The sequence below is a fragment of the Paroedura picta genome, chromosome 3, assembly GCF_049243985.1.
Source record: "Paroedura picta isolate Pp20150507F chromosome 3, Ppicta_v3.0, whole genome shotgun sequence".
Classification (NCBI taxonomy): Eukaryota; Metazoa; Chordata; class Lepidosauria; order Squamata; family Gekkonidae; genus Paroedura; species Paroedura picta.
Genome location: NC_135371.1, coordinates 104,923,249 through 105,499,964, shown reverse-complemented (window position 1 = coordinate 105,499,964; position 576,716 = coordinate 104,923,249). Strand labels below are relative to the sequence as shown.

General features: G+C 45.4%; 6 protein-coding genes and 1 long non-coding RNA gene across 32 annotated transcripts; 2 read left to right on the top strand and 5 right to left on the bottom strand.

Moving 5' to 3' along the window:
* Positions 1–37,975: 37,975 nt before the first annotated feature.
* LOC143832534 (uncharacterized) lies at positions 37,976–71,041 on the bottom strand. 3 transcript variants are annotated; one of them, XR_013229304.1, is made up of 4 exons: positions 70,825–71,041; positions 50,750–50,955; positions 48,043–48,187; positions 37,976–38,937 (listed from the first exon to the last, which is right to left on the bottom strand). It is a non-coding gene; the product is annotated as an uncharacterized LOC143832534 (long non-coding RNA). The 3 variants fall into 3 exon arrangements; XR_013229303.1 differs by lacking the exon at positions 37,976–38,937 and adding an exon at positions 41,343–44,281; XR_013229305.1 differs by lacking the exon at positions 48,043–48,187 and having other exon boundaries at positions 37,978–38,937.
* A 58,540-nt stretch (positions 71,042–129,581) lies between these two features.
* On the top strand, positions 129,582–136,004 carry IL17B (interleukin 17B). Of its 3 annotated transcripts, none has more exons than XM_077327087.1 (4): positions 129,582–129,650; positions 131,408–131,733; positions 134,134–134,236; positions 135,442–136,004. In XM_077327087.1, exons 1-4 carry the CDS (start codon positions 129,630–129,632, stop codon positions 135,547–135,549), a joined length of 558 nt encoding a protein of 185 aa, XP_077183202.1. In that variant the 5' UTR covers positions 129,582–129,629; the 3' UTR covers positions 135,550–136,004. The 3 variants fall into 3 exon arrangements, with proteins under 3 accessions (XP_077183202.1, XP_077183200.1, XP_077183201.1); XM_077327085.1 differs by having other exon boundaries at positions 134,134–134,338; positions 135,442–136,001; XM_077327086.1 differs by having other exon boundaries at positions 134,134–135,998.
* Positions 136,005–138,236: 2,232 nt separating this feature from the next.
* On the bottom strand, positions 138,237–146,438 carry PCYOX1L (prenylcysteine oxidase 1 like). Of its 2 annotated transcripts, XR_013229302.1 has the most exons (7): positions 146,214–146,438; positions 143,842–144,048; positions 142,257–142,431; positions 141,871–142,082; positions 141,553–141,693; positions 139,479–140,194; positions 138,237–139,391 (listed from the first exon to the last, which is right to left on the bottom strand). XR_013229302.1 is itself a non-coding variant. In XM_077327083.1 (6 exons), exons 1-6 carry the CDS (start codon positions 146,341–146,343, stop codon positions 139,536–139,538), a joined length of 1,524 nt encoding a protein of 507 aa, XP_077183198.1. In that variant the 5' UTR covers positions 146,344–146,438; the 3' UTR covers positions 138,237–139,535. The 2 variants fall into 2 exon arrangements, 1 of the variants encoding a protein (XP_077183198.1); XM_077327083.1 differs by having other exon boundaries at positions 138,237–140,194.
* Positions 146,439–153,287: 6,849 nt separating this feature from the next.
* GRPEL2 (GrpE like 2, mitochondrial) lies at positions 153,288–169,382 on the bottom strand. 2 transcript variants are annotated; one of them, XM_077327082.1, is made up of 4 exons: positions 169,152–169,382; positions 157,080–157,215; positions 156,181–156,262; positions 153,288–155,715 (listed from the first exon to the last, which is right to left on the bottom strand). In XM_077327082.1, the coding sequence occupies exons 1-4, from the start codon at positions 169,214–169,216 to the stop codon at positions 155,363–155,365; spliced, it is 636 nt and encodes a 211-aa protein (XP_077183197.1). In that variant the 5' UTR covers positions 169,217–169,382; the 3' UTR covers positions 153,288–155,362. The 2 variants fall into 2 exon arrangements, with proteins under 2 accessions (XP_077183197.1, XP_077183196.1); XM_077327081.1 differs by having other exon boundaries at positions 157,080–157,236; positions 169,152–169,369.
* A 7,467-nt stretch (positions 169,383–176,849) lies between these two features.
* Positions 176,850–264,498, bottom strand: AFAP1L1 (actin filament associated protein 1 like 1). Of its 2 annotated transcripts, none has more exons than XM_077327080.1 (19): positions 264,249–264,498; positions 212,301–212,429; positions 208,346–208,429; positions 206,879–206,976; positions 204,613–204,724; positions 203,433–203,531; positions 202,018–202,229; positions 200,226–200,405; positions 197,196–197,291; positions 196,644–196,737; positions 195,979–196,131; positions 194,576–194,787; positions 191,973–192,118; positions 189,116–189,194; positions 188,773–188,884; positions 187,325–187,489; positions 185,583–185,761; positions 180,654–180,782; positions 176,850–178,230 (listed from the first exon to the last, which is right to left on the bottom strand). In XM_077327080.1, the coding sequence occupies exons 1-19, from the start codon at positions 264,274–264,276 to the stop codon at positions 178,207–178,209; spliced, it is 2,331 nt and encodes a 776-aa protein (XP_077183195.1). In that variant the 5' UTR covers positions 264,277–264,498; the 3' UTR covers positions 176,850–178,206. The 2 variants fall into 2 exon arrangements, with proteins under 2 accessions (XP_077183195.1, XP_077183194.1); XM_077327079.1 differs by lacking the exon at positions 264,249–264,498 and adding an exon at positions 244,785–244,830.
* Positions 264,499–276,569: 12,071 nt separating this feature from the next.
* On the bottom strand, positions 276,570–486,497 carry ABLIM3 (actin binding LIM protein family member 3). 10 transcript variants are annotated; one of them, XR_013229293.1, is made up of 23 exons: positions 485,604–486,497; positions 368,041–368,181; positions 353,585–353,768; positions 347,232–347,344; positions 337,649–337,775; positions 333,281–333,374; positions 313,475–313,562; positions 311,520–311,578; positions 309,596–309,667; positions 308,930–309,085; positions 306,128–306,157; positions 305,667–305,796; positions 304,363–304,461; positions 302,430–302,480; positions 297,034–297,168; positions 296,434–296,498; positions 295,879–296,026; positions 292,224–292,253; positions 291,785–291,843; positions 289,203–289,263; positions 286,879–287,901; positions 284,647–284,745; positions 276,570–279,675 (listed from the first exon to the last, which is right to left on the bottom strand). XR_013229293.1 is itself a non-coding variant. In XM_077327078.1 (23 exons), the coding sequence occupies exons 1-23, from the start codon at positions 485,614–485,616 to the stop codon at positions 284,632–284,634; spliced, it is 2,058 nt and encodes a 685-aa protein (XP_077183193.1). In that variant the 5' UTR covers positions 485,617–486,497; the 3' UTR covers positions 279,683–284,631. The 10 variants fall into 10 exon arrangements, 1 of the variants encoding a protein (XP_077183193.1); XM_077327078.1 differs by lacking the exon at positions 276,570–279,675 and having other exon boundaries at positions 279,683–284,745; positions 286,879–286,959; positions 287,894–287,901; XR_013229296.1 differs by lacking the exon at positions 276,570–279,675 and having other exon boundaries at positions 279,683–284,745; positions 297,034–297,153.
* A 45,095-nt stretch (positions 486,498–531,592) lies between these two features.
* Positions 531,593–575,987, top strand: SH3TC2 (SH3 domain and tetratricopeptide repeats 2). Of its 10 annotated transcripts, none has more exons than XM_077327073.1 (19): positions 531,593–531,976; positions 532,560–532,670; positions 536,519–536,611; positions 542,966–543,085; positions 547,374–547,501; positions 548,388–548,493; positions 549,098–549,241; positions 550,994–551,189; positions 552,297–552,370; positions 553,879–554,074; positions 557,010–557,146; positions 557,942–557,983; positions 558,079–559,788; positions 559,887–560,067; positions 565,176–565,326; positions 565,822–565,944; positions 569,067–569,217; positions 571,211–571,407; positions 572,260–575,987. In XM_077327073.1, the coding sequence occupies exons 4-19, from the start codon at positions 543,001–543,003 to the stop codon at positions 572,449–572,451; spliced, it is 3,813 nt and encodes a 1,270-aa protein (XP_077183188.1). In that variant the 5' UTR covers positions 531,593–531,976; positions 532,560–532,670; positions 536,519–536,611; positions 542,966–543,000; the 3' UTR covers positions 572,452–575,987. The 10 variants fall into 10 exon arrangements, with proteins under 10 accessions (XP_077183188.1, XP_077183187.1, XP_077183185.1 ...); XM_077327072.1 differs by having other exon boundaries at positions 536,519–536,656; XM_077327070.1 differs by lacking the exon at positions 536,519–536,611.
* Positions 575,988–576,716: the final 729 nt, after the last annotated feature.

Genomic DNA, 576,716 nt, shown 5'->3' with positions numbered 1-576,716 from the left:
AGGGCAATCAAAAAGCTGTGATACTCTTAATAAAGAAGGTATTGACATTACTTGGTTGGAATACCATCAAGTTGTAGCTAGGTATATCTGAGTTCCATACCCAATCTGAGCTAGCTCTTACTGATTTTGAAAATATATTATTTTAAGCGAAACCTCACTTACAAGGGCAAATATATAAACTGTTAAAGTATGACACAGAGTCTGAACAAATTAAAAATTGTATGTGAAATGGATGTTGAATTTGAATCATACTATTTTATTAGAAAGAGCCTCTTGTGGCGCAGAGTGGTAAGGCAGCAGTCATGCAATCTGAAAGCTCTTGCCCATGAGGCTGGGAGTTCAATCCCAGCAGCCAGCTCAGGGTTGACTCAGCCTTCCATCCTTCTGAGGTCAGTAAAATGAGTACCCAGCTTGCTGGGGGGTAAATGGTAATGACTGAGGAAGGCACTGGCAAACCATCCCCTATTGAGTCTGCCATGAAAACGCTGGAGGGCATCATCTCAAGGGTCAGACATGATTCGGTGCTTGCACAGGGGGTACCTATTTTATTAGAGGAATGGGACTTGCTGTGGAATAAAATGGTAAAACATACAAAATGTCAGAGAAAATTAGTATAAAATGTTTTATAAATTATATCTTACTCCTAAATTGTTGGGTAAAATATCTGGTAATGTGAATTGAAAATGTTGGAAATGTAAGGTGAAAGTTGGTTCTTTTTATCATATGTGGTGGACATGTAAAAAATTCCAAAATTCTGGATAAAAATTCATGGTGTTTTAGAAGCAATGATGAAGATTAAATTTCCACTCTGCCCTGAATTTATGCTATTGAGTGCATTGCCAGATAATGCTCCTCGAAAAGCTGGTGACTTTTTTTCATGCAATGACAGTGGCACAGATAGTGGCTACAAGACTCCGGAAACATCAAGTTATCCTCACATTTTCTAACTAATTTGAAAAAACGGGGGAGCTGGCTAGAATGGCAAAGCTTACAATGAATGGTCAGCCGAAAGATGAATGTCAAGGACTCTTGATTATTTAGTTAACAAATGTATTAGTGGAACATCAAGGCATATTGTAATATATGTCAATTTATGTTATTTGTATTCTTTTTCTTTCTTAAATCTTTTATACAAATTTTAATAAACGCTGGTTCTCCACCATTAAAAAAACATCATCATCATCAGTCTACCTTTTTTGCTGAAACTCAAAGCAAATCAGGTAGTGTTGACTGTCGTGCTGATTATAATGTGGTTATGGATCTAACATTGTCCCTTGTATATTTTTAAACATTTAGATTTGTTGCTGAACTCAAGCTTTTATGCAAGGTGATTCCTAAATAATAATAATAATAATAATAATAATAATAATAATAATAATAATAATAATAATAATAATAATAGGAGAACTGTGGGAGACAGCCAGCAGCTTCTGCACATCAGCTGTTCCCTTGGGTTCTCTTGGCTGTCTGTGGCACCTCCCCCCTCATTTTTGACATTGTGCAGCCAGGGGCATCTTCTGCAACATCTGCCAAATTCTGTGAAAACTGCTGTGAATGCAGAACTGTAGAATCCACCTAGTCCTGCCTCAAGCTTAACCATACCAGCCGGCAGGATGGGGGTGGGGTAAGTCCTTGTGCAATTTCCATTGTGTGGCAATATATTACAGCATAACCTGAAGCATACTTACTCAGTGCGTCAGAATGTTCCGTCAAACTTATTCCATGGGAAGTGCGTCTAGTCTAGTATTGCAGCCTTTGTCTTTGCAAAGGACCTGGCTGATAGGAGGAGGTAATACATGCTACAAAATGTCTCCTGCTCAAAAAGCTCACTGTTACACGAAAAATGGACGATTCCAAATTAGTGACAAAGAGAGATCAAGAGCTCACAGCCTTGAATCTCCAGGATACAGAAGCGTTTATCTAAAAACATTAACAAGGACGGACTCACTGCCACTGATGAAAGACTGAAAACGGAAAACAATCTAGAGACCGTTCTGGCAGAGTCGAAGTGAATAAATAATATAAGAGACTTAAGCCACAAAAAGCTCACTGTGGCTTGTTTTGTTTAAGCTGGGCATGGACTGCAATATCTAAATAGCCCAGGAACCAGCAGGACTACTAAGCTATCATTTGTGGCATTGGTAACATAGCCAAAAGAGCTGCTTTGCTCAGACCTAAGTGTCCCCACAGGAGAAGCTGACAAACAAGTGAATCAACAACATGATCGTTGCTGTTGGGGTGGGGGGTCAAGGCCCTTTGCCCCTGACTGCCAGTGGTCCCTACAGAACTTTACTTGGTATGCTAAGGGGCCAGTCTGTCCCATATTAACAGTGATAGAGAGAAAGGAAGACATCCAATATTTCTATCGGAGAAAAGTGCCTCTATGTACCTCCCCTTTGTTTTGCTTTGCTAAACAATTATTGAAAGTCTAGTTGACTGTACCAGGCATGCATGGGCAATAGCTTGTTCTCTAAGGTGCAGCTTTTTAATCTTCTTCCTTTCTTCCCATGCCATCGTAGCTGGCATAGGCATGCCCTGCTGACAGAAAGGGTAGAAATCAGGGCTACACCCTGTACTTTATTCCTTCTGCTGTAAAGTAGAACCAAGTTCAGAGGTTTGCAAAGCTTTATGCATAGCTTTATGCTGAAGAAGAGCTGCCAGTTGTTGGTACATTTCAAAGTTGGTATTCACCGTTTTATGGACTTGTGGAAACCTAAAATCACATTCCACACAATACAAAATTAAAATCCTGGGGCTCCATTAATTTTTTTTAAATTCCCATAGTTGCAGAAACAAAGATTAAAAGCAGGATTAACATCAAGTGACCTAAATGTTTAGAATGCAAAACACAATTAAACAAAACAAAACAAAATCCTGCACCTATTTTCTTTCTAAAGGTTTTCTGATTTTTTTAAAGCCACAAATATATATACATCATCAGGAGCATGTTAGCCCATGGTGCACAGAACTGCCCAAATTACTCCTGTGCCTTGCTCCAGACAGGTGTTTCTTCACCTGATAATCATGGGTTTGTGTATTTTTGCATTCTCTCCAAGGGGTTGCTGACACATGCCTCTATTCAGGGCAGCCCATAAAAAGCTACCTGGAAATTGGGCCAGGACATCGATGTGACCAGGCCTCATACACAAGGATCTTGGCAAGGACTAGTTAAGAAAACAGTTTAGCCAATTGCAGCTGCTTTCCATTGTGGACATTGTAGGACACACAACTAATTTATTAATTTAGATTTCATCATCAGCCTTCATTAATTTGGTGATTTAGAAGACTTCTAATTGCATTTCTATCCCACACTTTCCACCGTCTGTCCAGGCAGCTAACAATATAAAATCAAACAATAAATAATACCATTTAAAGGTGATAATATACAAACTAAAGCAATAGCAACACAATCCATGATCAGTACTTTAAAACAAGCAATCAGTAAAATATGTAGAAGGATGTACAATCAAGCAATATTATAAGAGAAGAAAACCCAGCATGGAGATAAAATCTGATTCAAAAGCCTAGCTGAACAGCAAGATTTTGGCTGAGGTTGTCAGGCCTAGTGTGTTACGCAAGATCTTTCTACCTATGATCTTTCTACCTTTCCCTGGGGAGAAACCCTTCTTAAATAATTATGACAATTTAGCTTACACTCAAGGAGATACTCTTGGGGGGGAATACTGGGGTCCAATCTAAACTCACACAGAAGAAGAAAAAAACAGGTTCCTAAGAAATAAAATGGAAAGATGAGGGAATTCAGAATATTCACCTGTTCAGAAGCAAAAGGAGAGTGTCCAGCAGCAGCCTGACCTGCTTGCTGGGTTTCGCATAAATTACATTCAGAGTACTATGGGCGGAAGGGAGGAAGGTGATCAAGGGTGCAGAATGGTGGGATTGAGGGGCGCAATGAAAACAAAGGTGCAAGCATGTAGCATTTTGCAAAAAAAATTTTTTTTTTGAAAAGGAGAAGGGAGTCAAACGTAATGGGAGACTGTCTCTGTCAAACTCAATGCAGAAAGCATATCACAAATTTCAGCTAGGGAAATGAGGAGAGGAAAGCCCAAATGCAGAAAGGCTAGAGTCAACTTGTAGCATCCAGAGGAAATCCAAAGTGAGGCTAAAACAAAGTATGTCTCCTAATGCAGAAATGGCCCCAGCTCTGACAATGAAATGATGATGGGCTTGCTGGGGAAACCTCCTGAGTTGGAATGTTTCAGGTGGTCTGAAGACATTGGCCAGAATTGCATACTGACCAGAGGTGGTGCTAATTGATGTACCAGCTATTCCATAGCATAAAGGTAAAAACAGTATATGGTCATTAAGGGGATTAGCCACCAGGCCACATGTCATTGCAGTACTTTGTCTTGGATGGGGAGGAAAGGAGACAGTGAATTAGTTGCATAACTCTGATGACAGCCAGGAATTCTCTTGCTGGAAACCTGGCTCCATACATAGAGCCTGCTTGTTGGCTTATTTCTGACATGTAAAGTATTCTGGATAGACAATCTTTCCTTAGCCATAATTTGCTTATAGTGCAACAGAAATAAGATGGAGGCATGTAGCTGCACTTTCCCTTTGCACAATGAGCGGCTACCTGGGCTTGTATCAACTGGTCCAGGCAGGGAAACGCTGCTTTCTGGATGTAGTTCACCCCTGAAATCATCTAATCACAGAAGAACATTGTGATGTGCTACAGTCATCCAGAAGTGACATTGGCTTGCTGGAGTCATGGGGGGAGAGGGAGGGAGCACTTCATTTCCTTGAGTGGGAACACTAAGGGCTTTTCCGCATGTGAGGAATGCAGCCATAAAGGCTCCGAAGGAAGGTGGCAAATTCCAGCCCCTCCACATGATGCCACTGACCTCCGGAGGCTGGCTCGTGATATCTTCCATTTTAACCTGTGACTTCGGGAATCGCAAAATGTGGATTCACCACCCTGAAATGCACCTTCCATCAAAGAACAACCAGCAGGCAACCAGCCAAAAGAACGTTTGAAGGGTCAAACATGCTATAGTCTGGCCAGCTGGGTCCCGCCTTTGCGCCCGCCTCCCTCTCCTGTGCTCCCAGAGCAACAATGGAGATGGTCACCCTGAATCCCTTCCAACTCCCACCGGGGGATGAAGCCATTCTCCACTGCCCTACTCCCCTTGCCCCAGGTAAGCAGGGAGCACCGGAGTTGTAGTTTGTGGAGGCTGAACCCTTGACATTTGGCAGGCGGTCATATGCGTCCTTTTTGCTCTGCGTGGCCATCTCAGAGATGCCTGTGTCTTGGCTACTCTGCAGTCCCCCTTCATACAGGCAGTTTGTGTTGTCCTCAAAATGCTTACCCCTGGCACACCCATCCCCCATGTGTCCATAGGGCAGCTCAGGAAACAGTCCCGGGCCACTAGACATGCATGTTTTTTGTTTTAACAGAGACTCCAATGCCAGAGCTGTCTACACTAGTACTTCCAGAGATGTCTACTCATGGAGAGGAAGACCAGGGCAGTGACTCTGATGCAGGCGGGCCCCAGTTGTCAGGAGGGGTGGTGTTTGTTTGCCTGTGAGCTCCACAGGGGTGTTTCTTGTGTCAGGAAATGCCTAATGTCACAGCAGGAGGTGCCCTTTAAAAAGAAATGGGTATGTGTTGTGACTGTGATATCCAAAACCCTCTCCATCCCTCATGGTATGATGCCATGGGGGTCTGATGTAACTGTTCTCCACAGACTGCATCCTACTAACACCTATTGAGTTGTCAACAGCTGTGCTTCAGCTACTGCACGCCTCAAGACCTTGTGCTGCACCTGGAGATAAGCATGACCTGGTACCCCTCCACAGGAATGTGCAACTGCTCCAAGAAGGAGTGTTCATTTCTGCTGTTGCCTACCCTTCCATTAGGAGGCCACTCTCTACAATGGGAAGAGGACAAAGAATGTGCTGTGTCTGATGCCACATAGAAGCAGTGACAGGTGCTGTGTGGAGTGGTGCCCCATCCCCTCCCACTGGACACCTGGTTTGTTGTGATATCTGGAGAGGAGGAGGAAGAACCGTGTACAGAGAGGCCTGTAGAGTTCGTAGAGTTTCCCAGGGGAGGCCTCTCTGCTGAGGAGTGATTACTGTGGGAGAGGAGGTGGCAGAATCATGTCCCCCTGCTCACATATCTTGGCCAAATGTTCTTCAATCAGGGAGAAGAGGACATGTGCCAGTGCAGGGCTGTCGCAGAGGCCTTGGTGTAGTTGGAAAGGGAGTGGATGGACAGGACTGATATAGTCACCTCAAGGGAAGGTGATAGCAAGCATGGCCTGTGGGGAGGCCTTCATGGCCAGGGAGGTGTTCACTGTCAGCATGCAGGAGAGCAATGCCATCCTGTGTGGTACTGCCCAGTCAATGGGCAGGATAGGAGACCTGGTGGAGAGGGTCATGGCCCTCATGGAGGCCATGGCAAGGACAACCATGACCAGGCCACTCCACTGCCTCCCAGGGCCCCCTGAACCCCCAGCACCGCCTGTACCTACTGCCCCGAATGAGCCAGGTAATGAGGACCAGATACCCAGCCAAACAGAAAAGACTGATAAAGCCCAGGAAACCATATTTCCCATGAGACCAGGTGGTGTATCCAGCCACCCATTGTCCTGTTGTGAAATAAAAGTTGTTTGTTGCTCTGGCAGAGATTATGGTGGGAATCATTGGATGTGGAAGTACCAGCTGTGGTCTCTGGCAGCAGCCTGGAGAGCCAGGAGTGCATGTGATCACCCTGTAGCAAATGGGGTCATGAACGTAGGTGAGGATGGTTTGTAAATGGTTCCTTCATAAGACAGGAATGGGACCATGGTAAAAGTTCAACAATATTTATTTAGCAAAGTAACAGCCAACAGAACAGTAGACATCCAAACAACCCTCCCATGTCCCTCCCATGCCCCCTCCCCCGCCCAAGCAGACCATTCACATCCCCTCTCCCACCTCCTTCCCCCTCCTCAGTTGTCCTTCCAGCTCCTCCACCTTCTCCCTCAGTTACCCCAGCTGTCTTTCCAGCCTTCGGATCACCCACCCCACTCTCCTCCTCCAGCGCCTTATGGCACTCAGCCCTCTCACTGTGGAAAAAGGGGAAAGCATGAGTGCACTGAGCGTGTCATAGGGGTGTCTCAGTGAGATCGACGTGACATCTGGGAGCAACATTGACCTGCACAGATTTTTGGGATGGTTTTACAAAACACTATGCCTCTGTGATTCCGTGCATAGGCATTACAACAATTAAGTGGTGATTTTAAAATAAATAAACAGCCATCATGGGCCCTTTAAATGCCTATCAAATATGCTGGGAGGGGATTGGGTGCCTACAGTTATTGACAGGCCGATGTGAGGCACGCCTCAGTCGCATTGCTCTCTTGTCTGCCTTTTCCAACCATTACTGAGAAGCATTCAATGTGAAAAAAGTATCTGGAAAAGGCAAGAGAGCTTGATGGTAGGGAGGGCCAGTGAGGCATGATATACTCTCTCGCTTTTGCATTCAGTATAAGGTAAAGGTAAAGGTATCCCCTGTGCAAGCACCGAGTCATGTCTGACCCTTGGGGTGACGCCCTCTAGCGTTTTCATGGCAGACTCAATACGGGGTGGTTTGCCAGTGCCTTCCCCAGTCATTACCGTTTATCCCCCAGCAAGCTGGGTACTCATTTTACCGACCTCAGAAGGATGGAAGGCTGAGTCAACCTTGAGCCGGCTGCTGGGATTGAACTCCCAACCTCATGGGCAAAGCTTTCAGGCGGCTGCCTTACCACTCTGCGCCACAAGAGGCTCTGCGCCACAAGAGCCTCGCATTCAGTATATGTGCTGCTATTTGGGTGCATTGGACAGAAGACTAGAGAGGACAGTTATATCTCTATGTCCTAGTAATAAGTAGCCGAGAAATAAATTACACATAAGCAAATGAAGAAGAGATTCATTAATGTAATTATTCACTGTGGTGTCCAGGACACACCCCTCTTGGCCCCACTCCTTCAGCTGTCGTGCCAACTTTTCCTCTCCTCCCTCTGGAATGATAGGCTTCAACTCATTGGCTGATTCATGCAGTATTCTTTATTCTCCCACCTAAAGCACATACAGTCTCCGCTTCTAACCATCAGTTCCCAGTACTACCCAACACCATGTGTTCTTCCTCTTCCCCTTTTATCCTCCCCCATGTCTCCACCCCCTGTACTTAACTCACCATGCCCGCTTCCTGGTCCCTCCCCTTCCCTCTCTGTTTCCGCCTTCTGTGTTCCGAGTAAGTATGTCTCTCCTCATAGTTCATCTGCTGCATGGGGTGGGGCATCCAGCTGCTGCTTCCCCCTCTCTCCTCGCCTCTCATGGGCTGGTAGGGACTTCTCCTTGGCTGTGGGGCTGTGCACCTACTCTATTCCTGTCTTCCTTCCCTCTTCCTGGTCCCTTCCCTGATCCTTCCCCTGATTTGGGCTGGCGGCTGTACACTGCCTTCCTCTTTCCTTCCCCGCATCAGCCTGCCATCTGGCCCCTTCCAATCTCCCCCTTCCGGCCCCTGAAGACTGGGCAGGTGATTGGTGGGGCTGGCAGCTCTGTTGGCAGAGGCAGCGGGGTTGCAGTGGTGGCAGCGGCAGCTGCATCGGTGGCAGCGCCTTCTGGACAGGTGGGCTTAGTGGCATTCAGGGCCGGCTCTTTGCTTGTAGCCTCTGCCACATCTTTGGGGGCTGCTGTGGGGGTGGATTCAGGCTCTTCGGGTTGGCTTGCCCTGCCACATCGTTGCCCTCCCCCCTCTGCTTCCCGTGAGTGGAGCACTGCTCTCACTGCCTCTTCGTCCACGCCCAGACACTCCTCCCCACTTGGAGCACCCTGTTCCTGGTTCGATTGTTCAAAGAGATAGAAGAAGAAGTCTGTGTTAGCATTTAGGCATCCTGGCCAGTGGACAACCTGAAACAAGAAAGAGGACAGGGACATATACCTTCACATAATCCCGGAGTTACTGTCTTTGGCTTTGGCCACCTCATGTAGAGGTTCATGGTCTGTTACACGTACAAAAGGATTGTCTGCAAGATAGAACCTTAGGGATCCTATTGCCTAAGTTTTCTACTCAGAAACCTTATGGGTTGTTCGTTTCCCTTGCTCTCCTGAGCCAAACACCACTCCTTAGCCAGATCCAGAAGTGTCGGTTTGTACAATGAAGGGCTTGTTGAAATCAGGGTTCTGTGACACCACTCCTTGGGACAGGCAGGTACGGCGGTGATCTCACACGGCCTCCCTTTCCGAGTTCCACTGTTGTGCTGGGCTTCGGCCAAAGTATCCATGAGATGCACAGCCCTGCTGGCAAAGCGGGGCATGAAGCATTGGTAATATCCCACAAAGCCTAGAAACTGCCTCATTTGGCACTTCGTCTGGGGCTTGGAGTACATATCTAGTTTTACCACCTTCTCTGGGAGGGGTCGGAGCTGGCTGTTCCTGACCACGAAGCCTAGGTACCTGAGACCTTTGTAACCGATCAGGCTCTTCTTGGGATTTTATACCAGACCCACTTTCTTCAGTGCTTGGAAGACTGCCGTCAAATGTGCTAAGTAGGTGTTCCAGTCTGGACTACATATTATAATTTAATCATTGTAGGCAAAGGCGAATGAGGCATTATCTTGCAGCGCCCAGTCTGCTAATTGCTGGAAAGTTACGGCTGCCCCATGTAGCCTGAAGAGCATAATCGTGAACTGAGACAACTCTCAGGCCTTTGCAAAGGCTGTGTTTTCTTTGTCCTCTTTCCTCAGAGGAACCTGCCAATATCCTTTGGTTAAGTTGAGGGCTGAAATAAACTGTGCTCCCCCCAGCTGATTCACCAAATGTTCGGCTCACAGCATTTAGTATGTGTCAAACTTAGCCTTCTGGTTTACTGCCCTGAAGTCCACAAAGAACCGGACTGACCTGTCCAGCTTGGGTACTATTATGATCGGATTTCTTTTGAATTAATTTCATCCCATTGGTTTTAGTCCGTCCCTCCGGGGCAAGAGAGATCAACTTTGCTCCATCCTTGATATGGCAGTCTTTCAAATACTTGAAGATGGTTATCAAATCCCCTCTCAGTCATCTCCTCTCCAAGCTAAACAGACCAAGCTCTCCCAACCTTTCTTCATACGTCTTGGTCTCCAAACCTCTCACCATCTTTGTTGCCCTTCTCTGGACATGCTACAGTTTGTCTACATCCTTCTTCAATTGTGGTGCCCAAAACTGAACACAGTTTTCTATGTGCTGTCTAACCAGAGCAGAGTAAAGTGGTACCATCACATCCCATGATCTGGACATGCTACTCCGTTTGATACAGCCCAAAATCCCATTTGCCTTTTTAGCCACCGAGTTACACTGTTGACTCATGTTCAATGTATGGTCTACTAAGACTTCTAGATCCTTTTTGCACATGCTATTGCCAAGATAAGTCTCCCCCATCCTATACTGGTGTATTTGGTTTTTCCTACCCAAATGCAGAACTTTACATTTGTCCCTATTGAACTTCATTTTATTCAGTTTAGCCCTCTTCTCGAGCCTATCATCCTGTATCCTGATTCTGTCTTCTGTTTGCTACCCCTCCCAGTTTAGTATCATCTGCAAATTCAATAAGTATCCACTCTAAATCCTCATCAAAATCATTTGTAAATATGTTGAACAACACAGGCCCCATGACAGATCCCAGGAGAACTCCACTTGTCACTCTTCTCCAAGAGAACCATTAACAAGCACCCTTTGGATACGATCTGTCAATCAGTTATCAATCCACCTGACAGAATTAGGATCCATACTGCGTTTTACCAACTTGTCAACAAGAATATCATGTGGAACCTTAGCAAAAGCTTTACTGAAATCCAGATAAACTCTGATCCAGCATGCTTGTCACTTTCTCAAAAAAAGAAAAAGATAAAAAAGATAAAAAGATGTTAAAGGGAGCGATCTGCAAACATTTGGAGGACAATTTGGTGATCCAAGAAAGTCAGCATGGATTTGTCTCCAACAGGTCCTGTCAGACCAACCTGGTTTCCTTTTTTGACCAAGTAAGAGGTTTGGTGGATCGTGGAAATTCGGTTGATGTCATTTACTTGGATTTTAGTAAAGCTTTTGACAAGGTTCCCCATGATCTTCTGATGGATAAATTGAAGGAGTGCAATCTGGATTCTCAGATAGGTGGATAGGGAATTGGTTAGAGAACCGCACTCAAAGAGTTGTTGTCAATGGTGCTTCATCAGACTGGAGGGAGGTGAGTAGCGGGGTACCTCAGGGCTCGGGGCTCAGTCTGGTACTTTTTAACATATTTATTAATGATGTAGATGAGGGGGTGGAGGGACTACTCATCAAGTTTGCAAATGACACCAAATTGGGAGGACTGGCAAATACTCCGGAAGATAGAGACAGAGTTCAACGAGATCTGAACACAATGAAAAAATGGGCAAATGGTCCCTTGGATCTGGGGCCAATGGAAGATAGGTTGAGTGACTTGGGAATGTTCAGCTTGGAGAAAAGGAGGTTGAGAGGGGACATGATAGCCCTGTTTAAGTATTTGAAAGGTTGTTACTTGGAGGAGGGCAGGATGCTGTTTCCGTTGGCTTCAGAGGAAAGGACACATAGTAATGGGTTTAAACTACAAGTACAACGATATAGGCTAGATACCAGGAAAAAAATGTTCACAGTCAGAGTAGTTCAGCAGTGGAATAGGCTGCCTAAGGAGGTGGTGAGCTCCCCTCATTGGCAGTCTACAAGCAAAGGTTGGATATACACTTTTCTTGAATGCTTTAGGATGCTTTCGGCTGATCCTGCATTGAGCAGGGGGTTGGACTAGATGGCCTATATGGCCCCTTCCAACTCTATGATTCTGTGATTCAGTGATAAGGTTAGTCTGACATGATTTGTTATTGCAAAACCTTTGCTGAGTCTTAGAAGTCACAGCTCTCTGTTCCAGCTGCTCAAGGACTGACAGTTTGATGATGCTTTATGATGGCACCTTTTTCCTTATGACACCGGAACCACAGCCCCCCATCCTTACCTGTGGTCACTGGAGACTGCGACAGTGTCTCTCACTTCGCCTCCCTCTATGGCCACGTGCTGTCATAGGTCTTTCAGGGAGTCATCATTTTCTTCCAGGGCCAACAGCTCATGGTCATTCTGCAGATTCTTGTGCAGTTCTGTTCTGGGTTCAGGAACCCCTACTTCACCTTCTGCATTTTTGGGTTCTTCTGCTAGACAGTTAATCGTAGCTGGAGGTTCCATTACACACTGCAAGGCCCTCTTGAACCAGGGGTCATCTGACCCCAACAATAGAGCATACAGGAGGTTGGGTACCCGGGTGACCTCCAAGTAACAGCAGCTTCCAAGGTAGCTGATATTCACAGAAACCAATGGCAACTTTTCAACACGATCGTGGCAACAAGTTATTGTGACCCACCAGGAGGTTAACAGTTGTCTTGGAAGGTGCTCATCCAGGGCCATGGACATGGAGCTGCTGCTGTCCACTAATGCTTGGCGTCCCTCCCTTCAATGCAGATGGGTAACCATCAGGGTTTCCGGTGATCTGTTCATACAGAGCCTTGCGTGGCCGCATCCCAGCCCATGTCACACTCCATGAGAGGACACTCCCATTTGAAAAGTCCCCACTGTCCACAAGCATAGCATGGACCTTTCTCTCCTCCTTCATGGGGTCTTCCTTCTGGGTGTACCCCTCCCAGGGTTTCTGTTGAGGGTCCTGGAGTAAGTTTGGCTTTCCCTCCCTGCCCCTTAGACCACAAAGGCCTCAGTGAGGGGTGGAGAGGTACTCTGGCTCTCCCTGCCTTTGGCCCGGTTGCACTGATTCCTTTGGAGGCTGAGGAGCGACTCTTCCCAGGTCATTTGGTGTAGTTCTAAGTCCCTCTTTACCAGTTTCTCAATGCTCTGCTGCCATAAAGGTTTCTAACAATTTGGCAGCCTGAGCCAGTGAACTGGCTATCTGGCAGGCTATCCAATGACGGGTGTCGCCCAGTAATACCTGAAAGAGCTGCTTCAGCACCACCTTCTCCGTAATCATCTTCTCCCCGTCATTGATTGGGAGCAGCCACCATTTAGTGGCATCCTGCAGTCTGTTGACTACGACTCGAGGGTGTGTCCCTGGGTGAAAGGTTATGGCCCAGAATTTCTGGTGGTTTGTCACAGGAGTCTTCAAACCTATCCAGAATGTCTTTCTTCAGGACCTCATAATCCACTGACTCTTCTTTAGCCAGGTCCTTCAGGGCTACCTGTGCTTCCCCTGTGAGGTAGGACCCAATGATGAACGATCATTGTGCTGCCTTGGCCATCTGCTCAAATGCATGCAAATAGGCTTTCATATCATCATCTGGTCCCAGGGGGCCAATGAGGGCCACGGAACCCTACCAAGGGGCACTGTAGGCGATATTTTGATCCTAGCTCCCATGCTGCTGGGACTGGTATTCCATCATCTGTCACATCTCCTGCATCATCTGCTCCTGTGCTACTGTTAGTCAATCCAGCACCTTCTGCCACACCCGTGACTGGTGCTCATCCAGCCATTTCACAAACTGGGCAAAGTCCATGGGGGCCTACATTCTTTTGATCACAAAGCTAGTGGAAGACACTTCAGAGCTGTCTTCTTCAGAACTGCATAGCATCGCAAGGGGTGGTGAGATACTGGACAAGTTGCGTAATGGTGGGGTTTGATTGTAATTCCTGGGGGGCAGGAATGGATGAGAGGGGTTTCCTAGCAGAGGTCAGTGCCTGCATTCACCACCACTGTGGCATCTGAAGGTGTACCCCTCTTGGCCCCACCCTCTTCAGCCATCATGCTAACTTTTCCTCTCCTCCTCTGGAATGATAGGCTTCAACTCGTTGGCTGACTCACACAGTATTCTTTATTCTTCCACCTAAAGCACATACATTCTCCAATCTGCTTCTAACTGTCAACTCCCAATACTACCCAGTATGACATGTTCTTCCTCTTTCCCCTTTATCCTCTCCTGTGTCTCCACCCCCCTGTATTTAACCCGCTGTGCCCTCTTCCTGGTCCCACCCCTTCCCTCTCTGGGCGTCATCTGTTTCCGCCTTCTGTGCTCTGGGTAAGTATGCCTCTCTCCTCCTCAAAGTTCATCTGCTGTGCTCTCTCTGCCAGGCCATTGCTGGGGGAGTGTGGGGTGGGGCATCCAGCTGCTGCTTCCCCTTCCCTCCTCCCTCCTCACAGGCTGATAGGGACCTACTCAGCTGCAGGGCTGTGCACCCACTCTGTTCCTGTCTTCAGGTAAGTCTTCCTTACCTCTTCCTGATCCTCTCCCTGCTCCTTCCCTTGCTTTGGGCTGGCGGCTTTGTGCTGCCTTCCTCTCTCTTTCCCCCCTCAACCTACCATATGGCCCCTTCCAATCCTGCCTTCTGGCCCCTGAAGTCCAGGCTTATGACCAGTAGGGCCAGCAGCCACATTGGAGGCAGCAGGGGTTGAGGTGGGGTTGGTGGCAGTGGCAGCTGCATTGGTGGCAGCGCCTTCTGGGCAGGCAGACTTAATGGCTTTCAGGGCCCGCTCTTTGCTCAAAGCCTCTGCTGCATCTTCGGGTGATTTACATGGACCTTCTGGGACAGACTCCTTCCTGTTGGGAGCTGCTGTGGGGGTGGATGTGGGCTCTTCAGGGTGGCTGTGCCCTGCCACATTGCCGTCCCCTCCCTCTGCTCCCCATGGATGGTGCTCCCATCTGCCACTCTTGCTGCCTTGTCGCCCACGCCTGGACATTCACTTCAGTAGTTTCTTTTCCAAACACACCTTTCACAGGAAATAGGAGGGCTCTGTGGTCTGAAACACCCACATCTCTTTCTGTAATGTGTAGTTTGAGCCCCACGTGAGCTTATATCTTGGCTAGGCCACATAGGAGAGGAGACTCAAAGCAGAATACTTTTTGTTTAGCTGACAGAATCTGGTAGGGCATGACTTCCCTTGTTTATTCCCAGATTTTGACATACCCATAAAATTACAAAATCCTGGAGGCACTCAGACGTCATCATAATCATTCATCTGTGACTCTCGACAAATATAACAAAGGCAAACAAAAAGTAGCCTAATGTTAATTCTAGCTGTAACCCAAGCAGCATGTAAATCTGTGGGAAGAAGAACCAGGGCCATGTTGGCTGTTGATGTGATTGAAGAGGAATTCAAAGGCTTTATGAAATTTGCAAAAGACAAGGAAATCCTTTTATTGTCCCCAATAGTAGTCACCCCCTCCCCACGGTGGCCAGGTGAACCCGGCAATCCTCATCTGTCAACACCATAGTTGTGTTAACTGATTGGAAGCTTGGGGTGTCAGGGTAGAGTATGTAGGTGGTCTAGTCACTCCCTTTATTGCCTTAAAGAGGGATGTTTCCTTTCTCACACATCATTTCAGCAGTAGGGGTGTGTTGCGCCCTAAAGATTTCTGCCAGCATCAACATATAATGGCAGATAAACCACTCATTGTTATGTCAGAAAGTGTTGCCACCTATTGTCTTGGTACAGCAACTGTATTGCTAGTAGTTACATGACAGATAGATGGAGTTTTAACAGCTTTTAAAATATTGCTCATTACTTGCTAAGAAAAGTTACATTGGCTTTCACACAGGTGTTATAGGCACAAAAGGTGTGTGTTGGGGGAAACGAGGTTAACACCATCAAATCTATAGTATTGTTACCCAAATTAGACTGAGTTAGGGAAGTTAGCAAATGAGAGCGGTAACAATGGGATCTCCAACAGTCTATACCAGAGTTATTTACCCTCAATGAACCAGACTGATATAAGCCAAAGTGATATGTATTGTGGGAACAATGATTTGAAGTTAACTACCAAACTTACACACACACACACACACACACACACACACACACAGAATTAAGAGGAGATGATAAAGACATATAAGGGGGAAATAATAAAATACAGCTACCATCTTGATGTGAAGAAGTCCATGGTATAAATGACCAGCATCTTTGAAATAGCCTACAAATGTGTAGGGATGTACATATCAGTACCAGGAAACACTCACTCAGAGGGATTCTGATGTGTGGCCTAAATAGCAAGATTTGTATCTTGAGGCTAAGCCCAGATACTGTAGCTCCTAAAACAATATATTTGAATTGTTTGTGTGTATAGTAAAGAGGCTAGAAGACATGTGATAGTCTTGTCTGGTTTAAAACCTTTGGGAGGGCTTCTGGAGGTTTCCCAAAATTAGAATATTATATGTGAAAGAAATAAAGTTATGATATCATTACCTGTGTGAAACTAAAAGAGTAAGTGGTTGCTTAGTGACCCCTAGATTGTGGGACAGGGTGCTGACTAGATGAGGCAGGCATGTTTGTGATTTCCCAAACTGATTTCTGCCAAGTGAAGGGAAGGAAAAAGCTTTTAGCATTGATGAGTTTAGTAGCACCATTAGGAGTCCTATTGTCTTGCAAATATGTATAGCTATTTTGAATGGAGATAAAGTGTCAGCAGTAAACAGCTCCCTGCAGGCTTACAGTGATCTCATCTAAAGAGTCCAGGCAGCTCCTGGAAGCAAGGCAATGGACTGGCGTGTACAGTTTATTCCTGCTTGGGAGCAGGTAACATAACTGTGTGATTAGTGTAGACACAACTGGCTTCCATTTACACATTTCAGTCAGGCAATATGATCTCAGAGTGGGGTGAAGATGATGGGTTGGTGATCTTGGTGAAGGGGGTTTGCCAGCAAACATCCTCTCAAAGTGAGGAGGGGCCTGGCCACTAACAGTACTGCTGAACTATTGCCTCCATCGGTCTTGGTACTTTGAGATACCTCGGAGTGACCAAATGCTTCCCCTGCTAGTATATAGGAGTGACGATTCCAGAGAAACATGGCTGTCTGCTCAGTGCTCCTAGAACAGAGTTATTGCTCCTTGTGTTCGATGCCAAACAGAAAGGCAAAGAGCTTCTAACCTAGCAAGGCTTGAGGGCTATAATGGTTAGGGCTGTAATGGTTAGCATGTCACCTGGAGACTCAGTTTTAGCCAACAAAGTTTGAGTCCAATAGCACCTTTAAAACCAAGGAGCGGCCGCGGCTAGACGGAGGCCGCTGTTGACTGGGCTGATGGGCGGGCCCAGGAAGACGCGACGACGCTCGGCTCGGTGAGCGTCGTCGCAGAAGGGATGACGTCGGCGGCAAGGAGGGGCCAGGCGCTTTATAAGCGCCACCCGGCCGGCAATCGCCCTCTTTGCCGCCGAGGGAGCTGGAGGATGGACCTGTCTCTCGCCGGTCGTCTGCTGCTGAGTGTGCTGCGTCATCGGGGCCCAGGCGGCCTGGGCGGCGGCTGTCGGCAGAGCGGCGGAGCGGCGGCAGAGAGGCGGCGGCTTCGAGACGGCGGTCTGCTTCGTGCCGAAGGGGATCGGCGTTCCCAGCGTCATGTCGGCGAGGCGGTCGAAGTCACGGCGCAGTGCGGCCGGCTCGGGGGAGGCTGCGGGTCAGGGGGGGGCCGCAGTGGGGGACAGCGGGTGGGGCCGCGGCCGGGCGAGCGCCCTCCGGGCCCGGGAGGCTTGGGCCGCGGCAGTGCCCCGCGGAAGATCCCGTTCGGTGGGCGGAGGCCTGGCTCCGGCGGGGGGGCCAGCGGGGGAGTCCGCTGGGGAGACCGACCCTCCGGCTGGGGCCCGCTCGTCTGGGCGGGCCGGGGGCAGGAGGCTCAGCACGCCTCCCTCCTTGCGCAGCCCACGGAGAGGGAAAAGGGAAGCAGGCCGTGCTGGCAGGCCGGCGGGGGAGCCCGCTGGAGAGCCCGCCACTTCAGCTGGGGCCCGCTCATCGGGGCGGGCCAGGGGCAGGAGGCACGGCATGCCTCCTGCAGTGAGCAGCCCAAGGAGGAGGGGCAGGGAGGCACGCGGTCCGGAGAGGCGGCCCCCTGGGGACCAGGCCGCTTCTTTGCCACTGAGCCCTGCCTGCATACGCGGGGGGCAGGGCACGGCCGGGAGAGGGCCTAGGTCGGGCGGTGCTGGACGGCAGGCCACGGGGGGAACGGGGGGCTCCCGGGCCCCCAGGTCAGCCCAAGGGCGTCTGCCTGCTATGGCCGCTAGGGGTAGTAGGCGCCGCCGTATGGCCTCCACACCGGTTCCCCCTGCCACTGGGGCAAAGCGGCCCCGGGGCCGGTCAGGGAGGCCCCCTGCCTTGCCTATGGAGGATGCGGCTTATTGGCGGGGGTACTCGGATGCTCTCGCACAGATGGCAGGGGGGAGCCGCAGTGCGGCCTCGGGGTCCAGCCATGGTTCCTTAGGGTCGGGGTCCGGGGAACTAACGGCTTCCAGTCAATCTCCAGGTGATAGAGCTGAGAGTGCTGAGCGGTGCCGGAAGGACCGTTCGTCTGTGAAGGACCGCAAGCGTAGGCGTGCCCGGAGTCCCTCGTCTGGTGAGTCTACATCCTGGGACGGTGACGAGGACCTTCGCGAAGGCTGGTACTGGCTTGAAGGGGCCTATGTGCCAGGCCTGCCACGTTGGCTGTTGAAACGGAGGGAGAATTCACTGAGGCTTTTGGACGACGAGGGGATACACGAAGAGGATCGTTGGCCCCCGGTCTGGTATACGGCTACGGATGCCCCCCCGGGTATCCACCTGACCCCCAAGACTCGCGAGCAAGCCCTGGAAGGTTTCTTTGTGGACGTATTCGCTATGCTTCGGGGGCAGGGGAAAGGGGGGGACACGGGAAAACGTGCTGAGCCTCGCAGGAAGGCGAAGCCAGCCGAAAGGACTTTTGATAACTGGTTGAGTGGCCTTTTGGAATATATGGCGCTGGTTATGGCTGCCTACCCGGAGAGGGGGTGGCATACATGGAAATATTTGTCCCATGTCTTGGAGGCAAGGAGGATGGCGGGTGACGAGGCCGCCCTTGAGTACGATAGGGTGTTCCGGGAGTTGGCCTCCCATAACCCCCTTGCCCGATGGGACATTAAACACCACGATACATGGCTTGTCCAAGTGGGCCCTAGTGTTCGACCCCAGAAGGACCAGGCGAAGCCCCCAGCACCTAGTAGAAAGCTTGCCGGTTTTGTATGCTGGGATTACAACCGAACCGGTTGTAAGCGGCGCCGGTGCCGCTTTGAACATAAGTGCGAGGGGGTGGGCATGCCTTGTCTGCTTGTTCGCAGGGTGGAGGGGGCCCGCCCTTTCGTGGGACCCGGCTCGCCGGTAAGAAGGACGGCGGGTCGGGTGCAGCAGGTCCCTCTTCAACCGGGAAGGTGTCTTGAGGTGCCTCCAGTCCTGCGGAGGCTTGCACCCACTCCGATCAAGCTTGGGCCCCTTATGGACTGGTTGGAGCACTACCCGAAGAGGCGGGAGGCCCTTTATTTGGCTAAAGGTTTTACGGAGGGCTTCCGGATCCCCTACACGGGGGAGCGGAAGGTCACCTCTTGTGAGAATCTGAGATCTGCCAGGGATTTTCCGGAATTGGTGGCTGAAAAATTGAAGAAGGAATGCGAGGCTGGGCGGATGGCGGGACCCTTTGATAGCCCCCCAATGGAGGCCCTCAGGGTGTCCCCCTTGGGGGTGGTTCCCAAGAAGGCCGCCGGGCAGTTTCGGCTGATTCACCATCTGTCGTACCCTCACGGTGGTTCGGTCAACGACGCCATCCCCCCGGCTTTATGCTCTGTGCAATACACCTCATTTGATGCAGCGGTGGCCATGGTGCGCGCCTGCGGAACTGGAGCGCTTTTGGCAAAGAGCGACATCCAGTCGGCCTTCCGGTTGCTGCCCATCCACCCGGAGGATTTTGATTTGCTGGGAATCAAGTTCGGAGATTGCTGGTATGTGGATAAGTCCATGCCAATGGGGTGTTCAATAGCCTGTGCGGCTTTTGAGGCTTTTAGTTCCTTCCTCGACTGGGCGGCCAGGCGTAAGGGCCTTTTCAAGGAAATGGTCCATTATTTGGATGATTTTCTTTTTGCGGGCTATGGGGGGATGGAAAAATGTGCGGAGCGTTTGGGTTGCTTCCAGTCACTGGCGGCCGAACTGGGGGTCCCCCTGGCCCATGATAAGACGGAGGGTCCACGTACTAGGCTCATGTTTCTGGGCATTCAGCTGGATACTGTTGCTGGTACTTCCAGCTTGCCCGGGGACAAGCTGGATGCCCTGCGGAGCCTAGTGCGCGGCATGCTGGGGAGGAGGAAGTGCACGCTACGGGAGATGCAGGTCCTGATTGGCCACTTGAACTTTGCGTGCAAGGTGGTGGCTCCGGGACGGGCCTTTTGCGCGCGCTTGTCACACGCCACTCGGGGGGTGACCAAGCCACACCATCACCTGCGCGTTTCCCGCGGGATCCGGGAAGACCTGCTTATTTGGGAGGAATTCCTGGCAACGTTTAATGGGGTGGCCATATGGCAAACCAAACTGCATTTGGGCCAGGAGCTGCAGGTTTGTTCTGATGCAGCAGGGGGAAAAGGTTTTGGGGTCATTCTCAGGGACCGCTGGTGTGCTCGTGCCTGGCCGCCGCACTGGTCTCAGGAGGTGATCTGACCTTCTTGGAATTTTTCCCGATACTGGTGGCTGTGGTGATCTGGCGGGAGGAATTCCGGGACAAAAGGGTCCTGTTCTGGTGCGATAATCAGGCAGCCGTTCGCATCCTGAACAGTCAGACGGCCAAGTCGCCCAGGGTAATGCACCTGGTGCGCCGATTGGTGCTGGTCTGCTTGGATAGTAATATAACTTTCCGTGCACGCCATATCCCGGGGGTAATGAATGTAATTGCTGACAGTTTGTCTCGATTGCAGGTCGAGAAATTTCGGTTGCTCGCCCCACAGGCCCGCCAAGAGCAGGACGACTTTCCGGAGGACCTCTGGGCCCTTGGAGCCGTGTGATATGGGACGGCGTACTCGGGTCGGTGGCTCCTTCGACGAGGCGGAGCTATGAAGGGGCTGCCCGGGATTTCTTGACTTTTGCTCGGGGCAACGGATGGTGCGGCCCATGGCCGATGTGCGAGCAAGCCTTGCTGAGCTACTTGGCCCAGTTGAAAGGCCGGGGGCTATCGAACAAAACTCTCCGGGTTATGGTGTCCGGGCTGACTTTTTTCAGCAAAGCTTTTGGGTCCTGGGACCCTAGTTCTTCATTTTTAGCCAAGAGGGCGCTGCAAGGATGGGGGAGGTTGGCTTCCCCGGTATTGGACGGGAGGCGACCCATCACCAGGGAGGTGCTCTTGCTGCTTTTGGAACAAGTGGGGAGGGTTTGCACATCCTCATATGAGGGGGCCCTCTTCCGAGCAGCATTCTTAGTTACCTATCATGGAGCATTTCGCTGTGGGGAGGTGGTGGCGGCATCAAAGGCCGTCTCCAGTTCTCCAGCCCTTCGGGCTGTGGACGTTCAATTCTCAGATCGGGGCCTGTTTATATGGATCCGGAGGTCTAAGACCGACCAGAAGGGTAGAGGTGCGTCAGTTTTTCTGCAAAGCGATAGCCAGTCTCGGATTTGCCCGGTGTGGAACTTACGCCGGTACTTGGCTCTTCGGCCAGCTACCCTGGGGTTGTTGTTCATCCACAAGGATGGGACGAACCTCTCCCGCTATCAGTTCGCAGCGGTGCTAAAACTTTGCTTGAAGGGCGCTGGGTTTCACCCCGGGTGGTTTGGGACCCATTCTTTTAGGATTGGGGCGGCCACGCAGGCGTTCCAGGATGGAATGGGCGTGGGGGACATAATGCGGATGGGGAGATGGCGCTCGCCAGTCGTGCGGTCATATGTACGGCCGGGGATGGGGTTTTAACCTATGCCTCGTTGCAGGTTTGGGCCCTGGGCTGCCCACGGCGTTAGTCGTGGGACACAGCATTGTCTTTTGGTCTGGACGCCATGCGGTGACCTCGGGATGGGAGAAGCGACAGAATTTGGACGGTGTGTTGCGGATCCTGTGGTCTGGTCATCGTGGATTGCGGTGGCAGGCGTTACTGGACGTGGTTGCCAGAGAAGTTTTCCTGCATGGGGCCCCGGCGATCTTGGTGATACAACTTGGAGAAAACGATCTGCCGGCGGTTTCCGGTCTGGAACTTCGGAAGATGATATTCCAGGATTTACGCCTGCTGAGGCAGAGGCTTCCTCATACTTACCTGGTTTGGTCTGAGATGTTGGACCGTAAGATTTGGAGGTCGGCTTCTCGGCCGGAGAAGGTTCACCTCGCCAAGGAGAAGGTCAACAGAGCAGTTCGGAAGCTGATGGCGGAGGTGGGGGGAGCGGTCATTAGGCACCCCGGGATTACGTACAGCGCAGTTTCTGTGTTCCGTGGTGATGGGGTTCACCTCTCGGACAAAGGGGTGGGGTTATGGTTGGACAGTTTGGGCTCCACCCTTAAGTTATGGTGTCAGTGCTATGGGGGGTTGGCGGGAACGAGAATTTGTAATTCTCGTCCTGTGGCGGAATAGGGGCACGAGGTAGAGTATATGGCACAGGGACCAGTTTGCGCACTGGAACCTGTGGTGGGGGTCTCCTTAAGAGATCGGCGGATACCGAGCGCGGCCTTACCCGGCTGGGGAGGACAGGGGCTCGGTGCCAAGAGGTGAGAAGGGTTGCATGCGGTGGACGCCCAGCAGCCATGGCTCACCTCTTCCCTGGGGAGGGCTTCAGGGGGCAAGGGATCCTTCCTCCCAGCCGGGGACCCAGGGCGCCCCTTGAGCCCATGTCAGCAGTTGGACGACTGCGCGGGAATACTTCATACCTCGTGCCAGGCCAACCCCTAAGGTTTGTTGTGTTAATAAAGCTGTGACCCGTTCATGCCAAAGAGCTGTCTTGAGTCTTCATTGGACAGATACATCATGCCAGTCAAGGAGCGGCCGCGGCTAGACGGAGGCCGCTGCTGACTGGGCTGATGGGCGGGCCCAGGAAGACGCGACGACGCTCGGCTCGGCGAGCGTCGTCGCAGAAGGGATGACGTCGGCGGCAAGGAGGGGCCAGGCGCTTTATATGCGCCACGCGGCCGGCAATCGCCCTCTTTGCCGCCGAGGGAGCTGGAGGACGGACCCCTCCCTCCCCCCCTTTTTTCTTGGTTCCTTTTGGATTTGGTCACAGCGGCGGAATAGGGGCACGAGGTAGAGTATATGGCACAGGGACCAGTTTGCGCACTGGAACCTGTGGTGGGGGTCTCCTTAAGAGATCGGCGGATACCGAGCGCGGCCTTACCCGGCTGGGGAGGACAGGGGCTCGGTGCCAAGAGGTGAGAAGGGTTGCATGCGGTGGACGCCCAGCAGCCATGGCTCACCTCTTCCCTGGGGAGGGCTTCAAGGGGCAAGGGATCCTTCCTCCCTGCTGGGAGGAAGGGGGACCCAGGGCGCCCCTTGAGCCCATGTCAGCAGTCGGACGACTGCGCGGGAATACTTCATACCTCGTGCCAGGCCAACCCCTAAGGTTTGTTGTGTTAATAAAGCTGTGGCCCGTTCATGCCAAAGAGCTGTCTTGAGTCTTCATTGGACAGATAATCATGCCAGTCAACAAAGATCTATTCAAGGCGTGAGGTTTGCCATTGGACTCAAATTTCATTGTGCTACTTCAGACCAAGATGGCTACCCACTTGAATTAGTGTTAGCCAGTCACTCTCTGTTAGTCCAACCTACACCACCAGGTGATGATGATGGGGAAATGTACACTGTTCTGAGCTTCTTGGAGGATACTTATGTACAAATTCCAGTTTTGAACTAAGCATGAATCTTGGTAAACCATCACTTTATGGAACCATATGCTGAGAGCCTGCTACTTACATGGCAGGCTAAAACATATTTACCCAAGCATTTAAAGTTTTATCTTACCCACTGTATCTGTTTCATGGATAGTTTTATATTGCTTGTATCTCATGGCTTGCTTTTTAAATCCTGTGATTTTTCATTATAGGCCATCTCAAGCAGGAATCCAAATATAAATAAACTAGAATCAAAGCCACTTTGAGACTCCTTCGGGTAGAGAAAAGCAGCATATAAGAACCAACTTCTAATCTGAAACAAAACTGGAAGGCATTGCTAATAAATAAGGAAAATAAACCCTTACTTCAGGGCAAAGATATCATTTCATGTAGTTCTGTGAGATCTTTTTATAATTGCCACTGAATTTAGTACTTGAATAGGGAGGTCAGTTTTTTAACCTTTCCACTTTGGGCTGTTTTCTCACTGAAAATGAGTTCCCTAAGCTACCTTTACATCCATTTCACAAAATGTATGGGTACCTGCAGTTCACCCTCCTCACAAATCATCAGACCAGCTGCAAATAGGCTAACTTACATTAGGGTGATGTAGAGTGCCATATCATTTGGGGGCCAACCAAGGCCTGTTGCCTGTGTGTAATTTCTGCCAGTAGTTTGCTGTGCTCTATGATGCTGAGTGAACCTCTGTTAAATTCTTGCAAACATTAGTCAGGCTGGGGAGAGAAAGAGTGAGTGAGACTGCGTGTGTGTGTGTGTCTGTATAGTTCTAATTAGAAGTTCATAATGCTGTCCAGGCAAGCAATTCAAAAGGAGGGTTTGGCAATGTACCCTTTTCCTGGCACTGACTCATCTGTAGAGCCCCTCTGGCAGCTGAGGAAGGCTTGACTCATCAGCACAACTGGCTTTCTTAGGCTAGCTGTGACTTGCCCTTCCCTTTCCCTTTTCCCTTGACCTCAGTGGGTACTGGCCTCGGCCTGCATTCTGGTGCCCCTTCTTAGCCCCATCATATGTACGGCTTTTGCTTGCTACCTTGAACAGCCTCTCTCAGGACCTAGAGGCCAAAGGGGGACAAGCAGAGATTAATGGTAAGCTGATTTCTGCAGCCAGATCGGGAAACACTGAGGAGATTCTCTTACATCATCAGTCCCAGCTGCCAGGCTCCCACATGATGCCAGGCCAACTGAAGAGCGGAGGTGGGATTAGAATGTTAATGTCAGGATCAGGGATGGGGGGAACTGCGGAGAGCCCTGGATAGCAGGGCCTCTGCCTGGGCTCCTCTGCCTAGGCTTTCCCGACAATGAGTCTTGTGACCTCACCCAATACATCACATCAATCCCTGGTCACAAGCTGGGACAGGTTCAGAGCCAGATCAGAGAGAATTAAAATACAGAGATCATCAGAAACAGTATGAAGCCCTGCCCTGTTGTGCTGCTTGGCAATGGGGAAGGAGGGGGAAATCCGTGGAAGATAAGATTCCCTGTGTGCTCAGACCTGGTCGGGAACCACTGGCAGGAGAAATTCCAAACCTGTTGACTGGATACTGCTACCCTTGCTTTATATGCATTGCTCTGCAATGAAATGTGTGGACTGGAATTATTGTGTAGGCATGCTCTGTTAAATTTACATTCTTACTACTTTGCCCCTTTCCTTTTTTAAAATTCAAGGTTCATTAGAACAATTTATCATTATTTAAAAATGACATAAGAGCCCTGCTGGATCAGACCAGTGGTCTATCCGTTCCAGTATCCTACCTTACATAGTTCATTTGGAGACACAGTGATAGAGCTTAGGGGCTGAGGCCTTCCCCTGATGCTCTTTTTGCCACTGGAAGTCACAGGGTCATTGCTTCTGAATGTGGAGTTTTCCCTTTGTCACCATGGCTAGTAGCTAGCTTGGTGTTGTGGTTGATTAGCAGCCTGTAATCTGGAGAACCAGGTCTGATTGCCCATTTCTCAACAGCATCTGGATGACTTTGGACTAGTCGCAGAGCTGTTCTTGCAGATCAGTTCTGTCAGAGCTCTCTTAGCCCCACCTCCTTCACTGGGTGTCTGTTGTAGGGAGAGGAAGGGAAGGTGATTGTAAGCCTCTTTGAGACTCCTTTGGGTGGTTAAAAGTGAGGTATAAAACCAGCTCCTCTTCTTCTAGCCACTTATCCTCTATGAATGTCTAATTCCCTTTTAAAGTTGTCTATGCCTGTGGCTATCACTACATCCTCTGGCAGTTAATTTCACATTTGAGTCACTCTCTAAACAGAGAAGTACTTCTTTCCACAGAATTTCCTGTAGTCCATCCTGAATCTACTGCCCATCAATTTCTAGTGTTGTGGGAGAAGGAGGAATATGTCCTTCCCTGGTGGTACATTTCAGTGGGGTCATGGTGCTATTTCTGGAGTATCACAATCAATTAAGAGTCCAACAACATTGTGAAGACTAACAAATGCACAGGTCTAGAAAAGGTCTTTACATGTTGTCTATTCTCTAAGGTGCCTCTGGATTTTTGGTTGATATTTTCAGTCCTGCCTTGATGCTTTACCTCTGGGAGACTGGAAAGCAGGCTGTCGTTAAATAAATGCAGGTTCCATGAGCAATACAGGCACTTGACATTTTGTGGGACTAGGGCAGCATGTATATTTTACAGCTTTGCCAGGCACGGTTGGAAGCCAAAGTTTCTGAGGGAGGCTCTACCTGCATCAAAGCTGAAAAATCTGGGCTTGTGCCCTGTACACACAAAAGCTCAGGAGGACTGTGTGCACACCACCATTACATGAGGTTGGAGCCCCAAAGTCATCATGATGGACATGGCTCTAGTTCAACTTAAACTGGTCAAAACAGTACCCAGAGTCCTGCCCACTGGGTCCCTAGAACTGGAAATAATGGTCAGACTCTGTTCTCTTGATCTGTTTTCTCTGTGGATGTGCTGCTAGTAATGAAGAGGCAACAGCTGCATTTCATTTTAATCACCTATTGCAAGACCAGCCTCTGTCTGTTAGTTTAACCATTCAGGGTGACTCACTGGCAGTACCTGGTAAAGGTCTTACTTAGGAATGCCAGACACCAGTTCCCCTGGAGAAAATGGGTGTTTTGGAGGGTGGACACCATAGAATTATACTCCACTATTATACCCCCTGCCCCAAATTCTGCCTACTCCTGACTCCACCCAAAAAATCTCCAGGTATTTTCCAACCCAGAATTAGTCTTACCACCTGTTCCTGCGCCCCCCCCCCCAAAATTTCACTTCTCTGAGAGCTCCAGAAGACTTCTCCTACTTCCACCCCAGATGATGACAAATGTCTTCCTTAAGCCAACTCTGTCTCAACCCAAAGCCCCTTGCCAAACAAATGCAGCCTTCAGTTCCTCCTGCTGTGGCAGACCTGCTATTGGCCTGTTCTGTGGGATGAGTCATGACCAAAAAGGCCACAGCTGCCAAATCTGAACCTACCTTGATGGCTTTTTGGTGATAGGAGGACTGCTGCCTCAAACATTATCATTTTGAGATGGGAAACAGTGGAGGAAGCCAACTTTTAAGCTTCCACTTTAGGTTACTATGAATTCCCTTCCAGGGGAGGGGGGGGGACTTGCATTTTCTTGGGATTAACAAAACACATGACAAACAGAGAGCATATTCAGCACTGTGCCTTAATCAGGACATTTCAGTGTGAAAGTAATGAAATTCTGCAGTTATGAAGTTTTAAGTCACTGCGGAAAAGCCCCAGGTGACAGAGATCAGTTCCCCTGGAGAAAATGGCTGCTGTGGACGGTGGGCTCAATAGCATTATATTCTCATGAGGTTCCCTCCCTGCCCCAAATCCCACCCACCCCCGGCTCCACCCCCAAAGTCTCCAGGTATTCCCCAGCCCAGAGCAGGCAATCCTACTGTGTAGCAGCCCAGGCTTCCTTGGTGGGCTGCCATTCAAGGACTGGCCAGGGCTGACCTGAGACTGCTTTGTTTCATTAACGGGTCCTTTTTTAATTTAAGTAGCTGTTTTACATAAGTAAGATTTTTTTAAAGTTGGTTTTTAATGCCCTTTTCAACTGTTTAATTGCCTTTTTTAACTATTTGGGTGGAAAGGCGGGATAAAAAGGTAAAGGTAAAGGTATCCCCTGTGCAAGCACCGAGTCATGTCTGACCCTTGGGGTGACGCCCTCCAGCGTTTTCATGGCAGACTCAATACGGGGTGGTTTGCCAGTGCCTTCCCCAGTCATTACCGTTTACCCCCCAGCAAGCTGGGTACTCATTTTACCGACCTCGGAAGGATGGAAGGCTGAGTCAACCTTGAGCCGGCTGCTGGGATCGAACTCCCAGCCTCATGGGCAAAGCTTTCAGACGGCTGCCTTACCACTCTGCGCCACAAGAGGCTCTGGAAAGGCGGGATACCAATGTTGAAATGAATAAAACAGATGGCAGTGAAGCAGGTTGGGGTGGAGATCTGTTGAGTGTGGCCAGTTTCAGAGCAAACCCAGCCCTATGAATATGCATGGCTCTGGAAATTCCTGTCTGCCTGGTTCACGTGTCTTCCCACTCCCTTTCCCCACCCACACACTGGCTGACAAGGTTTCTGCTGACACCTGCTCTAGTCAGAAAAGCTCCTGCCCCTCCCCCAGGGCTGCTTCTCACGCCTCAGAACAGGGATTTGGGTCAAAATGAGGCAGTGTGAGAGGGGAGGCTGAGTTTTAAAAGGCCTTCTGGGATATCACATGCACTGTAGACAGTTCCAGAACAAAACAATACAAAAAAGCCCCATTCTGGACTGAAAAACCAGGTCACATCTCCTTTTCACTAGCCCATCTGTAAAGCTTTTACCTAGCGTGTAAATGGGGGCAGGTCCAGGCTTCCCAGTTTCCCCAGAGGAGAACTGCTGTCAGTTGGAGCATGTCAGCCTGGGCAGTATTCAAATGTTCCCAAACAGACTGCCAGTTCCCACTTCTGTCAAATCAAGAGATTTGGGTTCTGAATGTGACAGGTGACACCTGTGCTTGTGGTCTGCAGTGGTTCCCAGAATGTCCTCTCTTTGTTGTCACTTGGGTGAAACTCTCCACACAGAATGCAGATGATCACAGAATGTGGTTACATGGTCCCAGCATGTATGTCAAAGACCCTCCCGGTTTAGGACTTGCCATAATGCATATCAAGTACCATTCACAGAAAAGACACGGGGAGACAAAAAGAAAATTCCTGCCCACCCCATGATGCGTGTATATAAGACCAAGGAGTTAGCTTCACAGAGGGAAGAGATGCCCCACCAGAACTAGGGCTCATGCAGCTATGGAGAGTTCCATGAGAATAACACGGGGACACTGACAGAGCTACCTCCAGGAAGGAAAGCAATCGTTTGTAAGTGTGTCTTTAAGCTGAAACAGGACTCAGAAGGTGAGATCCTGCTCTACAAAGTCAGACTGGTCACGCAGGGATACTCACAAATATATGGTGTGGACTTTGACTGAAATGTTTGATCCAGTTGTCAGACACACCACAGTGAGAACATTGCTAAGTGTTGCATCCTTCAAGAATATGCAGGTTGGCCATCTGGATGTCAAAACTGCTTTCTTGCATGGTGACCTGAGAGAAGAGATCTACATGCTGCAACCAGCAGGGTTTCTACAGGAAGACAAAACAGCACTTGCCTTTAACTTGCAGAAGAGCATCTACAGCCTCTACAGAAGGCTAACGTCAAAAGAAGTGAAGCTGACTATGTCTGTACACCAAGTACAAGAATGGGAAATGGACTTACATTTTGGTTTACGTTAATGACTTACTTTTGGCTTAGGAAAATTCAGATGACAGCAAGCAGAATGTGCATCACCTGAGCAAAGAAGTGGAAATGAAGCATCTTGGACCAATAGGCCACTACTTGGGAATTCAAGTACATAGAGATGAAAATGAGAGTTTTCTCATCCACCAAGAGCAGAAAATTAAAGACTTGGTGACACTTCTGAATCTTGAAAATTCCTGCCATGTACCCACACACATGGAAGTCACCTGTGTGAAGCAAAGAGATGTGAGTGCACTGCTGACAGACAATGTCAGATATTGTCAAGCTCTAGCTAAGCATCTATATACTCTCCAGAACAGACATTTCCACCGCAGTTGGTTGCTTGTGCAGAAAGATAGAGCAACCCACAGCTAAAGACTGGAGTGCTCTTAAGAGAGGTGCTCAATATTTAAAGGGTACTGCAGAACTTAAATTTAAATTACCAGCTAGTTGCAACCCCAGACTTAGGATTTTTACCAACGCTGATTGGGCAAGCACTCTTACAGAAAGGAAATCAACTATTGGTTACCTGGTCTTTTATGGCAATGGCATCATTAGCTGGGCCAGTGCCAAGCAAGAGATTATGGCAACATCCACATCAGATGCAGAATATGTGCCTGCAGCCCACAGCTGTTGAGAGATACAATGGACTGAACAGCTTCCAAAGGACTTGGGCATTGATGTACCCCTGCCCATGCCACCGTATGAAGACAACAAAAGCTCCATTCATATGTCTGGGTGAAAAGATGTGCAGAAACATACCAAGCACATTGATGAAAAGTACTATCTACTGTCTTCCCAGTTGCAATGTATGGCTGTGAAAGCTGGACCATAAGGAAGGCCGAGTGCCAAAGAATTGAGGCTTTTGAACTCTGGTGCTGGAGAAGACTTTTGCGAGTCCCTTGGACTGCAAGGCGAACAAACCGGTCAGTCCTAGAGGAGATCAGCCCGGATTGCTCCTTAGAAGGCCAGATCCTGAAGATGAAACTCAAATACTTTGGCCACCTCATGAGAAGGAAGGACTCCCTGGAGAAGAGCCTAATGCTGGGAGCGATTGAGGGCAAAAGAAGAAGGGGACGACAGAGAATGAGGTGGCTGGATGGAGTCACTGAAGCAGTAGGTCTAAATTTAAATGGACTCGGGGGAATGGTAGAGGACAGGAAGGTCTGGAGGATCATTGTCCATGGGGTCGCGAGGGGTCAGACACGACTTTGCAACTAACAGCAACAATAACTGTGAAACATGCAGAAAATCAGAACCATTGAAGTGGTATTACACATTGAAAGAGATGCCAGCAGATGTAATGATGAAACTGCTCCCACAACACAGATTCAGAGAACTTAGAAGTCAAATGAATCTTTTGAATTAAGTCAAGGAGTCATCGAGAGGGGGTGTTAGAAATAACTCTCTGTGTGATGCCTTCTGGTTTAGACTCTGACAGGAATTCTCTTTACCATACAGTTAATGAGATAGATTGGAACACTGACCACTCACCTTTCTTGTATCACTGACCGGTCCCTAGAGGGTTCTCTTGTTTCCTCTTTCTCTCTTTCTCTTCATCTCCATCCTTCAAGCCTGCAATATGGTGGGAGCAGAGATGCCCCCTGCATCTCTCCCCATCGAGCTATTTAGATTAGAATAGGAATCTTCTGTTTACCCTTTAATGTGTAGTATTAAGTACACTGATAAATGGTTCTAATATTAGTTAAGAAGAACCTTGGCAAATGTGTTTTTCTTTGTTGTTTCCTGACCACATGCACACAGCCGCACACTGTGCTTATCAGACAAACCAGGCACTGTGCTAACTTTCAGGATATTAAGACTTTACCACAAAGTCTACCTAGCTTCTGGCGTTCCGCAGGGCCTGCAAAACGGAGCTCTTCCACCAGGTCTATGGCTGAGGCTGAGTAGCAAGGAAGATCAGGGCCCCTCCCTCATAGAATGGCAGTAGCGAATTCTATCAGCCCTCTCTCCACCTTTCCCTTTTAGATGGTGACAATTAGAGTTTTAGTCTCAGGGGGAGTTTTTGCTGCAATTCTTGGTTTTATAGGATTTTTAGATTGTATGTATTAGTTTTATCGTTTTTAAGGGGATATATTGGGTTTTTTTATCTGAATTGTAACCCGCCTCGAGCCTTCAGAGGGAGGTGGGTCATTAACAACAACAACAACAACATCCTTCAAGAACTATGTGTCCTGAGCTTCCTGGAGGAAAATTGGTAAAAAATATAACACTAGAATATTTTGTTGGAATGTATAGTATAATTATGTATTAAATATTATTTAGTTATTGTATGGCATATGTTGTGTAGCCAAGAGATCCTACAATTGTAGGATTGCCTGGCAGCCAAGCAAGAAATATTTGGAGGTGTTTTGCCTGTGTCTGAATCATGACCCCTAGTGTTCTCCTATCCAAATACTAACCCTGCTTACCTCCTGTGATCTGGCAAGATCGGGCATGCCTAAACTATCCAGGTCAGGGCTGGAATATATGGTACTGAACCTCTTAATCATTAGAGCACCAGCACAAGGTCAACTTTCACTTGTGTGTAAAGGAGGGTACATGTTGTTTAATGTCATTTGTAAAAGGCTAAGTTACCTCTCTGTTCCTTTTAAGGTGCTCAAAACTGTGTGCAAGAATTTAAATATACTATGATTTCAACTAGGATAAGAAAACCAAAGGACAAGGGAGGGCTGGGTATTTGTAGCTCCTCAAGACCAGGGTGTAAACTGCACAGAGCTTTTATTCCAATCCCAGGTCGATTCAGTCCCTGCCGTCTACACAGAATGCGATTTCCGTTTTGATTTTCGGCCATTTAAATTTTCCTTCTGCAGCAAGAAGGATTGATCCGGAGTGACTCTACCTTTATTGTGCAATAGCTTAGAGTGCTTTTAATGCTTAATATTTCAAGATTCGGATTGGGAAAGCAGGCTGTTTTGAACCTCTGTGGTAGAGACACACTGATTGGCCAAAGGTAGCCATGTGACAAGCTTGCCTTAACTACCCTAACCACATGCAGAACACTTTCCTGTTTCAATGGGGGGGGGGAGGAAGACCCGAGTTCAAATCGATCTGAATTCAACAGGATTGATAGTGGAATAAATAAAGTAAGTGCAGACTCTACCCAGGATTAAAACAGATGGGCAAATAAAGAAGCAAAATGTCTCTAATAGCCACAGGAAGTCATAGAGGAAGTCACCAACAAAAACTTCTTGGCAGTAGGTTCCAAAATGGCAGCACCATTCATGGGGTGGGGGTGGGGGAGGTTCTGCTGCATACTTTGACAGGGTGGACTCTGAAGGATGGAGTATGTCCTTTGCCTTTGCCCTCTGAAGGGACAGGAAGAATGACTTATTGTCAAAGCTATCTTCAGAAGTCAAATGGGCAGCTACTAGGAGCTGGGTCTTCTTGGTGTTGATATCCCATCTCTAGAACTTCTCTCTGTATCATTTGATCTGGAATCTGCTTTGATAGCATTTTAGACACCAGGTTAAAGCTGTTCCTGTGGGCCAAGAATTTCATGGCATCTGACTTATGCAGTTCTTACCCTTTTTCACAGATTAGTCTTGGTCTGTCTAATACTTGTTATATTTTTACAGTTCCTGTTGTCATAATTCAATTAAATTTATTATGTCCTTGACCACTACAAAACAGTAACAATCAAAGTAACAGTAACAGTCGTAGCAGGAATCATTTACAAAATATATAAACAACGAATGGCAATCCATAGAATAGGATACAAATTCCAGATTATAACATTTCATAAATCCTAAACTTAGATGTCATGTACAGTTTTTAATCCTACAAACCTGAGCACAGAATCTAGCTACCCGATGTGTTGTTTGATGTTTCCTATCAAAAAAGATGTAATTTAACCTACTTGTATTAGATTGCCCAGGGAACCCTTCTAACAAATGACTTGTCATCATACCACATAAAAACTGCATGGTCCTTCTGATGACGTGCCACTTTGACCGGCGCTCACTGTGAGATATGGCCCCAATAAGGTGATGGCAACCCCTAACTGAGGGCCAATCAGAGGCTATTCCCTGCTCCCCTGCTCTTCCTCCTCCATGCAGCTTCCTGGCACTTGGCCTGAGGAAGAAGATCAGCCACAAAGTAGGCTGGGGGGCTGTCAGTGACCATCCATATGTGCTCCACACTGCTCTCATCGGCTTCATGGCTGCTGGGGGAGACTGTGAGATGCTGGCCGGGCATACCATTCTGGTTGGCTTCCTGGCTGCCGTGGGAGAGTGGGGAGGTTTGGCCTGGTGAGCTGCACATCATCCCCACTGCTCTCGCTGGCCTCCTGGGCATCAGGGGTGGGTGAGGAAGACTGAACTCGTTGCCACAGGCCACACTGCTCTTGCTGGCCACGTGAGTGTCAGGAGACCGTGGGGGCCATCATTTAAAAAATGATCTTATCCACTACTCCTTAAATAAATGTGATAAATTATCCAGGTTTTACATGTATTGTGCTAACTGCTTGGGGTGAAGGTAGATTGAGGTGTGAATTCTTGTGGTCTGAAGCAGCAGAACCAAGTTTGAGTCCAGTGGTATCTTTAAGAGCCACAAACATTTATTCAAGGTATAAGCATTCATGTGCATGCACACAAAAGCTTATACCTTGAATAAAACTTTGTGATTCTTATAAGTTCCTGAATTTCATTCTGATTGGGGTGAAAAATAACAAAAAGACCACTGGCACTTTAAAGGCTAATGAGATTACAGTAGGTTCCAAAGGATGCTTATTCAGAAATGCACTCAGTTACTCAGCAGGATTTGTCTCCTAGCAAGTGGATCTGGAATTTGCAGCCTTCGTTTTAAGGTACCCCAGAACTTTGTCATTCTTGCCCTGCCAGACTAGCATGGCTATGCCCTCCCTGGGGGAAAACATGCCCAACCCCCCTCCCTTTGCTTGGTGTATGAATGCTGCTATATATTACCTTCTGGATTTTCTTAATCTAAATCCTCATGAAGCTTGGCAGCAATTTGGAGGGGAAGATGGATATTTAATTCCATGAAAACAGGCTGTATTAGATCTCAGCCCTGATAATCTGTAGCTCTGGAGGCTTTGGTTATGTGCCCAGATGCTGCATTAAGTGGCAGGTTCATATCCTAGCCTAGCCCAGATCAATGCCCAGCTGGAATTCATGCTCAGGGAAAATGCCCAGAGCAGTGTGGTTCCTCCACTCCCACCCCCAGGAGTGGAAATAATTCCCTGCACAACAGGAAAACTGCTGTGCCATAGGCTATGTCATCACATAGAACGTAATTAGGGACTAGATCTTCCTGAACATGCGTCAGTTTGGGTCAGGGACCTAGGAAATATGGGGAACTCACTGGAGGCTTGGGAGGGGCTACCCATCATCCTCTGTCAGACTTACCAAAGTTTGTTCTTCTCCCTGGAGATGTGTTTACCAGCCCTGCAGAAATCTTACCTTGCTTGACGGGTACACAGCCAGGGTGTGCCACATTTAAATTGCACATTCAAGCTGCCAAAGGGAAAGGTTGGTCTCCATTAACCCCTTGACTGCTGCCTTCTGTCTTCTCTGCACTGGTCAAAACACAGGTGGAGGGTTGTCGTACGTGATGTTTGACACACAGCCCCACCCCAATGAATTTTGCTGAAGGTGGGAATAAGAATGGGTGGCCATGCAATATGAGGAAGCCATCTGGGTCTATTTACAATTAGTTTACTGTGGGGAGCTGGACCCAAACAACACACAAGGCCATCCGATGGATGTGGGTCTTACATGTGAAGTGGGATAAGGTGCAATTGGAAGCATCCTGAGGAATGCATGGGGGACCCTCCTGCCTCCCACTAGCATTTGTATGAGAGAGGGTGCAAAAAAGGAAGCAGAGAGAGAGAGAAAGAATGTCAGCAAACATGAAGAATAGAGACTTCCAGATGGGGCGGGGGAGAGGTGAGATGTAGAAATACCATTTGAAAGAGGGAGAAGGGGAATTATTTAATATTCTTTGAGGGGGAAGTGAGTTTCACATGCTCAAACATCAGGAGGGCTGCTGTAACGAGGCAGGGATGGGCAGCTGATTTAACTTGCCAGGAAAGTTGCTAGCCGGCCACTGCCCTGGAGATCTGCTGGCAGCCAGGAATGTTGAAAGACAAAGACTAGTTGAACCCATGAGAATGAAGATGAAACAAAGGTGCAATAATGAACCTGTGCAATAAAGTCTCTTTATACCCTTGTCGGCCTGATTTCTTTTTTCCACTGACCAATCCTAGCATAATTGCTTTCTCTATTGTGTTGGATCACATGATATGAGTCAGAGTTTTGTGATTTTGCCTACCATTGATATGTCTGACTTTATGCATTGTAGTATTTCTTTGTTTGTGACTTTTGCTGTCCATGGCACCCACAGAAGCCTTTTCCAACACCAGAGTTCAAATGAATCAATTCTTCTCTTGTCCAATTTTTTCATTGTCCAACTTTCACAACCATAAGTGGCTATTGGAAATATGATAGATCTAACTAATTTACATTTTGTGGTCAGGCTTATGTCTTTGCTCTTCCATGTTCGGTTCAAGCTTATAATTGTTGAGTAAATTGATGTTTTATTTCCATACTGCAATCACCAGTCTCATCAATTTGTGATCCAAGAAAAAATGAATCCTTGAATGCATTCCATCTCTTCAACATCAATTGTTATTGTGACATGTCTACTTTTTTGCAGTGGTCATTATTTTTGTCTTTTTAGTGTTTAAGAAAAGGTCAAATTTCTTACTTACTTCATTGACCTTTGTAATCAACTGTTCTAGGCCTTCTTTAGTATCTGACTAGAGGGTAATGTCATCAGCATACTGAAGATTATTTATATTCCTTCCTCCAGTCTTAATTCCAGTGTTTGATTCTCTGTGTCCAATCTCTCTCATAATGATCGCAGCATGCAAGTTAAACAGGAAGGGGGAAAGAGTACAACCTTGGCACATTCCTTTCTCTATTTTGAACCACGCGGTGTCACCAAATGATGTACGTACAATGGCTTCTTGGTTTGCGAAGAGTGACTGCATAAGTTGAATCAAATGCACTGGCACCCCCAGTTTTTGCAGGGCTTCCCACAATTTGTTGTGATCCACACAATCAAAAGCTTATAGTCAATAAAGCATCCTTCTGATATTCCCATGACTCTCCCAAAATCCAGCACTGGTTTGCTATGTGATCACGAGTGCCACATCCCCATTGAAAGTCAGCCTGAACATCTGGTAATTCTCTTTCAATGGTTGTTGCTATGCATTGTTGTATGATTTTGAGCAGGTACTTGCTAGCATGAGAAATGAAGGCTACTGTATGGTAACTGGGAGAGTTTTTTGAATCACCCTTTTTTGTTAGTGGGATGAACAGATCATTTCCACTCCTCTGGCCAGCTATTAGTTTCTCAGATTTTCTGGAATGAAGCTATAATGGTTTTGATTAGTACACAACTCAGCAATTCCACAGGTATGATGGCAATGCCTGGGGCCTTGCTGTTTGGCAATTGACTCAAGGATCATTCCACTTGCTCCTCAAGAATGGCCAGTTCAAGTTCTATTTCTGTTTTCATTTTAAAGAGAGTGAACTTCCATACCGCGTGCATACAGCTCCTTTGAAATAAGGTAACAAATCTGTTTGGGATGGGATATTTAGGAAGCTTATCCAACATGAAGAGGGTGTTTCTCCTCGGGGTTTTTTTGTCAACCAGCCTAACTGGTAATGAACAGCTTTGATGAAGGTTCAGTGTTTCCTGGGGATGAGTCACAGGCAGCCAATCCCTAAAGATCCACTCTGGTTTCCAACCGCAAGCAGTGGCACATAATGCCTTTGTTAGGGGTGAGTGGATTTTCCCAAAGGACTCAGTCAGCTTCTGGGTTTCACAGAAATTTGGGTGGTTCTTGAGATAAGAAACCAGTTCATCCCAAGCATTATTTTCTTCACCGGGGAGGGACTGGGCTGATTCAGACTATAAACTGGGGTTTGAACAAATTAATCCTGCTCTCCATATTTTAAAATACAAAAACAGATATTAGGGGAAAGGATTCCAGCAGAGTCATTGCCTATTTGCAGGGGATTTGTGTGTGTGTGTGTGTGTGTGAGAGAGAGAGGCATTTCCAGTGCCAGGTTTTAAGGGGCACTGGGCAGAGAATTCCCAGGGCCCCCTTCTAGGATTGCCAGTTCTGGATTGGGAAGTACCTGGAGACTTGGGGGTGGAGCCAAAAGTGGGTGGGATGTTTTTTTTTGGGGGGGGAGGACCTCAGGGGAGTATAGTTCAATGGAGTCCACCATCCAATGCAGCCATTTTCTCCAGGGAAATGATCTCTTGAGTCTGGAATTGAGGTATAATTCTAGGGGACTGGCATCCCTGCCCCTTCTGCCTGCCACCAGGCTCATACACATGCCCTCCTTCCCCACTCCCACCCCACCAGCCTCCCACCTGCCTATCTGCCCTTCCCTTGATAGCTTGCGATTTCTCTAGGATTGTTGACCTCCAGGGAGTGGCTGGAGCCTCACCCACTATTCCAGTGGATCTCCAGGCCACAGAGCTCAGTTTCCCTGGAGAAGATGGCCTCTTTGGGAGGTGGACTCCATGGCATTGTAACCCCTCCCCAAACCACACCCTTCTCTGGCCCCATCCCACAAATCTGCAGGCATTTTCCAACTATAGGGCTCTCCCACTGCTCATTTGCCCCTGCCAGCCTTTTTCCCAGGGGCACTGGGCAGGGAGTACAACAGGAAAGAGGGTGAAGCACTAGCAAAGGAGTGAGTGAGTGAGTGGTTGGCCACAGCAGGCCCTGCCAAACGTCCCACCTCTGAGTACACTGATGCCGGTCCAGGACCTGTGAAGTGGTTCAGTTTGACTATTTCCTTGAGACCCATGCTTGGGTTTTCACAGGCAGCATGGCCATTGCATGGCCAGGGGGGAAAAATTCCCATAAGCCCTCATAAAACTTTTCTTGTCCCGTTGTACATGAAAGAGAACATAAATCAGAACACTACATTTGGGAAACAATATTTATTTGAAGTGCAGTGCAAGGAAGTCGTCTCCCCCCCCCCCCCCCACAATACCTAATTGATTCAGGAGCAGTGCTAATGTCAAATTGGAGTCCTGGGGAAAAGATCAATAGCATCATAATTGACCAGCTAATAATGGAAATGACGGTAATAGGGTAGCCATTGATCATTAAGGACCCCAGGTTGGCACTGAGACTTTCCAGAGGCTTTGCAACGTTTCTTGATGGCTGGCCAAAATCTGAAATGGTCCAGGTAGAAGTCCACAATTTGCCACCTGTCTGATGTTGAGCCTACTGTATTGTCACTTGAGTTGCCCATCTCCAGATAACACCTGGAACTCTCCTGCCATTCCAGGTAATTCCGGACGACCAACGTCAGTTCCCCAGGGAGAAAAGAGCTGCTTGGGAGGCTGGACTCTATGGCATGGCACCCTGCTGAGGGCCTTCCCCAAGCCCCACCAACAACCTCATCTTCAGGCTGTCAACCCTGTTTCAGTGTCAATATGGAACTGCACTGCGAATGAACATGTTCTCTGAACAGACTGGAGAAGAGCTCCACCTTTCTTCAGTTCGTGTGCTTGAGGCCTGGAGATCAAAGACACACCACTTGAAACCTCAGATGGGCTGCATGAGACATCCCAGGCAGTGCTGCCCTTCTAAAGAAGAGTGGGTTTTTATACCTCACTTTTCACTGGCCAAAGGAGTCTCAAAGCGGCTTGCAATCGCCTCCCCTTCCTCTCCCCGTGGCAGACACCCTGTGATGTAGTTGGGGCTGAGAGAGCTCTGAGCATATTGGGACTGGCCCAAGGCCACTCAGCCAGCTGTGTGTGGAGGAGGAGTGGGGATCAAACCCGGCTTCTCCAGATTCAAAGCCACTGCTCCTAACCCCCACAGCATGCTGGCTCTCATGGAATGTTTGAGCAATGCACAGTTGAACAGGGTGTGTGTGTGTGTGTGTGTGTGTGTGGCTGAGTAAGAAATGCCTTCCTGAATTATACGTAACAGGTGCTTGCTCCGTGACTTCACACACAGCCACAGTCCATTCCACACTCAGAAAATGGCTAAATACAGCCTCTGGGAGCTGTATCATATGAGAAATTTGGTTCCTCTTTCCTGGCCTGCAGAGATGTTTTGCCCTTGTTGGGCTGATGTTCCCATCATCACATTTACCTTGATCTAAATAGGTAGCCATGTTGGTCTGAAGTAGCACAACAAAATCATGACAATGGGAATATAAAGCAAAATATAAGTTTACTAATTTAACAGAATTAATTTTTGCTTTATATTCCCACTGTCATGACGGTAGTTCATAGTCTGAGGAAGAGTGCTTGCACTCGAAAGCTCACGCCCTGAATAAATCTTTGTTGGTCTTAAAGGTGCCACTGGACTCTGATTTTGTTTTGCCCTGATCTGTTGAACAGCCCACAGTCCTGCGTGCCTGCATCGCCACCTGCTGTTCATAAAATCCATTTGCGGAGCTACTTCTCTATCAGGTTTATCAGAGATTTATCAGAGATTTCTTTTTGTGTTAATAAATTTTATTAATAAAAGGGAAAATTATATGTACAAAAATGATAGAAGTACACAATACAAGACTCTGATATAATTAAAAAATCCTAGAATTACATCCTATTATCGTTGACAACGTTGTCAACGTTGACAAAATATTATCGTTGACATTTTTTGTATTGCTTTAGACTAGATAGAATCCAGGTTCTCTATATCTCTGTTGTTATGGTATGCAGTTAATTTAATTAAATAATCATTTCCCGTATTTTCAATAGCCAATCTTGGATTTTAGGAGTGATATTTTCCTTCCATTATCTAGCATATACTAGTCTGCCAGCTGTACTATTCACCCGAAACAGTAGGAATAGAATTGAATAACATTGTCACTGGGCTACATGGAATTTCTATCTCTAGGCCAGCTGTCATTATCTGAACTATTTGCACCCAGAAATCATAAGCATGATCACATTTCCACCACATGTGAAAGAGGTCTGCCTTCTTCTCACCACAGTGCCAACATTTGGTGTTATGATCATTATGAATTTTGGCTAATCTTAAGGGTGTCAGATCATCAGAGATTTCTAATTATGCTGCGGGTGAGTAGATTGACTACCCACGCTAAATTTTCCTGGAATAATTATAACTTTTTTTTGTTCCCATTAAGACACGTATTTGTGAATCATTCCCCTGTAGATTTTTACTCTTTGCACCAGCTCTGCATTTGGGTTACCTATCATGTTCTCCAATGTGCTGATCTATTGGAACTGTGCATTCTATGCCCTGGTTTTTATCCCTCCACCCACCCACGCTTCAGATTTCAATTCCCTGACTCTTTCCTTTGCATTTTTAAAAACTCTTTGTTCTGCCTGCTGTTTCTCCCCTCTTTCATTCATTCTGCTTCCTCCCCCCCCTTCAGAGTAAAAAAATGCATAGATGTGTGTGTGTATAGCTTTCCCCTTAAAGGAGTACAAAGGCATGCTCAATTACAGGTCATTTTGTTCCAGTCATGTGCATATGTAAGAGCATTGTGTAGGTTCTCTGGTAATGTATGGGTCCTGAAGCGGCACGGTGATATTTAGGTATATTGTCCCCCATGAGATGGGTGTAGGTTGTAATATTATTCACATGTACAGCCATTCATTCTTGTACAGCTGTCTGCAGAAGAAGGGGCTATTTGCCATTTCCTCCATTTCCTTTGCTATCTCCTGCAACACCGCCTCTTCTACCACCCCCCCCCTTCACCTGAAAATGGGTGTCAGCTTTGGTCTGAGCACAACAACATCAAGTGCTGCTAACCCCAGCTAGCCTTTTGGGGTTTGAATGTGAGAAATGGGGCCATGGAAAGCATGTGGAAGAACACAGGGCACTGCCGTATCCTGAGATAGTCCTATCAATGTTGGAATTGCCTACTGGGGCTTGTCAGTTGCTCTCCATTTTGAGCAGAGTTGTGCCTCTTCACCTATTGCCTGCTCCTTTTATTATTATTATTATTATTATTATTATTATTATTATTATTATTATTATTATTATTATTATTATTATTATTATTATTATTATTATTATTTTGATTTATAGCCTGCCACTCCCAGCCAAGCTGGCTTGTGGCAGGTTACAAATGTAAAACCCCACAAAATACCACCCTCCCCCATCCCACAACTTCCAACCCCCTGCCTCAGGTGATAGGCAGTAACAGATAGTAGTTGGGGAGTGACAGCTGTTCTAGCCAATCCAGGGGGACCCTAGGTCTAATTAATGACCCTGGCCTCACCCAAAGCCCTGGCAGAAGAGTTTTGTCTTGCAGGCCCTGTGGAACTGGGAATGTTCTGTCAGGGCACTCAGATCATCCGGGGAGCTCATTCCACCAGGTCGGGGCCAGGACCAAAAAGGCCCTGGCCTGGGTTGAGGCCAGGTGTACCTCTCATGGGCCAGGGATCACCAACAAGTTTTCACCCACAGAGTGAATTGCCCTGCAGGGGGTCATAGGAAGGTAGGCAGTTCCACAGATATGTGGCGCCCAGACCACGGATGGCCTTGAACCTGATCCAGGCAGCAACTGGCAACCAATGCAGCCCCCTCAGTACTGGCTGGATATGGACTCTCCATGGTGTACCTGTGAGGACCCCAGCAGCTGCATTTTGCACCAGCTGCAACTTCTGAGTCAAAGTCAAAGGAAGGCCAGTGTAGAGTGAGTTACAGAAGTCAGTCTGGGGGTAACTGTTGCATGGATCATTGTGGCCAAGTGAAAAGGCAGCCACCCCCAAATAAACACACTCCCCCACAAGAAAACCCTTGAAGGAAATGCCAGAGCCCTCACCCCCAATCTGGAATAGCCACTGAAGCACAAAGCTGAAGGCAGCGTGGGAATGGATGGGCTGTGGGCAGTTTGGTGCTGGTGTCAGCTGAGGCAGGAGGGCACCCTCTGAACTGCAGTGAGTATCTGGCACTTGTAAAAGGATCCCTGGGAGAGACATTAATGCTCTGGAACTGGAATTGCAGCCCTCAAAGAACATGACAGCCCCTGAGTGTACTCAAATTTTAAAAATTAGGTTGTTTTCTTTTTTGTGCTAAGGAAGTTTAGGTAAAGGTAAAGGTATCTCCTGTGCAAGCACTGGGTCATGCCTGACTCTTGGGGTTACGCCCTCTAGCGTTTTCATGGCAGACTCAATACGGGGTGGCTTGCCAGTGCCTTCCCCAGTCATTACCGTTTACCCCCCAGCAAGCTGGGTACTGTGCTCTGCTAGGGTCCCGCTGGCTCTATGGATCTCATAGTGGTGCTATGGACCTCACAAATCCTTAAACTGGGCCTGGTGGTTAAGAGCGGTGGCCTCCAATCTGGAGAACTGGCTTCGTTTCCCCACTCATCCACACAAAGCCAGCTTGGCGACCTTGGGCCAGACTCTGTTCTCTTAGGGCCTTTTCGCACAGGGATCTTTGTTGCAAATTGTTTGCGGAATGAAAAATCGCCATTTAAAATAGTGGAATTCGTCGTTATGCATACCTGCCTTTGTAGTGGAATCAGTTGCATTTTTTAGCGTTTCCCACAGGCTTCCGGTCTCGGCAGAAATCGCTAGAAAGGAAGCGCTATTGCCAAGCTCGTCCCGCCCCTGGCCGTCAAGCAGCCAATGGGCAGCCGTTAGCATGCTCCCAAACAGCCCCTTTCCCTTTAAGAAAGGTTTTTTTTAAAAAAAAACGACCCATAGCAACGAATCTAGGTAGATTCGTTGCTACGGAGAGACCCATCCAGCTGCCTAATGTGAGCTGTCGTTTGATTGTATGATCGTTTGCACGCTGCCTCGAGTGATAAAAAAAAAATCCCCCCCCCCCTTCTCACGGGCCCGGTTTTCGGCTGAATTTATTTGTAAAAAATAAAGGGACTTTATTTCAGCAAACGGGCTTTTCAGTGGTTTGTGCTTAGTGACTAAAGGTGAAGGACTGAAGCCAGGGAAGCCTCTAAACAGAAAGAGGCTCGCCGGTGCGTTTATCCCCGCTCGGTCGGAGAAAAAAAAATGGCGATCGCTTCGCCGGAAGTTTGGAGGAGAGAGCCAGGGGGAGGGACTTTGAAGAACCAGCAACAATGGTAACGCACAGGTCTTTAGCGCTACTGTTGCAGATTGGTTGCAGGAGTGTATCGCTATCCGGAGGGTGAATCCACTTTTCTGGATTCCCCTGAAAGCGCCACAACGAAGCGCTTTTTGCTGATTGGTTTCAGGATTGTTGCAGATTGTCTACGACGTCGTGGGTTATGGCAAATTAGTAGCGTTTCCAAATAGCAACCATTCTGCTACTTTGAAGCCGTGCGAAATGGCCCTTAGAGTTCTCTCAGCTCCCCTGGAAAAGGTGATTGTAAGCTACTTTGAGACCCCTTCAGGCAGAGAAGAGCGAGGTATAAGTACCAACTCTTTTTCTTTTTCTGGTGCCCTATCACCAAGCCCTTCTCTTGCTTTGGACACAAACGCTTAGCCTGTCAGGAACACTGTTCTGAGCTTTTTGAAGAAAAACTGGGTATACAAAACCACATTTATGATCTATACATCATTTGCATGGAAAGAAACAAGTCCCGGTCCTGCTGCTTCTGCTGCCTTTCCCCTGATCAGTCTTCATTCTCCTGCAGTATTTTTTTTCTCAGAGGCTCTGTGCGCCTTTCTTTCAGGGCTATAGTGTCATGTTTCCCTGGCAAACTCATCAAATATAGGCTACCTCCCCACAGTTCAGCTATATAGGAATGGGATGCATCACAGCTGGCACATAGGTCTTCAAAGGCACCCTTTTATGAACATGAACAGTAATGGAGTTCTTCATGTAATACTCTCTGCAGCCACTAAGTGTCACTGGTTTGCTAGTTGAACTATTCCAGAGGAAGATTCAAATGAGTAGCCGTGTTGGTCTGAAGTAGCACAACAAAAATTGAGTCCAATAGCACCTTTAAGACCAACAAAGATTTATTCAACATGTGAGATTTTTTGTGCAGGCACTCTTCCTCAGTCAAAAGGGAACAAGGACCATGAGAGTACAGATATATAGAAAAGGTAAATTAGTGGCAAATTAGTAAACTGTGTCATAGTATCCAAAGTATGCCATACTAGCAGAAAGCCCGCTGCAGTGTGCAATGCAGCAAGCACTCGTGGGGATGGTTGTTCAGGGAGGAGGGATTGGGGCAGGTGGCGGGTGGATGGAGGAAGAGCAATAAAAACTAAGGGCAGAGGCCCACGGCATCAAAATCAACCAGGGTGTGGCCTGCATGGGGCTTTTTACCCAATCCCAGTTTGAATGAATCACTCTCATCTACACAGAATTCGATTTCCATTTTGATTTTGGGTGCTTTAAATTTTAACTCTGCAACATGCATGAATGATCTGGAGTGACTCTACCATTCCACTGTGATATCCAGAAATGGATATAACCCTCGATATTTGAAAACCCAGCATAAGTAAGTGTGCAGATACTTGCTTTTTAAAAATTAACTCTCTTCACCGTGCCTCGTAGCAGGGCAGTCTTCCCCTGATTGGCCAGGGCATCAGTTCAAAGATCCTGGTACCCAATTGCAAGGCTTCCAAGACTGCCTTAACTTCTCTCAGCAGAGATTTGCCTCTTGGATTTATTTCCCCTCCTCTACTGTGTCCAATCCTCCCCCACCTCTTGTTGAAGAAAAGAAAGACTCCTGCATCCCTTGGCATCCCTCCCTGTTCTGAGCTTTCCCAATTGAGTGCAGAACACTTTCTGTTTCAATTTAAGGGGGGGGGATAGAGGAAGGCGGGACTTCAGATTGATCTGAATTCAGCGGGATCCACACTGCAGCCCATGCAAAGGGGACAGGAATTTCTTTTTTAAAATGGCTAACATCCTGGATCAATGAACAGGTGGATGCTAGAAATAAAAGATTCCCCCCCCCAAAGTTGTAACACAAAGCATGCCTCTCTATAGTCCCCCCCCCCGGGTTAGGAACAAGATTAATTTTTTTAAGCATCAAAACACTCATGATCCCATAAGGGGTGGCATTCAAAAAGCACTATGCATCTATGATTAAATGCATAGACAGCAACGGAGAAGTATGATTTTAAAAAATATATATTGGGCACTGTGGGACCTTTAAAACATGAAAGGAAAGGATTGGCTGCCTGGATTGATTGACAGGCAGAACAGAGTCACCTGTAAAGTGCATTGCTCTTTTCTGCCATTTCCAGCAGCACTTGTGGAGGGTAAGAAGCATGAAAAGGCAGCAGATGAAAGCAAGACAGCAAAAAGATGAGGAGAGGCTTGGAGGTGTGGTAATGTTTAGTGCTACGCCATTCAGCTGGTGAAATGCTATTTTTTCTGATGTGCAGAAATGCCCCAACTTTTCTTCATCATGCCACAATCCTCCCTTGGAGAACTAGCATGGTGTAGTGATTAAGAGCGTCTTCTAATCTGATGAATGGGTTTGATTCCTCACTCCTCGTCTACATGAAGCCAGCTGGGTGACCTCAGGCCCATCACAGTGCTCTCAGAGCTCTCTCATCCCCACATACCTCACAGGGTCTCTGTTGTGGAGAAAGACCATAGTGCTACTTTGGGCAATAAAAAGCAGGGTACAAAAAACTAGTTGTTCTCTTCTTCTTCGCTTTGGATCTGCCTGCAAAAGAAGAGGCACGCAGTGCCTGGTGAGCAATTCAGCTCTCCTTCTCTTAGGCAGGTTTGTTTTCCTGATTTGGGGGAGCCCAAATGGATTTATAACCCTACCATGAAACCACACAAACAGTTCACTCTGGTTCAGTTGCTCTTTGGGATCTGAATCACTTGTGAAACAAATCCCAATGGATGTTTCCAGACTTTGCTCTGTAGTTTCCATGTACTACAAAATGGCTGTTCCTTCCCTCATCACCATGATGGAAGGGAACACGCTGTCTCTGGTTGCTAAGCCATGACCCCAAGAACAGTATTTCCAGGAATCCCCCTCTCATCACCTAAGGGATTCCTGGGAAAACTGGACCCCGAGGACACAGTGAAGGTTGGACGGTTTACTCATTTATTCTCTCTCTCTTGCTGCTGTTGGGGTTCAAGCGCGATATGGCTGAAAGGGACAAAAGATCATGTCTATGCATGGCATTTCTCTCCTATGAGCAGAGCTCACTATTGCTGCTGGGTGGTGGTGGTGACAAGTGAGGTTGAGATTTGGAGGCATCTAGAGCCCCATCCCTAGCATGTCCTATGACATGCACTAGGCTAGAGTTCTATTTCCTTAGGCATGAATGTTCTGAGAGAACTATTCTTCTCCAGTTATGGGGTCCCAGAGGGAGATTATTTGTTATATGTATTCTCCTGCATGCAGGTATGAACATACCGTCAAGTAGGCACCTATGATCTCCGAAGGAATATTTCTTAGATCCTGTGTTATAACTACCTGACTGCTTATGCTCAGCTGCTGAGATACATGGTTTGCAACACTATGGATGCCTCTGCATTTCGTGCCTTGTAAGCCATCTTGATCTCAAGCGAGGAGACTTGTCATGAAATGTCACCAGAGTAACAAGGCAGGTTGTGTAATGGACAGACAACCTTCAAGCACACCCGTTCCAGCTTTCCCAGTAAACTGGAATGATTAAGAGATTTCTCTTTACTAATTGTATTCTCTGCATGTGTTCTGCGTGTTGTTCCATTTTGTCCCTTGCTCTTGATTTCTGGAGCCATTTCCCACAATCCAAATGATTTGTTTCAGGCCTTGGAGCTCCAATGTGGACCGTCTTGCCCAGAGTTCCCACTCTATATGGCCCAGGCCGATGCCGTCCGTTGTGTTGCTCCTCCCTTCCCGAGCTACAGTGCTTCATCTCAGACTCACAACTGACCAGAGATGCAGCACTGCACCTTGGGCTGGGAGACATTGAGGGAGTCTTTCTCAGGTCCGCCCACTGAATTGCGTCTTCTTGCAACTGCCGTAGTAAAGAATTGGGCTGTCCAGCATCAGGCAGCCCTTTTGCCATTTTCTGTGGTGATGTCCCTGCAGGTCTGCCATGGAAGTCTTGGGGTGGTCCTACAGCCACGCAGGGTACGGACCCAGGGCTTAGATCCTTTCCACCTTTCCGCATTCTTACTGTCACAAGGAAAAGCAGCTGTTCTTTTGTACCTTGTTCTTTACCACTAGAAGGAGTTTCAAGTCTGCTTATTATCACCTTCCCTTCCTCTACCCAAAACAGACACCATGGGCAGTAGGTGGGACTAAGAGAGCTCTGAGAAAACTGTGACTGGCCCAAGGTCACCCAGTTGTATGTGGAGGAGGAGTAGGGCACCAACCCTGGTTCTCCAGATTAGAGGCCACTATTCTTAGCCACTTCATCAAGCTGGCTCTCAGAGTTTCAAACAAGACTGTAGAAGAATGGCTGTGATCTAAAAAAAACATCAGATCTCTCATAGGAATGGAGGTAAAAACAGTAGAGGTGAGGGGCTCCTCCCACCCAGCAGAGACCCTTTCCAAGACAGCAGAGCAAAAGAGGTTTGAGAGAGATCACAGAAAAGATGAGTGGAAACACAAGAGGGGCACAGATGCACCATGATACTATAGGGAAGTGAGGCCAAACATGCTTCCCGACAGCATCCAGCCAAGACAAAGCCATGTGCCAGTGACACCAAACACCGCCGATGGATATTCAAAAAACTTTGGAGCAAAACCCAGGGTCATTCCACACCCGATAAATATAGTGAAATACTCACCTTATGCAGATGCTATATTTTTGGCATTTTGCACAACGTTGCCAACATCCAGTGTCCAAGCAGCAAACCGGTAGCTACATCCTCTATTTTAAAGTGCTAGCTGGGGAATCGCATAAAGTAGATTCCCCCAACTAAAAAGCACAAGCTAGAAGAGAGAAACCAGTAAGCCACAAGCCAAGGAAATGTGTGGAGCCGAAGAAGCACTATTTCTGCCTCCAACTCCCACCCTAACACCCACCTTCCTCTCCCTTCTCCTGGGGAGGGTTTTTTAAATAAATCAAACTGCCTGGAGCAACGAATAGGTGTTAAATCATGCAGTCAAAGCAAAAACAAACAAACAAAAACAACAATCCTCCCAAGTTAAAACACAAAATATGCCTTTGTAAAGTCCCCCCCCCCAAAAAAAATCAGGAACAAGATTAATTTTTAAAAGATTCAAGGCACATAATTCCATAAGGGGTAGCAGTATAAAAAGCACTATGCATCTATGATTAGATACATAAAAAGATAAAGGTATCCCCTGTGCAAGCACCGGGTCATGTCTGACCCTTGGGGTGACGCCCTCTAGCGTTTTCATGGCAGATTCAATACAGGGTGGTTTGCCAGTGGCAGACAAAAGTCAGAGAGCCAGAAAGTGAGAAATGGCTGGAGGCGCATTATTTTTTTAATGTTATGCCATTTTGCTGGCGTAAAACTATTTTTTTCAATGGGTGGAAGTGTCCCCAGCTAGCTGCCTCAGGCATTGTTTTTTTTTTTTTCCGGGGTGGGGAGGATAGGGACTTAGCTCCTTGTACCTACTTGAAGGCAGAAACCAGCCCTTGTGAAACCTTCTAGCATGGTCAAAGGACAGTGGCTTGGATCCAGCACAGCATTTTCTCAGATGGTACGATTTCAGCTCCCTGAACGCTACTTTTTTTGCAGCACCAAACCTCTCTTGAAATGTTTCTAAGGATCTGCATTTGAGACTGTAGCAGAAGAGGGGCTGTTAGAAAGTCATGTTTTCCAAGCATAAATCCTTCTGTCTCCAGAAAGGCTGTGTTGGTGTCAAGCTGTTTATGGAGCAAAAGCTCTGTACTTCCCCCTGGAGATGGCGCTGGGGGAAAGAAGTGAATGAGAAATCAAGCAATGACATTCCTGGGCGGGGGGGGGGGCAGGCGAGGGAGGACACTCAGCATCCTGTGTGATCCCAAGGAGGCATAGAGCGTGGTAAAGGGAGCGTATGTCATAACCACTTCCTCTTGCTGCAGTCCAAGAACCTTCGTCATCAGACAACCAGGAACAAGCACTTCACAACAATCTGACAAGAAGCAGATGGCAGCTCCAGGGGCTGGGACTCCATCTGGCTCTCCAGCAGCATCCATTTCCCCCCTGCTCTACATTCAGGACTCTAGAGAACAGCAACTCCCACCACCCCTTTAAAAGAAACACCCCAACAAAGTGCAGGAAGAGGTGCACATTGTAGCACAGGGAGGGATCAGGGCCACTGTGACCCTCCCAAAGAAACCAGATGCCAATTTCCTTCTGCAGTTTCCTTCCTAAAGGAAATGAACCAAAAACTGTCCAGGCTTGTGCTCAATAGGAGAAAAACAAAGGAACTGATTCCCGCAGCATTCGTGGACGCTGCAAAGCAGTGCTGTACGTAATACAGCCCATGTGCACAAAAGGCTTTGTGTCAGAGATCCCATTAAGACCACTGTTATAGATACTCTGACCTGAAGCCATCACACGAGAATATTCTCTGCTGAACACACGGACGTATCCCTTGCATTGCCAGTAACCTCATGTCCAAAACCTCAGAGTATGCCAATTCTGCATCTTTTCAAGGACTATGGCAAGGATCTGGACCATTCTGTACTTTCAGAGCTAGAAGTAGGATCAAGGCTTGAAATTGTTTTTGGGGGAAAATCCACTAAAACCCCCAATCTGTAAGATCTATCAGAAATGCTGCCAAAGACAACATTATCTCCAGACTGAGAATAGATTCAGGCAGGGAAACAAAAAAACGTGGCCAAGTTTGAGAATCGGCCGCAATAAGTCAAAGGGACAGCCAGAACAGAGGGACAAGATGTCATTACCTAAGCAGTTTCCAAAGGAGATAAATCTCTTCAAACACAGAAAAGGGAAATAAAAGGCAGACTTCCGGAGTCATATGGAGAAGGGGGCAATTAAGCGGCTAGATTTCAAAGTGTGCATCCTCATCGTAGTGTTCTGCCGAACTTTTGAGAAGGGACTTTGAGACACTTTGGCCTTCATCCAGTACTAAGCTAAGCATACTTAAAGCCATTGATTACAATAGGTTTAAGCATACTTATCTCTGTTCTGGCCTAGGGCCATGAGATGTCTCTGCACTGCAAGCTTGAACTGGTTTAATGTCCATTTTATTCCATCAGGAATTGGAGTTCTGTGCAAAGTATGCATGAATGCTAACATGGCATTCCTCAGAGCCTTGCTAATGCCTGGAGTAGTTTCTGGGGGAAGTTGTTACAGCTGAAGTTGTGTGTGTGTGTGTGTGTGTGTGTGTGTGTGTGTGTGAGAGAGAGAGAGAGAGAGAGAAAAGCGATATTTTTAGGGCTACCTGATGAATTAGTATCCTATGTACAGAACCACAAATACACTGGCGCCTGACTTCCCTTTCAATCGTTGCTCAACACCCACATCGAAGGAATAATGTAGGAAAAGGCATCTTGGACCAATATCGTATCTTTACCTATCGCTTGCTAGAATTTCCAGTAACAGCCTGACTGCAATCGTTTACAAGTCAGAAGAGGTGAGCGTGGACTCTGATGGGCGCCCAATACCGTCTCGCTATGGACTAGCAAAACTGAACTAGTCGGCCGCTGTATTTCACTGTCCTCAGCGTGGGTTGACCACTCCCCCGTCAGGATACGTTGGTTGTCATCCATGCAGTTCAACCTATAAGAACCAAGAAAGATAAATGCTATCAGCAGGTGACCAGAAAAACATTTTGCACCCCAGGAGTTGTGTGGCACGGATCAAAGGTGTATCTCATTTCATTCCATTTCTCACATCTGCTTTTGACCTTGTTGGAAAAAGCCTACTTGGTGGCCTTGGCCAGTCATTCTCTCTCAGCATGATCAACTTCACAGGGTTGTTGTTATAATAAAACAAAGGATAAAGAACTGTGTATGTTGTCCTGAACTCCTTGGAGGTGCGTCAGCTACCTCCACTTTCACAGACTATAAAATTGATCCAGACTATATTTTCCACTCATAGAAGGAGAAGGGCCATTTCTACCAATCCCCTCTTCATGCCTATTTGCCTCTCATGTGGTTCCTGATTGTGCCTCTTTCTAGCAGCATTTTGGAGGAATTGGCGAGCTCTTGGGGGAGGCAGGAAAGTTGAATTTCACTGACAGAATTCCTTGAGTGACTGGCTCTACAGATCTGTCATGTGCCTGGTTGGAAAGCATATGAAGAATATCCTCCACGGGGCATCGGGAGAGATGTGTCTTGAGCACAGTCAGACAAGAAATTCCCTGATGTTTTTCAAGGAATCTCTTCCTGTGCCCTGATTGGCTCCATTGGAGACTTCCTGTTCCTATGAGTACACTCCCTCCCCCCTTGCCTCCAGAATGAATGCAGAACAATACTTAGACAGGACTATCTGTTTCCTCTCTTCTTACCCACAGGGCAGTTCCGCACTCAGGAAAAATAGTGAAATAATAACCTTTTGCAAATGCCATATTTTTGGCGTTTTGCACGATGTCACCAGCATCCAGTGACTCAGCAGCAAACCGGCAGCTACATCCTCCATTTTAAAGTGCTAATGGGGGAATCACATAAACTGGATTCCCCCAACTATGTAGCACAAGCGGGAGGAGAGCTACCAGCAAGCCACACGCCAAGGGACAGTGTGGAATCGAAGTAGTGCTATCTCTGGCTCCAGAGCCCGCCCTTGCACCTCCCTTCCTCTCCCTTCTCTTGAGGATGGGGCTTCTTCTTCTTCTTTTTTTTGATATGCAATTTGGCTTATGCTGCACCCTCATCTCTGCCTTCTGGAGTATCCAGTTGACCAGTCTGTTCTGCATAATGTAATTCTACAAGTCAGCATACACCTGAGAAAACTTTGCCTCATTCCACTCAAGCCAAGGAAAGCAGCCCTGGGGGTGGGGGTGGGGAATAAATGAGGTGTTCTAATAAATATACAAATGCAGAGTTTGTCAATAAGGCAGCCTTGGTGATCATAGCAGGCAAATAAAAACATTGTTTTACCAGAATGGCTTCCCTGAATGCATGGGGCTATTCAGAGAAAGAGCTGGTTTTCAGGGGAAATGCTTTAATAGCAAAGAAGAATCCAGTTGCACCATTGTTGAATACCTTATTGTGCAATGTCAGCTGTACAGCAACACAATAGGTCAGGCACAGTCCCGTTGCAGCCAACAGCTCCCCATGATCAAAAGTTGCCACAGAGCATTTTTGTCTGGCCGCAACAGACCGCCCCATCCGCCAGACCAGAATTCTGCCTCTTAGAAATACCCCCCCCCCCGAAAGCAAAAGAAACCAGCCCTCTGGACTTCCCATGGGCTGCTGGTCCCTAAAAGCAGTGGGTCAAAGCACTTTTTGTGTCCCAACATCAGGTATTCCACACAGTTCTCCTGATTCCTGGCCTTGGGTGAACCCAGGGCACACTTGCATTACAAGCTTCCATTGGTTTTCAATGCAAGTTGAAGTGACATGGCTTCCTCCAAGGAATCCTAGGTGTAAACTGCACGGAGCTTTTATTCCAACCCCAGATCGATTCAGTCCCTGCCCTCTACACAGAATGCGATTTCCGTTTGGATTTGGGGCGATTTAAATTTTCCTTCTGCAGCAAGAAGGATTGATTGGGAGTGACCCTACCTTTATTGTGCAATATCTTGGAGTGCTTTTAACGCTCAATATTTCAAGATTCGGATTAGAGAAAGCAGGCTGTTTTGAATCTGGGCTCTCCTCCATGGTAAAGGACCCGTGATTGGCCACAGGTGGTCATGTGACAGACTTGCCTTAAAGGAGAAGCCCCTAATTCCTCTCAACTTGGATTTTTCCTCCCTTTTCTGCCTTTTTCGATCCTCCCCCTCCCCTCCAAGAAAAGAAAGAGGCTCCCTGCCTGGCTCCTCCCCCCCCTCTTCAAGAAAAGAAAGAAAGAGGCTTGGCTCCCCCCCCCACCTTCTGAGCCTCCCTAACCACGTGCAGAAGACTTTCCTGTTTCAATGGGGGGGGGGAGAGGAAGAGCCGAGTTCAAAGCGATCTGAATTCAACAGGATTGACAATGGAATAAAGAAAGTAAGTGCAGACTCTGCCCTAGTTTGGGGAGTGTGCTGATTTAAAAAACAAAAACAAAAAACAAGTTCTCTAATCTTCAAGCTTTACTAAGAAGAGAGAATGGCTGCTGAGCCAAGCTGAGGTATAACTATAGCCTCACACATTCTGCACTCCTTGGATAATGCATTTTCAATGCACTGTCGAAATAGATTTTTCAATTCCACACACATTGGATAATGCACTTTCAATGTGCTTTTGCAATGATGGGAAGCCATGTTTTGAAATGGCCACTGCTTTGAGGGCTAGGCCCCTTTGTGCATTCCTGTGATCTTTTTTCTACCATAAAACTCAAAGGGGTGTGCGTGCCCTTCCTCTTCAGGCCCTGAGACTGTATACAAAGCCGGCTGCCCTGGCCTGAACAACAACAGAAGTTTTCCCACTGCTGGAACGCAACCTTCCCCGAGTGGGAATCCTCTTGAGCCTATCCAACCTTGTGACCCAGACCAATTATACATGACCCAGGAGACTGTTTGGAAACACAAAAGCCAAAAGTCCTTTGAATCCTGAAACAAGTTATCTCAGCTGCTGCCCCTTGGGAAGGCCGTGGAGCGGTGGATGAGCTGTCTGGGAAGTCTCTTGGAACAGAGCATGGCTGAGCCTCCTGTGGCGCTTGGATGAGAAATCTCCTCTGGGAAAGAAGGGCTGGTGCTGAAGGGGAAAAGCCTTGAGAACCCTCCAGGCAGCCCATTTCTGGTCCCTTGCAGCCTTCCAAGGAGACGGTGGGAAAAGCAAATGCTGGCTGGAACTGGTGGAGCAACTGATCCATGATTCTGTGCACGTGAACTGGGAACGGCAGCTGGGGGGGGGGGTGTGTGTGGATTGAGATATGGGGACTGGGACTGTGCCTGGCACTGTTTTCCCACCCCCTCCCATCTTAAGGAAAATTACCTCTCAAACACAATTATTATTCTGACGATGATGACATTTATACCCTCCCCCGCTTCTGTGGAGACTCAGGGCAGCCTACATGTTATCAGCCACAGTAGAGGGAGAAAGACAGCAATAATATGGGTACTTTGAGCTCACCTGACCATGTGAAGCGTGCTAGGGGAATTTAATATGCATCCTCCCTTCACACGAGGCGTGTGCATGTTGTGCTCACATGCCCCTTCCTGAGTGCATGCCGTATGGTGTGAAGCCACTCCAGAGAAGCAGGGGGGTCTCCTCTCTTACTTACTCCAAGGGTTCCCCTTTAAAACCAAACGCTCGTGAGAAAAGAAGAAATGAGATCCTAATCTGGTCCCACAGTCGCAGGCCGATTAACCCCGAGTTCAAGCCCAGACCCTCACGCTGACTATAAATAGCTCTGCCTTTTCCTTTCTCATCCTCCCGGCAGGAGCCGAGAAATGCCTGCCCTTTTATGGTCAAAATGGCAGATTCCTAGAGCTGAGCAAGCCAGCCCATCTCCCATGCTGGGGCTCAGCCAAGGGGCCCAGGCGGGATAGGCAGCTCTGGGCCTTTCTAGCTGCTGCTGCTGGGGCTGCTGCTGCTGGGGCTGCTGCTGCTGCTGGGGCTGCTGCTGCTTGTTCTCAGTGGGCCTGGGCTCGGATAAACCATCCCGCCAAGAACAAAGGCCAGCAGGTTTTCAGGGTCTGGGAGAAGAGGCTGCTGCTGCTGCTGCTGCTGCTTTTGTGCTGGGCTCCCGATCTTTCATGCTTTAGCCCCCTGGTTGGTTTGCTTATTCCTTCAGAAACTGGATGTTCTGTTCCAATTAAAAACTGGACTTTCTGACTGGGGGCGGGGGGGGGGGACCAATCTTTTACATTTTAAATATATACACCTATGACCCAACCAATATAAATGATGTGTTGGTGCATGAGACATTAATGGGGTGTGTGTAACAAAACAGGGTACATGGAGATGATTTACCAGGAGGCTTGCAGCTATATAGGTATATTTGTCCCAAGGTCCAGCGTGGCATAGTGGTTAGAGTGGCAGTCTCTAATCTGGACAACCAGGTTTGATTCCCCTCCACACACAGCCAGCTGGGTGATCGTGGACCACTCATCATTCTCTTAGAGCTGTTCTTGCAAAGCAGTTCTCTCAGGATTCTCTCAGCTCCAACTATCTCACAGGGTGTCTGTTGTGGGGAGAGGAAAGGAATGGTGTTTGTAAGCCACTTTGGCGCTCTTTAGGGTAATGAAAAGCAGGGTGCAAATACCCAGCTCTTCTCTTCTTAATGACTGGTATGGCACATGCAGCACTTGCATGCAGATTTCTAAGCATTCATTTACATTATGTGGACTGACTGCAGACATTGCATTCACCCCCTAACCATTCATTTTGGGCACATGTGCTCTAGGTAGTGCCCCTGATGAACATGATCATGGGATTTGTAGTATGCAAACAAGGCAGAACTTGAAATGGGTGGCAAAGGCCTAACGCACATTAAGACACAGTATGTGACGTCTAATACAGAGGCACCACTGGTCCCTGCTGGGGGGGGGGGTGAGATTCATTTCAGGATGACAAACTAGGCTTCTTGCCTTCCTCGTGTCATGTGACTAACCTAAGAACAGATTCAAAGGACTGGGATGGTCTGAAGACTATCTATCCCAATCTTTGTTTTAGATGGCAGCTTCCCCCATTTGCGCATACCCCTTGCTGATTAATATCTATCCAGCATGTCATCAGCAGGGAGCATGAGAGGACCAGCTTCACCTTGCCAAAGGTGTTTGCAGGCCAAGAACAGTGCAGCAAAGTGACGGAGGGCATGGGTTTTGTCGTCTGGGTTTGTATGCTGTCAAGCAGGATGTACAAATGCTCTTCTCTCTACCCCTTAACACTGACTACGAGTGTCTTCAGCATGTCTACCACTTTAATGATGGGAAGAAAACCATATGCCCATAGACACCTCACAGACACATGCAGCCAAAACTTGCAGCCACTCCAGTGCCTGTCCATCCTCCATACACATTTCCCCTTCAAGCTTTTGCCATTCAGGACCCCTAAAATGGACTAGAGAGCCAGATTTTAGGGGGAAGCAAACAATGTTGAGTGACTTTTGCCTGTAGGTTCAGGTGGGTGGGGGTGGAGTCAGAGGGAATCTTTGCTTAGCAGGCCATAGTGGCTTTTGGCGGCTCTTTTGGCCTAAGACACAGTGGAGCCTCGGGTCTTGAGCCCATTGACCAGTTTGTTTCCGCATGAAGTTGCTTGTGATTGAAATCATAACAGTGCTCCAGCCTGGATCATAGATGCTCCTCACTGACTTGCTTTAAGAAGCCATGCACAGACAATGCTCATCCACTGCCCTAACTCCAGCGGCCACACATACACCTAACTTTCTTTACTTACTTAATTTATACTCCACTTTTCTCCTCAGTGGGGACCCAAAGTAGCTTCCAATGCTCTCTACCATTTTATCCTCACAACAACCCTGTGAGGCAGGCTCAGCTGAGAGTTTGTGACTGGCCCAAGGTCATCCAGTGAGCTTGATGATAGGAGTGGGAATTTGAACCTGGGACTCCCAGATCCTTGTGACCATCATGAAGATGCAGCTCTCATTTTAAATTCCTTAAAAATACCATGGGGTAGCACAACATTCTTATCTTTTAAAGCAGTGGTCCCCAACTTGCGGGCCGCAGCCCGGCGCCGGGCCGCGAAGGCCATGGCGCCGGGCCGCAGCTCCCTCTCCCCGCCCCCCCCCACAGTAAAAAACTTCCCAGGCCGCAAGCTTGTGGCCCGGGAAGCTACTTACTGCGGGGAGGGCGGGGAGAGGGAAGCAGGGCCAGGCTGCGCCCGTGCAGGCCGCGCCCGCGCCGCCCGATCCGCGGGCGTGGCTCGCGGGTGCGGCCCGATCCGCGGGCGTGGCTCGCGGGCGCGGCCCGATCCGCGGGCGTGGCTTCCGGGCGCGGCCAGAAGCGTGGGCGTGGCCTGCGCGGGCGCGGTCCTCGCGGTCGCGGCCCGATGCCCTGCCGGTCCCCAGCCTAATAAAGGTTGGGGACCACTGTTTTAAAGCGCTGAAATACTGGGGGAGGGGCTGGCCATTTTGGCACTCAGTGAGGCACAGGCTCCTCGCAGCCTTTTAAAATGACTGTAAAATAGATGTGGCATCTTTGTGCAGCCAGAATGACACCTTTTCGTCTGCTTTGGCCCTCAGCTATTGTTGATTAAAGTTGAGGGGGAAAAAGACATATACACTATAGCCAATGACCAGGACTGTGTGGAGATTATACAAGACAACAACATAAAGAATGAAAATCTATGTAACCTATATAACTCAAATCCATCTAACTTGACAATAAAGAGAGGAATTCTGTAATTGGAGGAGTTACAGATTTTCTACCTAGTATATCATCTAAATTCAAACTCAGTTTGTTCATATAGTGACTACCCTTCTGCTCTCAGCCTTTTAAGAGCCCCTTGGTGTCAGAAAGATTTGATCAGCTACTGGATTTTAAAAATATTGTCTGTTGGAGGTTGCCCTTCTCCATCCTTCCCAGAAGATGCCATCTAACATGGGCTTGAATTCCCTAAGATCTACCTGTGGACGGGACCTCAAGGATGAGCAACATCTTCCCTCTGTTCTCGCCTGCTAACCCAGCCCTGGAGGATAGCATATTTTCTGGAAAAAGCACAGGAACGTGTGTGTGTGTGTGTGTGTGTGTGTGAAGGCCGGGAGGTTTCCCTGTTCTCTTTTTCAGAGGTCGAAGTGTCCTTAAGCTTTTGGAACTCTGTGGCTGGGGACTGGTCACAAACTGTATCATTGCTTGAACAATTGACATCTGCCTGGCGTTCCACACAGGATGCAGACAAAGAGGCCTTAAGAAGAAGAGCTGGGGGGGGTTGCCCTCTACTTTTCACTACCTGACGGAGTCTCAGAGCAGTTTACCATCGCTTTTCCTTCTCTCCCTACAACAGACAAGCTGTGAGGCAGGGGGAGCCGAGAGAGCCCTGAGAGAACCATGACAGGCCCAAGTTCTCCCAGTTGTCTCTCAACAACAACGTCCATCATTATTATTATTGTATGGGATGTGTGTAGTGTAGATCCAAGGCTTGTCTGGCAGACAGGCAAGGGATGTTCAGAGGTGGTTTGCCATTGCCTGCCTTGGGGGAGCTACCACTCAAACCTTTGGAGGTCTCCCATCCAAACATTAGCCAGGATCAGCCCTGCTTAGCTTCTGATTATGGTTGCCTGGGCTGATTCTATACTTACTTTGTTTTTTGGGAAAAATATTTTATTTCTAGCATCACCTGCTTGCTTGTCCACCTAGTTGTTGCTCTAGGATGTTAGCAATTTTAAAAAAGAAATTCATGTCCCCTTTGCACGGGCTGCAGCCACTGCAGTGCATGGCCCAGATCTCCCCGGCTTGGCCGATAGGGCACCTGGCCCCCTCCACCCACCCATCCTCACCCACCCTGAGCAGGCAGCCTGCAGCCGGGCCACCTCCTCCTCTCCACCAGCAGTGTCGTGGTGTGTGCTTTCTGCCGCTGCTTCCTGGCCCAGCACTGTGCCACTTTCGAGCAGATGCACACGTCGCTTGACAAGTGAATGTACTGGCTCACGTTTGGGGGAAAAATTATTTCTAGCATCACCTGCACACTTGTCCACCTATTTGTTGCTCCAGGATCTTAGCCATTAAAAAAAGAAACTCCTGTCCCCGGGAACAAGGGAGAGGGAGGCAGGTCTGAGGGGGGGAGAGGCAGGTGCCTTTAGCACATTTGAGCCTCTGCTGGTTGCCTGCTGGTTGCTCTCCTGTAGCTTGCGCTAAATAGCTTGGTGTATTCACTTTATTCGATTCCCCAACAAGCACTTTAAAATGGAGAAAGTCGTTGGCTGGTTACTGCCCAGACGCTGGAAGTTGGCGATGCCATATGGAGGGGCCGGAATATAACAACTATGTAAGCATTTCACTACATTTAACAGGTGCGGAAATGCCCTTTGTTTTTATATCCCGCTTTTCACGGCCCAAAGAAGTCTCAAATGGGCTTACAATCGGCTTACAATCACCTTCACCTTCCCTTCCTCTCGCCCACAACAGACACTATGTGGGGTAGGTGAGGCTGAAAGGGCTTCTGATAGGGCAGCTCGATCAGAACAGCCCTGTCTGGGCTGTCACAAACCCAAGATCATTCAGCTGGCTGCATGTGGAGGAGCAAGGAATCAAGCATGAATCAGCAAATTAGAAGCTGCCACTCTTAACCCCCATGCTGGCTCTCATGTACAATGTACCATAGAAAACAAAAAGTATTGAAACACATATTGATCAAGCATAGATCCCCCCACCTCCCAATTCTGGAGCACACAACTGACTGCCTCTTGGAAAGGCATTCTAACCTGATCAAGCTTGCATGTCAAGCAGGTGCACGTTTGGCCTTTGAGAATCCTGGAATCGAGCGCTTCCTTGGCTTGGTGAGCTGTCTTCCAAACCCAGCTTAACTGGGTACTTCCTTACCCTGCAACCATAGTGGGTTGCAAGGCACTCTGAAAATCCCTCCTGGAATGATTGAGCACTAACTTTGTTTTTTCCAGTGTGGATCCTTCTAAATTTAGATCAATTTGAACTCGGGTCTTCCTCTATCCCACCCCCAATTGAAACAGAAAATGTTCTGCACTCAGTTGGGAAAGCTCAGAACGGGGAGGGATGCCAAGTGCAGCAGGAGTCTCTTTCTCTTCTTGAATGGGGTGGGGGGATTGGAGACAGCAGAGGAGAGGGAACAACAAGAGGGCAAATCTCTGCTGAGAGAAGTTAGGGCTTCTGGAACACAGTCACTTTAAGACAAGCCTTGCAACTGGGAACCAGGAAATCTTTGAACTGATGCCCTGGCCAATCAGGGAAGACTGTTCTGCTGTGAGGCATGGAGAAGAGAGTTAATTTGAAAAAAGCAGAAATCTGCACATTTACTGATGCTGGGTTTTCAAATATCAAGGGTTATATCCACTTCTGGATATCACGGGGAAAGGTAGGGTCACTCCGGATCAATCATGCATGTTGCAGAGGGAAAATTTAAAGCGCCCAAAATCAAAATGGAAATTGAATTTAGTGTAGATGGGAGGGATTCATTCAAACTGGAATTGAGTAAAAAGCCCCCTGTAGACTACACCTTGGTCTAGGTCAGGGCTGAACTTCCATTCACCTCTCTAGTTACTTAACTCCCTTGTTCTTCTCAAATGCTCATGGAATTAGTTGCAGCCTGTCTTTGCCCAACTCTTATCAACACTCTAGCTATAGTATCTGCTACTGAAATGAAATCTGAGTTGAAATTACCCCCCCAAAACAACAACAACAAAACCTCCACAAGATTCAAGACTGCAATTATTCATGCCACCAGTCTGTGCCTCTGGTGGCAAAATAAAAGGATAGGTGATATTCTATGCCCACGTACGTTGTACAATACCTTTTTTCAAGTAGCAGTCAGGGGCTGCCATAGGCAGCAGTAGGGTTGCGAGCTCTAGGCTGGAAAATTGAGATTCAGGGATGAAACCAGTGGAGGACATAGACCTCAGTAGTGGCCCAAAGCACCCATTTGCTCTAGGAGAACTGATCTCTGTAGTCAAGATGAGCTGTAGCTCTAGGGGATCTCCAGGTCCCACCCGGAGGCTGGCATCCCTACAGTCCTGACATGGGAAACTCCCAGAGAACATCTATCAAATATCCAATGTGGGATACATATAGGCATGTAAGGAGTGGGGGAGGTTTCTGGGGCATGTGAACTGGTAGATCTAGGAGTGACACCTCTAGCTATGGTTACAGATGGCATTCCTAGAAGAGAGGAAATGATTTGCTGATTCCATTCCCAAGGGAGACAGAGTCATGTTTGGAAGTCGTTTGAAGTCTTATTTGCCTTACTGGAGGTCTCCATCTGCTGTGGAGGGTTAGGCAATAGAGAAAGGACTGAAGAAAAGAGGGGGGGGGGCAATAGGGAAATGCCTGATGTGATATTCCAGAGGACAGAATCATGTGGATAAAATCCATGACTGGCCATTTCCTGAATCAGGTTAAATTTATTAATTTATTTAGATTTTTATACCACCCTTCCTTATGGCTCCGGGTGGTTTACATAAAATGTAGAATGGTTACATAGAATATTATAACAGTATAACCATCATAACATGACAACCAGAATAGTATTTTAACAGAACAATAACATTGCTAAATCCCTGGGTAAGTTCACTTGTTCAGTCATGGGAGGGGGTGTCTGAGGGGGGAGCACCAGCAGATGTTTTGAGTCAGTCTGCCTCAAGCAAAAGCCTGGTGGAGGAGCTCCCTTTTGCAAGCCCTGCAAAATTGTGAGAGTTCGGACAGGGCCCTAATCTCTTCTGGAGCTTGTTCCACCAGCTGGGGGCCAGAACTGAGAAGGCTCTGGCCCTTGTTGAGGTCTGATGTGCTTCTTTGGGGCCAGGGATCCTCAGCCACTTGGTGGTAGAGGGTAAGGCTCTTTTAGGAGTATAGGCAGGGAGGTGGTCTCTCACACTGGGCCCAGACCATGTATGGCCTTGAAGGTGATTACCAAAACCTTAAACTTAATCTTGAATTCAACTGGGAGTCAGACGATTAGTTGGAGTATAGGCCGGATATGGGATCTCCATGATGTTTTAGTGAGAATCCTGGCAACAGCATTTTGTACCAATTTTAGTTTCCGGATCAAGGATATACATAAGCCTGTGTCAGGGGAGAGTCATGGTAGACATCCATCAGGAGGAAGAGCTGGGTGTCATCCGCATATTGGTGGCAACACAACCCAAACCTCTGCACCAGCTGAGCCAGAGGACGCATAAAGATATTAAATAAGAGAGGAGAGAGGACTGCTCCTTGTGGGACTCCACATGTAAGCTGATAATGGTTGGATACTCTCTCTCCTATTGCTACCCTCTGTCCGTGACCCCGGATGAAGGAAATCAGCCATTTAAGGGCTGTTCCCCATATCCTGGCATCAGCTTGGTGGTGAGTTAGGATATCATGATCAACTGTGTCAAACGCTGCTGACAGATCTAGTAGTACAAGCAGCATGACACGCCTCGGTCTAGCTGGCGTTGGTCATCCGTCAGGGCAACTAGCGCTGTCTCTATTCGATATCCAGGCCGGAAACCTAACTGAAATGGCCAAGGGCTGAAGTTTCCTCCAGGAATGCTGATATTTGGTCTGCAGCAGCCCTTTCTATACAAACTTTGCTATTACTTGCTATTATTGAGGCCTTTAAAACCACCTGATCTATTGGCCTCCCTGTCAGGATCTACTGACCAACTCAACAGACCATCTTTACGAGCCCCCTCGTTCTCTTCCATGATAGGAGAGTGGACAATTGTGTAATATCTATGTTTAATATAATGTAAAGTATTTAAATTTATTATTTTGGATGAATTTTATATATTTTACCTCTATTGTAAACTGCCCTGAGTCCCATGAGATAGGGTGGTTAATAAATACAGCTATAATAAAAATAAAAATAGTTTAATCTCTCTTTAGCTTTGGAACCCCAATAAAGATGTGTTCAAACAAGTACTGTGATGCTCAAATGGGATTTTAATGAAATGTATTCCCTTTTGAAGGAAAAAGGCCTGATGCTATCTTTTCCAGAATGCAGTTTCCTTCCATAGCCCTATCTTTCTGCTCAAAATGGAAGAACAGGAGGAGAGTGGGTGTATAATTCCTATTAGTAAAACACTTCCTTTAATGGGCAGTCCATGTACCAAGATGGCTGAGATTTGCCTCTCTGCTGCAGTGACACAGTTAAATATGGGAAGAGGCAGAGGAGTCCCCCCAATGACCATACATAGAAGAAAGGCATGGAAAAAGACATCTCAGACTGCGCTGCCAGAGTATAGTTTCAGCTTTGATGTATGTTATTAGACAGGATCTCTACTGGATGAAATTCTATGGAGATTTGACGTCTCTTAGATAGGCACTCCTTTACAAGGCTTAAATGAATAACTGTTTGGAACAAAAGGATATCTGTCCATTGCAGAGGAGAAAACTGCCAAGGTACTTTTCAGCTTTTCTCTGCCTGTGGAACAGATGAGAAACAGCCATGAATTCCCCAGACCATGTTTTTATCTCTGCCTGCCTTCCCAATAAGTCTCTGAGGTGTCAGGCGTGACTAGTCATCAAAATCCACATGTGTGCAGTCCATATTCAGAGTGCCTGAGCCAACATTCATGGCAAGAGGTGTGTGTGTGGGGGGGAGGGGTTAGGACTGCAAAACAATATACTGCAGGGTTACTTTTGACACGGCCATGCCACTTCTTACGTCTCACAATCCAAAATCCATTCAGGGTGTAGTCTACACAGGGTTTTTTTATCCAGTCCCAGTTCAGATGAATCCCTCCCTACACTGAATTTGATTTGCATTTTGATTTTGGGTGCTTTAAATTTTCCCTCTGCAACAAGCACAATTAATTCGTGGTGACCCTGCCTTTCCCCCATGATATCCTGGAGTAGATATAAGCCTCGATATTTCAAAAACCGCCATCAGAAAGTATGCAGATTTCTGGTCTTTGCAAATTAACTCTGCCTCATGCCTCCAACACTGTAACAAAGAAGTCTTTCCTGATAGGCCAGGGCATCAATTCAAAATCTTTCTGGTTCCCGGTTGCAAGACTGCACTCCAGAAGCCCTAACTTCTCTCAGCACAGATTTGCCTCTTGGTCCCCCCCTGCTGTCTCCAAAACTCTCCACCCCACCCACTTATTCAAGAAAAGAAAGAAAGGGGCTCCTGCTGTGCTTGGCTCCCCCCCCCCCCTTCTGAGCTTCCACAATCCATTGCAGAACACTTTTCTGTTTCAATAGGTGGGGGGGGGGGATAAAGGAAGACTTAAGTTCAAATCGATCTGAATTCAGCAAGATCCACAACGGAATGAACACACTAAGTGCAGAATCAGCCCAGTTCAAGAAAAAGCACCCCCAACACCACCCCTTGCTGAAGTGAACTCCTCTGATATACTCTCAATGGTGCTGCTTGTGTTCTCTGAAAGATCTTTTCCAAGAATATCCCTTTATTCTTCACCCAAGAATGGAAGACTTAGATCATCTAGAGCAGCGGTCCCCAACCCCCGGTCCAGAGACCAGGACCAGTCTATGGATCTGTTGGTACCAGGCTACTGTTCCTCCTTGTTCTCCTCCCCGGCTGCTGCCTTGGGGGCTGCCCTGCCACTCTGCCACCGGCTCACCTTTGGTGCTCTCCAGCAGCCGCCATGGCTGGGGCTCCCCCTCGGTGTGGCACTGCGCAGCTGCTGCTGGCAGCGCCCCCAGCGGGTGGTAGGAAGTCAGGAGTGCTGGGGGGAAAGCAAGTGGAGCAGGCATTGGCAGCAACATCCCTTGGCAAAAGACTACCCCCCCCCCGGGCCTCAGTAAAATTGCCAGGCGTTGACCAGTCCCCGGTGATAAAAAGTTTGGGGACCACTGATCTAGAGCAGTGGTCCCCAACCTTTTTATCACCGGGGACCACTCACCGGGGACCACTCAACTCTTGACAATTTTACTGAGGCCTGGGGGGGGGGTAGTTTACACCTCTACTCTCAACCACTGCCCTAACGCTCTCTGATCGCTATGGTAATGTTTAAACATCCCTTCAAAATAAGACAGACATGCCACAACAATGAACATAAGGAACATTTTATTTTCATGGAAATTTTAACTCATGACAATGACAAATCAATGGGAACCCTGAGCTTGTTTCTCTGCAACGAGATAGTCCCATCGGGGAGTGTTGGGAGACAATGACACCCGAAGTGTGTTGTAAAGGGCCGGGGGGGGGGGGGGAGAAGGCGTCCTTCGGGGCCCACCTCCAATTAGTCGAAGGAGCACATGTGGTCCGCGGCCCACAGGTTGGGGATCGCTAATCTAGAGGACTTGCCTTCTCCTCAGCTTCCCACCAGTCCAGCCTGGAGAATTAAGACTGCTGATGTAACTCTGGACCTTTTGCAGGCTCACGGATCTCAGTATTCCACTTTGATGCATCCTCATATTTATTTTTTTCTACCGATATTACTGCTAACTCTGGGCTGGTCAGTAAACCACCAGGATCATTGACAATTTTAACTGGCAGACTAATTTCAGCCTATGAAACAGCCTTGCAGGGTAGTTGATAAGTAATGACTGTTCATTAATAAAGACTATCTAATGATATACAGCAGTGATTTTAAACTGAGTCAGTCTGGTCTGTTTGGCAATAATCTGCTCATTTTCTTCTGGGTGCATTTTCTTTGGCTGATTCTCACTGGGAAGGATTGCTCAGGTATATTTTCTTCAAGTGGAAATGCTTCATATATGTTAGAATAACATATGCTAGTTTCTGTCTTTGTCTTTATGGAAATTAAATGGTATCAGAAGGTAGGGAGGCTATTGCAGCATATTACTGGTGAGTATCAGCTAGATGCCCCCTGATTCAAATACTGAGGATATGCAGTTGAAATAGTTTGGGTTCATCTCACATGAAGCCTATTTCCTGAAATATCTTAGGCAATCTAAGTACCCATCTGCAATGTAGGATTAATAATTCTGGTCTATATTACGTTGCAGAGCCAGATTGGAGTATTGGTTAGGAGTGCGGACTTCAAATTTGGCGAGCTGGGTTCGATTCTGCGCTCCCCAACATGCAACCAGCTGGGTGATCTTGGGCTCGCCACAGCACTGATAAAACTGTTCTGACCGAGCAGTGATATCAGGGCTCTCTCAGCCTCACCCACCTCACAGGGTGTCTGTTGTGGGGAGAGGAAAGGGAAGGCGACTGTAAGCCGCTTTGAGACTCCTTCAGGGAGAAAAAAGTGGCATATAAGAACCAACTCTTCTTCTTCTACAAATGTCATAATCACCATGATCCAGTGCTACCTTAGAGACTAACATTTTATTCCAGCCTAAGCTTTTGGGGATGTTTACTAAGCAAACTGTCATAATTCCTGTCACAGGTTCTGCATGCTTGTAAGATGTTACATGCAAACAATGGCACCATTAAGTGGTCCTCTAACAGGTTAATTTAGAGGAACAGTATCACTGCAGCTGAGCCAGGAGGACATTGCTGATCTGGCCCTACCAACAGAACCGGTCCACACCTCCCCTTTGAACATGGCACATCCTCAACAAAACAGAAGCTCTGCTCTTCTGAGGAACATGGCATCCCTTTCTCAATTGGATCAGTCCAAGGGTGAGTTTCACACATAAGGTTTAAATCACTCTGGAGCTGTGCTATTCATACAAATGTGAGACCCCTCCTAATGTAGAGCAGAAAGGCAACCTGAGTCTTCTTGTCAACATGTGTATATGTGCAGAGGGGAGGGGAGGGGAGGGGAGAGAGGGAGAGAGAGAGAAAGAAAGAAAGAAAGAAAGAAAGAAAGAAAGAAAGAAAGAAAGAAAGAAAGAAAGAAAGAAAGAAAGAAAGAAAGAAAGAAAGAATCCTGGCAGCAGGGAGAAGGCAGAAGGGTACATAGCTGGGGTAGGGTCTCAGTAGTACATTGTACAGTTGTGTGTGTATATATATACATATAGCAGTTCTGAGCCCATGATGATGGCCATCACTTATGGAGTAATGGTATTGGCAGCAATCCAAAGGACCACCCCAATAGTTCTACATGCCCAATGGCCTTTGTCCTTTTTTGAACCTGACCCTTAGAAAACTGCCACTAAGTGTAAAGAAACTCTCAGAAATGATTATGACATGAAATGGATAGTCTGCTGTTCACTTTGGGTGGGGGACAATTCAACTGAGTGCACCCAAAAGGAAAATCTGCATCTGCCAGCACAGATTGCCAGACTGAAAAAGCAAGTCTGAAAACCCAGTTTGGCTCCCACCAACAAATCCCATTTTGTTGGACCATTAGCATTCAGACATCAGAACTAATTGGGGCTTGATCAAATCACAGTTTATAAACCATTGCTGAATGGTGTCTGAATGCAGCAACACTGCCTGGCCAAAATATATATGCTCAAATACACCCTGTGGCACATATGATACACCATATTTGACTCACACAAAATGAAGCACACAAGCACTCCAAATTGTACATATCACAAACTAAGTTGATCTTGGAAGCTAAGCAGGGTCTGACCTGCTTAGTATTTGGATGGGAGACCACCAAGGATGTCACAGCACAGAGGCATGCAACAGCAAACCACCTCAGAACATCTCTTTCCTTGAAAATCCATGTCATCTGTGACTTGACAGCACCTTCCCTCCCTGAGCAAAGCCCTTTTCTATCGTGGAGACAGCACTCCCTTGCAGTGAGTTTCAATGCAGTCCGAATGAATAAAGTACAGTGAAGCATCACACTGTGTACTTATACTGGGTATGATAGACGACCCATTAAGGAAAATCCTTGGGACAGTGTTGCAAATGGAAGTGATGATTATTAACACAAAAGTATGTTTACACATACTAAAGGCATCTTCCAAAAAGGTTTGCCCAGTATATTATCCTGCTTCAAATTATCCTCACCACAAGAATGCAGGATGGATTGAAGCAGTACATCTATATAATTGAAACAAATAATACATATCACTTTAGTTATACAAAAAACATACAATCCAGGGAGCCTCTAAAGATGTATTTTGAAGCAGGTTAATGTACCAGATTCTTTTCCGGGACTCCTTTTGAATATTTCTGATGGACTCTTTTAAATATATATTTAACCCATGCAAATATACTTCTATTAAGCATCATTTCCATTTGCATCACTGTCCCAAGGATTTTCTTTAATGACTTATCCTGTCCAGTAGAATTGCACAGTGTGGTGCCTCAAAGTACTTGGTTTCATGTAATGTGATCCTTTTTGTGCTGTTTTCTCCTATGGATTCAGGTGCATCTATTCACACAAGATGGCTGTCTTTCAGTGGATCCAAAAGTGCCCAGCAATGGAGGAACATGGCCCGCAGCAGAGGTTTGCAACCACAATGGACAAAGAGAGGTGCTCACAGAAATAAGGCTTAGGATCCAAATCACTTTCTCCCCCACAAATTTCAGTCATTGATGACACAAAAACTACATGCATGGAGGGGGGGGGGCTCAAGAGAGTTATTTTACTGGAGTTTGATGTGTCTAACGTAAGACAGATGCACATTTTCAGCTACAGTATTTGCTGGCGTATAAGACTACTTTTCCCCCCTGAAAAACATGCCTCCAAGTGGGGGGGGGGTCGTCTTATACGCCGGGTGCACTTCAGTTGGGATAGACATAGCTGCCCATAGTGGCCCATAGTACTGTAATGTAATGTAACAAACTCTGTATTTTGAGTGGAAATGTTGGGGGGTCGTCTTATACGCCCAGTCGTCTTATACGCTGGCAAATACGGTATTTTCTGGCTGTTTCAGCTATTATCTGCCTGCATTTTTAAACCATGGGCACAGAAAACTGATTACCAAAATGAGCCTAAAATGTTATTACAGTCAGCACATATATGAGCTTTCTAAGCCATTTTGAACTCAGTCCTTATGAGAGAGAGAAAAGGGGGAGGGTGCAGGAAAGGCACAGAATACATTTTCCTAGTTTTTCCCCAGTCTTGACACCACAAAAATATTTTGCAAGCTGTCATTTTTAAAAAGAAAAGAAAAGCAATTTAATCATCTCCAGATGACGTTTTTCATAAGTAGGGAAGGAAACGCCACTCTGTCCAGGAGCAATGCAGTGCTACAGCCCGTCTAGACACAGCCTTCCCCTAATTTCCTACTGATAATTGCTTTGGGAAATATGGCTGTGTGTGTGTGCATACTCTGGAAAGGAACTCCCTGCCTCTTAGTGAAAAGACACTGGCTCTCTCTCCATACCAGAATGCATTAGGGCTATCTTTCAGATAACTCTGATCAGATGCAAACATGTTCTCCACAGTACTGAAATGCTCTGGCAGGAAAATCAGCATTGCTTCTTGCCACCAAGTATCCATCAAATGCCAATAGCAGAAAGTGGTCAGGAAAATGGTCTCGTCTCAAGGGAGCTTACTGGGAGATGTGGCATGTGCATCTGTGAGGCTCTCTAGAACTCTGGATGTATGCATGCAAAAGGATTCTGTCCCCCTGCTTCCTTGCTATTAGAGACACGTATGTTTTAATATGCAGAAAGAGAATTCCTTGCATCCCGCAGGCTATTTCCCCTTTCAGTCTGGCTATAAGGATACCAGGGTATTTTTCTTTAAAACTGGCTATGAGATTTCTCTCAGGAACCAAGAGCCTCTGTCTGCAGTGGTAATCTGAAGGATGCCGTGGGTTACCACACGAGAAGACAGAAAAGGGTCTCTGGAAAATTTGGGCACATATTTGCTCAGGACTACCCAACAACTGTCATGCAGGCTGTAACTAATTTACGGAAGCCTATCTGACCCAGGTTGACTCTATCTTGGTGTGGTTGCCCTCGGAAGACAGATTGATCTATTACCATTTTCCATTGTTGGGTGGGAGGAGGGGAGGGCTGTCTCGGCTGGAAATTCTTCTGGTTCTTATTTTTCCATCTTGGCACATGCTCCGTGGAACAAACAAATGCCAGCGGTAGCTCTGTGAGACAGCTACGTCTTAGAGCCAGCCAACCAGACTTTTGTAATCTTTGGCAGCCCTGGGGGAAGCGACTCTTTACCCTACTCTCTGGAGTGCAAAGGGGCAGAAATGTAGTGCTGCTTATTTGTCGGTATCTCTTGCTTGAGTTTGGCACAGAAAAAGACAATTCAAGGGAAGCGGGATTGGCAATATTACTCAGGTTTCCTAAATAGGTTCTCATTATGTCCCCTCCTAAATGCTGTTGTTAGCGAAGATTGACTCTTTCCCTTCCGGGCGATCTATGAAGCTTCCCAGATGTAAACCTCTCAACATTTCCCAAACATAAACTGCATCTCAAAATGCATCCCCCAGCAGTGCATAGAATTCTGATTTAGGAAACAAAACCAAGGATGATCACAGAGTTCAAGGGAATCACAAGACAAAGGACAGCTTAGTGTGCTGTTGTCCTGATGCATTATTTATTGATCATGTGGCATTGTGTGCAGTATAGCCAGAAGAGCCAGGCAAGAGATGGTCAGGGCTGGTTTGACACTGCCTGCCTCCATGTCATGAGCTTGGTGTTCCTTGGAGGTCTCCCATCCAAATACTAGCCAGGGCTGACCCTGCTTAGCTTCCCAGATCTGACAAGATCAGGCTTGACTGGGTTCTTGTCCTCCTGCAAAGAGGCAATGAAAGAACATGGGTGTTGCACTGCAGCCCCCACCCCCCAAGTCCAGCCACTCTGTATTCTATGAATACTCAAACCTTCGAGGGGGGGGGAGGTTATATAAGGGAAGATACTCTTGGAGCAATTCTAGACAAAAAAGCCGCCCACCCCTTTGGAGTTCTCTTTCTACAGTTTGTTTCTTTTTTCCATATGGAAATCATTTTGAAGCTTGGAGTATTAAAAACTGCGGGGTAAAATCAGAGGCAAAGGCAATTTAGACTCTGGGGAGGGAACATCTGTGTTGCCCTCCGTGAGACAGATGTTACACAAAGAGGTGTGTAAGAGCCGAAGAAGAGATCCCAAGCGAGAGACACATGCACACGGAGAAGGATTAGGAACATACCTGCTTCAGTAGGAACCAGAAGGCTTTGCCCATGCCTGCCATGCCATGCACTAGGCCCCTGGTCTGGATGGAGAAGGGGGGGGGGTGTCTTCTCACCTCTTCAGGACACAGAGGGCCACTGGAACGCCAGGGCAGCCACTCCTTTTGTAAGCCGCTGGCACAAGGGGTCCTGGGTGAAAACTTTCCCTCACTGCTCAGAATCTGGAAAACCTTTTACTTTTACCTTATATGAGCTGAAAGACGATGCTGGATGGCTGACGGCCACATCTGTCAGTGATCCGGAGGGCAGCAATTGGCTCCGGTCCGGTCACGTGAGCCTGCTGCCTTGACCTGCGACAGTTCAAGTGAATGTTGGTTTTACCCCCTAAGGAAGGCGTGCTTGACAATTTTCATATTTCTTCTAAATTTGGAGATTTCAGACAATGCTCAGAATGCCAGAGGCCCATGTGGAAGTCATTAAAGACTGAGGGGGAATAAGGGGAGTGAGGGAGGGAGAGAGGGAGGGAGGAGGAGGGGGCCGGGAAGGCTTTGGGGGTGGGGAAAGGGAGGCAAGCCTGAGGCTCTTGCCAGCTACATGCCTGGGAACATAAATGAACTCGCTCACAGAAAGTTGTTTGTAATAATTTACTTCCTCTCCAGTCCTCCTGCCTCATTTGGGAAAGCTAAAAAGCTCTGAGAACCACATGCCTGGAAGGAATAAGTCCTGCTTTACCAGTGGCAAATGTGGAATCCCCCTGACATTACCACAGGGTCTAAAGAGGGGAAGGAATTACCCAGGACATACTCAGGATGAGTCGCTGCACATTAGTGGCGCCTTGCTCTGACCCGGTTTTAGACACCCAACATGGATCCGTTCCCCCTATCCTTGTCTCTTGTCTGTTCACGATTATGTTTTCTGTTAATGATTATGTCTACATAGCCAGGCAGTGGGCATTATTATTCTGGTTCAATGAATTCAGAACTTAACCCAGTTGTAGGGTATTGTTCATGGGCGACTGCAGCCCTGACTCTCTGAAGAGAGAGGTCAGGAAGAAGCCAAAAGACATTCCCTGGCTCTGTCCAGGTTATCTTGTGATTTCCATTGCCCTGAGAAGCTTCATGAGACCAAGCTGAAAGGGGCATCTGGGCATATGAAAGCCAGCAGGAAAAACTGAGGTCACTTCCCCCAGCCGCCACCACCACCACGTGTGTGTGTGTGTGTGTGTGTGTGTGTGTGTGTGTGTGTGTGTGTGTGTGTCTGTCGCAAAGAAAGAATATCATATCAGAATCTTTAGTATCTCCAAGCCCAATATCTGTTTCTGGTGGCATTCTTAGAAACATTGGATTGGGCTGGGCATGTGGATATTTCTGATTCCAAACCGCCTGAAATTTTCTGTTTAGTTTTGTTTCAGAGATACCCAAATCAAAATTAACCAAGAGATTTGGGGCACTGTTTTGGATTAGAAACAACTACTTATGCACTCCTAGTCAGGACTAAAATGTCAATCATGTTATGGTTGACTTCAGAAATCAGCCAAATCCAGGCTACGATTATGTTTTGTCTGCTGAAAATCCTTTTACACCCATTTCAATATCTGCATGCAAGCTACAGAGACCAGGGGAGGTCTTTAATGACAGTATCCAGCACCCCAGTCCTAGTCCTGACCAGGGTAGCCCTGGCAAGCCCCATCTCATCAGGCCCCAGAAGCTAGGTAGGGCTGTCTCTGGCTAGTTTTGAGCTCGGAGACCTCCAAGGATTTGGATGGTGTTCCTCCAAGGAACACGGGGGGGGGGGGGGGTCATGACATGGAGGCAGGCAAAGGCAAGCCACCTCCTAACATGTTTTGCCGGGCTGCCTGATGATCCTCGGATCTCCTGGCTTCAAGACACACACATGGAGGAGAAGGGAAGGCACACTGCATTATACACTACCCACAGGCCATATGATAAACAATAATAAATAACCCCAGCCATTATTCCAAAGAGAAACCCATACACCTGGAAGCGGGGAGAGGGAGAGAGGGAGGAGGGGAAAGGAAGGCAAGGGAAGCAAGCCTGAGGCTCTTGCCAACTACATGCCTGGGAACATAGATATCAATCCTTTCTGCCTTTACAAGTTTATTATGAAATTAAATTGTCTCAGTAGCATTCCCTTTTCTGCTCATCAGAGATCACATCATCTGGTAGGCAGGTAGTTGTTGAGTGAGTGTCCTGCATTGTGTAGGGGGTTGGGCTAGATGACCCTGGAGGTCCCTTCCAACTCTATGATTCTATGATTCTATCTGAGGCCAGATGCCAAGTTGTTCTAAAACACAGTCCTTTCCCTGACATCTTGCAAGAGGGTTGTATGCACACTTCTCTCTATTTAATGTAGTGGGAATAACTTCAAGATGGTACAAACCAAAAGAAGCTGTGGTACAAACCTTGTGGGTTTGAAGACAGTTTGGAAATTTCCTGGCCACAGCCATCGGAGGAGAAAAATGTGTTTCAGGCAAATGGGGGTGATGTGGTTGCCAACTCCTGGTTCAGAAATCCCTGGATATTTGGGGGTAACACCTGAGGAGGGGAGGTTGGGGGAATTCAGTAGAGCAAAATGCCATAGAGTCCATTCTCCAAAGTTGCAATTTTCTCCAAGAAAACTGATCTCTGTAATAAGGAAACCAATCATAGTTCCTAGAGATCTTCAGGCCCCACCTGGAGGCTGGCAACCCTGCAACTTACTGTTTTCTTTTGGGGTGAAAAACTGATAAACGTCAATCCTGACAGCTTCTGCAAGCCAAATAAGCTTTAGCCTATATAGCAGATAAACATCCTTGCAGTCTCCCATGCTATATTTGAGGAGTGAAATGTAAAACCTGAATAAGTATGCAAAACACGAGTCCATGTATGGCAGAGACTGTACTCAGAGATGGATTTAATTAGCAGCCATCTGAAAACCCAAGAAAGGCATTAAGATTAGAGGAATTCGACACCAGCAATTCCTCATGTTTTACATTACTCTTCTCTTAATAGAGGTGTCCAGACAGTTGCTAACCCTTTCTAGAAAACCCTCCCTCCCTCTTTCTATCTTTCTGTCTTTCTTTTAAATCAGAGTCCAGTAGCACCTTTAAGACCAACAAAGATTTATTCAAGGCGTGAGCTTTTGAGTGCAAGCACTCTTCCTCAGACACTGGGAATATATAGCAAAATTAATTCTGTTAAATTAGTAAACTGTGTCACACATCCAAATATAGCTATATGATCATTCTTTGCCAAAACAGCCAATCAATCCCCTGGAATTCAGTTGTGGTTCACAAAAACATCCTTATCACAGTTCCTCTATATATTTTTGAAAGGGTCATCTGGGCGGTGCTGTCCAATCTCGGGACTGCTGTCCGGGCCTGTCCGAGCCTCTGAAACCACAGGCAGTGGGCCAATCTGGGCGCATCCAGAATGGGCCGGCCTCTGGAGCGACTGCCTCCAGGAGCTGACTAAGTCACCCGGAGACCATGCAGGCCCTCCAGTGAGAAGGCCACGCACCCGGGAAAGCAGCGCTCTCCACAGGCGGCAAGGGGCCGGGGATGCCTTCCCTGATGCCTACCAACCACACCCGCCGCCTCGCAGAGGTGGCAGGTGTGCTCGGCGGGCCACAGGGAAGCCTCATGCTCACCGGGGGGGAGGGGGCCGTGGGGAAGCCGCGGCCTTGCTGCAGGGGAGGGGGCCCGGGATCGCAGGGGACGGGGCCTCAGCCCCCTGCCAACATGCTTCGCAGCCCGAGGACCTTGCCCATGCCTCCATGGCGCACCAAGGTGCCTCGCCTCCCCCCTATTCCCTTAAAGGTTAAAACCAATACTTTGAAGCAAACGTGGAATTCTACTGGAAGCCAGTATAGCTGCCACTGTTGCAGTCTTAAGCCACTCCACCACCGCCTCAAAGCAGCCAGCCAGAAGAACATGACCTTTATGTGAGGAATGAGAAAAAAGACAGTTATCCTACAGTAATAAGATTGCTTATGGCTTGCAGAGGTGTACCTATTTGGTGCTTGGGGCAAGTTGTATTATAGAGGTCCAGACAGGTGTGCAGCCAGATGGTCTTCTCAATGTACCCCCATACATCTCCTCCAGCAGCTAGCCTGCCCCTTGCTTTTCCTTTACCAGCCAGCCTGCTTGCCCCCAGGTGTCTCCTCCTCTGGCCATCCTGCCTGCTGCATGCATCTCCTCCACCTACCCACCCACCCTGTGTGTCTTTTCCATCTACCCTCCCCTTGCATCTCTTCCATCTGCCCACCCAGCCTCCTAGCTTCCACCGCCCTGCGTGTCTCCTTTGCTGGCCAGTCGTTGAGAAAGGAAGGGGCAAATTCCTCACTCTCTGGCCAACTTTGGCTAAGGAAATGATATCCAAGTCATTTTCAAGAATATAGTGAAATGTCAGAATGGGTCTTCCTGGGATCTTTGAATAATAATGGGGTAGCTCTCTCCCAGATGCCCTCTCTCCACTGATGCTGAACTTTAGCCAGCCATTGTGTATCCTGTTGGAATATGCAAGACCTATAATGTGCATGATTCAAAAGCATATGAAGAGTGTCCTACAGGGGGCATCAGAGGTGATGTGTATTTAGCATAGTTAGAATAGGAACCTCCTGATATTTTTCAGATGACCTCCTCCAGCGTCTTGATTATCTCAATGAGAGACTTCCTGCTCCTTTGAACACACTGCCCCCTGGTTGCCTCCTGAACAAACTGAATAAATGAACAGAACAATTAGGCAGTTAGTTTGGACTCTTGCCTCTCTTCCTATTGAAAGTTGTTTCTCTTCCAAATCAAACTATTTTATTCTCTTAAGCAGCTTGGTGCCAATTCTCTTGATATAGCTGTTCTCACACAGCAGTTTCTCACAGAGCTCTCTCAACCTCACATAATTCACAGGATGTCTGTTGTGGGGAGAGGAAGGGAAGGAAATCATAAGGTGCTTTGAGACTCCTATGGATAGAGAAAAGCAGGGTATTAAAGGAGCTCCATGTGGCATGTGGCTCGTGAGCCATTTTCATCTTTCTAGAGGAAAGTCAGCAGTGATGCAAGGTAATACCGCAGCACTGCTTCATGTCAGGGACCTCTTAAAGAGATCTTTGATACTGGGAAGAGTACAAGCCAGCTCTGAAAAATTTACCAGTTGCCTCTACTGATGGGATATCCAAAGGATATCTGCTATTTCAAAGGCCTGCATTTCTAAGAAAATGGCAATAATCCCCTAAATCCCTAGATTCCACTGGATGTGAAATTGGCCTGCAGCTTCAAAGGATTCTTCCCTAGCTTTAGGTAGTGATGTCACTGAACTTCAAAGATCTCTACAGGGTATCTGCATGACACACAGTAAAGGATGGCATATCTGAAATGAGTGCCTAACCCAAGTGAACTCTGTTGCATTTTATTTATTTATAATCTGCATTCTTCAGAATCTGCCCCAGGTGGCTATATATATGAATGTGTGTGTTGTGTGGAGGTTGTGGTGGCGTGGAGCCTCCCTCAAAAGGAAGGCCCTGAGGCTCCCTGTGTTGCTCTCAGAAACACTTCCCTCCCCTCAGTCAGGGGCTGTCAGAGGCTCCTTCCCAGCAGGCCTGAAGGGGGGAGATGGAGCAATCTGCAGCCTCCTGCCAGCTCTGTCAGGGTTCTGAGGCAATTTGCAGTTGGACATGACAGTTAGGACAGCCTTGGGGCGAAAAGGGCTGGCACAGCCTGTTCAAGCCTCTGTTCTCATCCCAATGGAAAAATGAGCAAATGAGAACAAGATGCAATTTAATAAAGATAAGTGTAAAGTTCTGCATCTGGGTCAGAAAAATGGAAAGCATGCCTACTGGATGGTGGATACGCTTCTAGGTAACACTGTGTGTGAATGAGACCTTGGGGTACTTGTGGATTGTAAGCTAAACATGAGCAGGCAGTGTGATGCAGCGGTAAAAAAGGCGAATGCCAATTTGGGCTGTATCAACAGAGGCATCACATCAAAATCACAAGATGTCATAGTCCCATTGTATACGGCACTGGTCAGACCACACCTGGAGTACTGTGTGCAGTTCTGGAGGCCTCACTTCAAGAAGGACGTAGATAAAATTGAAAGGGTACAGAGGAGAGCGACGAAGATGATCTGGGGCCAAGGGACCAAGCCCTATGAAGATAGGTTGAGGGACTTGAGAATGTTCAGCCTGGAGAAAAGGAGGTTGAGAGGCGACATGATAGCCCTCTTTAAGTATTTGAAAGGTTGTCACTTGGAGGAGGGCAGGATGCTGTTTCCGTTGGCTGCAGAGGAAAGGACACGCAGTAATGGGTTTAAACTACAAGTACAACGATATAGGCTAGATATCAGGAAAAAGTTTTTCACAGTCAGAGTAGTTCAGCAGTGGAATAGGCTGCCTAAGGAGGTGGTGAGCTCCCCCTCACTGGAAGTCTTCAAGGAAAGGTTGGATACACACTTTTCTTGGATGCTTTAGGATGCTTTGGGCTGATCCTGTGTTGAGCAGGGGGTTGGACTAGATGGCCTGTATGGCCCCTTCCAACTCTATGATTCTATTATTCTCTCTCTCTCTCTCTCTCTCTCTCTCTCTCTCTCTCTCTCTATCTATCTATCTATCTATCTATCTATCTATCTGTCCCTCTTAATAAAACAGTAAGGGTGGGGTGGGCTGAGTATGGGATCAAAACTCCTAGATTGGCCCCTTGGCCCCAGACTGACAAGTGGAGGGGCCAATCGGAAGGCGCAAAGTGCCTTCCAATTGGGCCCTCACCAGGACAGATCAGAGTTCCAGGGACAATCTGGAGACATGGCTGCCAGTCTGCTCCTGACCACCAAAGGGAGAGGAGGTCAGTAGTGCTGCCAAGGGGGGTGAGAACAGAGGCTTGGACAGGCTGTGCCAGCCCTTTTAGCCCCAAGGATGTCCTAACTGTCATGTCCAATTGTAAATTGCCCCAGAACCCTGACAGAGCTGGCAGGAGGCTGCAGAGTGCTCCCCCTCCCCCCCTTCAGGCCTGCTGCGAAGGAGCCTCTGACAGGCCCTGACTGAGGGGAGGGAGGCATTTCCAAGAGCAACGCAGGGGAGCCTCAGGGCCTTCCTTTTGAGGGAGGTTCCACGCCACCACAACCTCCACACAACACACGCATTCAACCCCATGCCCTTACAGACTGGACAACTCCTCCCCTTCTTCTTCCCACTGCCAAGCTCTAGCGCCTGTTGTATTCTTGGATACAACGGGCTTTGCCCCTAGTGTGTGTGTGCGTGTGTATGTATGTATGTATGTATGTATGTATGTATATATATATATATGTCAGGGTTCTGAGGCAATTTACAGTTGGACATGACAGTTAGGACAGCCTTGGGGCGAAAAGGGCTGGCATAGCCTCTGTTCTCATCCCCCTTGGCAGCCCTGCTGACCTCCTCTCCCTGCGGTGGTCAGGAGCAGACTGGCAGCCAGACTGGGCTGGGTGAAAGGAATTTTGGTCTGTCCTGGTGAGGGGCCAATAGGAAGGCACTTTGCGTGCCTCCCCATTGGCTGCTTGGCCCTGGATGGACACTTAGAGGGCCCAATCAGGAGCCGCTTTGTGGCTCCTGATTGGGCCCTCTGAGTTTTTATCCTGGACAGGGCCCGCCCTAACTCCTCCACAGGTGGCCTTACTCTTTTATTTAATAGGAGCGGTTAAAGATATAATATAATATAATATAATATAATATAATATAATATAATATAATATAATATAATATAATATAATATAATATAATATAATATAATATAATATAATATAATATAATATAATATAATATAATATAATATAATATAATATAATATAATATAATATAATATAATATAATATAATATAATATAAAGGTAAAGGTAAAGGTATCCCCTGTGCAAGCACCGAGTCATGTCTGACCCTTGGGGTGACGCCCTCTAGCGTTTTCATGGCAGACTCAATACGGGGTGGTTTGCCAGTGCCTTCCCCAGTCATGACCGTTTACCCCCCAGCAAGCTGGGTACTCATTTTACCGACCTCAGAAGGATGGAAGGCTGAGTCAACCTTGAGCCGGCTGCTGGGATTGAACTCCCAGCCTTATGGGCAAAGCTTTCAGACGGCTGCCTTACCACTCTGCGCCACAAGAGGCTCTAATATAATATAATATAATATAATATAATATAATATAATATAATATAATATAATATAATATAATATAATATAATATAATATAATATAATATAATATAATATAATATAATATAATATAATATAATATAATATAATATAATATAATTCAAATAATTGACAATTCAACAACATCAGTGGGATACAAAAATAACAACTGTTTTAACAGCTGGGGGGCAATGCAAAAGCAGGGCAGAAAAGCAAGCAGCAGAGCTAGAAGCCTGTCTGAAACCTTCACATGGGGCCTGGAGAGCTTCTGAAATTACTATTGACCTCCCCACCACCACAAACTTTCCCTGCAGAAAATGGCTCCTTTGGAGGGTGGATTTTATCTGTTCTACCCCCAAATTCCCAGGAATTTCCTAACCTAGAGTGGGCAGCCCTAGCTAGAAGACCAAATTTAACTGAATGGAGGATCAGTAGATGCTAGAAAAATACCGCCTGCAGTTGCTCACTTAAAAGGTGAGATACAAGCCACTGTGAACCAGGTGCCATTGAGAGTTTACCTCCTGTTATTTGGTTAATGCTGCTGAAGAAAGTAACGAAACCGGCCTTTTATACTGGAACCCTGTTCAGCATGCGTGCCACTAATAATAGGAAATTTCTCCTCCGGCTTCCAAGGACTGGACAATAAACACGACAGGATTTTTGATTTATATATTATTGTATTATTGTATACATCTTGTACACACAAACCATTTTTTTTTGCCGTCAAGCAGCCAATCCACAGAGTGTGTTTAGTAGCCAATTGTAATGGTGAATTAACAACCAACAGTGTGTCTAAGGTGCAGTGGCCTGAAGCAGTTGTGTAAGCAGTTGTGTGTTCAGCCATCCTCATTTTGTTAGACCTGTCGGTCGCATTTGATGTGGTCGACCATGAGTTGTTGGCCCACTGCCTTGCCAGGACTGGGATTAGGGGAACGGCATTTCAGTGGCTGGTCTCCTTCCTCCGGAATTGGGCACAGAGGGTTGCGGTGAGTAAGGAGTTATCGGACCCCTTCATGCTCCCATGTGGAGTTCCTCAAGGGGCAATACTTTCCCCTACTACACTCTTTAACATCTATATGCACCCTCTCGCCCAGCTGGTCTGGGACTTTGTGCTGGGATGTCACAAATCTGCAGATGACACCCAGCTCTACCTCCTGATGGACAGTTGGCTGGACTCCCTCTGGAAACATTTGCCAGCTGTTTGGAAGCAGAGGCTGGATGAAATTCATCCCCTCCAAGACAGAGGTCCTCTGGTTGGGTAGAAGGGGACAGGATCAGGAAGCACCACAGTTGAAGAGGGATGTAGATAAACTGAAGCATGTCCAGAGGAGGGCAACAAAGATGGTGAAAGACATATGAGGAAAGGTCGGGGGAGCCTAGTTTGTTTATTCTGGAGAGGAGACGGCTGAGGGGGATCTGATAACCATCTTCAAGTATTTAAAAGGCTGCCGTATAAAGAATGGAGCAAAGTTGTTCTCCCTTACCCCGGGGGGATAGACCAGAACCAATGGGATGAAATTAATTCAAAAGAAATTCCGTCTAAACATCCAGAAGAAGTTCCTGACAGTGAGAGCGATTTCTCAGTGGAACAAGGCTTCTTCAGGCGGTGGTGGGTTCTCCATCTTTGGAAATTTTTAAGCAAAGGCTGGATAGCCATCTGACGGAGAGGCTGATCCGGTGAAGGTTCAAGGGGGTGGCAGGTTACAGTGGATGAGCGATAGGGAAGTGAGTGTCCTGCATAGTATGAGGGGTTGGACTGGATGACCCAGGAGGCCCCTTCCAAGTCTAGTATTCTATGATTCTATGATTCTAAGCACGCCTCCCTTGCCTGGACGGGGTAGAACTTACCTGTGCCAACGGCCAGGTATCTAGGGGTGATCTTTGATGTCTCCTTATCCATGGAGGCTCAGGTCACGATGGTAGCCTGTATGGCATTTTTTTTACCTATGCCAAGTATGGCTACTAGCACTCTATCTGTCCTTGGAAGACTTGGACACAGTAATCGATGGAAGGGTCAGGTCCAGACTAGACTTCTGTAACTCTTTTTACATGGGCCTACCTTTGTCCCTGACCTGGAAATTACAACTGCAGCTGCAAGGATCCTCACTAGGTCATCATGGAAGGCCCATGTCCGGCCAATGCTGCAACAGAGAGCCAGTTTGGTGTAGAGGTTAGAAGTGCAGACTTCTAATCTGGCATGCCGTGTTCAATTCTGTACTCCCCCACAAGCAGCCAGCTGGGTGACCTTCGGCTCACCACGGCACTAATAAAGCTGTTCTGAGCAGTGACAGCAGGGCTCTCTCATCCTCATCCACCTCACAGGGTGTCTGTTGTGGGGAGAGGAAAGGGAAGGTGACTGTAAGCCGCTTTGAGCCTCCTTCAGGTAGAGAAAAGCAGCATAAAAGAACCAACTCTTCTTCTTCTTCTTCAACAGCTACATTGGTTGCTGGTTGGCTTCCCAATCAAGTTCAAGGTTTTGACCCTTAAGGCTATACGCAGCTTAGATCCTACCTATCTGAGGGACTGCTTGTTTCCTTATGCCCCCCGCAAGGCTCTTTGCTCTGCAGGCTTGAATTTGCTGGTTATCCCAGGCCCCTGGGACGTTTGCCTGGCCTCAACCAGGGCCAGGGTATTGTCTGCTCTTGCCCCAACCTGGCGGAATGAACTCCCGGAAGAGCTGAGAGCCCTGATGGAACTCTCTTAGTTCTGCAGGGCCTGTAAGTCAGAGCTCTTCCACCAGGTGTTTGGTTGAGGTCAGGTTAGAGATTCCGGTTATAAGATCTTGGGCACCGCCCTCCTTTCTTGTATTCTGCCCCCCCCCCCTCCAGGCCTAACATTGCCAGGGTCCTCTGCTGGAATAATGACTGTGAGCAGTTGAGCTGAGGGTCTGCAGAGGAATCTAGAATGTTGATTTTGCCACCTTTGATTATGTCAGGGGGGGGGTTATATATATTTTATAATTTATGGAAACTGCCATGAGCGGGCTGGGCAGAGAGTGGTGGTCTAGAAATAAATGAATGAATAGAATAGAATAGAATAGAATAGAATAGAATAGAATAGAATAGAATAGAATAGAATAGAATAGAATAGAATAGAATAGAATAGAATAGAATTGCCTGTTGTATCCAAAAATACAACAGGTGCTAGGACTCCCCTCCACCCTGGACAAGCCAGCTGCAGCCTGGAGAAGCCTCAGTGGGTGTTTCTGGGGTGGGGAGGAAACGCTGGCAGGGACTCCACTCCTTCCCCTACAGCCCTGAAAAGGTTCACCAAGGCTGCTCCAGGCCTTGATGGGCCTTTTCGGGGTGGGGGGGGGAAGTGTTGGCAGGGACTTCGTTCCTCCCCCCCCCCCCCTCCAGGCAGCCCTGCTGAGGCCTGGCAAGGTCACGGCTGGAGCTGCTTGTGGCGGAGGGCTTGCACTCTCTGGTTTGCACTCTACCCCCGGCAGCACTTCCGAGGCCTCATAAGGCTGGGGCTGCTTAAGGTGGGGGTAATCGCTGGCTGGGGCCCACTCCCTCCTTCCCCAACTCCCACCCCCAGCGGGCCCACAGTGTGAGGCCCTCTGCTCACCCAGCTCCTGCTTACCGGGCTGGCACCTCTTCCATAAGGAAGAGGTTGGAGGGGGATGTGGCCAGGGGCGGGATATCCCTCTTGGTTGGTTGTTCATTTGATGGATGGGACCAACTCTTCCCAGCACCCTCTTCCCATTCTATTTATATATTCAGATTATATTTCTAGACTACCCTTCCATGAAGGCTCAGGGCTGGTTACAGCCTCTAAAATCTGCAAATTAAGTTACTGTCAGAATGCTATGCTTTTTCTGCTTTTTCTGTTATCAGTTAAATATATAACTAATTTAATTATCATAGGATGCTACCCATTCTTGTAGGGCATACTATTTACTGTGCTAATGTCTATGAGACTCCCAGAGAGTAAGTGAGTAACACATTTCAGCCAGTCTGTAAAATCCTAAATCAAGACAAGTCTATTCTCTCCAATGCATTCACTTCTCCAGGGGCTTCTGTTTTTCTGCTTGTCCCATTTCACTCTCTCATGACCCAGCCCAGCCATCGCTTGTACTGCTGGGCTAACTCTAGTACAAAGACAAAGAAATACTCCTCTTAAATGCCTCCACGGTTAGTAAGGCCATTTCCAAAATGAAATGAAAAATGTCATGTTCCCTCTGTTTGCTCACTGGACACAAAAAAAATCTTGTTCCATGACCCGATAGGGCTGTGCCCTCTGCTGTCTGAGAAGACTTAATAAGGTAATGTTTAGGAGGTTTCTATCTTTACAACCGTTGTCTTCTTGCAACTGTGTAAAATAAAATAAACTGTCCGGGGTGAAGAAGAATTCTAAAAAGAGCCTTTATTTTTCATCCTCTGAGATGCAGTGGAACAAGACTGTCTTGCAGTCCATGTCTGCTTCTCTGCCTTCTCACCTCCAGGTCTATTAATCAGGCTGCCTTCCTTCTGAAGCCCAATGAATTGTCTAGACGGCTTTGTTTGAAATGCTGCCATTCTGTTCCATTATTCCAGTTCTTACACCACAGAACTGTCCCTGGATGAGGTCCCTCCGGTCACGATGGCTGGCTGAGAGTAGCATTGTCCATTCAGCTAATAACCCTGAACAGTTGGGGGTTTGTTGTTTCCAAAGAAAGTACCCACATTTTCTGGTTATCTGTTCCACTGCTACACTGGTAAGAAAGTGCCATCCAGATAAGACCCAAGTGGACCTTTTTCGTTCTCTACAGATCTGGCTGACTGTCAGTCATCTTCTAGTATCCTTTATAGTCCTAGGATGTGCTTTGCTGTGTTAGGGTGACGGCATAGGTCACAGCTACAAGGATCCTTCTCTGTGCGACCTGCCCTCATTAAGCATCCCTGCAATTGGGTTCCCTGTTTTTCATCTACATATTGAAAGTGTTAGGTTATTTTAACTGTATATATGAGCACATGGAACAACCTTATACTGGGTCCAGGCATACATCGAAAGCCAGCGTGATTAAGAGCAGCGGATTCTAATGTGGATAATTGGGTTTTTCACCAGTCCTCCACATGCAGTCAGCTGCCAGGCCCTTGCTGCTCCCACCTACAGAGATGAAATAGATGAAGACCCAGAGACATGGCTTTTTCAGTGCTGCCTTCCACCTTGGTGCTCACTTGGCACCGATTTTATTGTCTTTTAAGAGCCAACCCAAAAAATATCTCTTAATCTCAGCTTTTAAGTGAAGCATTCAATCTTTTTCAGCTGACATAATGATCTGCTTTTATCCTGAGAGCTTATGATTTTATGTTTTGTTTCATATTTATGATTACTATGTCTATTGTTTTTAGGATTCTAATGTATTATTCTTTACCTTGTATTCTGCCTCAAGAACATCTAAGGACTGATATTGTATACATTTTTAAATAAGTTTTTTTTAAAAAAAGAACAATACTAAGCCAATGCTATTGCAATAGTTGGACTGTCATACTGATCCATTTTCCATTGGCATGACTGGCTATTTCCTCCTCTGGCCAGATGAGGTATTGATATATTATGAAGATATAAATCAACTAGTCCCTTTCATGCAAAGAAATCTTCTTCTGGCTCCTTTAAGATCTTTGTAGCACTAAGCTTACAGTCAGTAACCTTTGTTTTCAGCCACCAATGTGCTTAAAAAAAAAAACCTTCTCTAATCATTGGAGCTGCCTTGTGCTGCCTTTTCTGATTCCTTTTAGCTCAAGATATCTCCTAAGACAGGGACAGGGACAGACAGGGACAAAGCAAGTTAGGCACCTTTCGTCAATTGGTACTCTCTACCTCTTGATCTTTCCTCTCTAGACTTTAATTTCACTTGGATACATATGTTCTGCTCTTGACTCCTCTGAGGTTCTGCTCTTTGCTCTGTTCTGTTTCGGCCTCACTTGGAGTACTCTATTTAGTTTTGAGCACCGCAGATGAAGAGGGATGTAGACAAACTGGAGCATGTCCAGAGGAGGGCAACCAAGATGGTGATGGGTTTGGAGAACAAGATGGATGAGGAAAGGTTGGGGGAGCTTTGTCTGTTTATTCTGGAGATGACTGAGAGGGGATCTGATAATCATCTTCAAGTATTTAAGAGGCTGCCATGTAGAGGATGGAGCAGAGTTGTTCTCTCTTGCCCTGGAGCGATGGACCAGATGTAGAGGATGAAGCAGAGTTGTTCTTGCTTGCCCTGCAGCGATGGACTAGATGTAGAGGATGAAGCAGAGTTGTTCTCTCTTGTCCTGGAGCGATGGACCAGAACCAATGGAATGAAATTAATCCAAAGGAAGTAAGAGCAGCTTCTCAGTGGTGGTTTCCCCATCTTTGGAGATTTTAAAACAGAGGCTGGATAGCCATCTGACAGTGAGGCTGATTTTGTAAAGGTTCAAGGGGGCGGCAGGTTACAGTGGATGAGCAATAGTGTTGTGAGTGTCCTGCATAGTGCAGGGGTTGGACTAGATGACCCAGGAGGTCATTTCCAACTCTATGATTCTATGATTCTAAATGCAAGCTGAAATGATATATTGTGCTCTTAAGAAAATTTTGTTGTAGCAAGTCCTCCATGAAACGTTGTTGAGGTTTAGAATTGTTCATAGAGCACATAACATCAGGATAATGTTGGGCCCATTGTTAAAATATTGAGTGAAGTTTTCCCTTTGTCTGAATATTAAGTGCCCACTATTTAATATGTACCCACTATGTACCCTCTACTTTTGAAATGAACTAAGTCAACACCAAGTGAAAAGTTGTGGGGTTTGATTTTTTTATACCTCCATGCCTACAGGCCTCCACTGGAGGGGATTTTAGCTGTTTATATTTCAGGTTCATTTATTCAGTTGTCTCTCTAAGAGTATTTCAGAATGCAAGTCAGTTGTGGTATTCTGCTTTTAAATGTGCCAAAAGTACAATATGTATCAGTTTATGACTTAAAAAGAACTAATGAAATCACAAATGGCTGGCATTTGTTGCCTAGTAATATTAATGGTCTGTTTACATCTGAGCAGACACCAGAAAGGTCTCCCTCTCTAGATCCCATGGTGGGATTTGTGAGAAATGGCATAGTGTGTTCACAATGTCCCACTATAAGAAAACATCCTTTAAGGTCCTCTTATTCTTTGGTTTGTAAGAGACAGTTATGGCCAGGTAAAATTATTAAGCTTAGTGAATCCAAAGTAGCTTGTCTATAACTTAGTAGTTTTTATTGTTTTAAAATAGTCCAGGTGGGAGGTATTATCCAGGGGTGAACACACCACAATTCCTTCTTTCCCCTCTCTCTGCTTTAGCCCAGTGAAGGAATGTTATCTCAAGGTCTCTATGCCTGGAGGGAGGGAAGGAAGGAAGGAAGGAAGGAAGGAAGGAAGGAGGAAGGAAGGAAGGAAGGAAGGAAGGAAGGATTACATGCATTACACATGTAATACCCGGGTATTTTGCTACCTAGTATGCCAAGTCAACAGTTATTCCAAAGAAGCAGAGTGTCTTCACATTGACAGATGGTTTCTGAAGAACTATCCAACAAGCTGTGGCATCTCCAATCAGATCAACATAAGTAACTCATTGCAGATTGGTGAGTGTGAGGATGGAGCAGAGTTGTTCTCTCTTGCCCCAAAGGGATGGACTAAAACCAATGGGATGAAATTAATTCAAAAGAAATTCCGTCTAAACATCCGGAATAAGTTCCTGACAGAGCGGTTTCTCAGTGGAACAGGCTTCCTCAGGAGGTGGTGAGTTCTCCATCTTTGGAAATTTTTAAACAGAGGCTGGATAGCCATCTGACAGAGTGGGTGATTCTGTGAAAGCTTAAGGGGGTAGCAGGTTACAGTGGATGAGCAATAGGGTTGTGAGTGTCCTGCATAGTGCAGGGGGTTGGACTAGATGACCCAGGAGGTCCCTTCCAATTCTATGATTCTATGATTCTATGAAGATTGAAATCATTTGGGCCCCTAGGAGGGGGCAAATTCAGACATTTTCCTGCATCTCAGCAACCTGAAGTTGCTGGGAAAGCCAAGGGGAGGGATTGATGGCCTAGTGGTAAAGAAAAGGATTGCAACGTTCTGATTGATCATGCAGTTATTAGGGATTGGCTATAATTCTACATCCTCTCCTGGTTCAAGTCTTTGGTTCTTACCAGGCAGAGAAAATGGCCTGTTCCTCTCTGGAATGTAGTGTTTGATAAGCTCTCTCACAGAACCAAAGTTTATTTCATAACTGAGATAGTTCTTCTGAAGGCTAGAGAAATGGAAGAAGAGTGTGTCACTGCTTATATAAACAATTGGAGGTTGGGGGGAAAGGAAGCAAGCAGCTTTTTGGATCTTTCAGCAGTTCCTGGAAGTCTGGCATAAGGGCTATAGGTTGTTCCCGGGAGGTGGAGTGGGGAGGTAGAGACCTGCGCAGATTTGAGAACTCCCCTGTGTCTATATCTCTTCTGTAGTAAAAATATAAAAAGTTTTTTTCTCAGTGTGATTCATTGGGGCTGGGCAAAAGAACCCTAATTTGGCTGTTTGGCTATCAATGTGCAAATGGCATTGAGTCCCCTGTAGTCAGTACACAACCGCAGAGACCCATCTTTCTTCTTTACAAACAACAGAGGAACACCCATGTGCAAGGTGGTGGGTCTGATAAAACCTTGGGCTAGGGTTTTGTCCAGAAACTTTCACAGTTCCTGCATTTCTTGTGGGCTCATAAAGTAGTTTCTTGCCTTTGGCAATGGCTCTCCAGGTTTCAGCTCAATAGCAGACTATCTTGAGTGGGGAGTGGGGAGTTTGTCACATTCCCGTTCCTCAAACACCTCTCCTAATTCCCAATATTCTTTTGGGAGGGTACCCCACTCCTCATGGCTCAGCCCCGTGCATCCAGTCCTGGGAAGGGCTGTGGTCTGTAACTGCCCTTGGAAGCTTCCCTGTGGAGCCACTGAGTGACAGTGGGCCCGGCATCCGGTATCATTGAAAGTCAATACACAGGATCTGCACTGCCACCACAGCCAATCTAGCCCCCCAAATAAATGGGAAGACCACTTCTGGGGCCACTACAGGCTGGATCCTCTCCCAGTGCTCCTCAATGTCTAAAATAAGGGGGGCTGCCCTTCCCTTGGAAAAGCACTGCAAATCTGGATGAAGTAGATGGGTTGTTTCAGTTCCTCCAGACCCACTCCCAGGGCCCGTACCATCTTGGGAATAAGTAAAGTCTGGGTGCACCCACAGTCCGGCACCCCTTGAACATGGATCCCCACTCCTGCTCCAGATCAGAAAGAGTCATGGGGATTAGTAGAAAAGGGATGGGATTTACCAGTCTCAAGCCCCTGCAAGGGACCTGCTGGCAGGACAGTCTCACAACAGGTCGGCCCCGTTTCCCACCAGCTTGTGAGGCTCGGTTGCCTCCTCCTCAGACTCCCCAGATGTTTCAACAGGAGTGTCAGGAGTACCCACGCTACCTTGTGTGGTGCTTTTAACCCTCCCGCCATGGTAGATGGTTTCTTCAAACCAGATGAGGAGCTAGTTGCAGTGGCCCCTGCGGGTGGCATCATCTCTTTCTTTAAGGGGCAGGCAGCAAGGAAGTGGCTGGCTCCCCTGCATCTCAAACACAGACCTTTCTCTTGGCGTTGGTTGCTCTCAGCTTCATCTGTAGGGGGAAGGCACTGGGGTTCGGTTTTCCAACCCACACTGGCGCATTTCTCTGCCTTCTCTCCCATGTGTCAAGCTCCCACCATTTCCACAATCCAGAAATGGGTCTCAGTTCCCCCTGCAAGATGTGTCCATTCCAGCAGGATGGTAGGATTTGCCTGCCCCATGCACTACTTCCCCATGCACTGCTGCATGCCTGCCCCATGCACTGCACAACCCTTTATGAAAGAATTGGACTTTGGTGACCTCATTCCAATTGTAGACCTTTGCAGCCAAATGCCAGAACTCGGTGGCATACTGGGAGTCTGTCTTGCTCCCATGCTGCACATTGCGCAACTGCTCACAAAACGTATCCATTTGCAATGGGTCTTCAAAGTGCAGGCTCAGGACTTGCATGAACTGATCGTAGTCCAGGTGCTCCAGGACATCCAAGGCATGCAGTCCCGCATACTAGTCAGCTGCCTCTTTTTCCAGGAAAACACCTATGTAGCAGACCCATGGTACCACATCAGGGAAGAGGTGGCCACAGTCATCCAAATAGGTTTGTACTTGGACCAGGGAGAATGACAACTTCTCTACCGAGCCATCAAAATAGGTACGGGGTTTCTGCAGCTCTTTGAACACCCCTGGTGCTGGGATTGGGACCTCAGCTCCTATGGTATTTCCCCCCACCTGGGGTTCTATCGAGAGGTAGCTGCTGCCTCTGCATCTATGGCCAAAGTTCCCACTTCTTCCTCATCCGCCTCGTCTGCATATTTTCTGAGAAAAAATTGGGCATAGGGCTTCTTTTCCTTTCCCAGAAATAGCATTGTCATTGCCCCACCCAAATCATCCAGATAGGATTTGAATTGCTGCGTCATCTCAAAGAATTCCTGTCACAGCGCTGTCTCCACATCAGGGTGGCTGTGTCAACCCGCTTCGGTCCAGTGCCTCGGTTCATAATCATAAACTGTAGATTTACGGCCCCGCTTGGCAGTCACATATCAACCTCCTGGCTTGTTCGGAGCATTAGGAGATTTCCTCTCAGATGTATACAGTCTTAACATATAGTGCTACTCCTCCCCCCTTCTTTGTCTGTCCATTTTAAATGAATTGTACCCCTCGATCCTAGTATTCCAGTTGTGAGAATTATCCCACGAGGTTTCTGTAATGTCTATTAGATCATAGTCACCCTTGTTTATTAGGACTTCTAGTTCTTCCTGCTTGTTTCCCATATTCCGTGCATTAGTGTAGAGACATTGTAATCCTTTATATGGGAACCCCAGGCATTTAGTTTTTGAACTTCCTTGTAAGTTAATAGTTCCCTGCATATATGCCATTCCCTTTAAATCTACAGTGTTCCCATCTACAGTTAACTATCATGGAACTAGGCTTTGAATGTACATCTCACTCCTCCATTAGTTTAAAGCCCTCCGTGCCAGTTCTGCATGACTTTTCACAAAGACATTTCCCCCCACTTTCATGAGATGCAAACCATCTCTTGATAGAAGAGCCTCATCACAGTAGCACAATCCATGGTCCAAAAACCCAGACCTTTCCCACTGACCCCAATGACACAGCCAGTCATTTATCTGCATTATTTTTCTTTCCCTTCCTAAGCCTCGGCCATTAACAGGAAGAACCGAGGGAAACACAACTTGTGCTCCCAAGTCCTTCACTCCCCCCACAAGGCCACATAGTCTTGTTTCATGTGCTCCACACTGCCCTGGGTAGTATCATTTTTTCCTACACGAATGAGCAGGAAGGGATATCTGTCCTTGGGCTTTACAAGTCTTTCCATTCTTTCTGTGACATACTTGATCCTTGCACCAGGTTGACAGCATACCTCCCAATACAATATGTCCACTTTGGCTTCTACTCCTCTCAGTAGGGAATCCTCAATTACCAGCAGGCATTCCCTAGTCCTAACGTTGGTGAGTAGTAGTCCTCTCATCCACAGGAACCTGTGGAACATCTTCTGAGCTTATTCGTTTATTTATTACATTTTTAGACCGCCCTCCCCTGAAGCTCAGGGCAATTCGCATGGAAAATAAAGAACTAGAACAGTACATCAAACTCAGTGGCTGTGTCTAATGAATAGTAACAACAATAATAGTAATAAACAGAGAGGATAACATTATAGCATAACATTCTAGCTTGGGGGAGCTGGGGAAATAGTCCATGCTCCTATGGTCCAGAGTTACTATCTACAGGCAGATCCTGGAAATGATTTCTGAGGGGCAGAACATCTCCTTATTTTTCAATTTTTCAACACCTCCGGGTAACATTGAAGAAGAAGAGAAGAAGAGTTGGTTCTTATATGCCACTTTTCCCTACCCGAAGGAGGCTCAAAGCGGCTTACAGTCGCCTTCCCTTTCCTCTCCCCACAACAGACACCCTGTGAGGTGGGTGGGGCTGAGAAAGCCCTGATATCACTGCCCGGTCAGAACAGTTTTATCAGTGCCGTGGCGAGCCCAAGGTCACCCAGCTGGTTGCATGTGGGGGAGTGCAGAATTGAACCCGGCATGCCAGATTAGAAGTCCGCACTCCTAACCACTACACCAAAATATTCTTCCATATTCTTCCATACATTTGTCTTCTTGCATTGGGTTCCCTTCTAATTGGGGAGACATCTTTCCTACTTCTCCCAATTGCCCTCCAAAATTGCTCCATGAGTTCTTTCCAAGAGCTAGCTTGGTATGGAGGGTGAATGTAAGTTGCTTTGAGACTGCTTCGGGTAGAGAAAAGTGGCATATAAGAACCAACTCTTTAAAGAATAAAGTGGGAACAGGCATTCTTCAAGATTCTGTACCTTCTCCTCCAGAAGCACTACAAACTTGCACTTGGTGCATGTGAATTTAAAGTTACTCTGAAGCAAAAATACAAACATGCCACAGACAGTGCATGTCACAGCCTCAGGTCCATCACCAGCTATACCGCGTTGATCCATTGTGGGAAGAACCAGACCCCTTCTGCAAACTCTTGAACACTTACAGCCTTTTATAGCACAAAGGCCCATTCAGCAGAGGGTGGAGCTAGCAGTTGGCTACATGCAAAACTGCCAACTAATGCAGTGTAATGCAAATCAGCTTAGGCAATTAGCTGTATTCCTCCCACCACCCAAGCAAGGGACAGACCAAAATCCCAACATTCAAACAGCCCGCACTCTCCTGCAACCTATATACAGTATTTGCTGGCATATAAGACTACTTTCCCCCCCTGAGAAACATGCCTCCAAGTGGGGGGGTCGTCCTATACGCCGGGTGCGCTTCAGTTGGGATAGATATAGCTGCCCATAGTGGCCTCCCGATGCCCGCCCACCTCATTCTACATACGAGCCAGTATCGCGCAGTATCCAGCGCGGCCGTGGCGGGTCATCAGCGTGGCTGCGGCGGGCATCAGCAGTGAGACAGGGGTGCCAGCCTTTTTGACGTGACTGGCCTGTTCTGCTCGGCAGGAAGCAGTGGTGCTCCAGCCCGCCCCTTGTCTACGCAGAGCTCGCACATGCGCACTTGCACACTAGTGCCGGTCACAGGGAGATGCAGGGGCGGGCTGGAGGCACTGCGGTTGCGCTGCGGCCATACAATGGTGACAATGACAGGTGCTGTAATGTAATGTAACAAACTTTATATTTTGAGTGGAAATGTTGTGGGGTCATCTTATACGCCCAGTCGTCTTATACGCCGGCAAATACGGTACCCTCACACACTGCAAGAAAAAAGGCAACACTTACCAGTAGCTCTTGAGGTGGATCTTTCTCCTTCTCCCTGCCTAGCTGCTTGCATATCCTGAGCAATTTGAAGAAAGAGGGGGATAAATAAGTACTGCTGGCAAAGGTATCAAAGATGGTCTCTGAAAAGGTTTCTTGTACAGCAATGCTCAAGGAATGGATTAAGATGTTCCTTCATTTCCTGCACGCATTGGTAATTTTGACCCAGTGCTTTAAATTAAGGGGCGGGGAGGAGTACTCATATATAAGGTTTAACAATTTCCACCAATTCCTCCCTCCCTCAGGACCTATTCTCTCTCTCTCTGGCTGAGTGGGGCAGAAAGGTGTTCAGAGATCAGGTTTTGGGAGGACCCTGAAAAAAGATGCTGGTACTCAGTACTGGGAGTATGGTCACAAAAATGCCCTTTTCTCTTATTGGAATGTGCAAGATCTGTAGTGTACACGATTCACCAGCATATGAAGAATATTCTACAGGAGCACCAGAGGATATGGGTAATTAGAAGGAACTTCCTGGTATTTTTCAAATAATCTCCCATGTCCCAATTGGCTCAACTGGGCTCAAGTAGGATCACTACTTCCTGCTCCTTTGAACAGGCTTCCTGCTGCTTCCTCCCCGAACATTAGTCAATTTGACAGTTAGGACGATCTCTCACTTCTCTTATTTATGAAGTTATTTTTGTTATTAACAGAACAGTTCTGTTATACAGCTGGTGCTTGCCAGCGTTGCATATTTAAACTCTGCTAATGTCTAGCATTGAACATCCTCATCCTGCAGAAATGCTCGCTTATGGAATGGCCTACGTTATATTGAGGATTCTAGGGTTGCCTCATTGGGCACTTATCAAGCATTGTCCTCTAGGGTGTTTTGGGTTTTTTAAAAAAAGCCTGGGCAGCTTGAGTACAGAGTACATCTTGGGTACAGAGCACACACTGCAAGGCTGTGTGATTTGTTTGGCCAGAGACAACTAAGAGTGGAGTTTAACCATCTATCTCAGAAATCCATGCATGACAACTTAATGGCTTGAAGTACAGGCACAGAAGTAAATGTTAGGATTTTGTGAGCTGTAAAATCTTTCTGCAGTTACAGTCTTGGTTAGCCTTGCCCAGGGTGTGGCGGCTGAGCATGTTCCACCAGGCAGACATAAGCCCAATTAGAGAATAGTTTGAAGACTTAATATATACTGGTTTCAAAACAAACCATGCTTGATGCCCATAAAGCTAGAAATGCCCCCAAGTCAGAACAGAGCTACTTGTGACCCTCAAGTATAATGCAGCCTAGCACGCATGCATGGTGACCTACAAAGGACTCAAGAAACCTTCTATTATGACTGATTTATGTGGAACTGGCATTATCAAGAACCTGGCAGACCATCAAACATGTCAGGGAAGCTGTAAGAAGCACGGTGGCCATTGATTGCATAGATCTGACCTAAAAGGTGGCATGGCATAGCAGGAAAAAAAGATGCAGAGGGCACTGTAACATCTATGGAGAGGATGTAGCTGAGTAGAGGGATTGCAACTCTTGGTGAGGAAGGCTTGCCTTTAGTGACTCTTGGTTGGTGTTGTGTATGCAGCCCTGCTAAGGACCGAGCTTGAAGTCCAAGGCAAGAGCAAGATCCACAGCCTTTGAATGGCTCAGAGGTGGCTGGCCTCCCTGCGGGAGCCAGTGCATTCAAATAGCCTAGCCATTGGCTGGCTAGCAGTAGGATCCTCCAGGATCCAATCGGTTAAAACATTCATGTGACCAGTCACCTGCAGCTGAGGGTGATCTCTTGTTCTAATGTCTATATTGGGGGGGTTTGTTGTCTTAGTGCTACTTGTATCATGTGTCTTCACCAACATAGAGCTGCGACGATTCCAGTGTCTGAATGTTCCTGAACCCAGCCAAGTGGGAGGCCTGCATCCAGATAATCAAGAATAGTGAATGCTATCACAGACCTGCCAATTCTGTGCATTCGACAACATGAAATGCTCTATGACCAGCTAGTATGCAGCCTCAGAGATGAGCGCACCCAGCACCACCTGTTTGCAATGGAGAACCCAGATGTCAAGGTGGTGCTGGCTGGGACAGCAACACAGAACATCCAGGAGGTCCGCAGCCACAGCCTTCAGTTGCACTGCCGCCCGCAGCCAGCCACCATGTATCACGAGCTCATCTCATCCACAGATTCCAGTGAGGAAGAGGACGAAGAGGTTGACTGCGCTAGCTTAGCCAGTGCCAAGCCTTGCAACTCTGCCACTCACACCACTAACTCATGCATTAGCTGTGGCAGCCTGCATATATGCTGGGCCTATGGAAAGAAGGGGCTAGGTTGTGCTGCTCCAAGTGAGCTGCTGGGAGCATCGGCCAACCGGGCAGCCCCAGCGTCTTAGATAAAAAGAACAAAAAAAAAAACAACCCTTGGGCTGCATCGTGTAGCCCTCCCTGCAGCCTCCAACGGTCTCCTCATCTGACCACAACTGTCTCATCTATCAGATGCTCAACTTCCATCACTCTCTGCAGCAGGTATTTCTGCACCAAGTCCAATATGAGGCTTATCGTCACCATCGAGGGCTCACCCTGTGAGATGGAGCCCAACACTGACTCAGCGCTCTCCATAATTTCCAGTGCCACCCTTCAGTAGCTTTGCCTGTCCAGAGGTCCACCGCTACATTTCCTGCCACGGACCATGAAGGACTTCCAGGGCACTAAGATGCTTGTTCAAGGCATTGAGGACTTCTAAGTCAGCTACAAGTCCTTTTCCAGTCTGCTTCAGCTGGCTGTGGTTGGGGGGGATCTCACTAGCTTTCCTCAGCCTAGACTGGTTCAAGCCTTTGGGGCTCAGTGTCATGGACGTCAAAGGCTCCAGGCTGCAGCCCTTGTGGACATCTGGGCGGAGTTCCCAGCCATCCTTGACCAGTTGCTGGGATGCTACATTGGTCTGCTGATCTCTCTCGCCCTCAGCCTGCAAGTTGCTTCATTCTGACTCAATGCCCAGCATGGGCCCTTCGAACTCAAGCCAAATATGGATGAGGAGCTGGACTGGCTCATCTGGCAACGCCTCCTTGAGCCAGTCTTCTAGAGAGCTTCGTATGCAGAAAGGTCCAACCTTACTTTCTACTAACAAGGAGTTTTCAAAAAGGTGGATGACAATTCTCAACAAATGCTCTTTTGATTTGATGATATTGGTTATTAAGCAGTCTAATAGAAGAGCTGAAGTTTCATCCAAGAATTCCAGGAGCTGATCCGCCACGGACCTTTCAACTACCTTACCAGGAATGCCAAATGCGCAACTGGGCAGTAGATGGCTGGGTCTTGTGGGTCCAGTAATGGTTTCTTAAGGAGAGGGCAAACCACTGCCCCCTTTAGTAGCTCAGGGAACTACAGGCCTTCAATTCATTCACTGTATCAACTGTGGCGGGAAGGTCATGGCAGAGCGACAAGACATTTTCTGCAAAAAAGTTCTCTATTGCCTCAGAGCCAAGTTCCAACTGACTAATATTCTGGTGCCTTGCCTTGAGGGCGGTAAGAGACCGAACTACCCTAAATAACTGGGCCGGACGAGAGCTTGCAGATGCAATTTCTGCGGCAAAAAATCCTCATTTTGCCACTTTCACGGCCATCTCATATGCCCTCATAAGATAAGATGTTCTTGCCGCCTCGTTGTGAATCTTCCGCCACACTCGCTCTAGTTGTCTGACTTCCCTTTTCTTCTCCCAGAGCACCCCAGTGAACCAAGGGGGCCATTGGAGTCAAGGGCAGAGAGGACGCTTGGGGGCAATCTCATCTATTGTGGCCGCCAAGTGGGACTGCCAGTCCTCCACTAGGGCTCACAACAAGACACTAGGAAGCATCGAGTCCCTCAGAGCATTCAGGAAACCAAGTGGATCCATAAGTCTCTGCCGGTGGGCAAAAATACAATGGGGGCCCAACTAGGGAGGGGGGTGGTGGTATCCTGGGCCAGGCCCGCAGGGCATAGTGGTCTGACCCTGGGATGGCTAAAGTTGCATCCAGATTCACTTCTATCCTGACTCCAAAGATTAAGTCAAGGGTGTGGCTGGCCTGATGGGTGGGCCCAGCAACATTTTGCGAGAGGCCCAGTGCTGCCATGGACAACACTAGGTCCGAGCCAAGTCTCGGGGGCATCACATTTACAGGAACATTGAAGTCCCCCAAGATTAGCAACCTGGAGAACTGCAACGGCAAGGTGGGCGCCACCTCCAACAGGTTTGGCAGGGCATCCGGCAGGACATTGGCAGGGCATTGCTAGTGCTAGAGTTTATCAGGGGAGTGTTCAGTTTAAGTCGTTTCTTGGGCTGATCCCATTAGCTCTTCTGAATTAGAACACTCTGATGGTTCTCCAAGTACCTCGGCTGATGAGTCTCAGGAGAAACCTTAACCTGACCCAGCTACAAAAAGAGGATATAAGGGATGAGGTTCTCTCTCTCTTTTTTTCTCAAAGCAAACCTCCAGGAGATGGAGAAAGTAACTAATGGAGATTTAGTAGTTAATTTGTTTAAGAGACCTTTGACTGCTCAGGAGGTTTCCCTTTTGAATTGTGGTTTAAGTTTTGTTCCGACTCCAACATACAGAAAAGTTCAAACTAGGATTGACTTATATAAACAAGTATATTCATTGAAATTTAAAGATGAAAACCCCAATTTGGATAGTAATTTGGGACTCCATTTGAAATATTCTTTTGACCCAAATATTTTTCCAGTGATTAAACTTTTCTTGTGTTGTTCTTAGAGATATTGAGAAGCAAGAATCTCTTCCTTATATGAAATTTTACAACTTGTCCAGAGAAGATAAATCCATTTTACAATACTTAGCAAATGACACTTCTATTGTAATTAAAAATGCAGATAAGGGAGGAGCAATAGTTATTCAGGATAGGGATACCTACCAAGCTGAAATTAATAAGCAGCTGATTGACACTTTTAGTTACATACACCCTGATATAACAAAATCAATTATGCTGATTATTAGGACTGTTATATTTGAAGGAGGTTAAGCCTTACAGGAAGAGCATTTCTAAGAATTCACTACATTACAGGTCTTATCATCCTGGACATTTAAAAAACCATCTTCATTTTGGGCAGATGTGGAGGTTGAAACATAATGCTTCTTGTTTGACTGCTTTCAGTCATGCGGTGAACATTTAAAGGGACAATTGCAAGACAGGGGGTATCCCAAATATATCACTGAAGATGCTGAACATAGAGTCTCAGAAAGATCTACTCTGTTTAGAACAGATGACAAAGCAAAAGTTTCTAAGAATCTCATTACCTGCTCCTTTGAATATACTTAAATGAACAAGTCTATAACTAAGATTATTTGGAAAAACTGGCATATTGTGGCTGATGTTATAAATTGCCCCAATCCCACAGGAGTAGCTTTTTGGAGGACTCATTCTCAACTGAACGGGTTGTACATGCTATCACATGCCCTTGCTCCCTGATTTATATAGGGATGACAGAGTGGGCAGTCCGGATATGTGTGCTTGAGCATCATAGATGCATTTGGAATAAGAATATTGATATGCCATTTCCAGTTCAATTTGTTCAAGCAGACATAGGAGGATCTGAGAGTCTTTGTTTTGTTTGTGTTCAAACCTCATAAATACAATTATGCAGATGCTTGTAAAATTCTCCTCCAAGAGGAGGTGAGACTAAGGGCCGTTCCGCACTCGTCCAAAATAGCACAATGGTTACAAATTGAAATCGCTACAGTTTTGCCATTATGCACAACATTGTTGACAATCTGCAACACCCTGAAACCGATCCGCAAAAAGCGCTTCGTTGTAGCGCTTTCAGGGAAATCCCAAAAAGTGGATTCACCCTCTGGAAAGCGCTACACTCCTGCAACCAATCTGCAATACTAGCGGAAAAGTTCTGTGCGTTACCATTGTTGTGGTTTCTGCAAAGTCCGCCCCCCTGGCTCTCTCCTCTGATCTTCCGGCGAAGCGATCGCCATTTTTTTTCTCCAAGCGAGCAGAGATCAACGCACCAGCAAGCCTTCGTTTACCCAGCGAGGCTTCCCCGGCTGCAGTCCCTCTGTTTAAAATCACCAAGCACAAGCAACACAGAGGCCCGTTTGCTGGTTTATTTTACCTTTATTTTTCACACTGTTTTCGGCCAAAAATCGCGCCCGTGAAGGGGGGGGGGTTTCACTCGGGGGGAGCATGGCAACGATGAAACGGCAGCTCAAACACCACCTGCTAGCTGGATGGGTCTCTCCATTGCAACGAATCAACGCAGATTCGTTGCAACGTGTGTGGTTTTTGGTTTTTTTTTTAAACCTTCCTTAAAGGGAAAGGGGCTGTTTGGGAGCATGATAATGGCCGCCCATTGGCTGCTTGACAGCCAGAGGCGGGACACAGCTCGGCAATATTGCTTCCTGGCTAGTGATTTTTGCAGAGACCGGAAACCTGTGGGAAACGATAGAAACACAACTGGATTCCACTACAAAGGCAGGTATGCATAATGATGAATTCCACTATTTACAATAGCGATTTTTCGTTCCGCAACCAATTTGCAACATGGATCCCGGTGCGGAATGGCCCTAACTATTCTTTTAAGAACTTTAAGGCCATTTGGTTTGAATAACCACCTTGAATTAAGTTGTTTTCTGTGATTCATTTACACCTTGCAATATTACAGCTGTTTGACATTTCACTTTGAGATTGCCACCATAATAAGGATGATTTGATAAGGCAACCAACACCATCTCCACCTCATGGCCAGGATGGAAGCCAGTCTGGTATGGATCAAGCACTGAAGTTTCCTCCAAGAATGCCAGGAGCTGGTCCATTGTAGCCCTTTCAACCACCTTGCACAGGAACACCAAATGTAAAACTGGGTGGTAGTTGACCTGGTCCCACAGGTCCAGTGATGGTTTCTTAAGGAGAGGGCATACCACTGCAGTTTAGGGAACTCCCCAGTAGACAGGGAGAGATTGATAATATCCCTGACCTGACCTCCTATCCACGGCTACCTCTTTTGAGGAGCCACAACGGGCAGGGATCTAGGGGGCAATGGTAGTCCTAACCAACCCCACCAGCTTGTCCAGTTCAGGCAAAGAGAGCCATCTGTAGCCATCAAGTCACCTCCAAACGTCACGGTTTACTGTATCAACAGTGGCAGGAAAGTCATGGCGGAGCGACAAGACTTTGTCCGCAAAATAACTCGCTAATGCCTCACAGCCAAGTTCCAATTGACTAATATTTTGGCACTCCTCCTCCAGGGCAGTAAGGGACCAAATTACCCTAAATAATTGGGCTGGATGATAGCTTGCAGATGCAATTTCTGCGGCAAAAAGCTCACGTTTTGCTACTTCCACTGCCATCTCATATGCCCCCATAAGCATGCAATAAGATGTTCTTGCCACCTTGTCCCGAGTTTTCCGCCACACTCATCTCAATTCCCTCTTCTTCTCCCAGTGCGCCCAGGTGACCCCGGGAGCCCATTTGAGTCGATGGTAGAGAGGAGTTTGGGGGCAATTTTGCTATGTCAATTTTATTATATTAATCATATTATTGTTATTAACTGTAAATTGACTATGGTTCACCACCCCAAGATGGTGAGTCCAGGAGTGGCAGTATATAAATTGATTTATAAATAAATAGTAGCAATCTACACATCAGAGGGATAGGATCAGAGCAGTACAAAGCAAGGATGAGAAGGGTCCTGGCCTATCTGTCTCTCTGGCTATCTATATTTCCTTTCTGAAGTCTGAGGCTAAAAGACAGCACAAAGTGCTTCATTTCCAACAAAAATGAGGTCACAATAAGGGTTTATAGAGTTCTGCAGGGGATGGAGAAAGAGGACAGAGAGAACTTTTTCTTCCCCTCCCAAAACATTAGGACTTTGTGAAACCCAATGAAGTTGATGATTCACTACAGTAAAGACAAGGCAAAATTAACCAGGAGAGACTGGCTATTTAAATTATTGGGAATGTTCCCATCGGGGTGTTTCTCTGAGCAGTTACTGGCAGCCAGGAGCAGGCCAAGTTGACCCCAGCTGTGCTGACAGCACCCAAGGGATCGCTTGCCTTGGCATTCTCTGCGGCTGTCACCCTGCTCCTGAAATTAATTTCTGGCCTTTGCTGTGGTAGGATGTCCTGAGATGGGGTGATGGCCTTAAAGCTTAGATGACTTTAAAAGGAAAGAGGAGTCCATAGAGGGAAGGGCCATAATAGCAGAGAGGAATCTCCCTGTTTGGAGGCACTGTGCACCTATGAAGGTCAGTTGCATTCAGGCAGCAGCCCCTGGAGGAAGCTTGGCCTCTGAAGCCCTGCTGGGAAAAGGGATAAGGGGAGCAGGGGAGGTGGAGGGGTGCAGGAAAGCAGAAAGGGGATGCCGGAGCATTTCTCTTTGCTTCTTAGGGGAACAGGATGCCAAACTACAGGGCTGTTTGTCTGCTCAAAAGGCAGCCAGCCTCCAGACAGCTCTTCCCTGTGTTTCAACAGTGATAAGTCGCAGGCTTGCAAGCTGTGACGCCTTTAAAAAAATCAAACAAGAGTTTCGAAAGAAGGAGGCATTGCAAACAGCAGTCTGGATGCAGCAACACCATCCTTGCATCAGGCACTGCTTACCAGCCCCCTTTGCTTTAACCTAGTGGAAGTTAGTAGAGAACGGGGTTCATCTGACAGGATGATCCCCTCCAGCCCAGCCTCTGAGTCATGCGGCAACGGAGCTTTCAAGGACTTATCCTAGCTTTCTTTGCTTTTTCTCCATTGGAGACAATGTTTAAAAGTGAATATTATCAACAGGATGTTATTATAGGATCAGGTGGGATGTTCATCTTCAAAATGGGTGGGAATCCCATCAGTTTAGGCCTGAGGAGGCCATCTCACTCTTGCCCATCCCTTACATCCTATTGGGACTCTCAGCCAGGAAAAAAAGGATGGATCTTTGGAAGTTAGGCAGGGATTGTATACTTCCAGGCTCACTCCAAGCAAATAGGCTTTTTGTTCCTGTTTCCTTTGGCAGCTGCAAGTACAGTGGGGTATTGAGAGGAGGTGCAGGAAGCAGGAAGGAAACTGCCAGAGATTTTCTATGCAAAATCATTCACACTGGCTAATTTTCCATCAGATGTTTAGCATCAAGGAGTTAGAAACAAAGACACAAAAGGGAGAACAAACTGGTTGCTAGCAGCCTCCTCCCTAAAAAAAACACCTTGTGCATCTGGAACATGTAAGGAGATGTGTTGTAAACTCTGCAACTGTGATAAATGCACTCAGGCCACAGTGGCAGGATATGAAAGGTGCCTGGACATGCTGGGCCCACTTTGCTAATGTCCTGTTTATTGGCAGCAAAGGACATTACTCTTCCAAGGGCCTCCTGTACTGGTCTTTGTGTTATTGCATGGCCAGGTGTGAGCAAGAATGGGATGTGTCAAGGTTGGGGACAGGAGGGGGGGATTCAGCAGGGGAGGGAGCTCTCCATGAATTCCTAAATGCCGGCATGGTGTCATGGGTAAGAGCAGTGGCATTTAATCTGAAGAACTAGGAGCTTTTCTGAACATCTAAAAAAATAGCGTTATGCCAGCGTAATGGCGTAACGCTAAAAATAATCGCACCTCCCACCATTCCTCACCTTCTGCCTGTCTCACTTCCGTCTGCCACCTTTTCGCACTCCTTGCACTCTGCATACCTGTTTGAAATGGCGGAAGAGAGCAACGCACTTTACATGCTACTCTCTTCCATCTGTCAATCAAGCCAAGCAACTAATCCTCTTTCTCAACCTTTTAAAGGGCCCGCGGTGCCCGCTAATTTTTTTTTTAATGCAATCCTTCTCAGTTGAAACACCTATACATCTAATCATAGATGCATAGTGCTTTTTGAATGCAATCCATTATGGACTCATGAGTCTTGATACTGAAAAAAAAAATAACCTCGTTCCTGATGAGGGTGGACTTTAGAGAAGCATGCTTTGTGTGAGAACTTGGGGGAAAAAATATGTTTTGCTTTGCCTGCAGACATGTGTACCTATTGGTTGCTCCAGGCAGTTTGCTTTTTTAAAAAAAATCCCCAGTTGAAGGGAGAGAGAGGCGGGTGCGAGGTGGAGATTGTGCTTCTTCACCTCCATACATTTCCATGTGGCCTGCTGGTTGCTCTCCTCTAGCTGGCACTTTTTAGCTTGGGGAATCCACTTTATGCGATTCCCCAGCTAGTGCTTTAAAATGGAGGATGTAGCTAGTGGTTTGCTGCTTGGACACGGGGGGCCATTCCGCATGACTTTAATGTAGCAGAAGGCTTGCAAATTGTAAACGCTACTAATTTGCAGTTCCACAAGACACTGCACACAATCTGCAACACTCCTGAAACAGTCCCACGAAAAGCAATCCATTGTAGCGCTTAAAGGGAAATCGGGAAAAATGGATTCACCCTCCGAAAAGCGCTACACTCTTGCGAACAATCTGCAACACTAGCGAAAAAGACCTGTGCGTTCCCATTGTTGCGGTTCCAACAAAGTCCCTCCCCCTGGCTCTTTCCTCTGAACTTCCAGCGAGGCGATCACCATTTTTTTTTCTTGGAGCGAGCAGAAAGCAACAAACCAGCGAGGCTTCATTCACCCAGCAAGGCTTCACCGGCTACAGTCCCTCCACAGAAGTGCTTTAAAGCTCCCCTAAGTCCCCAAGCACAACACAACCCCCTGTTTGCCAGTTCCCTTTATTTTTGGCCAGAAACCGTGCCCATGAGGGGGGGGGGATTTTTTTTTCACTCGGGGGAGCGTGGTAACAATGACTTGTCAGCTCACACGCCAGCTAGATGGGTGTCTACATTAGAAAGAATCAAGGCATATTCATTGTAACATGTGTTTTTCTTTTTTAAAAAAAACTGTTCTTAAAGGGAAAGGGGCTTTTCCGGAGTATGATAACAACCGCCCATTGGCTGTTCATTTGATTGACGACCAGGGGCGGGACCAAGCACAGAAAAATCGCTTACTTTCTAGCGATTTTTGCAAGACCGGAAACCTGTGGGAAATGATTGAAACGCTACTGGATTCCACTACAAAGGCAGGTACGCGTAACGCCGATTGCATTTTTTAAAATAGCGTTTCTGTTTTGTGGAACCAATTGGCAACATTGGTCCTTGTGCGGAAACACCCTGGATGTTGGCAATGTCATGCAAAATGCCAAAAATGTAGCCACCAGGTAAGCATTTCACTATATTTATTGCATGCGGAAAGGCCCCAGGTTTGATTCCCCACTCCTGCATATGAATCCTCCTGGGGGATGTTAGACCAGTCACAGTTCTCTCAGAACTCTGTCAGCCCCATGTACCTCACCAAGTGCCTGCTGTGGGGAGAGGAAGGCAATTGTAAGCCATTTTGAGACTCCTTAGGGTAAAGAAAAATGTGGCATAAAAAACAACTCTTCTTCTACAGAGGACACTGCAAGCTTTGGGGATTGGCCAAAGTTTCTGAAATGTGGTGAGCATGTCTGCCTTTGAAGAAAGAACAACAAGCAGAGATTCAAACTACTTCTGAGCATCTTAATGTCATATTGTCCTCATTTCCCTAAGGGCTGAGAAGTTCCTACAGGATGCTTATCTATGATAGTTTCCTTTGGTGGAGACTTATAGCATTACTGGTGATATATGTTTTAGGTTGGACCCAGCAAATCATTGGCAAAAGATGCTGATAGTCACAGTGCTTTCCTATGTTCCCGTCTCCCCAACAGTCCTTTCTGATCCTGGGGTCATGGGACCTATATGGATGAATAGCCAAGTGAATTGGGAGGCTGCAGTGGGGAGAGAGAAAGAGACAAACACTCATTCTGCTTTGTCCATTGGCACAGCTCCACTGATGGAAGACAGAGAAAAGGACAGTTACACCTGTTCCCCCTCCTCACTGCCACCTCCCAACCCACATGACCATTAGTTCATGAGAGTCTCACAGCTCTCCAGGAATAAACTTTCCCCTTGTTGGAAAGGACTGCTAGAGGGAAGGGTATGTGAGGAAGATCTGTAGTCCTTGTGTCCACAAATTGCTGACTCCAACTCACTATGTACAAACTCAGCACACAAAGAGGCACAAAGTCACTTCTACAGGGCTGCAGACTGGTTACCCTACACCAGACCCCCGATTCTCACTTCCCATCAGGCTTCACTCAACTTACAGCTCCCTGTCTCTGTGTTCTGAATTCAAAAATGCTTATTCTTCACACCCATATCATTGCCTACTCCCTTTATTTGGGGTGGGGGTTCACCTTCCCCCAAGCTCTAATAGATATTTCAACTGAACCATTGGGGAATAGTCTCCTAACCCTCTATTGAGGACCCATCCACAGTAATTAAAGGAGGTTAGAATTCAGTTGTCATAGGCCCTGGCTCTGGTTCTCTTGGGCAAAACACATTCAGAAGCCCACAGCAATGCTTGTTGTTGTTGTTGTCGTTGTTGTCAGCCATTCAGTCAAGTCAGACTCTTGGCAATCCCATGGCATAGCCACCATGATTCCCAATCCCGCACTGTCTCCTTCAGCCGTGCGATGTTCAGCAATGTTTACCATGTGGCATAGTTGTGGCACAAACTATAGTATTCAGTAGATTATCATCCATTTATTTGAGGTGCTTATTCAAGCATTCTGATGTTGTGGGGAATAAAATGTCACTATAGTTTGCAATATGGCTTTTGTCCAAAGATACTCCATGCTTATTTATTTTTACCCAATATCTCCTCTGAAAATCTCATTGTGATTTATAATCTAAACATACTTCCATCCAAGTGACCTATAAGGCAAAGCTTGCTTGGGCTCAACCTCATGTGCCTTTAGACCATTTTTGGACTCAGAAAGGACTGAGGCCATACATGAGCCCAGAAGTGGATGCACATTTGGCATGCCTTTCCAGCTTCTTCATAATAAGTTGGAAAAAATGATGACAGAAAAGTAAGGTGTTTTTCTGTGCATCTGTACATGGCCATCCATGATCATGCTGATTTATAAGAAAATGTGCCAAAGAATTCTGGAAGTTTTCCTGATGCATGTGAATGAGGCAAACAAATAATGACTATCAAATTCTTTTCTTGAATGGGCGCTCTTCCTAACACTGTGTGATAAACATTAAGTGAGATATTTGACTAGGGTCATACAGAGAGTGATAGAAATGAAAATGGAACTCGGACATCTTTAACATCATACCTTCAGGAACAAGCCATTGGGTGACACCATTTCCTACATAATAAAAAGGCAAAAACTAATGTTTAGCATTGCCCTGAAAGAATGCTTATAATTCCAGCATAATTCACATTTGAGGCATGGTGTAGAAATCCCAAATCCCAATGGATAGCACTTGGGAGTGGGAATTTGACCAACTTCCTGTCCTACTGACACTACTCCTGATTAATGTCCATAAGAAGTCATTGACCTCTGCTGGGTTCCAGCAAGAAATTCCTCAATGCCCTCTCCCAAAGGGAATCGTTTTGTTTATGCAGTAACTGAAGTCAATAGAATTAGGCACTTCTCATGTTGCCCTTTTTGAGTACTGGGAGTTTAATTCCCACCAAACAATGTTCTTTTACAGCAAGCTTAAAATAAGCTCTTTAGGCTGGAGCGCCCTTTGAGCTGCTAGCATTGTGCAAATATGGACTTGTGCAGCAAGCTATGACACAATGAGATGGTTATTTACTCTTTGTGGGAGAGGTGGGAGGAAAGGCCAGGAAGTGATGGGAGGGGCAGCAGGAAAACCTCAGATCTTTATGCCCCCATATGGCCATTCTTCAAACAGCAAGAGTTTTGTTCCAGTGCCTGCTAAGGTGAAGTGGATTTATGGGAAGAGAGTCAAGAGATATTCTGTGCGAGATGTGCACTTCTACTGTACTTTCTGTTTTGGATGATCTATCATCATAAAAAATGGCTAAATTCTTTATCCACCTCCAGGTGGTGACTGCATCTCTCATAGGATTACAATTGATCTCTGCTCCATACGTTTATACTAACTCCTCTTAAAGCTATCTTTGTTTGTAGCTACTGCCACTTCCTGCAGCAGTGAATTTCACGTGTTAATTACTCTTTGGAGCCATTTGTGTTAATTTTCTTCTTGTCCACCAGTTTGATGTGTGAGTAAACGGAGAGCAGTTTAAAAAGAGGAAAGGTGGCACAAAAACATATTATGGCCATACATGGTGCTTTGATTACTCCCATGGCTTTTGATTTTCAGTACTGTAATCCATGCAAAGAGAACAGAGCACCAAGCTAGTTTGGTGCAGTGGTTAGAAGTGCGGACTTCTAATCTGGCGATCCGGGTTTGATTTCATGCTTCCTGCGTGCAACCAGCCGGGTTTGCCACAGCACTGATAAAGCTGTTCTGACCAACCAGTGATATCAGGACTCTCTCAGCCTCACCCACCTCACAGGGTGTCTGTTGTGGGGAGAGGAAAGGGAAGGCGAATGTTTGAGACTCCTTCAGGTATAAGCACCAAAATAATTTTATTAAGAAGAGAAACAAATTTTGTGTAGAAAGAGACCTAATTGTCTGTCTGTCTTATTCATTCTGTTCTCTTTGTTCTGGAGGCAAGCAGAGAGGAAATGTGCTCAAAGGAGAAGGAAATCTCCAGTTGAGCCAATCAGAACATGGGAAAAATATCAGGAAGTTCCTGATCTACGTATGCTAACCACGCATCTCCGATGCCCCGTGAAGGGTAATCCTTGTATGTTTTTGAATCATGCACATTACAGATCTTGCACATTCCAACAGAATGGAAAGTACATGGTTATCACCAGGAGTAATTCTTACTTAAAAAGTTAGTGCCCCACAGATGATATTAAGCTATTGCTATCAATATACTACCATGATTTAAATTAGTACAATGTACCAGAAGCAACAATCATCCTAGAAATATGTGCAGTACTGATAACTCAAAATGCTAAGAGACTGCAAAGAGTCTCTGTTCATCTTTTGGTTAAAATAAAATTAAAATACACAGAAATATAATTTTCTAAGTATGTTATGATTTTCTGTGAACCTAACACATGTAAAAGATTACATACTGAGAGGCTCCCATTATATCTTATGGAGAGTTTGTCCCATAAGATGTTGGTAAAGATAAAGGTATCCCCTGTGCAAGCATCAAGTCATGTCTGACCCTTGGGGTGATGCCCTCTAGCGTTTTCATGGTGGACTCAATACGGGGTGGTTTTGCCATTCCCTTCCCCAGTCATTACCGTTTACCCCCCCCCCCCAGCAAGCTGGGTACTCATTTTACTGACCTCGGAAGGATGGAAGGCTGAGTCAACCTTGAGCCGGCTGCTGGGATTGAACTCCCAGGCTCATGGTCAGAGCTTCAGACAGCATGTTGGCTGCCTTACCACCCTGTGCCACAAGAGGCTCTTAAGATGTTGGTAATGTCATGCAAAACGCCAAAAAATATGGCGCCTGCATAAGGTAAGCCTTTCACTATATTTAATGGGTGCGGAATGGCCCTGAGTAAACCTGTGTTCAGACAATCACCCTAACCATAACTATTAAACAATACTCAAAGAAATCAAACAGGCCTCCACCAGGCCAGGGCCTTTTCAGCCCTAGCCCCAGCCTGGTGGAACACTCTACCTGAGGAGATCAGGGCCCTATGGGATCTTAAGTAGTTTTGCAGGGCCTCTACGACCCAGTCTCCCTCGGTCTATGTCTGAGCCCCAGGGGTACTTCTGGGTTTCTGCTGGCTTCCCTCCCTATCTACCTACTTGTTTGAATACATCAGCCCACTTCAACATAACGTGCCGGCATTTTCATGCACTGCCTCCTCTTTCTTGAGGTAGGCAGCCACACTGGGCATACAGTATTGCATTTCTGTATGTCTGTAATCTTGTATCTATTTTTAGAGTTGTATTTCAATGTCATTTAAAGCTGAATTTTATATTTAAGTTTTAATTACATGTTTTAACCAGTTGTAACCTGTCCTGAGCCTTCGGGGAAGGGCGGGCTAAAAACGTAATTATGAAGAAATAAATTTTTCCACTATGCCTTGGAATCAGACTGAGCCTTTATGAGGATCAGGCAGACATTTGTCAAAGGATCTGGAAATAATTTTTCTGCTGAACGATGATACCTACTCCTCCTGCCTGGATTCTCTTCTGCCACCTAGATGTGGCTTTGAATTCACACCTTGACCGGTATTTCAAGATGGCCTAATTTTTTTTAGGGGACTGTTCTATATGTCCAGTTAAATGTTTGTTTGCTGTTTTTTAAAACTTGAACCACTGCTCTGGGCTTTGCAATTTCCAGAAGGTCTTGCCAATTAGCACTAAGAACAACCAGTGGGAAAAGAGGGAGGAAGATGACTTTGTAGTTGCCTTTAGGGCAGTCAGCTTGTGCCAAAAGCAGGGTCTTCACCTCTTTGCCAGATATTGCCTTTTCCAACAAAGGAAAGTAGTCTTGTGTGTCATCATCATATTGATGACTCCCATGCCACATTCTTAGATGATTTCTGTCTTGTAGAATATGCATATGAAAGTCTAAGCATTTTTGGTCATGTTGTAGAGTGGCCACAAAATAGGTCAGGACTATGAAGAACATGGGGAGGGGGGGAATCCTTTGTCAGCTGGGTGTGATGGTTAAGAGCAGCGGCCTCTAATCTGGAAACCTGGGTTTGGGTTTCCCCAGTCCTCCTTCACATGCAGCCAGCTGGGTGACCTTGGGCCTGTTACAGTTCTCTCAGAGCTCTCTCAGCCTCGCCTATATAACAAGGTGTCTGTTGTGGGGAGAGGAAAGAAAGGTGATTGTAAGCCACTGAGATTCCTTCTGTTAGTGAAAAGCAGGGTATAAGACCCAGCTCTTCTTCTACCAAAAAACTCAGGAGAGCTTGAGAATGAAAGCATTGTTTCTGAGGAAAGAAGAGCAGAGACCTTGGCTGCAATGGAACAGGCTTGCTACATTTTTCTTTCCAAAAGAGCAAGACTCCAAGGTCCAAGTATTGCTATGTCTCCATCGTGTATAAACAGCATTTCCAAGTGTTGACACAACAAAGGCCAATGGTGCCGCAGAATGTATCCCAGGCACTCTTCTGGTGCCAGCTGGGACAGACCAGACTGACTTCTTTGAAGCTTGTCAGGCTTACTGTTTTTATTTTATTATTCTTATGGATAAATTTGGGGGTGGGGTAACCAATGCTCATTTAAGGAAAGAGGAATCATGCAGACACCCTGCCCCCCCCCTCCCTCCAAGACTGGAATGTGCTGGCTGCTTCATATTAGAGTTGCCAGTCTCTAGCTGGGATCTGGAGTTCTCATGGCAGAAATCAGTTCCCTAGAGCAGTGGTCCCCAACCTTCTTATCACCGGGGACCGGTCAATGCTTGACAATCTTACTGAGGCCCGGGGGGGGTAGTCTTTTGCCGAGGAACGTTGCCGCTGCCTGAGCCCCTGCTCCACTTGCTTTCCCGCTGGCGCCCCTGATTTCCCGCCGCCCGCTGGGGGGTGCTGCTAGCAGCAGCTGCTCAGTGCCATGCTGAGGGGGAGCCCCAGCCATGGTGGCCACTGGAGAGCACCAAAGGTGAGCTGGCAGCAGAGTGGCAGAGCAGCCCCCGAGGCAGCAGCTGGGGAGGAGGAGGAGCCGCAGCCCGGTACTGACTGGTCTACGGACTGGTAACGGTCCCCGGACCGGGGCTTGGGGACCACTGCCCTAGAGGAAAGGACATCTGTGTAGGGTGGACTCTGTGGTCTCACATCCCTGCCAAACTCCTTCCCCCTCCCCAAGCTCCAGCTCCTGCAGGTAGTACTTACAAAACCTCCGGGAGTTTCCCAAATGGGAGTTGGCAAAGCTATATCCCTAAAAAGAAGCTTGGAACAAAGAATCTTGGCTGGGAACTGACAGTCATGCACCAGTGAGTCTAGAAACAGCCACACCTGGCAACTGGCCCCCATATTCCCTCACTTTTTGACAAACATAGTCACCATGGCGAACAGAGGCCCAGGGCAAAAGCCAAGCCACAAATACCAGTGCAGAAGGAGACAGTGAAACTGTACCCATCCCAACCACTTTATAGTACAAAAGGTGTCAGCTGTTAATGGGACAGAGGTGTGGGCGTGGGGGAAGAAGTTCACCTATTACAGTGGCAGGGCCAACAGTGGTCTAGCTGACCTGTTAGCACACAACAGACAAGTGGATGTGGATCGTGCCTACTTGCACAAGGATTTGGTGCAGACCTTCAGGGCCATGCATACAAGCCATGGAATGGGGCCAGCTAACAGCAGAAAGTCTTCTTGCACATCTGCTTCAAGCAGCAGCAGATCCCAAAAGCACTTCAAGTCATCCTTTCTGGTCAGCTGCAGCTTCTTTGCCAAGTTAGCAGTGCCTCCCAAACGCTGATGTAGGGGACAGTTGAATCCACAGTATGACTGGGAGAGGAATTTTAAGCAGGAGAGGTTCTGGACCCTGTACTTTGAAAAGAAGAGCACTTTGTGTCCTTAGCAAAGCATGCTTGGGTCACTCTTGCTGCAATGTCTGGCTGGTCATTATTTAAACATAAGGGAGGAATTTGATTCTGTGGCACTTGTAGCATGAGAAATGTGAATTGTTGGGAAGAAGAGCGCAGTCACAGTAAAGAAACTGCATACTTTTACAATAGCACCACTCCATGGCAGCTCTCAGGAATTACACAAAAGGCTGATATGGTATGTTTGCTGTTTTCATTCACACACGGCAAACTAAGCCAAAGATTCCATTCACAGTGAGAATGATTTTATGCCTTTGAGCCTTTCATTCCATGAGGCAGGTGCATATATGATCATTGATAAGGCACAATACAAAACAGAGTGGAAGCCTTTTATAAAGCAAATGCATTTTTGGGGACGGTGAGTTAACACTATAAGCCAATTTAAGCCAATGATGATGATGATAATGAAGAAGGAGGAGGAGGAGGAGGAGGAGGAGGAGGAGGAGGAGGAGACTTTATAACCTACCATTTCCCAAAGGCTCAGGGAGGTAACAATGTATAAATAACCAATTATAATTCAAAATAAACATTAAGATCACCAATAGCTCAGAATTAGATTAAAATAGGTCATTCTAGGGCTGCTTCCTCTCTTTCTGATGAGCAGGGTGATTTAAACATGGAGGAGTAATAAGAGGGTTGACGGTAAGCTGATGTTATGAACAGACTGATGTTTCGGACAAGGAGGCCAGATTTCCAGTATTATCTCTGCCCTCAATGGCAGGCCTGGTGGAGCAGCTCTGTCCTTCAAGCCCTGGAGAACTGTCCTAGTTCCCACAAGGACCTGATTTCACCATGCAGAACATTCCACCAGGTTGAGGCCAGTTTAGCACTTTTTGGTGCCAGGGACTTTGAGCAAATTTTGTTCACTTGATCTTAGTTTCCTTTGGAGGACATAGGAGAGGAGGTGGTCCCACAGATACAGGTACGAAGTTCCCAGACCATTTAGGTGATCACCAAAACCTTGAACCTGATTTGGGCCTCAATCTGGAGCCAGTGCAGCTGGGAGAGCACAGGTCAAATATGTGCTCTCCTCTGGGCCCTAGTAAGCACTCATGCAGCTGCATTCTGGACCAGTTGACGTTTCGGAAGCAGCCTCAAGGGCAGCCCTGAGCAAAGTGAGTTAAAGTAGTCCAGTCTGGAGGTGACTGCTGCATGAATCACTGTAGCTAGGTTGGAAGCTAATAGGCCACATGCTAGCTGCCGCACCTGGCAGAAATTGGGTCCAGGATCACCCCCAGGTTCCTGATGGTGTTTTAAGTTGTTGGTTGAACTTTGTCCAAAGCCAGAAGTTACACTACTTTACCTGAGACACACCAACCAAGCCAGAGGACCTCCATCTTAGCTGAATTCAGCTTCAACCAACTTCACTTTACTCAATCCACTATGATCTGCAGAAAAGTGGCCAGCTAATTTGGGGATATAGAAGGGTGGCCGTCCATGAATAGATGCATCGTCCGAGTGTCCTTAGGATATATATACGTGTCTTAAGGGATGACCCTGCTGCATAAACTCTCATGTACAGCCTTCTCCCCATGACTGAGCTCAGGGTGACCTCCCCCCATATAATAAACATAGCTCTGATTCAGTATCCCTTGTTGTCAGAAATGAAGCAACCCTACCCCTTCTCAGAGACTGACTAGCTGACTCTAATTGCCTCTTCCTCAAACAGTTAAAAAAAAAACCCTACAAAATAAATCAAATGCAATACAATCTTTCGATCAGGTAAAAATGTAGGGGCTTAGAAAGTGAACAGCCTTCCTGAAGCATGCAGGGAAGGGTGACAATTACCTTTGATCCAGGGACAAGTATGCATGACATTTCAAGGACAAAAGTGCCTTTCAAGGTAAAGTCAAACCAAAAACCATGCAGCTCCTATTTCTATATACATTGTCAGCAGCACAATCATAGGCAGAATTTTTATGTAGAATTGAGTTTGATGGGCTTAGAGTAGAGCAACTCTGCACAGAGTTGCACACAGTCTCTCAAAGCCACTGATAAGAAGCTGGTGCAAAGAACAGACTCTTAACCAGGGTCACACTATGGGATAAGGAACATACAAGATACAAGAATAATTAGGTCACTTCCATATAAGACAATTCCACCGCTATAGCCACACTTGAAGCTATGAAGAGCTCTCTCATCTTTCTAAGTTGTTTCCCTCCAAATTACATACCAGCTTGCTATGTGCAAAAAGATACACCTAAAACATTTGATACAGTAGGACACCAAACCCAGAAGGATTACTCCAAAATGGTCACCTGAACCTATACAAGTTTATCTAGTGTTTTAAGTCCCATTAACTCCATTCAGAATGTTGTTGTTAGGTCCAAAGTCGTGTCTGACCCATCGCGACCCCATGGACAATGATCCTCCAGGCCTTCCTGTCCTCTACCATTCCTCGAAGTCCATTTAAGTTTGCACCTACTGCTTCAGTGACTCCATCCAGCCACCTCATTCTCTGTCGTCCCCTTCTTCTTTTGCCCTCAATCACTCCCAGCATTAGGCTCTTCTCCAGGGAGTCCTTCCTTCTCATGAGGTGGCCAAAGTATTTGAGTTTCATCTTCAGGATCTGGCCTTCTAAGGAGCAGTCAGGGCTGATCTCCTCTAGGACTGACCGGTTTGTTCGCCTTGCAGTCCAAGGGACTCGCAAGAGTCTTCTCCAGCACCAGAGTTCAAAAGCCTCAATTCTTTGACGCTTGGCCTTCCTTATGGTCCAACTTTCGCAGCCAAACATTGCAACTGGGAATACCATAGCCTTGACTAAACGCACTTTTGTTGGCAGGGTGATGTCTCTGCTCTTTAGGATGCTGTCTAGATTTGCCATAGCTTTCCTCCCCAGGAGCAAGCGTCTTTTAATTTCTTTACTGCAGTCCCCATCTGCAGTGATCTTGGAGTCCAGGAAAATAAAATCTGTCACTATCTCCATTTCTTCCCCATCTATTTGCCAGGAATTGAGAGGCCCGAATGCCATGATCCTTGTTTTAAAATAGAATAGAAGTAATTCAGAATAGAAGTCATTAATTCATATTGCCACCATAAATCAAAAGCGACAGCACTAGCTGAGGAAACACAACAAGAAGGTATAAGGCATCCAGTTCTCATACAGACCTTCATTTGGGTTAGGGGCCTCATACTTCCTCTCAAACACCTCTCTTACAATGCACATTGCTGTTTGTCATGTGCAACAGGCAAGACTTCAACAAATGAAATTCAGCCAAAGCTGTAACACTTCCTTCAGATTTGGAGTCCAACTATATGAAATCCTGTGGTTCTAAATGCAAAAGTGGGTAGGGTGGAGATGCAGTCCTTGAGGAAGGAGGCTTATCCTTGTCCCTTGCACCATTTTCCTGCACTCAAAACTTCTACTTGCTCTGTGGGGGAATTCCCTTGTAAGGCAATAGGCACTTTCTGGCTGATTCTGCACCAGCAGTTCCACTTCGGGATGCTGCCCATGGGGGACACATTTCAGCGCCAGATCAGTGTCCACCCGGAGGACAGCAGACAGGTTCTGTTGCGCAGGATGGCTGTGGAGGTTTGTTATTTTGCAAGAAGGTGGGATTGTGTGAGAATGCGATCCCATCTCCCTGCAGTTGTTTTTTTTAAGCCCCAATCCGCTTCATGGCACCACAAAGCTGACTGGGGCATTTTTGTTCCCTCCTGGCTTTTGTAGCATGGGGAGGAGCCAGGCCAGTCCTGGTTCTTCTTGTCCACATAGGTTTGCCACAGGACAGGCCCGGTTAGCCCCTGCAGAGTGAAAAGAGAACATGGAAGAATATGAGTGTCTAATTTATGCCAGGCCTGGGAGGGTGCCAGCCTGGTGGTGGCATCATGTAGACACAGGGATTAGCCCCCTCCTGGCCTTTTCTATCCATGTGGAATTGCCCTCTAAAGGCAAATTAGAAAAATGGTGCAAAATCAAAATACTCCCCTGCCTCACCTCAATGCCGCAACCCTGATCTCTACCCCTCGTCCCCTGGGCTGCCTTTAAATCTAAAACAAAAACCCGCAAGTAATCAAATCATGGATTCTCAATCATGGTGTCTCAGCATATCTTATTGTCAGATTATCCAATCAAGCCAAAACACAATGCCTCAAATTCGAGAACCAGCTATTATTATAAGCAGGAAAAGGCATTTCTCTAGTATCTCTAAACACCCACACCCACACACACACACACACACAAAGAAGCATCCTAGATGCCTTCATGCTAACATACCTGTATATTCATAATTTGGTATGACAGAAGCAAAAATATCCATGCATACTAGGAAGTCACATGACAGGAAGAAGACAAACCAATAGGCAATTTCTGCACATCAGTAAAAATAGCGTTACACCAGCTGAATGGCATAGCGCAAAATCATATCGCGCCTCCCAGCCCCTCCTCACCTTTTTGCTGTCTCACTTTTGTCTGCCTTCTTTTCACACGTCTTACCCTCCACATCTGCTGCTAGAAATGGCGGAAGACAGCAACATGCCTTATACGCAACTCGTTTCCGCATGTCAATCAATCAATCAATCCAGGCATCCAATTCCCTTTCTCCATGTTTTAAAGGTCCCGCGATGCCCACTAGTGGGAGGGAGGAGGGGGGGGAGTTGAGCTGCCATTCTTGCCATGCCGGCAATATTGGCAATGTTGTTATTGTTTTATGGGGTTTTAATGGGGATTTGTGATATTGTTACCCGCCTCGAGCCGCAAGGGAGTGGCGGGCTATAAATCTAATAATAATAATAATAGTAATAATAATAATATTTTTAAATCATACTTATCCAGTGAAACACCTGTGCATAGAATCATAGATGCATAGTGCTTTTTGAACACCACCCCTTATGGGATCACAAGTCCTTTGATATTTTTAAAAATTAATCTCATTCCTGATTTTTTTGGGGGGGGAGGGAGAAAACTCGAGAGAGACACATTTTGTGCTACAACTTTGAAAAAAAAGTATTTTATTTCTGGCATCACCTGTGCGCTTGTCCACCTATTCATTGCTCTGGGATGTTAATCATTTAAAAAAAAAGAAAATCCTGTTCCTGGGAACGAGGGAAAAAGAGGCAGGTGCGAGGGTGGAACGAGACAGGCGCCTTTAGCGCATTTGAACCTCCATACTTTCTCTCTGCTGGTTGCCTTCTGCTTGCTCTACAGTCACTAGCGCTAAATAGGTCGGGGAATCCACTTTATGCGATTCCCTAACTAGGGCTTTAAAATGGACGATGTAGTGAGCCGGTTACTGCCCAGACACTGGATGTTGGCAATGACATGTGAAGGGGCCAGAATAAGACGACTACATTAGGTAAGGATTTTACTACATTTAATGGGTGCGGAAATGCCCATAGAATTCGCTCCACGGCTGGTTGATTTTGCCTTCCTGTTTTGCTGCTACTCTCAGCATGCATCCAAAGAGAGGTAGGAGACCTGGTTCCTTCAGTTTTGGATGCATGAGCAGTAACAGCAGGTTATTCAAAGCCCGCCCCACCCCACCACAAAAAAAGCACCCTCAAATGGTGGTTATATAAGAGTCTTGGGACTCAGCAGTTCCACAATCCACCTGAGACCACTGATGTAGAGCAGTGGTCTGCAACATTTTTAAGGCTGCGGACCGGTGGCGGTGGGAAGAGCGATCGTGCGGCCACAATGTTTGTGCCATGCGCAGCCGCAAACGTGCATGCGTGAAACTGCCATGCATGTGCGTTTGCAGCAGCGCATGGCGCAAACACGCATGCGCAGCCCTGCTTCCCTCTCCCCCCCACACACAAAAAGAAGCTTGCCGGGCCGCAAGCTAATCGGACACTTTTGCGGCCGATTTGCTTGCGGCCTGGGAATCTTCTTACTGCGGGGGGGGGGGGGCAGGGAGAGGAAGCCGCGGGCCGGTGGTTGGGGACCACTGCTGTAGAGTATTTGGCCTGAAAAACTGAAATTAGCTAACTGGAGGACTGTAACTCAGTCTGTTAATAGGGACAAAAAAAAATCACAGGCTTATTCTGCACAATGGCAAAAGTAGTGTGATTAGCGCTATTTGGTTCAGCATGATATTTTGTAGTGTGTCACCATCATTTCACACTTGACAGGCCTCTCACTGTTTTCTTCATTCATCTTTCACTTCTAGCGTTCCTCACCCGCTTCCATTTAAGCCCGAGGAGTGAGCAACATGCTTCAAACTTGTACCGCTCATCCCTGCCAGTTCCTGTCAATCACTCTTGACAACTAATAACCTCACAGCATGGCTTGTGGGCTTAAAACCCCCACAGTTCACCGTGAAATTGTTTCTTTTTTAATTATGACTTATTAGTTGAAATGAGAACCCGCTTATTCATAAATGCATAGGTTGGTTGTACAATTACATTTAGTGAAATTTCATAGCACCCTGCAACTTTTTGCGAATTTTCATGCCCAAAGGACATACTCATGGAATACTGGAATAAAGTTTTCAGGAAGCACACCTTCCGTCCATTGTTCTTTGTCTCCTTCATAGGGGTGGCTTATCTCTGATCTACTATGCAATGGAGAACCTCCTTTGTGCCTTGCTCACACAGCTGTTCCTTCGCAGAGGTCGTGCCTGTGCAACACTCCAGAAGATGAGGGAGGATGCTGCTGCCATCAAGAAGATAAAGATAATAAGAAGGTATCATTGCAGACTTGCCATCACGAAGCACAACCAGACACATATTGCCTCCAGGAGGTCTCACATATCGGCTAGGAGAAGGTGGTGCGCTCTCTCCGAGCTCCAGTTCCCAAAGCAGATGTGGGTGGATAAGAAGACCACTTTGGGATAATTTTGTGCTTGCCCACTGGAGTGATGACCAATAAATCATGAACTTCAGAATGTCCAGGATGGAGCACCAGCATACATGTCTGAGGTGGCCCATCCTGGTGGAGAAGCATGTGGCCACTGCCTTTTGATACCTAGCCAGCCCTAATTACTACAGGCTAGTAGCACAGCAGTTTGGCATAAGAGTCTCCACCGTGGACGAGATCGTTCTGGAATTCTGCTTTGCAATGGAGGCAGAACTCTACAGCAAGGTGGTCTGCCTGGGTGACGGACTTGGAAAGGTAGGTTGTCCGCATGCTTCTTTAAATGTTTTCCCCCTATTTTGTACCTTGGCGTACTTGTGGATTGTAAGCTAAACATGAGCAGGCAGTGTGATGCAGCGGTAAAAAAGGCAAGTGCCATTTTGGGTTGTATCAACAGGGGCATCACATCAAAATCACAAGATGTCATAGTCCCATTGTATACGGCACTGGTCAGACCACACCTGGAGTACTGTGTGCAGTTCTGGAGGCCTCACTTCAAGATGGACGTAGATAAAATTGAAAGAGTACAGAGGAGAGCGACGAAGATGATCTGGGGCCAAGGGACCAAACCCTATGAAGATAGGCTGAGGGACTTGGGAATGTTCAGTCTGGAGAAAAGGAGGTTGAGAGGGGACATGATAGCCCTCTTTAAGTATTTGAAAGGTTGTCACTTGGAGGAGGGCAGGATGCTGTTCGCATTGGCTGCATAGGAAAGGATGCGTAGTAATGGGTTTAAACTAAAAGTACAACGATATAGGCTAGATATCAGGAAAACATTTTTCAGCAGTGGAATAGGCTGCCTAAGGAGGTGGTGATCTCCCCCTCACTGGCAATCTTCAAGCAAAGGTTAGATACACACTTCTCTTGGATGCTTTAGGATGGTTAGGGCTGATCCTGCGTTGAGCAGGGAGTTGGACTAGATGGCCTGTATGGCCCCTTCCAACTCTATGATTCTGTGATTCTGTTTTGTATCGCAGCAATGAACATCCGTTGTTCTTTGCCCACAGCTCAGCATAAAACAGGGCAGTGCCCAAAGAAGTCAGCTTTAATGTGTCTTAAAACCCACACCTCATTAAAGTTTGTCTCCACTATTGATTGTGGAGCATGGATGGCTTCAGAAGGCTCGGATTTCCACATTGCTTTGCTGTGGTGGATGGTAGCCACATTCCAATCAGAGCTCGATAGGGGAGCATTATGGAGTATGGGAATAGAAATGGGGTCGCTATGGGTCGGACACGACTTTGCACCTAACAACAACAACGATCATGAATATCCAAATTGTGAAATTCAACCTTTATTGAATAATACTAGTATCAAATCCCATTTTAAAAATGGGCTTTGCAAGTGGCGGCAGGCAGGAGGGCGTGAGAGGGTGGCCACGGCTCCCTTTGGCCCGCAGAGTGAGCTAAAGGAGGTGGAAAGCCCCCCTCCCTGATGGTGGCAACAGGGCTTTGCCCGCAGGGAGGCTGCAAACCCCCCCCCACACACCGCTACCTCCCTGCAAGAGCGTACCTGCGGACCGCAAAGTCCTGTTGCTGCCTCTCTCCTCGTGGGCAACAATGGAGTCTGCAGCCACAAGGCTTCTATCAGGCAAGAAGGGAGGGTGGGAACTGGAGGGGGAGGGCCAATCAGGTTGGACCTGGACGGACAGGGCCCCAGACAGTCTCCTCCCAGGTGGCTGTTTCCCAAATATATAAGGGAGCGAAATAGTGTTAAGGAGAGCATATATATCGGCGTTTGGCTCTTCAATATGGGAATGCTAGTAATAACAACTGCTCCCTGGATGCCAGCTAGAAGCCATGTTTCTAAGCCTTCCCTTGTTTCTTTGGATTAGCATAGAGAAATGGCTAGGGGGCTGACTCATTAATGGACTCTTCTCCCCACCCAAAGCAGAGATTCATATCCTTGGGACAATAGGACCTTTGGTAAGGTGCTACTAATCTCATCAACTCCCAATCTCTCCTTCTTTGTCACAGTCATAAAACTTCATTAGCAATCATTAAAAGCATGCCCCATCCTAGCCATTTCTCATTTTATAATCCAGGCATCATCAAGACACATTTACATATCTTGTTCTACCCTGGGAACCAGTCACAGTTATTGTTTTAGATCCTGGGAAATGTTCCACCCTTAGCTTTGTCCTCACTCCAGACACACCGAGCACCTGCCTTCCAGTTTCTTTATCACACACAGAAATCATATCGAGCACATTGTTCTAGGGGCAAGCATGCCCAAGGTAACAATTTCCCTTTAAAGCTAGAACACCTAGCCCCCATCTGTGCATCCTGAATACACTGCAGGTAGGCTTAACCCCCTTTCTTCTCAGAGGCACTGGCCGTTTTATTGGATCTCTAGACCTTCCCTTTTCACATCATGACAGTAACTACAGCTTCCCCCGCTTCCTCATGTCTATGCCCATTCAACCCTGCTTTCCTTAGCTTAATTTCTTGTGTGTCTCTGTGTTAGCAAATTAAAACAAACACACCAAAACTTTGCAATTAAGTTGTTCTTTAAGAAATATAACTTCCACGTATTTCAGACTTGTTTATCTAGAGTTTCTGAAGGGAACATCTCTGTAAACACAGGAGGAGATCTCATTGTTTTCTATTATTTGTTTTAAGAATAAAATTTAACAGTATTAGGGTTTTAATGGGAAACATTGTATGTCTCCTTTAGCTGACATTGGAAAGAATCTAATCATTTAGCCACCCACCAATCTCAGATATTAGTTTAAATATGGCTTCATTGACCCATTCCCTTCCGCAAGTTGAATGAGAAATCAGGGGGGAAAGGAGACAAAAAAAGAGTTACAGGCTATGATTGTTCATATTGATAAGCAAATTGACTTTACAAATTTAAAATCATTCCATTTAATTTAAGCTGAGGTGAGATGGTTTAAAATGGGCTAGGTTGCAGGTCTACTCAGATTTGTGAGAGAGATAGAGGAACTCTGTGTCTGTCTGCCAAAGAAAAGAGAGTGAGTGTGGGCAAATATATTTTGCTATTTTGTAAAATAAATACAACATGTGTGAAAACTTCTGGCTTGTTTTTGTTTGACTGTGTGTGTCTTATGGCTCTGGGCCTTCTGAAGAGTTTGGGATGCAGACTGTGAGGCTAGGCGATGTGGTCATCCCTGAGTCTTATTTGAGCATTTTAAAAATGTTGGTCAGTTTTTTAAGAAAGAAAAAATCTATTTTTATTCAAGGGACTTTAATTACTTAATTGGTTGATTGATTACAGATTGCAAACTCTAGTGTAAAGTGGCAATGGGTCACAAAATCCAGCATCAGCAATGGTCCCTGCAGTCAACAACGACCATCGCCACACTCTGCCACGCTGGCTCCACTCCAGTCAACAGCACGCAGTTCTACACAGAGCTGAAGATCAAGATCAAGATCAAGGTTGTGATCGAAGGATCCCCATTCGAGATGGAGCCGTCACTCTCAGTAATTTCTAGCACCAAGCTCTGGTGCCCTTGCTGGACTCAAGGTATAGTAGGAAAAGTGCCACATTGGTGTTTTGTCTGTGGAGTTTTGGGGGTTCCTGATAGATGCAGCTGGCATATACCTGACTCCCACAAAGGTCAAGGCAATCCAGAAGGCTCCTGCACCACAGTCCAAGTACGATCTATAGGCTTTCTTGACTGGTAAACTTTTACCATTCATTCCTCCCCAACAAGGCCACGATCACAGAGCTCCTTCACCAGCAGTTGGACAAAAAGATGGCTTGGGTATGGGGCCCACACAGAAGTCTGCCTTCTCCACCATCAAATGCCTCTTGATCTCCAACAGCGTCTTGGCTTACTTTGACAAGATACACCCCATTGTCCTCGCTTGCAACGCCTCGCAGCATGGCATTGGGGCTCTCCTCAATCACTGCCTCCTTGACAGACAGGAGGCATTCTATTAAAGGACAATGTCATCAGCCCAGATCAACAAAGAGGCGCTCAGTATCATGGTGGGACTTAAAAAGTTCCATGATTACCTGTGTGGCCTTAGGTTTACGATCATTACAAATCACAAACCCCTCCTCAGCCTCTTCACAATAGGCTGCCAGATGCCCCAGATTGTGTCACCATGATGCTGTGTTGGTCCATTTTCCTCCACAGATATGATTTTCACCTGGAGAACTGCCTGGGAAAGTCCATCAGTCAAGCCAATGCCCTCAGCTGCCTGCCACTGCCTGACCTCAGTGAAGATCCTGTTCCCACCACAAGTATACTTCTGATAGACTCACTCACTGCCGCAGCCGCCCTTTTGCTTCACGGACATTGCCACACATTCTGCAAAGGACCATTTCCTCTCCCATGTCCTCAGCTGGGCGTGGAGGGGATGGCCAAGTGGTACACAAGATTTGGATTTTACCCCTTTCATAGCCCAATGGACAGAGCTCATGGGCAGGAGGCTCTGTACCCTGGACCACTTGCACCATGATGATGACGTGGTCCAGGATGCCAGCCAGCATGAGAATGTTACTGCACCTCGTCACTTCATCCCAGACAACCCAGTCTACATCCAGAACTATGGAGGTGGTCCCACATGGGTTCCAGCCATTATCACGCAAGCTACCAGATCTGTCACCTACCAGGTAGAGACACCAGAAGGCCACCTACTGCAACAACATGTGGACCAGGTACCGTGCCATGTTCTGGGAGCTGCCAAATCAGCTAAACCGCCTCCAAAATCACTAACCCTACTATGCCATGCCAAAAGAAGCAGGTGTGCTCCCTCAGACACTGGTTACCGATAATGTACAGCCAGCGACTGCAGCCCCAGCAGCAGTACCCTGCATTGTGCCTTTACATCCCATCACCCCTGCTTCGCCAGCCCCAACTGCAACCCCCAAACTCCGCCAGTCTACAATGGCTTGCACGACTCCCTGGTGCCTGCAGAATTGTGTGCATCACCTGATGAGTGATTTCTTAAGGGGGGAGGAGTGTTGTGTATGCAGGCATGCAGGCCATCCTACAGAGCAGCAAGCACATGGTCCACAATAGGACTGGGTAGACTTGGACTCTAATTATTGCAGCCACCATAACAACCAATCAGTTTAAATTAATCAAGGGGTTGGGGGAACTTCCAGCTGAGCTACTAAGGAGGTAGGATGATGGGCAGCTCGGTGTCTATTTAGGATTTCAATATTAACAGCTGGGAATTTTATCTAACTCTAAATTGAGTCAGTACAGTAACATGATATGGGGGGGCTCTGTTTTCTGCTTTGGAATCAAATTTAATTACTTGTTTTGCCTAGCTGAGTATAAAAGATAAGGACTCCCTACAGAGATAATTCTTCTCACCTCTCATTCTCCACCCCACCCATATCTGCCCTAAAACCTTGCAAAACTTCTATAGTAAATATTGCTGGATGCTAAGGCTGGAACCTGCCTGTTGGGAGATATTTGTAGCAGCTGACTTGTAGCAGGATACTGTACTACAGGGGTCCTCAACCCCCGGTCTGCGGCCTGGCATCGGGCCGCAAAGGCAATGGTGCCGGGCCGCAGTGAGAGGGGGGGAAGAGGCAGGCACAGCCGCCGGCACGCCAACGATGCAAACGCGCACACGCGGAGCTGCCGCGCATGCATGTTTGTGCCCCCTGCTGGCGAAAATGCGCACGCACGCCAGCGATGCACATGCACGTTAGCGCCACCTAATGGCAAAAAGGCGCATGTGCGGCAACTGCGCGTGCGCGTTTACGTGCAGCTGCAGCGGCCGGGCCGCCGGCTCTCTCCCACCCTCGGAGGCGGTCCGCAACTACAAGAAGGTTGGGGACCGCTGCTCTACTATAATGAGCACTGCAATGGGTGGAAGTAAGAGGAGAAGAAACGTAGAGGGGGAGGGGGAGGAGGTTATAGTTTTGAAACTATTCCAAGACTGTTGATGATGCAGAAGGAAAGGCTGAAAAGGATGAGGCGGTTCCCATGTAGGGTGTTTAACAACAATTATATTATGCCCCTCTTGAGCTGTAAACAACAGCTGAAAGAAGAATCAGTTTTGATTCAAACTTCAGCAGCTTTGAATCAAAATCTAGGAGAACAGACACTGATTAATCAAATACAAAATAATGGGCAAGCCAATACAGGTGAGAGTGGGACATCTTGTCTGAAAAACTCGATAGACGAAGATCTTTTAAAGTCATTTGGGAAGTTGCCCAGAGTTGAACAGGATGCAATAACATCACAGCTGAAGGATCTTAGAGTTAAACTAGACGAAGCAGCAACCAGCATAAGCAGCGTAAACAGCATGGAAATGACCTATACAACCTCTTATGAAAATGTTAGTCCAATGATGGCATCAGCTAAGCACACTGATATGTTTTTGGATGTGCCTTTCCTACATGAGAAGCCCAATGACTGTCGGAAAATTACCCCAGACACTGGCTCAGATGGTACATAGATTAGACTTAGTTATCTTAAAGGGTGCAGCAATTGAGGACCATCCAGCTGAATTTACATTTTGGGCTGGGGACAAAATGAGTACAATTGATGATATAATTGTTTCTAAAAATCTGATACAAGTTCTGAGTCATTTGAGGTTTCAGCCTTCTATGATAGTGATAATTTTCCCTTAGTAATATTCTGTAACTTTCCATCTAATCGGCTCTGGTTAACCCAGTGCTTTGAGGGTCTTGCAGCTGATGAGAACTGTCTACCAAATTATTAAATGGAACATCAAAAAAGATAAAATAATTAATGATCTGCTTAGTTTAATATCCTTTATTAACAAAAGAATTCCTTTCTAACTCCGAAAGTACCTCAACTTTAAATATGTATGAGAGCTTGGTTGAGGTCTTTCAGGATACATTATCCAATGCTATGCAAAGTAACAATAAGCAGACAAACACCTACTTTAATACTTGGTTTGATGGAGAATGTAGGGCCATAAAACAGACCCTATGAGATAAATACATATATTATAGAACTGACCCATCTGATACTATTGGAAATGACATCAAGCAATTAAGTTAAAGCAATTAAATTATTGTTAAAAATAATAATAAGGCTGCCTGAGAAGCTTGGGAACAAATCAGGCAAGCTGTGCTTGATAAATCAGTTTGGGCTTCAACAATCCCACCCGGGAATATGGGAAATGCAGTATAAGGCGATATACTCTTCATTAGAGATGAACCTAATTCTGTCAACAGAGGTGGGAGATTTGGCCAGTTTACCTGAATGGCCACAAGTTAATCACTTAGAAGTCAGGAAGCTTATTGGTATCTTTAAAGCAGGGAAAGCTCCTGGCTATGATCTAGTACTTCCTGAACTAATCAGAAGAAAGATAGATTGGTGGGTGCCAGTATTGGCTAAGCTGTTTACTACAATTGATAGAACAGGAATTCTTCCGAAAGGGTGGAGAGTAGCAGTGGTGGTACCCATATATAAGAGAGGAAATAGGAAGAAACCTCAAAATTATAGACCAACTAGCAAGAAAGCCCTTTGCAACCAGGAATGCAATGGGCGCCAGGACCCAGGGGACACTGGCAAGCGCAGTGTCCTCTCTCTCTCTCTCTCGCTTGCTCGCTAGCAGCAGAAGCCATAGCAGGTAATCAGGGCTTGTTTGCTCGTTTGCGGTCTCTCTCTCAGGCGTCTGAGAGCAAAGTGGCTAACGTCTAGGGAAGGAGGGTGGGAGCTGTAGGGGCAAGGCCAATCAGGGTGTGGCCAGCTTTGACACACCCTGATTGGCCTTGCCTAGATACTGTATCCTGTGGCCAACTCAGACAGCCGGACGTGTTCCACCCCCCAGCTGTTTCACAAATATTAAGAGGAACAATGGATAAGGATAAGCCTACTCAGCACCATAAGTAAGCTGTATGCTAGGCACTTATGCTGGAAATATAGAGACTGGCTAGAAGAAGAGAACATCTTAGCAGAGGAACAAGGAGGCTTTAGAGAAGAATTTTCCACACTGGATCATTGTATGTTCGTAGACCATCTAATAGCTAAATGCTCCTCTAAGAAATTAACCTCCCTTTAAAGGTAAAGGTATCCCCTGTGCAAGCACCGGGTCATGTCTGACCCTTGGGGTGACGCCCTCTAGCGTTTTCATGGCACTTAATACAGGGTGGTTTGCCAGTGCCTTCCCCAGTCATTACCGTTTACCCCCCAGCAAGCTGGGCACTCATTTTACCGACCTCGGATGGAAGGCTGAGTCAAACCTTGAGCCGGCTGCTGGGATCGAACTCCCAGACTCATGGGCAGAGCTTTCAGACTGCATGTCTGCTGCCTTACCACTCTGCGCCACAAGAACCTCCCTTTATATCTCATTTATTGACTTTAAATCTGCATTTGATTGTATTTCAAGAGAACTGTTAGGGGCCAAATTGGGCAGGACTATCTATTGACAGGCAGATACTTGCTCTTATAAAAATCTTATATGAAAATAAGAGTTAAATGTAGCCATATGGCAAAACTGCCATAAGAGTTTAATGTAACCCTCAAGGACATCTTACAGATTTAATCAAGACAGGAGTTAAGCAGGGCTGCATATTGCCCCCCCCCTCCTATTTAATTTCTTTATCAATGATATTGGCAGCTATCTTAAAAATCTAAACTTCCATCCTCCAAAAATGGGTGGAAAACAGATTTCACTGCTGCTTTATGCTGATGATTTAGCCTTATTCTCTAGGACTCCCTCAGGAATGAGAAGAGCTTTGAGAGCCTTAAACTCCTGCTGCCATGCAAACTACTTTGATGTGAATCATAATAAAACCAAGGTTATGGTTTGTGGCAAGAGGCCAAAATCCCACATTTGTAGAATAAACAGGACACTGATAGAACAAGTAAAATAATACAAATATCTTGGAGTTCTGTTTCAGGCCACACATGCTAGAACTGCACATATAAACTATATTTCATCAAATGGGCAAAAAAGCTCAAGTGCAAAGAGAAATTTTTCTAGCAAAATGGTAAAATATGCATACCAGTGGCCATAAACATCTTCAAGGCTGAAGTTCTTGCACAACTGACCTATGGGGCCCCAATAAGCATCTCTGGTAATCTGTCTAGCTTAGAGAAAGTCCATTCTACATTTCTGAGAACAGTTCGCCAATTGCCAAATAGCATTTCCAATATCGCAATTAGGATAGAGACTGGAATGGTTAATGTTTGGACTAGGCTTTGGTTGGCAACCTTTAAGTTCCAGTTAAAATTGATATTTTGACAGAGGGGTCTTATTAACCTTTTACTAACAGATTCATTTATTGAGCCCTGGTTAAATGTACTGTTAGAAGAGCTAGGCTCCTATGTTTTGTCCTATCAACTTGTCTTGAGCCTGGGCCATGATAAGGTGAAAGAATTAATAAAGACCAGGGTAACAGATGTAGAAAGACAGTATGATCTTAAGAAAATCTTGGACCCACTTTTTGGAAAAGACCTCCTTAACAAGACTGTCTTGATGCCATATCTAACAATCTTATAAATTCTGAACAAAGAACTTTCACTCTTCTCCATTATGATGCTCTCCCGCTTTTCTGGAAGGAAAGTTCAAAGGGCTACCGACAGAAGCACACAAGTGTATCTGTAATGAAGGCCAAATAGAGACAACTGAACATGTCCTATTTGAGTGTAAACTCTATCATCAGCTATACACAAATTTACTAGCCTTAATGCTTACAGAATTCCCCAGAGGTCTGAGGAAACGAAGACTTAAGTTAATATTGTCAGATACAAACAAAAACCAAACAAAAATAATTGCTAAATATGCTTGGGTAGCTACAAAAATAAGGCAAAGCTGGGCCAACCCTACACACTAATACTTCTTATACTGGATCAAGGGGTTTGTGCCAATGGCTCACCTTGGACAGCCCATTGTTCTCATTGTGTATATATGTTGGTATCGTAGGGTTTTTTTTAAGAGAGTGAAGTCTTGGTGCTGTTTGTATCATGTACCTTAACAATTAAAGAGCTGCAGCGATTCCAGTATCATGTGGTTCTTGGACCCACATATTTTACACTGCCCTCCCAGCATGTCAGCTTAGGGTGGTACACATCAGTTTATCAAGAAGTGGCATCACACTTGGCTTTTATGGTGGAGAAGTTTTTAGTTTTATTGTTGATGCATTTTTAACCTTTTAATGTATTACCCTCCCATTTACAAACTGATATTGTATAGTAGTGCATATAAAATTTTGGTCTAAATGACCATAAAGAAAGAAAGAAAGACAATTGGGACATCACACTGTCACTAAAGTCCACTCCCAAGTCCCTCCCCATCTCTTGCTTGTTCTACTGTGCCTGGTGACCCTTTGTTCATTCTTTAGTGCAAGTAATGGCAGATGGCAAGATGTATCCCATTCCAAATTATATTGTCATGCTGAATGCTTGGTGTCCTGGTTTAGATACACATGTGGATGCATATCTGTGTCCAGTTTACATAGTTTGCACAGATAGTTTCCCAGTTCTAGAAATGTAGAATACTTATATCTATAGCAGTAGAGTCTACATTTTCTTAAGCTAAAATGGTAGAAGACAGCAGTTTTAATACAAAAATACAAAAATGAAATACAAATGCTATAAATATATACCAAAGATATCCCTGTACAGGAAACAGTTGCAAGGCATGAAACGTATTCTGCATCAATCACAAAGAGGAATATTTTAAAACTGTGGGAGGCTTCTTCTTTTATGACTCTCCTTCTGGAATGATTTGAGTTATATTTAATGTAAATGGTGAGGATTATGGCCAATATTCAATGCTCCCTCACCCCTCAAAAATGGCCCAGGTCTCTGCAAACTCTGTAGTATAGACCTTTTCAGAATTTGTTGTTCAATCTTTCCTTAGTCCAAAAAGCACACAATAAATAGATGACAATAAAATAGGATAATCTCTGTTGTTCTAATTTCAATGCTTTATTTATTTCTTCTGCAGCTGCAAGCAGTGAATAGGGTGAGCCATGCATGGCCATTTCCTGTTTCATTTCTCATCCGCTCAAAAGCTAGAGTCCAGTAACATCTCAGGGATCAACAAGATTTTGGGGGTATAAGCTTTCTAGAGCCAGGCTTATACCCTGAAAATCTTGTTGGTGTCTACAATGCTGCTGGATTCAAATCCAACCATTCTACTGCAGACCAATATATAGCTTCAATATATAAAGTCTCATTCATTTAAGGCTCAAACTCAAACGTAATCCCCCTAACCTTTAAAACAGAGCTTGTGATTGCAAATTCCCCTCAACCATTTAATGTGTAATAAATAAATATAATGCAAGTAACGGATATTCTTTGCTTTTGTCTACAACACCAAGATTACTGAAGGTTCTAGCATGGTGTAATAGTTAGAAAGTTGGACTGAGATCCAGGTAACTGAGGTCTGAATCCACTTTCTGCCATGGGTGTCCTGATGAACTTGTGCCTGTCACTCTCTTTCAGACCAGCTGATTTCATGGGATGGTGATTGTAAGGATGAAAAGGAGCTGTAAGCCAATTGGTTTCCTCACTGGGGCAAAGAATGGACTATAAATACCAAAATAAACAAGTGAAGTTTTCTGTTCCTGATCCTTCACATCAGCACACTTTCCATATTTCTAAACTGAACTGTATCTGTCCCATTTTCTGCCTGTCCAGAACTGGCCTCTTCATTGCCCTGAACTCCTTTCCAGAGATCTATACCTTCTGATTACTATTCAAAATCATGAACACACAGATGGCCCTGGCCCTATCATTACCCTAGAGGAATGCTCTGAGTTTTAAGATCAGCATTCTGAGTTGGTTCTTTCCAGCAACCGGCTTGGAAGTGGAAATCCCTTCTCTTATAACAGGACAATCTCTGTCTCCACTCAGCCCTAGGGAACTTTGCCTTCAGCCACCTCCATTGTAGTGGTTTCTCCTCTCCTGGCCCTCTATGCCAGGTGTTCAGATCTAATCTGGGCTGTGGACACAATGTGTGCCACGGACCCCCAAGAAAACTTGCAAGGGCAGCTGGGAAGCAGACAACACTGGCCGTTGTCCCTTCTGTCAACAACCCAGCTGGCATCCTGGAGACATTTCTTGGTGCCAGGCAGGCCCACCTCCCTGGTGATGGAAGAGATTAGGGGTTGTTGCTTTCCTTTTTAAAGCGCCCAGCCCATCTCCTTCCCTTCATTCTGCAGCAGAAGGAGGCATCCACAGAGCTCTCGCTTGCTGGCTCACCCACCAACCAAGATGGAGTGGCCTCCAAAACTGGTAGGTGCTTGGCCGGCTTTGTACCTCTTTTATTTACTTTCTGTGTATTAATGGCCTGTCAGGCTTGTTTGCTTTTCGAAGTGTAAACTTTGCTTGGATAAGCGATTGCTTTCAGTGCCTGGCAGGAGAAAGAGACAAAACAGCCTCCCAGGGAGAAAAAAAAAAAGAGACAGAGAGCCCATAAAATGAAGCACTTACCCTCCCAAGAAAGGGGACAAGCCTGATATGTCATGAGAATGGTTCACATATGTGCATAAGGCTCGGCTTGCGCCCCAAGAATCTGCAAGAAAGGAAGCAGCAAAGTCATATGGAAGAGTGCAGCTGTCTCTGGGCTGGCACATAGCAGTTATTTAAATGAAGAAAGCTGATGAAGAGGAGCAACGCAGATGAATGGGAAAGGCAGGCTATGACAGGATCATCTGGCAGGTTCTCTGATCTGACACAGAGGATGACCCTTGCCATGCATTCCACCGGACTAGGAATGGACATCTTATGTTGATGAAAATGCTAGTACTAAGGGATGCTGAGCATGTGTAAAATTCCCCCCTCCCAATAGGGTGAGATACAGCATGGTTTAGTGGAGGGAATATAAACCTTGGACTACGGACAAATTAAATTCCTGTACAGCGTGGTAGCTCACTCAGTAGCATGGACCAAATAATCTCTCAGCCCAACCAGGCTTGCCTTACTGGATACTTTGGAAGGTAAACTCTGTGGCATTGTCCCCAGAGTACTCCCCAGGCTCCAGCCCCAAATCGCTAGGATCTGGCCTGTGCCCACCATCCCCTGGTGATGGCCAGCAGGGACCTGGCAACCCTAGCTGGGACTGAGGGCCCTGGATATGGGACCAGGAAAGATCATCATGTGGCTCCTTTATTCTTGGCTGTTTTCTGCTTTTGGTTAGCTGTTGTTGTTTTTAATTTCTTTCGTTTCAGTGCTGCCTGTTTTAATCTGTAATTCATTTTGAGTTAGGTTTTAGGGACATGGTTATATTTTTGATTATCTTGTTACATGGGTGATTTTAATTGGATTATATGGTTGTGAACAACCTTGGACACTTGCAATGTGGAGGTGCTATAAAATGCTAATAATGCTAATGCTAATGCTAATAATAATAATAATAATAATAATAAAGCAGGCCTGGTTCACACACTCAGAATGAGATAGTGGTGAAGGAAGAGTAAGAGAACAAATGGCATTACTTGACAAGACAGGTAATGAATTTCAGCTTTAAATGTTCTTCATGCAATGTTCTTCCACAGAAATAGGTAACTAGCACAGATGAGAAAAAGATTATATCTCCTTGCTGTCTTTTTGCAAGGGGTTTTTAATCATAGGGAAGTTTACTGAAATGTATTCCATTATCCTTTGCCTGCAGTCTTGAAGGACATAGTCCACTCTACTGCATCATTGATTGGTCTAAGTGTATGGCTTCACTGTCCTCTTACCGTACCCCTGCTTAGGTGGTTCCATTAGTGACAGCACAGAGTTGCTGGCCTGGAGATCTCTTGGAATTACAACCAGTCTCCAGACTACGGCTGCTTTGGAGGGTAAATTCTGCAGCATTAGACCCTGCTGAGGCTCCTCCCCTCCAAAAACCCACCCTCCTCAGGTTCTACCCTCCAAGCTGGACTGAGCAACCCTAGATAGCAGCATGATATCCTTCCTCCACAGATCCATCCAAATTATCTGAGAAGGGGACCAGTAGTTGGTTGAACTGTTATGAAAGTAACCAGCTCATCTTTCATTTCTCCTAGCTTCTTTTCTGCGCACTGTGCATTTTCTTTGCATTAGATGCCACCATAGAAACTAAAGAGCGAAGCAAAAGCGCAAAAGGAAAAAAGAGAGGATCAACAAAGGTCAAGATCCAGCGCCTGAGGGCTCAGGAATCCTCACCAGACCCCGTGCTAAGGGTGATTCCAGGGGCATCAACAGATTACACCCTAGTGGAGGACTATGAGCAGAGCATCCACAATATGGTTAACCACCTGAAGAATAGCTCTGAGCCCCTGGACAGCAAGTGTCAGGTCAACCTGAGACTCTGGATGTCCAACAAGAGGAGCTTGTCTCCTTGGGCCTACAGGTGAGAGAGATCCCCTACACAGAGGGCATCTTTATGTATTTATGACATTTATACTGCACCTTTTTGCCTTCATAAGGCAGACAGGTCAGTTAACAAATTAAAAACATTCATAGCAGAATGGCGTCTTAGGGATCTTTCCACATGAGCCAAAATTTGGACCCTTGCTACATTTTCTTTTAACATGCCATGCAAACAATCCACAATCCAATCCAATAGCATAGTAAATACTCCCTCTGTAATGGGGGTAAGTCACCAACTCTGGACTGGGAATTACCTGGGGATTTTGGGGGGCATTCCACACCCTATTAATGTAGCATTATACTTACCATATGAGGATGCTACATTTTTGGTGTTTCACATGATGTCGCCAACCTCCCATTATACTGGCATAACACTATTTTTATTGATGTGCAGAAATGCCCTGGGTATAGAGCAGGGGTGGCCAGACCGTGGCTCTCCAAATGTCCAAGGACTACAATTCCCATGAGCTTCTGCCAGCATATGCTAAAAACTGCTGGAAAACATAGTTAACACCACACCCAAAGTCATTCTGTTTAAATTCTTTTTGCTTCAGTTCCCTTTGTGCTCCTCATTGTCTGGAGTTGCTGGTGTTTTAAATATACTTCTGCCTTATCCACCCTGCCATTTAGGCTTGCCAACCTTCAAGGGGGCCTGGATATCTCCTGGAATTACATATCCAGACTACAGAAATCAGTCACCTTGGAGAAAATGGTTGCTTTGGAGGATGACCTCAGTGGCATTATATCTTGTTGCTGCTGCTTCTCAAATGCCACCATGCCAGGCTCTATATTGGGGTGGCCAAACTATGGCTCTCCAGATGTCCATGGACTACAACTCCCATAAGCCCCATGAACATCTGGAGAGCCACAGTTTGGCTACCCAATATAGATTATCATTAACAAACCAGCTATAAACTCTAGTTTGAAATCCCAACTTGTCCCAACTTGATTCCGTTATTGGAACTAACTAGTTTTATCAAACCATGCTTCATTAACCACAGTCTAACATGTTTTAATATGTCTTTGGAATCACATATGTCCTTCTGTAAGTAGATGCTAGTATGTCATTTGGGCAGAGGCAGGGTGGGATCTAAACTGATAACAGAAACCTACATTGGCACACATGTTTCTGATTACTTCCAGGGAACCACCAAACAGTATTCTGTGGATTACCACAAAATTGTTCACAATAGCCTATGTAATCCGAAATTAAGTTTTGTTTGACCCACTTCCTTTCTTATGCCACCAATGGCATGTCACATCATTTCTTTCAATTTTTCTGTATAGGCCTTCTTTGGGCCATCAAGTGTCAGCTGATTTATGAGGTCTCTGTTGAGTTGTAGTTGTCAAACTATTTTGGGCTGCCACCTCCTTGCTTCCCAAACAACATCCCTAGTCCCTTCACACACACATCTCTTTCCAGGTGCTAGGTCTAGTGTAAATTCAAAGGACACTATATTGCCTACATTCATTTTTGGCTGTTATATAGCAGGCATACTTTAATCTGGAAAAAATTATAGTCAGTCAGTCAGTCAGTAACCTTTTATTGGCATAAAGAATTATATGCAAAGGTTTAGAGCAGCCTTCTTCAACTTTACTGTTGAAAACCCCCTGAAATATTCTTCAGATTTCAAGAAACCTCAGAAGTGGTGCAATTGTGCAGAATATGGTTGAGAGGCATACAGAGAACACTCACCTTCCCACCCCCTTCAGGTCCATCATTGGCCATTTGGGAGGCGGACAGGTTTACATGACCATATACGGTCATATCACCTGATAAATGTTTAACAAATTTTAAAAATATATTTAAAAATAACTTCATCATTCAGAAAATCTTTCCAGGGTCAAGAAACCCTAGGGTTTCATGAAACCCTGGTTTAGAGTATAAACTTCTGTCTACATACCATTGACTCCCTGGAAAGTTCCAGAATTTTAGAAAGTTTACTTCATATTACATTTGGAGGTACCAAAAAGGGAAAGAAATTGCAATCCCATTTTCTCAGGGTCTGAGCCTCTTGCGGCGCAGAGTGGTAAGGCAGCAGAAATGCAGTCTGAAAGCTCTGCCCATGAGGCTGGGAGTTCAATCCCAGCAGCCGGCTCAAGGTTGACTCAGCCTTCCATCCTTCCGAGGTCGGTAAAATGAGTACCCAGCTTGCTGGGGGTAAATGGTAATGACTGGGGAAGGCACTGGCAAACCATCCCGTATTGAGTCTGCCATGAAAACACTTGAGGGCGTCACCCCAAGGGTCAGACATCATCCAGTGCTTGCACAGGGGTTACCTTTACCTTTACCTTTTATGTAGAAATGTGACCTGTCTTTACCAGCCATCTAACATGAATAGGCATTTTCTTATATCAACATGTCTCTATATTCTTCTAGGATAAACCATGATGCAGCACGAATCCCAGTTGACATTCCAGAGGCACTCTGCCTCTGTGCAGGGTGTATCAATCCCTTCACCATGCAGGAAGACCGTACCCTGGTCAGTATTCCTATCTACAGCAAAATCCCAGTGCGCCGCCTGCTGTGTGAGCCAAGCAAAACTCACAAGAAGAAGAAAAAGTGCCATAAAGAGTACAAAATGGTAATGGAGACCATTGCTGTGGGTTGCACTTGCATTTTCTGAAAGCGCATGATGGACAGGTCTTCTCCCGTCCTTGTAGCAGGGCCCTCTGCTCCCGTCTACCTAACTTCTCTTGCCAGCTGGTATGCTAAGCCCTTGCTCCTTTCCTTCATGAGGCAGTGTGGATGTGCTTGCATGTGTGCATTTTCAGAAGCCAAAAGTGCTTGGGTTGTGACTCTTGCCTCCCATGCACTGAAACTGCTTCATACCTGCTGCAGGCAATCCATTAAGAACTACCCCAGCCACCATGCTTCTGGGCCCATATTAAGACAGAGCTATGCCACTGCCACTTTGAACAATAGTTCAGTATATTTTCGGAAGGCAGTCATGTAGGTCTGTTGTCAATGAGCTAGATTCAAGTTTGGTAGCCCTTTGGAGACCAGCAAGATTTAGGGGTTTAAGCTTTCAAGAGTAAAAGCTCTGACTGCAGCTAACAAAAGGAGCGTAGACTTTCAAAAGCTTATCCCCCAGAAATCTTGTTGGCCTCTTGCACTGTCACGGGGCTAGAATTTAGCTCATGTTACGAATCCATAGCCACATATTTCCCTCTGCCGGTTGTTCTGACAAGCATACCTGCATGCCCATGCATCCCGCAGGGAATAATGTCATGGCACACGAAGAGAACGGCTGCCAGAGAGGCTGGAAGAAGGGACTGTGCTGCAAGCTCCAAGGGCCAAACTGCTACCACCAAGACAATGCCGCTCAGTGGCCGGCCCTCAGAACCAACAGAGCAGAGCCCCAGGCAAAAGGGCCATCGCAGAAGTTAGCCTTTATTGAAGGCACTCACAGGAGCAAGCATCAACAGCCAGAACACAAAGAACCAAGGGATTGGCAAAGACGGGGACAAGGGGAGAAGTGGGGTTGATATAAATTCAGACTCCCGCCCCCAACACTGTGTGGGAAAGTGGTTCCCAGGGATGGAACCATCTGATCAACAAAGGTGCGAGACTAGGAGACTAGCAGTCTGCCCAGCGCTTTTAGATCACCACAGCTGCCTCTAGCAGCTAGCCTAGATGTTTACACCTCAGAGCAAGGCCATTCAGGTAACATTTTACATTTCACAGGAGCTAGCCGGAACAGCACTTGAATGGAAAAACACAGAGGAAACCAGAGGGGAGAGGTGGAGTGGAGGTACCCAGCTCCAGCCCTGGAGAAACCACAGGAAATACTGACATGACACATGACAATATGCAAGTTTGAGCCTTTCTGAAGATCATCGTTGTGGCTGCTGACCACTCTGCTTTCAAGCTGCTTTTGTATTGGATTTTGGAGGCCTTAAGTCAATTGTGATCAATTTATGCCAGAATAACATCAAGATCCCAAAAGGCATTTTATGCCATTCATCTTTCTGAATAGTGTTACTGAAACAGAAAAAAAAATTAAAAACCTTCTGTAAGAACCACTATTTATCTGCCTTGACTGCTGAAGGTCAAAAGCTAGGAGTTGGCCATTCAGGTTCTTGATTGTCCCATAAGTTACCATTCCTGTGGGAGTAGGAGAGTCTGTGCTTGCCCTGGCGGGCAACCAGGATGCTTTGCGGGCTGCCGATCACCTCACAACACAAACCTATCAAGAGAACTCCTCTTCTCAGCATCAAGCAGGCATATGAGCATGGAGCTGGCAGGATTTTGACAGCAAAATCCAGGAAGCAATGAGAGGCTTGGATAAGGGCCAAAAGGGGAAAACAGCAGGGTGGCACTTGCACCAAATACAAGTACAGCTAGGAAGTGGTCAGAGAGCCTCAGGCTGCTCAGCTAAGCCAGTCACTCCCTGAAGCCCCTGACCATGACTACATACTCCGAAGCTTTGCATCTTTAATGTCCAGGAAAGGCCCATACCAACCCCACAGGCTAGATATCACCGGGTGCGGTGGTGGATGTTACCAAAGGGCATGATGGGCAGGAGGGGGGAGGTTTATAGATTATTTGCTGCCAGCGTTGTTTTATATTATACTAGAAATTAAGCCCGCTGTAGTAAAAATACAGCAGGTGCTAGCGGGCAGTGGGTGGTTGCGGGGAGGGCCCCCCCCTTGGCCTCCCCGGGAGGGAAGGAAGGAAGGCAGGCAGGCATAGAGAACGGGAGAAAGAGAGGGAGAGAGAGAAGGGGAGAAAGGAGAGTGAGCATTGGGAGGAAGAATGTAGGAAAGGAAGGTAGAAGAAGGAAGCAGGGATGGGAGTGAGAAAGGAGGGCAAGAGTTGGGTGAAGGGATGGATAGAGGTGAGAAAGAAAGGAAGGGAGAAAGGCAGAAAGACAGAAAGGCCGAAAGAGAGCAAGTGAGAGGGAGAGAAAGAGGGAGGCAGAAAGGAGAAAGAGAGGAAGGCAGGCAGGGAGGTAGGTGGAATGGGATAGGACAGGGGGGGAAAGGAGGGGTGTGTGTGAAAGGTCCACAGAGGGGTTGGGGGGGGAGTCACGAGGGAGGTCAAACTGGGAGGGGGGTGGCGGGGGAAGCAGCGGCGGATCTGGGGGGCAGCTTGTGGAGGGGAGGGCAGTGGAAGAGTGCAGTGGGTGGGTGGGTGAATCTGCGGTGGAACTGGGAACAGCATGGGGGTGACTTGGGGGGGTGGCCGGCGGAAGCGCGTGGCGGGGGGGGGGGTGGCTTGGCACATGTGTGGGGGAAGTGGTGGCGGAGCGATGGCGGATCAGGGGGCGACTTGGGGGCAGGCAGCGGAAGAGTGCAGTGGGTGGGTGGGTGTGGGCGGGGCAGTGGCGGTGGGGCGCAGGGACACCCTCCCAAGGGGTGAATGGTGGGGTAGGCTGGCCATCGGCTTACCTGGCCTGAAGTGCTTTCTGGCTGGGGCTCCTCTGGCTCGTTGCGGGGCTGGCTCATGTTGGCAGTTTCCAGCCGGATGTCGGGCTTTGTGGGTGGCAAAGGTACAGGGCCGGTGCATCAGTGATGTGGCGGGGCTGTCCCTTTGCCGGTGCCGAAGCCTCCCGGCCCCAGGCTGCCTCCAGGCACAAGCTCCCCCCCCCAGCCGCCTCCACCAGGCTGCTCATGGCGGGCAGTTGGGTGTGGCAGCGGCGGGCAACCTTGTAATGGCGGCGGGGGGGGGGGAAGGCAGTTCCAGAGGCACTGTGCGCCTCCCGAGTTGTCATCTCGGTGGCAAGGGGTGCCTTTCGGCCAACCCCAGCCCAGGTCCCGGCCCTCTCACCCTCCAGTCCATGATGGGGCAAGTGGCCAATCAGGAGCCGTGCACAGCGTGGCTCCTGATTGGGCTCTTGGCCCCAGAGTGACACTCGGAGGGGCCAATTGGCAGCCGCTTCATGGCTCCCAATTGGCCCCTCCGAATTTTTATCATGGACTCGCCCCGCCCCTTTCTCCGCCCACAATGCCCTTACTGCTTTATTTTTACCGCTCCACAGGAGCGGTTTACAGATTGTTATGCATTTTAAATTTTTATTGTAAACCACCACGAGCCAAATAAATAATCCTGCCAGGTGCCCCTTCTCTACAACGCAAACAGTGGTTCTCCATCCCGTGAGAAATGGACACAGGTCAGTAGTAATTACTTACAGAAGCTCCAAGGTTCAACCCCTAGCATGTCCAGTCAAAGGATCACTCTGAAGGTCTGGGGTAGATTTTCTCCCCAGACTGTGCAATCAAAGCAAGCAATGGACCAATTGCCCAATTCAATATAAGGCAGCTTCACAGGGAAATAAAGGCTTGGTTAAGATGAAGAGCTGCTTCACGCTTGAGGAAGTCGGTATCAACATACCGACGGAAGCAAGCCAGAGAAGAGAGAATATTATAACAAAGCAAATGGATTGTCAGATCACAGCACTATTGAGGAGAAACTGATTGCTTCTGTTCCCAGTGTACTTCAGTTCCTCATCCCATCCCAGAATAGCAGTAAGCACTCAACACAGTTAAGGAACTTTATTAGAGGACATTTGGAGTCAAATGGCCAGTACTTCCTGCCCTGCCTTTACAGGGCACCCAGGAGAAATCCACTGGCCAGTCTTTGTGCTCAGGAAGCAACCTTGATGGCTGACAATAAAGTGAATTCCCCACCTTCTTTTACAAGTACCTGATTCTTTTCTCAAAGCCTGTATTTAAAAAAAAATCCAAACCTCTGCAGGAGGCCTAACATGCTTGCTCTGTCAACAGACTTTTTCTCCAGCCATCAGACTCTTAAGAGAAGAACCGAATGCTTTGTTTACCCCTTTGCTGCAAAAGCAGTTTCAAGTATGGCTTGATTGACGGCATATAAGGAGTGGAAAGGCTCCTGGTCTCAAGATTTATAGAATCAGCTGGACCATACAACTAGGATGCAGCTCTAGGTAATAAAAGTTTTCAATCTATTTGTGGTATTTTTCCCTAGGCAAGAAACCATAAATATCCGTTTTACTACTGACATTTGGAAGGGGAGAATGCCTGGTTTTTCTTGTAAACCCAGGGACAGCAACCACACCTTCCTCCATGATATAGAAAGGGGAGGGGGAAGCAATAGCATGAGTTGCAGGGATTGAGTGTTATCAGTTCTATATTGTTTTGTGTAGGTAGAGACAGTAGGAGGTACATTCACTTTTGCAAAGGAAGGGAATGTCAAACCTGAGCTTTAGCCAGCACCTAAATGTTTAACTCAGGGCTCTGGGTTGAGCACAATTAAAGGCAAGCTTGTGGGGAGTTGTAAAGGCGAACATTGCTTGGCATGGCAGTACAGGAAAGGAGCTGCAGGGATCTGTCATCAGACATGTGCTCCTATTCAAAAGGATCATTCCCTTCAGCACAGAAGCCTAGCCATAAGGAAGGAGATCAGCAAGACACAGCTGGGAATTGAGACTGCAGCTGTTGAGGAAACAAGAGATCCAAGACTTCAGGTCACATCTTTACAAAGGCATAGCTTGCCAAGTGATGAACAGTGGGCACAGCTGTAGCAGAGCACTGTTTGCCAGAAGAAGATACCAGTCCCTCTTCTCTACCTGGAATCAGCTTTGATGCAGTTAAAGAGTAACCAGCTTAGATGCCTTCTAAGAGTAAGTCTCTGGTAATGGATTACCATTAGCTTGCAGGCCTCTGCAAAAGAGAACGGGATGTGTGAACTGTAGATATACAGCAATGTCTATCCAGTCCTCCATCTCCCAGTGCACCTGTTCAACCCACCTTGCATCCAATAAAGGAGAAGATCCTGAAAGACTCCTCCAGCAGTGTCTACTAGATTCACAGCTCAGTCTTTACTTTGTGCATGAGGTCCTTCTGGTCTATCTTATCTAGGTCTTGATACCAAAGGTTGTAAGCTAAGAGAGCCACATTTTTGGCTGCCACAGCAGCCATTTCCATGGAGCTGGCTGCCCACTCCATGCTGCTGAGGTAGTAGAGATTGTCTTGGAGAATGATGGGTGGAAGAGTCTTGGAAGATTCATAAGAAGGATATGCTTGCCATTCCGTCACCTGGACAGAATAGTAGGAACGGAACAGCATCTTCAGCTCCTGCTTTTCCAGGGGATGGGGGGAGTGGACTCTCCAGACCGCAGCTTCTTGGGGTTGTTTCCGCCTGAAGGTACTGGATACATTGACAGGGCAGATGTTATCCATGGAATCGAAGAAGACGTCAGGAGAGTCTGTGGTGAGGACATTAGTGAAAGGGAAGAGCTTTGGATCGCCAAAGCCAAAATAAGAGGAGTTGAGATAGCCATGGACTATGGAGGTGATGGCAGTGTGAAACGTTCCTGCAAACTCCGCAATGGGCGGGTCAAAGTTCTGAAAAGTGATGTTCCTCTTCTTATCATGCAGCTCTGTGGCAATAATCACAATGTCGTAGAAGCCAGAACCCTGGCCTTGCTCATCCTCATAGTGCACTTGGTAGAAATTTTTGCCTTCTAGAACAAGAAAGGTAAGAGAAAGAGCAAAACATTAACTTGAAAAGAACAACAACCAGGTGCGGGCTTCAGGAGAGCAGTATGGGCAAACACTAGACCCTATAAACTTAATTTAAAAACTTTGGGGGGGGTCTTTAGAGAAGAGGGTCTTCAAGCTACCCGGAATGTTTGGGGTCTCTAACTCAACCCCCCACCCCCCAGGCCTCAGAGAAGACAGAAATGGGAAAATTCCCATTGACTTTAATGGCGCCATTGACTTTAATGGCCGAAGTTGCTTCAGAGATATCCGCACTGATTCGGACGACTGTGATTTGGCCATACAAATCTATGGCATTTGCTGCTTCGGACCGCATTTGGTTGATCTGTGTCCGAAGCAGCCCTGATTCAAACATTTTTCATCTAAAGCAGTCAGAAGCGCACATGCCTAGTAGCAAGTTTGCTGAATTTCCAGCCTTCATCAAAAAAGATCTCTAAGCCTCTTTGGTTGCAAATATATGACTTCTCCCTTATATCTTTGCAAGAGAGAGAGCTAGTGACTTAATTTTTAAAAATGAAATCTGAGAATTCAGAGAATTTGCTGCACCAATTGTTACATACATATAGATATAATGATATTTTAGGGCCAATTTTTTAAAACCAGAGAGAAAATGGCTGCTGTGGGAACTGGCTCAGGGAAAATGACTGACATGTTTGTCAGGAAAATCGGAATTATCCAACCCTTACAGCAGCCGTCCAGAGTTTACTAGTCTTTGGAGTAAAGTAGGTTTGAGAAAAGCCAGGGGAATCCCTAGAAGTGCACAAATGTACCAAGATGCCATGGGCAAGGAGGAAAAATGGTAGATAAACCATCCAGAAGCCAACTCAGTTAGCTTGACAAGCCACATCAACGTAATAATGTCTCTTGTGGCCCTTCCTTGCATCCCCAAGGAATTCTGATTGCCAGTGCGGGATGGAAGGTGAATTTTTTTTTTGGGGGGGGGTCACTTGAGCATGAAACTGGGGTCACTCTGGGTGGGCAGGTAGTTGTGAGTTCCTGCATTATGACCGTGGAGGTCCCTTCCAACTCTATGATTCTATGATTCTAATAAGGCACTATGTATAAGTGTGCCCTAATCAAAAGATATAAAGTTGGGGAAACTTTTCCAAGCATAGCACATGGAGAAATCTTACTTTTGATGCATGCACGTTATCACTGATTTCAATCACATCAGGAGCTCTACATTGAGGCAACCTAGCTCAGCACTGTCTACTCTGTTCAGTAATGGCTGTTCTACTTCTCAGGCAAAGGTAAAACACTCTGTTGCAATATCCTGCAGCTCTGCTTCCAGACCTAGAAAGAGACACAGTGTGTGACTCACCTGAATTGTGCAGGGAGATGGCTGTCACAGTGGCATGGATTACGTTAGCTTTGGTTAACTTCAGCAAACCGGAGCATACCAGCTTGTTGCCACCTTCCACAGCCCACATGTTGCCTTGTGCCCCTGCTAGTGACATGGCTCCTGACAAAACAAACACAGAATGGGTGATTGTCAAAAGAATAAATGTGCTGAAGCCATACTGCACTGCCTCTTCCTGCAACGTCCCCTAGCCCACCCAGGTTCAAGCCTACTAGAAAGGAGGCCTTCCTCTGGTCTTCCTTGGTAAATCTGGAGAACAATAACAAGGGTGGCACTCACCGGCAAAGGCAGGCACCAGTACGGACTGGCCATAACTGGCACGCAGAATGGCTACAATAACATCATCAATGAAGCGCTGAGTAACGCCCACCTCCAGCAGGGATTCTGCAACAGAGCGCTGAGTCATGTTGACAAAGGCGTCTCCCCCCAGCGAATGCAAGAGTTCTTCTAGGCGAGAGAATGAATAGCCATGAGCCTGGTACTTGTAGATCCTGTTAGACAAGAAAAGAAGAAAAATCTTATACAGTGGAGCTTCCTTTCAGAAGACCCCAGGAACACCCAGTGTATTCTGTAATTTTTTCAGCCTGATTAGTACATCATTTAAGCCAAAGAGGAAGCCCGTCCAGTTTTCCTTCAGCTGGAAATATGACATCCCTGTTACATACCTCATGAACTTCTCCATTACTTCCTCTACCCACATCTGTAGGCGCAGGAAGCTCATGCCGTAGTGCCACCAGAGCCGAAAGAGGTTTAAGAGGTACCAGTCTGTCTCCTCCAGGACAAATTGCTCCCCGTTGAAGACTGCACTTTTCCCTGCCACATCTCGACGATGCTTCAGTCCTGTACAAAAGGACAATGAGATACAGTAAAACTGTGTCTGAGCAGAGATTTTGATTGCTTTCATCACAGCTTGAGAAAGACTGTAAACATGAAGATCAATTGCTGAACACCCCAACTTGTGAATGAAAACCAATATCCAGTGCTTTAGGGTAAAGGTAAAGGTATCCCCTGTGCAAGCACCGGGTCATGTCTGACCCTTGGGGTGATGCCCTCCAGCGTTTTCATGGCAGACTCAATATGGGGTGGTTTGCCAGTACCTTCCCCAGTTATTACCGTTTACCCCCCAGCAAGCTGGGTACTCATTTTACCGACCTCAGAAGGATGGAAGACTGAGTCAACCTTGAGCCGGGTGCTGGGATTGAACTCCCAGCTTCATGGGCAGAGCTTTCAGACTGCATGTCTGCTACCTTACCACTCTGCACAACAAGAGGCTCATACTTTATCATAGAATCATACTGCGCCACAAGAGGCTTTAGGGTAGGACAGCTGAATATATGGGGTTTTCCCGAAACATCAAAGTCTGACACAAATTTAGATCCACAGCAGAATTTTTTGTTACCACCTTGGGTCCAGTTGCTGCTACCCAAGTGACTAGATTTGATACCCAATCATTGAAGCCTGCCCCCTTGTTTTGAGGGCAGAAGACCCTGCAAAGTGGGAACAGCCATCAGTAGGGATACTTGCAGACCTGTAAATTAGATGCTCTTCATATTAATGCCCCATCTTGGTGCTATGTGTGTATCTCCTTCTGCCATTCTGACACTATACACCAGCATGGATTCTTAGCCATTTTGTCACACGAACTTTGCTGTAGAGGATTGTCAAAGTTAAGTTTGGTTTGATACAAAAAATTCCTTCAGTGTCCACAATGTCTTTAAAAAGATAATTGGGACATAGCTTCTGGAATGCTACAGAGATTTGGTCTACCATTAACAAGCTAAAGGATAATTTTTGTTTCCATACTGTGTCTTTGGAGATCCTCAGAATCCCCAACTCTCCGAATTACATGCTAATGTGTACTATTGTCAGGTTGCAAAAAGCTCAAAATGTCATGAAATTCAACCTTCAACTCAAGCTCCCTTTAGTAAGGTAAAGGTATCCCCTGTGCAAGCACCGGGTCATGTCTGACCCTTGGGGGGACGCCCTCTAGCGTTTTCATGGCAGCCTCAATACGGGGTGGTTTGCCAGTGCCTTCCCCAGTCATTACTGTTTACCCCCCAGCAAGCTGGGTACTCATTTTACCGACCTCGGAAGGATGGAAGGCTGAGTCATAGACAACACAATTATTACAACCTTAATTGTATAGAGTGCCTGAACAAAAGAGCAAAGAGAACCAAGATCCATCACACCAAACACACTTTCAGGGCATGAAAAGGTATCAGAAACCTTATGGGCTGTGTCCATACTCACCCAGCACTTTAACAAAGTCTTGCATGTGCAAATTGAGGGAATGAATGGAGGCTCCACCACTTTCATACTGCTGTTTGTTGACTGTAACTGTAGCCAGGCGACCACCCACTGTGTCCTTTTCATACACATCCAGTTGCACCTGCAGCCCAAAATGCTGCTGCAGAAAGTGGCTCACTGATGAGCCACCAATCCCAGCTCCTATCACAGCTGCCAGGGGGAAAGAGAAGCAAATATCAGAAATCACAGAGGTAGACTCACCGTGGACCACCTACCCAACCTCCTTTGCGGACAAAAAGGCAGGTTAACAAAGCAGACATATTTGGCACAGTTATGATGTGAATAGTTTAATATTTTTGTAAGAAAATTTAAAACAAAACCCCCAAACCAAAGCAGTTCTTGTCAAGCAGGCCATATGCCATACAATTAACAAATGCTTTTCCAGCTCAGTCATTTAGCTTGGTGCTTTTCAGATTTGTTTTGCAAAAATATAAGATTTGTACAACACAAAGCACCCAGGAAAATTCTGCTGAATTCCTTCGGATGCTATGAGTACCTGAACCACAGTTGAGTGGCTCTCACATATATACACGTTGACCATGCTAACTAATTTTACAAGCTTCTGCTCTGTGACAAATCTGGTCTTGAACATGGGCTGCCATGGTGAGCAAATCTTAAAGCTTAAGTGAATTTTCATGACCCCTCCAAGATATTAAAACTGGCCAAAAATGAGGTATGGCAAATGACAAGGCATGGCAGTAAATGAACAGGAGTACTGTGGCACCTTAAGGACTAACCTGTTTTTATTTTATAAAGCCTTCTGGTCAGCAGTGTGATTACAGTCTTTAAAATGCCACTCGTTTAATTTTTGCATAACATCAAATGTCTGTCACAAATGATTTCAAGGTTTGATTGATTCAAAAACAGCAGTCCTGGCAGTCTCCTACATACAGCAGTCAACAGTCTCCTGTGGTACCTTGAAGACAATAAACTTGCTGAGGCATAAACCTTCCTGTTTGTCAAATACATTAAATGGTCACCTATGCAAGTAGGCATAAATTCCCAGATTACAGAAAAAAGAGAACATCCTTGTTTCAAAGGATTGTGTCTCTAAGGCAACAAAGGGAAGTGCAGCAACACAAGGGGCAGTGTTAGACAGTACCAAGCAAGGCAGGAGAAAGTCCAGTTGGCAAAGATGTAATCCTCTCTAGACTAGTAGCCTACTATGATGCACAATCATAGGAAGATCAGTGCTATAAATAAAGACGAACAATTCCTTTCTGTTGCGAACAAAGAGTTCCTGAAACCAAGTTCTGTGGTGTCAGTTTCCCAGGATTTTCCAAACCATCTAAAGGAAATAACCAGGCTGGCGATGGGAGAAGAAGTCATATAATATATCTTTCATTAAGCACATCCACAATTATTCTGTTTAAAAGCCTGCATTTATATTATTTTCTTTCTTAGTAATATTAGAAGACCTGTTTTTTTTGTGCCCTACTTTCTACAACCTAAAGGAGTTTCAGAGTGGCTTACAATCGCCTTCCCTTCCTATCCCCACAACAGATATTCAGCTCCTGTGAGGTGGGTGAGGCTGAGAGCTTGGAGAGAATTGTGACTACCTCAAGGTCACCCAGCTGGCTGCATGCAGAGGAGGAGAGTGGAATCAAACCTGGTTTGTCAGATCTGAGGCCACCACTTTTAACCAACACACTATGTTGGCTCTCAACGTTTCACTTTTGGATTTTTCTTTGGACCACACACCTACCTGGGGCATTTTCATCTGGAAGATTCCAGTGCAAAGCCACCAAATTGGGAGTTTATTAACACAAATGACACTGCTTGTCTGGACAAATCCTGGGAACATCTAGCTCAGCACAGAAAGTCATTGTCCCTCCTTGGCGGTTTATTTGCACTGTTGAATACACCATTCATTCCCAGTAGCCAATAGGCTGGAGCGGAAAGAAGGTGGCCGTCACCAGGCGTCTTCTACCAGCGGAGAAGGAGGAGGCCTTGGCAGCATTAGTGAGAGGCACACAAACATTTCACAGGCCCGGGAAAAGCAGCACACCCAGGCTCATCCTCGAGTCCGGTGAGTCTTGCGGACAATATGGAAGTATTGCAAAGAACATCTTGGGAGTCTGTGCAACTCCATGAACGGACGCCCGTCATTCATCGCTGTTCCAGCCCGAGTCTGCAGCATCTCACGACGGGCCAAACCCGCCTCGTCTTCAGCGCCGCGGCTAGGCTGTCCCTCCCCGCCTGCTTTGCAGATGTAGCTCTGCTCTCTCACGCTGCCTTCCTTCCCGCCATGCCCTCCCCGTCGCTCCCAGCATCGCTATCCAATCCGCCCGCGGGGGAGAAAGGAGACCGCCTACCTATTTTGCCCGGCGGCGCATCCCCTGCGGCTGCCACAGAGCACGCCGTCCGCATCAGCCCTCCCGCTACAGCTAGAAAGAGGAGGAGGAGGCGGGAGGCCCCAGGCAGCCGAGGCCAGCCGGCCGTCATGGTGGCAGCGAGGGAGGAGGAGGAGGAGGAGGAGGAGGAGGAGGCGAGGACGCACCAGGCAGGCAAGACCGGATCCGCCTGCGTGACCGGGAAACTCTTTGTGTCTTTCCACGGCTCTTTCGCGGCGCCGCGACTCACGAGGTAGCAGGGAAGGGGCTGCTCATTGGCTGAGCCTCTTTCGGGCGGGGAGAAGGGTCTTGCCTCCTTAAAGACACGCAGTCTAATTAAAGTAAAGAAGGAGAGTCCAGAGTCGAGGTATGAGCTTTGGAGTGCAGGGACGCTCCTTCCTGGAATGGAAGTAAGCACTTCATACTTATAGGCAAAGCGGGCTAAAAATTTGTTCTGCTGCTTCAGACCAACAGGGCTACCCACTTGGATCAATTAGATCAGGGGTAGTCAACCTGTGGTCCTCCAGATGTTCATGGACTACAATTCCCATGGCAGGAGCTCATGGGAATTGTAGTCCATGGACATCTGGAGGACCACAGGTTGACTACCCCTGAATTAGATCACAGGCCGCGTAGTTATAGGATGACACAACCCTTGATTGATCTTACTCGAAACCTCCGACTTAACCGGGTTTTCTATTGCGGATGCACTGTCCTCTCTCGAGTTCCTGCTGCCCCCAAAGGAAGAAGAAGGATGGAGAGACCCCAGCAAGAAGTCCTCCAGGTCCAGCATCCTGGAGGGGCTGTCCTTGGGGCATGAACCAGCCACAGGGGCAGGTGGGGGAGGAGCAGCAGACATGCTGGCTTCCTGCCCCCCCTGCCTTGGCTGCCAACCCAGCCGCTTGGGACGTCCACCAGATAAGCCTCCGAATGAGCAGTGCACACCATTCTGAGAAGCTTTTCTCCCTTTCTGTGATGCTGCACCTCATGTGTGGATCATACAAGGTCACAACCATGTACCTGACTTGCAGAGGGGCCCAAAGTGTTCCTCAAAACCTCTTTGGATCCTTCATGCAAGTGTGCGCACAGCTGGAACTGAGACTGCACATCCTAGGTCTGGGTCTATAAAGGGGACTATGGGGAAGACCAGACCCAAACTCGCCACTTCAGATGAGAGCGTTTCCATGAAGGTCTTGAAGGGCCCAGAACCTCCACAGTCTGGGCAAGGATCTCCCACTCTTGGTCAGAGGCATGACCCAGCCTCAAAAATCCTTGTCTCTTGGACCAGGGCACTGAGGGCTCTCCTGTGCTCTACCAAGCATGCAAACATAGCACAGGTAGAATTCCAGAATATGCTGACGTCTCCAATGAGGCAGTCATCTGACACACCCTCAGAACCTGCTTCTCCTGCAGTCAAAAGCAGTCAATCAAGCCGTAGTTGAAGTAAGCCACAATCTTCAGGAACTTCCTGATGATAAGCTGGAACGTGTAGGGCTTGGCAGATGAAGTGGATCCATGTTTGGAACCAATCCCAAGGGCATCCTTCACCACCAGTTGGAGAAGTGGGACACACAGGAGATGTGCCTCAGGCCCATGTCCTTGACTGCCTTATTCATATTTAGGGTGCCTTCTGTCACCAAGAATCCCCTGATGATCCCACTCCCACTGCCTACCCAGCCCTCTAACAACCTCATGATGGTGCCCCTGATGTTGTCTGCCATGTGCCGCACATCAAAGGGCTCCATGTGTAGCAAGGCGTGGCAATAGCCAGCCCAGCAGCCCTCACCCTGCATGACAGAAACTGCCCCACCCAGGACCTCCCTGATGTCCCACCAATTCACAGTCAAGCAAGATGTACATGTAAAATCAGAGTCCAGTAGCACTTTTAAGACCAACAAAGATTTATTCAAGGCGTGAGCTTTCGAGTGCAAGCACTCTTCCTCAGACTAAGAACTGACCATCATAACAGTAGGAATATATAAGCAAAAGACCAACATCTCTACTCATTTGAATCTACCAAGATGTACATGTGTGCATGACATTTCATCCATAGGTCCAACATGAAGTGCATGGTCCCAGAAGCTTGGGACAACTTTGCCTTCATGTGGCACCTGGCCGCCCTATAAAGAGAGTGTAACACTGACCTGCTAATAGTCGTACGACTAGGAGGCATGTACCAGTTGGATATGTGACAGCATCAGCCAGGCTAAAGGAGTGCCCAGACACTGTGATCAGCACAGTCAACTCGTGGTTCGTAGCCCTGAACGCTGCGGCAAACCCCCCTCTAAGCACACTGGCACCAGCCTGTACAAGCATCTCCATCATGGTCACTTGTCATCCTCGCACTACCCATTGTCAATTATTTGGGAGAGCTCCAGAGGTGGAGGCTGCAAGGGGAATCTCCCTCCTGCTGCAGGTTGGTGGTGCCCATGGAGACACCCCAGTGGCAGCCTGTCTCTTCCCCTGGAGGAGCGCCTGCTGGTACCTCTTCAGGTCGTTCTTGAGGGCACTTGTCAAGAAATGATGGGATTGTCTTCTTCGACTGACCCTCTGTCTACATATTGGGCATCCTGTGAAGTGGGTGTCCTCCACTATCTAGATGTGCTTCCGGACCTGGGAGGCTGACTAGCAGCCTCGGGAGTCCCCTGAGCCACCTTCTGTGAGGAGCTCTGGGCAGACACACCGTGTCCAGATGTGGGGGCAGAAGGAGAGAAACGAGGGGCAAGGAGATGAGATGGCAGGATAGGGGGGTTGCACCTCCATCTCTCCCTCTTGCTCCACCTCTCTCCTCTGTTCCTGCCCCCAATCCAACTCAGGCCTGCCCCCAATCCAACTCAGAAGGAGACAGTAGAATCAACTAGCAGACCAGTCTATCCCAGAACCCCTCCAGGGCTCACTGCATCCCTGAACTGAGGATCGAGGACATGCAGCTCACGCCCCTGAAGCTCACTCCTTCTACGGGTACTGTGTTTTGGTGGCAACGACAGCCACAGGAGGTGCTGTCTGATCAGCAGCCCCCCCCCAGCAGTGCCAGTACCTGCTCCTGCCTGCACCTTTGAAGGGGGCACCCCAGCAGACATTTCAATAAAGAGACTCTTGCGGGCGCTCTTTATTGCACCACTCCGACCAGAGGTGGAAGGTGGTACCAAGGCGGGCCTCTTCACAGGTGGGGGGCCATTCCCCTCCCCTCCACCCCTCTAGTCTTCTGCAAGGCCTTACCCCCAGGGCCCCTCTGACCTTCCTGCTTGCTACTCATTGCTGTAACCCTTGGCCAAACATAACATACAGGGAAATTAGAGGCCCTGAAGTAACTCCACTGACACCTGTGCCTAAAAGCAGTGGTCCCCAACCTTTTTATCACCGGGGACCGGTCAACGCTTGACAATTTTACTGAGGCCCAGGAGGGGTAGTCTTTTGCCGAGGGACATTGCCGCCGCCTGAGCCCCTGTTCCACTTGCTTTCCCAACGGCGCCCCTGACTTCCCACCGCCCGCTGGGGGGTGCTGCCAGCAGCAGCTGCGCAGTGCCATGCCAAGGGGGAGCCCGAGCCATGGCGGTTACTGGAGAACACCAAAGGTGAGCCGGTGGCAAAGTGGCAGGGCAGCCCTCAAGGCAGCATCGGTACTGGTCCCCAGACCAGGGGTTGGGGACTGATGCCTAAAAGAACCCGAAAAACATGTTAGGACACTTTTTTTTTGCTTGTTTAGAAAAGCCTAATCTGTCAAGACCTATGGAGATTTTTGTTCCTGTGTTCTTTTGGGGTTTTTAAACATGTAGAGAAAACTGACGCTAAACCTGGCTAGTTTTAAATAACCTAACCTTGAGCAGGAAACAATAAAGCTCAGCCTTTTTAGAAAGTTGGGGTAAGGTTTAAAAAAACTATGACACCTGACTAACAAGTCTAGGAGGAAGGCCATAGACATGTGCAGAAAACCTCCACCACTGCCACTAAGAACCCCAGAAACTGGTGGGCTTGAAGTCCACCACTCTCTATCAGAAAAGCTGGCCTTCAATGGAGAAGAGACACAGCCCCTGGAGGTGGTTTTTAACTATTTAACTGTAATGAAGAGGTCCTACTTGCCTTTTCTCTTATAATTCCAATCCTGAGCTGGCTAATTAGGGAAGGAACCGAAGGTCTATCCTAAAATATTAGTGAAACTTTAAAATATTTCCTGAAATACTCTTGTTTAGTGCCTATTTAGAGGGGAAAACCTAATTGGGCACCCCAAGAAGAACCAAACAGTGCCTCCTGGGCCACAACAGCAGCCTCCAGGGAGCCCAGCCATCCCTCCTCCCCTTGGGCCAGGAGAAGCCCAGGCAAAGGAAGACATTCCCTCTCTCTGTTTTCCTTTAAATTTTAAACTGCTGCCATCCAAAGCCCCGAAGTGCACCAAAGCACGCTTCAGATGGCTGCTTCGGTTCTCTCTTCCCATGGGATTTTCCGCTTCGGACCATATTCGGTCAATCTATCTCCAAAGCAGCTCTGCTTCGGAGACTATTCGCATGGAGCGGTCCGAAGCGCAGATGCCTAGTGCTAAAAGACTCCCAATTGTTTTCACTTTAAAACTGCTGTTCTGTATTTGATCACAGAGCTGCAGTTTCCAGGATAGTGTCAAGTGACTGCTTCCAGCAGCAGGGCCCTCTCGGGGACACCATTTTGCTACCTCCAGCTTTGAATCAGGTACATGCATTTTAATTTCCCCCTGCTGCTGTCAAAGTGGGACACTAACCTTTCACACAGCCCTTGTAGGCTTTTGTACTGGCTTGCAACTGTGGAAAGCATATCTGATTCCGCTTTGCACTCACACTCTCAGCTTATTACCAGGACTGCTGAAAGACTACTTATGTTAATGAAAAATTGCAGTTGATAGGCTCAAGCTGAATAAATCCTGCCTAAGAATACAAGAAAAAGCAGCCCACTTCAGTGAATAGGCCTAATTGCAAGCTGCTCCCTGCAATCAAGACTGCCAAGCAGCAGGGGTTTTGTCTTGTTCATTTGGTACTTTAGTTTCAAATTCATTACCTGATATTCAACAAAGAGCTATTTGAGGACAAGCTAGTATGAATGTGTCAAGTGTGAATCCATATGTAAACTCCATGACTTAAGTATGTGTAGCTAAAACAACACAGCAAATAATTCCTGAGCTGCAGAGAATATATTAACTATACTAGATTTAAAGCCCATTGTATGTAGGAACACAATGGGTGCTAGCATGGGCGCTGCTGGCCCCAGCGGCCTTGCAGGGCTCCTGGTGGCCCCCACGTCACACCGGCCCCCCCGCCTCCCCCCGAGGGCCCAGCTTTGCCGTGGTAGAAGGAGCAGGCCCAGCTCCTTTCACAACACTGAGGCCTTTCCCCCACACCCCTCCCTCCAGAGGTCCCGTTTTTGGCACGGCAAAAGGAGCAGGCCCGCCGCATTTCTGATGTGGCGGGCCTGCTCCTCTCACTGCGCCAAAGCCTCCCCCCCAAGGTCCCAGCTTCGGTGTGGCAAAAGAAGCAGGCCCACCGCGTCGGAAACATCAGCTCGCCGAATCCTTTCCCTTCCCCTCTGAGGTCCCAGTTTCGGCACCGGGAAAGGATCAGGCCTACCGCGTCGGAGACACGGAGGCCCTACTCCTTTCCCGGCAGCAAAGCCTCTTCCCTCGGCCCCCTCACCTCCAAGTCTGGGGCGGGCCAAGGGGCCAATCGGAAGCCGCGCATTGCGCGGCTCCCGATTGGCCTTGGCCCCGGATTGACAATCGGAGGGGCCAATCGGGAGCCGCACACCGCGCGGCTCCCGATTGGCCCATTTGAGTTTTTATCCCGGACTCACCCCACCCCTTTTTCCTCCCACAATGGCCTTACTGAATTATTCTTACTGCTTCCGCGGAGCGGTTTATGGATGGCCATGTTGGGGGGGGGGGAAGTATGGACCACCCAACACCCCTGATGTGTCTGCATCATCTAGCCAGCCACACCTTTGACAGATGACACTTGGCATAGACTTCACATATCACAGTCCTCTCACTAGCTATATGGCGCAGGCCAGTATAATTACCATCATTGCAGAGCCACATATACATATGGGCAGGGCATGCATAAGGCTACCCAGCCAGTTTGTGGTCCAGCTGAGATTTTAATATATGTTTCATCCCTATCATGCTGTAAATCACTATGCTACACTAGTTTCTCCCTTCTATTAAGACAGGAAGGTCTATACCAATAATCCAAGCCAATTTCTGCTGTTTATCTGCTTCAGATATCTTGAACAAAAAAAAGCAGCTAAGAAATACATTAAACACCACCTCTTTATCACTGTCTGAACAGTTACTGTCTAATAACCAGGTTTCACTCCAATCCTTATGACTTCCACAAGATCCAAATCCGGACAACATTCACTAGGCCAATGTCACTGCCAAGCTCACTAGAGAGAGGAAGATTTCCTAATCTGTTGTAATGAAAATGATGAATGGTTCTACTTTGAAATTTTATGGCACTATACAATATCTGTAAATTCAGAGTATGCAAAGAATGGACATGGGTCTACAGATCTTTAGTACTGAAGAAATTTAGATTTGAATAGTAGTTATTGCCATCAACACCATAAATACATATGAGAGTACAAAAGGATTCCTTTACAAGGTCAGGACAAAAGCTGATTCAACCCCCCTACTCCTAAATTATCTCCGAATTTCAAAGGAGCAAGACACAGATCTTCCAACTGGAGAATCCTATTCTAAAAGCACCATTTTTCAAAAGACAGAAAGTCTTAAAGACATACTTTATTTGCAAGAACATGGTGTTCTGAAGACTCAGCTATGCTCAGTCTAGACCACATGGGTACCATGTCAATTCCCCACCCAATAACCACTTCTGAGTTACAAATAACAACACTTACAAAGAATACAAATAGATATCATATACACAAGAGGCTAACCAACTCCTTAAATGAAAGAACTTTGGAAGACTAATTTTTCATGTACCTTGGCAAAAAGGACATCAAAACATCCTGTGCTCAATAAACAAGAAATCATGAAACGTTCCAAATAAAATATATGTGAATTAGACGTCAGAGGTGTTCTGATAGAATCTCTTTTATTGCTTTGAAGATAATTCACATCGGGTTGGATCCAGTGGAAGATTTCCACAGATGTTATTTCATCATCAGTTCCCCACTCTCACTAGGCCTCTGACTCCCCCATTATACTTATCATTTTAAGGGGCATTTTAGGCTACAATGGGAAGTAAGTAACACTGCAGGCAGAAATCCCTTTCGTCTTTAGAAATTCTCTGTAAGGTCCAAACTATCAGAACCAAAGCATTATATCCATTTTGATACTGCAGTCATTCCATGGGTATGAATTCAATTCAAATTCACATGCCTGAGAACCAAATAATAACCAAACTAATATAAGGCTCTACTGCTTTCCCGACAACCTCTGTATTAAATACTACCATGTCTGCAATGTGGTGACATGATTAAAAAGAAATGCCAGTAAGGCCAGATCTTTCACTTTTGTAGTTTCAGGTACCTATAGACATGTACAGCAAAGGGACTGCAATCTTCCATCAGGTTCTCACAAGTCTGCATAATATTGATGGACATTCATTTGAAATAACCTCTCCCCAATAAGTTGTAATTTTACATAGAATTCAGAAAAGCATGCAATGGGTCTATGTCATCTTTGAAATACAGGATTTCTTTTCAGGTCTAAACTACATAGTATTTAAGTGTCTGGAGAATGCATCAGGCTGAAATAAGATAATCACATTTTCTTTACCAATTACATACAAACTGACCAAGCCATGAACTAGCCATCTTATGGTCAAATTGATTAAGTTTGGCCTCAGTTTTGGCTAGTTACATGAATCCAGCTCTTATTCTCTGTTGACTCTCAGAACTCTAAGTAATATTTCCCTACTACTTTACTGAAATTAGCTCAAGAACATTTCAGGTATTTATTCAGAAAATTAAAAAAAATCAATGAAAAAAAAAGATGAAGTATAGATTTTCTACCTAATCAAGTGGACTCAATAAAGACTGGAAAAATTTCAGATTTACTTCAAGGCTCAAATAAAACAAAAGACATCCTATTTGCCATTCAAGGTTCCTCATTTTCTTCCAGCATTGACAAGTCAAATTGTGTTTCAAAACTGTAGTAAACTATTCACTGAGGAAGACTTTTGAGTTTGGACCTTTAATGGACACCCAGGAGGTTTTGGTCTACTGAGTAAAACTATCATTCCAGCTAGCTCAGCACAGACTACTCTGAGAGGTAATGGCTAACATCTCAGCAGTATAACCTAAAATCCCTTTCCTGAAGGTTGCCTGGAATTGAGCTCAGGGAAGTCTACTCTAAAATTTACACTCTGAGCATTGAACCCACCCTCCCAGCACCCCCAACATCTGGTCAATCAACTTTTAATTGTGCAGGTAAGGAACTTATTCACACTCCAAAATATCATAGGATGAAACAATCAAGTAAAGTGAGAAAGGCCTCCAGTCATTTGAACAATTTGTGCAATGTAGAGGAAGCCTTCTGTTGGATACCATAAATCCCATCATACTAAAAAAGCACTCAGGTTTGATTCCTCAGAACCCTTTGCAAGTGTTAGGTTGCAGCATTTCTGCAAGGTAGGTGTAAATTCCTAGTTTACATGCGGGAAAGCAGAGGTTCAAGCAGTTTCAGGGAAAGTAGAAATCATTTAAACACAGCAATTCTAAGCTTCAAGATCACATACTGGAATTCTAGGCATTTGTCTTCCCGTTCAACCCACTGCAAAACATAATAGAGCCCTGAAGGTGAGAGTGTTTTGGTTTTTAATAGGTGAATGTATTTTATATAATTGTTATTCATAAGCTGCCCAGGGAATTCTATCAAAGGGAAAGCAGCCTAGAAATGTTCCAAACAACATAAACAGTAAAGATCACCAAACTACTTACTTCTGAGAAACAACTGGAAAGTATTTATGTTACAGAAAAAATACCATTAAATAACTGTACATCTTGGGAGCAACTGCACATGTCCTGAGAAGCCCACATGGTAACATAAATGTGGCTTTAATAAATAATAAAGAGACACCATAGCAGCAATAGTTACATGGACAGAATTCAGTTCATTACAGTTGTGAGTTCTAATGGGCATGCCAACTTCATTCTTGCGTTTCTACTGCCACACCAACTTGTGCATGTCTGATAGTGCGGCCATGGAGTTTATAGCCATCCAGAGTCACCAATGCCACAGTGCCTGGCTTCATTCCCTCTGCTGGCACATGACATACAATTTTATGATCATAGGGGTCATATTTGCCACCAATAGGGTTCATTTTTTGCAGGCCATGTTTAATGAATATGCTTTGTAGCTTGGACTCTATAAGGGACAGGCCTTCACAAATCTTCTTCAGAGCTGAATCTGGGTCATTGTGTTTTCCTTCTATGGTGTTCTCAGTAGTCTTCTCCAGGATATCTGCTACCTCTACCAGATCTTTACAAAAACTCTGGATTCCTGCAGACACACAAGTAAACAAAGCTCAGGACAACAAAAACTAAGAAAGAAGAGGATTACTTTTTATAATCTATTTTATATGACCTTACAATAGAAGAACTGTTATTGTACCCTGCTTTTTACTACCTAAAGGAGTTTCAAAGTGACTCCCAATCCCCTTCCCTTCCTCTACCTACAATAGGCACCCTGTGAGGTAAGCGAGGCTATAAATTCTAAGCACAGATTATTTTATCAATAATGCTCACATATGAATAGGACACATTTTGAAAACCAAGATGTTTAAGGCTGTCCCAGAACCACAACTACTAAACTATGTAAACTTATTTGGATGAATCAAAAAGCATTTAAAAATCAATAAGAGGGAAATGGAGAAATGGGGCCTAATGATGAGAAACTTTTGCTTCAATAGTGCTTAGGCAGACAGTACTGCCAACATTTTTGCAGCAGTATCGTGACGCAACTTACCAAACAGTTTAGCATCTTCTACAAACTTCTGCGTCCTCCGTCTGACATTTTCAGAATCTGTCAGGGCTTTCTGGTATCGTACCTGCAAACACAGCAAGAGGCAAAGACATTAGGCTCAGGGTACATTTCAGGTACACCTATAATCCACTCAGGCAAGATCTCCTTTTTTTACCAGAATGCTCAGCAAACAGAAACAAGGTTACTTGAAACATCAGAACAATGAGTGCTTTTAATGCAGCACCTTCAGATAAGTAGGAGTGGAGACTGCATTCTTTAGCTGTTGCTTTGGCCAAGGCATCTCTAAACTTCATCAATTAATAGAGATATTTTAACTGCTTTCTTGTTGCTGAAGTGACTGGATAATCTAGTGTAAAGAAATCATGCTTTGGAACAGAGCAAGGAAACATTTCTGCAGAACTGTGGAAGCCACACTTCTCCCAAGCTGCTGTCATTGCCCTTCCTTATACTGCCTGACGACTACACAGAAACATAGTCAGTCTCTAGCAGCTACTGTCCGTGTGTTTAAGAGGTCCACCCCAACATAGTTTCTGGGATAACTATACCAATCTGATTAGACCAGCTCTTTTTCCTTGCCTGCCAGGCTATCCCAGCTGCAGGCATGTTCTTGTGCAGGACAAGAGGGACAGTAGCAAATGGTATTCCATAGGGCACTACTTTTCCTATGGCAGGAAGGAGCAGCTCAGGAGCACTGTAGGTCCCCCAGCCCAGCTTTAAATGGCCTGCACAGACCGCGAGAGTAACAGCATCAGCAAAAGAAAGATCAGAGATGGGGCTGGGCTCTGAAAACCAGCATGCTGACCTCAAGGATCTAAAGACAATTGGGCAGTTAAATAATGCTGTGTTTCTTGGTTGAAAGAGTGTCTGAGCAGGGCACTTACTGTTAGGTCACGGACTTGTTCTTCTAATTTGACAGTTTTGTGTTCTGAAGTGTTCTCGTCTAGGAGATGCCTAGGTTCATCTCGGGGATCTTCTGGGCCACAGTCATCTCCTGTGCTCCTCTGCTGCGCAGCAGTGCTGAAGGCAAAGAGTAAATCTCTGAAATGTCACAGAGGTGGAAAGACATAAACAGCAGTCAGAACTGTGAGACTAAGTAACAAATCTGTTTTAGAAGAAGAGCTGGTTTTTGTACCCTTTTTTTACTACTTGGAGTCTCCCCTCCGAGTGTCCATCTCGCTCCAAGCAGCCAATGGGGAGCCCCGTGAAGACACAGCCAGGCCGCTCCACCGGCCGGGAGAAGCCTCCTGAGAGCTGCCGGGGGGGGGGGGGGCTGCGCCGCCTTCTCCTGGCCGCTGGAGCGGCTCTGGACACCTGCCGGAGGAACTGGATGCAATTTTTAAAAAGCATCACTTATTACATGTGAACTTTATGCATAAAGTATATAATTGCATGTGAACTTTATTATTTAAAGTTATATAATATAACAGTACAGAGCACTACAACCAACAACTTTTTTTATTTTGACATTCAATTTGTCCTGCACTTATACTCTGATATTCTTAGGCTTGGTTTCACTAGAGCAATTAATTAATCATAATCATTGCATAGATTTCTTTAAGAAAATTTATTTGTATACTTTTAAAAATGAAAAATAAATGGAGTAGATGCATTTATTAAGTTACTTAACTTGATTAACTCCAGAGGCCGGGAGAGGGCTCCGGAGACCTGCTGGTGGGGGGGGGGGGCTGCGCCACCTTCTCCCGCCTGCCCTAGCGCCCATTTTATTCACCTTTAAAATGGGCTTTATTCCTAGTAATTAAATAAAAGACAAGAAAGAGATCCCAGGCTAGTCCTGAGTGACAAGGTTGAATTACAGATCCAGGCTGTGAGCATGTCCTAAAGCCAAAGGCTCTTTTGATCTTGCCCTTCAGTTTGTGCCCCTGCCCAAGCTTTAGATACATGTAAGAATATGAATGTATCGCATGCAATTCAACTGCTGCCAGTATAGATTTTGAAGGAATTGCAAATCCTCAGTATTAAAAAATCTTTCGGTTTGCTACCTCTTTCTCATCTGTTATAAATTTTCCCTCTTCCCTCTCTCTAACATCCAATTCCTCCTCAGAAGAGTCTGATTGATTCTTGGAGCAATGGGGTCTCTTACAATCAGCCTAGGTAGGTCATCTGGACCTTGCATGAGAGATTTTCTACGGTCTTGACTCCTCCCAGGGGCCCGAGACTCAGGGGAGGAAGAGCGGGATTGAGAACAGGAGGCTCTGGTGTCTGTGGGCATCAGTTGCTTGGAAAAATGGGCAATCTTGGCCTGAACAGTATTTTGCATAACCCCAAAAAATTCTGGAGGCAAATTAATGTTACAAGACTCCTGATGGTCTCTGGCGGGAGGTTCTGTAGGAATAGAAGCCTCCGCTCCGGATCTCCTCTTAGGAGGTGTAGGGCTGATGCTGGGATCTGGCCCCTCACCGTAGCTGCTGAGTCACCTCCTTTTCCTCTCTCTGAGCCGGTCTAGCACAAACAGGCTCTGCGCTGCATTCCTCTTCTGAGGAATGTCCCATCACTCTGCCACCATTTCAAATGCACTCTCTCTCGCTAAAAATGGCTGCTGCCGCTTAGGGGGCACGCACGCGGTCGCTGCAAGTGCTCTCTCCTGCTACCGATCCAACACACCCAAAGGGAGAGGCAAGAAAGAGGAGATAAAGAATAAAAGAGGTGGATAGGTAGACAGACGGGGCAAAAAGATGAAAATAGGTAATAAAGGCAAGAAAAAAGTTTTCTCAATTAACAGGGTTCGTGGGGGTTGTTGCTTGCTCCTTCTCCGCCACCATGTTGGGATCTGAAGACAAAGTCAGGAACGATATTTCTTAAGACAGGCAGCGTCTCAGAACAGAGTCTTGCCGAATTCCCTTCATTCGTGACTCCCGGGTTCAGAACAGTTTCCTCACTATGCTGAACCCCGCCTCCTCCCAGACGCTTACCGTCCCAATTAAATATCCCTCCTCCCACCTCCCGAGTCTTCGAGAACCTCCCCCCAGCCTTTCCGGGTTTGCTCTTCCCGCGTCGTCCACTCTGCTCTCAGGTTGAGCCAGGCTCTACCGGTCTGTCGGTGCTCCTCTTTTCCTTCCCTTTCGCCGTCTTCCTTCTCTTTTCCTGAGTATGGTCTGCGGTTTCTAATATATGGCCCCAAAAGACTGCGGCTCTGTCTGAGGTGAGGAGGTTTTTGCATGTAAGTCGCGGTGTTCCCGACATCAATAGTGCAAGATGCCTAGTCACGATACACTCCCTCTCGAGGCAGGAAGAAGACTGGCTAAAAGGGGGCATTTCCGAATGGAAGACAGGGAGTTCAGTCTAACTTGCCTCCCTCAAAGAGAGATGAGAAACACCCACCAAGCTGTCCTCCTGACCCAGAGGGAGAATGGGTCTATTTCTAAGATAACTTTCTAATACACATCAAAATTCAAAGTTCAAGAACTCTCACAAAGTTTAAGAACTCTCTCCTGTGCACATAACAAAGGTCCTATCAGATCAGTCAACAGTATCAAGAGAGGTAGGCTTGGCAAAGACTTCCTGAACTGTAGTGGTGATCTTTTTCTAGTCAGCATGAATTATATTGGCATGCCTTGCAAGACAGTAGTAAGGATAACTGAGTAATGTACAGTAAGCCCTGCAATTAAAACAGTTTATGTTAAGCTGAAATAAAGCCTCAATTCAGTAATGGAAGGCTCTTTTAAAAAGAGAAATTAACCATTCAATAACTGCAAGCTCTTTTGTGGCAGGACTCACATTCTCTGTTGAAAGGATAATACAAGATACAAAATTTGCTTTCTAATAAATTTTTACAGAAGTTGGCTTCTGCTAAATCAAGGTTTTCTACAGACTGGAAAGTTATCTGCTGAGCTCTCCATCCAAGGCCTCTTTAAGGACTCTTTCGAAATGTTCTTCTGGCTCTCTCGCTTTCGTCTGCTGCCTTCTTGCACTTCTTAGCACTCCACATGCCTGCCTGAAATGGTAGAAGAGAGCAACGTGCTTTGCATGTGACTCTCTTCTGCCTGTCAATCAAGCCAGGCAGCCAATCACCTTTCTTCATGTTTTAAAGGGCCCGCGAGGGCAGCTAATTTTTTTTAAAGTAAAACTTCTCCATTGAAATGCCTATCTATCTATTCATAGATGCATCGTGTTTTTTATACTGCCACCCCTTATGGAATCATGAGCCTTGAATTTTTTAAAAATTAATCTTGTTCCCGATTTGGGGGGGGGGGGGCTTTAGAGAGGCATGTTTTGTGTTTTAACTGGGGGGGGGGGGTTTGCTTTGCCTGCACGATTTAATGCCTATTCATTGCACCAGGCAGTTTTATAAAAAAATGTCCCCAGGAGAAGGGAGAGGGAGGCAAGTGTGAGGACAGGAGCTGGAGGCAGAGATAGCGCTACTTTGGCTCCACACACGTCCTTAGTTTGTGGCTTGCTGGTTGTTTTCCTCTAGCTTGCGATTTTTAGTTGGGGAAAGCCACTTTATGCAATTCCCCAGCGAGAGCTTTAAAATGGAGGATGTAGCTACCGGTTTGCTGCTTGGATACTGGATGTTGGCGACATTGTGCAAAATGCCAAAAAAAGAAAAGAAAAAGACATCTGCATAAGGTGATTATTCCATTATACTTATTGGGTGTGTAATGGCCCTAAAACTAGCACCAAGGCAGATTTCCTCCCAATTCTTCAATCAGCTGTCTTGTTCATACACCTTTTATAACCAAGCATTTCAGAAACCTATGAAGTGACTCTCAATATCTATAAGAATCCAAATACTCCCCCCAGTCTCAGACCACATCTTCACATCAATCTTTACATTAAATGTTTAGCACATCAGCTGTGATTGAAAAGGCAACGTCTGACACATCAGCCTGAATGTGTTTCAATCCATTTTAACAAAATAAAACTTAAAACACACTGCTTTCGGGGAGGGGGGTGTTACCCCAAATCTAGTCCCCATTAACTGAAGCACTTTGTGGAAGAATGTAATGCATCATTAAGAGATAAAACATTATTATATTGCAATTATTTTTCTAGTTTATAGCTTGCAAGCATCATGTTTTTCCAATTAACTGACTTGGTGACAGGGACAACTGAAGGCTGCAAATGAATGCATCCTCCCTAGCTTCCCTGACAGATGGGCACCTAATTTGCTTCCATCTTTCACCAGTCCTTGGACAAAGATTACCTATTCCACATATACAAAGGGGAATCTATCTCCCCTGCTCTACTAAACCGCCAAGAATGACTTGGATATGAAGAGAGGAAAGGCTTTCTTTCTGGAGAAGGAGAAAGACCTGGCCTGTGCACTCTGCACAGAAACAAATTATTTCAGACCTCCTAACAGTTATCTGCACCTATAACTTTAGCTGACTTACGGCACAGCTGAAAACTTGAATCCCTATATGGACACAGGCAAAGCTGCCTTATAATGAATCAGGCCATTGGTCCATCACAGTTTTGTCTACTCAGATTGGCAATGGCTCTCCAAGCAAAGGTCTTCCATGTCACCTGCTGCCAGATCATTAAACTGGAGATGCCATGAAGTGAACCCGGGACCTTCTGCAGATACTGAGCCACAGCCTCTCATGCCTCCAAGTGGCTGATAAATCACTCAGAAATAGCAACTGCAGATGTACTTTGCAAAAGCTCATGATGGCCTGTAAAAATAATCCACCAGGATATATTTAGTTTAATGTTCAAGTACATTAAGTTGTCATTTGTTTACACTGAGAAACAATAAAGCATTTGCAGTTCACATTTGGTACATGTCCTAATGTTGCTGTGCGCACAAGAAGGCACATGGGACTGAATGAGCTTATGTCAGAGATCTGCCTATGTGAAGCAGATTTCTTTCCAGTCAGTGCCAAAGCCTAGTTCTGAACCTGTATTATCGTAGTGGGTACACAGAAGAGATCTTTCAAGAGTTCTTGACTGATAACTCATTCTGAACAATGCAACATACAGATATTTATCTTCCCCAGCAGCCTTTCTCAACCTTTTGACCACCAAGTAACCCCTGTATAAAGAAGTAAAATCCTTAGAATATCAGCCTGTTACTACAAATATGAGGATGAAGCAATCTCAGATTCTCCCATGAGCTGAACTGATTTCAGCACTTTGGAGTTCACCATACAGAGCATACTCCCAAGACTGTGTATGACTCATAGCTTTTCAGGTCCAAAGGTTGTCAGTTTGCCCTCTAAGTACAGTAAATGCCTCCTTTTGCTCCTAAAAAGAGAGTGCTAAGAGAATCAGCTGTATAAGGTACTGATTATACCGAAATGGGGAGAGGTTCACAATATTGCCATTTTTTAATTACAAGTTATGAATGATGTGACAATTGCAAGGATGACAAACACCAGCAGGCCATCGGGCTCCTCTGCTGGGACATTCCAGGTCACCCCATGAGACTTCCTCCTGACAGAGCTATAGTGGCCTTCTTTGTCAGCCCACAGCTACTATTAAGGGCCCTAATCCTCAGCCATGAACTTAGATAGATCTATTATGCAACTGGGAGGTGGCCACACCCCCACACAGCTGGGTTTTCTCCCTTCCAGATTGGACTTCCCACATAAACAGGCTGGGATAATTTCTACTGTACGATTCCTGAAACAGTTGTGATAGTTGGTTTTACAGTATGCTTTTATTGTTGTAAGCTGGCTCGAGTGCCTTAGACAGATGAAACACACTGTGCTAAAAACTCAGTCACAATATATAGAGCAGCCCAAATTAGAAAAAAAACTATGCTCCAGTTATTTAAGTTAATTGAGATATCATATGTATCCGCTTTGACGTTTTATGAAACAATATTTTTCCTATTAAGGCAAAACTATGTAAAGGTTTTCTCTTTCCCACAATTGTGAATTACAAAACCACATGGTCACTACTACCAAGCGTGCCCACTAGTTCCACCTCACCTACCAGTTTTTTCCTATTGATGAGAATCAAGTCTAAAATACCAGACCCCCTGGTCTCTACTTTCTGGGAAATGAAGCTGCCGGCAAGACAAATCAAGCAATTAACGGAGTTTGTATTTTTAGCAGAGTTGGTCTTCCAACAGATATCTGGGTAAGTGAAGTCACCCATGTCCACTGTTTCCCCCTCTTTGAGAATTTTGTAATCTAGTCTAGGAGTATCTCATCCAAGTCCCTGACTGGCTTGGTGATCTATAGCAGACCCCCACAATAATACCATTCTCCTTTCCTACTCCTTTTATATTTACCCCAAAACACTCAACTGAACTTTCATGCTCAGGTACCTGTATTTCTTCACAAGTATAAAGATTCTTAACATATATTGCCACACCTCCCCCCTTCTTTACTTGTCTGTCCCTTTTGAATAGATTGTACCTCTCAATTCTAGTATTCCAAATGTAAGTATTATCCCACCAACTTTCCGTGGTTCCTATTAGGTCACAGTCCCCTTCCTCTATTAGTACCTCCTGCTTATTTACCATACTGTGTGCATTAGTGTAGAGTAGGGTTGTATGCAGTGGTCCCAATCTGGACCACTCTGGCTTCAGCCAAGGCCACCTCGAACTGAGTCGGCCTCGACCAAAGCTGCCTCAGTCTGCTTCACCTTGGTCGAAATGACCCCCCAGATCCACAAAGTCTTTCTTAATACATTCCATGCCTTGCTGGGCAGTATCATTTGTTCCTACATGAATGAGAAGGAAGGGGGAATGATCTTGACGAGCCTGTCCAGCCATTCTGTGACATCACTGATGCGTGCACCAGGTAGACAGCAGATCTCTTGAGACACAAGTCTGGTCTGCACACTTGGGCCTCTACGCCTCTCTACAGGGAATCCCCAATTACAAGTACCCTTTTCCTTGATCTTTTGGAAGCAGAAGACCTTGAACTCTCACCTGCGGGGGCCTGTGAATTGTTTTCTTGACTTCGTGGGGGCTTGGGAGCCGAAGACCTAGAACTCTCATCTGTGGAGGCCTGTGAATTATTTTCTGGGCTTCATGGGGGCTTGGGAGCAGAAGACAAAGAACTCTCACCTTTGGGAGCCTATGAATTGTTTTCTGGGTTTTGTGGGAATAGCTCTTGCTCCTGCGTACCTGAATCAACATCTTCAGCCAGATCCTGGAACCGATTACTAAGTCTCAAAGGGCAGATCTTCTACTTATTCTTCTACTCCTATGTGTAACAGCTTTCAATTCATTATCCTCCTGTCTTAGGTGATCCTTTGTTTGTTGTGATAGCTTTCCTCCCCTTGCACTTGCTCTCTCAAGAAGTAGTAGTAGAAGAAGAGTTGTTCTTATATGCCGCTTTTGTCTACCCAAAGGAGTCTCAAAGTGGCTTACAGTCACCTTCCCTTTCCTCTCCCCACAACAGACACCCTGTGAGGTGGGTGAGGCTGAGAGAGCCCTGATATTACTGTTCGGTCAGAATAGCTTTATCAGTGCTGTGGCAAGCGCAAGGTCACCCAGCTGGTTGCATTTGGAGGAGGAGCAGAGACTCAAACCCGGCTCGCCAGATTAGAAGTCCGCACTCCTAACCACTACACCAAGATGGCTCATGAGTTCTGTCTAAGAACTATTCATCCTCCTTTATATGTAGCAATGTACTCAAGCATTCCTCTAATCCCTGGAACTTCTTCTCCAGCAGAGCCACTAACTTACATTTGCTGCATGTGTAAAAGCCTTCACCCCGAGGTAAGAAAATCATGCTGCAGATGGAACATGTCACTGTCTCAGGTCCTTCAGTCATCATGCCACTTTGATCCATCTGAAATGCTTCTCAAACAGTCCTGCACTTCACTGTATCCTTTGGCTTGGTCCACCAGCGAAATGCCGATGGCCAAGAGCCCTTTAGCTCTTCCCCTTAAGTTCTGTACAGAGTCTTCTGGCTTGATCTACAACCCAAGAGTCCTTTAGCTTTTGCAAGCAAGAGCCTTTTATAGCAGCTCCACAGTGTGTTTCGATCAAAACTCAGTTATTGGCAAAAGTAATCTTACAGTGTTTACTACTATGACCTACATAGTATATAGTATCATTCGCAGAACTTTACCCACCACTGGTTACATTAAAAAAAACAACAATGGGACCATGGGAGAAGTATAAAGTTTAATGTGTAAATTATGAGATCATTTCCTTAAATGTGAAACAATTGATTTATAGGTTATGCCTCTTTCCTTTTTCACTATTTTTGATAATTCATCTGAAAGACTAATAGGTAGATAAAGAATTATTTTATTTTATTCCACAGAAGGTAACTTCCTACCCTCAAAGCTATCTGTCTCATGTTCTGTGGCTGATGCTAAGTTTTTCATGCTACATTGCTTCTTTATATAGTCATGAATTCTAGAGGTCCAACCGGTGGCCTGCAGTATCACATAAATCCAAAGATCCTCAAAAGCTCATATTAAAACACATACAGCTTCATTCAGAACTTTGCAGGAAAGGACTGGTCATTTCCTTACCCTACAAAGCACTTGGCCTGTGAAATAAAACACACAGATTACAGGTTATAGAGGCTATAGATGGAGGTTCAGGTCTCCTCTGTGGCTGATATGTCTCTATAACCCTTCAGTGCAAAGTGTGATCTGGTCACAGTGATACATGCTTTGATCACATCCATGTTAGATTAGTATAATGCATTCTAGATGGGAGAGCCTTTAAAAGCAACTTAGAAATTTCAGTTGGCAACCAGAACACATTATTAGCCCTGAGTTGATTGATATTGGCTGCCTCCCCTCTAATTCCAAGCACCAAGTGTTGGTGTTTAAGATCTCCTCCCACATCATCCAGCATTTCTACCGAAATCCTCTGTTCAAGCCCTACTGTCTTCTTCCCTGCCTGCAAATAATAGCAGTTGTAGACAGGGCCTTTTTAGTAGAGGAACCTTGCCTTTGGAATGCCCTTCTCCCAGATGCTTGGTTGGCACAAACTTCCCTTCCCTTTAGGAGAGAAGCCAAAATATTTACCTTCCCCCCTGCTTTTAACTAAGGTAATTTATTTTTAGAGCTTACTTCATAGCATGAGGACTGTTTTATTAATATTTTTGACTGCCCTGTTCTATGTGCTCTGTTATATGCTTGCTTTTACTGGTTCTGTCCAATTTAATTATTTTATTTTTATTGGCATGACTTGTTTTTTCTGCCCTTTGCTTTGTATTATTGTTTTAGTTGTGAGATATCTTTGGGTCTGGAGAAACAGCATAAACATTTTCAAAGTAAGGAGGCAAGAGCATCTTGTGGCGCAGAGTGGTAAGGCAGCCGTCTGAAAGCTTTGCCCATGAGGCTGGGAGTTCAATCCCAGCAGCCGGCTCACGGTTGACTCAGCCTTCCATCCTTCCGAGGTCGGTAAAATGAGTACCCAGCTTGCTGGGGGGTAAACGGTAATGACTGGGGAAGGCACTGGCAAACCACCCCGTATTGAGTCTGCCATGTAAACGCTAGAGGGCGTCACCCCAAGGGTCAGACATGGCTCAGTGCTTGCACAGGGGATACCTTTACCTTTACCTTTACCTTAAGTAAGGAGGCAAACACCAAACTGCAGAAGTATCCAAATTTGGATGTCACAGTACAATGCAGCTGGACTAGTTTTTGGTTCAATAAACTTTTAGTCTCATCCCCACATGAGGAAGGGGAAGACTATTATTTTTATTTCCCCGCCACTCCCGGAACCAGCTCGTGGTGGGTTACAACAGTCCATTAATAACCCCCCAATAAGATCCCATTAAAAACATGACATAAAAATTACAACATATGAGTAGAAAACATGGCGGTATAAATAAACTATCCATCCTCCCCATAAACATCCAATAAGGAGAGTGGTGCGAGGGAGTCATAACCTGACAACAATAGGTGACCCTAGAGTACTGCTGCCTTTAATGCTGGGGGGGCACCAAATCTTCCTCTCAGACCGTGGTCTGAACCATAAACCTGGCAGAAGAGCTCCGTCTTACAGGCCCTGCTGAACATAAACCAGGCTAGAGTTTACAGCAAACGGAAATTATTTCTACTATCTGAAGAGAATCTCAACAAGCATTATTGCTGTGAGGACTGGGATACAGGTTTCTCGAGTCCAATACTCCACTACACCATTACTGACATTTAACCAAATATTTTCCCCAATATAGAGGTCTGACAAATAAAACATAGATACCAGAGGAAATCAATGGAATATTTAAGTACTAAGGGTGGCTGAGGACCACACCAGAGATAAGGTTTATGAAATCACTTCTGAACACTTTCCCTGGAAAGTCATGATTAGCTGTGAACAGAATACAATCTGAAAGAAGGCTGCAACAGATACCAAAGGAATCAAGCAAATATTAACCCAGTGGGTGAAAGATTTCTTAACATGCTAGTTTTTAGGTTTGCACGTATGGCTGGAATATCTTGGTCTTCCTCAAAAACAAGAGGTTAACATTAATTCAGTGAAGTAGTCTAAGAAAATACTCTCATTTAAGATTTATCTAAGGCTTTCACTGTTCAAAGTTGGGCTCTGCTGGTGGATAAATGGCTTTAAAAGAGAATTATAGAAATTCCTGGAGGATAGATTTAACAGTGGTTACTAGCCATAATGACTAAAAGGAACCTGCACACTCAGAGGGAATATTGGCATAATTCATTTTTAGTGCTCTTTGCTTTATTGTTTTAATTGTAAGATTTTTTCAGGTCTGGAGAAGCAGCATATATATATATTCTAAACAAATAGACAAACCCCAAATTGCAGAAGCATCCAAATTTGGAAGTCACAGTCTCTCTGCAAATACCAGTGCCAGGAGAAACAGTGTCCTGGCCTGTATACCCTGCTCACTCTCCTGGGTGACTGATTGGCCATCATGTGAAACAGGATGCTGAACTAGATGTGCCACTGGTCTGGCCCAGTCCAGCAGGGCTCTTTGTACATTACATTCTGCTCCAAAATAATAAATGTGGATTACAAACAGCATAAGATTGCCTTCTCTGCAAAATACTGGACAGTTTGTAGTGGGAAAACTCTGAAAATAGTTGATCTTAATTTACATGTACGCCATTTGGAACTGGGCATGGTTTGCTGGGAGATAGTGGCAGGTTCAGTTGCTGGTTTGATAAAAGGAGACCAGATAGTAATCAGCTAGTGGGATAAACCATTCTGTGCCAGAGATTCTGGCAAGTCACCACCAGCTGAAGGCCAGTGGTGTGCATCTACTCTTTTATCATCATTTATATATTTATTCTCCCCTCCACCATGTTATCCACACAACAGCCCTGGGAGATAGGCTAGGCAAAATAACAACTTGTCTCAGATTACCCAGCAAGTTTCCAAAGCAGAGTAGAAATGTGAGCCCAGATTTCCCAGATCTTAATGCAACATTTTTACTATACAGGGATGTGAACTAGATGCCAGCCTACTCACAGGCACCTAGTAGCTGGAATTTTCTCAGATGCTAGAACTACAAGGTTTCTGCAGTCACTACAGCACAGGAAAGGAAGTGTGTGTGTGTGTGGGGGGGGGGAGCACACACTATAGAGAATTCTCCTACAGCCCAACCCTATCCGCAGCTTCTTCACTTCGAGGCCACTGATCAAGTGGGCTCCGGTGGGTCGCCGTGTTGGTCTGAAGCAGAAGGACAAAGTCAGAGCCCAGCGGTACCTTTGCAGACCCACAAAGTTATATTCAAAGCGCAAGCGTTCGTGTGTGCGCGCACTTCTGTCCGGTCAGAAAGGCGCCTCCGGCTGCCAGCCTCTCACCTGCCACTCCAGAGCAAAAGAAGCCACATGGGGGGAACGAGGAGGCGAGAGAAGAACTCCCGGCCAGCTCTGGGCGACCCTCCCCAGGCCAAGAGAAGCCTCCGCAGGCCAGGCTACCGCTTGGGAGAACAAACGGCACACGCAGCCCCCCCCCCCCCCCGAACCAGCGGCGCTAAGAGGCCCCACGGAAAGAACCAGGGGAGGGAAGACCCCAAAAAGGTGGGGGGGGGAGAAGGAAGCCTTCCCAGGAGGTATGGGCGAGAGGGGAAGAGAACGGCCCCCACCTGTCGCTGCGAAACCGTCGGAGCAAAGGGGGGATGCATCTCCTCGCAGACCTGCCCGCTGCCATCGCTTTGCTGTTCTCGCCGTCGGGGACCGACTGGAAGATAAGAAATAGAGACTACACCTCCCGTCAGCCACCGCGCTGTCCCGCCCTCGTCAGCCGTCGCGTCCTTCTTCTGTCACGGATTGGGCGCCTTTTGCATTTGCGACAGTCCTGGTCTGGTGGGAGTGGGACGGGCGTTAGCTGAGATTTGGCACCTTTAAGGTTTGCATTCTTCTTTTTCTTGGCGGGGCGCCTTTGGTAGAAATTGCCTTGTCATTCAGCCATCGACGGTTCAGGCGCCAACCCAGAAAAAGGGACACATCCCCAAATTCGGCCAAAGCAATCCCCGTTTCTCGATCATGCATCTCTAGCAAAGAACAAGCGGCAGGATGGGCTACAGAAGGGAATGACTGATTTAAAATTGGACTGGGTAATTCCGCCTGTTGTAATGTAAGCGCCGAGCTTCAGAATAGTGCCTTTGAAACTGGAACCTGGCGCTAAAAATGGGGACAGAAGGCCCCAATCAGGCCAGAATGGGCATTAAACAAAGCGCTGCAAATGACTGGGATCATCGAATCATAGGGCCTTTCCGCACGGGGATCTTTGTTGCAAATTGTTTGCGGAATGAAAAATCGCCATTTAAAATAGTGGAATTCGTCGTTATGCATACCTGCCTTTGTAGTGGAATCAGTTGCGTTTTTTAGCATTTCCCACAGGCTTCCAGTCTCGGCAGAAATCGCTAGAAAGGAAGCGCTATTGCCAAGCTCGTCCCGCCCCTGGCCATCAAGCAGCCAATGGGCAGCCGTTAGCATGCTCCCAAACAGCCCCTTTCCCTTTAAGAAAGGTTTAAAAAAAAAAAAACAGACCCATAGCAACGAATCTAGGTAGATTCGTTGCTACGGAGAGACCCATCCAGCTGCCTAATGTGAGCTGTCGTTTGATTGTATGATCGTTGGCACGCTGCCTCGAGTGATAAAAAAAAAATCCCCCCCCTCTCACGGGCCTGATTTTCGGCTGAATTTATGTGTAAAAAATAAAGGGACTTTATTTCAGCAAACGGGCTTTTATGTGGTTTGTGCTTATTGACTAAAGGTGAAGGACTGAAGCCAGGGAAGCCTCTAAACAGAAAGAGGCTCGCTGGTGCGTTTATCCCCGCTCGCTCGGAGAAAAAAAAATGGCGATCGCTTCGCCGGAAGTTTGGAGGAGAGAGCCAGGGAGAGGGACTTTGAAGAACCAGCAACAATGGTAACGCACAGGTCTTTAGCGCTACTGTTGCAGATTGGTTGCAGGAGTGTATCGCTATCCGGAGGGTGAATCCACTTTTCTGGATTCCCCTGAAAGCGCTACAACGAAGCGCTTTTTGCGGGTCGGTTTCAGGATTGTTGCAGATTGTCTACGACGTCGTGGGTTATGGCAAATTAGTAGCGTTTCCAATTAGCAACCATTGTGCTATTTTGAAGCCGTGCGAAATGGCCCATAGAGTTGGAAGGGGCCTTCGTGGTCAGGAAATTCACAACCACCTGCCTATCCACCATGCCCAGACAGTGCTCCCACCCAATAAAAACCCAGAATCCCAGTCAGGCTGGCCTGACCCCAAAGCTGTGATTGTTATTTTCCTGGGCATGCAAGAAAGAGCCACAAAGGCCAAGCACCAACAGTTCCTTCTGCCCACCCACTTATCAGATCGGCCGTGCCCGCGGGCCGCGCCCCCGCATCGGGCTGCGCCCGCACGGGCACAGCCCGGCCCCGGTTCCCTCTCCCCGCCCTGCCGCAGTAAGAAGCTTCCCGGGCAGCAAGCTTGCGGCCTGGGAAGTTTTTTACTGCGGGGGGGGGGCGGGGAGAGGGAGCCGCGGCCCGGCGCCATGGCCTTCGCGGCCCGGCACCGGGCCGCGGCCCGCAGGTTGGGGACCACTGCTCTATGTGACAGCCCTTCAAGTACTTGAAGATGGCTATGATATAATATTTTAGTCGTTTTTTCTCCAGGCTAAGCAGACCAAGCTCCCTCAACCTTTCCTCCTATGTCTTGGTCTCCAAACCCCTCAACATTTTCATTCCCTCCTCTGGACGTGCTCCAGTTTATCTACATCCTTCTTCAATTGTAGTGCCCAAAACTGAACACAATATTCTAAGTAAGGTCTAACCAGAGCAGAGTAAAGTGGTACAATCACCTTGTGCAATCTGGACCCTACTTTTGATATAGCCTAAAATCCCATTTGCCTTTTTAGCCATTGAGTCACACTGCTGAGTTCAGTGTATGATCCTTTTTGTGCATTCTACTGACAAGATCATCCTGTATCCTGATTCTGTCTTTGGCTATGTTTGCTACCCCTCCCAGTTTAGTTTCCTCTGCAAATTTAATAAGCACCCCCTCTATTCCTTTGTCCAAATCGTTTATGAATATGTTGAACAACACAGGCCCCAGGACAGATCCCAGGGAATCATTACAGATACTTGAGAACAATATTTTAGAAATGAAAAGGTGGAAATCTCACCTTTTCATAACACCCCGGTTCATAACACCCCGGAACTGGCAGTAAACAAATAAGAGTACTACAAAAAGCAGTTGGATATATTATAGACTCTTGAGAACAGTAAATCAGAGCTGGCACCTGGACTTCCTCAATAGTGACTGTTGGGTTTCCTGGGACCAGGAGCTTACAGCCTTGGCTCTCCATACCATGTGAGCATTTTTTGCCCTAATTATACTTCAAGAAAGATAAACAAGATGGTAAGATATGAATTTATAGGCTTTTTTCAGTTAGTAAGTTTCATTTTAACATTTGTTCTAACAGTTACTCTTAGATTACAGATAGAATACATTGAGATCACTTTGAATTTATTAATACTACTTTGTGGAGGTATGACATTCTTGTACATTTTCAATTATTATTTGTTAAATTATGTTATAATAGGGTTATTTTGTGATTTAGGACTCATTAGTACCACTGATGAAAGATATTGAATTGAAAACGGAAAAATCAACTAGACATCGTTTTGGCTGAGTCCAGGTGGAAATTATAATAAAGAGATAACAGAGATTCTTATATTTCTAATATTATTTGATTAAGCCATTTGACAGATACTTTTGTTCTCTTGTTGGGAGATGAGTCTGTAAGCAGGTTGTGTTGGCCAGATACCATATAGCCATGGTCACCGATATGGGCAGGCACATGTTGATTGCCTGGTGCTGCAGCTTCCCTCTTAGCATGGAGACTATCTCAGCGAGGGTGTCTCTGGACATCCTGAAGTTCAGGATCCATTCACTGTCACTCCAGGTGGCCAATACCAAGTTCTCTCACCAGTCGGTGGTTCTCTTGTCTTACCTACGTCTGGACCCTACATCTGCTTCACCTTGCTGCTCTCTAAGACCTTTGCAAAATTCTAATGGACTGGCAATTCACATCAAATCTGGAGATAGATCTGCGAGGGTTTCACTTGTGCCTTAGCAGGAGCATCCTCCCATAGAACAAAGCCGTGTCCTTTCTGATCTGAGCTAGGGTGGCGAAAAGTCATTGCACGATGCATACCACCTGAACCAGCATGGCAACCAGGAGATTCTCCATTTTTAATATGCTCCCGAAATGGCCACTCTCTAGAAACAAAGGAAGATGGCTGAAAGGTGTGCTGCTTGGTGGGCCTATAAAGGTAGCATGGGGAGGGGGGTGTCATGAGTGGGGATGTATGCTCAACAAAACAGTGAACAGAAAAGGGAGAAACGAAATTGTATAGTGTGGTTTAACAAAGCAATACCTCGATGTTGCCATGTTGATGCATTGCAACGCGTAAGTTCCCATTTTTTAAATAAAAAATTTGGAGCTTGAAGGGACTTTAAAGACCCCCCCAAATCTCCACTGAGAGGGGATTGGTTGCCTCAAGTGATTGACAGGCCAAGGAGCGGCAAGTAAAGAGCATGTTGTTCTCTCTTCTGCTTTTTCCAGCCATTAGTGAGGAGGGGAAAACAGGCGATGTGGAGGCTGAAAAAAGTGGGACGGCTTAACAGTGTGGAGGGGCAAAAAGGTGCAATTTACTATCCCGCAATTGTGGGCAGGAGACAACTTGCGATTTTGCCCTCTGTGTCGAAATGGCCTGTTCTGCAAGAAAGCTCTAAGAACTGTGACTGGCTCAAAGTCATGCAGCTGGTTGCATGTGGAGGAGAGGAGAATCAAACCTGGTTCTCTAGATTAGACTTTGCCACTCTTAACTACCACCCCACTCTGTCTTTCCAGCAGACTTTGTTTAATGGCCATTCCGGACCATTACAGCTTTTACCTTGAAGCCTGAAAATGTAGACATATCCATTCTTCTGTGTAAGAAAGATCATATAGAAGTGTGATTTGCTTGTAAGTGTCTTATCTCCAAGTAACTCGCTGCTTCCTTCCAAAATGCCACATCCTTCTAAGTATACTTGGCCGCTATTCTGTTGTGTAAAAAAGTGTGCGTGCACACGGAAGCTCACAACTTGAATAAATCTTTGTTGGTCTTAAAGAGGCCATTGGACTCAAAGCTTGTTGTGCTACTTCATACCAACACGGCTACCCACTTGAATCTATCAGCTCTCTATAGGGACTGGGTAAAAGCTGGAACAGCCAGGAACAGGCTGGAACAGGCATTAAACAAGCAAGAGCACTGCAAAAAACTGGGATGCATTACAGACACTTGAGAACAATATTTTAGAAATGAAAAAGCAGAACTCTCACATCTTTATTAACCTGTTCTAGGTCAAAATGCCTCGGGAACACCCTGGAATGGACATTACACAAACAAGAGTACTGGAAAAAAATGGGGATGCATTACAGACACTCAAGGACAATGTTTTAGAGAGGCAAAAGTGGAACTCTCACACTTTTATTAACACTTCCCAGGACAAAATGACTCCGGAACAGGCTGGAACAGGCATTAAACAAATAATAGTACTGCAAAAAACAGTGGAGCATGTTAAAGGCACTCCAGGAAAATATTTTGGAACTGTAAATGCAGACATATTCAATCAATTTATTTATGGTCATAGACCAGCCAGTAAAAAACATAAAATTACAAATATAAAATCAATTATAAATGGGTGAAAACTAAGAAATAAAAACAATTGTATATAGATCCAGTATAAAAAAAAAACACTAGGGAACAGGGTTGGTCCAGCTCTGCCTTATTTTTATAGCTACCCAAGCAAATCTAGCAATAATTTTTGTTAGATCTTTATTTGTGTCTGAAAGTAGAAGCTTAAGACGCTGTTTCCTCAAACCTCTGGGGCATTCTGCGAGCAATGAGGCCAGTGAATTTGTACGGAGGTGACGATAGAGCCTGCACTCAAATAGGACATGTTCAGCTGTCCCTATTTGACCTTCGCCACAGATACACTTACGTGCTTCTATCAGTAGCCCCTTGAACTTTCCTTCCAGGAAAGCGGAAGGGAGGGCATTATAGCGGAGAAGAGTAAAAGATCTTCTTTGTTCAGAATTTGGAAGATCAGTTAGATATGGCATTAAGACAGCCTTATTAAGAAGGTCTTTCCCCAAAAGTGGGTCCAATATCTTATTGATTTCAAAAACATCTTTAAGGCTAAAGCTCTTGCACAACTAAATGCAGACATAGCATACGCTTACTTGCAGTGCCTCTTCCTGGGATGCCTCCCTACGTGCCCAGCAAGTTTTGTGAAGCTTCACATTTCTTAAACCACTGTTGTATTTTTATGTTTCCTGCTATACATCCTCCTAATATATCTGTCTGATTTTACAGATACTAGCTGTTCAAAAATCTAGACTATAGAGAAATACATATCAAACTAATACATATCAGAGAGCCAGTGTAGTGGTTAGGAGTGCGGACTTCTAATCTGGCATGCCAGGTTTGATTCTGCGCTCCCCCACATGCAGCCAGCTGGGTGACCTTGGGCTCGCCACGGCACTGATAAAACTGTTCTGACCGGGCAGTGATATTAGGGCTCTCTCAGCCTCACCCACCCCACAGGGTGTCTGTTGTGGGGAGAGGAAAGGGAAGGTGACTGTAAGCCACTTTGAGCCTCCTTCAGGTAGGGAAAAGCGGCATGTAAGAACTCTTCTTCTTCTTATTATTTTTGAACAAATGTATATACTGTAGCTAAGCTATTATTAACTTTGTTTATTTTATATCCTGCAGCTCCCATAAAATGGGATAAAAATCCCTATAAAAATCTGTCCCCCAGGTAGCGAAAGATCTCACCCCCACCTCACACTGATATAACAGACCCTAGGAGAGCGCAGTGCCTCAGAGGCAATTCCAGCAGTACCCAATGACCTGGCTAGCCAGCCTAAGCTTTTCTGCTATGCAAGTAATTTTTAAGAATTACTTTGTTTAAATGCTTTTTTGTATATATGCATGACATTTAAATTTTTTGACATATTTCAGTACTAATTATTGTTTTGTATTTTTTTATTTCTAAGTTTGTAGAATCTCTTCAATTCCTATTTTGGCTATTATTCCCCTACATGTTCAGCAATTTAAATGCATCCCACTGGTTTTTAGGTACTATGGATTGTTTAATGCCAATTGCAGTCTGTTCTGGGCGGTTTTGGAGGTATTTTAGCACCAAACAGGTTAATAAGTGCACAATATTTCTGTGTTTGGATTTCCAGAGGATTGTTCTGTAGTGCCTTAAATATGTTCTATTGTGTTTTGAAGTACTATTATGTGTTTAATGTCTATTCCAACCTGTTTCATGATGTTACAGAGGCATTTTGACTAGTAAAAGTGTGGGAATTCCATTTTTTCATTTTGAAAATATTACTCTTGATTGTCTGTAAAGGATGCCCCAGTATTTTGAGGTACTCTTGTTTGTTTAATGCCTGTTCTGGCTTATACAAGAGGCATTTTGACTCGAAATGGTTAATAAATGTGTGAGAATTTCACTTTTTAATTTCTAAAATATTTTTTTCAAGTGCGTAGTATTTCCTACTGATTTTTGCAATACTGTTGTTTGTTTATTGCCTGTTTTGGCCTGTTCTGGAGGCTTTTTGGCCTGGTAAGGGTTAATAAAGTTGCAGGACTTCCACCTTCTGACAGCCAAGTTCATCAGGAGCTTCAGGGATAGCAGTCTGCCAGGCTTCAAGATGCCAATTGTTCTGTTTACACTGCAAGCCTGCCCACTTTCACAGGAGAACTTGCCCATTTCCACATAGAGGGGTAAAAGGCGAGTGGTTTCCTGCTGGCAAACGTGGGATGGTAAATCTTGCATTTACAGCCGTCCTCACTGGGAGAACCCTCCCATGATTTCCCTCTACCCCATGGACTCTGACTTTTCTGCAACAAAGGCTTCAGATAAAAGCAAACAGCCTAGTAGTGTAAAATTACAATAATTTTTTCCAGATGATTGAGCCCCCCCCCCATCTTTCAAAAAGGACTTTCATTAAGGTGTATGCATGTATGAACAAGGGCGTGCATACACATGATCTCCTCCCATAAGATGACCAAATTCAGGAGATGTATTTAAAACTGCATATAGACTCAAACGTAAAATAAAAGACACCAGAGAAAGCACAAAACTCTACACAAAGTTTCTGTTTTATTGGGGGAGCACTAGAGGGAAAAGATCGGAATCTTAAAGTGCAGACAATTCTTCAATAGCAAAATGTATGCCACAATATGAATCCAAAAAGACAAGCACCCCCCCACCCTCTCCCCCCCCCATAACAAAAAGTAGGTCACTACAGCTTCTGGTCTGCTGGAATGCAACAGCAGGAGAATAACTGCAGGCATTTATTCTAGTCTTCAATTTCGGCCCCATTTTCCAGGCCTCTCTCAGGTTTTAGCTCTCTTTAAATTCCAAGGATTCAACAAGCCTGGAACTGGCCAGAGCCAACTCAAGACTACACCACAAAAATTAGTTTCCTAATCCTCTCTTGCATCAGAGAGAATTTTTCTTTTTTCAAAAAACAAAACAAACAAAACAATGGCAGCATAATATCTTTTAGTGAGTGCACATAGTGTATTCCAGCAGTTGATTTGCAAAGGGAATAGCCTTTGGCTTTTCCAGTTGACCAGAGACAGCACTCTTTTTCAAAACAGAAGCCAGCTCTGTTGGTGTTATCAATTAATTTGTTCACCTCTTGTCTATCTCGTATTCCAGTGAGAGAGTGAGAAAATAGGCCACTACAGCGGGGAGGGGGAGGAACAACTTTATACTGTCTTTTAAAGGGGGGGGGGAGAGAAGTATTTCCTGCCCTCCAATAATATTGATCTTACCTGACACATTTATTAAAAATCTTAAAAGGCAGCTGGAGAGCAACTATGAAAGTTGACAGAATACTTCTACCACAGGTTAATACTGACAGGGCCTGAGCCTTAAAACCAGACTCAGAAAATCTTCTCTTGGCCACATCACTGTCTCTGCCCCAAGTCAACAGTCTTTCTTTGCGCTAGCTGCCCTGATCTAGTTTGTCAGGAAGCAGGACAGTGAAACAGGCTGATGGTGGGCTGTAAATAGCATCCTCTGAGAGGACTGATTGCAAGGCACTTCTGTGTCATGCCTCATTTCCTTGAGGTGAAGAAACACTCACATGGGTTAGAGTTGCAGCGAGAAAATTAAAGTCACTTGCCCAAGGTCTTTGGCTGACTTGGCTCAATGGGGACTCCGAAACTATCTCATCATCTCCCCCTGCCAGGCCAAAATAGCCACATTCCTGTTGCTTTTATCACTGAGCACAATATCCATCCATCCAGATAGCTGACATACCAGATCTATTTGAAGTGCTCCTCTTAGGCCACTTAAAGAGGAGTATTTTGAGAACATTAAAAAAAAAAACATCCTTGAAAGGATTCCCTTTCCCCACCATGCCTCCCTCCCCGTTACCCATACCAGTTCCCAAAGACTCATCTTCTTCTTAATCCCTTTTTTCACCAGAGGGTGGGTGTGCTCCCTGCTGAAGAACCGTCAGCAGTCTCCTTCAGAGATGAAAGGCTCTAGGGCTGCTCTAGCCTTTCCCAAATGTGCCCCAAGGCTTGAAAGGAGGTCTCCTTGGGGATGGATGTCCAGTGGGTCTTGCTTATGTTTTCTTCATTTCCCATTCCTAAAAAAGAGGGAGAGAGCAGAATAGGAACCATAAGTAGATTTCTTCAGTCTAGAAGAAGCTTTGTTGATGGAACTCCCCCCCCCCCCCACACACACCTTTGGATGTTGTTTTACAGTGTTTCGTATTTCACAAGGAATGTTCCAAATGCTATTCATATTTCCCCATTCTTGCAAGGATCATTTCTTCCAATGTTATACATGTTCAAATGCATTCTCTAAGGAATGCTATCATTTTGCAGTTTAGAAGATGTCACACTTACTAGGGAAATAAAGACCTATTGGGTGCTGCATTGTCTCACAACAAGAATAGCAGGAAACTACAGACAAAGCAAATCTCTAACTAGCTGTCTGCTCACAGAAATATGTGTGTCCAGAGATCATTAGGAAACTATATTAAGGGTCCTATCATCTAAATTTTACAAGATCCCAAATTATGTATTGCACCAATCTTGGTTACAAGCATAACCAAAATATCCATTAGTGACCAACAAACATTCTTTATATTGGGAAAGCATTAGTAATAAAGCTATTCATAGAATCATAGAGTTGGAAGGGGCCTGCAGGGTCATCTGTTCCAACCCCCTGCACAGTGCAGGAACTCACAACTACCTGCCCATCCACAATGACCAAGTGATCCCTCCACCAGAAACCTCTAGAATCCAGCCTGGCCTGGAGGAAATTCATCTACCATCCCACAGTGGTGATCAACAATTCCTTGGGTATACAAGGAAAGGGCCACAAGAGACAAACACCAACACATCCTTAACTGCCCACCCACTCACAATCTGCCTGAGTTCATAAAACCAGCATTTCTGTCAGATGACTATCTAGCCTCTGCTTAAAAACTTCCAAGAAGAAGAACCCACCACCTCCCAAGGAAGCCTGTTCCACTGAGGAACCGTTCTAACTGTAAGGAACGTCTTCCGGATATTTAGCTGAAAATTCTTTTGAATTAATTTCAACCCACTGGTTCTGGTCTGACCCTCTGGGGCAACAGAAAGCAACTCTGCTTCATCTTCTATATCAGTGGTCCGCAACTTTTTTTAGGCTGCGGACCGGTGGGTGAGGGAGGGCGATCCGGCGGCCACCATACGCGGCCACAAATGGCATGCGTGGCCAGTCCACGCGTGTGTGCATGTGGCCGCGCATGGCGCAAATGCGCATGCACAGCCCCGGCCACGCATGCATGTTTACACGCGCAGCCGCACTTCCCTCTCCCCCCTCCTCTGGCAAAAAGAAGCTTGCGACCTGAGGGGGGCGGGGAGAGGGAGCCGCGGCCCGGTGGTTGGGGACCACTGTTCTATATGACAGCCCTTCAAGTATTTGAAGATGGTTATTGTATCACCTCTTAGTCATCTTCTCTGCAGCTTAAACAGATCAAGCTCCCTCAACCTTTCCTCATTCGACTTGGTCTCCAAACCCCTCACCATCTTCGTAGCCCTCCTCTGGATATGTTCCAGTTTCTCTACATCTTTTTTCAGTTGTGGTGCCCAAGTGAGGTCTTACCAGAGCGGAGTAAAGCGGTAACATTACCTGACATGATCTGGACATGATACTTCTTTTAATACAGCCCAAAATCCCATTTGCCTTTTTAGCCACTGCTGACTCATGTTCAGTGTATGGTCAACTAAGACCCCCAGATCCTTTTCAGATCCTTTTCACACGTACTACTGCCGAGACAAGTCATTTCATTCATTTTAGTCCAGTTTTCTAGCCTGTCAAGATTATCCTGTATTCTGATTCTGTCTTCTGCTGCAACACTAGAAATCTATCAAAGTTGCTCTTTTCCTGTTTCCCAATTTGTTTACCTCTTCCAAGTTCAAATTGCCTCTGCCCTTCTGCTACATTAGTTATCCCTTTTGGCTACTGGGATTAGAAATTTACTCATTACACAAAAAAATGGTTATTGTCCACTAGTGGCTCAACTCTGAACTATAAATAATAGCCCCAACAGGCTGAAACAAATCCATTATTTTAAAGTAAGACTATTTCACTACCCAAAGAAGTCACGGTTTACAATCAAAGTAAGATTATTTCAAATAAAGACCAGCTGGGAGAGTTGAACTTCAGCATTTCCAGTCATTGTGGAGGAGTTGGCTTTTCATGGACACTAAGAGAAGAGCAATTGTAGAACACAGACTTTGCATATGGGAGGTCCCAAGTTCAATCCTCACCATTCTATAGCTAAAAGGATCTCTAGCAAATGTCTGGAGAGCCCTTTTTCTGATGAAGACCCTGGAATGGTGTTGCCAATTGGGAGTAGGTAACACTGAGCAACAGAACACTGAATTGATTCAGTATAAAGCAATGTCATATGTTTCTTATAGGTATCCAATGTGTAAGACACTGAATACTTTGATTTCTGCTAGAATAACCCAAGGCCACTGCAGATGTTGAGAAAGAGGCATTGCTGGTGTGTACCTTGGCCTTCTGTAGCACATTCCCCTTGTTGGCAGGGAGGAGGGAAGGGCTTCGATTTCTCATTTCTGCTGCACAGTTAACTGGCACCAAGTGATCTGGGTGGTTTCCCTGTGGCTGGGTTACAGTTTCCTGAAAGGGAAAAAAAACATAATAATTAAAAAAAACATTTTAGAAAGTTGGAAGGCTAGATTATAAACCCCTACTATGGTATTTCTTGTCATTAATGAGACTTTGTGAGAGAAAACAGGAATGGAAAACCGAGTAAGAAATGCATTTCTTGGGTGCTATTATGCATGTAAAGGTTTTCACTGAAGACAGCATGCTCTACTGTAAATCATTGTTAGTTTGTTTTTTTCAAATGGTCATGTTTTTCTGTAAGGATTATGCATTTGAAAGACGGACTTACAACTTACAATGGGGGGCATTCCTCCATTGTACTAGACTCTCATTGGCAGGCTGTGGTCAGCTGCAATGTCACATGACTGCTATTCTGGCACATGCTACTGGCAGGGACTTATGAGAATTGTAGTTCATGGATATGGAGGCCTCAACAAGAAATTTCCATGGGGGCACACAGCCTTTTGAAAACACTACTACCTTTCCCCCTCAGAGGTATGCTGTTCCTCATAGAAAGTGGATTGAAATGCTTGCAAATGCCTCTGAGGGAATGAATAAATTAATTTTTGCTGGTGTAATGTTGTCTTAGCAGAGGTGGGAAGATCTGCGCTGAACAAGGGGAACCTCAAGCTCCCATTGGTGGATGAGGGACTAGAGGTTGTCCGTTTCCCTCACTGGTGTACGGTGGCACGGGGGAGGAAATCAAAAACATGCTAGCATGCAAAAATATGACCATTGTAAAAGGAAAGTTTTAAAGCTAGTTCTAAATACTGCACTGAAAAGATGCAGTGGCTGCTATGAGGGAGGGGGGAATGCTGTACAGAATTTAAAAAACTATGGTGGCTTTTTCATGGCAAAACCAGATCCACAGATTTAAAAAAAATCTTTTGGGGCAGACTTTGCAAGGTTTCCTGACACACATAATACACCCATAAACACCCATAAACCAGAGCTTTCAGCCTCCTCCATGAACTTGCAAGCTTGACATGTCCCACACTTAAAGCAACCAGCTGGTAACCTGTTTTGTTTGGAGATAACAGGTTTTGAAATAAGCTCTTTAATGTTCCTCCCTCTCCATGCAAAAACGGGACTGGATTCACATCCTTTAAGATGAGAAATCATATACCAATGTCTTAACATGATGTTCTTGATTTTGTGTGAATAAGCTGAAAAATCAAATACACAAACCATCTTGTTAAGAGGTGAGCATTCTTTATAGGTTAACAAAGTCTGTCTACTTGTGAATTTTGCTCTATCTTTAGCTCTGGTAATAGCTGCTAAAGGGTAGTTTTGCTCCTTTAAAGAGGCACTGACTTTCTGAGCTGTATCAAAGTGATGCCAATATTTTTAGGTAAGTTGATTTGAAATTTGCTGTTACATTTAAAATTTAAAATACATTATGTAGTTTGATAACAATAGTCATTCTGATACGTTTTCACTAGACCTCTGTATAGTGGATACCTTAGAAACATTGGGAGATTGAACCACATACATATTACCATAGGATTAAGTAGGTACAATGACTTAATATATGTTTATTACATAATTGTATAAAACTGATTAATATTATATTATTTATGATTAATTTTTAAGGGTCATATCATTCTGATATATGATAAGAACTCCTTTAAAGGAGATGGGGAAGATGGCTGCTTGAGCAGTTCTCCTAAGGGGGAGCTCTTGGTCTGTATAAGGGACCGAATGTATCTATGTCCGGCAGAAGCAAGCAAGGTACGCAAACCTTGCTAAATTCTCCTTATAAAAGCTTGGGAAAGCTCCGGAGCTCTAAAAAGGCCCGTCACTGATCTGCGGAGAGAGATTATCCATATCGCTAATAGCTATACGTGACCAAGGCCAAGAAGCAGTCTGCCGTCAGAGCCTTCTCTAACAAGGATCGCCTTTTCTTTCTCATTCCTCTCTCATTTTCTGAACTGCTTTGAAGAGACTTCAGAGTTCTCTAACTTCAAACGTCTGCTATCAACAGTGGGTAACGTTTTAAAGACACTAAATTTTAAAGACACTAAGCAATCAGAAATTCTGCGGGAGGACCTCTCCTGGCTGTTTGAAATATTGCACAAGACTGGCTGGTGTTGGCTTTTAAGTGATTTTTAATATGGCTATTTTGACTCAGATGATCCATCTATTAGCAAAACAAAAAGAAGATCTGAATGCTTTCACAGAAAATTTGGTGAAAGATATTTTTAAGGAGATCCGAAATGGCAAGAACAGGAATGATGAACCAAATGATAATAATATTAACCAACTGGAACAAAAAAAATAGCAAGAGTGAAAAATAACAAGATTGGAAATGTTCAGCGGAAGAGAATTTTGGAGCATTGGAGATGGAGTCCTTTGGAAAGCAAGATCTGCGACAAGAACTTATTATCATCACTGATCAAGTTCCCCAGATGAAGTTACCTTTACTGAAAGGACATATTTCAAAGCAGAAACACAAAAGAACCAGCCAAAAGACACATTGGTTTGTCCTGAAAGTAATTATTCTAAAAGAGCTTCCCAGGGAAAAAAAACGGTCTTAACACACCCCAGATTGAAGATCAGGAGGTGCAACTGTTTCAAGAATCATTGGCAGATATTCTGTGGAAAAGAGCACAACTTCATTTCCTAAGCCTCAAACTAAGACCTCCTTAAGAAGATTGGGAGGAAGCAAGGGGGAGGGATGACATTTTTCTTTTTCTGTATACTTTTATATGGATGGCATTAATACTTAAGGTAACTGCAAAGATTTTTAAACAATTTGAATTGAAGAATTTAAGAGCTACAAATGTTCGAAATTGGGCTTCTCTTTTTTTTTCCCCTTAAAAAAAATACTGGGCTAAAGTAGCTGTAAATGTCATGATAACAGGGTTCCCCCCCCCCCCTTTTAATTTTCTTTTTATAAATACTGGGTTAAAGTTCATATTGTTTTATAAGAAATGCTTAATATTAAGTACTTAAAATATGTTGTTGTGAACAAGTCCAGGAACCAGCTGATTTTCTAGTTTAAGGATATGCCTTGGTTCAAGTCTAAGGGTAATTTTTATAACATCGGTTGACTGTAAAATGTTATGTTAAAGTGGGATTTTTTTGTGTGGCTTTGTTTTTATATTTACAGGCAACAGACATCTAGAGCAGTGGTCCCCAACCTGCGGGCCCGGTGCCGGGCCGCGAAGGCCATGACTCCGCGAAGGCCATGACTCCAGGCCGCGGTTCCCTCTCCTCGCCCCCCCTTCAGTAAAAAACTTCCTAGGCCGCAAGCTTGCGGCCCGGGAAGCTTCTTACTGCGGGAGGGGGGGGAGAGGGAATCAGGGCCGCGCCCGCGCATTGTGCATGTGCGGCCGGGCCGCGCATGCGAACATGCACCATGCGCGGCCGAAATCATGCATGCACGGCACTTTCGCGCATGCACGATTTTGGCCGCGCAGGGCGCATGTGCGGCCCGGCCGCGCATGCGCGATGCGCGGGCGGGGCAGTTGCCCTGCCGGTCCCCAGCCTAAAAAAGGTTGGGGACCACTGATCTAGAGTATTCAGCAATACAAAACTTCAAGCAAATGGGCACTTTGGGGGTAGAAGGAGGGATGATATTGGAATATTGTAATCAAAGATGTTTTTCCTTGTTCTTTTCTATATAATTTTTTAAAATTATATATATATAAAAGAAAGTATGCTGACGGTCACTGAGCTTTTAATTTGCACTGTATTGTTAATAAATACTAGTATTTTTATCATTAAAAAAGAATTCATTTAAAGAGGAGTTATTATTAAAGGTTAAAGGTATTTTTTAAAATTTACTATTACTATTCACTTACACCTAGCATGGAGACATTTGTTTACATAATATATATTTTGTATTTAGAGTATCTTACATCACTGACAAAGATATTGAAAATGAATACCTAGGAGTTCGTTGATGTTTTGGAAGTTTAAGGAATTGCTTATCCTTAACACGCCCACGGGTACCGTCACGGGTACCGCGGACTAAATAATTCGTTAAGCCCTTGGTGGGAGGGCTTTGTCCGTGATGAGGAAGGGGCCTGATTGGCCCCTTCCTCTGGACAGACCATCGGCCCGGCTGATTCCCACCAAGCTGACCAGGAAGCAACTGCGAGCCGCGAAGAGCGCGGCTCACAGTTGCTTCCTTGATGGCGGCCTCACACGGCGAGAGGCGTCAGGCCGCCCACAAAGGGAAGCACCTCTAGCCGCGTCAGGCCCCCGACAAAGGGAGCCCCGGGGCTCCCTGGTCTAGCGCCCACTGTATTTAGCTTACAGCGGGCTTGATTCCTAGTAGTGAAATAAACTGTTATTTGCCATCGCCAGCTTGAAAATAATTTCATTTGCTTGATTCTGTGAACTTAGGCAGATTGTGATTGGGCAGGCAGGTAGGATTGTGTCAGTGCTTGGCTCCTGTGGCCCCCTCTTGAATGGCCAGGGAAATGTTGATTGTCACTTTGGTGTTGGCAGACAAATTTCTTCCAGGCCAGACTGGCCAGGGATTCAGGTTGGGGGGATTATTTGGGCATGAAATTGGGGTTACTGGGGGTAGGCAGGTAACTGTGAATTCCTTGCATTCTTTGGGGGTTGGAAGAACCTTCCAACTCTATGATTCTATGAATACACTTATTTTTCATGATTCTGATCCCCAAACTCAGTGTATGCTATCACTTTAAGCACAGGAAAGCCCTCATTTACACAAATTAAAAAATGGGGAATGTATATGACTGCCCATACATCTTTTGCAATACGCTAATGCAGCAAAATGTCCCGTTTCTTTAGGCTTATGAGCAGCAGCAGCAGCAGCAGCAGCTTTTCCCTTACTTTGCTTTCAGTTTTGCTGGTCACAGTCAGCCCCAAAGCTGGCCCTCCTGCCAGCGACTGCTTCAGCCGTTCTTTCACCTCCGTCAGCTGGAGCTCCAAGTCTACCCGCCGCGCCTCATTTGCTTTGCACTGTTCCTCCAGGGTGGCAACACGAAGTTCCAGCTCGGTCAGGTCTTTCCCTGTTCCAAACATACATACATGAAGCACAGTCAACCCGTACCTTCCATATGGTTCCGAACCACGAAAATCAAGTTCTGTAGACAAATGAAGGTTTGAAACAGTAGCAGATGTGAATTTTATCCTCCTACCTTCAGGGGGAGGGGTGGGAAACTGGAGCTTGAGGCTTATGTCCAGCACCACAACTTCCATAAACTACTATAAGCTCTTGTTTATTTTTGCTTGCAATCTACAATAGAATAGAGAGCCAGCATGGTACAGGGGTTAAGAGTGATGGTCTCTAATCTGGAGAATAGGTTTGCTTCTCCACTCCTCCACATGCAGCCAGCTGAGTGACTTTGGGCTAGTCACACTTCTAGTAGAGCTGTTCTCTCAGAGCCTTCACAGCCCCATCTACCTTGTAGAGTGTCTGTTGTGAGGATAGGAATGTAGAAGTGTTTGCAAGCCACTTTTGGACTCCTTTGGGTAGTGAAAAGTAGTGTATAAAAATGAGCTCTTCTTTTTCATACCCAGCGTAGAGGTAAGAGTGCTGGAAGAAGACCTGGGAGACTCGGGTTCAGATCCCTGCATCTCCATGAAATGCATGAGGTGACCTTGCCCCAGTCAGTCTCTCTCAGCCTAGCCTACCTTCACAGAGTTGCTGTAAGAAAGAGATGGAGGAGAGAAATATCTTCAGCAGCTTGGAGGAAGAGCAGGATTAAAAATGTACTACTAATAAATACAAGTTAATAAGAATAGACCTGTTTCTTCCAGGTTTCATAAACCTATCCATGGATTTTTCATAAAACAGTTATATTTGAGTCTAGTAGCCACTTAGAGACTGACAAAATTGGGGGAGGGGGTATAAGTTCTAGAGCAGAGGTAGCCAGACTGTGGTTCTACAGTTCCCATGAGCCGCTGGCTCTCTATTCTATGGACATCTGGAGAGTCACAGTTTGGTCACCCCTAAGATTCAAGGCTTCCTACTTGAATTGAGCAATTCTTCTGCAGACCAGTCTGGCTATCCGCTGAAACTTTTTTCATAGAAGAAATTCTTACTTCAGTAGATGGTGCTATTGCGCTTCCCTTGGCCTACCTCAGAGAGGGGGGAAATGCAATTGTTTCACTGATCAATTTGAAGCTGTGCTGACTTGGCAGTACTGAGTAGAAATAAAAGAGTTTTCATAGGTAGCAGTTATAGGTAGCACCTATCCAGCACATAACAATAGATGCTGGGGCCAGGGAGTAAGATGCAAAACCAAACACATTGCTTGGAGGGTAAACATCAAGCCAAAACTGCCTCATAATTTGGGAGTTTGTCAGCAGTTTTATACTCTTTCCCCATAAATAATGGAATCCCCCTTTTGATCCTGATGACAAAGTATTCTAGGAAAAGGTTGGCGGTATCTCTTCATCAGCTAAAAACAGAGGATGCTTTGTCAGGTGTGGCTGAAGGCTTCAGGGGCAAATTGGAGTGTGTGCTCCTGCTGGTTGGAACAAAGGGATCTGTACAGAGTCATGAGGTGGTAAATAAACCCATGGGCTCGGAAGGAGGGGAGTTTCCTTCTCAGCCAGCAGAGTTATACCTGTGCTGCTCTTCATGGCCGCCCGGAGCTCTCGCTTTTCCTTGCGCAGTGTCACCAGTTCAGTCCGGATGGAAGCCTTCTCTGTCTCCAGTCTGTCCTTCTCCGTCAGGAACCGCCTGGCGTCCTCTTCAGCCCTGTTTTTGCCATACTTGTACTGATTGGCATCTTCAGACACACGCATGCACATGAGAGAGAGAAGGCACAGCCAGCATGAGGCACTTGAGGCAGGACTTCTTCAACTCCACCTCTCCAGCAGGAAAAAAAGGCTTAATGGCATGGTCAGCTATGAACAGATCAACCTCTTCCCTGGCCCCTGGCTGGGGATGGGGGGGAGGGTGTGCATGCATGTGTGCATGCCGTATCCAGGTTAAGAAACTCCAGGAGAGTGTCCTTGTTTGGAAAATGGCCTTAACTTAGGGATGCGAGTCCCCAGGTGGGACCTGGGGATCCCCAGCTTTACAGGTCATCACACAACAGAGATCAGTTCCCCTGGAGAAAATGGCTGCTTTGGAGAGTGGACGCCATAGCATTATGCTCCACTGAGGTCTCTCGCTGCCCCAAATCCCACCCACTCCCAGCTTCACTTCCAAAGTCTCCAGGTATTTCCCAACCCAGAGTTGGCAACCCTAGCCTAACTGTATAGCTCACTTGCTGCTGCAGTTTCCCCTTTTTGTTAAGGAAAGCAGGCATGAAAGTAGAACCCGGGTGACTATATGGGCTCTCTTATTCAGGGGTGTGTTGTGCAGGCAGTTTGGATGAATTATACTGCAGTCCTCCTGCCCACCCAATGTGCCTAAATCTCAGCTGGGAAGGAAAAGCCTTCAGGTTGAATGGCCAGTGTCACACTCAGGCTTTCGCTTGCCCTACTGATTGGGACTTTATTATTTATTTATATTTCTATACCGCCCCTTCCATACTGTGTGGTTTATGTTAAATGTTGTAGAATGGTTACAGAGAATATTATAACAATGCAATAAATAACAATAATAACATAACATGACAACCAGAACTTCTGTGCTGTCACAGGCTCAAGGCTCTGTCGTTGAAGAAGTGGAACACAAACAAAAAAATGAACAAAGTTTCTGTCTAGTGAAACCTTTAAGATCAATAAAGTTTTATTCAAGGTATAAACTTTTGTGTGCATACACACTTCCTGAGATACAAAGCTCATGCCTTGAATAAAAGTTTATTAGTCTTAAAGGGGTCACTGGACTCCAATTTTGTTGTGCTGCTTCAGACCAGCATAGCTACCCGCTTGAAGGGAGAAAATTTGTATGTGCTCTGTAACCGAAACCCAGGAGCAAAGAGTGACTGTGGCATGGTGTCAAGGAGTAGGTACTAGATCTTCCTTCCTATACGTCAGCTCCAAGATCCTCACCTTCTCCCACCCCAAACTGGTTGACAAGGCAGTCGCAACAGCCCAACGGTTAGACCACCCTTAAACCTACTTGATGCATGGCGCTTGACTTTGACTTGTGGATCCACACGGCGTGATTTCTCACTGCAAGAGGATCCATGGCGCTTCACCTGGGATCCTGAGGGCCTCCCTGACTTTTCCAACTGCACACAGGAAACAGAGAAGCACTCAGAGCTGTCATTTCAGAAGAGACACAGGTGAGAGAAAAGGACTCTGGTTCCTTACTGGGCTGCATGACTGTTTAGAAAAGCCTCCCCAGACCCCAGTCTCATGCAACCAAACAGTGTACAGTCCCATGCGACCAGGGTAGAGTCAGGGAAAGGAGGAAATGAAGAAAATAGAATCATGGTCTTTTATGTATTCTTTTTTAATACCTCCACCTTCTCATATGGGACTTCATCATATAACACTCGCGAAGCATCTGCTTGGCTCTCAAGGGAGGAACTAGCCCACCTAAACAAGCAGAGAGAGAAACACACACCATAAGTCCTTCCTCCTCGGGCACTTGTCTGTCAGTGATCATCCTTTTAATAATGTTCATAAACAAGTACCTGTGCTGCTCTTCATGGCCTCCCAGACTGACTGCATGTACACACTTTAAACTGTCATATAAAAGCTACTTCATACCAAGTCCGTATCGTTCATCTTACTCAGTGTCACGATTTCCTGTATGGCGAGCATAGTATATAGCCAGGAGATCTGAGAATTGTTTGGCACCCGGGCAAAGGAAGTTCAGAGGCCTGCCTCCATGTCTTAGAGCAGGGATAGTCAAACTGCGGCCCTCCAGATGTCCATGGACTACAATTCCCATGAACCCCTGCCAGCATTTGCTGGCAGGGGCTCATGGGAATAGTAGTCCATGGACATCTGGAGGGCCGCAGTTTGACTACCCCTGTCTTAGAGGAACTACCCCCCAAATATGTGGAAGTCTCCCATCCAAATACTAGCCAGCATTGGCTTTGCTTAATTTCCAAGATCAGATGGGATTGGCCTTGCCTGGGCTCGGTATCACACTGGTTCTCAGCAGTTATCCACGATTTGAGACAGAGAAATGTCTGTTACCGAGATGTCAGAGGCTGGGCCTGGGACCTTTTGCATGCAAAGCTTGTTTTCTACTGCTGAGCCACTCCTCCTATCTGCTTGGCTTACTGACAGAAACTGTTCTGTCACACAGATCTCCTGTACAAGTTCAGTGCTTTATGTAATGCAGTAGAGGATATAGTCTTTAGGGGAAATTCAGGCATAGATGTGTTAGGCTGAACAGCATGCAAAGTCAAAATCTGTGCTCTGACTCTGGGAGACCCCTCACAAATTATAGAAAAAAAAATTAACTGTGTGTTGCTAGAGGTTTGCTCATCAGGAAGATATTATAGACACTCCCTGTAGCATATCTAAATCTGCAAAAGAACATATAATTAAAAATCCATAATCTTCATTCTAAACTCACTCACTTGGATTAAACACTCCACTCCACACCTCTGAAGAAACAGTGAAAAAGGTTACCTTCACTCATGTATGCCAGAAGGTGAGCCAAAGCACAGTCTTTAAAACGTTATACCCATTGACTTGAACACATCTTAATCCTGATTAGGATTGCACAGTAATGTTAAAGAGGCAATTAGAATAATAGAATCATAGAATCATAGAGTTGGAAGGGGCCATACAGGCCATCTAGTCCAACCCCCTGCTCAATGCAGGATTAGCCCTAAGCATCCTAAAGCATCCAAGAAAAGTGTGTATCCAACCTTTGCTTGAAGACTGCTAGTGGGATAAATATCTGGGAGCCAGCCTGCCCCCTTCCGATGATAACCTGCCACTGTGCACATACACAGAGAAGCTGTATGCATGTTTACTTTGCCCCCATGACTGGATACATTTGCTCCCCTTCCTGAGGATGGAGCCTACAGGTGTAACCATGCCCCACAGGCAGGACATACAGAATCAGTTGGAAGAGGCCATACAGGCTAGCAAGTCCAAGCCTCTGCTCAAAGTAGCATCAGCCTAAAGCATCCATGATATGTATCTGTCCAGGTGCTGCTTGAAGCCTGCCACTGAGGGGGAGCTCATCACCTCCTTAGCAGCCTATTCCACTGCTGAACTACTCTATGAACCCCCCCCCCCAATATCTAGCCAGTTCCATTCTACATGTAGTTTAAACAAATTACTGCAGGTTTCAGCCTCTACTGCCAACAGGAACCACTCCATGCTCTCCTCCAAGTGACAACCTTTCAAATACTTAAAGGGAGGAATCATGTCCCCACTGAACCTTCCTTTCTCTAGGCTGAACATTCCCAAGTCCCTCAGCCTTTCCTCATAGGGCTTGGGCTCCAGGCCCTGGATCATCCCGATCAGTCTCCTCTGCACCCTCTCAATTTTGTCCACATCCTTTTTGAAGGGAGGCCTCCAGAAGGGAACACAGTACTCCAGATCTGGCCTGACCAATGCAGTATACTATGGAACTATGACATATTGTGAGTTTGATATGATCCCACTATTGATACAGCCCAAGACTGCATTTGCCTTCTTTACTGCCGCATCACACTGTCTGCTCATACTTAGCTTACAGTCCACAAGTATCCCAAGATCACGTTCACATACATTGCTACCCAGAAGTGTATCTCCCATCTGGTATGCAAGGTCCTCATTTTTGTGACCCAGATGTAGAACTCTGCACTTCTCCTTATGGAACTGCATCTTGTTTTCCTTTGCCCGCTTTTCTTGCATGTCTATAGACTCAGCCAATATGGGCTACAGGGAAAGCAGAACCAATGAGCTGGCCCTCCTTCCTCTTCTGCACTGTCCTCACACTCACAAGCCAATGCATGTAGAAGTGGGAGGGGCCACCAGACATCCCCAGTCTCTCTCTACATGTGTTGACTCTGTCCATAGAGATGTCAGGCCAGAGAATAACAACTTTTTGTCTCTGTATCCCAGACCACTTTTAAGGGAACCATAAAAGCAGCCCACCACATGTACACCCATGCAATAAATGAATGCCAGCTGGTCATGAAGGCTAGTTTGCTTGCTTCAGCCTGACACCTTCCTGCTCATCACATCACTATTTACAGCCTACTCTGTTCTACCTTTCAAGTCTAAATCTAACAGACTGTTGAATCAGAGACTTACCTAGATGGCCGTAGAAAAGCAACATGGTTATCAGGGACTCAGAGGCATGAGGAGCATCAGACAGATTTCCCCCTGTCCCCCAAGAAGACTAGGAAAGACTCTTACAGGTAGGAGTGTCTCACAGCATTGATGATATGGCTGATTTTCTCCACCTCTACATAATCATAATGCAAGGTCTCAGGGGTCGTCTGGGAACCAGTTTCCACCAGCAGCAGCCCAAGCCAGCGTCCCAGGTCTTCATAGCTGCTCGCCTGCAGAGTTAAAACAATATTGCCTTTACTCATATACTGTGGTTTTTCCAGGTAAGCCATCATATAAAAAGAGGGGGTCATGTTACATTCATATACAAGTTACAGTGTTTATATATATCACCAACAATATATAGCATAACATGTGTAGGAATGTTGGCAATGACTTTTCATTCATGGTCATACTCCTTTCAAGTAACTATGGTAGTTAAGAGTGAGAGGAAATGCCTATTTATCTGGGGAATAGGGCAGAAAACTCCCAGCCATTAAGTAAACATACTCAAGGACATATTTTTTCACTGCTGCATTGTTCCTTATCCCCAAACTTCCTGCCTCCCAAGTTTGAAGCCATGTCATTTCCCATACCAATATCCCAGTCCTCCTCTATGTAGGACTCATCTATGCAAATGAAGCATCTCTAAACAAGTGAGTAATGGGTTGTATCATGAACACAGACAGTCTATGTTGCACACAGGTCAAGGTAAGCTGAGACCCTCAGAAGGAAGAGTGTTTTGGCTAGGATTAAGGGTCATTCCACATGAACCCATGGGCTGAATGCTGATATTTAAAAAAAAATGAAACCGCCATTTTACTCATTCCCCACCTGCATTAGGTCTCATTTACACTTCTTTGAGATTGAACAATTGACAAGATCGGCTCACCAAAGGATCAAAATGGAAAGATTACTGTTACAGAAGGAAAGCTTCTACATATTTGTGCTTAATACTCTGGGGAAACATGATCTCAATACGACCTGGGACTGATGTTTTTTTTAATGACATGGCCATTTAATTAACAACAGTTTTTGTACCACCCATTTAGAGATTTTGTGGTCAGAACATACTTATTCAGTACTCGGCAAAATGCTGATGGGGACCTGTCAGAAACACTATTTAGGGAATCCTCCATTTTACCCGTTGAGCACATAATTTACCAAGGTGGGACTTGGGTATGATAGTGTAATAAGAATTGGAATAATTTGGAAATTTGTGATACTTCATTTATTTATGTAATGTGTTTAATAAATAGGTGTAAGCCACTGAGGAAAATGGATATTGTTTATCTGGAGCCCATTCTGGCGTCAGCCAATTTTGATAAAGAAGGGACATGAAAAATGGCCACAATTTTTTAAAAAGCTTTATTAATTCTAGAACAACACCTGAAGTCAATCTGTTTCTTTCCTTGTTGGGCATTCTCCTGATCGACAGACCTTCATTTTTCACAATTAGGGGCTGGCAACCCTACTGATCACACATATAAAAGCTTTTATTAATTAAGATATTTATATACCTTACTTTTCTCCCTAAAGCAGCTGACATCATCGTTCTCCCTTCCTGTTCCATGCTCAAAACAACCCTGCAAGGGAGGTGGGCTGAGTGAAAGTTATTGACCAGAAGTCATCCAGTGAGCTTGCATGGCACAGTGGGGATGTGAACCAGGGTGTCTCACCAAGTGGCTCAGTGGGCAAGTGGCAAAATAATAGGTTTCTTTTACATAACTCATATTCTGACTTGGATGGCTCAGCTAGCCTAATCTCAGCAGGGCTGGCCCTGATTAGTATTTGAATGGGAGACCGCCAAGGAAGCCCTGGGTTGTGATGCAGAGGCAGGCAATGGCAAACCAATGTCTCTTGCCTTGAAAACCCTGTGGGATCATCATAAGTCATAGAATCATAGAGTTGGAAAGGACCTCCTGGGTCATCTAGTCCAACCCCCTGCACAATGCAGGACACTCACAACCCTATAGCTCAGTGCTGCTACAGTCCATATGCTCTCAGTCTCAACATTGGTCTGCTTTCAGATCTCATTGGCTACTGACCACCTGATTTTGTGAAACCAGAAAGATTTTTGGGGGACACATAAACTACCAAAGTCCAAACATCCACTTGGATTACATTAAGAGTTCCAAGGAAACATCAGTTTGGCACAGTAGTTAGAGCACTGAACTCCACTCAGCTATGAAAGCTCACGGGGTTATGAACCATTAGCCACACCTAACCTCATCGGATTATTGCAAGGAGAAAAAGTGAATCATACAAACCACCCTGAGCTCCTGGGAGAAAGGGCTGGCTAACAATGGAATAAGTATTATATGCAAGACATGTTACACAATTCATTTTTCAATTCATGAAACAAGCAGAAGAAGTGAAATTCTGTCTGATATTCTAAGTAATGCTACAGGTTCTCAGTGAAGAAGTATCAATAGCACGGATATCTTTTGTTGCACAAACACAGTTCTTTGTATTGACTGAAAATCTTTCTTCAACGAATCCCTTGGCCAGTGACATTAACCTGCATGGGTAGGTTTGCCAATCCCCTTACACCGAGAGAAAGTGTCATCAGAGTTCTTCTAGCACCAAGGCATTGACATTTAACTCTAATTTTTGTACAATGACATCTTAATTGAGTTTGCAAAACTGTTTTCATTTTTCATAGTCCCAAGAGCAAAAGCCCTACTCACCTCAAGGGCAGAAAGTTCTTGTCCACCACGAAGGATGCGGAAAGCAAAGGGGTGCTTGGGGCCCAACCCTGGTGCCACCTCACAACCCCGTAGGACAATGGCATTCACATGGGTTCTTAAATCAGTGCGGTCCTTGTGGAAATAAAGCATGTTTCCTTTTAAGCGACACCAGCGTTCCTTCCAGCACTGGTTAACCAGAACATTCAGGTAGCCTGTCAAAGCAACAGAAGGCAGCTGAGCAACCAGTAGTCAGAGATAAAAGCCAAAGTGTAAAGATTGTCTCCTAAGAAACTAAAAATCATTTCACTTTAGCATGACAGCTCTAAAAGCAGGAGGATAGATCCTGGGACCAAGTGGCTGGCAATCACAAGATGTTTTTCTAATAACTATCCGTCAAATCATTTAACTCATCTTTTCCCCAGAAGACAGATTATGAAAAATACATCTCTACATCTCTACAGAAATTAGGTGCTTCACAGAGAGAAGTAAGGATGGCAATTCCACCTGACATCTATAATACATGGATGCTAGCAGAAGAAAATGGCCACCCATAGCATAGCTTTGCAATAATTCATGCTGGTACTAACTACGGTGAATAAAGGAAACCAGGGAATGTGCAATGATCAATTATGGATTTTAAAAGAAAGTGCTCCCCCACATATGGTTAACACAGAAGAGATACAGGTAACATAAATCAGACCCTCCTGGCATTTTAACCAGAGAGCCATCTTGGTGTAATGGTTAGGAATGTGGACTTCTAATCTGGCAAGCTGGGTTTGATTTCCCGCTCATCCTCCACATGCAGCCAGCTGTGTGACCTTGGGCTCGCCACAGCCCTGATAAAGCTGTTCTGACCAGTAATATCAGGGCTCTCTCAGCCTCACCCACATCACAGGGTGTCTGTTGTGGGGAGAAGAAAGGGAAGGCGAATGTAAGCCACTTTTAGACTCCTTCGAGTAAAGAAAAGCAGGATATAAGAACTTTTCTTCTTTAAAAGTTCACTGGTGTAAAGAGGGAATTTAATCCTTTCATGCATACATACCCTGCATGGTTCCAACTATCAAAAACACTTTTCCCACTGCTATTAGCTACAAGGGGGCGTGGGAGGGGGGAGCAGGCAAAATACAGGCTTCCCCTTCCAAGGCTAACAACAACAGAGGGAGGGGCATTTTGATAGGCAGAATCCTGTAAGGGTGGGAGGATTAAATCCCTTCTCTGATTAAAAGTTGTATGCTGTTGCTCTTCTAAAACAATGTTTGCAAGACACAATCAGGAATCTTCTAATGTCTCCTTTAGTTTAACCTTTGGCTATAGATATCAGCTTGTCATGCAAGGGAAAGGTAGGCCAAGCAAGTTCTGTGGGCTTAAAAGCAACTAAGTCTCCATAAAGTCCCAGTACAAACCACAGCATGGGATGTCCTCCTCAGTAGAGGATGTTTGGGTATCCTCAGGGGACGGCTTCTTCTTGGAAAAGCTAATTATCCTGGTGATTTTTCTCCCTGCTGCTCGACTCACAGAGCCCTTTAATTCAGCTAAACCACTCTTCTTGCCTTTCCCTAGGAGGAAAATGCAGAGAGATTAAAAACCAACATATTGATTTCTCTTCCACACATGTTAGATGCACTTTCAATGTGCTTTTGCAGCTGAATTTTTCTGTGTGAAACAGGAAAATCTACTTTTAAACAGCATTGAAAACCCAAGGTATGTGGAATGGGCCCAAGTAAAAAAAAAGAAAAAAAAAGAATCAGATGCACATTTAGGTTACCTACATAATATACAGGGCTGCAGAACAAGAATTTCAAAAGTCAAAAGAGGATTAAGGGAGCAGAGGAGATGCACTCAGTCTGGGGTGTGGCCTGCAAGATTCACTGTAATATTATGAAAGAAGAACTATTTGAAGTCAGCTGCAATCCAGAGTAGCTCCAGAAACAGGGGACCTTGGATCTTTACGGTGCAACCTTTATAACACTAGAGTGGTCACCATTTCCAGGGCAGTGTGGACATTGGTACTGCCTCATCCAAAGTCTCATCAGGCTCCTGAAACAGCAGAGAGCTGCTGGGGACTCACCTTGCTCATGGGCTTCCCTTCGAGCCACAGAACAACTGTTCTCTGTGGTTGCCACACTGTCAGAATCAGATGTTTGCTTGTCCTGCAATGATCTCTGCAGGGGAGAGAAGATCATAAGGCCAGTAGCCTACTAATATTCTTTTTCTTCCCCTGCTACTGCCTCTGCAGCGCAACAGCTTATAATATTTCACTGCCTTCTGCATTCCTAAGGTTATCACTGAGTCAATATCCAAAGCTAGAGTCCCAAGAGTGTTTATAGAAGGAATTTAATCTAAGAAAATTCTAAAAAAAATCTAAGAAAATAATAAATAAATAAACTTTAAACTGTTGCCCAGCTCCTGTGCTACATGAGGATGCTGCAGTTTGTTATTCAACACCTGCCATCCCTCCCCCTATTCAAAGCACCACATGTTGAAAAACAAGGAGTCTCCTTTAAGACCTCCTTTCCCATAATAAGTTTATAGATGGCAGTCAGAATGTGGCTCTGGCGCAAATATCATGGCCCATTGCCCACATCACCAACATCAGCTGCCATAAGACGAGTAGATTTACCTTGTCATGGTCCATCTTGCATGTGAGTACAGGAGACATAGGGATTTCTGTTCCATTCAGTCCACCTCCATTATAACTGCTGACTTCTTTTATCACCTGCAAGTGTTACAGGACAGAGACTGAGAGCAGTGGAGACACCAAAACTACTAAGCTCTAGCCAGGGCCTTCAAACCGTTCTGCAATGATTTCTTGGAAACGAATGTGTCATTAAACACTTGAGTTGTCTTCCAGAAGTGGTGAAACAGCAGATTTATTTCTCTTTTCTCTCCAAAGAGTTTGAGAGGAAGATTTTATCTCTCTCAGAATCAGGTGTGGCTAACTGGCAATTGAAGTTCCCAAAGCTATTTTATTCTAATCCATACCAAATTTTTGTCAAGAATATGGTTTAATGCTTGGCCAAAGTTTGCATCATCTAGAAAACAACACACACACACACACACACACACACACAGAGGGAGGGAGGGAGGGAGGGAGGAGAGAGAGAGAGAGAGAGAGAGAGAGAGAGAGAGAGAGAGAGAGAGAGAGAGAGAGAGAGGTTTTTGCTTCACTTTAAATGTCTCTCTGAGAATTTGTAATGCTCGCTGATGAACAAGTACATGCTCTATAACTGTGAAGACTTTCCTATTAAGTTGGTGTCAATGTTTAGGAGTTGGATTGCTCATCAGAAGATAAATCTGTACCACAGAATACCTTCCCGTCTCTGTACACAGCTGTCTAAAAAACTAAAATGCCCACCACCCTTACAAGAGTTGGCTTTCTTTGGCTTAAATAAAGTCAGTTGGATTAGCTTGTCATATTTTCACATGACTGGTCATTACAGATCACAGAGGCCCACTAGCATCTAGCGAGGCAGCTGTGTATAGCTGCAGTCTATTGCCTGGATAGCACTGCTTTTTGCCTCTCAGATGTTCAACTTCCGTAGCCTGTTTGCCAAGGCTGGCAGAGGTTTTGTGAAGCAATTCCAGTCAGGACTGTAGGGACAGAACAGCAGCCTCAATGCTATTTTTTTTAAAACACACCCCACTGCATTCAGTCTGCATTGCCTTCACACCTCAGACCTAGTTGAATTACAGGTCTCGGCTCAGATATTTCATTTCTGAACAGTTTCTCTTGGGAAAGGCTCACCATCACCCCAGCGTGTCTCCTAGATTCGTGCCAATAAGAGCAACATCCTGAGGAAGAAAGGACCTTGAGAGTCTCATTCTGGGCCAGGAGAGTGGGGGTGCTCAGAGAGAAATAGTATACACAGTAAGGACAAGGACTAAAAACAGCCAGCATAAGGAGGAAGAGTCATTTTTAAATGCCAATGTTCCTGACAGTATTCATGCCAAAGGACCTGGCTCCACTGATATAAAAACAGAAATCAGATCAAAAAGTACATCAAGTATCTTCAGCCAGAATTTCTCCCTGTTAAGCTTGACCCATGTTTCATTACACTGCTTCCAGATCGATCAAACAAATTTCACCCAAAATAAACCCGGAAAAGGAGGGCTGTTCTAGCTGGGAGTCAGGAAAGAGGCACAGAAGAAAGAGAGGCCGGGCAAAAAGAAGCAGCCCCAGGCCCAGCCTTCGTATTTGCCTCATAGGGCTGAAAGGAAGGCCTAGCATCAGTAGAGATCACAGAATACCACTGGGTGTCCATGGCATAGAGGAAGTACTGAAAGTGGGAACAAAGCGACCCCTGCACTTGTTTCAGCCACTAATGTTGGGCCAAATGACATATTCCCAAATGCAGCTGTTGAGGGTAGGGCGGACGATGTTTCAAGGAGGGGAGGAAATGGCTCAGATGAAAGAGGGGTCTTTAATCCTTGCTTTTCTCTACCATTTCCCTAGTGACCCCCCCCCCGCATAAGCTCACCCTGCTGGGGAAGGGTATTATTCTTCCAGCTGGGGTAAAATGGATAGGGAGTGCCATTTTTCAGTGTGGAAACAGCACAGGAAGACAGAGTGTTCACCTCCTCCCCCCTCTCTTCCAGTGCTTGAAATAGCAGTCCTAGCAGCTGCATCAGGAAAAGCTTGGAGCATGCATAACCATTAGCATGCATGAGCACCATGCTTCTTGAGTGGCCTGGGCAGCAGAAGTGACCACTTATCCTAAGTGCTCTTTCCAGCCCAACACAAGCTAGGGTTGCCAGCTCTGGGTTGGAAAATACCTGGAGATTTGGGGGTGGAGGGTGAGGTCTCAGGAAGGAAGAGATCTCAGTGACAGAGCCCACCCTCCAAAGCAGCCATTTTCTCCAGGGAATGGATCTTGGTTATCTGTGGGAGTGGGAGGTCTCCAGGTACCACCTGGGGCTTGGCAACCCTAACAAGCCTGCCTCACCCACCCAGTGCCTGAAATCAAGAAAATGCTGTGTTCCCACTCAAGACTGAAGATACCGAGAGAGAAAACAGTTGCTCGTGCCTGAGAGTGTTCATGTGGAAATAAAGGCATGCAAAGAGGAAATAGAAAAAGGCAGAACGGAAATCAGGGTATTTGCCCCTGCTTTATCATATTTGTTTAGGAAAGGCAGGAAGCAACCTGTTCCCTCAAGCGGGGGAGGGGACAGCATCAGCACAAAATCCTGGGTTTCCACTTTTCCCAGGCACTGCCACAGGCTGAGCTGGTGACTTCATCCAGCACAGCTTCCTACAGAATCTACTCGACTTTAGAACAAAAGCAGGAAAGGGGTGGGGGTGGGGGCAGTTAAAAAGAAAAAAAAATCCAGCTTCTCCCCTGCCATGCCAGACAATGGGAGGGGGAGCACATCGGGTGGGTTATTTTGCTCCACAGCTGGTGCTGCAATCAGATCAGGCCAATAAGAGCACAGAGGAAAGCCCTCTGCCCACTGCAGAGATAATGCTGCTCTTTCCCACAGGACCCGGCGCTCCTGCCCGTCTTTCAAAAAGCTATCAGGCATAGCAGTGCTCCATGAGGAAGGGGAATGGCTTCAAAGGAAGTGCCTGGGGAGGGATGGGCAAGAGCAGCAGGGGAGGGTTGGGGAGGGTTAGGGAGGGGAACTGAACTGGGCCAGAGGTGCTGAGTGTTACCTTCAGCCACTCCTCCGCTTGCTCCTTGCTCTGCACAGCTAACACCAGAGCCTCAGCTCCTGTCAGTGAGAAGCGCAGTTCGTGCTTTTTGCGACGTCCGTCCTTCGGCACGTAGACAACATTGCAGACACTGAGGGATACCTCAAGGTGTGGCTGTCTGTGCTTGGAGCTTTTATAGCACTAAATTGAGAGTGGGAGACAGACAGACAGACAGACAGAAAGAAATTAAGTTGCATTTCAAGCAAGTTCTATCCTGCACCATTTGCGGCTCTTTCTCAAGCTGACCACGACAAGCAGGAATGCACTCTTGGGTAGAGGAGCAAGGAGTGAAGGCCAGAAACACAAAGAGACAAACTCATTGCTTAGCTAGACTGCTATAATCCAGCCATTCTCAACCTTTTTTTGGCTAGAGCTCTTTTAGGAATTCTTCTCAGGTTCCATGGCCCCTGCAGTAGGCTGGCCGCTTGCTGAATCAGCGAGGCTAAAAAAGGCCTAAGCTAAGAATGAGCTAAATATATACTTGATATACCTTGTCTTCTATATATACACACGAGACAGATTTCTAGAACACTTGATCAAGAAAAGCATGTGTGTTCAGTTTTTTTCTTGACTGCATTAATTCATGCACACAAAAAGAAATGGATTTCATGACTTCTTTTTTCTTTCCCTTCCTTGACGAAAGTCAAACTTTCTGGCAATTAATGTCATGCATGACAAAAGGGGTATTTCACTGGTGCAGTTACCAGGGCCCCCTTTGGGCTCCCGTTCTTACATTTTTCAGTCTGTGGCCCCCTTCAAGTGTGCCAGGGCCTCCCAGGGGTCCAAACACCCCCTGTTGAGAATGGCTGCTATAACTAGACAAAAATACACAGAAGCTCAAAATGTACTGGAAAGTTTCCTACTTAACCTACAGCCAAACTTGGCAGTCTACATACTTAAGGGTATGTACTTTTACAATGGATTGCCAGCTCTGGGTTGGGAAATACCTGGAGATTTGGTGGGTGGAGCCTGAAGGGGTGGGGTTTGGGGAGGGGAGGGTCTCCAGTGGAAGAGTCCATCTTCCAGAACTTGCATTGTCAATGAGAAAGGAAGAGGCCCACCAACCAACAACCAGGGAAGAAAAAGAGAACACAATCTGATGATGACAAAGGAAGTTCAGTTTCAACAATGAGTTGTATTACTCTGGGGCTCATTTTGGCTCTGATCTGTCTGCAAATGAAATACAGAATTTATATGAAGTGCCTTTGCCATCCTCAGTGTGTGTTATCCTTCCACGAACTGATAAGTGGCACCTGGAAATCAGTTGTAATCCCAATAGATCTACAGCCACCACCTGGAGGTTGGCATCCCTGCTTTTACAGTAGAAAAATCTACCCCCAGAAGGGTGATCAAAATTACAGTAAAGCCAGCATGCTGAGCCCTCTGCCCTTTTTATTGCTCCAAAACAGCTGCCGCCGTAGGTTTCAAAAGTGAGTTTGTATCACCAGTGCTGTTCTAACGTCCCATTATTTTTTTGAGGAATGAATACCAGGTAGCTTCTACCTGAAGAATGCTTCGTGACATGTTATATGGCATGCTCACAAACTCCATCCCAAGCAGCCCTCTGTTTCTCATATTCAGCAACAGTCCCTTAACAAGCAGAGCCTGTGCCCCCAAAAGAAGGCTTTTCCTACCTAAACTTCCCAGACCCCAAGGCATTATTCAGCCATTACCAAGTTGCTCTGGCTTTCCTCCCTAAAACATTTCCTGCTCTCCTCCACATTCTCCGGCATTCCACCAGCCACCAACTCACTAGGAGTTTGTTGTCCTTGATGACAGTCAGCTGCTTGGCCCACTGCCCAAAGCGCTTCTTGCGCAACAGGAAAGCACAAATCCTGCAGTCCTTCACCAGGTTCATGGAAGCTTCCTCTGACGGCCACTGGTGCATTAGTCTCTGGCCTTTCCCGTCCTCTTCCTCTTCGTCGTAAGACTCATAGGAGCTGCTCATGGCATCAGAATCATTGTCTACAAAGGAGCAGAGACATTCTCTGTCATTGAGGATGTACCTGCCCAAATTAACCATGTTCTGAGTGAAAAACCCCATCTATACTTCCAGAGGGTAGTTCTCCTATCTAGAATCATAGAATAATAGAGTTGGAAGGGACCTCATGGGTCATCTAGTCCAACCCCCTGCACTATTCAGGACCCGTTATATATACCTGTTGTTGTTATATCATAAGCTATCTGACAGGTGATAGTAGTTTCTTAAACAAGTGCCCTTCACGGTTCCCTTTCTTTCAGAATTTGCCTACAATACTCATTGGCTAATTTCCAATTCTTGGCATAAAAAAAAAAGATTCCTGCAGTTTTTTTGACTGGATTTTGTGAATCTCAGCACTGTAGATGTTAGTGTAGAATTTGCCTAATTGGAACAAAGCAGGTAGAAGTTACAGGATGACTGTCTGCAAACAGATTATCTACAGACAAGGAATCTGGAGACATGCATTCTGCCTCAATTGGAGCCAGATTTCACTATGCCATTTAGAAATATGCTTGCTATCATGTCTTAATACACTCCAGTCTGTTTCTCCCTTATAAACTCCTGGTTTGAATTTACAAAATATTCAAAGTTTTCACTGCCTTTTCCCAGTTAGGCTTTAGTTTTTAAAAAAAACATGGCTCTAGGTAAAATATACATACCAGGTCAAACGATTTTTGTAATTCAGTTGTTATCAGTAACAACTCCTGATAACCTTCTTGTAAATTACAATGAACTCTGATGGAACTAATCTTTTTCAAGGACTTGAAAAAGATCTAGGATCCTGTGTATAGAGAGACCTAGGACAGGGATTTCAACAAGGCAGAACTTTAGTGATTTTAGAGGCTGTGGGCTTGGCTGTTGGTCTTGGTGTGGGAGCCAGAAATATATGGCCCACTGATAGCACAGAGCTCTTGATGAACTGCTTGTTTCAATCCCAACTTCCATAGCTACAAAATGTTGCAGAGTCAGGTCATTTCTGAATAGGAGTATTGAAAGACGTGCACATTCATGTGGGTCTATCTGATAGACTTTGTGGCTGAATGAAAGGCTTAATGGTGAACCACAACACATAAGCACCAGAGGAGCTGATACTCATCACTTACTATTACTCTGTAACACACATAACAGGTATGTCAGTTCCCTGCACTAAGACTTATAGACTCCCACCACACATCTTTGCTACCTACAAGAGTTCTTCTGTTCTCCATTCATCCGGGTGACAGGGTAGTTGCTATCTGCATCTTCATAATATCCATCTTCTATTGAGTTGGGGGGACTGGAGCTATCTGTAGATAAAGCGGATAGGACATTTGGACAGCTGCACAAAGAAAGATTTCCAGTCTGTAGCAGAGAGGCTTCTGTTGGAAGGTGGTGCTGAGATGTACTGCAAATTCAGAGCCTTTGCACTGGGCTAACTTTGGAGAGACTATACAGAAAAGCTTTTACTGCCGGTGACATCATAAAAAGAGACAGGTAATGCAAGGGGGGGGGGACAAAAGAGCTCTATAAAATCATCTCCTTGCACCTGCCCACATGGCTACTAGACACCACAGCAGAGAGCACCAAGTGACACAGTTCCCCAGTTCCTGTTTGGGAAAAGCCTACTGGTTCTTGATGATTCTCTGATACTTCCCATTCATGCACTGATGTGGAACCCACTCCTGCCCCTTCCTCCATTCCCTCCCCCCCCCCCCCCGCCGCTTCAGTGCACAGGACAGGCTGTCTCTCTAGAACCAAAACCTGCTCTTCCTCACTTCTCTCCACAGCCTCCCGAATTCTGGGCTTGGCTGAGGCAGGCCTTTCCTACGATCTTGGATGGCACTCCTCACTCATTCCTGAAGCTGCTCACAGGGCCTATGCCATGAGACACCCCACTTTCCAAGCAATTGTTTTAATTTCTATGTTCATACCCAGGGAGTATGGTTTAGAAAATATTTTGGAGGGCCACCAGGACTACACAGTCTTGAAAACTAGAGCAGGTGTTAGGTTCATTTCTGGGCCCTCCCCTAATCTGTCAGGCAAGCTGAGAGAAAGACAGTTCTTAGACAGGCCCTTCACATTCCTGCCACTCAGGGTTTATTAATACATTTCCTGGCTTGTCTGTGCAAACAACTGCTTGTGACATCTGACAGACCAGGGAGGGCAGGGAAGCAGGAAAAGGAGTGTGGCACTCCCCCCACCCCCCCCCACCACTCCCGTATAATGCTCTTCCTCCCTGGGGCATGCATATTATAAGCCTGTCACTTGTCAGATCCCTAGGAGGAGCCTTTGTTTTCTTAGGCTGATATGGGAGTGCTTGAAAACAAAGCTGTGCCAAGACTGAGACAGCTGGCTGTTTCTCTCCCCCCTCTCACCAGAGACACTTACTGTGGGAGGTGATGTACTCGGGGGTTTTGCCTGGGCCCAGTGGCAGAGCTTCCTCATAGTAATCTTCAGGGGGAGGGGTCGTTGGCAAAGGTGGGGGTGGCTCTCCAGAAACCTGTGGGGGGGGGGAAGGGAAGGAAGGGCAGGTGTGTTGTGCTATTTGAACATGACCACATATTTAAAAACTTTAGTGATAGGATACATTCAAACAAACATGTCTAATATTCTGGCCATGCTGATCGCTCTCTGCTTATATGTCTAATGTCTAAACTGCCATGGGCCAGCAGTGCTAGGAAAGGCAGCTAAAAGTCTAACAAACAAATAAAATAAATGTCTGTGTAAGCAGGGTTGTTGTTGTTAGGTGCAAAGTCATGTCCGACCCATTGCAACCCCATGGACCATGATCCTCCAGGCCTTCCTGTCCTCTACCAGTACCTAACGTTACTTCAGGGGGCTCATAGGAAAGAAGGGGCCCATTTTTGGCAAATCAGAAAATGAAAGGCTTATCCAAAAAGGTTCAGACCACTGAACTATTTCCCAAGACCACATGGATTTCACCAACAATTTGAGGGTAGTATAGAGAGCTTGGAGGAGTGTTCAGAGACAGCAGGCAGGCTGCCAAGGTCCTTTCAGCACAGGGAATAAAGTTACTTCATCTTGACCAGGGTCTTTTTGTCTGTGTTTGTGTGTGTCTGGCTGTGCATTACAAAATCCCCCTGGGAGCATGGGCAGTGACTTCTTAAAATGGCTAGCAGGATGGCTAGCAACAAGAACTGCTCAAACCAGGCCAAGAAACAGCCTACTCCTTCTCTACTCAAAATGTAGGTTTCTAACTATCTCCATCCTCTTTTTGAACAGACCTGGCAATCTGCCCCCAAACTCACCAGTGGGCTACAGAGAGACATAAATAAGAGTTGAAATAATATACATACATTATTTCTTTTATCCTATTATCCCCTTCAGAGTAAGCAATGCAAAAAGCCATCTAGTGGGGCAACTATGGAATGCCTGCTCAGAACAACTTTCTCTTTTAAAGCCTTCAACTTTCTATTTTAAAAGAACGATTCTGTGTCTCCTACCTCACCCAGCATACTTCTATAACTGCACCTGCCTCTCTGCATAGAGGCATAGACCGTTTATGCACTGGGAAGTTCACTGGCCCAGCTCCCATGCAGGAGCACAAATTGGGGGAGGATGAGGCGCACCAGGCCAAATGCTCCCCCATGTGGGTGCAGGAAGAGGTGGGGCAACCTGCCATGAATAAAACTCCAGCCTGCAGCCTGGCATCAAACCTCCAGATCATAAATGGTCATAGAGAGCATATGCATTTTTAAAGAAAAGGACCAGGACATGAGCAGAAGTTCACTTATAATGTAATCATAAACAGAATCAAGCCTTTCTAAGCTCATTGACTCTAAGGGACACAGTTTAACTGCTAAGGATTGATTCAGGTAAGTAGTCACGTTGGTCTGAAGCAACAGAACAAAGTTTGAGTCCTCAGTAGTTTTCTGGCTGACTGCTTTAAGACCAACCAAGTTTTATTCAGGTTCTCAAAATATAAGTTTTTGTGTGCATGTATCTGCATGCACACCAAAGATTAAACCTTGGTTGGTCTTCAAGGTGCCACAGGACTCAAACTTTGTTTAGGATTGCATGCTCATCACTGAAATGTATATGGAAGGGAATGTAGCACCAGCATGCATGCTCACAATGCTTGCCAATGTGTTCTAACCCTAGCCATGAATCTACACGCAACACATGAAAAGTGAAATGAATGCCAAAACAATATACCCTGCGGTTGATGTGGAAAGTTGTATTTTGCACCCACCCTGTAACCTGCTTCTTATTTGATGACTTGTCAAAGGCTTTCACTACCATAGTCAACTGGTTGTTGTGTGTTTTCTGGGCTGTATGGCCATACTCTTGTAGTTTAATCCCTGATGTATCACTAGTAACTGTGGCTGGAAACTTCAGAGGTAGGACATGGCAAGATAGGAATCTCTCAATGCCAAAGTCCATTTTGAAGATGCTAACCACAGTTACTGGTGAAGTGTTAAGGACTAAACTACCAGACCACGGCCGCACAGCCCAGAAAACTCACAACAATCGGTGCTTCGTATTTGTTTCTTCTTCTCTACAGACCTAACAGAACTTTTTGATGTACTATCCAGCTCCATTCTAGACACTAAGCACCCAAGAGAGGTGTACCATAAAAAGCCACAAATAGTCCAAGTTGGAGTAATATAGAGCTGAGGTTGTTGCATCTTACATTTTTAGCTGACTGATTCCTGGAAAGCTTCAAGTTGATGCCTTCTTTAGCATCCCCATCGTCCTCTTGCATATCCTGAAGGTCACGCAGGTCACAGTCTGAAGGAACATTAGAAGCCAGACACTGAACAGTGTTACAGTGGAAGTGAATGTGCTGTCTCCCGTGGGTGCCAAAGCCTCCTCATTCTTAATTCTACTTACTGCTCTCCCTCTTACTATTTTTGCTTGCAACACTTCCAGTGATGTGTGTGTTTAGATCCTTTTCAATCACTAGCAAGGATGGGGGAAAGATTTTTTTTTTAGGCCCAAGTAAGGGGCTGCTTTCCAATTTGAAGGAGATCAGCAGCCTTCTGGGATTGGCTCATACAATTGTGCTGAGGACTTTCTTGATTCTCTGCCAATCTTGATTCTCTGCCATTCTGGACATTTGGGGAAATTAGAACTTGGTAGAAGGAACCATTACCATGGTACCTATGGCCAAACTATACTAGACTTGTAAATTGCTAAAAACATTGTTGGTCCAGGAGAAATACAAATCCCAGCCATGATGTTGGTGATGTAATTCTTGTTCCTGTACTTTTTAAGGCAGGTGCCTATACTTTGCATGCCTTTTTTGCTCTAGCAAAACTTCAAATAATTTAGGATTATTTGAGCTCTCTGCATTCAGAGAAATGGTGTTGTAGTAGAACTATTAATTCTTCTTCCTCAGCATTGTGGTTCCAATTCATAGCCTCCTCTCCACTTGACTTCTTTTTGTAACCAAATTAAATTTTTGGAGATTTGCGCATGCAGAGATTATGAAGAAAATGAGGTTTCTGTTTTAGGACTATCAAATTAGCATTGCTTCAGTTTGTCTTGCACATTTCCCCTGATATATTCCAAAATACTATATAAGCCAACAGGGTTGCTTGATAGCAACAGTGTAAATCAAGTGTATATTAATCTGGTAGGCATCTGAATTTAAAAAGCAGTTCAGTGCCATGTAGAGATGGACAGTCCTCTTCTATTGCAATAGATGAACTCTTGTTCCTACATAATTCCTTATGGAATTGTCACATGAGAATTATTAGAGGGACAGAAGGAAATTTATTTCTAGACTCATGCACAGAAGAGCACTATGGTTACTGCCACAGATTTATTCTGCAGAGCATAGACCCATAACCAGTTAGGTTGCCAGCTCTGGGCTGGGAAATACCTGGAGATTTTGGGGTGCAGCCTGAAAAGATCAGGGTTTGGGGAGGACAGGGACTTCCAAGCGGAATAACGCCATAGAGTCCACATTCCAAAGTGGCCATTTTCTTCAAATCAACTGTCACCCTGAGATCAGTTGTCATTCCAGGAGATTTCCAGCCATCAACTTGAAATCCAAATAACAAGTGATCCCAGACAAATGACCATTAAAACACATGTGGGAAACAGGAAATGTCTGGGTAAGAGACATTAAACTGGGGTAGCTCACAGTACATACCAAATTCTTCAAAAAGTGACTCCACAAAGCTAGTGCCATTGTGTAACGTTGCTGAGTTTGCATACATGTAATTTACCTCCTTCCCTGTAAGGCAGAAAAAGTATTATTACCAATGATGCATGAAAGACTGCTCGAGATCTGTGAATTTTCCTACTTTGCTTCAAGCCCACTTCACTCATACATGCCAAGTCTACTGGACCTTACCCTTGGTTTGCACCACGGTAAATATACTCACCTCTTATGTACCTAAATATTTTTAATATGAGCTGTAATAGTGGAGAAACAGTCTTTCTGAAACTGGTGTTTGCCATTACTGCTCTTTTCATGAAGGTGCCTCAGTAAACTTTCACGGAACCCTTTAGACACAGTTTGACAATTGTGGTTTCTTTGGAACATGGGTTTGAAAACCTCTGTTCCAGATCTATGGGGAAATGTAGAACCACAGATTTCCCCTCTGATAGGGGAATCCCAAACCTGAATCGCAAATGTTTCACCAAGTAAACTATAGGGTAGACCCAAAGGAACCAGAAGATGCAGTCTTTCATGTCTGATTCACAAAATCCAAATGGAGTTTTGATGAACTGCATTTATCAAAGTGGTTCCCTCCCCAAAGGAGGGAGGCTCTTGGATTTCAGCCAAAATAATTAGGTAGAGCCCATGTACTAACTCCATACAAGGAAAAGCACCATTGTTTCTAATATATCCTAAGCCAACAAATAATAAGAGAAAGAGCTGAGCAAGGAATACAAAGTAAGAATAAAAAGCCACCTTCTTCTCCCAGAAGTGGTCATACTGTGGACTCATTTTCAAGTGCTGCTGCTGAAGAGTAACATCTTCTGGATAATTTGAGTTGCCAGGTCCCCCATGGTCACCAGCAGGGGATGGGTGGGGATGGTGGTTGGGAAACTCCTGGAGATTTGGGGGTGGAGCCTGGGGAGGTCAGGTAGTTCAGTGGGGTACAATGCCATAGAGTCCACCCTCCAAAGCATCCATTTTACCCAGGGAAACTGATCTCTGTAGTCTGGTGGGCAGGAATTCCAGGGGATCCCCAGATCCCACCTGGAGGCTGAAATCCCTATGGGTATTATAGTAGAGGGATGACAGAGACACTGTCTGATGAGGGAGGAGAAGCCATTCATTCTTCCCATGGAAATCTCCTCTCTCAGCGGTCAGCCAGAAAACTACCGAGAACACATATTTCCTCAGGAAACAGAGCAATTCCTGTCCAGTTACAGCAGAGCCAAATATTCTCACTGTTTGGGGACGGAGAGGAGAGTTCAAGAGCTACAGGTGCCCCCCATCTCTCTCTCTCTCTCTCTCTCTCTCTCTCTCTCTCTCTCTCACACACACACACACACACACACACACACACACACACACTATGACTATAACATTTAATGGGCAGCCTGCTCCATTTCCTATTATTATGAAATCCATCCAATAATATCCTAAGAGGTAAAAGTGCTGCTATCTTCTTAGAAAATATGGGGTACTGAACGCTGAATGGGGGATATTATCCATCTTTGAAAGCCTGCTGTTTCATCTGCCATGCACAGAAAGCTTTCATAAATATTGAGAAGAGTTTCACCTGTACCCACAGGGCACAGATAAATCAAAAAGGGTAGTGCAGGGAGCTCTTGCCAAGGACTGTTTAATGCTTGTTAATTTCTTCTCCTCAAGGTCAGATGGAGGACACCCTTTGAAGGGAATGCTCCACCAGAGGGAGTCATAATAAAGGGCTAAACTCAGCATTATGAAAAAATAACTATTAAACAAAGAATCAGGAGCAGGTGGAATACTTAGACCCCACAATATCATAGGTGCAACATCCTATTTTACTTTCTTCATAATAAAAAGCACAGCCAAAGAAGGAGACTCCCCTTTTTGCAAAGCTAAACAACACTTTACATCCTGCCCTTGTTTCTATATATACAGCAAGTGCTATCCTTTAACCTCTGAGGAGAGCCTTATTGGTGACTTGAACTAGAGCTCAGACACTTGAATTAGTAGCTTCTTCCATTCAGTGTTCAAACAGAACAAAGAACACCATCCATAAAACAGAAAGTGCTGGGTTGTGTGGACTCAGTTTATTCCTCAAGGCCAGGTAATAAAAGGAGAATATTTTAACCCTTCAACATCCACTAATTTTTTCTTTGAGAGCCAGCTTGGTATAGTGGTTAAAGAGCAGAGGCCTCTAATCTGGAGAACTGGGTTTGATTCTCCACTCCTCCTCCACATGCAGCCAGCTGGGTGACTTTGGGCCAGTTGCAATTCTCTCAGAGCTCTCTCAGTCTAGCCAGCCTCACAGGGCATCTATTGTGGGTAGAGGTAGGGTAGGTGATTGTAAGCTGCTTTGGGACTCCTTTAGTTAGTAAAAAGAGGGGGGGGGTACAAAGAACAGTTCTTCCATTCAAAACAGACTCCCTGCTTTCTACCTTACAAAACGTAAGGCAAATTATAATATTAAAAGAACAAACCCCATAAAATACAAATAATTAAAATGGCAATTTAGAACCAATAAATAGAGGAGGTTAAATTAATCAAATGCAACCCCATATAAAACCATATTTAGCTGCCTCCTAAAGATCAAAAGTGGACCAGGCACTTCTTGGGGAGTTATTCCATAACTGTGGGCTGCCACCCAAAAAAGCTTCTTTCCTGTGCACATCAGACCAGCTTCTTTCATTGTTGGGACAGTCAGGAGGGCCTCTCCCTGTGATCTCAATTCCTGGATAGACATGTACTATTATTATTGTTAACATTTTAATGCATCCTCTCAGAAACACCTCCCTTAAAATGTCAACAACAAAGCTAGAATCATAGAATTATAGAGTTGGAAGGGACCTCCTGGATCATCTAGTGCAACCCCCAGCTGGAAGCCCATTTGCAATAAGTGAAACTCAATGGCAGCTGAAAGGTTAACAACCTCTCCTTTTCCTGCACAGCCCTGAGGCATACTGAGATTGCAGGAGCCTACAATTTGCATTTTATGAATGGAACCAAACATGTGATCTTCTAATCTCTTTGAACTGATAGGGATAAGGTTTCTTATCCCCAACAGACTTAAAGTCCTCTGAACCCATGGATTTAGCCCTGACCTGGATAGCCTAGGCTAGATCTTGGAACTATGGCTCAGCCATTCATCTGACATCTGATGATAATACTCACCTACCTTACAGAGCAGTTTTAATGTTTATAACAAGAAAAAGCCCATGAAGCACCTAAACAAACACTAAGCATTATTATTATTAAGAACCACATAAGATCAGAATCTGGGTAAGCTGTGACAGAAGAAGCAGCTGCATGGGACTCAATTAAGACAGAGGTCTTGGTGTGTGTGTGTGTGTGTGTGTGTGTGGAGTGGGGGAGAGAAGCACTTTGACCCTTCTACCTATGCAGATTTTTAAATAAAAACTGACCATCACCACAACCCTTGAGCTGCTCTCACTTGGTGTCACACCGTGGATTTGGCCCTATGCCTGGAATCCATTTCCTATGGGAAGAGTGCAGATAGATGTAGCCTTTTGCCTACAGAATCCTCCAGGACCATCCTGACAGGAACCCAAAGAACTCACCCACCCATTCCTTCACAGTTACAGCTTGTACATGAGTCCTTGACAGACTGAAGCCTATATTTACACCAGGGAAAGAATGGAGAGCTTCCCTCAGGCAGAGTTGCCAGAATCTACCAAGGTACAGTGTTGATTTAGTGACACACATCTGCTTTTTTATATCTCTTCATAAAATATTGTATATATATTCTTATAAGCACTCTGTTAATATACTGTAGTTTTGATTCTGCAGGTCCATGGCAGTAAGAAATTACTGATTGGTTCGTTGATTTCCCTTGTACATTAGAGTTGATTGGCTCTTAAAAATGGCACAAATAGCAGAAGGAAAGAGATAAGGAAAGGGTTGATGAGCAGGAATAAAAATAGAAGCAAGACTTTCTGACCTGCGGGGGGCTGCAGTTTCTGTAAGATGTTTGAGACTGCTGTTTTCTTCTCCTTTGCAGTGGAGCTCAGGTATTCGTGGTCCAACAACTTGAGGAGTACATTAAGCTCTGGAAGTAGTTGATCCAACACTGTGGGCAAAAAAGGGAAGGGCACACCATCAGAGTCTAGCCACTTTACCAGTGCCGTGTAGAATTTAAGAAATGAACTAGTAGATAAAAGAATGCCAGAAGGGGAAGAAAGAGAAAAATCAATTCTGGGCTTCCCTGATTAAGGTTGTCAGGTTGTACATTAGATGCTCCCTTTCAATGCAGGGCTTTTATGCTAGCTCATACCAATGCCTTCCCTTCTAAGGTCCTGTTTGGAAGGTACCGCCATATCCCTTTGCACGAGAGGCTTTGCCCCTGTGGTATGGGCTTGCCTAATACAATACAGTATATAATTTTAGAATGCCCTTTTCATAAAGTATCCCGATGGAGATTTCTCTCAACCATCCTGCAGAACAAGAATAATGAAAAGGGACTGTGTGCCAGCTCCTTTTAAATGACAGTGACCCAGATATTACAAAGGTGGTTGCCAAATTTTTAGAGGATATTATTAAGGCTAGTTCTAAATTGTTTTCTTAAAATTGTTTATCTGTTCTTTTATACTGCATGATGATGTTGTGATTTTGTGTCCATCTTTCCATATATACTGTCTGTACATATTTTATATGCCAGCCGGCTCAAGGCTGACTCAGCCTTCCATCCTTCCGAGGTCAGTAAAATGAGTACCCAGCTTGCTGGGGGGTAAAACAGTAATGACTGGGGAAGGCACTGGCAAACCACCCCGTATTGAGTCTGCCATGAAAATGCTAGAGGGCGTCACCCCAAGAGTCAGACATGACCCGGTGCTTGCACAGGGGATACCTTTACCTTTTTTAAAGGTTTTGATTGATTGTCAGGTTGTCATCAAGAGAAGGTGCCAGTACCTGTAAATTTAGAGACAACCTGCCAACATTGTACACCCCACCCCATTTCTCCAGCATCCTCTCTTCTACTTGATGGAACCAGCAGAGTGACAGGTCCCCTGGATGAATGGAGTGGGACATGCAGCATTGGCAGCCATATGCAGTGTATTCAGGCATATGGATCTGTATTCAGCCACACATTTCAAAGGATTAAGAGGAGATTATGGTTTCCACCAATTCCTCTCTCCCACATTGCCCCGGCATTGTTCCTATGGCCTACTGAACAACAGAACGAAATTTTGGGGCATTAAACAGGCTGCGGCAGAAGGGGGGACATCAGTGGAAACTGCAGCCCATCTAAAGTGCCCTTAACTGTTTGGAATAGAGTGTTTGGAGTGGACAATGGTACCATCTCTGGTATGTGATCTGACAACTTTTTACCTTTACTTGTGACACAAGGAACTAGAAAAACTAGACCAGAGATTATTTTAATAGGATGCACAACTTTTGACAACATCTTTTAGAGTTAGGCAATAATGAAATAATATTTTCTGGGTATTGAAGAAAAGTTTTTAAATCTAAAGGCCTCCATCTCCAACAGAACAAAGGACCTCAGTACAATATTATTAATGCCAAGTCTACACATCCACCTGCTTTAAGCAACCACCAGATCATAACAATGTATGTAGTTTGGGAAGAAGCCAAGACATGTTAAAGAGGAAAAAACCAGTTGAAGCATAGTTGCTGGCTTCGTTCACTAAATGAAAAGGCCTAACTGTAAGGTCTACATAAATAAGGTAGGAATATCAGTTTATTTTGATGAGTAATGAATTATAAGGTTGTTTCCTAGAGCTGACAGTTTTTAAACAGGTCCCTCTAGCTGTCCTTTTAATATCAACTAGATCAGCAGAAATGACCAGGGTTGTTTTTTTTTTAGCTCCATGATATGAACATCTACATTTATGTTTTAAATATCACTTAAACTAAGGGCATTTCCTCCTATGCTAGTGGCCATCTTTTTGTCCCCCTCCATGGCAGGTACATAAGAAGAAGAATCTTGGGTTTTTTGGCTCCCAGAGGAATGCCCTCAAATAAGTGGAAGATTTCATAAGGACAGTAGCCTTCCCTCTGCCTGAATTTCCCTCAAGACAATTACTTTTGGAATCTTTCTACAAAGTAACTTTCCTTGCAGGACCACAGTCACATGTGCCATGCTCAGCCAGAACATTTATATAATTATATTTGTATACCGCCGCTCTATCAAAAGCAGACTCATGGTGGTTCACAACATAAGACAATAAAACGTCAACCATAAAACCATTTAAAACATCTTAACATTATCACAATGAAACAATAAACACCCCAAACTTAATAAAATCATGATGGCAGTAATTTTTTTAAAATAAGTACTGTGAAGAGAGACAGAAAGAGATCTCCCTAAAATTATTCTGGAACAGTGCCAGTTACATGCCCTCATGCATCTGGCCTCACTGCTGACAATCTGCATCCTATAATTATTCTATGTGTTTCAGAATTTACAACAGCTAAATGGAGTGGCTGACTGACAGAAAGAGGAAGATTGCTTCCCTTACAATCCACTCAGGTTGCTCGTTCCTTTGCACATCCACTAGTGACACCGTGCAGGTTACATCATAATATGGCCACCCACCATAAGATTGTACACTTTGTAAGTGTTCTGCTTTGTGTAAAAAGATTCCAGCGTGTAGCTGAGTTAGTCTGAAGAAGCAGAACAATGGTTGTGTCCAGTGACACTTTTAAGACCAGCAAAGTTTTATTCAAGGTATGAGCATTCGTGTACTGAAGAAGTGTGTTTGTACACGAAAGCTTATCTTTAAACTGCTCCTGCGGAGTGGTATAAATAAAACAGTAAGCCCTAAGGGGGAGGTGAAAGGGTGGGTCCTGTCTGTGATGAAAACTCGGAGGGCCAAATCAGGAGCTGCAAAGTGTCACTCCAGGGCCAAGCGGCCAATTAGGAGCCACGCGAAGCCCAGCTCCCCATTGGCTGCTTGGCCCGGCCTCGCTTGGGCTGGCTGGGGACTCGCCGCACATAACGAGAAGCAGCTTTCCCCGATGGTGAGTCCTCCCGCTGGCTTCCCTTTGCCCTCGGGAAAGGAGCAGGGATACCATGTCGAAGATGCAGCGTCCCAGCTCCTTTCCCGCTCGGCATCCCTTGCCACTGGGGAAAGGAGCAGGGACACTGCGTCGAAGGCATGGCATCCCTGCTCCTTTCCCACCTCCCCAACATCCGCCTTCGCTGGGCAGCGTGTGTCTGTGGCCCTTCTTTCCTGTCCAGCAGCCGCCGCCCAGGCCCGCACACCCCGAGGCCTTCCCAGGGCCTGTCGTGCCACCGAGAGAGGCTCCGCACGGCCTGCGGCTACTGGAAGGGAGATGAGCCCCGCAGCCCTGTGTGTCCCGGCGAAGGCAGCTGGTGGGGGGGAACAAAGGCTTCGCCGGGAACAGCGGCTACCGGCAAGGCCCGCCCACACCGCCCAAAGCCTACCGCAGTCCCACACAAAGGCTTCGACGGTCCCACCCTGCCACCCAAGCCTGCGCCAGACACGTGGAGCCTCCCTGCATGGCCTAACAAGCCCCTTGAAGCCTTTATTTTAAAATAAAATGGGCTTTCCCCCTCGTACCTTGAATAAAACTTTGTTGGTCTTAAAGGTGCTACTGTTCTGCTGCTCTGTGTAGGTTAGAGAAATAGTTTCAGAAGAACAAACAGAGAGAAGCTAGCAATTAATTTCTGAAACAAGCACCTTTGTTCAGCTTGTTTTAACTTGACATCTTGATAGGTGTTGCTTAGGAGGCTGCCTCACCCTCAGATTCTGGCATGCCCTCTGTGGTTTAGAAATACCTTTCTGCTTGGAAGGCAGTCTCTGTGCTTCTTCCCTGACCGGGCACCAGTTTGTTTGCTATGGCTACTGGTAGGGAAAGAAAGCACCCAGTAGTAAAAAATGATCACCATCTTATATATTTATTTCACTCCAACCTAATAAGCCACTGGCTGCTTGCCTAATGAACTCTTGATACATTATCGGCTATCCACTCCTGAATATTTCAATAACTTGGCAGTAATACAGCCATCTATTTCATTGACATGATTGGAACCATAACAGTATCCAGATGCTTAACACACCGAATGCTTCACAGATTATCTAAATAGATCTTGCGATCTCATGAAAGAGGAGTGGAAAGAAATAAAATGAAATAAAGACAAGGACAGTAGGTTACCACTTTCAGGATGATTGGTTTCATGTCCCATTGTTTTGTTGTTCTGACAGGGCTAATAAAGCATCCCACATTGGCCAGTTTTCATACTAATTTGTTTTAATGTATAATGAAACATTGGTCTGACCTGAAGGGCAAAGTCATCCAAGGATGGTTCGGTCACGCCTCTGTTCACTCAGGTAGGGCTATTCAAATTCAAATGAATTGTGTGGCCTTATCTGGGTGACCAAGGACTGGCATTTCTAGTTCGTACCAAGCTCCTTTGCCGGTAGACTGCCAGTCCTGAAACATCATGTCCGAAAGTCGTGAGGGCCATAGCTGCCTAGCTCAAACAGCTTGTCTGCTTGGCATTTCTTTGGGCGTTGAGTCTCCTATTCCACTTGTGTTTCCTTGATTTTTTGGTGGCAGAAAGTGGATGACTTCACCCCACCAAAGAGAAGAAACCTTCAGGTTTCAGTGGGGGAAGTAATCCAAGGATGATTAGCCATGCCCAAGCTATGTACTCCAGGGTGGGAAGCAAAAATCGCCCTGGTAACCCAGTCAGTTTGCCACATGATGAAGGACCCACCTGCCAAAACACACCTCTTCCAAGGTGCCCTGGTCCATCTTATAGTGCTTCACAAAAGTCGAAAAGGATAATCATGTAGCTGCTCTGCAGATCTCTTCCACTGGGGCCTTGGTGGGAAACACAGCCAAGGTGACAGCTGCACTAGTGGAGTGAGCCGTCACCCTCAGTGGAGGACGCCACCCCAAGACCTTGTAAGCCTTGTGAATAGAGTCGTAGCCAACACATGATGGAAGACTTAGAAACAGCCTTTCCCAAATTCTGTGGGCTATAGGAAACAGAGAGTCAGAAAGCCTAAAGGGTGCTGTCCTCCTCAAATCCGCAGCACCCTGCAGACATCCAGTGCACGATGCCGACGCACAATGGCCACAGAGCGCAGAAGAAGCGCAAGGTTGCTAGCTCGATGTCAGTGTAGAACAGACACAGCTGATGCAGCTTCAGAGGAGAGTGATTGATGTCCCAGCTGGAATCACTCAGCTCATTAGCAGGGCTGCTTTTAGGCAGGGATGCAGCAGCATTTTGCCGTGGTTGCAATCTGTGCAGAAACCCTCCCGTCCAGCTTAGATTCCTTTTGCTCTGCAAACTCCTGCGTGATTTACCATCAGCTTCCCTGACCATGAGATATAGCTCTCGACTTCGCTCCTGGTAACTGGACCGGCTTTGACGAATACCCTGCTTATCTGGATCCTTACTTTGGTTATCCCTCGACCACTCTTCACCTCGCCCCAACTCTGTTTGCTTTGGTACATGTAACGATCCTGACTGGGCACTGACCTTGCTCTTGTGTGGTGTCTCAGACTTGGCTCTGCAGCCAAGGCACCTCCCGCCCAGCTGCCACTGGATGTGGCCAGATAGGGCAGCACATCCAGATTGGGCCACTCTCTTTCCTTGTGGTCTTTTGGATTAGGGTAGAAGGAAGGCAAGGTGAGCCCCTGACTTCTGTGGATCACTGAATTCATCTTCAAGGGGGGGGGGTCTGCGGGGGGATCAAAGGAGGGATCTGTGAACAGAGTCACAGTGCCTTCTCGGATGGTGTAGCTTTCCTGCTGGACAGCACAGCTATCTCTGGCACCCAGCATGCTGATGTCACAGGCACCAGATAGACAACCTTCCAGGTCAAAAACTTGAGCTCCGTTCCCTGCAGGGGTTCACATGGTGTCCTTGTCAGTGCCTTTGGCACTGTGGACAGCTTCCAAGAAGGGAAATGATGTTGTGCCAGAGGGCCTTGATGAATCGTTTGATGTACTTGCTAGAACTCCTATTTCATCTGTGTCCCAGAGTCACACTGAGTGCAGCAACCTGTCATTTCAAGTTATTTGGATGCAGGCCCCTGTTCCAGGCATCAAACAGGAACCATACCACATCAGTGTCCGTCAGCTCTAAGGGATTCACCTAGTGTAGCGCTGCCCATCATCTGAATGCCAGCCAGGTATGGTTGTAGGTGCACTTAGTTGCTGGCTGGTAGAACTGCAGCATGACCTCGACAATTTTCTTAGAGAAACCCCAACTTTCTAAATCCTGCCTCTCAACCTCCAGGCCGTCAGCTGAAACCATTCTGGGTCTGGATAAGACACTGGCTCCTGGAGATGATTGGTACCAAGGATCCTCAGTTGCCATGAGGCCAGAGAATCAAGGATGGCAAGGCCAAAAGGGAGACACTAGAATGACCTGTGCCTGTTCTATCCAGATCCTGCTGACTAAGCAGCTGACTAAGCAGCTAATTAGTGAGATGGGGGGATGTATAGCAGCCCCATTGTCCAGTGGTGAGTCAGGGCATCCATCCCTACTGTCAGGGGATCAGCGAACTGGGACAGGAACCGGGGTACCTTTCAATTTCTTGCTGACATCATGCGGTTGAGACATGGCAGAGACGTCATGAGGTTGAGACATGGCAACATGGTCCACCAGGAGCAAGGACATCAGGAGCAAGAAGTGGGTGTTGAGCCCCCACTCCCCCAGATCCAGTTCCTGCCTGCTCACCCCCCTGAGGTGTTCTGCCCTGAGGCCTGCAAGGTGTACCTCTGCCCAGCGGAGCAGCCTTGTTGCTTTGTCAAAGAGCATTCTTGGCCATGTTCCCCCCCTGGCAGCTGATGTGCGCCTTGGTGGACATGCTGTCAGTTCACACGAAGACATAATGGCCCTGTAGCCTGTGGTGAAAAGCTGTCAGAGCTCTCTAGACTGCTCGTAGTTCCAGCCAGTGGATGCTGTGCCCGGACTAGGCCCAAGTCCTCTCTCGCTGGCATCCATGGTGACCACCACCAAAGATTGAAGAAGTGCTCCAAGTTGTTGGGATGCACCCACCATCTGAGCTTGGCCTTGAGTTCCTCCAGCAGCTGGACTGCTTTATGCACCTTCCATGCTATTGCAGCCTGGTGGGGGAGAAGTGTCCACTGGAATGGTCTAATGAGGAATGATCCCCATGGCAGTAAGTCGATTTTTGAGAACAGCAGGCCCTGCACTTGAGAACAGCAGGCTGCGAGATGCTTCAGGGGTGATGAGGTGGCAGCTAACAGGTTCCGGATGAGACTGATAATCTTGACCTGCTTTTTGAAAGGAAGAAAAACTGTGGCCTGGATAGTGTCCAAAGAGGCCAATGCAGAACACCTTCCTGGAGTTGCCCATTCTTTCCTCATAGCTCTCTCATAATGGCGGAGAAAGGATGAGATGCACTGGAGTTGGGGTGGATCTTTGAAGAGGCGGTCATCCAAATCCACCCCCTGAGAGAGCTCAGGTTCTTCTGAAGGTTCTGGGGAAACTGGATATTTTATAGTAGCCAACACCTTACTCAGGATATGCTGAAGTTGTTCCATGCAGAAAAGCCTGGTGGACAATTCCTGTGGGAACTGTGGGAACTGGATATTTTATAGAAGCCAAATCTTTCTCAGGATATGCTGAAAATGTTCCAGGCAGAAAAGCCTGGTGGACAACTCCTCTGGTCCAGATAACTTGCCCTCCTCCCTATCAGAGAACAAATCAGTAGACAAAGGAGGATGAGGAGGATGCTCCGCTTCGCCAAAATCAGACTAACAGAGTCCAGTTCCAAATCCTCATCATTGTGCTCCACCTCCTCCTCATCAGCCAGAGCACTGAACTGACACCATAAGAGCTGTAGTGAGACCCATCACCCTCTTGGCAGGAGGGGATGTTTGGCCACTGTCCACTGTCCACTGAGTCTTCCCAGTAAGCCCAGAACCCCTGACTGGATTGGCCTTTCTGTCAGCCTGATGTGGAACAGCCCCCAGAGCCCTGTGGTGGACCAGCTGCCTGGGATGGGGAGAGTTGGCAAATATCCCCCCCCCCATGCTGGCAAAAAGGACCAAAAATTGCCATATGGGGCTTAGTTATATCCCTGGAACCCGGGGTCTAGAGGTGGCATAGATGGTGGCATGGAACCTGGGGCTGGTGGGAAAGGTGACGGCTCTGCCAGGAGCTGTTGAGGCAGGGGAATGCAGTTTAGAAAGGGGGACATGCCAGAGATGGCTGCTGGCACAGACAGTAGTGTCCTGCTACTGCCACGGCAGCTCTGGCTGCCACCTGAAAACACTAGCCAGCTCAATTGCGGGAGGGGCAAAGGCAGACATTAAGGTAGCCCCAGCCTGGGCCTGCCTCGGAGGGGCCTCTGCCAGTGTCATTGGGAGCCAACCCGATGAGACAGCCCTGCCTGGAGCTGAAGGAGAGGCTGCGGTAGGAGCAGGAACCGCCATTACAGCGGGCATCACCATCTTGAAGGAGGGAGCCATGGAAGAGATAGGTGCCACCCTTCCTGTGGCGCCACCACTGCCGAGTCTGGTGGTACTGCCGAGCTTCCTGCCCACTTTCCCTGGCCCCTGGTCAAACCTCCCTTGGCCTTTGTGGGTGCTTTACCGGAAATGCTCCCCTTCCCTTTCTTGGGACCGTTCCCAGACCTGGGAAGGTCTCAGACTCCTGGGCCCGCATCCCAGTCCCAGGAACCATGAGGCTCTCGCCCACGGGGCACACCGGCTCTCCTGCAGTCCCATGGCATTTAGCATCTCTGAAGTCATCCAGAGGAGCACAGACCCAGAGCCTCAGGAACTATGCTCAGTGGGGCTGCCCACTGCAGCCCTGCACATGACATAGATTGCTGTTCCCACCTGGGTGTCTCGGGCAGGAGTTCAGTGCAGTCATGGGAGTCCATCTTCTTGTGAGTTCCCAGACCAGCAGCCACCAGCTGGGACTCATAAGCTTGCTTTGGGTCTTTCTTCTGCTGCTTCTTAACTTCCATGGAGGGAAAATTCTTCTAGTAAAGGTAAGATAATGATTCTTCAAAAAAATGAGAGGAGCTAGCCACAAAGCTTACTACCCAAGTGAAGGGGCTATACAAAACTGGAAGGGCCAGTCCTTGGTCACCTTGATAAGGCCACACAATTCATAGAATCATAGAATCATAGAGTTGGAAGGGGCCATACAGGCCATCTAGTCCAACCCCCTGCTCAACGCAGGATCAGCCCTAAGCATCCTAAAGCATCCAAGAAAAGTGTGTATCCAACCTTTGCTTGAAGACTGCCAGTGAGGGGGAGTTCACCACCTCCTTAGGCAGCCTATTCCACTGCTGAACTACTCTGACTGTGAAAAATTTTTTTCCTGATATCTAGCCTATATCGTTGTACTTGTAGTTGAAACCCATTACTGCGCGTCCTTTCCTCTGTAGCCAACAGAAACAGCATCCTGCCCTCCTCCAAGTGACAACCTTTCAAATACTTAAAGAGGGCTATCATGTCCCCTCTCAACCTCCTTTTCTCCAGACTGAACATTCCCAAGTCCCTCAACCTATCTTCATAGGGCTTGGTCCCTTAGCCCCAGATCATCTTCGTCGCTCTCCTCTGTACCCTTTCAATTTTATCCACGTCCTTCTTGAAGCGAGGTCTCCAGAACTGCACACAGTACTCCAGGTGTGGTCTGACCAGTGCCGTATACAATGGGACTATGACACCTTGTGATTTTGATGTGAAGCCCCTGTTGATACAGCCCAAAATGGCATTTGCCTTTTTTACCGCTGGATCACACTGCCTGCTCATGTTTAGTTTACAATCCACGTACCCCAAGGTCTCGTTCACACACAGTGTTACCTAGAAGCGTATCCCCCATCCAGTAGGCATACTTTTCATTTTTCTGACCCAGATGCAGAACTTTACATTTATCTTTATTAAATTGCATCTTGTTCTCATTTGCCCATTTTTCCATTGTGTTCAGATCGCGTTGAACTCTGTCTCTATCTTCCGGATTATTTCCAGTCCTCCCAATTTCGTGTCATCTGCAAACTTGATGAGTAGTCCCTCCACCCCCTTATCTAGATCATTAATAAATATGTTAAAAAGTACCGGGCCGAGCACCGAGCCCTGAGGTACCCCGCTACTCACCTCTCTCCAGTCTGATGCAACACCATTGACAACAACTCTCTGAGTGCGGTTCTCTAACCAATTCCCTATCCACTTAACTATCTGAAAATCCAGATTGCAGTCCTTCAACTTATGCATCAGAACATCATGGGGAACCTTGTCAAAAGCTTTACTAAAATCCAAGTAAACGACATCAACCAAATTTCCCCGATCCAGCAAACCTGTTACTTGCTCAAAAAAGGAAACCAGGTTGGTCTGGCAGGACCTGTTGGAGACAAATCCATGCTGACTTCCTTGGATCACCAAATTGTCCTCCAGATGTTTGCAGATCGCTCCCTTTAATATCTGCTCCATTATCTTCCCCACAACAGAGGTCAGACTCACTGGTCTGTAGTTTCCCGGCTCATCCTTCCTCCCTTTTTTGAAGATCGGAATAATGTTTGATCTCTTCCAGTCCTCCGGGACATCTCTAGTCCTTAAAGAGGTCCTGAAGATGATGGACAAGAGCTGTGCAAGTTCTCTGGAAAGTTCTTTGAGCACTCTCAGGTGCATTTCATCCGGACCAGGGGATTTGAACTCATCCAGTGCAGCTAAATGACTCTGAACAACCTCTCTATCCATGTCAACCTGCCACCCAGACACTATCCTTTGGCTACAGCCATCTCTAGATGTGCCTAAACACTTTTACCTGTGGGGAAAAAACAGATGTAAAATAGGCACTAAGCCTTTCTGCTTTCTCTGCATTACTTTACGTTTACTCCTCACATAACTGAAAAATCTTTTCTTGTTACAATGGGCTTCCCTGGCCAATCTTAGCTCACTCTCAGCTTTGGCCTTTCTGATAATTGATCTACAGTGCCTAGTAACCTGTAGGTACTCTTCTTTAGAGCTCTGTCCTTCCCTCCATTTCCTGAACATTTTCCTTTTCTTTCTTAGTTCCTCTTGAAGTTCTCTGTTCATCCAAATAGGCTTCTTAGAACTCCTGCAGTGTTTTCATCTTTCTGGGATAGTCATTGATTGAGCATGCAATAGCTCTTGTTTGAGTAGCGCCCACCCTTCACATGCTCCCTTCCCTTCCAGCATTCTCGTCCATGGTATGACACTCATCATGTCATAGAATCATAGAGTTGGAAGGGGCCATACAGGCCATCTAGTCCAACCCCCTGCTCAATGCAGGATTAGCCCTAAGCATCCTAAAGCATGTCTCTGAGTTTATTAAAGTTTGCCCTACGAAAGTCCTACATCCGTGTCTGGCTACAAGCTTCCTTGGCTCCCCATCTCAAAAGGAATTCGATGAGGACATGGTCACTTCCCCTAGGGTCCCCACCTCCTTCACCTCATCCACCATCTCTTGCCTGTTGGTCAGTATTAAGTCCAGTATGGCTGAACCTCTTGTGGGTTCATCTACCATTTGATAAATGAAATTGTCAGCCAGGCAGGTCAGAAACTTGCATGACTGAGGACGCTTCGCAGAGTTTGTTTCCCAGCACACATCTGGGAAATTGAAGTCACCCATGATGACACGGTCTTGCCGCTTGGATATTTTCTCAAGCTGCTCACAAAGTGCAGCATCCACATCCTCTCGTTGGTCAGGTGGTCGGTAGCAGACACCAACCACCACACTGTTTGTTTTCCCCTCGCTTATTTTCACCCAGATGCTTTCCACTGTAGATATGTTCTCCTTCACTAGAATTTCCTGACAGGTAAGCCCTTTCCTCACATACAGTGCCACTCCTCCACCTCTTTGATCTATTCTGTTTTTCTGAACAGTTCATATCCATCCACCATTACATTCCAGTCATGAGAATCATTCCACCAAGTTTCTGTGATGCCTACTAGATCATACCTTTCCATCAGCATGAGAAGTTCCAGCTCTTCCTTCTTATTGCCCATGCTTCGGGCGTTAGTATAAAGACATCTGAATCCTTTTACTTTTGGTTCGCTATGAGCTGGCCTTGCCGGTTGGGCTGCCCCCAATCGTTGTCCTTCCTTACACTCCCTATGTTGATCGTCTCCTTCCCCTTGTGGCTTTAGTTTAAAGCTCTCCTGATGAATCTCCCCAGTTTCAATAAGCGCAGTCCATCAGGAAGGCAATCATGTCACACTCACTGCAGATGATGGGATGAGTGTCCTGGAGGTCCATTGTAATGTCTAGGCAGTGCAAGTACTAGGGAAATATAATCTACTGATTCTAATTGCTCGGCCAAGAACCCCAGGCTAAGAGCCACAGGCCAAGAGCCCTTTGTCTCCCACCCTTTTTAATCCTCCCAACAATTACCCAGCAATCACCTCACCCAGTCAACACAATAGCCTCACCTGGTCAGCAGCAATTCTCCCCAGTAGCTCTCTCCATGTGCTCTCAGTTATCTAAGCAAAATTCAAATTCATACAAATTCATTTGTATTTGAATAGCCCTACCTGAGCAAGCAGAGGTGTGACCTAACCATCCTCAGATGACTTCCCCCACTGAAGGAGAACATGCACTCATCTTATCCAGTTCTTTCTAAATCCGCCCTCTTCTGCAATCTGTGCTCTTTTGAAGTTTTCTGGGTGTGGGTGGGTAGCAGACCATTTTAACACCTCCTTATATCTCCATTTACCAACCTAAAGCAAGACAATTTAACACAGCCTGCCTGTTCTCAGGCTGCTTTCTCCTACTTTTTATCTGGCTAAAAACTACCTCCATGTTTAACAAGCCAGTTGTTCACACATCCATATAATACAGCTTTTCTCAACCTTTTTACTATTAAAACCTCCCTGAAACATTCTTCTGACTTTGAGAAACCCTGGAAGAAATGTCAACAAAGCCACACCTCCCAACCATTCTCTCAGAACTAACATGCCACCAGAACTGGCATCACACAGACACTCCCACCTTCTGGGGTTGTCAAGAAACCCCAGGGTTTCATGAAACCCTTGTTGAGAAAGCCTGGTATAGAGATTAATCCCCAATAAAAGTCCCCCCCCCCCATTTTCCTTGCTTTTGTTCTTGCTATATCGATGCCTTTCACAGTTTTTGTCTCCAGATTCTGAATCTTGAATTCTTCTCTAAGGTTGTCACCCTCCAGTGGGGACCTGGAGAGTTCCTAGAATTACAACTTATCTCCGGCCCATGGAGATTAATTCCCCTAAATAAAATGGCTGATTTGGAGGATAGACTCTATAATATATCCCACTGAGGTCCCGCAAATCTTCATATCCTGCCATCCCCTGAATCCACCCCCAAATCTTCAGAAATTCCCCAGCTCATAGGTGGCAACCCTGACCTCCAAAACAAAAAGGAGAAGATATTCAGACCGAAATGGACCTTAGTCCATTCTGTGGACCAGAAGGCCAGATAAAACAAATTGAGGCCTCTAATCTTTCAAAAGCAGGCCCTTGTTAAGGTAAGCACTTTAGGGTCCTATGTTATGTAAGAGCCAACCGTCATCCAAAGTATGTTGCAAAGTATTCTGCATCCAAAGTATGCTTTTTTTGTGACCTTTTGGTCTGCAGAATTGACTGTCCATAGTGTCCAGAATATATAATATCACTTTATGTACTGGCGCTAACTCTGTATAAAACAATCTTTGTAATTCTTGCATTTTATGCATGCTGTTTTATTTCATGCCTGACCATTGATAAAGGAGGCATTAGTATGCATGTATGCACTGATTTTATTCAGGCTATGAGATAAACCCTGAGTTTTTAATTTTAATAAATATTAGCACTTAAATTTAAAATTGTATTCTACCCTACACAGGCTTGAATTCATCTCCTTTTGTTTGACTTTTTTGGTTTCTTAACCCTAATTCTCCACACACACACACATATGATGAGGCCTGGTCAACACATGTAGCAGAATGAGGTGACAGATGGCTGAGGCGGAAGAATGGACTCTCTTTCCTGATAGCATTCACACAGAATCCAAAGTTCTCTCACACATTAATAATCGCCTGCAAATAGAGAGCTAGCACAGTACATACAGAGGTAGAGATAGCCTCTTCCTCATTGATATGCTGATTTTAAATCTGCAGCAAATTTTGTACATGGAGGATCCTTAATAGGGTTGCCAAATCCTGAATTCCTGTAGATCTGGGCGGGTGGAACGTGCAGAGAGATGGGACCTTAGTAGGGTATGATGCAAACGAAGAAAAGCAGGAGCAACAATACAGCTGTACAATGAAGTTCTTTAAAGTTTTTTATATTCTTTACATGAGTTGGAGCTCAGCCAGAACGAGGTCGGCAGTACACTCTCGTTTTCACAACCAATATCTTTCATCGGTAGCTTCGCTCCTGAATACATAATTCATAGTTAGATACTGTAACAAATATTTCAAATGTCACAGATCAATATCCATCAAAGAATCCTACCTATGACCTACCTCAAATTATTCTGGACACATTCTGTCTGAGTTCCAATTCATGTAAAAAATATTAAAGACTTTTTGATGTGAAGAATGTAACTGTACAGTTGTATCGTCATTCCTGTTTTTCTTCATTTGCAGCTTTGTGGGATCAACGGGTATCCATTTTAGTACCCTTGGTGTCCTTGGGAGTCCAAGGGCACAGGGAGTTTCTTAAAAGTGAAATACTGAAGGCTCAATCACAAAAAATTCCCTTGAGAAGAAAAGATGGAAGATACCTAAGGAAGCCAAGGTGGCTCCACAAGCAGCTGTCAAATGATTTGAGGAATAAAAAACAATCATTTATTTATTTATTTATTTATTTAATTTCTAGCCTGCCGTTCCCAAAACTGACTTGTGGCAAGTTACATAAGAACCCCGGGAGCTCCTTCCACGACGTAGGGGACAGGACCGAAAAGGCCCAGGGCCTGGTTGAGGCCAGGCAAGCCTCCTAGGGCCAGGGATTGTTAATAGATTAGAATCTGACGAACACAGAGGCCTGCCAGGAACAAAGGTCACCAGGTGGTCCTTCAAGTAGGAAATGGAAGGAAGGCCCTATTACTGAGTATAAACAAATAACCAATTATTGTAGGGAGAACTTAGGGTAACGAAGTGCTCCACATAGCAAAAGAGGCTTCTTTAGTTATATTTCAAGTAAGAATAAGAGTAGGGACTCTGTAGGACCACCGCGAGGACAAGAAAGTGAAATAGAAGAAGAAGAAGAAGAAGAAGAAGAAGAAGAAGAAGAAGAAGAAGAAGAAGAAGAAGAAGAAGAAGAAGAAGAGAGGGCTGAACTGCTCAACTCCTATTTCTTCTCAGTCTTCTCTTGTGATGAAAATAGTGCTCCATGTAGCAAAAACATATCACAACAGGGGGGAAGGGAATGGTGGCCTAGGATCACTGTGAGGGCAGTCCATAAGCACCTAGTTTCTTTAAATGAAACAAATATCAACATTCCAATGGTTTTAAAGTACATGTTAAACAATTGTTTATGTTAAACAATTTATTAATTGTGAGTCCAGTAATACAGTATATATGATTATATGCAAATACAAACTTTGCTATGTAGGAATGTCATCCAGACCTCTTAAAATTTGACTATCAGAACACAGGAGCCGACTGAGAAACAAAATTAAAGATGCTCCTCTCACCCCACATTGGTTGGAACATAATCATAGCTTAGAAGATTTCATATTCTTAGGACTGGAACAACTTCAACCTTCACTATATACCAAGGACAACATTATCATCTGCCTTCAACAACGGGAAAGTTTTTTCATTCATCATTTGAATACTGTGATGCCGGGGGGTCTTAATGTCAACATTGATTACAATTGTTCTTTGTAAAAATCAGTTTTGGTTATTTACTTTAATGGATCTGGCCCCCTTAACTAATTGACTACACCTGTAACTGCCAGCTTCTCTATAAATACTAACTGAAGGTAGCCCTCATGGGCACTTTATGAAATCCCCAGACGATTATGAGCATTTTGCTAATGTGATACTACGATTACTGTTACAACAGTATATTGGAAGGTATGTAATACTACAGCTTTATAAATTTATGAAATATGTTTTTTTGAAATTTTACATGTATATATTTTCTACTTGTCTATTCACTCTGCAGAGCAACCACTGACAGAGATAGAACAGAAAGTGGGTTACTTAACCTAGGATCCCGTTTTGGTTGACTCTTTACGTTTGAACATTTAGACTTTATGTTATAACCTTTTTCACTTATAAATATAGAGAAGACTACTACATCATTGTGCCTCGTGATTTCCTTTTTCCTTCTGAGTTTTCAGGTGGGACCTGGGGATCCCCTGAAATTATTACTTATCTCCAGAATGCAGAGATTGGTTCCCTTGGAGAAAATGAAAACTTTGGAGGATGGGCTTTATGGCATTGTGCCCCACTGAGGTCCATGACCTGCCCAGGCTCCACCCCCAAGCCTCCGAATGTTTCCCGATATGGATCCGGCACCTCTAAATCCACCCACCCACCCACCCTCTACACACACCAGTGAACAGGAGGGACCTGGAAACCTCAAATAGAGGATATATTAAGTCTTCTAAAAGGAATTCTGCCAACCCTTATGCAGCAGCACAAAATGCTACCTTAAAAGACCCTTAGAAGGGCCCTTTCTCTTTTGCACTCAAGTTACACACAATAATTCCTCATCTGCAATATATATGTGGATGTTTGTTTTTACTTCACGCCACAGAGAGAACTTCATTTTTTTTAAATGGCTCACACGATGGCATGGAACAAGCAGATCTTTGCAGCATTCTTTTGGTGATGTTGTTAAGCACCAAGGTAGACCAATGAACAGAGCCTCAATCTCATTCACTCGACAGCAATCCTGTGCGCTAACTAGTCTATCTTTGCTATGATTCACATCTGACTAAAATAGGTCCCCCAGAAGCTCCAGGTTTTTAAAAGAACTCTCACTGCAGGGATAAGGGAGCAAGCGCCCAGTGCTGACCACAATGGGAATTCCAATGTGCTGACTGATGGGGTTGTCTAGTAAAGAGGAGTGTGCAGACACATTGCACATTTCTATGGTTAAATTAACAGAACAAAAGACTCCTTTCAATTTGTCTTGTGAGCAGCAAGCAAACCAACACCCCCTGGAGTCATCTGTCCATGTATCACAATGCCTTCCCATTATTCCCAAGAAGGCACACAAGCCTCTCCAAAATGGAGTCCAAGCACATCTCCCTAAAGTCTAGACCAGGCTTTCTCAACCAGGCTTTTGTGAAACCCTGAGGATTCTTGACAGCCCTTGAATGGTTTCCCAAATGGGTTTGAGTTAATTCATTTTTAATATATTTTTAACTTTTGTTAAACATTTGTTGGGTGATATGACTGTATATGGTCATGTCAACCTCCCTCCTAAAATGGCCAGTGATGGGTGTGGAGGGAGTGGGAAGAGGATGGGCCTCAGGTGGGCGTATACATAGCTATGCCTCCCAACCATATTCTGCATGATCACGCCAATTCTGGGGATTCTTGAAGCCTGAAGAACATTTTAGTAGTTTTTCAATGGTACAAAAGTTGAGAAAGGCTGGTCTAGACTATCCTGGGAACTAGAATCATAGAATCATAGAGTTGGAAGGGGCCATACAGGCCATTTAGTCCCACCCCCTGCTCAACGCAGGATCAGCCCTAACCATCCTAAAGCATCCAAGAAAAGTGTGTATCCAACCTTTGCTTGAAGAGTGCCAGTGAGGGGGAGCTCATCACCTCCTTAGGCAGCCTATTCCACTGCTGAAGTACTCTGACTGCGAAAAATGTTTTCCTGATATCTAGCCTATATCGTTGTACTTGTAGTTTAAACCCATTACTGCGTGTCCTCTCCATTACTGCGTGTCCTCTCCTCTGCAGCCAACGGAAACAGCATCCTGCCCTCCTCCAAGTGACAACCTTTCAAATACTTAAAGAGAGCTATCAACCTCCTTTTCTCCAGGCTGAACATTCCCAAGTCCCTCAACCTATCTTCATAGGGCTTGGTCCCTTGGCCCCAGATCATCCTCGTCGCTCTCCTCTGTACCCTTTCAATTTTATCTATGTCCTTCTTGAAGTGAGGCCTCCAGAACTACACACAGTACTCCAGGTGTGGTCTGACCAGTGCCGTATACAATGGGACTATGACAACTTGTGATTTTGATCAGATGCCCGTCGATACACCCCAAAATGGCATTTGCCCTTTTTACCGCTGCATCACACTGCCTGCTCATGTTTAGTTTACAGTCCACAAGTACCCCAAAGTCTCGTTCACACACAGTGTTACCTAGAAGTGTATCCCCCATCCAGTAGGCATGCTTTTCATTTTTCTGACCCAGATGCAGAACTTTACACTTATCTTTATTAAATTGCATCTTGTTCTCATTTGCCCATTTTTCCATTGTGTTCAGCTCTCGTTGAACTCTGTCTCTATCTTCTCGAGTATTTGCCAGTCCTCCCAATTTGTGTTGTCTGCAAACTTGATGAGTAGTCCTTCCACCCCCTCATCTAGATCATTAATAAATATGTTTAAAAGTACCGGACCGAGCACCGAGCCCTGAGGTACCCCACTACTCACCTCCCTCCAGTCTGATGAAACACCATTGACAACAACTCTTTGAGTGCGGTTCTCTAACCTAGCGATCCCCAACCTGTGGGCAGCGGACCACATGTGGTCCTTGGACTAATTGGAGGTGGGCCCCGAAGGACGCCTTCTCCCCTCCCCTGGCCCTTTACTTCATTCCCCCCAGCCATTTACAACACACTTCATTGTTGTGGCGTGTCTGTATCTTATTTTGAAGGGATGTTTAAACATTACCATAGCGATCAGAGAGCGTTAGTTTGTCCATCCGCACCCAACAGTGGGCCTATTGCCTCCTTTACTTTACGTTTGCTCCTCACATAACTGAAAGATCTTTTCTTGTTACAGTGGACTTCCCTGGCCAATCTTAGCTCACTTTCAGCTTTTGGCCCTTCCGATGATTAAAATAAACTGAACTAAAATAAACCTCAGAAACACTGAGATGAGCAGCCACCTGGAGCATATGTACATACCATCTTCCAGGGAAATGTGAGATGATATGGCAGGAAGGCTTTAAAGTGTGGAGGAGAGAAATAATGTTATTGAATATCATGGTATTGTAGGTAGGAGCCATCTCGCTATTTTGACCTCTGTGTAGAAATGCCCTAGAAATAACAGTTCTTCAAATATTCCTAGATTTACAAATCAAATGTTTTTGGACATGGCACCATGCTTTAGGCCCTGAACAGAGAAGGGAAAGTATTTCCAATTCCTAGATTTTAGCACTATGTTTGGAAAAAAATAGTACTGTGGGGATTTCCCCAGACCTAGCTAAAACTGTCTATTAGACCCCTTGCCAAGAGGGAGAGAGGGGGAGAGGGGGAGAGAGAGAGAGAGAGAGAGAGAGAGAGAGAGAGAGAGAGAGAGAGAGAGTGAGTGAATTGGTGCAGTGAGGGACCTTATGTACAGCCATATTGCTGAACAGCCCCTGCTTTAGCTTCTTATTGACACAGAAATAATAGAGGAGTGACTATAGCTCAATGATAGAGCTTTTGCTTGGTATACATAAGGTTCCAGGTGCAATCTGCAGCATCTCCAGTTGAATGATGTAGGATTACACTTCTAGGACTTCTGCACCATAAAATGATTAGAAGGACTTCCATATCTGCTGCTGAATGGGGTTGATGCGAGCCAGCATCCAGTCCAAAGGGAGATGATAACGCACTACCCTGTAAAATGTTCATCTACTGAAAGAAAACTGCTTTTGTCAAATGCTGTATTGTCTGTTTTCAGCCTTTGTGCTGAAGTCTATATGGATTTGTGAGCAGGAATTGTGGGCACTTTGCATTGGGCAGAAGCACAGAACATAGTGCCCAATGTGGGCTTGGAAATAACTTGCAAAGTGATTGGATGCTATGCTCATGCTTCTTCAGGTATTGTCAGTGAGGGGAAGGGGTAAATCAACTCACGGGAAGTCCACGATCACATCCACAGGAGTTTTAAACAACTTGAGTTAACTGAAGATGCTAGAAAACCATGAAGAGTTGGTTGTTACACCTTGCTTTTCACTGCTTGAAGGTGTCGCAAAGTGGCTTACAATTGTCTTCCCTTCCTCTCCCCCCAATAGATACCCTGTGAGGTAGGTGAGGCTGAGAGAGCTCTGACAGAGCTCTTAACTAATACACCAAGCTGGCTCCATGCAAGCAGGGCAGGCAGAAGTGACCTCAGGAAAGTCGATAAATCACAAAGGAAGGTGAACAAGGCTTCTACCTGGAGAGCCTTCAAACACCTAGACTTTGCTCTGCTATTCAGATGAGGTTCATCTCCAGGCATAGGCAATGGTATCTGGGAAAGTGATCAGTGCCCTGGACTGACTATTTGTTGAGATTTCTGTTGGTTTAACAATGGAATCTGGCATGATGAAGGGGTCTCCTCCAATGGTCCTTGGGTACGGATCATAACTAGGGGTAAGCAGGGGTGGGAGGTTCTTGAATAATGTCCAAGAGTGCTTATGAAGGATCGTTGAAGGCAAGAGCTATCTAGCCAGACCACAATGGACACATGGAGGGTGGGGGAGAGAACCTTGTCAGCAGGTAGCCTTACAGAAATATCTGTTGGCCCTTGACTACGCAATGCTGAAATACCCGGAAACTGTAAACAGTAAAAGTTGTGACCAGTTTTTCCAGCCACCCATGTGTCCCTTGCCCCACTGCACTTTCTCTTTCCTGCCCTGCCAGCATAAGTAAGTGCAAGCAGTTTCTCTGAGCAAAACACCATGTGCAACTTCCTATTTCCAATTTCCTGGGATGCTAAACTGGAGAGGCAGGAACTCCATTCCCTTTTCCGCCCATTACCACTGAAGCGGGGAGAGGGCAGGCCTAGTTCTCTTAAGTGAAATGCTATTCTCTTCACTCCCATCTGCTCTAACAAACTTGTTTGAACATGCAGAGCTGTTTCCTCCTCCCTAGAGTTCAGATAGTTACTGGTACATGCAGAAAGGAAGCATGCTGCCTCTCCAACATATAACTGTCTTTGAAACACAGGTAGCCCTTGCCTTTCCATTAGTCAACATGGCATGCCATCTGACCATGTAGATTCAACTTACTTTCACTGCAGCTTTTTAAAAGGACCAAAGGAGCCACAAATTGGCTCATGGCTACTGCATGGGGAAGGGAGATGGGAACAGAACACCTGCCTTCCCTTTCGTCAAAACAGCCCCATGTGCAATTCCAAAATGAAGCAAATCACCCCCTTCCTGGAATATTTGGGGTTGAAAAACCAGACATGATTGAAGCTTCTTGTGAATTTTTAAACCCAGTTTTCAGACATGGGCTATTTTTCCCACAATGAGGCTAACAATGGCTCCTGAGCACATTTTCAGGTTGGAAAAATGACATGGGGGAGGAGGATGCTTAAATCCCAATTTCTGGGTGATAGCAACCTGAAACCAGAAACTTCTTAACTTGCCAGAAATTCTATCCTACCATGGCATGAGATGACCTTCTCCCCTGCCTTTTAAAATTTCGTAATATCTGTGGAACTCAGAGATTTGCACACATATGTGCCACTGGGTTGGCCTTAATAGAAGCTATTACATGGATTACATTCTTGGCTTCTTAAATTCTAATGTCCCTCACTAGGTCTGAACTGGGTCTTCACCCAACTGAACTGTGTTTTAGAGTGGTGGTCCCCAACCACCGGGCCGCAGCTCCCTCTCCCTGCCCCTCCCCCCGCAGTAAGAAACTTCCCAGGCCGCAAGGGGAGAGGGAAGTAGGGCCGCACATGCGTACATGCGCCATGCGCGGCCGGGCAATCGCCCTCCCTGCCGCCGCCGGTCCGCAACCTGTAAAAGGTTGCGGACCACTCTTTTAGAGCTCTGGACATGGAATTCCCAGCATAAGTCTGGTTTGGCTGCTCCCAGTCTCAGCCTCTCTCTTTCATATACACAGAAGATCTGCCTTCTCAGCTAACTAGTTTCTGCTGCTGCAAATTAAGCATCATTTTCTGTTTTTGGAAAACATCCTATGTATAGAAGAAGAAGAAGAGTTGGTTCTTATATGCCGCTTTTCCCTACCCGAAGGAGGCTCAAAGCGGCTGACAGTTGCCTTCCCTTTCCTCTCCCCACAACAGACACCCTGTGGGGTGGGTGAGGCTGAGAGAGCCCTGACATTCCTGCCCGATCAGAACAGTTTTATCAGTGCCGTGGCAAGCCAAAGGTCACCCAGCTGGTTGCATGTGGGGGAGTGCAGAATCGAATCCGGCATGCCAGATTAGAAGTTCACACTCCTAACCACTACACCAAACTACAAATGCACTCATAAATTGCTCTTGTTCAGAGAATAATCTAAACAGGAATAACGTAAATAGAGCTTTATGAATAACATACTTTTACTCTGGAATATTTGTGAACTTTCAACAGAAGAAAGATGCACTTATACAGGGAAATCAAATACTTTCAGCACCTTCAGGATCAAAGGAAGTTTTTAAAATGTTCGGCAACTTGGCTATTGTACTAAAAAAGTAAACAGACTATACTCCTCTGTAAAATTTCAGAATGATGAGACAGATTGCTTTCATTTTACAACCAGAACTTCCACCTATTATAATGATAGAACGCAAATTTGCTTTAGCATACAACCATCTTATCCATTTGGTGCCTATAAATAATTGTGAAATAGCCTTGGGGGACGAATGATCCAGCCTCTCCAAGGCCAATCAGGGTGCAGCTGGCTGCACCCTGATTGGCCCTGCCCCTAGAGCTCCTGCCCTCCCTCACCGAGCCCTCACCCCTTGCCTCACAGACATGCCTGGCTGTTAGAGCTTTCCAGGCCGCACAGAAGCGCTCAGGCTGCGGGGGGCTGGGGAGGAGAGGGAGCCCCGGTGTGCTGCCGGGAAGCGCTCGGGCGACAGCGGGGGGGGGGGGGAGACGGGGTGCTTCCTGGCCCAGGGGACACTCTCCACTGGTGCGTCCAGCAGCGGAGGGGCTGCCGCGTTCTCTTGCCCCGGGAAGCCCTGTCACCGTGTCTGTGATGTGGCGCCAGGCCATCCTGCCCCGAGGGGATGCTCTCCGCCAGTGCACCTGGTGGGGGGGGGCCCTGCAGCATCCTCTTGGCCTGGGAAGGCCTTGCGCCCCTTCACAGATGCAGCACCAGGGCCTTCCAGGGCCAACGAGCCCCCTCTGGTGCCTGACTCTCCTCCTGTTTGCCCGGCAGGGGGGCATTCTCCTCCCCCCTTGCGCCCACCTGCCGCTCTCTGCCACCCCAGACCTCCTAATGTAAGCTTCGGGGGGGGGGTCCCTTTCCCTTGCCCCTTCTCCGCTTTCAAAGCCCATTTTTTATAAATGGCCTTTGCTGCTAGTTGTATTATAATATCCCTTTAAAAAACTAAAACGGAAGAACTCAGAAGCAGAGGCACTATTTTTCATGCCAGAATAGGCACAGTAGGTTGAAAATAAAGTATTTTTCTCAGGCGACTTTTGCAGTATAAAGTATAAAATAACGCTTCTCTGAGCAGAAGGGCACTCTTACATCCAACCCATAATGTATGCACAGGGCTTTCTTACAAGGGCATTATGCTTGTAGTCCTAAGGATAGTTTCCTGGGTATAAGCCAACTGAATAACAACATTTGTTTCTACATGGACCTGCTGCGATTATTCTTATTATCTATGTACATAGACCTCACTTTCGTAACAAGCAATGTCTATAAGCCTTTCTTTCCAGGACTCCCCCACCCCCTTTTTTTCCCCTTAGGATGTTAAAGATTTCGGTCAGATGCTCTCCAGGAGCCCCGAGGGAACATGGTATTAAAGGGATCACCAAATGCTCCTGATGTTTAAGGGGGAGCAGATAAAGTTCCAAGAGTCTGAACAGCTGGAGTTCTCCCTCAAGGATGCAAGAAGTCTTTATGTCAATAAACAATATTAATCTTAACAGAGTAATCAGCTATGGCTGTGAAGCAAGGGTCCTACACTGGAAAAAGTAAACTGAAACATCAAAAGACAACTTGGCTTCCCTTAAGAGGAACTGGACTCCACATCAAAGTGTCTGCTTATGTGAGGGGTAGTGATGGAAGGAGATCTGAACAGGTGTATATGGTCAAAATAAGACACTCCAAAGAACAATGTTCCACATAACATGGCCATATGGAGCTCCCTCTGCCTCACACCATGTTAAGGAACAGTTATCCTTTGTTAGGGCTGTTATGCGGGCCTTCTTTTTTTTAAAGTGCACTCACCCTATCTTTAAATAGTCTGTTACTTAGACTTGCCCTCCCCTTTTGACCTTTTGAAGACAAGAGGTGCTAGCATACCCTGTGCATTTCCCCCTTCAACTTTGCTGAAGTGAGGAGGGCAGGGAAGTAGGGGCTGCTTCAGTTACCCCTCTTGCCTACTCAGATGCCAGCCTGCACCAGCGTGCTGGTTCTTTGGGCAAGCACCAGAATTCACTCTTATCTCCTTTTAGATTTGTAAGCCGATCTTGTGTGTTTCTGCAGCAGTTTGCTATGCCCTGTTTGATTCCTGTTTCCACACCCAAGTTCAAATCCTACCCCCAAAACAAACAAATGAACAAACACACCTAAACCAGCAGGAAACACGGAGAGGCAAGGTTTTGTTCTTTTCACTTTTCAGGAAATATGGAACATATTCCTTCATGTCATGTTTAAGTGATTGAAGATGAACCTGGATGCTACCTACACAGGAACCTTTCTTATTCAAATTGTTAACTGCAACACAGGAGGGGAAATTATGGTGTAAATTCCATATTTTCTGAAATTATGAGCTACCACCTCCCTTTTGCAAATCCTGGTACAGAGTTCTGAGGAAGGATGTACAGAAGATTGGACTGGGAAAATCGCATTATGTGATCATAATGACTAACAGGCAAGAGTTGGTGGATGAGGTGAAGGAGGTGGGGACCCTAGGGGGAAGTGACCATGTCTTCATAGAATTCCTTTTGAGATGGGGAGCCAAGGAAGCTTGTAGCCAGACATGGATGTAGGATTTTCGTAGGGCAAACTTTAATAAACTCAGAGACATGATGAGTGTCATACCATGGACGAGAATGCTGGAAGGGAAGGGAGCATGTGAAGGGTGGGCGCTACTCAAACAAGAGCTATTGCATGCTCAATCAATGACTATCCCAGAAAGATGAAAACACTGCAGGAGCTCTAAGAAGCCTATTTGGATGAACAGAGAACTTCTAGAGGAACTAAGAAAGAAAAGGAAAATGTTCAGGAAATGGAGGGAAGGACAGAGCTCTAAAGAAGAGTACCTACAGGTTACTAGGCACTGTAGATCAATCATCAGAAAGGCCAAAGCGGAGAGTGAACTAAGATTGGCCAGGGAAGCCCATTGTAACAAGAAAAGATATTTCAGTTATGTGAGGAGCAAACGTAAAGTAAAGGAGGCAATAGGCCCACTATTGGGTGCGGATGGACAAACTCTAACGGAAGATGCAGAGAAAGCAGAAAGGCTTAGTGCCTATTTTACACCTGTTTTTTCCCACAGGTCAAAGTGTTTAGGCACATCTAGAGATGGCCGTAGCCAAAGGATAGTGTCTGGGTGGCAGGTTAACATGGATAGAGAGGTTGTCGAGAGGCATTTAGCTGCACTGGATGAGTTCAAATCCCGTGGGCTGGATGAAATGCACCCGAGAGTGCTCAAAGGACTTTCCAGAGAACTTGCACAACCCTTGTCCATCATCTTCCGGACCTCTTTAAGGACTGGAGATGTCCCGGAGGACTGGAAGAGAGCAAACGTTATTCCGATCTTCAAAAAAGGGAGGAAGGATGACCCGGGAAACTACAGACCAGTGAGTCTGACCTCTGTTGTGGGGAAGATAATGGAGCAGATATTAAAGGGAGCAATCTGCAAACATCTGGAGGACAATTTGGTGATCCAAGGAAGTCAGCATGGATTTGTCTCCAACAGGTCCTGCAAGACCAACCTGGTTTCCTTTTTTGACCAAGTAACAGGTTTGCTGGATCGTGGAAATTCGCTTGATGTCATTTACTTGGATTTTAGTAAAGCTTTTGACAAGGTTCCCCATGATGTTCTGATGGATAAGTTGAAGGACTGCAATCTGGATTTTCAGATAGTTAAGTGGATAGGGAGTTGGTTAGAGAACCGCACTCAAAGAGTTGTTGTCAATGGTGTTTCATCAGACTGGAGAGAGGTGAGTAGCGGGGTACCTCAGGCCTCGGTGCTCGGCCCGGTACTTTTTAACATATTTACTAATGATCTAAATGAGGGGGTGGAAGGACTATTCATCAAGTTTGCAGATGACACCAAATTGGGAGGACTGGCAAATACTCCGGAAGATAGAGACAGAGTTCAATGAGATCTGAACACAATGGAAAAATGGGCAAATGAGAACAAGATGCAATTTAATAAAGATAAGTGTAAAGTTCTGCATCTGGGTCAGAAAAATGAAAAGCATGCCTACTGGATGGGGGATATGCTTCTAGGTAACACTGTGTGTGAACGAGACCTTGGGGTACTTGTGGATTGTAAACTAAACATGAGCAGGCAGTGTGATGCAGCGGTAAAAAAGGCGAATGCCAATTTGGGCTGTATCAACAGGGGTATCACATCAAAATCACAAGATGTCATAGTGCCATTGTATATGGCACTGGTCAGACCACATCTGGAGTACTGTGTGCAGTTCTGGAGGCCTCACTTAAAGAAGGACGTGGATAAAATTGAAAGGGTACAGAGGAGAGCGACGAAGATGATCTGGGGCCAAGGGACCAAGCCTTATGAAGATAGGTTGAGGGACTTTGGAATGTTCAGCCTGGAGAAAAGGAGGCTGAGAGTGGACATGATAGCCCTCTTTAAGTATTTGAAAGGTTGTCACTTGGAGGAGGGCAGGATGCTGTTTCTGTTGGCTGCAGAGGAAAGGACGCACAGTAATGGGTTTAAACTTAAAGTACAACGATATAGGCTAGATATCAGGAAAAAATTTTTCACAGTCAGAGTACTTCAGCAGTGGAATAGACTGCCTAAGGAGGTGGTGAGCTCCCCCTCACTGGCAGTCTTCAAGCAAAGGTTGGATACACACTTTTCTTGGATGCTTTAGGATGCTTAGGGCTAATCCTGCGTTGAGCAGGGGGTTGGACTAGATGGCCTGTATGGCCCCTTCCAACTCTATGATTCTATGATCATCTCCATCCATGGATTTGCTGTGCCCGCGTCTGCTCTGCATCTGTATTCTCATAATTCTGGATAGAGAACTGTCACAACAGCCACTGCAGCTTTGCCGCCCAGTCCACTTCCTTCCTCATCACAAGAGCTTCCTTCCAGTTCCAGGTGAAGGACAAAAGGATGGGGGTTGGCAGGGAATAGCCATTGTTTGTGGTTTAATACAAAGCTCTTCCTGTGACTGTTGCTCAGGACCACAAGTCGATCAAAAGCCATGCTCTCAAAAGCCATGCTTCAGAGGAATTTTTAAGGGGAGAGGCTATTGAGAATACACATGTGCCCCCAAGCCTCTGTGTGGGTTGACTGCAGAGCAAACAAGTCAACTGCCATAAAGATAATTTCCTAGGGAAACTATTAAATAGAACCATCAGCAACATTTCAAGAAGCCAAAAGCCAAAAGGGGTAGGGGTTTTCTTTGTGTCCCTGTTGGATTTGTTGGTTCTGTTCTTGTTGAACCCGTGTGAGAATTCTCCTGTATGGAAGGACTGCCTGATTTGGGACCACAAGGATCGTCTGTCTTGTCTATTTCTGTTAAATGAACTTGAGGAACTAAAGGAATACTTTGAGTAAGGCTTTTTGGGCAGATCTTTTAATGAACTTGGGCATGTTTCTCCTTAGAGTCAGTGTGAACCCTGTCCAATGTGTCTCCAAAGAGCCGTTCTCCCTGGAAAGCCATTCTCCCTGTTCCTATGGCCTTGGAATGGAGAGTGGCCTGTGAGGCATGAAGCCATGGTGACCTGTGTGCTGCTGAAACCGAAGCAATGTTTTAAGCATTGAATATCACTGAATCAAGAGTGGCATCAGCCACAAAGGAAATCACCTACAGATGAAAGCCTGTTTGTGCTCCAAAAAAGGTTGAACTCCCTGTAGCAAGGCAGGACAGAACTGGGGCAAGAAGATATGCCCTCTACAGGAAACAGGAAGGAACAAAAGTAATCCTGCCTCCCGGAAAATAAGGGTGAAAAACACCTGAAGATGTCTTGCATCCCTGGGGGGAAACTCCAGATTATCAAGATCTGTTCCCCTGGAGAAAATGGCTGCTTTGGAGGGTATAATCTATAGCATTACACCCAGCTGAAGTCACTCCCCCTCCCCTGGGCTCCACCTCTAAAATCTCCAGGTATTTCCAAATCACAGCTAGCAATCTTACGTACCACTCAAATCTGTTAAGATTAAGGCTGCTGGCCTATCCAAGAAGTCTATTCAAGGCTTCACTCTATAATTTATGGTTAATATAAAGATAAAAACTGTTGTCTCAGCATTTATGGCCCTTGGGTACATATTATCCTAACTAACAGTTCTGAAACTGTTCCATCATCATCAAGCATTATATAATTCTCTCCCAGGCCTGATCCATTCATAACTTAGTTTTTTTTTTAACTCCCTATGAAACCTTCCAATGAAGAGAAACACCGCTCTCCCAGAATTGTTTGTGTTTCTAGTTTCTCAGATTGGAAGGAATTTACCTCCCTTCTCCACTTCCTCTAAGGGGAGTCCATTGTAATATTATTTCTATAGCACTTTCAATATATATGTGTGTGTTCTTATCTTATGCATTCACTTGTGTTGGTTGTACAGAGATAGTAGCCACAGGAAAACTAGGCTTAAAGTATAATGACAACTACTAATGATGTTTAGAGCTCCTTTTTGAAAGCTGCACAAAGTCAATATTAGATCCATTTGCTTATCCCCATTTGCCTGAATCAAATTAGCCTCCTTCAGATGCCAACCTGCTATTAAGCCTGCTTCATAACACACTTCCATCCCAGTTATTTTCAGTATTGCATACATTTAATTTATATAAAGCACTTGGAAGATTCAAAAGAATTGAAATGCAGTAGTACTTGGTAAGCAGCCAATTCTTTTACAAGAATACTTTGGAGAAGCAAATGAGGGATGGATGAGTCAGTATGACAAAAGCCCACAGGCAAGATTTGTTAGAGCACAAAACAGTCTTTTAACACCTTTTTGCTTCTAGATTGCTAGTTGTGATGGATGGACCAGCACATCTCATGAAGTCAAACATATAATAGCTTCTTGTTGCTAAAACATAAACCAATCAATATCTCATCCTGATTGTATGTTTTCAGAATGGAATATCCCTCTGCCATTTGTCCACAGTCTTTCTCCTGGTAAAAACCCATAACATGTGAATGGGATATGCACAGCTAAATACTGGAACTGCAGGCTTTAAAATCTGTAGATCAATCAACTAAAAATTAGGTGATTGAAATTGCACAAGCCACTAAGTTGTGATGAAAACAGTAATTAATAGGGCAGACTGTGCACTTTCAAAGAACATTTTATTCTGATGTCTTATTTTAACAGGAGACAAAATGGAAAAAATAGAAATAGCATCTTGTAACTATTATATCTTTTAAAAAATGTTATTGGTTTCTCAAAAAGAAAGACCACCAGTATCCATCCTGCTAACATAATAGCCATCTAGTATATTTTAAACATATCCTTTCTATAAAAATCTCAGAGAAATACACATAATTCTCCCCTACTCCATTTTATCCTCAGAAGAATACTTTTTTGCATTAAACAAAATTGTTTGTTAATGATTCAGGGGGCCATGCAAGGAGGACTAAGAAAGTCATGCTCTGTAGACAGAAAACCTTCCACTCATAAAACTGCTCAAGAGAACTGACCACAATCAATATTGGTTCAGTTGGCCTAAACTAATGTGACCAAAATTTCCCCACCGAAAGGTGGGACGCATCGCCGCAGTGGCTCCCAAGTGGAAGGATGATGAATAGGTGGTGGTCAGTGGAGGAGTTTTGGATTACTTGGATGCTTAAACAGGCAGGATGAATGAGGGCAAGCAATAGTAGGTGGAAAGAAAGGATGGATATTTAAATGAGGATCTAGGGCCTGCAAGGGATGCTGTTGAAGGGATTTTAGATAGTATGTGAAAGGAAAGCACATGGACACTAGATGAGAGAATTTCTAACATAACATCTAGTTCTATTACTATTAATTTATATTTTCCCCACTTATTTCCTGAATGGAATCCCAAAGTGTCTTACAAATTAATTTTCAATTTTCCTGTGTGCTAGAGATTAGGTTGAGAATGAATGGGAGGGATTCCTACAGGGTATTTCACCATTTTACTGGGAAGCTGGTAGTTTCAAAGCAAGGATCAATTGCTCTGTAAGCATCTCCTTGAGATACAATGACATGGTTGGTCTGAACCAAAGCACAGACAGTGTGTTTCCATGGCTGTTGCTATTTCTAACTTTTGTTTGTGTGCCCTCTGGCCTTTTTGCAGATGTGCCTAATTTGCAGTTGCAGATTCTGCACATGGGGTTGTTTATTTTGTGGACACAATAACAGGTTATTTTTAAAACAACCCAAGAGGAAGTATGAAGCTAGCATTTACCACCACTGTTCATTAAGTTTCTGAGTGGACATTCCATCAAGCAGACAATGAAGATTACACATCTTGGGAGTTTCTCAAAAGATTCACAAGGGGGGGGGGAGATGTTTCAAATTAGCACATAGAATACCTTAACGATAGCAGAGCATTTTTTATACAAACTGTCCTGATAACTAGTAACTTGAATGGATTCATTTTAATAGTTGTTATTCTGTATGGTTAATACAGCAATAAACATCTTTGTAAAATTTAACATACATTTTGATTTTTATATTTAGGAGTGATTGGGATTAATGCAATTGCTAATATACTGCAGGAAAAGTAGGAGAGCACAGAGAAGCAGAATAATGTGTTTACAATATATTTTAAAGTCCAAAAGGGAAGGAATTCGCAAAAGTAATCATTCTGTTAAAAGAAAACCCATGTGTGATTGAAAAATTTAATTTACGTATCATATTGAGAAGAAAGGGGAAATATATACAGCCTATAAAGAGTGGTCAATTAATTGACCAAGAGGTCAAATGACAACTTCCTCACAGCAGCCATTTCAATCCATGAAACTGCTTTAAAACTGAGCCAGGCCATTGGACTATTAAGATAGTCTAATTCTGACTGACAGCAGCTATCCAGGGTCACAGGAAGTGGACTTTCACATAAACATATAAGAAGAAGAGTTGGTTCTTATATGCTCCTTTTCTCTATCCGAAGGAGTCTCAAAGCAGCTTACAGTCATCTTCTTTTTCCCACAACCGACACCCTGTGAGGTGGGTGAGGCTGAGAGAACCCTGATATCACTGCTTGGTCGGAACAGCTTTATCAGTGCTGTGGTGAGTCCAAGGTCCTAACCACTACACCAACCACTATACTTATTCTCTAATTCTTTTTAACTGCAGATCCTGGGGATTGAATCTTCGCATGCAAACAAATGTTCTACCACTGAGCCACTGCCCTTCCCTCAAGGGAGTGGGCTGCATAACTCATATTTGCACAGCTTCCCACAGTAAATCTAGGCCATTCACAGTTCTATCAGAGCTCTCTCAGCCTCACCTACCTCACAGGTGTCTGTTGTAGGAAGAGGAAGGGAAGGCAATTGTAAGCCACTTTGGGACTCCTTCAGATAGTAAAGAGTGGAGTACAAAACCCGCCAGCTTATCATCATCTTCTCTTTCTGTGCTTCTCTAAAGAGGGCCATAATGCTGATTATATGGATCAAATGGGGCACACCAGCTGCAGACTGTACCCCTTTGCCCAGGGACAGGGTCCTGGGCAGATTCATTCTTCTCACTCTTTGAGGAAGTAGATTTTTCCTCCCATTGCTATTAGAGTGAAGGTCTGATTTTCTGGTGTTGTTTTGGAAACAAGTAGAGCAAGCCACGAGCCTTCTACCTGAGTGGAGGGCTATCTAATACTGGAAGGCCAGTCATTGGTCACCCAGAGAAGGCCACCCAATTAAATTGAATAGCCCTGGAGGCATGATCCAACCATCCTTGGATGACTCCCCCCCCCCGAAGTAGAATGCCAGACATAGAAATCATAAGGACTGATTAAAAGTATTAGTGGCAGACCAAGGAGGGATATGTGGATGATGTAGCATATAGTTCGATCGTCAGTTCCACAGAGAAGTGCTTTAAGGATTAGATATACCACTTTTATATTATAATCTACAAGTCCCACCAACACCATGCAACTTAAGAGGTCTATTCACATTTAAAGCACTATGGGTTGTGATTCTTAAATCAGGAAAGACTCAGCAGAAGAGAACTTCACATCGATATGATTTTGATGAGCCAGGGGAGATAGACTAGCAAGAAAGGAAGAAAAAAAAAGTACAGGGTTGTGTGGCAGCAAAGGATATAGAAATTGTCCCAGCACCCTCTTCTCTTCCCAGGTCCACTCTAGCCATCCACTATTTTAGTTGGGATGTCTTGGCAATAACTGACACGCTTGCTTCATTAGACCTTGAAAAGCATTTCCGGTGGGTCAGGCAAAAAAAGGTACTCCCTTTGATCCTTCTCCAACTTTCTGTGGTAGTTGCTAGGAGCAAGGACAAAACAAATGTCAAAGAATGCAACTATTGGCATATTTTAGTTGCATAAATTTACAATCTATTTGAATAATATGCAAGTTGGACAGCTTAGGTCTCAAGATGTGGGATAGGATAATCAAACAGTGCTCGGCCCCTGACCTTCCATCCCCTGGCCCTTCCCACATATCAGAAATGTTTGAAATAACAGTTGGCAACCCTACGGAAATACAATCTGCAGTCCATGGAAGGGCTACAGCTGGCTTGAAGTCGAATATTAACCAGTTATATGCACAAAGTATTCGCCAGAAGTACTACTGATGTCAGTGAACACTCAAGAGTCATCCAAACAGAAATCTACATGTATATTTTAGCAAACTCTTTTCTGGCACATGCCATGAAAATTTGCACAATGAAGAGAGCAGAGGTAGAAGTAGCTGGAAGAAAATGAGTGCTGACATGTCCTTTTAAAGAAACAGCCAGACCTGCTGAGCGGTGTATAAAAACAAACTTTTAAAACCAAAAGGACAGTATGTTTAATATTACTCACAACCTAGAATAAACTTGCTTTTTAAAGGAAAATCCAGTGTGGGTCTCTTCAAAACAATCGCAGTGGAGCAGAGAAGGCAGCAGGTTTGTAGGGCTTTGAAGCCAGGCCCTATCAGTTGGTATGAGATAGACACAAAGATAAGAGCCCATGGGAGCTGGAGACCTAAACCCAGATTAGCTCAAAGAGAAATCTGTGCAAAGTGATAGGCCCCAGATAGGGGAGAAATACCTTTCTCTCCTTAGTATTGTTTTCAAGCTCCCCCAACTACAACTGCTTTAAGCCTAAACGAACCACATTTCCTGGGGCACTTTTCCTATCCCGAACTGGTGTTGATTTGTGGAAATGGTACAGTGTAAATAGTTTATGAATAAAACCCACAGATTAAAAACAGGAGCTTCAAAGGCTCTCCAGGAAGCTGCAGCAAACAGATAGGACAGGGATTTATGTCAGCAAACAAAACTGGACTAGCACAAACCAGATGAAGACCTAGCCATCTGCATTGTCAAAGTCTACTTTGCGATCCTCAGTAGTGGAAAGAAAGATTTACAGGTCAGTATAAGGATTTCCAAGAACAAAGAAGAAGTTGAGGCACATTTATCTTTTCCAATATCTGTGTACACATAAACTAGCATCTATTAGATCTATGACATGGTCTTTATATGCAGAGCTAAAGATTTGATTGCTGCGATGGAGCTAAAATGCCTACTTTGAGCTTAGAGAAGCTTAATCCAAGTCTACCGGCAATACATCATCCTAGGTAAAATCAGATTCCCATCACCCTTGCTATTAACAGCAGCAACAACAATCTGGCTTCTCTTCTGTACCCAACTTGTATCCTTAGTAAGTATGCATCCATTAAGATCTGGGACAGCTAGGACTGGAACAAAAGGTATGACAACAATTGGCAAACACAGCATTCGGTGCCTCAGATGACAAACCAACACAATATGTTGCTACATTAGCATTGCTGGTCCCTACCCCCAGCCATTGTTGAGGGATGGAAGGGCAGGGTTGCCAGATCCAGCTTGGGACGTTCTTGGTGATTTTGAGGCAGAGCCTGGGGAGGACAGGAATCTCAGTGCAATACAATGCCATAGAGTCCCCCCTCCAAAGCATCCATTTTCTCCTGGGAAACTGATGTCTGTAGTCTGGAGATGAGCTGTAATTCCAGGGGATCCCCAGGTCCCACCTGGAAGCTGGCTTCTTTATGCTACCCCCAGGGACAATCACAGAAGCTACAGACAAGGCCCATCAAGTGACACCTCATCGAATCACCCTTATAGGGTTCACTGAGGACCATGCTGATCACTCATAAGAGAGGAAACATCTACAAAGGGATGTATCTTTGTACCACAGGAATTGCAAGAGCTCGGATGTAATATCTAGAAATCCTGCTTTGGCTACTCCTTTCTCAGAGCATTCAGCTGAAGAACTCTATCCTATTCATTCAGATAACTTCACCTCAGCTCCCCCCCCCTTAAAATGCTGTTGTCAGGATGGTACCTGAAAGGCTCTCCAGTGCAAATGCAAACCTGGAACTAAACAAGAACCTGCTAGTTCTACCAGACCTATCCTGTGGCTGATTGGTATCATCCCACCCAGAATGTTGCCTCCCTATCTGGGGATTATATTAAATGCAGGAAGCAAATGGCAGGTCTGTGTCAGTCCACATCTTTCTAGCCCTGAAGCAAAGGCAAAGCTAACAGTTCGACAGACCAATTCTATGGCATGTTTCTTGTTGTTGTCAACCATTCAGTTGATTCTAACTCTCAGCTGCCACCACGACACCCGATCTCATACAGTTTCCCTCAGCCATGCAATGTTCTGGCTAGTGTCCATTTTGATCACGTCCAACCACCACTCCCTCTGTCAGCCTGGTTTCCTTTTTCTACTGACCAATCCTAGCATAACGGCTTGAGTTGGATCGCATTATATGGACGAAGTCAGTGAGACGGAGTTTCATGGTTTTGCCTACTGGTGATATATCAGACTTTATGTGCAGCAGTATTTCCTTGTTTGTGACTTTTGCTGTCCATGGAACCACAGAAGCCTTCTCCAACACCAGAGTTCAAATGAATTTATTCTTCGCTTTACCTATTTTTTCATCGTCCAACTTTCACAGCCATAAGTGGCTATTGGAAATATGATAGATCTAGCGAATCTACATTTGGTAGTCCTTGCTATTGCATGTTCGGTCCAAATCCATCATTGCTGAGTGACCCAGAGCAATTTGTCGTTTTATTTCCATACTGCAGTCACCACTCACACCAATTTGTGATCCAAGAAAAATGAATTTTTGAATGCATTCAATCTCTTCACCATCAATTGTTATTGTGGCATGTCTGGTTTTTGTTTTTGTTTTTTTTTGCTGTGGCCATTATTTTTGTCTTTTTACGGTTTAAGAAAAAGCCAGATTTCTTACTTCAGTGACCTTTATAATCAGCTGTTCTAGGCTTTCCTTAGTTTCTGACATGAGGGTAACGTCATCAGAAGACCTAAGAGTATTTCTATTCCTTTCTCCAATCTTAATTCTTTGATTCTTTGACTTCAATCTCTCATAATGATCTCAGCATTACCCCCAGCATTACACTCCTTTCTCTATTTTGAACCAGTCAGTGTCACCAAATGGTGCCCGTGCAATGCTATCTTGGTTTGCATAGAGCGACTGCATCAGTTGAATCAGATGCACTGGCACCCCCAAATTTTGCAGGGATTCCCACAATTTGATGTGATCCACACAATCAAAAGCTTTCTTCTAGTCAATAAAGCAGATGTAGACAGCTTCTGATATTCTTGTGACCTGCTATGTTATCATGAGTGTCACGTCCCCATCAAAAGCCAGCTTGAATATCTGGTAATTCTCTCTCAATGATTGTTGCTATGTGTTGTTGTATGATTTTGAACAGGATCTTACTAGCATGAGAAGTGAAGGCTATTGTATACTAACTGGAACAGGTTTTTTGGTAGTGAGATAAACACAGATCATTTCCACTCCTGTGGCCAGTTTTTAGTTTCCCAGATTTTCTGGCACAAAGCTGTAATGGTTTTGATTGGTAGTTTTCAGCAGATCCACAGGTATGATATCAATGCCTTGTGAGCTTGCCGAAACCATAATTTAAACCAAAGAAACTTTAAGATAATCGTGAAAGCATGTGGCCAGCATCAGGTGAGATATCTAAAGGCAGAGAAGAGCTCGGCAGGATATCTGTTGGTCATGAGGAAGGACATCAATGTCTTATGTCACTCACTGGCCTTTCCCATTGTGAGAAGGACCGGAAGGACTTATGCAAACTAACTCAATATATGCAATTTAGCATAAAATTTTAGGTCATAAAATCCAGGTTTATTGTACCAGCCTGGTACAGTTGTTAAGAGCAGTGGCCTCTAATCTGGAGAACTGGAATGGATTCCCTACTCCCCACATGCAGCCAGTAGAGTGACCACCTGGTGTTTGAGAGGAAAGGAAAGTGATTGTGAGCCACTTTGAAATTCAAGAGGACTCCTGGGTGACTTTTGGCCAGTCAGTTCTCTCAGAGCTTTCTCAGCTCCACCTACCTTATGGGTGCCTGTTATGGGGAAAGGAAGGGAAGGTGATTGCAAGTCATTTTGAGACCTCCTCCAGGTGGTAAGAAAACCAGGGTAAAAACCGCAGCTCTTCTTCTGCACCATACCCATTGGAGGAAGATATTTGTTTCATGCTTCCAAGTCAAAATATGCCCCTTCCCAAGGGATTTATAATCCAATAAATTTAGAAGGTAAAAGTTACATGGTAACAGAAGATTCCAATTTATTTGGGGTAAAACAGGCTATCATAATTATTCCAGTGGATTTTAAAATGTAGTTAACATCCTGACCTTGAGGAATGCGTGGCTAAGCTGCAGCCCACTCATGGCAACCCCATCCAGAAAACAAATGAAAAGCGACACCCTCAACCATAAATCCCACACTCAGTTTTAAAACCTCAGAAGACAATAGTGGGCAGACCCCTGGGATAAAAGCATGACCTTCAGGGCCTGCATAGAAACAGGAAAGACCATGCAAGCTTCCTAGCGGAACTAGCCAGTGTAAGAACAAGACATAAAGGACGACCATTATCCAGGTAGTGGCTAGAGATTTCCTGGGATTATCACTGATCTCTAGATGATAGATATCTGTTCACCTAGAAAAAAATGGCTGCTCTATGGCATTATACCCCCACTGAATTCCCTTCCCTCCCCAAACCCTGATCTCTCCAGTCTCCACACACAAAATCTCCAAATTTCCCAACCCAGAGTTGGCAGCCCTAATGAAATAGGGAGAATTTGGGGGCAGCCATTTTACTTTTTAACTTAGTTTACCTTACAGGGCTAGTAGGATAAAGTGAGGGCAAAGAAAATGTCTGCCATACTCAGCTTCCTAGAGGAAAAACAGGAGAGTCAAAAGGCTACCATCAACCATCAACTACATCATGGATAACATAGTTCAGATGGTGGGTGAAGAACAAAAAGATGAGCTGTTTTTTTTTTTTTTGTATCCTGCTTTTTATTACCTGAAGGTAATCGCCATTCCCTTCCTTCTCCTCACAACAGACACCCAGAGAGCTCTGAGAGAACTGCTCAGAGAGAACTGTGATTGGGCCAGGGTCAGCCAGTGGACTGCATGTGAAGGAGGAGTGTGGAATCAAGCTCCAGATTAGAGGTCACTGCTTTTCACCACCACACCAAGCTGGCTGGAAGAGAAATAGTGCCAATGCTGGAAGAGAAAAAGAATAGCTTCAAAGCCAAGAGTTCACAAATCTGCTCTGCAGCTACTCCTCCCTCCTCTGTGGATTACTCAGGTCTCTCAGAGCTCAACCACAATCCAGAGGTGGGACCTTCTCCTTCTTCCCTGCATCTTCAGTGCCTGCAGGAACATTCAAGGCTTTCTCTGAAACCCTGCAAAGAATAACTAACTGAAGCACATGGACCACTATTGGGCCTTTCCAAGCAACCTTGTAAGTGACAACTCTTGGAGGTGTCTTGGAAGAGATTTTACCAGCTTTGACATCCCTGCCCTGGCTGCTGGTTTCCAACTCCAATTGCTTGTCATTCACAGGCTTATGCATACATTCACAGACACACACACTTGAAGAACTGTATCTTCTTGCATGTTTCATCTCCGTCCAGGATAGCCCATCCTGATGCCAAAAGCTGAACTTTCTCAGTTCCTGCTCCCCTTTTTTAAAGAGCTTCTTGACAAAGCTAAAAAAGCTCACACCTTGCTATGTGCTTGTGTATGTGTGCCTGTGTGTGCTGGATATCTGGCTGGATCTCTCTCTCGACAGATCCTGTTTTTTTGAAGTTGACCCTAAAGACTCTATGTCATTTTGCTCCCACAACAGAATTGCCATTGCAGACATTTCTAAAAGTAGTAATTTAAAATTTGTCCCCAAAAGTTATTCAATGCTATCATTCCTGAAACAAGCTCTTTCTCCTGCACTGACCTATTATTGGAAATCCACAGCCTGCTTTCTCTTTGCTCCATATATCCAGTTGCAAAGTATCCCTTAGAGACAGACGGCAAATCCCACACAGTCCCTTTGTCATAGCAACTTGGAAAATGGATGTGGGCTGCACTAGGATTACATCTTGGAGATGCTGTGTCATATGTCATGCAATCTGTTACATACAGCACAGAAATCTCTATGGCAGTGACAGCTGTATAATAAGTAATTGGAGACTTTCCCCTGTATTGCCATATGGTGCTGAGGGAGGGGGGAAGGAGCACTGGAATTTATAAGGTACTCCCTATTGGGCACTTCCCAGCTCATTCAAGAACAGGACAAGAATATTTTTCCAGCCCAGCCCAGCCCAGCCCTTCCATTTCCGCCCATTGCCAAACACTGCTGCAGAATCAGGTGCGGCATTAAGGTCACAGCTTGTGGCTGTGCTTCCTATTAACACAGCTTTTCCTTTGCTGGAGAGAGAGGGAGAGGTTTGTAGGCCCTGACAAGCACAGCACCGGAAACCTGCGGGTGGATCGGTGAATAACCTTGCAGGGCTCTTCCCTGGAAGGACACCGAGTACTTAAGAAGTGCTGTGACTGAGGTTTCGATCCTGCAGGTCTACTAGGGATCACCACAGCATTGCGGGCAGCAGAGCAGCAGCATACTCAGAGTATACTCAGGATAGCTCCTCGATCCTGGTGCTCAAACAGAGGCCACAGAGAAGCTATCTGTAAAGGATTGTCCCTGGCTAAGAAGGGAAGGTTTTCACCAGCCCCAGGGTGCTTCTGCTTCATTTATATGGACAATGGTACTTATGCAAACAAACTTACACAATCAGGCCCCAGGCCATTAAGGCAAGATGACCAGATTGTCCCACTTTTGGAGGGACATCTGGGGGCACCTGGCAAATTGTACTTATGTTGAAATTAAATATATATATATATATATATATATATATATATATATATATATATATATATATATATATATATATATATATATATATATATATATATATTACAATATTATTTTTGCGTTCTATGCCTTCTATGCAAATTTTTGTTGCTCTATATAGACTAAATTTTTAATCAAGACCTCCCCCCCCCCCCCGGTCAATGGTGTCCCGCTTTACCAATGTTAAAATCTGGTCACCTTACATTAAGGTGAGGAACACAGCACTCCAGGGCCTAGAAATGTATGTATTATTGGCACCCTGTCAGTCACCTCCATTACTTTGGGGCTTTATGTGGGCAGTTATTGACTAATACATGTGCAAATACCATTCAGTAAATATGCTTGCTTGCTTGCCTGAAGGTACTATTACATCCACTTATATGTCCTGGGCTTTATTTGCAGCCATCAGAAGCTGAACAGAAATTCTGCCTCCATGGGAGAGTCCTTCAGAGTATGCATTCAGTCTGGAAGTTGAAGTCTCAACAGCAATATGGGGAAAGAAGACACCTAGGCTTAGCTTCAGTTCCTGGGTTCACTCCAGCTGTAATACTGATGAAACAAGTCACTGTACGTTTGAGTCTTGGCAACGGGAAACACTTCACTATTCTCTAAAAGCAATACCCTAACTGCCTTAATCTCGCACCCAGTTGTATGAATCTTGACATCAGAGTCTGATTAGCATCTACACTTATTTCCTCATTTCATTTCTTTTCAATCAAGATGGGTAGTTGTGTTTGTCAGTAGCAGAAGAGGAGAGCAAGAGTCCAATAGCACCTTAAAGACTACCAAAATTTGTGGCAGCTTTTGTGAGTCGCTGCTCACTTCTTCAGAAATGCTTCCCTAGGGATGCTAGCCTCCAGGTTGGTGTAGTGGTTAGGAGTGTGGACTTCTAATCTGGCATGCTGGGTTCGATTCTGCTCTCCCCCACATGCAGCCAGCTGGGTGATCTTGGGCTCGCCACAGCACTGATAAAACTGTTCTGACCGAGCAGTAATATCAGGGTTCTCTCAGCCTCACCCACCTCACAGGGTGACTGTTGTGGGGAGAGGGAAGGGAAGGCGACTGTAAGCCACTTTGAGACTCCTTCAGGTAGAGAAAAGCTGCATATAAGAACCAACTCTTCTTCTCCACATGGTACCTGGGGATCCCCTGGAATTACAGTTTATATCCAGACTGCAGAGATGAGTTTCCCTTGAGAAAATGGATGCACTATGGTATTGTACCCCACTGAAATCCCTGTCCTCCCTTGGCTCCATCTCCAGATCTCCAGGGACTTCCCAGCCTGGGTCTGGCAACCCTAGCTTCACGCAGTGGACACAACAAAAAGCTTATATGGGCAAAACATGGCTCAGAATAACTTATGTGGTTAGGTGCGAAGTCATGTCTGACCCATCGCGATCCCATAGACAATGATTCCCCAGGCCTTCCTGTCCTCTACCATTCCCCGGAGTCCATTTAAGTTTGCACCTACTGCTTCAGTTACTCCATCCAGTCACCTCATTCTCTGTCGTCCCCTTCTTCTTTTGCCCTCAATCGCTCCCAGCGAGTCCTTCCTTCTCATGAGGTGGCCAAAGTATTTGAGTTTCATCTTCAGGATCTGGCCTTCTAAGGAGCAGTCAGGGCTGATCTCCTCTAGGACTGACCGGTTTGTTCGTCTTGCAGTCCAAGAGACTCGCAAGAGTCTTCTCCAGCACCAGAGTTCAAAAGCCTCAATTCTTTGACGCTCGGCCTTCCTTATGGTCCAACTTTCACAGCCATACATTGCAACTGGGAATAGGCTCTGGGACGGGGGGGGGGGAGGTGTGGGCGCTGGCGGCTCACATCCCGCCCCAAGGCACGACTCCATGGCGCCCCTGGGAGACGGAGAGCCGGACAGCTGCTCCCCCGAACTCACGAGCCCCTGCTAGTGCCCGCTGTATTGGGACTACAGCGGGCTTGATTACTAGTCTATATATATATATAAATTGCTTGATAAGAGTATAAGGAATCAACCACTGAAGAAAAATTGTGAAAACGGAGTATATCTAGAAACCGTTTTGGTTGGTCATTAAAAAATTATTGATATATAAAATTTATTGTACCAATTGCCTTGGAAAGGTTCTGTTTTTCTCTGTTTGTGTTTTGAACCTTTCTTCCTTTCTCGTATTGTAGGCTCTAGGCACTGTGGCATCTGAGAGCAAAGAGGCTAGAGTCCATGGATGGAGGGCGGGAGCTGCAGGGGCAGGGCCAATCAGGGTGAAGCTGGCTGCACCCTGATTGTTCCTATTCTAACTTGGACAGCCGGACATGTCCCACCCCATAGGCTGTTTTATAAATATATAGAAGAACAACAATGGATAAGGATAATGTTGAACAGATAATGTTTTAGAATTTGGAAGTGGGGGTTGATGAAATAGATTGGAATTAGCAGGCAAGTGAAGGGCTTGAAGAGAGTGTCAAGAGTTAAGGCAGAGCACATCCAAAATAATGGAAGGAAGCAAACAATCTGATTAACCTAGTTATCTGTTTAAACACTCACCTATTATTATTTATTATAACATTATCATATATTATGGTGTGAATGTAGGATAGCTAGGAGATTCTAGGGCTGTCTGGCAGCTGGACAAAGGATGTTCAGAGGTGTTTTGCCATTGCCTTCCTCTACATTATGACCCCTCATATTCCCTAGAGGAACCACCACCCAAGACCTTGGAGGTCTCCCATCCAAATATCAGCCAGCATCAGCCCTGCTTAGCTTCTGAATCTGACGGCTTGCCTGGGCTATCCAGACAGCCATTTCCCCCCACAATACTCCTGCTAGCTCCTTGATTCACATCTCCAAGCCCCCAAAGAGTTGACAAACATGGACCTAAGGGATTCTGTCCCCTTTTCTTCTTTGCAGTGTGTCAGAAAGAGCCACTTATTCCCTTTCCCTTGCAGTGGCTCAGTTTGCAGGGGGGAAAGAATTGCAGCAATTTGGGAGAGATTCTTCTGCTGTTCTCTGTAACAGCTGGGGGTGATTGGGTCCTCCTTCCCTCCCTCTTTCACAACACACCCTTCAATTTGGCTACATTTTAGAAGAGGGTGGAATTCCCACAGTGAAGTTTAGGCAGCAAATCAAGAATGATTCAGGATTGGGTGGGAGCCCAGTGCAATGTCACCCTTTTTCTGTGGCAAAACAGGGCCACACTTATGCTGGGAGGCTGCATACAGTGATCACAACAAGAGAAGTAACTTATTTATTAATTTCATTAATTTTATCTGTTGAGTTTCTAGGCCACCCCTCACCAAACAGTCTCGGGGGGGCTAAAATAATTCAACAGTTTTTTAAAAAACATACAATAAATAACCTAACTAAATTTTTTAAAATTTCATCAATTAAAAATAATTCAAGAAAAGCTTGTCCTATCCCACCCGGGAGCATATAGGTGATATTCTAGTGTCAACCAGGCAAAGAATTGCAGGAGTAGTTAGGCATTGGGGGGGGAGGGGGGTGTTCAGATGGTTAAAGTGCAGCCCTTGGCTTCAATCATATGCTTAGTGGAAGAGGGTCATTTCGCAGGCCCTTCAGAACTTTGGGAGTTCCATAAGGGCCTGGGTCTCTGGGCCTGGGTTCCTATAGGCAGCTCCTTCCACCAGGCTTTGGTCAAGGCCAAGTGCATCTCTCTGGGGCTGGGAATCACAGCAAGTTAGACTTTGCTAAGCAGAGTGCTCTTTGGGGGGTGTATTTGGAAAGGCCGTCCCTCAGATACAGAGGTCCCAGTCTGCATAAGGCTTTGCAGATTCCCCCAGTGCCCTTTGGGTATACACACAGAGAGACACACACATACATGACTGCAACTAGAAAAGGAAACCTTTATGTAACATGCTTTTAAATAATAAGCTGTACACACAAACTCTAATGCTTAGGTCCTGACAGGAAGCAGGATGTTGTTGGAAGATCCATGATGCAGCAACTTTGTTGAAGGTAATCATGTCTGGCTGTGGTCACTGGCTGGATGTAAGGCTCCATGGGTGCCCCCATTTATGCCCCTTGATAGAAGAAAAGGCAGGAGCCAAGTCACGGGTCCCTGATGTGTTGCCTGTGGGTGCCATGGTGCCAAGATCTTTCCTAGTGCCCATCAAGAATTTATGAGAAGTGGATAGAGTTTTTGCCCAGCAGGACTTCTGACTAGAGAGCTGATTCTTCACTGTCTAATTGGAAGTAAGCTGTGTATATGCAAGAAAATGCTTTTAAACAATACATTCATTTTAAAAGGATCCTGTTAAACAGAGCTTCTACCTGAATTATTGAAGAATTACTGTAACCGTTATGTATAACATTCCCCCTGACATTTTGTACTGTGACTGCCATTTTGTGGCTTCACCTACCACCTGCTGTCAGAATACCAAAGGTGCCCACAGCCTGAAAAAGTTTGGGGACTCATGATCTAGAGTAAAGGTGGTGGGAGGGGGGAGGAAGTAGTGAATACACTTATCCTTGAAACCTGTTCATCTCTTTCACCTGCATGCACAGAATGAATGCACTTATGTGGTCAATAGGTGGAAATCGATACACATGATAGCTACCAGATTTCAGAAACTTCAGGATATTTCAAAAGTGTCAGACTGCTTTGAGAAATTAGGGGAGTTGCCTAAAATTGCAAAGCTTACAAGTTTAAGGAATAATGGATCTATAAATTCCAAGTACTCTGGAGCTATTATATCGACTGTTTAGACAGTCAATAAGTGTACTAGTGGAATATCAAGGCACAATCTAATATAATATTTTATTTTATTTTATTTTCTATTCTTTTTATATTAATTCTAATAAATACTGGCTAACCAGCACTTTAAAAAAAATACAGAACTGGTCACCAAAGCTATTCTGAATCTGTGGGCTTTACCTCTTTGCATCCTTCTGAAGTGAACAAGTAGCAGGTGGCTTTTGGGGGCTGCAAAACCATAAACTGCTCAAGGGCAAAAAAAAAGTGTGAAATTTATGTAGGGACAAGACGATATGCACTGAAGAGTAAAGAAGAGCTAAGGGGATTCAAAGGAGAAGCAAAGTGCTGCTAGAAAGACTGGCAAGCAAGACCATTCCACACATGTTAGTTTATGCACTTTCAATGCACTTTAGAAGTAGGTTTCCCTGTTCTGTACAGTAAAACCCAGTTGCAAAAGCACAATGAAAGGGCATTATCCAACACATGTGGAATGGGCCCAGTGCATGCAAGATAGTGAAGTTTAGTCAGCTTAATGAAAGAATTTCAGGTGTAATTCTTGCCTATACTTTAAAATGTAGCTCATTCTGTCGTATTGACTCACTACAGAACTATGTAACTAGACACAGAGGCATGCTATGATTTTTTGGGTGCGTAGAGGAGAGCTCCAATTCAAGGGGATCCCATCTGCTTCAAGCTTGAATGCTGAACAACAGTTTTTGTGAGTTTGTAGGAAACAGGGTAAGGAATCATTCTGTTTCACTCCTGCAAATATCTGCATAGTTGTCAGACAGGATGGAACATCATGGGCAGAGAGAAGACATATAATGGATGTTAAATGGTTTGCATTTTCAGATTAGATTAGATGTCTTGACTCAAAAGCCTCAGGGTGTAAGACCAGCTGAGCAGGCAATACAGAGCTAAGATGGCCACATTACAGTTAATGTAATACAAGTCAAGCATGTTTCTAGTTCTGCAGCCACTGTTAATTGGTAATTTGAGGTAGTGTATGTGCATTTACAGAAGGTGTATGGGGAATAATGTAATTGCAGGGAAGCAGCATGACTTCCTTCCTACCTACTCCAAAGGTCAAAACCCTGTAGTTGGGAGAAGAGCTGCACTTTCCATTTGCTAGTAGCCCTTTTCAAACAGAAAGAGAGACACCCCAGAAGAGCAGAAGGGTTTCACAGTAGCCCAGAGCAGTTCATTCCAGCAGCAATTTCTTATAAACTTTCCCCCCTAGAATCATAGAATCATAGAGTTGGAAGGGGCCATACAGGCCATCTAGTCCAACCCCCTGCTCAACGCAGGACTAGCCTTCAGCATCCTAAAGCATCCAAGAAAAGTGTGTATCCAACCTTTGCTTGAAGACTGCCAGTGAGGGGGAGCTCACCACCTCCTTAGGCAGCCTATTCCACTGCTGAACTACTCTGACTGTGAAAAACTTTTTCCTGATATCTAGCCTATATCGTTGTACTTGAAGTTTAAACCCATAACTGCGTGTCCTCTCCTCTGCAGCCAGCAGAAACAGCATCCTGCCCTCCTCCAAGTGACAACCTTTCAAATACTTAAAGAGGGCTATCATGTCCCCTCTCAACCTCCTTTTCTCCAGGCTGAACATTCCCAAGTCCCTCAACCTATCTTCATAGGGCTTGGTCCCTTGGCCCCAGATCATCTTCGTCGCTCTCCTCTGTACCCTTTCAATTTTATCGATGTCCTTCTTGAAGTGAGGCCTCCAGAACTGCACACAGTACTCCAGGTGTGGTCTGACCAGTGCCGTATACAATGGGACTATGACATCTTGTGATTTTGATGTGATGCCTCTGTTGATACAGCCCAAAATGGCATTTGCCTTTTTTACCGCTGCATCACACTGCCTGCTCATGTTTAGTTTACAATCCACAAGTACCCCAAGGTCTCGTTCACACACAGTGCTACCTAGAAGCGTATCCCCCATACAGTAGGCATGCTTTTCATTTTTCTGACCCAGATGCAGAACTTTACACTTATCTTTATTAAATTGCATCTTGTTCTCATTTGCCCATTTTTCCATTGTGTTCAGATCTCGTTGAACTCTGTCTCTATCTTCCGGAGTATTTGCCAGTATTTGCCTAAATGTGCTATGGTTACCACAGAAAATGCCTAAATAGTACATTTCCAAGCGCAGGCTGTTCTACTGCATTTGAACAAGATGGCTTGTCCACTGCTGTACCATTCTAGGTGCTGGCCCATGATTTCCAATTTGGTCTCCTGTGATGTCAAACTTATTGCTCTTATTTCCAATTTTCTATTTAAGCACACAGCAAGCAGGTTTAGGATTTAAGAAGAGGAAAGGAAAACAGAATTGAATCCAGCACTGCTGATGTGGCTGAACCTATGCTCCTGTTGCATCACTGGTTCCTGTAACTTATACCTACCTGCTAATTGAGTATGGTATCATCCCATTCCTCTGGAATTTTCTTGGTAGATTACCAACTTCCCAGAGAACCTCAGGGCTTTTCTGCACATGATAAATATAGTGATACACTTGCCCAACCTCCTGCATCCGGCCAGCAAATTGCTCGCTATATCCACCATTTTAATGCATAAAGTGGATTCACCAAACTAAAAGTACTTTCCCCCAGTGGACAACCAACAGGCCACCAGCAAAAGAAAGGTATGGAGGTACTACATCCACCTCCAATGTCCCACCCTTGCACCTGCCTCCCTCTTCCTTCTTCCGAGGGATGGGAAGTGCTTTTTAAAAATGGAGAACAGCCTGGAGCAATGAATAGGCAGACCCGTGCCTTGGCTGAGATTGTCTGTGCCTCTATGAAGATTCAGATAGGCATTTAAACAAGTCTATTTAATTTTTTTAAAGCATTGATTGCCAGAAGTTCATCTATCAATCAGCCATGCCAGGAGAGGATTGGCTGGCCACAGTGATTGACACTGATAAACAGGCTGAAGCGCAACAAGACTAAAGCAGGAAAAGAGGACAGAAACATGCGAGACAGCTCGAGAAGTGTGGAGTGCTGGTGCATTGCAATTATTTATCATGCTTTGCAATATAGAATACAGAGGGTTTAATATAGGCTTCACACTACAATGCTCAATGTGCGGAAAAGCCCTTAGTAATGTTGCCGCCCCTTACAATACAAAGCATATCTGTGGTCATATATGCTTTTTTCTTGAAAGAGTTTTATGACAGTCCTTTTCAACCTTTTGACCATGGGGGAACCCCTGAAATAATCACCCCCAGCATTAACAGGCAGGCTTGAGGAAAATCCAAGGGGGGTGGGGAGAGACAGGAGGCGGTTTAAAGTGGTAGTAGACATACAGGCTCCATCCCCTCCCAGGTGCAGAAACCATGAGAGAACTCACTCACACTCAGGAGGGGAGGAAGAGAAGCAATGGAGGCAGCTGGTGCCCTAACTTATGACTGATTCCATTAAGACAGGGAAAGGCTGCAGACCCCCTCTGGCTGCTCCTGCAGATCGCTGACTGGGAATCTCTGGTTTATGACAAAGCCATATAGAACTCTTCTCCAAAATTTGGTCCTGACATTTCCATATAGAATCACAGAAACATAAAGTTAGAAGGGACCTCCAGGGTCATCTAATCCAATCCCCTGCACTATGCAAGAACTCATAACTACCTGCCCACCCACTCACAATCTGCCTGTTCATAAAAACAGAATTTCTGTCAGATGAATATCTAGCCCCTTCTTAAAAACTTCCAAAGAAAAATAACTCACTTCCTGAGGAAGCCTGTTCCACTGAGGAACCGCTTTAACTGTCAGGAACTTCTTCCGGATGTTTAGCTGAAAATTCTTTTGAATTAATTTCAACCCTCTGGGGCAACAGAAAACAACTCTGCTCCATCTTCTACATGGCAGCCCTTCAAGTATTTGAAGATGGTTATCATATCACCTCTTAGTTGTTTTTTCTCCAGGCTAAACAGACCAAGCTCCTTCAACCATTCCTCATACGACTTGATCTCCAAACCATCTTTGTAGCCCTCCTCTGGATATGCTCCAGGTTTTCTACATTTTTCTTCAGTTGTGATGCCCAAAACTGAACGCCGTATTCCAAGTGAGGTCTAACCAGAGCAAAGTGAGAGAAGTGATCAATGCAAATGTGTATGTCTGCTATTCCCACTTTAGTAAACATTTTATGAAAATGTATTTAATTGCTGATTAGTAAGCATCTACATGCTTTCCTGAAGACTGGTTTGATATGGATTATATAGATTTGTGGAACACAATTGAGTCATACACACACTTTAGCTACAGTCTGTCCATAGTTCATTCTTAGGTCAGACAGAGTGCATTTTAAGTTCATTAATGGCTGCTGTAACACCACGTGTATAAAGTTTTTTCTTTATCTCTGAAAGTAACCTTGAATTTGTCCAAAGTGGAATGTAGCAGCTATGTGCAACAAGACAGGAGATTTATAGCACCTGAATGTAGTATCTCTCTCTCTATAAAAAAGTATATGAAATAAGATATATTTGTCGGTGATAGGTTAGACTGGGAGCCCTCCGCGTAACCTGACTGGTTAGAGGGACAGATAGGGAGTGAGCTTCGGGATACATCATGATGACGTATCAAGGTCTTAAAAATGAGCTGCACTGATGTAGACTTCAGAGAATGCACCAAATGGCTTTCTCTCCATGCTTGCAAACATGTATTCTAAATAAATCCTCTTGCTGCTTAGCTGTCTTTGTTGTGGTCTTGTAAATTTTACACTGCATGGTCCATAACAGGTTAATGATATTTCAGAAGTAAATGTATTTGCTCAATAACCATTCCAATGGCAACCCAATGATCAAAATACCCAGTCTACCTATAGAGGTTTTCCCTCTCATCTGTGCTTATGAACAGACAGCAAAAACATTTCCTTTCAGGACAGGTGCAAGAATGAATATTTCAAAGTCAGCTAAGTTGGGAGATATGAGTGCTGATTAAACCCCTGGTCAGCCTTTGAATACTTACTGTCTTACAAATGGGGGGGCACCGTAAAGGGGGGGAAGTATCCCTTCAGGAAGCATCCCTTCAGGAAGCATCACTCATCCTTCCAGATCAGGCTTTTGCAATCAGGATTTTGTGAAACCCTGGGGGTTCTTGATGGCCCTGTGATCATACAGTCATGTCAACTCCACTCCCCTCCCAAAATGGCCAGTGATGGGCCTGTAGGGGGTGGGAAGAGGAGGGGCCCTGTGTGGACATGAACACAGCAACTCTCCACAACTGTATTCTGTATGATCACACAACTTCTGGGGTTTCTCAAAGCCTGAAGAATGTTTCAGGGGTTTCCCAACAGTAAAAAGGTTGAGAAAGACTCTTCCAGATGGAAGGGAAAAAAGAATTCTTGACCTATCCAAGCTTTGCAATGCAAAGAGGTTTTAGTATAGTTTTAACTGTATAGTTTCAAAGACCTTTTGTGAAGCAGAAGAGGAAAGGGACGGATCATTTTCTCCCCCCCCCCCCCTTCCATGAATCTTGATGTCCGTCAACCTTGGTACTCCCTTTCCTGTCTACAGATACTTCTCCTGGTCAAAGAAGACTTCCAATTCCACCATAAGCCAGTGGTGTACAAGTGTGCAAAGGAGTTATTTATAGCCACAAATCAAGAAAGAAACTCAATGAGGCTCCTTTAGCTGCCTAGACTGTTGCTGGAATGTATACACTGTATACAGTAGAGATATACATAGCATTTCCAGACATGAACAGTTAAGATTTCACTACATATATATCAACGTTCCACTTAGCTATGGGATAGGAGGGAAGGGAACGATAACCGGAGACAAGTTTTTGTACAAACTCTAAAAAGGGGTCTATTATAACTCAGAAGGGTCTCAGAAGTTTGAAGTTTCACTAAACCATTGAATATTTAAGAAAAGTCCATGGTGTTACACTGACTTTGGACAGCAAATGTGCCTTTTACTGCCAGAAAAACAATGCTCAAAAATGTTAGTATTTGCAAGTAAGATTCAAGTTTGTAGCCATGTTGGTTTGAAACAGTAGAACAAATTTTGAGTCCAGTGACAACTTTAAGACCAATGTATATTCAAGGTACAAGCTTTCATGTGCATGCACACTTCCTCAGAGACAATGTTATTTGCAAGTAAGTTTAAAGGTTTCCCACCAATAAGAAATTTCAGCTGCAAGTAGTCAGGCAGCTTCCTCATGTGTCTGTTCTATGACCATCACCTAACACAACAACACATGGCAAAACACCAAGTCATGCATGTAATCAATTGATCATGGGCTGGTGGACGCCATACACAGGACTCTTCAAACAAGATTCCCAGACTTCTAAAATATTCCCTAGGAATGCCCCCTCCCCTCATACACATTGGAGCAAAGGTGGCAAAGAGCCCAATCTTGCCTAATATTCGCTGTTATGCTTAATTCAAAATGCTACAACAACGTCTTAGGTTTAACTAATCCTATGTACAATTACTTGGGAGTAAATCTTATTGACATTCCAAGATTTACTTCCAAGTGGCAGACATGCATAGGACTGAGATGGGATATATTCCGATGGAGGTATAGCTCAGATGTAAGCTTCCCCTCAGGGGCATTTGCTATGGAGAGCCAAGGCAACACCTGCTGGAAACCATTCCTACAACGGGCCTGTTCTCATCTTGATGGGGCCAGTACTGGTGAAGAAATAATCAGCCCTGAGAGGGATCCAAGAAGGTTCTGATGCCATCTGGCAACCACGGGTGTCTAACTCCCCAACGCCCCTTTTACACAAAGACCCATTAAAAACAATGCGATTTCCCAACCATTCTGGGCTCATCTAACATCTCGCCTATTAAAAAGGAGGCGGAAGATGGCAGGCAAAGTGGCTGATCCCACGCGCTTCTCAATGGATGCGCACCGAGGATTACGCGGCCACGTTATCCATTTCTTTCCTAATCAACATTCCATTTGGCCACCCACGTTTGGCGTTTGAGAAACACCGCTTTAAAGGAACCATTATGGTGGGATTATTTTCGTTCAAGCGATCTATTCCCCCCCCCCATCCCCATGTCCCAGCATGTAATGGTACATCCTCACGCGGAACGTGCGGCGAATGCGAGGACACGTGGGCGTGGCACAAGCCCTTTTTCTGATCACACCAATATGATCTAACGCTCAGCACCGAGCGCCAGAGCAGCAGCTAACGCCCGCTCCAGCCATGTTAACATAGGGCATAATCCTGCGCGGCTACGGCTCGCCGCTTCCATCTGATGCTGCGGACTGGAATCGAGTCCGCGAAAGGTTGCGCTCATAAAGCGGCTCGTCTTCCAGGCGCTCGGCTTCTGTCGTCGTCTGGCTACGGCGCGCAATAGGTCGAGCGGTTTGGGGAAGGGTTCAGATAAGAGCCGCGATGACAGCAACAGCAGTGCAGTAAAGAGAAACTCTCTCTTTTTTGTCCCTCTCCTCCCCCCCCCCCCCCGAAGTTTCTCTTTCTCCCCAAGCACGAGCCAAGTCCTTCCTGCGCTGCACTTTCTCTGCTTTGCAAAAGCCAGAGCAAAGCGGTAGGTATGCCGATGAGAAACGCCACCCACCCCACCCCGGCATTTCTCCAACACGGCATCCTTCTTTGCTGTCAGGCACGTTGCTTGAGCCGGGGCAAAGCCGCCGCTCAACCGGCAGCCGTGTGCGCCTAGCCCCCGGTGCTTCGCTTACCACTGAGTCTCTCCATGGTCCCGGTCATGACTGGGGAAGACGACGCGGCGGGCGGCAGACGCGCCTCTCCCTGGTCCCGCGGCGCTCTCCACTCACCCGCGCCCTGCCTTACGCGTGAGATGCCCCCCGCTCCTCCGGCGCTCAAACGGCAGCCTTTAAACCGGCTACCGCAGCTCGCCTAGACCCTCCCTGCTGTTTCCTCCGCGCGCAAGACCGGGTCTTAGCGCCCTTCCGTCCGGACCTCCCCTCCTCTCCTCTCCTCTCGCAGAGCTGAGACAACCTCCGCTGGGACAGGCTAGCCGCTCGCCCCGCCCTTCCGGATCAGGTGCGGCTCTCAGTACACAATGACGGGACATACTAAAACCAGAGCCAGCTACTGCCCGTAGACAATGGATAACTGCCCACAGAGAATGCATACCTGCCCATAGGAAACAAGGCAAAGCCAACCTACCCATAGGGACTAAGGGACAGTACGCCTGCCTATAGGGAAGAATGGGAAGCACACTTGCCCATAGGAAACAAGGCAAAGCCAACCTACCCATAGGGACTAAGGGACAGTACACCTGCCCATAGGGAAGAATGGGAAGCACGCTTGCCCATAGGAAACAAGGCAAAGCAAACCTACTCACAGGGAATAATAGGAAACACACCTGCCCATAGGGAATAATGGGAAGCACGCCTACCCTTAGGAAACAAGGCAAAGCATGCTTGCCAATAGGAAATAATGGGAATAATAATTGTATACAGCACTGGTCAGTCCACACCTGGAGTACTGTGTGCAGTTCTGGAGGCCTCACTTCAAGAAGGACGTGGATAAAATTGAAAGGGTACAGAGGAGAGCGACGAGGATGATCTGGGGCCAAGGAACTATGAAGATAGGTTGAGGGACTTGGGAATGTTCAGCCTGGAGAAAAGGAGGTTGAGAGGGTACATGATAGCCCTCTTTAAGTATTTGAAAGGTTGTCACTTGGAGGAGGGCAGGATGCTGTTTCCGTTGGCTGCAGAGGAAAGGACACGCAGTAATGGGTTTAAACTACAAGTACAACGATATAGGCTAGATATCAGGAAAAAGTTTTCCACAGTCAGAGTAGTTCAGCCTAAGGAGGTGGTGAGCTCCCCCTCACTGGCAGTCTTCAAGCAAAGGTTGGATACACACTTTTCTTGGATGCTTTAGGATGCTTTGGGCTGATCCTGCGTTGAGCAGGGGGTTGGACTAGATGGCCTGTTTGGCCCCTTCCAACTCTATGATTGTATGATTCTAATTCAAAAGAAATTCAATCTAAACATCCGGAAGAAGTTCCTGACAGAGTGGTTTATCAGTGGAACAGGCTTCCTTGGGAGGTGGTGGGTTCTCCATCTTTGGAAATTTTTAAACAGAGGCTAGATAGCCATCTGACGGAGAGGCTGATTCTGTGAAGCCAAAGGGGTGGCAGGTTACAGTAGATGAGTGATTGGGATGTGAGTGTCCTGCATAGTGCAGGGGGTTGGACTAGATGACCCATGAGGTCCCTTCCAACAGTCTATTATTCTATGATTCTATTAAAGCACACCTGCCCATAAGGAATAATGGGAAGCACGCCTGCCCTTAGGAAATAAGGCAAAGCCCACCTGCCCATAGGGAATAATGGGAAACACGCCTACCCATAATGAAATAAGACAAAGCACACCTGCCCATAAGGAATAATGGAAAGCACGCGTGCTCTTAAGCCTGATCTGGAATTTGACCAGGAGCCAGCACAGCTTTTGGAGGATGGGCTGGATGTGGGACATCTGAGGTGTTGTTGTGAGGACCCTGCTGGCTGCGTTCTGGACCAGTTGGAGTTTCTGGATCAAGCATAAGGGCAGGCCAGCGTACAGCGAGTTGCAGAAGTCCAGTCTAGAGGTTACCATCACATGGATCACTGTGGCTAGGTGTTCCGGAGCCAAGTATGGTGCTAGTATGGTGTCTTGGCGAAGGTGATAAAATGCGAGCTGCTCTACCATCATGATCTGAGCCTCCATTGAGAGGGAGGCATCAAGATTCACCCCCAGGTTCCTCGTGGAGTGGGCCACTGATAGCCTCACTCCATCCAGGTTAGGTAGGTGCGCTTCTTCGCTTGAACCTTTCCTGACTAGCCGCAAGTCCTCACTCTTTGAAGGGTTGAGCCTCAGACAACTCTGCTTGAGCCACCCCGTCACTGCTTCCAGGCACCTCGCTAATGTTTCTGGGGGAGAGTCACGGGGGCCATCCATCAGGAGGAAGAGTTGGGTGTCACCGGCATATTGATGGCAACCCAGCCCAAACCTCTGCACTAGTTGAACAAGAGGGCACATAAAGATATGGAATAAGATTGGAGAAAGAACGGGAGAGAGAATCGTGATCCTTGCTGATAACTTTCCCACCACAATAGCTAATACAGTAAGGGAACCCAAGACCCCTTGATCATCTTTGGAGGTGTGTTTTGAAAACTTCTGGTGCCTCAAGCAAACTGAGATGGATAGGTTGCTAACATCAGTGAGGCCAACCACTTGCCGCCTTGCCCCTGTCCCTCATAGCTTTTGGAAGCATGCAGTTGGAGAACCTCTCCAGGTGATACTAAACTTGTCTTTTATGTTGGGGACTTTCTCAGATGGTTTAGGAGGCAGCAGTTAAGCCTTTGCTGAAGAAACCATCCCTGGATCTGTGGGGTCCTGCCAGTTATTACCCCCAACGTGCAACATGTGTTTTTGGGAAATGTGGTTGAACTGGTAGCCATGGATCAGTTGCTAGCATACTTAGAGGACGCTTTGGTCTTGGATCCATTCCAGGACAACATTTGGCCCAGGCACAGGATGGAAATGGGCTTGGTTGCTTTCATGGACAATCAACAACAACAGCTAGATGAAGGTGGGCTGGCACTGCTTGTATTGCTTGATCTTACAGCAGAGTTTGATACTGTAAATCAGCCTTTCTCATCCTTTTTACCATTGAGAATCCCCTGAAACATTCTTTAGGTTTTGAGAAACTCCAGAAGTGGCACGTTCATGCAGAACATAATTGGGAAGCATAGCTGTGTACATGCCCACCCAGGAACCCTCCCCTTCCCACCCCCCTCCAGGCCCATTATTGGACATTTGGGGAGGGGGGGGGAGTGGGTTGACATGATGATATATGGTCATATCACCTGATAAATGTTTAACGAATTAAAATATATGAACATTAATTAACTCCCACTCATTCCAGAAAGCCTTCCTGAGCCCTCAAAAAACCTCAGGGTTTCACATACCCCTGGTTGAGAGAAAGTCTGCTGTAGATCACGAGCTTCTTGTTTGCTGCCTCATTGATGCTGGGATATGGGGGACAGCCTTGAAATGGCTTTCAACGCAGTTGGAGACAGAGGGAAGCTATTGAGGAGGAACAATCTTGCCACTTTAGTCTCTGGTATGGGTGTGATTCTCTCAGTATTCTTTAACATCTCTATGCACCCTGTAGCCCAGCTGGTTTGGGGATACAGGCTTGGGTGCCATCAATATGCAGATGACACCCAGGTCTGTTTGTTGATTAGTGGCCTGTTTCCTGAAGTTGTACCCTTCGAAGACAGAGGTCTTCTGGCTTGGAAGGAAAGGGCCTGATGAAGAATTCTGCCCCCCCCCCCCAGTTTGGACAGGGTGCGGCTAACTAGTGTACAGACTGTCAGGAATCTAGGAGTTACCATAGATTCCTCCAGGTCACAAAAGTAACTCTGCTGAAATATTTCCATAATGGCCAAGTAAAACTACTATCTGGCCCAAGAACAAATGGCCACCATGATCTATGATGTGATGGTCAACTCTAGACTAGACTTCTGTAACTTGCTCTAGGCTGTTAACCTTATCCCTGATCGGGAAACTGCAATTGGTGCAAATTACGTCAGCCCAGGTTCTGAGTAGGATCCCTTGCTTGGAGGGTTCATATCCAACCTGTCCTCTGGCAACTGCACTTTTTACCAATTGTATCCTGGGTCAAGTTTAAAGTGCTGTTTTTAACCTTAAAGGCTATACACAGCCCAGGCCCTGCATACCTATGGAACTGCCTGAATATGTCCCTAGAAGGGCCTTGCACTCAACCAGTACCAAAAGGCCAGTGGTTCTCAAACCCACAACAAATTCGACTGGCCTCAATCACAGCCAGGGACTCTTCAGCCTTGGCTCCAGCTGGGTGTCATCTGCCTGGTGGAATGAGCTCCTGGGTGGATGAGTTCCGTGGAGACTGCAAAAAAGAGTTCTTCCACCAGGCCTATGTTTGAGTCCAATAAAACATCGAAGCATCAACATTAAATTGGCCTCCCTCCAGTATCACACCCCTATACTGGGTTCAGCATTCTACACCCATGGGCAGAATTTTGAGAATTGTTTTTAGAATTATTTAACCTGTATTTTAATTTATTGTATTAATATATTAATGTATTAATTTTAATGTATTGTGGGACTTATGAGTGTGCTCAAGCACAGAAGATGGTCCATAAATTTAAATAAATAAAAACTTGAGGGACCATATTAAAATATCAGTACATTTCAATAAGGGGATATAACCAAATCCATAATAGTACACAGCAAATTTGCCATGATACTTCTCCAAAAGACCCACTAGCTCCTAAAGAAAACTATGTCTGTTGGGAGAAGGAATACTGGAGGATCACAGAATAATGGGAGAGAGATTTTCAAAGAGTTACTTTTGTTAATTTCTCCAAAAGATGTCTCACAGTTTTTCAGTCAAATGTGGTCCATATATTCTTTGAAGGGCAAGTATGGACTAAATCATTCTTTCAGAAAGTTTACATTATTCTCTATGGGCAGGCATGCTTTCCATTATTCCCCATGGGCAGGCGTGCTTGCCTTGTTTCATGTTGTAGATGCAATGAATTCCCCCACTCCTCCCACAAAGTCATCGCTAGAGGATATCTCCAGGGGGATTACATGTGAATGGCGAGCTGGGCAGGTGCCCTGGCACCTTCAGGCCTCCATCCTGAACAAGCATGTGATCCCTCCCCCCAACTCCTGATGAAGCCTGTTCCACTGAAAAACCGCTCTGTCAGGAACACCTTCCAGATATTTAGAAGGAATTTCTTTTGAATTAATTACAGCCCATTGGTTCTGGTCCGTTCCTCTAGGGCAAGGGAGAAGAACTCTGTTCCATCCTCTAAATCAATAGTCCCCAACCTTTTTATCACTGGGGACCGGTCAACGCTTGACAATTTTACTGAGGCCTGGGGGAGGGTAGTCTTTTGCCAAGGGATGTCGCTGCCACATGAACCCCTGATCCATTTGCTTTCCCGCTGCCCGCTGGGGGACACTGCCAGCAGCAGCTGCACAGTGCCATGCAGTACCATGGCAAGGGGGAGCCTCGGCCATGGCGCCTGCTGGAGAGCACCAAAGGTGAACCAGCAGCAGAGTGGCAGGGCAGCCCCTGAGGCAGCAGCTGGGGAGGAGGCCGAGGAGGAGCCACGGACCGGTACCAGTCCCTGGACCGGGGGTTGAGGACCACTGCTCTAAATAGCAGCCTTTTAAATACAGCCTTTTAAATACAGTCATTTCCTCTCCTGGCTAAACAGACCAAGCTCCCCAAATCTTTCCTCATATGTCTTGGTCTCCAAACCCCTCACCATCTTTGTTGCCCTCCTCTGGACATGCTCCAGTTTGCCCACATCCCTCTAAAACTGTGGTGCCCAAAACTGAACACGGTACTCCAAGTAAGGCCGAACCAGAGCAGAGTAAAGTGGGACCATCACCTCCCATGATCTGGACACGATACTCTGTTTGATACAGCCCAAAATCCCATTTGCCTTTTTAGCTACCAAGTCACATTGCTGACTCATGTTCAATGTATGGTCTACTAAGACGCCTAGATCTTTTTCACACATACTACTGCCAAGACAAGTCGCCCCCATCCTATATTTGTGTGTTTGGTTTTTCCTACCTAAATGCAGAACTTTACACTTGTCCCTATTGAGCTTGGTTTTATTCAGTTTAGCACACTTCTCGAGCCTATCAAGATCATCCTGTATTCTGTTGCTGTCTTCGGTTATGTTTGATACCCCTCCCAGTTTAGTATCATCTGCAAATTTAATAAGTATCCCCTCTAATCCCTCATCCAAATCATTTATAAATATGTTGAACAACACAGGCCCCAGGACAGATCCCTGGGGCACTCCACTTGTCACTCTTTTCCAAGAAGATGCTGAACCATTAACAAGTACCCCTTGGATATGATCTTTTAACCAGTTATTGATCCACCTAACAGAATTAGGATCCACATTTTACCAACTTGTCAACAATAAAATCATGTGGAACCTTATCAAAAGCTTTATGGAAATCCAGATGAACTATCTCCACAGCATTCCCCTGATCCAGCAAGGTAGTCACTTTCTCGAAAAAAGAGATAAGGTTGGTCTGAAATGTCTTGTTCTTGCAAAACTCATGCTGAGTCTTAGAAATCACAGCTCTCTGTTCCAGCTGCTCAAGGACTGACTGTTTGATGATTTGTTCCAAAATTTTGCCACCTGCAAATGTCAATCTGATGGGTCGATAGTTACCTGGATCCTTCTTTTTCCTTTTCTTGAAGATGGGGACAACATTCACCCGCCTCCAATCATCTGGCACCTCACCCATTCTCCAAGAAGTGTCAAAAATAATTGACAGAGGGTCAAAGATTGCATCTGCAAGTTCTTTTAGTACCCTTGGATGCAATTCATCTGACCCAGACTTTGTTTCATTTAAAGAAACTAGGTGTTTATGGACTGCCCCTACAATGATCCTAGGCCACCATTCCCACCCCATCCCCCCCCCCCCCGTTGTGGTATACTTTTGACACAGTGAGCACTGTTTCCCTCACAAGAGAAGGTTGAGGAGAAATAGGAGTTAAGCAATTCAGCCTCTCTTCATCATCTGTTATAATTTCACTTTCTTCTCCTCACAGTAGTCATACGGTGTCCCTACTCTTTTTCTTACTTGAAATATAACTAAAGAAGCCTTTTTTGTTATGTTTAACACTTCTTGCTAGCCTAAGCTCATATTGAGCTTTAGCTTTTCTAACACTCTCCCTACAATCATTGGTTATTTGTTTATGCTAAGGTGACCAGATTTTAACATTGGTAAAACGGGTTACCATTGACCGGGGGGGGGGGGGGTTCTTGATTAAAGATTTGGTCTATATGGAGCTGCAAAAAGTTTCATAGAACACATAGAACACAAAAATAGTATTGTAATATATATTTTTTAAATTTCAATATAAGTACAATTTGCCAGGTACCCCCAGATGTCCCTCCAAAAGTGGGACAATCTGGTCACCTTAGTTTATACTCATCCTTGGTAATAAAGCCTTCCTTCCATTTCCCAAGTGACTCTTTTTTATTTCTCAAATCATTTGACAGCTGCTTATGGAGACACCTTGGCTTCCTTAGGCTCCTTCAATCTTTTTTTTCTCAAAGGAATTGTTTATGATTGAGCCTTCAGCATTTCACTTTTAAGAAACTCCCAGCCCTCTTCGATTCGCATCTCTTTAAGTGTTTCTGACCATGGGACTCTACCCAACATACCTTTAAGTCTGTTAAAATCTCCTTTCCTGAAGTCCATATGTCTGACTACGTAAAAGTTTTCTCTTTCTGTGATTCCTATTAGGTCATAGTCCCCTTCCTCTATTAGCAATACTAGTTCCTCCTGTTTGTTTCCCGTACTCTGTGCATTAGTGTAGAGACATCATAATCCATCCTTTGTGGTTGCCCAATAGTTTTGGTTTTTGAACTTCCTTGTAAGTTAGTAATTCCCTGCTTATTTTTTTTTTTATTTATTTAGATTTATGTGCCATTCCCTATAGATTTGCAATTTTCTCATCTTCAGTTCTTGCCATCACACTAGGTTCTCAATTTACGACTTGCTCTCCCTTCAGATTTAGTTTAAAGCCCTCTTCATCAGGTGTTCAAAGGTTCTCCCAAAAATACTTGTGCAAGCCATCTCCTGATAGCCACCCCTCATACTGACCCTGTAGACCATGACCCAGAAATCCAAACCTTTCCCGACTACTCCAATTACATAGCCAATCATTGACCGTTTATGCACTGGAGGTTTCATGCCAGGCTGCAGGCTGGTGTTTTAGTCGTGGCAGGTTGCCCCACCTCTTCCTGTACTCACATGGGGGAACATTTGGCCCAGTGCACCTCATCCGCCCCCGATTTGTGTTCCTGCATGGAAGCTGGGGCAGTGAAGTTCCTAGTGCATAAATGGTCAATAACTTGCATGGTTTTTCTTTCCCTTCTTATGCCATGGCCACTTACAGTTAGAACTGATGAAAACACAACCTGTGCTCCCAGGTCCTTTACCTTTTCCTCTCAGATTCACAAAGTCTTTTTTTAATATATTACATGCTGTGCTGGGCAGTATCATTTGCTCTGGTTTACACACTTCAGCCTGTATGCCTCTCAGCAGGGAATCCCCAGTTACCAGTACCCATTTCTTTGTACTCTTGGGAGCAGACCTAGAACTCTCAACTGTGGGGGCCTGTGACTTGTTTCCTGGTCTTCGTGGGGACTTGGGGAATTACATGCTCCTGTGTTCCTGAATCAACATCTTCATGCAGATGCTGGAACTGACTGCTGAGCATCAATGGGGCAGACTTTCTCCTCATTCTTCTACTCCTATGTGTAACAGCCTTCCATTCATTACCTCCTGTGTAATATGCTTTGTCCTGTAGCCTCAAACTTTAGTTCTAACTATGCCTATGTTGAGTATACTTCCTTAATCTAATAAATGAAACTTTTTCTTCAAGAAAAGTTTGCTATTATTTTCAACTCATGAATATTCTCACACCCTGCTCCAGATAATAATATTTCCTTTAGCTGTCTCAGTACTGACCTGGATCAAGATTTGGCTGCATGTACAGTTCTTAATTGTTTTGGATCACAGCAGTGCAGCTTGACAGGGCAGGGTGTTCTTTCTTTTTACCTTATATGTTCACAATATTCTTTGTGGGGGAGAATGCTATATGCATTAAGTCAAACCCTATGTATGTTTACTTTAAAGGAAGAAAGCTTCAAACTTGCTAACCTCTGTGCACATGCTCAGAAATTGGATTTGGTGGAACTTTTTCTGAGTCAGCATGCTTCAGCCTGTCCTTTAAAGATTTACTATTTGGAAACAATCCCACCTGAAAGGAGTGGGTCTTATTTCTGTGTGAACATGCACAAGGTAAAGCAGCTGAAATATCAGACAGAAGCTGACTGAGACTTTGTTTAATAAACAGAGTCCTGGCCCACAGTAATGCCTTTGTTATCTATGGAAGAACATAGCCTAAGGCTGCCAATTTCTTTAATGACAGACACTCTGCTAAGAACAACATGGCAATAAAAACTTACAGCAGGTACAACCAAGTTTTCTGGTGTGAATATGCAGAGGAGGGTTAATCTGAGCTGATAACTTCTTACCTACCATGCAACTATTAAAGGCACCATACGTCTGTCAGGGAGGAGACAGCAACTGTAGCAGAGAACCAGCCATTTCAAAGAGGAAAAAGAAAGATATTTGGTTCGTGCATTGAAGGATGCATAAGAAAAGGGCTGATGAGGGAAAGATATTAGCACAATTCTTAAAAAGAGAGATTGTGGGTGGCTATGGGTTGTAGTCCTCTCAGGTGAAAAATGTAACTTGGGTCCCTAAACTGGATGGTAGAGCAGCTGACTGGAATTCTGCATGATTTAATGTGTTGAGTTAATATTTAGGCTTGCTGCATTCTTTAGACTTCTGGTTGGTTCTACAACCTTAATCCTATTGCATTGTTTATTGACTGCCCCATCCATCAATGGTTTTGCTCCTCTCTCTCTCTGTAATCTGCCTTGAGTCCAAGCGAGAAAGACAGCCTAAAATTATCATTAATAAATTACTAGCCAGCACTGCAGCATACCAATGTACAGGAGAGACATGGGGGACCAACTACAGGGGCGATAAACCTGAGTGCAAAGTATAGAAACTGCTGCGAGCCAGCCGGAGGTCAATAAATATAATAAATAAATGTCAAAGGACTATTAGTGTTCAAGGGGAAATCAGTGTGTGTTTCCAAACAATCAGTAATGTACAACAGAATGATTAAGGTCGAGAAGAGTCTTCCAGGACAGATAGTTCCTGCCCTGCGTTTCCTTTGCTTAGAAAGTACATATGTCAGCGTTTCTGATTTCTCTCCAGCATTTCCGTAATTTTTATTCAGTTATTTTAAGAGAAAAATATATCTTTGGAGTATGATTCATAGACCACGCAGCCTCCTGTAGTCCTGCTGAAGTAATGTTTCATGATTCATTTGATGGGTTGTCACAAACTAGCCAAATAGCTTTAGAGCAAAAAGCTTTTTATTTTGCAATCAGTCATATAATCCACCCCCTCCCTGCCCAGTGGTGGTAGTGGTCAGGCATCCTGGACCAAAGGTAAAAGTTCAAGTCTGGTTAATACAACATATGCAAGCCAATGGACTCTGTTGTTTTCTTTGCAACCATTTTTTCATTGTTCTGTGCTAATGGATGAGGCAATGACAGATTTTACAGTTCCCATAGAGATTATGATTTGACACATTAACTTTTTTGAATACTGGAGGTTAGAATGTGGTTGTACTTAAGTAAGTATGCCTGTGCGTATGCATGCATTCCCAATACACAGATGATTTACAGTAGAGTCAAATATAAGTGTTTTGTAGGATACAGCACTAGGAAAAATTCAAGTGGTCAGGCCTTGTTAGTCTGACACAGCACAAGAAAACAAAATCAGAGTCCAGTGGCACCTGTAAAACCAACATAAAAATTTGTTGATCTTAAAGGTTGGTCTTAAAGGTGCCACTGGACACTGATTTTGTTTTGTTGTAACACTGGGGAAAGAATAGCAGCAGGTTTTAGGAATAAATATGTGAAATGTTTGAGGAAAAGCAATTTTAATTCTAGAACCTTGCCTGATTTTGAACTTGGCAATCATATGTAATCCAAATTCAACTGACAATTCTTCCAGGAGATGCCTGCACCAGAGAATCAGCTTATAGTGATGATGGCATCAATCAGCTGACTCAACCTTTCTTTCTATTGAACATACAAGCAGTATGTTGTACAGCAATTGTTATACTATCGTACAGCAATTGTTATGCAAACGGAGGAGTAGCTAGGAATTAACTTGCAGAAAGGAAGGTTTCATCCACAATTAAGCGCTGTGCCTCTCCTCCAGGCTGCCCAACCCTGGCTGCATCCCCCTCCAACTTCTTCTGCCTGGAAGAAGTGCCAGCTGTTCTACTGTGCTGAAGCCGACAGGTAAGCCAGCCAGAGAGTACAAGCTGGGAGGGAGGGGACGGGCCTTAGGACTGTGGCCGATGGAGGGCAGTTGCCCAGCAAGTGACTGGGGATGGGAGGGAAGGGGGGCCATTCCTAGCCTTGGCACCATGAGGGAGGGGAGGCTAGTGATGCAGGGAGGTGGGGAGGAGAACCTGGGGGGAGGGGGACCCTCACAGCAACACCAGCCCTCACTGCCACCTGTTCATCCTCAGGTGGCCTGCACCCACCTGCGAGCTGTCGACTGAGGCAGCTGCGCGGACTAGGAGGGCAGCCAGCTGGCGGCCGGGATGAGGTGGCAAAGGGGTAGTGAACCCAAGCATTGGCACCACAGGAGGGAGGGCTGGGGGAGTTGGGGAGGATGGCCTTGGGGGAGGGGTCTCCCACTGTGCCATAGCTAGAAATCCACTATCCATTCTCCCCAGAATTCCTGGTGCCATGACAGCTCCAACTTCCCTGATTACTCATAAAATAATATTCATGGAAGAAATTCTCATGATTTTAATAAGGGACTAGCAAAACAGGATTTCCTTTTAGATTGTGTGTAGCCTGCTTTATATAACCCAGAACTATATATAGTTCAAGATTCAGTCAACAACACAACTGAAGTAAACAGCAACATCCTTAACCTGTCTTTAATGGTAGGAAAGAACAAGAGTCACGTAGCATCTTAAAGACCAACAAAATTTTGGGTGATTCAGTCATGATTCACTCTAATCTACAGACAGCTTCTATTAAAGGCAGACAAACAAGACTAGAAGAAGAAGAGACATTTTTTTAATCCTGCTTTTTACTACCTAATGGAGTCCTGAAGTGTCTTACAATGACCTTCCCTTCCTCTTCCCACAACAGACATCCTGTGAGGGAGGTGTGGCTGAGAGAGCTCTGAGAGAACTGTAGTTGACCCAAGGTCACCCATCTGGCTTCATGTGGAGGTGTGGGGAATCAAACCAGGCTCTCCAGATTAGAGGCTGCTGCTTTTAACCACTACATCAAGCTGGCTACCCATCTTTTTTTTTAATATTTTTTTTCAGAGTAACTTCTTAAAATCACATTTTATTCAGTCATGTACAGAATCCTGCTCCAGTCATCACAGTTCCTCAAGTGTCACACCAGGAAATAATTCACCTAAACTTAACACTTGACAAATATATTTCAGCACTTCCCTTCCACAAGTGTTGATCATTTTTGCAGAAATATCAGTCACCTGAATGACAGATTAAAAGTAATTCCATCAGCATTCCCTTTCAGATGAGGTGTGTTTGTGTATAAGTTTTTAAAAGCCAATTCAGAGTTCAAAATGCAACAGGACTTCATCCAAAGCTGGCTACCCATCTTGATCTGTCTTTAATGGATTAGGACTGCATCTTCATTGTGTTTTATGTACAGCATATTTTCCTTAAATTTCAGGAATGGAATACATGGTTAACATTGCAAACTTTTTTTTCTTGTCATGTGAAGTGCACAATGTCATAACTATAAATGCAAACTTGTCTTGCACTACCAATCTAGGAGTACCTGACAGATGCATGCACTGCATGATTTCTGCATTTGTCACTTGATTACTTGCTGCTGAATATGTCAGCTGAGAGCCAAGGTGATAACCGATACACTACAACTTGAAAACATTGGAAGTCTCAACAATTGAGTAATCCGGGAATCCATTCTGATTGTGTTCAAATGAGAAAGAATAAATTGATATTTGAATTTGACCTTTTAGGCCTGTGGAATTCCATTTTTAATCATATCTGATATACAAGGAATTGACGGCTCTATTGGGAGTGATTTTTCTGCGAGGTGAGCCACCAGTACTGCTTCCTCGGGATGTGGAAGGTTTTTGGGAACCCAAAATACCCTGCTGCCAGGCAGTTGTGGCATAGTTGTAGAACCTGCGCCCCCTAGAAGCAAGAATGTGCTCCCTCTCCCCCATAAAAAACTTCCCCTCACAGTTCACCAGTTTGTTCTACAAGTCCCACTCCTCGTCCCCATCTTGTGAAAGACTTTCTAAATAAGTAAACTCATGAATTAAAGTTTCTTTATTAAGAAATAGAGTTTGCAACACCTAAGAAGCTTTGCGGCTAGCAACACATTTTTGGGGGGCCACCCCAACACATCAAAGATAGACTTTTACATGGTCCACATAGGGAGATGCAATAACCCAGAAAGACTACCTATGCCTGTAGGAATTAGCAGTTTTGCGTACAGTTGGTTTGTATGCAACCACTTTAGCAGCTCTCGCCCCAGTTGCATATGCTTGTTGAGGGTCTCGTGGTAAATCAACATGTCATGAAGGTAAATAAGCATCCCCTTAAACAGCAAGACATGAGGGACCACATTTATGAGGTTCATTAAAAAGAACCCGCCATACCACTGAGCCCAAACAGTATGACGGCGTACTTGAATTGTCCTAGGAGTGTATTAAAAGCTGTCTTCTATTCATAACCCTTGTTTTATTCTCACCCTGTAATATGCCTTCTTCAGGTCTAATTTGGTAAAAATGCACCCCTTCCCCAACTGTTGAGCAAATCTTTTATGAGGGGAAGAGGGTAGGTATTCTTTGTTGACATGGCATTTATCTCCTGGTAGTCTGTGTATAGTCTAAGAGTCCCATCCATCTTTCTTTTGCAAATAACGCTGGGGCCATGATGCTGGAGGTGGCCGGTTGGTTGAAACCCTGAGCCAGATTGTTATCGAGGAATTTCCTCATCTCCCTGGGGAACATGGCATACAATCTGGCCTTAGGTAGTGGGGACCCCTTTTTCAGTTCGTTAGCGCAGTCAAACCGCCTGAGCTCAGGCAGCCAGTCTGATTCTTGCTCCTCATACACCTCTTGTAGGTCCCAATACTCTTGGTGTAGGCTGACCAATTCCTCTTTTTCCAGTTCAGACCATGGACCTCTGATGCGATGAAGCGTTGGGAAATCAGTTACCAGAGACCCCCTTAGGATGCTCGCCTTGCCTATATGCCCCACAAAACTGCTCCTGAAATGTGATGAACATTCTACCAGTCCACTATCGGGTTGTACTCACACAACCAATCCAAACTTCTAATGAGGGGGTAGTCCACTTCCAGAACTACCCCAGGCTGGATTTTTTCCCAGTGCTCCCATACTCCCAAGGCCAATGGCTGTGTCCATTAGGTGGCAGATCCCTCCTGCGGAATGTATGTCCATTTGGGAAAAGTTCATTGGCCTTGCTAGTGCTGCGGGCAAAGTTCCAGGCCATGTGCAACTGCCTGATTGATCAGTGTCCTGGAACACCCCGAGTCCAGAATCCCATGAGTGGTCAAACAGAGGTCCTTTCAGGGGTTACCCACAGTCACTGGAACCAGTATAAGGGGGGTAGGTGCACTGTCTACAATATCGTCAGCACCCCTTACTGGGACCTGTTGTTGGGTATGTTTCACAGCAGGTTGGGGTAGTTCCTCAGATGCTCCCCAGCTCCTCCTCCTCTGATTCCCTAGAGCTCGTTGGCAGGACCAGGTTTGATGGGGCCAGCAAGACCCAGATAGGTTGATCATCAGACTTCCATGGAGTCATGTCTCTACCAGCCTGTGTCTCCTCCAGAAGTTTCAGTTGGTTGGTCAATGGTGCCAGTTCCTCCAGCAGACCTCGTCTGGCAACTCACCAGGAAGTGGCCGGCTGTACCGCAAACTAGGGACAGCCCCACTGCTTGCTATGGGGCCCCTTCTGTAGGCTATTCCATGTCTCCTCGACAACTCCCTCCTCCTCATGGGGTTGGGGCACTTGCTGCTGGACAGGAGGCCCCCACACCTTCCCAGGTGGTGGAGTGGGGGGGTCATCTGGCGAGCTTTCTCCCAGTCCTTGGCTTTGAATGGTCGACCCACCAGCTCATCCCAACACCCCATAGTCAGTGTGGATGGCGGACAAGTGGTATTTATGGGTCCGAAGCCGCATGGTTACCCAAGAAGCCACAGCCCTCTCTCTGCGAAGGCAAGCCCACCAGCCATAGTGATGCCATCTTGAACTGTTTCACAGTTCCTTGTGAGGTCTGGGCAGCCTCCATAAATCATACTGCCTCTGCAGCCTCCGCACTGCCTCTTCCTTCTGCTCTTCTTTCTTTGGGTGGGGTACTCCAGACTCCCCATTGGACAAACTAATGCCAACAGTGGAGTCTCAGGGTCTGAAAAGTAAGTTCAAGCCATCTGTGAGGATCATCCACACCCCGTTGACACTAAGAAGACTTGTGATTGTAGAAATCAGGTTCTTTATTAGATAGCATTAAAGCAGCAATGAACACTGCTTTGCTTGAACTAAGAAGGGACTTTCAGTTCAGATACTATATTGCTTTTGGATCATCAACCCTCCCCCCCTCCCCCGCCAAAGGTAACGCTTTGCCTTGAGGTGTAGATGGTCAGCATAGCAACAGTGGGGGCTGGTCGCTTAGCTAAAAGTGGTGGGGATGGCAAAGGTGCTGGGCTGCCTCGAGAGGACATGAATTCCAAAGGTGTGGAACGACGGGGTCCCCGTGAAGGAGCGAAGAGACTGACTAGGGAACGTGAGCTATGGGTGAGATTCCCAGGACAGAATGACTGCCGATTAACTTTAGACAAAAGGGGCTGAAACAATACAATGAACATAGCCACATAGTATCCATCGTATAGGTGAGGAATCAAGTCAAAATCAAATCACATTAAACATGGCAAACACCACAAGGTTTTGACACCTATTGTGTTGCAGGACACTGAGCCATCAGGCAGCAGACCTCCCTCCCCAGAAACAGCGTTGGGCACAAATGTGAGTCTGCAGTGGGAGGGGGAAAGCAGAGATGGTCAGTGTTTCCCCTTCCAAAGAGTGAAGAGCCAAATGATGACAGCCAGTGGGCCACCCCATGGCTACTGATGTCATTTCAGAGACACTAAAAATGGCCTTGAGGCCCGCATGGCGGCAACAACAGGTTTCCTCCTTCCACATCTTTTAAAGTGCTGAAGCAGCCCACCCCCAGCATTTTAAAATGGTTACTGCTTCCTCTAAAATGGCACTAGAAGCCACAGGTTGGCCTCATGGCCACCATCCCAATGTATTCTACCACTTGCCTGGCAGAGGGAGGAATACTGCTCAGACAGCCTTTCGCTTATTCAGGGCTGGTGCCAACGCTTTGTGATGGCATGACGTTGCACCTGCAAAAAGACGTAGTGCAAGCTGATTGCCCCCCTCCCCTTCCAGCTCATCCTGTTTTGTATCTGCAGTGGAAGACTGGATTCACAGGAACACCTCACCCGGTCCCTACAGACCAACAAGGCTATACGTGAACCTGCCAGGAAATGGCAATACTGTATTTCACGGTGCTACATCACTCTGCCCTCTTGTTCCAATATACAAGGGTGAAGGAAATTGATGATAGGTATGTAACTTCAGGGGCACATCCAAGGCTCTCAGGGTGAGGGAGGGGCACAACATGTGTATGACCTTTCCTGTGGGTCAAATAGCTGTTATGTGCATGTGTGAAGAGGATCTGAATCAGGAAAATGGAAAAGGATTTAACTCTGTAGCTATAATCCCAGTTAGAATCCTCTTCCCACCGACCCCCACCCCCCAGCTATTAATTCCAGAGTCCAGTGACTGGTGTGGTTTGCCATTATACAGAGGGCCTCTATTGGAGAGGGGAGGGAGTAGGTGTGTTACACCTACCGGGCCCCTGGTGGATTACAAAGGCCACCACAAGCAGCCTGTTTCCTGCCTGCAACTGTGATTAAGGAGTTGCTGTGTGGTTTATGCACCCCCTTTGCAACTTTGTACCTGCTTGATTGTGCTCATCATGTGAAGGGTGTATAAATCTTTTGGGTGGGTCACGTAATGGGATTATTCAGCCATTACTGTGTTCTTTATATGGCTAATAATGGGGGTGGTTTCATTACCCGTGTCACAACATTGGCTTTTATGTCTACTGAAGATACAATTGTGTGTCCTGTTCCTGGCTGAGCATATGTGACATCAGTATTAGACCCGATGAAGTCAGATCACAGAATTACTCTTTCATGTAGGTTGATTTAGGTATTGCGAGGGATAAATCATAAATATGATGAGTTGTGTTTACTGCTGTGCTGAAGTAGATGGAAGCGATTTCTGACCCAATATTACAGCCATCAGTTTGTTCCCCAGCTCAGTATATGATTACATAGAAGGATAGTTTGTAACTTTCTGACAAGAGATTTTTCTCTGTCTTTTTGTTCTATTCTTGTGGTATCTGCAAAACTGGGATACTTGAAGGTAGTCAAATGGCCTTTAAACCCAGAGGCTGGATGCAGGATTGACAGATTCCTGAGTCATGTTGGTAGAATTCAATTTCAATTTCTTTTGTAATGGGTTTACTGGTATCTACCTGACCTATAGTAAAGAGATAAGTAACCCCTCCGGAGGGAAAGTCATGTTATCTAAAGTTTGTGATAATCCTGGGATGTAAATTATAGTAGACATCAGATTGAAAATTTAGACTTTCCCATTGAAAGGTCAAATGGATAAAAACAAAGACCAGTACATGGTGGAATGTACTTGTGTTGTAAAAACAAACAACCCCAAAAACATATAGTTAGTACAACATGGATGGAGTCATTCATCAACAGAATGGCCCAACAGGAAGCCACAGCAGAACCAGTTCAGTTTAGTGGTCAGAGGCTAGGACTGGAATGTATGTGTGGAGACCCGGGCTCTAATCTCAGTTTGGTCATGGAAGTTCACTAGGTGATCTTGGGCCTTTCATTCTAAACCAAAGCCATTGTGAGATGACAGAGAGAAAGGATAGGATATATAATAGCTGAAAGGCTTTGCGGTCATGATCTTGCAGATTATTTTCAAAAGTAATTGCTGATGGAGACAAAAATACTACATGATGCACAATTCTTTTGTTCAAACAGCGTATTTGGTAAGAAATCTTTTTTTCTTTTCTTTTTTAAGAAAGAAGAATAAGCTTACAATTTCCCACAGAGATAAAGACATTCCATGTACATTTCTTCACTCAAAAGACTACCATACTGATTGAATCTTTTATAGGAGGTATTGCTAGTGACCAGGAAAGGCAAAAAAAAAATCCAGTAAAAACAATACAAAGTCAAGATGAACATATGCCAATAGCTACCAAGGCCTCTCTAAACTCACCTCCTGTTCTTATGATACAGCTATTTCTATGATAAAATGAAATCTCAGTATTAAATCCCTTGGTTGTGAACAACCTCAATACAAAAAGCCTCCACCCTTACACTGGCTTAGGTATTGTTTCATCACAGTATTTGTATAAAGCCATAGGAAGGCTACATCTGTTTCTTTTTGTAATGGCCACAGGATAGTGGCACTGGCTATTTCCAGCCAAAAAAGGAGTAGTTTCTCCCAGGACTTACAAGACAAAGTGCTTTCTAACTCAACTGGCTACTAGATCTCTCACAGCATGACAGATAGAGGATGAACCAGGAAGAATGGAAAGAGGTCCATGTTTAAACAGGTACATTCGTTGATGGTCATAAATGAAGGTGGTGCCAAATATTTCCAGATAAGCGGTGGAGCACATTATAGAAAGTGGGGAAGGGAAGGGGACATTAATTTGGACAAAGGGAGGTTTAGGGGGTAGGTGCCCATAGATGTGGGCCTGATTGCAAAAACCTAGGTTTGAGGTATGCCAGTCCCCAGGTGGGTCCTAGGGATCCCCTGGAATTGCAGGTCATCAGAAGAAAATGGATTATACTCTACTGAAGCCCCCCACCCCCAATCCACCCCAAATGTCTCCAGTTATTTCCCAACCCCGAGCTGGCAACCCTACTTAGCTTTTATGTTTTAATAAATTGGTTGACTGGAGTAGGCTTCGGTAAGTTTTTCAGTCCTCATGGGTTTGGCCCAAGCACATAGTGCCATGACTGAGAGAAGCAGAATAACTGATGTAAGCTAACAGACTACAGTGTGTTTTCCTGGAGGATAGGTCTGTCCATGGCTACTAGCAGTGGCCTCTAAATGGAATCACCAGTCGGAGGCAATGGGCCTCTAATTAACAGAAACATCTAAAGACACCCCTCCACCTCCCCGCCCCATTCTTCATCTTCAAATTGGCATGGCTGGAAAAGAATCTTGGATTAAGAAGAGCTGGCCAAACTGTGGCTCTCCAGATGTCGATGGACTACAACTACAATGATGACTGCTGGCAGGGGCTCATGAAAATGCAATACTTAGTCTTTCATATACATGCTTAATTTACATAATGCATACGTGCTAGAAAAGTCCCTGTTTTGGTCAAGAATTCTGACTTTTTTAAAGAAAAGAAAACACACAGTGCACACACAGCCCTGGACAGAGGGCTAAGGCAAAGCAGTGGAAAGATGGAGTAATGGGAATTTGACAGTAAAGACACTTAAGGCATCTGGCTGGTCAATCTTGGAAACAGGATGCTGGCCTAGGTGGACCCTCTATTTGACCTAGCAGGCTTCCTTTATGTCCTTCTGTAAGGTTGGGGGAGTATTCATTGGTAAGAGCAGGGATGCCAGCCTCCTGGTGGGGCCTGAAAATCTCCCATTCTTACAGTTGATCTCCAGGCAACAGAGATCAGAGCTCCAGAGAAAATGGCTGCTTTGGAGGGGAACTCTTATGTCACCGTACCTTGCTAACATTTCTCTCTAGGTTCTACCCCCCCCCTCCATCTCCACCTACTTCCCACCCAGAGTTGACAACCCTAGGCAGGAGAGTTCACTCCTTGGTGCCCCATGACCAACGCCTTCTTGCCTTCCTTGGTCTGCACTTGGATTGAAGAGACTCAGGCACGAGGTACTGCCATGCCGAAGACTGCCTGACATTCATGTGAAAAAGACAGCTCAGTATAAAAACAGGATCCCCCCTCCCTAGCTCTGAAAACATTCTCCAAATAACAGCTACATTTTAGAAAAGGAATTAAAGAAACAAAGAGCATAAAAATATCTGTGAGACTTCAATTCATTCTAAAGGCTTCCAAAGAGAGCACCCAGGGCTCCTACTGTACAACAGAAAAAGTTATACAGAGTTTCAATATAGAGATCTTTCTATACACACACACATATATATAGCATATAATATATATATATATGTATATATTTATAGGTATGTATATATTTATAATGCAGTGCTTTTAAAACAGCCGTGCCTGCTTCTTCAGTTCGTTCCTCTTCCACAATGCCAGGCGGTCAAACTCAGCAATGGTCATGCCAAACACCTGGTAAAATTCCTCTGGCGACAGGTGGCGCTGGAGGGAAAACAGACAGGCATAAGACTGTGCAGCGATCACTAATGTGCGGGTGGGATTATGTGCAAACATCTGTGGAACTGTGGCTCTGCACACAAGAACTGTGGGCTTTTAACTTGCAATGTCATCCAAGCCTCAGGACAGAAAAGGGCTGTAAGAGCACATGGTCTCCTGCATGTTTTCATATGTGCATCGAACTAGGTGGTCTTCCACATTATTTTTTATTTTATTATTATTAATATTATTTTATTATTATTAATATTATTATTAATCTATTATATTTCTTACCCGCTGCTCTTAAAAGACTCACAGCGGGTTGCAATAGAGTAAAATCCAATACATAAAAACATAAAAGCCCAGAAAAACCAAATAACAACTTGCTCCGGTGACAAAAAATCCCCAAACCCATCCTTAACTCCCATATCCCCCCTCCACCAGCAGCTCAGGGCCCCAGTTCTCAGGACTGCTGATAGTTCTTGGTTGTGGAGGGGCCCCTGCAATCTTCCACACCCTGGCCTCAACCAAAGACTTGGCAGAAGAGCTCCATTTTACAGGCCCTGTGGAGCCATGAAAGCTCCTGCAGGGCTCTTAGCTCTTCTGGGAGCTCATTCCACCAGGTTGGGGCCAGGACTAAAAAGGCCTTGGCCCTGGTTGAGGCCAGACGAACCTCTCAAGAACCAGGAATCATCAACAGGCTAGAACCTCCAGAATGCAAGGCCCTGTGGGGAGCATAAGGTGATAGGTAGTCCCTCAGAAATATGGGGCCTTGACCAAGAAGGACCTTAAAGGTCAAAACCAGAACCTTGAACATGATCTAGGCTGCAACCAGCAACCAATTCAGCTAGAACTGGCTGAATATGAGCCCTCCAACATGTTCGAGTGTGGACCCTGGTTGCTGTATTTTGCACCAGCTGCAATTTCTGGGTCAAGGACAAGGGTAGGCTGCATAGAGCGAGTTACAGAAGTCAATCCCGGAGGTGACCATTGCATGAATCACAGTGGCCAGGTGTGCTGGGGACAAGTAGGGTGCTAGTAGCTTTGCCTGGTAGAAAACGGCAGCCGTGCTACATGGATGGTCTGCATCTCCATGGCAATGACTCTCTGTAGATTTCTGATTGCTGATACAGCTGCTGATTCAACACAGGGGCAACAGGGCTTCCAGATGATGTAGTTCCCTGCACTTTTCCAGCCCCGTTGCACTATAGCTGACACTTCCAAATACATGTGTAACACTGGAGGCCTTTTTCAGGTTCCTTTAAAAATCAGCAATGGATGGATTGCTGCGGCATTATAATAAATAATTGATTTGTTTCCCTGAATTCCCAACTTCTTCTTTTAAATGCAAATCTGTAGACCCTTTTCTGCAGAGATAGGTATGAATAGGTGTATCTTGGCACTGAAAAGGGACAGAGACTTACTTTAAAAAATGAAATGTAGAAATCTAGAGGGATTGATAACTCGTTATCACACTACAGTTAACTAGCTTTTGTCAACTGTCTTTTCCTTTTTTAAGCCCATAGTGATGAGACAACACTGCTGTGGGGGAATGCAGCAGGGAAACTGGTGCTGAAGCAGATGACACTTTTTAAAGCATGGCATCCCTTCCGCATGCACTCCAGCTGCATTCCAGTGGTAAACACCAGACCAAAGGCATTTTGAGAAAACATGGATAAAGCACTGGGAAACCACAGAAAGGGAATGGGCAAAGATGCCACGTGGAAGCTTGGTAATAATCTTCTGTGGCTCAAACTGGAGCAGAAAAGCCAAATGGGATGTTGGGGGAGAGCTGGACATAATAATTTTTCATTTCTATCCTGCCTTTCCACATCAACAATAAATGAGCATACAAAATTAGAAATTTAAAAACATTACAGTCTACTTAATGCCCCCAACTAAAATTCCCAGTCAGGGGGCTTGTCAGGCAGGAGCCAAACTTCCAGGTCTCTCCTCCTCCCAGTGGTTAGACCAGCATTTCTTGGCAGATGTTACCTTGGGCTTCAACCATCAGGCCCTGTGGGTATATAACAGCCATAGTGGGAGGGCACTTTCTGTAACATTGCCCCAATATCTGACCATCCAGGTATGGGGAGACAAATAAAGATGCCAGCAGAGATGCTGGGCAGTTTTACTCACCTCTAACCGAGTTCTGTCCACATCCTTGGGTAAGCGGTTTCTCCCCCTTGTTGTCACCAGAAGCAGCTCATAAGGGTATATCTACAAGATAAGGGTGACCAACAGACTGCTGAGCCCCCTTTGTTTGCTCCATGAACAAAAAATAAGGCTTTGGTAGGAACAAACTGGCAAGAGCCTCTTGTGGCGCAGAGTGGTAAGGCAGCCGTCTGAAAGCTTTGCCCATGAGGCTGGGAGTTCAATCCCAGCAGCCGGCTCAAGGTTGACTCAGCCTTCCATCCTTCCGAGGTCGGTAAAATGAGTACCCAGCTTGCTGGGGGGTAAACGGTAATGACTGGGGAAGGCACTGGCAAACCACCCCGTATTGAGTCTGCCATGAAAACGCTAGAGGGCGTCACCCCAAGGGTCAGACATGACCCAGTACTTGCACAGGGGATACCTTTACCTTTACGTTTACATAGGCACAAGCTGGAGAGAAGGTGTCAAATCTAATGAAGTAGCAAATATAGTATTTTGAAATAATGCTTAGATTCTTTACTGGCATACAGGCTACCCTTTGAGCATATGTCTAGTATGGCCTAAACCAAATGAAAAGGCACTGGTCTTGCATGAGCAGAAGTGTGTCATGCCAGAGAGATGCGAGCCACTGAGGAGGACAGCCCCCCCCCCCCACAACAGGAAAGGGCATAGCATGATTGGAACCAAGGCTGAAGAGCCAGGCCTCCCTGTTTTATAAGGTGTTCCAATTTCATAAGGTGTCCGACTGTATATAAGCCATAAAAGGTGGCCTCCAGACACACAGTTTTGAAATCCCCAAACACAAAGGCTACAAGCTATGTCCAGGCCTCTGAATGTGCCTTCGTGTAGGCTGGAGCACTTGAAAACACGCAGGGGTAGATGAGATGTTTCTTCTTGCCCACTTTCCATATGGATTATCTGTGGTAGTAAACTGGTGGCAGCTTAAAAAAAATCCAAAGTAAAAAGGGCCAAGGTTCTAGGATTCCTGTGCAAGGTTTACCTTGTATTCTGTAATGGATGAGAAGAAACAGAAAGCAGAGAGAGAAAGAGAGAGAAGTCAGTTTAATCCTTCTTTGGCAATAAGAGGATCTTTGCTATTTCAGACTTTCCTAGAGCTATTACAACAAATAAGATATTTGCTATTTCAGGCTTTGATAGAGCTCTTGCAACCTATTTTCCAGAATAAGGAGCAAGGTGAAGGTGATGCTGCAGCAACTGCAATAAGGGGCATTCACTGTTTCCTACAGGAAAGCCATGTACTTGAACCCTCTAAAATGAGAGGCACCTGACAATCCTGAATGCGTCACACGTTGTTCTTCCAAGCTGCATTTCGACATGACCTGCCCCCAGGCTTCAGCTTTCATTTACAGGGAGCTGAAAGGCCTTTCCCAGAGCTGGCGTAAATCCCTGTAAGAGCCACGTGGTCTCTCCCTTTCCCAATTCAGTTTTGTGTCAATGTTATCCTAATGCCCCTTGATGCAAAGTTCAATTCAGTGATTAGATTTTTCTTTATTTGCATAATGTACTGTTTATCGATGCAGGTGGGTAGCCATGTTCGTCTGAAGCAGCAGAACCAAATTTGAGGCCTGTGGTACCTTTAAGACCAACCAAGATGTATTCAAGGTATGAGTTTTTGTGGGCATGCACACTTGGTCTTAAAGGCATCACTGGATTCAAACTTTGTTATACTGTGTTTCTGTGAGCTATACAGAAACCAAAGTACCCCCCAATAGTTAGAAATACTGAGCTTCTGCTTTAGAAACTACACGATACTCTTATCTGCATATTTTTGCAACCAAGGTTAGAAATTTAGAACACAATAAAGTCAATATTCACCACTTTTCAATCTTGTTGCTTTTACTGGGAGAAGCTGATGTCACCTTTAGCTGTGTCACTGAAATTAATGGGATGTAAAATGGCTAGATTTTGTCTGCTTCCAGCCTCCCCACACCCCCATTAATACTCTGTTTCTCAGGCTGCTGAACTCAGTGGCTTTCCTGTACACGCCACATACAGTCACAAATCTGTGCCAAAGTTGAAAACCTTACTGGTTATTTTGTTCATCAGGGCCACAGAATGGATGTCAAGATTCAGCTTGCTACAAGTCTGTTGACCCATTTCCTTAAAAAAAAAGTATGCAACTCCCTTTTTGATTGAGAGTATATTTGTTCTTTATCTATTGAAATACGATCTCCAGCAAAATAGATAAGCAGGCAATCTTAAGAGAACCCCTTGAACCATGAGATCAGTGCAACCTCAAAAAAGCACGTTCTGTGGGACTGTTCAATGTTTCAAGTTCTTCCACTAACCTCGCATCCCCCAGTTGACGGCATTTGTGCTATCATAGTGGAAGAGTTCGGCACTTGGTGGCTGCAGAGGAAATGACAATGCAGAGGAGTGAGCAGTTAGTGTCTGAACAATACTATGAAAAATCCCATCAGTGGGAGCTCAGGAAATGTTGACTGGTTAATGTTAGAGTTCTGAAATGTTTGCTGGGAAATGGAGGAGGGGAACCATGAGTGAAGCAGTCTGTGCAGTGGAAGAGCCAGGGAGTGGACCCTAAAGGTCATGAAAGCAATCTCTTCAACCATTTGTTAATGTCTTCACCATATCTCCAAAAGCCTCTCAACCCATGTTTGCCTCCCAGTTTGAGAGTTTGCCGAGCTAACATTTTGCCAGGTGGAAGAGTAGCTTTGTATTCCAAGAAGCTCAGGATGGTATTGATGGAGTTGTTCATGTTAATCCTCCCAACAACCCTTTGAGATAGGCTGCGTTCAAAGTGTTCTTTGGGAACATGCACTAGCATGAATCATGTGTAGTCCAGCAGCTCTGTGAGGTGCCGTGCCTTAACAAGTTTATGTACACCAGCTAAGAATAGTTTGAACAGGAGTTCTGCAGTCTGTGCTCATACAAGATCTGGCTAACAGCCAATGAAGGAGAGGTCCTCGATGGGATGCCTGGGGACGCCAGGGTGCCTGCTGACACTTTCCCTGGCACCTGACCAATGCTTTTAGAAAAGGGGGAGAATTCTAAAGGTGTCTGCAGGCTCACAAAAGTGGGAGATGCCTGCACTGAACCCTCATTTCCCAAAGGGCCTCTCTGCATGTGCAGTTCTGTAGTTGGATTGCGAGGCGTGGCATGGCTGCAACAAAGAAGAGGAAGAATGCCTCCTCCTTCTTGCATCAAGGAAAATGTCACACACCTTACCTTGACACTGTCTTGGATACAAGCCAATGTGTCCCCAGGCAAATCTTACCCAGTTCTCTGTTACATGACCTCTCTACTCTCATTTAGCAGCAGTGTGTCAAAGATTGCACAGGGAGGCTAACCCAATCAAAGGCCATGTGGCCTCCAGACCTGCATTTGGACCATGTAACAGCTTTAGCTGAACTCTAGAAGCTAGGGAGTGATTTAGAAATGCATGAGACACTGGCCACTCCTGCAAGCTCAGAAAGTGGCTGTGGCTTTCTATGTCCCTTACCAGCAATCTACTCTGCTCTTCTTGGGAATCTCCAGGGTTTTACTAGCAACAGGTTTTGAGATCTATGACTTCTTGGCATGATGGGAATTCTAATAGCCCAGGAGGAAACAGTCCTCACTTCTGAACCTGGAAGTGAAGATTCTGAATTCAGGATCAGAGGGCTTCTGTCAAAACCCTGTGGTATTTGCTATGTTTAGTATAATTCTGTTTGGTTTGATTTTTATTTTTTATTTTATTTATTTATTATTTAATTTATACCCCGCTACTCCTGTAACTGGCTTGTGGCAGCTCACAACATCTAAAACCCCACAATAAAATCTCCCTAAAAGAGCAAGAAGGATGTGAGCTGCATGTAAGATTCCCAAGACTAAATGGCTGCCAGCTTGCTCTAAATAAAAGGGGTTGGAACAATACAATGAACATTGCAACATGGTATCCATCGTAGAGGCAAGGAATCAAACGAAAATCAAATCAAACAGAACTACATTAAACATGGAAAATACCACAGGGTTTTTGACATCTCCCCCTCCCCCCTTCCCATCATGCTGGGGCTGCCTTGTCATCAGTGGAATACTTTAACCCAGGGGTAGTCAAACTGTGGCCCTCCAGATGTCCATGGACTACAATTCTGGGAATTGTAGTCCATGGACATCTGGAGGGCTGCAGTTTGACTACCCCTGCTTTAACCAATCAAGAGGCTCTGACATGCTCTGTGCCCACCCACTCCTTCCTCCGGGAGGTCCTTCCAGTCAACAAAGTATTGCAGGTTTCCTGGGTGGCGGTGGGAGTCAAGAATGCCCTTGATCTAGAAATGGATGTATTCATCAACAGAAGTAGGAATGGGGTCATTGGGAGTCCGGTGCCAGAGGTCCGGGTTGGGGCTTTTATTATTTTTTTAATCAGGTTAGAATGGAATACAGCATGGACACCACAATAAGTCTTTGGCAAAGCGAGTTCCACAGAGACAGTCACCTTGCCCCCTTGCATTCCACACTTTTTGTAATTCATGTTCCCTTGGCAAGCCCAGTACCTGACTGTTCTTACCACCTTTCTGATAAAAGACCAGTCCCCACAGTTGCCATGCTGGCTATCTGCAACTCAAGGTAAAGAGTTACCTTGTGGCAGAGTAGGGGTTGACAATCTAAAATTAATATAGGACCTGAACTGAGGGCCCCTCCTCAGTTCAAGCAAAGAGTGTGTCTGTTGCTACTTCAATGCTACCTAATAAAGAAGTCTGCTTTTACAATCACAAATCTTGTTAGCGTCTACAGGGGGCAATCCTCACAGCTTCTAGTATCTATAGTCATGATAGCTGCTTGAACTTTCTTCTTTTGAGGTCATTCAAAGGATGCCTGCCTGACCCTGCCAATACAGATGTTAACCCGCTTATCAGGATCAGTAGATACTTACCCGGTGCAGCCCATTTCTTCTGTAAGCAGGAAGAGAAGCAGATTTCGAAATGAGAGGATCTGAGAAGCAAAACAAAGGAACAAGTTTTATTGACCACAAATAAAAGACCAGTGGATTTGCCCAGGAAAAGCCCCAATGGCAAACATGTGTAGTGCCCATGCAAGGAGAACATTAGTTGCCAAGCAAGAACGTATCAGAAAATGCAAACGGTGCCACCTCCATACCTACCTCAAACATGGCAGAATAGCATCATATGCTAAATAATGGATTATAGGTTGCCTTCAATGCCATTTCCAAAAATGTGTCTAAGATCTACCACACCTCAAATTCTATAAAGCAAGCTCTGCTCCAGCTGCCCAAATCCCATTAAATCCAGGGCCTAATATGCACAAAAGAGTACTCAACATGAGAGAGAAAGAGAAGGAGTAGAGACACATACCGCTGTCAGCCAGGTAATGCATCCGGGGAGCTGTAGGGAAGGTGAAAGAAGGAAGTCAGGCTAGCATAAAGGACACCTTGCTTTGCACACAAGTGTAGGTCTGAATGCATTTTTGTGGGTGGCTCACACAAGGTTCACACATTTGTGTCTATGGCTATACAAACTCGTGGAGGAAAATTATCACAAAGCAGGTACCCAATGGAGGCAACTGCAACAGGAAAAAGGGCTACAGGAACTTGGAAAAGGCTGCTAGCTGTTGCCATGAATTGCTTGGAACAACAATGATGGTCTTGTATCATCCACTTTTCATGACTGTGGAGGAAATAAGGGCTGCTTCACTGGAGAAGGGGAGATGGGAACGGCTTAACGCTTCTACTCAGAATCTCCTTTTAGAGTACCAGTATTTTCCCTACCGTAGGGATAAAAGAGGTAAAGCAGCCGCCTCTCCCATATTCTTCCCCTCCTGAGGGAGCTTTTGGTGTGTATGGGCAGAAGCAGGCAGCTCCATCGTCATTCCAAAGGAGACTAAAACTGGCTGCTGAGGGGCCTAGGGGCCCATCTAGTGGCCAGCCATTATAACTGCAGAAGTTGCCCCTCTCCCATACTCCCTTTGCACGAGGGGGGAAATGGCTCTGGGATAGAGCCGCAGTCCATCCAAGATTAATGAGAGGCCCCTTCAGTCTCAGGCTGGCTGGCTGCCCCAGGGAATTCTACGTGTGAGTGAACATGGAGGTGGCTGAGAGAAAGGTGTGTATCCCACCTGGAATTTATACAGAGAATGCACACATACACACACAAAGCAGCTTATGCAGACAGCATAATACTCAGGTATTATTGTATGTATGATTCTTGTATTATTATATTGTCCAAAACCGTATCTTGTAGAAACTAAACACTAGGTGGCAGCACATCTGACATTCTTGCAGCTCCTTTAAATGTTGGAAATGAGCATTCACTTGCATGTGTGCACACACACATACAAAAGCCTTTCATTTTGTTTCGAACAATACACCTGATTCACAAAAAATGGATAAATGATAAAGACTCCTTCCAGATGCCCACATCGACCGGCTGAACTAATATAGCAAAAGGTCATTTTTCTGTGACCAAACCTGGCCTTTTCAAGCTTTACTGAGAGTCCCCACTGGTATATTGTTTCTGTCTTTTCATGTAAAAAGCTGAAGAGTTGAGTTTGACCAGGCAAGGGAATGGTGGTGAAAGCATGTTAAAGACTTGTTGTTGTTGCTGTTAGGTGCGAAGTTGTGTCCGACCCATCGCGACCCCATGGACAATGATCCTCCAGGCCTTCCTGTCCTCTACCATTCCCCGGAGTCCATTTAAGTTTGCACTGACTGCTTCAGTGACTCCATCCAGCCACCTCATTCTCTGTCGTCCCCTTCTTCTTTTGCCCTCGATCGCTCCCAGCATTAGGCTCTTCTCCAGGGAGTCCTTCCTTCTCATGAGGTGGACAAAGTATTTGAGTTTCATCTTCAGGATATGGCCTTCTAAGGAGCAGTCAGGGTTGATCTCCTCTAGGACTGACCAGTTTGTTCGCCTTGCAGTCCAAGGGACTCACAACAGTCTTCTCTAGCACCAGAGTGCAAAAGCCTCAATTCTTTGACGCTCGGCCTTCCTTATGGTCCAACTTCCTTATGTTAAAGACTAGGTGGTGGTTGTTTTCCTATGGGGGCTGCCACTTTGTCTATGTTTTTAATCATTTTGTGAGAGTGTAAGCCTAGAAGAAGAAGAAGAAGAAGAAGAAGAAGAAGAAGAAGAAGGAGGAGGAGGAGGAGGAGGAGGAGGAGGAGGAGTTGGTTCTTATGTGCTGCTTTTTCTCTCCCCAAAGGAGTCTTAAAGTGGCTTACATTCGCCTTCCCTTTCCTCTCCCTACAACAGACACCCTGTGGGGTGGGTGAGGTTGAGAGAGCCCTGATATCACTGCTCAGTCAGAACAGCTTTATCAGTGCTGTGGCGAGCCCAAGGTCACCCAGCTGGTTGCATGTGGGGGAGCACGGAATCAAACCCAGCTCGCCATATTAGAAGTCCGCGCTCCTAACCACGACACCAAGATGGCTCTGTCCAATATGAGAGGAAAGATGGAATTTAAAGTTTTTAACCAAACAGCATTTCAATCAATCCATTGTCTGAATGTCACAGGCATTCTGTAGACCAGGGATTCTGAACCAGGGCTCTGATGCACACAGCCTATTCCTTAAAGCGGTGGTCCCCAACAACTGGGCCGCGGCCTGGTGCCGGGCCGTGAAGGCCCCGGTACCGGGCCGCTGCTCCCTCTCCCCGTTCCCCCCCCAGCAGTAAGAAACTTCCCAGGCCGCAAGCAAATCGGCCGCAAAAGCGGCCAATTAGCTTGCGGCCCAGCAAGCTTCGTTTTGTGAGAGTGGAGGGGAGAGGGAAGCAGGGCGTGCATGCGCAACGTGTATGCGTGGCAGGTCCACGCATGCATGTTTGCACCATGCGCAGCCGCAAACACGCATGCACGGAAGTGCCACACATGCGCGGAAGTGCCGCACATATGCGGAAGTGCCACACATGCACGTTTGCGGCCGCACATGTGCGTTGCGGCATGCGCGGCCGCACGATCACCCTCCCCACCACTGCCGGTCCATAACCTTAGGAAGGTTGAGGACCACTGCCTTAAAGAACCTGTGGCATTCCACTACAGTGATTATTCATTTCTCCCTGTACACTTTAATTCTGCCTCCATCCATTTTGCAGTCCCTGATTACTAATGTTGCAGCACATCTGCCCCCCCACCCCAATCTGTCTCAGTGACAAGTGCTAACAAACATCATTGGAAAACTAACCAAGCCCAATTCAGTTCCAGCTGGGACCAAGAAATCAATTGGTTCTTTCTAGTTGTACTGGTAATGATTGTAATGTTGTGTTTTCCAGGATACTGGGTTCAACATCTGAGGTGATTCTGCAATTACTTTGTTTATTCAATTGTAGATCCTGCTGAATTCTGATCAATTTGAACTTGGGTCTTCCTATAGTCCCCCCCCCCCCAAACAAAAAGTGCTCTGTACTCGATTGGGAAAGCTCAGAATGCAGCAGGAGCCTCTTTTTTTTTCTTGAATGGCGGGGGAGAGGATTGGAGACAGCAAAAGGGGGGGGGAACCAAGAGGCAAATATCTGCTGAATGAAGTTAGGGCTTCTGGAGCGCAGTCACTTTAAGACAAGCCTTGCAACCGGGAACTAGAAAGACTTTGAACTGGCGCCCTGGAGGCATGAGGCAGAGTTAATTCGCGAAGACCGTAAATCAGCATATTCTCTGATGGCAGCTTTTGAAATATTGAGGCTTATATCCACTCCAGGATATCGCAGGGGAAAGGTAGGGTAACCACGAATAAATCATACTTGTTGCAGAGGGAAAATTGAAAGTGGCCACAATCAAAATGCAAATCGAATTGAGTGTAGACAGGATGGATTCATCTGAACTGGGACTGGGTACAAAGCCCTGGCAGACTACACCCTGGCCCGGGATTATTCTGCATTGTTTGAAATACTAACAGGCAATGTTATCTCCATACTATAGTGACAGATGGCCAATACCCATGAAAAGGCAGCCTTTATGGGTTTTTAATGCTCAGAAGCCAACCCTCTGCAGGTATGCTGCGGGGCATGTGATGTTGCTTACAGCCATTGAGGGAGCTCTCATAGCCAGTTGTGTGAAGAGCTTCTCTACTGCCGGTTGAGCTGCGGGGTGGTGTCCAAGGGTCTGCATAGGAATTGGACCGTGCCTTCATTTCTTCCTTCAGTATCAACCTGCCAATGCCAGTCTGGAGCTATGCCATACCACAAAACATTAAAAGAAGAAATATGATTAACACAGATAATGACTATGTGGGCCCTTATATTCTACCGCCCACAAATTTAGATTCTGCTGGTGATATCACATGACATTTCCCCAGTGAACATTTTCCCCAGTAACAGACTACTCCTTCACAGTGGAAGGCAATGCCTAAAGATACAATGCCTAAAGATTCAAAGGATAGCATGTCCTCTTGTAAGGTTCCTGCTAGAGTCCAATAGCATCAGCTATCACAGTATGGGCTTAGCTGGCACCCTTTAAAGTCTCACACCCTTCAAAGAGGAAAAGAACTCTTAGAAAATTTCTCAAGGAAGCTCAAACAGTATTTCCAAGTCCAGAATACAGTACAGCAAAGGAAGAAGAACAATGATTGTCACTCACTTTGTGCATCCCTCGATCAAACCCATCTTCTTCCCCTCCTGAAGAGAATCTTCGAACTCGGGGTGCTACAAGGAAAGGTAGCCAAGCACAATCAGGTCAGAGAAATCACTTGGACAGCATCATGCAGCAGTCGCTGAAATCTGTGGAGTCAACTAGAAACAGGGGGCAAGGTGGACATGCACTTCTGTATTCCAGATATGTGATGACCCTTCTAGAATCCATTTGCTTAAGCAGCGGTTCAGTCTTTGCAACCCTCTGAGTGATGGAGACAACTCCAGTATTAGGAGCCATAGCTGGGAACTCAAAAGGGTGAAATGAACTATTTGCAAAGAAGCAAGAACTTCCTGATTCTTCAAGGGCTGTCTAAAAGAGGGAGTTTAGCCAGTGTAACCTTCCTCAAACCTACCAGGCAAGCTGTGGGGCTGACTCCTCTTTTAAGTAACCTTCAAAGGTACAGCAGGAACCCAAGTCTATTTTGCATTTGGTGCAGCATGTTGCCTCCAGTTCAAGATGTTCCCAGCATATTATTGGCCTTGATTATGTCTCAGCCTGTGTGGTTGTAGGAGGGGGTGGGGCTCAATGTCATGGAATGAAGATTACCTTTGGGTGACCCTTGAAAAGTCCAGTACTCAGTCTCTGAGTGGTAATATGGATCTGGGGAATAAGCTGGGCTGTATTTGGAGGAGTGGGCAATATCCTCGCTGGTTTTACTTTTTGTAGCTGTAGATTGGTTATCTACAAAAGCAACAGAGGGAAAGAAAGAAAACTTCAGTTATTTAAAAGACTCTGACTCAAACAATGTGATGTAAAAAGTGTGGGAGGTGCCAGATTTCCCATGCAGAAGTGGCATGTGAGTGCACCTCCCAAAAACTTTCATGCTAAAAGCTGGGCCCCTGCTGGCTCCCGCCTTGAATGTGACCGGGGCATACCAAGGCAAATGGGTCTAATCTGAAATTCTGTTCCAACCTATCAAGCAAGTCCTTTCCTCAAATAAAATTTACCTCAGAGGCAAATAGACACAGTGGTGATATAACTGGCAGTCTGGACTAAAGCAGACATGTAACCTTCCACTTGTCAGTGGTACTAGTGCTTCTCTTTGGGGAACAGATGAGTAGCCACACTTCACCCCTCTGCTGGCACTGACTCTTCCCCCTGACCATCTGTCCTGTCATTTCAAGCCAGGTCTAGAATTGTGCCTGCAACAGATTCCAAGCCTGAAACGCAGTGCCGTTCCATGTCATCTACCAGCTCAAGTTCATCCATTCCATCAGGAGGGAGGCAGAGAGCAAGTGGAACAGGCTACTTGAATTGTGCAGAACTGGCAGATAGCTGGAGGGGCAGGGGCAGCAGAGGGAGGAGGAGGAGGAGCAGGAGGAGGAGGGGCAAATGGGACAGGGTGGAGAGTACCTTCTGAATGGCTGCTTGCAAGGCTTGCCTTAGGTAATAAGGCAAACCATGTTTGACAGGTCAATTCCAGTCTTACATTCCCAGTGCACAGCTGCAAATTAAGGAATGCCTGAGAATAACTTCACCTGTGACTTCTCAGACCTCTTCTCTCTGCATATTCATCCTCTAAGATGTGGTCTACATTAGCAGTCCCCAACCTTTCTCAGGTCAGGGACCGCCTCCGGAGTGAGTGAAGAGCCAACGGCCCAGGTGCTGCGAAAACACGCACGCGCAATTGCCGCGCATGCGCGTTTTCGCCACCAGGTGGAGCTAACGCACATGCGCAGCAACTGCGCATGCACATTTTCACCACTAGGGGGTGCTAATGCGCATGCGCGGCAACAGCGCGCATGCTCGTTTGCGTCACCGCCATGCCGGCGGCTGCGCCTGCCTCTTCCCTTCCTTCTTGCTGCCGGCGGGGGAAGGCAGGCGTGGCCGGCGATGGCTTGGTACCGTGGCCTTTGCGGCCCGCCACCGGGCTGTGGACCGGGGGTTGATGACCCCTGGTCTACATGGTGCAGTGGTATGAGCTTTGGGTCAGATTGCAGATTGGGGAGGGGTAAGGCTGTCAAGTAAGGCTGTCAAGTGCCCCCACAGGGCTTCAGGGACAGGTAACCTCTGGCTCCATCAAGACCCAATGCAAATGTCATATATTTGGGGGGAAAAATCATACCACTTGCCCAGCTCTATGCATCTCTAGGGTGATCTCAGTCCTCAGAGTTTTGTTTCCCAGCTTCACATTCCTGAATTTTAGAATGCTCTCTTGTGTTTCAAAAACAACACACCTAGGCCACTCTCTGCTTGGAGGGAGTGGCCACTCTCCCAACACACTCTAGGCCACTCTCTGCTTGCCTTTATGCTTGGAGGGAGTACTTCACTGAGTAGTTGATAACAGCAGCACAGTCTCCTATTTTCAGTTCTTTACTCGGCAGGATGTCAGAGCTGCTTCCATCTGCTTCTATACCCCTGGGCATTCCAAAACGATTCTCCACCTGCAGTCACTTGTTCAGTTCACTGCCCATATACATGTATAAGGGTGGCAGGAGGGCACAGAAGAGCCTGTTGGGAAGGCTCAAAAAACTGTGTGTGTGTGGGGGGGGGGAGGGGAGTGATTGTCCCCAAATCCCATGAGTTCTGTATCATGACTGAAGGTGAAGAGGGAAGATAGTAAATAGTCCTGCAGGGCTCAAGTGGATAGCCATGATAGTCTGAAGTAGCACAACAAAATTTGAGTCCAATGGCACCTTTAAGTGCAACAAAGATCTTCCTCAGACAATGGAACAGGGACATAAGCGTACAGATATAAGGAGAAGGTAAATAGCAAATTAGTAAACATATAATTCTTTGTTAGAAGAGCAAATGAGTCCTGTGGTTCAATTGTTGTTCACAAAAACATTGGGGCAATAAAAATGTAAAGTTAGTGATTAATGGCAGAAACTTTTCCAGTTTGGGGGGGGGGGGTGTTATTAGTGGACTTGTGGACTTGTTGAAATTGCTTTTAATTACTTCTTTTCAAAACTGGGAAAGTGCCTGCCATTAATCACTGACTACATTTTTATTGCCCCAATGTTTTTGTGAATGACAATTGATCAGTCCAAAATACTGATTTGCTTTTCCAGCAAAGAACTGTCATACTGCATATTTGGACTTATTGTACTGTTTACTAATTTGCTGCTAATTTGCTTTCTCCTTATATCTGTACTCTTATGATCCCTGTTCCACCATCTGAGGATGTGTGCATGTACACAAAAGCTCACACCTTGAATAAATCTTTGTTGGTCTTAAAGGTGCCATTGGTCCTTCATATTGATTACCTTCTCTGCCTTCCAAAATTAATTCAACTTTCAAATAAGTCTAATGTAAATCAAGATTTTTTTAAAAAATGAGAAGCTAGCCACTATCAGATGACAATCTGAGGCTATGCCCTTATTTCCCACCAAAATTGCTTAAAGTGTACTGATCTAAGGTGGCTGGTGCCATTCAAGGCAGCTGGTGCCATGCAGGTCCAGTAGCACAAGTCCAGACCAACAAGATTTTCAGTGAATGAACTTTCAAGAGTCAACACTTCCTTGGTCAGATCTCAGGCATAACTCCCTCCATCCCTCTTTTATCTAGACAACACAAGAGGGGTGGAACTGCAGTTGCTCTTGCAAAAGGGAAGCAATAGATCAAAAGTTTACTGCAGGGCCCAAGGGACAAGGCCCCCAATGGTGGTCCTAGCTGTAGCAGATGATATCACTGAAAGGGGTGAATCATTAGGGCATGGCAAGGCCCCCCTCCCCCATGCCATGGTTGCTATCAACAGCAATGTAAAGGGAGGTCTGATCACAGACCTGCAATATCTCATCTAATTCAGCCTAGTCCTTATTAAAGGATAACTGGTAAGTGGTTTTGTTTTCTGTTGTTTTACATGCATTGAATGGACAAATCTCCTGCTTTTAGGGATGAGTAATCTGTATTATATAATTTAAAGTAAGTGGTTTTATACATGTTCAGGGAAAGCTATTTTATATCCTAAATTAACAGCAGGTTATAATTTAACCCCCCGACTGTTGTCCAATGGTACAGAATGGATTTCTCTTTGCTAATTTTCATGAAAGCAGAGAAAGCACACACACACACACAGAATAGCAATACCCTTGCCATACTATTGACTCTCATACTGCCCAAACCAGTTCCAAGGACTTATGGAGGAAGTTGGAGCAGTTCTCAGAAACATACGTGGGACTCATACAAATGAGAGAGGCAAAGGTAGCTACTTACAGTGCAATGGGGTGCAGACAGTCAGCAAGGCAAGGTGTTAGGCAGACAGGGGAAGGAGGGAAGGAAAGAGAGGAGACAGTTACCACAATAAAGGGAAAGTCACACCACTTCTAAAACAAATAGAATTGGTTGGGGAGCACAGAACTCCTTTCTCCTCATAGCTAGGGCCTGCCCAGCAGAGGACATTCCTCCATCTTCTATGGCAGGGGTGGCCAGATGTCCAAGGACTACAATTATCATGAGCTCCTGCCAGCAACTAATAGGAACTCCAGTCCATACTGGCAGGGGATCATGGTAATTGCAATCCATGGACATCTGGAGAGCCACAGTTTGGCTGCCCTTGTACTATGCTCTTGGAGCCTCACCCACTCCACAGACTGAATAGAATTGCTTCCATAGGTCCATCTTGAAGAAGTCCATCCCTGCCCTCCCTACAGTTCCTGCTCTTTCCAAGTTTAGATTGGTTGGGCTTCTGCCTGCAGTAAGGTGCCTCTTGGTGAACTAGATCAGAGGCTGTGATGTGCTGGCATCTAAAGTTCTCATGGAGATAATGAGCAGTTAGAACTTCTGCGACACCTTGCTTGTTTCTTTATCATTTATGCTTTGGTCGAGCAACTATGAACTAAAATTTCCTTGGGGTGGATTTCCATGGTATATTTTTGTGCTTCAAAAGGCAGTAAATCTAGACATATACTAATGCATACACTGACTTGGAATGTAAGCCCCTTTGAGCAACCCACTTCAAAGTAAACTTTCACAGGATACCCATCAAACTTTGGCTAAATGCTCTAGTGAACATGGTTAATTCCTCTAGAATGGTGACTCTCTGTTGGGATCAGTGTCTCTAAGCTTGTACAAGCAGGCAACATTTTCTTGATGCATCCTCTTCTTTGGATCAAAGTTGGACAACATGTGGTCTGTGCTACCTTTGTTTTGATATACTGATTCCTGCTGCAGGGGGAATATTGCAACAATCCATAAGTTTACTGACTTTTCCCTGAATTCCTTTATTAGAATTCTTTACACAATATCTGCAGTGCTGTGAAGCCACTTTCATCCCCTGGTGACATTTAAAAGCCTGCAACCAAGTGTGTGAGTCTGATTATTGACTTCTAACCATTATATGAAGTGCACCAAAACTATGAGATTATGCCCATGGAGAAGTGGCTTCCATGGCACTGATTCACCATTTAAAAGGCACATCAATCCACAGACCACAAGAGTCCTAGAACATTTAGAATGGCCACCTAACTATCCTATTGGTATTTTGCCTTTGTTATATCTGAGGAAACCCACACAGGCTCCTTAGAGCAAAGAAGGTTCCTACACAAGAATAACCCTCTATGTCGGTTCCACTACATTCAGCCTTTTTTTGATGTATCTTCCTTATTCATGTGCCAGTGTTTGTCTCTTGTGGCGCTTCCCTGCAAACCCAGGGAATTGCTGATTGCCTCTGTGGGATGGTAGGTGAATTTCCTCCAGCCCAGGCTGGATTCTGGAGATTTTTGATGTGTGTGGGGGATCACTTGGGCATGAAATTGGGGTCACTGTGAGTAGGCAGGTAGTTGTGAGTTCCTGCATTGTGTAGGGGTTAGACTAGAGGATCCTGGAAGTGCCTTCCAGTTCTATGATTGTATGATTCTTTCCAGGGTATATGTTGTCCCTCTCTAGCACTGACACCAACTTCCTGTAGAAGCTCATGGAGCCCTTCATTGCACAGCAATGTTGTTAAAACTGGATTTTATTATGTGTATCCAAATACGTGCCAAAGCCATGCCAGACTGTACCGTGTCTTTTATAGATGGGGGGTTTCCGGTAGATGTTAGTCTCTGCAGCAGCTGAAGGCAAAAAGAAAGATAATGAAGGGAAGAAGACAGGAAAAAAAGAGAAAGGAAGAAGGGGCCAGTGTGTGAATGAGGTAAGTTAGAGGAGCCACCGTATTAGATGACCCATGATCAAATCCCCTGCTCACTCCATTATCCTCCCTCCCTCCCCCACACACCTTCCATAGCTCTGTGGAATAAAATGAGGCAGCCTAATTAGAGGTATGTAAAAAGCATGGAGAGTTTGGGACCTGGTTTGATGGGGAAAGAAAGAATCAATTCCCTTTGGAGCGATGTGCGTCATAAGGCAGCCATAAGACAAAGAATGTGTCTGTGCCCCAGAGTTCATGCTGTGAGCATGCATGCCATTAACAGAGTGCGGGGCCAGGCAAACTTTTTTCTTTGGACATTCTTGGTGGCTTGCCTCAATTCAGGAGAAGGAAGATTCAGGTGGCCCTAGCAGCCACCACCTTCCTGTCTGCCAGTGGCCTTGGAGGATCTGTGAGCTGGTTTCCAAGACAGATGAGCATCAACCTCCCGTAGCCTCACCCCACCCCACCCCATCCTTGCCAAAGAGCAAAGCAAGTCAGCCAGAGTTTCTTTAGACAAGGGAGAAGCAAAGCAAGCTGGGAACAGGAGCTATCCAATCAGTGCAAAGGCTTATTGATAAGGTTGGACTGGTGGAGAACACCAAGGGCCATCCATAAAAGACATCAGCAGAAGCCACTGGGACACGAGTAATCTGAATGCTACTTTTGGTGGTAACAGGAGGGTAAAGGCCAGGGAGGATTCTAGAAAATACTGGCCATTTTAGGCAACACAAGAGCAGTTCCTGCTAGACAAGATAAATAGAGGGCTAAAAGGGACTCTGTAACTCCAGGCCACATCATTCCTTCTTTTATTCATCTGGAGAACAGGTATTAAGATTCCTGCCATGGAGTTTAGATGTGCCTAATCTAAGGTTGCTAGCTGGATTCAGTACTGAAAGGGATGACTGGCACACAACATCTGGATTTCTGAAAACCAAGCAAGGTGGGGAAGTCCCCGGGCCAGACATGGTGGAGCTTTACATGCCCCTCACTGACTCCTAAGGGATCTCTGCTCCTCTTCTAAGACTGTCTGAGATCAATATCTTGGAGCTGTTTTCAGGTGTCATTTCACATATGCGGGTGCATGTCAAAAAGCACTGGAAGGGATCCAGGTTTGACATGGCCTGGTTTGAGGCTGAAGGATTGAGGGAGCTGATGCTGCCAAGCTTTTAGGCAGGTGTGGGCCTCTCCTGCTTTTGAGTAATGAATTACTTTAGGCTTACTTCACAAAGTTGATTTGCAGGCAGGCAGGCAGGCAGGCAGTCGGAGAGGGCATACATGTATCTACTTGTATAATGAGAAGGGACAACTGTCAATTTCCCTCCCTCCTTGCAGATGGGGTGGGGCAGTTGCCCTTACCTGGTGGCCCCTGGAGTCTCTGATGGAAGGGAGCAGCCATCTGGCAAGCCCAGAGAGATCTGGGGGAAGGGTGCAGCGGGCCCTGAGGGGAGCAGGAGGAGTATAAGATAAATTATCTGTCATGAATGGGTGTAGGAGAGCTCCTAGCTGACACACAAGCTTTGCCTTGTGGTCTTTGAGGGAATAGAAAGGGAGGAAAGGAACAGGGTGGGTCTGGTATTTTGTACAGGAGAGAAGCTGCAGTGGAAGGTGAAATCAGACTTTGTCTGCAGATCTTGTTTATGGATGGCCTCTACCATGGGAAGGCATCTTGTTATTGTTAGCTGACTACAATGGCAATAGCACTAGTCATGCAATACACATATCTGGCACATGCATACATGCATGCATGCATGAAAAAAAAGACATATTGCTCCTTCACAGGCTGGCCAAAGGCCTCCAGAGCCTACCTGGAATATGGAAATGCCTAGGAGCCTGGTATGAGGTTGGTGTGGAAGACCTCACATCTAACTGGCTATAGTAGGGGGAACTGCGTCCACTCTCTGTTCCTTGAAAGAGCAGATGTGAGGGAGCAGCAGGAGAGAGAGAGAGAGAGAGAGAGAGAGAGAGAGAGAGAGAGAGAGAGAGAGAGAGAGAGAGAGAGAGAGAGAGAGAGAGAGAGAGGGAGGGAGGGAGGGAGGGAGGGAGGGAGGGAGGGAGGGAGAGGGAGAGATGGGGGGAGAGAGAAACTGGTGTTAAAAGCAGCCATATTAGAAGAGTAGCAAGCCACTTGTGAATGATGATGGGGATGCATGGATGGAGGGGTGGTAGGAGCTCCTACACACCACAGTGAGGGAGAAGTGTTGGGTTCTCAGACAAACAGTGAATTTCCACAAGTGTGTGTCATCAGTGATGGGTCTAAAACCATTTCAGGGATATCAAACTCCATATCAGGATTTAGCTTCTGGAACTAGCACTGGTGGTACAGAGGTCAGTGACAAGTGTGCCACATTCTTCATTCTGGCATAGGGTGAGGTTCCAGTAAGAAAATGTGTGCTTTTCTTTTCTGTGCTGCCAGCTCCCTTATACATCATGTAAACATTCATTGCTGGATCATGTTCATATACTGAAGAATTAATGCCCTGCACCTCATCCGGCCCTTCCAATTTCACGTCTGTCGGGGAGTCACTATTATTTGACTTGCCACAGAAAAGAAAAGAATGCTATCTAAGAAACCTCAGGCAGGAACAAACCCAACTCTGATTAGGGGACAGATAGGTCTATACAGCAATCATAATGTATTCAGCCACTTGACTGTCTCTCTGTCAAGAAGTGGTCCCATCTAACATAAGAAATGAGAGCCAGCAGGGAGTTGTGGTTAAGAGTGGTGGCCTCTAATCTGGAGAAATGGGTTTGATTTCCCACTCCTCCTCCACATGTGGCCAGCTGGGTGACCTTGGGCCAGTCACCGTTCTCCCAGAGCTCTCCCAGCCTCACCCACCTCACAGGGGAGATGTATGTGGGGAGATGAAGGAAAGGCCACTATAAGCCACTTGGAGACTCCTTCAGGTAGTGAAAAGCAGGGCACAAAAAACCTCTTCTTCATCTATATGGTTTTTATTCTCCTTTTCCCCATAAGACTTTGCAGTGTAAACTCTTATGAAAATGGGAAGATGTTCCAGCTCTGAAGGAGACCCAGAGGGAAGTTGGAATTTCCAGATGATGTTGCCACCTTGTACGCAACTCATTCACAGAGAAAGAATCCTATCCTTACCTGAGCGGTAATAATGATGTGGCGAGCGTGGGATGGTGGGTGACATGCCCTGGCGGCTGTAGGTGGGGGAATCAATGTAGCCTGGGCTGGAAGCCCGCCTCTGCCTGATATCCATGCTATCATAAATATCCTGGAAAATCAAAAGAAGACTGATGAAAATCCCTAGGGGAGGATGCCCACCAGGCCATGACATAAATTCCACTCTTCTTTTTTCTCCCTTCTGGGAGTCAGTTTCCCTGATAATGTGATGACATTACAAAGGCCATTGGCTTGCTCCTTCAGTTTAAAATAGCTTGGGGCCACCTCCACAATCTAATGCCGAGATCTAGCAGCAATACAGTTCAAGCCCTTCACCACTGGGATCTTGCTGGCCCATCTCTCAGCAAATGTTTCTTCAAGTTCTGACTCTCTGAGGCCTAGCCACACAACCCTCATATCAGTTTGGCAAGCCATTAGATTACCTGCGAATATGGCGACAGAGTTCCAAGAGACTGGAAGTGACAGGAGGCCAGAGACCAGTCATGGGGGAGTGAAGAGTGGGGAAGAAAAAAAGAGGAAAAACCAATTACAAGCTGACATGACTGCTCAGGGCTACAGCACAATTCACCTCTTCCCCCACCCCTCTGTTATTGTCCATTTAGTAAAATGACAACCTTATAAGAATGGTTAGATCATAGAGGAAATCATGGAGAAAGAGTCGAGTAACCATGAAAAAAGGGCTACATTTTTATTTTCAGAAATTGTGAGAAAATACAGCCAAACAGCTCTCATTTCTTCAAATAGATATACTTTTCCATAAGGATAGATTCAAATGGGTAGCTGTGTTGGTCTGAAGTAGCCTTATTCAAGGCAGTGTGTGTGCCTGCCGGTGTGCTGCTTTGGATGCTGAAGCGCCCAACCCTAGCCTGAAGCTGCAGAGAGAAGCCCTGTCCTCTCAGAAGCACGCCTTTGTATAAAAACTATATCTATTAACATTTTAGGTAGGAAAGGTTATTACACTAATTACTGGAATGGGGGGATTGTGTTTATATCAATTGTCTGGTATTCTGGGGGCCATTCCGCACTAGTTCAAAATTGCACAATGGTTGCAAATTGAAATCACTACTAATTTGCAGTTATGCACAACGTCGTTGACAATCTGCCACACTCCTGAAACCGATCTGCAAAAAGTGCTTCATTGTAGCGCTTTCAGGGAAATCCCAAAAAGTGGATTCACCCTCCGGAAAGCGCTACACTCTTGCAACCAATCTGCAACACAAGCGGGAAAGTTCTGTGCGCTACCATTGTTGCGGTTTCTGCAAAGTCCCGCCCCCTGGCTCTCTCCTCTGATCTTCCGGCGAAGTGATCGCCATTTTTTTTTTCTCGGAGCGAGCGGCGATCAACGCACCGGTGAGCCTACGTTTACCCAGTGAGGCTTCCCCGGCTGCAGTCCCTCCCTAGAGCTGTTTTAAGTCACCAAGCACCACACAGCCCTGTCTGCTGGTTTATTTTCCATTTATTTTTCACTTTATTTTCAGCCGAAAATTGCGCCCGTGCGGAGGGGAGGGAGGGGGTTATTTTTTTTTCACTCGGGGGGAGCATGGCAACGATGAAACGGCAGCTCAAACACCACCTGCTAGCTAGATTGGTCTCTCCTGCTAGCTAGATTGGTCTCTCCGTTGCAACGAATCAACGCAGATTCGTTGCAACGTGTGTTTTTTTTTTAACCTGCCTTAAAGGGAAAGGGACTTTTCGGGAGCATGATAACGGCCGCCCATTGGCTGCTTGTTTGATTGACGGCCAGGGGCAGGACAAAGCTTGGCAATATCGCTTCCTGGCTAGTGATTTCTGCCAAGACTGGAAACCTGTGGAAAATGATAGAAACGCAACTGGATTTCACTACAAAGGCAGGTATGCATAACGACGAATACCACTATTTAAAATGGTGTTTTTTCGTTGCGCAACCAATTTGCAACATAGATCCTGGTGCGGGAGAGCCCTGGATTTTGATTGTTGTTGGAATTATTAGAAACTAGAAACTAAGCCCGCTGCACCTCGAATACAGCGGGCGCTAGCGGGCCTTGCGATCGCGGCGGGGCGTGTCTCCGGCTTTCCGGCTGCTGGGCACATACGCGAGGGCGGGCATGGGCTGGGATGCGACCCGCGGCGGCTTGCAGGCCCCCCCGGGAGGCGTGCCTACCTGTAAGGAAAGCAGCCATCTTCAGGGGCTGGCAGCTCAGGCCTTGTGGTGGGTGTGGCGGCGCCGGTCGTGGAGGCTCTGTAAGTGGCGACCTGCTCTCTGTCGGGCAAGCCGCTCTTGTCGCGGCGGCATGGGGGTCCCTTGGTCGGCGGCCTGAAGCCGCGAGCGCCTCTCGCGGCGTCAGGCTCCGCGCGACTGCCGGGGGCTCCCTTGGTCGGCGGCCTGACGCGGCGAGAGGTGCTTCGCGCCTCTCGCCGTGTCAGGCCGCAAGCAAAGGAGCAACTGTGTGCGCGGCTCGCAGTTGCAGCTGTGTGCGGCTCGCAGTTGCTCCGGCGGGGACTCGGAGGGACCAATCGGCAGGCGTTTTGCGCCTGCCGATTGGTCCCTCCAGTAGTCTGTCCAGAGGAAGGGGCCAATCGACACCCTTCCTCATCACGGACACATCCCGCCTCCCAAGCCCTTATCCTTTTATTTAGTCCGCGGCGCCCGTGCCGCGGGCTGTGTTAAGATGAATGTTATATGCAATTTCCCCAGAAGGATTGGAGGCCTGAAGTTGCAGGGAGAAGCCCTCTCCCCCCAGAAGCACGCCTTTCTTTAAAAACTATATTAACATTTTAGGTTAGGAATTTTGCTGCTACTTGCCTTCCATCTGGAGAATGAAAAGATACCAGAGACTTCTGTGAAGAACAGAAGATCTTCTAACACAGCACAGCTGCAAATTGGTGCTTCTTCAAGGGACTGCCTAGACAGGTCAGAAGGACTGAGGCCCTGGTCTGCCAAATTCAACAGGCCTGAATTGTTAACTCTTGGTTGCTGTTGGATATGTTTAATTATTGTTCGAAATATGATATCTGTTGAAGTTGGGTTACAGCTATTTACACTGTCAGCTTTTTGCCAAGATTGGTGGTAAGCAGTAAGCATGTGGATTTCTGCCTTTTGTTGTTTGTTTTGCTCTATTGCAACTCCCAACCCGCTCAAAACCAATGGCATTTACACCTAGGAGGCCCTAGAAGCCTGTTTCCATTGGAGAACTTTGACTGTACTGTTTCCATGGGTCTTTGACAAAAGTGCTGAGAAGCTATACCTCCCCATAGCTATATCTCTCCAGTGTCTCGTCCGACGTATATCTGTGATAGGGCTCATAGGAAATGAGGTCAGGGCGTTGCACCTCGTAGATGGCTTTAATCTTGGGAAGAGCAGCCAGGTCTTTGTAATTAAGGATCTCATTATCCACTTTTGCCTAAGGAAAGGGAAGACAGAGGATGAAGACAGAGAGAACAGTAAAGAAACAGGGGAAAGGAGCCAGTTGGAATACAAAGAAATGAAGGCATCATCAGAGCAAAACATCTAGATTGTGAACAAAGAGATGAGAAGAGGGAATGAATGGATTTTATGAGAATCCACAGGGCTTTCTCCATGTAGATGAAGGGAAGGAGCATGGGAGTTTGGAATTCAAGACCAATGTCATGAACTGCCTTGGATATATGCATCTGAGTTCTTCAGTCAGAAGCCACTCTAAAAAGCTGTATCAGGCCGACATGCATTTGAGAGAGGATATCTATATCTCATGCTGTACATTTCAAATGTTTCCTCTGCTCTGTTTCTTTGGAAGACTGTTCCCACTATGATCTTTGGGCTCAACAACTGTGTAGTTCAATTGGATGATGTAATTTCACCCCTTCTGGACACCCCTAGGACATAGCTTCGGTGACAGATATCATGTGCCTATTTCAGCAACAGTTGTACTTACACAGATAACGCGATTGGGGGAACCGATGCTGGAACCAGGTGGGGAGATGGATGTTTCTGAAGTTCTTCTGTGCTATGTGGGAGAGAAAAAACAGAGAAGGCTAGTTGATTGCCAAATCTAGAGAAAATAGATAAGATCGATAAGTGGCTTCCCAAATCTGTTTCTATATATGTTTTAATATCAAATAAATAAGATCCCCAAAATACAAGTTTCAAATCCTAATGTTGATGTGTCCAATAATTTTATTTTTCCATACTCAAGTTATATGCAATGTGCCAAACAAGGTCCGGAAACTTATTGTTCATTTTCAAAATGATTCTTTCATCAGTGGCAATATACCTTACTTCAAAATAATGTGTTCTTGTTAGTTGCAAAGTCATGTCCGATCCTTCATGACCCCATGGACAATGATCCTCCAGGCCTTCCTGTCCTCTGCCATTCCCCAGAGTCCATTTAAGCTCACACCGACTGCTTTAGTGACTCCATCCAGCCAACTTATTCTCTATTGTCCCCTTCTTCTTTTGCCCTCAATTGCTACTAGCATTAGGCTCTTCTCCAGGGAGTCCTTCCTTCTCATGAGGTGGCCAAAGTATTTGAGTTTCATCTTCAGGATCTGGCCTTCTAAAGAGCAGTCAGGGCTGATCTCCTCAAGGACTGACCAGTTTGTTCACCTTGCAGTCCAAGGGACTCTCAAGAGTCTTCTCCAGCACCAGAGTTCAAAAGCCTCAATTCTTTGACGCTCGGCCTTCCTTATGGTCCAACTTTCACAGCCATACATTGCAACTAGGAAGACCATAGCCTTGACTAGATGCATTTTTGTTGGCAGGGTGATGTTTCTAGATTTGCCATAGCTTTCCTCCCCAGGAGCAAGCATCTTTTAATTTCTTTGCTGCAGTCCCCATATGCAGTGATCTTGGAGCCCAGGAAAATAAAATCCCAACAATCCATCCATGTAGTTTACCTGAACAGGTGACATCAGAGCCAGACAACGCATTCACTCTATCAGTTCATGCTGGAAGGGTGTCCACTGTTGCAACTGGCATCTGCACTGGACACTTGTTGCTTATTTGTCACATTCATATCCCACCTTTCTTCCATAATGGAATTCCAGGCAGCGTACAATGGATTCTCAGGAGGTCTTCCATTTAGGGTTTGACCAGACCCACACTGAACTTTAGCAAGACTAATATATCATATGCTTTCAGACCATACTTGGCAACCAATGAATGCTGCCTAATTATACCTGAGGAACGGACTATGTTATACAGAGGATATGTGGCTTCTGCTGACCAGCATTGCATGTGTCTTTCTGGTAACACTTGGCAAAAGAAAGGTAGATTGTGAAGGAATTGTGTTCACCATTCTCCCTGCCCCCCCCCCCAACTCCAATGTAAGTAGATGGCAATGGGACACTGCATGTTTCTTTATCAGGAATGTCTCAAGGACCACCTATTATTTTATGATCTTGAACATTTTCTACTGAGGTTCTGCTCATCGTGTCCCTTAAGTATAACTTAGGGTGTGAGACCACAGTCTACCACTTACCCCCAAATGTCTGGGGATGCACATGCCTCTTTTACATAGTGCACAGCTACCACAGCCAATACCAGTATGGTTGCAGCACATCTGACAGCTATATTGCATACAAAGAATCTCCAAGAGCCCAAACTAGGGTGGAAGCCCACAAGTATGGACCAGCCACCTTGATTATACTTTCAGAAACATTTGGGTATGTCATCTCAATTCAAGGGATCACCTCCCTGTACACCAGAGCCTTCAAATTCTACATTTCAGACTTCCACTTATTTCATACTTGCTCTGTTAGACATCGCTTCCCAGGCAGGCATCAAAATATTCCCAAGTTAGGTAATCCAAACGTTCATTGCTAAAATTCTGCTTCTACCTGCCCCCAGCTACGTTTTACCTTTAACTTCTTTTCTGCTCTTGCTGCTTGTTTGCAGATGGGGTGCCACACCTCTGAACCTAAAACACAGAAAACAAGAACATCAGAGGCAAAACTCTTTACTGAGAATCAAATGAATTTTTCTGCTTCACAAGAAAACTTTCCCTTCTCCTTAGCTCTGGTCTTCAGTGCTCTCTGTTCCTAGGATAGTTCTGCTCTTCCTCCTGTTTTCAAGCTGGCCCATTAGTCTGGACTGTTTGATTCTTAATATTGGGGCTATGGAGCCTTGGACACAAATGATCATACTGCACACTAGTACTTTTTATGGTCCAAGACACTTGGAATTTATCCCCTAAGCAACACTTAATATGCCACCAGTGTTGCAGCAATAATTACGACGATGATACGAACGGGCTTTGAACCTAGTTTTAAATAAACAATGAAATTTCCACCTACTTCAAATATAAAGTGCTTCTAAATCTTTCCACTGTTTCATATACAATGTCCTGACAGGCTCAAATTTTTGGTGAGGTTTTCTAACCTAGCTTGGGGTCACTGTGAGTGGGCAGGTAGTTGTGAGTTCCTGCATTGTTCAGGGGTTTGGACTAGAAGCCCCTCAATGTCCATTCCAACTCTATGATGCTATGATTCTACAGTATATCTGATTGTAAGACAAGATGAATCCAAGAGTAAAGTAAGCAATGTAAGGAAAGTAGCCCTGACCTGGACATCCAAGGCAAGCCTGATCTCATCTGATCTCATAAGCTAAGCAGGGTTGGCCCTGGCTTGTATTTAGATGGGAGACCTCCAAGGAATACCAGGGTCATGATGCAGTGGCAGGCAGTAGGAAACCACTTTCCAAATCTCTTGCTTGCCTGCCAAACAATCCTAGGATCTCCTGGCTATTCTATAACCAGTGCCATAAATAAAATAAATAATGAAAGGAAGAGATGGGAACAGACAGAAGAATTCCAGTCTCAATTGCAGCAGGAAATGGAATCTTAACAGCTTGAGCTCTATTCTGGGTACATGCTAATAAGCAATACAGGTGCATTTATATATGACTGGAGTAAAGGAGGAGTGTTAGGTTATCCTGACCTTCCCAGGACCATTCAACTAGTCTTCTCCCAGTCACAGAATGACTCATTAGCTGCCAAAGCATGGTTATCCTTCCCTCTCCTTACCAAGCTTTTAGGTGTCACACACTTCAGCACCACTATCACCATAGTAATAGGCAGTTTTTCTTGGCAGAAGATCAGGCATGATGGCCAGGTGCAGCATTTTAGGGGAGTTGCTCTTTCCTCACACCCACAACCCAGCAGCAGGGTTTCTGCTGGTGCCAAGATGGCTGTTGGGCCAATGTGACACTAATAGCACACCCACTCCCCCTCAACAAACTAAATGTCAACTGTCATCCCACACAAGATCCAACCCATCCATATGTTCCCGTAGCATGAGGGTGGTAAGGAACTAGCTCTGTAATTAATGAGTAGATACTGGGTAATTAGTGACTCAGGGTGACAAGCTACTAAAGGTTGTCTTAAGGATAAACACCCACCCCCCACCAAACTGAAAATAAACATACAGAAACAAGCCTGAACTTCCAGAGACACCCATCCCCCAAAAAGAAACACTGAAGTCACATGCTATAGCTGAAGTTTTACAGTCAGGAGGCTTGAATATTCTCTTTGTGATTTCATTATGTACCCTCTTGATTCACTTACAGGCCTCATCCATGTTAATCTCTGCTCCATGCAAAGTGTTCTGAAGATCAGCCAAGCGCCCTTCAGTCTTAAACCCACAGAGAACAGGTTCATGCCAACCTTCAGAAAGAGTCTCTCTCAAGTTGTGGTCACAACAGCTTTAAAGCAATTTCAGACATGTAAGTTTTCATACCTGGCCACATGTGAGACATGGAGGAGAGTAGATAGCCCTTTCCATAGTGTGACCTTATAACCTTTGAGCAGATTTCATACCTGTGAGGTACATCTCTTCTCCTTCAGTGAACATCTGGTGGCAACGCACACATCGGGCACAAGTTGGGTGATAATGCTTTCCTCCTGCCTAAAAAGCATCAAGAATGGAAAAGGTGAGTAAATAAGTACACATCAATTTACATTTGTCAGAGTTCTTGTAAGAATGTATTTATACAATTTCTCTTATGTCTATCCTGCCTTTCATCCAAATCTCTGTAAGGCATGGGTATCAATAAGAACAAAGCCAATATCTGTAACAGCTTGCGCTGTATAAATGAAAGGGTAAGGGGTAGGTAGGCCTGTCCGGACTTTGGGCCAATTGGAATACGTGATGGTTTTGGAGGTGGGACTTCAAAATGATACAGTGCCTCAGAGTCCAGCCTCCACAGTAGCCATTGTTGTCTGCAGGGCTGATCATTATAATCTAGAGAGGAACAGTGATCTAGAGACAATGGTAGAAGCTTGCAGAGTGTGTTTGGGATGGAGTGGTGCAGGGATGTCCCTACTGGGCCATGGGCTGTGGCCAACCCTTACCAATTGTTTGTATTTGGGGTGCAGACAGACAGACACACAAGCATCGGTCCTGTGAGTCTGGAAAGTGCAGGAAGATCTAAATAAAGATTATTACAGCCTGAAGCTGTAAATAGTGAACAAGTAAATGGCTGGAGAGATATGAGAACTGAAGTGACTTTTTTCAAGCTTAGCCTGGTAAATAAAAACAGTAGGAGGGTCCTATGAACCCAAAGGCATAACTAGCCCAGAATTTCAAGTGGAGTTAGCTTTACAGGAAAGTAGATAGTGAGACTTTGGGAGAAACTAGGTGATCCACTTTTATTAGGCAACGGTTTGGCCTTATAGTCAACAACAGGGACTGCAGTTGCCAACAGTAGGCCTCAGGCTTCAGAAGGGCAGAGAAGACCAGACAAGCAACAGACTGTGCTAGCCAATGGGGTGTCTGGGGCCACATGCATTCCTTTTGTAGGGATGCATGTGAGGGAAGAGAGCTTTCCCTTTATTCTAACTTCCTGGAGATGGGCTGTACTTCCAAGGGTTTCTCAGACCCCACTTGGAGCCTGGCATCCCTAAACCTCAGTGGGATACAATGCTACAGAGTCACCCCTCCAAAGCAGCCATTTTTGCCTGGGGAGCTGATCTTTATAGTCTGGAGATGAGCAGCAATTCCAGGAGATCTCCAGGCCCCATCTGGAAGTTGGCTGTTTCTGGTCTGAACATATTCCTTAAAGTTTGGAAGTGGGGCCTCAAAAGTGTGTAATATCCCTGCAGCCACCTGGCATCCCCTGACCTATTTCAGGTCAAGAAAACATTGCAGAGAGAAGGTAAGGTTGCCAGATTGATGTAGTTTCATGTTCTAGAATTTCACACTACCTAGGTGCACATAAACCTGATTAAGGTCAAGACTGCTCTGCACAGAGACACCTCCTCTTAGGGTTGCCATCTTCCAAGTGAGGCTCTCTACCCCACCACCCCCACAGGGAGTCTGCTATGGGGAGAGGAAGGGAAGGTGATTGGAAACTGCTTTGAGACAGCTGAGGCCTGCTGGGTGACTGTGGGCCATTCCCACTTATCTCAGACCTCTCACAGCCCTACATCCCTCACAGGATGTCTATTGTGGGGAGACAAAGGGAAAAGGTGTTTGTAAACTGCTTTGAGACTCTTTGGGGTAGTAAATAGCAGGGTACAAAAATCCAGCTCTTCTTCTGAGTAGCTATGGTGAAAGAAGCATGTGGGCACATAACATTTTATCAACAGTAAAAAAATAGAGACAGAAGGAGCAGGGCAGACACTCTGGGGCTATGAGTACCCCATGTGGATTAGGGCAAGGGGAAATTTCAGTGTCTGTGGCCTAATTCACACAAGAAGGCAAATGACGTTGAATGCCCAATTGGGAGGAATTGGTTGCCATGTACTCTCACCCTAAGAAGAGTCTCCAGTCTGATTTTCCCTTCACATATCTGAAGACATGGCTCTGAAAAGCTCATCTGTAACCACTATGCCACAATTCCCAAAGGTCAGTCCTCTCCCACACTCAACGAATATTCCAAACCACAGGTTCTTGACACCCATATCTCCACACCCATGCCCTCATTTGTCAACACACCACCACAACCCCCCACATCACACAGACTGTACAACCCCTTACAGACTGAACAACCCCTCCCCTTCCTCTTCCCACCACCAAGCTCTAGCACCCGTTGTATTCCTGGATACAACGGGCTTTGTCCCTAGTTATAGTATAAAGTAAAATCAATATGACTACTCAAAAACAATTTTTGTACAGTTCCTGAAAGTCAATTCAAGTAACAAATTCAGTGGTATAAAAACAGGTAATTTCTCCAGCCTTTATTTAAAAATCTGGTAGTGTTTTACTCCATTTTTAATGATGGAACCTGTTAAGGAATAGCATTCCAAAGGGACATGGAAAGCCATGGTCAAAAAGTCCCTGAGCTAGCTGTGTCCAACCTCATATTCATCAAAGAAAGTATACAAAAGAAAGCCTTTCAAGGAAATTCTGAACCTCAGGGCGACTCATGTGGGAAGAGGGCCTTGAAATATGCAGGCCATTTAGGGCTTTAAGAGTGCTTTGAATTTACCAGGGGCCTACCAGGCTAGTAAAGATAAGCAGTTATCCAAATCAGATTAATGGAATTTATCAGGAGAGTTCTGTTCTATCGAATCCCCAATTCAATAGACCAGAGCTATCAACATTCCTGGAAGAAGCTTCAGTCTTAGAAACATCTTAGTCTGGTTTCTGGCCTGGCCATTGGGTAGAAACAGTAAATCATCACGTGAACCATCCAACCAAGGGACCGTCAGTATACTGCAGTTGAACTACTGTTCACTACAGTTCTATTGTTCTAGTAAATTACTGTTTTACTGATACCTAGGGCCATTATGTACCGGGATCCATGTTGCAAATTTTTTGCGGAACGAAAAATCGCCATTTTAAATAGTGGAATTCGTTGTTATGCATACCTGCCTTTGTAGTGGAATCCAGTTGCGTTTATATCGTTTCCCACAGGGTTCCGGTCTTGGCAAAAATTGCTAGCCAGGAAGCGCTATTGCTGAGCTTTGTCCCGCCCCTGGCCATCAAGCAGCCAATGGGTGGCCGTTATCATGCTCGCAAACAGCCCCTTTCCCTTTAAGGAAGGTTTAAAAAAAAACACCCATTGCAACGAATATGCGTTGATTCGTTGCAATGGAGAGACCCATCCAGCTAGCAGGTGGTGTTTGAGCTGCCGTTTCATCGTTGCCACGCTCCCCCCAAGTGAAAAAAAAAATCCCCCCCCCACGGGCGCGATTTTCGGCCGAAAACAGTGTGAAAAATAAAGGGAAAATAAACCAGCAAACGGGCCTCTGTGTTGCTTGTTCTTGGTGACTTTAAACAGAGGGACTGCAGCCGGGGAAGCCTCACTGGTAAACGAAGGCTTGCCGGTGCGTTGATCTCTGCTCGCTCGGAGAAAAAAAAATGGCAATTGCTTCGCCGGAAGATCAGAGGAGAGAGCCAGGGGGAGGGACTTTGCAGAAACCGCAACAATGGTAATGCACAGAACTTTTGGGATTTCCCTGAAAGTGCTACAACGAAGCACTTTTTGCGGATCGGTTTCAGGAGTGTTGCAGATTGTCAACAACGTTGTGCATAACGGCAAAACTGTAGCGATTTCAATTAGTAACCATTGTGCTATTTTGGACGAATGCGGAATGGCCCCTACTGTTTACTATTACTGTGAATTATAGCCACTGTTTTTATGTATTGTTCCTGTTCCGCTAAGTTCTATGTAAACCGTCCTGAGCCTCAGGAGAGAGTGGTATATAAACAAACAAACAAACAAACGAAGAAGAAGAATTGGTTCTTATACGCCCTTTTCCCTACCTGAAGGAGTCTCCAAGTGGCTCCCCATACAGTGGGAGCTAGGACCCATTGGACACCAGCAGGTGCAGATCTCTCTCACAGCAGGAGCCATAGGAGGTAATCAAGGCTCGTTCATAGCAGAGAATCAAGTCTCGTTTACAGTTTGGAGCGGCTGTCCCAGTCTCTCTCTCTCCCTAGCAGCAAGAGCCATAGCAGGTAATCATGGCTCGTTTGCAGTTTGGCAGGGCTGTCTGTGTCTCTCCCTCAGGTGTCTGAGAGCAAAGTGTCTAGCATCCAAGGAAGGAGGGTGGGAGCTATAGGGGCAGGGACAATCAGGGTGCTGGCCACACCCTGATTGGCCCTATTCCAACTCAGACACCCCAGACTCATTCCACCCCCTAGCTGTTTCACAAATATTAAGAGGAACAATGGATAAGGATAGTGACTTGACAAGAATTGGATATGGAGACAGCACAGCCAAGCCCAAGATGTCTGAATACCTGTGAATAATTCCTGGAATAGTCTTGCCAGACCAACCTGGTTTCCTTTGTTGACCAAGTAACAGGTTTGCTGGATCGGGGAAATTCGGTTGATGTCATTTACTTGGATTTTAGTAAAGCTTTTGACAAGGTTCCCCATGATGTTCTGATGGATAAGTTGAAGGACTGCAATCTGGATTTTCAGACAGTCAGGTGGATAGGGCATTGGTTAGAGAACCGCACTCAAAGAGTTGTTGTCAATGGTGTTTCATCAGACTGGAGAGAGGTGAGTAGCGGGGTACCTCAGGGCTCGGTGCTTGGCCCGGTACTTTTTAACGTATTTATTAATGATCTAGATGAGGGAGTGGATGGACTACTCATCAAGTTTGCAGATGACACCAAATTGGAAGGACTGGCAAATACTCCGGAAGATAGAGACAGAGTTCAACAAGATCTGAACACAATGGAAAAATGGGCAAATGAGAACATGATGCAATTTAATAAAGATAAATGTAAAGTTCTGCATCTGGGTCAGAAAAATGAAAAGCATGCCTACTGGATGGCGGATATGCTTCTAGGTAACACTGTGTGTGAACGAGACCTTGGGGTACTTGTGGATTGTAAACTAAACATGAGCAGGCAGTGTGATGCAGCGGTAAAAAAGGCAAATGCCATTTTGGGCTGTATCAACAGGGGCATCAAATCAAAATCACAAGATGTCATAGTCCCATTGTATACGGCACTGGTTAGACCACACGTGGAGTACTGTGTGCAGTTCTGGAGGCCTCACTTCAAGAAGTACGTAGATAAAATTGAAAGGGTACAGAGGAGAGCAACGAAGATGAACTGGGGCCAAGGGACCAAGCCCTATGAAGATAGGTTGAGAGACTTGGGAATGTTCAGCCTGGAGAAAAGGAGGTTGAGAGGGGACATGATAGCCCTCTTTAAGTATTTGAAAGGTTGTCACTTGGAGGAGGGCAGGATGCTGTTTCTTTTGGCTGCAGAGGAGAGGACACGCAGTAATGGGTTTAAACTTCAAGTACAACGATATAGGCTAGATATCAGGAAAAAAATTTTCACAGTCAGAGTAGTTCAGCAGTGGAATTGGCTGCCTAAGGAGGTGGTGAACTCCCCCTCACTGGAAGTCTTCAAGCAAAGGTTGGATACACACTTTTCTTGGATGCTTTAGGATGGTTAGGGCTGATCCTGCGTTGAGCAGGGGGTTGGACTAGATGGCCTGTATGGCCCCTTCCAACTCTATGATTCTATGATTCTACGATGTTCTACAAGCTGTTTGGGCTTTGTCAGAAGGGGCAGGATATAAATTTAATAATAATAAATAAATAATAAATAAAATAAATGGTCACTCTCTCATGGTAGTGCAAGATCTTTTCCAAGTTCCCTCTGGATGAACATGAACTGAAGTCAATGGAATCCTCAGCCCTGGTTTGTTATTTATGTATTTCAATGATTTGATCATTAAAGCAACTTTCACATTGAGGATACAGGATTAGGGCCACAGATAGAGACTTCAAATTCTTTCAATATATACTGAGCCAGATACCTATTCTGTGAGATACCTTTTGATGATAGATTACGCCAGTGTGGTGTGGTGCTCTTCACAGTTAAAGTGAACCCTTAACCAAAATTTGAAGACCATAATCCATGCTTTCAATGCTAAGAGGTTTGACCAATTTCTGTTGTGTTTGCTACTCCTCCCAGTTTAGTATCATCTGCAGATTTAATAAGTGTCCCCTCTGATCCCTCATCCAATCATTTATAAATAAACACAGGCCCCAGGACAGATCCCTGGGCCACTTCACTCTACTTGTTACTCTTCTCCAAGAGGATGCTGAACCATTAGCAAGCACCCTTTGGGTACAATCAGTCAACCAGTTAATTGATCCACCTGACAGAATTAGGATCCATATCGCATTTTACCAACTTGTCAACAAGAATATAATGTGGAATCTTATCAAATAATTTTTAAACTGTATATTATTTTTATGACACTGTTGTAAACTGCTGCAAGCCAGTTTGCTGGAAGCGGCGGTATTAAAATCCCACAAACAAACAAACAAAATACATGACACATTTCATTAAGTCCAGGACTTTATATTGAAAGTTGGACTGAATCTTCTCATTACCTGTATTCAGGCTGCATATCAAGATAGAGCAGCCATAAAGTAGCTGCAAAATCACTTCTGCGTTAAGAGTAAGAATCTTGATAGGACAGGACTTGATGGAATTACCTTGTTTTTGTCTATGGTGGTTCTTATGACTATTTAGAGATAGCAAAGACAAAGAGCAACCAACCTCTCCTCAAAAGCATCCAACTCAATCTCGGGGACAGAGCAGATAACATCTAAGGCAGTGGTCCCCAACCTGTGGGCCGCGGCCCGGTGCCGGGCCGCGAAGGCCATGGCGCCGGGCCGCGGCTCCCTCTCCCCGCCCCGCCCCCCCACAGTAAAAAACTTCCCAGGCCGCAAGCTTGCGGCCCAGGAAGCTTCTTACTGCGGGAGGGCAGGGAGAGGGAATCGGGGCCGGGCCGCGCCCGTGCGGGCGCGGCCCGAAGTGCGGGCGCGGCTCGATGTGCTGGCGTGGCCCGCGGCCGCAGCCCGATGTGCGGGCGCGGCTCGCGGGCACGGTCTGGTACGGGGGCGCGGCCCGATGCGTGGGCGTGGCCCGCGCGGGCCGCGGGCCGCGCCCCAATGCCCTGCCGGTCCCCAACCTCAGAAAGGTTGGGGACCACTGATCTAAGGTACAGGAATAGAGCTGTTCCTGCCACACGGTTTCTCCTGAAGACAGTTGATTGAATTCTCTCTAAATGTTCCCATCAGAGGGCAACTTTTTCTGGTGTCTTCATTGAGTCTGATACTCCCAGATTTGAAATAGCAACCTACTATTTCGCCCACTTGCAATGTACTAGGGCTGTTCTCCTTGCCCTTTGACAAGGATAATAGATTTAATTGGTAGCTTATTGCCCCTCAAAAGTGTCAGGGAAGATTTAAATTATAGACTCACTCCTTACTTTCAGGGCTCCAGAGTCTAGATGCAGCCACTGGCTTACCTTGGGATTTGCATGGCAATCAGCTCAATGTTGTATAAAGCATTCTCCCGAAGGGATATTTTAATAATTAATAATAATTAATAATAATAATAATAATAATAATAATAATAATGTGAGAGAGAATGAGGGATTATTAAAGGGTATGGGGAAAAGAATGAATAGTGAAGGTCTTTTATTACAAAAAGAAGTTAAAGACATGGTTTACACTCGTCAATTCTTTCCCAAAATGTGAGTCTCATGAACAGAGAGAGGCTAATTAGATAATGAATGCAGTAAAGGTAAAGGTAAAGGTATCCCCTGTGCAAGCACCGAGTCATGTCTGACCCTTGGGGTGACGCCCTCCAGCGTTTTCATGGCAGACTCAATACGGGGTGGTTTGCCAGTGCCTTCCCCAGTCATGACCGTTTACCCCCCAGCAAGCTGGGTCCTCATTTTACCGACCTCGGAAGGATGGAAGGCTGAGTCAACCTTGAGCCGGCTGCTGGGATTGAACTCCCAGCCTCATGGGCAAAGCTTTCAGGCGGCTGCCTTACCACTCTGCGCCACAAGAGGCTCTTAATGAATGCAGTACCCACCACACAAATCTTGCAATTTCTTGCCATCATATATCTGGCCTAAAAGTCTGCTGCCTTACAGCTATTTAAATTAATTACCAAGTCTTGTTCTAAAACCATAGCCATGATTAAAGGCTGACTGTAGCCATGTGGCAGGTATCTCAGGCTGTATCTGCACCAGCTGTACATCCTGCAATATGTCTTGAGAACAGCTGGCACAGTCTACACAGCATGTTTCCAAGCAGCAAACTGAGGAGTTACAGTCTAGTCAGTTCACTAATATGAATTAAAAACTCAAGCATCAAACCGATGCATATAGGAATTTCCTTGCCTGGGTTAGGAGAATGGTTGTGGGAAAAGCAACAACTATAGTTCATTGTACCCCTCTTGGATATTTGAAGATGGAAGGTTTCGGGGCCCTTTTTTAGCTGTCAAGTCTCAGCCTACTTATGGTGACCATTGTAAAGGTTTTAAGAGACAAGCAGAGATGGGTTCCCATGGCTTGCCCCTGTGTAGCAACCATGGACTTCCTTGGTGGTCTCGCATCCAAGTACTAACCAGGGTGGAGTCTGCATGGAGCTTTTATTCCAATCCCAGGTTGAAAACCCTCATGGTTCCCCCCCCCCCCAATCTCTGCAGTCTCTGATCCCCCCCGTTCAAGAAAAGAAAAGAAAGAGGCTCCTTCTGCGCTTGGCTCCCTCCTCCCCTTCTGAGCCTCTCTAACCACGTGCAGAACACTTTTCTGTTTCAATGGGGGTGGGGGGGGGAGAGGAAAACCTGAGTTCGAATTGATCTGGATTCAGCAGGATCCACAATGGAATAAACAAAGTAAGTGCAGATTCAGCCCAGGGCTGACTTTCCTTAGCTTCTGGGATCTAACCAGACTGGGCTAGCCAGGTCAGGCCTTTTCCAGCCACAGCTCTATGAAATTAGCATCCCACACCTGCAGAAACTCTGAGGACAAGGCTGACTACCACCATTCCATATAACTAGCACCAACTGATAAAGCAAGCATCAATCAATACAGAACAGCCGTAAGCCAGATGGTGCGGTGATGATGAGGAGGAACTCTTTATAATGCTGGTCTCCACCTCTGGGAGGGACTAAGAGGTATTTTTTCCCACCATTTCTGGCTTTGATCCCCATTCCATTTGTTGAGGAAAGTGATGCCTACAAAAAGATCTCAGTAATTACAGACATAACAGAAATCCAGATGACACAAGATCCAAAACCATATGAAAAAGTGATGACAACTTAGGATCAAGAAAATAAATTCTGGGATAAAATCCTACACTGATACATAAACGGGGAGGAGGGAGGATTTTAATCTATATCTTTTCATGAAAAGCTAGAGACGTTTGCACATGGGTAATTTAATCAGCTTTAACTTCCAAAGACAAATGGACCTTTTAATGAGTTTCACATACCTCAAGGATAAAGCACAGTAACAACAACAAAATTAGATTGGAACAGGTTTTTGGAAAACCTAGTCTAAGGCTGCAGGACAACATTTTATCTTTAAAATGTATGAAATCCTATAAAAACCAGAGGGTTAAAGAGCTTATATGAAAGAGACTTAGACAGAAACAACTCAACCACAATTCCCCACACATCCTTCTGGTGGGGCCCAGTATATGAAACATATGAGGTGATGTCATCACATTCAGTATGTCTCCTCCACTTGCAAAGAATAGCCAATGAACTGGGATGGGGATATGGACATGCCCAATGCCCAATGCATAGATGCCACCTCACATGTCTCTTGTCCTACATGTTATGGAGAAATGTGTGAATGAGATACAGGTTGACAGCATTCAAATGTCCACCATAACATCCAGTTAGGCCCTTAAATTGTCCTTAAAAATGAAGATAGATGCTCTGTTTACCTCTGTCTTTTGCCACTGTTTTGTGTGTGTGTGTGTGTGTGTATGTGTGTTACAACAATGCAACTACTTTTTTATTCTTTGCTCAGGTAATTTAAGTCATGTCGTAGCCTCCGTTGTCAAGACACAAAACCAGGGTTGTTGTTTTTGCAACCGTATGATGTATTTTCCATTATCTATAAAGACTGAGTTATTTTTATGCCAGGCTTTCAGGAGTCAGTTTGTCCAAATGCAAGTCTCATTCAATATATTTTTTATTAAAAACTCTAGGTGATTCAAAAAAACAACCACAGACAGCCATTAAGTGGTTTCTTTCATTTGCTGCATTATCTGATTCTTCGCTTATCCACATGCATAGTTTTAGAGAATGGAAATTTGAAAAACAAAGATAATAATGCAAATGAGGTGTCTGAATCATTGAGACCCTTGTATAACTGAAAACAACAGATATCCTGATCCATGAGACCTATTAATATTTGTGAAACTGACCGGTGGGGGGAATGGAATGTGTCTGGGGTGTCCAAGTTTGAATCCAGCCCAAGCAGGGTCTGGCCAGCTTTGCCAGCTGCACCTTGATTGGGCCGGCCCCTACAGCTCCGGCCCTCCATTGCTGCCAGCTTGCCACTCTCCTCACAGACACACCTGGCTGTAGGAGTCAGTGCATCTGCCACCATCTGTGGCTATACTTGGCCACTGGTGCCGCGTCCCACCTGCGCCAGTCCCACCACACATGCTCACCTGGCTGCAGAATGCCAGCTGCCGATGGCGGCTGATCCAACCAGCATGCCCATGAGCTGCCACCGCCCGCGGAACCTCCCTGCCACTGCCAAATGCCTTCCAGCTGAGGGCTCTCGCAGGGGCTGCTGCTGCCCCCGAGGATGCACAGGGCCTGCCGCACCCAGGAACATGCAACAAACAATCGGTACAGGACCCTGCCACAAGCCACAGTGGGGATGCCGTGGGGGCCCCCGAGGCGGCGGTGGCAATCGTGCTGCCCCTGAACCCAGGGACAAAGCCGCACTGATGGCTATCATGCAGCCCCACAAAACAGTGATGGAATGCCACCAGAGCCGGCGGCACTGCCACCCAACCTCCATCCCGCCTACCCCACGGCTCACATACACACTTCCCGCCACCTCTCCTGCTGCCATCTGCCCTCTGCCTGTTCTCCGCTCCAGCCTCCCCTGCCCTCCACCCTGTCTGCCCACCCATCCTGCTCCTCTGCCCGCTTGCTTCTCGCCTCCCAGGAGATGCAGCTTGCCAGGAACAGATGGCCGCACTGTTGCACTCTCTGAGAGGTATGCCCCTCCTCCACACCCTTTGCCTCTCTAGTGCCGCCTGCATTACAGTCTGCAGTGAGCTTTGGGGCTGGTGTATGTGTATATATATATATATGTATATATATATATATATATATATATATGTATATATATATATATATGTATATATATATATATATATATATATATATATATATATATATATATATATATATATATATATATATATATATATATATATATATATATATATATACATACAGTCTTTGGGACTGTGATAGAAGCGGAGCCGATGGTGATGAATGTCATCCCATGGTCAGACCACTTAGCCCTGCAGGCCCGGATTTGGATGCCACCGCTTCCCTATATAGGCAGTGGGTATATTTTAGCTGGCCCGCATAGACTTATGGATCCAAATGGATTCCTGAATGCTCTGTGGGACCTAGTGCCTCCAGGAGACTCATTGGCAGCACTAGTGGAGGACTGGCAGTACCACTTGTCTGCTGCCATTGACAAGATCACCCCCAGACATCCCCTCAGCCCTTGCGTCAGACAAGCTCCATGGTGTACCGGGGAGCTTTGGGAGAGGAAGAGAGAACTGAGAAGACTAGAACAGTGTGGAGGAAGACTCGGGATGAAGTGGCAAGAACATCTTATCACATGCTTATGAGGGCATATGAGATGGCTGTGAAGGTGGAAAAATTGGAGTTTTATGCCACTGCCATAGCATCTGTGACCTCTCACCCAGGTCAATTGTTTGGAGTAGTTCAGTCTCTTACCGTCCTTGAGGAAGGGTGCCAAAATTGTAATCAATTTGAACTTGGCTGTTAGGCATTAGCAAGTTTTTTTTTTTGCAGATAAAGTCTTATCACTCTACCAGGACGTTCCTTCCACAGTTGATACAGAGGGGGAACTGGAGGCATGTTGGCCATCCCAGAACGTTTTGTTTGATGGCTTCAGGTAGCTTTCGTTAACCAAAGTGATCAGGTTGTTAGGCTTGGTAGGGGTAACCACCTGTCCCTTTGGTCCCTGTCCATCTTGGGTGCTTCATGGGGGTAAACAGTGGAGGCCCACTCAGGCATATTTTCAACCTCTCCCTTTCTACCAGGGGATTCCCTGTGGTGCTGAAGGCGTGGTGATCCGTACCTTGCTCAAGAAACCAACCAACTTTCGCCCAGTCTCACATCCTGCATTTCTGGGTAAGGTAGTTGAGAAGGCCACTGCAGATCAGCTCCTAGCATTCTTAGAGGAAGCTTCAGTGCTTGACCCATACCAGCTGGACTTTCATCCTGGTCATGGGGTGGAGATGGTGCTGGTCACCTTGATGGCTGATGTCCAGTGCCAGCTGGTTAGGTGCAGTTTGGCCATTCTCATAATGTTTTGTGCCGGGTTGTCATCACCCAGCACTATCTCCTCCTAAATGGTTGCCCAAACTCCCCCCTGGATATATTTGCCAGTTGTTTGGAAGCCATAGCTGGATGGCTGGATGCCTGGATGGCTCAAGCTGATTTGCCTAAGGCTCAACCTGTCCAAGACAGAGGCTGGGAAGGAAGGGGGAAGGTCAGGAAGTGCAATAGCCCAAAGTGGCCAGGATCATGGCCTAACATCATGGCCTAGACCAGGAATATGGGAGTGATCCTTGATGCCTCCCTTACCAAGGAGGCACAGATCACAAGAGTAGTGCGGCTGGCATTCTTCCATCTTCACCAGGCAAAACTATTAGTGCCCTACCTGTCCCCTGAACACCTGGCCATGATGATCCATGTGGTGGTCACTTCTAGGATTGACTTTTGTAACTCACTCTATGAGCGGGCCTTCCCTTGTTCTTGATCCGGAAATTGCAGCTGATGCAAAATGCATGGTTCTGCAAGGGCTGTAAGACAGAGCTCTACTGCCAGGTCTTTGGTTGAGGCCAGGGCGTGGAAGATCTAGGGGTCCCTCCATACTTGAGAACAACTTATACCTGGAATAATCGGCACTCTGGGAGTTTCACCCTGAGGTGCTGGGGGGGGGGGAGGTTGGGGTTATTTATTCTTTTATTTTTCACTGTCAGAGTATGCTGGGTTTTTAAAAATGTTTTTAACTTGTTGAGGTTTTATTTTTCATGCTGTAACTGGTCGTGAGACGATCCTTCACTAGCAGTAGGTAATAAATCAAATAGATAGATAGGTTATCTATATCAGATAAAATATATCTGCTCATTCATATATTTTCTTCAACTCCACAGAGACATATGAGAACATGCTGGCTGAGCCACTACAGGGTTTGGCTGCCACTAAAGTGATGTGGTTATAAAAATCAAATGAGAGCCAAAGCAGGGGTGGGAATCTGAAACCAGAAATACAAAAAAGCCAACTAAAAACTTAAAAAATTAAAAGTACATAGCCCTTAGGCTATTGCAAGAACAGTGTTATATGCACTATATAAATCAACTATAGACCTGACACGTTTCGGCCCGTATAGGGCCTTCTTCAGAGGTCTGAGTATGACACACACTCATTCATTAAACATATGTACAGCAGCTAATAAAAGGATCAAAGTAAGAGCTGTAAAATAACGCAGTCGATCAATGAAAGATGCCTATTTATCACTTGTTAGTTCTCTTCCAAAGGCTACCAAAAATTTCAGTGGTGTGTTCAATCGTTAGTGTGTGTATTGCACAGATTGATCCTGTCTAATGTAATTGTGTCAAGAATGCCAGCTTATGAAGCCCAGTGAGCCATTCATAGTATTTACATGCCAATGCTATGAACCTCTAGTCTAAACAGAAGATGAAGCTCAAAGGGTCAAATTCCAGGCTCCTAGTTCCCCTTGGACAGCAAAACTGGTCCCTCTGGGCTGATCTCAACCCTCACTTAAGTGTAATAGTATCTGCTAACATTTCTGCTGATCAGGCACATCTGTGCTACATAATAATCACCCAAAGACCCTTTGGAATGGAAAGTGATGGAAAGTTCTAGTTACAGATCTGTTTCAAAGAAATGGTGGCCAAACCTATGATTAATGCAAGGGCTAGGGATAAAATGGAATAACACTGAGGTCCAGGAGCTCCTTCAAGAAAAATAGTGTACAAATGTAGGATAGGTAAACAGAGGGCTAGCTTACTTGCTCAGTTTAGCTGCAGAAGTGCAAGTCACAATGTAGAATTTTGTTGTTGTTGTTTTGCTATTTTATTTATTTAATTAATTAATTATTATATTTATATACTGCCCTCCCCGGAGACTCAGTCAAGTCACAAGTATCAAGTCACAACTAACTTATGGTGACTCCATGGGGTTTTCACGACAAGAGACATTCAGAGGGGGTTTGCCACTGCCTCCCTCCACATCATGGCCACCTTCAGTGGTTGCCTTTCCAAATACTGACCAGGGATGGCCAATCCTGCTTAGTTTCTGAAGCCTGATAAGACTGAGCTAGTCTGGGCTAATACTATAACTACAATGAATTCAGAGATCTGGAGCTATTGTTCCTTGCTTCATTCTCCTAGGCCCAAACATCAAGAGACAAATTGACCAATGTACCTTGTAATGTAAAAGATAGGTGCAAGGAGTAATCAAAGACCTAGAGAACAAGAACTAACACACTAGATCAAACCAAGGATCCTACCTGGCTCTCCATCATGTTTTCCAGTGGTTAGGAGAAATAAGAGCATCTCCTAGTTTGTGTTCAACTTCTGGTACTCAACAGGTACAGTGTCCCTGAATACAGAGGTCCTATTGAGCTATAATGGCTAACAGTCAGACTTTTTTCTTCTCCATTAATTTCTCTAATCTCTGTTTTCAAAATAGGTTTCTGAGACCATTAGTAGCTTTTCCACCCAGAAACAAAAGATATCCACAGGACACTGAAACACTCACCAGAAACTTTCCTGTGGTTTCTACAAAAATGCTTTTCCTTCTACTCCGTGTCAACATTGGACAAATATAATAAATATAACTAAATTATCCAAGCAAGCTTAGTATGTGCTTTCTATACATGCCAATGTGCTTAGTATATATGCTCAGTCTCCTCCTCACATAATTTGACTGTCCTGCATAGCCATAACTCAACTCCAGCATTTGCGCTGGAGTCCACTGGATGCCGAGCTGGGTCTTGTGTGTACTACCCGTGTGTGGCTGGTATAACATCTTGTGAGATCCATATTTGTTTTTGCTCTGGGTCATAAGTATAGTAAGCCTCCTCTCTAATGGAGGCTTTACATAAAGGGGAAGCAATTATCCAACAGAGCAGACCACAACAGCGTTTATTCTATATTGATTAAAATTACAGTCATTGTGAAAGTCTGATGCTACCTACCATGAAGAGACTGCTTATTACAATGTTGTTCCTTTAAGACTCATTAATCATCCATGGCCGGCTGCACATCTTAAAGTCATCTGGGACGCCCGGGGGCTTAAGCATATGAAGACTGATTATGGATGCAGATAGTTAAAGGCACTCTTCTGCCAGACATTGTCAGGATGTCTGACAATAATATTGCTTTGAGGGTGGCAGGATCTTGGGTTTCTCTCCTCCAGGCAACCAGCCCCTCCACATCCTGTCTGATCTGAGATCACTGTTGTTATCTGGCTTATTGTCTAGAAGACACCATCTTTGGCACATAGAATCAGCAAGAAAAACTTTGATTGGGTTTGCATGCCATGATATAACTGAAAGAGACTACTGCTAAAAGAATGTGCTCTGAATTTCTCAAAATATGTTGTCCTATGCTCACAGGATCTCTGAACTATCCAAAGACTCTGCACTCTTTGCTATATGACATACCATGCATAGCCTTTATCACAGCCTTGCTGACTTATTTCCAGCCAATCCTATCATGACTATTAATTGAGCTTCTCTTGACCAGGTCTAGGATCTAGTGAAATGCAATTCATGGAAATGAGAAAAGGGATGCCTTATAAGGGTAACTGCACATGCTATTTTGTTGTTAGGTGCAAAGTCGTGTCTGACCCATCACGACCCCATGGACAATGATCCTCCAGGCCTTCCTGTCCTCTACCATTCCCCGGAGTCCATTTAAGTTTGCACCTACTGCTTCAGTGACTCCATCCAGCCACCTCATTCTCTATCGTCCCCTTCTTCTTTTGCCCTCAATCGCTCCCAGCATTAGGCTCTTCTCCAGGGAGTCCTTCCTTCTCATGAGGTGGCCAAAGTATTTGAGTTTCATCTTCAGGATCTGGCCTTCTAAGGAGCAGTCAGGGCTGATCTCCTCTAGGACTGACCGGTTTGTTCGCCTTGCAGTCCAAGGGACTCGCAAGAGTCTTCTCCAGCACCAGAGTTCAAAAGCCTCAATTCTTTGACGCTCGGCCTTCCTTATGGTCCAACTTTCACAGCCATACATTGCAACTGGGAATACCATAGCTTTGACTAAACACACTTTTGTTGGTAGGGTGATGTCTCTGCTTTTTAGGATGCTGTCTAGATTTGCCATAGCTTTCCTTCCCAGGAGCAAGCGTCTTTTAATTTCTTTGCTGCAGTCCCCATCTGCAGTGATCTTGGAGCCCAGGAAAATAAAATCTGTCAGTACCTCCAATTCTTCCCCATCTATTTGCCAGGAATTGAGAGTTCTGGATGCCATGATCTTCGTTTTCTTGATGTTGAGTTTCAAGCCAACTTTTACACTCTCCTCCTTCACCCACATCAACAGCCTCTTTAGTTCTTCACTTTCTGCCATTAGAGTAGTATCATCTGCATATCTGAGGTTGTTGATATTTCTCCCTGCAATCTTGATCCTCTTGTGACTCCTCTAACTCTGCATTTCTCACGATGTGCTCTGCATACAAGTTAAATAGGCAAGGCGACAGTATACAGCCTATGGAGATGGTGAATTTCTTTTCAACTGTGGGACCATTTTGCACAGTGGTCCTGTTGAGGCGCCTGACAGACAAGTGGGAATTTACCTTTCTGACTGCTGGTGAAGTGGCCTTTAGATACAGCTAAGTGCAAACCCAGGAACATGTGCTTTATTGTCCCCAATTCCTGTACATTATAGTGTACTCTCAAGTTCTTGGCTAGGTAATCACTGACAATTGAGACTCAGCAATATTCAGGCGGTTGCATCCTTAATGCACCTCAAGCAGCCAATTCCTTAGAATCAGAACACTCTTCAGTCTGCAGTGCTGCCTCTGTGTGCCAGGCAGCATGGCTACAACAGAATCCCAGCACTACTACACATATCTTGGCTTGGCTGCCTAAAGCAGACAGATGGAAAATGGAGGGGGACGTGTTACAGCCAGTAAGCAATGCTGCACCCCTGGCCATTACAGGCTGTTCTGTGTGCTTTGGGTTTAAAGATCCTCTCAGTGTGGTTTCTGAATAATCAGATGGTTGAATCCATGGGAGGTCCATTGTCTGTTTTACTCTGGAAACAGGCCTTTATTAGTGCCCGGAAGCAGATAACAAGTGCCGATCTATGGAGGCAAAGTGATATGAAACTGTCAAGCACCTCACCATGCAAAAGTGGCAGGGTCACACAGGTGGGCTGCAAGAAAGGCCAAACAGTGGCAAGACTGGCATGCCTCTCCTCCTCCCAGCAAGCACTCCGTTCCTTCAAAGAGAGGCACTGAGGCTCAAGCCTCCCTGCAAGGCATGCCATCTGCCCTGAAAACCTTAGTCCTTAATCCTAAAGTGAGTTCGGATGGTCTGAAATTGCTCAATGGCTAAGGGAACTGACTGTTCACAAGTTCAGAGATGATTTTCTTCATGGTAACATCAAATATTGTCAAATTCAGAGGTGGGACTGAAAACAGATGCTGAGGGCTGAGCCCTAGCATGAATGAAGCCCTGTTCTCTATCATGTGGTTGGCTGCAGCATTGGGAGTAAAAATTAATCCCTTCTTATATTAGTTACAGTATTTGCTGGCGTATAAGACTACTTTTCCCCCCTGAAAAACATGCCTCCAAGTGGGGGGGTTGTCTTATACGCCGGGTGCACTTCAGTTGGGATAGACATAGCTGCCCATAGTGGCCCATAGTACTGTATTTTGAGTGGAAATGTTGGGGGGTCGTCTTATACACCCAGCCGTCTTATACGCCGGCAAATACGGTAACTCAGGATGTGCCAGGGCAACAAAGCATGGTGTTTTCCTACTAAAAGAAAACTCAACAACATTTTGATCCACCCAAGTTGCTGGGGCTATTATCATTAAGTTTCTCTCCTGTCTTTCTGAGGAGCTAGGCCTTAGTGAGTGTCTGGGTTGTTGCATTCTCATTCTACATGCTGGAATGCTTTTCCTGGGCTCTCAAATTTCCTTCTAGAGGCACAGCCTTAGATCCCTCTGACTCCTTTAACCTGCTGGTGTATGTTGCATGGCTAGCGGCTGTTCTGGATTTGCTGTTACAGCTACAGACAGAGGCAGGGTGGGGGTACACAGCATTCTCTTAGGTGGATGCATTGAGGGAAATATCTGGGAAATGTGCCTGTATCACCTGAAGGGCAGGTAGAGTCATGGTTACTGCGGAAGCTGACACAGCTGAGCAGTGCTGCGGAACTGTGGCTAATGAGAAGTTAGAAAAATATGTTTTCTTTGAGAGGGGATTAAGAAAGGCAAAGAGAGAATCACCCCCGAGAAGTGTGCATTAAGCAGCAGATGGAGGGCACAGGTGGACAGAATGCCTGCCACACACTCACAGAGTGTGGGTTTTGTCAGAAGTTTATGAATATTGAGTGACGGTCCACATTACGGTGTACCAGTCAAAGAGATGGCCTGAAATGGCTTTATTTGTGTTAGTCATTTCTGTTTGCACAATTATCCTTTACAGAAATGTCTGTACTAATCCTCGGATGATGACTGAAGTGTGTGTGTATGGGGGGGGGGGTGGTTTAAACAGCAGAACCATGAGGGATGTAAATTCATGTCTAAAGACCAAACAAAGCTCTAATTTTCAGGATTCTGTTGCCACTCCCAGTTTATATATCAGTTCCATGTCCTGTACTGCAGAAATAGCCACACCAATTCTTAGTCCATCTCATTCAAACTATATATAGCCAGCTATATTTAGCACCCTCCAAGTGTGCCTATATATTTGTAATGTACAGCTGCTTATTCTTCTCCTGCCAACTCAAATCCTGTATCGCAAACTTATTTCCCGGGAACATGCCATGTGCAATAATTATTAATTTAACCACCTCTATTGGAGCAAACCAACTATGTCATTAGAACGGAAGCTATTATAGCTAAAGCTTACTTACTTTGGACACATCATGTGATCAAACTCATTGGAGAAATCATTAATGCTCGGCATGGTCCGTGGCAAAAGGAAATGTGGTCGCCAAAGGATCCACTGGCTCGACATGATCAAAGCCAATACAGGGATGACCATGAACCAGCTGAAGGAGGCGGTCATTGACAGAAACGTGTGACAAAAACTTTGCTATAGAATCGCTGAGGGTCGGACAAGACTGAACAGATAACATCACCAACATCATCATTTTATGAATATAAGCGAAGGAGTGAGGGGAGAAGGACCAACCTTCAGGGTACAGAGGGACCTAGAAAATATCAGAAACAGAATTGTTTCTGACCCTTCTGATCTCCAGTATTCAATGACCCGCATAACCTTAGCTTGTAATGGGAAGGGTTAGAGGCAGAACTTTTAAGATAATAAAGGAGTGGCCCAATCTTTCTCTGACATCATGACAGCAATTTAGTGGCACAGAAAGGACTTACCTCCAGGACCCTGCCGCTGATGTACCGGTTGCAGGTTTCACATCTGATGCCAAACTGGGCATGGTAGTCAGTTTCACAGTATGGAATGCCATCCCTGTTGGAAAGATTCAATATATGAGGCACGCCAAAGAGAACAGGGCAGTGAAGAACAGCTCCTTTCCTGAGCACAGAAGTCCACACTCTTTTGCACTAAAGGCAAATAAAAAGGCCACAGGCTAACACATAGTGAGTGTGATTGGCATTGTACACTACTGAAAGTCCTGCTAAAGTGAAGGGAAATGCCCTTCTAGAAGCCTACTCTGGTGTCCAGGCACTAAGCAAGGAACTGACACTAGTAAATGCAAAGAACTTCATACGGGCTACTTTTACACTGTTTTTCAGGCTTTTCTTTCTCTTACAATTTCCCTTCATCCTCTCCCCTCAGGCGACATGACACTATAGCATGTCCTTCTGCCATCATAACATTGGCTTCTTAGGGAAGGGAGAGGGCTGTGTTTCAGATCTCACCTCCTGTCCCAGGGGTTGCTGAGTACCAATAGGAGGGCATATTCAAAAGAGCTAGTTTGGTGTATTGGTTAGGAGTGTGGACTTCTAATCTAGCGAGCTGTGTTTGATTCCCCACTCCCCCACATACAACCAGCTGGGTGACCTTGGGCTCACCACAGTGCTGATAAAGCTATTCTGACCGAGCAGTGATATCAGGGCTTTCTCAGTCCCACCCACCTCACAGGGTGTCTGTTGTGGGGAGAGGAAATGGAAGGCGACTGTAAGCCACTTTGAGACTCCTTCGGGTAGAGAAGAGCGGCATATAAGAACCAGCTCTTCTTCTTCTTCAAGAGTATGAGGATACCATATGGCAGAAAATATTAGTCAGTCCAGCTTCATTCTTTTTCTTCTTGAAAAGTATTTAGGGATTTGAGGTCCCCCACTACCTCACTTGTTATAATTCCACAGCTGTGTCATAGAATCATAGATTAATAGAGTTGGAAGGGACCTCCTGGGTCATCTAGTCCAACCCCATGCACTGTGCAGGACACTCGCAACCCTATGGCTCATCTACTGCAATCTGCCACCCCCTTGAACCTTCACAGGATCAGCGTCTCCATCATGAGAGATTTGAAGGGGGTAGAGGAAAGCGGCAATGCATTTGGTGCCCAGCGTAATTTTTCAGCAGTGGCCAGACTAAGAAAAACAAAGTTGCACATTATCGTTTCTGACACAGTAATTAACATTCATTTGGGGGAGGATATGGACAGCTTGCTCTTCACATTGTTCTTGTCAGTGATTTTTTCTTGCTTATTTCCCCACACGTATATTTATTTTGTTTTATTCTGATTAGGAGATTTGTATCCCACTTTCCTATGCAAGAACTGACAGCTAAAAACCAGCATCATATAACGAGAGATTTCCATGTATCTGAGGGGGAAACTAAGCATTCGTATCATTGTTCACATATTACTTTTTTTTGCCTGCTAATCCCAGCATAAGCATTCATCTCTGTAGAATGAGCCAGAATGGGAGGCCCTTTGCCCTTGCAGTCATGCATTTTTCCAGGGCTAAAAGTGTGACCAAGCAGTTAAATAATTACCTGCACAATAAAAACACAAGTGATGTGGTTTTAAAGTCAGATTTTTCACAGAAGCCATCTAGTAAGTTTTAGCACTGACAATGATTTTACAAACAACTGTCTTCTGTGCACTGAAGGTAGTTTTAACCCCCCATTTTTTTTCATGTGTGATTTAGCGAAGAGACAATGTTGTTCTCATTATATAGCCTCAAATATCATCTGGCACTGTGACTCAGACATATTGCTGCCTTTAACTCCTATTCATTTGCCTATTAGAAATAGGCATTTCCTACAGGCATACTTTGTGTGCTGATGAATGCACGCAGCCTCCGTGAGAGGTGACCTGCTGGTTCCTTCCCTAGTGGTTTGCTGTCTGGCACCAATTTTATCTGATTGCCCACAGAACTCCGTATCTACAGCATGGCCATAGCCAAACATTTCGCAATGGTGGGTGGCCTAAGGGTACACAAGGGGGGGATCATCAAAAGCAAAACAGCAAAAGCCTAAATGTGAAGTCTGAGCCCTTGAATTATTTGTTAAATGACAGATGCCTGTGTTCTTACTGATCTTCCCCCCAAAAAACCCCAAGAACTTCTTACAGAGCCATTGAGAAGAGTACTGTTTGTATAGTTTTCTTTATATCTCCATTTAAACAGGCCAAGGGCTTTTATATAGTACAACGAATAAGTTCTGCTGCGGACCATGTTTTCTCTTCTGACAAATCTTCCATTTGCTCAAGATCCATGATGATCAATGGGCCTTTGCCCAGTCAAAAGTTTTAGCAGAAGAGGGAAGTGTGTCCCACAGCAAAAATTATCTAGCACACATGGAACTCATTCATAGGATCCCAAATTGGAAAACCACCTATTTAAAATGAAAATTCGTAGCGGGGGATCAAATATTCCTCAAGGTTCAAGTCTCCTTCAACTGTCTCCATAGATTACTGTTTTGACCTATAATGTACCAGAGATATGAGAGAATGAACAAGAGGCTCATGCTTCCTGTGAAACATTTGGGAGAGGGGCCTACCTAAGAAAAGCCCTGCTGAATCAGATCAAAAGTCCATCTAGTCCAGAATCCAAGAGCATCCAAGAGGATTTATTTTATTTATTTATGATGACTAGAATTAAAGCCCATTGTAGCTAGTAATACAACGGGCACTACTATGGGGGGGAGGGGGGGCTCTGGGAGGGCTATGGAAGGCTGGGAGGGGCTTGTTGGGGTGGCCAGGGGAGCACCGACGGGGACTCTGTGGCTCTCGCCACCACCCTGAAAAGAGTTGGGGAGGGCTGAGGAGTCCCCGGCAGTGCTCTCTGTGCCCACCCTGAGAAGATTCACTGAGTGCCATGCAGCTCTCTTGCCCCCCTGAAAAGGCTCAGGGAGGGCTGCAGAAGGCTGGGGGAGACTTGTTGTGGCGACCACAGGGAGTGCCAGCAGGGACTCTGCAGCTCTTCCCGCCACCCAGACAAGGCTCAGTGAGGGTTAAGGCATCCCCACTGGCATTCCTCATAACTGCCCCCAAAAGCCTTGGCCAGCCCTCTGTGGCTTTCCCCACCTCCCAGGAAAGGCTAGGGGAGTGGTGCAGAGGGCTGGGTGAGGCCTGTTGGGGAGAGGGGGAACACTGGTGGGGACTCTGCAGCTCTCCCTGCTGCCCTGAAAAGGCTCAGAGAGGGCCACAGAATCCCATCAGTGTTTCCTGTGGCCACCACAGCCAGCCCTCCATGGCTCTCCCCGCCACATTGAAAAGGCTCAGGGAGGGCTCTGAAAAGCCCACAAAGGCCTGGCATGGCCTGGCCAAGCCTTGGTGGCCACTTTCGCAGCCTGCCTATGCTTCGGCAGGCTGCACCAGGCAGTCCCCCCACCTGCTCTTCTTTGTAAAAATGGATGCCGAGGCTTGGACAGGCCACGCCAGACCTTTGCGGCCCAGGGTGGAGGGCAGGAGGGAACTCTGCTCCCCCACCAATCTTATTTACTTCCTCTCCCAATGGTGGTCAATGGCAGACTGGCGGCGATCACACCAAATTGCCCCTCACTGGGTTGTTGGGGTCCGGTGTCAGCGGGGCCAGGCCAATCAGGATGCACTGCATGTATCCTGACAGTCCAGACAGTCTATGCCCATGATCCTGTTCCCTTTTACCCAGCCACAGGAACTCTGCATGTTGATGACAACCCAGCTTACAGCCCCAGACCAGCTGGGCTAGAGGGCACATATAGATATTAAAGAGCGTGGGGGAGAGTATTGCCCCCTGAGGCACTCCACATGGGAGCCCAGTGGGAGCTGATAACTCCTTCCCCACTTGAACCCTCTGTGTCCAGTTCTAGAGAAAGGAGACCAGTCATTGTAGTGCAGTTCCCAGGCCCCGGCGAGGTGGTGGGCCAAAATCTCATGGTCGACCACATCAAACGCAGCTGACAGGTCTAAAAACACAAGAACGGACAATCCGTCCCGGTCTAGCTGGGGCCAGATATCATCCATCAAGGCGACCAGCGCAGTCTCCACCCCGTGGCCAGGACAGAACCAGACTGGTATGGGTCAAGGGCTAAAGTTTCCTCCAAGAATGGTAGGAACTGGTCTGCTGCGGCCTGCTCTATTACTTCACCCAGTAACACAAGATGCGAAACCAGGCAGTAGCTGCTGGGTCCCATAGGTCCAGTAATGTTTTTTTCAGTAGAGGGTGTGCCACCATAAATATGATCCACATCAGGGTCCTCACTACTATTCTTTTATGGCTCTCCCAGTATTTTGTCTGGTTTGATCTCTAGGCCTGAGGCAATCCCAAATGCAAGGCAGGGATACATACTTGCTAATGTATTCTCCAGTCAGGATAATTCCACAGGTTTGGCACTTGAAGCAGCTGACATGCCACTGTTTCTCCAGGGCAAGGAGTGACTGGCCTTGCTTGATTTCCTCCTTGCAACCTGCACATTCTAAGAAACAAGAGAAACAGAATTAACAACACAACAAGGATCTTTTCTGCACAAACAGTTTACTTTCAATTATCCCTGAATTCAAACTGAATTTTTGAATTTTAAATGGAATCCTGTGGTTGCACCCTGGAACCTTTCTAAAATCTGATTTTCTCTTTGGAATCATGGAGTATGAGTGCTGCATACCAACGGGGGAAGAAAACAGTTTCACAGCACTGAAAGTAGGCTCTCCCTTCTTCATCATAACTAGAAGGTTTCTGTAAGACTCATGGAGGAAAGAGTTGCCCCGTTCCCTCAGTTAATACACTCTTCTTCTGCAAGTGCAAATCTCAGAAGGGAAAATTAATGCAACGAAAATACCACTTGCTGGAACCCAGGATCAAACCAGGAACCTTTACATCTTTAGGCTAACACTACTGAGCTATTGACTCTGTTCAAACTCCAAACAGAAAGATGACCTTCAGATTGTCTTCATGCCAGTTCACCAGGAATCTGAAGGTCATTTTTCTGCTTGGCTCTGAACAGTTTGGTGGGTGTTAGGCCAAAGATGTAAAGGTTCCCGTTTCAACCAGCTCAGCTGGGTAGGTGTTAAGCCAAAGATGTAAAGGTTCCAGGTTAGATCCTAGGTTTCAGTAAGTGGCATTTTCTTTGCACAAAGCTCCCCCCCCTTTCAGAGTTTTCCACATTTGCACAAGAAGTGTATATTAACTGCACAAACAGGTCAGCTGTTTCCTCCATAGGCATCAAGAAACCTTCTAGAATCTTACTCTAAAAGATACACTCTGTTGCCTCTCCCAACATTTACGCAAAACCACCTAGACCATTGCAAAATCAGCTTGGAGAGAAAGGGGTTGGAGTGATGAAGTTTGTAATGCTACACCTATCTGCACAAATCCTCCTGACTTCTACAGAAGTGGCTCTTGAGTCCTGGTTCTTACTTCCTTATACAGATGACTCAATCTAATCACTGCTGGTTCTGAGAGTGAGACCCAGGTGTCTTTTATAGTGCCCCTACATGCTGCAGCCAAGACACTTGCTGGAGAAAGACCCCGACCTCCCATACTAAATATCCCAACTCTTGCTGTAAGCATTCCCATCAGAGGGCATGCATTTCTTGAAACTTCAAACAGCTCATGCACATATGTATCCCTTCCTTCCATATACAGCTTTCCCTGAATTTTTTTCACTAGGCATCTGAATCTTGCAAGACATCAATAGATTTATTCAGTTTCTTTTAAAAAATGAAACTGATAAAATGGGGGAAAGCAAGCAATGCTGAAGGGGAGGAGAACTTTTTGCTAAGATGGCAAATAAAGCTTCAATCAATAAAACAGACAATAAAGCTTCAATCAATCAAACTTTATTACAGTCGTTCAGACCAAGTTATATGAAGTCGATACATAAGATACATAAAGCTTGAAGAATCTCTTCTTACAATTTTTAAAAATATGCCCAGCATGAAACTGACCAATAAAAAGAGACCAACCACACCACACAGACAGTGGAGAAGCAGCTTCTGAGAGGCAAAAAAATAAAAATAAAAATAAAAACGAAAAGAAAAGAAAAAGAAACAAAAAGAGGAGGGGAATCCGAGGGGATCATTATACTTTGAATCTGGGGGAATCATTCTTTTCCACCTCGGGAGCAAAGCAAGAGGAAAAATCTAAACAAAACCACTCTCACAAAACATGGGGAAACCGCAAATGGAAAGTGAACGGAAGGGAGAAAAATTCAGCCAGAATGCAAAAGAAAGCCCAACTTGTGCAATGACAGTGGTATGAAAGGCAGAACAGAAAAGAAAATGTGAGGGGAATGCATGGTGAAAGCAAAGAAAAAAACCCCAATGCATAAAAGAGGAGAAATATCTTGAGCATGCAGGCTCTTCAATCCAACACTGAAGGATAGCCCCAGTCAGTTAGATCTCACAATCTGGGGATGCAGCGATAATAGGTCTTTCCTATATTTCCATTTCTTATATTCCCCATTAGTCATTTCAGACTCTGGAAAATTTTATTCCTGGGAGTGCCACAACAACAAAACAGGCGTACTAATAGCCACATGGGCCAAAAAGGCTGCAGTGGGGAGGGGGAAGGGCACTACAGCCTCTCAATTCACATGGTTATTAGTCCACGTGAGTTCTATAACTCCAGGAATAAAATTTCCCAGGATTAGAAAAGACGGTTGGAAGGATCTCTTACCATTAGTGGTTTTTGTTGATGGATTGTGGGATCCAATCCACTGTGTGTCGTAACCCAAATTGTACCCAAAGCAAACAGTAAGCATATGTAAGTATTCGTCTGCTCATATGAGTGTAACTGGAGCTTCTCAACTGCTTGACTGTAGGTGATCTCTACACATAACCAGACATATAGGTGGCCAAGCTGGTGATCTAAGGAGCAACTTCCTCTGTGGATAACACTTCACTACTGAAATATATGTTTTCTAAGTGCAAAAAAAAAAAAAAATCACATCACTGGCAGCAGAGATGCCCTCAGAGTGTGGAAACTGAGGAAAGTGTTCAAATTATACACTAGAGAGTCCACATCTGGACCACCAGCTTGCATGCCTGTATCTGATGCAGTATTGTTAATCCTAGCATGGAAAGAGACTTCCAATTTTAGTCACATTTTCTAAGCCTGGCTTGTGTTTGCACATTTTGCTGCTGTCAAGCTATTTACTGATGAAATATATCTGAGCAAAATACCTAGATATTCCGTTCGCCGCTAATTTACTTCTCTCCTTCCTGGGCAACTGCATATTGTCATTTTAGCTTTTGATCCAACCATTAGAGACACTTTTGGCATGGCACTGATTATAATCAGTTAGAAAACAACCACAACCCTAAATGAACCTCTGGGAGAACCTAGCAGAGTCACAAAGGAAAACTATGAAACATATTGAGACGAGTGAGCAGAGCCACGATGCATCGCCAGGTTTTGAGAGTGCCAGGAGCCACTTTGTTTCATTTCCACATTCTGATGATCTATTTTGAGCAAGGGTCACAGATGCAGTAGTGGCATCCTTCCCCTGTGCTCCAGCTGAATCCACCGGAAACAATAGAAATTAAAGGACATTTTTGGCCATAAACTAGCATAGGAAGAGCTGTTCCCTAACCTCTGTCTATCTTGGCCATATACGTCCTGTGGAGATATTTACTGGCACCCCTTTCTTTCCCATTTCCCTTGCTTCCTGTTGAGACCAGTGGCAGGAAGCATATGGGCTTGGAAGTTATGACCCTGATTTCTCTCAAAATGGCTCTTTCCTTTTCTCTCTCCTTTCAGTACTTAGAATTCTCTTAGTTTTCAAGGAGTCTCTTTGGCACATGAGCTGCGTATAAGATTTGCTGGTTTTATAAAACCTCTATCATTTCTCTGGAAGGGCATTCTAGTACTCTCTAGAATCACAGTGAATTTTTTTTTAATGGCATGTCATTGACAAGGGCATGGGATGGGTAGTACTGATCCTGGACTTTACCCTGAAATGTTTTTAGCAAAAGTACTGATTCAAGTGGATAGCCATGTTAGTCTGAAGTAGCACAACAAAATTTTAGTTCAGTGGCACCTTTAAGACCAGTATTTGTTGATCTTAAAGGTGCCAATGGACTCAAATTTTGTTGAGCAAAAGTCCTGGTGAGGTATTTCAAGAACACAAAGCAGAACTGCAAGCCCTTTCTATTTGCTTTCCTTAAAGCTATGTCTTAATTCATTTGTGAATACTATCCCTGATTCAATGCTAATCCTTTCAGTCTGTGCCATGCCCGGCCAAGGGTGTTGAAACTTGGACTCTGCCAGGGCACCCAGGTAGGGCAAGTACACTAAGCCTATGCTAGGAAGTGTTCAGTGAATCTGTAGCCTTTACTGCATATATTATAGGACTTTCTCACCTGACTGCCAAGCCTTCCAACTGTAGTGCCTTGCTGCACGCAATTCTGAAATCACTTCTAGATGCCATGTGAGCAACACTTTGAATGAGAGGCTGAGAGATGCTGTCCTGGCTTGAACACATCATGCATGTTACTTGCAGCCAATTATATGAATAATCCATGGTGCCCTCAAGTAACCTGAGACACAGAAGGAATACATCTAGGAGTGAATTTCAATGGAGGATGTGATCTTCAGGCCACCTGGCAGTGGTTCAGTGCAAAGGAGAAGGAGAGAGAGCAAAAACCGTATCCCGGTCTTTGCGAATGCTGGTCTCTGGGGTCTCTAAACAGGTTTCTGGAAATAATGCAGGGATGAGAGATGGAACGAAGCAGACTTATGCTGATCTATCACTCTGCCCTGCTGCCCTGCTTTGTTCCATCTTGTTTCTGATTCTCAGAGGCCTGTTCCATTTATTTATTACAACCGTACAACATTACTTACCCCACTTTTCAGAATCAGTTATTCACTGCCACTACAATCCTAAGCAAAATTTTAAAAAGACAGAAATGACTGGCCCAGATGGGACTACAGTCCATGCTGGTACCCAGGCAGGTGTAATAACCTGCCAGACCATCAGTCTGTATTTCTGATATGCTTTTGGGGGTGGCAGCATAAGCATCAGGTCATCTACAGATGATCTCAGTTAACATGTAGGTCCATGCTGGATTAGAATAATATAGAAGCCCAGGGGAACCTTAAAAGACTAAAAACATTTTTTTCCAACATGGGCTGTTGTGAGTCAGAGCTGCTTCGTCAGATGCTATGAAGATGCTGTGACAGGCAGTCCTTTACAGATTTTGCTTTTTAACAGTTTAGGACTTCTGTTTAGGTCAAACCAGAGCTGCCTTTAGAAAATGAATTTTATTCATTTTACTTCTGTGGTGATGAAAATCAGACCTTAGAGTGTTTGCTTTGCTCATAGGAAAGACATTAACAGAACAATGTATAGACCTTTGTATTAAAGAAAACTCAAAGTTATAAATATGACAAGACTGCAAGAAGGACCAGCCTGAAGCATAAATTCAAAATAATGTCAGTTTAATATGCTGATAATACATATCTGTCTTCTGAAAAAGTGTCACTCCTGGTTGCTGCCAATCAAATGTCAAGTAAAGGCGCAGGAATAGGTGCTGGTTAAAAAGTGGGCAGTTTTAATTCAATGATCCTCACTGAAACAAGCCATCATATGCAACTATTTATTTTTGCAGGGCTTTGGTCCAAATTAGTCTCTCTCATTCCAACACCACTGATGGCATACAACCTATGCCTACCAAAGCAACCCTCTCATCTCACCGCATGGAAGAAAGCCATTTGTCACCTGAAATGCCTGAAACTGAAAAGAGTGCTTCCATAAAGCTGCTACCTTTATCTTTCCAAAACTCCAGGGACAGTTTGGATGGAACATAAAGCAAGAATTCGTCACATTTTGTGGCACCACATTCTGAGGGACCTCATAAAAAGAAGAGCTAAATGATGTGAAGACAAGGTGTAATCACTTCAGGGGCCCGGCATGACTATGAGATGAAGAGAGTGAATTCAAAGGGAAGGAGAGCAAATGCATACCATCCAATTCACATTTCTGTTCCCTCGCTGTCAACTGCCATAGAGTTGGAAGGGGCCATACAGGCTATCTAGTCCAAAACCCTGCTTAATGCAGGAACATCCTAAAGCATCCAGGATAAGTAAGCTTGTCGCATTCCAAGCCAATTCCCGTATTTCTTTAACAGTCATAAAATGTGGCAAAAATTGACAGGGGCAGTCTTTCTTCCCAATGAGGTGGTGAGAGTGGGTTGTTATTACAGAGAACAGGTTGGGGCTAATTAGTTAGGGGGGAAGTCTGCTTTCCTAGGCAGTAAACCTCCAGGGAGGGGGGAGCTTGGGGATAATGGGGTCCTGACTGGGTTGGGGATCCCAGTAAATATGGGCCAAGGGAAGTACAGCATGTGGAGGAGGTTTGACAAGCGTATGGCAGGGAGCTACACTGGTCCAATAGGCTGGTGGCTGTGGATTCCCAGGGCCGCAGGTCTGGATATGCTCACTGCCCTTCTAACCTCCATCTCATTCCTAGGCATGTGGGGGTGGAGGCTAGGGAGGGGCTGAAACTGATCTTGTGCAATGGCAGGTCAGTTAATAACAAGACCACCACCCTGTGGGACTTCTTCGCAGCGCAGCTGACAAACCTGGCATGTGTGAATGAAACCTGGGCAAGGGAGGGCAAGACAGTGGCCCTGATGGATTTGGCCTCACCTGGGTTTGCAACCCAGGTTTGCAGTCCTTCCTCAGTCTCGGACCCATGGTAGGGTGGAAGGGGTGGCAATTATGGTCCAGGAGGCTCTCTCCTACAGGGCTCTCCCAGTCCTGTCGATCACTGAGGTAGAGTGTATCAGAGTGGGGTGGGGGTCAGTGGAGAGCTTGGTGATCTAGGTGGTATACCATCCACCCCATGTGCCCCCAGTGAGCCTTTCAAGCCTCCTGGAGGCACTGAATGCTTGGTCTTTGCAGTACCTGAGGCTTATAGTTCTCAGTGACTTCAGTGTCCATGATTATTTGCTGTCCTCTGGGTTAAGTTCGGACCTGGTGTCAACCATGACGACCCTAGGGCTCTCCCACTTTGTTACCGGCCTCACCCATCAAGCCAGCCACACACTCGATTTGATCTTTGAAGCTGGGGTAGAGGTGGAGCTGATGGTGGCAGACACAGTCCCATGGTCAGACCACTATGCCCTGAAGGCTCAGCTCATAATACCAGCACCCCCCATGGGGGAAGCAGGAGTATTTTAGCCCACCTATGGAGACTTATAGATCCTGTTGGATTCCTGAATGCTCTGCAGGACCCAATGCCTCCCGGTGACTCTTTGGCAGCACTGGTGGAGGACTGGCAAACCCACTTGGCTGCCACCATCAACAAGATTTTTCCCTGGCATACTCTCCGCCAAACTAGCTCCATGGTATACCATGGAGGTTTGGAAGAGAAAGAGGGCAGTGAGAGTGAGATTACTAGAGCAAGTGTGAGAATGTTATGTATTAACCAATAATGAAGAGTAGCATTTATACCCTACTTTTCTCTACCTTTGTGAGTCCCAAAGTGACTTATAATCGCATTCCCTTCATCTCCCCACAACAGGCTCTTTGTGAGGTGGGTGGGGCTGAGAAAGTTCTGAGAGAACTGTAACTGGCCCAAGGTCACCCAGAAGGTTTCAGGTGAAAGAGTAAGGAATCAAACCCAGTTGTCCACAGTAGAGTCTGCTGCTCTTAACTCCTACACTACACTTTAGGCCCGTTATACACACATTGAATAATGCATTTTCAATGTGCTTTTGCATCTGGATTTTCCTGTGTGTAATGGGCTTGGCTCTACAATATAAAACAAGGGCAAGAAAGGAGCAATCTTTCCAAAGACAATCACACAACAAAATTGTACCTTAGTTAACTTCTGTTTATGACTTTTACATGTGAAGGTCACAATCCAACCTGCTTTATTGTTGTTGTTGTCAGCCATTGTCACAATCCCCTGTCTATAAACTATAAACTAAAAACTATAGTTTTTGTCCCTTTTGATGTTTGGCTTTTTCCTTTGTGGCAATTTCTTGAGCCCATTTGAAGTGCCCATCCTGCCCCCCCTCTTGCATTTCAAAGCATCCACTGCTTTCCCTCCCTTATTGCCTCTTGCCAGGATGGCCTTGCTGGGAGCTCAGACTAAATACCAGATGGCTGGATGGGCTGTTTTGGCACCTTGTAGATCAGAAGAAACTTTATTGCCCTTTCTGTGTGAATCAGTGTTTCCATCAAAAGCAGCCCTGTGTCCCCCTTTCCCCCTCCAAGGTATATAAGCTATGTAACCCCCTTCCCTAACATCTCCATCAAGATTCCTGACTGTGAGCTGTTTGCGAAGTGCTGATCTATGTCCTGATTCCCCCAAATAAAGACTTCTATGTAAAGCTTCATCTAGAAGCCCGAGAGTGATGTCTGTTGCATGAATCTGCTGGGTCACAGCTGCTTGGTTCATGACAGCCATTCAGTCATGTCTGACTCTTGACACATGTCCAACAGCTGTCCAAGATAGCACAGCTGTCATCACAATCCCAGATCTCCCACCACCTCCTTCAGCCATGCAATGTTCTTGCCAGTGTCCATCTTGATAATTGCTTTCTTTATTGAGTTTGATTGCATGATATGGCCAAAGTAAGTGAACCAGAATTTTGTGATTTTGCCTACCAGTGATATATCAGACTTTATGTGCTGTAGCATTTCCTTGTTTGTGACTTGTGCTGTCTCCAGCACCAGAGTTCAAATGAATCTATTCTTTTCTTGTCCAATTTTTTCATCATCCAACTTTCACAGTCATAACCTGCTTAAGTTCACCGAAATCAATAGATACAAGTGCTCTTAACTCCCCATTACACTGTGGACACAGGTTTTTTTGGCAACACCCACCCATATGGCCAGGCACAGACTGTCAAAGGAAGACACTGTTTCGTAACCACAGTGAAGCATTTTGTACCATTCTCCACTCAATAATCAATATGTCTCAATAAACACTAGGGAACAGCAGCATTTGTTGATTCCACTCTGATCTCACACAGCCTACAATGCAACTGCCTCCAGCTGGTTTACGCAACAGATTACAATGTTTGCCAAAAGACCTTTTAAAGGCAAGCCAGCATCCATCTATTCAGCCTCTTGGGCTTGATGGGCAGAGAGTGGTGTGATGTGGCCCATAAAGAGTAGTTTCACCTGCCTTTCTCCTTTGCTGGCTTCCCCTCCAACATCCTTGGGATGTTACTAGGGATGCCAGACCTATCAGTTTTCCCCTCCAGCTCTCCCAAGCCCAGAAGAATGTTGTGGCATCCTAACATCACCCGGAACTGATGTCAGCATATCAGGGTCATTGAGGAACAATGCCCTGTTTTTTGGGGGGAGAAACTTTATGGATTGAAGTAAATTTTACCATACAGTTTTGCCCAAAAGCTAGAGCATCACCTCCTCCCTTTTCAATGTCTCCGACATGCCAGTGTCACTTCTAGGTGATGTCAGCATGTCGGGAAGCTCCCAGAAAGCTCCCCCCATCTCACCAGTTTATAGCCTTAGATAACGGTTTGTAACTTAAAAAAAAAAAAAGATGATTAGCTTCATCCTCTTTTTTTGTACACAGAGCAAATGAAAATAACCTTTAGGCATGTTTAAAACAACCTCAGGATTGCAAATCCAGTACCCTGGGGCCTTGCATATAATTTTGAAATACGCAGTTATGACAACACTATAACCATAATTATTTAAGATGAAAGGATTGGAAGGCAAGAATACAAATAGGTTTCTAAGTTTCACTGACGTATACACTGCTTTCTCTCCTTCTAAGAGTTATAGACAAATATATATTCTTACAAAGATGGTCTCTGATACCACCAAGGTTTTCATAGCACTTCTACCCTGACCTGGGAGAGCAGTATATAAATATAATAAATAAATAAATAAATAAAGTAGCCTTTGATGGGTGTTACAAAAGAGAGAATAAAATGAAACATGTTTGACTTACGACTTGGCCCATGTATTTTGATGGGTTTGTTGCTGATCAGAGAATGGGAACAAGTTTGGCAAACACAGTCCTTGCCACTGAAAGTAACTTTGTCTCCAATAGGGAATGGCTTTCTGAAACAGAGGGAAATCCACAAAAAGAATCAAACAAAGATGAAATGGAGGACTTCAGATATCTGAGGATCTTTTCATTGTCTTGATGAATTATCACAAGGTTTGCTCCAAGGACCTTGTTGCAAAAAGCTGCGGTCATGGCTGGCAGTTATTCCAAGGGCTGCTAATAATAAAACCAGCGGCCAGGCTAAAGTGTGAGATTTTCTAAGGAAAAGTTGATACATCAGTTTTTGTTGTGAAAATGGAAACGGAAGTATTTTCTGGCAATCTGATTGCCCTGGCTACTTTTGTGGACTCTGACACCAGATCTTTTGACTGTTCCCAGATTCTGTTCATGTCTGTATTGGGAACATAATATGTAGGGTTGCCAGCTCTGCACATGGAAATGCTTGGAGATTTTGGGGGTGGATCCAGAGGGAGGTGGGGTTTGGGTAGAATGGCATCGAGTTCACCCTACAAAGCAGCCACTTTCTCCAAGGGAACTTATATCTTGTCACCTGGAGCTCAGTTGCAATAATCAGAGATCTCCAGGCCCCACCTGAAGGGTGGCAACCTGATAATATAGGTTGCATGCTGCAGAGAGTATTATTTGTTCACCATACTTGATTGTGTGAAGGGGTTCTATGCTGGTTCTATTTAAATATATATTTTCTGTAGGCTTATTTTAAACAGTGAATTTTACTGAACATTTTAAATATAAATGGGGGGAAGTTCATTGACTGTTTGGTGCTGTTGCTCTGAGCACCTTCTTTCAGTTTCATCTAGCTCATAAACTGGCCCTTTGTCTGGATTTTGTTGACTGAGTTATGCCAATCCATTCTACTGTAACCACCACATTGGACGATTGTGGAATGCCTCTGAAGACATTTCAGATACTACAATGGTAAGGATTACATCAGCAGGGCATCTCTCTGGGATTAGTCACTTGAAACCCACAACTCCACTAATGCATCTACTGCACTTAGGGCTGTCAGGCCTACTGTTATGGTGAGAGACTTCCCACAAGTAGCCCTCATTCCAAGAACATTTTTTGAAAAGTCAGCATCATCTATGCCACAATGTCACTTCTAGGGAAAAATGGCAAGTGATGTTTGGTAGCTCTAGGAATTACCATAGAGCTTCCAGAGATTCATATCCTGTTTTTCCCCAGAAATGACATCATGGTACAGATGACGCAGCCCCCATGCTGCTGTCCCTGAAGCTCCCACTGGTTGCTAGGCAAGGCCTTGTTAACAGTATGGTTCCAGAACCAATTCAAAGTGCAATTTGAGGCACAAATTGACAGGAAGATATTACTACTGTAGTCATATAAGCATTCTGAGAAAATATGCATAATTGGTCAGGATCTGGTATAATGGTTATCAAATTAGTGACTGATTACAGAATTTGTGACTGGAGTTACATAATTTGACATTTTTTGCACATACATCAATATTTGATACATTATCAAGAAGGCTGATTTTAATTTCAAATTATATTTAACAGATTTGGAGAATATGAGGTTTAATTTAAGTTTTAAAAACCTTAATATTGCAAAGGTTGGCAATGCTGTTGTCTCCAAGCAATCAAAACAGTTATTTGTCAAGAAATTTAAACACTGGAACAAACATGCAGGAACGCACATATATACCCAAAGGCATCCACATAAATTATAAACATATTTTTGAAGACCCCACACAGAGATATGAGAACATGCGCAAACATGTATTCTCTGTGTTCTTAGAGTACCAGGCAATACAAGGGACTGCCAAGAAAACCTGAATTATGAGAAGAAAGGAACATGAATCTATTCTGAAGCTCTTTTTCATATCTATGTGAGATCCAGTGTGATTTGAATGGGTTCAAATACACCCATTCAGCCTAAAACTTTCTGGATAATATTGGGCCAATCCCTCTCAGCGTAACCTGAGAGGCATTTTCACTGTGAGTATGTGTGCCCATGTGCATGCGTTATATAAGAGATGGATGCATATAGCAAAGTTTTAATGCTCAGATGGGTAGGATTTGCTTGCCACATGTGCCACAGTCCAATGTGTGTCAAACAGTAGCTACAGACAGATCAAGGAATTGGCAAAAACGGGGGACAAAGTAAGCATGGGGGTTTATATGGACTTGGGCTCAATGTGTAGGAAACTGGTTCTCAGGACTAAAGCTGTTTGATCAACAAATTTGTGAAATGGAGAGGAACAGTCTACCCATCGTGCCTAGATTATCCTACCTGCCTCTAGCAGCTAGCCCAGATGTTTATATCTCACAGCAAGGATGCCAAGATAGTGATTTGCATTTCATGGGACTTAACTGAAACAGTGCCTGAGAGAAGACACAGATAGGCAAGGGAAGGGGTGGAGTGAAGGAACTCAGCCCCAGCCTGGGAAAGATTGGCATGGCACATGACATCCAATCCAATTCACAACTAAACAGAAATTAAGTAAAAATCTACTTCTCTGATTGGGTAGCCATTTTGGTCAGTAGCTAGGATTCCCAGAACTCTCTGGTCAGATGGTGGGGAATGGGGAGTGGGCTTGCTGGGAGCAGAGAGTCTCACCCAATGTTTCAATAACATTCCTGACTTCCAACATGATCTAGAAATGATGAAAACATTTTGGGAACATCAGGGTGACTCTCTGGTTTGGGAGCAAAAACTCTGTGATAGAATTAGTTTCTACCATTGGGTGAGATTCCATTTTTATTCAGTAATCAGGGGATTACTGGCTAGCTGATTGGCTAGCTGATTGGTAGCAGAGATGTAGTGCGTGGGAGTGGGAGTCCCCCACTGGGGGTCTGGCATCCATATAATGTAGTAGAAGAGCTAGATTAGTGTCCAATAGCAGTAGAGACCAAGAAGATTTTCTGGGTATAATCTTTCAGGGGTATGTTAGATACAAATAGGAATGGAGATCCCTGAGCCCTTATATCCTAGTCAGGACTCACAAATCTCAATTTCTGTCTGTGATGGCATGACATCATCTTGGAAAACCTAGAACTGACATTATGCTTCTCTCCAGATTGCCAGATACCCTATGGTAAACCACAGAGCTTGTCATAGAGTTGCCAGACCTGGAGTGGAAACCGGTAGGAGACCAAACATTGGGTGGCTGTCTGTGATGGACACACATCCCCTCTGAAAAAACCCAGAGGTGACATCATGGTCTCTTCAGCATTCAGCAATTCCAAAAAAGGACTGATTTAGAATAATAGAATCATAGAGTTGGAAGGGTCCATACAGGCCATCTAGTCCAGCCCCCTACTCAATGCAGGATCAGCCTAAAGCATCCAGGATAAGTATCTGTCCAGCCACTGCTTAAAGAATGCCAGTGAAGGGCAACCAATTCCACTGCTGAACAATTCTGACTGTGAATTTCTTTCATGATATTTAGCCGGTATTGTTCTACATGTAGTTTAAGGCCATTGTTGTGGGTCCTATCCTCTGTTGCCAACAGGAACCACTCCCTGCCCTCCTCCATATGACAACCTTTCAAATACTTAAACAGTGCAATCGGGTCCCCTCTCAATCATCTCCTCTCCAGGCTGAACATTCAGGCTGCAGACTGAGTGGAAACAACCTCTTTAATACACTGTTAAATCTTTATCCATTAAACAATAAAGGACTCCATTACCTTTTGTGCATATCTTTAAACAGTTAGACTATCAGGCCAATGATGAGCAGGGGAATCTGCTAGTGAGAGCCAAGGAAGAAAGGCGAGCTCCTCTTGAGCAAGATCCCCTGAGGCAATTTCTAATTCATGTTTAAACAATATAATTTTTATGATTTTTAAATGGTTGCTTCTAAAAATTAGGTTTACACATGTACTCCTTGCGATTAAGTGGTGTTAGTGACATGCCTGAATGTGGACATGATATTCGGCTACAGGAAATAAGGCTAGGTTTCCTGTCACTCACTTTTACCCAGCTCTCATTTTAATGCTTCCAGAAGAAGAAGAAGAAGAGTTGGTTCTTGTATGTCGCTTTTCCCTGCCCAAAGGAGGCTCAAAGCGGCTTACAGTCACCTTCCCTTTCCTCTCCCCACAACAGACACCCTGTGAGGTGGGTGAGGCTGAGAAAGCCCTGATATCACTGCTCGGTCAGAACAGTTTTATCAGTGCCGTGGCGAGCCCAAGGTCACCCAGCTGGCTGCATGTGAAGGAGTGCAGAATCGAACCCGGCATGCCAGATTAGAAGTCCACACTCCTAACCACTACGCCAAACTGGCTCTCTAACAAACTGCCAGTGTTGTGGTTTACCAAAACAACAGACTTGCTCTATAATAATATATTGCTTACAATGGCTTCATGAGAAAGAGAGTGATGTCATGACCCTACTGAGATGGCTGTGACTCTGACTTGGAAGAACGCTTTCTGTTTCAACTTTTTTTTTTTTTTTTGGGGGGGGGGGAGACAGAGGAAGACCTGAGTTCAAACAGATCTGAATTCAGCAGGATCCACAACGGAATAAACAAAGTAAGTGCAGATTCAGCCTAGGTCTCCCAGGACTCCTGGCCAGGAGTAGGAGCCTGGACTCATCCCAGCCCCCACCTCCCTGACCACCCAACAGTACAGGAGCTCATCCTTGGGTGGGGGGGAAGCCCAGGCAGGTCCACCAGCCACAATCCGGCAGACCTGGACATTGACGTTGCCTCGCCCAAGATGCCTCAGCCACAAAAAAAGAAGTGCAGGATGGAAGTCCCTCCGAGGACATGACAGATGATGGCGGCAGAGGTGTGGGCGGCTCATCCTGCTGCCCTGACTTGCCCCGGCTTGGTCAATGGGGAGAAGATGGGTGGGCGTGCTCGCAGCAGTGCAGGCCGCGTCCACCAGACAGGGGCATGCCGGAAAAATGCTGAAGGAGTGGGGCGGGGTTAATTAAGATGTGGTTGGGGTGGGATACAGGGGAGCCTGGGAGAGGGTGGGGAAATAAAAGAGAGAAAGATGAAGAAATGTGAAGAGCAAGGCATTGGAGAAAAAACAGAAGTGACAGTTAGAATGGAGGAGGAATAAAAGGAGTGGAGGAGGGAGAAGAGAGAAAGACCTGGAGACTTGGGGGCGGGGAGGAGAGAAAGGGTTGGAGACTTAGAGAATGGGAAGAAGAAGGGAGAGAGCGACAACAGAGGAAGGATGGGCAGGCAATGGATGAAGAGTGAAGGAAGAGGGGAGAAGAGGAGGCCCAAGGAGGATGAAGACAGGGGAAGACCAGATGAGGGGGCAATCACTGAAAGGGGGACCAACCCTAAGCCCAGACAGTGACGCGGGACAGCACCCCACTCAGATTGGGGCAGTGGGGGCAGAGACAGTAACTCCAGTAGTGGCTTGGAGTCGCCCCCGCCCATTTGGCGGCCCCCAGAGGGAGAGAGAACCGACCCAGACAGTCCAGGGGCAGGGGGATCCCTAACCGACACCCCCCCCCATCCTCCAAAGTGAGGAAAATTAGCATTATAGAAGCACTACAGACATTATTATTTATTTATTGTATGACATGTGTGTTATGTAGCCAGGAGCCTGCGGCTTTGTGTGAACAAGTAAATAAAATCCATTAGAAGTCTGGTTGCCAAAACGGTTGTATCTGAACTGACACGAAAAGGAGCCAAGATGAGGCATGCTGCTTCCAGAGCAGGTGAAGCTGGTGTCCTTCCACCCTATATAAGCCTTGAGTTGGGAAGGGAAGCTTGCCTGTGGCAGGAAATAAGCCTTGAGTTGGGAAGGGAAGCTTGCCTGTAGCAGGAAATTCATAGACAGTTATATGGTGGTGTTGTATTATATCAGTAATTGCCTGCCTCTCCCACTTCAAGCAAGGCTACTCCATTTTTTTCTCAAAATATATTAGTTTAATTTTTATGTAAATTCACAGAACAATGTATAGAATCAGTTTATAGGCACAAAGCAACGTAAAAACTCAGTTTAAAACAAAAGGCACAAATATTATGCTTGGTTTTCTCACTGTTTCTGCGGAATTGGGTCAGGTGCATATATAATACATAGCAGGAAGGGGAAAGTTATAATTTTTCCAGAAGGCATGGATATAGCCTAAGCATGTATATTCGGTACATGGGAATTCCCCTGTGCTCTTGATTCATCCATACCTTGCGACACAAACAATGCACGAAATGGCAAGAATTCATGGCCTAGTGCTGTGGTTCTAGTGTGCCACCATTGCACCTGCCTCCACGGTGTGTTTAACCATCACCTGATGCACATCATTTCCTACTGTCTAACGAATATGCATGTTACCATCACAGTTTCAACTCACCTGCACATGCTGCACACAAAGCATTTGGGGTGATAAGTCCGGCCCAAGGCTGAAATAACCTCCCCGGTGATGAAGTCCTGGCAACTGTCACAGCGGGTGCCATAGAGCTGTTGATAATCATGGGTGCAGATGTATTCTCCATTTTTAAAGAAGAAACCAGACTGAGCTAGGTCACAGCCACACACTGGAGAAGAGAAGGCACAGGAGAGTCAGCATTGTAGCCATCTTTTCCACACAGGCATATCCTTTTGAAGGTCTTCTCTAAGATGGACAGAAAGAATATTCTTTGGTTCATGCAAAGACTTAAGAGTTAGTTAACAGATCAGTAACCTGGGACCACATGTCTGCCACTTCTATTGTTGTTCTGCTGTTTCCCACAGCAAGCAGGGAACAGAGGCAAAGCCTTACATAGATATGGTGTTGAAACTGATTGTGGATCCCTGACCTGTGCACATGTCTGCCAGTCTCACTTGCTCTGTTTGGGGCAGGAAGCCCCAGAGCAGTGCTGGCATCGCAATGGCAAACACGACCACTATAGAAAGTATGAAGGGCTCTTAGGGCCAAATCACACTCTGCTAAGGATTAAGGCTTTATCTGGAGTACTGGCTTTGGGAGGTGCTGCCAACAAGCATTTCAGCCTTTGTCTTGGTGTTGATTCCCCCAGTTGAAATCACCCCAATGAACCTGCTACTAAGTCATACAGGAGGGGGGAAAGACAGCTAAAATACACCCCTGTCTTTTCCCTCGGTATGACTCAGAGCAGCTCTTTACAGTGTTTGCCTGTTACCATGCAGATGGGGGGAACATGCGGTGCATGATCTTCCCAATGCACACAATCACTATTTTGTTTGAAAAGGGCACCATATTTTCAGTCTTGCTCCACACAATGCAGAAAAATCCTTGCATTTCCCCTGGGGAATGTGGATATCAGGAGGATCACACGCAGCACATTTCCCCCATATGCTTGCAGGAACATGACTGAAAAGGGCTTGGGGGATGTTCAGTCTGGGAAACAGCTGAAGCTGTCTTCTCCCCATCACCTGTGACTGGAACACTGATCCAACATTTCCTTCATAACTTCTCAAAAACTTTACCAAAGACACTGGGAAGTCTGATCGTAGGTCTCCCATTAATGTGCAGCTTGTTCCTTAGAAAAGCATGAGGGGGTTGAGTGCCAACTTGCTCTAGGTCTCCAGTTACTATGCCTGGCAGCTTACAAGAGAATTCTTCTGGTGCCATGGCTGCTCTTCTTATCTCTCAAAACATTTTCTAAGGGCTGTCTCACAAGGGTGTTTCTCTGACACACAGACTGTTCCCTGGCCTATCTTCCTATAGGCAAACATATTGTATGAAATGACTCTTCTTGGGATTACCGTAATGGGGGTGGGGGGAGAACAGCAATCACAAAAAGTTTCAATTGGCTGTAAAAGCACATCAGAAGAAGACAAAGCAAAAAAGAAAAAAAAAAGATGGTGCAGTAGGAAAATGTAATTTATTCAATTTGACAATGCCTGGCAACACTATTTCACAGATCTTCTGGATGAAGTATAGGCAAAATGAGTAGAGATTACCAAGCAGAATAAATTATATCTTTGTTTCATCTGGCAGATCCCTAATAATGGTTACTGACTTTCCTTCTAGTGTGGTTTATGTGTTTTTACATGAATGTTATATTTAACTGTATTTTAATTGTTTCAAGGTTTCCATATTTGTTATGTGTGCTTCCTGTGCAAAGGTTCTAAATAAATACATAAATGTTTCTTCACTGCACCAATTTTTGTTTTGTCTTGTTATTTTTTCCTGTCCTGTTCATTGGTACAGTCCATTTTTGCACTCCTGTACAGGTGTACTAAGAGCCTCTTGTGGCGCAGAGTGGTAAGGCAGCAGAAATGTTGTCTGAAAGCTCTGCCCATGAGGCTGGGGGTTCGATCCCAGCAGCCGGCTCAGGGTTGACTCAGCCTTCCATCCTTCCGAGGTCGGTAAAATGAGTACCCAGCTTGCTGGGGGGTAAACGGTAATGACTGGGGAAGGCACTGGCAAACCACCCCGTATTGAGTCTGCCATGAAAACACTAGAGGGCGTCACCCCAAGGGTCAGAGATGACTCGGTGCTTGCACAGGGGATACCTTTACCTTTACCTTTACAGGTGTACTGGCTGCTTTACACTTTCATTTCTTTGAACACTTTAGAGCACAACCCATACACAGCTGCATAGGGAGTCCTCAGTTCAGGAATGTGGCATGCACTTTGTCTATGAGAACAGATGAAAGGGCTTTTTCTTGACCACTGGTAACTTTTTGGATGCATGATTTCAGCAGGAAAATCCTTAAAATGTTTTTGTTTGCATGATAATTTGAAATTAATAATTAATATTATCACTTACACTATAGGTTTTGCCACTGATGAAAATAAAATTAAAAACAGGATTGAGTGCTTATCCGGAACCTCTTTTGGCATTAAAAAAAAAATCTTTTGGCAAAAATATTTTTGGGAATTATTGACATTATTTGACTATACCATATTTCATAAGGGTGTGAATGTTTGAAATTCTATACCATTGTAAAAATAACACAAATTATTTTGAGTAAAAGAAATTATTAACAAAGCCGATTTTTCATCTTCTTTGCTGGATGCATAATATCAGCAGAAAAGTCCTCTAAAAAACACAACTGGACAGTCCAGCACTTCCCACAAGATGTCACTGTTGGGTTACTGGCAAGTTCCAGCATGCCATATTTGTAGAAGACGGCTCTGCTAAGGGAAGGTTTGGCTACTGCTTAGGGGAATTGTTTGTGACTCTTGATGCATAACGGCAATGGACTGCACCCTCTTTGACTGAGCATTAGCAGACTGTGCAAAACAGCCTGGCAAAGGAAGTATAACCCTTGTTCAAGAAGCAACAGGCCCATGGCATCTATCCCCCTTTCCAGAATGATGCTGATGCATCAGGCTACTATCAGTGGCTGCAGCACCATTGGAAAGAACAGAAAACATATACAGCTGTATTCCTTTCCTGCTGAGATATCTGTGTCTGAATACACCAGTGAGACAATTGAGAGAAACGTGCAATGAGAGGGATAATCAGCTGACACACCTGTGTCACATGGTTATGGAAAGTGTGAATGGCAGCTTTCAGAATGGCCTACATTTTTGTAAAGCAGCCATGTTGGCCTCCCAGAGTGTCCTGTGATTCAGTCAGATGGTCACCTAATCTACAAGACAGGAGACTCCCATCTGCTAGACAAATGACTTCCAGAACCATCATGTTTATACACTAGACGTGCAGTTGGGACCCAGGCAAGATACATAAATAAGGGCTGTCTTGAGACCAAGATGAGCAGGAGTTCTAGCCCTGGCTTTGCTAGGCATAAACTTTCAAGCCAGAGAGATAGCAGAGAATTGACTGGGCTCCTGTTCTGAGGTCCCTTTTTTGCATGGTTAACAAGAGGGCAAGCCTAGAACAGAGGAAATGTTCATGAGCAAACAAACATAACCATTTTACATAAACAGCATGTGGTCCTGACTAATAATGGTCAGCTATCTGTGGGACGATGAGTGTAGGAATGAGAGATATGGGAGATTTATAATACGATCTTAGAAAGAGTTAGGGGCTCATAAGTCCACTGATTTAAACAGGCATGCCTATACCTGCATTGGAAACTGGATTAAGCTGTAATGAGGAAAATATGGCTGACATAGGGTTGCCAGCTGTGGGTTGAAAATACCTGGAGACTTTGGGGGTGGAGCTGGGAGTGGGCAGGATTTGGGGTGGGAAGGGACCTCAGTGGAGTCTAATTATGGAGCTCACTTTCCCAAAGCAGTCATTTTCTCCAGGGGAACTGATCACCATCTTCTGGAAATGAGCTATAATTACAGGGCATCCCCATGTCCCATCTGGGGATTGGCATCCCTAGGCTGAAAACAAATTGCCTGTGCAATCAGATGTAGGGTGGAGCACAGCGAAGATGGGGTTGGATATGGCAGGAACTATCGGGGCAAGATAAGGAACAAGGATTTCCCTTTGGAAGTACATGGAATACTCTGCCTGTTCTGCATTCCTTTTGAAGCCAGAGACAGTTTGGCCTCTTTGTCTGCCAAAATTGTCTACACAAAACCCCAGGAGGCTGGAGACACTGTCTTCTCATGGGGCCCTGAAAGCCAACATGGTAAGTAAAATCTGGCAGGTGAACATGAGAGAGTACAGGCCTGCTAAGCTGTTTGCATGAGGGCGCTTGTAGGAACAGTGTTTTGCATTGAGTTGCCTGGTACAGCCCAAGGATCTGATACTTGGGTATCAAAGACGTACCAGGAGATTGTGCACTATCATATCTAATACTCATTCCAACTCTGTTCCTCTGCTTCATAAGTGGGTGTCAAGAAGCCCCCTCCCTCTCTTGGGCACAGTTTTCAGAGACCACCCAGCTACCCAACTCCTCCTTAGCTGCCTGAACCCTTTTCAAATAGCAGGGCCTTGGTAGCCCAACCCTGGCTCCAAACTAGGGAGTGGCTCTGCCTGGGAGCTTCAAGGAAGGGCGGAGACTGTGCCCACTCATTGAGGGAAACAAAGCCCAGCTGGCCACGGCCCATATGGCTGCATTCTCCTCAACCTCCCTTTTTCCACTGGGACTTCATGCCTACAAAGGGTGGGACCAAGCACAATAGGCAGCTCCACATTCCCTTGAGCATCATGTCTCCTCAATGGGCCCAGCTGTGGTGACAACAAAAAACTGCTAGAATGGCCAGCAGGCCTGGGCCCTCAATTCAGGCCCTCAATTCAGGGCAGAACAACACCCTCCTGTCATGAGGTACAGAGGACAGTCTGTCACTCTCATGGTAAGTTTGGGGATGTTGAGGTGACCTCTGGACATAATATTAAAGTCAGCATTCAGTAACATAGGTTATGATCTGGACATCCTGATTATGTGGATAATTAATGCATGTGCCCTGAATCAGAGTGACCTTGACATTTGCAGACCACCTATTTGGGCTATAATGTCTGTGCTGGGCAATCCACATGGACTAGAAGGTAACTCAGCCTAAGTGTATCTGCTCCTCTCCCATCAAGACAGTAATGTTATGTCCCATACCTCTTCAGCTTGGTGTAGTGGTTAGGAGCAACAACTTCTAATCTGGCGAGCCAGGTTTAATTCCCCACTCCTTCACAAGCAGCCAGCTGGGTGACCTGGGGCTCACCTCAGCAGTGATAAAGCTATTCTGACTGAGCAGTGATATCAGGGCTCTCTCAGTCTCACCTACCTCAAAGGGTGTCTGTTGTGGGGAGAAGAAAGGGAAGGGGATTGTAAGATGCTTTGAGACTTCTTCTGGTAGAGAAAACCAGCATATAAGAACCAACTCCTCTTCTTCAATGAAATATTTCCTATTTCACTTCCTTGTTTTATTCTACTTATACTAGTATCAAAGCCCATTTCAAAAATGGGCTTTGAAAGGGACGGCAGGCAAGGTGGGCATGAGAGGGTGGCTGCGGCTCCCTTTGGCCCACAAGGCGGGCTATAGGGAGTGGAAAGCCCCCCCCCCCACTGGCGGCGACAGAGCTTTGCGGCTCGCAGGGAGGCTGCAAACTCCCCCCCCCTGGCCTCTCCCAGCAGGAGCTTACCTGTGGGCCGCAAAGCCCTGTCTGTCTCCTTGTGGGCGACAATGGAGGCCGCAGCTACAAGGCTTCTAGCAGGAAAGGAGGGAGGGCGTGAGCTGGAGGGGGAGGGCCAATCAGGGTGGACCTAGACGGACAGGGCCCTGGACAGTCTCCTCCCAGGAGGCTGTTTCCCAAATATATAAGGGAGTGAAATAGTGTTAAGTAGTGATCCCCAACCTGTGGGCCGCAGCCCACATGTGGTCCATCAACTAACTGGAGGTGGGCCGCCAAGGACGCCTTCTCCCCACCCCTGGCCCTTTACTTCATCCACGATCCGGCAGGCGCACATGGGACGATCTCGTTGCAGAGAAACAAGCTCAGGGTTCCCATTGATTTGTCATTGTCATGAGTTAAAATTTCCATGAAAATAAAATGTTCATTGTTTGGTGTGTCTGTATCTTATTTTGAAGGGATATTTAAACATTACCATAGCGACCAGAGAGCATTAGGGCAGTGGGACTCAGTAAAATTGTCAAGCGTTGAGTGGTCCCCAGTGATAAAAAGGTTGGGGACCACTGGTGTTAAGGATATCCTGCCATCCATGGTAAGCCGTATTGTGGTGGGTTACATAATAAGTCCACATAAAAACAATCCCTGTTAAAGCCCCATTAAAACCATCAACATACAATTTACAAAAACTTTGCGGTAACGGGCACCATCTCTCCCAACTGATATGGCTACTCGGTGTGCCAGGGAGATACTTAAGCTAACTACCACCAGCCAAGGATCTAAAAAACATGGTGGCAGCATATTCCGGGGGGCGGGGGCATACGATCTTCCAGGCTGTGGCCTTAACCATATACCTGGCGAAAGAGCTCCATTTTACAGGCCCTTCAAAATGCTGAAAGCTCCCACAGGGCCCTCAGCTTTTCTGGGAGCTCATTCCACCAAGCTGGGGCCAGAACTGAAAAGGCCCCAGCCCTGGTCAAGGCCAGGCAAGCTTCCCTGGTGCCAGGAATGACCAATAAGTTGGCATCTGCAGAGCATAAGGCCCTGCAGGGGTCACAGGGCGACAGGCAGTCCAGATATGTGAGTCCCAGACCATGAAGGGCCTTAAAGGTCAAAACGAGAACCTTGAACTTGATCTGGGCCACAATTGGCAACCAATGCAGCTGCCTCAGCACAGGCTGGATATGGGCCCTCCAAGGTGTTCCTGTGAGGACTCTGGCCACTACATTTTGAACCAGCTGTAATTTCCAGGTCAGAGACAAATGTAGGCCTGCGTAGAATGAGTTACAGAAATCAATTCTGGAGGTGACCGTTGCATGGCCAGGTGTTTTGGGGAGAAGTAGGGTGCTAGTAGCCTCGCCTGGTGAAGATGGTAAAATGCCCGGCAGGCTACCATCATGACCTGTGCCTCCACGGGCAGTGAGACATTCAGGATCACTCCCAAGTTCCTGGCCTGGGATTTGGTGGTTACAACCCTGCCAGAACAGGTAAACACACGTCCTGTCCTGCCCCCTTCCTCCCCAGCCATAGCACCTCCATCTTAGAGGAGCTGAGTTTCAGGAGACTCTGCTTGAGCCATCCAGCTATGGTTTCCAAACATGTGGGGAGTCTGGACAGCTTTCCATCAGGAGATAGAGCAGGGTATCATTAGCAACCCAACCCAAAGTTCTGGACCAGCTGCACCAGAAGCTGTTAAAAATGTTAAACAAGATAGAGGATAGCACTGCGGGACCCCACATGGGAGTCGACAGGGCTGTGACAGCTCTTCTCCCACTGCTACCCTCTGGGTCCAGTTCTGCAGGAAGGAGCACAGACAACAAAGACCTGTGCCCTGTATTTCCACCGCAGCCAGGCAGTGGACCAATAACTCATGGTCAACCATATCAAAGGCAGCCGACAGATCTAACATAACGAAGATGGCTGAACCGCCCCGATCTAGCTGGCGCCTGAGATTATCTGACAGGGCGATCACCACAATCTCCATCCTGTGGCCAGGCTGCCTATCCTCAACCAGTGCTGCCAACGAGTCACCAGGAGGCATCAGGTCCTTCAGTGCATTCTGGAATCCAATGAGATCCATAAGTGTCCACGGTTGGGCAAAAATATGCCCGTCACTCAAAGGGGAAGTGGTGGCATCCTGAGTCAGGTCCACAGGGCATAGTGGTCTGATGATGGAATGGTTGATGCTGCTTCCAGATCCACCTCTATCTCAGTGCTGAAGATCAGATCAAGGGTGTGACTGGCTTGATGGGTGGGCCCGGCAACAATTTGCAAGAGCCCCAGTGTCATCATGGTTGACACCAGGTCCAAGCTATTACCTGGAGATGATGCATCCACATGGACATTGAAGTTGCCCAGGACTATAAGCCTGGGAAACCTCAACCTCCAGGCAGCCAACGCCTCCAGCAGGTTCAGCAGGGCATCTGGCAGGGCATTGGGCGGGCGGTGCACCAGCCAGATGGCCAAGCTCCCGACCGAGTCCCAACCAAAACCGGTGCACTCCACTCCAGAGACTGTAGGCACTGGGAAAGGTACACATTTTAGTACACATTTTAGTCATAAAAGAAGAATACCTGTTCTTCAGAAAAGGAACAAGATAATCACTGGTCAGTGTACAAAGCCAGATTTCCTTAGAAGCCATTTACTTCATGGGCTCCACATGCATCTGTTCAAAGTTTTACTCTTAGCCACAGGAAACCTTCAGCTTTCTTGCTTCACAGCCATCTGGGAATCAAAAATCCATTCTTTCTTTCCCTGGCCTCTTGCTGATCTTGGCATCATCTATGACTGAACTGCAAGCAATTATACTTTGCAACTTTGCTCTTGCTCCTAATCAGAGATTAGCTTCTTTCCCATGGTCTTCAATATTCAAGAAATGTGCACATGCTTGGTCATTGTTGTTTGCAGAGGAATAAGTACATTAGCTGGGTTTGTGTCACAGTCAAAATGATTACTTAGATTAAGCTAGAACAGATATTTCTGTACAGAAAGCTAGTACAGATCTTTCTGTGCTACATCAATAAGCAGTTGTCAGGCTCACACTTCCCAAAACGAAGGAGTCTATACCCAGGGAACACCGTATTGCTTGGTTCCTTTCCTTAAAGGAAAAGCCTCCATTCCATGACACACTGCTTTTGCATATGAAAAGGAAGACATGCATAAGTACCCAAGAACTACTAATATGAATCTGAACTGCTCCAATCCAAATAATCCCCAGTTGCTTTTAAGTTAAATTAAAGACATGAAGTGATCTGAGAAATGTGATACTTGCTGATATCTTGTTTAGAGAGATCTCATCATAGATCTCTTTGTAGTCATGTCTTATCTTGTCTGGAGCTCTCTTCATTTTGTGGGGGGAGTAAGCATTTGCTCCTGACACATCTGCTTGTAGCCTAAGCAACATAGTTCTCTTCTGAAGATGTGCTTTCTTTTTGAAGGAGGCAAGATGTAGCGTAGCCAATAAGTTTTGCTACCTATCATGGGGGCAAGAGGGTGTAGCCTTGGCTTGCATTCCTTTCTTCCTCATTCTGCAGCACCTGCATTAAGATAATAGAAATAGGCACACAGGCATAGTACCGACCCAGTGCACAGCATGCAAGCAAATAGGATCCACTTCTGCTTATATCAGTGGTTCTTAACCTTCCTAATGCCACAAACCTTTAATACAGTTCCTCATGTTATGGTGACCCCATATGGTCTGAGTGAGAATTGTGACTGGCCCAAGGTCACCTAGCTAGATACATGTGGAGGAATGAGGCATTGTCAGCACAAGGTCTTTTCCATATTTTTCCAGAAATGACCAATTTTCATTAATTATAAATCTCATATATATAAGATAGCAGATTTGGTTGGTTTTCTACTAGTTAATATCTGGGTGTACATATCAGTTCAAGTAAGATAAATATGCCAGATTGCAGCATGGACTAAATTACCACACAGTTAAGGCTATCAGGATGCTGCCATAGGAAAGGAATGCTGAATTTCTGGCTGCGCAAGCACAAGGGAGAAGGAGAAGCACCGTACAATCAAGTCAGGTTGATGTTTTCAGTAGAAGGCATGGGTGGAGCTTCTTAATACAGAGAGAAGGTTTTCAGAGAGGCTTGCTGAACAGAGGAAAGGAGCCATTCCACCTGCAGCACACAGCAGGTGCAAACACATCTATGCTTGTACTTTTAGGCTGAGGTGCCACTAGAGGTGCTAAGAAGGGGGATGAAGTTCTTGTAATAAGAACTTTCAGGCTCCAAAATGCAGTAGTATATCACATGAAGTATTTACAGGAGCCATTATCAGAGGAAGAGAGAGACTATAACTGTTTCTGCCTCACCACCTCCTAGTGAGAGTTCCTCAAGGGTCTCTTGGTAACACACTGAAGTACAACTCATCCACTGACAATATCGCCACAGGGGCCAAGGACACAATCTTTCTCAAGGTTTGACCAATTAAGCATCCTTGTTCCTTTGACTATCTGAATTTTTTGCAAGTCTGAACTAGGACTTTTTAATGCGATCTTTCAGTCAGTCTGCTTTTGCTTTTTATCTTTTTAAAAATCCACACATTAAGGTTTTAATTTTCATAGAGTCCATCACATATTCGTAGCCAAGATTCTTTTGACCGCTATGGTAACATCTTCATTTCTTGCCAACTCACTTCCACTATTCCCTTTCCACTGACTTCCACTATTCCCTTTCCCAGCAGTCCCAGGCAAGTCCATTTCCTCTGATCACATGCAGAACAGGCTTCTTATCTGGGAGCTGTGTCCCATCACCCTTGATTTTCTAGGCCTTTTGTCATCTGTTCACTACCACATATGCTCCTTGGCATGCTCTCAGCTCAGCCATGTCTCAGAGCTAATGGAAAGTTGTGAATGACTTGATCCTTGCCATGCTGATGGAAGGGGAGGAGCAAAGATGAGATGCTGTAAAAGCTAATGGCCTGGAATAGATGTGAAAAGGGCTCCCTAATACATTTATTGAAACAGCAGCTCTTATGGAAAGGTACTAACCAGATCTATAAATTGTGCTGTGTGAATTACTAAAGCTTGGTAAATATGTCGTGTTAATTTCTAACCCCATTGAGCAGTAAGCGAGACATTCGTATCATATCCACCACTTCACTGTGCCTATGTCTGACACCATACTACCCAGAACAAAATTTGAGTCCAGGGGCACCTTTAAGACCAACAAGGTTGTATTCAAGATATGAGCTTTCATGTGCATGCACTCTTCCTCAGACAATTGTTCTGCGCATACAAAAACTCATACCTTGAATAAAACTTTGTTGGCCTTAAAAATGCCACAGGACTCAAATTTTGTTCTGCTGCTTCAGACCAACATGGCTACCTACATGAACCATACTACACAGTATGCAATACAACCCGACATTCAGTGTTACCATTGAAATACAACACCATTTCTTCCCTCTGGTCTCCCTGCCTTATAGAGTGCATCTATACTACAAATACACTTAATTGTCATGAACTCCACCAAAGAATACTGGGGATTACAATTTGGTGGAAGGGTAGATAATTTTGATGAAGAGCCCTAGATAAAAGATCTAAAAAAACGTACGGCCAAGAGGAAAAGGAAAAAAAAGCATAAATGTGGATTTGAAATTTGTGCCCTTCTGAGTTGTGCTTCTAACATGACCTGGATAATCCTGTCCAGCCTGATCTCATCAGATCTCAAAAACTAAGCAGGGTTGAACCTGACTAATATTTGGATGGGAGACGACCAAGGAAGTCCAAGGCCGCTATGCAAAGAAAGAACGTCTCTTGCTCTGGAAACCCCATGAATGGTCACCATAAGTTGGCTGCAACTTGGCGGCTCTTTCCAAGTTATGCTTCTGCTTTACTATATACATCATTTAGGCCATATCCACTGTATTATTTGGCATATTTATGACTATTAAATATATAAAATGCCTTAAAATCAATTGTGTTTATTTACTTCATTTATATCTAACCTCTCCCCCCCAAAGCAGCTTGCATCATTCTCCTCTCCTCCATTTTAACCTCAGAACAACCCTGTAAGGTAGGCTTACCTGAGCGTGTTTCACTGGTCCAAAGGGACCCAGCAAGTTAGCACAGGAGAATAGGGATATGAACCTGGTTCTTCCAGATCCCAGTCTGACATGACACCACTCTGGCTGCCATAAGAACAACTCTGCTGGTCCAAACCATCTACTGCAGCATCCTATTAGCGGCAAACTAGTTGCCCTTCTGACCAACAGCAGAGCATAGAGGCCCAGGGTTTGCTCTGATGCCTCCTAGCACTGGTATTCAGTAGCTTACTGCCTCCCTTTAGTCTCTATGGCTAGTAGCCATTGACAGATTATGCACGGGGCGAAATGCCTGGGCTGGCAGCGACAGAGCTGCAGGGCTAATCCCTGATGAAGCCTGACATTGCCACCATCCTGGCCACCGCTCAACCCTGGCCCGACTCAGGCCCTCGGATGGTCCGTCGTGGCTGCAACATACTCAGTACTAGAGAACCACAAACTGTTGCATCCTAGGCTACCTTAGCACATGTTTCTGAATTTTTGTCATCATAGGTATGTGTGTTGGGGGGGGGGAATAAAATAGAAAATACAAACTTTACAGCAAATGTATGACTGGGACAGTCATACAGTTGAAACCATATGTTTAGATATCATGATAAATATGGAACACCGAACACAAGGATGTCTTCAATTCTGACCCAGCATATATCGTTTGTTTGTTTTGCCATCACACCACAGCCGACTTACTATGGCTAGAAGATACACAATTGTCATCACATAGCTTTTCAACTTTTTACCTCTAATGAATACTTTCCACATTCACTTTTGTTTGTCTGTCTGCCATAGTGTTCAGGGACATGTTCTGGGTTCATAGTTCACACAGTGAAAAGGCTGGGTCTCACCACTGCTCTTTGTGAGTAAAGAACATACTATAGAACAGTGGTCCCCAACCTTTTTATCACCGGAGACCGGTCAATGCTTGACGATTTTACTGAGGTCCGGGGGGGGGGGAGTCTTTTGCTGAGGGACGTTGCCACCGCTGCCTGAGCCCCTGCTCCACTTGCTTTCCTGCTGGTGCCCCTGACTTCCCGCCGCCTGCTAGGGGGCACTGCCAGCAGCAGCTGCACAGTGCCATGCCGAGGGAGAGCCCCAGCCTTGGTGGCCACCGGAGAGCACCAAAGGTCAGCCAGTGGCAGAGTGGCAGGGCGGCCCCCGAGGCAGCAGCCGGGGAGGAGGACAAGGAGGAGCCGCAGCCCGGTACCGACTGATCCACGGACCGGGGGTTGGGGACCGCTGCTATAGAATACCCATCATTCTCTGCCAATGGCAGAAGATGAGTAGCAGGAAGCCAGCTGTCTGTTAGCTGTTCTTTCCATTGTAGAACTCCTGATAAGCTTCCAAAGCATCAAGAACTTCTTGGGAAACAGTTCCAAAACCTTACCATATTTGGCACTACTTGATGGATGATAAGTGATAGTGGTTAACATTAAATGGTATTTGATTGTTGATATATAATGGTATTCAGAGCTTGACAGTTGACAGCTCACTAGATTTCATATCCTGAAGCATGCCAGAAGTGAAACAAATAAGAGATGCTATTTGCATTCAAGGCAAAATGATGAAAGTCCAGTTTCTAATTCTGTTCACAAATTCTGAAGTTTGAATGGGGTGGGGAGCTGATGATTTGCAGATATCCTTTTCAAATTTAGCCCTAAACAAATGTATGGCAATTAGGACAGGAGATATCATGGAAGAACCCCACTGACCTGCAAGACCCGTTTTAGCCCCCTGAAGTAACCAGTAGTCTTCCTGAGTCTCTGCCTGGCGATGTGACAGTTTCCCAAATCTTCTGACATTCAGAGAGGTTTTCTCATACTTCTTCAGTCCACCACCACCGGCAGGTCAGTTTTTAAAATCCTCAGTAAGAGGGCCTCCCCTTCTAGCTTCACCTCTACATTGCTGTTTAAAGGCTGTGGTTAGTGCCCGCATCTTCCACTACCCAATGACTTGTTACCAGAGGGATGGGTTACCACACTCACACTACTGGGGAAACAGCAATCTAGCTACCAGCCACCTCCCTTTCTCTGGTGCCCATTTTAAGCAGTGTATTCAGAAGGTGGAGGTCTATGTGATATCAGCACTGAAAAATGGATACATGACAGAGGAGTAAACAGGATGGGTGTTACTGGGGAGCTATTAATTTCCCCCTTTAAGTCTTCTGCCAACAGGAAAATCGATATTTTAAAACCACGTGTGGAGGTTTCACCACAGGAGGCAAGGACAGATAGCTTAGAAACACTGGCATTTTGCCATTTACCTCCTTACCATGTTTACTAAATTGACATACTTCATTCATATACCCTGTACCAGTGATGTAGGCCTGTTAGAAGATAAGGCTGCCTCCTCGCAGTGATGATTCTCCCAGGGGCATACCTAGTCTATTTGGTGAGTGGCTGGGGCTTGGTGACACAGGGGTGGGGCAGGGCACAGTTACATGGGGATACGGGAGGGAGTGTGGGTGGGAACACCACTGCTGTGTCAAAATTACTGCTGAACCCTCCCACTCCCCCCAGCTCTGGGTTCTGCTTTGCGGCAGCTTCTCAGTGGCTTATTGAGGACCAGCACCTGGTGGGAGGGAGGAAGTTGGGTGAGCACTAGCAGGTACTGCCCCTTAGCTCACCCTGTGTGTTCCCTCTGCGGGTCTGCCCCACACATCTACATCAGCCACTGAGAGACCTGAGGCAGAGCTGCACTACTGGAATCTTCAGGCAGCTCTTGTTGTGAGCCTTTGGGGAATGCTTTGTTTTACTGTCGCAACTTCTGAGCAAAACAATTATATAGATCCCCACCAAACACTTACCTTGGCAGGTGAAGCATCTGATGTGGAAGTGATTGCTTTGAACACGCACCACCTCGCCTTTACAAGTATCTCCACAGCGATAGCACTGGATGATGGTGGAACGGCCCCCAGAGTTGTATGGATTTTGTTGAAAAGGAACTGCTGGCAGAAAGGAGAGGTAATGCTGATGAGCATGATAGACAAAGGGTATGAACAACTCATCAGTGCTAGAATCTACTAGCGGTATTTCTTCTTTATGGAGATATGCCACTGACTAGGGTCCTGACCGGAGGTAAGAGAGGTCCTGTGCCCAGGAGTGCAGAGGACAAAGGAATAGCAGACATAGCATTTCACATCCAATTCACATTCGGGCCTGCATGTCTCTTGGAGTGGACAATACAAAGACAATGCCAAAGATTTCTAGTGAGGGAGAGGAAATGATTACAGAACCATAGGTGATGACAGAACATATGCCGTACATTTAAAATGATCCCATGTTCACAATTGTAACAGTGTTGGACAGTCCTGAGTAAGGATGACCCATAGTCTGACTTGACGTAAGACAGTTTTACGTATTAAAATTTATTTATTTATAATTATATTTGTGTTCTGTCCTTCCCTTGGTGACTCAGGGAAGATAACATCAGTGTTCAAATACATATAAATTAAACATATCATTAATTAAACATTTCAAACAAAAATATGTTACACTTAGGTTTTTTAAATCATGCAAAAGCTGCCTCCTCTCCCAAAATTAAAACTTACTGGGTGGCGTGGTGGTGGTATCAGTTCTTAGAGAATTTAGGTGGCTATTAGGTACCATATTTCATGATGTTATTTCTGGGCCTCAACAGTAGACCAGGTGGAGCAGCTCTATCTTGTAGGCCCTATGGAACTGTTTAAAGTCCATGGCTTTTGGGGGGTTTAGAGAAAAGGGAAGTCCTGTAGATATAAGGATCCTAGACCGTTTAGAGCAGGGGTAGTCAAACTGCGGCCCTCCAGATGTCCATGTTTGGTGGCAGGGGGCTTTTGCTGGCATTTTTGCTGGCGTTTGCTGGCAGGGGGCTCCTGGGAATTGTAGTCCATGGACATCTGGAGGGCCGCAGTTTGACTACCCCTGGTTTAGGGCTTTGCAGGTAAGAAACAGAAACTTGAACCTGATCTGGTCTCCAATCTGGAGCCAGTGCATCTGGGAGAGCTGGTTGAATATGTGCTCTCCATTTGATCCCAGTAAGAACCCAACCTGCTACAGTTTGGACCAGTTGGCATTTTGGGTGCAATTTCAAGGGCAGTCCAGTGTAGAGCAAGTTTCAGTAGTATAGTCTGGAGGGCCCATAACTGAGGACTCGTCATTACTGACTTGGATCTCTGTACAGATAGGAGTCATTTGGCCATGGTATACTTTGACTTGGATTGAGGTTTTGAAAGTTTGAAGCTGCTTGCCAATTTTTGCAAAAATTAATGAAAAATAGAGGACTTGCCACTGAAATAATATTGGTAATTGAAAACGGGTGATATCTGGAAACTGTTCTAGAAGTCCTGGTGGAACAAGTAAAACCAAGGAAAGAAAGGACATTGTTTGAACATCTATTTATTGACAGTTTATGCCATTGCGATAGGTCTCTTTCTCCCTCTTTGTTGTGAACCCCAACAACAAGCAAGGCATAGGAACACAGGCTTTAAAAAGGCTCAAAAACTGCAATTCATATTATTGAAGTGCAAAAACTATGTATCGTCTCTACTCCAAATGTATATTTCTATCCTCCACACATGTAACTGTTCCTTTTGTGTTTCCTATGAAGAAACGTGACCCAAAGTGTACCAGATTATATCTCTTATACCAAACTAATGAACTATTCCAAGTTCTTAAACGTGTCACTCCTCTGATTAGCTAGGGAATGAAAGAGACAGTCTGAATTTGACTCGATAAATCAGTTATTTTGGAGTTCTGAGATTCCAGGGAACTTATGGTCATTCGTCACTAGCCCTGCCTCCTGTTTTCTTCCTTCCTGCCGGACCTGTATATTTGAAACAATGAGTTATTGCTGCAACACCATTTAATTCTCCAGTAAAGGAAAAAGACCCTATAAAGATGCCCTGGAATGTCATTTCAGGAAAATGGGTAGTGGGAAACCATATTGACTGCTGCAATAATGTTTAGCTCAGTTCCAGTGTTTCTCACCACAATGGGAGGGGCAGGACATTACAGAAGAAATGTTACCTTAAGAAAATTCTCAAAAGTACAAGCTGACACCAAGAACAAAATTTAGAAAGGCAGTTTCAGAAACAAGGCTTCACTTGTCATTATCCAGTTCATGTGAGCCATATTCTAAAATTTCTTTAGTTTCCCATCCCCTTTTGCATCTATCACAAATCTCTTCCCTTGCCTTTAAAGCTTTCCGTGGAGTTCTTCGACTATAGCTTTTTATCTTTTCCTGTTCCTACCTAGAACTATGATTTATCTGTTTCAACCAAATGCAGCTATTCACTGCTCTCTTAAATGACTGCCCATACTGCATTTCTTCCTCTTGTGCCTTGAACCACATTCCACACATTTCCATGATACCATCTTTCTCTTTTCCTACAAACCTTGGCTCAACCCCTCAACCAAACTTAGATAAAGCAAAAAAAAAAAAATCCTATGTAAAATGCATTTTTAACATTTTAAAATTAATACCATTGCCTTTCCCTTCCCTCTGTGATTTTGCCACACTGTTGCAATTCAGATTGTAAGCTCCTCGGGGCAGGGACTGGTTTGTTTTCTTAAGGAATATTGCCAGAAGTCCTGTTAGTTGAGGGCATTTCACAAGTTATTAAAGACATTTTACAAGGTATTGTAACAAAGCACACTTTATTGAAATAAGATAGCATCACAAGATTTCAGTGAGATTTCACTGGGGCTGGTGTAACCTCCTCTTCAGTGCCTGCCTCCTGCACTAAGAAGAAAGGATCCACCAGACATTTGGACAGATCTAAGCCTCTTCACAGCCTTTTGAAATAGAGACAAGGTGTCTAAGTCAAGGAATTAATTAATGTTTAAACAAACACAAAAATGCATGTTGGATAATTTATCCATCAATTATTAGAGGCTTCTAGTCTCCAGGGGAAATTTCTTGGTGACCACAGCAACCTGTCCCCAAGCCTATGAGCTCAAAGGCTGCAAACAGAACCGGGAGGGGAGGTGAATGTGATAGGATGGGGAAGTAAATTAAATGGCAGAAAAAGAGCCTATGGCCATGATTCTTATCTCACCAAAAATTCCCTGAAAAGGACACAGGATGTCTATAAAAGAAAATGAAGAGTCTACAAGGTCAGGAAGGCTCTAACCAGCATCTCTCTCTCTCTCTCTCTCTCTCTCTGTGTGTGTGTGTGTGTGAGAGAGAGAGAGAGAGAGAGAGAGAGAGAGAGAGAGATTGATTGATGACTGAGATAGATACATTTATTTGTATATAGCCATAGGCCATTACAAAATATAAAATACAAATTCACAAACAATAAAATAGAATGAAAGGAACTGTATAAAAATATATAATTTAAGACCAAAAACTGAAACAGCATACCTGACTACAAAGTGCAAGAGTGTTAAGAGTATTACATATTCCTTTCTCCTTATCCAGCCTAGGTGCCTCCTGAAATGTCCCCCTTTACCTGTGTGTTCACCTGCCTATTCCCTCTTGGCCCTTCATGGCAAGTGTTACACATGGCATGAACCTTTAACAGAGAGACAGATAATCAGGGCAAAGCTCATTACCCCAAAATAATCCAGTAATAATGTAAGTAGCATTAAGAAACTTGTGGAAAGAAATACAATAATTAGGGAGGAAAGGGGCAGGGAAAACCACATGGAATGCCTTAATCTCACACTGGTTCATTCCTGTCTTAAGCAAACACGCTTAGTTAGCAAGAAATTAAGGCCATGTTCACCTCATTGTCATTAATGCATTAGTACAATCTTGGCAATGAGGCAAAAGGTTCCTTGGATAGAGCTCTTCTGGATGTAATTCCAGCAAATTGTCACCCGGATGGTTTGGCCAGTGGAGTTTAATATATCTTCCAGCATGATCTTAATTCATCCATGTTAACACTAACTAATATGCACAAGGAGAAGAACAGCAGAATGGGGACTCCATAAACAACTTCCAGACCGCTTTAACTGGTTTAATTCATTAGCAGAGATACTACATCTCTAGGCAACAATTGGGACTCTCCCTCCTCCCTCCTGATGTGAGGATTGCTCCCTCCCCCCCCCCCAGGTAGATTGTAAAATCAGGTCCATTCTGCACGACTTAAATATAGCAGAAGTCTTACCTTTGCTAAACGTTACAAATTCAAGGTTCCACATGACATCGCACACAATCTGCAACACTCCTGCAACACTCTCGCAAAAATCGCTTAGTTGTAGCTCTCTATGGGAAATCCAGAAAAGTGGATTCCCCCTGAAAAAACCGCTACACTTCTGAGCACAAGCTGCAACACATCAGCGAAAGACATGTGCATTCTCAATGTAGCGGTAGAAAGAAAGTCCCTCCCCTTCTTTCACCCCCGAACTTCCAGAGAAGCGATCGCCATTTTCCCCCCTTAGACTGGGGAAAGCAACGAATGAGCGAGGCTTCTCCGGCTAAAGTCCCTCCACAGTAGTGAAGCAAACGTCCGGAGAGGCAAGCGCCCGAGAGTCAGCGCTTATGCCTCAGCAGCAGAAAGACCCGTGGTCAGAATGGCTCTGGCTGAGCTCATGTGGAGCGGCGCTGCCAGGCAGGTGAGGCGACAGGCGAGAAGGAGCCCTAGAGTGGGGCTGGGCATTGGCGGCGGTGGGGGGGGGTCCCTGAAGACAGCAGCAGCTCTTGAGGAAGAAGACAGGTCCCCCACCCCCTTCGCAGCCCCCCCAACTACTGGAGTGTCAATCACCCTGCAGCAAGTCCAGAAACCTTCCCCCCTCGCTTTTCAGCATGCCAGCAGCCCACAGTTTGCAAGGGGATATTTCCAAGTCACCGTGCTTGTTGTCACTCTCGTCATTTTTTCCCCTTAGACCGGCAAAAGCAATGAACGAGTGAGGCTTCTTCGGCTAAAGTCCCTCCACAGAAGTGATTAACACAGTAAAACAAAGCTCCATACTGCAAGTGTCTTTAAAGTTCCCAAGCACAACACAGCCCCCTGTTCAGCACTGCCTGTAATTTCAGCTACAAATCATGCCCGTGGGGGGGGGGGGGTTCTACTTGAGGAGCATGTAAACGATTAATCGCCAGCTCCTACGCCAGCAAAAAGGTCTTTCCAATGCAACAATTGGACACAGATTCATTGCAACGGGTGTGTTTGTTTTTTTAAAAAACAGTTCTTAAAGAGAAAGGGGCTTTTCGGGAGCATGAACACATTGGCTGTTCCGTTTGACTGATGGCCAGGGGCGGGAAGAAGCACAGAAAAAAATCGCTTCCTTCGTTGTGATTCCAGCAAGACCGGAAACCTGTGGGGAATGAATGAAACGCTACTGGGACTTCTATATTCCACTAAAAAAAAAGGTATGTGGAATGACAAAATTCCACTATTTAGTATAGCTTCTCTGCATTCTGTGAACAATTGGCAACATTGGTCCTGGTGCGGAATGGCCCTCAGACTTCTTTATTAGGTAGCAACAAACACACTCTTTGCTTGAACTGAAGAGGGGCCCTCAGTTCAGATCCTGTATTGCTTTTTTGGATTGCCAGCCCCCACTCCCACATAAGGTAATGCTTTACCTTGAGATGCAGGTGGTCAGCATGGCAATGGTGGAGACTGGTCACTTATCAGAAGATGGTAGGGCTAGCCCAGGTACTGAGCTGGCACAAGGGAACATGGAATACAAAAGGAGTGGGATGTAAGGGACAAGGTAAGTGACCAGGGGATGTGAATTGCGTGTAGGATTCCCTGGACTACATGGCTGCTGGCTTACTGTAAACAAAAGGGGTTGGAACAGTACAACAAACATTGCTACATGGCATCCGCCATAGGGGTGAAGAGTCAAATCAAAATCAAATCAAAACCAGATCACATTAGACATTGCAAATCCCATAGGATTTTGACATCCCACCCCCCAAGTGGAAAGCCTTAACCAATCGAGGGCCTGGGAATGCTCTGTCTCACTCACTCCCGGTCTTCCTCCGGGAGGTCCCTCCAATCAACAAAGTACTGCAGTTTCCCTTGGTGGCAGCAGGAGTCTGGAAAGTTCTTGATCTCAAAATGAGTATATTGATCAACAAAAGTAGGAATGAGGTCATCAGAGTTGGGTGCCAGAGTTCCAGGGTTGGGGCTTTTTTCAACAGGCTGGAATAGAATACAGCATGGACACATGGTAAGTCTTTGGTAAAGGAAGTTCCACAGAGACAGGATTGACCACATGGGTTATTGTGAAAATACCCACATATTTACTTCCTAGTTTCTTCAATGGCTGCAAACACTAGAAATGCTTGGTGGAGACATAAGCCTGGTCCACTACCTTCCAAGTGGGCTTGGGGCTCTGCTTCCTCTTGGCATACTTTTTATGGCTCTCTTTAGCCACTTGAAACACCCACACCAGCTGCACCCACAAGTCCTTAACCCTGCTTGCCCATGCTTGAAAATCTGGTAGACTGTTGCCAGGGGGGCTCCCATGAAGGTGCCAATCAGGCGTTCTCTCCAGTCACTAATTTGACCAGGGACATGCCTGTGCTACCATGTGTCAAATTATTATATGCAAACTCAGCCAGGGGAAACACCTTTGTCCAATCATCCTGCTGGAAGGAGGTAGAGCACCTCAGGTACTGCTCCAACATTTGATTTACATGCTCAGCCTGTCCATTAGCCTCCGGGTGATACCCAGATGTCAGACCTTGTTCTGCCCTGATCTGCTTCAGGATCCCCTGCCAGAAGGTGGCAACAAATTGGGGCCTGTAACTGGATACAACCTTGGGAGGCACCCCATGTAGCTGATAAACATGCTGGATAAACATGTTTGCTAGTTTCAGGGCGGAGGTGCAGAACATGGGATGAAATGCAACTGTTTGGAGAACAAATCCACCACCACCCATATTGCAGTCGTCCCTTGGCTAGGAGGCAAGTCCATGAGAAAATCCATAGCTACCACTGCCCACAGTGCATTTGGGACCTCCAGTGGCTGCAACAATCCTTGGGGTTTCCCAACCCCCTTCTTTGTGGTGATAAACACCGGGCAGCCTTGCACATATACTTCAACATCCTTTCACAAGGTGGGCTCCCAGTACTGCCTTCTCCAGAGGTGGAAGGTTTTCAGGAACCCCAAATGCCCTGCCACCCGGTTGTCATGGCATAACTATAGTACCTGCCACCTCCTAGGAGCAGGAACGTACTCCCACTCCCCCATGAAAAATTTCCCCTTGCAGTTCACCAGTTCACTTCAAGAAGTCCCACTCCTCGTCCCCCATCCCCACTTCTCCCACCTCATTGGGTTATACCCTGCAGGGTTCCCCATGCCCTGCAGGGCCCCCTGCTGCTGAGTTCCCTGCATCCAGCTGGTGAGTCTGGCTGTAGATCACTATTGCCAGTCCCAACTGCTTTGAGGAAACAACTGTGTCTACCACTGGATCCAGGCAGCTCTTGTGTTGTGGGAGATGGGACAAGGCATCTGCCAGAAAGTTTCATTTCCCGGGCAAATGTTTGAGTTTGAAATTGAACGAGGAGAAAAACGCAACCCACCTTGGCATTGAGTTTGTATAGCTGCTTTAGGGCTTGTAAGTTTTTATGGTCAGTCCACCCCACAAACAGAATGGGCCCTCCCTCAAGCCAGTGTCGCCAAGTTGACAGGGTCATCTTAACGGCTGTGACTTCCTTCTCCCAAATTGCCCAGTTGCATTTTACATCATTAAAGTTGTGGGAGAGGTACACCATGGGGTGGAGGCTCCCATCCTTCCCCTGCTGCAGCAACACAGCCTGCAACATGGCCTCCATATCCACATAGCTCGAGTCTACTTGTATCATGAACTGCTTCTCAGGGTGGGTGTGCCACAACACAGGTTCAGAAGTAAAACAGCATTTCAGGTTATTTATGCCCATTGGCATTTCTCAGTCCAGTTCAGTTTTGCCCCTGGTTTGCAAGCCTGTTCCCCCCCCCATTCCTGTGCCTTTGCCTCGTCAGCCCAAGCATGCACCTTGCTCGCCAGGCAACTGAACTCCTCTGTATATTCAGCTATGGACCAGGACCCTTGCCAAAGGCTCCATAGCAGGGAGCAGGCATGAGTCGCTAGCATCGAGTCCTCGAAGCACTGCCACAGCTCTCTCAAAAACAAGTCAAAGCTTCCCAACTCAGGAGCCGCCATGTCATTGAGGTCCACCATCCAGTCTGCCCCCGCTCCCTCCAAATAGGAGTCGACATAGCGAACTCAAGCCTCCTCCATCAGAAACTGCAACCTGCTTTCATCCATGAACAATGCCACTTGCATCATGAAGTACGCCAGCTTCCCAGGGGTCCCATCAAAATGGGGCTCTGAAGTTTCCCAAGCGGCAGGGGGAGCACTGCTGGGGCTGAAGGCCCCTGTGGCTCCCCAGTGGAACAGGGGGGGTGTCATTCAGTGGGGCTGGCAGCCTCAGTTTCTGGGGAGTGGCGGCCTCCAGTAGCATCTGGTGCACTACTCATAGCATTTTTTCAGGCCTCTTGGTCCCTGGTCCCTGGCTGTGGATGGTTAACCCACTGGCTTGTCTCATGCCCCGTAGTCAGGGTAGAGAGAGGATTATGGGTAAACTCAGTTCTGATGCCACGTGGTCACCCCAGAAACCACAGCCCAAGCAGTGGGGCCCCCGCTCCACGAGAATGAGCCCCTCAGACACAGCATCACCACCTCTCTCTGCTTCCCAGTTCCTTGCAGTGTCCAGGTGACCACCGCCATCTGTACAACCTTTACAGCTTTCTGCACTGTTTCTTCCTCCAGCGCTTTTTTGGTTTGGTCGGGTACTCCAGACTCTCCGTCGGACTTGTTGATGTGAACAGTGGAGTCTCGGGGTTCAAAAAGCAAGTTCAAGCAATCTGTGAGGACTGCTCCCCATAGACACTAACAAGATTTGTGATTGTATAATTGGACCTCTTTATTGGGTAGCATTGAAGTAGCAACAAACACACTCTTTGCTTGAACTGAGGATGTGCACTCAGTTCAGATCCTATATTGCTTTTTGGATTGCCAACCTTCACTCCCCCACAAGGTAATGCTTTGCCTTGAGATGCAAATGGTCAGCATGGCAACAATGGGGGCTGGTCAGAAAGGTGGTAGGGCCAACCCAGGTGCCAGGCTAGCCTTTAGGGTGCTATCTGTCAGACTTATAGGCTTGCATTTTTCCAAGCACAGAAATGGATTTAGCATGTGGCACACGACACACTCTTTCTCTCAATTCATGTCTTCCGTCTACAAGTTTAGAACATGGAGGAAATGAGTGAAAAGTAAGATTTCGAGTTGGCGCTTGGCCATCAAAGATGACACTTCCACTTCATTTGTCATAATGGTGATATGTGCACTTATCTGCGCACCCTCTTCTGTGCACTTATCTCCTTCATGCATAATGCCCGCTGTGTTCCATCTCAGAAGCAGCTGTGTTTGTTGAAGGAACAATATGTGCCTATTAAACACTTTACACCATCAGGAGTAGGAAAGACTAGCTAAGGGATGCAATGGATTGTGGTTACATGCTCAAAAACATTATACCACAGGCACTAAATTGTGTTGTAGTAAGTCCCTATGTGATAGACATCTTGCAAAATGCTGAAGACAGAGAACAGGGTTGAGTCTGCACAGGGCTTTTTATCCTCTCCCAGATCAAATATATCCCTCCCCTCTGTACTGAATTCAATTTCCATTTTGAATTTGGGCACTTTAAATTTTCCCTCTGCAACATGCATGATTGATCAGTGGCGACCCTACCTTTCCCTCACAATATCCAGGAGCAGATATAGTTCGCTATAATATGATCAAGCCACTATGAGGACTCCCAGTATTAAAGTGTAGATCTGCATTTTGCCGGATTAACTTCCTCCCCACTGAGGTAGAAAAGCAGTCTGTCCCTGATTGGATGGGCATCGATTCAAAGACTTCCTGGTTCCCATTTGCAAGACTTTCCTCCCAAGATTCATTTTTGCATTCCTTTTGGAATCTGTTTTAAAGTAACTGTGCTACTGAATCCCACACTTCTCTCAGCATCCATTTCCCTCATTCTGTGAGGCTGCTGCTGGCTCAGCTCAGCTTGGCTCCCCACACATAAACATACACACACCACTTGTTCAGGAAAGGACAGACGAGCAGCCTTGTGTGCACTTGGCTCCTCCCCCAGCAGGCAAAAGAGAAGAAATCAAGCACACTCCTTTAATGCTGGCTAGACTTCACCCTCCCCCCTCTGAGCTTCCCCAATCAAATGCAGAACACTTTCTGTTTCAATTCAGGGGAAAGCAAGGAGGAAGACCCAGGTTCAAATGCATCTGAATTCATCAGGATCAACAATGGAAAAAAAGTAAGTGCAGATCTCACCAATGGTATGTCTAAAAGCACTTATCAAGATGTTTATATGATACCATGAGGAGAGAGATCTCAGTGGCACACAATACCACCCTTGGTGTAGTGGTTAGGAGTATAGACTTCTAATCTGGTGAGCCAGGTTTGGAGTGTAGACTTCTAATCTGGTGAGCCAGGTTTGATTCTGTGCTCCCCCACATGCAACCAGCTGGGTGACCTTGGGCTCACCAATAAAGCTGTTCTGACCGAGCAGTAATATCAGGGCTCTCTCATCCTCACCTACCTCACAGGGTGTCTGCTGTGGGGAGAGGAAAGGGAAGGTGAATGTAAGCTGCTTTGAGACTCCTTCGGGTAGAGAAAAGTATCTTCATAGTATCCATTTTCTCCAGACCTGATCTCTGAAGTCTGAAGGTGAGTAGTAATTCCAGGGAATCTCCAGATCCCACCAGGAGGCTAGCATCCCTACTACTGACCTATCTCAAATGTTCCCAATTTGAGCAAGGTGATTGAACAGGTGGAAGATGTTAGGTGGATAACTTCAAGCTTTCCTAGATTAAGTGGCTTTTTTGGATCCTTTTCAATCTGATTTTAGTCTTGGTTACATGACTGAAACAGTCTTGGCTCCCTTTATGGAGGATCTGCACCTGGAGATAGACAGAGGGAGTATGACTCTGTTGATTCTCCTAGACCTCAGTGGTTTTTGATTCCACCAGTCGTTGATACCCTTATGGACCACCTTTCTGCCCTGGGACTGGATCTGTTTTGCTGCGGTTCTGGTTCTACCTGGAAGGTGGCTTTCAGAATGTCCTGCCTGGAGGGTATGTTTAATCTCTTTGGCCTTTGGCCTATGCAAAGCTCCAACTTGTCCCTTATGCTCTTTAACATTTACATGAAACCACTGGATGAGGTCATCTGGAAATCAGTGCTGTGTTGTCACCAATAAGTGGATGACATTCATTTCTATCTCGTGCTTCCAGCTTTTCCCAAGGAGGCTGAAGAAATCCTGAACTGGTGCCTGGAAGTAGGTTTGGAGTAGATGTAGGCTGATGCATTGAAGCTTAATCCCAATGAGACAGAAGTGCTATTAGTAAGCAGAAAGTCACCCATTCTGGATGGGGTTGCAGTTCCCTTGAAGGAACAGGTCTGTACTCTGAGGGTGCTCTTGAACCCAGGCCTGCTACTGGATAAGCAGGTGGCAGCAATTGCCAGAAGTGCCTTTTACCATCTTTGACTGGTTAACTAGCTGTGGACTTTCTTGGGCAGAAAACATCTGGACACTGTGGTGCATGCCTTGGCTCCCACTAGATTAGACTACTGCATGTGTTCTGTTGAGAATGCCCTTAAATGGTTTTCAGAAATTTCAACTGATGTAGAATACTGCAGCGAGGATGTTGACTGGAATGGGTCATAGGAATCATATCACTCCAGCCTTTGTCTATCAATATTGGCTCCTATTCTGTTTCTGGGTTCCCAATCTGTTTCAAGGTCATGGTGTTGAAATTCAAAGTACATACTGGTTTGATTCCCTGTTCCTCCATGTGCAGCCAGCTGGGTGACCATGGGCCTGTCCCAGTTGTCTCAGAGTGTCTCAGTCCCACATATCTCACAGGATGTCTACTGTGGGGAGAGGAAGGGTAAGTCGCTCTGAGACTCCTTTAGGCAGTAAAAAGCAGGATACAAAAAAATTGCTCTTCTTCTTCCTCTTCTTCTTCTTCTATGGTTTGGGACCAATATACCTGAAGGACCACCTACTTCCTTATGAAATCAGCACAGGAGGGGCTCCTAAACAGATGCTATAAAACATTTACAAACAACCTCAGCAATAGGACAGAAACTCTTGTAAGCGACTACATAGATGCAGGCCTCCTTAATCATTGCATCAGCTGGCATAAAAGTATGCTGGAGGGATAAAGGCAGAATCACATAAACTGGTCTAACTGAGACACCAAGCAGGGACAGACCATCAACAGCCTCAAAAGAGACATAACCAATAATATATTGGATGTGGGGGAGGGAATTGCATCATCTAACCAGAATGTAGTTTGTGACCACATGTCCTGAACTGGATGCAATTCAGGCATGTGGGTGTGGGATTCTTTGCCAAAAGCAATGAGCATCAGATGTGAGCAAGAAGCCAACCTTGATTATTAAGCCAAACTTTCCACTGGCCCTTTTGATTTTTAGCCACTGACCACCCTTCCTTCCTAATGAGCACCTTCTACACTGGTTACCCCTACCTGCTTCTTTTGCACTCTCCTGGGAAGCAAACTTGAAGTAACAGATTACCTTTATGAACAACCATCACTGTAAGTCTACCCATCTGAGGACCTCAAGGTAATTCCCTCCCTGGGAGATGTGTTGATGTCTGAGTTTTCCACTCCCACATGGGAACAGAACAGCTTGATCTAATTAACTACCTGTAATTAATTTTTGTGAAGTGCTTTGAGAAGTAACAGGTGAATGATGCGAGAGGAATGCAAAACAAAGCATTGGCAAATGTGAGGCACATCAGCTTGCTATGTGGCTGAAAGGTGAGAGAAGCAGGGATTACACAGGCATACGGCACAGATTATGTGGCTGTGCTGGTGTCAGCATCTATAGAACATGTGGTCGAGCACAGCTAACCATATGCCCATGTACAAGGCTAGAAATGAGACGGCAGCATAGGAACAGATGAGCTACCTGGAAGTTGTTGTTTGATTTGTCAGTCTCTCATTCTTTTAAAATGGTCTGCTGGGTACATAGCTGTCACCCATGTAGACTACTCACCTTTATACAGCTCCTCCCACTTCTTTCACATGGTGATGGGAGCCAAGGAATGATTAATCACGTTAATCTCTCCCCATTTCCTCCAGTAATTGGCCTGTAAATCATCCTCTTAGAAAAATCCACAATGTGGCAGTGCCAAGGCCAGGGAATAAATTTAACTCTGGGCTTTCTGGAAATCCACCCCCCCCCCAAGCTGGTGACATTTCACTTTGGGTGTTGCACAAGACAACTTTGAAAAAAAAAATTACAAAAAAAAATAGCTCAATGCACACTCTGGATAAGGAATCTGACGATAGCTATATTGTATCTCCGGCCATAGCCACAATAAACTTTGCAGAACTGGGTGAGGGGCCAGGTTGATTGATTTTGGAGCCTGAGATGTCTGGAATGGTCTGTCTTGGTCTTGATCATATGGCTTGTTTAGATTAGAATGCTGGATATTTAACTTGCAGGTCTTAGTGGAGATGATGCAATAAGGAAGGATGAAGGTTAAAGAAAGGTTAAATGCCAAGAAAAAGAACTGTGGCGATCATCATTCAAAGGTAAAGGCTGTTTTATCCACAAATGACCTTGAGGGGTCTGCCAAGGGTTTTCTTCCATCCTACTGTAGGAGGCGCTCCATGGATGTAGGTGGAGACTGATGCCCTTGCCTATCAGCTGTAATTAGCAGCCATATATCAGCAGAAGAATTAAGTGTCATTGGTTCTTTTTTAGCAGTCTGAGCTGAAAACCAATAAAAGAGCACCTTACCGTATCATTCTATTAATGAATCAATCACAGGCTTCTCCATTGGACTACTTACATATACAAATTTATAGAGAGTCAAAGAAAATCTTGAAATTTCCTTATAGAAGAGCAGTGGTATTTTATTTCCTTTGAAAATTCTATTTCAACAGAGTAGTCACACTGCTTGCAAAGCCATCCTACTCTGAGGAAAGCTTAGGACTGAAGTATTTCTAGCAGATGGTAAATCATCTTGTCAACTAGTATTATATTCTGCAATGTTTTTTCTTTATTGTGTAATATTCCATTGTGAAACTGTCGCTACTATCAGGAGATGGTGTGCGCATCACATGGGATGGAAAAATAACCTTTGGGAGAAGCCTTGCACACCTGGTGAAGAGGGCTTTAAACTAAATCCAAAGAGGGAGCGAGACATAAATTCAGAACCTAGTCTGATGGCAAGAACCGAAGATGAGAAGATTGCAAATCAACAAGGAACAGCACATAAGCAGGGAACTACTAACTTACAAGGAAGTTCAAAAACCAAAATTATGGGGCACACAACAGATGGATTACACTAATGCACAGAGTATAGGAAACAAGCAGGAGGAACTAGTAGTCCTAATAGAGGAAGGGGACTATGAATAGGAGTCATGGAAACTTGGTAGGATAATACTCACAATTGGAATACTAGAACTGAGGGGTACAATCTATTCGAAAGGGACAGAAGGGGGGAGGTGTAGCAATATATGTTAAGAATCTTTATACTTGGGAAGAAATACAGGTACCTGAGCATGAAAGTTCAGTTGAGTATATTTGGGTAAATTTAAAAGGAGTAGGAAATGAGAATGGTATTATTGTGGGGGTCTGTTATAGACCACCAAGCAAGTCAGAGGACTTGGATGAGATACTCCTAGACCAAATTACACAATTCTCAAAGAGGGGGGGAAACAGTAGTTATGGGTGACTTCAATTGACCGGATATTTGTTGGAAGACCAACTTTGTTAAAAATACAAACTCCATTAATTTGTTAACTTGTCTTGCCAACAGCTTCATTTCCCAGAAAATAGAGAGGGGAACCAGGGGATCTGCTATTTTAGATCCGATTTTCATCAAAAGGGAAGAACTGGTAGATGAGGTGGAAGTAGTGGGCACACTTGGTAGTAGTGACCATGGGATTTTGGAATTTTCAATTGTGGGAAAGAGAAAACCTTTTAATAGTCGGACATATAGACTGGAAAGCAGATTTTAACAAACTTGAAGGTATGTTGGCTAGAGTCCCAAAGTCAGAAAGACTTAAAGAGATGGGAGTCCAAGAGGGCTGGGAGTTTCTTAAAAGTGAAATATTGAAGGCTCAATCACAAACAATTCTCCTGAGAAGAGCCAAGGTGACTCCATAAGCAGCTGTCAAATGATTTGAGTAATAAAAGAGACTAATTTAGGATATGGAAGGAAGGCCTTATTACCAAGGATGAGTATAAACAAATAACCAATGATTGTAGGAAGAGTGTTAGAAAAAGCTCAATATGAGCTTAGGCTAGCAAGAAGTGCTAAACATAGCAAAAAAAGGCTTCTTTAGTTATATTTCAAGTATGAATAAGAGTAGGGACTCTGTAGGACAACTGCAAGGACAAGAAAGTGAAATTATAACAGATGATGAAGAGAGGGACATGCTTTGGGATGCTTTGGGTTGATCCTGCGTTGAGCAGGGGGTTGGACTAGATGGCCTGTGTGGCCTCTTCCAACTCTATGATTCTATGAGGAACTGCTTAATTCCTATTTCTCCTCAATCTTTTCTTGTAAGAGAAATAGTGCTCAATGTGGCAAAAACAACAGGTAGGTGGGAATGGTGGCCTAGGATCACTGTGGGAGAAGTCCATAAACACCTAGTTTCTTTAAATGAAACAAAACCTTCTGGGCCAGATGAATTGCATCCAAGCATACTTGCAGATGTAAAGAACTTGCAGACATAATCTCTGTACCTCTGTCCATTATTTTTGACACTTCTTCGAGAACAGGTGAGATGCCAGATGATTGGAAGTGGGCAAATGTTGTCCCCATCTTCAAGAAAAGGAAGAAGGAGGATCTGGGTAACTATCAACATCCAGCTTGATGTTTGTAACTGGCAAATGTTTGGAACAAATCATCAAACACTCGGTCCTTGAGCAGCTGGAACAGAGAGCTGTGATTTCTAAGACTCTGTCAGGTGGATCATTCACTAGTTGACTGATCTACACAAAGGATACTTGTTAATGGTTAAGCATCCTCTTGGAGAAGAGTGACAATTGGAGTGCCTCCGGGATCTGTCCTGGAGCTTGTCTTGTTCAACATATTTATAAATTATTTGGGTGAGGAATTAGAGGAGGTACTTATTAAATTTGCCAATGCGGTATACAGTGGGACTATGACATCTTGTGATTTTGATGTGATGCCCCTGTTGATACAGCCCAAGACTGCATTCACCTTCTTTGCTGCCACATCACACTGTCTGCTCATATTTAGTTTACAGTCCAGAAGTACCCCAAGATCACATTCACATACACTGCTACCCAGAAGTGTATCTCTCATCCAATATGCATATCATGTTCTGCGCAAGTAGAAGCTTCCAAACATCTGTCAAAGTCAGCCTCTATGGGGAGAACATTACTATAGTCCCAATGTTACAAAAGCACAGATGATAGTATCTGGCTCTTAATCTAACAGAGAAACAAGCCCATATGTTTCTATGCAGATGGAGTTGTAGAAAGCACTACTGGGGTAGGCATGACATGGAAACATGAGCTCAGCCACCGTCAGAGTTTGCGAGAGATTTATGAGAACACAAAAATACGTTTATGCTGGTCTCTTGGTTATAAAGCAAGATTCAAATATTTAGAAAAGCACTGCCTCTTTTGAATGTGGAAACATCAATGTTTACATTAAAAGGCCCATCTAAATTGTACAAAGGTAGGACCTTTAAGGATTTACACAGAACTCTGTCCAAAGACTAACAACCTAAAATGCCTTTGGATTTGCATTTCTCTGTGTGTTTCTATATTAGGCAAGGATATATGTTTTGCCAGAAGCCATATACAGCTAGCTGACAGAAATAGGCAATGGAAACCATTGAAAAAAGATTCTTAATGTTCAACTCTCTTCCTTTTCTCCATTCTTAAAACAGCCTTCCATGATAGTAGAGAAGACTTACACTTGTCAACCTCAAGTAAGAAGCAACATAGGGTGGCCGGAACAGGCAACCACTAGCTAACATGATGGCATTCATCTCTGGGGAGGAGGGAGCACCAGACCACAAGGAGGTTGTTTCTCACTAGCCTGCTGCCAAGACCAGAAAAGCTAGGAAGGGCACCAGCAGCTGGTACATAACTGGCTTAATCAGCTGAGAATCTAGCCTTGAGGGGTAATGTGCTCATGCAGGGAAGGGCTAATTCACAGCCAGCAGAGGAAAACTGCCATCAGCCCAGTGCAGACAGTCCTGGGGTGTTGTCTGACTCAGGACTCCAGCTGTATAACAGCTACAAGAATTTCTTTCTGGCACCATTTCTGGATGTTCATCAAGTCAGAATCTCCCCTAGCTTCCCAAATGAGCATACAACATAATACAGAGCAAGAACCTGGAAACATTCTCTACCACAGCCGGGGGGTGGGGGTGGAGATACACTGGAGCTACTTTACCACAAACATGCCTTTTATCAATTCACCCCCAGTTTGATTCTATAAATTATACTTCAAAGGCATGGCAAAACATACATGTAGACAAACTGATTAAAAAGAACAGATAATAAATTTGATTTGGAAACAGATTTTATTTTTAATTGAAGTAGCTTTAATTGAAGTAGCTTTCATAGAATAATAGAATCATTGAGTTGGAAGGTACTTCCAGATTCATCTAGTCCACCCTCCCTGCAGGAAATGGCCACGAGAGCCAAGCACCTACACAATCATTTCTGTTCACCCACTTACTATCTCCCTAAGTTCACAGAATTAGCATTTCTGTCAGATGGCTATCTAGCCTCTGCTTAAAAACTTCCAAGTAAGAGGAAGCCTGTTCCACTGAGGAACAGCTCTATCGGTCAGGAACTACTTCTGGATGATACACCAAAAATTCGTTTAAATTAATTTCAACCCATTGGTTCTGTTCCGACCCTCTGGGGAAACAGGAAACAACTCTGCTCCATCCTCCATGTGATAGCCCTTCAAGTACTTGAAGATGGCTAACATATCACCTCTTAGTTATCTCCTCTTCAGGCTAAACAGACCAAGCTCCCTCAACCTTTCCTCTTACATCTTGGTCTCCAAACCCTTCACCATTTTCGTAGCCATCCTCTGGACACACTCCAGTTTGTCTACATCCTTCTTCAATTGTGGTGCCCATAACTGAATTCTATGTGCTGCCTAACCAGAGCAGAATAAAGTGGCACCATCACCTTGTGTGATCTGGACACTAAACTCCTTCTGATACATCCCAAAATCCCATTTGCCTTTTTAGCCACTGAGTCACACTGCTGACTCATGGTCAGTGAATGGTCAATGAAGACCCTTAGATTCTTTTCACGCATACTACTGCCAAGACAGGTCTCCCCATCCAAAAATTATGCATTGAAGAACTTTACATTTATCGCAACTGAAATTCATTTTAGCCCAGTTTTCCAGTCTGTCAAGATCAGTCTGTTTTCTGTTTTCTGGTGTGTTTGTCACCCCTCCCAGTTAATTATCATCTGCAAATTTAATAAGTACCCCTTTATTCCTTCATCCAAATCATTTATAAATATTTTGAATAACACAGGCCCCAGGACAGATCCAAGGTCCTCCTTCCATATTCTAAATTAGTCTCTTTTATTATTCAATTCCTTTAAAGACGTTTATGAAACTACCCTGGCTCTTTGCATTTTTCCTTCTCAATGAAATTGTTTGAATCATAGAATCATAGAGTTGGAAGGGAACTCCTGGATCATCTAGTCCAACCCCCGCACTATGCAGGACTCTCACAACCCTATTGCTCATCCACTCTAACCTGCCACCCCCTTGAATCTTCACATAATCAGCCTCACTGTCAGATGGCTATCTAGCCTCTGTTTAAAAATTTCCAAAGATGGGGAACCAACCACCTCCCAAGGAAGCCTGTTCCACTAAGAAACCACTCCATCAGGAACTTCTGGATGTTTAGATGGAATTTCCTTTGAATTAATTTCATCCCATTGGTTCTGGTCCATCCCTCTGGGGCAAAAGAGAACAACTCTGCTCCATCTTCTATATGGCAGCTTTTTGAATACTTGAAGATGGTTATCAGATCCCCTCTCAGTGAACTCCTCTCCAGGCTAATCAGACCAAGCTCCCCCAACCTTTCCACATACAACTTGGTCTCCAAGCCCCTCACCAACTTTGTTTCCTCCTCTGGACACGCTCTAGTTAGTCTATATCTCTCTTCAACTGTGGCACCCCAAACTGAACACAGTACCCCAAGTGAGGCCTAACCAGAGCAGAGCAAAGGGGTACCATCACATCCCATGATCTGGACACAATACTCCGTTTGATATAGCCCAAAATCCCATTTGCCTTTTTAGCCACTGAGTCACACTGCTGACTCATGTTCAATGTATGGTCTACTAAGACTCCTAGATCCTTTTTGCACATCCTACTGCCAAGACAAGTATCCCCCATCCTATATTGGTGTGTTTGGTTTTTCCTACCTAAATGCAGAACTTTACATTTGTCCCTATTGAATTTCATTATGTTCAGTTTACACCACTTTTTGAGCCTATTAAGATAATCCTATATTCTGATTCTGTCTTCTGTTGTATTTGATACCTTTCTCAGTTTAGTATTGTCTGCAAATTTGCAAACACGACAGAAGGGAGAATCAAAATACAGGATGATCTTGATAGGCTAGAGAAGTGGGCTAAACTGAATAAAATGCAATTCAATAGTGACAAATGTAAAGTTCTGCATTTAGGTAGGAACAACTCTGTTCCATCCTCTATGTGACAGCCTTTTTAATACTTGAAGAGGCTCTCCCAATCTTTCCTCATACATCCTGGTCTCCTAACCCCTCACCATCTTTGTTACCCTCCTCCTTTCATCTGCTCTACACTGCAATGGGCAGTATCATTTGTTCCCGCATGAATGAGGAGGAAGGGATACTGATCCCTGGGCTTTACAAGCCTTTGTCACCTGCTAGACAGCATGCCTCTCAAGACAGGAAGTCTGGTCCACATACTTTGGCCTCCACCCCTCTCGGTAGGGAATCCCCAACTACCAGCACCTGCCTCTTTCTGCACTGGGGAGCAGAAGAGCCAGTCCTCTCATCCACAGGAGCCCATCAAAAATCTCTAACAGACAAGTTCTGAAGGTCCCTAGCTTGTTTCAAGAATAAAAAAACAGTTTGATCAGAAGTGGGACAAAGTAATATATGTGACTATTGACAAAAACAACAGGTCTCTCAAAACATTTTAAATTTACTTAAAAATTACTGATTGTGTCTGGCACAAGGAGCAGGAGTATGACTCTGACCCTCACACAGGAGACAATTAGATACCTATAACTGAAGGCTGAATTTTCTGGATCAATACTGTGCCAATGCTGCCATTTCCTCTATTTTTCCCAGAAAATTTCTCATTTTTCACCTCTGTTCAGCTCTTTTTTCTCATTTCTCATTTTTTTCATGCCTGTTCAGCCCAAGGCATCTTATTTTAAGGCAGCGGTCCGCAAGCTTCCGCTTGCCGTGGACCGCTGCGGAGTAGCGGGCGGAGAGGGCGGCCCGGGGGCCCGCGCACACACGGCAGCCCCAGCGCAAACGCATGCACCACAGTGTCCCTCCCCTCCCAAAGTGAGAAACTTGCCGGGCCGCAAGCTAATCGGCCGCTTTGGTGGCCGATTTGCTCGCAGCCTGGCGAGCTTCTCGCTTCAGGGGGGGGGGAGGGAAGAAGGAGCCGCAGCCCGGCGCCAAGGCCTTCGCGGCCCGGCGCCAGGCCGCGGCCCGCAGGTTGGGGACCACTGTTTTAAGGGATTCTTTCTTATTCCAGAAATAAAGGCAGATTGGGCAGAGCCTCTTCAAACTCCAGTCAGAGTGGTTTAGTGGAACAGGCTTCCTGGGGAGGTGGTGGGCTCTCCATCTTTGGAAATTTTTAAACAGACGCCGGATAGCCATCTGACGGAGAGGCTGATTCTGTGAAGGCTCAAGGGGGTGGCAGGTTACAGTAGATGATCCATTGAATGTGAGTGTCCTGCATAGTATGAGGGGTTGGACTAGATGACCCAGGAGGTCTCTTCCAACTCTATTATTCTCTGAAGATTCTATGAGAAGAAGAAAGGCCAAGCAAGCTTCCTGCTCATCCATTGGAGCCATCTGTAGCACACAGCTAAATAAAAAAAATATTGCTGGCACTTTGGTGCCACAGCTTCTCGTCTGGCTGCCAGCATCCCCTAATTAGATCACAAGCAGTTGCTGCTTCCACCTGCCTTCTGCTGTCATCCTCCATAGCTGTCACTGGCACACTGTGTTACCTTCCTCTGTCCCAAAGGAAAACAAACAATATGAGGGTGCTTGTGAGAAGGTTGTGAGAGCAGTTGAAATGGCAGGTACCTTTGCAGGCTCTGTCACACATCTGATATGTCGCAAAACAGGGATCTATCAAAGCAGCCACGTGCAGAGCACTCAAACAGAGGTTGGGTAACCAAGGGCTGTTTATCAGGGGAGGTGGAAGGAAAGCAATGGCAAATTTCTTAAGTCAGTGAATACAAAATACGACAGCCTGATTCTCGAGCTTCCCTGATTGTCAGAGGTGCTCCTTGTTTGAACCCAGCATCTTAAGCCGTCCCTCAGGCTCACATTACCTTTGCCATGACACTGATGCTCATCATGTATTCCTGGTCTTTGGGATTTATCTGCAACTGTCTATAACAGCTGCTGAAGACTGTAATGAGACTTACTGGACTCACAAACCAGGATGCATGCTTTGCTCAGATCTGCTGATCTCTGGCCAGATATTTACATGTCTAAGCAGTGCTATCTTACACAGAGTTACACTCTTATAAGCCTGCAGTCTTTAACGTACTTAGAAGGATTTACCCATTCACTGTAATTTGCCCCCCAAGTGTGAGCTGCTTTGGAGGCCCCATCTATTTACACAAAGAAGAAGAGCTGGTTTTCTGTATCCCACTTTTCACTACCCCGAGGAGTGCCAAAGCAGCTTACGATCACCCTCCCTTCCTCTCCCCACAGCAGACACCATCGGAGGTAAGTGGGGCTGGGAGAGCTCTGAGAAAACTGTGACTGGTCCAAGGTCACCCCACTGGCTGCAGGAGTGGGGGATCAAACCTGGTTCTCCAGACTGGATGCTGTTGCTCTTAACCACTATACCACAGTGGCTCTTGAAGAATAGCTGTTTGCAGCTGCCCTTTACAGCAGTGGTCCCCAACCTTTTTATCACCAGGGACCGGTCAACGCTTGACAATTTTACTGAGGCCTGGGGGGGGGGGCGGTAGTCTTTTGCAGAGGGACGTCGGCACCGCCGCCTGAGCTCCTACTCCACTTGCTTTCCCGCCGGCGCCCCTGACTTCCCGCTGCCCGTTGGGGGGCACTGCTAGCAGCAGAGTGCGGCAGAGTGGTAGGGCAACCCCCGAGGCAGCAGCCTTGGAGGAGGAGGAGGAGGAGGAGCCACGGCCTGTTACCAACTGATCCATAGACCAGGACCAGTCCCCAGACTGGGGGTTGGGGACCACTGCTTTACAGGATGGCTCCATCATTAATGTTAAGGCAAAGAGGCTGAGAAGCAGGGAGCCATTCATTTTAGCTTTTCTCACACTGTTCTTTCAGCACAGCTCAAGTTTTGGTTGCACTGCAGGGTGGAACCATGTAGAAGAAGAAGAGTTGGTTTTTATATGCCGCTTTTCTCCACCTGAAGGAGTCTCAAAATGGCTTACAGTCGCCTTCCCTTCCCTCTCCCCACAACAGACACCCTGTGAGGTAGGTGAGGCTTAGAGAGCCCTGATATTACTGCTTGGTCAGAACAGCTTTATCAGTGCCGTGGCAAGCCCAAGGTCATCCAGCTGGCTGCATGTGGGGGAGTGCAGAATTGAACCCAACTCGCCAAATTAGAAGTCCACACTCCTAACTACTACACCAAACTGGCCACTACACGAAACTGTGAATTCATTTCTGACCACTTACAAACTTTGTATTGCATTATCTCCTCTAGTAGTTTTTACCAACACCAATGCCAGATTGCTACTGCACCCAGCATGGTTCCTGTCCAACTCCCACTGTTTTCACTGCTAATAGTGAACCTGATACCTCTCATGGCCTCTGCTGTTGACCCACCTTCTCGTTCCCCTACCAGGTACAACAACAGAGGAGGAGGTAGTTGTGTTGTCTGCACATGTGTGAACAAGACTTATGTTTGGAAGGGGATTGACTCACACATGCATGTTTAAAAGTTTTAACATTTTTCTGCAAACCTGGGGAGATCCCCAAGTTTGCAGAAATATGTTTTTAGTCAGTATGTATGCAATCTGTAGATTTAAGTCTCCACTGATGTCCCCATTGACTATTAGAATGTGCGATATGATAACATTTATTGTATGTAGCCAAAGGCCATTACAAAGCACAATTAAAACAGTAGGGTACAAATGCAAATTAAACAATATTTCTCCAATATTACATACATAAAACTGTAAACATGGACTACTGAGTCACAATAAGATAAAATATTGGTGTATCAAGGTGGAGACTCCTGTACAAATGCTTTGGCTTGAATCTTCCTGGCAGCCAAAGCGAAAAGTGCCACCCTATATGAAACATAGGGGTCAGCATCTGATAACAGGCAGATCAGGTTGTCAAAATCGGTAATAGGGTATGATTTGGGGAATAACTTGGCAAGGAATTTGCCCCTGGGTTTGGAGTACAGGGGGCAAGCCAAAACATAGTGAGGCAGGTCCTCTATTAGAATATAAGATATGTTAATGATGCAAAAAAAAAGATATTACATATATTGGAGGCAATGCGGTAAAGGTAAAGGTAAAGGTATCCCCTGTGCAAGCACCGAGTCATGTCTGACCCTTGGGGTGACGCCCTCTAGCGTTTTCATGGCAGACTCAATACGGGGTGGTTTGCCAGTGCCTTCCCCAGTCATGACCGTTTACCCCCCAGCAAGCTGGGTACTCATTTTACCGACCTCGGAAGGATGGAAGGCTGAGTCAACCTTGAGCCGGCTGCTGGGATTGAACTCCCAGCCTTATGGGCAAAGCTTTCAGACGGCTGCCTTAGCACTCTGCGCCACAAGAGGCTCATGGCAATGCAGTAGGAGTGGGATAATACATACAACAAGCAGATGATGCCTACTGTATAGAGTGGTCTAATCCACAGTTCTCATACTTTGTAAAAAGCATATTCCTGAACCATTCTGTTGTTATTTTCCTGATTACTTTGATAGAATTGTCCTTCTGAACTGTTCAGCTTTACTCGGTTGCAGAAAAACAAAAGCCTGGGATCCTTCAGCAAGGTGGGGACCACAATGGAAAATGTGTGTTTCCCCTGAACAGCTTGTCACTGTCAACATATTTCTAGTCAGAAGAAAAGTAAAAAGCCTCCAAGGACTGTTTTTCTTAACAGCTGTGTCTTTTATGGCCCTAGGTTCATCAAGGGAACCAACTGCAAAACATGCCTGTGTTAAATGTGGAATCATGAGGGGGAAATTTCCCCATACTGTATAGGGAAGGGTTCTGATTATTTATTTACTTATTTTAGTATTCCGCATTCCAGACTCTGCCATTATAGTATCATACTGGCGTAGGCTTGGAGAAAACCATTGTGGTGTAGTGGTTAAGAACAGTGGACTTGAATTTGGAGAACCATGTTTGATTCCCCACTCCTCCTCCACATGAAGCCTGCTAGGTGACCTTGGGCCAGTCACAGTTCTCTCAGCCTCACCTACCTCACAGAGTGTCTGTTATGGGGACAAGAAGGGTAGGGGACTGTAACCCACTCCATAGGAAAAAGTGGGGTTCAAAAACCCAGCTCTTCTCTGTTTTCTACTACTGAATGAAATAGAACATCTTTAGACCAGCCGGAAGGATGCACTGCCTGGAAAGAATGTGATCATGTAACCTTCTAAAACGGACTGAATTCTGTACAAGGGCTCCACAAGGAAGAGGTCTCAGAATTATAACTGATCTCCAGACAAAGGGACGCTTTTACACACACTACATAATGCAATTTCAATCCGTTTCAGTGACCATTTGCAAAAGGATGTTGCCATTTCATACAATAAAATCCAATGGCAAAGTGCAATGAAAGTGGATTAAAAGTGGATTCTGGCAAAGTGGAATGAAAGTGGATTGAAAGTGTCTTATTTTGTGTGTCTGTGAAAGCGCCTCTATAGAGATGAGCTCCCCTGGAGAAAATGCCTGCTTTATCTGGAGGATTCTACCCACTGAGGTCCCTCCCCAAACAAATCTAAATCTCCAGGAATTTCCAGAACCTGGTTAACAGTGCCTGTGAGCCCCAAAAGGCCCTTGAACAACTCTGAACATCAATGTGGATACACGGGCTGTCATAAGCTTCACATTACATTCAAAGCCATGACAACAACTTCCTAGTAAAAAAAGGCTTTGTTGAGGACTGAGGTCTCTGGAGAGCAACTGTGATATCATTCTTCTGGGAATGAAAGAAGGACACAGAGAACAGTAGAAGAAGAAGAAGAAGAAGAGTTGGTTCTTATATGCCGCTTTTCCCTACCCGAAGGAGGCTCAAAGCGGCTTACAGTCGCCTTCCCATTCCTCCCCCCACAACAGACACCCTGTGGGGTGGGTGAGGCTGAGAGAGCGCTGATATCACTGCCCGGTCAGAACAGTTTTATCAGTGCCGTGGCGAGCCCACGGTCACCCAGCTGGTTGCATGTGGGGGAGTGCAGAATCGAACCTGGCATGCCAGATTACAAGTCCGCACTCCTAACCACTACACCAAACTGGCTCTACACCAAACTAGAGGGGGAGGGGACTATGAAAATGATTAAGAAGACAGCTATAAAGAAGACAGAGTTGGCGGAAAAGGGAGGGATAGAAGGGGATAGACAAGAGGGATAGACATCTAGCACTTTGTTTGTGGCACAGCTCATGGAAATTGTTCTGTGTTTTAAAGTGATGAAGGAAGCTGTTGTATATATGAATCCACTGAGTTCATCCATCCCTTTGTAAAGCAAAAGTCAGGACAAAATGTAACACACAACCCAGACATGCTAACCCTGCCCTAAATAAAGCCGTAAGGGCTTAGGGGGAGGAGTTAGGGCGGGCTCTGTCCGGGATGAGGAAGGGTGCCGATTGGCACACAACAGCCCTTAATCACAACAGCCCTGTGATGTAGGTCAATCGTCCCCAAGCTTTTTATCACCGGGGACCACTCTACGCTTGACAATTTTACTGAGGCCCAGTGGGGGGGGGGTAGTTTACTCCTCTACTCTCAACCACTGCCCTAATGCTCTCTGATCGCTATGGTAATGTTTAAACATCCCTTCAAAATAAGATACAGACACGCCACAACAATGAACATAAGGAACATTTTATTTTCATGGAAATTTTAACTCATGACAATGACAAATCAATGGGAACCCTGAGCTTGTTTCTCTGCAACGAGATAGTCCCATCTGGGAGTGATGGGAGACAATGGCACCCGAAGTGTGTTGTAAAGGGCCGGGGGGATGAAGTAAAGGGCCGGGGGGGGGGAAGGCATCCTTCGCGGCCCACCTCCAATTAGTCGACAGACCACATGTGGTCCGCGGCCCACAGGTTGGGGATCGCTAACCCAAGGTCACCCAGTGAGCTTGCATGGCAGAGGAGGGATTCAAACCCAGATCTCCCAGGTACTAGTCTAACACCCTTAACTCCTATCCCACACTTCTTTTACTACCTCTTGCCTGGAATAAGTTGAAACCAACTCTATTTGAATATGCTCAGCATTTAACACACAACATAAGCTTTAACAGGGCCCACCATGTCCTCTTTCCCCAAAACTCTTTTAAAACACTTTTTGTTTGTAACATCCAGCCCATGAAAGAGTTCTGGTGAACTCAAGAAACTTGCACACCCTTACGTGTCAATGGGTTGATCCAATTAAAAGGTATTGCATTAATTGTATTCTCAGTTTCGGCTGGGGGGGGGGGTTACTTTCAGACCAGCAGAGCTTCCTTAAACTTCTAAAAAATTCAGTTTTCAGCCATGGATTTGTGTCTGTACACATTGACAAGCTTATTCAGAATGGGTGGCACCTTTTCTGGCTATACGCCATGGGCCCCCAACAAATTTTATATTTGAAAAGAAGGGGCTGGCTATATTTGAACAGGATGAGATGTCTGGCTGTTCCCTTCTCTACAGACACTGAACTGAGCTTTATCTCATCATACCCACGTGCTGCCTGCACCCACAGCACAAGGAGTGAGAAGGCAGATGGAAATGTGACTAAATTCACCCCAGCTCTGTAGTAACTGGGCGGCCTTGAAATGTAGTTGGGGGATGTTTCTGCCTTGGCATAGGTTCCACCAGCAGACAGAGGGAAGACAACCACTTGGTAAGAACTGAACAAGGACTGCCTAGGCAGAGCCACTTGACTTGTCAGCATGGCACACTTTTATCTTTAATCAAAGAGCCTGGCACTGGCTCGCCAAAACAACTAAATAAATGAAGAAGCAAATGGGCTAGGGAGTATAAAGGTGGCTCAGGGCTCTTTGCCACCTGGCAGGCTCTGCGATTCAGGACGAGCTTCCACAATGCATGCTCCTCTAGGGAGATCCTGTTAATATCTTTGCTTTCCAGCAGAAAGGCTCTGCCGGGAACACTCCACCACTGCCAGGAAGAGGATGCATGTGCAGCAGATGTGTGGGCTTTAAGGGCTCTCCTTGGGTTTGTGCTTAGTGGATATGCACTGTGTTACATTACTTTGCAGGGCCTTCACTCTGCCAGTAGCAGAGTTTGTACTGCAGTCATACTGAGCTCTAGCCTCACAAAGCAGTTTAAAATATTTAAAGCAAGAGGCAGAGAGAGTGCTGGCCTCTGTAGTAAACTATACGTAGGCGTGTGCTTTGCATTCTATTCTTTTTTTCTCTCAGTCTCCACGACATGCATAGCAACCCACAGGTCCTACACTATATAGTTCTTGCTTCTGTCTGCTAGCGATCATTCCTTTCTTTAAAAAATCTCCTTGGAGAGAGATGGAACACTTCTGACTATAAGCTCTTTTTGAACTGGACCAGCATCAACATGAGTGCAGCTGCTGGCAATCTGACGTACCTCTTCATATGCAGCAGTATTAGAGGCGGAATACATATCCATCACTGTGAGCAGAACAGCTGGGGTAATAGTCATACCAAAGAACAGTTAAAAAAAATCAGGAAACAGACCCACCCCAGACCCAGTAGCTCTCTGGAATTTCAGAGATGTCTACAGCCAAAGTATTGGGGGGGGGGGGGGAGGATGGGACAGACAGCTGTTTGCAATTTCTGCAGGAAATAGTTGCTGTTGTCTCAAAGCCAGGCTGGAGCTGCCTCTGGAGTGGGACACAAGCTGGGTGGGGTTTGTCCTTAGCATAAAGATCAACAAACAACTCCTACATGTTGCTGGCATTTGTAGGATAATCCCTATTCACTAGCCTCTGGGAAGGGGCTGTGGGAGTTCAGCCATTTGGAGGCAGCCAGGATTACAATCATATCCTGGACTTTCCCCACCTCCCTAGTAACATGGGGAAAATCCGAGTTGTTTTAAAAAAATCTGCCATGATCAAAGGTCAACAGCCCTATGTTTGTTCATGTAACCCTGAAATCCTAGCCTTCAATGCAGATTTGCAATTTTCAGGACAGCATTTCAATATACAAGAACAACTATTTTCAATATATTCCTCAGTCTGTGATATCTACAGGTCAGGATTGCTCTTTAAAAACAAGAGAAAGGAGAGAAACAATAGGGAGTAATTGATACTGCTATGTGATGAACTGTGCCAAATGTTTGCCCATTTTGATGGTCAGGATATAAGTTATACTTGTGAGATCATACTTTTTTGTGGTAAATTATAATTATAAGAATGTTCACTTTTTAAAGCCTATCTGCTGCCTCAGCAACATATCAATCAATAAATCTGATTCTCAACTTGGCTCTATTTGTGGATACTTAAAGTAATAGAGTAGGACCATGCATAGACATAGGAGCTATTTTGACCTTTGAGGGGAGAATGGGAAATGTCCAGCAACAACCACTGAACAGCTTAGAATCATAGAAGCATATAATCAAAGAGTTGAATGGGACCTCCTGGGTCATGTAGTCCAACCCCCTGCATTATGCAGGACACTCACAATCCTATCTCTCATCCACTATAACCTGCCATCCCCTTGAATCTTCACAGAATCAGCTTTTCTTTCAGATAGCTATCCAGCCTGTTTAAAAATCTCTAAAGTTGGAAAACCCACCACCTCCCGAGGAAGCCAGTTCCACTGAGAAACAGCTCTAACTGTCAAGAACTTCCGGATGTTTAGATGGAATTTCTTTTGCATTAATTTCATCCCATTGAATCTGGTCCATCCCTCTGGGCAACAACTCTGCTCCATCCAATATATATGTCAGGCTTTTAAATACTTGAAGATGGCTATCAGATCCCCTCTCAGTCCTCTCCTATCCTGGCTAAACAAACCAAGCTCCCCCAACCTTTCTTCATACGTCCTGGTCTCTAAACCCCTCACCATCTTTGTTGCCCTTTTCCCAACATGCTCCAGTTTGTCTACATCTCTCTTTAACTGGGGTGCCCAAAACTGAACACAGTACTCCAAATGAGGCTAAACCAGAGCAGAGTAAAGTGGTACCATCACCTCCCGTGATCTGGACACAATACTCCATTTGATACAGTCCAAAATACCATTTGCCTTTTTAGCCACCGAGTCACACTGCTGACTCATGTTCAATTTATGGTCTACTAAGACGCTTAGATCCTTTTCACACATATTACTGCCAAGATAAGTCTCCCCCATCCTATATTGGTGTGTTTGGTTTCTCCTACCTAAATGCAGAACTTTACATTTGTCCCTATTGAATTTCTTTTTATTCAGGGCCGTTCCGCATTCGTCCAAAATAGCACAATGGTTACTAATTGAAATCGCTACAGTTTTGCCGTTATGCACTACGTCGTTGACAATCTGCAGCACTCCTGAAACCGATCCGCAAAAAGCGCTTCATTGTAGCGCTTTCAGGGAAACCCCAAAAAGTGGATTCACCCTCCGGAAAGCACTACACTCCTGCAACCAATCTGCAACACTAGCGGGAAAGTTCTGTGCATTACCATTGTTGCGGTTTCTGCAAAGTCCCTCCCCCTAGTTCTCTCCTCTGATCTTCCGGCGAAGCGATCACCATTTTTTTTTCTCCGAGCGAGCGGAGATCAACGCACCGGCAAGCCTTCGTTTACCCAGTGAGGCTTCCCCGGCTGTAGTCCCTCTGTTTAAAGTCACCAAGCACAAGCATTGCAGAGGCCCGTTTGCTGGTTTATTTTCACTTTATTTTTCACACTGTTTTCAGCCGAAAATCGCGCCCGTGAGGGGGGGGGGATTTTTTTTCACTCGGGGGGAGCGTGGCAACGATGAAACAGCAGCTCAAACATCACCTGCTAGCTGGATGGGTCTCTCCATTGCAACGAATCAACGCATATTCGTTGCAACGGGTGGTTTTTTTTTTAAAACCTTCCTTAATAGGAAAGGGGCTGTTTGGGAGCATGATAACGGCAGCCCATTGGCTGCTTGACGGCCAGGGGTGGGACATATCTCAGCAATAGCGCTTCCTTTCTAGCGATTTTTGCCGAGACCGGAACCCTGTGGGAAACTATAGAAACGCAACTGGATTCCACTACAAAGGCAGGTATGCATAACGACGAATTCCACTATTTAAAATGGCGATTTTTAGTTCAGCAAACAATTTGCAACATGGATCCCGGTGTGGAATGGCCCTCAGTTTAGACCAGTTCTCGTGCCTATCAAGATCATCCTGTATTCTGATTCTGTTTTCTGCTGTGTTTGCTACCCCTCCCAGTTTATTATCATCTGCAAATGTATTAAGTATCCTCTCTAATCCCTCATCCAAATCATTTATAAATATGTTGAACAACACAGGCCTCCGGACAGATCCCTGGGGCACTCTATTTGTTACTCTTCTCCAAGAGAATGCTGAACCATTAACATACCCTTTGGGTATGATCAATCAATCAGTTATCGATCCACCGGACAGAATGAGGATCCTGACAGGAGGAACTAGTAGTCCTAATAGAGGAAGGGGAATATTATCCCACTAAGTTTCTGTGATTCCTATTAGTTTCTATTTGCCCTCAAGCGCTCCCAGCATTAGGCTGTTCTGCAGGAAGTCCTCCCTTCTCATGAGGTGGCTAAAGTATTTGCATTTCATCCTCAGGATCTGGCCTTCTAAGGAGCAGGCAGGGCTGATCTCCTCTAGGACTGACCGGTTTGTTTGACTTGCAGTCCAAGGGACTCCCAAGAGTTTTCTCCAGCACCAGAGTTCAAAAGCCTCAATTCTTTGATGCTCAGCCTTCCTTATGGTCCAACTCACAACCATACATTGCAACCGGGAAGACCATAGCACTTCTGTTGGCAGGGTGATCTTTGCTTTTTAGGATGCTGTCTAGTTTTGCCATAGCTTTTCTCCCCAGGAGCAAGCGTCTTTTAATTTCTTTGCTGAAGTCCCCATCTGCAGTGATCTTGGAGCCCAGGAAAATAAAATCTGTCACTATTTCCATTTCTTCCCATCTATTTGCCAGGAATTGAGAGGACCGGATGCCATGATCTTAGTTTTCTTGATGTTGAGTTTCAAGCCAACTTTTGCACTCTCCTCCTTCACCCACATCACGAAGCTCTTTAGTGGTATCATCTGCATAACTGAGGTTGTTGATATTTATCCCTGCAAGCTTAATCCCAATTTGTGACTCCTCTAACCCCGTCTTTCTCATGATGTGCTCCGCATACATGTTAAATAGGCAAGGCAACAGGATACAGCCTACAACAGTATACAGATGGACGGGCCCAGCAACTAGTCTCTTTTCATAACTGGGAGAGTGTCTGCCATTAATTACTAACATGCACAATTTATTTCTCCAATGATTTTGTCAACTATAACTGAACTCAAAAGGTCTGATTAGCTGTTTTAGCAAAGAATTATCATATGGCATCAAATGGCTTAATTTGGATGCTATAACACAGTTTACTAATTTGCCACTAATTTACCTTATATATATATGTACTAGGGGCAAAGCCCGTTGTCTCCAAGAATACAACGGGCGCTAGAGCTTGGCAGTGGGAAGAGGAAGGGGAGGAGTTGTCCAGTCTGTAAGGGCATGGGGTTGTCATGTGTGTTGTGTGGGAGGTTGTGGTGGCATGGTGGCAAATGAGGCCATGGGTGTGGAGATATGGGTGTCAAGAACCTGTGGTGTGGAATGTTCGTTGATTGTAGGAGAGGACTGACCTTTGGGAATTGTGGCATAGTGGTTACAGATGAGCTTTCCAGAGCCATGTCCTCAGATACGTGAAGGGAAAATCAGACTGGAGACTCTTCTTAGGGGAAGATTACATGGCAACCAATTCCCCCCAGTTCTGTGTCATTTCCCTTCTTGTGTGAATTAGGCCACATTCACCGAAATGCCCCTCTGCCCTAATACACATGGGGTAGTCATAGTACACAGGTGTCCACCCAGTTCCTTCTGTCTCCCATGTTTTCACTGTTGGTAAAATGTTATGTGCCCACATGCTTCTTTCATGGTTGCTCCTTAGAAGAATGGATTTTTGTACCCTATTGCTTACTACCCAAAGGAGTCTCAAAGCGGTTTACAAACACCTTTTCCATTCGTCTCCCCACAATAGTCAACCTGTGAGGTATGTGGGGCTGTGAGAGATCTGAGAGAACTGGGAATGGGCCGCAGTGACCCAGCAGGCCTCAGGTGTCTCAAAACATTTTCCAATCATCTTCCCCTTCTCTCCCCATAGCAATCTCCCCATGAGGGAGGTGGGCTAGCGAGCCTCACAGGGAAGCTGGCAACCCTAAGAGGAAGACTGTCTGTGCACAGCAGTCTTGACCTTAGTAAGGTTTTTAATACTGTTTTTTTATTTGCCAGGCCAAGGTTATTTGCCAGTTACTATTTCAGTGACGATGTGTCTCCAGACATTTACTTGTCCTCTATTTAGTTTCAGGCTGTAAATATTTATTTAGATCTTCCTGCACTTTCCAGACTCACAGGACTGATGCTGGTCTGCCTGTCTGCGCCCCAGAATACAAACAGTTGCTGATAAGGGCTGGCCATAACCCATAGGCCAGGAGGGACACTCCTGCACCATTCCCTACCAACTGCAGGCAAAAATGGCTCATTTGAAGGCTGGACTCTGAGGCATTGTACGATTTTGAAGTCCCACCTCCAAACCTCCAGGAATATTTCCAACCTACAGGTGTGGCCTGGAGAGCTCCTGGAATTACAGCTCACCTGCAGAGTATAAAGATCAGGTCCCCAGGCAGAAAGGGCTACTTTGGATAGGGTTGTGGTAGAGAAGAAACATTTAAGGCTTCCCACACAGGTTGTTGTTGAATTGAAAGACTTGAGGCCTACTGCACAGGGTTGTTGTGCAAATGAAACAGGAGACAAAAGAGCCAGCTTCCTCTGCAGAATAACGCTGTGCAGTGGCCTCAAATCTGCAGAGAGTTGCAAAGAAGAAAGACACATGGCTTGGCTGTGTCTAACCCCCGGCCAGAGCAGTATTTTAAGTGAGAAGGGACTTTTCTGTGGCCTCCCTGTCAGGCAACTGTTTGGCAGAAGGGGAAAGTCCCCCCCCCCCTCAAAAGGAAGGCCCTCAGGCTCCCCTGCGTTGCTCTTGGAAAGGCCTCCTTCCCTCAGTCGGGGCCTGTCAGAGGCTCCTTGGCAGCAGGCCTGAAGGGGGGAGGGGGAGCACTCTGCAGCCTCCTGCCAGCTCTGTCAGGGTTCTGAGGCAATTTGCAGTTGGACATGACAGTTAGGACAGCCTTGGGGCGAAAAGGGCTGGCGCAGCTTCTGTTCTCATCCCCCTTGGCAGCCCTGCTGACCTCCTCTCCCTGCGGTGGTCAGGAGCAGACTGGCAGCCAGACTGGGCTGGGTGAATGGAATTTTGGTCTGTCCTGGTGAGGGGCCAATAGGAAGGCACTTTGCGCGCCTCCCCATTGGCTGCTTGGCCCTGGATGGACACTCGGAGGGCCCAATCAGGAGCCGCTTTGCGGCTCCTGATTGGGCCCTCTGAGTTTTTATCCTGGACAGGGCCCGCCTTAACTCCTCCCCAGGTGGCCTTACTCTTTTATTTAATAGGACCCTGTCCTATTTAAAGATAGGACCCTGTCCTATTTAAAGATATCTGTACTTTCATGATCCTTGTTCCGTTTTGTCTGAGGAAGTGTGTCTACCCATGAAAGGTGTGCAATTGGATTCAATTTTTGTTGCGCACTAGGGAGGATCTCTTTTATAAGTACCTCTTTCCTTTCTTTTTTCATTTTATTAAATGTTCTCCTTTATCACTTTTTTTACCTTTTTCACTTTTACCCTCACTTAAATATTTGTCTTTGCTAAAGTATTAGTTATGGGTTATGTTTAGCAGTATTAAACAGAAGTTTCACTGGCATTTTAAAGACTAAGCAAGTTTTAATTTAGCACAAGCTTCCATGAATCAGAGATCAATTCATAAAAAGTTGCAACTGTTGAAGTAAATTTTTACTTGCAATGATAATGCTGGAATTTGTCATCATTACTATTATTTTAGTCTTTAAGGTTCCACTAAATTTCTGTTTTATTTTGCTGCTATACAACTACCCCTCTGGAATGTTTATCATTTTAGTACACTAGTTTGGGAAATTATCTATTAGAAAATAAATAAAGATTTGAAAAGAATATACTATTACCGGAAATATGCAAGATCTGTAGTGTGCTTAGTTCAAAAGCATATAAGAATATCTTACAGGGAACGTCAGAGGAGATCTGGATGTTTTTCAAATAATCTTCTCCAGTGTTCTGATTGGCTCCATAGGAGTCTTGCTGCTCCTTTGAGCATACTCCTTCTCTGCCTCCAGAACAGAATGAAGTAAGACAACAGAACAGTTAGATAGTTTGTTTGGTCTCTCTCCTCTTTCTCTGTACAAAGTTTGTTTTTCCTCTGAATAAAAGTATTTCATTATTTTATGCATCCTGGTACTTTGCCCAAAGTTGCATATTTAGACTCTGCCAACAAGAGTAAGGTACAGTTGTACACTAAAATGGAGACAATCTTTTGCTGAAAGACATCCTTCATCAATTGTTACAGTCATTTTTCTGTAGCTAACCACAGAGCATTATTATACCAAGAAAACTACCTCCTGTCTACTGAATGACTAGAGTATTTCTCACAACACTATCTCATTGAAGGTAAGTCAGCAATGATCAAATGCATATGCTGAGAACATATGCCAAACAGTCTTATTTATAATCGTCCCGTCTGTGGGCCATGCTTATGGAAGGCATGTGGTCTCCCTGTGTGGGCACATTTTATGTATTAGTTCTCAGCAGACACCATAGATGTTACTTAGGTTTGCATATAGTATTTGAGGGATTCCCTAGATAACATTCCCTAGATAACATAACATGCAGTCCTTTAAACTAACACCACTGGGACTGCAGCCAAAAAGTTTCTACGGTTCTTCCTCAAAGCACAGTTAAGAATAAATATAGTTTTGTTAGTGTGCCGAATGGCACACCCAGTTCCTACATGAAAACCAACTGCTGAATAACTCTCAGAATAGCAGTGGTTAAAACAGAGCTGTCCTGGTTATTAATCTAGGGTCCAAATGACATCTGAAAGATGGCAAAGAGCCCACAGACAGCTGTTGTGCTAAGAAATGTCCATTTTAAAATATTGGGCCTCTGTGAATTCCGGCTCCAGCCAGTCACCCAGAGTGGGCTGTAAGGCATTCTAATGTAGAAGAGGCATCCCTTAATTGTAGGACTGTTTATTAAAGCTGGTAAATTTATACAAATAGGCACCGTAAAATATAGTTTAGTTATGACAATGATCCAGGAAGCTCCCGAACTTGTGTGCTCCCGCCTCTTCTCTCCCCCTTGGATGTCATGTGGAATATGGATGCCAGTCCCCAGATGGGACCTGGGGATCGCCTGGAATTATAACTCATCTCCAGCTGACAGAGATCAGTTCCCCTGGAGAAAGTGGCTGCTTTGGAAAGTGAGCTCCATAGCATTATACTCCATTGAGGTCCCTCCCTGCCCCAACTGCTGCCCATTCCCAGCTCCACTTCCAAAGTCTCCAAGTATTTCCCATCCCAGAGGTGGCAACCTTAAGGTAGAGACTAAAAACATCAGCAACACTTTAGACAATTGCAGTTTGTGTCCCCCCCTACAAACACATACCAGTATTCCACAGCTTAATCAAGAGTTACTCTTTGTAAGGAAGAAACCCAGTTCACTTCAATAAACTCACATGGCAGACTGTGTGTGTTTTTTTTTAATCTGAACATTTACTGGTTTGAAATCTTTATCTGGTCTTCTGAAAGCACCTATGGTGCATTTGTCACTTCCTTGGCTCTTTTATTCCTTGCCAGGCAGAGGCTGCACTTCTGAATGATATTTCCATAATGCAGTATGGTTTGTTTAAGCCCTAGATCCAGTAGGGAACCACATGTTTTCCAGTGCTTTAAACATGAAATCACCAATCTGCTTTAAATCAACAGCGCATCAACATTCTCACAAGGCTATATCAGGACTTCTAGCAGCAAATCAAGAAAAGAGGATGTGGCCACAAGTTGTTACAGATGATACTTCATGTGAGACAAAAAGAGATGCCAAAAGGTATTTATATATAGTCATATTTATATCCCGTAACCCCCACTGATGTGGCTTGTGGTGGGTAATAACAGACAACCCACAGTAAAATCCTACTAAAACCATGATAAAATCTGTCTAACCTACCCCCTGGTGATGAAAAATTGCCCTCTCCCCCCTGTGTCACGGACGCTAACATACAGTGCCTTGGGGGATAATTCCACATCAAACGCCGATCTATCTAAGATCACAATAGCCGAACCGGTCCAATCGAGCATGCGATGGAGATCACTCGTCAATGCGACCAGCACCATCTCTACCCCATGGCCAGGTTGGAAACCTGACTAGTATGTATTGAGCACTGAAGTCTCCTCCAAGAATGCCAGGAGCGGGTCCACAGCGGCCCTTTCAACCACCTTACCCAGAAAGGCTATGTGTGAGACCAGGCGGTACTTTACCGGGTCCTGCAGATCCAGTGATGGTTTCTTCAGTAGAGGATGAACCACCGCCCCCTTGAGTGCCTCTGGAAACTCCCCAGGTACAGAAACTAGTGCTGGAATTAGTCATCAATTAGCATTTTCATCAATTATGACTGCTCCAGATCCAAGGTCTTCCCTTCAGCCATATCTTAAGGAGGAATGACCATGAAGTACATTTCCCCCCTACTCCCGTCTTTCATAGAAAATGTCTTGTGTGAAATATTTCTAGGTGTTCTATAATGCCTCCTTCCTGCACAGTCATTGGAGGGATAATATTCTCAGTTCTGCTCCACAAGTAACTGTTGAACATCAAGATTTCATTTCTAACCATGGGGTATGATTCTGAACAGTGCACAGAGCCTCATGCTCCTGAGATGACCCCAAAGTCTTACAAAAAATCCTATGAACTGCAACTTCAGAGTCAGCTGTCTACAACCCCCTAAAGAAACAAATATGGTTTTGGAATAAACACTGTGAACTTTTACATCGACTTTACAAGACTGAGGTCACAAACACATGAAGCTATCAAACCAAGTCAATCTATTGGCTTATCAATATCAGTATAATCTGTTCTACTGGCAGCAGCTCTCCAAAATCTCAGGCAGAGATTTTTTTCCCATCACTTACTACCTGATCTTTTAAATGGCAGTGCCAGAGACTGAACCTGGGAAATTCTGCAAGCAGAACAGATGCTCTACCATAGATGATCCAAATCCCAACCCACAATACAATGACTTTTTCTATTTTTCCATATTCCAGCATGCACACATGATCTACCCATCATTGGAAATCCCTTCACCCATAACCTGAATCTCTATTCTTCTGTAATGCACCTGCTGCCCTGACTTTGCACAGCACTATTATTATGGGACTAGTAAATAAGCCCGCTGTCCCCGAAATACAGCAGGCGCTAGCAGGGCTTGCGAGTTGGGTGGTGCGTCTCTCTGGGGCCAGGCCCCGAACCCAAAGCCGAGCGCAGGGCGACCTGTGAGTGGGCCCCGAGTGGTAGAGTAGGCCCCGCGCTCCGCGGCTTACCTGCACCTGTGTGGTGGCGGCTGGCAGTAGAGGTAGGCGGCCTGGAGTGCAGGAGCTGCGGGGCAAGGCTGGAGCGTGCAGTGGTGCTGGGGGCGCGGCGGCCACCATGGCCAGTGGCAGCGAGTCCAACCGGTCGGCAAGGTAAAGCAGCGGTCCGGGGTGGCTGCTTGCGGCTGGTTGGGGCAGGGCCGCAGCCGCCGGATGGTGCAGCGGCGGTCCCTGGCAGCCCCATTGGTCTGCGGGCGAGCTGTAGTGGGTGTGGGCAAGGCAGGCGGCGGCCGCGGCGAAGGCACCATTTCTGGTGGCGGCAGGTGGCGGCGCAGCCCGCTCTCGGGTGGGGCATCCTGCGGCGAGGCATGACGTTGGTGGAGGCTGCAGCGACAGCGCCGCTGCCAGAGCGGCGGCTGCTGGGCCCTCCTTGGTGTGCGGGCAGGCGGCGACCTCGCGTGTGGAGAGGAAGTGAGGTAATGGCAGCGGGCGGCCGCATGCCAGCGAACTGGGAGGGGGGTGGATCGGGAGGCAATTGGTCCCTTGCCGCCGGACTGACAATCAGAGGGACCAATCGGCAGGCGCTTTGCGCCTGCCGATTGGTCCCTCTAATTGTCAGTCCGGGGGAAGGGGCCTATTGGCACCTTTCCTCATCCCGGACAGGGCCCGCTGACAGAGCCCTTAGTCTTTTATTTTATCCGCTCCGCTAGGAGCGGTTAAAGATTGTCCATAAACATTGTACACTATTATTGACCACTTGCTGTACTGTTAATCAAGGGCAGAGTTGTAGCATTATTGAAATGTCAAACAATATATGTGGGCTGGTTATTATAGGGTGTTATCTCTCTTTCAGGAGAAACCAGGTTGATTACTGGCATAAGGCTTATGTGCCCTGTTTTGCTTCCCTACAGTTGACTCAGTGGCAGTGGCTGATGCTTAGTTGTCAGGGCATTGCTCACAATAAATTGCTCGTATTATTTTATTTTCTTTAAAAGAAAGTGGAACATTTGTTTGGGTCACATATAGAAGGAAAGGAGAAGGTACCTTTAAAAAAGATGTAGAAGTTATATTCTAGATCTTCCAAGAGTCTCTCTTGATCAATATGCTAGAAGAGATTTCTATGAAAAATGTCCTGTCTGTTATAGTCACCCTATAAGGTGACAAGAGATGTTCCTAATGAAGGAAGGCATGCGCACATAAAACAAAGCCAAGGCTAAGGTCGCAAAGGACTACGTGCACTGACAGAATAACTGCTAAGAGCAAGTTTATACAATGTATGATTCGCATGAATCTGAATGCAATGTACTACTGGTCATGTACTGTCTGGATGAAATATGCCAGATGCTCTTTGGTTTGGAAGTCCTACCTAGGCAGGTGGCAGATCCAGAAAGCCTCTCCTGGGATACCATCATTGGTTTTTGCACTGCATTTGAGTCAATGAATCAAAACAGATTATATATGCTTGGCAAAAGACTCATCCAAACCACTTTCAGTCCAGGGCTGAATCTGCACGGAACTTTTATTCCAATCCCAGGCCAATTCAATCCCTGCCATCTATACTGAATGCGAGTTCCATTTTGATTTTGGGCTGTTTAAAGTATCTCTCTGTAACAAGCATGATTGATCCCGAGTGAACCTACCTTTCCCCTGCAATATCCTGGAGACGACATAACCCTTGATATTTGAAAAATCGGCATGAATAAACATGCAGCTGTCTGCTTTCCCCAAAATAACTTGCTGCCGAGTCTGTAGAAAAGCCCTGATTGGCCAGGGCATGAGTTCAAAGGCTTCCTTGTTCCCAGGTTGCAAGGCTTACATTAAAGGAGAAGCCCTAACGTCTCTCAGCAGAAGCTCCAGAAGCCCTAACTTCTCTTGGCAGAGATTTGCCTCTTGGATTTATTACCCCTCCTCTGCTGTCTCCAATCTTCTCCCTCCTCCTTCAAGAAAAGAAAGAGGCTCCTGATGCACTTGGCTCCCCCCCTCTGAGCTTCCCTGATCATGTGCAGAACAATTTTCTGTTTAAATGGGGGGGGGGGATAGAGGAAGACCAGAGTTCAAATTGATCTGAATCCAGCAGGATCCACAACGGAATAAACAAAGAAGTGCAGAATCAGCCCAGGTTGACACTGCCCAACAAATATTTTGCTCTGCTCATAGGGCGCTGTTCTTTCTTGCAAACTTGTATTACTATAGAAAATGTAACCAGCACAGCTGGAACTGTTGATTTGTTCTATATTCCAGGCACTCTATGCTGATGCAGAAAGGTGCCCTGTTTCCAAGTGGGGAACCAAGATATTAATAAAATCCCTATATCTCAGCTGGGTGACCTACAAACAGCAAACATCTTAAGCTTTGTTTTTAGCTCTTACATGGCCTTAGCCCTTTTGCTTGCTTCAAGGGAAGATGGCCATATATGGGGGTGAGGTGGAAGCCAGTGTTGTGTTTCTCAGTATTAGAAGAACTGGAAAAGAGAGAGATTGAGACTGTGTGTTTAGAAAGCTGAAAAAGAACACTGAATTCCTCCATTCACAGCATACCAACAGTCTGCCCCAAACTCTATGGGCAATGGGAAACATAGCCTGGACATTATATTTTTGGTGGGTTATATTGTTTCCCATCACAACTATCATCTCCTCTGAGGGTAGCTGAGAAATGGTGACTGCTAGAAGACTAGTTAAGAGTTATTCAGAGGAAATCTCTCTATACTGTTCTTTTTAAAAAGGTTAAAATGGCAGATATTTGTGTTAAGACTCCTAGGGCCTTCAAAATGAATGGGATAGAAATGCAGTTACATGAGCCAATAAATAGCTCTTCTAGGGTCATTAATTTGGATCACTACACAGCAATGAGCAGCAGTTATTACTCAGGCCATTTCCGCATGAGGAAAATGTTCCTGGACACCCTTTGCATGTTGGCGGCATATAGAGCCCCCTCCACGTGACAGCACCAACATCCTGAGGCTGTCCAGTAGCTGGATCTAACTTGGCCATTTTTAACTTGCAATTTCAGGAATCCAGAAAAATGGATTTACCACCCTAAATCGCGTGAACCACCAGTGAGCAACCACGGATAAGATTGTATGGAAGGGAAAATGCATGACAATCTCAGCAGCCTCTCCATTTCCTGCTCCAAGCAGTTTTTTTAAAATGGTGCGGTTCGTGTTGCAGCGCAACCAAAAACCTACACTGTCAAAGGTGAAACAAAATTTTCTTTGAAGCGTCCATGGTCTTTTGGGGATCGGGCAGGCAAAACACAGTTCCTTTCTATTTCTTTTTCAGGAGCCAGTTTGGTGTAGTGGTTAGGAGTGCTGGCTTCTAATCTGGCAAGCTGGGTTTGATTCTGTGCTCCCCCACATGCAACCAGCTCGGGGACCTTTGGCTCGCCACAGCACTGATCAAGCTGTTCTGAACGAGCAGTAATATCTGGCTCTCTCAGCCTCACCTACAGGGTGTCTGTTGTGGGGAGAGGAAAGGGAAAGCGAATGTAAGCTGCTTTGAGACTCCTTTGGGTAGAGAAAAGCAGCATATAAGAATCAACTCTTCTTCTTTCTGGAGGTGGGGAATGAGCTTGGAAAGGGTGATCCAGCAGCCTTCTCCCAGTCATAGTGGGGTCTGAGCACTTTGTTTTAAAGCCAACCATTAGCACCAAATGTCTTTTCGGGCTTCAGTTAACTGTCCAGCCTTCTAGTAACTGAGGCAAGCAAAAACAGTCCTGTTTGCGGCTTCTGGAGGTGGGAAATGAGCTGGGAAATGGGGAGGGGTGATCGGGCTGCCTTCTCCCAATCATACAGGGGTCTGAGCACCTTGTTTTAAAGCCAACCATTAGCACAAAATGTCTCTTGGGTTCCAGTTATCATCCACCCAGACAGAAAAGTGAAAAAGAACATGAATTCCAAAAGGGGGGGGGATGCTCTATTGTTCTGGCGTTTCTCCATAGCAACAGGGCAGTGTTGATTTCTATCAAAAATAATCTGTGTTGTGGCATTACTCCATAGCAACATGGAAGTGCCTTACAAATACATTTGGGGGCTGGGGGGAGGAATTTCAGTCCATGAGAGAACTGCTGTATTGTGATTGGTGGCTTGCTGTGATTGACAAGCCAAGGAGCGGAGGGAGAATTTTGTGTTGCTTTTCCTTGCAGCCTTGTCAGGAGACAAAAAGCCACAATGGGGCAGAGGGAAAACATGAGAGGGGTCTCCCCAAATGTGAGATTTACTAACCCGCATTTGTAAGAAGGAAACCACTCACATTTTACCCCTCCGTGCAGAAATTGCCTCAGAATTACCTTGAATACTGGATCACAGAATGGGATGCGCTTGAACACGACAACTGGATGCAAATACCAATGCTACAAAAGAGCAGCAAAAGATCTCTGAAAAGGCCAGTTTGTGATATTTTATCACATTGTGTCTTTCTTCTTGTGTAGACTCATGTTTGAAAGTGTTCTCACAAAAACAGTGTTCAATCTCCTCTCTTCAGAGAAAAATGTTACAGAATTTTTCTTTGGTGTTCTTTCAACCAAGTGGGTGACCTCAGGCCACTCAGTTTTCCCAGAGGCTCTCTTAGCGTCACCTACTTCACAGGGTGTCTGTTGTGGGGAAAGGAAGGGTAAGGTGATTGGAATCTGCTCTGAGATTTTTTGGGGTAGTCAAAAGCACGGCATAAAAATGCCAGCTCTTCTTTGTTAAAGTGATGGTGGTACAGTTTGCTAAGAGAACGCACCTTTGTATGTGTGTATTTGTGCTTGTTGCATGCACACATTACACTGTCACACAGATGAAGACTCCTCCTGATTACTCCTTGTGGTGGTTGCCTTCATGTAGTTGCCATTCACATGTGACATAAACTCATTGTATGGATTAATCCATGCCAATACAGACTTAGGAGGGGGACACTATTCACAGTGATTTGGAAAAGATCCGGAAGGTAAAGTGCTACATCTAAACAGCTTGCCATATGGAGGGAAGAAAATATGAAACAGACTGGGGTTTTCAGCTCCAGTTTGGTAAATGGCTGGAGATTTGGAAGGGGGAAGTCTAATAAGGATGGAGTTTGAGGAGTGGAGGGATCTTAGCAAGGTCTAATGCTATCCAAACCACCTGCCAGATCTGCCATTCTCAACCAGGATTTCTTGAGGCCCTCAAAGGGTTTTCTGAATGGGTGGGAGTTAATTAATTTTATATGTTTTTAAAAATGTTTTAATATGCTTTTTTAAACCACCTCCCAAAATGACCAATGATGAGCCTGGAGGGAGTGGGATGAGGAGGGACCCCAGGTGGGTATGTACACAGCTATGCTTCCCAACCATATTCTGCATGATCATGCCACTTCTGGGGTTTCTCAAAGCCTGAAGAATGTGTCAAGGGTTTCTCAATGGTAAAAAAGTTGAGAAAGGTTGCTCTAATGCAGTGGTTCACAACCTTTTTATCACCGGGGACTGGTCAAGCTTGACAATTTTACTGAGGCACGGGGAGGAGGTGGTCTTGCCGAGGGACGTCGCCGCCACCTGAACTTCTGCTTCACTTGCTTTCCCGCTGGTGCTCCTGACTTCCCGCCACCCGCTGGGGGGTGCTGCCAGCAGTGCCATGCCGATTGGCGGCCGCCAGAGAGCCCCAAAGGTGAGCTGGCGGCAGAGTGGCAAGGCAGCCCCCGAGGCAGCAGTAGGAGGAGGACGAGGAGGGGCCACAGCCCGGTACAGATTGATCTATGGACTGGTACCGGTCCCTGGCCCGGGGGTTGGGGACTGCTGCTCTAATGGATAGAGTGGCATTAAGGAAATACAGTCCTAATGCAGTCACTTTAGCTACTTCCAGGATAAAACTAAACTGGTTTTGACCCTGCTTTCCAATACAAAAAACATTGCATAGGGATGGACAGATGCTACTCCCATGGCAGTGTTAGTTGGATACTACAAGTTCATTTCTGTTTGGCATTGGCATTTTTCTATCAGCAGCTCTAAATTGTCTCCAGGCCACTTCCTACCTCTAATAATTTGGCCTCCAAAAACAGGACACAATTTAATGCAAACAGATTGGAGCCTGTTATGTCCTTGCAAAGCAGCTCAACATGGGCATACTTCTATCAAAGACTACAAATTAAACTAGGTTTAATTTAAAATGTATTGTAGGCCTAGAATCTGATCCTCACTCTGGCGTCATCACAGATGCCATTTTCATTTATCAATTTCCCTGCTCCCTGATTCTGCTAATTGCCTGCCCACACATACACTGGATAGAGGTATTCCAAGATCAGCATATGAGGAAGGGATGAGGATGGGAACATACATGGATGAAGATTCCTAAACTAACAAATAGTCAAATCTTAAGAGAAAACAAGGGGTATAACAATTGTTCAAAATGCAATGAAAACATGGGGTCCTTTTTTCACATGTGGTAGAGGTGTGGGGAAATAAATAGATTTTGGGCAAAAGTACATGATGTATTAGAAGAGATGTTCAATATTAAGTTCGCGATGAGACCTGAACATATGTTGCTGTGTCCAGACATTTTATTTCCACAAGCTAGAACTTTTTATTCTATGCTACAACAGCAGCAAGGTTGGTCCTGGCCAAGAACTGACCAAGAATCTGTTAGTTTGTCAGGCCATGATGAAATGGTTGGTGTTTCCAAAAACACCAACCATTTCATCATGGCTTGACAAACTGACTGATTTATCCAAAATGGCAAAACTCACTTTCATAGTCAATAAACAACCAACTGAAGAATTTCCAGAACAATGGCATTGTTATATGGATTACCTCACTAGATGAAATGTGAAGGGAATATCTGGGACTGCGGGAAGATGAGGGATGGGGTTATATGATAATCAATTTTTTTTAATTTCCTTATATTCTGTATAACTTTAATATTCTAAAATAAAAATATTTGTCAAAAAAAAGAGGAAGGGATTAGGAAGAGTTTGATGAAGTTGGAAACAGAATCCCATTGAGCAGCTGAAAATGGAATTTCATTGTTACAGCTGTTTCCATTCAAAAGTATTGCCAAAGTTGTTAAGAACACAAACAAAAGACATATTATTTTAATAGATTATGCAGGGTGGAAAAGTGCACGCCCCCCGAAGAGCTTTGATGGTTCACAGTTCACGATGACGCCAGAGTTATGTGACAGCTGCCCTCCTCCTCATCTATCAGAAATTAATCTTGGTTGTAGATCAATAGAAGAAACATTAGACAAAGTAGTATCTCCTATTTATGGCTGTTCTCTGATACCCATGTTCAGCACACCACATCTTCACTAAGGCTGTCCTGCAAAGTTCATTTGGTAAGGATTAGATCAGCATTTCCCACTTGATGTAGACAGTGAGTTGCCCTGATTGTGTTGTGCAGATGGACAAATGAGGGAAGAATAAAAGAACTGGAACTTTTCAAGTCCCTAAATTAGGCTACACAGATCTCAAGTCTGTTGCTGCAATCATGGCTATGAACCTTCTCCTTAAAGTGCATAACTTTCACACAGAGATAACACAAATCTAACAAGTGGTTGTTCCTCCAGGGTGCTTAAAATAAGAGTTTCACACAAGTTTGCAGAAGCCACAGCAGATATGAACAAAGTCTTCGACGTATCATATTTATATGCTTTTAGAGCATGCTCTGATTTGTTTGGAGTGCCACAATTCAAGTTGATCCATGAGATCAGGCAGCCCAAATGACACATGTTAAAAAACCAGTTGTCCAGTAGCTTCTATACATCTGAAGCTCATTTATGCTGGTCCATATAGGAAAATATTGTCAACTTCATGGGTCTTAATCTTTTTGACTCCATGCCCTCCTTCAGAATCCTGGCACACAGTGGTGGACAAAACTATAAAATGGCTGCCACAGGAGATAAAGCCAACCACAGAATGCCAGGCACAAGAAGCAGAACCAATCACAAAATGTTATGGAATGAGATCATGTGTAACTCTAATAGCAACTTATCAACATTTCATTCAGAAGTTCTGCTTAACAGAATGCTTGCTAAAATGAACAAGTTGTTAAAGTACTTTCTTGCATACATACAGCTTGAATTCAGCTAGGCAGTGAAGATTCTTGTGCTGTGATGGCAGCTGCTGCCAAATAAACTTTTTTTAAAAATCTGCACAGACAATCAGATTTCCACTGCCTATGGAGACTTATGGATCCAACTGGATTCCTGAATGCTCTGTGGGACCCAATGCCTCCCAGCACTTCTCTAGATGGACTGGCCAGCTACTGTGTCACTCCACTACCACACCCTCCCTGTTACCTGGACTGCATTCAAGTGTGTATACATTCAATCCAATCCATTACTACTTGAAAGCACCTGTTCAGGAGCTATTGCTGTGGTACTGAGCTTGAATGTGAGAAATTCAGATTCATTAGGCAGCCCTGAGCAAGTCGCTGTCTCTCAATCTCATCTACCTCATTTGAAGAGCAGGATGCAAATGGCATAGGAAGATCAATGAAATGGGAATCAAGTGGAATGATTATGCAAACGGTCAGTTGCTGTAACATCCCATTTGGCTATTTTGTCAAAAATACTTTTGAAACAATGAATAAAGGAGAATAAAGTAGCTTCTAATGGTCTCATTCTGGCAGAACATCATTTCCAGAAAGGTTCAACAGAAGAAACAGCGTGGCAAATTGATGTGGATAAAAATGGACGAAATGGAAACATTCAGAACAGCTCTTGGTACTCCAAATGCTAAAACAATGATGGCAAAAAATCATCTTAATTGTGATCATTCCGTTGGATATTTTCAAACCTGTTTTTCTGCACTCTGTCCTATAGGCACAGTCTGCCATCCTAGCCATCTTAGAGCTCTATTATGTTTGCTGAAACATATGGCCATTACATCATAGACACAGAAGACTCTGTCTCTAGATGCCCAGAAGTGTTACAAATATAGAATGTCATACTATTTGAATGCAATGAAAACTACAAGAACTTGCCAAAACAAAGATACATTATTAATTTCTGCTATACAAGATCATGGATGAGTAATTTGTCATCATTCACCATGTATTGAAATGCTGGATATAGTTTTTTAGAGCCCAACAACCGGTCATCTTCTTCTATTATAAAGATAAAATAAATAGATTTTGAAAGGCCTCAGTTCCAGTCTCATTTTTAGCAGTTTCAGTAACGCAGGCCAGGCAATTTAACTTTTGGCCACAATTCTTCATATGTAAAAGGGGGAGGGGAGATAAGAGTTTGCTTCAGTACAAAATTTCCATTTGTGCAAATTGTTTAACACTGCCCAATGTACTCCAAATGTTCCTTTCTCCTTTCTGAGAAAGGAGACTGGCCTTTGTACAGTAGAAACAGAAATCTGGCAGCATATATTCTACTTCTGGTTAAAAACTCGTTTAAAGCCTGCTAGCCTAATTCCTTTTATGTTAGCGGCTGTCCCCTGGCCACAATGGCTACATGAGGTAGCAGGCAAATTATGATAAATTGGGCTTGACCCTGTTCAATTATTAGAAGGAACCTTAATACAAGTAAAAAGCTTCATCCATCAATTACTTTTGAACATAGAGACCCAGAACGAAGCTTCTTTATTTCCTGCCCCCTACTCTGGGTTAAAATCATGGACTAATATTGCCACAGCCCCTTATCTGGTAAACATCAATAATCCCAATCATAGAAGGGCCTTCTCCAGAGCAAAGGTGTACACATTTCCATCAACAGTACTATTTGGGAGGTATCCTTTGCACATGAGACTCTGTTTATGTAATAAGGCTGTGGAGACAACATCCCATATTCTGCTGCATTGTACACTATATAAGGATGAAACAAACTGATAATCCCCGCTCCATCTCAGTTTAAACCTTTGGAAACAAAATATTGCTTTTTAATCGCTAGGAAAAGGAAAGTTTTAGCTAATCAATTTTGCCCATTTTAATAGCATGTTGTACTAATTTATGTCATCAACATTTGTTTTGTATTTGGTGATCAATTGTTGTATTTGGTGATCATTTTTGCTGGCTGTAGTACACGCATGCCACATGATGAATACATAAATAAATTTCCCTAGAAGGTAAAGTAACTAAACCAAGGGTATCATCATTTGGTCATGCCATAAGAAGACAAAACTAACCAGAAAAAACAATCCTGCTAGCAAAAGCTGAAGTTAGTTGTAAAAGAGAGAGAACTAATATGAGATACATTGACTCAACAAAGCAAGTGATGGCCTTCAGTTTGTAAGACCTGAGCAAATCTGTTAATTATAAACACATACATATATCAGCCATGGTTCTCCTATATATTTGGGAAACTGCCTGGGGGGTGGAGTGTGTGTGGCCCCTGGACAGTGTCCGGACTTGAATCCAGCCCAATCAGGGTGCAGCCAGCTTTTCTGGCCACACCCTGATTGGGTTGGACCCTACACCGGCAGACCTCACAGGAGCTGCCAGCTGTGGTAAGAAGGAGGAGGAGGCGGCGGGAAAAAGCTGGCCCAGAAAATTCAGTGGTGGCATTAGCTAGAGGTTGCCAGTGAACAAGGTGCCAGCGGCACAAAGGAGGCTGTGCTGGCAAAAAGGCAGCATCGCTGATAAGAAGGCCATGCAGGTGGTGAGGAGGCCACAGTGGCCATAATGAGGTTGTGGCATGAGGAAGGCAGTGGCGGTGAGAGCAACCCTGCAGCATTGCCACTGATAAGGAGCCCAGGGTGGCAGCGAGGAGCCCGTGGTGACCAGGCATCAGTGAAAGGAAGGCAGCAGTGGTGGCAAGAGTAAGCCCATTGCAGCGGCAAGCTCCCCATGCTGGGAGGGCACAGCCATGCTTCTGGAAGATGGTAGGTGCCAGCGGAGCACCAGAGCGGCAAAGGTAGAGGCCTGATTGCCTGCAGCTGACCCAGTACCTGCCAATGCCATGCCCTGCATACCCTCAACCTTCCACCTGGGGAGGGGGTGCTGGCCAAGTGGCTGGCAGCCTTCTCCGCACCTCCCCAGGCCTGCCTCCCGCTAGCACCTGCTGCATTTCTTTATGCAGTGGGCTTTACAACTAGTAATATTAATAATGTCTTTGTCCTGTGTGAAATTTCCAAAAATTTCCAAAATCCAGCACAAATTCATGAAAATATGTTGTCAAGCCATGCATGATACAAAAATTGTGAGCACAAGGCTAAAATGAGGAAACTATGACTAGAAAAGTGTCATCCCCTTTAAAATACTTTATCTTTGAAAGCCCATTTTTCCATATAATAAAACTGGCAGACAACATCAGGGGATTAGGGTTGGGCACTTCGCCACCAAAGCACCTGTTTGCGCCTGAAGCAGCCAGCACCGCGGCACGGGGGGGGGAGGGGTGGCACCGGTGGTGGCAAGTGACCTGGTGCCCGCACCGGTGCACAGAGCTCTGCACCTGCGTGCATGCACCAACTGATGCTCTGGCATCAGCACCACCCCTCCCCCCCATGCCATGGTACTGGGTACTTCGAGTGTGAACAGCCGCTTTGGCAACCGGATCGCCCAACCCTAGAAGGGATTGGGGCAGAGCCCTGGAGGAGAGACAAGAGTTCTCAGGGCTGTCTCTTCCGGCTGTGGCTGGGATAACAGCTTCTGGGCCACTGCATTTCTCCACACAAGGGGCACCTGGGGCGTACAGATGGTATTAACTGCCATATTAATGTGGGGACTGGATAAGAAGGGCTAAGAGGAAAGTTGATGGGATTAGCCCTTATGAGGAATGGTGTAGAAGGCTTGAAGGGTTTAGAACAAAGTGGAAAAGCCTTTAGAGCAGTGGTCCCCAACCTGCAGGCTGCGGCCCGGTGCCGGGCCGCAAAGGCCATGGCGCCGGGCCGCGGCTCCCTCTCCCCACCCCCCCACAGTAAAAAACTTCCCAGGCCGCAAGCTTGCGGCCCGGGAAGCTTCTTACTGCGGGGAGGGCGGGGAGAGGGAATCAGGGCCGGGCCGCGCCCGTGCAGGCCGTGCCCGCGGGTGCGGCCCGATCCACGGGTGCAGCCCGCGGGTGCGGCCCGATACGCGGGCGTGGCTCGCGGGCGCGGCCCGATCCGCGGGTGCAGCCCCGCGGGCGCGGCCCGCCGCGTGGGCATGGCCCGTGCGGCCGCGGTCCCCGCGGGCGCGGCCCGATGCCCTGCCGGTCCCCAGCCTCATAAAGGTTGGGGACCACTGCTTTAGAGAAAAAAGAATGCCAGATGAAACATATACCCAGCTAGGTTGTGGACTAAACAGAGGCTTGAGAAGGTGGGTTGAGGGGAGTAAAGTAACAGGTTTTGAAGATCTGAAGCAAACGGACAAGTTCTACTCACAAGTTCATGGTATATTAAATAAATAAATAAATAAATAAATAAATAAATAAATACATACATACATACATACATACATACATACATACATACATACATACATACATACTTGGAGACTTGGGGGAACGAATTTCTTTTCTCAACTTCTATCAAGAAATATAAAGTTTGGGGCACCTCAGAAAAAATCAAGCCATCAAACACCAATACTACCAGGCAGAACACTCCCATACAAAATAAACAACTAGGGATAGTGTGTTATCACTGTCAGCAAAAGATTTATTGTCCAAAATTAGAGAAAAAACAAATCCAGACATCACCCCAAACCGTCAATATAGTAAAAAGGGCAGAAACTGCCATTGAGACCCAAGTGGCAGTCATTGAAACAGACAGACCAGCAAGGGTCTTGGAAAGGATTATTTAGGAATATTTTGGGCATGTAACTGTAAATGGTAAACTAATAACTGGCTGGAGAGACACAGGAGCTGAAGTGACTTTGGTAAAGTCAGGCCTGGTAAAAAAAAAATCAGCATTTGCCAAGAAGGTCCTACAAAATCAAAGGCCTAACTGACCCAGAATTTCAAGCAGAGTTAACTTGGGAGTTCAAATATAAATACAGGGAAGTGGACAGGAGTTTTGGGGGAAGTAAAACCTTTTCCGCATGCAGGGTCAAATCACGTGATTTCTCCTACCAGCAATTGCAGGATAGTAAATTGGACTAGTAAACTAGTAAACTCTTATGGAATTCTCCCCTCCACACTCTGCCTCCCTGTCTCACCTTTTCCCCTCCTCACTAGCCGCTCAATCCTTCCCTTTACCACTCTCCACCTGGCTGTTCGCTGCTTGTTTACCACATTGTGCTTTAAAAACTGCCACATCGAGAAACAGCCTTGGGAGGCTGGCAACATCATTTGGAGGGCCCCAACAAGCCACCAAAATTCAGAGCTTGTGTTGCCAAATATTCCTTGTGTGGAAGTTGCTTAGGTGTTCCAACTTTATTTGGCAATGAGTTGGTATTGCAGACAAAAACAATAGCTGCAGTTGCCAGCCGTAGGTCTCAGGCTTCAGGAGGGCAGACATCACCAGACAAGCAGCAGATAGAAATAGCAGAGCATAGTCGTTGTTTGAAAGGGTTGTGTTATACCTCTGTTGTGTTATACCCTTTTGAGGTCCTTGCCCTCCCCTGACTCCCCCCCCCCCGCAAATTGCCAGGAATCTTCCAACCTGAAATTAGCAACCCTATACCCAGGCAAGGCCATCACAAGCCCACCACTCTTTTAATGGTCCTGTGACGTCCTTTTAACCATCTGAACCATCTCAGCTGTCTTATAAGAATGCATCACATGCCTTGCCCTGCTCTATGGATGAGCAAGTCTCTTCTAGAAAAGCGGGTTCAGATGCTTTGTTCTGAAGCTGGCAGAGTGACCTTGGGCCAGTTGCTCTCTCTTTCTCTCTCTCTCTCCCTCTCAGCCAAACACACTTGATGGGAGGGGTTATGAGGGAAGGTAGAACCATATATCCTGTTCTGAGAGGGTGAGATAGATTTAAGAGATGTATTATTATTATTTCTTTTTTATCTATATAATGCTTATGTGTTCACCAACGTGGTATAGTGGTGAAGAGCGGCGGCTTCTAATCTGATGAGACGGGTTTGATTCCCTACTCCTCCACATGCAGTCAGTTGGGTGATTTTTTTTCTTCCAGAGGCAATATTCATAGCAAAGAGTTCTATATACATCATGCAATAAACTAGACTGCAGGTAGACAAGTAAAAGCAGCAAGTGAATTGCATTACACTTATATGAGTATCTCTGATATTAGAGGAGCAGCCATTCCTCCATAAATATTGGGCATATGAAGCATTTCATGTTCTGGGGCCAGGGCATAGCAGTCAAACTCTGCATCCACTTGTATAAAGGTCAAACGCTGCATCTATTTGTATGATAATGAATGGCTCCTGTTCCACTCTTATGGAATTCAACATATTCTTGCAGGTTTTCTGTTGTCTGTGTTGAATAGCTGCCATCTAGCTAATAAGAAGAAAATGACAGTAGAACATGTAGATCTGCATGCAGCTCAATACCACTCATACAATGCATAAAGTGCTGGATGAAAGAGTATAAGGAACAGTGCAGATTTTAATAATTAATCTCCTGCTAGTTTTATTTCAAAAAGCTTATGGCACAAAGCATGCAATGACTATTAACTGTCTAGATGCTGAAGAATTACATAGGCTTCCATGACGGGATAATATGCTGTAGTAGAGAGCATACTCTGCTAAGAAGGTATGTCTATTTCCCTTTTCCATTTAACACAATGTCTGTTTCAATTACACTGAAGACAAAAACTCAGCCTTAATGTTAAGGGCCAAATCACACTGCATGCCATCTCTTACACACTGGAATGGGGTAATTGCCTGAGATAGTTTCCTGCTGAATATGAATAGCTTAAAATGTAGAAAAAGTCACAAGGGGAACAATTCAAAATGGCCTTCATGCAGTGACTAACTGCTTCATGTATCCTATTAATAAGTAAATTCTATTTTGTCAGATAAATTTTCAGCAAGAAGACCATCCTTAATAGTAATGCTGATGCCTATGGGATGCTTTCATGTTAGCTTCAGGTGTGCCCAGCATCCTCTCCTATAGCTTTGGTTTACAGATCTAGGAAACAACCAACTGCAGTCCAAAGCTCTTTCCATTTCTCTTCAATCAAATGTCTGTTTCTATTAACTGGAAAACAGGGGATTCAGTTTTAGTACAAAATGTGACAGCAGCCATTGCCAGTTTTGGGCCACCTTGTATCTTTGTTTCTTAACCAAAACGATTGTTTTTAAATCCTCAGCTTCAACAGAACAAAGCCTAGGCTAACAGGAGATGTCTTCCCCCCTTACCGCATGAACAGCCTCATAATTTCTTTATGGTTCCTTTGATGTAGGCTGAGTTATGAAGCATACTAGAAGTTTGTTACTGACAGTTCCAGCAGCATTTCAGATGTCATGCTTGCCGTGTAGTATTGGCAACTGCCAGGAATTATTGACTCCTTTGTACATTAAGGTATGAACACAACAGACAAATTCTTATTGGCCTTTGCCATTTACCCCTTCAACCCTATCTGAATAGCGTCTCCTAATTTCACCTCAAATTCTTAAAGGCAAGTGGTAGCATTCTTGTGCATTTCCATATAACACATCTTTCAATATTTTGTCCTTAGAAATTCACTAGACAGCTTGAAATACCCACCATACAAGATGAGCATTAGCTGGAGTGAACTGTTGCAGAAGTCACTCTGAATCAAATCCATGAGCAGTTGCAAATGGGATTTGCATAACTTCTTAATTTTTGCTGGGGAAAAAAGTTTTGCTGGAAGTTTTTCTGGGGGAAAAAGGTTTGCTGCGGGAAAAAGCGGGTTCATCCCTTTCTTATATTATACCATAGTATCCCTGTGTAACCAGGGTGTGTTTTTTACTTGTTTGATTTCCCCACCCAAATCTAACTAATTTACCTCCACAGGCTTTGTAACTGCTCTCATGTGGATTTCTTGAAGCACTGGCTTGCTCAGTGAAAAGAAGCAAGTAACCTTGCCGTTGTTTAATGGGCTTTTTGATAAGGCATTATAGGGCTTTAAATTAATGTCTACCAGTATGTGGTGGAAGCCTGGTAAATCTTAGGAGACAGCCCTTGCTGCTACAGTTGCTTTATGTTACAACTACTAGTGGCTCATTAAAAACATATTTGCAGAAGATTAACAGCTATAGTGAGGGAGAGACTCTGGTGAGATCTTGCAACACAATTAGCTGTTTGTTACTAGTAACAGTACCTTCCTCAATCCAACAGCATTAAAAATGTTTCTAGCCTAAGGTGACCAGATTTTAACATTGGTAAAATGGGACACCATTGACCGGGGGGGGGGGGGGTTCTTGATTAAAAATTTGGTCTATATGGAGCAACAAAATTTTTCGTGGAACGCATAGAACGCAAAAATAGTATTTTAATATACATATTTTAATTTCAACATAAGTACAATTTGCCAGGTTCCCCCAGATGTCCCTCCAAAAGTGGGACAATCTGGTCACCTTATTCTAGCCTGTGCATTAGGAAGGCCTACATACACCCTCTCTACACACACCCTCTCTAAGACCCATTCCACACCAGTGGTGCTGTGCTGTAATGCTGCCGGGTGTTTCGACTGCGTCAGGTTGCCCCGCCTTTTCCCAGGTTTGTACCGTGAACTATTCTCCCCACCAGACCCAGTCCGCCCTGGATTTGTGCTTCCAGATGAGGCAGCCAGGGCATCGAAGTTCCACCTCACTGTGGGGTGGGGAGGCTGGTTTTAACATCTAAGAATGGGCGTTACAATGCAATGCCCCGTTCTTAAAAATAAATTTTAAAATACCTCAGGCAGCTTTGCTGCGCTGTGCAAGGTTTATGTTATAGCTGAGATAGTCCTTAACGATGCTAGCAGAAAGGAAGAAGAGTGTGTCACCAATGCTTATGTGATCCACAGTGTGTCTTAGATAAATTGAATATCAGATGATCAGCCAGCCTATGCCATTTGCATTATGGCTCAAGTGGACTTCCAACAGGATCGTTCGTTCGTTCGTTCATTCATTCATTCATTCATAGTATTAATGAGTTGTGGGATCTGGGGATTCCCTGGAATTATAGCTTATCTCCAAACTAAAGAGACCACCTGAAGAAAATGGCTGCTCTGGAGGGTGGACTCTATGGCACTGTTCTCCCCTGAGGTCCCAGTGTTTTGAGATATTTCCCAGACCAGAATTGGCAACCCTAAATGTAACACTTTTGCCTACCTATTTCAATCTACTTGGGATCAAGGTCACACAGGAAGTCTAATGGATCTCGATATTGATAGCAGCTTCATGTATCTGAAATCCCCCTTGACTGCAGACAGGAAGATATTCTGTGATGATGTCTGAAGGGACCTCATCACATTGTACCGCAGCATGGAGACTACAGCCATTGCCCTAACATGATTTAAAAACTGAGAAAGCTTGTTGAGTCATTATAGGCCGATGCTGGATCTGTGCACCAACCTCCTATGCCACTGTGATACCACAAAGGAACTGTATCATATGCTGCAAATATCCAGTACACTGTAAAATCAGGAAGCTTTTCAGATAGGGTTGCGAAATACCTGAAGATTTCAGGGGTAGAGCTGGGAGTGGATGGGATTTGGAACAGGGAAGAACCTCAATGGAGTATAATGTCGTTAGTCCACCCTCCAAACAGCCATTTTCTCCAAGGAAACTGATCGCTGTCACCTGAAGTTCAGCTGTAAAATCAGGGGAACTCCAGGTCCCACCTGGGGACATCCCTATCTTGAAACCTTCTGCAGAACCAGTTGAAGCCCAGATCAGTGAGATCCCCTTTCCAAATCTGCCATTGAATGTTCATTTGAGTAGCATTTTGTGGCATACTACTTACTCAGACCACATCAGCTTTCTTAGAACAAATCCTATTACTACAGGAATGCTGAAACAGTACCAGCTTTCTATAAAGGTGTAAGTACATGTGAAATCTAACTGGTCGAATTCTAGACAAACGCACATTTTCAGATTTTGTTGCCAGGTATGCTCTCATGGATCTTTACCAAAGAAAATGGTATACAGCACTGGAAACAGTTAATATCATCCCAATTCGATCACATATTCCCTCAGGGCATTCATAAAGGCATGGTGCTAGATTGTGGCCTTGCACTTAGCAGTGATTTGTTTTCACTTGACCAGACATTTGTTTACAAAACAGGAGAGGGGAAATTATGATTAAGGCATTGGAATCTTTCCAGAACATTCTCATAGCACCAGTTAATTCTCTCCTGAATTAATTATAGGGCGATATGACAATTGCTCATATAGTTTAGTGTCCGAATTCCACTGTTTTACTACACTTACTGGAAGCAAAGACTTGGATGAGAAAATGAAACACACACACACAAACACACACATATACACAGAAGTTGATGTTCCTAGGCACCCACACTATCAGCTGTAAAATCACAAAACTTTATAAAGTTGAAGTTGCGTGCAGAAAACTCACTCCCTACCTGATTGGCCCTCCCTGGAGGTATACTGCCAATAGGGAGAGAGCTCCCCGCCAATGAGGGCCAATCAGTTCAAATTGCATGCAGACAACACATTCTCTACTTGTTTGGCCCTCCCTGGGGATGTGCCACCAATACAGAGAGAGAACTCTGCCAATGAGGGCCGATCGCGGAGCTTATCTGTTCTCTTCTTTCTCTTCCTGCTGCTTGCCAGTGTGTCAACAGTTCGTTCAGGCAGTCCAAGGTCATCAGCAGAAGGAACAGTTTCACAACCCAAGCCTCCTAGCCCCAAGTTAATATACGCTGTCAGCCGCCTCTCAGTCCTCACTGTGTGATGACTTACAGTCTTCTGCAGTCAGCAACTGTCTTGCTAACAGTGTGGTGCCTTTTAGACCGGATCTCTCTTCCAGCACATAGCTGACATTGCTTAATTGACCTAGGTGTCATAGTTGACCTCCTGATCTCCTCAGGAGTTTTAACTTAGAGGTTCAACTGGCCTGAGGGTCCTTCGCTCCTCCCTAACCCCCATGTTCTTTGTATTTCTTCTGTACCTTCCCTCCCCACCTCCATCCCACAGTTTATAACCTGTAGAAACTATCTCTCCCTTGGTGTGCAGAGTTCTTCTTTATCTCCCTTCATCCTTGGTTCACATAGTAGGGATGGCAGAGAGGGCTGATTGGGCGTCTCCTGAATTCGCGCCTTTAGTTCTATGAGAACTAATTCTCCTGCTGGAACCAACCCCCTATATATAGACCTGAGAGGGCCATCTGTGCTTGTCTCTGTCAACATTTCTGTTCTTACCATGCTTTGTCCTCCTTAAGCCTTCAATAAAGACTAACTTCTTTTGCATCATCTGTGTCTGAGGCAGTTCGATTTGAGGGAGTCTCTTCTGGTCAGCTGGACCAGTCCACCTCATGACATCAGGTGAGCTGACAAGGCAGGGAGCTGCAGCTGGAGGCTGGGCAGAGGAATGAGGAGGTACTGCAGCAACTTTGAAATTTAAGCCCTGGTTTGTCTGCAGCTCCATTCCCTCCTGATGGCCAGAGCTCTCTGCCTGTTGAACAGCTGGCTGGGCTAATCTTTCATCCAGCTGAGGCTAGGGTGAAGCTAGGAGCTGCTGGCAAGTCTTTTCCTCCAAGGAGTCCTCCCTAACAGGAGCTCACAACACCTCCCCATAGCCATGCAGTTGTTAATAAGAGCAGAAGGGCTGGGGGGATCCAGCAGCCTTCCTCACCCAGCCTGTCCCTTGGGAGATATGGAAGGATGGGAAGGAGGCAGCTGTCCAGCCTGTCCTTTGGGAAATGTGAGGAGTGGGAAGGAGGCAACCCCCCCCCCCCACAACTGCCCCTGCCTGACCTGGCCTTTTGGAAATGTGGGTTGGCTTGAAAGAGGCAGCCTACTCTCCCACAGCCTTTCCTACATGGCCTGATCCTAAGGATGAGAAGCCAGTGGCAGATGCCGGGTGATGATCCCACTCAAGGGTCCCCCCTATAATACTTTAAGAAAACAAATGAAATAATATATTGAATGTGTTATTAATTGAGCAATGTTTAGTTTAATATTTGATAAGCATTGAAGTTATTTATATAAATATGTCATTAAGGAAGTTTTTGGCTTTTATTAGAATCTCTGGTTAGAAAGTAAATGTGCTTTACTCTGAATTTCGAGACATCCAGAATAGTTGTTATGAATTATATGTGTGTTATTGTATATATAAGAGCCTCTTGTGGCGCAGAGTGGTAAGGCAGCAGAAATGCTGTCTGAAAGCTCTGCCCATGGGGCTGGGAGTTCAATCCTAGCAGCCAGCTCAAGGTCGACTCAGCCTTCCGAGGTCGGTAAAATGAGTACCCAGCTTGCTGGGGGTAAATGATAATGACTGGGCAAGGCACTGGCAAACCACCCCATATTGAGTTTGCCATGAAAACGCTAGAGGGCATCACCCCAAGGGTCAGACATGACCCGGTGCTTGCACAGGGGATACCTTTACCTTTACCTATTGTATATATGTGTGTATTTCAATTGGTGGGAACTAAATGTGACTTCTATTTTGGGTGAGAAGAGATAATTTTATGTGTGTGTACCAAATGAAAGGAGAGTTGGAGACAGGACCATTTTCTCCCTCCTCTCATAGTTCCTGATTTTCCTTTGCTAGTTTCCTCTATATATGGTAAGTAAAGCCATGCTATGCTGTGAAATGTTGTTAAGGATTGATACCTCACCCACCCACCCCTCGCGTTTAATGTGAGCAAAATGTTTAAGACATTGTATTTATAAATACAAACTGAAATGATCTACTGTGCTCTTAAGGAAATTTTGTAGGTTATTTCTGTAGCAAGCCCTCCATGAAGTTTTGTTGAGGTTTAGAATTGTTTATAAAGCATATAGCATCTGGGTAAGAGATTCAGTATTGGGCCCATTGTTAAAAGAAGGGCATTGTACATCAAGAAGATTATTAGATGTTAAAATATTGAGTAAAGCTTCCCCTTGTCTGAATATTAAGTGCCCACTACCTAATATGTACCCACTATGTACCCACTACTTTTGAACTCAGAAGTCAAAAGTCAGAAGCAAGTGAAAAAGTTGTTGAATTTTTATTTTTATTTTATACCTCCATGCCTACAGCCTCCAATGGAGGGGATTTTAGCTGTTCATATTTCATGTTCATTTATTCAGTTGTCTCTCTAAGAATATTTCAGAATGCAAGTCATTTGTGGTATTCTGCTTTTTAAGGACTGCTCCTCAGAAGGCCAGATCCTGAAGATGAAACTCAAATACTTTGGCCACCTCATGAGAAGGAAAGACTCCCTGGAGAAGAGCCTCATGCTGGGAGCGATTGAGGGCAAAAGAAGAAGAGGACGACAGAGAATGAGGTGGCTGGATGGAGTCACTGAAGCAGTAGGTGCAAACTTAAATGGACTCCGGGGAATGGTAGAGGACAGGAAGGCCTGGAGGATCATTGTCCTTGGGGTCATGATGGGTCAGACATGACTTTGCACCTAACAACAACAATGTGCGAAAAGTAAAATGTGTATCAGTTTATGACTTAATAAGAACTAATGAAATCACAAATGACTGGCATTTGTTGCCTAGTAATATTAATGGTCTGTTTACATCTGAACAGACACCAGAAAAGTCTCCTTCTCTAGATCCTATGGTGTGATCTGTGAGAAATGGCATAGTGTGTTCACAATGTCCCACTATAAGAGTAAAAAATATTTAAAAGGTTTTTCTCTCAGTGTGATTAATTGGGGCTGGGCAAAAGAACCCTAATTAGACTGTTTGGCTATTTTGGGGAGGTGGGGCACAAAACCTAGGAAGGTCACATTGCAGATATATGTGCTAGTGCCCATTGTATTCCTGGGTGCAACGAGCTTTTCCACTAGTTAATATATACTGCTGTAATCTAATGTACTTATTTGCATTTCTGATACTTTTTTGTATGCAATCTTTGGCGAAAAAGAGACATAACCCAGCTATGATGAGGATATCATTTGGGTGCTAAAGTGCATTTGGAGGTAAACCCAAAAGGACCAGAAATAACTGAGGGGAATTCATAAAGCAGTCCCCTCAGATTGACTGGGGGAAACTAGTATACATTCTATTCAGAAATGATCTTAGACAGCGACAGACCTCCTCCACAGTTCTGATGCTCCAGTGAGCTGATAGGATCTCTCCTCACAATTTCCCCCTCTTATTTTCAACAAACACATGCAGGAGGAATGGCAAATCCTGGGCATTGCCTCATATAACAAATAGTGCAGATGCCAGGCAGAATCAGTCACCATGGCAACCCTATTGCAGCTGAGGTGAACAAAGCAATTAGAAATAAGAGAGCGATGGATGACGTTTATTCCATCACCACTATCTGCTATACACACACACTTGTGTGTAAAAGTCATGGATGAATAGCAATAAAAGGAAAATGCGCTGTCATCTTGTGATAGAATACTAACAGAGTTTTGATCTTTGAAAGCTTTCACAAGTCTGTCCCTCCCTACTGTCTCTCTGGCTGCATCTTCTACTATCACTGCACTAAGACAATCATTTACAACTGGAAGTCAATTATTACTATAGTTCATGAATGGCACAATATCCAGTGATGGGTGGATGCATCTCTATATATATCTTTCTCATTCACTCAGGTACTCCTGTAAGTAGGAATGGAGAAGGCTGTCACTTTTCTGAATATGAATTAGGGAGAATAGTTTGTGGACCATTTGTGGACTGCTGCACAGAGCCTTAGCATCTTTCATGTATTTAAATCAGAACCAAAGTTCCAACTTCCAGAGAGTTAGGGCATTTCTGCACCCATTTTCTGCCATTTCCAGCTGCAGATGTGGAGGGCAAGACGTGTGAAAAGAAGGCAGACAAAGTTTATGTTTTAGTGCTACGGCATTCAGCTGGCGTAACGCTATTTTTCCTGATGTGTAAAAACAGTATTAGAATCAATTCTCTTAAATAAAAAGAATCAAAGCTCAATTCTGCATAGAAAAGTGGAGTCACCATGGAATGATATCTGTGAAAAATTGAAAATCTTTGATATCTAAACTTTAGACGCATTTTCCTCCCACTGGGGTATATGGTATATGAATTGATGTCAGGCCCAGCAAATCTGAGGAGCTTTAGTGGCTGAGGTAATGTGCTGCAGACGAACAAGGATAGCTGTGGCAATACAAGGCCAGGTACATGAAAACATTTCCAGTACAATTTCGAACACCTTTCAATGCTCAGCCTATTTCAAACATTTGACTGTGAAGGAACCCCTCAAATATTTTTCAGGCTTCAAGGAACCCCAGAAATGATGACATGCCCCTTCAGAGAAAGGAGTGTGGAAGTCCCCCATGGGGACACAGAAAGTGGCAAAGCATGCAGCTCTGCTGCAATGCACCAGCAGCAGCCTGGAGTGGCACCACTGTTGCAGAATCAGTCTGTCAAAAAAGAGCACCGTCTGTCAGAGGCACAGAATTGGACAGACATGACTGTCCACGAACTGGCTGAAGCACCTTGGAATAGAGAATCCTGTTTATGGGGTTTGGTAAGGGGTAGTGGATTTGCTGTCTTACACAAATGCCTATTTATCTCTGCCTGTTCTACTTGTATATTGGTAAATAAAACATGCATTACAAAATTCATGAAATCTACTCTAAAATGAACTAACTCAGGTAAAGTGCTGCCCCTGGAATCTTCACTACTCAGAGAAGGGGCAGCATATGATACTATTTCACAGGGATAACTATAATTGGGTCTGCTGGTCACCTGACTTTGGTCCATATTCCCACCTTCAAAGGTAGTTCTGCAGTAAAGATTCAGCCGTTTCAAATATGATGTCAACTGGGGAGATTCTGAAGATATTTTTGGCCATAAAACACTGAAGCAAAATATTTCTAGTTTCTTTTTTTCTTCATAGCACCACAATTATGTCCTCAAGGCTATAAACAGAATCTCAGGAAAATAAAGTGAAGTAAAACATACTAAGGCTAGGGTTGGGAAGCAGCAGCTGAAACCTGTCAGCGGGAATGGAAAGTAACACCCCACTTAGGCTGTTATTTTCTCATATCAAGTCCCAAAGGGGATGGTTGGTCCCCCTCATGCTGAGCTGGCCTTCTGATAGCTGGACCCCAACTATGGAAACAGCTCTTTGCATGGAGATAGCAACTGCCAAAGCAGCTCAGCCCCTGGGCGTGATGCATGACTGTTGCTGAAAAACTGAGAATGCAGAAGGGTTGGTTGCCTGGGAGAAGGCCCAAGAGAGCACTCAGAGAGCAGAGCAGGAGCTCTGGAAAACTCCCCAGGAAAGAGTTATTGCACAATAATTGCTACTGAGTGAAAATTCTCAGCCATTTAAATGGACAAGAAAATGAGGGGCAAGAAATGGGGGGGGGGGGGAAACCTAGGAACTAGTGCACATTCCAGGTGAACAGCCTAGGAATTGTCTGTATGAAACACCCCATTGTGCACATCAGAAATGGACTAGGACCTAGCACTGGCTTGAGAATTTCAGCATGAACACTGCTAGAATGTGGAGTTAGGTCCCTTTGCTCTGAGATCTTTAAACTCATGCTGTTTTTTTTAAGGTTTCACACACCTGAAGGATATAGTGCAGAGGGAAAACCCACTCTGAACAAGGCCATTTCTGCACAAGTTATCTGCCCCCATTTCAAAGTTGTTGGGAAGTGGGATTTTCCTGCATCTTCACAGCAACATGGTTCATTCATGCTTTTCTCTGATGTTTCTCAAACAACCTACTTTGCTTCAAAGTTTTAGGAAAGATTGCAAGGAGGCTTGCATGCCTGCTGTGTGGACATGAAAACTGAGATTCTTCTGCCCTCAACAGGCATTTTCCCACATCCTGTTTTCACATCAAACCATTTCTTCGCCCTCCTACTGGGGGGGTTAATTTTTTAAAACTGGAAGTAGAACATGGCTCCATAGCTTTACCATTGTAACAACAGGTGTGATAAGTTATGTGAATTCTCAGCTTTAATTATTTAAAATGTATCTTTACGACAGAAAGAGTTAGGCACTTACTTTTAAAAACCCCTGGAGAGTCACAGGACTTAGAATCATAGAATCATAGAGTAGGAAGGGACCTCCAGGGTCATTTGGTCCAACCCTTTGCACAATGTAGGAACTCACAACTACCAGCCCACCCATAGGGTCTCCAATTTCATGCCAAAGTGATACTCCCACCAAAAAAGCTCTAGAATCCAGTCTGGTCTCCCTGGAGAAAATTCACCATCCCGCAGTGGTGATCAGCAATTCCCTAGATATGCAATGAAAGGCCACAAGAGACAAACATTGAGGGCATTTCCGCACATCAGTAAAAATAGCATTATGCCAGCTGAATGGCCAAGCGCTAAATTGTATCATGCTTCACAGCCCCTCCTCACCTTTTTGCTGCTGCCTTTTCACGCATCTCGCCCTCCACACCTGCTGATGGAAATGGCAGAAGAGACACTTATACGTGACTCGCTTCTGCCTGTCAATCAATTCAGGCAACCAATCCCCTTCATCCATATTTTGACGCAGTTTAAAGATTCCGCAATGCTTGCTAGTTTTTTTTTTATTCATATATCTACACTGCAATGTCTATGCCTGGATACATTTACAAATTAATATCATTCCTGATTTTTTTTTTTGGGGGGGGGGGGGAAACTTTCAAGAGGTATGCTTTGTGTTACAACTTTGAAAAATATAATTTGATTTCTGGCATTGCCTACACGGGTGTCCACCTATCTGTTGCTCCAGGCATGTTGTCATTTTAATTCCCATCCCCGGGAACAAGGGAGAGGGAGGTGGGTGTGAGGGCAGGATGAAGCAGGTGACTTTAGTGCATTATGCATTTGAGCCTCCATACCTTCCTTCTGCTGGTTGCTCTCCAGTAGCTAGCGCTTTTTAGGTTGGTGAATTAATTGTATGTAATTTCCCAACTTGTGATTTAAAATGGAGGATGTAGCAGGCTGTCACCTGGCCAGACACTGGATGTGGATGACATCATGTGGAGCGGCTAGAATATAACACCTACATTAGGTAAGCATTTCACTATATTTATCATGTGCGGAAAAGCCCTGACACATCTCTTCCTGCCCACCCACTCAAAGTCTGCCTAAATTCATAAAATCAGCATTTCTGTCAGATGACTATCTAGCCTCTGCTTAAAAGCTTGCAAAGAAGGAGAACCCACCACCTCCTGAGGAAGCCTGTTCTGATAGCCAAACAGCCTAATTAGGTTCTTTTGCCCTGCCCTGAATAATCACACGAGAGAAAAACACTTTTATATTTTTACTGCAGAAGAAATATAAACACAGGGGAGTGTCTAAATCTGCGCATAGAACAATAGGGTTACGTAGTGTTAAATACCCTGTTCTTGGAGGTTGAGAAAGATGATGCCTTTGCAGGATGAGCCAATAGCCTGGGGTCTCTACCTTGCCACTCTACCTTCTGGGAACACCCTACAGCTCTTATACCCACCCTCCAAGAACTGCTGACATGTCCCAAAAGCTGCTTGCATGCTTCCCTCCCCCCAACCTCCATTTGTTTACCTGAACATTAGTGACACACTCTACTTCCATTTCTCTAGCCTTGACAAGGACTATCTCAGCTATAAAATAATCACATGGAATGATTTTGCTATGGAACATGATTCCCCTTGCAAGACTGAGGAGAAGAATTGGTCTGTTCAGTACACTCTTTATCACCTGTTACAAAGTCATTTTTTGTCCCCGCTATGGTCCTACCATGTCCACACTCTTTTTCTTACTTTGAATATAACTTTTAAAAACTCTCTTTTGCTTTTTTTTTTAGCATTTCTTGCTAGTCTAAGCTCATACAGAGCTTTAGCTTTTCTAACATTCTCCCTACAAGCTTTCATTATCTTTACACCGCCCGTGGCGCCGCGGGCACCACGGACTAAATAAAACAGTAAGCCCTTGGAAGGCGGGCTGTGTCCGGGATGAGGAAGGGTGCCGATTGGCCCCTTCCTCATGACAGACTATCAGAGGGACCAATCGATTGGTCCCTCCGATTCCTTGCCGGAGCAACTGCGAGCTGCGCGTAGCGCGGCTCACAGTTGCTCCTTGGCCGCCGGCCTGACGCCTTGGGAGGCGTCAGGCCGCCAGCTACAGAGTCCCCAGCAGCCGCCCTGCGTAGCGCGGCTGGCGGGTGCTCCCTGCCCGGCGGCTGGACGCTGCGAGAGGCGCTTCGCGCCTCTCGCAGCGTCCAGCTGCCGGGCAGGGAGCCCCCGACCTCTAAGAGCCTCTAAGCTGCCGGCACAAGAAGATGGCCGCCGGCAAGAAGACAGCACGAGGGAGCCGCCCACCAAAGGAGCCGCCGCCGCAAAGGAGCCGCCCGCTGCCGCGGCCTCCCTGCCCGGCGGCTTGATGCGCGAGAGGCGCAAAGCGCCTCTCACCGCTTCAAGCCGCCGGGCAGGGAGCCCCCGGCCTCTAAGGGCCTCTAAGCTGCCGGCACAAGAAGATGGCCGCCGGCAAGAAGACAGCGCGAGGGAGCCGCCCACCAAAGGAGCCGCCGCAAAGGAGCCGTCCGCTGCCGCGGCCTCCCTGCCTGGTGCCTTGACGCGCCGAGAGGCACGAAGCGCCTCTCGCCGCTTCAAGCCGCCGGCCAGGGAGCCCCTGCCCTCTAAAAACGCATAGCCGGCACAAGAAGATGGCCGCCGGCAAGAAGACCGCGCCAGGGATCCGCCCGCCGAAGGACCTGCCCGCCGCAAAGGAGCCGCCCGCCGAGAAGGAGCCACCGAAGGAGCTGCCCGCCGCGAAAGAGCTGCCCGCCGAAGGACCCGCCCGCCACGAACAAGACACCCTGCCCGCCGCAAAGGAGCCGCCGGAGCCGCAGGCCGCGAAAGAGCTGCCCGCCGAAGGACCCGCCCGCCGCGAACAACACACCCAAGGAGCTGCCCGCCGCGAAGGACCTGCCCGCCGAAGGACCCGCCTGCCGCGAACGACACACCCAAGGAGCTGCCCGCCGCGAAGGAGCCCCCCGCCGTCGCTACAGCCCTCTCATCGGTAAGCCACCTTTCCTCACCCTGCCCTCGCTAGTCCCTCGCTCTCCCCCCCCCTGCTAGGGCCCATTGTATTTGGAATGCAATGGGCTTTTTTACTAGTTTGTTTATATTTCTCTTTGTTTATAAGGTCCCCCTTCCATTTCCTAGATGGGTTTTTTTAATTATTCAATTATTTCAAAAGCTGTTTATGGATCCACCCTGTTTTCTATAGTTCTTCCCAGTTTTCCTTCTCAGGGGAATTGTCTGCAATTGTGCCTTCAGTATTTCACTTTTGAGAAAGTCCCGACCATCTTAGACATCTATCTCCTTCAGTTTTTCTGACCACGGGATTCTACCCAACAACTTTAAGTATGTTAAAATTTGCTCTCCTGAAGTCCAGCCTGTATGTGTAACTATGTAAAGCTTCCCCAAAATCACAGAGTCCAAAATCACATGGCCACTACTACCAAGCACACCCACAACTTTTACCTTATCAGCCAGTTTTTCCTTACTGGTGAGAATCAAGTTTAAAATAACAGACCCCTTGGTTCCCCCTTTGGGGAAACGAATTTGCCAGCAAGACAAGTCAAGAATTTATTGCACTTTTCATTTTTAGCAGAGCTGGTCTTCCAACAGATATGTGGGTAATTGAAATCTCCCATGACCACTAGGTCCCATCTCTCTGAGAGATTTGTAATCTGGTCTAGGAACATGTCTTCCAAGTCCTCTGCCTGGTTTGGCAGTCTATAACAAGCCCACACCATAATACCACTATTATTTCCTACTCCTTTTATTTTTACATGCTCTGACACATGTATTTCCTCACAAGTATAATATATAACCTTAACATATCATGCTTTCTGACCTGCCTGGCTGACAATTTCATTTATCAAATGGTAGATAAACCCACAAGAGGTTCAGCCATACTGGACTTACTACTGACCAACAGGCAAGAGTTGGTGGATGAGGTGAAGGAGGTGGGGACCCTAGGGGGAAGTGAACATGTCCTCATAGAATTCCTTTTGAGATGGGGAGCTAAGGAAGCTTGTAGCCAGACACGGATGTTGGATTTTCGTAGGGCAAACTTTAATAAACTCGGAGACATGATGAGTGTCATACCATGGACGAGAATGCTGGAAGGGAAGGGAGCATGTGAAGGGTAGGCACTACTCAAACAAGAGCTATTGCATGCTCAATCAATGACTATCCCAGAAAGACGAAAACACTGCAGGAGCTCTAAGAAGCCTATTTGGATGAACAGAAAATGTTCAGGAAATGGAGGGAAGGACAGAGCTCTAAAGAAGAGTACCTACAGGTTACTAGGCACTGTAGATCAATCATCAGAAAGGCCAAAGCTGAGAGTGAGCTAAGATTGTCCAGGGAAGCCCATTGTAACAAGAAAAGATTTTTCAGTTATGTGAGGAGCAAATATAAAGTAAAGGAGGCAATAGGCCCACTGTTGGGTGCGGATGGACAAACTCTAACGGAAGATGCAGAGAAAGCAGAAAGGCTTAGTGCCTATTTTACATCTGTTTTTTCCCACAGGTCAAAGGGTTTAGGCACATCTAGAGATGGCAGTAGCCAAAGGATAGTGTCTGGGTGGCAGGTTAACATGGATACAGAGGTTGTCGAGAGGCATTTGGCTGCACTGGATGAGTTAAAATCCCCTGGTCCGGATGAAATGCACCCAAGAGTGCTCGAAGAACTTTCCTGAGAACTTGCACAGCCCTTGTCCATCATCTTCGGGACCTCTTTAAGGACTGAAGATGTCCCGGAGGACTGGAAGAGAGCAAATGTTATTCCGACCTTCAAAAAAGGGAGGAAGGATGACCCAGGAAACTACAGACCAGTGAGTATGACCTCTGTTGTGGGGAAGATAATGGAGTAGATATTAAAGGGAGAGATCTGCAAACATCTGGAGGACAATCTGGTGATCCAAGGGAGTCAGCATGGATTTATCTCCAACAGGTCCTGTCAGACCAACCTGGTTTCCTTTTCTGACCAAGTAATAGGTTTGCTGGATCGTGGAAAATCGGTTGATGTCGTTTACTTGGATTTTAGTAAAGCTTTTGATAAGGTTCCCCATGATGTTCTGATGGATAAATTGAAGGACTGCAATCTGGATTTTCAGATAGTTAGGTGGATAGGGAATTGGTTAGAGAACCGCACTCAAAGAGTTGTTGTCAATGGTATTTCATCAGACTGGAGAGAGGTGAGTAGCGGGGTACCTCAGGGCTTGGTGCTTGGCCCAGTACTTTTTAACATATTTATTAATGATCTAGTTGAGGGGGTGGAGGGACTACTCATCAAGTTTGCAGATAACACCAAATTGGGAAGACTGGCAAATACTCGAGAAGATAGAGACAGAGTTCAGTGAGATCTGAACACAATGGAAAAATGGGCAAATGAGAACAAGATGCAATTTAATAAAGATAAGTGTAAAGTTTTGCATCTGGGTCAGAAAAATGAAAAGCATGCCTACTGGATGGGGGATACGCTTCTAGATAACACTGTGTGTGAACGAGACCTTGGGGTACTTGTGGATTGTAAACTAAACATGAGCAGGCAGTGTGATGCAGCGGTAAAAAAGGCGAATGCCATTTTGGGCTGTATCAACAGGGGCATCACATCAAATCACAAGATAACATAGTCCCATTGTATACAGCACTGGTCAGACCACACCTGGAGTACTGTGTGCAGTTCTGGAGGCCTCACTTCAAGAAGGACGTAGATAAAATTGAAAGGGTACAGAGGAGAGTGACGAAGATGATCTGGGGCCAAGGGAGCAAGCCCTATGAAGATAGGTTGAGGGACTTGGGAATGTTCAGCCTGGAGTAAAGGAGGTTGAGAGGGGACATGATAGCCCTCTTTAAGTATTTGAAAGGTTGTCACTTGGAGGAGGGCAGGATGCTGTTTCCGTTGGCTACAGAGGAAAGTACAACTGGCTGCAGAAGAAAGTACAACGATATAGGCTAGATATCAGGAAAAAAATTTTCACAGTCAGAGTAGTTCAGCAGTGGAATAGGCTGCCTAAGGAGGTGGTGAACTCCCCCTCAATGGCAGTCTTCAAGCAACGGTTGGATACACACTTTTCTTGGATGCTTTAGGATGCTTAGGGCTGATCCTGCGTTGAGCAGGGGGTTGGACTAGATGGCCCCTTCCAACTCTATGATTCTAGAAGAAGAAGAAGAAGAAGAAGAAGAAGAAGAAGAAGAAGAAGAAGAAGAAGAAGAAGAGTTGGTTCCTATATGCCACTTTTCCCTACCCGAAGGAGGCTCAAAGCGGCTTACAGTTGCCTTCCCATTCCTCTCCCCACAACAGACACCCTGTGGGGTGGGTGAGGCTGAGAGAGCCCTGATGTCACTGCTCGGTCCGAACAGTTTTATCAATGTGGGGCGAGCCCAAGGTCACCCAGCTGGCTGCATGTGGGGGAGTGCAGAATCGAACCTGGCATGCCAGATTGAAGTCCGCACTCCTAACCACTACACCAAACTGGCTCTATGCTACTTCTCCCCCTTCTTTATTTGTCTGTCCCTTTTAAAGAAGTTCTCAGTCCTATTATTCTCATTATGAGAGTTATCCCACCAAGTTTCTGTAATGCCTATTAGATCATAGTCCCCTTCCTTTATTAGGGCTTCTAGTTCTTCCTGCTTTCCCCCCATACTCTGCACATAAGTGTAGAGACATCGTAATCCTTCGTACGAACCCCAGGCTTTTAATTTTTGAACTTTCCTCTGATGATTACTCATTGAAAAAGGACACAAGCCAGAAGATTTGCAATTGGATAGATTTGCTGGGTTTTGGGGTTGGGGGTGAGAGGTGTTTGTAATTGTTGTTGTGATTTTATTATTATGCTTTACACTGCCACAAGCCAGGAAGCCCAGGAGCAGTAGTTGAGAAATCCAATAGCAAACAAGCAAACAAATCTTGGAATTTTGTCCCGGGTTTTGGATCTTCTCCTGGAATTGACACTGTGAGTATGAATAAACTTTATACTTGGAATTCAGACTGACATTCTGATAAACAGTGATGGCTAGCTACCCCCTTTGTCTGCATGCTGCATCTGTAAACAGGACAATGTACAAGATTTGCTATCACCCTCCTAAGTGCTACAGATGGTTATAGTAAATGGGCTGAAAATGAAAATGGTCCATCTCTGCTTCTGCACCATGTTGCAAACTGCTAAGCTGCCATTAATCAGCTCCTGAATTGTAGCCAAACATCACTTCCGGATAAGAATTTAACCACTGAGGAAGTGCTCCTATGAAATTCCATCATGGTATGGTGTATCTATCATCCCTGAATTGTACAACTGCTTTACCACAAGCCCAGATTTATAAACCTCTGTTCAGATAACTTTTAAATCAAATCTTCAAAAGACTTCACAGAGTTTATATGAGTTGGATCATACATCTTAGAACCGGTTTAAAATCATCTCCTTCTCCATTTTCCATTGATACAAGCTGTGAACAGAAGAGGGAGAAAGAGGTGATTTTATCTAATCAGCATAGTAGTACCCCGTCATTGTGACACAAATGGAAGGCTGCTTAGGGAAGGTCAAAGATCTGCCCCAACGTCTCCTTCCATGAACTTTTTCAGTGGATCCAGTCCAACACTAGTGATGTAGAATCAACTAGTCAACCCACTGTTAGAGACAGCCATGAATCTTGAGTTCCCATTGATTGGAAATGGGGTTTATGGTGTACTTTGCATTCTTCCTGCTTCTCTTTCTTCATTCCTCCTCCATTTCTAGAAACACCCCAAAGTAAAAAGAAGAAAGGCTGTCAGTATGCAAAGTGGTAAGCAGACATACATTTAGTGCTCACCTTGCCTTTCATCAAGGGTTATTGCTACTTAACAGGCCCTTATGTGCAGAACCAAGTACTGCGACTATTTTCATTATCACACATGCTGCTTACCACATTAGCCAGTTACGGACAGCAACATGAGTTTTAGGGTTTTATCTACATTTTCTTTTTCTTTTTTTAAAAAAGGTCTCTTACCACCACTCTGGCCACCAGAATACAGACCTAAATAAATTCATCTGTGTACTTTAAGCATGGACTATCTTCTTAACATTCTGTGTTTCCTGTGCCACAATCAGCATTAAGTATGGACTCAGTATGCTAGATACAAGAATAGAGCCATTCTCTGATAACAAATCCATTCATGCAGTTAAACTAGTACATTTTGAGGTCAGTACTGCCCCTCTGCCAAACCACCACAGAAAACAATCTACTGAAGAGCATTCTTCAATAGATGAATTGACATTCCATCCCCAATGGCCTCTGAGAGCCAAGTCTTCCATCTCCTCATTAGCAACAATTAACATGCGGTCAGCAACAGGCCTGGCCAACTTGGCATTTTCCAGGGAAGTCCTCATTTGCAACAATGCAGACAAAAGGACAGAAAATTCTAGAAAAGTCATTGTTTAACCTGGATTCCATTATATTTGCTCCCTTATTTCTTATTAGGTATGAAATCTGGTAATTAAATTGTCCCAAGTAGAACATCTGTGTAACTCCGCTTTGCTAACATTAAAATTCTTTTAGACAGTTTAAATGGAACCACTTATAGCAGTGGTCCCCAACCTTTTTATCACCGGGGACCGGTCAACGCTTGACAAATTTACTGGAGCCTGGGGGGGGTAGTGTTTTGCCGAGGGATGTCGCCACCGCTGCCTGAGCCCCTGCTCCACTTGCTTTCCCACCGGTGCCCCTGACTTCCCGCGACCTGCTGGGGGGCACTGCCAGCAGCAGCTGCACAGTGCCATGCCGAGGGGGGGCAGCCATGGCAGCCACCGGAGAGCACCAAAGGTGAGCCAGCGGCAGACTGGCAGGGCAGCCCCCAAGGCAGCAGCCAGGGAGGAGGAGGAGGAGGAGGAGCTGCGGCCTGGTACTGACTGACCTACGGACCGATCCCGGTCCCCGGACCAGGGGTTGGGGACCACTGACTTATAGGATACAGACCAGATATCTTTTAAGGGAGATCACATACATTTTGCGATACCTTATTTCTCAAGAGTAACTAATCCACACCCCCAACCAACCCACTCTCTTACATCCCCAAACCAGAGACTGAATAGAGAAATTAGGACCATACATCTACATCCAAAAATAAATCCAGAGATGAAAATGCTGCTGTCTGCCCCTGTCCATTGGATAAGACAACATATGTTGCTTTAAGTAGAACAGTCATAGCCATACAATGGTTCCAAACAATGGCAGCCACCCTGTAGGATCATGAGAACAGATTTCTTCAAGGGTTTCCTGCAGAGTCCAATTTTTGAGCCTTGTATATTAAGGAGGAAACTGGGAGTTTGGTGGACAAGTCCATAAAAGTGAATTCCCTACAGATTTCTGCTGGGTGGCATGTTCATTACAATGGGAGGATGGAATCATTCCACTACTATGAAATGTTTACTACAACACTGGCAGCAGCAGGATACCTGTTGAGATTTTTCCCTGCTCTAATGAACAGAGAATGAACACCAGGCTTTCTCTGCAAGAGGGTTTCACTGTGGGTCACTGCTGACTTAAGGTGCATAAAATGCGTATCTGACCCAAGGGGTTTAGAGAAAAACATAGGAGATTGTTATGACCCCAGTGTCACTAAACCAAAAAACAAGTCAGCCTGAAAAAGGGAAACATTTTTCCACACATGAAAAAATGATGTGTCCTGACTAAAGCTTACTGTTACCCTCTTTTTCCTCACCCACCGTTCTTCATTCAACAGACATTTGCTAATGTTTTTTTTCACTCTTGTTTGTACTTTACCCAGTCACCCAGTCCTGAAAATTTAGACGAAGATCAATAATCCAACTGATAGGAAATGACAGAAAATTCAAATGATGATAATTGAAAAAGTAGGCATGATTGTCATGATGGAATGCACAGTTGCACAATTTCTGCCTGTGATTTCTTTTAAACGAGATCAAGGAAAATCCAAAACTATAATGATAGACAAGCCACATCTACAAATTCACACCTTAGCCTATTCATACCTTACAGCCAACTCAGAATGACCATCACGGGCAAATCCAGGATATATCTGTAATGTGGGAGCAGAGGAGTTCCAGGTATTGAAAGCCCAAGGAAGACAATGCCCCAGGGTCTCCATTTGCTCACCACCATTGCCCCCTTACACCCTCCTTTCCACCTCACCTGCTTGCTCCCCACCTGCCCATGCATCCTTCTCCTCCTTGCAAGCCCTTCTACTGTACATGTTCAGTTGCATGCATCCCAAGTGTCTCTGGCCATTGTATGCAACTGGAACGGCTGCTGCTATGGCCACCAGGAGCACCACCATTGTGTACCATCCACATGGCCTTCCTCAATGACACTGGACAGTTGCAAGCACAGGTACAGACAGGTGGTCAAGAGAAGTCTGCAGCAGACATCCTGTGCCCTGTCTTACCTCTGAATATATGGATATGGAGTATACTGTGTGGGAGCACTGAAAATTAAAAACGAGACTCAACAAGGAGTGGAAACTGCCCTAAGTGCAAAACACAGGAGAATCAGGTATCTCCAATCTTTTTGAGCCTGTGGGCCCATTTTGAATTCTGACCTGACATGGTAGGCACAGCAGCAAAATGGCTGCTTCAGGATGAAGAACCAGTCACAAAATGGCGGTTCTGCTGCTTGTGCTTGAGTGGCAGTTGCAGCCAGAGCAACATTTTTAAAAATCTGCATAGCCAATCAAATCTCTCACAGTCAATCAGAAGCCTTGCTGGACAAAAGCCCTATCTGGCCCCACACACATTCCTAAAAATACAGTGGGCAACAGTAAAGGTTCTAGTGGGTGCCACAGGATCCCTGGGCTCCATGTTTGGGACCCTGATGTAAACATGCAAAAGGCAGATAAAATAAACCACACTAGCTAACCCATCTAATTAAAAAATTAAGAAGGATGGCTGCCCTTTTTCCAGCTCAGGCCCAGTTTAATCATGCAAGGAAATGAGGAGACAGATGCCCCACTCCAGCACATTGGTTCACAGTATACTGGGCAGGAGAGCAAGAAGAAGCACACCAGCCATGCTCTCTGCCTCCATACAAATTGCTTGGTCATTTGAAGATTGTGACTGTGACCATTACAGTACAGAGGATATTATGCCAGGCTACCACATGGTTTTTGGCCCAGAGCTAATTGCCCCAGTTTTTCCCACTAACCACTCTCTCCCCCTGTTTGCCCCCAGGAGTTGTTTACATATGGGAGAGCCAAGGGACAGGAAGTCAAAACTTCCCACCATTTGTTTTATGCATCAATCATTGTCATGTGGCAAAAACAACCAATCAGCTGCCACCACCAGCATTTTGTTCTATTGAGCACAAATCTGCTTCCCACCCACCCCTCTTCCAAGGCTGAAATCAACTTTTTGAAAAAATGAAATTCCACCCACCCCCCAGTCTCCTTTCCCCTTCAAAACAAAGGCTATGACAAAATTCTAATGATCACATGTTACGGGGATGAATAACCTGACCTTCTCAAAGCATTTCTTGTTGACACCACAAAATGTGGCTCTGGTTTCAGGTTTGATATAGACAAAGGGGAAATGGAGCTCTGCTGATCAACGGGACGTCAGAAAGTGGTGAGCAAAGGAAGGCATGCTGTGCATGCGCCATGCACCTCCTTGCCACACCGTGGTTACATAGTGCCAACCCTGGCACCATACACCTTTGTTTGTCATCCCGAGGCTGTGGGTCGGTGAAAACCTGTGGGAGGCTGTGGGTGTATTTGAGGATGGAAGTGACGCTTGTGGGGAGGGAGGGAGCAATGCCCTGACTGGGGATGGCCCAGATTTTCTCCTTTCAGATCGCCCTGCTCTGGCGTACAACTCATTGTGTCCCAGGGCAAAAAACACTGAGCAGCTGAGGACCTAAGTCACAACATTTATTTTACTGATCAAAACCAGCAACACTTTGGTTTCTCTTTGTAAAGTACACTGAATTCTAGGGGATTCATTGGCTGTTTTGACAAAGGATTATCAATGGCTGTATCTGGTTGTGACACAGATGTAACAGAACTGATTTTTGCTATATATTCCCTGTCATGTAAGAAGATCATAGTCTGACAAAGGGTCCTTGCACTTGAAAGCTCACACCTTGATTAAATCTTTGTTGGTCTTAAAGGTACTACTGGACTCTGATTTTATTGTGCTACTTCAGACCAACATGCGTTCTCATTTGAATCTGTAAAGTATTATTGTTGTTGCAGGACTGGGCCCACCCTGGACTGTGCCCAAGTCCATGAGGAAGCAGGAATCAGCCCCATGTGCAAGTAAGGTGACCTTGCTGTGAAATTTGTATATTAGGATTGTCCTATTTTATTCCAGTTTTATGGATAATGCGTTGTTTCCCCCCCCCCTCCTGTTTTATTCTATTTGTTTTTATTTTGTATTTTTATAGCTAGCCCCATGTGCAAATAGATCGTGAGGCCAGCCAAATCCCTCATGCGGAAGTGGTCTGTGTGGAGCAAGTGGCACCTCTGTGTACAGCCCTCCACATAATGAGTGATATCCCTTACAGCAGACTGCAGATCATAGGGACAGTCACTTCCTCTATGCTGTTGCATTCTACAGATGAGCTGGCAATCAAAAGAAGAGTTGGTTTTGAAATCATGCAGAGGCAAGGGATGGGGCCACTGAGCTTCCTCTTGCTCTCCCTCCCCATGGGGTGGACATCTGCATAGGGCTAGAATGGTACAGCAGCCAGCAGGTGGTGGATTTCAGGACTCAATGCTCCTTTGCATGAAGGGGGAAAATTGTATTGGAGATAAACCTAGTATAGTAGGGTGAAAATATCTCCCTTTACTGGCCCTTTACTTAATATACTTTTGAAAATAAACTGGGGGGGGGGCGCTGAATTTAGGAAAACACCGCAAAATGTGATCTTCCACCTGCATGTTGATACGATGCAGTCCATTTTACTACCCCAGCACTTAATACCTTCTTCCCTTGCATGTGTCAATCAGTCATAATGATGGTCTGTGGTTCTTGTTAGGAGCAGATGGCTTTTTTCCGTTGCTATGCAGGATGAAGATGAACCGCACTTCTGATAATCTCCTAGATCATTTGCAATTTAATTCCATGTCACTTGGCTCAATTATTCCTGAAAGCCATTGGCTACCTCACTAACATTTTTGTGATGCAGTCCATATAGTTGCAAAGGATTTCTTTGGTAGCAGGGATCAATGCTAGATAAATCACAGTGATGGTTTGCTTTTGAAACCCTTTTTCCCCCACAGGTAACCTTAGGGCTAATTAGACATTACATCTGGCATGAGTTGGATTGGGGTCCCCAGCCCATTTTTCAATCAGATGTGCCACAGAGAAACTAACCTTCCTGAATATTCCAGGACGTGCAGCTGTTCTGGCCAAGGAAAACAGCACAGGGGGTAAGTGGGTCCTCCTCACATGTTGTGCTCCTGTGTTGAATCGGGCCCAGTAGAGCTAGGAAACATTAGCTTTCTAACACATCAAACTATAAAAGCAGTTTGGGGGACCCCAACCTGAGTGGTGGCAGATGAAATATCTAGTCTGATGCTTCCCGGAGAAAAAGAAAGGAGTGATCTCATGCAGAATGAGAAGAAGGCAGTCAACTGGCCTAGAAACTGGGCAGACCATGCGTCAGATTGGAAGGATTGGGAAAGACAGGGCTTCAAAAAGTTGAAGAGATAGGAACATGGTGCAGACATGAGCTATTTAACTGAAAGGGAAATTTCCCTGGAGGACACTGCCCTAAAGGGCTGCCACTGGCCTTCAGAAACCAGAGGCAAGCACCAGCAATTCTGCCAATATCTCAGGAGCCAATTGACTCAGACTCTCCATCAGCAATAGGAATTGGTGTCAACTCTCCAATGGCCTTCTCCTGCACTGCTGCCAATTTGAGGGAGGAAACAATAGGAGAGCTAATGCCTACTGCAGTTGAAAACCAGTGTAGTGGTAAAGAGCTATGGCCTCAAATCTGGAGAACTGGGTTTAATTTCACACTCCTCCACTTGCAGCCAGCTGGGTGATCGTGGGCCAGTCACAGTTCTCTCAAAGCTGTCTCAGCCTCACCTATTTCAGTCAATGTCTCTTGTGGGGTAAGGAAGGGAAGGCAATCATAGAATCACAGAATAATATTGGAAGGGATTTCCTAGGTCATCTAGTCAACCCCCTGCACAATGCAGGACACTCACAACCCTATAGCTCATCCACAACCCTATCGCGCATGCCAACCCCTTGAACCTTCACAGAACCAGCCTCTCTGTCAGATGGCTATCCAGCCTCTGTTTAAAAATGTCTAAAGTTGGAGAACCCACCAACTCCCAAGAAAGCCTGTTCCACTGAGAAACAGCTCTAACCATCAGGAACTTCTGCCGGATGGGTAGACGGAATTCCTTTTGAATTAATTTCATTCCATTGGTCCATCCCTCTAGGGCAAGAGAGAACAATTCAGCTCCATCCTCTACATAGCAACCTTTTAAATACCTGAATATGGTTATCAGATCTCAGTCATCTCCTCTCCAGGCTAAACAGACCAAGCTCCCCCAACCTTTCCTCATACATCTTGGTCTCCAAACCATCTTTGTTGCCCTCCTCTGGACATGTTCCCGTTTGTCTACATCTCTCTTCAACAGTGGTGCCCAAAACTGAACACAGTACTCCAAGTGAGGCCGAACCAGAGCAGAGTAAAGCGGTACCATCACCTCCCTTGATCTGGACACTATACTCCATTTGATACAGCCCAAAATCCCATTTGCCTTTTTTGCCACTGAGTCACATTGCTGACTGTGTTTAATGTATGGTCTACTAAGACTCCTAGATCCTTTTCTCACATAATACTGCCAAGACAAGTCTCACCCATCCTATATTGTTGTATATTGTTTTTCCTACCTAAATGCAAAACTTTACACTTGTCCCTATTGAATTTCATTTTATTTAGTTTAGCCCAGTTCTTGAGCCTATCAAGATCATTCTGTATTCTGATTCTATTTTCTGTCGTGTTTGCTACCCTTCCTAGTTTAGAATAATCTGCAAATTGAATAAATACCCTCTCGAATCCCTCATCCAAATCATTTATAAATATGTTGAACAACACAGGCCCCAGGACATATCCCTGGGGCACTTCACTTGTCACTCTTCTCCAAGAGGGTGCTGAACCCTTTGGGTACAAGCTGTCAAACCAGTTATCAATCCATCTGACAGAATTAGGATCCATACTGCAACTTGTCAACAAGAATATAATGTGGAACCTTATCAAAAGCTTTACTGGGATCCAGATAAACTATGTCCACAGCATTCCCTTGATTCACCAAGTTAGTCACTTTCTCAAAAAAAGAGATAAGGTTGGTCTGGTATGACTTGTTCTTGCGAAATCTGTGCTGAGTCTTAGAAATCACAGCTCTCTGTTCCAGCTGCTGAAGGACCGACTGTTTGATTATTTGTTCCAAAAGGATAGTAGTCTCCTTCTGGTAATAAAAAGTGGGGTATAAAAATCAGCTCTTCTATTCCAGGCACCCCTGAGCTGACTGCAGGTATTGACCATTATGTCCACTGGACTTTTTCTGGTGGACTATTAGCCTCCTTCTCAGGTGGGATGGGGTAATTTAACCCAGAGGCCTTGAATGTTAGAGATGGGGCCCACCTAAATCCCAGGGAAGGAAAGAGGCATCTGGTTAGTTGGGTAGGTAGGCCATCTCCTTCTTTTCTTCTTCTTCTTCTTCTTCTTCTTTTTTGGAGATGAATTCAGGACAGAGTCTGGAAGCCTACCTCTTCCTCCATCTCTCCCCAGTCTCTTTGTGGCAAGGCCAGGCCAGGCCAGACCAGGCGGAAAGGCCCTTTCCCAGGACTATTTTCCCCTTCCAGTGCACCCTAACTGAATGACCTCCTTAGTGAAGGCTGGTTGCACTGCAGGGGCCGCTTGGCTTGGCTTGCCAAAGAGCTATTTTCACATCTGAGTAGGACGGGCAATTCCCCCCTCCCTCAATCCTCCCTAATGCATGTGATTATCAGTCCATGAGGCTCCTGCGACTTTTCCATAGACAGAATGGAGCAGAGGCACTGGAACATAAGATGCTATACCCATTGTTAAGAAAAAGTTCATGAAGGTTTGATGGCTAAAATGAATAAAACATGTATTGGTATGAAAGTTAAATGGCAAAGTGCGGGAAGCCGTACCAAAGGCCATCATCCACCAACAGTTATTCAAAAATGACTGGAGTGCAAATACCCCATGTAAAGTACTCCTCCCCCCACTTCACACAGATATTTATTGTCATAGTTCATCCATCTGATGCATCACCAAAAATGGAGCCATAGGGCTAACGTATCCCAGGCTTATGGTGCTAGATTTTGTTAACAGCCCTTCATTATTGCATCTGCACCTGCTGTAGTGCAAGCTGACAGGAACATTTTGGCAGCAATGGATGTATGTTTAAAAGGCAAATCCCACATAGGTGTCACCGCTGTTCAGCACAGAAGATGTAATCGATCACAGAGATTCACAAAGCATTATTCAAGAGTGACCTCTTTACCTCATATTTCAGACATAAAGAGTTGAACCTCATGGCTTATAATAGATCGGGTCACAGTCTGTATTATGGGATAAATTAACAGTAGCCCCCGTGCCCTGCCAGAGCACAGAGCACAATACAGCATGAACAGCTTTTAGTTTCATGACTTGGAAAGCAAAACCATCTTGGGTCCATTCAAAAATCCAAACCACATACACAAAAAAATCAGCTAAATTTCTTGAACTCAATTTAATTCAAATGAAACCATTGATTGTCATAGAAAAGAGTTTTGTTTTGTCCAGGAGGAAAAACTTTAACCCAGAAAGCATACAAAGGGTGTGATTTTTCCAGCTAACTAGGGTATCCAATTCCCATTCATTTAATGGAAAACCCCTGGCACTTTCTCAGAGATGCACTTTGGGATCTATCAGTAGCAGCGGACAGGAAACTGAAATTTTTATACCCACGGGAAATTATCAAAGCAAGCAAAACTGTACCTGCAAGTTCTTGAACAATTAATTGTACTCAGAAATACATTCACCTTAAACTAAATGCACATATATATTATATTGGAAAAATAAGCACAACACAAATTGAAGTTAGATTCGCCACGCCCATCTATCCTTAGGAGTGGCAGGTACAAGCCCAGATAAAACTATTTGGTTAAAAACTTCAGCTGGAGAAAACTTGTAATTTGTTTTGAGCTCTTTTGCGAAATGATATTGTAAATGGAATCTCTGAGCTCAGATATTATAATATACCACTATTTCAGAAAAGCCAACCAATAGCAACAAAGAGAAATCAGAATGTGTCAGAACTTTATAAAGAGGTAAGAAACAAATTTCTGTATTTAACTTTAGTCCTTTCAAATTGTTTCAATTTTTGGCATGCAAACTGTTCTTAATGGATGTGTTACCTGTGATTCTCTCAATATGCGTAGACATCATTTTGGGGTGAATAGGGCAATGTGTATATCTTAATGTTTGTTCCAAATCCAGAAAACACGTCTGCATCCCTATTCATGCAAAAATGGCAAGCATATCTATTGGAAGGATTGCAAGCAGCACAATCTCACCAAAATTGTATTGATTGTAAAGGGCTCTTATGAAGGGGAAATGTATCATTTCCTCAATGGTTAAAATGTTTTACTTGCTTGCTGAATTTTGCTAAGAGCATTCAAACATCTTACTGACACATGTCAATGAAACATTCTTCAGAAGTCCGTGGGACAAGTGCCATTCATACATATACCAAACAGTGTCATTCATAAATGACTTCAGCTACTCTGCAGTAGTACAAATTCCAGTTGGTTCCCTGTCTAGAATTCTCAACCATGTTGCAGTTTGGCCTTCTCGTACAGAAAGGATGCTTTCATATGCAGACTACAGCATCAGGGATTAATAAGCTACAAACTCTTAGTCATCTTCTATCCAAGTAAAACAGACCAAGTTACCTTAACCTTTCCTCATACGACTTAGACTCCAAACCCCTCACCATCTACATAGCCCTCCTCTGGACATGCAGTTTCTCTACATCTTTCTTCTGTTGTGATGCCCCAAACTGAACACAGTACTCAAAGTGAGGTTTTACGAGAGCAGATTAAAGGGGTAACATCACCTCACATGATCTGGACAGTATATTTCTTTTAATACAGCCCCAAATCCTGTTTTCCTTTTTAGCCACTGAGTCACATTGCTGACTCATGTTCAGTGTCTGGTCTACTAAGACCCACAGATCATTTTCACACATATTGCTGCCAAGACAAGTTTCACCCATCCTACAGTGCTGCATATGATTTTCCTACCTAAATGAAGAACTTTACATTTATTGATATTGAAATTCATTTTATTCATTTTAGCCCAGTTTTCTAGAATGTCAAGATCATCCTGTATTGTGATTCTGTTTTTTGGTATGTGTGCTACCCCTCCCAGTTTAGTGTCCTCTACAAATTTAATAAGCTCCAAAGTGTGCAATATGCTGGATTGGGCTCCTCCCTGCATCCCACAGCAGTTGCAAAGTTTATTAAGCTTTGCAAACTTTTACTGCAATTTCATGGCTAATTTTGCCCAGTTAGCTTCCCCCCCCCCCCGCTCACAAACTCATTGAAAATGAAGGGAGGGGTGAGGGAGCGAAGAAACCGGGGTTCTGACTGCAATGGACCACTGAGTGCCAACACGCTTTCAAGGAGTTGAAGCACTTGTTTACCACAGAGCCCATCCTCCGCCAGGCAAACCTGGCTGAGCCATTTGTGGTCCAAGTAGATTCTAGTCATGTTTATATAGGGGTGGTCCTTCTGCAATGGGTGAAGGATGAATGGCTTCACCCCTGTGCCTACCTGTCACTGAAGTACGTGGAGCTGGGAGAAGGGGGAACTGGCACCTCAGGAGCTGATTGCTAGCTCCGCCCTCTGCTGAATGGGCCTTTGAGGTATAAAAGGCTTGTGCTTGCCAGAGGCGAGCGCCTTCAGCATGTGCAAAACTTCAAGAACAAATTACTCTTGCGTTCTGGATCAAGCCAGAAGACTCTGTAAGGAGCCAAAGGACAAGAGCTAAAGCAGTGGTCCCCAACCTTTCTGAGGCTGGGGACCGGCAGGGCATCGGGCCGCGCCTGCGCGGACCGCACCCGCTCATTGGGCCATGCCCGCGGACCGCACCCCGCGGGCCACGCCCATACATCGGGCCACGCCCGTACATCGGCCCCCACCCGCGGGCTGCGCCTGCACAGGCCACGCCCGCACATCGGGCCACGCCCACGGGCCGCACTCGCACAGCTGCGTGGCCCGGCCCTGATTCCCTCTCCCCGCCCTCCCGCAGTAAGAAGCTTCCCGGGCTGCAAGCTTGCGGCCTGGGAAGTTTTTTTACTGCGGGGGGGGGGCGGGGAGAGGGAGCCGCGGCCCGGCACCGGGCCGCGGCCCGCAGGTTGGGGACCACTGAGCTAAAGGACTGCTGGCTGTTGGCTCTTTGCTGGAGGATTAAGCCGAAGGATTCAGTGTAGTGCAGGACTGCTTGAGAAGCATTTGGAATGGATCAAAGAAGCATGATATCTGAAAAAGCTGAGGTAGTGACATGTACCATATGTGGCACGTTTGTCTTCTTACTTCAGGGTGACGGCTGTTACACATGCAGCAAGTGTAAGTTAGTGGCTCTGCTGGAGGAAAAGGTACAGGGATTGTTGGCACACTTGAATACACAGCATCATATAAAGGAGGGTGAAGAGTTCTTAGGCAGAACTCATGAAGCACTGTGTCTGAGCATGAGTGTTTAGCTGAGAGTTTTTGGGTAAAAATAAAAGGAGTAGGAAATAATAGTGGTATTATGGTGTGGGCCTGTTACAGACCACCAAGCCAGGCGGAGGACTTGGATGAGATGCTCCTTGACCAGATTACGAAGTTCTCAGAGAGATAGGATCTATGATTCTATGGCCATCGGAGATTTAAATTATCCATATAATTGAAATTCAGTGGAATAGGCTGTCTAAGGAGGTGGTGAGCTCCCCCTCACTGGCAGTCTTCAAGCAAAGGTTGGATACACACTTTTCTTGGATTCTTTAGGATGCTTAGGGCTGATCCTGCGTTGAGCAGGGGGTTGGACTAGATGGCCTGTATGGCCCCTTCCAACTCTATGCTTCTATGATTCTATATATCCGTTGGAAGACCAGCTCTGCTAAAAATGAAAAGTCCAATAAATTCCTGACTTGTCGTGCTGACAACTTCATTTTCCAGAAACTGGAAGGGGCAACCAGAGGGTCTGCTATTTTAGATTTGATTCTCACCAATAGGAAAGAACTGGTTGATTAGTTGTGAGTGCTCTTGTGATTTTGGACTTTATGATCTTGAGAAACAGAAAAGCTGGAGTTCGGAAGAGCGAATTTTTACAAACTTAAAGTTATGCTACGTAGAATCCTGTGATCAGAAAAATTTAAGGAGGTGGAAGTCCAAGAAGGTTGGGACTTTCTCAAAAGTGAAATACTGAAGGCACAATCGCAGACCCTTGAGAAGGTAAACTGGGAGGAACCTAATGAACCCAGGGTGGATCCATAAACAGCTTTTGAAAGAACTGAGTAATAAAAAAGACCCATTTAGGAAATGGAAGGAGGTAACCAAGGTAGAATATAAACAAATAACGAAGGCTTGTAGGGAGAGTGTTAGAAAAGCTAAATTTCTGTATGAGCTTAGGCTAGCAAGAAATGCTAAAAACAACAAAAAAGGGTTCTTTAGTTACATTCAAAGTAAGAAAAAGAATATGGACATGGTAGGACCATTATGGGGACAAGATAATTATATTATAACAGGTGATGAAGAGAGGGCTGAACAGCCCAATTCCTACTTCTCTTCAGTTTTCTCTTGCATTGGGAATCATGCTCAATGTGGCAAAATCATTTAATGTGATGAGGGAGAGGTGTTTTGGCCTACAATCACTGTATATAAACACCTAGTGCCAGAAGACTGGAAGCAGGCAAATGTTGTCCCCATCTTCAAGAAGAGGAAAATGGAGGAGCTGGGTATCTAATGACCTGTCAGCTTGATGTCTATAGCTGGCAAAATTTTAGAACATATCATCAAGCAGTTCGTCCTTGAGCAGCTAAAGTGGATGGCTGTAATTACTAAAAGCCAGCATGGCTTTCTGAAGAACAAGTCAAATTAACCTTATCTCTTTTTTTGAGAAAGTTACTACCAGGGGAATGTTGTGGAATAGATTACCTTTAAGTCAATAAGGCTTTTGATAAGTTTCCACATGAAATTCTTATTGACACATTGGTAAAATGAGGCAAGGATCATATTACTGTTAGGTGGATCAAGAACTGGTAAGCAGATCACACCCAAAGGATGCTTGTAAATGGGTCATTATCTTCCTGGAGAGCAGTGATGAGCGGAATGCTTCAGGGATCTGTCCTGGGGCCTGTGTTGTTCAACAGATTCATAAATGATTTGGATTGAGGGATGAGGGATTAGATGAGATATTAAATTTGCAGATGATACTAAACTGGGAGGGGTAGCAAATACAATAGAAAACAGAATCAGAATACAGGATGATCTTGATACACCCGAGAACTGGTCTAAACTGAATAAAATGAAATTCAATCAGGACAAATGTAAAGTTCTGGATTTCGGCAGGAGTGGGAAGTGGCTGGACCAGGTTGGAGGAAGACAGAAAAGCCTAGGGAAAATGCCTGCAGAGAGGGAAGTTTCCCATATCTGCCTACTAAAAAGTAATCTTCACCATCATTGAGTGACTTTTGCTCACCATCCTGCTGCTCTTCCTCTGTGTATGTGTGTATGAGTATATGTGCATGTTTATACACACATGGACATAGAACAAAAAGCATGCATAATTTGGTGTAGTGGTTAGGAGTGCGGACTTCTAATCTGGCATGCCGGGTTCGATTCTGCACTCCCCCACATGCAACCAGCTGGGTGACCTTGGGCTCGCCACAGCACTGATAAAGCTGTTCTGACTCAGCAGTAATATCAGGGCTCTCTCAGCCTCACCCACCTCACAGGGTCTGTTATGGGGAGAGGAAAGGGAAAGCGACTGTAAGCTGCTTTGAGCCTCTTTCAGGTAGAGAAAAGCAGCATATAAGTACCAACTCTTCTTCTTCTAGTAACTTCCTCTCTAAAGCAGCAAGAAATTGCAGCTCCATAGGGGAGTCATTCAGGGCATTTCCCCACATTGGTAAAATTGTGTCATGCCAGCTGAATGGCAAAGGGCTTAATTTTATTGCACTTCCCAGTCCCTCCTCATCTTTTCTGCTTTCTCGCATTTGTCTGCCACCTTTTTGCACATCTCCTTTTTGCACCCTCCACATCTGCTGCTGGAAATGGTGGAAGAGAGCAATGCACCTCATAAGCAACTCGCTTCCGCCTGTCAATCAATCCAGGCAACCAATCCCCTTTCTTCACATTTTAAAGGTCCCATGATGCCTGCTATTTTTTTTTAAATTCATACTTCTCCATTGCAATGCCTATGCATAGAATCATAGATGCATAGTGCTTTTTGAATGCCACCCCTTATGGGATCACAAGTCCTTTGATACATTTAAAAATGAATATCATTCCTGATTGGGGGAGGGGACTTTCAAGAGGCACACTTTGTGTTACAACTTTGAAAAAAATATTTTATTTCTGACATCACCTGTATGTATGTCTGCCTATTTGCTGCTCCAGTATGTCCATCATTTTAAAAAAGAAATTCTCATCCCTGGGAAGAAGGGAGAGGGAGGTGGGTGCAAGGGCAGGATGAGGCAGGTACATTTAGCGCATTTGAGCCTCCATACCTTCCCCCTGCTGGTTGCTCTCCTGTAGCTAGCGCTAAATAGGTTGGTGAATCCACTTTGTGATTCTTGATCTTGCGCTTAAAGTGGAGGATGTAGTGAGCAGTTTGCTGCCCAGATGCTGGGTGTGGGTGACATGCTACAGAGCAGCTGGAATGTAACAACTACATTAGGTAAGCATTTCACTATATTTAACAGGTGTGGAAAAGCCCTCAGAACTCCACAACCCTCATAGAGAGGTGTTGAAGACCACTGATATAGTCTGTGGAAGTAAAGAGAACAATGAGGAACATCAGCTCTACTTAAAGGGATATTGCATTGTGATGGCTATTGGTAGATTTTTAATCCATCAGCAAGATGTTCTCATTGGCAGGAGGAGGCTGCCATACCATGTATATCTTCTTGGGATCACACCTCATTAAACTCAGTTGGATTGCTGTATTGTGTTTAGGTTTGCCAACAGCCTGGAGATAAAATGTCCTGCCTCTTTCATAGGGTAGGCAAAGCTGTTCATAGCTCAATAACATCCCTTGGCTAATAACAACCCATTACGCCTCTGTTAACAGGGACAAGCCTTTTTTTCTTCCCCAGACAAGTTGGCAACTCCCAGTCTTTATGACTAAGATTTTTGGATAACAAAGGAAATCTTTCATGCCGAGGTTCCCATTAACAATAACAATCCATCTGGCTGTCTTGGCCATTTACATGCGTACACACTACCCTACCCAGCAGGAAGCCTGCTGCCGCCAAATGAGTTTATGCACTCCATGTGTCCCGATAGGCTCCCTGCTGCATTGTAAGGCAGGAGCCATTGAGAGTCACAGTCAAGAGACTTGCTCTGGCTTTTGTTCCCTCCCCAATCAAATTATCCCTGAGATCAGGTGTGGAGTTCAATGGGAGGACCACTGTTACAAATGGTGAAATGGGCCATTCTGCTCTCTAAAACACAGCAGGCTCCTCCATTACATGGTATCTCAAGCCCTACTGTGCCATGAAGTTCTCCCCTTGGGCAGGTCATGCCCCCTCAGCCTGACAGAAGAACAAGCACATTGCTCAGAGTTTTTGGATTCAAGGGAAGATTTCTTTAAAAATATGTCATTGTTATGTAGGTAAGTAGGTAGGTAGGTAGGTATCTATCTATCTATCTGTCTACCTACCTACCTACTACATGGCATGCATGTTATGTAGCTAGGACACCCTAAGACTGTCTGGCTGCCAGGCAAGATACATTAAGAGGTGGTTTGCGATTGCCTGCCCCTGCATCACAGCTCTGGTATTCCTTGAAGTGCTGGCCAGGGCCAGCCCTGCTTAGCTTCTGAGATCAGACAGGATTGGACTTGCCTGTACTATCCAGGTTGGATGTGGGTCAGAATCTACCAGCAGACCTTTGGGTGGAGTCAGGAGTATGTGGGGCTTGGGGTGCGGAAGGACCTCAGTGGAGTATAATGCTGTGGAGTCCGCCCTCCAAACTGCCCATTTTCTCCAGGGGAACGGATCTCTGTCACCTGGAGATGAGCTAAAACACTGGGGGACTCTCAGGTCCCACGTGGGGAATGGCATCCTTAGGTGCAAGAGATAGTACAAGAACTTTTAAAATTTCTGCTTAAAGAAAAACAGTGTTACATTCACACAATTGGCAACATGGATCAACTTGATGTACTGCTTCACCTGCACCTTCACTTATCTCTGAGACCAACACAGCAACACTGTTCCAAATAACCTGGATATTTATAGCTTTTAAGAGGCCTCAAACACCTCAATGCTCGCCTAAAAGCCTTAATCCTTGATGTGGCTCAAAAACTGGCCAGGCTGCTCAACAGCAGATGGATGAAATGTGAATTGGAAATACTTTCTTCATGCACATGGGGCATGTTTTGTGAAGCGTTGCTCAAAGAGGTCGTTTACCATTGATTATCTATCAATGGAGATAAAATTCTCTAGCAGTCCTGCAAACCCTTCCATTCATGTTCTTCTATGCCTTTATGTGGATGATGTACCTCTACCAAGGAGACTTGATATAGAAAAGGCCATTAGGAACAGGCACATCAAATACACCCCTGGACCAAGAAGTTAAGCATAGACAGAACTCCACAACAAAATAGTTAGAGGCCAGTGAAATTCTTCTTGCTGTTTGCCTCAGTACGAGACAGTTTCATCTGTCTGGAGAAAGCCAGAAGCCCAGGATGCAGCTACATATTGCAGTTTGCCTGCCTGGGTATATCCATGGGTTGAGTCATGGTCTGGGAATTCTGTGCTTCCCAGGCACATGCAAGGAGAATTTGGACTGGGGCTGTGGCCTGCAGGGAAAGGACGCTCAAACCTTTCCTAACATGAACTAGTCACGGGCAGCCTCTTTTTGCTCCGTTTAATATTTTGACCATGAAATCAGGCTCACATATGCCTGGAGAGCTTAGAACTCCCAAAACACAGTCCAACTGAGGGACAAGAGTGCCAAATTCTCCCAACCACCAGTGAGGGATGGGGGGGGTAGGGCTTCCAGAACTAGACGGGAAGCTACTGAAGATCTGGGGGTATAACCTGGGGAGGACAAGAGACCTCTAGGGTTGCCAAGTCCATTGGCACTGCTGGCAGGGGATTGGAGCGGCACTTCCTGGGAGCAGAGAGGAATGACGCAGAAGTTACATTGAAAAATCAGGGACATTGGAGAATGCTATGGTAGAATTAGTTTGTAACCATAGAGTTTTGCTCCCAGACCAAAGCATCATCCCCTGGGTGACATCAGCATGTTACATTAATATACAGGATTCTTCTGGCTTGGGAAGGGTTTGGGGAGAATTTGGGGGAGGACACTGGCAACCCCAGGGACCCCAGTGGAATATAATGCCACAGAGTCAGTTTTCTTCTGGGGAACTGATCTCTGTAGTCCGAAGATGAGGCATAATTTTAATTCCTTTTGCTGGGGGGCACAGATTTTGTAGTTTAGAAGGCTTGGCTTTAAGTAGAAAGGGAAAGGAGAGTTCTAGGGAAGCAAAAGCAATTAGAAGCTAGAATGCTTCAAGCTCAGTTGTGTTGTTTTTCTCATGCTCTTGCTGCTTAATTTTTATTTTACAGGTTTAATTTTCAGTTACTATTGTTGCAATGTGAAATGATTCACTGCCAGTCATGTCTTCAGCTAGAAGATGATAATTCATGCATCTCGTGCTCTTCCTTCTAGACACACTGCTCTTTTCTATCTTCTTGTTTTTCTCCTTTTTGAAATTGTATAATTTTTTTAATTTTAAAAAATAAAGTCTATCATGAATGAAGAATCTTATACTGAATCAGAGTGTTGGTCCATGAATCTCAACAGGGTCTCCTCTAACTAGGAAGGGTTCTTCAAGGTCTCACATTAAGGTCTTTTACATCACCAGCTACCTGATCCTTTTAGAGGAGATGCAGGGGACTGAACCTATAGGATGCCAGGCAAGAGCTATGCCCTTCCCCTAATTACTTGTAGTGTTTTAATAAACCATCTATTTTTAAAAATCTATTTCACCTTTGAGTCTGCGTCTTCCTACTGACCAAGCATTTTACTGGGTGGGATGACAAAGGACCAGGTTATCAGGAGGCCCCAGGTTCATTAAAGGTTGGGAACTAAATGCCTGAAATATAGGAGAACTGCTACTAGTCAGAAGCAGCAGCAGTGGGCAAGATGAAATAACAACTGGATTCAGTATCTCTCTCTAATGCCTGTATCCCATCCTTGCTCTAAGGAACTCAGACTAGTGTATATACTTTCCTCTTGCTCTTTTTATGCTCACAACAGCCCTGTGATGTAGAGTAGGCAGAGTATATATTACCCAGAGATCTTCTTGGCACAGTACAAATTGTGGGCATAGGTCTCCCCAATCTCTTGCTCCTATACCACATATTGGAATAAGCAAGACCGGCAGTGTTCATGATTCAACAACATAAACGAATATCTTGCAGAGGGCACTGGAGGAGATGTGTAGATAGTCTATTTAGATCAGAAACTTCCTGGTATTTTCAAATAATCTCCTCCTGTGTCTTAATTGCCTCAATTGGAGACTTTCTATCCTTTGAGCACACTTTTTCTCTGTTTGCCTTCAGATGAAGAACAATTAGTCAGTTAGGATTCTAGGTCTCTCTCTCTCTCCCCCCTCTTTACAAAGTTTTTCAGTTCTTAATAAAGTTATTTATTCTTTAAGAAGCTGGTGTTTTGCCCCTTTGCATATTTAAACTCTGCCAACACCACATTAGGTAGTTATGACACTGGTCATGAACAGCAAGGGAAGCTGCATAGAATGCAAAATATAGATTGGGAAGTTTACACTTCCTGAATGCTGGAATGTCAAAAATTCAGGGAGAAAGAAAAAAAAACTACCTGGAGCAATGGTTTGTAATGACAAACCAGGGAAGGTTTAAAATAACAAAAAACCTTCCAGGTGGAAAAAAGTTATCCCAAAGAATCCTAATTAGGTATCAAAAGCAGGGCTTTAAGCTTTTTCTAGATACACTGTTCTTCTAAACAGTATATTTTTAGAAGCGCATTTGTGCATAGTTATAACAACTACCTCAAAGTACTGCAGTACCACAGCAAAGCTAGTGGTGAAAGGAGGGAGCCAGACAGTAAAATTCATGTTCAGAATGCATGACTACTTGAGACACAAACCTGGTTATGCTGTACCACATTGTTCCTTATTCTGTAAGGCATACAGTAAGGAACCAAGAACCTTCTGGTGTCTTAACTCAATAACTGCCATGATGAATCTTTCATAGCATGAACAGTAAACAAATCCTTAAAGGAAACTGGAATGTTTACAGAAGAATGGAAAAGTGGTATAAGGGATGAGTACAATAAAAATTGAGTCCAATAGCATCTTTAAGACCAACAAAGGTTTATTCATGGTGTGAGCTTTCGTGTGCAGGCACACTTCCTCAGATTTGTCTAAGGAAGGATGCCTGCACACAAAAGCTCACACCTTGAATAAATCTTTGCTGGTCTTAAAGATGCTTTTGGACTCAATTTTTGTTGTGCTACTTCAGACCAACATGACTACCCACTTGAATCTATCATGAGCATCCGCATAAAATAGCTCAAATGTATTATTATTATTATTATTATTATTACTAGTAAAAAAGCCCATTGTATGAAGAAGACAATGGGCGCTAGCAGGTGGGGACCAGAGCGAGCGGCAGGCGAGGGACAGAGCGAGGGACAGGCTACCTGAAAGAGGAGGCGGGCGGCGGCTCCTCGGCGTCTCGTAGTTTTTGCCGGGGAGTCCCAGGTGTGGTGCGCTGGGCTGTGGCGGCTCCTCTGCATTTTTTTGTTCTTCTGCGGCTTTCCCGGCGGCTCCATTGTGTTCTGGGGCCATGAGGGCAGGGAGCACCCAGCAGCTGCGCTGTGGGCGGCTGCCGGGGCTCCCAGGGCGCCGGCTTGAAGCGGCGAAAGGCTCCTCCAGGGGTTTTTTTTTTCTGCTGCCTCTCGGCTTGGAGCTGCGAAAGGCTCCTACAGGGTTAATGCTTTTCTGCTGGCTCTCGTGGGCTTGGAGCTGCGAAAGGCTCCTACAGGGTTAATATATTTCTGCTGGCTCTCGGCTTGGAGCTGCGAAAGGCTCCTACAGGGTTTTTTTTTCTGCTGGCTCTCGGCTTGGAGCTGCGAAAGGCTCCTACAGGGTTAATGTTTGTCTGCTGGCTCTCGTGGGCGTGCCAGCTTGGAGCTGCGAAAGGCTCCTACAGGGTTAATGTTTTTCTGATGGCTCTCGTGGGCGTGCCGGCTTGGAGCTGCGAAAGGCTCCTACAGGGTTTTTTTTTCTGCTGGCTCTCGGCTTGGAGCTGCGAAAGGCTCCTACAGGGTTTTTTTTTCTGCTGGCTCTCGGCTTGGAGCTGCGAAAGGCTCCTACAGGGTTTTTCTTTCTGCTGGCTCTCGGCTTGGAGCTGCGAAAGGCTCCTACAGGGTTTTTTTTCTGCTGGCTCTCGGCTTGGAGCTGCGAAAGGCTCCTACAGGGTTTTTCTTTCTGCTGGCTCTCGGCTTGGAGCTGCGAAAGGCTCCTACAGGGTTTTTCTTTCTGCTGGCTCTCGGCTTGGAGGTGCGAAAGGCTCCTACAGGGTTTTTCTTTCTGCTGGCTCTCGGCTTGGAGGTGCGAAAGGCTCCTACAGGGTTTTTTTTCTGCTGGCTCTCGGCTTGGAGGTGCGAAAGGCTCCTACAGGGTTTTTCTTTCTGCTGGCTCTCGGCTTGGAGCTGCGAAAGGCTCCTACAGGGTTTTTTTTCTGCTGGCTCTCGGCTTGGAGCTGCGAAAGGCTCCTACAGGGTTTTTTTTTCTGCTGGCTCTCGGCTTGGAGCTGCGAAAGGCTCCTACAGGGTTTTTTTTTCTGCTGGCTCTCGGCTTGGAGCTGCGAAAGGCTCCTACAGGGTTTTTTTTTCTGCTGGCTCTCGGCTTGGAGCTGCGAAAGGCTCCTACAGGGTTTTTTTTCTGCTGGCTCTCGGCTTGGAGCTGCGAAAGGCTCCTACAGGGTTTTTTTTTCTGCTGGCTCTCGGCTTGGAGCTGCGAAAGGCTCCTACAGGGTTTTTTTTCTGCTGGCTCTCGGCTTGGAGTTGCGAAAGGCTCCTACAGGGTTTTTTTATCTGCTGGCTCTCGGCTTGGAGCTGCGAAAGGCTCCTACAGGGTTTTTTTTTTGCTGGCTCTCGGCTTGGAGCTGCGAAAGGCTCCTACAGGGTTTTTTTTTCTGCTGGCTCTCGGCTTGGAGCTGCGAAAGGCTCCTACAGGGTTTTTTTTCTGCTGGCTCTCGGCTTGGAGCTGCGAAAGGCTCCTACAGGGTTTTTTTTTCTGCTGGCTCTCGGCTTGGAGCTGCGAAAGGCTCCTACAGGGTTTTTTTTCTGCTGGCTCTCGGCTTGGAGCTGCGAAAGGCTCCTACAGGGTTTTTTTTCTGCTGGCTCTCGGCTTGGAGCTGCGAAAGGCTGCGGCGGCCATTTTCGGCGGCGGCCAGCTGGCGGCGGCGGAGGCGGCTGCTGGCTGTCGGGGGCGGCGGCCGTTTTGAGAGGTCCGTCGGAAGAACAGACGGGAGTCCCCGGCAGCCGCGTCAGTCCGCCAGGCAGGGAGCACCCGCCAGCCGCGCTATGCGCGGCTGGCGGGTGCTCCCTTGCCAGTGCCTGCTTGGGCCGGGATGGACACTTGGAGGGGCCAATCAGGAGCCGCTTCGCGGCTCCTGATTGGACCCCTCCGAGTTTTTATCCCGGACCGGTCCCGCCCTAACTCCTCCCCACCACCCCTTACTCCTTTATACAGTCCGTGGCGCCCGTGGCGCCACGGGCTGTGTACAGATTATTATTTCATTACCTGCCACTCCCAAGTGGCTTGTGGCGGGTTGCAGCAGTCTGAATAAAATTCCCAATAAAAACCTCTATTAAAACTCCAGACATAAAACCACAGAGATACAATAATCACAATACAAAAAAAAAAAAAAGATACGGCAGAAAAACAACTTGAAACACTATCCATTTCCCCAATAAAAATGTCATAGAGGGAGGTGAGAAGAGGGGGGCAGATGGAATCCACAGACACCATTCACATCGCTCCATCCTGGAAGGGAGGCTATACAGATCTTCCTTGCCACGCCTGTCTCAACCATGTACCTGGTGGAAGAGCTCCATTTTGTTGGCCCTGTGGAATGCCAGCAGCTCCTACAGGGCCCGCAGCTCCTCTGGGAGCTTATTACACCAGGTAGGGGCCAGGACCAAACAGGCCCTGGCCTGAAGCCAGTCATGCTTCCCTGGGGCTGGGAATGACCAACAAATTAAGTGCCCACAGAGCATAAGGCCCTGCGGGGGGCATAGGGTGACAGGCAGTCCCTCAAAGATGTGGGTCCCAGACTGCATAGGACCTTAAATGTTAATACCAAAAACTTGAACAGGATCCGGGCAGCAACTGGCAGCCAATGCAGCTGCCTCAGCACTGGCTGGATGTGGGCCCTCAAAGATGTTCCTGTGAGGATCCTAGCAGCCGCATTTTGAACCAGCTGCAATTTCCGGAAAAAGGCTCCTTTGCTGGCGGCAAAGCATCTGGGCAAGCAATCCAGTGCGGGCCAAATGGCCAACAGGGAGGCGCACTATACGCGCCTCCCAATTGGCCACTTGGCCCCCGAGTGGCACTCGGAGGGGCCCAATCAGGAGCCGCTTTGCGGCTCCTGATTAGGCCCCTCCGAGTTTTTATCCCAAACTGGTCCCACCCTAACTTCTCCCCAGGAGCCCTTAGCCTTTTATTTAATCCGCTCCGCAGGAGCAGATTAAAGATTAAACATCTCAGTACCAGGTTTCAAATCTTGTTTTAAATACAAGCTCAGTCTTCCCCAGACTCCTGAATCTCACAACCTCCTGCTTCTAAAAGACTCAGTGATACTGACAACAGCTGTGATGTCAGGTCATTCCATCACTGAAGCTTGACACGTTCCAACAAGTGTCTCTGACCACGGGCAAGAAGCCGCTGCCAGAAACCAAAGTGTCCAAAACACTGTTTAGAAATCAGAAGATGATTTGCATAAGATAGAACAACATGCACAGACTACAATTGAAGACTACAACAAACAGGAACTGTTTTAGGTATCATGTATTGGCTGTGAAACACTATCAAAAACCAAAGAACATATCAATTAACACTCATTTGTTAAATACTGTTCAATAGCAAATATTACATTAACTACCAAATACTGTCAGATATAAAATATTGTTGCTTAATCACCGTTGTTGGCACATAATCAACACTGCATTTTGAAGATTTTGAAGATTTATTTATTTATTATATTCAGTTAGTTCATTTATGTCCAAACTTTCTCCCCAATTAGGACCCAAAGTAGCTTAGATCATTGTCATCTCCTGCATTTTGACCTCACAACTATCCTATGAGGTAAGTTAGGCAGAGAATGTGTGGACTGGCCCAAGCTCACCCAGCAAGCTTTCAAAGCAGAGTGGGGATTTGAACCCAGGTCTCCCAGATCCTAGCTGAACAACTATATAAGAACTCAGTTTTAGCGGTGGATCTGTGGGTCACCTCTGGCAGCAAAAACAGGGCATGGACTGAGAACCTTTTCTCAGACCGTTTCCACATTAAGAGCCTTCCTCCCATGAAAATCATTTCCTGAACTGTCCAGTCACGGGGCTGTCAGTATGCTGCAATTGTTACTGTTCACTACTGTTCCATTGTTCTACTATATTACTGTTTACTGATATCTACTGTTTACTATTACAGTGATTTATGGCCACTGTTTTTCTGTATTGTTCCTGTTCCACTAAGTTCTATGTAAACCATCATGAGCCTCAGGAGACGGCAGTATATAAATGTAAACTAAATAACTTTAAAAAATGTCTTAGCCTCGCTTTAGATATCCTTTGGATGCTGTGAGTCGACTCTAGCCTTTCTGTATTTGGGCTCTCCTCTCCACATTTCCCAGATGGAAATTAGCAATATGCTTTCTGCACTGAGTCCAATGGAGGTAGCCTCCCACTTTTTCCCTTCCCCTTTTCAAAAAATGTGGGGTTTTTTGCCAGCATGCCTTTAATTAATTAAAAAGACTGTTCAGCTCTGAACCAATCCTGCGGCACTCTGACTCTACACATCCCTTTACCCTCCAAGTAGATTCAAGTGATGTGGCAATGGGGGCTGTGATCCTCCATGGGCAGCTTCACTCGCTTGCCTATATCTCCAAGAAATTTACAGAAACTGGGCCATATGGGAAAAAGAGGCAGCAGACATTAAATTGGCATTGTCCACCTGGTGACATTGGTTGGAGAGGTCCCCAATCCCTTATGAGGTTTGGATGGATCACAAACATTTACAGGCAGTACAGCAGCCACAAAAATTAACCGCCAAACAAATCCGGTGGGCGGAATTTTTTTTCACATTTTACACTTCCCAGGGATATTGAACATTCTTGCCGATGCCCTCTCTCGCCTACCCCAACACAAAAGCAAGGCAGATCCAGTTGTAGACTCGGTCTTTCACCCCTCCCACTTGGAACTTGCTGTGGTGACACGCAGCAAAACATCAAGCTGAGCTCCATCCCAGGAGAGCCAGCTTGGTGTATTGGTTAGGAGTGCGGACTTCTAATCTGGCATGCCAGGTTCGATTCTGCGCTCCCCCACATGCAACCAGCTGGGTGACCTTGGGCTCGCCACAGCACTGATAAAGCTGTTCTGACCGAGCAGTGTTATCAAGGCTCTCTCAACCTCATCCACCCCACAGGGTGTCTGTTGTGGGGAGAGGAATGGGAAGGCGACTGTAAGCCACTTTGAGCCTCCTTCGGGTAGGGAAAAGTGGCATATAAGAACCAACTCTTCTTCTCTTCTTCTACTCAAACTGTGCCATGATTCAAAACCAGCGGGGCACTTGGGATTTGTGAAAAAGTTACTTTAGGTATGCAGACATTATTGGTGGCCATCATTACGTAAAGATGTAGAAGCTTATGTGAAGGGGTGCTCCACTTGCCTCACTGCCAAAAGGGCTGTGGGGAAAATGAAAGGTTTGCTTCAGCCCCTAGGGATGCCCTTGGCCCCCTGGAAAGACATCACCATGGACTTTATTACAGACCATCCCTCTAGCCAGGGGAAGACTGTTATCTGTGTGGTGGTGGATGCATTCTCTAAACAAGCCCATTTTATTCTGTGTTCAACAATACCTACCACCCAGAAATTGGCCTGTCTGTTTGTATAACATGTGTACAAACTCCATGGAATCCTGACACGTTGTCTGTCCAACTGGGGTTCCCAGTTTGTTGCCACGTTCTGGTGGGAGCTCCTAAAGCTCTTAGGGGTGGAACTAGCCCTCATCTCAGAATAGCACCCCGAGACTAATGGACAAATGGAAAGTGTCAATGAGAACTTGGAACAGTACTTGTTTCACAAATTACCAGCAGACAGACTGGGTTGCGTTGTTGCCATTGGCTGAATTTGCCTACAATAATGGAATGAATACAAGCACAGGGATCTCTCCGTTTGAAGTGGTTTACGACACTAACTTGTTAGCTGCCCCTACCTGGACCTCTAATTCGGAGAGACCCCCCACCCCGGACCTGAAAAAGTGGGTGGCTCAGATTAAAGCCACCAAGCAAACATTGTTAAATCCCCAGCGATGGTCAAAGCAGACTAATAAGCATCATGCAGATAAATGCTGCATCCCAGTCCCTCTTTGGAAAGAAGGGGATATGGTATACTTGTCCACAAAGCATTTGCACTGCCAACAGTCCTTCAGGAAACTGAGTCCGTGTTTTGTTGGTCCTTTTAAAATAGCTAAAGTGGTGAATGAGGTGGTTGTGGAATTGAAATTGCCAAAGATGTATAAAAATGTTCACCCTGTTTTCCATTCCAGTTTGTTGTGACATGGGACCAATAGCATCCTGCTCCCAAGGACCCTATCCCAGTGTTTGTAGATGAAAACACCCATTATGAAATATATCGAATTCTAGACTCCAGGGTGTAAACTTCACGGAGCTTTTATTCCAACCCCAGATCGATTCAGTCCCTACCCTCTACACAGAATGCGATTTCTGTTTGGATTTTGGGCGATTTAAATTTTCCTTCTGCAGCAAGAAGGATTGATCCGGAGTGATCCTACCTTTATTGTGCCATATCTCAGAGTGCTGGAAATCCTGAATAAAGAAAGCTCTGTGGTAGAGAACCTCTGATAGGCTACACCTGGTCATGTGACACGCTTGCCTTAAAGGAGAAGCCCCTAACTTCTCTCAACTTCTGTCAGTCCTGGATTTTTCCTCCCTCCTCTGCCTTTTTCGATCCTCTCCCCCCCTTCAAGAAAAGAAAGAAAGAGGCTTCAAGAAAAGAAAGAAAGAGCCCCCCGCCCACCTTCTAAGCCTCCCTAACCACATGCAGAAGACTTTCCTGTTTCAATGGGGGGGGGGGGGGAGAGGAAGACACGAGTTCAAAGCGATCTGAATTCAACAGGATTGACAATGGAATAAACAAAGTAAGTGCAGACTCTGCCTAGGTTGCACCAAGGAAAGCTTCAGTACCTTGTGGATTGGAAAGACTTCCCTCTGGGGGACAAAGAATGGGTGGAGGCCAAGCATATACAGGCTCCCAAATTGGTGCACGAGTTCCATGAGGCTTATCTGCATAAACTGGCCCCTCTGTCACTGGAGGGGGGTTAGTTTTGCGGAAGACCCTGGGGGGGGGGGCAGAATGCCAGAAAGTCCACGTATTTCTGCCTTTCATTTTATTCTGTTGTTTGTTAGTGTGTTTAGCTAGCATAACCTTTATGCCCTGATGTAACCCAGATGTTTTTGCTTGATACCCCAAGGTTGATTTCCTGCCATTATATTTTATGCCTCTCATCCTTCCCACACATTCCTCACCTCCCTTTCCTTAGCACCCTGTAATTTCCCACACACTCCTGTTCCCTGAAGCCACAATGGTTATCTCTATGTTTTGACTCTTTTGAACTGTGCCTGGTTCGAATTCCCAAGGGAGCCCCTATATTGCTTACCCTATGCTTTGTGAACCAGTTCTGACTATGTCTACAAAGTAGATGCTTGCATTATTCTAATAAAGAAACTTTAATTCAGTGAGTTTACTTATTTCGAGTTTGAAGTCACTCACAGATGGCCATAATTCCAGGAGAAGGGGGAGGGGGACTCGTGAGAAGCTAATGTTTGGCTAGTTGTTGTGCCATGTTTTTAAAAGCCTGATGAATGAGATGAAGAGGATACTGGCTTCTGGCTTCAGGGCACACAGGTGCATGGCAGGTGACCATTAAGGCAGTCAGGTAGATGGCAACAGGTGACACAGCAGTCCCTCCAACCACACACACAAATCTGCTGTTGGAGGTGACTGGGTTGATTTACTTTAGGGCCTGCTCTGATTCTGATTGTGGGAGAATATCAAGATAAGCACTAGTGACAGCAAGAACAGCAAGCCTAGAGGGTATAGTTAAGATAATTTCAATGCATCTCTTAAAGAGAACTACAAAGGCATCTTAAATACAAAGTGTTATGAAAAGACTCCAATCCTATAAAGAGACGAAGAAGCCAAGACTGGTGAACCTGAGCTAACTAGCTTTTGTTCACCAAGATCTTACATTTACATGGATTCTGCCTCAGACTGCTGTCCCACCAAGCCTACTTCTTTCTTGACAACAATATGTGCACTGTCCCCTTCCACTGTCTCCATCAGTTCCTCTTCTCATCACCTGCCCTACCTACATCACTAAATCTCCCAGAATGCATCTGTGAAAAAAGTCAATTGTCTGGGTCTTAACTAACTAATTAGATGTTCCAAGGACTTTCATTCAGGCACAGTAGCAGCCTCCCACTGCATTTCCCTGCACTCTCACTGGATTTGAGAGAGAAATGGCATGCATTGTACTGCCCTCTGGTTGTCAACTGTGCCCCAGAATGCATTCATTCGCCCTCCTACCACCCCAAATGTCATTTGGCTAACTTAAGTGTGCTGCTATCATTAGGAAAGTTGCTTTCAATTTTATCTGAGCACACCAAGTACTTAAAATAATTACATTTCTCCAGTTGAATTTATGGTTTGATATTTATCAGTCTGCAGGAGTAAAATTAGAGAGCTTTGCCAGGGACACTGCCCATTGAGCAAGAGGGCACAAGGAGGAAAAGCAGGTCCTTCTTGAGATGACAAGTAGGTCAGCCTACGGTGGAAAGGTATACGCTGTTTGTAGCATGGAAAATATTTTTAAAAAATCACAAGAGATGCCAGCCACCAAATGAGACCCAACCATCCCACAGAATTACTGATCATCTCCAGACTACAGAGATCAGCTCCTCTGGAAAATATGGATGCTCTGGAGGACACATACTGTGACACTGTATTTAGGGTTGCCATTCTCCAGGTGGAGCCTGGAAATCTTGTAATATGGCTATTCTCCAGGCAACAGAGATCAGAATCCCTGGAGGAAATGGCAGCTTTGGAGTTGGATTGTATGCCACTGCACTGTGCTTTAGGTTCCTTTCTTCCCCAAATCCCACCCTCCCCAGGGTCCACCTCTAAAATCCCCAGGTATTTCCTAACCCAGAGCTGGCAGCCCTAATTGTACCCCACTGAGGACCTTGTCCTCCCCAGGCTCTATCCCTAAATCTCCAGGAGTTTCCCAATGTGGAGCTGGCAACCGTGACCCCCATCCACTGTCAGTGGCCTAGGCAGACCTAGTGACCCTACTACAAAGATAAATAGAGCCTACCAGCCTTATGAGGTGTCCTGCTGCAAATCCAATACATTTCCCTCATTTTTGCAAACTGCCTGACAATAATATGAGTCAATTAACATTTATCAGACAACAGAACTAGGCTGTCTGCTTTAGGTTTGATTGGTCAGAAGTCACATAAGCACAACATATTTGCAAAATATTGTTGTTTGTTGCGAAGTTGTGTCCGACCCATCGCGGCCCCATGGACAATGATCCTCCAGGCCTTTCTGTCCTCTACCATTCCCGAGTCCATTTAAGCTCACACTGACTGCTTCAGTGACTCCATCCAGCCACCTCATTCTCTGTCATCCCCTTCTTCTTTTGCCCTCAATCGCTCCCAGCATTAGGCTCTTCTCCAGGGAGTCCTTCCTTCTCATGAGGTGGCCAAAGTATTTGAGTTTCATCTTCAGGATCTGGCCTTCTAAGGAGCAGGCAGGGCTGATCTCCTCTAGGACTGACCGGTTTGTTCACCTTGCAGTCCAAGGGACTTGCAAGAGTCTTCTCCAGCACCAGAGCTCAAAAGCCTCAGTTCTTTGACGCACAGTTTTCCTTATGGTCCAACTTTCACAGCCATACATTGCAACTGGGAAGACCATAGCCTTGACTAGACATACTTTTGATGGCAGGGTAATGTCTCTGTTTTTTAGGATGCCATAGCTTTCCTCCCCAGGAGCAAGTGTCTTTTAATTTCTTTGCTGCAGTTCCCATCTGCAGTGATCTTGGAGAACAGGAAAATGAAATCTGTCACTATCTCCATTTCTTCCCCATCTATTTGCCAGGAATTGAGAGGGCTGGATGCCATGATCCTAGTCTTGATGTTGCAAAATATTATTCTTTCTAATTAGAGCCCAATTCAGACATTACATCTTTTATACCAGCGGTCCGCAACCTTCCGGCTGCCATGGACCGCTGCGCCGGAGTGTGGGGAGAGGGCGGCCCGGACTTTCTGCGCGTGCATGTTTGTGCCCAGCGTGGGTGCAAACGCGCATGCGCGGCAATCCGTGCATGTGCGTTTGTGCCGCCGCCATGCCGGCAGCCATGGCTCCCTCTCTCCGCCCCTCCGGGCCGCCAGCAAATCAGCCGCCAAAGCGGCCGAATAGCTTGCGGCTCGGCAAGCTTCTCTCCCCCCCCCCCGAAACAAGAAGCTTGCCGGGCCGCAAGCTAATCGGCCGCTTCAGCCGCCGATTTGCTCGTGGCCTGGCGAGCTTCTCGCTTTGGGGGGGGGGCAGGAAGAGGGAGCCGCGGCCCGGCGCCGAGGCCTTCACAGCTCAGCACCAGGCCGCGGGCCGTGAGCCGCGGGGCGCAGGTTGGGGACCACTGTTTTATACAATGGGTAGGTTTTGTAAATGTATCAATAAATAAAATATGAATATATTTTCGTTTCTGTGTTTATTCATCAAACTCATATGAGATGGCTTCCTTAATTCTGAACAGATCTAGTTCCTAGGACAATCGCTGTAAGTTGAAAAAATGGCTGAGACTGAACAGCCGTCTGCTCATCCATGCCTAATTCACAGCCCTGACTGGTACCTCTCTGAGCTCCTCCAGCCAATGAGAGATGGGACCTCTGGAGCTGTTCAGCAGACACATGACCACAATGAAACCATGTGGCAAAACCCCACTGTCAAACTGAGAAATACCCTAACTAAAGAAGCACCCTAACTTCTTTGATGAAAAAAAACCCTACTTTTTCAAATGTAAACTTAAGACTAAGGGAACGATAGGGCGGATGGCAAAACAAGAAAGAGTTTTCAAACTGGCCCAAGTGCATGCATCTGCAACACTCCTGAAACCGATCTGCAAAAAGCGCTTCGTTGTAGCGCTTTCAGGGAAATCCCAAAAAGTGGATTCACCCTCCGGAAAGCGCTACACTCCTGCAACCAATCTGCAACACTAGCGGGAAAGTTCTGTGCGTTACCATTGTTGTGGTTTCTACAAAGTCCCTCCTCTGGCTCTCTCCTCTGATCTTCCGGCGAAGCGATCGCCATTTTTTTTTCTCCGAGCGAGCGGAGATCAACGCACCGGCGAGCCTACGTTTACCCAGTGAGGCTTCCCCGGCTGCAGTCCCTCTGTTTACAGTCACTAAGCACAAGCAACACAGAAGCCCGTTTGCTGATTTATTTTCCCTTTATTTTTCACACTGTTTTCGGCCGAAAATCGCGCCCGTGAGGGGGGGGTTCACTCGGGGGGAGCGTGGCAACAATGAAACGGCAGCTCAAACACCACCTGTTAGCTGGATGGGCCTCTCCGTTGCAACAAATCAACGCAAGAAAAACCTTTCTTAAAGGGAAAGGGGCTATTTGGGAGCATGCTAACGGCCGCCCATTGGCTGCTTGATGGCCAGGGGCGGGACAAGCTTGGCAATATCGCTTCCTTTCTAGCGATTTTTGCCGAGACCGGAAGCCTGTGGGAAACGATAGAAACACAACTGGATTCCACTAAAAAGGCAGGTATGCATAACGACGAATTCCACTATTTTAAATGGCGATTTTTCATTCAGCAAACAATTTGCTTCATGGATCCCAGTGCGGAAAGCCCCCAGAATTCAAAAACATCTATTTTCTTCCTGTCTTCCTTCTTCAGGGTCCAGCTTTCCATTCATAGCATGTTATGGGAAATACAATGGTGTTGACTAGCTGGCCCTTTGCATTAAGGCACTTTGTATCTTTACTTTTCCATATTCGGTTCGTGCCTAACGTTGAGTTCTGGCCCACTGTTATTCGCCATCTGATTTCAGTTTGAGTTATCATAGAGCCAAAAAGATGAAATCATCAATACATTTAATGTTCTCATTGTCAATCGTGACTTTGGTGCTACTGCCAGGAGTTGTCATGATCTCGGTCTTTTTGATATTTAGGTATAGTCCCATCTTTTCACTTTCAGGGTCTTCAGATCACGCTCCAATTCAGCAAGTGAGATAATAATCTATATCCTTGTTGAGTCCAGGGTATGCCATTGTTTTGTGTGCTGTAATAACTTCTATTTCTGCAGCCTCCCTTTCTAGTCTCTTCTTGAAGTTCCTTTGCAATAAAACAGCTACTTAGAAGTCCCTTATTGAATGTCCTGGAAGGCTGAAGTGTTCCCCTACAGGTTTCACAGTCCTGTGATTTTTTGATGTCAGACTTGGGTCCATTAATTCTTTGGCAGAGGGTTTGACCTGTTTGTCCTATGCAGAGAACAGGGAGGGATTGTTGGCTTTTAATGGCATATACAATGTTAGAAGATGAGCAAGTAGATAAGCCTTTGATGGTGTAGGTGATGTTGTTAAGTCAAGTGGTTGTGTTATTGGAGTCTATGTGGCATCTGGGTTTGTTGCAAGATCTAGTAATAGTGTTCATGTTCAAATTAGTTGTTGCATTGGTGTGGGTGAAGAACTGTTTGAGATTGGGCGGTTGTCTGTGTGCAAAAAAAAAAGTTTCCCTGTACCTGGGAAAGAAAATTGTCATTATCCAGTAAAGGTTGTAAGTCACTGATGATGTGCTGAATTGTTTTGAGTTGAGAGCTATATGTAACCACTAGTGGTGTTCTGCTATTGTTTCTTTTGAGTCTGTCTTCCAACAGGTTTTCTCTTGGTATCCTTCTGGTTTTGTTAATCAGTTTCTTGACCTCATTGACTGGGTACTTTAGTTCCAAGATGGTTTGTTGTAGATCCTTCAGATGGGAATCTTTGTCTGTGGGATTGGAGCAGATGCGGTTGTAACGTCGAATTGTCATATGGCTTATTATGTCACAGTTTACTAATTTGCCACAATTTACTTTGCCTTATATCTCTACACTTATGATGGTTGCTCATTTAGTCCAAGGAAGAGTGCATGTACTCGAAAGCTCATGCCTTGAATAAATCTTTGTTGGTCTTAAAGGTGCCATTGGACTCAATTTTACTGTGCTACTTCAGACCAACACGGCTACCCACTTGAATCTATTAATTAAACTTAGTTGGTCTTAAAGATGCCACTGGACTCAAACTTTGTTCTGCTGCTTTAGGCCAGCATGGATACCCACCTGAATCTGTCCCCAGAATAATGCACTGTGAAGCATATCAGCTACATTTTAAAAGCAAGGGAAGGAAACCACAGTAGTTCATAGCAAAGCCAAAACCCATGTAATACCTTTTATTAAAGCCAATCCAAATGATACACAGGCAAATCTTTGAGCTCTAAAGAACTCTTCATCAGGTTTGATGTTTTTTTTAAAAAAGGACTGGGGAAAAGCAGATATCTCAGGCTATGATCACTTATTTTACTGCTGCTTCATCCTTCTTAAAACACCAGGCCCGCTTAAGAGTTGTTTAGAGCTCAAAAACTCACACAGTGCTGCATTATTTTGGTGGCCTTAAAAGGTATCACATAGCTTTTGTCCTCTGAATTTAAAATCGAGATTGAATAAAATGCGTGTATTGTGTGTGCATAGTGTACAAGGTCAAGATTTGTGGAACAGCAAATTAAATAGGGCAACAGCTTAAACAACCCTGATCCAAGTTCTACCAATCACATTGCTTTCTTGGAGAGGATTTTGTACTGGAGACAGCAAGAAACTTCCTGACAGGTTAATAATATCTAGCCAGAGGCCAGATGAACAGGGGTGTAAAAGGTGCAGCGGTAACTATCAAAGCACCTTACAAAACAGGAAAATACCAATATTACACAGCACCTGTACTCCTGTGACTAAAAATTGGCATTGGCTGTAACTGTCTATCACACAGAGCAGTATTTCTAATAGAGTTAAATCCTTTGCAATATAAAACAGGGTAAAAACCAGATCAATTTTACATCTAAAGTAACTGTGATAACTGTATTGGGACTGTACCTCTTTGGTGCCACTTAACTGATCAGAATTTTCAGAGTCAGGCTGAAGTTAAAGGTGATCTGGAAGCTCACAGACTTCAAATGGTAGAAGATATATAAAAATCTCTCTCAAAAAAGTGGGAAGCTGATTATGCCCTCCTGAGGTGGAGAACACCTTTCTCTATTCTTGGAAAATGGACAGTGCTCCATTTTCATATACATTGGAAGGATATGAGAAAAATGTATCCTCCATCCTCAGGAAGGACTCATAGATTCCCTAGAATCAGAGTCCAGTGGCACCTTTAAGACCAACAAAGATTTATTCAGGGCGTGAGCTTTCAAGTGCAAGCACTAGATTCCCTAGAGCAGTGGTCCCAACCTTTTTATCACCGGGGACTGGTCAATGCTTGACAATTTTACTGAGGCCCGGGGGGGCAGTCTTTTGCAGAGGGACGTCACCAGCACCGTCTGAGCCCCTGCTCCACTTGCTTTCCTGCAGGCAACCCTGCCAGCAGCAGCTGCGCAGTGCCATGCCGAGGGGGAGCCCCAGCCATGGTGGCCACTGGAGAGCACCACAGGTGAGCCGGTGGCAGAGTGGCAGGGCAGCCCCCGAGGCAGCAGCCGAGGAGGAGGAGGAAGAGGAGGAGCCACGGCCCGGTACCAACTGATCCACAGACCGGTACCGGTCTCTCGACTGGGGGGTTGGGGATGGCTGCCCTAGAGTATCCTTCAGGCCCCCGTTTGAAAATACATATTCTCTAGCAAATTCTACAAATATCACAGATCACAGTCTTCAGGCCTTTCACCAAGAAAAGTATAATAGCTTATGGGGGCATAACACAGCCATAAGATTCTTGTTTAATTACAGGAGGACTTAATAGAGCTTGCTGGTAAGCACTCTATGACCACATGTCCTTGGAGATTACTGTACAATAATACTTAGTGGATGCAACTGGGATCCTGATTTAGAAGACAAAAATAGTCATTTGGTGCTCTTGATCCTATACGATACTTAATATACAACCTCTCCTGCCCCAGAACACATCCCTATTTTCATCCATCAAGAGATACTCGGGCACTAGAGAAATTGAGCTACTTTTCCAGTCAGCAACACATCCTAGATCTCTTGTGCTGTTCTTGATGCTTCTTCAGAGTAAATTCACATTGGTAATACAAAAAGGTATTTCTTTCCTCCAATGAAATCCACATGACTAACTGAAGACATTGTGGAATCAGCGTGAACTGCTCAGTGTCTATAGGGAGTGCCCTGGAAAAATAGACACCTTCTTTGTACAGGGAAGCTTTCCAGAATTTTCCCAGTTTAAATAGCTTCTCTGTGGGCAGTGGTTCCCACCTGTGCCATTGCTGCCCTCGTAATGTGCAGAGTAACAATTGCATTGTGGATTTCTGCTTCCACAACAGTTTATGAGAATTGTCCAGGAAGATTGTGGAGACTACAGCAGTGAAAATCTGCATGACAAATCATTCAAAATGTCACAAGCAGGTCAAGGATAATTTTAAGCAGCATCACTATGCATCAGCCGCAGGTAATCCTTTCCTGCTGGTGCGTAACATGGGCATTAGACTGAGGTATCCTAAGAAGAAGGTGCAGTGGAAATGTTTTAGATGCTCCTAGTCAGTATGTTTTTTCCCCATTCTTACCTGTCCTTTGCCAGTTCAGTCAATTGCAACACATGCAGGTTGTAGTAGGGATGTCAGCCTCCTTGTGGGACCTGGAATTATTCCTCATTTTCAAACTACAAAGATCACTTCCCATGGGGAAAAAATGGATGTTTCGGAGGGTGGGATCTATGGAATTGTACCCCAGAGGTCCGTGTCCATCCCCAAACCTCCAGGAATTTTCCAATCCTCCACCAGTGGCCAGTGGGAAACTCTAAGTTGAAGTAGTATCAGCAGCGGTAGGGCAGGAGTAATAACGTTGCAGCAGAAGGTTGAAGGGATTTAGCCAAGGTCAACCCTCTTTAGCTGCAGCAGCTCAGGTCAGCAAGGACCCAATACATACTCAGGGGGGGTTAGCTCAGTTTAATCTCCTTTGGGTGGATTTTCACTAGTGTTATGTTTCATTTGCAGTGGAAAGTCAATCACACAGCAATATTTTACTATGAATCAGTTGCTTGAAACAGAGTTGCAATGAATGTTGCAGACTGCAGCTCAAAGGCTGCTGTGGCAAGGCACAGCATTGCGTAAACTCTGGAGGACATTCGAGAAGAAACTCACTGACCACTTACATAGTGCTGGTTCCTTTCAGGTCAATAGACCTCTGCCACTGAACGGTTCTTTTAATGTTCTTAGGTGGGAAAATATGAAACAGAGCCCTTCAAAACACCAGAACTGACCAAGGACTTGTGATGCTCTCTACCTAGTGATCTACGAATCCTTCCGGGGCTTAGAGTGGGTTGATCTTGAGTTGCTCGACTGGGTTGATCTTGAGCAGTTGATAAGCTGAGGTTCTGCAATTGCCACTTTTGCACAGCATGTGAAGTTTCAAGCTGAACCGAACCCAGGAGCATCGGACAAGGGGCCGCCCGGAGTGCTGATTGCCCGGGTCCTTGTGGCAATCACAGAGCCACACTCTCTTGCCCAAAGCAAAGTTTCAAATAAAACATAGGCACTGAACAGGCACTTGATTTTTCTTTTTTAAAGGCCAAAGCCTGCTCAGAACCTGAAGGTGAGGGTGAAAAAATTTGCCTGTAGTCAAAGACAGATGCACATGTCAACAGAAGACAGGAGGGAATGGGGTGTGCATAGTTTGCCACACATCAAAAAAAAAAAAACAAAAAAAAAAACAAAAACAAAAAACAAAACCTTTGCCTGCTCCTGTAATGTATTATTTCTTGACTAGAGGTAAAACCCTTTTTACCTAGGAATACAACAGGTGCTAGGATGCACACCTGCATTGTTGCCTTCCTGGGGACTGGCTACATGGCAAAAGCTCCTGCCCACCCTTGGACTTTTGAGGCCATGCCTCCAAACCTCAAGGAACATTCCTGACCCAGGGGTCACCAACCTCCAGCTGCACCCTGGAAATCACCTGGAATTGTATTAGAGCTATCAGCTCCCCAGGGGAAAGTGGCTGTTTTGGAGGGGGGGACTCTGCAATGACAACTCACCCCCAACCTCCAGGAGATGAAAGGGTTTGCTTGGGAGTGGGGAACTCTATGGCAGAGAGGTTGGGACCTGGGGATTTGCTGGAATTACAGGTCATTTCCAGGCTACAGAGATTAGTCCCCATGGAGAAAAGCCCTGGCTTTGGATCCCATGGAGATGCAGGGATGCCAGACTCCAGGTGAGAAACAAAGAAAAATGGTGCGTGGTAGTAATTGCTAATAAACATGAAATAATTCATAAACTTGTCAGTTTCTTCCTTCAATGAAAATATTTAATTGATAGCAAAATTTGCTTAAAGAACTGAAAACCTATAAATGAGTATGTTTTTAGTTCAATACCAAATTAAATAAAAAACGTTACGTATGTTACAATCACACATGAAAACATTGGTTGGCAAAGAACTTACAGAGGGTTTCTCAATTACTGCCTCTATGTCGGCTTTTCTCAACTGTTTCACCATTAAGAAACCCCTAAAATATTCTTCAGGCTTCAAGAAACCCCAGAAGCGGGATCTCCAGGTGGAACCTGGTGGAACCTGGAGAACCCCTAGAATGGAAGCACTTCTCCAGGCTGCAAGGATCAGTTCCCCTGGAGGTAACAGCTATTTGGGATGGGGACGGGGGCTGTGGAGCACTCCTCTCTACAGAGAGAGAGAGACAGACAGAGAACACAGAAGACAAAAGCATTTCTTCCTTCTCAAACTGTTGTTGTTGTTAGGTGTGAAGTCATGTCCGACCCATCGTGACCCCATGGACAATGATCCTCCAGGCCTTCCTGTCCTCTACCATTCCCTGAAGTCCATTTAAGTTTGCACCTACTGCTTCAGTGACTCCATCCAGCCACCTCATTCTCTGTCGTCCCCTTCTTCTTTTGCCCTCTATCACTCCCAGCATTGGGCTCTTCTCCAGGGAGTCCTTCCTTCTCATGAGGTGTCCAAAGTATTTGAACTTCATCTTCAGGATCTGGCCTTCTAAGGAGCAGTCAGGGCTGATCTCCTCTAGGACTGACCGGTTTGTTCACCTTGCAGTCCAAGGGACTCGCAAGAGTCTTCTCTAGCACCAAAATTCAAAAGCCTCAATTCTTTGATGCTCGGCCTTCCTTATGGTCCATCTTTCTCCAGAATAGAGGCTGCCCTCCTTAGACTCCATGCCCCCCCAAATCTCTAGGTATGTCCCAACCTGGAACTGGCTAGACAGAAGTCTACACCAGTGGTCCCCAACCTGCGGGCCGCGGCCCGGTGCTGGGCTGCAAAGGCCATGGCGCCGGGCCGCGGCTCCCTCTCCCCGCCCCCCCCCAGCAGTAAAAAACTTCCCATGCCGCAACCTTGCGGCCCGGGAAGCTTCTTACTGCGGAAGGGCGGGGAGAGGGAATCAGGGCCGGCCGCGCCCATGCGGGCGCGGCCCGATGCACGGGCGTGGCCCGTTGGTGCGGCCCGATGCATGGACGCGGCCCGCGGGCGCGGTCCGATGCACGGGCGTGGCCCGTTGGTGCGGCCCGATGCATGGACGCGGCCCGCGGGCGCGGTCCGATGCACGGGCGCGGCCCGCGGGCACGGCGCGACCCATGGGCGCGGCCGATGCGTGGGCGTGGCCCGCGCGGGCAGCGGGCCGCACACCGATGCCCTGCCGGTCCCCAACCTCAAAAAGGTTGGGGACCACTGGTCTACACAATGCTTTTAAGGTCTGTTCTTCTAGCAACTGGGCTGCTACCACAGGAATAGGGTCCTTGAGTTAGCCATGTGTTCTACTGCAAGGGTTTGATGCAATGATAACTTATTCAGGAATAGGTGTGCTGAACTATTAATTTTGTCCCTATTAGTATACTTGCGGTAGCCACCACTCAGCGCTAGGGTTGTGCGCAGCTGCGTCCGAATTGGCCGTTCCAGGCCATCGCAGCCAGCGCCTCACTGTGGGGGGGGGGGTGAGCAGCTGTGCACCCTCCCTCCCCCTGCGGTGAGGCACTGGCTGAGGCAGCCTGGAGTGGCCAATTCGGATGCAGCCGCACACAACCCTACTCATCACTACCTTCCCCAATTTGAATTAGTGTACTTGCAAACCCCCATCAGGGCTTCTTCAGATGAAGTTAAAAACACTTCTTGCTCAACTGCATTTGACTTGGAAGGACCAGTATACTACAAACATGGGAGAAATGAAACCTACAATACAATCCGGACAGGAATATAGGCACAGCTCTGCTAAGTTTCATGGGGGGGGGGGGATTTACCATTTGAAAAAATACAACTCTTTGCCTCTCCACTAAGCGAATTTTATTGTTATTACAAGTATCAAAGCCCATTTTAAAAATGGGGTTTGAAAGGGGTGACAGGCAGGAGGGCATGAGAGGGTGGGCACAGCTCCCTTTAGGCCCGCAAAGCAGGCTAAAGGGAGTGGAAAGCCCCTTCTCCCAGCCGGTGGCACTGCCGCAGGAGTCTCCCTTTGGCCCAGCAAGCACTCTCGCCATGGCGAGAGCTCTTTCTGGGCTAAAGTTAGTGGAAAGCCCCCCCTGCCGGTTGCGACAAGGCTTTGCAGCCTGCATGGAGGCTGCAAGCCCCCCCCCCCCCGGCTCCCTCCCAGCAGAAGTGTACCTGCGGGCTGAAAAGGCCTGTCACTGCCTCTCTCCTCGTGGGCGACAATGGAGGCCACAGCCACAAGGCTTCCAGCAGGCAAGGAGGGAGGGTAGGAGCTGGAGGGGGAGGGCCAATCAGAGTGGACCTGGACTCACAGGGCCCTGGACAGTCTCCTCCCAGGAGGCTGTTTCCCAAATATATCAGGGAGCGAAAATAGTGTTAAGGATATTGATTCAAATATATTTTTTTCTCCAGACTGGATCTGCACCCTTCCTTATTCTAGACAATGTATATGCTGCTCCAAGGGTACATACCAGCCCACATGCAAAATGGAAGCTTTTGCTGGCAACAGGTCCATCTATTAAAAAAAAAAAACAGAGTAGTCTTGGATGCATCAAGTGATAACTGCATAGTTCAGAGCTATCCAGATCGTTACCGGAGAGGCATTGTGCAGGGGGTTGGACTAGATGGCCCTGGAGGTTTCTTCCAACTCTATGATTCTAGGCTGTGGGCTCAGCAGAAATCCACTTTCCCTTGGCTACACACACACATGTCCTAATAATAGGGATCCCAATGGATCCTGCATTTGTAGAGTTATTTCTATGCCTTTACTGGAAATGGCATGCGTCAAGGGATTCAGCTTCAACAGAAATGCTCAGAGGCATTGGTGTACCTACTTTACAGCCTTATGAATCCATTTGTAGCTAATTAGTGGTGCTAACTAAAGCAAGAGATATATTAATAGTTTTACACATGTAAATACCAATGCCCCAGCATCTAGACCAGCCTTCTCAAATGCCAAATTAAATTCAGTATCAACAGAAGAACAAAGGGCCTTTCTTCTCATGCTGTAGCTCTCTCCAGCAAGCTCCTCTGTCTCTGCATGTTGTGACCTCCCCTTGCAATAGGGAGAAGGTGACATTCTTTGTACTCTGATACACTTAACATGCCTGTTCACTGCAGGCTAATGTAAGCAGCAACAGGTGTACACATAGTAAGAGTCTCCGAGCCAAAATCTGGATTGGACGTTGGTTCAAATTTAGCCTCTTCATTGATAGCCAAATCAGATTAATTGGAATTTTCAGATCTACCAATTTGGCTTTCTATTTCTAAAGCCAAAATAAAAGGGCTAATTAATACTCTAGTGCTTGGAAAGGCCCCCAGGGAAGATCTGATCCCCCCCAGAAGTGTATAGAACATTTCTGTCTTGGTGGACTCCTATGCTTGCCAAGGTCTTTACCTCAATTAATAAATCTGGTCAGAACCTTCAGAACTGGAAATTAAGTATTGTTGTTCCTATCTTAAAAGAATGTGGACAAAAGGGATCCACAAAATTATAGATCCATAAGTTTGTTAGATATAGTAGTAAAGAATGGGTAACTGAAAATGGTATCATTCACCCTCAGCAAGCAGGCTTTTGGGAATACCAGAGTACTATTGGTCATTGCCAGGCTCTCCATCAATTGGCTTACACGAGGACAAAGGGCCCTATGAAGAAATTCTATGTGGTATTTGTTGACTTGGCCACTGCATTTAATTCTATGGACAGAAACTGCCTCTGGCTAAAATTACCAAGACAAATATTGATAAGTGGCTACTTACTATTTTTAATATGCAAATTGCACCTAGATTAACAACCCTAAAATGCTGCAGTGAGGGGCAGTATATAAATTGAATGAATGAACGAACGAACGAACAAATATCAGACCATTCCTGATGACCTGTTAGGTCCCCATGCTGACAAGTTACACCTGAGAGATTGGATTTTTAATGGTGATGCACTTTATCATTAATTTTATATTCACAATCTGCAACATGGTTTAAATTATTTTAAAATGATCATTGCAGATCACTCTACCTAGCTAGTATCTCAAATAACAATTTAAGAATGGTCCTTATGGCATTGAGCTTTGGAACAATGCTGACTGCAGTCCAGTCAGGCTGGTATACCTAGACGCTGAAGGATGATCTTGTGTATGTGGTTACTAGTTGCGGAAGATGCGTATCACACTGTATCCATGAATGTTCTTTGTACTCACATCAGAGGGTAAAGTTTATAGATGGGACTCTTTGTGGCTTAGAATTTGACTCTAGATGTTGATATTTTTGATGTCATACATTTAAAATGCCTTTGTTTGCTGTGACAATGAAAAAATAGAAGCCAACCTTATTTAGTCGAATGTGGCTATTTAAGGTGGTTTTAGCCATTTTAAATAGGCTTTGTAAATTCTGATATACTATTTTACTTAAGTTTCTTGCACATTGTATAGATCTAAAATACTTTTTATAATGGTGTATTGGATTCTTATTGGAATATTTTTTTTCTTGTGTGTTTTGGGTTTGCAAAGGCCTAAGGTCATATGCAATAAAGTTTACTTACTTACCTACATAGTAGAAGTCCCTCCAATCAGGGACAATCTGGGCATGAAACATTCAACTTTTTTTGAAATATTCATCAAGTGATAGAGAAGAAGAGCTGTTGTTTTGATGCCCCGTTTTTCATTATCCAAAGGAGTGCCCAAGTGGCCCACAAGCACCTTTCCCTTCCTGGCCCTACAACAGATACCCTGTGAGGTAGATGGGGCTGAGAGGTCCAGGGTCACCCAGCTGGCTGCATGTGAAGGAGTGGGGAAACAAACCCAGTTCTCCAGATTGGAGTCTGCCGCTTTTAAACACTACACCAGTGGTCCCCAACCTGCGGGCCGCGGCCTGGTGCCGGGCCGCAAAGGCCTTGGCGCCGGGCCGCGGCTCCTTCTTCCCTCCCCCCCGAAGCGAGAAGCTCGCCAGGCCATGAGCAAATCGGCCACCAAAGCAGCCGATTAGCTTGCGGCCCGGCAAGCTTCTTGTTTCGGGGGGGGAGAGAAGCTTGCCAAGCCGCAAACTAATCGGCCGCTTTGGCGGCCAATTTGCTGGCAGCCCGAAGGGGCCAGGAGGGGGAGCCGCGGCCGCCGGCATGGCGGTGGCGCAAACGCGCGTGCGCGAACTGCCACGCACGTGTGTTTGCACCCCTACCGGGCGCAAACACGTGTGTGCGGCAGTCTGCGCATGCGTGTTTGCGCTGGGGCTGCCACGCATGCGTGGGCCACCGGGCCGCCCTTTCCCCCCAATCCGGAGCAGCGGTCTGTAGCAGCCAAAAGGTTGCGGACTGCTGCACTACACCATGCTGGCTCTCATATAAAGCAGTTATGGCAGATCAAGCCAGAGATACAAACAACTTGACAGATGGTGTCCCTAACTCATCTGTTGCCCTGGCTTCCTTCACACATAAAACCAATATCATATCTAAGGCCTATGAAGAGTTTGTAGCACTGCAGAAAAAAACCACATGGTATAGCCCAGTCCACCACCTGAAGTACTGAAACATAGATAACTAGCCAAGCTGAGCTGCCACTGTGCAATTATAATTTCAACCAACAGTTGAAATTATATCTGCATAGTGGCTGTTTCATGCGCAGGGATCTCTGATGATAGTCACACATAATGGGATGTGTTAGGACAAAGCAGCTGCTCTCCTTGTTCCGGACAGAATCCTGATATTATCATAGCACATGGCTTAAAAATAAGAGGCTTAAAGGAATCTATGAGACAGATACACAGCTGCTATCAACTGGCACTTCCATGAAAAGCAATGAGGTATGGTGATGGGGGATTTACACCCTCCAGGTTTCCTGCCCAATGTCTTTTACCCGGTTGCTTGAGAATTACAGGAATTGTTATTTACGAACCATCCACTCAATGACCATTTCAGTTTGCAAAAGTACTTCATACTCCTCACATTTATCACCACAACAAACCTGTAAGGACAGACATAAATACGCTGGCTTTATAGACTGGGAAATGAGGCCAGAATAACTTCATCCAGGCCAGTCACAGCTGACCAGGGATTTCAGGCCAGGTCTCCCAAGAGCAAGCCCTGTATAATCTCATCTGAACTCCAGAACTCTTCTCCTGCCACACATGGATGAGTTCTGCTCTCTCATACCCCCAGCATAGCTTCCATGTCCATGCTTGTGTTGTGAGTGCTTCCCCTTACTGTGAAGTGTCTTTCATTTTAGCATGCACTGGATGGATGATACTTTGGGGGCAGGAGCAGGTATGTGAGGGAGCTAGGATTCAATGTTCATCTTCTAGCACAAGAACAGTTGTTCACAGGAGGCCTCAGACCCAAAGGAGCACTGTGTACCATCTATACTGGACTCGACACAAGGTCTTTTTTATTTTCTTTTTAGCTTATCTCAGCAGTGAAATCTTCTATGCTGAGTGGCATGAAGGAACTGCCAATGAAGCCTTTTCCAATTATCTTGGCTGAGGAATTTGTAAGCTGGGGGATTAAAGTAGAACAGGATGCAAGCCATGGAGAGCATTAGCCTAATATTCTGCTTCAAGGCATAGGGGACTGCGCTTACCAAATATTGAACAAATGCCTACAAAGCAGGCACTAAAAGATGGCATGCATCATAAGATCCCCGTACCCCACACCATATCAGATGGACACAACCACCCACCACCAGTCTTTGTGAGAGTCATGGGTCTTCCAAGCATTAAGGACAATTAATGACATAAAATGTGTCAAATGTGGCAATTTATGTATGCATACAGTTCCAGCCCATATTATCAGCACACTCTATGGGGACCCAGAGCTGGGAGGTTGCTGTAAAGATACAAGCCCATTTCATTTCCAACCAGAGGGGTCAGATATACTCTCCATCCAGATTGTGCCTCCAAAGGCATTATTTTAGACTCTCCTGTATTGATGAACAGTTGCCATCCGGCTCAGTAGAAAAAGTAAAGCATCTGGTGTTGAGATTCTCCGGCAGTAAGAGCAAATGGTGCCCCCCACCCCTGACAGGCAGTAAACTGACAGGGATCCTGTCATGGGTTTCATCCCTCCAGGGGCCCTTGCAGCACAAGTCCTCCCCCTGCATGCATCAAGCCCCTCAGGATGCCCTGAGCTGGCAGCATGTGAATAAATAATTGCAGACATGCAAATAGGCAGATCACAACAAGAAAGAAACAGGATTCACCTTTCATATGTGTGTCCTGGCCAGTTGAAGGATTTGGAATGATTGTTTTTAGATTTATCAGGACAGCATGGCTATTGTGGTTCAGGTTTACACACACAATGACAATGCACTGATGGTGTATTCTTATGTTTTGAAAAGGCACAAAACGGTTCTCAGAGGGGGAGAGCGTGACTTGGTTTCTCGGTGCCAGGGTATAGACAAAGGCATACAGATGTGGCACGATAAACTAGCTCAGCCAATCCCAGAACTGGTTCAGCTATGCACTGGCAAAAAATGCCAAGTTGCTCTTTCTCTGTCTCTTTACTGCCCTATTCCTACAGATGCTCTTTTGGGGTTGGCTGAGAACACATCACACAAATACAATCAATATGTGTGCATGGGGAAATAGTGCTTAGCGACATAATAATGGAATTATGAAATGTTGTTCCTGCAATCAGTAATTATCAGCATCGAAACTGGCTATTAAGCTCTGGAGAAGGAAACAGCTATCCAGTACTTGGCATTAATTTGTGACTCGTTCCCTTCAGAGGAAAACCCCCTTCCTGTCCTCCCTTGCTTTTTGTGTTCCCTGCAGATGACTTAAAGCAGGAAAGTAGGAAATGCAACTCAGCTCCTGCTTCGCCCATTCTCAGATGCATCACCTGGGTGGACGGCGCACATAAGCTAACACCTTTTGTTATCTTGTACTTCTTGAAGGAGGACTCATTTGACAGCTATTGTCTGAGCCAGTGCAGCATCCTCATGGCTGAAACATTACTCCCACAGCCCACATTCCAGGTGTGTCTCATGTGGCAGGCCTTAGGAAAGTTTACTTGTCCATGACCCAACACAAGACATCTAGATTCACCTGTGCCGTGGGCTAAAGGATGCCACCAAAGAATCTTTTGTTCCTCTTATAATCTTGGAGTGGCACCAGCACCAGCTGCTTGTCTTGAGTAGCCCAGGATCAACAAGATCTGCTGTGTGAGTTAGCAAAAAGAGGGAGGGGCACTGCAATTCATTGGCTGACACCCAATGGTTAGGAATCCCCACACACATAAGACTTATTTACAGTTCAGAGTCAAATCCCAAGAGCAGCACAGGTCAAGCTGCTCTGCAAGATATCTTTACGTGTTCTTAACCTAGGAAGCTGGATTATAGACAGCCAAACCATAGATCGAGGCAGCAGCTCTCCTGGGCCTCAGGAAGAGAAAAGTCCTTCCTGGGCCTGCCGCTCACAGGAGACACTGGTGACTGAACCTAATGGAGGCCAGGCATGTGCTCTGCCATTGGGCCATGGCTTCTGCACAGTTGTCATGATCTGGGGGTTGGTGTGGCCGTCTCCCACTGGCTTCACTTGGATGGAAAGGCTGAAAAGTAGCACCAAGGATGCGGACAGGGGGAACAGTTGCCCTTTCCCTAATCACAGAAAGCCAAAATGAGAGAAACCCCAGATCGCTAAGGCAGGCTTTTGAAATGTAAGCAGTGCCACAAAATGGGCACGTGCCAAGACCTAAATGTAGTCCCATGCCGCCTATGTCCTCGCCTGTTCCTGCCTGTTGAGGAATCCTGCCGTGTTGCCTCTGTGCATGTCTTTCCACACACGGCAGTCTCCAGGCCAGACCTTTGCGCTTAAGACCAGCAGGACCCAGATCCCAAAAAGTATGCATGCGTACGTTTCCTTCCCACTGAAATGCCGAGGTTCCTCTGCCCTGCATGCGGCTGTAGGACTCCCTTGCCTACTTACAGAGTGGCAAGCAAGTGAGTACCCTGCACAGCAGAGTAGTGCGGGCGGTGGGGGGTGTAACTGCACAGCCCAGCTTCTCAACCAGGCTGCACCCAGACAATGCCTTTGAACCACAGCTGTCAAAAGCACAGCGAGGGAAAGGGAGAAGAAGCCAACCAACTTGTTATAGGTTATTTGTCTTTTGCAGGGGGGTGGGGAGAGAGGGAAGCAAGCCGAAACCTAGAAATTCTCCACCCATCTTTGACATCCCTCAGTGCAAAGCCAGCTGCTGTTCCTCTATAGCCGGAGCCAAGGAAGAGCCGTACTTACTGCTGGTGTTCATGTTGATCCGCCGGTGTTCTTCTCATTCAACAAAGGAAAGGAAAGCCGTCCTTTGAAATGCTCACCCCTTTCCCCTCTCGTTTCCTTCAGAGAGGGCTCCTCTTAAAATGTGCCTAGCCCGGCCTTTCCCGGAGAAAGAGACGTCGAGTCCCGCTCGGTTCCAGCCTAATTCATCTGCAGGTGTCTTCTTGATCCCATGCTATTTTCTCCCCGGGCTTCTGTCTTTGCGCTTAATCTTGGGCAGGCGGTTAATAAGGTCAGGGGTGGGGTTTTAATAATTAAAAAAAAAAGGAGAGAGAGAGAGAAAAGGGAGACTAAGAATCCTCCTGGGAAGAAGCCAGAGCAAGGTGCCCTTGCCCGCACTTCCCGCCCTATTCTTCCCACGGGCAGATCCAACAGCGCGCAGCCTTCGTCCGATCCCCAGGCAGGAGCCGAGCTGAGACTCCCGGGCCGGGCTGGATCCTCCGTCAGTCTCTGTAACGCAGCGCAGACCGGTTCCTGCCGAGGCGCTTCTCGCCGCTCGAGGGGGTGTGGATCTGAGAAGGACGCCGAGCGCGGGCGGGGGGGGGGGGTGTCTGCGCACAGCTTGCCTCGCAAAGGAAGAAGCCCCTTCTCTTCTCTGTCTAGCTCTCTCCCCGCCTCCGCCTCCTTTTGCAGTTTTAGCAGAGCTACCGATTCTAGAAGGTATTGGAGACGAGCCCCGCCTACGGCTCACCTCGTCGTTTCCAGCCAAGTTTGTCCGTAGAAGCCTCTTTCAGGTGCAGCGAGGAGGCCGAGAGGGCTGCAAATTGAGATGAAAAAGACCGAGGCAGAGAGCGAGCGAGAAGGCCGGGTGGGGTGGGGGGGAGAGCACCGTTGGGCAGGGTTGGTCGGGCTGCTGGTGGAAAACGGGATGTTGCTTGCTGCCACCTGCTGGGGGTAAGGGAGTGGTGCTCGTTGCAGTCAAGGCATCAAGTTGGCCAGTGGGAGGGGATGTCCTCGAGTTCTTTGTCATCAATGCCAAGGTAATAAACGCTTTACTCTGATGCTGTTATGATTCGGTGGTCAGGGATTTGGACTGGCTGGCAACATGATTTCGTTTTTGTGAACTTTGCACCTCGGTTCCCAGCCTTTAAAAAGAAAAACAGCTGGTTTTTTTTGGTACCCTCTTTTTCTACCTGAAGGAGTGTCCAAGTGGCTTACAATTGTGTTCACCTTGTAGACCAGAGGAAACTGTATTGCCATTTCTGTGTGAACCAATGTTCCCGCCAAATGCGGCCCCAATGCCCCCCCCTCACCTAGCTAAGGTATATCAGCTTTGCACCCCCCCCTTGCCCAGCGCCTGTCAAGATTCCTGTCTAAGAGCTTATGCAATGTGCTGATCTTTGTCCTGATTCTCCAAATAAAGACTTTTACTTAAAGCTTCATCGTGAAGCCCGAGAGTGATGTTGAATCTGCTGGGTCTCAACCACTTGGTTCCTGACAGCCGTTCATTGACAGGAGTGTGCTGCGGTGTCCCAAGATAGGCAGATCTGCATTTCCATGGAGGAACCCACCCCATCATAGCTGTTTGGGGGGAGGGGGAAATCTGGCCTTTGGAGGGGAAACATGTGCACCCTCCGGACTGAGTGGTCTTGACTCTCATAGTGCCAATAGCCCCCAGCCAGGCCTGGAATGCCAACCCCCAAAGGCATCCTACAGGTCCACTTCTTTAATGTCCATGCCAACATGGGATGAGGAGGGGTTGACAAGACATGCCACTGCTATCACAGTGTACCTCAAAGGCAGACCAAGGAGGAGTTTCCATGGCTGTTGGGACACCCTGGACACATGGACCAAGAAACAGCTATTGCAGGGGGAGGTTTCTGGAGGGGTCACACTTGCACCACACTTTCTAAAGCATGATGGGGGGGGGGTGTTGCCTTCCATGAGGGGTGTCAACTTTGCTTTCAAATACCAGAGTGGCAAATACCAGAGCCACCACACTCTGGCTTCCAATTGCATCAGGGTCTGTAGCTCTTCAGGGAGGTCATTCCACCAGGTGGGGGCCAGGATAGAAAAAGCCCTGCCCCTGGCCAAGGCCAGGCGTGCTTCCTGGGGTCCCAGGATCATCAGCAGATTCCTAACCACTGTGGGGGACTTAAGGAGGTAAGCAGTCCCTCAAGTAAGTAGGGCCCAAGCCGTGTATAGCCTTAAAGGTTAAAACCAAAACCTTAAAAATCCGGAAACAGACAGGTAACCAATGCAGTTGCCTCAGCAAAGGCTGAAGCAAAAATGAACATGGGTCCTCCAAGATGACCTGGTGAGGACACCTGTAGCCACGTTTTGTACCAGCTGTAACTTCCTGATCAAGCATAAGGGTAGGCCAGCATAGAACGAGTTACAGTAGTCTAATTTAGAAGTGACCATTGCGTGGATCACAGTGGCCAGATGCTCCAAGGACAGGTAGGGCGCAAGTAGCCATGCTTGGTGCAGATGATCTGGGCCTCCATAGAATGTGAGGCATCCAAGATCACTCCCAAATTCCTGGCTTAAGGCACAGATGAGAATTGCACCCCATCCAGGCACGGGAGATGCACTTCCTAGTTCTGCCCCCTTTGACCCAGCCAGAGGATCCATCCAGCCACTGCTTCCAGACAACTGGTGAATGGGATGAGACATCCATCAAGAGAGAGAGCTGGGTGTCATCTGCATTTTGATGACACCCTAATCCATACTTCCAGACCATTGATGGACGAACTTTGATCATTTAGCAGGGGAATTAAGGTTGTTCACATTTGATTTGTTTGTTTGTTTATAATTGGACTTATAGACCACCACTCTTGGACCAGCTGGCTTGTGGTGGTTTACATTAAAAACCTACAATTGTAAATTGCAACCCCCATACAACAAACATTATAACAGTATAACACATGGCGGCAACAATATCTAGCCCCTAACCCCTCAATACCTCAGTCCTTCAGTTCACAGTTGATGTTCCAATAGATGTCACCAGGCAATGTTGATCTGGGGGGGGGGAGCCAGTTTCATCTAGAAGTGGGGGACCTGATCTTATTACCCCGGTCTCCAATCCAGCCCCAACCAAATGCCTGGCAGTAGAGGTTTGTCTTGTAGGCCCTGTGGAATGTACAGAGCTCTGTCAGGGCCCTCAGCTCTTCTAGGATCTCATTCCACCAGGTAGGGGTCAGGACCAAAAAGGCCCTGGCCCTGGTTGAGGCAAGATGCATTTCCCGGGGGCCCAGGACCACCAGCAAATTCATACCCGCTGACCAAAGAGCTCTACAGGGAGCATAAGGAGATAAGCAGTCCTGCAGATAGGAAGGACCTGGGCCTCGTATAGCCTTAAAGGTGAAAACCAGATTCTTGAACTCGATCCAGAAGTTAATTGGCAACCAATACAGCTGCCTCAGCAAAGGCTGGACATGGGCCCTCCACAATGACCTAGTGAGGACCTGTGCAGCCGCATTTTGTACCAGTTGCAGTTTCCAGGTCAAGGACAAGGGTAGGCCCATGAAGATCAAGTTACAGAAGTCTAATCTGGAAGTGACCTTTTCATGGATCACTGTAGCCAAGTGTTTCGTGGACAGGTAGGGTGCTAAGTAGCCGTGCTTTGCGCAGATGGAAAGATGCAGTTTGGGCTACCTTCGTGACCTGGGTCTCCACAGACAAAGAGGCATCAAAGATCACCCCCAAACTCCTGGCCATAGGTACAGATGTCAGTTGCACCTCATCCAGGCCGGAGAGACACGTTTCCTGGTCCTGTCCCCTTCTACCCAGCCACAGCACGTCCGTTTTGGAGGGGCTGAGTTTCAGATGATACTGCCTGATCTTTTTCTGCTGCCATGTCTCTGCTTTTTTTTTAATTGGGCTATCAGCTCTGGGACCATTCTTCTTCCTTAGGGGGACTTCTTAAAATATCTGTTTTTTATACATGACATACAGGCAGCCAGCCTTAGTTGGGCTTTTTAATTTAGTATTTTTTGGCTTACTATAAATTGGCTTAAATAATTGGCCTGAGTTCAGGACTCACAGGCTGTCTATGGCCATTAGACCAGTGTTGAAAATATGCTTAATCAGTTGATCAGTTAATCAGTCTCAGTTCAATATTATTCAATTAATCAGTCTTGATTCAATAATTACAATTAAACTAGATCTTCAACCAGCATCAAGTATTGAAAGGCAATAAAAAATCACCTAGCTTAATTATTAACCATCAAGAAGCACCTTATTTAATTCATTAGTATCTTTCCTAGATGTGCTGTGAGTCCCCTGCATAAATTGTTTAATTGCTATTGTTCTCTTAAATTGCTACTACATTAATTTAGTTATTTATCATCAAAAATTTACCCCATAGAAGCCAGGATGGTTATGCAGATTATCAGAATTTAAGGTTAATTATAATAGCCAGTGATATAAAATAGGCATTCATAAAACATTCAGTAATTTGGTACCATCTTGTATATAGTACAATGTTAAAGGTAAGTTTATTGTCCCACTTAGCCTCAAATTGCTGGCCAGATCAGAAAAAGCATTGCAAATCCCCTTCTTCTAGCTCTTCTTCACACCACCTCTATTCTCTTCTTGTTCCGTCTTCTTCCGATGTTCCCTTGGGCATCTTCTGCGTTCTTGCCTCTAATACCAAATTTTAACAGTATGTTCTGAGACCCCTCTAGGCACCCACAACATATTAGAGAAGCTAGCTATACAATTTTTTTGTTCTTCCTGCCTCTCTGGGCCCTAGTGGGTGAACTCTATTATAAAGTCTGGTTTGCATGGTTCATCTTCTCATTCCCAACCAGGAGAGCTCATGAAATGGCGTCTTTGGAGCAGATTATAAAATTAAAAATAAAGAAAAGAAAAAGAGAACAAAGGAAGGAGAAAAGTCCCTAGGCGGAAGTATAAGCTTGAACTGGGCTCTTGCTGCTAGCAGAGATTCAATGGTCTGAGGCTTTACAACCAGAAGATTGCCAAGCAGCACACTTGAACCCAGTGGATCAATGAGACATTGAAGGACAAAGAGGCTCAGTATCTTACTTGCTTTCCAGGGACCGATTTAAATCAAAATGCTGCTTCTTTTGTTGGGTTGATCTGGGTTGGAGTGAAGCATCGAGATAAAGAAAGAAAAGGGTGAAAAAGGAGAAAGAAGGGGGGGGGGGGAAGCCTTGTTGTGAAGGCCAAGTCCGGACGCTGCTCCCAGGCAACCTTGGTTTTCCAAGGGTTCTAGTGAGTCCCACTAGTTTTGATTTTGCCCCCCCCCCAGCATAGAAAGTTACTTGTGGGACTTTGGGGGAGGGGTGTTGCACAGCTCCGACCTGTCTGCTGTACTCAAAACTTGAGTCTGGCTCACCTGTTTGTGGAGACCACAATGAATGGTCCTAGCATGCCGCAATCTTCCCTGGATCCTTAAGGACAATATTTTAGAAATGAAAAAGTGGAACTTCCGCATCTTTATTATCCCTTTCCAGGCCAAAATGCCTCTGGAACATCCTGGAAGAAAGAGGAACGGGCTTTAAACAAATAATAGTACTACAAAAAGCAGTGGAACGTGTTAAAGGCACTCCAGAACAATATTTTGGAATTCTAAATGCTTACTTGTGGTATCTCCACAGGCGCCGGTAGTAATGCCGACAAATGAAACAACAGACTCTTAGCCATCAGATTCAGTTTCCCCCACTTCCTCCCAAAATAGCTCCTGGAAATATTGGGAAACCCAAAAGTATTGTTCACAGACCGAGATGGAGACAGAGATGTAACAAACCAGCAGACTAACCCTGACTCCACAATATTTTCAAAAAATGGCTGTGTTTTTTTTTAGATCATGATGGCGACCTTAATACTATCTCTAACCTGGATTGACAACTAAAAATTATATCCTGGAATCTTGGAGGTTGGAAGAACAAGCTCTACGACTCAGATTTTTTAACCTTTCTACCGGGCCATGATTCCTCTGTCTCCAAGAAACCAGGTCCCAAGAATCTGATTCCCCCACCCTCCAAGGTTATCAAGCCTTTTCAGTTCCAGCAGTTAGGATCAACCCAAAGGGCCAGGGTTGTAGAGGTTTAGCGATATTAGTAAATGTTGACTTAATAGTTGATATAGATTATATAGATTTGTGGAACACAATTGAGAACACAAATACAGATTTGTGGAACACACTTTAGACACAGTCTGTCTATGGTTTATTTTTAGGTCAGGCAGAATGTATCTTGAGTTCATTGTGGCACTATGTGTATAGTTATTTCTTTGTCTCTCAAAGTAACCTTGAGTTTGTCAAAAGCAGATAGCTCCTGAATGTAGCATCCCTCCATATAAAGGAATGTATTCTTTGAAACATAGAGCGAGAAAATTGTAATAAGATATATAGCCATCCGTGATAGGTCAGATTGTACGCCCTTCGTCGTTGACCTGATTGGTCAAAGGGACAGTGAGGGACTGAGCGTCAGGATATCTCATGATGACGTATCAAGGTCTTAAAAATGAGCTGCACTGATGCAGACTTCAGAGAATGCACCAATTAGCTTTCTCTCCATGCTTGCAAACATGTATCCTAAATAAATCCTCTTGCTGCTTAGCTGTCTTTGTTGTGGTCTTGTAAATTTTACACTGTATGATCCATAACATAGTTGATGTGCAAGTTTTAGTAAACTGTTGTTCCAACCAATTCCAGACAAATTTCATTAAGGGTCTTTATTCTGGAAATCTAGTGTGTATCAATGTATACATACCACCAAAGAGTTCCTTAGATCAGGATAAGGAGAATCCCTGGGACTCCTTGGCTGATATAATGGAGTTTCTGACTTACCACTATCCAAAAGCCCAGTTTATTATTTCTGGTGATTTTAATGCTCGAACAGGGTCTGGTTTAAGAGATGTAAGACCTGGCACCAATGCCCAAATTGCTCCCCATGCTATCCTTCTGGACTGCTTATCAAAGGATGTAATTGTTAATCGGTTTGGCATAAGATTTTTGGAATTTCTTTCTCTATTTGACTTAAATATTTTGCATGGTACCAATTATGACACAACCTTTACCTATCTGTCAACTTCTCGGGCAAGTACAATTGACTATATTGCTATATCACCTGGTTTATTGAATTTAGTATCTTATTTTGAGGTTAGTAATTGCCCTTGATCATTGTCCTCTGAGACTATTGTTGTATACTAGTGATAATATCCTACTGAATCCAGTACCAGGTTTCGCAGAAGATATTGTTCCAGGTTTCAGAAGAGTTAAATGGTCTGAACAACTAAACAACAAATTACTTCAAACCTTTAAAATTTTAGAATGGGAGTGTTTGCAGTTAATAGAGTCTTTTACACTCTATTAATGATGCTATTAAATGCTATGGAACTACAGTCAATCACCTCAAACCACTGTTAATAATAGACCAGTAAAAGCTACACCTTATACAAGCAATGGATGGTTTGATCAAGAATGCAAAGCATTCAAAAAAGCCTTGATCTCTTGTATGAGACAGTTCAGACATGGTAACTCTGGTGTTTTAATGTCTCATCTTCTCCAACTCAGATGTCAATATAAAAGCCTATTAAACAAAAGAAAATTGATCATGCTAGACAGTTATGGAATGAGCTGAAATTGGCAGTCTTCAAAAAGAATGATCCTCAGTTCTCAGAACTGGTCTCAAATGGTTTAAGTAGTTCATTGCGTCAATTTGAAGCACAAATCCCAGGAAAAGTTTGGTTTGAGTATTTTAGCAAGGTTTTTGGAGTTAATTCATCTACACCAAACATTTTACAGTTGCAAAATACTTCCCCTGACATCTTAGACCTTCCAGTTTGGCCCCAGTAACAGAGGTAGAAATTAGGGGTTTAATTTCCTTGCTGTCCTCTGGAAAAGCGCCTGGGGAAGTTCTAATTCCCCCAGACTTGTTTAAAGCATTTTCAAAATGGTGAGCACCAATGCTAGCCAAAGTCTTTACACAAAGAAATGAATTGGGTCTAATGCCGTCTAGATGGAAATTGACTGTTATTGCCCCTATTTTAAAGAAAGGTGACAGATCGGATCCACAAAATTAGACCAATAAGCCAGTTGGATATATCAGCAAAATTGTATAGGAAAATTTTGCTACATAAACTGGAAGACTGGGTGAATAAATCAGGTTATACATTAGGTTATACATCCTCTACAAGCAGGTTTTAGAAAAGGTCTTAGTACAGTTAATCACTGCCAAACTGTACACCAACTAGCTTTTTCTGGTATAAATGGCCCAACAAAATCACTATATGTAGCATTTGTTGACCGGGCGGCAGCTTTTGACTCCATTGACAGAAACCGCTTATGGTTAAAGTTAGCAGGAACAAACATTGACAGTTACTCTCTTTATTATGTGAGTTACATATAGATACCCATGCTCAAATAAGGGTAGGAACATCAGGATCCTTAACTAACAGAATTCCAACAAATAAAGGAGTCAAACAGGGTTGTGTATTGGCTCCCCTTCTATTCAATCTGTATATAAACAACATAATTGAGAGGCTTTCCGGGTCCCCATTTTTTCCCACCATTTATTGGTCAACAAAAAATCTCCATTTTATTGTATGCTGATGACATGGCCTTAATTTTTTTAATTAAAATTGCGCTAAGATGGCTGATACAAGAACTCGGTGCATATTGCAAGGAGGAGTCACTCAACATTAATTATGAGAAGACAAAAGTAATTGTATTTAGAAAAAGACCCAAAAAATCACCCTGGAGTATACACGGGCACCCTATCGTACAATGTAGCTCTTTCAAATATCTGGGAGTCACATTGAAAGAGACACTGAATTGGAATGCACACCTAGAAACCATCAAGTCCTCTGTACTGAGGTTAGTTGGGTCTATTCTGAGATTCTACTACACAAATGGAGGACATGTTATAGATCCAGCCGTGAAACTATTTATTAGCAAGGTCGTCCCCCACCTCTTATATGCTGCCGAAATCTGGGGTTGGAAGGAAGATATTTTTATCAGCCTAGAAACTATTCAAAATCTTTTTCTCAGGTGTATTCTAGTCCTTCCAAAGGGGATACCAGCAGCTCCAATGAGAGCAGAATCTGGTCTATACTCAATTAGGGCTGGCATACATTTGGCCATTGTAAAAGTATGGAAGAAATGGAAGCATGGAACATCAAGTTCAAATTCACTTAGTGAACAATCTTTTAAGATTTTGATGGCAAAAGATTCTACTCACTCCAGATTTTTAAACAACATTTTGTCATGTTATTCCATCCCAGATGACCTATTAAACTATTCAGTAGATAATAACCAACTCAGAGACTGGGTATTTATCCCAACCAACCAATCTTTATTTGACCAAAATAAACCACTATACAATACTACTACTACTATACAATACTGCACTACTATACAATAGCAGATTGTAAAAGGAAAGGTAATACATTAAAAGGTTAAAATGCATCAACAATAAAACTTAAAAACTCCACCATAAAAGTCAACATTTAAAAGCATTAAACACCGTTGACTATTTTACAAGGATAAAATGAGCCATAAAAACAATAAAACTATTAAAGCTGTTAAAATATAAAACAAAAAACAAGATTAAGAGACGTACCGTAAAAGCTATTAATTAAAAAACATAAGAAGTTCTGTGGACCTATCGGCAAGGTTATAATGGCTATACATCAGTGACCCAATCTTTCCTAGTTCTTAAAGCTAGCCACGCAAATTTTGCTACTTTTCTAGTTAAAAAATTATCTGTATCTGATAACAATAGTTGCAGGTGATGCTTTCTCAGGTCATGAGGGCATTCATAGAATCATAGAATCATAGAGTTGGAAGGTACCTCATGGGTCATCTAGTCCAACCCCCTGCACTATGCAGGACACTCACATCCCAATCGCTCATCTACTGTAACCTGCCACCCCTTTGCCTTCACAGAATCAGCCTTTCCGTCAGATGGCTATCTAGCCTCAGTTTAAAAATTTCCAAAGATGGAGAACCCACCACCTCCCGAGGAAGCCTTGGGATAAGGTTAATTCTATAAGCATTGGTACTAATGCACCTGTGCGAATATGATTATACAGCTTGCACTCAAATAAGATGTATTCTGTGTTCTCTACTTGACCCTCATTGCAGATACAGAGCTGATCCTTGAGAGGGAGTCTATCAAATTTCCCACTCAAGTAAGCAGAGGGTAGAGCATTGTGATGAAGGAGGGTAAAGGATCTCCTGTGCTCAGGATTTACCACTTTTCTTAGATATTATATCAGGGTGTTCCTGTTTAGAAGACCTTTCCTAAAAAGTGGGTCCTGAGTATTGTTGAGATCATGTTGGGTATTTATCTCAAATGCCTTGACTGATAGATAATTAATCCTGTAATCTAAAAGTTCACCCTTGTACAAACTAATCAAAACAAATAACTTCAGATCTTCCTATTTAATCTATCTTTCAACTCATAGTCTCAGAGTAACTTTTACCTCCATGCAATTTCAAACAATGCCAACAGCTCTACTGAGTGGACGATACCATAAAACACCAAAGGATGCTTCTATATCTGTGGAGTCTTAGGGGCTTTTTGCACGCCTTCAAAATCGCACAATGGTTGCCAATTGGAAACGCTATTGATTTGCCATAACGCACGACGTCGTAGACAATCTGCCACACACCTGAAACCAATCTGCAAAAAGCGCTTCCTTGTAGCGCTTTCAGGGGAATCCCAAAAAGTGGATTCACCCTCCGGAAAGCGCTACACTCTTGCAACCAATCTGCAACACTAGCGAAAAAGACCTGTGCATTAACATTGTTGCGGTTTCTTCAAAGTCCCTCCTCCTGAGCCTGTCCTCCAAACTTCCGGCGAAGCGATCGCCATTTTTTTTTCTCCGAGCGAGCGGGGATAAACGCACCAGCGAGCCTCTTTCTGTTTAGAGGCTTCCCTGGCTTCAGTCCTTCACCTTTAGTCACTAAGCACAAACCACATAAAAGCCCGTTTGCTGAAATAAAGTCCCTTTATTTTTTACACATTAATTCAGCCGAAAATCGGGCCCGTGAGAGGGGGGGGGATTTTTTTTTTATCACTCGAGGCAGCGTGGCAACGATCATACGATCAAACGACAGCTCACATTAGGCAGCTGGATGGGTCTCTCCGTTGCAACGAATCTACACAGATTCGTTACAATGGGTGTGTTTTTTTTTTTTTTTTAAACCTTTCTTAAAGGGAAAGGGGCTGTTTGGGAGCATGCTAACGGCTGCCCATTGGCTGCTTGACGGCCAGGGGCGGGACGAGCTTGGCAATAGCGCTTCCTTTTCTGCCGAGACCGGAAGCTGTGGGAAACGCTACAAAACGCAACTGGATTCCACTACAAAGGCAGGTATGCATAACAACGAATTCCACTATTTTAAATGGCGATTTTTCATTCAGTGACCAATTTGCAACAAAGATCCCGGTGCGTAAAGCCCCTTAGTTCTGGAGGATTTCCCACATTACATTCTCACTTGACCATTGTATACAGATCCTAGGGCCAAATTTCTTGCTGCCCTACTAGATGGGCTAAATGATAGATCCAACCAGGAAAGTGTTCTTGTTAGCAGATACTAATTCATTTGTTTCTAACAAAATGTCATTATTTGCCCTTGTGGCAAAGAAAATAAAGGTCAAAGTGGTCCTGCAGAGTGCAAATACCTAGAATAGCTATAGGTTAGGTGGACGTATGTAATCTGGAAATGTTCTTAAGATGTTAAGTAATTATTATCTGAGATTGCACATTCTCTTATTTACTTTTTTATTATTGATTTGAAATGCTTTAAATCCTTTTATATTTTCCTTTTATATTGTAATGGCCTATGGCTACATGCAATAAAATCTGACTTATGTGACAAAACATCTTGAACTTCCATCAGCTTGGTGTAGTGATTAGGAGTGCGGACTTCTAATCTGACAAGCCAGGTTCGATTCTGCGCTCCCCCACATGCAACCAGTTGGGTGACCTTGGGCTTGCCCCAGCACTGATAAAGTTGTTCTCACCAAGCAGTAATATCAGGGCTCTCTCAGCCCCACCTACCTCACAGGCTGTCTGTTGTAGGGAGAAGAAAGGGAAGGAGACTGTAAGCCACTTCGATCCTCCTTCGGGTAGAGAAAAGTGGCATATAAGAACCAACTCATCTTTAAAAAAAAATGTATGGAGGAGAGGAAGTGCTATCTCTGTCTCCAATATCCTGACCTCGCACCCGCCTCCCTCTCCCTTCTCCCAGGGATGGGAGTTGTTGTTGTTGTTTTTTTAAGTGAAATGCCTGGAGCAATGAAAAGGTGTTCAACCATGCAGGCAAAGGCAAAAAAAAAAATTCCCCAAAGCTGTAGCACAAAGCATGTGCTCTAAGCTCCCCCCCCCCAAATCAGGAATGAGATTTATTTTTAAAAGAAGCAATACACATGATTCCATAAGTGGTGGCAATAATGAAGCACTATGCATCTATGATTAGATGCATCAATGATTAGACACATAGGCGTTTCAATGGAAAACTATTGATTTTTTTAAATAGTGGGCATAGTGGGCCCTTTAAAACACGGAGAAAGGGGATTGGCTGCCTGGCTTGATTGACAGGTGGAAGAGAGTCGCGTATAAATCATGTTGCTCTCTTCCGCCATTTCCAGCAGCACTTGTGGAGGGGGAGAAGCATGAAATGGCAGCAGAGAAGAGGAGGGGCCAGGAGACTCAATTATATGTAGTGTTATCCCAGTCAGCTGGCTTGACGCTATTTTTAATGATGTGTGGAAATGCCCTGACTGTTTTTCATGGAACCCATCATCCCCATCTGCACAAACCCTTGTAAATTTGTGGCTGTCTAATGTTCAAATATTACCGGATTTGTATAACTTGCCATACACAGGTTGTTTTGTGGTACAGGTCATACTGCAATGCTGTGGGTCTGGTGCTTTTGTTTAGTGCTAGGGTGCTGCCTTATCAGTCCAGATTGTCATATGCCAAAACACTCCACAGAATGATATTGACTGTCATTTCTGAACATGGGTTGCACCAATTACACTTGAAGGAGCTCTGAGGCTCTTTGCCAATTTTCAAAGGAATGTCCACAGAATTTGGAGCTAATGAAAGAAGCTCCTTTGTACTGCATAACAAGCGTTACTCTTTTCTTTCTCTCTCTTGCTCCTTATCACTCCTCTGACCTCAAACATGTTTACAGCAGCCAGGGAAGGAAGCAGGTGCTCATGATGACATGATACAACATGTAGAAGTATGTATGAATTAGGTACATGACTTTAGTTATGCATGGAATTAGATGGTAATATATCTATGTGTGGCTATCACCACACAGGACAGAACACTGGAAACAAACCTGAGAGTTAATATGGTGGGGAGAGTTCTTTAGTTTTGTTCAAGGACTCTCTTTATTTCAGGTTGCTATTTCAAAAATGAAGAAGAGTTGAAGAGCTGGTTTTCATTCCATACTTTTCTCTACCCTGAGGAGTCTCAAAGCTGCATGCAATTGCCTTCCCTTTCTCTCCCCAGAACTCTGACCCAAGGTCACCAGTAGACCATGTGGAAGAGAGAGATACTGTGAAGGCCTTGGGGTCCCTCTAAGGGTGCAGTGCCCTCCTGTGACCCTTCTGCTCCCTTGAGTTGGCTAACCTGGGTTTCCAGCTCTTCATTGTCCCTTTCCACCACTGTCCCTTTCCACCCCTCTCCTCCACTCTCCACTGGCTCTCTCCTCCTCCACCACATTCTCCTACATTTGACTTTGTTCCCTCCATTACTTTCCTTCTCTTTCTCTTTCTCTTTCTCTTTCTCTTTCTCTTTCTCTTTCTCTTTCTCTTTCTAGCTCTCTTTTTTCCTCTTCTGTCAGTCATCCACTCTTGTCCTTCCTCCTTGCATTAAACCCTAAGCATACTCCCCAATTCTTTCTTTATACCCAGTTGACTGGTACATCTCGGCCTCTATGCTTCCACCCCTAGGTGTTTCCAATGGGTGGCCTTGGCCACACCAGATGCCAAGCAGCTTGGACCTGCTAACTGCCAGTCATGAGGCTGGGGCCTCACCCTTTGCACCAGCATGGTTACCAGGATGCAGAACAGGCATGGAGGCTAACTTCCTTTGCCTACAGTGGGGAGGCTAACTTCCTTTGCCTACAGGAAGTTAGCCTCCCCACTACCTCTGATGTGGGTCTGTATCTGCTCTGTGGGATTATCTTTTTCCTCCCCTCTAGGCAGGGCCTCTGGGATGCAGCACCCCCAGCTCTTTCACTAGTGAGTGTTTCTGGTGGGCATCAACATGGCCTGGCTATCTGAGGCATAGGGATGTCTGCTGGCTGGTCTACCTTCCACTGCAGAGGTTCGCCAGGGCTCTTCTTCAGCCTGAAGTAAGGTGGGGTGCTCCTGTGCCCTGTGTGTAAAGTTGAGTGGGGCTGGGTCTCCCAGAGTTGGTGGGAGAAGTCTGGGCAGCCAGGAACGATCCTGGGCAGGAGTCAAAACTGGTTCTCCAGATTATTCACCACTTTTAACCACTACATCATGCTGGCTTAGAACACAAATTCCACTTTTTAAACTGTGGTAGCCATTGGGTGAAAGTTGGAGTGACTTGGAAGAAGCAGCTTGGATCCTGCACTGGGTGCAGAAATCAAGGCATATGCATAACTTTAGTGGGGCAAAATCATCCATATCACTGGTACTGGAGATGAGCTGGGGAAAAAAAACATTGTTAAAGTTAATTCACATGATGTGTTTGCATTTTATCAGATTTTAATCTAAAACAATTCAGATGGCACGTGTTCATTAATAATACAGATGGCAGTTTCAGTGAAACCACATACTCAGGTTATGAAAGTCAGGAAGATCTGGAAATTGCAGACTTGTTAGCCTAATCTTTGTCCCAAGAAAATCACTAAAGCTAGTACTAATAAGTATATACCAAAGAGTAAGCCATGCAGAGGGACAATTAGTTTGGCTGCAAAGGAGGATCTGGGTAACTACCAACCTGTCAGCTTGACATCTGAAGCTGGCATACTTTTGGAACAAATCATCTGTCAGTCCTTGAGCAGCTGGGACAGAAAGCTGTGATTTCTAAGACTCAGCACGGGTTTCACAAGAACAAGTCATGTCTCTTTTTTCGAGAAAGTTACTACCTTGCTGGACCAGGGGAATGCTGTGGACATAGATTTATCTGGATTTCAGTAAAGCTTTTGATAAGGTTCCACATTATATTCTTGTTGACAAGTTGGTAAAATGCACTATGGTTCCTAATTCTATCTTGTGGATAGATAACTGGTTGACAAATAGTACCCAAAGGTACTATTTTAATGGTTCAGCATCCTCTTGGAGAAGAGTAACAAGTGATATACCCCAGGGATCTGTCCTGGGGCCTATGTTTTTCAACGTATTTATAAATTATTTGGATAAGGGATTAGAGGGGGTACTCATTAAATTTGCAGACAATACTAAACTGGGAGGGGTAGCGAACACAACAGAAGACAGAATCAGAATACAGGATGATCTTGATAGGCTCGAGACGTGGGCTAAATGGAATAAAATGAAATTCAATACGGACAAAATGTAAAGTTCTGCATTTAGGTAGGGAAAACCATATACACTAATAGCAGATGGGAGAGACTTGTCTTGGCAGTAGTATGTGTGAAAAGGATCTAGGAGTCTTAGTAGACTGTACATTGAGCATGAGTCAGCAGTGTGACTCAGTGTCTAAAAGGGCAAATTGGATTCTGGGCTGTATCAAACTGAGTATTGTGTCCAGATCACGAGAGTTGAGGGTACCACTTTACTGTGCTCTGGTTCAGCCTCACTTGGAGTACTGTGTTCAGTTTTGGGTACCCCAGATGAAGAGGGATATAGACAACCTGGAGCGTGTTCAGAGGAGGGCAACAAAGATGGTGAGAGGTTTGGAGACCAAGACATATGAGGAAAAGTTGGGGGAGCTTGGTTTTTCTAGCCTGGACAGGAGACGACTTAGAGGTGATCTGATAACCATCAAATATTTAAAAGGCTGCCATTTAGAGGATGGAGTTATGAAAGAAGTCCAACAAGACTAGCTTTTAAACTGTTGTTGGTTGCTTCCATACATTGAAGGGGGAAGAGCACAAATCATATTTTTGTGCCTTGATTCATGATTTGTGCCAGAATCATAAACAGAACCACGAACCAATAGGCTGTTTCATGTACTGAACTGATTTGTGTTAGTTCGTGAGCCATTTAAAGTTAAGATTTCTGTTTTCTGTTCATCCCTGCTTGCTGATTGGTGCAGCTTTTCACGAGGTGCAGACAGTAAGTAGTGAAGTGCCTCCCAGCCAATTCCCCTCCAGCTTTCTGCTCTCTGTGGCTTTTCACAGCTCAGAACCATTTAAACCCCTGTTATCTGTTCTTCACAAACTGTATCAAAATTCTTGGTATCATTTCATTTTGTAAACATTGCTTCATGAATAATGAACTGCTTGGCCCATCCCTAACAGTAAGGATTCTGTCCATGGCAATTGGGAATGCACATGCATTCACAATAGCAGTGGAGTTTTCTGTAAACATTTCTCTTTCAGCTGCCTCAGCTCTGCATTTGTTTCATGCCATTCCATTGCAGGGCTCTGTGGGGGGTTTTAACAATCAGTAAAGGGTGTAATGCTATAGCAATTAGGGTTTCTTTTTTTTAAAGCCCCTAGCATGTTCCTTAGTGACACAGTCAGAAAAAATGATGAATGTGAAAGGATGGAAGAAGGAAGACGACATCCTTGTGGGTGTGACCTCAAAATATGCACCTCCCCTTCCCTTCGTTGAGTGCTGATGTGCTTGGTTTGCATTCTTTCCAAAAAGATTGTTAGTAAAGTGGATGATCAGAGTTCACCATCAAGTGAATGTTCCTTAACCATTGTTCCAACAAATACCGAAAAAGATGTCCATGTGAAAACAACCTTTGAAAGTGTCACCAAATAAAGATATCAGAAGTGAGTACTAGCAAGGACTTGCTAGGGACATCTCATTTCCCCTTATCCCACTATCTGCACTTTCCTTTTCCTAAAAGCCTTCATAGTCTCTCTTCTTTTCCAATGTACTTCTTGCTTTCCCACCCCCCCCCCTAACTAATTTTATCTTCACACCCATCTTCCGCTTTGCCTCTCCCTTGCAGCCTCTTTGTGGAAATCTATGGCATAGTTGTGCTGTGTTGGCAGACTGGGCCTAGTTGCATGTTGCCAGTCACTGGGCCCAATTGCACAATGGGGAACCTGCAAGGACATGTGGGAGTGATTTCATTTCCCCCTGTATTCCCTTGCTCAGCCCCCATATCTTTTCGCATCCCCCTGCTTCCTTCGCTCCTTCCCACTCACCAAGCACCCGCTCTTTTAACTACCTTCATCACCAGCTTATTTACTCATGTTACTCCCACCTTTCTCCACAATGAGGACACAAAGCAGCTTACAACATTCTCCTCTCCTCCACACAGCTTCCCAGGTCAGGCTGTGACCACGTGACTGGCCCAAAGCCACTCAGTGAGCTTCCAGGGCAAATTGAAGATGCTTGGATCTCTGAGATATTAACCTGAAGTTGTAATTACTAAACCACACTGGTGTTGAACTGTAGCAAGCAGTCAGGCCTGACTGAGTGATGCAAGTTGCAAGATACCAGGTTGCCAAGAAGAAACCTGGTGTTGGTGCTTGTGCCAGCAGCAGTCCAGAAGGAACTGAGACATTCTCCAGTTATTTATTTCAGAGTGATCTGGAAAACAGGTTTCAAGATGGAATTGCAGCACAGGAACACTCAACAGTAACTGCTTTGTTTCACTGAAAAGTTATGTAAAGGAGTTCTCTGATGTTATATTCCTGAATTCGAGCCCTAAATGTGCATGGGGAAGCAGGCAGAAAAAGGCTACAGGTGCCTCTCATCTCAGTCTTGTCTATCTACCAAATGATCCCATTCTTTTCCTTCCTTCCTTCCTTTTCCTTCCTTCCTTCCTTCCTTCCTTCGCTTCTGTGTTTTTTATCCTCTGCCAGTGGCTTAATTCAGTTGTGACTTGACAGCAGATACGGAAGACGTTGCCAGTAACTGGATCCTGTTCTGTTTACAACCAAGATTATTACAGCTAACCCCTGGGCTGAAAGAGGGAGAAAGCAGATGTTTCTCAGGCTTCCAATATTTAAATTATCAAGAAATTATCATTTATTTGTATGAAGGCTCTCATTAGGAGACACAGGGTCTGTTGCTGTGCAGAAATTTAAATGAAACAGCCATTAACAGCTGTATTCTGGAATCAGTATGAGCAGTGCATGAGTTTAATGTAGTAAATAGAAGCTTCAGAGGCTTTGCTTAGTTATAAGTGATCTTGCTTGGTGGAGATTCACTCTATAAAATAGGTTATGGGGTAGACTGATGGGGCTAGACGACTGCAACATTTTCTAACAGGAAGCTCCAGCAACAGTTGGACCTTTGACACAGACTATCTATCTTGTCAACACAGTAAACATATCCTTAATGAAAAGAGATGCTTCAGAGGTGCATGCTAATAAACAGCCTCGCATCTTGGCAAAAACAGTGCCGCTGATCAAAGGACAAAATAGCACTCTGGGTAAGGAGCTCCTAGGGCCAGAGGTTTCGGAAAGGTGGGTAGCCTGGCAACACATGTGCTTACTCAGATACAAGTTTTGAGTTCAACAGAAATTCCCAAGTGACCATACATAGGATTGCAGCCTAAGTTAATCAAATATGCAACAAATATAAAGTTCACACAAAATAAAATACAACTTATTCCTGCCCCTAGTAATGCTTATGATAGTTTACACTTATCATTATCATTGGATTATAAATTGTTATCATTAATCGGTCATCACTATCACTAAATATTATAAAGTTGAAGTTGCCTGCAGACAACTCACTCCCTACCGAACTGACCCTTCCTGGGCGTGTGTTACCAATAGGAAGAGAGCACTCTGCCAATGAGGGCCAATCAGTTCAAATTGCACTCTGCTGATGAGGGCCAAACAGTTCAAATTGCATGCAGACAATTCAATCCCTACCTGCTTGGCCCTCCTTAGAGACGTGCCGCCAATAGGGAGAGAGCACTTTGACAATGAGGGCCAATCATGGGGCTTCTTCCTGTTCCTGCTTCTTCCTGGGTAGAAGAGGTGCTGGCCTCTTTGAAAGGCCCTGCTGCTGGTAAGTTGCTCCATCCTCAGCCTCTTCCCACCTCAGCTAGTCTTTAACCACTTTATCACAATGCATCTCAAGATCGTGGGGAGTGGGGGGAGTGGGGGGAGTGGGGGGAGTGGGGAGTGGGGAGGGACCAGAACCCAGGAAGGTCACAGTGCACGTGTGTGTGCTAGTGCCCATTTTATTCCTGGGTACAACAGGCTTTTCTTCTAGTAAATCCATAAAACACAGATGCTCTTGGGCTGGCCATAATGTACCTGTAGCACTTTTGCAACTAGTTCATTGTTTGCTGGTTAGCTTATAAGTTCAATTAGGTGAAATAAATTTCTCCCCAGGGCAATGGAAGGTCATGCTTGGTAATTAAATGATTGGGGGGGGGGGGCTAAATATCTCGTTCAGTGTTTGTTTATATGATTAGTTGCCAAGCAGCTAATCCCCCCTTTGGGGAGAGGGAAAACTAGGACTATCAGATTGTATAAGAATGAACACAAGAGATACTGTGAATTAAACTGTACAATGCTGCAGTGTTGGAATACTGTTCTCGCCTGCTTCCCATAACATTTTTCTTAAAAACTCAAGGTAGCATTCTGATCTCAGATTGGGGTAGACATTTGAAAGCCATTTCCCCTTTTGACAATATTTACTCTAATGAGAACACAAGGAAGGGTCAAACATTCTTATTGCGTATATACTAGCAAGAAAGCCCATTGCAAGCAGGAATGCAATGGGCGCTAGGACCCAGGGGACACCGGGAGGCGCAGATCTCTCTCTCTGTGTCACTCTCTCCCTCTGTCTGCATGTCTCTTGGTGTGCCTTGCAGTAGAAGGCTTAGCAGGTAATTAGGAGGGAAGGAGCACTAGTGTACAGTTTGGGGCAGCTCTCTCTGTGTCCCTCGCAGCAGGAGCGATAGGAGGGAGTGAGGGCTCGTGTGCGGTCTGGCAGGACTCTGTGTCTCTCTCTGTCTCTGATGTGTCTGAGAGGAATGTGGCTAGCATCCAGGGAGGGAGGAAGCTGTAGGGGCAGGGCCAAGCAGGGTGCAGCCAGCTGATTAGCCCTATTCCAACTTAGACAGCTTGACACGTCCCACCCGAAGGCTGTTTCACAAATATATAGAGGAACCATGGATAAGCATGTCAGAGAAGGTGTAAATGAGCCATGGCCCTTTTAGCCCTGACATTCATTGAAATCCATCTGTCACTTAAAAAAAGAAAGAAAGAAATCCTACCCATCCTCCAAAGATCTCGTGGTCTTTTCTCCTTTGATAACCCTGTTATCAAACCCTGTTATCAAATAAAGGGTTATCAAATAACCCTTTATTTGATAACCACACAATAACCCTGTGTGGTAGGTTAGGTCAAGATAAATGATGGACCCAAAGTCATCCAGTGGGTTTACACCTGAGAGATGATTTGTACCTCAGTCTTCCCCAGTCCATCTGTCTAACTTGTACAAAAAAGTGGTGTTCTGCTTTCTACCACCTAAAGGTGTTTTTGGCTATTTATTCTCATATTTTCTTCTAATAAAACCACAAACGTAGTTATAGCTCAGTTTTGGAAAACATTTAATTTCTTTTGCTTATTGTTGGAATGGCTTTATCACTAGCTGTGCTTTCCCCTCCATCATGTTCCTCACATTGTTTTGCTGGGAAATGAAATCAAAGTGGTTCCTGCTAGATTTGGGGAACTTTTGTTATTGAACATGATAAACTTGTAGCATTAGCCAGAATTGTGTCTGACAGCTATTGCACACTGTGTCCTTTCTTCTCATTGGGGGTGAGAACTTCAGGCTTGGAAATTCCTGGAGATTTTGGGGGTGGGGCCTGGGGAAGGCAGGGTTTGGAGAAGGAGGGAGGGGGAGTCTTAGCAGTGATGTGATGCCCCAGAATCCACACACTAAAGCTGCCATTTTCTCCAGGAGGGCTCTTCATTCAGCTAATGCCTCCTTGCTGACAATCCCTGGGCCCAAAGACCTGTGCCTGTCCTTGCTCCAGTCTGGTGGAATGAATTTCCTTCTGAGGTGAAAACCCTCACAGAGTTCCCACAGTTTTGCTATCACCTATGAAGCTGAGAACCAAACAATTATTCTGCCAGTTTCCAGCCTGTGATCACTCAACCTGCAAAGGAATATTCCTTTCTAACTTGGTCAATAGGACAAAGGCATTAATACAAGGTAAAATTAGGGTTCTCAACTGGTTAGAAAAATCAGCCTAGCTGCCCACTGTGCCTTTTTTTCAGCAAAATGTGATTGTATTCAACCTGTGCATTGCTTAGCATTCTCTCTGGATTCAGTTCTGACTTCAAAAGCCCTACATAGTCCAGGGGTCCCCTGTAGCACCCTCTGATACCTTTCTTTTTTTTTTAATAATAATTTTATTGTTTATTGTTATATAAAGCATTTACAGAGAAGTTGTAAAGAAAAAGCGACCAGTTGATATGGTTTGCCATCTCTTTTAACATAGATATTTAGTTCCCATCACATATTATTCCTAATCTAGAAGTTTTTACCATTTTTCTTAGCCAAGTGATTGTTAATACATATGAGAGTATGATCTGTTATAGGAATACATTCTGTTATTATCTTAAATGATATTAGGTCAGTCTCCTTCATAAATTGGCCCTGACCCAAGAATTACTACTGTCGTCTTGTTAATGCCTATAAAATATAGTTTGTCATCCTCTTTTAGCATACATATTAACATACATATTCAATTCCCATCGCATATTAATCCTGATCTAGGAGTTATTACCATCTTTCTTAACAAAGTAGTTGTTGATACATAGGAGGGTATAATCTATTATAAGGATATATTCTTGTCTTAAATGATATAAAGTCAGTTCCCTTCATATATTGGACCTGTCCTAAAGGTTACTGCTGCTATTTTTCCCACAGGAAGCCAGGAGAATACTCCATTGTTCAGCTCATCTTTCAGGTGGTCGCAGAAAATGAAATTGTGTTTTTTTCCATAGTAGAGTATTTCTGATTGTCCTTCTGTCAGGGCCAAAGAAATCTCTTACTTGATTCTTGCTTGTAATCGCCTTTGAGGGGGCTCTGAATCCTTTGTCAATCTGGATCTCTTCCTCTGGTCGCACAGAAATATCTCCTGATAGCTTCCTAGTTGCTGTCGCTTTTAAATAGACTCTTTTTATTTTGCTGATCCAAGTCATTTCCTGCTCTGAATAGACTTCCAGGTTTTTGGTACTTTCCTTCCTTGAATCTGTTTTCCCAGGTTCTTTAAAGGTACTTTGGGTTTTTACATCTCTGGCACTCTCTCCCTCCAGTTGATTAACTTCCAGACATTGAAGTTTCACTTGATTTACTGTTAGCTGAGCTACGTCATCAGCTGGTCTCTCCGGACCTTGGGCTCCATCCAAAAGCTCCCCCTTAGTCCCACGAATTTCCTTTTCCAGCTTATTGACTGCTTTCAGTATCTCTGAGTTTCCTTTGCATAACAAATGGAAAAGCTGTGCCTTAGTTAATTCTTCCATAGTTCTAGGCAGTCACAAACTATAAACAGAAAGTCTCGTGAGGTCTCGCGGGAGCACGAGCGATCCCAAATTATCAGTTTGTCGATCTCCGTATCAAGTCAAATTCCCCCACTGAACTTTCACCAATAAATCTTCAAAGCACTCTCTTTGTTTGGTTAATGGGTATAATTAGCTGGGAGTCTCTCACTTGGCGAAAGAAGGAATTCGCTTGTGAATTGGTTGAGGGGGGGGGGAGGGAAGAGCTTGTGGGAGAAGAGAGAGAAAAGCCAGAAAGCTTTCAATTCTTACTGTTGCAGATTCCAGCTTCTGTCAGCTTCTGCTCCTGTCGATCTGGTAAATGATGGTCTGGGAAGAATGCAAGGTCAGCTGGTCGTTTCAAGCTTGTAAAGTTGTTTACGACAAAGACGCCATCGTGACCTTGAGCACACGCCGCTATTAATCCAGGGAGGTTGGTCTTCCTATCTCCCCACGGATCTGTAGGACCCTCAGGATGCCGTTCCCGGTTCCTGGGGCGACCGGTGAGCAGATTTGCCTATCTGCTCAGGTCAGCCAGGTGCAGAAGCTCCTGACCCTCGGCATGGCTTAAGAGCTGAACAGAAGTCCAGCTTTTTTTATGGCGCCATCTTCAGTTCCCTCTGATACCTTTCTTGGCACTCACATAAGCTGACCATCTGTCCCGCCTTTGGCAGGGCAGTCCTGCATTTGGGGCATTTGCCCGTGTCCCACGGTGTTTTCCAAATTGTCCCGCAGCGTTCGTTTATTTCTTTTTTTAATTAAGTTTTTTTTTGCCCACGCAGCAGGCAACCCATTAGACAGCCCAGGCTAAGGAGGCCCCCGCACAGGCTCCTGGCCTCAGGAGGCCCCCGTGCAGGCGCCCAGGCTCCGGGGCAGGGCTTCCCGGCCAGCTCTGCTGCTGCCTTTTCCTCTGGGCAGCTGTTTCCTCTGGGCCTCCCTGCCTCCTCCAGGACCAGGCTTTGACCCGGGCTGCCGCCACTGCCCTAAGGCCAGTCGTGGAGGGAGGGGAGGAGGGAGGGCCCACCGCCGCCATCGTTATTGCCGTCGCCCCGCCGCCACCCTTCTAAGGGTCGGGGGGAGAGATAAGGAGGAGTAAGAAGGAGGTGGCAAGGGGCGAGGGGAGGCCTGCCCGCCTTGTTATTGCCGTTGCCCCACCGCCACCCTTCTAAGGGCCAGGGGGAGTGAGGAGGAGGGGCCCTCCTGCCACCGCCATGGCCACAGCGTGTCCTGCCTTGCAGGGCCAGATATCTGGTCACCTTACACTCACACCTGTTTTTATAATGCAGGGGGAGCCAGGTAGAGCTCTTACCCAGCAGACTAGCTGCTGAAGATACGATCTGCTATGCAGATTAAATTAACAGTATATCAGTGGCAGCTGCCAGCACAATGGTTTTATTCTCTCTTACCTACCTTTCTTAATGTGTTTTTAAATGACTCCTCTTTTCCTGTGCACTTCAGCTTCCTCTGTGCATGTAGCTCTACCTCCTGAAACTGCCTGTTTGCAAGTTGCACCCACCATCCTGGGCAGAATTCCAAAGATGCTCTAAATGTTTGGGGACCTCTGGTCTAAACTCACCCAAAGGACTGCCTTCATGAACGTGTATGAGTCCATGCTTCAGTTCAGTACTAGGTTTGCTTCATGTTTTATGTATTTGGGTTTTTTATATTCATAATTTAATTGATAGACAGCCTGTCCCTAATGATGGGCTTGGAGCTGTTTCCATGTATATACAAAACTATAAATCTCTAAAAAACATTATATTTATTTTATAACCACTATTGGATAACTGGCAAGTTCAGTTATTCTGGTGGTAATAAAACTATCCCCATAGTGGGAACCCCATATGATGAGGTGCAAGGAACATAGAGAGGAGAGGAGGGAGGCCCATAGTGCTTTGAGTTGACCTGACCCCAGGGAGAAAAGTGTTGTTTCACAGACCTGCCAGAATTTGATGTTCGTCTATAAGAACCACAGCAGTGTCATGCAGGTCATTTATTGTAATAATGTTCATGTTGTGGGACCTATTTTTAGAAATTGTTCTGAAAGCATTCTTCATTTATGCAAAATATTAATTTTTAGAAGGCATTCAAATCTATTTCTGTTTGGAATATATTTTGTCTGTATTTCTTATCTTTTTTTTGGCTCGTATATTTAGAATCCATGTTTTTTATTGTTTTATGAGTTTAACAATATCAATAAAATCTTCTGTGCATGTAGCTCATGTAACTGCCTCAAACATCCGGAAAAATAGAATAAAATGTCATGAATAAATAAATGTAATAAGTGTTTCATATGCAGAAATCAGCTGGTGAAGGTTTGTATGGCAAGTTGTTAAAATTATCACTTACTAATAACTATCGATCAAATCGTATTAAAGGGATTGATGCAGAAGTCAGAAATTCATGAGTCAGTATTCCCACTAATCAGCACATACAAGTTTACTTTACCAGGAGGTTCATTTTATTATTTAAAACAGACAAAAAAGCTATAAAGCAAAAAGTTGCCCCATCCTCAGCCTCTTCCCACCTTCCATCTCCCCCATGAAAGGGAGGGAAACCAGCTGCTTCCTTTGCCTCCTATGTTGGTCTCAAGTTCCAGCTTTTTCCAGGAAGGAAACACAGATGAACTGCCAGGAAGGCAGAGATAATCAGTATTTCAAAAATGGAATGCCAAGGGACAGACAGAATGCAATGAATGTCTTAACTCAGTTCAGTGAGTCAAGAGTTCATTCAGGCAGTCCAAGGGCATCAGCAGAAGGACCAGTTTCCACAATCCAGGTCTCCCATCCCTAACTTAATATAGGCTGTCAGCAGCCTCTCAGTCCTCACACTGTGATGACTCACAGTTTTCTGCAGTCAGCAACTGTCTTGCTTAATTGGCTTAGGTGAGCCTGGTGAGCTGACAAGGCAGGGAGCTGCAGATGAAGGCTGAGCAGAGGAATGAGGAGCTCCTGCCACAACTTTGGAATCTAAGCCTTGGCTATAGTTCCATTCCCTCTTGCTGATCAGAGCTCTCTGTCTGTTGAACATCTGCCTGAGCTAAGTTCTTATCCAGCTGAGGCTTAGGTGAAGCTGGGAGCTTCTGGCAAGGTTTTTCCTCCAAGGAGTCCTTCTTAACAGGAGCTGGGCTCATACCACCTCCCCATGGCCCTGCAGCTGGTCATCAGAGCACATTTTGCTTTCCCCTGCCCTTTCTCTTCTCAGAGGAGCTGGGGGGGGGGATCCAGCAGTCTTCCCCACCCAGTCTGGTCCTTGGTAGGTGTGGGTGAATGGGGAAAAGGCAGCCCTTCCAAGGTGGCAGCCCACATACCCCTGCTCAACATTCCTGGTCTTGCCTTTAGAAGGTGTGGCAGTTGGGGAGGTGGCAGCCCACCCCTCCATAGCCTTCCCAGCCTGGCCTTTGGAAGATGTGGGTTTGATGGGAAGGTGGGGACAGTGGTGGCCTGTGTAGAAATTGTTGTATAGGGGTGGGGAGAGGAGGGCCAGTACCCCCTTCAAAGCAGCTGTTTTCTCCAGGAAATCTGATGCCTTCCTTCTCTCCTCCCTTCCCTCCATCTTCTTTCTTCCTCTCTTTCTCTCTCTTTTTCATCTTCCTGAAGGTTTCCTGGCCTCCACCTAGAGGTTGGAATACCAATTTGTAAGCCAGTGAAACTGATGAAACATAAAAATGATGACAAGCCCCTCTCTTGTTGCTACTTTTTGCACCAACTGTAGTTTCCAGCCACTTTTCAGATGTAGCTCATGTTAGCAGGAGCTTCAGTAATTACCCCAAAACAGATGTTACTAAGGCAGGGGTCCTCAGCATGGTGACCATAGGTGCCACCAAGCCCACCACCACCTTTCCCAGTGCCTGCCAAGTGTTTTCAGAAAGTGGGTGGAGATTTGTACAGCACAGCTTCTGATAGGCCATTGGTGATATGATTGGCTCTGTAGGTTACAAGGCATCCAGCTAAACGGAGCTTCTGGCTGAAATGCTGAAAAGGTACTATTAGAGTTATACATAACCATTCTCCCTAATATTTTGTGGTTGGTTTCATCTCCTACAGCAGCCAGGCTGCTTAAAATAATAACATAGTTTCATTTGGAAGAGAAACAGCGACAAAAAGAGAGAGAGACCTAGCTGTTGTCTGCAGTCATTATTCTGTTCAACTGTTCTGGAGGCAAGCAGAGGGAAGTGTGCTCAAATAAGCAGGAAGTTGCCTGTTGAACTAATCAGGATACTGGAGAAGATAATGTAAAAATCATCAGGAAGTTTATTTAGCATCTATGCTAAATATACAACTTCACCAATGCCTCTGGCAGGACACCCTTTATATTCTGCTCAGTTATCCAGATCTTGAATATTCCAACATTGAATATTAGTACCACCTCCCATGGTAGCCATGTTGTGACAGTGCCTGTTGCCCTATATCAGAATTCTAAACGTGAATGCAGGCTCAAAGTCTGTATTCCTCAACATGAAATCAAACGGTGAATAACACTGGGCTGGAACTCAATGGTAAGCATGAACCAAATATGGAAAAGTAAAAATATCAGCCTTAATACAAAATGCCGTCTAGTCAACGCCATTGTCTTCCCCATAACAACCTATGGATGCGAAAGCTGGACTCTGAAGAAAGAAAACAGGAGGCGAATAGATGCTTTGGAATGATGGTGTTGGAGACGAATGCTGCGAATACCACGGACAGCCAAAGTTACCAACAAGACAGTTTTAGAGAGGAGCAAACCAACTATGTCATTAGAAGGGAAGATATTATGGCTAAAGCTCACTTACTTTGGACACCTCATATGATCAAACTCGTTAGAAAAACCATTAATGCTCAGCATGGTCAGTGGCAAAAGGAAACGTGGTCACCAAAGGATACGCTGGCTCAACATGATCACAGCCGATATAGGGATGACCATGAACCAAGTAAAAGAAGCAGTCAGAGACAGGGCGCATGGCGAAGACTTTCCTATAGAATCGCCGAGGGTCAGACATGACTGAATGGATAACATCATCATCATATTAAGATATGCTTTCCAGGAAAGGCTGAGTAGCCTATGGTCATTGCAGGTGTTCCTGCAATGTGTTTCCCTAGAAGTAACTCCAGAAGCACAACCAAACTGCAACTGGATTCATTAGGCAGAGTGCACTGCAGCCTCATTAAATGCAGGCAGTACATTTACTGTTCAATCAGCCTGGGATTAGGGCTCTAATAGAGAACTCTTTTGTGTTTTGCCACTTACAACATCCTTAACTAATTTGTGAAAGGTGGCAGCAGCACTTTGTTCTAACATTCAACAAAATGAAACAGTCATGTTTAACTGTCTCAACTGTAGTGGTTTTAAATTATACACACTGACTGATCAGCTCTGTAAACAAAGGTTGAAAACCTGATTTATTTCTTTAAAATGCACCGTGTCATCATTGTCCTTTTTAATAGTGCATTATTATATAGTGATGGGCACCTTTTTAAATCAGTGCTGTTATGTGTGGCATATGTGTTATTAGACTTAGGGCCGTTCCGCATTCATCCAAAATAGCACAATGGTTACTAATTGAAATCGCTACAGTTTTGCCGTTATGCACAACGTCGTTGACAATCTGCAACACTCCTGAAACCGATCCGCAAAAACCGCTTCATTGTAGCGCTTTCAGGGAAATCCCAAAAAGTGGATTCACCCTCCGGAAAGCGCTACACTCCTGCAACCAATCTGCAACACTAGCGGGAAAGTTCTGTGCGTTACCATTGTTGCGGTTTCTGCAAAGTCCCTCCCCCTGGCTCTCTCCTCTGATCTTCTGGCGAAGCGATCACCATTTTTTTTTCTCCGAGCGAGCACATTTCCGAGCACATTTCTCCGAGCGAGATCAACGCACCGGCAAGCCTTCATTTACCCAGTGAGGCTTCCCCAGCTGCAGTCCCTCTGTTTAAAGTCACCAAGCACAAGCAACACAGAGACCCGTTTGCTGGTTTATTTTCCCTTTATTTTTCACACTGTTTTCAGCCAAAAATCGTGCCCGTGGGGGGGGGGATTTTTTTTTCACTCGGGGGGAGCGTGGCAATGATGAAACGGCAGCTCAAACACCACCTGCTAGCTGGATGGGTCACTCTGTTGCAACGAATCAATGCAGATTCGTTGCAACGGGTGTTTTTTTTTTCTTTTTTAAACCTTCCTTAAAGGGAAAGGGGCTGTTTGGGAGCATGATAACGGCCACCCATTGGCTGCTTGATGGCCAAGGCGGGACACAGCTAGGCAATAGCGCTTCCTGGCTAGCGATTTTTGCCGAGACCGGAACCCTGTGGGAAACGATAGAAACGCAACTGGATTCCACTACAAAGGCAGGTATGCATAACGACGAATTCCACTATTTAAAATGGCGATTTTTCGTTCCGCAAACAATTTGCAACATTGATCCCGGTGCGGAATGGCCCTCAATGATGCTCACATCATTATTACAGGCTAAGGGAAGAGACTTTCTAGAACTACAGAACCATTTTGCTGTTTGAAGCACAAATTTATATATTAACAAATGTATATATGCGCTTTAAGGTCTTCTTTTCAACCCGTGAATACTGATCACTTTATTTATGTGTGTCGTGTAGAGTTAGGAATATACTGGGCATTTCTGCACATTGGTCTAAATAGTGAAAAAAAAAAGCCTGATGGCAAAGCACAATATTTTATCATGCCTCACCAGCCCTCCACACCTGTCTCGCCTTTTCCAGCCATCTTTTCATGCATTTTGCCCTCCTCATTTGTGGCTTGAAAAGTCATAAGAGAGAGCAATGCACTTTAAATTTTTTGCACTTTGGCCTGTCAATCGTTTTAAGCGACTAATCCCTTCTCGGCATATCTTGCTGATGTTTAAAGGTCCAATGATGGGTGCAATATATATATTTTTTTAAAAAAATAATACTTATTCATTGCAATGTATATGCACAGCATCATAGAGGCATAGGGTTTTTGAAACTAATTTTAAAAATCCACGTGTTTCCTAGTTTTAGGCAGATGTTACATTGATCTAGCCTCCACATCCCCATGAAACACCCATGACACACCAGTATAAAGCCTCCAGGAAGCACACCTGTTGACCATTGCTCTTTGTCTTCTTTGTCTGAGTGGCCATTTTGGAGGCAAATTCAAAATGGAGAATCTCTTGCTCATGCTGCTGGCTCAGATCTACATTCTTGTGGGATGAGTTTATGCCACTCTCTTGCTAATCAGGGTGGACATGGCCGTGTTCCATCAGAGGATGCTGGTGATATGGATGAAGGTTCATCCTTATGGAAAGGTAGGTGGACTTCCATAAATGTCTGAAATGTTTTTTTCGACTCACAGCAACGAGTACAGATTTGTGTCATCCCCTCCCGCCTAGCACATGCCAGGACAGGGGCCAAAGAACTTTGCACATGGTTTTTCCACTGAAACTTTTCTTCTTTGTCTATTTCTTTACTGCTGAGTATGGACAGGTTAAGAGCCTCTTGTGGCGCAGAGTGGTAAGGCAGCCATCTGAAAACTTTGCCCATGAGGCTGGGAGTTCAATCCCAGCAGCCGGCTCAAGGTTGACTGAGTTGATTTTTCCATGATTTTAATTTTAACACTCTTTTCACTTGCAGAACTTGGGCCAGGAAAATATTTTTCCTCACCCACTGTCAATCTGTACAGTTATTGAAAGTTGTTCAGCTACCACAGACACTTAATAGCTTGCTGGGGGGTAAACGGTAATGACTGGGGAAGGCACTGGCAAACCACCCCGTATTGAGTCTGCCATGAAAACGCTAGAGGGCGTCACCCCAAGGGTCAGACATTACTCGGTGCTTTGCACAGGGGATACCTTTACCTTTACCTTATGGACAGGTTTGGAAGGTTGGGGTTCACATTGTTTTGTCCCAGTGGATGATTGCCACATCCCCATTAGAGCACCCAAAGGTAGTATCTGGAAGTTCAGGAACAGGAATGATTTCTGCTCCATGCTCCTTCAGGGAACTGTCAACCACACTGGATGTTTCATAGATGCTGAGGTGGGCTGGAGTGGAAGATGACATTATGCCTTTGTCTTCCAGGAGTCCAACTTACTCACTGCCATGGACACCAGGGTTTTTGTCCCTGGAAACCCGACAGTGACCATTAAGGGAGTCCAAGTCCAGCTCTGATCCTAGGTGATGGGGTATGCCCCCTGAGAAGGTGGCTCATAACATCCTACAAACAGCCACACACCAATAGGCAGAGCTATTACAGCTTTAGGGATTCCCATGCAAGAAATGTGATGGAGTGAGCCTTTGGAGGGCTTAAGGGATGATGGTGGTGTCTGACTTCAAGGCTCCATGTCCATAAAACAAGAATCCAATATAATAAACAGAATAAAACAGTAAAACAGTTGCGGCAAAAACTCCAATCTCATCTATACTACCCCATTCTAGAGGGGTGGTAGGAGACAGAGCGTGCCGATTACACTTCACTACTGCTGCTATAAGGGGGTGCAGATCTTCCTTGCGGCCCAGCCTCATCCAACGACTTTGGATGATCTCTTCTACAATCCTTTTTCCCTCCACCATAGTTGGCTTCAACCACCGCATACCTCCACCTTTTAACAAGGCTACCAATGTTGTAGGCTATTGACTAACACCGCCTGGGTATCGCATTGCTGTTGACAACTCCCTGATCAGCTGTGCTTGATGGTAGCTAACCATTGCCCAAACCTGGTCAATACTGTACTGGGTGTAGGCTGGGTGTGTGCTCCATTTCTGGTGATGGGGTTTGTCCATCAGTGAAATAGGTGTATTGGACCAGTCCCTGTATCTGGGTATATGAGACCCTACTTAGCAGAGTTGCCATGTCCAAATTCTCCACCACTGTGTGAGGGTTTGGCTGCATTCCAGTGGCCTGCCTTCTCTCCTTGAACCACCAATATAGATGGATGCAGGATAGGTTTTCAAAGTCCTGTTGAAGGTTCAACCTTTATTTCTGGTGCTGGAAATATAGGACAACTTTCACCTGCCCTTCTCTTGGGTCTACGCTTAATGTGGTCTCCCGAGCCCTCTGAAGAGATTGAGGAGATTACCCATCTGAGCTTTCCCCCTTTTGTGAAGCTGAAGTACCTCCAGTGATTTCCCCCTCCACTGATGCAACATACGAGGGTGCTCAGTCCAATGTCTAGATAGGACACTGCTCTACCACCCCATGTCTCTTCTTTTCTTTCCTTTTATACTCTTATCCACCCTGCCTCCCCCCCCCTCATTTCCCTCTTCCAAGGTTTCTTTAACCCTTCCTTTTTCCTTAATCCCTTCTTTGCCTTGCCTTTCAGGTCTGCACCTGAGTGCTCTGGACACCATCAGAGGGATCTTCCAGGAGTTATCCCTTCCAGGTAAGTGCCTGTGGCCCTCTATTGGTTCTTCCAGGTGGGGTTCCCCTGTTGGTCCTGACCCCGCTCCTTTCTTTGTCCCTGTCAGACTCCCTCCATTCCTTGAGCCTCCCTCCTGAGGGGCTTCCCTACAGACCCTCTGAAGTCATGGGCCCAAGGAAGGAGGCTGGCTGCTCCCCCCAGCCATGCCATTGGCTTCTGGGGCATTTTGGTCATTTGCCACCAAGAAAGCGTTGAGAGCCGTGATGGCATTTTCCCTGTTCTCCCGGCTTTCTGGGGCTTTTTTGTTGTCTTCTGCTTGGGTGAGTTCTTCCTCTTGGTGGTGGTCAGGACTTTGCTGCATTGGGGTGCAGTGTTCAGGTGCTGGGGTAGCAGGCAAGGTGTCTCTTGGGGGCTCACATGTATCTGTGAATTGCCCCAGGAATCCCAGGCATCCCGGGAGAACCTCCAGGAGCCTGGGAGTCCCGGGAACATCCTGACAAATATATTTAGCAACATGATAGCTGGCCCTAACAGTATACAGGTTCTCTTCAACATGCTTTCTAAAACTATTTTGCTGCAAAACATTGATTTTTTAAAAAGAGTTTACCTTGTTCACTTGCACCTCTTCTTGATATATTGCATAGCTCTTATGACAGGATTTAAAGTGCCTTTTAATATTATACTCCTTTAATACTGAGACAGTTTCAAGACATAATGTCAGGCAAACTGTTTTATCCCTGTTTAAAACAAAGATGTACTCAGTAGTCCATTTGTCATTAAAGACACAGTGTTCATCTGCAATTTTTCATTTCTTTGAAGCAGAACTTTCTTTTGCAGACATCTTACAGGGTTTTTAGCAGAGTAGCAGTTGCAGAGTTTCAATGTTATCCTTGAATAAATAAAAATATAAGTAGTATATAATTTTAGTGGCCTAACTCCTCCCTTTCCCATTAAATCCATTTTAGCTGCTATTAGCTGGGGATTTTCAATTCTACAATGGCAAAGAAAAGATGATACCCTTGCCCTCCCTATCCACTATAATTTCTGAGAAGCACTGGGCTATATACACAGGTTAAGAACAATATTTTAAACATTGATTGTGAATCTGGTAGAGTTTCAATCCTACATACATTGAATACTATGAGATTTCTTAATAAACACAGTCTCTTGAAATCTAAATATACACCCGTTGATACATTTTAATTTTAATATGTTAAAAATTGGGGGCCCTCCAAAACAGGGCAAGTAGACAGAAAGAGTGGAACACATGATATACCATTAAACTGGCTTCAATTTATATGATTTTTATGATCTCTGAAGGTGCAGCCTCACAGAAGAGCCAGCCATCTGCTTCAAGAACAGGCAGCTGGAACCACTACTTAACATAAGCAGCTGCTGCCATCTATTGTTCAAAAAGGAGAATATAAAAGCTATTTTCCTTTTTATTTTTGTAGTAATTTTATAAGAGCTTTCTTATTTATGGGAAAGAGAACAGTAGTAACTGAGTTGATTTTTCCATGATTTTAATTTTAACACTCTTTTCACTTGCAGAACTTGGGCCAGGAAAATATTTTTCCTCACCCACTGTCAATCTGTACAGTTATTGAAAGTTGTTCAGCTACCACAGACACTTAATAGTTATAGATATTAGAAAGGTTCAGATGTAGATTTGCCCCCCTATGAATATTAACAAGGGTGTTTCTGTTGTGTCATTGTGACCAGAGACGTTTGGAAATACCAGATCTATAACTTGATAGTTTTCAAAGGCTAACAAAGTCAGGAGAACTTTGATGTTCCACACCTGTATCCAGCCAGCTCTGCTTCCTAGTTCCTCATCTTGGGATTCCATGTTCTACTAGTGTGGTAGAACTAGTGGGCAATTACTCATGCTATTCTGGGCTCTTGGGTAGGGTCAAAATACAGACTGATCACAAACTATAACTTTTCCAGCCAGCAAGCTACAGAAAACTTTCTTCCGGCTAGATATGAATCCGGTAGTACCTTAGAGCAGGGGTCGTAAACCCACAGGCTGTGGACCGGGCTGTGGGGTGGGAGGGACCTGTCAACATCTGTAGCTGGCAAAATTTTGGAAAAAATCATCAAATAGTCGGTCCTTGAGCAGCTGGAACAGAGAGCTGTGATTTCTAAGCATGGGTTTTGCAAGAACAGGTCATGTCAGACCAACTGTTTTTTTGAGAAAGTGACTACCTTGCTGGATTGGGGGAATGCTGTGGACATAGTTTATCTGGATTCCAATAAAGCTTTTGTTAATATTCTACATGATATTCTTGTTGACAAGCTGGTAAAATGTGGTATGGATCCTAATTATGTCAGGTGGATCGATAACTGGTTGACAGATTGTACCCAAAGGGTACTTGTTAATGATTCAGCATCCTCTTGGAGAAGAGTGACAAGTGATTTGTCCTGGAGATTTGTCCTGGAGCCTGTGTTGTTCAACATATTTATAAATGATTTGGATGAGGGATTCGAGGAGGTAAATACTCCACCTCTGCCTCCTAAATACTCCACTTCTACCTCCACTACTAGACACTGCTTCTCGTGCCCGTGGAAGCAGATAATCCTGGCCACTCACTGAACAGGCTGATTGGTTGGTAAATCCTGATCATTGAAATAGGATTCCAGTGTCCACTAGGGCCTAGTGTTGTCACCCCCTGCCTGACAATTCCAGTTCCATCTGGCATCACACTCCATAAGGGGACACTCTCTCTGGAAGTGCCCCCACTGTCCACATGTGAAGCTCGGCCCTCAGTTGGTCCCACTGCTAGGCCTGCTGGTCTTGTCTCCCCCTTGTGGTGGAGATCCTCTACTAGCTTTGGGGGGTTATTGTTGATTTGCTCTTGCCCCTGTAATCATTCTTTGGACCCCTGGTTGAAAGGGTGGCCTCAACATCAAGGGCCGAGATCTACCTCCTCTAACAATGTCGCCCGTTTTTGTCCCTGGTCTGATCAATTGGGTGTTAGGCTGAGGATGATCCAGAGTCTGGTTTACTTTGGGAGTTTCTCATGGGTTGTCCTTTCCCTCAGTGGCTATGAAATTTTCCCACAAAGCTATGGCTTTCATTAAAGTGTATGGCTTAGAGCATGTGACCCAGTGTCTAGCTTTGAGGGGGGGGGATAAGCTGTAGAAGTTGTCCTAAAACCATGTCTTCTGCTATCCTATGTCCTTCGTCTGTTGTGGGTTTCAACCACCGCCGCACGGCATCCTGTAGTGAAGACAGCAAAGCTAGTGGTCTTGTACTGGCTTGGAAGGTTAAGCCTCAGAACCGTTGTTTGATAGGTTTCCCTAGATATTTCACAATGGTCTAAGATCATGACTTTGACCTTTTCATGAAAGTTAGCCTCCTCTTTCTCAAGGGCCCAAAGAATGGCCTGAGCCTCTCCAGTTAGGTAGGGGCCTAACCCAAAAGCCCACTGGCTGCGAGGCCATTGGGCTACCTCCACTGTTCTTTCAAAAACCTTGAGGTAGTGTGGTTGGGATTGATAGATGGGGGTATGGGATGGGTTGGGGAAGAGTCTGATTGCAGTCCAAAATGCAGTTCCCAGTTGGAAAACTGTATCGTGTACTCCTCCCATACCCACGATCCAGCCAGCACACCCTGGAATGAGACCCACTTTCCTCTCAGGTCACCATAACCGTGACTGCTCCCTGCAATGCCAACGTCACACTCACCATTGGGTGTGTTCTGCTCCTCCTGTTCAGGTTCTGCTCCATTTTCTACTTGATTGCGGGAGCTCCATTGGATCTCCCTGTAGTGATTCCAAGCATGGAGGTATGCACAAGCTTCATAAAACAGATGTCCACAAGGACCCCATCAACACTGTGGTCAATGACAGTTTTCTCCACCATAACCATTCAGAGAGGCTTACTCAGGCACCCAAATACAAGGACGCACATTGGAACCTTAAAAACCAAAATAGATGTCAGTTGTTGGGCTCAATTCACCCACCTTTTGTTTGTCGCATGAGAAAACCTGGGGATATTATGGGTGCATGGAGAGCTCTTTAAGAACTGCTCAATTTTGTAGGCTCCATAAGGACAGCTAAAATTTATACACAGAACTGTACTGTGAGGAGTGGGGAAATGCTTTCATTGACTATATCATGCCTTGTAATGAGAAACAAGTTTTGGGTGTGGGGGACCAGAAACAGCCCATGTCTTCCTCTTCTGTGTACATCACAAGCCAATAATTGTTGTGCAAGAATTTTTAAAAGAAGGAATCCCACAAAGTAATGAAGATTGAGTACACTGTACTCCACTGCTGAGTACAGAAAGAAACTTACCCAATGCCTCCCTCTCTGTGATTTGTATCTCCTTGTCCAGTTCTTGTCTTCCAGGTGGATCTCCATGAATCTGACCAGCATCTGCAAATGTTCTTAGGTATTGGAGGAATTAATAAGACTCACCCAACCTAACATGTTCATCAATTCCCTCTATAGCTTTTGACCCTGATAAGAATTGTATCCCTTACCGTAATCCAGCCATCCCAAAAATGGTGCCATTGGACTAAAAGCTTGTTGTGCCACCTCAGATCAACACACCTGTCTACTTGGTTTAATCTTTATCTGGAAAAGTGAGAAGACACATGAGAACTTATACCTTGAATAAAAAGTTTTTTCATCAAGACAGTGCCATTGTACTCCCACTTTGCTTTTCTGTTGCCTCAGACCAAATGACTGTCCACCTGAAAGTATCCTCTCTCTCTCTCTCTCTCTCTCTCTCTCTCTCTCTCTCTCTCTCTCTCTCCCCCTCCCCCACGCACGCATGCACACACACATGCACACATTTTGCCACCAATGCAATTTTAGAAACTTTATTTTGTGGAACTTGTCTAGAAAGACAGCCAAGTATCAATTCTAAAACCCAAATTGAGGGACACATTTACTGAGAGCCAGTTTGGGAGAGCCAGTTTGGTGTAGTGGTTAGGAGTGTGGATTTCTAATCTGGCATGCTGGATTCGATTCTGTGTTCCCCCACATGCAGCCAGTTGGATGACCTTGGGCTCGCCACAGCACTGATAAAGCTGTTCTGACCGAGCAGGAATATGAGGGCTCTCTCAGCCTCACCCACCTCACAGGGTGTTTGTTGTGGGGAGAGGAAAGGGGACTGTAAGCCACTTTGAGACTCCTTTGGGTAGAGAAAAGTGGCATATAAGAACCAACTCTACTTCTTCTTCTTCTTCTGGAAAGGAGGGACAAGAAGAGCAGAGAGCTGGGTGGTGGGCGGACTCGATCTTCAGGGGCAATGTGGAGGGTGGGGAAAGAAGTGGGAAGCCACTTTGAATCCAAACCAAACACATTGGATTGTTGCTAATTGCCTCCCCAGCAGGGGAGACAATTCATGGTTTTCCCAAAACTGCAAAAAACGTGATGGGTGATGGCTGCTGATGGCAGCATTCTTGATGGATCTGTGTCTGAGGAGCCTGATTTTAGTGGGAAGACAGAACATTTCCATGCAGCTGAAAGGGTGCTGCCACAAAATTTTCTGTCTCTGAGCAATCCACCTAACATGTGCAGGATGGACCTGTGTTTGGTGGCTTAAAAAGAGATTTTTGAAGCAAGAATATTTTTCTTGCCCTCAGATTGATGGTGTCTGGACTCTGGGGCATGGACTGACGTTGTCTTGGAACTGAAACTGATGGTTGCAACTATATCATTCCTTCACAGTCTGTTTATTTAAAGATAAAAGCTTTCTTTTTCTCTACAAGTCTGGATCATAAATCTCTTAAATTCTCTCCTCCAAAGGAAACTGATGTTGCAAAGGCTACCATGAACTTCCCGCTACACAGGAAACAGGAAGCAAAACAAGTAAAAAAGAAGTGTGTTCTCAAGAACTGACAGTTTGCCAAATTTGATGAAGCCTAAAGTTTTTGAAAATGTTAACATGATAAAAAAAATTAATCTTTACTGAAATAATTCTCAAAAAAGTGTTTCTGGAAATTAGGTGTGATGATCCACATCCAGTTAAAAGTCTCCTTGCAAGGTGCTTAGACTGTCAAGAATTGTGAAACGAAATTCAATGGTTCTTCTATTGCTTTGAATTAGCTTTGTAAAGAACAGAAGTGCAGTTTGAAGATGTCTGATACTCCGAAGTTTTGGTTCCTTGGGACTTTCCAGAGAGGAAGTACAAGAGGCCATTTCTTTTCTGCTTTGTGTCGTGCAGGGGTATGTAACAATGGGCCGTTTGACTACCTGCCAATGAATCTCAACACAGGAATGGAACTCAAGGTTTATTGAAATATCTCAATGTGATATGCTGGTGCCCTGTCCCAAAATTCTTGTTAGGGATTCTAAATGGAGGAGTTGTGTTTATCCAGGAACAACAAGTTGCTTGGGACCAAGGAGAAAAAGAGGTTGCACATCTGGTAGCCCCTTTTTATACAGGCATCCAGGGATGGCCTCCCCATGGACATGGCTACACCTTGCCAAGCTGCTCAGCCAGAAGTGAGCAGGGACCATGAGGCCCAGACAGCCAACTGGGCCCGCTCTGCTGGGCCATCTTCTTTTCTGGTGCCAGAGTCCCCCACTGCAGCAATCAGCAGCTTGCAGGTAACGGCAGCAGCTGCACTTATTTACAATTGGACAGCCTAATGCCTTGCGCCAAAATCTAGAATGGGGCTTCAGTTTCTGCCACTCTCCCTCCACCACGGCCAAGCAAGTTCTGGCCTGTGACCCATACCAGGTGGGTGGGAGCCAGTGCCATCTCCAGAAAATGGTTACCTGAGCCATAGTGGTGTTTGGGAGCAGCTGCCAATACAAGCTTGCTGCCCGAGCCTTGGATTGAAGAGCAGAAGCACTATAGGAGAACACAAAAACAATATAGTAAAGCAAAAGAAACACCGAACTGATGTGTGTCCGAATTGATGTTTTAGGAACACAATGAAGAAAGGCTCTAAGAAGGGACCTCCTCTGGACAGATGCCTGCCATCGGTTTGTTTCCATGCGGGGCTTCTTGGGGAGGTGGGGAACAGCAGGCCTGTCAAGCAAGCTTCCCCAGGCGCGCTCACAGGGACACTGCCCACTGCCTGCTACTGCTGCGGTAGCCACCAACCTGGCAACCCCCCAAAAGGGGCCAGGGGACCCCACTTGGGGTCCTGACCCACAGGTTGAAAACCACTGCTTTTATAGGCTTTGCTGCTCAGGAGAATCTGTGAAACAAGGATATACCAGAACCTTGTTCAGCTTTCAGCATCAACTTTCATTGTTTAAAGGAAAAAATAGCGATTTTTAATTTACCCTTTTCCATTGTGCTCCTAAGACATAGCTTCAGCCACATTTCGTTGTTTCTTTTGCTTTGCAAGCCTCTCACGAGTGGCTGCCATCACTACCAGCTCCCTGAGTCCTAGCAGGGCCACTACAAGCAGCATTGGTAGGAGTCCTGGCACTTAAGAATCTGAAGAGCTGCTGCCATGCAATTTTACAAAGTACCTTCATGTCAGATGGCCACTGTCTTAGAACCACCAGGCAGAATTTAAGTGGTGGCTATTGTTCCCTTTATGCCAGATGTTTCCTTCCCAGATTACAGTTTTTCAAAGCCATTTCCTGAATGCTTTCCACTATATATTTTCCTTTACCTTTTTGTGACTGCATAATAGCTTGACATCTTCCAGTGTTCTGCATGCTTTCATTACACCCATGTTAAGAATCCAGGCTGGAGTCTAATTTGACTAGCTTTACTCAAGACAGCATAGTAGGTTCAGAGGTGGTTTATCCAAGTAGCATGCATAACATGCCCCAAGGGCCACACAGTTCCAGCGGCCCCATAGTGCTGAATTGTTAGAGCACCTTCACACTGTGATTGTTGCATATTCATGCAGCTTGTGGACTGCAAGAATGAAAAAGGGCAATACACAGGCTCTGTTAGCGACTGAGCATGCATATCCCTTTAGATGTTGAGCTTGCACGTCTCACCAAGGTTTGAGAAATGTTTTCAGCCAAGTGAAGCTGTCAGTTGCTTCCAAAGTCCCAACGATCCCTGGGAGGGGTGCATAGTTACCTGTGCAGCACAAATAAAGCCCCATCTGTGCTCTGCTAAGACCCTGCAAATCCTGACTCTAGTGTTATAGGTCCCATGAATCCTTAAACTGACTCTGATGCTATGGGCTCCACAAATCTTTAAACTGGGTCTGATTAGGTCACATTATTAACATATTTGTATTTATCCAGTAAAGGCTTAAACTCTCAGTGAACAGCTCTTAGATTTTAGGGCTTTTAATTAATTAAACGCGATGGAGTGGTTTTGAAATACTGGCATCAAACTGCATGGCTCCTAACTTCCTTAGGAAGTCCCTGTCCCCAGCTTTGTTATCTGGATTCCACTGGAGGCCTGAACTTCTAGAAACATACTTTATTTAATTTATTTATTTATATTTATATTTGTTTTTATACCGCCCTTCCCTACGGCTCTGGGCGGTTTACATAAAACATTTTTGAACATTCACATAGAACACTATCAAAATCAATATCAAAAATCAATATAACAATATAACAATAACAACAACATATCAACTGGAACAATTAGAACGGCACTTCAACAATAACTTGACAATCCCTCAGTCGGTTCGTTCCCTCAGTCTGGGGGGCACCCGTAGGTGTTATGGCTCAGTCGGCCCCACCAAATGCCTGGTGGAAGAGCTCCTTTTTGCCGGCCCTGCGGAACTGTGGAAGTTCGGGCAGGGCTCTGATCTCCTGAGGGAGCTCATTCCACCAGGTGGGGGCCAGGACTGAGAAGGCTCTTGCCCTTGTTGAGGCCCGATGTGCCTCTTTAGGGCCAGGGATCCGTAGCCAGTTGGAGGTGGCGGAGCATAGAGCTCTTCTGGGGGTATAGGCAGGGAGGCGGTCTCTCAGATACACTGGGCCCAGACTGCGTATGGCCTTAAATTTGATGAATGAATTTCTACTAATTAAACTATACCTCCTTCTACTGAAAGTGTTGTGACAAGTTCCAGAGGGTAGCCATATTGGTCTACAGTAGAACAATTAGATTTGAGTTCAGTAGCACCTCAGAGACCCAAATGAGTTTCAGGATATGAGCTTTTGTGAGCCAATGGTCTTATTGTCAAACACAGTAGAACAAAAGTGGAGATTTGAGTCCTTTTATCCTAGACAGAAGGTAGAAGGTGTGTTATAAAGAATGGCTGTAAAGGATGCAAAGATACAATATATTTTGTGATCAGTGTGATTACAACCAGGGGAAATGCTCGTGGAAAGAAAATTCACAATACCCTTCCCACCTTCTTATTCTTGGCAGAGTTTAAATATACAAAGGCTGCTTAAAAGAATAGTTTTATTTAGAAGAGAAACAACTTTGTATAGAAAGTCCTAAAAGTCAAACTGCCGTGTTGTCATCATTCAGTCTGTTCAAGAGACAAACAGGGATGAAGTGTGCAGGAAGTCTCTGAATGAACCAATCCGGATGCTGGAGATTATTTGAAAAATATTAGAAAGCACCTATTCTAACTATGCTAAATACACATCTCCCCCAATGCCCCTCTAGGATAGTCATATGTTCTTGAATCATATACATTACAGAACTTGCATACTCTGACAGAGACTAGGATAAAGGAACTCAAACATACACTGAGTTCTGTTGTGTGTAATAAAGGGAGCTTTCACTCTCAAAAGTTTACACCTTGAAATTCTTTTTGGTCTCCAAGGTGCTACTGGACTCAGATGTAACTGTGAAAAAGGGCCATAGAAAATGAGTTATAGAGAAGAATTGTCAGAGGATAATACATAACAAGAAGTGTAATGCAAAAATAAATCAGACATTGTGCATGGTCAGTCAATTCATTCAGAACTTAATACAAACTTATTTTATATGGTTTGTTTTTCACACACATTCCTGATCAGCAGGAGAGGAGTTGAAAAGCACTTTTATTTAAATTTGTTTATTTGTTAGACTTCTATACCACCCTCCCAGCAAGCCGGCTCAGGATTAAGTAGTACACACGAATTTGGTGTAAACATTTTCTTTTTCAACACTGATTAGTAACTTAAATGCAAACGGCATTTTGTATCCTGCTTTCTAAAAGCTGTCAAGAAATCTGTTCTGCACTCATACAATCAAGAAACAGCAAGGGATGGTGTAAGAGAATCTGGGGGGGGGGGATTCTTGGCAATTGGGTACACTTGGCAATTGGCCCCACCCTCCACTCATTGGTTAGATGTTGAGCTTCTTTGGCCCATATATATATATGTCTGTGTGTGTGTGTGTGTGTATACACACATATACTAGGGAGAGAGCCCGCTGCAGCCCTAAATGCAGCAGATGCTAGCGGGACAAAGGTGGGGCAGGGAGGCAGCTTTGGCAAGGTGTGGAGCAGCCGATCTTCTCCTCGACCACCTCTCCCTCCCAAGGCGGACAGGTGAGCACACATCGCCCTTGGGGCTGGCTGCCACCACCGCCACTTAATCCCTGACCTCTGTGAGGCTGCACAGCGACAGCGGTGACCTCCTCCCCACCGGTGGTGGTGGCTCCTAGCAGGTCCAGATGGCGCTGCCACTGCCCCCACACTCTTAGCGCCACCGCCTCCTCCTCTTGGCGACGTCTGGGGCAGCCACCTCCTGAGTGCTGCCTCCGGCCGGGTGGAATAGCGGGGGCACCACAGGCATGTCGGGCACAGCAGGGAGGCTTGTGTAGGGCAATGGTAGTGGAGAGGCTCGTGGCCAGGTAAGGAGGGCAGTTCCTCCCTGGCCAATACCAATCAGGGTGAAGCCATCTTTGCTGGCCCATGGAGCATGTCCATCTGGGAGGAAACCAATGACGGACACTCTCAGGGCCCCGGACACACTCCACCCACCAGCCCTTTCCCCAATTATTATAGGATCACAATGGTTAGGGGAGAGGGAGAGAGAGAGAGAGCATCTCTTCTGTCTCTCTTGGGCTTGGAGCTGTAGCAAGTTATCATTTTGAAATTAATCGGTTTACAATAAATTAAATGTGCCTACATGAATATGTCATGTAAGATGTGCTTCTATTTTTGTAAGTAAAATTTCTTTCTTTTGTTACCGTAGGAGTCAGATGATCTTTATAATTTATGTTTGAACAGCATTTCCTCCTTAACCAGGAAATGTGGAGAATTGGGGATAGTATGTAAAGCTTATGTTCTTCCAAAGCAAATTATAATTATTTTTACATTCAACCCAATATCCCGTCCCCAACATTCCTTTGGTTTAAGCTGCTAAATATACAAAGTAGCTAACAATGGTACTAGAAATTCAGAATTGCATTCTTTAGATTCCTCTCAAAAGTATGTCTGCCAAAGGTCAGAATTCTAGGTAATCATAAATTAAACCATCAGGTCAGTTAGAATTCCAGGCCAATGTATTTACAGGCCATCTCAGAATCTCCATGAAAAAGAATGAAACCTTTGTATAACAATATCATTTTATGGTGGGCAATATATATTATCCAAACAATAAGTTGTAAAAAAGACATATTAATTATTTTTAATGGCACCTTTCCACTCAGTCAGGGTCTCTTAAGTGGCAAACACAAGAACATTAAATATGTACCAATTTTAAAATAACATTTTAAATGATAAATCAATAAAAACACATAAACAACATCAGAATAAAGGAAAAGGACCAATAAACATTACCATAATCTTCACTACTGGTAGAAGACCACCAACATAAATCTCCCTGAGGAATGAGTTCCAAAGTTTTGCTGCCACAACTGAGAGTCTTTTCTCAGGTTGCCCCCAATCTAGCCTCAGCTGGCGGAAGCAACTGAAGCATACCCTCTGAGGATGACCTAAATGGGTAGATTCATATGGGAGAAGGAGGGTCTTTAAGGTATGTTGATCCCAGGCCATACAAGGCTTTAAAGGTCAATAGTAGCATCTTGAATTGAGATCAGAAACAAATTTTAAGCTAGGCTAGTTAGAACATGACTGGAGTGATACGGCCTCTACTACCCTTTCCAGTTAGCACTCTGGCCACAGCGTTGTACACCAACTCTAGCTTCTAAATAGTCTTCAAGGGCAGGTCCACATACAGCACACTGAGGTAATCTTATCTAGCAGTTACCAAGACATTCATCACAGTGGCCAGATCTTTCCTGCCCAGGAAGGGCCATAGCTGGCTCACTAGCCAAAGCTGGTGAAAGGCATCTCTGGCCACCACTACCACCTCCTTATCCAACAGGGAGCCTTGATCCAGCAACACACCCTACATACCTGCTCCTTTACAGAGAAATGCAATCAAATCTAGAACAGGGGAATAACCAATTTCCTGAGTCAAGCCTTCCCCACACCAGTAGCACTTCCATTTTTCAATATTAAGTTTCTGCATGTTAGCCTCATCCACTCCAAAACTGCCTCTGGCACCTGTTCACAGTTTCCACAGCTTCCCTAGGGTTTCTAATGCTAAGGGGGTTGTGGTTCCTGCAACTTAAAAATGCAGGTATTATTTTTGTCCTTAAAGCCCAGTTTTCCATGCACACACTCAAAGCAGCTAACAAAAATCAGTAGTTCATCACTGCAAACTAAAAACATGATACTGACAGTTGTATTTATTTACTTTATTTATGGCCTCGCTTTCTTACAGAGACTTCAGGCAAATCACGCAACAAAAAATAACATAATCATCAAATGGTATAAGACAGCCAGTAAACAGTGCAATAGGACTTGATTTACAAAATTAGAAAAACAGTGCAGAGTAAGGTATCAGACACGATACGCCATTCAGGATACAGAAAACGGAATTTCAAATGTAAAATACAATGTCAAGGATGATAGGGTTGGTAGTCTCTCTATGGAGAGAGGCTATGAAGGTTGCAGGGAGCTATCCTGGTCCACAGAAAGTTCTAAAACAGAAGCCATATAATGATTTTTATAAATAAATTGTGTTGGTAAATGCTGTGAAGTCATAGATGATTTATGAACTGTTTTGAAAGCAAGAAACATTCAGTAGTAGCTTGCCAGTGCCTGGATCTATATCACAGCCCTGGTGTTCCTTGGAGGTCTCCTATCCAAACACTAGCCAGACAGGTGTGTGTACCTATCCCATTTTGTGCCTGGGGCATGTGGGTGGGGCCTGCTGACATGGGGGCTGGGAGCGAGGCCTCTGTGGAGAACTAGCCAGTTGCAGAAAACGGCAAGCTATCCAGTCATCCAGTTCTTGTTCTGCACTTCCTCTTTCAATCAGAATGGAAAGTAGCCGTTCACAAGTTAAAGTGAACGCACAAACATTCTGTGTGCCATGTGTACATTTGATTTTAATTTTTATGTGCCTCAAGTAATTCTCATACTACATTCAGTGTATGTATAGCAGAGCATAAGCACAAAACTCCACTAATATCTTACTGGTTCCCAGTTTCATTCAGTAATGAAAAAGTGAATGTATGTTGGCTGTTTCTTATGAAAAAGTGTATGCAAGTACATACAATAAGTGCATGTACAACCTGTATGTGTCTACTCTTAATGTTTTAACAGTAAACATACCATTGCACCCATATATTTGTTCATCTTGAAACACTGCTTATTTCTTTCCTTTCCCTTTTAGCAGGTCATTAAAAACGGTTACATCATCCATTTTGAACCCCCCCCCTCCTGCAGCTTTTATGAATGTCTGCAATGGCACAAAATCAGCACATTTTAATGGGGAAATAATTTAAAACTCAAGCTGACAGTTATTGCAGAAGGAAGAATGCACAAACTGGAAACGCTGAAGTTTGTACTGGAATTAGAGAAAAGTATGACACAGCTGATCTAGCTATGCAGAAGTACACTGCATGTACACAGTTGCACACGTTTACTTAGCAGCCTTACCCCGCCTCTCATTCACAGTCTTTCTCTCACGCACACCCTCGCCGCTTGGTTTACAGACCTATGGCGAGCAAAACCAGCTGTACAATCTCAGTTGATATTTAACTAACAGGGGAAATTCTTTTCAAGGGCACCGGGGCAAGGGGACTGGTGCAGGTGGCCAGACCAGATTAGCCAGTTTAGCAATCACGCCGGGCATGCTCTCCGTCCGGTCCACGGCAGTTGGACAGTAAACAACTGCAGCCCCTCGTCACAGCCGGCCGGCCGCCTTCTGGCGAGAGCGCTCTCTGCCGTCCATCAGAGTCCACTCGTTGGGAAGGGCCCTTCTCTCTCTCTCCCCCGAGCTGTTCACGGCTTGGCTCCGGGTCACCCGCTGACCTCATCGCGGAGCGGCACTGCTGGGAACAGGGAGACTCCTGCCCGGCATTGCGGACAAGCTTCGCACCGAAGACATCCGTTCTCCGCGCGCGAGGGAGGGGCCAAAAGCGCACACGCGCCCTGGGCACTTAGTGGGGCCATCTCCTGTCGGGGCTAAGAGCGGCGGCCGCCGCCAAGGCGTTGAGTGTTTTGGGGGGGCTGCGCGGCTGCCGAGGTCCTTGGGCAAGGGGAGGCGTAAAGGTGGGGCCCACCGGGAACTCCTCCAGATGAGCCAGCAGGTCAGTACAGCTGCGTTTGCGTCCTTGGAGAACCCAGCTCCCCGCCAAACTACGTACCGTCGCTGCTTTGCCGTAAAACGCTCAGAGCACTACAAACTCTGCCCTTGCCGCGGGGACGGGCTCTGGAGACGTCTCCAGGCGGCCCGAATGAAGAGCCGCGAAGCGGAGCGGTCACGTCTTCGTGGCTTTTCTCCTTTCACTCACGCCGGGCGCTGCTGTACTCCTGTAGCTCTTGGGTTAGATTTGCTGGGTTCTCCTTGATCCTGTGTCTCCACTGCCGAAGCGAGGAATTTAGAGAGATGCGAAAGGCTAACAGATTGGTCGTGGCATCAGCTTTTGTGGTCTACATCGTATGTCATCACGGGAATCCTGTGTTCTAGTGAAACTGGTCGGCCACATCACAGAAGGCAGTGGCAGATGCTGCACAGAAGTGTTCTCTCCTGACCAAATCAGATGTGCAAGAAGCATCACTGTGGAGACAATCTCCTTAAAAACCTGCCCTTCCTGCAAGGGCTACCTACTAGAGGATGTAACTAGTTAACAGCTATATTGGCCCAATCCCTCTAATACTTTTTTATTGCAGACAACCGAAATGACAGAGAACATCACACAAGCTCAGAACATCACACAGAACTTTTCACCAAGCTAAGTATTACAAAAAGGAAAAATTGAAGGAGGAAGAAAGCAAATTAAGGTACTTGCATATTTCCCACCCTCCCTGCCTCCCAGTAGCCTTGGCTGCACCGGATATTTTTGGGATATTTTGTTACCTTTGTTCTGTTTGCAATAGGCCTGGCTTGTTCACACAGGAAAATCCAGCTGTAAAGAACTGATATAATGTAATGATCCTACACTAGTTAAGTGTGTATGGATGCAATGCTTATAATAATAATTATTCTTATTTTATTTTTGTATGTTGCTGTTCCCTGACCAGCTAAGGGCAGCTCACAGCAAATTTAAAACAATCCAATAATAAGGTACATCTGTAATAAACAATATTGATCAGGCAAATTAGGTTTTAAAAGCAGTTTTAAAAACTGCCTGCTCTTTTGATTATATATCCTTATAGAGAGGGGACAACTGGTAAAGAGTGGGTGCAGTGGATTGGATGGATTCTCAGGTAGGGAGGCAAATATTTCAGATGTTATTTTCCCTGCAGGCTAGTTTAAGAATGCATGCCTTGTTAAGGCTACCAGTGAGCTTTGGGCACCAGAGTCTCCAACACTAACCAGTAAAAATTTAGAATAAAGTCTGGTTCTGTCTGGCCAAGGGTCATGGGAACCCTGTTTTCCACAGTGGCCAGGGAAGGGCCCAAAAAGCCTACAAGAAAGACATGAAGGCAACCCAACTCCATTGTAGCCCTCAGAAATGGTTCTTAAGAAGCATCCTTCCACTCATCCCGGAGGTTCCATTTAGATATCATGGCTGGCAGCTGATAGATCTGCCCTCCATTAATTTATCTAATTAATAAATTAATTATTTATTAATAAAGAGCCGCAAGGGAGTGGCGGGCTATAAATCTAATAATAATAATAATAATAATAATAATAATAATCCTCTTTTAAAGCTGGTTGTGGAATAGTCAGTGGATGTAGTGTAGCTGAAAAACGGAACTAAAAACACATCTCACATACTGAACATCTGCCATAAAATATATTCCTCATAATTTCAACTTGAAATGTTGATTGACCGTGCGGTCCTACACCCTTCAAATCCTATTGACATCAGTGGTTTGGGAGTTAATGGATCTTCTCTGTTCACTGGCAGGGGATGGGGGTTAGGGTGGCCAGATCCAATTTGGGAAATTTGGGCAGTTTGTCACCATGGTTGGCTGAGTTATCTACCATTGGATGGATGTAATGTTATCAGTGAAAGCTCTGTACATGAAAGAGCCAGCCATTATTTTGGTGGAGATGATACTGGGAACTCCCCCCCCCCCTTTGAATAGCAATAGAAAAAGCATCTGGGACATTTACTGCACAGCAGACATTGTGCTGAGCTGCTGCCTGGTGTTTGCCTTGGGGCAGATGTCCCACCTCTTCCAACACCTGTATGGGAGAGGATTTGGCCTTCTGCACCCTGTTGACCCCAGATTTGTGTTCCCATACAAAGCATTGACTATGCTAAAGCCTTTGATTGTGTGGAGCACAACAAATTGTGGCAAGTTCTTAAAGAGATGGGAATACCAGAGCATCTTATTTGTCTCTTGAGAAACTTATATGCAGGTCAAGAAGCAACAGTGAGAACTGAACATGGAATCACTGATTGGTTCAAAATTGAGAAAGGAGTTCAGCAAGGCTGTATACTGTCACCTTGCCTATTTAACTTGTATGCGGAGCACATCATGAGAAAGGCGGGATTAGAAGAGTCACAAATTGGGATCAAGATTGCAGGGAGAAATATCAGCAACCTCAGAAATGCAGGTAATACCATTCTAATGGCAGGAAGTGAAGAGGATCTAAAGAGCCTGTTGATGCGGGTGAAGGAGGAGAGTGCAAAAGTTGGCTTGAAACTTAACATCAAGAAAACAAAGATCATGGCATCTGGCCCTCTCAATTCCTGGCAAATCGATGGCCAAGAAATGGAAGTAGTGACAGATTTTATTTTCCTGGGCTCCAAGATCACTGCAGATGGAGACTGCAGCAAAGAAATTAAAAGACACTTGCTCCTGGGGAGGAAAGCTATGGCAAATCTAGACAGCATCCTAAAAGGCAGAGACATCACCCTGCCAACAAAAGTGCATTTAGTCAAGGCTATGGTATTCCCAGTTGCAATGTATGGCTGCGAAAGTTGGACCATAAGGAAGGCCGAGCGTCAAAGAATTGAGGCTTTTGAACTCTGGTGCTGGAGAAGACTCTTGCGAGTCCCTTGGACTGCAAGGCAAACAAACCGGTCAGTCCTAGAGGAGATCAACCCAGACTGCTCCTTAGAAGGCCAGATCCTGAAGATGAAACTCAAATACTTTGGCCACCTCATGAGAAGGAAGGACTCCCTGGAGAAGAGCCTAATGCTGGGAGCGATTGAGGGCAAAAGAAGAAGGGGACGACAGAGAATGAGGTGGCTGGATGGAGTCACTGAAGCAGTAGGTGCAAACTTAAATGGACTCCGGGGAATGGTAGAGGACAGGAAGGCCTGGAGGATCATTGTCCATGGGGTCCGTTTGGGGGTGACTGGAAGATTCCTTGCCAAAGATTTTAATGTTTGGACCTCTCTTGGCAGGAAACAGCTGGGGGAGGGAAAAGAGCAACTCTAGCATTGGTCTCTGAGAGCCGTTGTGGGGTAACAGCTAAAGAACTTCAGCCTCTAACCTGGACAGCTGTGTTTGATTCCCCACAGGCAGCTGGCTGGGTGACCTTGGGACAGTCCCAGTTCTCTCAGAGCTCTCTCAGCTCCACCTCTCTCACGGGGTATCTCCTGTGAGGAGAGGAAGGGAAGGCAATTGTAAACTGCTTTGAGCCACCACTCCACCCCTACACCCTCCTTAGCCACCAGGCCACCACACCCCACACACAACAACCCTTCACCCCCATGCCCTTGCAGACTGGACAGCCCTCCCTTCCTCTTCCCATCCCCAAGCTCTAGTGCCCATTGTATTCCTGGATATAATGGGCTTTGCCCCTAGTGGTATATATCTAGTTGTTCTTTGTGTGGTTATAGTATAGGGCATGATTCAGCCAAAGGTAAGCACCTTGATGTGTTATTGATTTGAGTGGAAGTGGTAAATGTGCTTAACTCTTGCCTTTTAAATTCAGTAGGCTTCAAGAGTGGAGCCATCAAGACCTTTAAAATGAACGCAATTGACATTAGAATGTACCGTGATCAAGTTGTTTCTTTACATATGAGTCTAGCCTCTCACTAGATTGCCTTGATGTTTTTGCCTGAAGTTTAGATTGAATCCCATATCACATATCTTGGCACCTATGTAGTAGCCTCTTCTGCAGGCTTTCCTGCCTGTTGTTCCTATTCTGCAGTGTCCTGAGTATGTGAAAGCTGCCACTCAGAGCAGCTCATGGTTGTAGAATGAGTCATGTGATTTCCTAGAACACTGTTTCCCAATCTGTAAGTCCCATCTCAAAAGTGGGTCAAAAAAACTTGAGAAAATGGGTCTCGGGCTTTTGTAATTGTATTGATCTGTGCATTTCAAGTGAGTCACCATACCGAGTAAACTTGGACTAGTAGGTTAGTTGTAGGATCCACTGCTCTAGAGTGCTATGGGTATAATGCCTGCCATGACAGCAATTCGTATGGGAAAGACAAGGAAGCATAGGTGTTAACATCTTACCTTCCTTTCCTGTTTTTTAAAAAATGGGCCAGGAACATAAGCCATGTAGATATGAGATACTTCTTTTGTTAGTAGTCAATAAGATTTTGGTGGATGCCAGTGGGGACTACAGTTCCTGTAATGTGATGCAAGAATGTGTGTGTTCATCCATACTCAGACTGTTTGCCATGAATGAACCGTGACTTATGCAGCTATAAGGGAAATGTTTGCAAGTCTCTCTGAAAATATTGCGAATTCTTTTTTGTATTATTTTTAAAAAGTTGCACACTGCAGGAGGCAGCTGGTCAATGTGAAGGAAAACACTATGAGATCACTCATGCTCAGCTGAACGTGTCTGGACTGTTTGAATACTGGTAAAGAGTTTGTTCAGTGTTCCGTCCTACTGATTTTATCTGACTGTAAGTCCATACAGAACATGATTTAATATCATTGCTTAAAAGTGTTCAACTTTGCCTGGGCTGTGTGCATCATTGGCAGTGTTAATAACAGTATTTGGGGGGAAGCCACACTGTTAGCTTGGGTTCTATCGTGAGCCTTGGTTTGTGTGTGGAGCTTCTTATTGTTAGAAGAACACCCACCTACCAGACATGAGCTTGGTAACATTTAGACCTTGCCTGTTTAGTGATACTACATGTATCTCCTCTGCTTCTCAAAAGAAGGCTAAGCTTTACAGGGGAATGTGTCTGTTTAAAGGTTCTAATATGAGCTGGGGGGGGGGGGGAACCCTCCTCTGAATGCTATCTCTTTCCCCATTTAATTTGTGTTCTTGTACAAACTGAAGTGGTATTTTGATACTGTTTAATCAAAGTAACAGCAGGAATAATGAGAAACAGCAATCAGTAGCATTAGAATTTCTCTTCCCTTAGATAATTGAAAATAGAGGGATGAGGGCAGATGTGAGAAGTTACCACTTGGGCTCAGCCAATGCAGGGGGAAATATACAATTCTTTTGCTTCTGTTGTGACCCTTCATTTACTGATGTCAAAATACAGAAGGAGCAGAGGTAAATTGCTTACTGAAAATGATACAATCAATCTTTCCAGAAACTTGATAGGCATAATTAATATTTAATTTGTATAATGTGTAAAATATGTCACCCAGATCTGTAGTTTTTCGAAGCCCATTTCTAAAGAGAATCCAAACCAATCATGTAGATTTTTCTTTACCACCCACCAAAGCTTAGAATGCCAAGAATGTGCAGCCTGGCATTTGAGATGCAATCTGAATAAGGCATTGAGGGGAAATAAACCACTGAAATGATTGAGCTGAATATGGGCAGTCGCTGCAACTTGGGAGATGGGCCCAGGCACACCTCCCACCTCCCAAACACAGCCCAGCCATCAAAGGATGTTATTGTGTCTTGGGAAGCTTGTTTCCAAATTATTAGCAGAGTGCTTTTGCAGGGCTGAAATGCTGGATTGCACTGGGCTTTTCTTAGTGCTGCTAGAAAGGATAGACTACTAGCCTTGGGGCTGGGTGGAATGGTGGGCACATGGGGTGCTGTTTTGGTGCTCCTTTCCAGAAGAAATTCTCATTGTGGTCCACAGGTGAGTGCCCTGCAATCTTTTTTTTTTTGTTGTTGTTCTTGTTTTGCATCAATTCTGAATTGGACAGTTTGTGTATCATAGAATCCTAGAATCATAGAGTTGGAAGGGGCCATACAGGCCATCTAGTCCAACCCCCCGCTCAACGCAGGATTAGCCCTAAGCATCCAAGAAAAGTGTGTATCCAACCTTTGCTTGAAGACTGCCAGTGAGGGGGAGCTCACCACCTCCTTAGGCAGCCTATTCCACTGCTGAACTACTCTGACTGTGGAAAACTTTTTCCTGATATCTAGCCTATATCGTTGTACTTGAAGTTGAAACCCATTACTGCGTGTCCTCTCCTCTGCAGCCAACAGAAACAGCATCCTGCCCTCCTCCAAGTGACAACCTTTCAAATACTTAAAGAGGGCTATCATGTCCCCTCTCAACCTCCTTTTCTCCAGGCTGAACATTCCCAAGTCCCTCAATCTATCTTCATATGGCTTGGTCCCAGATGATATATGTGCCATATAGGGGCACATATATGTATATATGTGCCCCTTCAGCCCTACTGCAACAACTCTATATGAATGGACAAGTAGCATTGCAAAATCAGATGTAATAGAATTTGTCATCATTCCACCAGCTCTCCACACTCTCTCTGTTACTAGCATGTGAAGGGAAGTATCTCACACTCATACGGAAGAACCATTAGCCATTTTTTTCTTCAGCTGCTGGATCTTCATGACTTCTCTAATGGAAAATATGGTGTAGATTCCATTTCCATTCTTCCTGCTTTCTGACTCCTCAGGATCATAGTTTAATTTGCAGAAGGCATTAATTCATAGTGCTGGATCTTGATTTTAATGTAATTCCTTTTAAAACTAAGAACTCTAGTAGGATAATTCAGATTCATAGCATGGTGATAAGATGTAATAGCTTTTGATCAAAGCGCATGGAATGTTTTGGTCGTTATATCTATTTCTTAATCTCTGATGCATAAGGAAGAGGTTCCAGCAGCCTGATAATTTGTTCTGGGTGTTTCTAGCTCTCTCTCTCTCTATATATATACTAGGGGCAAAGCCCGTTGTTTCCAAGAATACAACGGTCGCTAGAGCTTGGCAGTGGGAAGAGGAAGGGGAGGAGTTGTCCAGTCTGTAAGTGCATGGATTTGTCATGTGTGTTGTGTGGGAGGTTGTGGTGGCATGGTGGCAAATGAGGCCATGGGTGTGGAGATATGGGTGTCAAGAACCTGTGGTGTGGAATGTTTGTTGATTGTGGGAGAGGACTGACCTTTGGGAATTGTGGCATAGTGGTTACAGATGAGCTTTCCAGAGCCATGTCCTCAGATATGTGAAGGGAAAATCACACTGGAGACTCTTCTTAGGGGAAGATTACATGGCAACCAATTCCCCCCAGTTCTGCGTCATTTCCCTTCTTGTGTGAATTAGGCCACATTCACCGAAATGCCCCTCTGCCCTAATACACATAGGGTAGTCACAGTACACAGGTGTCCACCCTGTTCCTTCTGTCTCCCATATTCTCACTGTTGGTAAAATGTTATGTGCCCACATGCTTCTTTCATGGTTGCTCCTTAGAAGAATGGATTTTTGTACCCTATTGCTTACTACCCAAAGGAGTCTCAAAGCGGTTTACAAACACCTTTTCCATTTGTCTCTCCACAATAGTCAACCTGTGAGGTATGTAGGGTTGTGAGAGATCTGAGAGAACTGGGAATGGGCTGCAGTGACCCAGCAGGCCTCAGGTGTCTCAAAGCATTTTCCAATCGTCTTCCCCTTCTCTCCCCATAGCAGACTCCCCATGAGGGAGGTGGGGTAGCGAGCCTCACAGGGAAGCTGGCAACCCTAAGAGGAAGACTGTCTGTGCACAGCAGTCTTGACCTTAGTAAGGTTTTTAATACTGGTTTTTTATTTGCCAGGCCAAGGTTTGCCAGTTACTATTTCAGTTACGACGTGTCTCCAGACATTTACTTGTTCTCTATTTAGTTTCAGGCTGTAAATATTTATTTAGATCTTCCTGCACTTTCCAGACTCACATGACTGATGCTGGTCTGCCTGTCTGCGCCCCAGAATACAAACCATTGCTGATAAGGGCTGGCCATAACCCATAGGCCAGGAGGGACACTCCTGCACCACTCCCTACCAACTGCAGGCAAAAATGGCTCATTTGAAGGCTGGACTCTGAGGCATTGTACGATTTTGAAGTCCCACCTCCAAACCTCCAGGAATATTTCCAACCCAGGGGTAGCCAACCTACAGGTGTGGCCTGGAGAGCTCCTGGAATTACAGCTCACCTGCAGAGTATAAAGATCACCTCCCCAGGCAGAAAGGGCTACTTTGGACAGGGTTGTGGTAGAGAAGAAACATTTAAGGTTTCCCACACAGGTTGTTGTTGAATTGAAAGACTTGAGGCCTACTGCACAGGGTTGTTGTGCAGATGAAACAGGAGACAAAAGAGCCAGCTTCCTCTGCAGAATAACGCTGTGCAGTGGCCTCAAATCTGCAGAGAGTTGCAAAGAAGAAAGACACATGGCTTGGCTGTATCTAACCCCCGGCCAGAGCAGTATTTTAAGTGAAAAGGGGCTTTTCTGTGGCCTCCCTGTCAGGCAACTGTTTGGCAGAAGGGGAAAGTCCCCCCCCCCTCAAAAGGAAGGCCCTCAGGCTCCCCTGCGTTGCTCTTGGAAAGGCCTCCTCCCCTCAGTCAGGGGCTGTCAGAGGCTCCTTCTCAGCAGGCCTGAAGGGGGGAGGGGGAGCACTGCAGCCTCCTGCCAGGTCTGTCAGGGTTCTGAGGCAAAGTGACAGTTGGACATGGCAGTTAGGACAGCCTTGGGGCAAAAAGGGCTGGCACAGCCTGTCCAAGCCTCTGTTCTCATCCTCCTTGGCAGCCCTACTGACCTCCTCTCCCTTTGGTGGTCAGGAGCAGACTGGCAGCCAGACTGGGCTGGGTGAATGGAATTTTGGTCTGTCCTGGTGAGGGGCCAATAGGAAGGCACTTTGCGCGCCTCCCCATTGGCTTCTTGGCCCTGGATGGACACTCGGAGGGCCCAATCAGGAGCCGCTTTGCGGCTCCTGATTGGGCCCTCTGAGTTTTTATCCTGGACAGGGCCCGCCCTAACTCCTCCCCAGGTGGCCTTACTCTTTTATTTAATAGGACCCTGTCCTATTTAAAGATATTCTAAAGACAGGAAGATCAAACAGTTCATGGCCACATCAGAATACTTCTTGCTTAGTTTCAAGCTAATTTCTTATAACTCCCTGCTGTGAATTTGTGGGTTTTATGACTACCCTGAGCTGCTGATTCAATTTTTATTTTGTTTAAGAAGCTATATATGGAGACCATACAATTTCTTTTCTTGTTTTAAAGAGGCGTCTTATGATACTTTGACTAGCCTCCAGGTAGTGACTTTAACCAGATATATTTAGTGAAACTAGGTGTCTAAATGAGATACTAAGTCCAGATCTGAGAACACTTAAATGCTTTGATTTTACTTACCTGGCTGCTTTTACGTGGAGATGATTCTCTGTGTAGCACCCAAGACTGCCGAGCTGCACTGCCACCTGGAGCGCATAGCAGGAGACTGCACCACGCTAGAGGCACAGCTGGAGTGGCTGGCAGCCAAGCGTGGGCGTCTGCAGGAGAAGTGGCAACAGTGGCGGCACGCACACACACACACACACCCCTGGCCAAGCTGCTCACCCTTCCGCGACTCCTGTGAAAAGGTTGTTCGACCACCAAAGGGGTCCCGACCCCCAGGTTGAGAACCACTGCCTTAGTCAGTCAGTCTGATGCTCAAGCATACTCTATTTTCCTCAGTGCCCTAAATTCATAGACAGTTCTAAGTAGCATAGGCCAGTAACAACCTAGGATTATGAAGGAATTCTGATTAGTTCATTCCAACAACAGAGCCAGTTTCAGTTCATATATCTTTTTTTATTGACTCCCCCCCCCCCTTTCAGGACAGTTGGAACTAAAATAAAATCAAACAAACTTGTGGTTGGGGAAGATTTACCTCTCATCAAACTCAAAGTAACTTTATTGGCATAATCATGACAAAATATTTGTGTTAAAAGACAAGGTTTTTCAATTCCCAATTCATTTGAAGAAAATTCTATGGAGGAATTTTGCAATAGCTTTGATTATTTGACAGTTTTGATCCAATAAGAGAAAGTACACTATTGTCGAGGGATTGTGAATCTTGTTCTCCCGCATGAGAGGATTTATGGACTGTTCTCTAAGATGGTTGTGCTACTCACAAAAGAGCAGAATGTGTTCCACCGACTCAGGTTTCTTTAACGAGCTCTTATAAAGTCTTTTGGTGTATGGGATTTTGGTGTACTGACCTTTAGTCACTGCTGTCAGTAGGAGGTTTAGTCTCACAAGCATAAAAAATCAAGGAAGGCAATGTTAAGGATGTAAAATACTCCGAATCCTCTTTGCCAGAGGATAGATTTTGAAAAAGATGGGAGAGCATGTTCTGCGTGTTCCAGCAACAGTGTTCTTATAATATTTAATGATGTGAAGCCAGGCTAGAGAAGCCAGTTGGATAACACCAGTCTCCAAGTATATGGTATAGGCAGAAACGCATTTAGGGAGACCCAATAATCGGCGAAGAAAGGCGGATTGCAGCCTCTCTACCCCTGCAGTGAGGTCTATACCCCATATTGGTAGGCCATAAAAAGGTTTTGGGATTTGCATGGTTTGAAAAATTTGAAGAGTGGCAGGGAGGTTTTGGCCTCCCTTAGAAAATTAGAATCTAACTATTGGGGGATAAGATTTGTGCAGTTTAACATTTGCTTCCAAAGTAGGGTCAATTTCAGTGTGTGGTGAAAATGAACTAAGTAATTAAAGTGGTGCACTTGCTCGATGTAATGTTCATTTATTTCCCACGGTGAGCTTTCTGGATTTGGAAAATATGACTAACCTCTCATCCCAACTTGGTAAATTTGTATATAAAGAATAACAGTCTTTATGGCAGGGGCTCATGGTAATTGTAGTTTATGGTCATTTGGAGAGCCACAGTTTGGCCACCCCTGCCTTACAGCAAAAAGGAATGCATTTCTTGCCTTGTCCTCATCACTAGATGGGAACAAGATGCTCTTAAACTCTGGAACATAGCAATATCTTTCTGTGCTTTTATTTCTTTCCGGTCTACATACTCTCCAGGAAAGGAGCCATCCCCTTGTTCCTCAATCCAACCCATGTTTCTGGCCAGTTGGTCCAGTCTATACCAGTACACATCAGAGCCTCCAGAAAAATGTTTCCAGAAAGAGAAGATGGCATCAGGTAGGGAAAATAAAACTTGGTCTCTGTTGCAGAGCTTAGAAATATCAGTAATGTCATGATTGTTTTCTGAATTGAAATGGGAGTCTTCATTGCATAATTGATATTTGCCTCAACAGGAAGGAAACAGAAAGAAGAAAAGGTGTGAGTGTCCCACTAGATTGCCAACTTGGTGTAGTGGTTAAGAGTGGCAACCTCAAATCTGGAGAACTGGGTCTGATTCCCCACTCCTCCATAATGCAGCCAGCTGGGTGACCTTGGGCCGTTCTCTCAGAGCCCCCTCAGTCTCACCTACCCCACAGAGTGCCTTGTGGGGAGAGGAAGGTGATTGTAAGCCATTTTGAGACTCCCCTGGGTAGTGAAAAGCAGAGTACAAAAGCCTCTCTGTGGCCCTGGCTTAAATTGGACGTTACACTTCAATTGAATTTGCTGCAGCTATACCAATTTTAGACTTCTGTTTCACAACACATGAATGTGAACGCATATACACACATTTGTTGACATATGCTAGGGAGCCCTGCTTTTTTCAGTATCACAGCCCTCCACACACACATGGGGGGCGGGGGAATAAGTTCACTGCATTTTAGAAACATGAATATACCTTTCACAGTTCATTGTGAATACAGCAGTTGCAAACACAGTTCCTGCTCTGCTCAGTCCTTTGCTGGAGGGGAGGGGCAAGGGGAAGAAAAGTCAAGACGCCACAGCAGCAGAGGTACTATCCAGCTTCCCAGCTTGTGGGGTGACATTCTTGTTTCAGGTTGTACCACTGGCTTGTTTTTTGGTGAAAATTTGCTTTGCTATGCTCTTCTCTATCATTGCATGTATAAGATGGAAGAGATGGCCCCTTCCTCCTTTTATTCCCTTTGACTGACTTGGGCAGCTCCATCCATTCTCTTGAAAGAAAAAACAGTTTCAGCATCCACTGAGCATTTTCCTTCTGGTTGTAGCCATCATACAACTTGTTTTATAGACTGATACAGTTAACTGTAGAGAAAGAACATTTAAGTGAACCTGCTTATAAGAACATGCCAGTCTTGCAGCCTTTATTTCTTGGCACACCTTTATGTTTAAAGCCCATAGACATAGCCTATTAGCCTGGCACAGCTGGGAAAGAGCAACTTGAAGGGGTTTTTTTTTTAATGGGCCTCAGGCACCATTAGCATAATTGTTGCCTAAATTTCCGTTTTCCAGGAGCTTATGTCTGTGTTTGTTGATGTGTGAAGTAGAATGAGTGCTGCTGTGAGATGCTTCAGAAAGCAGCCCTGATGAGGGAACTCAGTTTCTCCCTCCCCCCACCCAGAAAACTGATTAGCAAAGCCTTATGCAAATCAAGTGTTTTCCTTCAAGAAAGGTAACTAGGAGGCCTCTTTTCCCCTAGGGTGGTTTATACCACTTCCTGTTGCTACCCAGATCAGCAAGAAAGGAAGAAATCCTTAGAGGCTTGAGGAAGGCTACTGAGAAAATGAACTACCATTGGCAGCATCCTGTTGTGCCTGTATCTATTTGAAGATAATCTCAGAGATCTCATTCTCTTGTTCTCTGTTACTGAGGGCTGGTTTGCTCTTCCAGTGTGGCCTTTTATTTATTGGAAACATTCCTGGTGCTTTTTGCCCACCCTTCCCTATTGCTCCAGGCATCATTCAATAAAACCAACATAACATATCAGAACAGTCACCAAAAATAAACTGGAAGGAATAAAGCTGAAAATAAAATATTTAAACAATACAAACCACCCTGCCCTGGAGCCTGCTCCATTTAGTCACCTCAGTAGGTACAGCTGGTTCAGCTGCCCAGGCAAAATCTTAACAAGGAGACCAAGTCTTGAGGAAGCCCCTGATCCTCTGTGATGCTGCTATTTTGATGATGAGACTTTAAGCAGCTCAGTCTTAACTAGGGGATAGTTCTGGTAGGAAGAGACATTCCCCTTAACATAGACAAGTTATGTATTAATTTCCAAAATTTGTGACCTACTAAAAGCAAAGCTTTTCCTCTGAAATCCAGCAAGTTTGTCTGGGACTTTCAAATTAATGCTTGAGGTTGGGAGCTGATAGTAAGAACAAAAGGAAGGAGTTGTCCATTTAGGAGCAAGCTTGGTATAATGATTAGGAGGGTGGAGTTCTAATCTGGCGAGCTGGGTTTGATTCCCCTCTCCCCCACATGCAGCCAGCTGGATGACCTTTGGCTCACCACAACACTGATAAAGCTGTTCTGACCATTCAGTGATAGCAGGGCTCTCTCAGCCTCACCTACCTCACGGGGCTTGTTGTGGGGAGAGGAAGGGAAGGTGAATGTAAGCCTCTTTGAGCCTCCTTCGGGTAGAGAAAAGTGGCATATAAGAACCAACTCTTCTTCTTCAAATAGTCCTTTCTAGGCTTGTGCACCAGGGGCCCGATTCGGGCCGATTCGGATTTAGTGCCAATTAAAGTCAATGGTCATTGACTTCAATGGGCATTCCGGAGTTCCCACCTTTCCTGGGGCTGGACTCTCAATTGGATAGAACGGAGAGATGGGGCACCCTCTTTTGTAGCCCTTGGACAAGGGTCAGGAAAGAGCCTCCTGGAGCTATCCTGAAAGTTTGGAGGCTGTAATTGGAACTCCCTCCCCCACCAGGCCCTGGGAAAGGCACGAACGCTGGAATTCCCATTAAAGTTAATGGTACCATTGACTTTAATGGGCGTCGAAGTTGAATATGTCTGGATTGGGCCCCTGGTCCATTGTGGCAGGTGGCATAGCTCAGTAGTACAAAATATGTTTTGTGTGTATGTTTGGTCCCCAGCTTTTCCACTTCAAGGATCTCAGCAGTGTTGAGAGAGAATTCTGCTTGAGGTCTTGAAGGAGAAGACAGAACAGACATCTCTGTGTCAGAAAGGGCATTTGTCTAACAGATATTAGACAGATGCTTATATCACTGTCTCCTTTCATTATGCCTTTATTTTGCTTCTGAAAAGTTGACAGTGGTCCTTCTGCCCACATGGTGACTTGTCAGGATCCAGGAAGTCAGCCTGCACAGATAGGAGAGGGAACTCTGGAAACTGAATCTATGCTACTGGCTGTAGGGGAAGGATTTCCAAATGATAAGTTTTGTCTAATCGTGGCTTTTTATTTTTTTAACTGGGGAAGGTACTGGCAAACCACCCCGTATTGAGTCTGCCATGAAAACGCTAGAGGGCGTCACCCCAAGGGTCAGGCATGACCCGGTGCTTGCACAGGGGATACCTTTACCTTTACCTATTTTTTTAACATCAATCATTTTAAGAAGGCAAGCCAGTTATCAGCAAAATGACAGCAGATGACAGCAAGAATGATCTAAAATAGAAAAATGTAGAATGTTATAGGATATTTTTACTATCACTTAACATTTAACATTTGTACATAAAGCTAATTCAGGTTTAATAGTATGGGGAACACATGAACTCGATATGTCTTCATGCAATAATCAGTTCCATTGTGGTAATTTCTTGTGAATTTGGCTACAAAGAAAGGTTAATTTGCAAAGATGACTAAATTAACGTGAATTGAAGATGCCATACCGATCTTGAGAAGGGGGTCTTCCTGAGTCGGGAGAATGGACATCTTCCATTTTAGGAACAGAAGGTGAGGAGAGGTTGCCAGCAGCATATTAATCCCCCTCTACAAGGGTGCAGTAATTACAAAAGAATGGAGAAGTGTGGGTATTTTCAATATTAGTGGTGGCCTCATAGTTTGCTTTGAGAGCGGTAAGAAGGAACCCTCTGGCAATAGGTGTCTTGTTGCTAGAATGTGCCTTGTCCCTTGTAAACCCTGGCAGGCATTTCAAAGAGGAGGAACTTCTGCCTGTTACTTGAGGGAGGGAGGGATGTCATGCAAGCAGATTAAAACTGTTTCATTTTTCCAGTGATGTTGACTCTGTGCATTAGGTCTGTGGGTGTTTGTGAAACTTATGAAAGATTGAAAGTGACAGATGTCACAATGTGATCACTGTTGGAGCACCTTCTCACAATTATCCTGAAGCCACTCCAGCTGTTCCAGTTCCGGGACTATAAATGCATTGCAGAGCTTGCCTCTAGTGCAGTCATTAACCCGCAGTTCTAATGCATGGCGTTTAGCCGTGTGATAGATATTTATATGCATGAATGAGCTTTTATGTGACAGCCATTCCAGACTCATCTCCTTTATAACCTTCACTAATACTTGCAATAAGGCTAAATGAGGGTTGATCGTTGAAGAATAATGATTCTGAGAGGGGGCAGGTCTAAGTGTAGCATTTTCTTTAATATGCCCATTTCTCTTTTTCGTTTTTATTTTAAAGAGATCTCCCTCTCATTTTCTGTCAAAAGTCGTTCTGGGCAGGGCCTGAACCATCAGCTGCAGGAGGCAGCAAGAAAGAAGTTGTGGGCCCTGGAAAATGATGACAAAGATGTTTGTGCTCTTTTCAAGGTAAAGTGATTGTAACTTGTTGCATGCAACCGTAAGCAACAAGTTACACCCTTCTCAGTCCATTGAGGTCCATGTGTTGTGCACTCAGTTGCCTGGAAAAAAACCAAGATTGTTGTCATGTTGGGAGTATGGCATGTGAAAATGGTACAGCTATAGCTATTTCCTGGCATTCCTGCCTAAGCAAACCAGACACGTATCATCACCATGATTTCTTAATACAGTTGTTACCCATTGCTACTGTAAGTCCCAATGTGATGTCAGCAGTCTGTAGAACTCAGTTATCTACACCGGGGTAGTCAACCTGTGGTCCTCCAGATGTCCATGGACTACAATTCCCATGAGCCCCTGCCAGCATTTGCTCATGGGAATTGTAGTCCATGGACATCTGGAGGACCATAGGTTGACTACCCCTGATCTACACAGATGTGTACCAATTGGACAAAAATGTACCAGGATAGGTTTATTTTGGGAATAAGCCCCTTGCTGTCCTTAGTGCAGGACTGAACTGGGTTGCTTTGCCCTTGCTGCAGAGCTTGTATTTGGTGTAGAATTATGGTGGCCCAAGTGCCAAAAAAGCTCTGTATTCATCTGTGAAGATTTTGAGATGCTAGCAAACAAATGGGAATAGTAAGAGAATGGTTAAATATACTGGAAGCAAGTCAGGCCCCAAAGACATTGCCAGTGCTTCAGGCGGTTTTCTTCAACCCAGCTGGCATCCACCTCCAGTGCTGACAGGGGTGCTGTGGGCATCCCAAGGCTTACCCCAATTGTATGGGCAAAGAATCAGCCCTGAATACTCAGCAGAAGAGTCTGGCATACCACAGTTCAGCACAAGAGCTGGAGAGTTGCTTACTTCTAGCTGACCCTTTCCCAAACTTCTTTTCAGGAACTGTCAGCGAGGCTGGTATGCATCCAGGCACAAGAGGACCGGTTTTTACTGTCCTTCAAGACCATAGAAGAAATCTGGAAGTTTTCAACATACCTGGCACTTGGTAAGTCACCAGAAATTGAGGGATGATATTCTGTCTGTAGAGCATGAGCGTGGAGTGGGGTATATGTTGGCCTGAGCCTTAGGGTGAGAATATACTAGAAGTTAAGAGAGATGGAGGTGCCAGGATTCTTATCCTTTCCACACTGATACCCCATGATGCAAATCACAAGCATGGTGGATCAGCCTGATTTCTTTTGTACCATCCAGTTTCCACTCATAGAAAGCTTGAAAACTAGTGTGGAGACTTCTGAAGTCTTCCTTTGAACATGTAAGAATGCAAAGATCAAAGTAGACCAAGAGGGTAATAGCCAGTGTTAGGCATATGTATCTGAAAGGGTAATTAATCAGTTAATTAAGTGATTAGTTTTGAGTTTTGAAATAATGTAATTCTTTTGATTTGTTTATTATTTTAACACATTTATATTGATTTAATTTTCTCATGCTTGGGAGCTTTTTGCAATGAGGCAGCCTACAAGCAACTAAATAAATATGTTAGTTTATTTCCTTCTACATTCTGGATAAAAAGTAAATCCTGGAGAAGAGCAGTTTTTGCTTTTAAGCCATGCACAATGTCTTTCCCATCTTCTTTTGGTATAATCAACTAGGCTATGTGTCTTGCTGCTTGGAGCATCTTCTTTTCACCCCAACATATTGGCTGAACTGTGCCCTGGTGGAGGACACCAAAATCACAGTCACTATAGATGAAGATCATATGGCCACCATGTTCCTGGGTCTTCTGTTCCAGGAAGGTAAGAAACATTTATTTAGTTGTTCGATTTATTTCCTGCCACTCCCTGAAGGCTCACGGTGGGTTACAGATTGTTAAAACCCCAATAAAACCCCATAAAACAACCTCTACATAAAACCAGCAAGATGTCAAAAAAACCCGGTGGAAGATCTAGTCCCAATTTTGGCAGAACCCTAATACCATCTTGAGGGGAGGGGGAAGAGAGGGAAGGAAGGAGAGGGCGCTGATGGAATTCACTATCACTGCTTCTGTGGGAGGGGCCCTGATCTTCCTTGCCGCCCAGCCTCACCCATAGACCTGGTGGAAGAGCTCTGTCTTGCAGGCCCTACGGAAAACCGAGAGCTCCCGCAGGGCCCACAGCTCCTCCAGGAGCTCATTCCACCAGGTCGGGGCCAGGACTGAAAAGCCCCTGGCCCTGGTAGAGGCCAGGCACACTTCCCTGGGACCGGGAATGACCAAAAAATTTGCAACCGCAGAGCATAAACCTAGCCTCATACCCCCACACACGTATGTTTAATAAAAGTTGTTTTTGGGACCAGTTAATGTTGAATGCTTCTTTTTATATAACTCTGCCTATTGCTGAAGAAGTCCCTATCGTGCTGGGCACTAAATGGTAGTACAAAGAAGGCCTGAGCAAGCAGGAAGGAGAAAGTGAATGGGGGATGAGTTGCCAGCCCTGGGTTTGAAAATACCTGGAGATTTGAGGATGGAGCCTGGGAGGGTAAAATTTAGGGAGGGGGGCAGACAGCAGAGTATAATGCCATACAATCTACCCTTTAAAGCAGCCATTGTCTCCAGGAGGAGTAGAATAAAATGTTGTAAATAATCAATCTATATAATCTGGAGATCAGATATAATTCCAAATCTCCACCCACCCCCATTGGGAGGTTGCAAACTCTAGGAGAGGCGAGGAGTGCAACAAAATTTGAATTTTTAAAAAGCTCACCTGCACTGAGTTCTAAAAAATGGCTTTGACAAGGAGCAGTGTAGGAACAGTTGTGTTCTTCAACCAACCATTAACCCAAAATCTTAAAAAGATTACAAAGGAAGAAAATATCCAGTGCCAATATCTTAAACAACAAAAATCAAAATCCTATCAAACCATAGCAAATGACTTCAAAAAGAAGGAACTATTCATCTTCTTCAGGACAAAACTTTAAAAAACTAGGCCAAATGAGTTTGCAGACTATAGCAGCATAGCAAAAAAAAAGTCAGTCTTTCTTGTAGGTGGCCACCAAACCCTTGAGGGTGACAGCATAAAAACTATGTTTGCCTCAGAACATATAAGAGTACACAGAGGACTATTACTATATTTTTATAGACTGCCCCTATCTGCTCACGGGTTTAGGGTGATTTACAGCATAGATTAAAACATTCATAGTCAGATTGTGAAAATGTCTTTAAATTAATGCTTCCAAACCCCCACCCCACTCACCCCTCCCCAATCATCTTCAAACCTGGCCTGCAAGATTGGCTCTTGGCCAGAAACATATACCCAGCCTAGAAAAAAAAGGGGGGGATCTGGAAAGGTGGGAGGCCCACATGATGTTCAGCTGCCCTAGTCTTAAGTACCATAGGCTTGGCGGAAGAGTGCCATCTTGCAGGCCCTGTGGTACTGTGATAGTTCCCTCAGGGTCCTACTCTCAGACAGCAATTCATTCCATCAGGCTGGGGCCAGGGCCAAAAAGGATCATGTCCTGCTCTCTTTGTTTGACAGGACCCATGATACCCCTGTCTCTCATTCTGTCTGCAGGAAACTTCTTTGCCAAAGCAGTACTCGATGTCCTGACGGAGGACAAAGAGGAAGATTTGAAGCTTTACAAGAATGAGCTAGTCCACATGAAGGACATTGGGCATGAAGAAAAGTGGGAAGGGACATCTCTGTCAACAGACCAGAGAGGACTAGTCCCCGTCTCAGCTATAGAACCACTACCCCATCCCTTTTACCAGTAAGTAGATTTGCTGTTGATGAGCAATGGGGGCAGAGTTCAGTCAAGTAACACAGTTTCCATACAAAGTCTTGTTCTTGTCTCTGGGACCAAAATGGACTATTTTTTACTTTATGGAATTGTGTGTAAATAATGCTACACGTTCTGCATGGAAACAAACCTTAGGGATTTGTCCCCCTACTGTTCATTTAGGTCATGTACATGAGCGATGGTTTTACAGCAATGGTTACAGTGTAGTATTTTGGGGCTGTGTTCTTGTGATTGTTGGATGGAGAATTTTCAGCATTCTGTCTTGGATATGTAGCCACATTTAACAGTAAGAACTTACCCTCTAAATCCAATTGGCAATCCCAGAAGGGAAGATCCTCTCCTGGCATGCCAGATTATTTAGTGCCAGAAAACCTGCCAAAGATGATTGGATGACTGCACATATTGACAGTACATTTTTCCTTGCTGTAGATGATCTTGGGCCAGCCAGATAGCCCAGAGAAGCTCATAAGAAGAACATTAAGTGCTACATGAAAAAAGTGGGCGATTCCAAAATTGTAACAAAGGAGAGACAGAATCTGTCCAGTGGCTTAATTAAGTATAAGAAGATAAAGTCTCTTATCTCATTTATTTAGACTTTGACTCTGCCAAAACGGTCTCTAGATTCATTTGTTTTCCGTTTTCAGTCCGGCTTTCGTCAGTGGCAATGAGTCCGTCCTTGTTAATGTTTGAAAATATAATGAGGCAAATGCTCTTGTATAATGGAGAGTCAAGGCTGTGAGCTCTTTTCAGAAGACCATTTCAGTCAGTAGCCTTCACCATATCATGCATCCATGAATGCCATAAGTGAATTATATAGTGTGCTTTGGATGAGAGATCACCAAGGAATATTAAAGGTGCAACATGGCAATGGCAAACCATCTCTAAATGTCTCTTGCCTTGAATTCCTTACCAGGTCACTAAAAATCAACTGAGACTTGATAGCACTTTACACACTCAAGGAAGTAAATGGGCAGCACAGAACACACGCAATATCTGGGTATTTTGCTACCTAGTATGCCAAGTTAACAGTAATTCCAAAGAAGCAGAGTGTTTGTTCACAACTCTTCACATTGACAGGTGGTTTCTGAAGAACTATCCAATAAGCTGTGGCATCTCCAATCAGATCAACATAAGCAACTCAATGCAGATCGGTGAGTGTGAGGATGAAGCAGAGTTGTTCTCTCTTGCCCTGGAGGGATGGACCAGAACCAATGGGATGAAATTAATGCAAAAGAAATTCTGTCTAAACATCCGGAAGAAGTTCCTGGCAGTTAGAGCTGTTTCTCAGTGGAACTGGCTTCCTTGGGAGGTGGTGGGTTTTCCATCTTTGGAGATTTTTAAACAGAGGCTGGATAGCCACCTGACGGAGAGGCTGATTCTGTGAGGGCTTAAGGGGGTGGCAGGTTACAGTGGATGAGCAATAGGGTTGTGAGCGTCCTGCATAGTGCAGGGGATTGGACTAGATGACCCAGGAGTTACCTTCCAACTCTATTCTATGATTCTATGAGTGTAATCTCAGACGTGACGGCCGTTTTGTTCAAGACATTTCTACTGGTTATCTCTTTATTAAGTGATGAGAAGAAGAAACAAATTTTCTTCTGACATATATGAAGAGTGGAATCTCCAGAAATCTAAATACCCCCCCCCCATTTGCCATATAAAAGAAGGACTTGCAATTCTTCCATTTTTAAAAAACGGATACTTCTCCAAGAATCCAAAATTCTGATATTTTGGCAGAAATTTCTTTTCAGCCAAACCATATATTTCTGGCAATTTCAAGTCAGAATCAGCATCTGGGCAGTAACCGGTCGACTACATCCTCCATTTTAAAGTGCTACTTGGAGAATCACATAAAGTGGATTTCCCAACCTGTTTAGCACTAGCTAAGGGAGAGCAACCAGCAGGCAACCAGCAGAGGGAAGTTATGGAGGCTAAAAAGTGCCTCATCCCACCCTTGCATTTGCCTCCCTCTCCCTTGTTCCCAGGGACAGGAATTTCTTTTTAAAACTGGCTGACATCCTGTAGCAACAAATAGGTGGACAAGCATGCAGACAATGCCAAAAGAATTTCTCCCCAAATTTGTAACACAAAGCATGCCTCTCTAAAGCCCCAAAATCAGGAGTGAGTTTAGTTTTTTTTAAGTATTAAGACTTGTGATTCCATAAGGGGTGGCGTTCAAAAAGGACTATGCATCTATGCATGATTAGATGCATAGGTGTTTAAACAGAGAACTATGACTTAAAAAAATAGTGGCATTGGGGGACCTTTAAAACATGGAGAAAGTGGATTGGCTGCCTGGCTTGATTGACAGGCAGAAGAGAGTCACATATGAAGCACGTTGCTCTCTTCCGCCATTTCCAGCAGCAGTTTTGGAGTGTGAGAAGCGCAAAAAGGCGGCAGACTAGAAAGACAGCAAAAATCTGAGGAGTGGCCAGGAGGCGCTATAATGTTTAGCACTACGCCATTAAGCGGGTGTATGCTATTTTCTCTGATGTGCGGAAATGCCCCAGGTGTTTTGAAATGTTTGAGAAAAGGAGGCCTTTTTAATATCCAAATTATAAACATGCTTTGCCCCCATCCACTGGCCACTGCTCTGGACAGAGAGAAAGGTTTCATTGTTCAGCACGCTGATGTGAGGCTGTTTTGTTTCATTCCTCAGGCCAAGGGAAATGCAGAGCCAAAGTTGATCACAGAGGGAGAGGATGGGATGAGTTGAGTTTCTGCAAAGGAGACATCATAGAGATCCAAGGCTTTCTCTTTCCAGGCCTTCAGTGGTTTATAGGGAAATCTACAACAAGTGGAATGACAGGCTTTGTCCAAACCAATTGTGTGCATCCTGAGACAAATGAACAAATGTAAGTGTGATATACAGGCTGGGGGTGGGGGTGGGGGTGGAACCTTACAGGGAGAGAGACTAGGAAATAAATGGTGTTCATTGCGTGCAGGTAGAAATCCAGTTTGGGATCTTTGGTTGGTAAGGAGAGAGGAATGTGGGAAGGAGAGGAAAATGAACAGAAGGCAGAGAAAACAAATATGTTTGCTCAGGTTTCCTTTATGTTCACTAAAAAAAAAACCTTCAGGTATGTGATAACAACTATAACAGTTGTATTTTTAAAAAATGTTTCTCTGCTACCTTTCCACCCAAATAAGGGTCCCCAAGGTGCCAAGCATCAAAACACATAAGACATTAGAACATCATGTATAATACAGTATATATGAAATATTTGAACATTTCTATAAAAACAAGTAAACACACGTACCAACCCGTGAGTAGGGATGCACCAAACCAAGCAAACACACAAAAGTGTTCACCTACTGGTGGAAAACAGCAATAGAGGGAGACAGACAAACCTCCCTGGGGAGGAAGTTCCAAAGTTTGACAGAGAAGACCCTTTTTAGGTTGCCATCCATCTTGCATCAGATGGCAGGGGCACTTAAAGTAGAGCTTCCAAAGATGACCTGAGTGGATGGGGAGCTTCGCATGGGAGAAGGTAGTCACATGACTGACACTAGACCTGTTTGTGTGCTCTGTATTGGTTTACATAAGAACACGCTCTCACACAGTGGCCAAGCCCCAGTTGTCATCAGGAAGTGCACCAGAGCATCATTGCCCCAGACATAGTGTTCCATCTCTATCTTGTGCTTAATAGCCAATTGATGGAGCTCTGTTCCGTATGTGTATCCAGTCCCCTCTTAAAGCTGTCTCGCCTGTAGCTGCCAACACTTCCTGTTGCACTGAATTCCTTTGGTGAATCGCTCTTTGGTTTCAGAAGTACTTCCTTTAATCTGTTCTAAACCTACTGCTGATCCATTTCTTTGAGTGCCCAAGAGTGGTTGTGCTGTGAGAAATGGAGGAAAGTACTGCTTTCTCTACCTGCTCTATCCCATGCCTAATTTTGTAAAATCTCTATCATGTCACCCCTCAATTGTAATTTCTCCAAGCTAAAGAGCCCTGACCTCTTCAGCCTTCTTCTCAGGGAAAGTGTTCCATTCCCCTGATTGTTTTAGTCGCCCTTTCTAGCCGCTTTCCCAATTCTAAAGTATCTTTTTAAAAGTGTGTTGACCAGAACAGTACACAATACTCCAAATGAGGTTGCACCATAGATTTATACTGGGGCACTACTGATTTGTTTTAAGTTCTGTTTCTAAAAATCCTCAGAAAAGCAGATCTGTCGACATTAGTGGTGGCTGATGAAAGCTCATATTCTGCCACAAATCTTGTCAGTCTTTAAGGTTCTACCGGACCCTTGCTCTTTTCTACAAACCCATGATTGTGAGACTTATTTGTTTTATCATGAAAAAGGGATAACAGCTTAATATAAGGCACAATACACAGCTTACAAACAACTGAGCTGGTTATTAGCACTTCTAACAGTAGGGAAAAACAATTTCAGAAAGTTGATCTCTTGCCCAATGATCTGTATTCCTCCAGGATATTTTTTTCAGTGAAAAATCTTTTCACAGCTAGGTGATTTCAGTACTATTTCCATATCAGAGATTATTATTCGTACTGCTGGAGATAATTAAGAAATTAAATTAAATTTAAACCCCAGCAGACATTCTCACAAGTAATTTGCTTGTTGGAAAGCACCCCAAATATTCTCATTGGCATCTAAATTGGAGTGTCCACTGGGTGTCGCTATTGTCCCCCAAGACCTTACTTATGTTAATACTCTGAGAAAAATTTCTTACAGTGAAACTTGTTTCCAATTAAAATGGTTACCGATCATGCTTCTTAAATTGTGGAAAGTGAGAGTTTAAATCTTTTTCCTGCTATAAAGCAAACCTATCATTTGGGGGGGGGGGGTTGTCAGCCATCTTGAATTGATAAATTAAATAACCAAGTAAATAAAATATTATAAACATATAAATTATAGTACCTTACTACAGCTAATCTTCCTTCTGAAACTAATAATTGCTCTCGAGTAATGGAACATTAAAATTATTACCATTACTGCATACCTTCAGCATTATGTTCAAACCATAAATAAAAAGTTGTCCTTGTTTTTTTTAAATGTATTATTGTTAAACATATATGTTTAAATGTATTATTGCAGAACATATTGTAACATATTAATTGATACAAAGCGATTTGTGTATGCCTATAGCATGTTTTTTTTTAAAACAAGCTCTATTGAAAATTGCCTGATCTTTCCATTAGAAAAATGGAAAAATGTCTAAGACTTTTTCAGGTGATACATTTTGAATATGAAAACTTTGGCCTTAAAATGTGTTTTATACTTGTTATACATGAGAAAATGTCTCGTGGGAATTGCTTTTCTGTTGTCTCCTGGAAAAAACAGGGAGGGGCAGGGGAACATTCCTCTTTCTAGTACTGCTTTTCCCCCAGGTGTTCTCTACTTGGCATGCAAAGCCATCACCATTGTGCAGTGTAGCAGTTAGAAGATCAGACAAGGGCTAGGGGACCTGGGTCCAGATCGCTTATTAATTATAATAAACATATAATCATTGGGTGATCTCTGGTCAGTTGCCCTCTCTCAGACTAACTACCTCACAGGGTTGTTGTGAAAATGAAATGGAAGAACAGAGAACCGTGTGTGCAACGGTGGCTTACCTGGTGGGGGATAAAAACGTAAGATGTCAATTACAGTGTCCTTCCTCTACTTTACAACAAGAAACAGCAAAAGTAGGGTCCTGAGAGGTTAATCAATGTCACAAGGACAGAGCCTGTCGGTGTCTCTCAGCAGGGGCAAAGAATGAGTTTAGAAGTTAATGGGATGGAAGGACGCAGTGCTCACAGGCACTTACCCATGTTTCATCCTAATGCAGAAGAAAGAGTCCTGTATTTTTCAGCGAACAAGAAGTGGCCTCCTTGTTTCAAGTACCCAGCAATGGAAGTGAGGCACACTACACTAGCCTTCTCAGTGAACTGGCTCAGACAGACGTTGCCTCTGTGTACAGACTTGGTGAGTGTGTCTTCTCCCTCTCCCCCTCCCCACATCCCAACACATGCACCTTATTTTGCAAGTGAGAGGCTCCTTTTGGAGTCCGTAGCACCAACCGTGATCAAATAAAACTTAGTAAATAGTTGCATGAGTCACAATGATGATCTGTTAGTGCAACTTTTGTATTTTTAAAAGTGTTGCCTGATAGTGGAATGGGGTAAATATCGCCTTGAGAGCCAAGTGGTTACATGTGTCATGTAGTGGTTAAGAACCAGGTTTGATTCCCCACTCCTCCACATGCAGCCAGCTGGGTGACCTTGGACCAGTCACAGTTCTCTCAGAGCTCTCTCAGCCTCACAGGCTGTCTGTTGTGGAGAGAAACGGGAGGTGATTGTAAGCCGCTTTAAGACTCCTACGGGTAGTGAAAGGTGGGGTATAAAAAGCAGTTCTTGATACCTTTCACTGAAAGTCTGTGTACTCCATAATTTAGAGGGTTGGTGAAAAAGAGTGCAAGAAAAACTGCCACTATTATCATAATTCACTTGCAGCTGTTAACAGTAATTTCTCTTTGGAGAACTACCAGTTACCCTGATGTCAAATTGATTGGGAGCCCACTCTTTGCCTGCATCTTTGTCCCTCTTTCTGTGTCTCCTGTCATCCAGGCATGACTCCCAAGTTTAAGTTAGGATATCTCCTATCATTAGTCTTGAAGCTGAATCACCCAGAAGGGCTTTTTACTAGTGAAGTATTTAAAGCCGGACCTTGCTGTGGCTCATCTTGCATGTTTCCCCCTCCCCCTTTCTGTTGATTGTACAGATGGTTTTGAGCCGGTAGCAGTGTTCTCACAAACACCATCCGGTAAGTTTTAGATGTAAGAGGACATGGAAGCTCTTTTCTCTGGGACTGAATTTTCTGGAGAAGCACTACCTTCTGACTTTTCTTTCTTTTTTCAGATGCGATCATGCAAGGTCTCAAGGATGGATGGACATTAGAGGGTTGGGGCATGCAGGCTACGAATAGCTTGCCCACCCCTATTGACTCAGAGATGTCCACTCCAGATGGAGAATCTTCATCTTCACCCATGGAAAGCTTACTTTTGCCAGAACCAGATGACCTTGATGATCCCAAATTCTTTATTGATTTGAATGCTGGACACATGGAAGATTCTGATGTTTTTGACCCTATCCTGACTTTTCTTAACCAAGATGGCTATGTGGCCCATTTCCAAGGACTCTATGACATCTCCTTTTCCTTCCTCACTTCCACCTTCTATGGCTTTTCCAATGAGGAGGAGCTTGTCTTATATCTTGAAGCATCCAGGAACTGGGCCAAGAAAGGTCACCTTGGTTGGGCTCACATTCGAATATGTTTTATTTTGGGCCGGCTGTGTGTCAAGAGGGGCAAATTCTCTCAAGCCCGAGTCTATTTTGAAGAAGCTATGAGCACTATGGACAAGGGGTTTGAAGATCTGCCCTTGCTCACTTCACTGTACACAAACCTGGCTGCCATTTACCTGAAGCAGAAGATGAAGGAAAAATTCTTGTCTGTGATTGGGAAAGTGGCAGCCCTTGTGGCTGGCCTTCCAGGGCACTGTTTCAGCTCTGAGAATGAGCTAGAGGTCATGATGTACATCCTGAGAGAAGCAATTGCTGTGGCCAACACTGCCCTGGAGGTCCGGGCCTCCTTCCTCGTTGTCAGGCTCTTCCTTCAGCTGGGCAAATATGATGAAGTCCTGCCATTTGCCGAACACCTTCAGTTCCTTTGTGACACTTTCTCCAGCCAGGGTTCCAGAGCATTCTCTTTGGGCACAATGCCAGTCTTGAGTTACCTGTATGACAAGAAGTACTTGCCACACATTGCTTTGGCATCTGCCAGGCTGTATTCCCCTAGTGATATAACAGTGGCACCAAGTCCCATTTGGAGAGCTGGATTTGTCCTTACGAATGCCTCTAAGCTCCTGAAAGTTCAAGAAAGAAGCTGCAATGTCCCTGCTGTGGCTTGTTACGATCTCATTTGTGCACTGGCCTTCTTGCATGAAAAGAGAGCTGTGTCCTCTGAGAGAGCTGTGTGCGCAATTTTATCCAAAATGTACCTGAAGAATGGTATGCTGCAGACAGCTGTTTATTATTCCAACAGGGCTGTTGACCTTGGCAAAGTGATGGGTGAGGAAGAGGCTTTTGAATCCTCCCTTTCTTTGGGGTGGATGTATGCTTTGAATGGCCAGCCAGAAAAAGCTTCAGAGATCATGCTCTGCCTCCTGCATTCTCTGCGCCAGACCGATAGTGTGACACAGGATGGGGTGGTCCACAACCTCCTGGCCATCACCCTTAAGGAAGAAGGACAGGTGCAGAAGTCAGCCCAAAACTACCTGTGGGCCTTAAATAAAGCCCGGGAGACAGGCAACAGGCGGAACCAAGCTATTGCCTTCTCCAACTTGGGATGCCTGGCTCTGTCTTGTGGTGCAAACCTCCTAGCTGAGTGTTACTATCTCCAGGCCATGAGGCTATATTTTGAATTCGAGGGTGATGAGAATGCTCAGATGGAACTGGTCCAGGTACTGCTGTGGTTGGCACAATCCCGGGTAGAGAGGCATAAGTCTGAAGAGAGCAAGCTGTTCTATGAGCTGGCCTTGGCAGTTGCCTTGATGTCTCGCAACGTGATGAGTGAGTAATTAACGTATGGGAAGGTGATCTTCAGAAACCAATGCATCCTTTGCTAAATGCACAGGTTTTGACTCTGCACATTCCACTGTACTTTACAGGTCAGCTTCATGCCGTTGAATCCCTCTGCCATTTCCATAGTAAAGTGCACCCAGATATTGGTGCCTGCATTGTTTACCACGAGCACCAGGTTTTCCTAGCCCAGCAGCTCCAAGACAAAGAAATGGAAGGACAACTTTTGCAGGTTCTCGGACAGTTATACCAGAGTCTACATACAACAAGGTGGGTCAAGAGGTTGGAAGGACGATCTTAACTAGACTTGCCGAAAGCATTTCCAACAATATGTTGTTAATTTTGTTGTTGGATGATTTGGGGGGGGGGAGTTGTCCCTCAAAAACGTAATGGAAAAATGAATCTTAATATACAAGTTCCCGATGTCATGGCCAGGACCATTTTGTTTTTAAATCTAGATTTGTGTTAAAATGATATTATTTGTTCTGTTTTGTTTTATTTGTAAGTGGTCTTGAGCATGGCTGGAGAGGCAGCATTCTTTTTCTAACTAAATAAGACAAGCAGACAACTGGGCATAAATTAAATTAAAGTGGACATGGGTCATGAACTACTGAACCCTGAAGAGGTTTACTTTCTCCCCCTCCCAAGGGTCTTGCTTATGCCTAAGAAACGTATTTCTCTGAGTTGTGCTTCTGAGAGTCAACAGCTCCTACCTGCTCGTTTACATAATAACATGATGCAAAGTAGGGACCATTTCAGGAGCAGTATATCCTTGCAGTAGGCCTCCGACCTATATATAGATGGCAATCTGTACTACACAGTGGCTCTTCTATATAATTGAGAAGAGCCAGTATGGGTGGAGAGGTGTCTGGGCCCTTTCCAGGTGTCTGGACACAGCTTCCACTCCATGGGCCAGTCTGGGCGTGGCCAGCAAAGGTGGCTGCACCCAGATTGGGCCAGCCCATGGAGCGCCTGCAGTGGTGGCAACAAGGCACTGCCAAAGGCTGCGAGGTGGTGGCAACACCGAGGAGCGCCAGCCCCAGGGCCACTGCACATTTGCCCCTGTGCCTTGGCTGCAGAAGATGAGAGATGGGCAGGGAGGTTGCTCTGTGCCTCTCCAGAGCTGCCTCTCCCCATGCTCACCACCTCCCCTCCCCCACCGCCCCACTAGTGGCCACTGCATTTACAGCTGCAGTGGGCATTCTTGCTAGTATTGTACATAAATGGTCATTGTACCTTGCACAGCAAAAGAAAAACAGGTTCCTGCTCTGAGGGGCTTATTACCTATTTGAACAGAGGAAGATAGTAAAAGAAGGGGAGGGAGTAGAATTGGGGGTAAACATGAAGAATATGACTTCACACTGTGTGTGCTTCATTTTAAGGTCAGAAAATGGCAACAATTCTTTTGAATGTGGCTTTTAAAAACAATACAGCTGTAGTTCCTTGATAAGACTAAAAGGGTTTAAGCTTGCAGTTGCTATCAGCCTAAAGAGGCAGATGGTCCATTAAAATAAAGGAAGCATGAATGTTTTTATGAAAGTCAGTCCTTTGCATTTGACACTACCTTCAGACAGGAGATTGCTAAACCAGTGGACAGGTTGATGATTATTCCTAAATTTCCAAGGCATGATACTTAGTGTATGTGATTCAACTTGCTCTTATGGTGTCAAGCTGGCTCTATAGAGGACCTCCCTTTTGAAAATGCATTAAAAGGGACTTTTCTATCACAACATGGAAGTATAAAGATAAGCTCCAAACAACACCTTTTCAGTTGCAGTTGTCTAGGACACAGCCTTTATTATGTTTCTGTGTGGCAGGGCATTGCTCTGTGTTCAGTAACCACTGTTAATCTGGTGCATTGTCAGTTTGTGTGGTTTGCCATACAGCTCTGTTTTGATGTGCCTCCCAGTGCTTCATATTAGTTACACATCCTGCAGTGAGATTCTGTGGGGATCAAACTGTCTCTTGACTGAGTCTTCCTTAGAATGGTTTGGCTTCTGGTATCTTCATTGGCTTTTAATAACTCTGGCAAAAATTGTACATGTTTATGTTCTTTTCCCCATTTCAATGCAGGTTATTATGAAGAATAATATAGAGGTTGCACCAGGATCCAGGGGAGGCATTGTTTTTTGTCTCCAGACTCTGTGTGTGGATGATTTCTTATGATGTCTGCCTTGTAATACTTTAGATTGCAAGGAGAAGCTCACATGACTAAGTGGTCCTCCGCAGGAGGGTAGCAAATATCCTTCAAGTAGAAAACTTGATGCCAAGAAGAGTTCTTGACTAGGCAATCCCATCCCCAACATGCTGTTTCACCTTCTACAAGGATAGATAAGTTTAGTGGAACGTGAAATTATCTGAATGTCCATCTGCAATCTGAGGGCATCCATTAGGCACAGGTTTATCACCCTCATGAGATCTAAGCCACAGTGTCATTTTTAAAACATGACACATGCCAAGACAGCCACATTAGTCCACTGTAGGAAAAACAAGAACCATAGTTCTGGACCAGAGCTAACTTGATCAGATATATGAAGTAGCTGACTAAATCAGATCATAAAGAGAAGAAAATAAATAATTTACCAGTTTAATTTACTAATTTGGTAACCACTTCTTTGAGTAGTGAAAAGCATGGTATTTTAAAAAAGTTCTTCCTCTTCTTCTTCAAAACCAGTTTGATATCTTTGCCTACACTGGTATTCTTTCTGCTTGAATCCTGGCCATTGTTTGTAAATATTAATTTAAGCCATGTATATGAAGAAGAAGAGGAGGAGGAGGAATTGGTTCTTATATGCCGCTTTTCTCTACACAAAGGAATCTCAAAGCAGCTTACAATCTCCTGCCCTTTCCTGTCCCCACAACAGACACCCTGTGAGGGAGGAGAAGCTGAGAGATCCCTGATATCACTGCTCAGCCAGAACAGCTTTATCAGTGCTGTGGTGAACCCAAGGTCACCCATCTGGCTGCATGTGGGGAAGAGTGGAATCAAACTCAGGTCGCCAGATTAGAAGTCCGCATTCCTAATCACTACACCAGGCTGGCTCTTTTCAACCAAGCAGTTGAAAAAATTCAGGTGAATAAACCAGGGGTCCTCAACCCCCGGTATGCGGCCCGGTACGGGGCCGCAAAGCCCATGGTACCGGGCCACCAGTGGCCGCGCCTGCCTCCCCCCCCCTGCAGTAAGAGGGGGGGGAAGAGGCAGGCACGGCCACCGGCACGCCAGCGACGCAAATGCGCACATGCAGAGCTGCCGCGCATGCTCGTTTGCGCCCCTGCTGGCGAAAACGCGCACGCGCAGCAGCTCTGCGCATGTGCGTTAGCGCCACCTAGTGGCGAAAACACGCATGTGTGGCAACTGCGTGTGCACGTTTACGTGCAGCTACGGCGGCCGGGCCGCCGGCTCTCTTCCACCCTCGGAGGCGGTTCCCGACCACAAGAAGGTTGGGGACCACTGGAATAAACAAACAGATCAACGTGTGGGCCTTTTTTGCATTATGATTTGACAATATGGTATACACCTGCTGTTGAAGGTCTATCAAAAGGCACACCGGATTTTCATTGCTGGACTTGAGACATATTTTGCATTTGAACTGAGAAGATAAATAATACGGTCAATTTTTAAATGCAGATACCCATACTGCACTTGGACCTTGCAACTGCTTTGCCTAAAACAGTTGACTGCATCATATCTGTAATCTAGATGCTGATCTAGCCATGCAGAGGCTCAGAGGAAAGGCATGTAAGCAGCAGACGCCAGTTGTGTGAGCACCTTTGTTAAGGCATCCCAGTCTCTGAATGAAAACAATAGTTGGAATTCTTCACTAGCTTCGAAGGCCAAGCAGCCAAACAAACAGCAGGGTATTCCAGTGTTTTGGTTGGCAAAATGACTATAGTCTATCCAGTTAAGTCCACATGGCTTTACTGTAGTCCTCAGATGTCCACTAGCGTAACTACTAAGACTCCACCTTTGAACCTAATGTTAATTTGTGAATCCCACTACACCACCCATAGCAACCACTCAGTGTGGTGAACTGGAATTGAGCAAGTTAAATCCTTTAAATTCCTGGGCATTCACTTTAGCCATAACTTTAACAGAAACAAAACACTAAAACTGGCTAGTGGCTCAGCTGTCCAAATTAAACAGTTCTTCCTCAGAGATAATGAGTATATTCCTGTAGCCAAAATCCTATCCCAAATCTCGTTTTGTATACCTGTTTGGATTAAGGCCCTTAATAATAACACTGAGGATGCCCAAGCTTCCTTTTTTCATCAAATACTGGGAGCTCCTAAATGCATCTCTTATTTTTTCATTTGTGCTGAACTGGGTCAAAATCTTGTGGTGACCAAAGCCTAGCCCATATCATTTAAATATTGTTAAAAATATATTTTAGATCTGAGCCAGGAAGTTTACTATTCCAACTAATAAGTGATCCTCATAGATCTACCTGGTCTTCAGTAATCGAATCCAAACTCAAGCAAATCGAGATGCCTTTGGATTCCCTGTCACATCTTTATGAACCCTTTTATTTTTCTCTCTATTAAACAGAAACTGTTAGATCTTGAGTGCCATAAACGTTTTCCATCTCAGCCTGCAGTCTGTTCTGTTTCCCGAATTGGACTGCCAACCCACTTGGAAAAATGGCAGATTGCTTTTGATCCCTAGGTGTTCTCTCCCAGTGTAGGGCCTTTATGTTAGCTTGTAATAACGCCTGTCCTGCTATGGTTCTATTTGGAAGATATCACCGTATTCCCTTGCATGAGAGGCTTTGTCCTTGTGATATCGGTTTGCCCAGTACAATATCACACATAATATTAGAATGCCTCTTTCACAAAGTACCTTGGTGAAAGTTTCTTTCAGCCATCCTGCAGAACAGAGCTAATGCAAAAAAGAAGATATATGCCAGCATCTCCTGAAGGATCTAAATTTTTAGAGATTGCTATCAAGGTTAATTCCAAATTGTTCATTTAAAACTGTTTACATGTGTTTTTGTTGCTTCTCAACATTCTGTTTGTTGTGATTTTGCATTGATTTTACTTTTATGTTGTTTTACACATCTTATATGCCATTAAAGGAACTGGTCTCCAGTGTTAAGAGATGAAGAGCATAATTTCCACAACATGCATTTCGGTTTGCCTTGTAACTTATACTGTAATACATTTCAACCAATAGTTGATCACCCCATGACTGACCCATATGGCCAGTTTTACAAAGGGCTTCTTCTTTAGAATTGGAGGGGAATGAATGGGTTTCAGTTTGCATGCTGAATGCCACAGACAGCAATGCAAGGAAAGTTTTGTAGAGCTGCCCAGAAAGAGTGGTCTGACACAGGAGTTCCCACCATTTCTTTGTGATGACAGAGTCCTTGTGAACCCCACAGGTCTCTGGAACGGGCACTGGACTGTACCAAGCAAAGCCTGAGAATCTTCATCGACCTTGGGGAGACAGTCAAAACAGCACAGACCTGGCTACAGGCAGGGAGGCTCTACTATCAAAATCAAGAGGATGAGCTGGTGGAAATGTATTTGCAGGTAGCACAAGACACTAATGCTCTGTGGTGTCTAACTTTCAACTGAACACTTCTTTGTGGGAGAACATTGTGAAGATGAGGTCTGAATCACCAATAAATAACAAACTGCCAAACCACAGAAGGGAGAAAATTATATGGTCTTGGTAGATTTGAAAAAGGAAGTTTCACTTACGTCCTGTGCAGTGGTTGCTACACTGGGCATTCAAGACTCACTGACTAGTAGTAAATTTCCCTCCAGTTTATACTTACCAACTTGTTCTTGGCTGGGGAACAGAGGCACAGTTAATCTGCAGGTTCATGCTCAGAGCTTGATGTATGTAGGAAATATGCAGTTACATTTTCCCCATCTATAAAAGACCTTTAGAATATCTTGTATTTTATGACATTTGCAAAATTTGAGTCTGCTTGCAGTATTGGGAAGTTTCAGTCAGGACTTTGAATTTTATTCCTGTGTAATGATGTTGTCTGAGCTCTTCCTTGTCTGTACCCTTTGCAGGCAGCTGTACAAACTGCACTGAAAGCCGGAGAACTGCATCTGGCCATGAACCTGTATGAAGAAGCGGGTGATGTCTTCTTCAATGGGAACCAGAACAGGCAAAGAGCAGTGGAATATTACAGGGTACCAGAGCAACAACTGTTGGCATCAGCCTAAACAGATTTCCATATAGAGATGTCACTTAAGCATTAGTGTCCTTGAAAGAGTCTACAGAAATATATTCAGAGGGACAGCGGCAGAACAGCTAGATTCAACTCCAGTAGCCCCTTAGACAACAAGAATTTTGGGGTATGAGTTTGAAAGTCATGGTTCCGTTTGCAGGGCAGGGGGATAGGGAATGGGGGTACAAAGAACATAGACATAAACGCATTGGCATAAAAAAGGCCACAGCTTTATTGTTATGTAAATGAGCAATGACACAAAATAAGCGAATCCTGAACCACCCCTCCCCCTGGGGAGGGAAAAACCCCATAGCAGGCCTGCCCACAGGGACCAAGTGATGTGCAAGTAAAGGTTTTCTTACCCATCAAGCCTGCTGGTCTACAGAAAGGTGACACATAGAAGAAGCCCCATGGGTATCAGCCTCTATTGGGGCTGCCCCCCCCCTCCAAGCCATCTGCCATGCGGGCAGCCATCTTCCCATCCAAGGCGATGGCACTGCCTGGCATGCACGCAGCCTCTTATGAAGGCCCCCAAACCTGGAGGAGCCTGGCACAGAGACGTGGGCACCACCCAAAAGATATGCCAGCTGTGACAATGTTATGACAACATGATGACTAGAAAATCTTGCCCAGTATTAGTGGCACGTGTTAAAAATACCCATGATAGAAACTACAAATGATGGGTGGGCGGGTGGGGTAGCAGTTGCTTAAGGCCAGAAGAGGTGAGTGGCTGATCGCCCATCCCTCTCTTTTAAAGTCAGGTCTGGCATTTCAGTCTGCCCCCCGTACGTGGGAAATCCTGTGCTGTGTGACAGCTCATTCCCGCTGGGTCTCAACTCAGCAGGAACTAGCCACTCTCTTCTGCTCCAGCATCTCCTGCATCGCAATGGCAGCTGTGTGCTTATTGCATTGGCCGCACTTGTCAGACTCATACCCTTATATGTATCTGATGAAGGGAGCTTTGACTCTTGAAAACTGAAAGCCCCCAAATCTTAATGCTCTCTAAGGTGCTACTAGACTCAAACCGAGCTACTTTTCAGAAATAGAGGATGGGAAAGTTAGCAAAAAAAAACACGTGTTTTTACATGGGTAAAAAACACACCCATGTCATCTGTGTTGAGGCCTACCTTACCATTGAAATTAAGTACGAGATCTCAAGTAGGCTGTGACTCAGTGGAAGAGCATAGCTGTGCATGCAGAAGTTCCCAATGATTCAGTCTCTGCAGTGACTAGTTAAAAGGAGTTCCGATCCCTTTGGCTTGTGCTTTTGGTCTTCCCAGTACCTATAGGAGAGGAAAATAAAACTTAGTCCAGATGGAATGCATCTGCTGCTGACTTGCTGCCAACAATAGCTTCTTGACAAAGCTTGGACCCCTGGGCCTATGTTGATATAAAGGCAGCTTCCTGTGTTCATATGAAAGTTTTCTGTGTGTTTAGGTTTTCACTTTTGCATGTCCAGGTGTCCTTTTAGGAGCTTTTAACATTTATTCTATCTCCAACAGTTATCCACAGATGTATAACGCTTCTGAACTCTTTACAGAAGAATACATTCTGCAAAAGGAAAAGCATATCCCTTGAAGTGAAGTGCACGGGTCTTAGAGCCAGCTTGGTGTAGTGGTTAAGAGTGGCTGCTTCTAATCTGGCTAGCCAGGTTCAATTTCCTGCTCATCCACATGCAGCCAGCTGGGTGACTTTGAGCTTGTCACAGTACTGATAGAGCTTTCCTGACCAAGCAGTAATATCAAGGTTCTCTCAGCCCCACCTACCTCACAGAGTGTCTGTTGTGGGGAGAGGAAGCTGAAGGCAATTGTAAGCCATATTGAGACTCCTTCGGGTAGAGAAATGTGTCATATAAAAACCAACTCTTCTTTGACTTATTCTCTAGCCTTTATTTTTATTCAGATTTGTGTAGTCTCCATGTCCTTGTTCTGTTTATGTGTGAAGTAGTGTTCTTTACTCACCTGCAGAAGGAATGGCTTTCACATGCTGCCCAACTATTGTGGTTTAAAACAGAGATTTGTGGTTCACCTTGGGAACTTGAGCAAAATGTTCTGACAAACTCCTACAGCAGCCCTCACAGCAAGGATTAGATCTCAAAGGCAATTTTTTATCACTGCATCTCTGAAAACTTTTAGATAAAACAATGATTAGTCTGTCTATATCCCCATTTGCTCCAGTATTCTTCTAAAAGTATCTGCTTCACTGATTAAAGGCTTCCCTTCTGCATTAGAAGGTGCAGTTATATTGTATCAACATGAAGGCAAGCCCTGTGTCTTCTAGACCAGTGGCCCCCAACCTTTTTATCACCGGGGACCACTCAACGCTTGACAATTTTACTGAGGCCCAGTGGGGGGGGTAGTTTACTCCTCTACTCTCAACCACTGCCCTAACGCTCTCTGATCGCTATGGTAATGTTTAAACATCCCTTCAAAATAAGATACAGACATGCCACAACAATGAACATAAGGAACATTTTACTTTCATGGAAATCTTAACTCATGACAATGACAAATCAATGGGAACCCTGAGCTTGTTTCTCTGCAACGAGATAATCCCATCTGGGAGTGATAGGAGACAATGACACCCAAAGTGTGTTGTAAAGGACTGAGGCGGATGAAGTAAAGGGCGGGGGGGGGGGGAAGGCGTCCTTCGCAGCCCACCTCCAATTAGTCAAAGGACCACATGTGGTCTGCGGCCCACAGGTTGGGGATCGCTATTCTAGACAAAAAAGCAAATGGACAGAAGTACCAGGGTTACAAAGAACAACAAGTACTACAGAAATCTCTGCCATTCTCCGCTTTCTGAGAGATTCAGTTGAAAGGTTAGAATATTTATGCGCATTACCCTTTATCCCCAAACTACCAACCCCAAGACTCGTGTAGGTTATGAGTAAATGAGGATCTGGAGCCAAGCAACCATAGAAAGGAAATTGCAAAGCGAAGGCGAGAGCAAGTCTTTTGTTTTCTGTTCATGACTATCCTCCCTGAAGGGCCCTTTTACAACCAGCATGGTAGAATGGCTACAATGGGATGACTTGGTGGGAAACAACTATGTGATATCCATGTTGCTTCCTGTTTTGCCCAGGGAGGAGCTGTTCCTCTAGCTAGGAAGCTGAAAGCCATGCAGATGGAGCTGAGGGTGTTCCACAAGTTGACTGAATTGCAGATTGGACTCCAGAACTATGAGAAGGCTTTGGAATTTGCCACCTTAGCAGCTAGACTCAGTGTGGATGTAGGTAAGACATGGCTGGGAACGGATGGTGCAGAAGTATCTGAAGTACATGGGATGACACTTGTCATGGGCAGTAGTTAATTCCCAAAAAAATTAAGAGTATTATAAAATAAATTAATTTTCAAAATAGATTTGTTTTGGTGGGTTGGGTCATTGCAGGTAAGAGGTTCAGGGTTCAAGAATACCCTGAACCCAACTGGAATTTTCTGATCCATGCACACCCTAGTATAGACCATTTCTTTTCATTAACGGGAACTTGATTTGAAGTTGGCATGGATGTAATCAGTCCAACTGATACCAGCCTTTTTATAGGTTAGAATCTGCATTCCATGCATGCCTAATCCCACTAAAGTCTGTGTAGCTTATTCCCAAATAAGCATGCCCAGAATTGCACTGCATCCTGAAGCTGAGACTATAAGAGTACTGACTAGGGAGTAGATACCATTGAGCAAAGTGTGTCTTCCTTCCAAAAAAGGATGCCTAGGATTACACATTATATTTCCCAAAGCTAGGAGCACAATAAATACTTCTTCCCATGTAACAGTGTCAGAGCAGTCAGAGTGCCTTTCTTCCCGTTCGACAGAGGTGCTTTTATGAGTAAGTCCCCTTATCTTCCCCCTTATGTGTATATATTTCTTTCTCACATTCTTTCCCTAAGTGTTTTTTGAAGTATTTATATCCTGCCTTTATGGTTGTTGAAGTGGCTAACAATATAATTCCCCCCCTGCCCCAAAAAGGCATAAATGTAGATGTATTTTTTTTCCTGAGAAATACCAGCATGAATCTCAAAATCTAATATTCTAATCTGAAACCGCTTTGCAGTATAGATAAAAAGCTAAGGTGTAAGTGGGCGGTTCAAATATCGGACTGGTCCCACCCACCCAGACTTTCCACCAATGCAGAGCCACTTCCAGACACGGCCCACCCACCTTGCCCAACCAGGTGTAATCTGGCAGGCTCGCTACCAGTTTGCACCTGGCTGCTGACCAGTTTGCACCTGCCCTAAGTTTGCACCTGCCCTCTTTTCCCCTTTGGGCTGGGAAGCACTCACACTGCCTCTGTGAGGTGGCATGAGGGCTTCCCGGGCCAGTGGGAGCTGCAGGGGGGTGGGGATGCTTCCCTGTTCCCCTTGGGCAGCCCTTTAACAGGGGTAGGGGTAGGGGCCTTGCCTCCTGTACTCCCCCAAACCTGCAGCCTCACCTGCCCTTGGGGGCAGGCTGGAAGGGCTCCTTCCTCCCTCCCTCCCTTCCCTTACTTCCTAAAGTGGTAGAGCAGTTTGGAGCCGCCTCACTCAGCCACCTTGCCGCCTGCCTGAGGCAGCTCCAGGCCGCTCCACCTTCTTAGTAAGTTAGAGAAGGTTGGAGGTGGGGAGGTTGTCTGGCGCGGCCTGCAGAGCCCGCTTCCCATGGGGGGCAACCAGGGGGGCTTTGTCTAATGTGGCTACTTAAGGTGGTTTTAGCCATTTTAACTATGTTTGATAGAAGATCTTTAGATACATTATTTCCCCTAGGTATTTTGCACGTTGTATATATCTCTTTTGGTGTGTTAAATTTTTATTGGAATGTATTTTATGTTGGTGCATTTTGGATTTGCAAAGACCTATGGTCATACGCAATAAGGTTTACTGACTTGTACTGGGGCTTACTTTCAAGTAAATATCCATTAGGCAGAGGGACTAGGAGTACTTTTATAACTTTGTCCCAGTTCCTGGTTTTGTGGCTCTTCTGGCTGATTCAATCCAGTGACTTTCTGCCAATCAGTTATGATGGGATGGTTCACACACGGTGAGAGAGTGAACAGAAAGGATAGCAAGCAAGTGCTTTGGTGCTGCAATCAGGTCCAGATCTATTGGAACTGCGAAATCCAGGAAGAACTTCAGAGGGAGGGAAACCAGGAAGGATCTTTAATTTTTGCTGCCCACATTCACCAAGGTTGTACTCATTCATGGTTCTCTAGGAGGCTGTGGCGACACTTTATCAGCGCTTTTTACTTTCCAGGAGATCAGTTACAAGAGCTCGTTGCCTTTCACCGACTAGCAACAGTGTACTATTTCCTGCACATGTACGAAATGGCTGAAGACTGCTACCTGAAGACTCTTTCCCTGTGCTCACCATCATTACAAGGTGCTCAAGAGGCCATGTACTACTCCAAGGTTTACTGTCGCCTGGGCGATCTGACCCTACACAAATTAAAGGTGAGAGGCAGCTGTCTCTCTGAAGACCAATAAGGCTGTTGGCTAAGTCTGACCTTGCATCTTAGAGGAAATCTATCAGAAGCCTATTAATAGCCCACAGTTATCAGATACCTTTGCATGAATTGTGCATGAGTTGTCCCAGTGAAGTGCCTGCCACTTGTGGAGATGTGTGTAACATGCCCTCATCACCTAGTTTCTCCCTTATTCTAATACCAGACCTGATCCCATCTTTCCCGAGCCTCCCAAACCTCCTTGATCTCAGTTTCCACTCCAGATGGTAGCTTATCTTTGCAACCTGCCAGTCCTGTTGCCTCCCCTTTTGAAACTCCACCATATCTCCTCTGTTGTTGTTGCCTCTTTGTTCTGCCTTTGTCATGCATCTTCAGGGAACAAACCCTTGACCATGCCTCCAAGTTTTGTAGCTTCCTTCTGGCTCTTTCAGTAATTCTCTCTACTGGCACACAATCCCAATCATTGCCTTTGACTGGTAGGAAACATAAAGCACTTGTCAAAAACATTGTCACCACTGCAAGAGCACATCTCGTTGGTTCACAGGCAACATGGGCGGCCGAATTAGGCAAATGTCACTTGAGGCACAAATGTATTAATTTCGGGAAGTGTGAGTTTAGAAACCAGCAATTAAAGCTGGTCACATTTGGAATCTGTATTAGTTTCTGGGGTGGTGGAGACTGTTCCCTCCCAAGTGACTTCCTTGATTGATTTCATGATTTGGTTATGGGACCAGGGGAGGATCCAATATGTGAATAAATATCCATTGATCCCTTCATTACCATCAACAGTCAAACCTTTTTCCTTCCCCCCCCCCCAATTCTCTTATGTTTTTTCTCTCAGGATGAGCACGATGCAGCCAATTACTTCCTCTTGGCTTTGGCTGCTGCTACTGAGCTTGGTGACCAGGCTTGGCAAGGCAGGATTCAGGAAAAGCTGGCTCAAATAGACAATGCTTCCCAGTGGAACAAGGACCCAAGAGGATGGACCACATATCGAGCCCGGTGGCTAAGTGAAGGACGACATGCTGTATGACAGATCGTGTTGTGAGGTTTGAGCTCTTTCAGACTTCTGAGCCAGAAGACATAAAATTCATCTTCACCTCAGTGCCAGAAAAGTCACAAGTGCCTTCTAAACCAAAGCAAAGGGGAGAAATATGTCCCAGTGCTTCCGTCTCTTGTGTTTCATGAACTGAGCAACAAGAAAATCTACTTGCTGTGTCCGAGGTTATATCAGCAACAGTGACAGCATAGGCCTCATTACATATACAACACTATGCAGATGCTCTGTGAAAAACCTGTTGAAAGCACAAAGTAGGATGTAAAGAAATGCAAGTCTGCTGGTAATCAGTCTTTGGAAACTAAAAATGGTCCCTAGGAGGAAAGACGTTTCAGTCACAGAAAATGAGATTCTCTGTCCATGTATGAGTCATCAAGTATCTCTGTTTCTATTCAGTTCTGTTAATGTCTTCGACAGTTTCTGGTGCTAATGAGCTGTATTAGGCACTGAAAACCTATCTTCTACCTACAGTGTCTTCTCAAGTGTTCAACAAAGTCACTGGTAAAAGAGATGAGGGAGGCTTTAAGGATGAAGGCTGAGGAGACTTTTGCCTGAAAGCAAACATTTATGTGCAGGCCAGTGAAGCCCTTTCTTAGCCTCTGACAATAACTATGTAGCTCAAGCTTCCTGCCCTCCCCCCCCCCCCCCGGTTTCTGACTGAAAGCTGTAGAAACCAAACTTCGCAGCCACGGCCTCAGGCCCACAACCCTTTGTTGAAAAGTTCAGCCTGTATCATCATTTGGACAGGTAAATGTGAAAGATGACCTTTATAAGGCCTGTAGCTGGCAAATCTCTACTGGCCTTGTAGGTGATGGAAGATGTGTACCCACAGTATTTAGGGGTGTTTCTATAGTCAGCTGTTATCTGAAGGCCCCTTCACTGCTGCTCTCTGCTTTATTGACTGAGCCTCCTTGCTTAATGTTCTCTGCCCTTTTTAACTGAGGCATGCCATACTCTCAAGAATGCTTCCAGTGATACTCAGTTTTAGCAAGGTAATGGAGTATTCCTCTGAATAATTTCAAAATGGCATATAGGATCCTTTACAAGCAGATACCATTTGTTTTCAAGCAGTTCTGCCCAGTCATCCGAGTTAGTAACATGCTTTTTTAAGGAATAAGAGAGAAGCTGAGATATTCACAATGCTTCGTATTGAATCTGTTTGGATTCCATGCTTTTGCAATAATCCTGCAGCCAAGCCAAAGACATAGCTTAGATGTCCTGTATACATCCTGAAAGATCTGAATATGGCCAGTCATGCCAATGGAATGAGATGGCCAGATAGCCAGCTGATTTACAGCAAGGTGGCTGGCTCTGATTTAACCTTAGATTCTTTGACAGAGGTGAGGCTGGTGTATTTTTGTTGGGGGGGGGGCATTCCTTTGAACCCTTTCCCATCAAAGGAAGTATGAGATCATTCCTGGTTTTGTTTTGAGGACCTTTCAAATAGGCAACACCCACATCTACCCCTATCCCACCAAGACCAATTACACACAGTCAGGAATAGCCAGGCCAGCACCTGCATGATAGCGGCTAATCCCCACTTATGCACAGTGTTGCTGCTGGCCCAGCCCCCTCCCAGCCCTGGTCCACTTTAGGTCCTCTGATGGCCTGCGGCAAGGGAATGCTGATTTTCGAGGCCTGGCTCCTCCCTATGCTACGGTGGTAAGGAAGAGACTGAAAATTCCCCACTCGGCTCTGCGAGGTTTTCCCATCCCACGGGGTCAAAAGGGCTTTGTTTTTGCTAGCTCGCAGGAAGGTGGGATCGCGTTTTCAAGCAATCTCACCTTTCTGCAAAACAAAACTCTCCCGCCATTTGCCACAGCTGCATTTCCTGGGGGCGCATTTCGGCAGCGGAGTTGCTCCATCACCAAAATGTGTCCCCCGCAGGGATACAGAAAACAGTTGACCAGCTCCGCTGCTGAAATGCATCTCCCCATGGGGACACAAGAAACAGTGGAGCATGTTGTTCCACCACAATGCATCAGCAGTAGCCCTGGAGATAAATGAGCCATCTGCATATTTGGGACACATGACTTTCCCTGTGGAATAAACACTGCCAGTGTAGGCTCCAATTTTTAATATAACAGCACTGCAAATGGGGCACTGAGATTTAATCTTGCTGGTGGCAGAACCCTGGACACAATCTCATTTGCCTGTTTTATTTGTCAAGTTTAAATCTCTTAAGGAAGGCTGGGTGGCATCAGGCAAGAATCTTATGAAAAGGGAACTGGAACAGTAAGAGCAGAGAAAAAGAGATGACGCTGCCTTTGTGGAAACATCGGTTGTGTGTATGTTGCAGACAACTTAGGTGACCCCATAGGGATTTCAAGGCAAGTGAAAAGTAGAGGTGGTTTGCCATTGCTTTGGTTTGCAAAGTCTTCCTTGGTGGATTCCCATCCAAGTACTAACCCTGCTTGGTTTCTGAGATCTGATGAGATTGGGCCTTACTATACCGTTTCACATTCCAAATATCTGTCAGCCGATATCAAATGTTACTACGGATCACAATAATGGATTCAGTTCCTAGCTTTCCTCTCCTCTCAGCAGCCATTTTTGATCCTGGAAGGTTGACTCATGGGACACATATAGGGCCATGGGACTATGTGGAATATTATATCCATGTAGATCAGGAGGGGGAAAGAGCTCTTCTCCCTCTAGCATCAACTGAACTACAGACGAGGCAAAAGGGAGTGATTTTGGCCTCTGTAATAGGCTCTGCATCCACATGGCTATTGTTCCATATTTGTCCTGCAACCCCAGGAATAAACTTTCCTGAGGATGTTGAAAAAGGCTGCTGGGAGGACAGAAATGCTGGAAACATCATGTTGATGAATCACAGGAGTGAATCCAATAATTCTAATTGTGGACTGAAGAAGAAAATTTCGACTAACAGAAGAAGGATGTGTGCATGATTTTTGCTGATTCCCATTTCCTGCTAAAGCCCCTTCTACTGATCTCCTGGTTTTCTTGGGGATCCCCTGTTACCCAGGAGAAACATTTTTGGGGAACATTTTGAACAGCAGCAGGAGGGGGGAAGCAAAGAAGGCCTTGATGGAAATCCATTTAATAAATGGGATTTTTCATGGGCTCTCAGTCTTTCATTGAAATCACTGGGCTTATACTGGAATAATTCTGCATGGAATTGTACTGGTAGTGGCCAAACTAGGTTGAGGGGTTTACACTTCAGTGGCTAAGCAAATGCTTTGATGTGGAAAGCTCCTGAGCAAAAGGGAACTTGACTGGAAGGACAAAGAGCTACCGTTGTTTCTCTGTTTTCTGATAGTATAGGACTAGATGGGTTGATGATCTGATTTGGCTTTATATAGCTTTATATGTTCATAAATGACAAATGATGTTGGATGCTCTGGTAGTGATTTGCTGGCTTTTGCTTGTTCCTGTACTAGATCATTCCACTAGAGGGCAATAAAAGCAATTATTCCAAGTAATGTTTTCAATCCTTAATGAAAGCAAGAATTTGAAATTAATAAAGACTTTTGAACTTTAAATCTGAACTGGATTGTTTGCCAATGTTTACACGGTGATTGAGAACACAAGGCAGACACAAATATAGTAAAAATAGTAACAATGTTTATTAGAAGGAAAATAATAAAATAGGCAGAAATATATCTTATACATTAGTAGTCATGCAGATGGGGAAAAGTAGAGTGGGAAAAGAGCTTTCAATATAATTACTAGTCTTGAAGAGTAGAGAGGCAGAGAAAGCAGCAACACGAACCAGCATGAATCAGAAGACACACGAGGTGTGAAGCCACTTGTATATATATAGGCAAGGGCTGCGTGATGTAACCCAGGTGAGCACAAGATGGAATTTTCCATGGAGCAGGATGTTGGGCAATGCCCTGGCCAGGTCCAGAGATGGATGTTGATGGGCTTAGACAAAGGTGTTAATGGGTCTAAGAAAGGGAACCACCATGTCTCAATAGGTCTAGTTGGGGGAAGAGATTTCCCTGGCAGAGGGGCCAATGATGAGTCATATATGTGAAACAAAGAAGGTTGCCTAGGAGCCCCTGGGCAAACAAGTTTTAGCCAGGCCACTGAATCAGCAACACAATGGAGTGGGGAGAAGGAGAGTAATACATGAGTCAAGTGGTACCTGTGATTCCTAACCTGTAGTGAAGGACAAGCTGAGGTGGGGGGTCCAAGATGTAGTCCCAGCAGTGTCTTGTCAGGTTTTTACATGATCTAATGAGCCTCTTGTGGCGCAGAGTGGTAAGGCAGCA

Bases quoted from the DNA above. Each gene is read 5' to 3' on its own strand.
- AFAP1L1 (XM_077327079.1), bottom strand. From the start codon at position 244,815: ATGGCTAGAGTGGACCTGGGAAGAGAAGAGG. The intron at 196,738-197,195 runs GTAAATCTACTC...TCTCCCCTGCAG, and splicing joins GCAAGATGGACCATGACAAG to AGATCATTGCAGGACAAGCA. The intron at 192,119-194,575 runs GTGAGTAGGGCT...TTAACTCTGCAG, and splicing joins AAGAACTTTCTGCCCTTGAG to GCGAGCAGCTATGAAGACCT.
- PCYOX1L (XM_077327083.1), bottom strand. From the start codon at position 146,343: ATGACGGCCGGCTGGCCTCGGCTGCCTGGGGCCTCCCGCCTCCTCCTC. The intron at 144,049-146,213 runs GTAGGCGGTCTC...TCCCCCTGGCAG, and splicing joins TGCGCCGCCGGGCAAAATAG to CTGTGATAGGAGCTGGGATT. The intron at 142,432-143,841 runs GTGAGTATGGAC...CCTTTTGTACAG, and splicing joins AGACTTTGTTAAAGTGCTGG to GACTGAAGCATCGTCGAGAT.
- SH3TC2 (XM_077327066.1), top strand. From the start codon at position 542,800: ATGGTCATTTGGAGAGCCACAGTTTGGCCACCCCTGCCTTACAGCAAA. The intron at 565,945-569,066 runs GTACCAGAGCAA...TGTTTTGCCCAG, and splicing joins GAGCAGTGGAATATTACAGG to GGAGGAGCTGTTCCTCTAGC. The intron at 571,408-572,259 runs GTGAGAGGCAGC...TTTTTCTCTCAG, and splicing joins TGACCCTACACAAATTAAAG to GATGAGCACGATGCAGCCAA.
- ABLIM3 (XM_077327078.1), bottom strand. The intron at 306,158-308,929 runs GTATAGCTTCTC...TGTCACTTCCAG, and splicing joins AGAGATATAGCTATGGGGAG to TCTCTTGGAACTCTGTCGCC. The intron at 305,797-306,127 runs GTAATCTAATGG...TTGATTTTCCAG, and splicing joins CTCTGTCGCCATATTCGCAG to GATATTTATGATAGCATGGA.
- IL17B (XM_077327085.1), top strand. From the start codon at position 129,630: ATGGAGTGGCCTCCAAAACTG. The intron at 129,651-131,407 runs GTAGGTGCTTGG...CATTTCTCCTAG, and splicing joins TGGAGTGGCCTCCAAAACTG to CTTCTTTTCTGCGCACTGTG. The intron at 134,339-135,441 runs GTAATGGAGACC...TACATTTCACAG, and splicing joins GCCATAAAGAGTACAAAATG to GAGCTAGCCGGAACAGCACT.
- GRPEL2 (XM_077327081.1), bottom strand. From the start codon at position 169,216: ATGGCAGCGGGCAGGTCTGCGAGGAGATGCATCCCCCCTTTGCTCCGA. The intron at 157,237-169,151 runs GTGGGGGCCGTT...GTGACATTTCAG, and splicing joins CGACGGTTTCGCAGCGACAG to AGATTTACTCTTTGCCTTCA. The intron at 155,716-156,180 runs GTAAGTTGCGTC...GTGTGTCTGCAG, and splicing joins AGAAGATGCTAAACTGTTTG to GAATCCAGAGTTTTTGTAAA.